This window comes from Chaetodon auriga, chromosome 13, assembly GCF_051107435.1.
Source record: "Chaetodon auriga isolate fChaAug3 chromosome 13, fChaAug3.hap1, whole genome shotgun sequence".
Classification (NCBI taxonomy): domain Eukaryota; kingdom Metazoa; phylum Chordata; class Actinopteri; order Chaetodontiformes; family Chaetodontidae; genus Chaetodon; species Chaetodon auriga.
In genome coordinates, this window is record NC_135086.1 from 10732232 (window position 1) to 11145624 (window position 413393).

Below are 413393 nucleotides of genomic sequence, written 5' to 3' on the forward strand. Positions count from 1 at the left end.
AATATAATTACACTGTACTCTGCAGGTTGTAATCTAAAGCATTATCATTTTGCTAACAATAATAACAGCAAGAGACAAAGACAGCTAGTTTCGATATATGGTGATTTGTATTTCTTGTATATCACTGGTGCAAGATAAAACAAAATCAACAAACTTCTGTGGATACTGGTCTCCTCTTCCTCCAGGCCACGCTACCATATTGACATGATAATGTTTTATTTATGATTAATTAAACAGCCAATTAATACTGACTTTTGCCTCTGCAGAATACCAAAATCCTCAGTCAACACGAAAAGAGGGTCATGTTGGAGTTGTCTAAGCTTGGCAATGACAAAAGAGATGCTCTCAAAAGAATGATAAAAGAGGATTATTAGTAAATGGAAAATGAATATGGACTTAAGTTTAAAAAAGACTGAAAAACCCGTGAAAGGATTCTATAAGGCTCCCCGCAGTGTCTCGCTGATTGCAAAGTAATGGGCTTTTTTTCTCTCAAACTTTTATTATGTTGGACAAAACCAAAATCTCCCACAGCACTGCTGGGATCTCCTCCAACACAGACAAATGGACGAGGTTATTGTTGGAGTTGTATAGTACTGTGAGTGGTGTTGCCTCCAAAATCAAGCAAAAACAAAAAGCTAGATTCCAAAGGGGATCTCATGACAAGACCATCTTAATGCAGTTTGGTTGTTTTCAACAGTGATGTCACTAATGCATTTACATAGTACCACCAAACCCTCTTTTGACATGTGCAAAGGCTTCTGAGTGCTCCACTGATGTTAATGTACAATGCCGACATCAGTCCAAAATGAGCCTTTGTTCGGCGTTAACAGTTAATGCAGAGACGGCGGTGTCACATTTTCAGGGATGTCTCTGTCTGCAGAGCTGGACCTATCATCTCTCTGGCAGACAGGAGCCGGACAGAGCCCAGAGGAAGGGGAATACTAATTCACCAGCCAATGCACTGCCAAGCTGTTATTAATCTCCATGCAGTGCCAATCCTTTGGTATTAAACATTTATTCCATTTGCATACAAATCAGAATCCCAAAGAAATCTAATGTCAAAGCCAAGGCTGGGGTAGGAAACTTTTCTTTAAATATCTTTGTGGGCCTGATGTGTGGCTCATTCAGCTCGGGCAATGGTTGGGGATGATTTCAGTGCCTTGTCTTGTTATATGAAACCCAGATCCCCTTCTTGCCATCAGTCATCAGATAATGGACCAGTAGGGCTTAAAAATAATCACATTAAAATACAGAATTGTGTCAATTGTATTATTAATGGGATTCATGATGTGCTGCAGATTTAGAGACGTACTAATTCTTTTTGTCCATTAGTCCATTAGTATTACTTAGCATTCATTGGTTAGTGTATGGTATCGTTATTACTATTCCCAGTATGAAGCAGCTCATTATTCAATTCGGTGGGTTTCATTTCCTTGGGTTGACATTGACCCCTCACATTCCATTTTATCGTTTAGCTTGATTTCCAAAGTCTGAATGCTGCGTACAACATGAATAAAAACAGAATGCAGTGTTGTGCTTGCAGTGCTCCTGAGTCCATGTAGTAACATCTTTTCTACACTCGTGTGCTGCACAAATGGTAAACCTCGCCCCATCCTTGTTTGTGAAACTTCCCATGACGCCCCTTTCATACCCAATCATGACACATCACCTGTTACCAGTGAACCTGTTTACCTGTGGAATGTTCCAAACAGGTGTTTTTGGAGCATTCCATAACTTTCCCAGTCTTTAGTTGCTCCTGTCCCAACCTGTTTGAAACATGTTGCTGGCATCACATTCAGAATAAGCAGATATTTATTGGAATAAATGGGAATTGGGGTTGTAGTGAGATCCTCCACTTCGTTTTCCTTTTAAGCACCTTGATGAATGATGTGTGAATGGCAGTCAGTGCCTTTGGCAAAGTCAATAGGTGGGCTGTGGGTTGAGGGTCCTGACAAGCCTCACGGGCCTCTCAAGAGTGTTCACAGCTCAGGTCAAGCGGAGTCTTCCCTAAAGGTTGGTCTGTAAGCAGTGGCCTGGCCACAGGAGATAAGGGTGACAAACATGGAGGCCACCATGGGGGGAAAATTGCACAAACACAGCAGGGTAAACAGAGGGCAAAAAGGCTGTGGTATTCGTCTGCTGCAGGGGCAGTGACCCTTATGAATTGGATATGCTGCTCTCCAAAGCTTTAAAAAACTGTAGTTCTTTTGGCTGGGTGAACAGGTAACAGGATGAAAAAACATTGTGTTTGCTGTTATGTCCTTTAGCTGCAGCTCTGAAGTAGCTCAAACGCTGTAATGCAGTTTAGGACAATTCAGCCGACTCATCTCCTTCCAATAAGACAATGAATTCAATTTGAAGTTCAAATATAGCAAATAGTACTAATAGTGTGCGCGCGCGCGCACACACACACACACACACACACACACACACACACACAACGCACAAAAATCTCGATGACTGCAGAGACTCACATCTGATCTAAACATAAACCCGTATCCTTAGTGATCAAGGCTTTTAAATCCACTAAACCTAAATTGTTGCAGAATTGCTATACTTAAACATAATTCATCGGAGACGGTATATGGAAAAGAAAGGTTTTTTCCTTCAAATATAGCGTAACCTCCTTGAATAACTCTTCTCAGAAGTTGTCAAAATCAGCCAATGATTTACTTCCAGCAGAGGTGTGAAGGTCTTTTTGATATGAACAACACAAAGAAAAAGTAAAAGAAGGTGAACCCATCACTCGGCACTTTTAAGAGGAACTTTGCATTCATATCCGTCTTTGTGTTGCATTTGCCAAGTACACATGGCTGTTGTAAAGGATTTTCAAGGATTTTCGAGTTAAGGAAAACCAAGTCCTACAGTGTCTACACACCACATGGACAGATCATCAGCTGGCTTAGCACGCTTTGATAGGTGAGGTGAAGCTGAATACACAAGCAGAGCCCTGAAATGTACACACTGATTTCTTAAAGTTACACTGACACAGCGCAGAATTGCAGCACTAGTACAAAATTCTGTGATAAAAAGGGGAGTTGTTAACAGTAGTACTGCCTCACCAACCTCTGATAATGTACTGTATTATACTTTAGAAAACTATATTTGACTATCCTATACCATAGAGTACTATACTACACTAGACTGAACTTCTACTGTATTATTCTATACTATATATATATAATAGTATACTGTATGCCACAATGTATTATACTACACAGTCTTACACTTTCTACACCACACTATTCTATATTTTAAACTATTCTACACTATGCTGTGCTATTCTATTCAATACTGCACAATTATACTTTACTATACTGTACTATTCTACAGTACACTATGCTATACTATACTACACTCAATTATGCTGTATTAGATATATTAGGGCACACAGCCTCTTAACATGTCATAGGTTATTGTGTAATCGGTATGGATCACATAATTACTGATACATGATTATTGATACACTGATACCAGTTTTTTCACTCTATAACCCGACTTCCTCTTTGTCACTTGGACATAAATATATGCTGCATGGTTTAAGCAAAATGACATACTATATGTACATAACTTAATACTTGTTCGCGGACCTCTGCACATGCAAAACTGATGCTGGAGGGGTACTCAGAGCATCATAGTTTGACATGTCAGGATAAGCCACCAAAAATCCTAACCCAAAATATAATGATGGAAATTTCTCCTCCCTTACATCATGAACAAAGTGCCATGGAACATCAATAGTGCATCAATACAAACCCGATCTAGATAATTAATTCTCACAGGTATCAGATAAGAGGACGCTTCCCTTGTCATCTCATTTAATGTTAACATACAAACATTCCTCAGCTTTAGAATCATCTCTTTTTGTCATAATTATCCTACTTTCAGATATACCCTGCAGTTTAACACCAAACCGTCATAAAAGGAAAGCTCAATCTCACGTGTCTTAACCTTTGTTTTTGTTTTCCGTCCTGCCATAATGAGGTGCAACCGCAGTATTTTGTGCCTTTATGTGTTTTCGATTTGTATCGCCTTCTTAAGCCACTGATTGCTTACATAAAGCTGTGTAATTTCCTCGACACAGGTCACAAGTCACATAATAACATTAGAATTTTTAATGCTTTTTAAAAAAAAAAAAAAGACATGAATGGCAGCAATTTCATCCTTAGCTCCCTCTCATTACTGTTTTAATCAGGACATGATAATGAAGGGAGCAGACAGTGTGCAGCAAGTCATGGAAATAATTTAGTGAACCTCCAAACAGCAGTATAACTGGCAGCACTGAGGTGGTTAACTTGTCTAAAACACAGTTGTGGGACAAAATGGTATAAGAGGCTTGGATGAGCAGCCTCAGATGAACACATTCTGACCCATTTTGTCATTTAAGTGACTTTGTAGTGTGTTTGTGTGCTCTTAGAAATAAAGTTGATATTTCAGGTGTTGCAGACCTTTGTTTGGTTAACAAGATTAGCAAATGCCCACAGGTGGAACAAAGATTTTGAGAATTAAACAGGATTTTCTATACATCTATTCTTATCTTTTGAAAGTGGAACTTCAGTGCTGAAATTTCTCTTGAGGCTGACAACTTATGATATGAAAAACTTATGCACTCTTGACCACTTTTCATTTTTGTTTCATGGTAATGGTGCATGCACATATACTATTAGAAATTCATAAATTTGAAGTGCTCAGACATTTCTTGATGATGGATGCAATTTATAAAATTATAAGACTGAACGGAGCATTTTGAATAACCTTAGCCTCAGTATTTTATTCATTCATATGCCTGCAATTGTCTGGACATAATGTATGTATGAGGTGCTTTGGCAGGACCAGAATACAAATTATTGAATACTTGCAACACAAAGGTCTTCACTGAAAATCACAGTGGGATTGAGCAGTTGCAGACACACAGTGATGAGACTTCTAATAAGGGCTGTATGAAGTCAGCTCCTCTCAGACAAAGTGGCTTTGACAACATAAACAAGGTGATTTTCCTCTTTGTATGATTCATCTTTAAATCAGTTCAAGACATTGACTTCACAGACCTAATGTATTTAAAGATATTAAATCTAAAATGTGATGTAAATAAAACTGTAATGTGCATACAACTTCCTTTACAGACTCTTCGTGTTTTATATATAAGGCCCATACTGGATCTGCATGCCTATGAATGTTTGCATGAAAATCTGTTGAAGTCTGACATATTTAAGTCTCTCCTGTCATAATGTCCTGTGAAAATAATTCCTGACTGACACGTTGTTTCCCCCACTGCTTCTCTGATGTCTGCACTCTCTCGCTCCTCTCCCAAATCTGTGATTTAAGAGTATATTTCAACCAAACCAGAGTTCGTGATTGCTTTAACAGTGGAAAGAGGAACCAAGTCGGTTCTGATGAGTTTGAATGAAGTGTGTTTTTACAATGACAAAATCACTGTTTCTGTGAATGGAGTCTGGTGGCTTTGGCCACAGCGATGTAACAGTTGTTTCTGGTTAAACAAAATGGATCTTACTCTTTAATGAGAGGGTATTTTTGTAGGGATCCTTTTCATATTGTTTTGAGACACTTATTATAACAATCTGAGCCTGTCAGTGGCAAAACCAAATATTTTCAGTGGACGTACATTGAAGGTGCGCGAACACCCAGAGGGATTAAACTGCAGAGCGCTTTGTGGCTGCTGAACTCTCATTGGTCACTAGGACACAAAAAACATAAATAATAATTAGGTCCATAGTCATACAATATGTGACCAGAATTCCTCCCACTGAAGTCTTCCAGGATGCATGGACCTACGCAATTTGATTTTGAAATTTAATGAAAACACCCTTTAAAACCTTCCCTTCATCCATTATTCCTGTACCAAATTATTCCTTAGAGCACACTCATATAGTTTGCATATGGTGCAATGACGTGATGTAGCATTTAATTACAACTCAGGTCTGGTATAAAGAATTGCATTGTGCCTGATCTATTCAGAGTTGGGCAGTCCTGCTGACAGAACTGCAGGAGTGCGATTGGCATCTATTCATTTCCTCTGAACTGGGAACAAGCTGAATCAGAGTCAATCATTGACCCTTTCAGACAGATACCAAGGACTGAATGATGCAGAGGATTAGCTGTCTCAGCCATTGCCTTGTTTACTTCCTGTATTCGTAAGCCAGAAAATTGCTGCATAAATTGCACAAAACCATTAATCACAGCGTACAATTTTCTCTCCTACTGTAACCCCTTTCCTTGCAAAGGCTTTCATTTCCTGTTCAATCTCTCGACAAAAATCCAATCAACAGTGGATCATAATTTATTCACACTTGGAGAGAGAATCCACTCCAAGTATATGAAGACATCTCATTATTTTAACACACACACACACACACACACACACACACACACACACACACACACACAGAGTGAAACAAAGCCCACATTGCTGTCTTTGCAGGTAGCAGAAGGGGATTGCATTTTCAACTTGACTGACAGAGACAATGGATAGGAGTCTTAAACAAATATTCATTAGTTTCCTCTCTGATAACAAAGGAATGGCTGTCCTTTTTTTCTGCTCTTCATTACAAGGACATCCAATCAGCTGCTTACTGACTGCTGGTCAGTCAGGACGACGCCTGTGTTTATCACGGATTTTAAGGCAACAATGATAACCCACTGAGTGGTACAGTTCACCCACTGACTGTGCTTCCAGTGGTTGTTTTTATGTACATTGTCCACCACAGGGTTGATTTTTAACCCGTGCTCACTCCCAGCCTGTCACACAATGCCACTTGGCACTTAAAATAAATATGTTATTTACATAACTACTTACACACATTAAGTTACATATGTTATGTTATTTCACTGACAAAAGAAATCAAACTGGGTGCCCCTTTAGTGTCATTCTTCAACATGCAGGGTAATTCAATAGAGCTCTGTAGACAGCCAGTTTTCACCCCCAAGAGCTATAAAAAGCAAGAAAGTGCCACCTATGGAGGAGGCTGGGGTAGTTTGATGCCTCAAGCACAGGACTTGACACAGGAGACTGGGGTTCAAGTCCCATGAGAAACAAAAAGTGAAGTAATATACGCAACTAACATACTTATTTTAAGCCAAACCATGATCTTTTCCTACCCAAGTAGTTTTGGTTTCTTAACTTAACCAAAGTGTGTCTGTTCAGCAACATTAAGTTTGTTTATTATTGTTTTCTGCAAGGCTTATTTTGAAAGTCAAGCGGACATTGCTAACCAGATGTTGCCTCGTTATTATTGACTGCAAAGCCTTACAAGTTGAAAAATGCTAAACGGGTACACAGTGCCTTCAGAATGTCATGCAATTTTCTTCTTCCCAAACTCCGATATAGTACAACAGTGATATAGTACGCTCAAAGATTTTTCTCTTCCGAGCATTGAAGAATCTTTTTGTCAGTGTTTGTTTTTGTTTTTAAGCAAAAGAGGTTTGGGAACTGAGGACTGGGTATTTAGGAGCAACAGCCTCAAGCAAATAAAAAATAGATGGTCTGCAAGGTAGCCTGCCAGGCAGCCAGTTATAATAGATGGCCCTGTGAGCTGTTTTATAATACCAGCTGCCTGATAAAAATGAAAGATTTGGGGGGTTTTCATTTGGTACATCTATTGTAACTTTACTGATTTTTTTGTTTTTATCCAGCAAAGCCCACTTTTAATGAAAAACTGCCCCATTTCTCCTTTTCTACAGGTGATTAATACAATCTTTCAATGCAAAAAATATATTTTTGTGTTTTTAAGAAAGTGGTAATAATTCACTACTTGCTTTTGGGATGATGAGCAGCTATGGCTACAGCTCAGCTGTCTCTAGTGCCGTGTGGTGATTTTGGAATATAGTGGGGAAAGTCAGGACTGCAGGTTGCTTCACTCAGGTCTTGCAAGACTTTTGCTATATAAAAAGGTTTTTTTGGTGACTATTTGGTGCATTTTAATGCCTTTACTCAATATCTGCAGAGATTTCAGGAAATGTGGAGAGAGGGTAGGGGAACGACATGCAACAAAGGTCCTCGGTCAGACACAAGCTGGGTACATCGAGTCTTGTGGTGGGCACTTTAACCAAGAGAGACAACTGTTAAATTTTTTAATCTGCATCTGGATCCACACATGGGACAAACATGGGATGCATGTTTCATGTTTCCTCTGCTTTTTTGGAAATCTGTAGAAGGTAGTAATGGTCTTTAAGCATCATGTTCTTTTGTACAGACATCTAATAAATCAATGTATTCTCATTTGGAAAGCTATAAAGGCATTAGCAAAATTGTGGCTTCTTTTAGTGTGGAGAAAATCAAGAGAGTACATTTCAAGCCTGCAAACCACCTCTGCAGGCTTAAAATGTAGAACTGTAGTTTTAATCAGGATTTCAAGAGGTGAGCTTTGTGCTTACAGGGAGTCACACGTTAGTGCATGAAGCAGTGCATTCAACTGTAACCTTCCCTCGATGTTCATGTTCCTTTTTCATATGTATTTCCTCGTGGAAATTGTTCAATATAGCATGATTCTGAATGTCATAACCTATGTCACACAAAGCAAAAGACCCACTGATTGAGGTGCTAAATCAGGGAAATCACTGTGCATAAGCTGAGTGTGGGCAAAGAAAGTTATTTGCTTTTCTTGGTCTGTCCCTGCAGTGTGGGTTGTTCATCAGCTTGAGTAGTCATCGTGTAGATGTAAATGTGTTTGATAAGTGCGTTTACTGCACCCATGGAATTAAAAAATCAACTGATGCATGAAATAAACAAAAGACAGATATGATATGGCTTCTCTTTCCCAGTAATTACCAGGCAATGAAATGTAGCATCCATAATAACATAGATGCTAGCACACATCACTAACCTTCCATTGCTTGAACTCCCTACAACTCATCAGGGATCCAAGATTCAACAACTTCATTTACCACTGTGAGAGAGGTGAGGACCCCGGTGTATCACAGAAACACAGAAGTCTATCTGAGCAGTATTTACTGTGTGGTTACCCTGTAATCCTTCACACAGTATGTTAAAAACTATATTACTGTGGCCAGTATTTTCAATACCTATATAATCATTTTAATATGCATTATGACCAGTTTTATATTGAAAGATTTTAATAATAAAAAGAACAATACATGCAGAATAATAAGTGTAATTGGGGATGGACACAAATGGTTCTCACAGTTTATGCTATAATTCTCTTAATTGTAGACCAGTTAAAGACTTCTCCAATCAAATCCAGAGATTCGAAAGTTTTATGCAGCCAATTTATGCACAAAGGGGATGTGTCTCATTGCACTGCCAAAAATATTAGTACAGTATATAGTGCAATGTGAAGCAGTGCCTCCACAATTGAATTGTGTCTCTCCTTTGAGCTATGACATAGAGAGAAAGGAGACTGAAAACAGTTTAAACTCACACCTCTATTGATTTATCCTTTATTGCTTGAGATTTATGAATTATTGTAAATCTGATGGTGTCTCTCATAATACTGCCACAGGCTTTTTAAATCATGCTGACAGGCTTATTATTGAGCTCCGGCAGAGAAGGCAGCGTAGCATGGAGGAGAGTACCATCCCTGATCCAGGAGGAGAAAATATTACCCCACACTCCCTTGTGGTGAGAAGTTGTTGCACCAGAACTACGTCCTCAACCAACTGCCATGGCACTCTCCATCACTCATAGCAATGAAATAGCATTGGCCTAACAATAATGGAATCTACAGGCACTCACACTGTAGATCAGTCTCACTAGCAACAGCACCGTCTCACTTTACAGTCTGTCGGGCATGCGTACGAATGTGATGATAATTTATATGGGCCCAAGCCACGTATTAATAATAGATGCAAACCATAAGGGAAACAAAGTAATAGGCAATGTGTGGGGCTGGGGCCACTTTTCTACCTGCAAGAAGTAAGAAACTGAAAACAACACTGCAACACCAACACACTAAACACCAACACTCTATAGAAGGAAATGGAACGGATGGTAAAACTCAGCAATTCAAGTCCGTTTCTTGCCATTATGTGAAAAAGACAGAGCAAGTATTTTCAGCGATAGGAGACAATGAAACGAGACGGAAACCCATACAATCACCACTGATGTTTGCACAAGAAAAGAATCTGAAAAGTGACTCTCTAACATAGCCCATCGTGTTACACTTGAAAATGCAATATAAGTGCTCGTCTTAACTCAGAAGAACAGCCTAAGCTGCATGCCTCATGAATAAAACTGTGGTCTTTAAAATGTCCTTTTCTCACTACTCTCTGTCCTTCTACTCCGTATTTTATGAAGTGCTGTATTTTTAAAACTGCCATTATGCTGAAGTAGAGGGAATATGCCTTGGTTTCTAAAGCACCAAATCTACCTGATGTACTGTATCTCAGATTTATCTCTGGCACCACAAAAAATGAAAATGTGCCTGTATTTTTGTGAGCTGCCACTCAGTTTTATCAGAACCACTCGGCAGCCCTCACAATCCTCCACCATCCGCGCTGTTCGATAATGAAATGTTTTGGGGTTCTTTTCAATTCTAATTTATGAGCTCAGACTGAGATTAAACAGATTCAAATTGTCCAAGATTCATATTCCAATTTAGGAAACACTGCAGATAAGATAAGGCAATATAGAGAGAATAACATTAAACAATTTGGACGCAGCTGAGAGTCCTTATTCTTTTATTTTCCATTGTGAGTTGGTAATGTCAAACATGGCATGCTGGCGACTTTTCAATCCATTCCTGAAATATAAAGGTTTATTTGAAGCAATAACCAAAAAAAAAGTGACAAATTTGTACTGTTGGAAACATTTATCTCCTACGAGATAAGTGTGGCATTTTCGATTAATACTGAGGTCCATTCAGCTCGGTGGTGTCAGTGCTTTGTACTGTGGCTTGAACTATTAGCAGATTAAGTTACAACTGTATATCTGCAGAGCGTCACTGCTGTCCACATAGCAGGCTACAAAGCTGTCAGACAGAGACACTCAGGAGGCCTGTGTGGTTTCCTGTAAATGGATAAACACGCATGCAAATCAATCATTTGTCATGCTGATAATATCACTGATGAGATTTCTCCCCTGGCTTTGTCATTTCATTTCACTGAAACACAGTGGAGTGTCTGATTCATGGTTTGTTAGCAGTTTTAGCTTGGTGTGTTGCAAATATATTCATTTCTTAGTCATGTATTGGGACTGCCTTGTTGAATGTTTTATTTTATCCTCACCTCAAAGCTCTTTTGACCGTTGCCAGGCCACCATTTTATTGCATTTTTTAACTGCTTTAGAGTGGCTCTAGGGATGGTCCATCACTTCAGTCCAGACTGAAATATCTCAACAACTATTGGATGGATTGCCTTGAAATCTTACACAGACACCCATGGTTCCCATGATGAACTGACTTTGGTGATCCCCTGACTTTTGCTTTCCTTCCATCATGAGGCTGACATTTTTGGCTTTTGATGAAATGTCTTGACAACTATTGGATGGATGACATTTGGTACATGTCCCTGTCAGGAAATTGTAATAACTTTGGTGATCCTCTGACTTTTAATCAAGTGCCATCATCAAAATATAAATTTTTTTTTTGTTCAATACTCATGCTAGTGTATGACATGTCAGCCCCAGCTATACTTAGTGTTTAGTGTTAACAAGCAAATATTAGCATGCTAACACACTAGACAAAGATGGTGAACAGGGCAAACATTATACCTACAGCATGTTTGTGTTGTCATTGTGTGCATGTTAGTAGTGTGTAATAGTGTGCCTAAGTTTAGTCTGACAGAGCTGCTGGGGTGGCTGTACAATCTTCATCCTGTCGTCTTCACTGGCACGTTAAGTAGCACATCACAATAATCACAATGATTCAACATGTCATACATCTACTTAGTACTATTTTAGATAGCATAAATGAATCCCTGAGATAAGTATAGCTGTGCCACTGTATATAGACAGCGACACAGACACAGTGAGAGAGTTTCAAATTTACCTCATGAGGAGTTTTTCCAGAAAGTTCCAGAACATGAGTCACACCCTACATTCAAGCACAAAATGTCCCAGCTGTATTTTTTAAAGACGAATAATTGTTGACATTAACAGACTATGCTGAGATTGTCAAGCCGGTCAACTGCTCCGCCTTCCTCCCTTCTTGCACAGGAAATTATGTGAGGAATACCTGCGCTGTTATTGAAAGGCCTTCTGTGTGCATTAGTAATGGCTCTGTCCTTTTTTCCCTGGGTCAGCGACATTGCTGGGGGTAGAACAGCTGAATGCTGATGGGACCAAAGCAGTGGCCACAATCCCATTTGAGCAGTCACTGGTACTTTGCCTTAAATGCTTTTCAATCTGCTGGAGATCACATTAGGCGGCTCCTTCTTATCGACTCATCTAAAGAGTTTATGTCTTCATCTAATTAAGGACTGTGCTTCCTTAATAGCTCAATGCTTAGGCTGAGTTATTTCATAAGTGTGTAGTTTGTCTAATAGTCCACTACGTGCCAGTCCACTGTCAGCTTAAAATGATACTTTTAATACTACCTGTTCTGTGTCATGGTAGTAACTGTGGTTATTGTCCTAACAGGCAGATAAAGAGTCACAGCTAATTATCATTGTTATTGTCTTCTTTTATACTCATATTCTTTTATTACTTGCTATAACATGGAGTGTTTTTTTAAGAATTGTGTCAATGTACGTTTTCCTGGACTCTCTCCATATGCACTGTAGGCTTACAGTGGTGAGTGTCACTTTCTTGATATATTGCATCCCCTATCTGGGGGACTTAGCGAAGTTGACAGGATCACAGTTCAGGCAGATATGAGATGGGTCCAAGGTGTCCACTGGCAGGGCCTGCCAGCTCAGCCTGTTTCCATCCTGCTCTGTGTATCACGAGGTCAAGCCTCCTATTTAGACAAGGGAATGAAAGATGGGGCTGAGATGTATTATGCATGTGAATGCAGGAGAGGCAGGCATCTGCACTAACAAGCCAAGTCACTTCCATGAGGCAACACAACGGCCTGTCTTCTCCTTTCACAAATATAGACTGAACTGCTGCATGTCACATTGTTGATTCCCATGCAATACTGCAGAGAAAACCTCTCAGCGATTTTGTTATCCAATAGTTTGTAAAATATTCACTCATATTAATATGCAGAAGTATTTTGTCACCAATAAGCATGAGAAGGGAGTCAACCCATAGACGTTCAAGACAGCTCTCAAATTAAATGCTCCAGACAATTTGAGGCGTTTCAGAACAATTTACTGAAAAGTTTCATGTTTGGAAGTTTAGGGGGAAAAAATGGCAACAAACTACAATGCAAGACGCTGGCCTGAGCAAGACGCAATTTTGCGTGTCCACTTCGACAGGTGGATAGGAGGAGCCAGAGACCAAACAGCCAATGTGGTACGATGTCTCAGATGTTTATACCCTGATTTTCTTTTGTTTTTGAGGCTGCATGTGAACTCTTCCTACTGTTATTGTTATATTAGTCAAATATTACCACTTGAAGTTGCTGAGTTCAAGTGTTTTTTGTGGTTTCTTTACTCCAAATGAATGATTAAGCTCACTTCTAAAGCACCATGAACTGCTCAGCCTGCAGTCTAAAACATGTTAGTATGTGTTTTAAACATGAAAAAATGTGTTTTAAAAAAGAATACAAAAGATGCTCATATACTGCATTACATTTTCTGGGTGTGAGCTCCTTAACTTTAAGAAAAATGTAAACATTGTGTTATATTTGCACATTTGAAGTAAATTTGTAGATCTACAGAGAGAAGGCATGAACCTGAGGCCGGTGAGTGATGATAAACAAGAAAAAGAATATGTAAAATAGGAGATATTTCACAGTGATTATCAGGTACTGAATTTCCTCATCACACTGAGTATCTTCCACAGTTATTTTGTGAACTCCATATGTTTGCAGGATTTTCTGTAGCCCAGCTGAAGGATATTTAAATCACCCTATTACCCTTTTTGCTGCCCTTGCACTGTATTCTGGCTCCCTCTTACACCACACCAGTATCAAAGCCCCATCTATCTCTCAGGAATCTCTGGATCATCTGCATTTTACCCAATAAATTGATTCCGTGGATGGGATCAATGCCAAAGAGATTTTACACATTCATACAAAACATTTGCATTTCGCTAACTTTTCTGCACTTGGTTGGTGCACTGGTTGGCTTCCATCAATAAACAATTTCCAAGTGGGCAATTTGGAATCAGATTTATTTAATAAATAGCCCTTCAACTGAACTCAATTTACTTGTAGAATGGGCCATGTCCCAAAAAGGTTGTTGAGAAATAAAAGGAGCTATAAACCAGCCAGTCTGTCATTAAGGGATTGTTCAGAAGAGGAGCCAATCTTCCCCTTCTGTTTGTTGTTTTGATGAGCCTGTTGCTTGTGTTGTGGGCTCACTCTCCTCTGTGCCTGCAGATCAGCTTCTGTCAAACCACACTCTCATTCTGGTCATCCTCATCTGTCTGATCTTTATGTGTTATCTGCGTCAATAAAAACAGAGGAAAGCGACGCCACTGGGATGCATGATGCCATAGCTAAAAATCCATCTGAAATAACAGGTCATTTTGTCGAGAAAGAAAGCATATTATCTTCTCTCAGTGGTCTGATCATGTGATCAGTGCTGTAATCTTTCAGTTGTCATGGATACAGAGGTTCCTAAAAACCTGTCCATTTCCTTAAAACAACCCTTCTCGTTATTTACAGCTTTGACTGCGACGGTGTTCTTTGTAAAGGCAATTAATGAAAGCCAAAAGTTCATTGTCAGCCTTTTAGAAATGCTTCTACAGGACACTGTACACACATTAACAGCTGCTGTAAAACTATAAGACATGAACCTTAAATCTGTGTCATATAATTGGAAAACACATGCATAATCTTGACACCAAAGTCTTTTAGTTTTTTTAGTTAAATGATGGTTTATTGCATTTAATTTACTGTAGGCTGCCTCATATACATTTTGCAGTTGTAGACTATTTATGCTCCTTGATATTTCTAAAAGACAATAACTAATTTCAATTCTTTACTACCACATGGAAGGAGCAATGTGCATTTTATTTCATTAGGGTGATGAAGTTGTGAATAATTAAGCAGCCAGTCTGGCTTTAGCAAACATACAGACGCATTTCAATTGACTTCAAAACACTAACTGGCCCTACTCAGAGGCAGAACTCATATTAGAACCCTGTGAACGGTTCTGCAGCAAATTATTCAGAACAAACACAAGAGCTGAGGAATGCCAAAATATGAATTAAGAATTAATTTGTAGGGTAATTGTGATGCAAATTAAGGCAGATGTCTACTCAAAACAAAACTCACATTTGCTATTCTTGTGATCTTGGGGCAGGATCCCCATAGCTAAGAGTGATAGTTTATGCCTGATAGAAACATCTCTGACTGTATAAAAGTACTGATTATTTGGGATATTTATGAGCATTTTGTGGAATGGATCAGTTCCACATGGGAAAATTCTGCTTTGACTTAGAAACAGTCTTAAGAGATTCCACAGAGCTCACATAACCACAGAAAAAGCTAAAATTTATTTTGAGGTGAACGCCCCAATTAATATTCTTGATTTGAGAGAAGGTCTTTCTCACATGGTATTAGTATTCATGTCATGCGTGAAAGATGCACCACAGGAGACACTATTAGGAGTATATTGTACAGCCAAGTGCAAAATTAAACTCCACGTCCACTCTATTAGCTGTTATATTAATGGATGAGCACACATTTATTGAACAAACAACATCAATCAATGCTATCTGTGTTTCTGCTGTGTGATAATCTAACTGGAACATGTATTTTGTAAATGGATGATTAGAAATGGCTGCTGTTCAATGAACAAAATCAGGAATCTGGTGGTTGACGTCTCCCAAATTCTGATTTAATGTGCATCAACAAGCGAAGATTAATCTTTTGAAAGCTGCAGCTGTGGTTCATGTGTATGTGGCATCCAAAATGCTAAGAATACACCAGAGTATTCCCTGAACGCCCTCTTACATTAAATAAGGACAGAATTCCTGCATTCATATTTAATAGCAATGAAGAAGGGCAAGGAAGTGTACTAGTATGCTGCCCTGCAAAGGAACAGTGCAGTAGAACAGTGATGTAATGCTGCCATGTCTTCTTTTTATGCCATTATAAGCTCATAAGTTTATTCCATTCATAGGCTACATGTATACTGTACATTAATAAATACAGAATGCCTGAAAATGCAAATCCTCAGGGAAAGCAAGTTTCTTTCCATCTACCAGTTGTAATATTAAAATTTGTATTTACACTGATGCAATGACCTACAGTTAATAGGGAAATTGGTAACAACCATATGAAAGAGCATTAATTTCTTAAAGAGACTGCAGTTACTGCTGCTCTGCTAAGGCTGGTACGTTACCTTTAAGAGGGACCTTTAGCTTTAGCTTGGAAGTGTTATGTTGTTATTATTATCAAGATGTTGGTTTGTTAGAATTGATGTTTTCCAATTTCAATGTCAACATCTGCGTTAAGGCTAGCTGTGCGCTCCTCTCAGCAGCTAGCTACATGTTCACGACAAAACGTGCAACAGACATGCTTATCCACGAGAGCAGGGGCTCCTAAACTTATTACTCAAAGGTCTGCATCTGACTTTGATTCAAGGTCAGGGGTCTGGACCAATTTGCAATCACAAAAAACTCTTTTTAATAGACATTTTGGGGTTTTTGTTTGCCTTTATTGGACAGAGTGAGGTCAAAAGGCAGACAGGAGATGGGGGGAGAGAGAGGGGCTTGACATGTAAAAGAAAAAAAAAAACAAAAACACCAAAATATGCGCTGTAACCAAGGCACGGCAACAACAACATAACATTTATCAGTTACTTCAACTCCCATCCCAAGAAAAAGGCAAATAAAGAATGAATACAGATTAGCATTCAAGACAATGATCTTGTATAACCATGTTCTCATTATAATGAGACACTGACCTTATTTTTTTTTCTAAGAAACTGACTCCTTTTTCATCCTGTTCTTTGTCATGATGACAGCAATATGCTGCTGTAATGGACAAACACAGAGCCAAATCTTGCATTCTGACCCATCAGCCACTGGCTGATAATAGGGGACCTCTTATGTTTGTTGTAGTTCAGCAATCAAGGTTTCAAGGGTCATTTTATTGGCCACAACACTATAGGCTTCTGAAAACATCTGAAACCTCCCTCTATGGTACAGTCATTGATTCCTAAGTAGTTGCAATAGTGCTATGATCTCAGATCAGTCTGTAGCAGCTGAAAAGTGGTGGTCACTTTGTCTGACATGCAAAGTAATTTAGGGGTTAAACGTGAAGAAATTAATGACTGAATCCACAGACAGCATCATAATAAACAATGAAAATTCTCTGACACTACACTGACTATGTATATTGACATTGTGCCACTATGACAGCAGCAGGCTGCTCCATGAATATTATGTGATAACACACAGCAGTGAAGACCAGTCCACCATTAACTGTACTTGTAAAGTAACAGATAAATCAGGATGCCTGTTGACCTTGTTCATTATGTAGATAGAGTATGCTGTGCCTGGGGAAAATCTATTTGTCACAGTTTGCTCTCTAGTTCTTGTCATCGCTCTTCTCGCTGAACAATTAGTCAAGTCAGGAATCAGTGGGTGTGTATGTTTGGGAAGTACTTTCATAAATGGATAAGGGCATGAATATTAACAGCATTCCAGATGCTGGGCTTGCTGCACCTTACACGCACTTAACAGTTAAATGGGTTTGCATTTCATTTGCAGGCCCATTTAAAATGCAGCGTCTCTCTTGGTGGAACACCTGGTCTTATTAGTATAGCGCACAAACCCACATTCTGCCATCTGCAGCAGTGATGTCAGCACCTCGGCGGGTAACTTTTCCCACCTCTACATCTCCCAGAATCAGACGGAAGAAAGAAAGCTGATGAAGAGTGGGATGAGCAGAATGAGAGATAGAGGAGATGAAAATCCCTGCGGTGAGAGCGGTTTGATTCTGCTGGAAGCCAGCGCTCCCCTGAGAAACAGTCTCTGAGCAGCAGAGATGAGGAGGATGGAGAGGGGCCATGTGCAGTAACTCCTCTGTATGCTTCTGGCTAATTATCAACCCAACAAGGGACAACCAGCTGTTCGCATCCACCACACACCATTAGACTAATATCAGACATTAGCATGAGGAATATTCGCCTGCCATCTTGGGAAAGAGAAGCAACAACTGATGGGTAAATTCATATTGTATGAGTTGAAGTGATGCTTAGGGTATGGTATTCCTTCACTTGTTTAACAACATAAATCAAAGTGGCATCCTGACTATACATATTTGCGATCCGCATACGGTGAATTGCTGACAGCTGATGTTACAGTTTCCTGCTGCAATGTCCAATCCCAGTCAAAGGAGCATTTTAATGTCTGCTTAGAATCACCCTGCAAATTATACTTAGAATATTTATTGTGGTGTTTTGAGCAGCTAAAGCATTTCAGCAGCTGTATGACTGAGAATTGCAAGCGACAATTTCATCAGTTTTTTTTAAGAGTTTAACACAAAGTTTGGAATAGTTTACAGGATCATCAGACTTGCAGGACATGATGTAGACGTGGAGGTATGAGTTCAAAAATTTGTGTCTTTGTCTCTGTGTTACATATATATTTATTACTTGAAAATATGTCTAATCTCACATTCCTCAAAGAACACATGCAAAAACAAAGAAATTGTACTCACCTATCTCATCTAACAGTATTAGGCTGTCCTGAAGTGATAAGTGAAGAACGTGCATATTTTACTCTGTACCAGTCCCCAAACGGGCAGAGAGGCTCTGAATTAAACAACCCTGCAAGTCCACATAATTCTGATCAGCTCTGGTTCAAACCTGGTTCGCTGATGGGGTTTTCTAAATACATGGGGGCAGCTCACAAACATGATGACCAGAACTCCAGCTAATGTTTTGCTATGGAAATTGAATAACCAGTTAAAGTTATGGTTTTTGGCAAAGGTCAGCACAAGTCTGTTTTTTTTTTTTAATGCAACATTCATCAAGTAAAGCTCGTCCCTGTTTTTCAAATCAATGCACAGGCTTTTAGACCATAAACCGATGCATCACAATGGATTGATTTTGTATTTACATTGCTAGGAAACAGGCTATTATGTAGCTCCTATGGCCAACCACTTATTCTTGTTAGTGCAGTAGTGGTCAACACACAGCAATGTCTAATGCTGTCATCTGACTAGAGGACTCATACGGGCTTACAAATTGATCAGATGTCAGTTCACTGAAAGGTTACCAACAGCCACATATGGTGTGTACTGCATTAGAGAAAAACATGCAATGCTTTTTCAAAACAACACATTACACAGTATGGCTTCTTCCTTATTTAATATGATTATTTTATTATGGGTTCGAATTATACTCATCAAAGAAAAAATCTGTTTTAATGCATGTCGCTTGCAATATTAATTTACACAGATAATACAGGAGCTTCATTGAAATTCAGGCCCAACATGAAGTCAAAAAAGTCCACCACGAGTAAGTGCAGACTTCACATTTAATGTATTAAATGCTTTCAATATATTCTGCTGATGAGTTTTGATGTTCATTTGTTTTGGCCACTGCTCTGTTGCCACAGCAGCAGCTTGGTCGGCTTTAATGAGGGAGAGACGCACAAAGAAACCATTTTCATCTGTTCAGTTATCTCGCCTCAAGCACAACGTTGTCGCACAACATACCTGTCCCTATAAAGACTGCTTGTGAACAAAACGTGACAATAAGGGGGCCGATTACAGAGGTGGCAGCTCCTGATCATTATCTGAGACTATTAAGGTTTTGCTCGTGATGGAAAACACTCTGCTACCTGCCCATCTTCCTCTCAGACCACACCTGTTTTGTTGCATCATTCTACAAAGAGCAATGTTTCTGCTGAACTGACATGCTTTTTGTCATAGCTATCCTATCCCATATCCTTGTAACACACATCTGTAACTAAAGAATCAGTGATCTAAATGTGCTGCATCATGTTTGCATGATTTATACGTACTATTTCAACCTCAACTGCACAAGAGTTTTTCACAGCATGCTAAAGCACGCCTCAACAGTCATAATACGAAGCTGATCTGGGATTAGTGGTGTGAGATTACCGCTGCAACTGATTTACCGCTGGTTCTCTTCACATTTGACCATTTCAAATTGTAGCATCATTGCAGTTAAGGTCTTGACCACACATATACGGATATTAAGCAAAACGAACATTTTCTTCTGCATTTGGGCCCCTTGCTCACACAGAAAAGGCATATTAGGTCATTAAAAGTTTTTTTTAAGCCTCAATTTCTCCATGCTCAATGTTGCTTTATGTAATGAGAAAACATCTGAAACAACAGCAGACTACAGATTAGTTTACTTTCGATTGGCAACAGGTGTGTACGAACACGTTTTAAGTAAGGGCTGCTACCAACTGAATATACAGGTGCCAGACATGTTTTTAGTGCAGAACAGGGGCTCTGGCAATGGCGCTCACACACACACACACACACACACACACACACACACACACACACACACAATGATTGTTCTCTCCTGTGGAAAGTGTAACCTATCAGCCACAGCATTCAGCATCAAGTTCTCCTGCTTAAATTAACTTTAAAAGGTAAAACTCCTAACAGCTACTGTGTGAATACGTTTGCTCTTAACCTCCATGTAACATTACTCCTAACTCGAACCAGTCAGTAGGTGTCACTATAGGAACACAATGTTAGTAGGGGGGTCACGTTATTAGACGGACCAGACTTCACAAAACGCAGTTCCACCGGCCCCCACGCGGACCGTACAAGATATCAGTTGTTTATTTTTTTCCGTTAACACAAACACTGCGTTCACGTTTATACTCATATTATAGGAAGTTAGAAATCTACGCTTCACGTAAATCGATTTTTACAACAGGAGGCACAATACACACAAACAGCAGACAAACAACCGTTTTAAAAATTGACAAACATTGAGGCAACTCACTGATAACGTCTTTCCGACAGAAATGGTGTGGTCGCATCCACAAAGGTCCAGACGATCCACGCAGTAAAATATTTAGTCCAAAACATGATAATAATCCACAGAAAGATGTTTTCTCCTTCTCTCCTTCGGCACGTTCCCTGTCACAACTTCTAAAACTAGCCAAAGCACACCTGGTTTAACTAATCACTGATGTGAAACCTAGCAACCAGAAAAGCCAATAACAATTCGATTTGGACACAAAGGCCGCCCTCTTTTCTTCTGTCGAAAGATTGAGCCAATCGCAAGCAATTGCAGCTGACTGACACTTGGAATAGCCAATGAACAAACCGATAAAGCCACCTCAGTGGACTATTTACAGCTAACCTCAATTCAAGGATTTCAGTGCTAGTAGGGATGTTACACACAGTTTTAAGTGATAGATATAGGTAAATGGCCTCAACATGAAGATATATAGCCAAAATGTAGGTATAGATACCTTAAATATAATTATAAAATGCCCAAATTTAGATTTCATGAATGTACATGTAGATCTTTATATAAATAAACATATATTAAATTGCCTTTTGTGGAGGATACCTAGCTATGCCATTAAAGAAAACATGAGAATATTCAGTTTCTGTGGTATTTTTATGATTTTTTTTTTAACCTGGACTCAGGTAAGGCTTCGTGTTGTGGTCCCATAGCTTTTTCCAGCTAATAAGTCCCAGATATAGTCATTTGCAAGCATGTATTACAAATAATATTTAGGCAGAAAAAAAAAAAAACTTTCTTCTCTAATGTCTTCAAACCTCTATTACTCAATGTCGGAAGCATTTTAGGCACTTTAGGCAAATTTTTACTGGACTGGTGTGGGGTTAGGCCAGGCCTCCAGACTCCCATAGTTTTGGTTAAATTCTGGTATTAGTTGTAAATAAAATCATTTTGCTTTCCAAACTAATCCTCAAGACTGGCATCTTCTCCAAATGTTACTGGTCACAAGTTTGAGCCAAATGTTCCTTTTGTTGAAGCCAGTACACCTCATTCATGAGACGTTAGCAGTCAAAACTAACAGAATAAATATATCTTTAATCATAGCCTCGCAATGACAGTTTTGAGAATTCTGTCTGAGACAGCAAAGGCCTCAGTTAAGCAGTTCACATCCCCAAGAGTTTGTGTAATTACCACTGAATGCGTTACGCTCATGACTGACAGCCTTTATATGTAGTGACAATCAATCTAATTGGCTGCCAAATGTTGGAAAGCGTCACACCTCTGTAGAGGCTTATGTGTGTGTTGTGAAATCTGAGGAAGTTCATGCTGTAACACACCATGTCACTGTGTAAAGCCAACTCAAAGCAGTCAGTAGGCTAATGGTAATTATTATAACTTATCCCTGAGGAGAAGCAGTGCCCAGACTGTACGTTAAATGAATATGGGTGTCACCTATGCAAATGAATTTGAATGATTGTCACAAATGATTAGAATGATGCTACACCCACACTGCCTGCATGTAGTTTAAGTATCACGAGGTGTAGAAAGTGAAACGGCTGATTGTGTCATTGAGTGATAATACTCTGAGTGTGTCGGAGGTTTGGTCACATCAACTCAGCAAGTCAGAGATAAATATTTTACAACAATAAAATTCTCGTCATTCTTGCATGTTGACAGGAGCAATTTCAGCGCCGGAAGTTAATTTCTATAATGGTTGCCGTTGCTTTAATTTATAATGAGTTAATTGTACATGGTGATAACCTATTTCACATACAGCTGTTTTCATTTTAATGTTTGCACTGCGAAGATAAAAATGAACATACTGTTTGCAGGAGAAAGTGGCGAATGGGTTTCAAACTGAACATGGAATGCAAGATAAATAAAACCTGGTGCCTCATAGAATAAACTAGATTAAAGTAACTAAGTAATTTTTTTTTATTCCAACGTCATTTCCACAACAAACAAGTGACAACTGCCAATTCTCTCAGTAATTTATACCCTAAGTGTGGTGATATCATTTGCTCTGTCCAACAGTTTGCTCCAGAACAAAGAAAACAACTACTGAACAGATTGGCATTATATTTTAGTCATGGTCCCAGAGAATGATTCATTAATGATGAATTTATTTAGTTAGTTATTTATTTGTATTTTGTAAAAGCATGGTGAGGTCAAAAATGACCTTTATTGGACTACAGTGGCAGCAAGGATGTAAAAACCAGCCAAACCTTTTAGTGTGTTGTTTATTCATCCTTCTTTTGTCTTGTAGTAAAGTGAAAATTAGTATGTAACTTTTGAAAGAACAAACAATACATTCTCTTTGAATTCAAAAGATTTTGGTAATCAAATTGTTACTGCGCATGCAACAAAACCACAACACTGCCAGTTCAATTCCAGCCAGCGACCTTTGTTGCATGTCATGACTCCTTGTCTGTCCCCCCGTTTCAGGGCTGCCTCCTCGCTGTCAATCTGCACAATAAAGCAGAAAAATGCCAATAAATCAATAAATAAACATCCGAAAATTGATTGATTTCAGAAGCCTTAAAACAAACCCTCGCTCATTTGATTACCCTCTCGCTACATCCTTCACTGGTCTGGTATGATCAGTAACTTATGGTGTCAAATGTTGGTTAAGTTTATTTGACATGTTGAAACTGCATTGTAACTGGTATTACTGAGACAGTTCACTGACTCCATGACGTTTCCCTACTTAATGCTGCTGTTATGTATTTTAGCATTTACCACAATCCATATCTGAGCATAAAGTATGAAGCTAATGTACAGCTTGGAAGCAATTAGCTTATTTTAACACAAAGAATCCAAGCAACATGGACACATGTTAATTGTGTCCTACTTCCAGTCTTTATGCTAAGCTAGGATAAAACATATTGAGCTCTAATTTGTATTTATTGTATCAGTTTTGGGTCAAATTCAAGAAATCTCTATTGATTAATTTTGTATTTTAAAAAATGTAAACACTTTTTATAGGCTGTAAAAATCTCTCATAACCACGTGCGCACTGTTGTTAATTACATTATGTGTATTCATTCATTCATTCATTCATTCATTCATTCATTCGCATAGAACTCAGTCACATATTACACTGTAACATCCAGTATATTGCATTTGATTCATATGCCAAATTGTCCCTCCGGGCCTTCTCTCCACTTCAACTCTATTTGCATGTCTAAAGCAGCAGAGTCATTAAGAGGCAACCAACCACAGCGACACAGTCTCAGTGCTCACTGCCTCCCTGGAGCTGCTGAAGCATCGTCAGCCTTTGGAGAAAGCGAATCAGAGAGTCTCTACAGGTCCCTTTTGGGAGGAGAAGAGAGCTCTTATTCTAACTCGATGGAAAATGCCAGCACCCACAGGGGTACCGTTACACACAGCTGGGATAATAAGTATCACAGGGAGACCCATGATCCACCAGCAAACTGAGACCAGAGCATGGATTTCTTCCCCATTCACCATTGCCACCAAGCTGACTCATCCCAAAAAGCCAATGAATCTCTTTCCCCTTGCTTTAGAAGGGCTATTTGAATGTCTGAATCAGTGTGCCATGTAATACAGGATGTGGTTTATAGGACCACGGGGGAAAGTGGATGGGGTGAAACACTGTGGGGCTATGAGACGCATGCTCTGGAAGGCAGGCTTCAATTGAAACACTTAGGCATATAATCCACACAGCACAGACACTACAAAAAGCTCCCAGTTTGAATTTACTACACGCTTTTATACTTTCTTTAACCACTTAACACGCAGTTTCCTCTTTTGTTTCACTTTGCATAGCTTTAAGATTGTTAAAATCATCCTATTTCTCACTGTCCGACACCATTATGTTGTATCTTCTGTATCTATCTGTTGTTTAGATGAATGACAAATTCAGACCAATGTTTTTTATGTACAATGCATTATTTTACACACATTTGCCCCAAATTCAGCCTCTTATACTCAGTATTTTTAGAACCTTTGGAATCAAGAAATCAAAGGCACTCTTTTCACTCCCTGACAACCGTAACAAATGTCTGATTTTCCATTTTGCAGCCTCAGTATACTGATACCTCACTTAATATACTGTGTGCAGAACAATGTGTGAAGTGTCAATGAAATCAAGATGATTTAATCGCTAACACATCTGTCATAATAAGATGACAAAATGACTTTAGTGACTCAAAGAAGAAGTATCTGCAAGACGTTTTTTTTTTAAAGTAGTGTGTGAATCAGCCAGAGAGACATGAATTCCCATTGTTACACAGTCAAATCAGCAGGGGATTGCAGGAGCTCAAGCCAAGGATTAAATTTGTCACAGTAAAATTGTACGACTAGTGTTAATTTAAAGGCACGAAGCGAATACTTAGCAAGTGAGATGCATAACTGCGTTGTTAGACGTGAATTTTCCTGCTAGAGACATTAGCACAGAGCCTTCGCTTTATTAAGCGTAACCCATTTCTATGAAAGAGGAGAAGTGTATGCTTCACTAACACAAAAGTCTTGATTCGCCTGAGGCCGACCTCTCCTCCTACTATCTGTTTCTACTTTCTCCTCTGTCTCACTTCCTTCAGCACATTCTGCTCTCTGCCTCTCTGCTATTCAGTTTAATAAGTTAGCGTGAATAGCTGGGGCCGAATATAATGCCCAAGACCTGCTAGCAGGCTATAAATGTAGCCCTAATGGCTAAACCATTATAGCATTCGGCACAGACTCAGCCTCTGTGAATGGGGCGCTGCAGGAAAACGGAGGTGGTGGAAGGCTGGGGGATGAAGAGTTCCCTTTCCATTAGCTGATTGAATATAACCCTGTCCTGTGGGCTGGGGGTTGTTTGCCTTGCATCAAACACAACTGAGATGTAAACACCTCTGTTCATGTGCTCAGGAAAATGTCACATGAAAGCATTGTCCCACCAACAAGACAACTTTCAGCAGCGACGCACAGGTAGTCTGTTAATAGAGGCGCTTGCTCTTGTACATTTTCTCAGTACCGGTGCTGTTTTGTATCATCCACCCCATGTTTTTTGTGAGCCAGAGTGAAGGCCTAATGGACCATGGCGCGCTGGAGTCGACAACACATCTCACATTAAGACCCAAGTGCAATGTCAGATTTAATAAATGATATATATACTTGTTCTGGCTCCATTGCGAAGAGTGGTGTGAGAAGTGGTGGGAAGATGAGAGGCTTTACGAACCATAAGTGTTCCTTGTCTTTATAACCAGGTCAACAGCCAAGATGTTTCCGTACAGACAGTTGGGGAAGGCACGAGGGTAGGGAGGGGGTTGTGGTGCATAGTTAAGCACACCGTGTAGTACAAGCTGGAAAATGCATGTTTTTATCCCGAACAAACATGTTTGTCTTGGGCAGAGTCTGAGAAAAAGACCCGTAGTGGGAGAAAAGACAGGCCTTTAGAAACCACAAGGGATTTCCTGGTGTCATTAACAGTTTCCTAATCTGACACAAAACACATCTGTTTGTGGAGGAGGCACAAAGTCAGAAAGAGAAACTTTCTGACTGACAAGTGTTGTCTGAGCGAAGTGGGAAATGCAGCCCACACATGCAACTAGATGAAGTCAAATGCAGATTTTAAATGATGAGAGAAGAGCAGTCGGCATTAGAGGCGATTAAGCGAAATGCAAACAGCATACGAAAACATAATGAAAATGAGCCTTCCTCGTTTCTGTATTCAGTCGAGGAGAAAAGTTAACAGTGTAACCTCACTTGGCCCTCATGTGTTTGCCTGCTAAATGTTTCAGCTGACACAGTAATTATGCACTTTGCGCATGTTACCAGGAGTTTGACAAACCCCCGCTTGCCACAGGTTTTGTTGTGATTGCAGCTTTGCCGGCATCTGCATTTCAAACACCTGCCACCTTTTCGAGATAACTAACCCCCGCATGATCCCTGTCAATGGCACTGGCTGCACTGTCTCTCAACCTGAGATCATGACTTAGCACTGTGCTCTTATTTAGTCTAATGATAGATATCATATGCATATTATGATTAAAAATTTTGAGCCTTTAGATTCTCTGGGATTATAAAAATAATGAGAGGAGTGTAGCTGACAGGAGCTGGCGAACACATTGCTCTTTGGATGGAGTGTTAGTTGCGGAGGTTGAATGTCATCAAGCCTGAGCTTGATGCTAAATTTACTTGACAAATGTTACCAGAGACCAGGCTTGCTGTTTGCAGCCTAGAATCATATTCAGAGGAGACGAGACCAGGGATATGCCCGTGCATTAATGAGCATGTACACTTGATATATTTAGGACATCTTGATGTTGAGCCGCAGCCCCTTTTTTCACAATCCACATTTTAGTTGTCTCTCTCCGATGTGACTGCTTCTCTTTACGTCCATCTTCTCCTCTGTGATTGGTGAAGATTTAATAAGAGAAAACAACGTAAACAGGAGATGATTTTTATTGATTGAGCTGTGTATAAATGACTCTCAAATCATTTATATGAAATCTTTTTTTTGAGCTAGTTTTCAGTCAGGTAGAAAATGGCACAGTAAATACCCAGAATTCACGCTTGACCCAACATGTAAATGCATTTTGTTAATGAGGCTGTTTCAGTTGGATTTGACCTTCCACAATGGGTCAAGTATGCAGCACGTGTAACTGTATCATTTGTAGAATTTTATAGAGGTGAGTTTTCAGATGAGTTCCTTCGGGGCCAGACAGGCTTTTCAGGCAAAAGAGCTCCTGTAAAATAGCAGGTTTTAATCATTACTCAGATAAAGACTATGAACACACAGTTATATTTGAACAAGACAGGCCATAAGGTTGTCTTTGATAAGATGTGTGTGATTCCTCATGGGAATAACTAATTAAGTGATAGTCTTGGGGGTCTCACTCAGTCATCTGTTCTCAGCCTGAACGTAGTCAGGCAGTGGCCCCTACGGGCTACCATCTGTAAAACAAAGCTGATGCTGCTCTGCAAAGCCATACTGTATTTTTCTGTTGTTGGAAGGGCTGAGAAGTCAGACTCCCCTTATGCGTTGCACCATAGAATACAAATGGGTTTTCTGTAAACTGTGCTGCAAACAGGCCCAATGAGTGACTCAGAGAAACATGCTGCAGGTCATGTGTGAAGACACCCATGCGCACGCACGCAGACACACATGCAGCAGGCGCGTAATGACACAAACACACACACACACACACACACAGGCGCACCCGTTTGCAGACACAGCAAGGCACTCACACACATCTAGCCTACCTCCTCAATTTACCCGCTGCTCTTCTGGGAGCCTCTCTGACTACCGACCACTTATTTCGTCGTTTGACTTGATTTTTAGCCTTCAACACTTTCCGGACCAGTTGGAGAAATGCAGTCGGAGTTGTCCTCCATTGGTGGGATGTGAGCGTTGTTGTGTCTGTGGGTGACAGAGGGACGGGAGGGGGGGCGCTCTGCTCCGCTCCGCTCCGCTCTGCTCAGTGCAGGACGCAGGAGACAGTCGCTCTCCAAGGTGCTGAAAGTCGGAGCGCTCCCTCCTCAGTCTCGCCTGCTGACGATGAATGCGACCTCTGCCGAACACCGAGAATCAAACAATGATTGGCTTCAATCCCGTTTGGTTTGATTTTTTGTACTCTAACTTCTGCCCTTGTGGATTTTCATTTTTTTTCTCTCGCAACCGCTGGATGTATACACACGCATACGTGCAACAAGACTGACTGCTGCTTTCTAATGCTCACCTGCTTCGCTGGGAAATATTGAATTGACTCCGGATTCTCAGGGAACGCTACAGAGGATTTTTCTAGCCGTTTTTCTCGGTCTCTGTCTCCGTACCGCATGCCTTCGGACGTGAACTGTGATATTGTCTCAAAAAGGTGAGTCCGATGAGGATGATCATGAAGCAGACCTACTTTTATGTGGATATCATTTTCTTTGCACTGGAAAGGGGGGGACCATCCCTCCAAAAGGCTTGTTTTTAATTGATTTTAAACCCATCATCACGACCGAGAGGGAGGATTATAGTATCTTGTGGAGTCTGGTGAATTCACCCAGTGGATAAAGTGAAGTTTCCAATAGACTAGGCGGCAATCTTTAATCTGCTCTAGCCCTCTATGTGTCGGGCTCTCTGGCTTCACAGTAAGTGGATATCAAAGCAGTTTCAACGCGGTGAGTTTGCCCTATCGTTTAATATACATCCCTGTTGTCACTGGCGTTTCAATTGATCTGTCAAGACACGAGGCATTTAGAAACCAAACGATTCCAAGCCAAGGGGAAATATTTGTGCTCAGCTTTAGATTATTCAAGTATCTGGATTCTGCTTTTTCTTCCGAAGGAGTGATGCATTTTGGGTTAAATCACTGCGCATTTATGATTCGGGACATTTGCATGTTACATGGCTGAGTGAGTAAAAACAGGTTACCGTGAGTCCAATGTTGAAGCAGTCATTTGTATAATTATTGGCCTCAGTGGAATTTAAAATGACTAATAGCTACCTGTTGTCTCTGGTCGCTCTCGTGGAGTTTGAAATTGTACAAATACGTTAAATAGGTTGTGTTTTATTGAATGTGGAGAAGAATAGTGTGAGGAGCCCACTCCACCCACTTCAGATAATGGATGTTTTAACCTTTCCCTCTGTTATTGAACGTTCAGCTGTCGCTGCACGAAGAGAAACATGAGAATCAACACCCCCCGCACCACCACCACCACCACACAAGCGCACATACAGAAGACTACACGCCTCCCATGTTAACAAAGGGTTTGGTTTTCTTTCAGGAATCATGGCTTTAGCCTGTTGAGTAAGCTGCACTGGGGAGTCCCATTTGTCTCTGGGGACAGAATAATAATTAAAAAGAAACTTGCATCATCCCCATAAAGACATCTGGTTGCAGCAGTAGAGCAGAATAGAAACAGGGCCAGGAGGGAAAAAATGAAAAGTATTTGTTTACTGATTTATGAAGATGTGCAAAGCAACCCCAGTGAACCATCATCTATCATATGATCTCTTATTTTTCCCACTGCAGCCCATTTCCCCAAGCGATGATGATGACGATGATAATGAAGCGCAGGACGGATCCGGAGAGGATACCGGGAGCCTAGGGATGACATCCACACAATCTTGTTGAATGTGGATATCGATGCCGCGGCGAAGGATGGGCCCTCTCCTCACGGCCGCCTTCGTCCTCCTGCTGGCCCTGAGCGCCGTGTCTCCTGCCTCGGTGGGTAACCCCGAGGATTACGCCGCGGACGAGGCGGAGCGGACCGCCAGCGAAAACATCGTCTTCGATGACTACCGAGGGAAAGGATGCGTGGATGACAGCGGCTTCGTCTACAAACTCGGGGAGCGCTTCTACCCGGGACACTCGAACTGTCCGTGCGTGTGCACGGAGGACGGGCCTGTGTGCGACCAGCCCGAGTGCCCCAAACTGCACCCCAAGTGCACCAAAGTGGAGCACAATGGATGCTGCCCCGAGTGCAAGGAGGTTAAAAACTTTTGCGAGTACCGGGGGAAAACGTATAAAATCCTGGAAGAATTCAAGGTAAGGTTCGAGTCCTGACCTGGATCATTGTTTTAAATCAATTTATTTCTTACATTTTTACGCTGAAACAGTTCTTTCATGTGCGTCAGGTGCAAAAACCAAAGTCATGGCGAAATTCTAGCACTTAATAAAATGAGCCTTCAACAATTGCACTATGCACGAGTCCAGTCTAATTTCCGCCTTTGTATTTGATCTTTATCTTCCATTATAATGATAGAACAGCCTATAGGCCTACACTTCTTTACGGGCTATCATGCTCATCTGATGCTCATGAGTTGATTCCATCTTGTCAGGTTGATTGAGTCAGTCACAGTCAGGATGTCTGGATCACTAAAGCAGCCATCTTACATGGCAGTCTGTCTGGGATATTCAGTTGTTTTCAGTTTCATGTACAGTAAGGTTGATTAGCTCAAACATGAAACAAAATGTCCCGATGGTGACATTTTGTCAGTAGCTATTCCAATAGGAGCAGAGGCCAGGCTTCAGGAGTATTAGACCAATGACGCACACCCTCGTTTAAGTCTTGCAACTTGTTGACAGCAGTCGACTTCATGATATTTACTGCTAAACAAACAGCTCAACAGCAGCATTGACCTGCGGTGGGGGTATGTCAGGTTTGAGGCTAGTGTGAGTATATATCGGTCTTTGGCATACTGTAAAAGTATCATGAAAATGTGTTTATTGGCTAAGGGCACAAAGATGGCTGCCTCCCAGAGTGATGTCATCCCCCCTCCCTGCACCATCAACTGAACATTCACCCAGCCTTACTAAACTGTCAGATGCTGTAACAGTATTTTAATGCTTTGATTTGTGGACACTGAGTCATTGCTGGCAAATTCAGCTTTCCCCGTGTCTCCTGCAAAGGGAGCACTGTTTTTAACCCATCAGACCAGTGTCTCAGCGGCTGTTACGGAGCATGACAGTGCTGCCTGATCTGAAATGACACCATGAGCATGACAACTACAGTCTGTGTTTAAACTGTTGCTGCCCATGAGGAAACCTCCTCATTCTAATTTCCTCACGAGTGGATTGGGGCTGTAAGTGATTGAGATACAATATGACACAACGCGGCCCAAACAACCGTATAGCTCTGTTGTTAATCAAGGCACTTGTTCATGTCTTTGCATATATGTATCAGTAACGAGTTAAGATTAGGACGTCCGTTGCAGTCATGTCAGCCAAATGCTTTATACCTCTAATGGAAAACAACACTGTGTATCGAGCATTGAGGGCTGAAGTTAGGTTGCAGACTCTTTTCATATCTGTTACACACCTGAATTCATCCTTCTCTGCAGTTAACAATGACATGATCAGACATAATGTTAGAGGGAGAAAACTGACATCTAGGGAGCCTAACATTTGAGACAAGTCAGCAAACGTAGCATGAAGATATTGCCAATTTCCTTTTGATTTTTCAGAACTCTGAATTTTTCTAAAACTGCACAGCCTATTTCTCACCTCAAATTTATTCAGAAACTGATTCCTGAGGATTGACTTTTTTTTTTCTCAACAGACAGCCACCACTTTTTTCCCCATTTTAAATATCTGATACACAAACCAAGAGCAACTCTGATAGTAGTCGCTTCTTGCAATCAGGTGTAAAAAGGATTTATGTTGATATGTCAGTGAAGAAGAGCACTTCTCAATCATCTATTGTGTGTCGCCTTGAAATGAAAGACACTCCAGAATTGACAACAGAGACTCACGGCAGCTCGTGAATCAGTCGTAAAATTCAATCTAGAGGGTTTGTGCACATGGACGTGAATGTTCAAGGTTTGTTTTGTGATGCTCGGCACAACTTTCAAGCTAATGTGTTTCAATTAGAAGTATCTTTCCTGCCTGCGCCACGTCCACGTCTCATTCTGCAGCCCACTTAGCAAAAACAAATATACAACATTCAGTTCGGCTTTCAGAAAACGTTTGCTGAGAAACATTTCAGGTGACGATCGCACTTGGGTTTGTGCACCAAAACTACTTGGTTAGGTTTAGGAGAAGATTACAATTTGGTCAATCAAAGGTGACTGTTGGTTTCACACAGGAATTGAACCCCAGTCTCCTGTGTGAAGGTTACCCATCCACCGCAGCCCCCTCTCTATGCAGACTGCAAGACTGCAATGATACTATGTTCTTCCATATTCGTTTGAAAGCCGCGTTGAGTGTCATGAAAAAAATGGAACATTCGTATCCATATAATCACATCTAATAGATTCAATTTCATGACTATTCACAGATCAGCAGAGTGTTCAGCGGTATTGGTAACCACTATAGAGACACCAGAGATCAAACAACGTGTAAATCCGAATAAGAAACAAATAAAACAGATACGCAGTGTTACATCCATTCAGGAAACCTCCAATTCATACAGACCTGCAAGCATTTTTGACCTGTGACAAAACATTTTGTGTAATTTGAGTGTTCACCTAAAAACAAGACAAAAAATGTCAGCTATTACTCAACTTCATGCCAGTTGAATCTATTAACATTTCTTCCGAACTCAAACGAGTCTGAGAATGTTATTTTGTCTAAGCTGTCGTCTGAGCCATGAAAGCATGCAGTTCATGGTTCCAGCCCTTTAAAAATATACAAGACTGAAAGTAATTCAGCCGTTTAGCACTCAAAATGCTATGTTTTGTACAAAAAACTCAAAGAAGGCCTATAACACGCATGTCCTTGCTATCTGCAAAACCTTCAAAACCAACATTTTACAGTGAATACTGCTACAATATGCTGTATATGAGTAGCAGCTCATTATGCTAAGGTCTTTGAACTAGTTCCCTCAAATAGTTTGAATGAATTGCTTCTTTTTTTGTCCACTTGGAGGCAAGTGAGTGCAAGTCCAACGTTCCCTCTCTGTTAGTTCTGTTCTTGGCGTATACCACCAAATATCTGGTTCTGAATGCTCCACAGCGTTCACCTGCTCATTGCTAACGTCCTCCGTCTGCTGTTTGGTGTTGCACAGGTGACATACAGTTGGATTAGCAAAGCTTTTTCACTAGAAACTACTGTCTGATGCGACTTGGGATGAGGCTGATGAGAGCACTGTTAACCAAAACATTAAAGTTGTGATCCACAAAACCAAAACAATTAGCCGGAAGATGCTAAAATGTTTTTTTTGAGCTGAGGGGAGGTGCAGAGTCGGTGCTAACTCTCTGTGGGTATGGCACTTCGAGCAACCCTTTTCACATTACACACTGTCATTTGACCCATTAATGATATAAATTATTGTTATTATTCTAAACTGAATTAGTGCAGCTTTAAAGTTAGGGAAAGGTAAAGGCTAAATACTACTACTATGAGAGAAACATGAACCTTAGCTGTCTCTTAAACCACTTGTGCAGAATGGTTGCACATGAACATAATTTGCTGCAAGTGCACATTTGCACAAACAAAAAAACTTGACTGACATGAATACATTTCATTTTGAGTTTAATTCCCAAATATCCCCACAAACTCAGAAGAACTTGAATAAATTGTGCTTTACATAAAAAATCATAGCCTGTCATCAGCATGAGGAAACGTTGTATATCTCATTGTCTTCTTCATTTTAACTGCCATGCGAGGCCTCTGCAGAACGCTTTGAATTCTGCAGTGTGTTTGTTTCATTTTGGCTTCAGAATGACTTCAAGGCAAAGCAAAGAAACCTCTGCTGGGAGGTGTTGGAACATGTCGCACCTGTGGATATTAGCATGTCATGTCACTGAAACAAATTGGAGCAGGCAGGGGGCTACATAGAGAGTTAAGCCCAATAAAATGTAAACAAGCATCGTTATTAACCATTCTGCCATAGCTTCTCTGTGGAAATGCAATTTTTAAGAAATCAGACAGAAAGGGCCAGAAATTCAGATGTCAGTTGTTTGTAATTTTCACTGGCATATATCTGCCTCTGGTACTTGCAGCTAGATGAGCAGCAAGTAAAAGCACGCTGGTTTTCCATTGTTAACAAGGAATTTTCTGCCTCTAGTAGGGGCCATTATGCTAGGGCTGAAACAATTAACTGATCAGTCAATTGATATAATAATGAATCAACAACAATTTAGATATGCAATTAAACATTTAGGATATTCATGAAAGAAAAATGCCAATTATTGCTGGTTCCAACCAGTCAGATTGCTGCATTTCTGTGTGTGTGAAACTGAATGTCTTTGGGATTTGAATTGTTAATTGTACAACACTGTTAATTTGAACATGTTACTTTTACATTAAATGAGCAGTGGATTAATCAAAATATAATAATCAAGAAATCAATCCATGAAAACACACATTATACATTATGCATTGGCACATTATGATCAAAGTGACATCCTGTAGCTATTAATAAGGGTTGTGTGAGATCAGCCCATTTGAAATCTATGTACTTAATCTGTACTGATTGGTGTGTTTGCACGTCAGACAGCATCAAGCTCAGTCCTGCATTGGGATGCAAGCCCACAGAATTTGTAAGGGCCGCTGTGAGTGCATAAGCCTCGCAGTTTGATTTGAGATCAAGTCCATCAATAGTGCAGCTCACCCTCCTGCTAACCTTGACTGGAGGGCCCAGAGAGGGAAGGACATATCTTAATGCCTGAGGGAGAGGGGAAAAAAACAACAAAAAAAAAAACATTCATTTGTTCTTATTGATTATCTCACTGAAAATGGCATGACAGAAATAAGGAGGGAAGAAATCTGTTGTGCAGGCAGATCCCCCGCCCCTATCTAAGACCACACAAGTAACTCTAACGTCTTAGTCCACATCCTGTAGGAAGGTTGGGTCTCTTCAGCGAGGACATGAAAGCTTCGGAGCCCTGCAGTGTTCAAGGAAATCAAAGGTCGTCAGCATCTGGTAGACAGACCCCTGTTTAGAGATGCCGACAGGTTAACCTTTGGTGTGGGCCTCATTGGCATTTCCTTTGTGGTGATTGTGCTACATTGTGCAGACACTTGCATTTATATTCACTAGCAGATGATGGAGAAGAAATGCAGTGATAAAGCGTCTCAGAATGATAGCAGGAGAGATGCAGTCAGGGTCGAGCTTCTGGGTGCTTGTAAATTTGAGTGAGGAATAGATGGAATTAGTTTGGCATCAACCAACACTTGTTTAATTTTCTAGTTTCATTATGCTGAAAATCCCACCATGCAAGAGGTCATGCAAGTGCTATTGGGCATTCACAAAGGAGCTGACTGCAGTGCAATGTCAGCCTGTCATTTGAATCTAATGCTGGTATATAACTCATGCATCAGCAGCCGAGTCTAAAGCACATTTACCAATACCGACTCGTCCACTTACGTATTTACTTTTAGCAACACAGTATTTAATAGAATGTAGATTTTCTACCAGTGGGTGTTTTTTCTACTCTTGTTTTTGCCCTGTAAGAGAGTCATGCCACTCAACCTTAGTAGGTGTTTCACCTACAGGGTTCCCCAGCAGATGAGGAAGGGACCAGCCCGCCCAGCATGGCTGCCGGCGTGCCTCTGGCCTCAGCGCAGCTGCAATCAAGAACCAGGAGATATAGGGTGAGTTCAGATCCCAGATCGTCAGGCTAGGGCTGGGATGTGAACTCAATTGTGAACAATCCCGTCCGTGCTTCCTGCGATCCCCCTAGGGAAGGGATGCAGAGTTGAAACAAGGGGGAGGGCTCCAACATTTTCAGTGATAAAGGTACACACAGCAGATTTCAACCATCAGACTATGTTAAATACTTTCTCATTTAGAGGAAAGTAATGTTCTCTGATTAATCTGAAGTAATATAACTGTTAAAACATGTAGCTGTAATACTTAATTTCCACTCACCTTTCTTTAAATCCTGAGAAATGAGACAGGTACTAATCCATCCAGTGCAGTGCAGTCATCACCTACAACTGAGTATGGCTTAAATATTGAGGCAATTTCTTTTTCAGAGAAAAACATATTGCTTTTCACCACTCTGCACCTACAGTAAATGATCGAAAATGTTTTGTAATTCCTGCTTTTCGTTACTTCTAATTGCTTTCTCAATACAAAAAGTCTTTGCAGAATTTGATGTGCCGTAATTATAGAAACATACTGTGAAAGCACATGAACAGTCACAACAATGAATTTAAAACAGCAGGCAGACACACACACACATGAAGTGGCCTACACGTCACACACAACAGTAATTAGTGACTACACTTCTTAGCGCTGACACCTATGAGACAAAACAGCCGTAAAAGCTGTGAAAATGATTGCTCAAATTGATTTTCCTATCCAATTTGCCAGAGGCAACAAGGGTCCTAATTAGCAGAAATTATTAAGCGCAAACAAGTAGGCCACAAAGAATTTTCAAACAAGTCGTCTCTGGCTTGAACTTCCTTACACTTAAAGCACCCTTGTACAAGTACAGAGGTTGCTTTTAGCATCCAGCTCCAGTCTTGCCTCGTTTCTCTCTGTGTATTCCTTGACCACCAGTAAAATATTGTTTTGACTTGGACAACAGCAGCATGCAGCTTGACTGTCAACCCATTCCCCTCACTCCTATTAACTGCATGGGTGAGACTCCTGTGACCCTGTTGTGCCGCCTCAAAGTATTTCACATTACCATTTGCCCCGCTGAAGGTTATTTGACTATTCATTGCTTCCCAGCCCCTTCTCCATTTGTCTCAGAGTTGGAATGAAAAGCATGACAGCCGATTCACTCTAATGCCCAGCCAGTAAGACGGGGACAACAGGAGACATTTTCTTCACCAAACATCTGGCAGCACGTCTAAATTTGGTGCTGGTGCTCCATTTTCTTTTGTGAGTCTGGGCGAAGGCATGACTGATCCTCTTCACACTAGACCTCACACAAAAGGACGCGCTGAGAGGAGCAGGCGCCGCTCAATGCACTGAAGGACTGTGCAATGTGTCATAGGTACATGGAGTAGTTTTCTTTTTCATATGGCATTTCTAATAGACTTGTGCCTATGTGGCACCTGCACTAGCAGACTTCCACCTTACAGGTCAGTCTGCCAGATTAAACAACAGAGAAATGCCACTTCTGCTTTGAAATGATTTCCTTTTAAAAGGCCAGCAGTGATAGTGAATAAACTACTGCCTCCCACAGTCAGTCCTCTAGTTTGTAATTTACAGTTTTTTTTTACGTTTGGCAACATGAAATCTTCTATACCGAGCCCGCCTTTCCAAAACTCTTCACACAGTACCGACACGCAGCTGAGCGCTACAGTTCAATCTCACATGCAAAATGCAGCAAAGCAACCAAAAAACGCGTCTCAGAGTGAGCAACCAGAGCACTGACAACATGTGATTAACACTTTGTCACTAACCAACAAAAGGCAGAATGACAATCTGTGTCACCAGTAAATTCTATTTGGTTATTTATTTATCACAAAAACAAATCACAAATGCTGCAATATGCTCCAACAGGTTTTTAGTTTTAGCTATTTTAGCATTGGGTAATTCCAACTATTATAATTCCAGTAAGGCAATACAAAATTCTACATATTCACTAAACAGAGTTGTGCAGGATAGCTACAGACACAGAAATACAACAGTGCTAGTCAACCCTGTCCGTTCTGATCAACATCACACTTTGTCCCATATTGTGGTCCACCTGGGAGAGCATCTTTTTGCATGCCTGATCCATCCCCGACAGTCTTCTGCAGATATGTCCGGACATCCAGCGTTCATTGCATCCAAGATTATGTGGCGGTCATGAAGTTTCCGCCTGCTGCACAAGGAAAAGAGTTTCTCTGTGGGGTTGAGGGAAGGAGAGTAAGGTGGAAGGAAACATACTTTCATAGAGGTCATTAAGGAGTGAAAATAGGCATTCATTGTTGTGTGTCCTAAATAGGAGGACAGACATTTTAAATTCCTTTCAGGAGATGTGGCAGAATGTAACAAATCGTAGTCTAATTTACAGTATAATTTTGGTTATGTTCAGTTTTTGAAACACTGTAAATAAACAGAGTTTTGGTGACGGCTGATTGAGTGACCAAGCAGAAAACCCTCAGCACTGCATACAGCATGTGAAGAAGCCAGCTGCCTATCATCACTTCCACAGTAATAAAAATGACCGCGAGCCATAAACAACAAAGCCATGTCTGAGTTTTCCTGTTCCTGGCTCACATTCATCTTCAAAAAATATTGATCGCAGCGCCTCAAAGCAAATGAGTAATCTATGTTAATTTCTAGGTTGAGTTTAATTCCAATGTATTCACACAATTTACCAGCAGCTACTATTTGAGACAATGCATTTGCTAAGAAAAACAAATGAAAGGTTGAGCAGACTTAGTCCTGCATCACTAATGTGTACTTTAAGGACTGTGCGATGTCTAATCGTCTGCCTCTCTATCCTCTTAAGATAGTAATATGCCTTGTGGGGGAAAGGGAAACTGTATCTGTGCCATACACAGACTCTGGAGAAACTGTGTCCAATTGCTCCTGTTGTTATGTTTCAGAGGAATGTCCTTGCTGTATGTTTGGCAGCTGATCAAATATTAATCAAAATTGGTGATAGCTGGATCATCCATTTAACTAATAATCCCGTTCCCACAGAGAATTTGTGCTTTTACCCATAATTAGATATTTCAAATGTTATCAACCATCCACTGCTCGGTAAAGGCTCTGCTGAGGACGGAATGAGGAGAGGAAAAGAAAAAAATCAGTAATAACTATTAGATGGGTGTTTTTGTGCTGATCCTGCTTGAAGTTGCTTTTGTTTTGAAGGTCATCAGACCTGAATCATGCAAAAAGATTCCATTAGTTGCTCATTTAGACACGAGTAGCTGGGTTTCTCGTATTGATCATATTCTAGACATGAAATGTGCATAAAACTTGGTGACTTCTATCCTTATATAGACACATTATTTCAGCAATATCCAGGTTTCTGGTTGTCTGCATCAATGCAGGTCTGTCTGACTCCTCCACATCCAGCCTCTTATTTCTCTACCAGCTGAGCTCTTTCAGCAGTTAAGAGTGAGCCCATTTTGTTTCTGGCTGCCGGGACTCTGCTGCACTCTGCTTTTAGTTTCTCCATTTTATCAGCACTAATAAAAGATGAGAGCAACAATACAGTTTATGCTGTGCGTTAGAGTGTCAGGCTTCCTCTTCAGAAAATATTTCCAAAACACCAAACAGGCTGGGGTTACTTCTTAGAGCACCTCCTCTTTTTGCTAATGCTGGTTCAGCATGTCAGTCAGAGGTCTGCTGGTGTAAAGCAGGAGGCCTTCCATTAATCAGGATGTGAGTATGCTCCTTCTTAAGGTCACACTTTGGGGTGATCTTAGAATCCAGAGTTATTACCGGCATGCAAATTCTCAAACTTCACAAGATCCGTCAACCATGTGTAGATCGTTCTCATCACGGCGTTCACGTTTCACCGACTAATAACTGAACAGCTCAAGCTGAGGACACGTTTACGTGCATGGCAGGAAGATGGATAAGGTGTTCACACGCCACTGTATATCAATTTCTATATGGTTCTATATGGTTTAGTGCTTATCCAGGTGTCTGACACCAGGCTATGATGTTTTACATGCAAAAGCACATTACGGTGTTCTGCAAAATCATAACGGATATTAGTGAGCACGTAAACCCACTAAGTGTGTATGGACCCCCATTTAAAGGCTATAATAAACACACAGTATGAAGGTCATTAGTGCAAACTGCCGTGGCCTCAATTCCCTGACGAGACATGTTTATTGTTACCTAACATAATCTTTACTGAACGTGGGTTTCTGCTGCTGGCTGTGTCAATTTAAAGTAAGGTGTAATTGCTGTTATATGTAGCCTAAGGCACTTCATCTTCTCAACCCAGAAAGATCATGGACAACACAGCTAAGCAAGCTTAATGTAGTTAATGTAGCCATGATCGAGACAAAGACCCCTTTATGCTCCGCCGCTGACCCTGAGTCCCACCTTTCCAGCCCCAACAGATTAAGTCTGTCAGGTTGACAAAATGCAGTCCATCTTCCATATGTATGAGACAACATCTTGCTGTTTAATTGGTTCATTTCCGCACGAGTGCTCAAACTGACAGAGGGGTGGATGACTATAGGGGTGTTTAACGCTGTGAAAGACAATGTGTTTTAGCCGTGCTTTATTTACATGAGCGGACTGCTGTCAACCACTGGTGTGCACAAGATATGAAGGGAATTTCTGATAAAGCTTATGGCAGATTATGGCACTCACTGTGGCAATAATTCGTCCCAGTTTTCAGTGCAGTTCTTTGCACTAGTGTTGCACCAGTGCAGTATGTACTGATACATACATGTAGGTACAAGGGAACGAGTAACAATTCTAATTTTAGCCTGACCATCCTTGAGAGATGCACAAAGGTCACTAGTGAGCAGCAGCTGAGACTGTCCGCCATGGACCGGCTGTTGTTAAGGGACACTACAGAGATGTTTTGTACTGGTGTTGTCTGTGGTTCTGGCGTTAGGTCTGCTCTGTGTTGGATGTAAATTGTTTGAAGTTAGCTTACCTTTAGAAGACATTTGCTCGGTTTGAAAGTTTTGAAATGATCCACAGCTTGTCACATCATTTTGATTTGTGATCATTTCCGTTTGTTTCCTTAAATTGTTCACGACAATTACACAGTGACAGGACTTAAAATCGATCATCTTGTCCATCTTCCCACAAACCTGCAGCTTTATTTCTCAGTAGGTTGTACTATAGCCCATAATAACAGAGCAGGTACCTGTTTGCTAAAAATACAATTCTTTAAAAGTCCTCCCATATTCCCACTTCAAGTGTTGTTCCATTGTACCTTCATGTATTTAGCAGTATGTACAGTACTGATGCAGTACAAAAAATTACTCTGTAAAATGTGACGAATTATGCTGTGCGTTGTGTGTCGGAATATAAAGTGATACTGAATTCCTGATAGGAATTTCTAATGAGAGCAGAGCCAAGTTTTAGATGTTGGCGTACCATCTTTGCACGCACTTAAAAGTCTCATTTCAGTGCAGCCACACCAGAAAAGAAAAGGCCTTGAGATGTGCTTTCCATCAGGGAGCAGCAACTTTAAAATATGCAACAGACACAATGAATGAGCCGACAGAATCGATCATCATTAACATCACTAAAAAGAGTGGGAACCTTTTAAAGCAGAGATACAGAAGGCAGCCTTTTTTTTTTTTTTTTTTTTTTTTTTACCAGAGCACAAACAGGTTACAGACTTTTCCACTCATAAATGCAGCCACTGTTACTGCTCTTATTCATTTCACAGTAAGGAGTCTGATTTTTAACAAAATAGACGGAAAATTTATTGTTGTCCTTTATAAACATCTTATCTGATAGTTTCACATCCACATTTTCACTCCCACAGGACATTTGTCTGATATATCAGAGGAAGGATATCTGATAAACAGTTTTATGCCTCAGGATCATGTGTGAATTCTTTCTGTTCTGATCCTTGGCTGCAGTTAAATGTTTTTATTTAATATGACTTTGCAGATCTCATTCTACGTATAGACTGTTTTACGTTCACAATCAGAGAGTGGCTCGTGCATTTGCTTTCCTTTCCGATGTTCTCTTCCCTCCATCTCTTAATGCAGCTCATATTCAATTTGTGGCTGCAGTGGATCCAGACTTCCATAAATTCCATTTAAAAATACAAGCCACTTCCCATTCTGTGCCACTGAATGCATCCTGGCAAAATTGGCTGATAAAAGTCACATTAAGGCATCCAGTATTACAACAGCCCTTTCAATTCACAACAAATGGCAACCTCCAGGGCTGGATAACGAAGCCAGTGTCAAAGTGCCAAAAACTGCACTTCCTCAAATGGCCACTTGAGGCTGGCTCCAAAAGAGAGTCAATCCCCTGTTAAGGCTTAAAATTCTGCATAATTATGGGAATGGCCACTGTCAGTGACAGCTAGCTGCTAGGTTTCAACAACCAGGCCTCATTCTGCTGACCACAACTCTGCCTCTTTGCCCATTTTTGGATTAGATTAGTTTAGCCAAACTGGCGATGGACGGAGTCACTGAACTTCACAATGGCTCCTCAGAAACGTATGGGTGGCGTCTTTGTTGGCATAATGACAAAAAATAATGAATTTCAGACCACATCAGCAAGCGTTTAAAGGAGTACTTTGACATTTTGGGAAATAGACTTATCGCTCTCTTGCCAAGACTTAGATGAGAAGTGTGCTACCATGCTCATCTGCACAGTAAAAAGGTGAAAAGGCTGGCTAGCTTAGCTTAGCATAACGGCTGGAAACAAGCGGGGAAAAGCATTATCTGTCAAAAGGGAACAAAATCCACCTACCAGCACCTTGAAAGCTCGTTACATCTTGCTTGTTTAAGCCTTACAAGCCCAAACTGTACAAAAGGCAGTTTGCCATTTTAGGGGACGTATCTGATACACTATTTCCTTGTTTTGACCAGTAACTTGTTGCCTCTGCTGGTTGCCTAGCAACTAAACAAACAAGATATGACGTGCTAATAAATGAGCTTTAGAGATGCTGGTTAACCTTTAGACACAGAAAGGCTAGCTGTTTGCCCCTGTGTCCATACTGCAAACTGTATCTACCATCCAGAGGGTGCTATCAATCTGCACATTTAACCCTCAGACGGACTTTTCCTGTAAAACTGTGAACATACGTTGACTTACCTACCCAGAAAAACCTATATTTTATCAAATGTAAACTACCAAAGGGCTATCAAATATGAAACATTTGAACCCTCTAAGGTTAGTACAGAGCACCGAGTCACTGAGAGCAGAACCAGCGCAGAGAGGCCCTCAAAAGACTGTTTACTATGATGAGCGGAAAGAAAATCTAACATGATGAACAGCTGACCTTTCGTGATTTGCAAACAGTTTGTATTTTTCCACTCCATGTAATTGCATTACAGTTCATTTTCCGGTCAAGAGACTTTGTAAAGATAGAGTCAAGTAAGAAGCAGCAGCACAGAGAGCTGCATAGCACTGATTTACATGTTGCAGAGGTGGTAAGATAAGCCTCTGAACTGTTTCCTGAGGCAGGCCGCAGCAGAATGCAGCAAAATACTAAATATCATGAACACTATAGACTCCCATATGAGTCATTTCTCTTGATGTTATTCAAAGTCAGCTAAAGGTTTGGTTTGTTAAGAGGCAGGTAGCCAATAAAACCAGCTTTGTGAATAATTTTTTTTTAACTTGTTTCTATGTTTATGACATTTTTAACTGGGAAATGTCCAGAAAAACGCATAAAGGAACAGGCTGCTTCTCCAGCGGAGCAGTAGTAATCATGTAGAGCACAAACTCTCATAAAGGTGAAACCTACTGAATCATCTAACCCCGATTCCCCGTGTCTCTCCCCCCCTCCCCCTCTGCCCACAGCCGTCACCCTGTGAATGGTGCCGCTGCGAACCAAATAATGAGGTGCACTGTGTGGTGTCCGACTGCGCCGTCCCAGAGTGTGTCAACCCTGTGTACGAGCCGGAGCAATGCTGCCCCATCTGTAAAAACGGTAAACACTCGTCTCTTCTGGAATTCAACGCACACTCCTTAGAAGTCATTAAATTTTCATTAAACCAATGACGGCGAGTTTATCTATGGTATCGCCATTTGATGGCCGCACCTTTAGAGGATTAGGATGTAATTGATGTTTTATGAATTAAAATTATTACCTTGGGCCCGTTGGACACTAATGAGCAGTACTAGTTTTAATTATAAACGACACACTAAGCAGAGTAAACATTAGCCCATTGATTAAAGGCAGGGTAGGAGGGACTAATGGGTCCTCGGAGAGCCCTTTATCTCCCAGTGCCCTGACGCCCTTGTCACACACAGCCAATCCCTAAATTAGAATTATAGGATTCCAATGGTTCATTGGCTATTTACAAGGCGAAGTAGGAGATTTCCCTTTGCCAGCACGAATCCTGAGGGACAGATGGAGTTTTATGACAAAAGTACAGTAACTGCCACGCTAACCTGACTGGACTGATCAACGGAAAGAGCGCCTATGGGTCACATCACATGCGGCCACAACAAGATTCACAAATCTACCGTGTTTATTCCGCCAGACACAGCTCCAGTGCAAGCTTCAGATAATTTCAGAGCTGAAAGAGCCGACAACAGAAGTTTTCCTGAACTCAAATGAGAACCTGATTAACAATAAGATGCACCCTCATGATTACATGCCTTGTTATTGCATTGCAGTCTTCTCATTATGCTGAGTGTCACACCAAAAATAGAGAAATTGTTCACGAGTATTCCCATTGAAAGAAGGCAAAGCAAATATCCTGAAATATTTTTGCTTTCTCTTTCAAGCAGCAGTTGACCTATAACTGTGAAGAAAGGAATTTTGTTTGAGGCAGATGCTAAATGGCCATTTCTGCACAACTACCCACATTTTCTTTCACACTTTCTCTCATTTCCTCCCTCTCCCCCTTGCTTTCTTTCTTTTATTTCAACACACAAACACCCACACTAACAAGGCTGCAGAAGCTGCTAGGAGAGAGCTAATCCAAGCTGACAGGACACAGTGACACCCTTGGCATTTCAGGGTAGGCCTGCCGTTTCCAGGCTCCCCAAGGGTGCCTGGTCAGGCTCTGGCAGACAGTTAAATCTCTATGGGAGTGGATGGTTGAGGGCTGTGGGGAGAGGACAATGAAGAATGCTGTTTAGCTCTCATTTTTGGCCAAAGGACAGGGGGGCTGTGAAAGAAAGACATCCACTTATGTGCTCCAGTTAGACGTGCAATTACCAGAAGATGGTCAGACATTTGTCTTTTACTTCACCTGCTGCAAGCGTTTCAAATAATTATGTGAAATGAGCACAACCCTTTTTAAATGTTAATGTGTTTTCTGCACCACTCTTTCTCACCAGGGAAGGATTAGAAGACACATGAATTGCCCAGCTCATAGCCTGGTGTGGCAGTTGTGGTGTCTGCTTAACCCCAGACCCCTCAGAAAAATCCCTTAATTCATGCCACAAGGTGTATACAGTGACAGATGCTCATTTTCAGTGAAAACTTTTTCTGAATTTATAACATTGAGCCTACAGCCATGCTAAACATTAGCATGCTAACATGCTTGAAATGACAATGTTAGTAAGATCAGGTCATCCTTCAGTGATCTCACAGAGCAGAGATTTGGGTTTTACAGCAAGTTAAAGACAGAAATAAATACAGTTAAGTAAACAAACTTAAAAAAATAAATCATTCTAAGTATATAAAATAAAAGTAAGAATAGTTTAAATTAGAAACTTACATGCAATAATAATAACAGTATGCTGCTGTTAAGTCGGTGTACCATGTTCACCTTCAGCATGATAGCACGCTAACATTTGCTAATCTGCACCAAACACAGAATCAGAGGTGATATGTAACTTTCGAGGTATGTTATGGCACTTACCATGGCACAATACCATTTTATGCAACTTTCTACTTTGACTCAACTACAATTCAAAATTAGTTCCACCTATATTAGCTGCAGTATTAAAGTGATGCACATCATGACACATCAAGAAGTAAAATCCAGGAAAATCATTCTGAAATGGGCCATTTGCATTACAAGTACTTTTATGTGCAGGTTTACTTAAGTCATTTTGATGCTAACACTTTTACTTAAGTTAGATTTCCTGAGTGCAGGACTTTAACTTGTAACAGTATTTTAACACTGCAGTACCTCATGAACAGAATATTTCATCCATAGCAGCACAAAGTACAGCTGAGGCTGACGGGCCATGAACTGAAATATTTGACAAATTTAAAGATGAAAAAAAAAAAAATTTAAATGCCAACAGTTCATTAAAAAAAACAGATGAAAGGGTCCTTTCTAACTTTACTGTCACATCATCCACACAAAATGTGGTTCAAAAGTCATGCTCCTTTCACTAAATTTCAAATGACTGTCTATTTCCAGAGACAAAGGAGTGTACTCTGTATGGATTACAGTATGTCTGCTGGGTTACTCACATTAGACACAGTGTCGTGGTTTAAGGGGCTGCTGCATCTGCAGACAGACTCTACTGCGTGGGAAGTTTCATTGGAGTATCTGTTCTGTTCCAGCACAGGTGAAAGCACCCACTCATTCGGAGATACAGTAGTTAAAGAAAAGCTTTTGGGTTATTTGAATTTCAAAACCAATCATGTCAAGGGCTGGACTAATTGCACTGAAAAGGGCTGAAATGTTACTGAGGTTTTCCATGTGACTAATTAGCTCCCATCAATCAGGCATTTGGTAATTTGGAAGTGAAAGTATCTCTTGATGTTTGTGCTACAAAGGGACTAAATATTTTTCAACAGGATTATTGACTTTATTTCAATTGAAGGCAGGTCCTAACTACAGTTCAGCATCTACAAAAACTTTTCAACTAAATGTATTCTGGTTGTAACCTTGATGTGTGGATGTTTTTTGATCTGAATCACAGAATCAATGGCAGCCTTCTGTCAAAGCTTTCCATTAGTAGGATGTAGCATTTTAGCTCCTCCGCTAATAAAAGAAAGCAGCAACAGAGAGCGGGAGGCAGCACAATGGAACAGTCAGCCAGTGGGAGTGCTTATCTCTGAGCTCCACATTCACTGAGTCCGACTGATTCAGCTCTAATCTTTATCATGAATTATATACCATAAATTCATCTGGGGATATATGTAATTATATAAATGAAGGAAATGATAATGAGAAGTAGTCTGAAAATGGCTCCTCGGTATGATCGGATTAAACCATTTATAGATCTGCTCGGTCTTATCTGTCTGAAGGCTGTCATTGTTGGGTTTTTTAACAGACATATCAGAGAGTAGCAGTGTCATAGAGTTGGCTACAGTTAGGTAACATATCCAGACTGACATGTTCCATGGATGAGCTGCAGTGTTTTGTGAATTAGGGGTTTTGGCAGGTAAGTTTTTATGGGACTATTCCTTACCTCTAGGCAAGGACCATAATCAAATTTGATCCAAATAGACTGTAACGAGGCCTAATATGCATTCAATCTTTAAGCTGTAGTCAGAGAAAGTATGATGTGCTGAGACGGTTTTGACACAGGACAAACATTTTCTGACTTCACTAAACTTTATTGGCTGTGGATTGATCACGGGTGACGGTGTGTCCTTCGTACACTGACAGGTAGCTGAAACAGTGTCCTTGTGGCTCCAAATCCATGTGGCTATAAACAATCACACTTGGCAGCAGCACCAGTCACCCTCTTCCCTCAACAACCTCCACTGAGTTTGTCCTGTAACCTGTGCCAGCTGTCCAGAGGCAGATCAATGAGAGTTAAGACTTGGCAAACGCTCTCAATGTCTCCTCTAAGCTCAGATCAAAGGGGTTTTATCAGGTCCAAATAGAGCATGGGACTCATCTATGCTGAGGCAAAGGATGGGGATACTAGGTAGCCAACAGCTCCCATTGTCAGCATCGCATGGGTGTTTACGGCCTCCTGCACCATATTTTCACTCAATCTCTGCAGGAAATTGAACCAAACCCCTTCGACACCTATTGGGAGTTACTGGCTAGCCGCATTTGCCTTTCTTTAGGCTATTAAAGACTTAATTTCAATATTGAACAAACGCAGCAATCTTTACCTTCTAACCAAGTGCTTTGAGTTTCCGAAATATACCATAAAAAACACTAATCGGCCTCTTTCACAGCAGATATCTTGACTTGTCACAGTAGGAAAAGCACAGGTGTTACTAACAGCATCAGCAATGGTTCTGTTCTATTCAAGTGTCCCACTAAACCATGACAGTGTGACACTAAGCCACTAAGCACTTACAATTCCAGGTCCCTGAATGGAATTAAGCAATCATTAATTCTATTATTTGCTATAATGCTACATTCTTTACTCCTGTGCTTTTTCTATTCCGACATGTCAAAATATCTTGTGTGAAAAAAGGTCTATCCCGCCTCTGTTTCCTGTAAAAGTGGCTGAGTGGCGTTTTTGAAAAGGCGCTGTTCTTCATGCAAATCTGCAGCGCTGACTTGGGTCAACTGCAAAAACAAAGAGAATGAGAAGCAGAGCTGCTAGTAAACCTCTTAAGTATTTTGACTTGTCACAGGAGGAAAAGCACAACCGTTACAACAACCCAGACTCCAAAAAGTTGGACCAGTATGAAATAATTTGCAAATGAACTGTGGTTTTACAAAGCGTTCCTTTCCAGGATGCCCCTTTCATACCCAATCATGATACTATAACCTGTTACCATGAACCTGTTTACCTGTGGAATGTTCCAAACAGGTGTTTTTGGAGCATTCCACTACTTTCCCAGTCTTTAGTTGCTCCTGTCCTATTCAAGTGTTCCTGTATGCCACGACAATGTGAGAGTGTGACAGCTTGCACAACACCAGGACACTGAAACTGAAGCAGCTAAATGAAATTCGGCTATTATTCATTTCATTATTTACACCTGGGTCTTTCCTACTGTGACATGTCAATTTTTTTTTTTTTGATGAAAAAGGCCTATACTGTTCCCAAGTTGCATGCAGCTTGCTGTCTCCAGATCTACCCCGTGTACTATAACTGCGCTCCTTCGGTGGACTAAGCCTCCTGTTGGCCTGTACTAAATCAAATTCACTGGGAGACTAATATGCCCATGAATATTAGCCGTGAAAGCAACTGTGTCTTCGAGAGTTATGAGACATATGAGGTTTTTATGACTGCTCATAGAGGGGTCTTGAATCTAAGCAGGTTTTACAGTGCCGAACATTTAGAGCAATCCAAAGTCACCGTCACACCAATTGAGCTGCTGATTGCTTCATTTAAATGATTAAAACTGTTGCAAATTCCTGGCACCTTCTGGCTCCTCTGTCACAAGAAGTAGAGGAAGAGATACACCGCCTCAAATCACCCCGAGGCAGGCGAGGCAAATGAGATATAATAATTTCATGTGGTATTTACCAATAATGAATGTACTGCATTCCCACAAAGGTAACACCATCTTTGGCTTCCTCAGGTACAGATCCTAAAATGTGCCCGGGCGGAGGTGATCAAATGCAGGGGTATGAGGTGTTCCGGTGGTACACAATCAAACACGTTTTAGAATTAAAGGAATCTTATCAACAAAAAGGCATCCACACAAGTTAATCCTACAGTGGTTTAAGGATGAATCAGACAAGTCAAAATAAATCTCAGTTCTTTATTGTTTTGGAAGTGAGGACAGTGTGTGTGCGTGTGTGTGTGTGTGTGTGGAAAGAAACCACGTAAGGAATTGCTAAGGAGTTCTGTGGCCTTTTCATACAGACTGAAGTGATTAACACCATCCTCCCTACTGCCTCTCAAAGCAGCTTTCTCTCTCTCTCCCCTTCCTCTGTCTCTGTACTCCAGCCTCTCTGTACTGCCAAGCCAGCGCCTGGCAGGCTTCTCTGCTCACGGCGCATTAGGATGCAAAGCGCTCCATGTCGAGGGAGAAGGGGAGACTAACAAAAGCGCTTTAGTGTTGCAAAAACAAGCCCATCGGTGCATGCCCGTGAAAAGATCTGTACGTCTGCTCTGACTCCCCTAACTCCCCGCAGCTCTCTGCATCACTCCACCACCCCTCCGCAAAAGAGATGCTCTCAGGAGAACCACATCCATTTCTTGTCGTTCTCATTCCTTCTTTCCTGTCTTTCTCCCCCCTCTCCATCCCTTCCCATGCGGCAGGTCCAAATTGCTTTGCTGGAACAACGATCATCCCAGCCGGAATTGAAGTGAAGGTGGACGACTGCACCATCTGCCGCTGCCACAACGGAGACTGGTGGAAGCCGGCGCAGTGCTTGCGGCGGGAGTGCCTCAATGGCCAGTCGTTGTCATAGAGAGACTCCACCGGGGATGGTGGAAAAGCTCAGGCAAGGCCCTGCCTACTGCACCATTTTGTATGATTGACAGGGCAGGAGCACAATTCCTAAGCAACCTGAGACAGCATAGTATCGAAGAGATGCTCTCACAAGCTTCACACAAATACAAATTTAGCCACTGGGAAGAAGACGGAACTTGTCTCGTGGCTGTTTCCACCCTCCAGTTTTAATCGTCCTATATATTTTCAGAAGTTGACTTGCTTGACTTGCTGCTCTCACACGAAAAGTTTCTAAGCTCCTTGAACTCTTTCCTAACCATTGGCAATGTTGAATTGCTCATGTTGATTTCTGTATGTGTGTCATCTGCTTGTTGTACTCGTCTGTCACAGTCACGCAGGTGTTGTAATATTCCAACAGCAGGAAAAACAAACCGTAAGCACACTTAACGGCGCTTTTTCTATTCTTTTTTTCCTTTTTTTTTTTTGTCACACGAAGATTGACACCGGTGACAGCACTGCAAAGGTGTGTGCTTGAATATCACAACTTCACTCGAAGAGCTTGTTTACAAGATGCACATCACACATAAATGTTTGTGTCTTCATAAGACTTTAAGACTTTTTATCGCTATGGCAGGAACTCACTAACACTTAGATGATGCTACTGTCAATTTTATAAACTGCTATAAAACCCCAAAATGCTGAGTTGATTGATCAGCATACCATGGTTTTGACTCATGTGTCTATATAGTAGCAGCACAGGCAGGGTAAGTTGGTACTGTAGAACTAGTTGAAAGGCAAGAAAGGTGGCATCCAGCAGCTATGACAAGGGTAGATGTAAAATTCTGCGATACTGCATCAAAACAACAACTTTTGGCAGCCCCCTTTTTCGCCTAATTGTCGTGATTGTTTTCTCTCAGAGGTCCATATCCTCCAAAATATTCCCCCTAACTAACTGCTTGAACTTGTTATCAAAGCAATTAGTGAGCCAAGAGCAGCCTGCTTTAATTTTCCTTAATCAAGGAGTATTCTGTGATAAATCATCCAGCTGGGTGCTTGGCGCTGCCGCAGCCTGCATGCTGGGCACACTCAACAAGAAGCAGCAGACAAAAGGAGCGAATCTGCACATGTCTAAATGCTTTCAAGCCGCATTCAGGTGCACATTGTCTGTGTGAGCATACACGAGCACGCCGTTCATCCCACAATCTCACAGCCACAGCGTGTTGGTCTGCACGCACCCGAGCTCTTAAACCTATAAGGCTTGTTAAGATACAATGCTGTTACTTTACCCCACTGTCATAGATTATGTAATATACTTTCATTTCCTCCCTCCCCGATGTGCTAGAATCACTCCCCAAATGTGGTGTGGCTATGGCCAAGGCTATAACATAGAGACAAGCTAATGTATTGCCTTGATAGTTTTCCCTGAGCAGAGTGGTCCTCAAGTGGTCCAGACTGAAAGAAAAAGCACCCAACCAGGGGCCCAAACATGATATTTTTTGAGATGATAAATACTAGTCATTATTTCAAAGGTGAATTCCAGTAAGCTCCTGCCATTCATCACTAGAATTTTTTCCATTTCCAGAAAATCCGTTCCCGTTAACCTTTTAGACCCTATTCCTGGGCGGTGATGGATGGGCTGCTTAATAGCAGCTCCCAGCACTGTGTAATGAGACAGAAATGAACATAGGATAAAGACCAATGACTAAAGAGGTAGATTACCTTAAAAAGCACTAAAACTAATTTTTGGAAGGATGTTATAGTCTGCAAAGTCTGCCGCATAGTCTTAAGATGCAGCGCGTGGGTGGTGGAGGAATCACAGAACTGAAAGAGTGTGGGTGGAGTTCAATCTGAGGTGCAACAATGGAGATCGGGTCATTTTCATCATTAAGCTACAGTGATTTAGTGTCTTTCAATGTGAAAAGACGGACCTCATCTATCTGGCTTGAGGTCTGCAGACTCATAAAACAAATCTGACATCTATGGTTTATCAACTACAGCCTCAGTGCTCCAGACATTTTAGGATTAATAAAAGGAGCTTCATTCGTCTTAATTACTTTAAATGCCAAATAATTACTCAGCCTGTACATGTGTCCAAAAATATATTGGAGGTTTTTTTTTTTTACTGGGTAGCAACAGAGAGAGACTGAAGTGAGTGTGCCAGTTGACGGGGGCTCAGAGGCATTGCTGCCACCGCTGATGCCTTATTGCTACTGTTCCAGATAAGATTCACAAAGCATGGCCTTTGGCTTCATAAAGTATGGACAGCCCAGACTGCTTTAAGTGCTACTTTGTTTGCACTCCTCTGTGCAATGGTTTACTATTATGGATTACCCAAAACTAGCTGTTGTTTAGCCCTTTGACATTCCAACAGGGTGAGTATGGAGGAGTACTGTACAAGAGCAAGGACTAAGACCACAGCTAACAGTGCAGACTTGAACTCACAGATTCCTCTAAAAAATAGGGTTTTTTTGAGCAAATGTAGAAGCAGCAAAAATGGCAGATAGGAGGATCCAGGAAACTTCGTATTTAGGACAATGTGGCATTGCAACTCATTGCAGTGATTGATTGTCCTGATACAGTTTCCTGACATGCACCTGACGTGCATTTGTTTAAAATGGGGTGCCATGGCTGCTCGTCTACTTAATTTGAAGCTACAAGCTGCCATGATTAACTCGATATGAGGGGTAGGAGCACAGAGGGTAAAGCGGTTATCAACAGAAAATCAAACCATCGAGACCTTGATCAGAAGAGCTGAGTTGTGATCCCGGCTGCAGGTGGGAAGGAGGGGGTTAATGAGATGCAGGCTTGCAGCAGGACTGTACTGGTGCATACATTGCTCTGCACTTTAAGTAGGTTGACTCAGTCGTCCTGAAAATGACTTTCATTGCTCTCATTGACAACTAAACAGGATGAGTCTGGATCCACATGAACTAGTAGATTCCTGTGTGTCGTTTGGAAGAATAGGTCGCATTTAAGAACAGAATGAGAACGGTGTGTATGTGGCACAGAGAGAGAGAGAGAGAGAGAGAGAGAGAGAGAGAGAGAGAGAGAGAGAGAGAGAGAGAGAGAGAGAGAGACTCTGCTTGGGCAAACTCCTTGCAACTACATGAAGCTGCACAGTTTCAAGGACAGAGCAGATAAGTCTGTCTTTGTTCGTTTTCTACCAAGAAACCAGTCTTTGTTTGTCTGAGAATGTCTATTAAAATGACCCCATCTGTCCTCCCATCATCATCATCATTAAACCGCAAGCTTGTACATGGGCATTTTGTAAAACCACCCACTCTTTCCATGAGACACCGACGTACTGTAGCTGGAAACTCTGAAAGATTGTTTTTTTGGGATTTTTTTTTTTGTTTGTTTTTTGTCCTTTATGTTTTTTTTTCAGCAACAAAACTGTTACATGAAGTGTGCCTGAAAACCAACACAGAGTACTATCTGGGATACAAAGAGAGAAACACTGTTATTATACAATCACTTGTATTCGTTTTTGGGGCACCAAGGGTCTGTTCGTGACAGACTCAAATGTGGGGTGACTTCTATCACTAAATTTGAAATTTCTGTTTAAAATTCAGAGCATCTTTGATTGTATATGACCACATGCTCGCACAGGTTCACCCTAATCTGTACAAGAAACAAAGGGTCCAAATTCTAAACAGCTCAACAACCCTTGGTGTTCCCCATGTTGTTCATATGTAAATATCTTCAAACGTATAATGTGTATTCTGAAACATGAGGTGGAGTAAAAAAAAAAAAGAAAAAGAAAAAAAAGAATCAGAATCAGAAAATGTGTATCATTCATCAAGACAAAAACTATTTTGTTAAATAGACTTGAAAAGAAGTGTTATTCGGCAAAAAGTGAGTGTGGATTTCCTTTTTTTTGTTTGCTTGCTGACATTTCTGCACACCAGATCACTTTAGATGGCACGAAAGCACACCATTAACGACAACTGGGAAACGTGAAATTCATTACTGCGAGAAGCACAGCGGTACGTGGCACCTGGATGTGTGCTGGGTGCAGCGTGTGAGGTGAAATTCAATTGGCTGGAAGACAAATCCTCCTTGAATTTAGCCACATTCTCTATGTTCCAAAACCGTACAAAAAAACAACAAACAATACTGGATATATGCTGACTCAGGATACAGCAAAACTCCAGGTAACCTTTCTATGAGCAGAAAATTTCAGAAGGAATGAAAGTGTACGGTACTTTCTTGGCTCGAGGCTGTGAGAGAGAAAATAAGAAGATACCAGTGCGTAATGGTTTTGTAATGCTGAGTGAGTTCAAGGGCATTACTCACCGGTTCATTCCTCCATTCTATTTCATTACAAGTCAGTCTGGGCCTCTATCTCGTCCACACTGCTAATTGCCTTCTCCCACCTCCCACTGTGGACAAGAAAAGGGAAGCAATTTTATGCAGCACATAGCAATCAATAGCAATTAGGTGCATCCCTGACTAATCCCATTGAAAATGGCATCTTGGGAGATGGCCAGCAGAAGACCTCTTAAAACACACATACCTTCGTCCCGGGGCTGGCGGTGGGGGAAAGTACACCCACTGCGTGAGCACAAAAGGTGGACACAGCAAGTGCCAGCGCTGCGACAGAACAATTAATTGCTTTGTTTTTCCTATTCTACACTTTCTATCGAATTTTCATCGATCTTTTTTGGGGGACCCACTCTTTCCATTTGTATCGAGTTTCAGCAGGTAATTAGATAATTATCTCCTTCCTGGTAAAACCATGCAGATTATGGAATGCGGTTCCACTCTAAACTCCACTCATTAATACTGCAGCAGACAAAGCACTGATTCGAGCGCGACAAAGACACAAACGAAAACTGCATAAATGTGTCCAGCAGTGACCAAAAGAATGAGAACATGCATACAGGCAATCAAAATTAGCTTCCTTAAGAGGACGACTGGACTCACCTTTAGAAGCAGAGCGAAGAGTCTGAATATCTGGATGGAGCTCAGAGTGAAGTTGCTGCTCCTTCATGTTCAGTGGAGTCAGTTAAAGGTTTGGGGAATCTGATAAGGATGTTCCCTTGATGCCTCACTGTGGATGATGCATGTCCCACTGGGAGAACCAGGAGCAGACCCCAAACATGCAGGGGGTGTTATACATCCCATCTGACCTGAGAGTGCTTCGCAGTTCTCCTGAAGAGCTGGAGGATGAGGGAAGGGTGAGAAGATGCCCCGGCTACGTCACCAGACCGAGAAAACCAGCAGAAAATGAATGGGTGATGTTCTTTAACATGCATCTCCACCACAGTCAACAGCATGAAATCAGCTAGTTACATAATATGACACGTACCTGGGATATTTTATATTCGGTTTATGCCATTGAGTTCTGGCCCCTTCAAATGATCCGATGTGTACTTGTGGCCTTGGGTTTGTACGACGGGCCGTCAATGTCGAAAATTAAAAGTGTAATAATGGTCACACTGGACGGTGGCGTGAAAAGCCAGCTGTCATAGAAAGGAGGTAAACAATAATAAAAACAGAATGCAATCATTTGCAAACGAACTGTGTTTACTGACAACAGTTCGTACATGTGTTTCTGAGCCTGTGTACCAACATCCTTTATACAATCATGTGTTCACAAAGTGGTGAACTTCGCTCCATCCTCGCTTGTGAACGACTGAGCCTTTCCAGGATGTCTCTTTCATACCCAATCATGATACTATCACCTGTTACCAACGAACCTGTTTACCTGTGGAACAGTTGTTTTTGCTGTTTTGTTGCTCCTGTCCCAACTTGTTTGAAACAGAATAAGCAGATATTTACAAAAAAACCAACAAAGCTGATGAGGCAGAACATTAAATATATTGTCCTTGTGCTGTTTTTAATTGAGAGTATGTCAAAAAGGATTAGCAAGTTATCACGTTATTTTATTTTACACTTCACACAGCTTTTCTTTTTGAAATCAGGGTTGTACACACATCTAGCCAATCATGGCATGATCAGGATGTTGGATTGTCAATTTCAGAAAGTTACAGTTATTTGACCACCTGACCTCTTGTAGGGAAGGGAACAGTTCAGTCAATCAATCTTTCTTTCTATTTCTATTTATAGTTCCACCAAACAGTGATTTGATGAAACTCTGATGATTGTTTGTTTCATTTAAATAATTGTTTGAGTCAAGACAGAGGCGAAACGATCCAACTTCTTACCAAAAAAAGCCAAGTTCGGATAAAGTCCACCCCCAAAATTCTAATTTGTGTAGCAGAACATTGTTTTTCCATATTTCCTGCTGCATTAATCATCTCACAATCACTGTTCCCCGAAACCTTGTTAGGAAACCACTGGTTTATGTTGTGCAGTGTACTGCAAGTACGAGACATCATGACACTTTTAGTCCCAAAAATAACGAAAAACTCATCCAGACAAACACTTTAATTTTAGAATTGGAGAGGCACATTATTGTTTTATTATTGCTTATGTGATTTGTGACTGCATATAGAAAAAAAAAAAAAAAAAAAAACACTAAAAACACATTATGACCACGCACCAGAAAACAAACGACATCTCAGTGCACAGTTATTAGAGAATGTATGAAAAGCTTTAGACCAGTGTTTGAGGGTCCGGCACAGGGAGGAGGCGGAAGGCTGCGATACACTTTATGAGCCATGTGGAGGGAGCTGACCACACCTTACCTCGCCTCACAACGGCCGGCTTGTGCGGGCCCTGGGGGTCAAAGATAATGTACTGTGTGCAGAGGGCCTGGTCGGAGCCCGGCAGCGCGTGGTAGGCAGCAGCGCTCAGGGTTTGTGTCACATCGCTGTCGGGCTTAGGCTGCCGGCTCAGGAGCTGACCTCCTCCTTCCCGGAGCAGCTTGGTGAGCTCGTCCTTAGGAGGCGCCTTAAAGGAGCCAAGGAGGAAAAAGAAACAGCCGTCGAAGAGCGGTGGGAGCTATGAAAAGATGAATAAAACAATTTCGAGCATTAGCGAGAACTTCCAATACATACTTGTGCATCAAAAGTCAGGTCGCGAAGAGACTCGTTATCTATTATCCTCTTCTATTAAAACATGTGAGTCACTTGGTGCCAGCATCAGGATAAAACCTCCTTGTGAGAACAGTAGCAGCAGGATTAAAGTCTTCCCTTTTGTTTATGATGAAGTTAAACACTGAATAATTTCATTGCTGCTAAATCTGGGCTCTCATATTACCAAGCGTCTGTGTGGATGCTTTGTATTTACTTCTCTGCGGCAGAGCCAGGAGACATTTTTATCAGCAGCGCTCTCCAGCCGAACTCTGCTGCTTTAAACAGCAATGCTAAGTGCTTCAGTGAATTAGGCCACTGGAGACTGTTCTATTCACAGCATCAATGAACTCAACTGTTTTGGGGTGTAAACTGGCTCTCTCAAGAGTTTCTAGTAAGAACGTTCTTTCACTAAACTTCACTTCACTTTTGCTTGTGTACATGTATGTCCTTAGTTTATGATTACAATGCTAATATTGTTTTGTTTTTTTTCTGGAATGGACATTTTATTCTGCACAAGAGGGAAGAAAACAGAAGAAACCAACAATAGGGAGATCTTAAATCTACTAAGTTAGAGTTTATTATGATGTCTGCTGTGCAGGATCACTAGTATTCACTAGCTTTGGACTTTTTCATTCAGCTCTAATTAGATGTAATTCGAATAAAGACCATTTCATTTAATTTCAAACTGTAAATGTCTACAATTTTAGCAAAACTACTGTAGGTCAGAAACAAAACTGTTAACAGCAGACTGCAGGTATTCACCACCTTCAAGTCAATATTTAGTAGACGCGGGTTTAGCAGGAAATGCAGCCTTGAATGTGTGTAAACAGTCTGTATTAGCTTTGCCATCCAGACAATGCAGAGTCCCAGTTCTCCTTAAGCTCTGTCAAGTTTCATGGTGACTGGCGAGTGAGCAGACATTTTCAAGCCCGGCCTCGAATTCTCGTTTGGACTGAGGTCGTGACTCTGACCTGGCCACAGCAGCACATTACTGCTGTCGCTTTGAAGCCACCCCTCTGTAGCTTTGGCCTTGTTTGGAGTTGTCGTCTTTCTGGAAAATAAATCCTCTCACCGACTCACAGTTCTCTTGTAGACCGGAGGATTTTGCAGAATTTAGCTGCATTCATTTCACTCTCCATGCTCACAAATCTTACAGGGGCCTGCCGCAAAGAGGCATCCCCACGGAGCGATCCTGATGACACCAGGCTTTGAGGTGGGGATGGTGCATTTCTGTTGATGTACGGGGGTTTGGATGACACCAAACCCTAACTTCATTCCAAAAACACTGACTTCCATAATTGGTACATTTCTGTTCGTCTTTCTGCATGTTTGTGTCCATCTATCTGAAACAGTTGGCTGCACAATATGTGATGGCAATTAATTAAATAAATAAATAATCATTAAATTAAGATCAGTTTGGACAGATTTAAATTATTTGCTTTCTCTCAATTAGTGTCAAAAAAAAAAGGCCCAATTACACTGCGATTCGTAGTTTCAAAACAAAACACGAAAAAGTCCAAAGACTTTTAATGGCACTCTGCTGAGCTGCTGAGCAACAACCCTCTGTCACTCCCTGGAAAAACTAATCTCTCCCAAAGCCAAGGGTCTCACCAATCTATAATCATCTATTTCATGTGTTTGTTTGTGTGCCTCTCATTTACCAAGCTACATCTGTTGATGCGACTGCGCTGGGGGCCTTCTCCCGCTTCGTGCTCGGTTTCGGGCATCCACTCGCCTGCCTGCAGACATGCCTCCACCCCTGGCATCAAAGAGAGAGAGAAAAGATAAAGTTACAGCTAATTATGTTGACTTGAAAGAATGTGACAAGGCAGCAGCAAAGGGAGGATGACAAAGCTCATGTCTGTTTTATCACAACGAGTTGAAAGATTTCAAGTATTGGCAAAGCTGCCGTTGTTGACAGAGAAAGATGCCCACAGCGTGATGGAGTTAATGATGCAACTCTTGTTTTAAGTATCTCAAGCTTAAGCAGTATTCGAGCATCATCTCTCTTCCTCCGTCTCTTGAGGTTTCACAGAGTCAAATTGTGACTGTGTGACAGCCAGCATCCCGGCGTTTTTTGAGTTAGACAAGGCTCTTTTGTTCTACATCCTTAAGAAAACCATTTGGAAAGAAAAGAAAAGTTTGAGAAAAGTATAGGCAGATACGAAGGGGGAAAAGTCACATTTTAATGACCCCCTCACTGTCACAGATGAAAAATGCTTCTGAACAGGATACAGATCACAGCGCCGCTTTTCTCCATAAGCGTTGTTACTGAATATCATATGTTGGGGGTATATTAAAAAACTTATTGGGACTAGATCTGGTTGATAATATTTCAGTTTGCTGTAAGTGGACTGTATTTATATAGTGCTTTTCTAGTCTTACCGACCACTTCAAGCACTTTACAGCACAAGCCAGGAGTCACACACACACACATTCATACACTGGTGGCAAGCTGCCACCTGCTCATTACGAGCTGTAAGCATTCACACATACACACACACTCGTACACCAGTGGCACAGCATCAAGAGCAATTTGGGGTTCAGTATCTTCGCCCAGGGGAATTTGACATGTAGACTGCAGGGGCCAGAGATCGAACAGGTGATTGAGGAGCTATATAACAAACTCATTTGTGGTCTTTGTTTTATTGCTGTTTCGATGTAGGCTGTTACATGGCTATTTAAAAGACATGTCCGGTAGTTGTTCTATATGGCTGGAATTCTGCATAATTAATGACTATGACTATATCTATATATATATATATATGTCCATCCATGAGAGATGCAAAACAGTCCCACAAACACATGACTGCAAAGTCTCTATATTTTGCAACATCTACACAATGTTGTGATTCATTTCACCTTCCCTGGCAGTTTAGTGTTCAACAGAGTTGCTTCCAGCTGCAAGATATGACATGAACAGATTAGGATAAGTGTGTGTGTGTGTGTATGTGTGTGTGTGTGTGCACCTGGTAACAACACAGCACCCTGTCATGAAGCGGCAAATTACACGTATACACTCACTTAGACTCTCTCTCTCTCTCTCTCTCACACACACACACACGGGTGGAGTGTAATTACATTTCTTTATCCCCCTTAATTACAGCTTTCATTTACGGGGACCCTTCCAGAGACTTGGCCAGAGAGGAGGGAAGATACTGGGGTTAATCGCTCCGGACGATGGCGCTTAGTACTGAGGAGTCATTAGCATATTTGCTAATTACGTTCACAAAGACTGAATGAAAAAAAACATCTCAAACCTCTTCCTTCCTGAGTCAGTGAATGAGTGAACAGCCAGATGAACCCACTTCCTTGATTAACCATGAGACCAACTGCAACTGAGATGTCATTATGAGGGCGGGGGAGACGGGGTACAATAGCACATTCTTTATTGATAGTCAGAATCCTGAAATTTAACCACTGCCATGCTAGGGGATGAAAAATAAGACAAGTATTCAGGTGTGCACAGGTGGCACAGCAGCAAAACACAGAGCCACAGTTGAGTTCCAGATTTAAACCCTGCTAGCGATGCCTTTGGCAGAACCGTGCGTCCAGCGGCGGCAGCTGCCCGAGTAAAGCCTCTCGCTGGCAGCTGCAAAGAAGCAGTTAGAACTCATGTGTACCGGCAGGAAGCACATGGGTGCACACACGCACACCCTCCCTAGTAGGAGAGACAAGAACCAAAGTGCTGGGAAATTAGCCAATACAAACTGGGAAATAATGGGAGGAGAGGAAGAAAAAGTATATTAATGGAAGAGTGAGATAAGAAGATCAATCTCACCCAAGGAACAGTTTGCCCAGCTTTGTCCAGTACGGATGAAATACATCTGTCAAGCCGCCTTATTTACATGCGTCTTTCGTGACGGGTTCGAAATACGACCCTGAAGTGGCTTTCCCGAGAAAATGTATCACAATGGAACGCAAGACCAACAAAGACATAAGCTCAGGCTGGGCCTAGTCGACAGTGAAGGCACACAAAGGCAGGTGACAGTGAGAACTTGGCTCCTTGTGTGTGCGCATACACAAAAACAAGGACAGAGACAGATAAGATGCCACAGTGATTGTCATGAGGGAGACAAGCTGTGTCAAGTGCTCAGCCTGCGTGGAGAAAAGAGAAGGGGAGGGGCACAGTATGGTCCAAACACACACAAAATCTTATACAGTGACACAACCACACACCTAAACACACACATTCAAACTTGAAATGGCTTACTGGCAGAGACAGAGACAAGCGTGCATGCTCGTTTACTCCACCCACACACACACACACACACACACACACCCCCACACACACACACACAGTGAAGAGATGCTACTGACGGATACACCAGTCAAGGGCACACCAAGGTGCCAGAAAACTCTTTGACAGCAAGTCTCTTTTTACTTCCCCTAAAGCAGACTTCCTCTGAATATCAGCTTGTTGACTTGGTTTAAGGATGCCAGAGAGACTGGCTGAGAATAGCAAAATTTTTGCTCAGTATTCATCTTGGTATAAATCAAACAGGAAAAAAAAAGAGTTAGCCATCTTTTCATGGCTAGTGATGCTGAAGCCTTGAGACACGCTGATTCCTTCCCCCAGTCGCCCCACTACTCTATTTGCCTGTCAGGCATGTAAGCAGGTGTGTGCACACAGCAGCAGGCACAAACAATTTACCTGAAAATTGCCGGACGCAAAATGTTCCTTTAATGTTTCCCGGGACGTTCCATGCATTGCAGAAAACAAAAAGCATAGCATTTAGAAGTTCCTGTTCCAAACACAGAGCCTGATCTCACCTGAAAGGCTGCGGAGGACAGAAAGTAAACGAAACAAATACACACGTCTCAAACTATTTATGTACTGAGGAAGAATTAACACTGCAGCCCCAGTAGGACTTGACAACAGGGAAACATATATTTACCTAATAAGTTTCGATGCCAAAGTGACAAACTGCAAAAGATATGAGTCAATTCCTCTCCATCGCAGCCTTTCCTGAGACAGAGATGGCAGGTGGGAATGTTCTTTGAAATTCCAAGAAGAACACAAAACCCATAAAAGTACTCCAAACAGCTTGTGCAGCACAATCCATTTGTTCTGCACTGTGGTTCCAAGAGTCCAATATTTACCTCCTAGATTTTTCACTTGTCCCATACTATGCCTAGAGTCACCTTACTGCAGCAAACGTCTAATGCAGATAGAAATCCTCTTTCTATGGCTGGAGCACCCCTGAATGGCTGAACTGAATACAAATGTGACCTTGGATGTAGCACACAGACACAATCACGCAACAAAATGAAACGAATTTATATCAATTATAATGCTTTTGCAAATGTAAGTTGATTATCAAGTTGCTCAGTCAGCCGGGTTGTCCAATCTCTGAACAATAACTGGGTTTCCATCCAAATGCATGGCAAATTTTAACAAAACAAAGCACTTGGAAACAAACTGTTTCAGCAGACAGAAAGAGAAAATTACAGATTGTCAGTGTGAAACGCTTGAAGAAAAGCTAAAAAAAAAAAAAAAAAAAGGTTTAATTGGGCAAGATCTTTATCCACAGTAGTGAGGTCACTGAGTCTAAAAATATTTTATTCACAAATTTGCCTCATGTTATCCAGAGCTGCAGTGATGGAAAATACCAGAGTTAAAGCCATCTAGGCTGGAGTAATGACTATCAGGAAGTGAGCTGAGCGCAATAAATATCAAAACGGAATTGTCATTTATTGTCATGCTGAATTCCAATGTCTCTGTTAGAAGCCGTATGATCTTGGAGATAATGAGGTTGATATTGAAATTTTGGATCTACAGTAAAATGACTTGGATTAACACAACATGAGGTACATGGATTTTCTTGTGCATCCACAGCCACTGCTTTAATGAAAGCTGTCAGCGGCTCCTGTTACCTGCTGTGACTGTGTGGTCACATACACTTCACCTGTGCTTTGAATGATACAAAAGGTCAGAGTGAAAGAAAGCAAGAAAGAAAGCCCTGTCAGGCTTGGGCCACAGATGCATGCAACACGCTGGGTATTCTGGATAAATCCTGCTTCTGCAGTCGAAGTTACTCAGGTTCCAACAGCAACATCGCTTAACATCCTGAAATAGCATGTACAGAGAAAAACTCCAGCCGATGGCTTACTCCATACTCACAGCTGAATTTGACAACCCAGCAGCCAGCAAGAAGACCCAGGAGGGTGGAGTAGGTGGTGGGCATGTGTCCTTCTGGCAGCACAACATGACTCACTGCAGCAAGAAGACAGACACACACACAGTAAACTGAAGAGTCTCAAATAAGTTGTGCTACACATACACAAAAAGCTCAAGACTGAGTGTCCTGCTACACAGTGTGTTTATGTGTGTTTTTGGTGCCAATTCATAAAGCTAGATAGTTTAAGTGCCGCAAGATGACACATTTCAACACACTGTATGTCTTCACTCCACAGTTTGGATGCTGTGTTTTAGACTCGGGCCGAGAACAAACATTTGAATGTGATTTTTTCCTCACAGCCCAGGTTGGACGAGTCATGAACACGACTGCCGTATCTCTGGAGGAAAAACAGTGGGGCACATCCTTACTTGCTTCCTGACATGTCTGGAGGTGGATGACAAGGGCTTATTTGTAGACATGCAGGTCACGGATTTTATCTGCATGGAGACTCGACCAGGCTGAGACTGCAAGGCAAAGGTGTCTGCTGTAAAATATCTCTTTCAACAAGAGACACCCTTGCTGAGGCCCAGCTTATGTGGAATAACAGAGCTCTTGCAGTTCAACTTAACCTTGGGCTGTATGGGCAATATGGTTGACAGTAACATCAAAATATAAAAGAATGTTAACGTGCGTATCACCATATCAGTTTAGTGTGTTAGCATGTTAGCAAGAGGATGATGGGGTGGTAGTTGAGCAAGTATTTGATCAGAAAGCAAAGTGCAGAATTTGGACTTGATAGAAAAGACAGCAAATTCCAGCTAAAGCAGATTTTAAATGATTTGATTTGTAAGCCTGAACCCAATTACAGGACTAACATTTATGACTTGATACCTCGTTTATCCCCTAAATACAGCGTATTTCTTTGCCTTGGTGAACAGGTAAGCCTACTGCTAACCTGGCAACACGACAGAAGTCCAAGAAACAACCTAGTTTATAAAATGCTTCAAACAGGGATGCACAATTATAATTTAATTAAAGTTGAAATACAAGTCTATTGCCTCTTCATTCAAGAAGTGAGCACAGTTGATGAGTACAAAATGAACATAATTACATCTGCAGGGCAAAACCTTCTCACATTGTGCACTGACTGTACACTTGTAGCCTTTAGTGTGGAAAAAAAAAAAAAAAAAATCTCAGAAAGCACCAACGTTCACCCCTCCGGTCAGAGGGGGGAAGAGTTGTGAGAAACACTTCCGTCTTTTCATTAATGCTTATTCATCACCCTGACAGTACCTCCAAACATTTTATGAGGAATGATTTCAATTACTTTTGCTCTGTAGTGTTCTCCCAGCCATTACTATGCAACAGTGAAGCGGCTGCTGTATCACAATGATGTATACAGCTCTAAAAGCACTTGTTAGTTACTGTTGAACCTTCGAGGGTGATAATGTTCAGGCACCTACGGTTGGCTTTTACAGTACAAAAAGGGTCTGTGTAAGGTAATAAAGCCTGTAAAGCTTAGCTCTGTAGGAAAAAGGATCATTCAGATAAAAATCCCATCTTCATGGTCGAGATAGTTCTGTATATAATCTTTATAACAAACATCGTGATGAGAAAAACCAAGACGACAGAGCTTTCGATCTGTCTGCACTTTACTCTCTAATACATCTTTCAGTTGACCAGGGCATCCAAATGATGATTGAATACTTATCTGGGTGTTTGGCAGTGAACAAATATACCAGTTATGGTCCCAGTGTACCAGCAATTGGTTGGGAGCTGCTTTGCAGTTTTGCTGACAGCCCACATGTCAAACGACAACATTAGAAAGCAATCATATGCGACTAGTCTTCCAAAAGGCCTCCCCTGGATCACTGGGGAGGTTTAACCCCCCTGAAGAGGTGTTTCTGCACCTCACAAACACTACCTGAGCCAGAAAAGGTGTCAGCTATCTTCCCTCCCAGTAGGCGTCCCAGTTTGGCCAGTTGATTCTGTTGTGGGCGTGATAGCTTGCTGGGCAGAAACACCACCATTTCATCTCTCCTCACACAGTCGCTCACCTTAGGAAGGACATAAGAGCATGGTTTAGAAATGTCTCGGCCTATATGTAAGAATACTGGCAATAGAGGGTCAACATTTTAAAGAGAATATAAGAAAATAAAAAAGGTTATTCACATCCTCACGTCGACGTACCACAGACAGACTGGCAGACGGGCTAAGAGATGTGTTCGCACATTGGGTTCCTTCTGAGGCTTCCTGGAAAATCTCCAGCATCTCCCGACTCGCTGCATAATGTGCGGGCCGCTTTCCATACAGATTACTGGGAAGAAGAAAATTCAAAAGATAAAGTGTGTCAGTGTTTCACAGTGTGGCAACACTTGTGTATTTATGCATTTGCAGCAATGCAGACCATCTGGCGACCAAGAGAACAACATAAACAAGGCAGCACGATGATAAAAAAAAAAAAAACACAGAATTTAATAATTATATTTACTCAGATTTGTTGACCACAAAACAAAAAAGGTCCTCTTCAAGCAGCCAGTGGTTTATAAAATTTTAGGGGTATCAATACTGAAACTACTGGTTGCTTGCTGTGTCACACATTATGTAAAATAGGGCTTAGGTAGGTAGGGCTTGGAACTCTGTATGACACAAAGATGTGATGCTGCTGATGAATGACGCCCTGAAACACACAAGAGATCTGTAAGCTTACATTAACTGTTCAAAATGAGGCACAAGATGCAAAAACTTTCAATAGCCAATTTCTAAAATGTCACTTTAGTTCAACTTTTGCAGAAAATCACTAGGAGGCAAATTTTAAGAGGAGATTTAAAAAGCTGTATTTCTTCTTGTTTCAGAGTCTTGAGGCCCGTCTGCCCAAGGATCTCAAACAATGACCCCCTTTTCATACTCTGCAAAATCAAAAAAAAAAAAAAAAAAACATGTTTTGAGGAAAATCATGCACAATACACAGTGCACCACTCTGACCAGAGACCACCTGAGCAGTACTCCCCAATGTATCCTCTTGTTCTAGTTTCTTAGCAACTAGCAAGACATGTAAAAAAAAAAAAAAAAAAACAACTAGTTAACAACATTCATTTTTGTAACCAACCTGTTGTTCTGACTGACTGCCGACGTGACAGAGCTTTCACGGACACTTATGGAGCCGTGATGCAAAGTCTTCTCCAACAGTAAGATAACGACAACAAGATAATCATTGTGTCATATCGCTCCATCACAATCCATGCACATTTGGGGTTGTTTTTTTTTGTTTTTTTTTTTAAATCACTGGCCGAGCAGGACACAAAACAAAAATCAATATTTGCCAGGCCAGAGCTCTGAGAAAAACAATTCGGCAATGTCACACCCTGCTTGTTCTGTGAAACTGTGCACCCATGTGTGTCATTCACTTGTTGGAGCATAATTGTTTGATATGAGGTTGAGCTGAAATCTGTGCTCGACTTCATTCGCAGGTCGTGTCCATATACAGCACACTAGGCTCACTGCATGCTCGTGGCTGCATAAGCACTGACTTTTAGTGCACAAGCCTTCTCAATGGCATACATTTTTCTGGTGAGAAGACATCACATTTAAAGATGTTGTCTAGTTATTTAACCACAATACACAAAAAAACCCTTCTACTCAGTATATGTAAACATCACAAAAGCAGCATTTTCCAGACTCAATGAGAAGAAACTGCGATCATCTCCTGGTTACAACAGGTACACTGAAGAAACACCTTTATCTTTAAGACTGAGGGAGCGTCATGAAAAAAGACCGAGGTCACCTTGAGGAAAGAGGAAGATGAGAAAAGAATGAAGAAAAGCACAAGGAGGAGAAGGAGAAGAAGAGCCGGAGAGAAGAATCAAGCCCAGCAGGTCGTCTCTAAAAGATTAGGCGTCAGCAAAGATAACACCTGGGGGACAATTAATAGGTCCACTGGTCCATAAAATATTTCATTTGGATTCATACCCCCCAACCCCATATACACACACAAATACAAACAAACATAAAATGTCCCTGACACTTATACATATGCGCACACACAGGCTGGTTTATGCAGCTGCACGTGAGCTGAATGTTTGAAGAAAAATAATAAAGCATGGAAAATTGTGCAGGAGGTGAAGTCAAAAACACTCTCCCACAAGCCTCTGCTTAAGTACACAAGTGGGAGGAAGGCGATGGTGGTTCTGGAGGATAACCACTATAACCATGAATCTTACTCTAACCAGGAGCAGATAGCGATGTTAATTTTGAGGCGAACACAAATACAGAGTTCAGTTCACACCTAACACCATCCACAGCCATTCTACTGAGCTATGAAAGGGTTTGTGAGGTCAACTCAAAATTTAAACAGCTGACAGAGCTTTTGAACTATGTCAGCTCAGCAGCATGTCTTAAAAGGAGTCATAAGTCTAACGATGGAGACACGTGGCAAGCAACTGATGAGGCAGTGGGTGAGGCCTGAATGCATTTTTAATCAAAAGGTTCATTAGTTACATTTCCTTCTTAAATAATCCACTCTCAATTTTTCCTGATGGTTGGCTCAGCTTGGGTGTTACATCTTATAGCTGATGATACAGTACATGACTCACCCACCTCCATTCACATCTGTAGCTGTACTGTGTAATTGTTAAAGTGATGCCAGTCTCTGACGCCAAACTGCGTCAATCACCCTGCAAAACTTTGTCTGACGCTCCTAAAAATAGCCGAGAAGATGAAACTTTCCACACTGATGGAGTACACGTCAAAGACTAGAAGACATAAGAAAACAGCATCCATCCAGAGGAACGGGAAAACACTGTCTCGTCTTAGTGAGGGTAAGCTATGCAGATCCTAATTCAACAAAACATCTCATGTAACGTCTACATTAAAGTGTTTTGTCTGTTTTAGTTGTCATTACAAATACTGTTTTGAATATTGTCGTAGCAGTACTGCACTGGCTAAGTGGTAAATGTATTAATCATTCATTGCAAACACTGGGAGTCTGTTACTGTCTGTTTGCTGTTTGACTCTGTATGTAGGATAGTTATACCACTCCAGTCTATTGGAATTCATGTGCCAGTATGGAGCACAGAGGCGAATGCTTCAGGCTTAGGGTGGTCATTAGGAGTGGGCCAATTCACATACGTCTGGTTTGTCCCAAATTCATTTTCATACTGACACGACAACAGTGACAATCTAGAAACCTGTTTATGATTACAAAAATGAATAACAGTAACATGCATGATTTGTCGCATATGTGTAAAATACTCACAAGCTCGCAAACATAACATATGCTACCAGCTAACACCTTGCAGGCCTCATCTTGGCTGTCCAAATGTGCTGCACTGGTAGATATTTATGCTTACAGGATGGAGACTTATAGTCAGGAGCCCTGCTGTGTGCATGCTGTGTATGTAGCTTCTCAGAAAATGCTTAAACCTGTTGTTTTTGAGATAACAGCGGAGGGTTGACTGTATAAAACATATTAGCATTCAGTTCAGAATTTGCCCGTTTGAAGAGTTCCCTCCGTGTTTCTAATAACCTGCCGAGCAAGTCAAATACTTGAGCTGGACAGAAAGTGGACTCGCAGTCACTGAATAAAAGGGCAGAGCCCAAACAACGACAAAATGCAGGCCGATCGTTCAAATCTAATGCACACACACACATGCACGGAGGAACAATCAGAATTTTGCAGAACCTGTATTTCCAAAGCCTGAGCTGTGTGCCAATCATTCCATTAGGGATTGCATTGGCACAAGTCTTGCTTTGCCTCCTCAGTGTATGTGTGCACGGTTAGTGGGGAGTCTGGGACAAGGATTGCATTCATCTTGCAGCGTCCTGACAGACAGTCTCAACCACAGCCTCTTTCTTTTTTTTCTTTTTTTTTTTTTGCCTTGAAGACAAGTAAGAAAGAAAAGAGGACATTTAAGATCTGGCCATCACGACTCATCCAAGCACAGAGACAAATAAAATGAAACGAAGGAAGGGGAAGACAAAGGATAATTGGTGTAAAATGATCACAGAGAGAGCAGTAACCAACCAACACACTGACCCTGATCAACTCCTCTATTGATTCTGTTGATTACCCACCATTCTCTCCCTCATTATGGACATTGTGCTACACAGCAACCCTTCTTCCACAGGCCAGAAACGCTGATACAGCAATAGGTGATTGACCAATAACTAATCCGCCTCAACTGATTTTCTATCTATCTATCTATTCTACTGCACTAACGCGCCGGTTCCTGATAATAAAGGACTGAACGCCTTCTTCAATCACTGGGAGACGGGCACATGACGTTCCATTGACGGAAAATAAGCACTGGTCCAGAATAAAAGAAGCACCTCTATGATGTAATGCAATGAAATACAATAGTCGTGCATTAAATATTAACTTTCTTAAAATGTTGAGTTTCTGTTAAGATTTCTACTTTGGTTGTACGACTCAGTTGAAAGGTGTTATATTTTGCTCACCTCATTTATTTACATATATAGGAGGTGCAAAAACATTCAAAGGGCATCAGAAATTAACATGAGATTGAAATTAACAAAAACAGCGCCATAAACTACCGCACAGCCCCAACCACAATTTAAACTTTGACAAATTGTCACAAAGGTAGTATTTAATACAAGACCTTTGTACTGGATTCAAGGTTTCTTGTTTGTCCGTTACTGATGGTAGCACAAAGCTTGGAGCCTTCATGCACAGCAATAGCCTCTTAATCAGTAATCTGACTGTGGTTAGGACCAGAACGCAAAGTACACGAATGAACACTCTGTTTACTTTTCAAACATATTTTGTTTTCAGGTCAGGTTTTCTGGTCAGCAATTGAAGGTTTTCACAAAAGACCAGTGCTGAGCAAAACACGCCATCTGTGAAGATAATTACTTGTCCTGCGCCGTTCCTTTTTCACAGAGTGACTCATAATGTGCACACAGGGGTGAGCATGATCTTGTGGTGGGTCACTATGTCATTCGCTTGACATGTAGCAACCCTTTACAAAAACCACAGTCTGTCTGCAGAGCTGTATACGGCATATAATTAAAAAAAAAAAGGCTCAAAGTGTTATGACAGCATGTCACCTGTAAAATAAATAAACTCCACGGATGAAAACACAGTTGAAGCAACTTACAGTACGTTCGGCGAGGCTCCGAGCTGCAGCAGCACTTTCACAATGGCTGGGTGTCCGTTCCTCACTGCATCATGGAGTGGAGAGTCGTTTTCATAGCCGGGCGTATTCAACAGGGCTCCCCTTGAGGCCAACGTCTCCACAACTGCCAGGTGACCCAGGTTACACGCTTCATGCTGGGAACAAAAATCAGTATTACTCAGAAGTCATCCTGCTCTGCTTTGATCTTTTCTGTTATCCTCAAAGTTGTTAGTATGTGTTCTAAATTTTCATCTGTTTTCAATCGCTGTGGTATTTATCTTTTTTTTCCCAGTTGATACTATTTTAGGTGTGGTAGGTGCTTCGTATTGGAATCTTTAAGGCGTAAGCTGTGTTTCTTGGGGTAATTTCAAAATATCAAGTGCTCAGATGACTTAATTCAGTATTCAATTCAATTCAATATTCCTCTATTTGTCCTGCGAGAGGAAATTCCAGATAACTTCCAATTTTTTTTCCACCAAATTTGGGGGGTTTGGTGGTCTGTAGGGCCAGTGGTTGAAAATATGAGCATTTATCCCTGAAAAAGTGCTTTATAATGACTAATAAAGAGCCAATATGCTACTATCATGCATGGTAATAAGCAACAAGCTTCATCAAAGTGAGAGTTTGTTCAGATTACGTTTGCAGCTTGAACTTGAAGGTAATTTAGCAAAGCAAAAGTCCAGTGAGAGATTTCATTTACAATCCTTTGCAATAATTGCACTATATTTCCATGCAGTTGTGATCTTTTAAACAAACTGGGTGGCTGAGAACTTTACTGGGAGGCCAGCTTTTGTTCCATTTCCATTTCATTTGTCTAAGCAGCACTGGGCATACTTTGTAGCTCACCCCTGCTATACAGTATATAACATATTTACTTGCCAAGGGCTGTGGAGTTATTTGAGCCCAACAAATGCATAAAAAACATTTATCTGCAACATAAATCAGCTATAATTTGTGTTGTTTTTGTTATCAAATTAAAACTTGCCTCTCTAGATTTCCAGCCCTTACAAATTAAAAGGGGTTTTGTGACAACTGTTTCATGTAATGCTGGGATACTCTCAGCTTTCTTTAATTGTCTATAGCAGACAAATGTTTGCTTTCAGTGAGGAACAATAATCCATGGATTAGTAAATGTAAAATTGGTTGTCATAACAATTTGGGCTTGACAAACTCTGTGAGCGCAGACACATCTCAAAAGTTCTTTAAACTGTGTAACCCCAACATTAGCAGAGCAATAAACCACATTGTGGGAAATGGTGTTTAAAGTTCAGGACTGAGAAAATGCACACAAGGGAGGTCTAGATGATTGTAGCGTGTCAAGTTAGACAGCTCCTACCCTTCTCAGACGCATACAAGATTGTCAAATATGAATATGTCATGCTCTACGCTTATTGGTAGAAATTTGAGATCAGCTGCAAACTGTCAAAAGTCAAATCAAAAACTCAAGTTTGAGTGGAGGATCTTGACAGCATGTTTCCAGTCAAGCGCTGCTAGAAGATAGCAGCAAAGTCTCCCATCTCATTCTCAACGAAAAACATGGCTCAACCAGCACTGAAGGATTTTACAGTTTGGCATGTGCAGGCAACTTAAGGACCACAAGCCGACATATTTTGTGGGAAGGTGAGACGCAAAAAAAAAGGACTTGGACTCATATTCATAACAGCAGCTTAACAGCATAGCGACTGCACATGTTGGTTTACTAGAGATGACAGGACAATAAGTAGTGTATGGCAAGATATAATGTTGGGTGCATGTTGCAAGAATTGGCCAGAGAAGAAAGGATGGAGTAAACAAGCCTTTGTATGAACAAATTTTCGCCATCCAAGTCTGACAAACCACGATACGACTGTGTTTTACTGATGAAGCTTTTTGTCAGTTTTTATCAAACAACAAATAAAGCTTTCACATGTATCACTTGGTGTATGAGTTACCAGAGGTGTCCACCCAGCATTATCCTTCAGGTTTGGGTCAGCCCCCTGGTCCAGCAGTTCCTTGACAGCCTCTACATCTCCCTGCAGGACCCAGAGAACAACAAACCTGAGGTCAGAATTGCAGACCTGTAAACGCAACCCTTCAAACACAGCAACTGATCCCAGAGTACCAAAGCCCCAGTATGTATCAATCACGCTCCACAATGGGCCATTGATTACTTTGTCTGGGATCCAGAGGGGGATTATGGCTGTGTTTGCAAGGATTACTGCACGACAGTTTATTCTCAACAGACCAGAACACAAGGGTCTGATCATCTGAAGACGAATATGTTCAACTGAAGGGGGAAAAACCCACAGAAGGACACCAGCAGATTTACATCAGATGCATATTGAAAGAAACTAAGAGAAAAGGTTAAAGGGCCGTGTTTGCGTGCTGCAAAATCATCATTTTAACTGACAAAATTCTCTGTTTGACCATTTGCTGAATAACGAAAGGTATAGAAGGAGAAGCAGTTTAAGGGCATACGTAAATTTATCTTATTTAAGATGGATTTAATGAATTTATACTTGCTTAGAATTTAAATACTCAATTTATCCAGGGTGTTGTGCAAAAGGGAACAGTTGTTTCTGGAAATTGTGTAAAATTCACATTTGTAGAATGCAACAGAAAATGGAGTGAAGTAAATAAGGTGAATAATTCAGAAATTTCTCGACCTTTATAGCAGCTAGATGCAGGAGGGTCTCTCCCTTGTGGTTCCTCTTCATAACTGGAGGGCTCCCTGAGGTGAGCCGTCCAACAGATGCACCGTGAGTACAGGGAGATTTTCTGCCAGCGGTGGCTAGGACAGACGGGCTGTCTCCTTGCTCCCGTCTTGAGTTTTTGATGCTCTTACCACACCTGGGGCTGGCCAAAGATAGAGGGTTGAGGACAGCTGGGGACATCTGTGATTTTCTCCTCCTGGCTGGGGAAGCCCTGGGCCTTCTTGGGGTGGTGTCCAATGTTGCGACCTTCTCCTCCACTCTGGATCTTTTTGGGGAATGCTTTGGGGGACAAACGTTGTCCCGATTTTCACGAGTGTCACTGGGGTCGGGGTCATTTGTAGACAGTTTGTCATGCTGCACAACACTGTCAGACATGCTCTGACCAGGCTGGGTTTGGTCATTCAGCACAGTCGTGCCTCCTGAGAGACTCTCCGTCATGGTGCTCCTGCCAGGGATGAGTTCATTAGTACTCCCCTGTGGCACTTCTGGCTGAGGCTCGTCAGACATGACAGCAGGGCTTAGGAAGGAGACCCTCTTACTGGACCTCTTTTCCCCTTCAGCACAGGAATGCTCATTTTCCTTTAAGGCAACTATCTCCTCGGTGATCCCCCACTGCTGGTTTATGGCCTCCAGCCTGTTCTTCTTCATCTTCTGCTTGGTCTGTTTCCGTGTGGTCCTAGTGGCCTCTTGCACACTTGACACCTTCCCGCTGGCAGCATTTTTCTTAGCTGACTTCTTCTTCCTGTTTCTGTTTTCATTTTTGCATCTTTGAGAGGAAGAGGAGCCAGAGTCTTGGGAGGACGAGGTGAAACTGAAAACTGACAGGTCCTGTTGTTTCGCAGTAATGGTGTCTGGCTGTGCTGCAACTCTTTCTCCAGAAGACCCGTTCTCTCTTGCGGTGACCTCTGGGGGCTTCTCCGCAACACAACGTACCTTGCGGCTGCGGGGGCTGAACCAGATCTTGAAGTTCTTCTTGTGTTTTAAGATAGGACTCTTGGGTTGTGTTTGAATCTCGGCTAGAGAGGAGTCTGCAATGAGGTGTGAAAAGACATGTTCAACAAAATAAAAAGTTACCTTTCTGCATGTATTACACTATATCAATGTGAATTGCTGTCACAAAGGCTCTTCAATGCTTTCTAATGCATTACCCCTTGAGATCAGAAAAGAAAAAGATCAAACATTAAAATTATGCACTGCCAACCAATAATACTGACATTTTACAAAAGCACAGAAGCACCCAATCAACTTCTTCAACCCTTATCTATTTCCATGTCAATTCAGATATCACAACAACCTGCAGATCCGTTCACATTTTAACTGTAGGGCTTAGAAAGTTGCTCTGTCGTTCTTTGTCAAAGCTGAGATCTACTCGCAAACTAAGCACTACCATGGTTAATTGCATTGCATAATTACTGTCATTACCGGGATGCTGGATAGGCGATGAAGATAATAAACCACAGGAACAAGCCACTAATACTGTCATTCAGAGATTAGATTGGCGGAGGAAAATGTTTAACATTTCAGCTAGCAATTGATAGAAGGGGGTGTGGGTAGATGAGATAACAAATAAGACACATGGATTTGGGAAGATAACTTGTTAATTATGTATTCAAGCTGCTATACAGGATGATGGCTACCATCTACCTGGTTCTTCAATGGGACCGAGCAAGGACTCCAAACCAGAGAAAAGCTGTATGATGCTGCTGAGCTGCCTGTTTATCTGGATGTCCTTCACCCACGCAGGACTGTGGCATACCACGCAGCCATCTCCTGCCTGGGGGGCAGCACATGACCTGTGTAATAGACATATTGTGGATTAGGAGCTGACCTCAGTTCAAGAAGAAGAAATACAAAGAGTTTATTGATACACCTTTTAAGACTACTCAGTCATGAAAGGAAGGAATAAATTGAGGTTATAGTTTACTGCTATAGGGACATTAATTACCTTACAGACTTCCAACAGTGTAAACCACACAATGCCAAGAAACCATGCCATTGCTACTGATATGCTGTATTTCATCTGCACAAGAAATAAGCCTCATAATGAAAGGAAGGCATCTGAACCACAAAATTTTAACAATCAATTAAGATTGAGACGTAACAACAGTGCCGTTAAAGTTGAACACTCTAAACACTCACATTAGTGCTAAAACAATTATTGTCTGTTATAACTGACTGGTTGATCAACATAATATTTATCAATTAATCCCATGTACTTGTATAATGTAATTACTCATATTGTATATATAGGGAAAGAAAATTTATTGTCTTCATTTTGGTTTGTAGTAGCAGGCATACAGTAGGTCTTAAATACAAAAAATGTATTATCATCCATTCCCTTGAGTGAACCAGCATATGCAATACCAAGGCATGGCAGTAGCACACCTGGATGGAATGGAGCCATAATTAACATTATTAGTTGCACCTGTGTTTGACAAGCAAAAATGTCCACCATGTGAGCGGCCTATTGTGAATGAGCATGTCGGAGTTAAGTACATTACCTGCACAGCATATGCTCGCACATCCCCAGACACACGGGCTCCTTCATTAGATTTGAGCTGGAAATGGAAAAAAATGTTTAAAAGTGATCAGTACACTCTGAGTAGGCAACACCAGCTCCACCACACTGAACAATGCTGCCCCCTGGGCTCTGTGCTCAGTCCATTGTCTACCCTCCATCAGTGGAGTGGCAAGATTGAGAAGTAGACAGAAGGCAACTTTCAAGCACATGCTAACCATTTGCTATCTGTTAGTGGAACACACATCACCTACCATTCACAACAGGCATATGCCATTTAATGGTGGCTTTTTATGTGCTTAGCTTTTCCTCATCTAATCAAGGGTTTTAGGATTAAGGGTGTTGAGGCACAGCCAGTCATTTTGGACTATACCAGTAAACAAGACTAAGAATCAGCTATATTGGCTACAGCTATATTACTGACTCTGTGAGGCTACACTGTGAGGAAAATGCTAACAAAAGCATACCAACGTGCTCACAATGACATTGCTAGCTTGCTGTTGTATAGCATGTACAGTCTGATTTGGTATTTGCATTGGATGGATATCGCTGACAGCAGAGACTCTCCATGGAGTACATTTACCATTCATTCTGCATCTCAACAGCCACCAGCACTGTGAAGGGCTCCTCCTACACTTGTCACAGACTCTTCACCCTCCTGCCATTTGGCTGGAGGTACTGGAGCATCCTAGCATCCAGACTGTGAAAAAGACTTTTCCTCCACACAGTCACGTTTAACATCCTGCTATGTCCCAACACTCACCTGAACTAAATCAACCCACCCACCATGCACAGATCACACGATCACACATGCGAACAGACCATCCCTCGCACCGCCTTCTTACAAGGAAGCATCCTTTGGACTGTACTTACTACTCTGTGCGATTTAGCAACTATTACTCTGCCTGGGAAATGTTTGCATCCACAATCAGACTTAAAGTGGCATTTCTGCAAAGCGTTTGAACAACATGCCAGCTTGTCTGTCCTCAAGCTACACCGGCTGCTTTGTTTAGAGTGCACCGCCATGTGTTGTGTATTTTTATTGTGCCCAAGCCATATTGTTCTAGTTATCTATAATGTAACAGTAATTATCGTGTGTTCTATCTTTTATAATGCTGTAGGCTGTAGCGTCACTGTGATCCTGTGTTTGGAAAATTACATCCCACTATGGCTCATGTACATATGTATGGGTTATCACGATCTAACGTTATTAGACTCGATTCGAGTTAACTTGAATACAAGCACAACCCAGCAGAAGGTAGCTATAACTAAGTTAACGATATCGATCAATAGGAAGCATTAGATTGGATTGTTCTAAACCCAGAAACCTGCACTTTCCACCTGTAGAAACGGCGAAACTGCTTAACCTTAACCAGTAGCTCAGGCTAGAATTGATCAGCCGGTCATATCCAAACCAGTGTAATCCTGCTCAATAACTGCAACTCAGGTGTTGTTGACAACTTCAACGTTTGGGAGCTAACGTTAGCTGTAGCTACCCACTTGGGCTATCGTCTTCTAGTGATTAAAAATACACCGACTTTAGTTTGACAAACGTGTTGAAGTGTAACGTTACTGGTTGTAAAACTCATTTTATCGTTAGCGTTAATGTTACACAACAGACGCTCCTCCTGAACATGCTAGCTCACTTCTTCAGTCACGTCAACTTACCATTTTGAGCAAAGTAGCAGTCGCCGAAAGTTCGCAACCGCCTCCTTAGTGTTCCTCCAGTCCTTTGTCTGCACGAGTACATCATTATCCATCCTTAAAAGAAAACTTATCTCTCTGCTGGCTCTTCTGTTGTAACGTTGCTTACGACTGAAGACGGCAAAACAAGCCGAAATCACTTCCTGGATTATTGGATCTCCCGCCAAACCTTTACGGAAGTAAACTATAATGGTTGCCTAACCACGGCGATGACGTCGGTTTCGGCCCACCCCCAAACATGTGAATTTGAATTCGCTCGCGTGAAATGAGGAAATACACAGTTCGTGATAATGAACATGTACGAATGTCATGTTAATGTGGGTACTTGCTGTTTGTGCAGTAGCAATACTTGTTGATGAACATCTCCATGTGTTATTTTCTTTTGTTTTTATTGTCTCTATTTTGGCTGTGACACTACAGACTCAAGACACTAAATTTTAAGAAAATAACATCAGGCATGATAAAGCTCATATCGTCAAACTATCAAAACATTATAAGAAATCAGCTTGAATGCTGGTGGCCTTGGTCAACCATAGCAGCGTAGCTATAAATCTTGAATGTGATCCGATGCAAACATACAGAAAACATATAATAGACAAATAATCATTGGTTGCATTTGAAAAATAGCTTTATTAGAATAATAAAAATAGGCTTGATACATTCAAGACATCTGGAACTGGTCCATAAGCAGGGGAGAGTCTATTAAACATTCAATACATTCATTTTAAATGTTATGTATGCCCTTGGAGGAAGTATAAAAGTGCATTTCTTAAATTTCAACCAGTGAGCACAGTTACATGCTCCTTCAATTTAATAAATTACTTCTTTAAAACTGCATGATATATTTAGTGTACATGTGTTTTAAGGTGATGTAAAATCATGTTTTGCCAACATTTAAGTCAAATGAAAATGATTCTGAATAGAAAACAGTGTTTTTGACTATGGTAACTATAGTATGAAAGTCTAATAGTCAATGGTGCCCAAACCACAGAGAGACATTAAAAGCCTACATGATTGATTTTAGTGTTCATAAATAATAAGATGTGCAGAATCAAAGGTAAACAGACCTGTAAGATAGGAAAAAAGTCAATAAACATAAGACTTCAATTTACTTTTTTTCCATCTGTGCATGTATGCAAATGTGCAGGTGCTCTTCTGCTTTTCATTAACAGTTTAATTTTGAAAGGGTAGAAACACAAGACGCCCTTCATATGATCAGTTGAGACACTTACAGAAATAATCAGTAATTTTAAAACATGAATGGTTTAAACTCTTGTTTTGTTTTTCACATATTAAAGGACAAATTAAGAGCAGATTTACTATAAACAGATACTGTGCTTCATTTCACCGTGGACACAGACAAAACTACATTTCTACTTCCTTAATGGAGGCCAGACCGTCACTTTTGTCTTCACTGTGAATTGTTATGGTTTCCATGTCGGTCTTTCCAATGGCAAAGTTGATGAAGACCTGTGAAGATTCAGGAATAATTTAAGTGCCATGCCAATATAGAATACAATTATTTTCTCTCTGAACCGGATAATTTTAGTTAATCTGCAGGTCATTTTTCCTCCCCAACCCCCCTCTCTTTGGTCAGCCTTTGGTATCTTCCAATCCCAGAGTCCCAGAAGGGCAGAGTGGTTGAAGAATATCAGCACTGGCTGCATAAAAAGCTCATGGATTCTCTCCCTAACTCATATTCCATTTATTTTCCCTCAGGCGTACCCTCTGTCAGTTTCCCTCTGCCTCTTTTAAACTTTCTCAACTCACTCTTTCACTCCCACTCAGCTTTCTTCTGTCCCTGCTTCCCCTCCCACCCTCTCTCCTCCTCTCTCATCTCCTGTCCCTTTTTTTTTTTATGTCCCTGGCTGCCACCTACCCACCCCGACAAAACCTCACACTAGATCTCCCTCTCTCTCTCTGTTTATGTGCTGTCTCTTTTTCTCACCTCGTCCAGTGTGGTCTGGCTCACAGAGAAGTGTTTGATCCGCAGAGCGTTCTTGTTGGACTCCAGCTGGTCGAAGATGTCAGCCACCCCTCCTGGAGCAACTGGTATGTGGTACTCCACCATAGTGGAGTGCTGGTCCTGTGTATTGAGAAAGAATGCACAAGTTGAGGGTTCAATATTCTGTGTACGCTATCAAAATTATAATAACTATAATTCCCAAGTACAAAAAAAAAACTTCCAGTTTGCTCAGTCTTACAATAATACAAGCATTATTTGCTGGGTGGTAAAAGCTACACTCTGTGTCAATTGCAGCTGTTCATCACTATGAACACAAAGAATAGAAGACTCTGTAGCAATAAAGAATCATACATACAACTATATCTGCAAGTGTACTGTAACATGCCACTGCTTAATCTTTTCTTTCTTGTCTACCAAGCGCTCTTGTCTACTTTGAATAGCTGGCAAAGCTCACCTTGAGATAAGTGCTGGGGAATCGGCGCTGCATGAAGCCAGTGATTGCCTCTGTGTCACAGGAGGCCTCGGCCAAGTACATCTTCACAGTGAACCCGCTGCCAAACCTGCAGAAAGGAAATTTTACACAAAAAGCAATGTTATTATATGTCTGAGGGGTGGGGTTAGGTGATGTGGGGCAAGGGTACACTGTTCTTTCGAGTAAAATTGAGCATTCAGTAGCACAAAGGACCACTGGGGGGGGGGGGGGGGGGCTGTGGAGGCAGGGGGGTGGGGAGTAATAGCTGGATTTGAGGATGAGCAGAGGTCACTAACCTGTTCTTAATGTGCTGCAGGGAGCCCAGGCAACGGAACTGTCCATTCACCATGATGGCAAGACGGCTGCACAGTGCCTCACACTCCTCCATGCTGAGATACGCAGACAAAGAAAGAAAGATAAAAGGTCACACTAAGACTTTTTGACCTCACTGTAATTAGCCATGCTTTTACCTGTAATTGTAGACCTGATCCTAAATAATTTGTGTATTCAAAATACTGGAATTTAGCAATATATATATGTCAAATGTTTCTCTGTGGTATCCCGAGACGCACTGTCGCAGGCGTGTGTATGTGATGCTCTTCTAACCTGTGAGAGGTGAGGACCACAGCACATTTTCCTTTCACTTCTTCAGCAATGATTTTCCACAGGTGCCGCTTGGTGCGGGGGTCCATGCCAGAGCTCGGCTCATCCTGTGAAGAGGATAGCAGGATGTGTGGAAGAAAGAGAGGAGGGTTGAAATCAAGACAGAGAGATCAGACGGAAAAGAAGGAGTTAATTGTGGAAGGCAGTGTGTTGCACACAGAGTGCAGTACATGCAGAAGGTAAAGCCAAGGCAAAGAAGAGAGAGTAAACAGGAATGCATAATTGCAAAACAGGAAGGAAAATGGCAGGCCCAGTGTTAGAAACAAAGTAAAAAAGGGGAAGGAAAGGGAAGAAATGAAGACAGGAACAACAAGAAAGACAAGAGGCAGAGGGAAAATTCATGGAAAGGAGGGGGGAAATTAAGAAGGCACAGAGACGAAAGAAAACAGATGGAGAGAGGACAGACAGAAGGAGAGAAAGGGGGATTTGATTGAGACATAAGGTAGAAACAAAGTTGAAAGTTACAGGGAAGACCACCCTTGGGTAAGCCAGAGAAAGCAGACTAATCAACTATATGAGATCTGTCAAGTCTAGGGGATCGATATCTGCTTCAAAGACCCTTTCAGGAGGAACACAGTGTATGGCTAGTTTAATATTTGCTGTCTGGTGGCCAGTTAAGCAATTAAATGGGCAGCAGTGCGAGCAGGTTGTGTCCTCACCAGCAGCAGGATTTGCGGATGCCCGATGAGAGCCAGCGCAGTGGAGAGCTTCCTGCGGGTGCCGCAACTGTAACCATCAGTAATGATGTTTCTATGGTAGTCCAGCTCCAGCCTCTTCAGTAGGTACTTCACCACCTTTAAAGGAAACATTCAGGGGGATTATACATTGAATGAACAACATAACAAACACCATATGAGAAGGATCACAGCTCTAAATGCACTAATCTCAAACAGAAGGTGGCTGCACAGATACTCAACTTAAATGGCAATTAGTACTATGTTTGCAAGGCATCAAATCAATCATCAATTACTGCATGGACAACCATCTTTAAACATCCTGTTAGATGCTCAGATGTTACAGTCCTATACTGGGAATCAATATGTTTAATGATCCCTATGCATGGCTCCATGACCATACAGGAATATGAGACAGTTTCATGGAGCAGTACGCTGTTCTCTAGTTTCCTGCACATAAGGATAAATTCAAGTCCCATCTGTGGCTCCAGCAGATCAAAACAACACCAGACCTTTACAGGAAGTTGATTTTCCATTCCTGCAATCTATCATCATCCATGGAGGCCCTCTCTCTGGAGAAAAAGTCCAATATCCAACTACACACAATTCTGGATCTGATCAGAGTCGGAAAAGGTGGGTTTACAGAAAGCTTTTCCGAGGGCAAAGGGGATCCCTGCATCTTATTTGCTACCTGATATTCATTTCTGTTATTGCCTCCTTCTATTCTGTCCAGTACAGCTGTACTACAACTAACTGATGCATCTACCTGTCCCTCTCCCATGCATATTTAATTTTGTTTGTACAACAGTGATGACTTTACTCGCTGACTTTATTCGAGCTAAACTCCACACTGTCCTGAGGCTGCAGCTTTGGAGAACAGGAACTGAGGCAGCATAATCGGCTCGGCGCAGCTCAGTTTGTCCTGCGTGTTAAACTACATTGAAAGCAGGACTGAAAAACCCTTTAATGGATAATAACCATTTCATTCGCTAAAAACATCTGCGCTTGCCTGTTAATCACGTGAAATGGTGTGCAGTAAACACCAGTTCACTTTCAAATATCTCGAGGTGGTATCTCACCGGTATGCTTTAGCCTTTCCCTCCATCGGCTGGCAAGTTTGGAAACCAGATCAATGAAGCAAGCCGATGCAATAGACAGCTTTTTCTCTGGAAGAGGATTTGCCTTCGGTGTTGATTTCTTTCCATATGTTCTGTGTTCACTAATCCAGTTTATTACAACACACACTTTGAACAAACACGCTATCAGCAGCTAAATTTGAACGATTAACGCCGGCAGCACTGCATACACCTGACTGTTTTAAATCAAAATGTGTTGTTTTTTTACGTTCTCTCATAAAAGCCCCTATCTATCACCTTTGATGTAACAGCTCATTAAGTCTGACAAAACCATGTCAATGTGAAATGACCCCATTAAGGCTTGTCTCATTATCCACAGCTAAGGGACTGTCAGTGGGAGACAACATAAGAGGGACTATATATATAACCTCAACTTTGTGAATTAGCCCGACACAGATGCTGTGGCCATTATAAACATTGCTGTCACTATCCTGACCAGAGAAGAGGAGCTGTAACAACAGCAGCGATGGCGATTAGAGCCAGACTGATCCATTTCTGTGCTTCGCTGTCTGTGTAAGTACACGTGTGTGTCTATGTGCGTGTACTTCTGTTTGTAACATGACTGAGACTGTCAGAGACAATCAATGTTTTGTGCTTCTGCACCCGAAATTGCAAAATGGTGTAGAGAGAGACAGAGACAAACAATGATAGATGTTTTTCTGTGTACAATTTAGATTTGTCGAGATGTTTTCTGCACATTTTCGCACACCTCAGAGCTATTTCTTCCCTGTTTCTTTATGAGGAAAAAAAAAAAGATGGAAAAACACAAAACGCATCATCTTGTTGATTGGTTGCTCTGCAGATTTCTTTCATGTCGGCAGCAGCAACAGCAAAGGACAGGCACACTCAGTAATCACCACAGACGCAAGATTGATTAGTTCTCAGAAAGATAAATGGGAAGAATGGGGCTAAAGCGACATGTCAAATGAGATCCTCTCATCATCAAAGTATCGTTTCAATGTAAATTTGTCAGCAGTGGAGCGTACAGCATCGGCTTAATTCTGAAGTTTGGATTGCACGAGCTCACAACACAAAAGCTTTTCCATTTTGCCCCAGATAGTGCAGCTTTCAGCACACATCACTCAACACTTAACACGCTCTGATTCAGTATGCATGGAAGTACCAACACTTAATAGTCCTGCAGTGCGAGTGCACCTTTGAATTCATATCAGATACCGCGTCATTTTGTGGACGCTGTTGTCACTACCTGGGGGTTTGAAAAGCAGCATGGAGCCTGCAGGGCTTTCTTACCCCGTCTAGCTCCGTCTTTGCGATGCCTCGAATGCGACCATAGAAGTACAAGTGCTCTTCCCCAGTGAGCAGATTGTCCAGAGCATCCACCTGGGGACAGTAGCCGATGTTAATTCCCTCGTTACGACACTCCATGATATCGACCAGCCGCCTGGGAGAGAAAAAAGACAAATACATGAAACATTCTCTTAAATGGCATCCACCACATAGTGTAGGGCAGATGGACATGTAGGGTGTTCTATTGGCCCTGCTGTCTGTAGTGTGCTGTGCAGGGAATACCCACCAAACAGCTTAACAACAGAGCTGTCATAGGGAGTACAGTGGTGGTTTATACCTCTACAGTACAGGAGAATCTGAGATACAGCTGCTACTTAGTGAATCCCAAACCATTTACGTTCAAATTTTGGCTGACACGAGGCAATAACATTCATTTGCGCATATTTGTGTTGTGCAAATTTAATCTAGCTCAGACTCATTAGACAGTGCAGCTTGGGCACCTGTAAAAAAAATAGAATTACCACCTTGCAGTTGCCTCTGCCAAAGTCAGACTGTAGTTTACAACCATGTCAGTCCAGACTCATGTACTATATACAGTGAAGACTTTAATGATAATATGGATGTTGCTGCAAAGAAGCTACAAATTGTCAAACATAGATGCTTCAGCCCAGCATCACAGATGATCTACACAAGCATCACTGTTTCAAGGTGGACACCCAAGATCAGAGTCACCAATTCAGTGTCTGACCGAAAGTGACCTATGGTCACAATCTCCACTTCTGTTCCTGAGTTACGGTGTTGAATAATGGCCAGAAAAGTGTTTTTGCAGAACGTTATGATGACACAGTGAAGTTAAGAGAGTGAGTGATCACTTCTTCATTTTATCATTGGAGATATTTGAGTAAAATTTTGTAATAATCAGCATTGTGTGTTCACTGTGAGCTTTGACCACCAACATCTAAACAGCTGTGCCATATCTTAAGATATTCCCTCAAGGCATTCATGAGATATGGGCTGACCGGACGGATTTCTGAAAACATAAAGCCTCCGGTCACAGCTTTCGTGGGCGTGGAGGCATAAAAATCCAAACTTTTTCTTGTGGGTTTGCCTCTGTCATGTCCTCTATAGCGAATCTCATCAATCATGTTCAGTTTGCAGGAATATATTTTAAGAATACAAATCCTAACCTGATGTATTCAGGAATGTGCGTGCAGTGGTACAAATATAAACAGAAGGAAAAGCAAGAGGGGGAAAAAAATAAAAAATGAAGTTTATACTGTATGTGCTTACCCATCCCTGTCCCTGATCTGTGCTGTGCCATCAGTGGGGCTGACGTCTCCAGTCAGCATCTTGAAGGTGGTGGTTTTTCCTGCTCCGTTCACTCCCAGCAGACCAAAGCACTGTAAGCGAACACTTATTGCTTAGTAATCCTGAAGCATTTGACCACTTTACTGTCCTTTAAAACCATGATGGACTTTTTGAAAGATTATGGAGAGGTAATGGCCAATATTCAGATACTTAAATCTTTACTACTCCTTTGCAAAAAAGTGACCGGTCCCTAGATACAACTCTACTAGTGACTTTCCGATTATTAGAATAATTACAGTCATGCCGGTGGATAACAGCCATTAATTATACCTCTTCCGTCATCGTCCTGACTTGGATTTATTTAATTTGTATTAGTAATTCATATCACGACTATAGGTAAAGGCTTACCTCTCCAGCAGGGATGCCCACAGAGAGCCTCTTGACAGCATGGACCTTCTTGTTGAGGTGTTGATAGACCTTAGTGAGCTGGCTGACCTGCAGGATGTCTGTGCTGGCTGCTCCACTGGACACCCGTAGGTGCTCAGCCACCACATCCTCATCCTCATCCTCATCAGACACCTGAGGCACCGTCTTTCTGCCCAAAATGAGATGCCTGCAAAGAGGGAAGTACTTTTTTTTAGAATAACTACTAGGTGTTGAAGTTAAGTTACTGGCAGAGACACAGAAGACGCCCCATTAATTCTGTGAGTGACATTTTTCTTTTTATTATCTGAAGTGGTTCAGGCTTCTGGTATCTTTGGGACTGAATATTTTTGGCTTTCATTTTTAAAATAAAAGAATTTGGACATTTATCCTTGTGCATTTTGAATTGCAAAAAAAAGTGTGATTTAACGTTTTATTGTTTTCTTTAATTACTTAAGGGACCCTGATGCATATCCGGCCATTCATTTGCATATTCTCAAAACTTTTTTCATCTTCGCTTTCATATTCTGGGCTGCAAGAGGACTATAAAACGCAGTGAACAGTCTCGTCTTTGAGTAGAAAACACAACTTTTGGATTGTGGGGGAATAATGTGCAGGAGAAAACCAGTTGAAGCTGATCTCTATTCTATATTCTGTAAATACAGAATATTCTCAGTTGCGTCATAAGGCTGGATATGTACCACAGGAGTTCATAATCATTCATTCACCACGCCATCTTCTCTGGCTTCTGTTTTCCTAACCTGACTGTGCGCATGAGGTACTTGTTGAGCAAGAGGCGCAGGGTGAAGAAGACCACGCCTTGGATGAAGGAGGAGATGAACATCCAGCCCAGGACGTCCAGGCAGAACGGGTTCTGATAGGCGTCAATGCCGTAGCCGCTGAGGAGCTGGACCTCTATGTTCTTCCTCGCCAGCTGCATCATCCCGTTCCCAAAGTTGAACTGGGGGAAGATTAGGAAGGCGTAGCTCAGCTTGTTGAGGATTTCCTGGATGACCTACAGGATGGAAGGACAGAACAGAAGAGATTGAGAACTGGGGGTGGCTACAGGGAGGGAAAGCAGTGAGGATATAAAACCTGAGAGCTCATCCTGAATTGTAATCTTCACTTCCCTGTCACTGGATATGTGAGGTATGTTTGCCCTTCTCACTCCTCTGCAACTCAATATCACTGCAGCAGCAGGGACTGACTAGGTTTCACTCTGCAATTAATGAGCTGTCTTACATTTAAGCGTTCATTGAACTACTTCTACTGCATCTGGACTCGGACAGTTTATGCTGACCTCAGGGCTGCCCACTGAAATTTGACTCAGGAAGTAGAGAATGGAGGTGGACAAGATGGTGTTGACACTGATGAAGAGGTTGATGCACACGTAGATGATGAAGCCCATCTCCGCATCCTTGAAAAGGCCTGATAGCAGATACATCCAGGGGAACGTAGCAAACCTGAGGGATTGACAATTACAGGATACTTTAAATGCAGCATCAAGTAAAAACAATACATATACCTTAAAATAGCCTTGCTGTGATCTGGCTGGGTTGGTTCCAAATACAGAAAACCCACAAAGACAAACACACAAAGTGGATGTGGAAAATTTATACAGTCCTCCTCATCTTCCAAAATGACACGACCTTGCTTTTTTTTTTTCTTCACCGAAATGGTTCAGACCTTTAACAGACTAAGCAGAGAAGCTGTGATGAAAATAGGCACCAAAGAATACTGAAAAGAGAAGGAAGAAAAATACCACACCACGAGGAGGGTAAACATTCAGTCATGACGCCAAAAGAGAAGAAGATAAATTACTTCTCCCATTATTCCCCTGGTGGCAGAACATCCTTTTATTTTCTTTTTTTGGTTCTCTCTTTTCTCTCACATAATCGGCTTGTTCATTTGATTGGGGTGTCTGGGTCAGCGAGACAGAGCGGAGGAGAAGGAGGGAAAAAGAGGGAGAAAAGAGATGAAGAAGAAAAAAAAGTCGGGTTGGGAAAAGAAAGAGACAGACACTAACAGAGCCAGACAGAGACAAAGCATCTTCGTGCCATGTCCAAAAAAAAAGGTGCTGGGTAGGCAGACTGCGGGTGCCAAGCCATGACAAGGAACAGAAGCAAGAAGGCTGCGGACCAGACCAGGTGGGTGCAGCCTGACAGATGGAGTGCTGTGATTATTCATTGCTTGGGAGGGAGACATCTGTCTGATAAATGAGAAGCAGAGTGCTGACTTGGCCTCCTAAGATCTGGGGCTCAGGACAAGGCCCGCGACAGCAACAGGAAACATAGGAGGCTGAGCTTCCGCTGCAGCTGGGGGATGATGTAAATAAAGTCAGTAATCCAGATGTGAGGAACATGGCACGTCATCAGACTGACACCTTTCCAAAAGTCTAAATCTCTTTGTCAGGTTGATTTTAAAACCTTGGTATCTTGAGACAATAGCCAGCTACTCATATTGCTATTGCTGTAAGCCCTGTTGCTTCCAGACTCCCGACCACCACCACCACCACCACCACCATTAAATTCTCCCACCATCTGTCTTTGCAAGGAATTCTGAAAAATTGAGCTGTGTTTGCGTTTGAAGAACAGCAGCCTCAGCCTTATGCTCAGCGCTGTAAATCCAACCTGGTGGCAGGCAAAGTAACATGAGCAGAGGCTGAAAACAGAGGGGATGTGAGGACATCCTTTAGAAAAAAAAGAAACTTGAATTACTCAAATTGCAAATCTATAGAAAGGATCATGTCTGTTTGGCCATGAGAAAACTCCTTGCATGTTTCAGGTGTAGGTGAGGATCACTGCTCTGCTGTAGCAGCTTCATCAAATGAGCTTTGATGCATTCGCTTGGATCTGAGTACACAAGATATTTTTGGACACCTCGCAGTCATCCGGCTGTTGCAGTCAGCAGTGACATCACCGGCTCACTGGTGGATTCACTGGCAGCTGTGCATGCCCTCCACCTATTTGACAGATGTAGTGGCGCGCCTCGGATCGCGAGCTGTCTCTATTTGTTTTCCCTTCATTTCCATCATTCCATCACTCCGCTGAGGTTCATTGTTGCTTACTCGGGGTTTGCCCCTTGTGCTTGCTTCTTTAAAGGAAAGCCACTGTTTATTACAGCTTGGGTTTTCTGGCCATCACAACACAAACTGCTTGTTGTAAACATCCATCAGAGTCTACGGGCCAACGCACTGGTTCAAAGTCGACCTAGAGATGCGCAGTTGGGATTAATTCTGACATCATGGATGCAACCACTTTCCGTTTTACCACCAAATAAAGTGGTGACTAATCAGGTAAAACTGTCAGTTGTTTCTCGTCTCACCGTTGTGTGTGTTGCCCCACTGGACCCATTTTTCTGATTGAATTTTTATTTGGTCAGTACTGGAGGGCAGATTGAATATACTGTATCAGGGCATTCTGTGTCCCTCTGCAAATCATTAGCCCCTGCATACATCTATAATACTGCACATAATGCTCTCACTTAGGCATACATACATTATACTATTGTCTGTCCATGTATATTATAGGAGTCATTAACTGGCTGAAAAGAGCTCTTTAGTCCTTAAAGTTTCCCTTCCTTTGCTGTTGATCCCTTGTGTGATTATAAACAAATATACATACCATCATTAAGATATGCTCTTTATTCTTTTGGTAGTTTATGGTACTTATGACTTACGCTTTTCCTCAGGGTTTTCTTTTTTTGGAGGGTGTGTAATTTAATTTAGCTCTTATTTGGGTTTCTTACTCATGTGTAATTCAGGATGGGGAAAGGGAGAGTGGGAGACAAAGACATTTGGATCCATTTTTAGCAATGTTGCAGTGTTTTGAGATGTGAGTATCACAACTGACTGAACACAGAAATGAAACTGAAGCTGCAATAAAACAGTTTTCCAAAGCCGCAAACAGCTGGTTTTGACATACAGAACAGTACTGAATATTTTTTGATTTTTCAGCGTCATGATTCAACCTTTGTCAAATCACTTTTGGTCACGATGTCATGAACAAAAGAAGCCAAAGCATCAACTATGCCATAAACCGCGGGTCATGTTTAGGTAGGCTTTCTAAATCAACCCCTGAAAAAGCCCACGAGCACGTTACTCGACTGCAGAACATACACAGATGTTGTGAGGCCAGATTACTCACCCAAAGAGCACCAGAAGCAGGGTCATGGCACCCAGATTTTGCCGGTCTGTGAATGATGGAATCTGGAAGGCTGCGATCACACAGACAGTCAGGGTCACAGGGATCAGATACATGACCTGTGGAAAAAGAGGACGGCATATCATGAAGTTGAAAAGCTTGGTTTTCTATTAATAATGAATCATTATATTAATAATAATGTAAAAATATTTTGTGTTATCCATCAATGAATAAGTTATGAGGTTAGTCTGCATATAAAAAGACATAAGGAGAGGCCAATGTTTTGCATATGCTGCTCTAAAACTGATGAGTGGGCAGAGATATATCACACATATTAAGCATGTCTGTGACGCACAAGGGTTCAACTACATTTCACCAGTTTTTTTTGGGTCTCCTGTGAGGTGATTAGATGTTACCATGTCATAAAAGAAGTTCACAGCCCAGTAGAGGGGCTCGCCGATGCCAGCGATGTGCTGGAGCCTCTTGGAGCCGCTGTGGTGTTCACTGACTTCGTAGATAGCGAAGCTGGCCGTCGTGATGGAATAACCCGTGAGCACACACATAACCACGAGGATCTGGAGCATTCCCTGGACACTGCGAGGAAGAAATAGGATCATTCACCTCACTTATTATCAATCATGTCCGTTATTAGTGACTTATTCAACCGCATCGACTCTATTATTACCTTATATTCCTGGATGCTAAACAATTGTGAACAACTATATTCCTTTAGTTTGACCTTTTTTATGTATAGTTCGGTTGCTACATAGATCAAAGGATGAGAAAATGCACAAACAAATCAATATACTGTACACGGCTGCGCTGAGTCACTTTGAATGAGGCAACCTGATGCAATTTTTTCAGAAAACAATGGCTCATTTCAAAGCCCCCTCTCCATCATTTCATTCCCTGCAGGGACCTGACTCTTGTGAACTCTTGAAGTCGCTCACAATAATTGGAATTACATTAATAACAAACAGCTTTGTTAAAAGAGATGCTTGTGCCTCGCCTCTGACAAGATAGTAACTACAAAAGAAGCAGATGGCTTCATGTAGAGAACAGCTTCACACTACTGTTGCTGAAGAGTCGGTAAGCCAGTGGTGCTGCTGTGAGGCAGCAGAGCCGATTGTCCAGACAAGATCCCAGACTACCAGCTGATGCTTTGATCCCTCGGTTACTCTTCGACCCAGCGCGCTCATTCAAACTTTCTTGAAGCTGCTACCTGTTCATCTCCCATGCTGTCTTTCCTGGCTCGCACGCCACAGTAATACTTTTATCTCTCTCCACTAGCAGAGCACAACACCACAAACCAAAGAGAATAAGCTGCATGAGGCTGGAAAAAAAGGGGACGACGGAGCTGGCAGAGTGACCGAGTGGGAAGGGGAGAGAATAGCAGAGAGTGACATGTGGTGGGCGTTTTAGGGCAGCACTAACTACAGAGGATAGCCAGCAGCAGCAGCAGCCACTGAGCAGGCTTGTTATCAGTCTGGCCAAGATAGCCTTAGAAATGTTCCCATGGCCAAAACTGCCACACTGTGAGAATCAAGACATGTGGAATAATAAGCCTGTTGTATCTTTAACTGAGGGAGCAGAATACCCCGGAAGGAGGGGTAATTGTGCACTCGAGCCACTACAGTACCTTAGCAGGCTAACAGCTATGTAAATGCTACCCACACAAAGAACCATGGAGTACGTGGAGGAACTGAAAGGGAGCTAAACACTGGGAAATGGTCAGCCAAACGGTTCATGCTAATTAGGCTCCGGAGAGGATGGACCTTCATGAAGCCACAGCTTCGGCTCAGCGCACTCTTGGAATGACGTTTTTGACTTGATCCTCAGAGGCACTCACATGTTTGCATGTATGCATGCAGGCACACACACGAGCACTCAATCTGCAGTCTGGCTCTCTAAAGCAGAATGTGGAGTATTTTAAATAAACTCATTTTGGGAAGTGGGCTAGAATCAATCCACCTCTGTGCCACCTTCAGGGTAAACACTCATTATATTGGGACTCTGATCAATAGTGCAAGCTCAGGGAAATCCATTTAGAAAATCAAATATGGGTAAATACTGCTGTCATGTACCTCCCTGCCCCGAGTCCACCCTGACTTTGATGTCCTGAATTGAAAAGTGGGATGCTTCCATAATTTATCGTGGGCTCAGCCAAACAACAGCCAATAATATTCATCGTGACTTGACTAATTTGGGGATATTCGCACTAATTAGGACGCTAATTAGAATTTTCTTTCAGCAAATGCAGCAACTGATGTTGCTGAATACTGACAGGTTCAGCAGGAGGAAGAATTTAAAGTGCCGCCCTTACATCACATCTTCATCATCCTCCCGGCCAAAATAGGGGTGACTGGAAACTGAAATGGCTGTAACAGGAAGAAGGAGAGGATTGTGTTAGCAACAGAAAAACAACAGCATGTAAGCTACTTTTCAGCATGGGAACTAAATGAGGAATGACATTCTCTTAGCCTGGGCCACAGTTAATTGAAAAATATAGTGCAAGATGATTTCATTTGCTGGTGCGCACAAATGAAATTGAATTTTCTTTATCATTTTTTCGGGGTCTTCTAGATGCTCGCAGACGCAAACTGCTCCCCGACATGTCGCTGCTTACATTTCCTCAGATAGGAGAGTTCACCCAAAGCACAGCAACCCCAGAGCAGGTTGGAGGCTCAGTGCTTTGCTCAAGGGCACTTCGGTGGAACTGATGGGCTCCAGTGACAAATCCAAATCTGATCATCATTAATTAATCATTAATACCCATCATTATTGCTCGGAAGTCAGATGTTCCCAGATCTCGTCTTTTCCGATGGGAAACAACTACATCTTCAACTCACTATGATATTCATTATAGATCAGACAAAACAAACCCCCTTCACAATTTATCAGAGCCCAAAGTCTAAATTGCTCATTTTGTCTGACCAACAGTCCCAAACCCAAAGATATTAAATATGCTATCATAGAAAAACACCACATTTAAGAAGCTGGAACCAGCGGATTTCTGCCACTTCTACTTTAAAAAATGACCTAATCTAAACATTACATGACGGTTAATAGATTATTAAAATGGTAGTCGATTATCATTAGAAAAACTGTTCAGGATCTACTAACATTTTGGTGCTTGTTGCCTCAAGCTGAGGTTGTTTCCCCCTTTATTTTTAAAGATATTAAATCAGGTTTTTTCAGTTCACACCTTCTATTGGTGGATCATTTACCAGTTGAGTAACTGTATGTTCTCTCAGCGGGGCAAACAGGCGTTAAACACAAAACATTGTTGCATGTGGGAGTGATCAGACGCTCTAGTGTGAACAGTGGAGTGATGGCACATCTGTGGCGGTGGGCGGTTATGGTCAGAAATCCTCTGAGAGAGACTGCTGCAGACCTGTAAAGGGTCCCAGCCCAGAGTTGGTATTGTAGATCACAATGTCAGGTTTAGGGCTTCACATTTGACGGATAAACCATCACCTTGAAAAGTAATCTCCAAGGATCTCCACCCTCCTCACTCCCCCACACCACCGCTGTGAGCTAGCAGGTAACATTTAAATGATTACACTGCCCTCGAGCACGTTTATCATCCAATGGGGAGGAAATGTGTGTGCTTCTGTTTATGCACTGTATGTTTTCTGCACGTGTGTGTGCGTGTGTGTGTGTTTGAGTGAGTGAGTGTGTGTGTTTGAGTACTCCTGCTGGCAGGCAGATGGTCAGGGTGATGCTCAGAGCTGAAATAGTCCTGAAAACGTGGGCCAGCCTCGTTCTCTTTAGCATAGCTCCCCAGTGAGCAGCACTCATCAGTATTCAACATGCATAATGATATGAGTGTAAGGACACACAGCACCCCCTGGCTTTAATCCAGTGAAATGAACCATGAGTAAACACACTGTTTACAGCTCTCTTTATATTTAGTGTACAAAATGCACTGCTCAGTCAGTAGCACCTTCCTCGCGGATTTCCCCATGATGCGTGCATCCCCTCTGCACAACCACAGTCATTTTCCTCAGCTTATCTATCACAATAACCAGGAAGTGTTGTGTGTCTGCACAAATGAAGAAATGCCACCAAAAAGAATGTTTTCTAAAATTACTAAAATGTGACAAAATAGGAAGAAATAGCAAAAATGTGTATTACCATGTGAAAATTAGATAGCAGTGATCCGAATAGCTGCCTTTCTGTCTATGGAATACTTGATGAATTCGACTGAAATCTCAGATTGTGTCCTGTGGCTGAACAAGTTATATATATCACATTTTTTTCAGAACCAACTCCAGCTTACCATATTTACGTGGATCCTTGTCTGCTGGCAGATTGGAGCGTAGGATGAAGTTATTGAGGCTGTTTAAGTATGCTGGCATTGTGTGGTGGCCCTCAGGGTTGAACCAGACCTAAACCCAAGCATGCATAAACACAGAGATACATAGAAACCATCAATCCCACTGCTACAGATCAGGGTACGTAAGTCTACTTGTACATCTTCACAGTATACTATTCCAGCGTTTTGAAACCGAGCTTTTAAAGACACGACAAATGCAGACGTAATCATCTGAGGAAATTTACACACTAAAACAATGGCACAATTGCTGTAGTAAAGCATATCTATGATGACACTGATGGTGTAACAATGCAGCTCCATCTGCGAGCCTGGGTCTTGTAGCAAGACAACTTTAGCGAGGATGTCATGTTTAACTTTCAGCGACTCATCAGTGCAGCAGTTAAAGAGATAATGAGGCAGGCGGCAAGGAAGCAGGAGAAAAACGTACCTTCGTGAGAGTGCGGTTCTTGGGCACTGCTGTTATGTCCATTTGCAAGTCAGGAGGGAGTGGGATGCCAAAAGCGAAGCCACCATACCTGAAAAAAACAAACAAATATAAATATAGAAAAGTGCTATATAAATACAGTTTATTAACATTATTATAAAAGTATGACAAACATGACTGATAAGGCACTAGAAGTCCTTTCGTATTAAGTCAAACCAACTGAAGCATTTGCAATCAACAGCTAATTAGATTTCAGCACATCCTTATTTTGTGCACAATGAACTTCCTTTCCATTGACGGTTTTAACTATTTAAGGCTTCCCAGTTCACTCATGTATATTATTTAAAAGACTGGAAGGAAAAGAAAGTCTTTAAATGGACACTTGGAGAATCATCAATCTTCTACATGGACTTAATAAAGCTAAAAGGAAATCGAGCCCCATACATTATTTGCAAAACTGTCTCATGTCAACTCACCAAGATGATGTAATACTATGAAATGTAATTCTAAACTGGGAAATTATGTGATGAACTGCTTGGATTTTCTGCTTCATATAGTTCATGCAATTAAAAAAATCTGCTTCACTTGTTCATACAATTAGAGTATTGATTAAAACTCAGGCCACAGCGAACTATCAATGAAGCATGCGTTGATTCTCAATGTGGCCTCATTAAGCAAGAGCAAACACTGGTGGCTTTCACCTGTTCCTGATGAAGTCATTCGCTGTGACCACCAGGTAGTTCTCCACGTTGATGCCACTCAGGTTATACATGATCTGAGATGAGGGGATCTCCTTATGGGGGGGCTGGACGCCGTCCCCATGACAAACCTGCAGTGCACAAAAAGGACAAATGCATTGCACTTGGCCTTCCTCAAGCAGTCATGCACATGAACACAGGAGGACACAATCATGTCCAGAAACACAGAAGCATGAGAACATAAAAACTCACTCTCTCACACACACACACACACACACACACACACACACACACACACACACACACACACACACACACACACACACACACACACACTGCTCTTGGTGACCCAGTCTCACCTGTTCCTGACTGGTGCATTTACAGGCACCAAATGTTTTGGAGCTGTTCCCTCTGGAAGTCCACTTGTTTATGCTTCTTGAGCAGACCCTTAAAAAGAAACACAAAGTGAAATGGTGGCTCAGTGAAACGATGGGAGCCTGCAGTGTGAGATCAAGCCGTAAGACCGTCCCTGGACACACTTGAAACCGATTTGATGTGATGGTCTGCATCAATGCTAAAAACCTGTGCACATTTACTGGCGAAAAGAAATAAATCTGCAACCATTCATGCTGTCGCTGTGAGCTTGCACGTTTTTTTGTGAGATCAGGACCCAAATGTTTTCTCTGGTACGAAAACAGCTTTCAAAGCTGTTTAATATGTGCTGTAATATGATATTGTGTGAAATTTGCTTGTGTGGGTTGATGTTCGGCTCCCTCACGTTTTGCTTTGTGCCAAATGCTTGCAGGGACGCTTTGTGCAGATCAAAAAGCGATTGTAGCATAACACGTGGCTTTGCACGCTCACATTCGCACCTGTTACTTTAAATTAACACCAATGATCATACAGTTTAATTTTTAGAGGAAATGCACTAAGCACCATTTTAGTTGTCATGCAGTGATTATAGGACATCATGACACACATCTCTTTTGTCCCATAGGATCCCTCCTGCTCTCTCTCCATTTATTCATTTATTTTTTTATTTTTTTGGAGAGAATATTAAAATGCACACGAGGTCTGCTTCCTGAGTGGCAACATTGATTTGAGTGCCTGTAAGGGCAAAATCTCCCCCATAAACACATGGTGTTTATGGAATACAAATGATCCTCTCACATCGCAGAGTCCTGCTGCAGGTTTTCAGCCACATACGTCGAGCTGAGCAGCAGGAAAATAGAGGGAGGGACATGAGAGAGACAAGCAAGAGAGAGGGAGCAGCAGGAATTGGAGGGAGACTAGTAAAATGAAACAAGGTGAAAGAGGAGGCATGAAAAGAATGACAATGAGTGAAATATGAAAACACTGTAAGTGTGGAGAGGTGTGGAATACACTGAGGCAGCCAGAGCATCAGTAACAAATTTATCATTTTCAGGAAGAAACAGCTGGCATTTGAGGCGCGATAACGTACAGGTTATCGGGCTCGTCGAGGCAGGCGTTATCGATCCCGGGGAATGACATCATGGTGTCCACCAGCTGGCTGGAGCTTGGATTTTGGTCACTGTGGAGGCAGAAAACATACAGTCAGCCTCAACTCAAAGGTAACAAAGACATTTAAGCTAAGCACAGCATACGTTACAATAGCAATAATATAATGAAGACAAGCAAAAGGTTGTTTCATAAGGCTTTAACATGGCACCAGCAAACAGACAGATTTAGTTTTAGTCCTTATTGATTTACTCAAATCAGTCTTGGTGGCTGGGGTTTTTTAAAGAATTGGAATTCACAGTTGGCATTTATCAAGGTTTTCTTGGTAGAGAAGCTGGTTTAAGAGCAATTTACTAACTCACAGCACTGTCAATAAAATGACCGCGGAGCCCAGTCAGAGAGTCTAATATAACATCCTTAGGACCTCAAATTTGCCACTTTATATTTAACTGGTTTTCTTTTATTTGAGCCATCCCCTGCTTTTAAATGCACACAGAATGCTCTCATGAATAACCATTCAGATCATTATATTTGCAGGACAGACAGGTTTGAAAACACAGTAGAGACAGTTCATGGCAAGGGACATACTATAATCTCCACTTATACTAAATAAAAGAAGACTGAAGTGGTAGGGACGAAGGTCAGCACTGGAACGAGTCCGAGGACATTGCTCTCTGCTGGAAAACAGTGGATTGCTCCCTCTGGTTCAGGAGTGAGTTGCCCCAGGTGAAGGAGCTTAATCTTGGGATCTTGTTCATGAGTGACGGTAAAATGGAGCATGAGATCAATGGGCGGACTGGTGTGGTGTCAGCAGTACCGCGAGCATTGTACTGGACCACTGTGGTGAAGAGGGAGCTGAGTCAGAAGGAAAAGCTTTCAATTAACCAGCGGATCTACTCCAACCCTCACCTATGGTCATGAACTCCCACCTAGTAGGAGATCCCTGAGTAGACCCAGAACACGCTGAAAAGGTTATATATCTCATCTGGCTTTGGAACCCTTCAGGATCTCCAGGAGGAGCTGGAAAAAGTTACTGAGGAGAAGGACGTCTGGACTACTTTGCTTAGCCTGGTACCACCCCAATCTTGTATTGGATAAGTGGAAGGAAATGGATGGATGGAAGGAGCATCTTCAAACCATCAACTACCCATAACTTTCCTCAGCAACCCACCCAACACTGACACTGATGTCATTAAAAATAAATAAATAAATATCATCTTTCCATCTCTTTTGTACATCAAGCTAAAGAGGACTGAAGACAGCATCTGTACAGTCTTTAATATGGATTGGCACCTCAGCATTTTCTCCCTTGCAACACATCCCCTTGATCAAACAACAGCACTTCTCAAGAATGAAGACATTCATCGTAACGTCCTGACACTCTTAATCTCTCTCACTTTGATCTCGCATCTCAGCCGTCTTCATCACAATCATCTCCTTCCCTCGCGTTCTCTCTCGCTCCCTCTCCTTGAGGTCCTCCTGCCCTTCAACAAACTACAGCCTCGAATTCATTTCAGAGCCAGCGAGACCTGTCGTCCCCCGCGTAAAATGCAGGAACTCAATCAAGTCAGGTGGTGTATCAGCCCTTCGTGAAAGTTGCAGAGGGGTTGCGGTTGGTGGTTTTAAAACTTGGTCTTTTATTATAATGTGTTCTTTAGGCCATTTTTTAAAAGGCCAAATCATGGCATTGCATCATCCTCCAAGTTTTGCCGCAAACTATAAGGGAAATATCTCTTGAGACATACACAGCGTGATGATTCATCTGTAACCTTTGGCTTAAATTGCCACGTTTAACACATTAAAACCACAAGGTGTTTGGAGCTGTTTCCTGGAATTGTTCAGACAAATTATATCAAATTATATCCACTTTTTCAGGTGCCTTGGTGCAGTTATTTGTTGCCACTTGAGTCTCAGTGGCATTGGTCTGACCTTTCCAGATGCATTGAAATAAAAGAGCAAAGCTTCAGAGTTCGATTGAACTGCTCCAAACATGCTTGGTGTAAAAGCACCCTGATTAGCCTTGTTTACTACTGTGTACTCCCCTGCCACTTCTCCCTTGTATATTCTTTTACCATGGGGACTGACCTGAAGAAGGAGTAGCTTGGATCGAATTTGTAAAGTGCAGGGCTAAGCTCCAGCTCAGCATAGTGCCGTAGGTCGCTCTTGATTGAGCCCAAACTCATAGCAAACACCATGAACAGGACAGGAAGCAGGATTTGGGACATCAGGCCCTTCCAGTCTCTGCGGGTATGGTGGAACCTCTTGATCAGCATGGCTGCCATCTGCTGCCAGGCCAGGGCCACGCCTTGCAGCATGGATGAACCGGTAAGCTCTAAAGGGGAAGAAGTGGAGAGAGGATTTAATATTGTCTGTACTAATGCACTTTTTACTGTCCTACAGCCTTGGTGATGCTTGCCTCTACTCTCTTAGGCGCACTGAACTAAAGGTTCACAGGTAGATTGTATCACAAAAGATGGCAGTGTAATCCATCAAGACAGGCGCTCCAATTGTAGAAGTTGTTGAACTGGGCCAGCTGAGTAAGCATTCTCAAGATATTTTAGGTCAAGTTTGAAAATTGAAAATCTAAAATAGAAAACGCAAAGATGCAAAGTTTTCCCATATACATCATTTTACTTCAAGTCAAAGTTTTCAGCGCTGTTTTTCATTAGATGTGACAGAAGGAAAGAGTGAAAGGAGGGTTGGATGGAAGGAGGGGGACAACAAAACAACGGGGGAGGTAAAAGCGAGTGAACCCACTGATCTTGTCGCCAAAGCTGGAGGTGCTTCCACTGAGGTCTGAAGGGAAGCTGTCGAGGGATCCAGTGTCGGAAATCGTCTCTGAGATAGACAGGGGGCCGTCCTCAGCTCCATATTCTGTGTTTCTGTTGGTCAATTGGAGGAACACCTACACAGATTAAGAGAAAACATCAGTGTATGCCAAAGAGCCTATCAGTGTAATTTTTTACGGTTTGTGATTATGCTTCCATGTCAATGTGATCAAGTTTATGAGCACTAGCACATCTGGAGCTCCCCTATTTTACACAGGGCATATTTAAATGTGCCTCAGCAGTTGAGACAGTGTTTTTTTCTCCACTGCGTCTGTGGGAGTGTGTGAGCTCACCTCCTCTAGGGTGGTGTCAGAGATGCCATAGCCCCCCAGCTGCAGGGCGTCCAGGTTGGAGTCCAGGGCGGTCAGGAGAGAGCGGTATGAGGAGGCGTTGGATGAGGTGAAGGGGGGCAGTGAGTAGACCAGGTCGCCCCCCTGGGCCTCCTTCAGTCGCGCTTCAGGTACATGAGCTTGGATGAAGGATTTCAATTCGGCGTTGTCAATCTGCTCAGATTCAAGGCTCTGCATCTGCAGACAGAACAGCAGAAATACGATATGGCATGCTTTATTTTCAAGATTACACAGATTTACTTTTTAAATCTTTCTTTGTGTGTGTGTGTGTTTCTGTTTCAGCAGAATAAGATAGATAAGATAAAATAAGACAGAACTTTATTAATCCCCACCGGGAAAAATTAGAGTGTTACAGACAGGAGCGATAGTAGCAGGATTTAAAAAGAGACATAGAAGAGAGTAAAAAAATACAAAATAGAAAATCAACTGTATATATATATGTACATTCTATAAAAAAAGGGGGGTATATGCGTAGACACGCCGTTACTTCTATAATGTTGTTACTGCTTTTCATAAATTTTCCAAATAAGTTACAAGTCGTCTAAACTATTGTGAAATGGAAACACATTTTGTTTGACACTGCCTGAGGTTTTCTGCCTCTAGACCACGACTGAGATCATGACTGAGTACCACAAAGAGAAGCATACAGCCTGAAACAGTCACAAGAACAGACAAAATACAGAACACTGGAGGACCAAAATATGTAACTGGGCTACAGGACTTAATTTGGAAAGATGTAAAATAAGGAGCTTTAAAATAAAGAGCCAGTTTGGAGGAGTCAGCGGAGCATTATTTGTGCTGGATTTAGACCATTTAGCAGTTTTTTAATATATCTGATACAAGTCACACTCTTGCAGTGAGTATTGTGCACAACTCCAGTGTCCAATGTGGCAGAAATAATACCTGGGACTTATTTACACATGAACAGGCCAGCTCATCCTTAATAATGTAGTGTGAAATGTTGCTATCTCTGCTGGCTGTGCATAGCCCAAGATGTTTCATTGTTCAAGGAAAGTCTGAGTGAAATGCATCAGATTGTAACTCCCTTATAAGATAAAGCTTGTGGCCTTCAATCACTCAACATTCACCTGTGCTTAAATGTAAACATGGAGCACTGGAAACAATCGTCAACAGGTGAAACACGAATGATTCGACCAGAAGATTTTTCTAATAATTTCTTGCTGCTGTGCTGCAGCCAAACATGGTGACCGGATGCCTGTGAGGGTGAGTACCTTCTTGGTGAGGGTGAGCTTGTAGCCCTGACCCAGCTTGTCTTTCAGGTGGAAGGGGGATCCGCAGCATTTTAATCCTCCTCTCTCCAGGAAGGCGATGCGGTCGCTCAGTACCTCGGCCTCATCCAGGTGGTGGGTGGACATGATGATGGTGCGATCTGAGAGGACGCACACACATAAAATAATTGCCATAACGTGTGCATGCATTATTATACCATTGCTCAGCCTGTAACTCAAATGGAAGTTAAAGGGAGTCGTGTCAATATTTAGACATTTACAACACGAAAATCCTGTGATTTCATGTCAGTTAAATGCACACAGGGAGATGTTTACCAGCCAAGCTAATCTGTAAAGCTTTGTAGGAGTTTCAAGGTTTTGAGAAGGGTGAAAGAACATCACAGAGGACATATTCATACGTCTTTTTGGATTTTCTTTAATTCTCGATGCTACATGTCAGCCTTTTAAGTGCAGCTGCCGACGCACACGCACACATTCGCAACAACACGCAGCCAAATAAACAACCATAACCCAGACGTTACAAAGACAAAGCCACACACAAGCTGTCTCATGCACAAACAAATCATCAGAGAAATGGGCGCACAAACAGCCAGCGAGGCAAAAACTTTTCTTTGAAACTGATTCCCCTGGCACCAAAATCTCACTAACATCTGAGACAGGGCCAATTACACAGGATATTTTCTACATCTACAAATACATGACATTTAGCAGTCTGCCTGCCATTACTGCTGCTTCCCTGAGAAAGCCTAAAGAGAAAAGAAAAAACTTCTGGACTCCTTTTAGATTAATTCTATGCTAAATTTAAAGTCAGAAGCCCGAGCGGAGCAAAGCCCTCCAGGGTGGGCTCCGGATTCACTGCTCTTCCCTGTTCTTCTACCCCTTTCCCTCTTCTGAAACGTGGTAAGAAACAGCTGTTATTCTAACAATGACTAGATAGTGATCGCTTATAAAGGCAGCTAATTACTGACAGTGTTCATGTGTTTGCTGAGGGACCAAAGTGCAGTTCCTTGTTTCTTAAAAATGGACGCCCCAATGTTCTGTTGATATGCCACCCCCAATTTGTTTGGAGTGAGGAGTATGAATTCGACAGGTGGCCAATTCTTACATACAGCACCTTTAAAAAACAGTATTACAAGGTGCTTCACAGGTGCATGTAAAACACAACACCATGAAACACAACAAGATGTTTGGGGAGCGATCAATCATAGAGAAATACACGAATATAAAAGAACAACATGAAACCACTGGAGGAAAAAAAATCCCAGCCGATACAGTTGGGCTTTTAAAAGCTTTTTAAATGTAACACAGACTCAGCTGATTTGATCTGATGGGAGTGTTTGTTCCACAAAAGCATGAACCCCCTTCTTCTTAAGCTGGACTGTGGCACTTCACAACATTTGGTTTGGGGTCTTGGAGCAGAATAAGGAGTGACAGGATCCGCAAAATCTAGCAGTGCAAAACCTTAAAAAAGTTGTGAAAAATGTAGTTCAGCCAGGGCAGCTTTGACATGCTCTCTGAAAGTCTGTAGCTGCAAAACTGAGGCAAGTAAATAGTGAAATGCAGTAGTCAAGACGAGAGGAAATGAAATGAACGCTCCACTATGTTTTTGGAATTCACTGGTTTGACTGTCAATATTTCGCATTAATGCTAATGTTTCTGAACTTCTAGTGAGTTAGCAAGTTGTCAGTGGTCCAACATGGCAGTGGTGGTGGCGGTGGGGGTGGGGGTGGGGGGTGGGGGGGGACTGTCACCATCTAATCTCTGATGGCAGCAAAGCAGAAGTGTGAGGAATCCACATCAATTCTATTTTCACAAGACATACGACCGAGTGTCACCGATGTAACATTGTTAGGGCGCCGTGTTGGAGTGATGAATAATACAGGCAAAGGGCAGCAGATATAAACTAATCAGAGGGTTAGGGTCAAATACCAAGCCTGGCAGGACTCTACATGACATAAAATAAGAGAACACCCTACCTTATTATTATTAGAAGTAATAGTAGTAATAGCAGCACTAGTAGCTATAGCTCAGGGTTCAATGGAAAGTTTGTGGAATCAAATTAACACAAATGCTTGTTGAGTGTTCGTTGTGTGTGTGTGCGTGTGTGTGTGTGTCTGTCTGTCTGTCTGTCTCAGACACTCACTTTTCTTGTGCTGGATAACAATGTCCCAGATGCTGCGCCTGGAGCAGGGATCGACTCCTGTGGTGGGTTCATCCAGAACCACCAAGCGAGAGCCCCCTATGAAGGCGATGGAGATTGACAACTTGCGCTTCATGCCGCCCGACAGGGTGCCCACCCGCTTGTGTCTGTGAGCGTACATGCCTGTCTCCTCCAGGATCCTGTCAGGGAAGTCAATGAAAGGCATTCAACATGGAGCTCGTGTTAACATACTTTTTCTATGCATTACAACACAGTTTCTGGGTTGTCGTTCCATCAGTTACTCAGCGGGGGATTCTGAACTACAGGAACCAGAGGCGGGCTTATTACGGCTCCTCTTGCCATGCAGAAACCCTCCAGAAACAGTCACATGATGCAGCTGGGGGTTAAACCCATAGCTTAATGATGCCACAGAATGAAAAATGATTTTTCTAATGCTTGCTACCATAAGCTTATCCAAGAAGACAAAAAGGGATAAAATAAAATATTATAAAATCCTTCTGGAAAATGCGAGTTTGAAACAGGGAAACCATATTTTTCTGAATTATTCCTAGAACGCTCGGGGAAGGATAGCATTTCAATCTGCATGCAAAGGCTGTAGAAGTATCTGATACTTTTCACAGCTCTTGCTGTGTGGGGTTATTTCAAGTATAGCAAGTGTTTCAGCTATTCTGTCCTTGCCACAGATTAGAATTTTTGTACCAAGGCCTAAAGATACCTTTAAATTAGAGCAATTATCAGCATAATCTCCTTGATTATGATCATATCTGATTATTACTTGTTTTGTTCCCCTGTGCAACCAGTCAGTAGTGCTGAGCAGTGGCTATTGTTTACTGTTAAACTCTCCTAAACCCCAGCCATTGGAGAAACGTGCCATTGACTGACTTAAAGATATCATTTCAAGACATAAAATACTAATACAAATGGCACTGCTGCATCACGTAGAACCCATTACACCATCTATGAGACGCTCCCTGTCCTGGACGATCGGTCACTCACGTGCGGACTTGCTCCCGCAGTTCCCTGCGCGACCAGTGTGGGGCCTTGATCTCGCCGTACAGCAGCAGGTGCTCCTTGGTGGTCATGTGTTCAAAGAGGACATCGTACTGCATGCACACCCCGAGCTCTTTGCGAACGTCATCGATGTTGGTCTGCATATCTCTGCCGTACACCTCGATGGTGCCCGAGGATGGGGCGAAAAGGCCAGTCAGGAGAGACCTAAGCACAACACATCATTTATTACATCGAAACACTTAACTGATAGGATTATAAAATGTCATCACAGTTGACTGTGGTTTAACAGCTCATGTGTTATTATGTATTATCATCATAGAGTAGTTGTTGGTTATTTTATGCTTCATAATTGGGAAAAAGTTCAAATACAACTAAAATATATAGATATATTTGCTACCTGAGGTATAAAATGTTGAACATGCCCTTTGTTTTTGTCCCATAAGCTACTTTTCGTACTACCTCCCCAGCACTTTCCTCTTACACTATGATTTGTTTGTCCCAGGAATAACAAAGGACAAGAAATCCCTTCTTGGTTTTGGTTGTTTTTAACGTTGCTGAATCTTATTCTGCTGCTGTAGTCATTGTGCGTTTCTCTGGATAATAGCATCAGCAAAATTAGTCACATTTAAAATGTAAATGTAAGTGCTCCAGTTGATGAAGACCCATCAGGCTAATCTCTACCACGCTGCATTTGCTGTGCCAGATTTGGACAATACAATCTCCCTGTCAGCAGCAGGCCCTTGAGATGATTAAAGGCATGCACAAATCAAATTAAAAAGACACCACATACAGTATATGAATGGTCAAAAGGCATTTGCATTAATCATAGGACATGCTGATACAGTGGAAACAACTGTGCTACACATACATGGTAGTGGTCTTGCCGGCTCCATTGTGACCAAGCAGCGAGGTGACATGGCTCTCGTAGAAGGAAACATTAAGGTTTTGAATCGCCACTCGTTCGCCATAGGTCTTGCTGAGACCATGGAGGGCAACGCCCACCGGCAGCTCTGAGAAATCCTCACCGGTCTGAGAGGAAAGAGTGCTCTGTCCTGAGAGAAAGATGGAGACGGGAGCAGCCTGTAAATCAAACTTGCAGGGGATAGGAATTTAATGAAGAGTGAGGGGCAGACCGTGACATCATCTTTCAAAGCACACCTGAGGAGACATTACTGCTCACCTGCCGCAGGATACTACATTGTCTTTTTTTTCCCGTACCTTTTCCCTTGTCGTCAGAGAAGACTGGCTGTTTTTTCTGCATGATGTTGGTGAAGAGGAGTCCTCTGCCCACTTTGCTGTTTGATTTAATGCAACAGCACAGGTCAGCCCAGAAGGAGGCTTTGAAGGGGAAGTACCACGGAGCAGGGATGCCATACTTTCCTGTGGGGTAAAAAAAGACATGAAACACCATTTAGAGACAAGATAATCAAGCATTTCATAAACTGCTGTATTTGCTTCAACTAGGGTCTGTTAACATCATAATCATTTTAAAAAAAAAGTATAAAACAGATTGATTGTGATTGGCTGAGCTGCATTCAAAGCCACTGTAAAATATTCAAAACACACACACCTGTGACCACATTACATCGATATTACTGCGTCAAACAAATTGTTTTGATTTGGATTTACTGCTCAGGCTGAGCAGGAAGGAGGAGCAGGAGGAAGATCAAAAAAAAGAAAGGAGAAACCATGCCAGGTATATGTCACAACTATTATATAAGAGCAATTGCAAAAAAAAAAGGAGCCACGTTGCGCCTAACAACGCCCTTTAGCTGTTCAAAAATAACTGAAAACCACGGCCTCTTGGGGATTATTGCTTTATTAAATTACTTATGAGACAGAACAGCACTGAATGCCAGCATGATGGTGCATTTCCTCTTGATTCTTAACAAATATAGCTTGAGTGCATACTTTAAGTAGAAATGGCAGAAATGAAATGCTAATTTTGTTATGCTACTGCCAATTCTGCCATTTAGCTTCAACAGCAGCTGACCTGGCAAAGACTGAGTTCACTCTTTAACCAAAAAGAGGGGAAAATGTAGATACGTCCTTAAAGTGGGAAATTTTGCTTCATTTCATTTTAAGACGATGATTTGACAGTTTACCTGGGAAGACCATGCGGATGTAAGCCCCGATGATGAAGTACAGGATGGAGTCGATGAGCATTAGCCAGCACAGCCAACCGAACGAAGCTGTGTCTCCACTCAAGGGCGAGGTGTACGAGTTGCTCCACTGAATGCCTAAAGAAGTCAACGGAGGAAACGTTTCAATTTGCTCCCCAAAGTACCTTCAGTCCAAAGATCTTCTGGTGGCCTACATGCACCTACCTTCTCCTTGGGCCTCATAGCGAGAAACATATTGACTGGCATAACTGAAACAGGTCGGGGAAAACAAACTCTGCAGAAAAATGAGAGGCAAATTAGATGGAATACAGAGAGATAAGCAGCAACAAAAAAGGATATCTTCTATTTTTACACAGTAACTTTCTGTAATTCCTCTCTTCTGTGCTTTTGACAACTGTGCGGTGTGAAGTGATACTTCAAAAGCCTTTCTCAACGTGAAATGAAGAGTTTTGTTCGAGGCAAAAAAGGCTTTGATATGCGCAGTGATGTGATGTTGGAAAGAATGAAATATTTGACCTCAAATTATTGATCGTCACATAGTGAGCATCAAAATAATATTTTTTTATATTTGCAGAAAAATTACGTGCACAATTACAAAGCAGGAAAACTGCGTTCTGCAAACAGAAAACTGTGTAAACTGTCGGTTTACCCTCCACTACAACCCTGCCTACTTATTGTCAGAATGAGAAATAATAATAAAACCCCACAGTGGAAAACAACTGGAGGCAAAAGCTACTGTTTATTCACACATTTTCATAAAGCATTTTGAGGCTGCATTAATATATTTTGAATCATAATGTCGGTAAAATTGTTTTCTAAGAGAGATAGAGTAAATAACATTTTGGAACAAAATGAAATGGCATTGTGCCTCCTTCTGTGTTCCTTATCTCTCCATTCAATTCTCAGTATCTTCCAGAGAAAATGACAAGTAATTACACATATTACAGTACTTGTACTTGTTTAATATGCATAAATCATGACAGAGTCCTCACCAGGGCGCTCTTCTGGGAGAAGGTGAGATTCGTCTCCACGGCCATGACCACAATGAAGGGGAAGAAGCAGAGGACGTAAATGAGGCTGCTGCTAAGTCCGGCAATGTAGGTCTTGTCAAAGAAGGAGCTGACCAGGTAAGTGAAGGCCAGGATGCTCAAACCGTAGTCGCAGAGGTACAAGAAAAGGAGGAAGCTGTCACTGTTGGGCAGGATGTTGCCGTACTTGAGCACCAGCGTGAGGATGATGATGGTCAAAACGAGGAAGGCAGCGCACTCCAGGAACCAGGCAAAGAAGTGGCTGAGTGGGTTGACTCCCATCATTTTCATGTACTGTGGGACAAGGAAGACAAAGCAACGGATGGGATTTAATGTTACTGCATACTTCTTCATGGAAAAATCACAAAAAAAAGTCCTGGAAACACAAAATAGGGTCCTATTTTTCTTTTTTTTAATCAAAAACCTGTTTTGTTTTTTTTTTTACAACACATTTTGTTAATAGTGATGGTTGAGGACCAGTTGATTTGCTTCCCCGTTCTTTCATCTGTGCAGCTTTGGGTTGAAAATCAGATGTTTTTTGACAGCTTTAGTACTTTCAGCGCTATCGCATGTTTAATTAACAGGGATTTTATCATTATGAACATGTGGTATCGAAAAAGTATCAAAATGCTTTTGACAATCTTAATGGGATTACGCGGAAATGTCGGAAAGAAATAAAGATTCTGTGCCTGCTCGCCACGGGTGCTTACGAATGTTTACAGCAAAAGTCATTTTAACACTTGTTGCTGTGCTTAAAGCTCATCACACTGTCAACCGCTAATCAGAAAAAAAATACTTTTTTTACTTTTAAGAGAGAGAAGCACAAAAGAACAACGTGCCATTACAGGAATTCTTGGAAACTCAGTGGCAGGTTTGATCAAGTGAAAGAAAACGTTACCTCATGCAGCCTCATCTCTCTCTCCTGCACCAGTTTCTTCACAAAATCAGCCACGAACAGCACCCAGGCCATCATGAGCATGAGTGGGAAGACAAAAGAGATGGCCTCCAGGTACCTGGGGAATACAGAGACGCCAACTGTCAGTCAAACTGCTAGAAAGCCTAACGTCCAATCACTGTCAACAACAGCAGATGAAAAGGACTATCATTCAGCCGCTGCCTTGACAGAGACACAGAGATGCAGAGAGTGGAAGAGCAATATTGAAGGAGGGTTGGGGGTTTTTTGACAGCCGTGTTCTGATCCTCTTATTATTTACGCAAAATAAATGCCTCTCTATTTTATTTTTTATTTTTTCGACCTAATCATATCTGGAGCCTGACACACAGGAATTTAGTGCTTGCTGTTTTTCATACTACACAGCTATATATCACAGCTATCACGTCAGAAATGTTAAATGTCAGTGTTGTTGAGTAATAAATCAGAACGACGGAGAGGCGAGGATCATTGTATCTTAGAGTTGGTAGAACAAGAGACAGTGGCCCGCTGGTGCTTCCTACAGAGATATCAGCAGCGTCTTAGGACGCACTCGAGGGCAAGAGCAAACACAGGCATCGTGTTCAAGCATGATTTATAGGAAACAATCTAGTGTATCGATGCACAAGTTAATGCCAAATCCATGTTGGGTTGTACGTACACTACAGAGATGAGTGATGTTCTTTATGGATGGTTATTAACGGCCTGAAGGGCGTTTCAGTGTGTGTGTCTGTGAGTATGGTCTTCAAAAGTGAGTACACAATAATAGTGAATATTCATGCTCATGGTGTGGAGCCAATTATGAAGTGAAAAGGCTCCTGTGAGTGATGACATCCCAAGTGGCAAATGAATAATGAGAAAGCATGCATTATTCCACACCAGTGCCCTCAGATAGGCGCTGTGCATGCTTTCATGTTTCTTTGCATGCATCCATACGGGAGCTGTTCACAGTGTATGTGTGTACAGAATGTGCATCCATGTATTCAGGGGACTCACTCATCGCGGGGGTGGCAGGGATAGGGGAAGGGCTGCAGCTGGACGGCCGGCTCTGCGACTCTCTGTCCAGTCTGGGTTTCAATGATAGCCCGATCGATGTTCTCCTGCAGGTAGACAAAGCCCCGGTTGTAGCGCAGCGTCCGCCTGGCCGAGATGTGCGGGTCCTTCACAAAATAGGGGTCCCGGACTCTGTCGGTACGCATGACGTTGTCCATGTGCATGCGGATAGTGTAGCTGACTTTAGGAGGCAGGGAGGATGAGGAGGAGGAAGATCTTGCCTGACGCTTCTTGGATGAGTCCTCGTCCTTGGGAAGCTTGAAGATGACACCTTGAAGACACATTGCACCATCTCACTGCATGCAGTTTTAAACTTCCGAGACAAAATTCAAAGACCAGCCTCACTCTTAAGTTTCTTTACAATTTCTTTATAAACTGTTGCTAAGTCAGATCTCCTGTGAGCCTTTGTCACAGGCTGGGCTTACACTCATGAAGCCTTGGAATTATCTTACCCACAAACTCTGACACAGACACAAGTCAAGAGGTAGAATCAGCGCCTCGTGTTTGTATGCCTTTACGTTCAGACTCACATAATATATGTAGTGGAGACTTTGAAGAAAATTAATTAAAGGTATTTTTTAGTGAAATGGAAGTCATCACTATATTGAAATGTATGATTGTGGTGAATAATTTCCAGTGAGAAACATGCTGTCTTCACTTCTATTTTTACAGAGGAGTACAGAGGACTGATAGAGAGCTTCACCACATGGTGCAACCACAATCACCTGAAGCTCAATATCAAAGCAATGAGCTTGTGATGGACTACAATGCTTTAAATATGGATGTTGCTGTGAAGAAGCTGCAAATTGTACATGGACGCTTCACACACATCTTCAACTCAGCAGCACAGAAGATCTACACAACCAGCACAGTTTGAAGGTGGACGCCCAAGATTAATGTCACCAATTCAGTATCTGACCAGATGTGAAATATGGTCACATTCTCCCCCTCTGTTCCTGAGTTATGGTGTTCAATAATGGCCAGAAAAGTGTCTCTGCAGAACATTATGACATCACAGTGAAGTTGACCTTTGACCTTCTGGATATTAAATGTCATCACTTCATCATTTTATCCTCTGAAACATTTGTCTGAAATTGTGTCATAATAAGCGTATGAATTCTTGAGTTATCTCCAGAAATGTGTTTTGTAAGGTCACAGTGACCTTGACCCCCAAACTCTTTCATCTTTGAGTCTGAGTGAACATTTGTGCCAAAGGAAATTCCCTCAAGGCCTTCCTGAGAACTCACGTTCAGGAGAATTTGACAGACAACCTGAAAACATAACGCCTCCAGCCACAGCTGTCGCTGGTGTGGAGGCATAAAATGTAATGGATTACTGCACAATGGAGGGCACATTAACAACCTAGCTGGCTGTAAATCTGGGCTGGAGTCCTCTGCTATGTGGGAAAACCTAATGGGTAATCTACTGGGCTACTCCTATTATAAGGGGAAAGATTAATCAATATCATAAATCTTTTTCAAATGCTTGCATTACAGTGATTCAGCGGACAAGCAATGCAAAATCGACCAAAATCTACACCCACTCAAGCAGGGTGGAAACCGCTGCAGGCCGTGAACGCACGATTTACTCACTTGCATAGAGATCACGATTTTTGGCAAGGTCATGAGCTACGGCGTTGAGCTCGTCGGCAGAGTCGTAACCACGGTAGCGGTCAAACTTGATACAGGACGAGAGGTCCACCATCAGGGTGGACAAGGTAGTGATCTGTTTCAGTATGTGCTTGTTCTTCTCCAGCAAGGCCGTCATGTTAGCTTTGGGGGAAAAAAAAGAGAGAGAGAGAGAGAGAGAGAGAGAGAGAGAGAGAGAAAGAAAATTGTAAGTCCAGTTTAAGCTTTGATTGCTGCAAATGCAAATTAATATAATGACATTTGTTTGAGAGACGCCTGCAGAAATTCATGTTGAAAAGAGTGCAATGCTTCCTGTAAACGGATGGAGCGGTCCCATTTTCTGATAGTGTGGATATTTTACAGGCAGTAAGTGAGGGAGGAATAGAAAGGTAAGCCTGGTATCTGCAGCTTACAAAAGTAAGACCTTCAAATGCTCACTCACAGAAGTTGCTGAGCGTCTCCTTCATTTTGCCGACATTGATGTCTGTCTGCATCTCAATGAAGTTCTTCACAAAGGAATTGCCGAGGGAATTCTGACAGGAGGGGAGGGAGAGTGGAAGAGACAATGCACAACATCAAGATTCAGCTGCTGGAACTCGTTGAAGACCACTGCAAAGTTTATCTCCAAACTTTCAGACGACAGCGAGCCAGCTAGAATAATCAGATAGACAGAAGACAGAAGTTCTGGGTTTTCATACCTGCAGCATTGGCAAAGTTTGGCTGAGCATTTGGGCAGAGTTTATGATGTAGTTGGAGGACTCGATCCAGTCCTCAGAGTGCTTCCTCAGATTTGCAAACTCCTGCAAGGTCGCGTTGGCCTGCACAAGGACAAGACAAGGGTGAGAACATGTGCAATGACTGGGTCTCAGCAAGATTTCATAACCTGCCTTGTGTGTGTGTGTGTGTGTGTGTGTGTGTGTGTGTGTGTGTGTGTGTGTGTGTGGCTGTTTGAGTCTGTGAAGGCAGCAGTGTGCTAAAAACAAAGTCAAACTTGCTCAAAATAGAACCACAGCAGAAGATGGTGGTGCATACAAATATGTGTATACACCCTGCAACTCTGTATTTCTTGTTTACGACATGCTGTGAAGACTAAACAGGTAACTATGGCCTAGAAGAGGTAGAAATAGCAGGGACAAACAGTTCTGCTGTACTGTAAAAGCCTGATAGAGTCAGATGAGGGATTTCGGAGGATTTAAAAGATAAAGTTCATGAGGGTCAGGGAAGCGCTAACCCCCCCAGACAAGCTGATTGTGGCGTGTTTGAGCTGAAAAACAAAGGAAATGGATTGGAAAATGAGGCAGAGATGCCATCATGGACCAATTCTGATAATTTTCACAGCCTGCAGACAGGTGAGGAAACAGCTTAGCCAGTAAACCTGCACCATATGGAGCAGTTTGTTTACCGTATGTGTGGGTGGAGTAAAGGGGAGGGGAAGCAAACTGTGCATGTGTTCATTCATTCTGCATGTACTGCATACCTTCTCCATGATGGCCCTGGTGACGGGTGTGTCAGGGGTGTACAGAATTTGTCCCATCAGCATCGGTTTGAGGAAGGCCCAGGCGATGGCTCCTCCTGTGGTGTTCACCATGTCCAGATACATGTTCGTACAGAAGGGAGCTACACAAGGAGATGAGCCATCAGACGCACAGTATTTACATGGGTGAAATGTTTTATTTGACCAACTAACAAACTCTGATATTTAGATATGAAGATTATTTTTGAGCTACTGTAACAAATCCCATGAAAAGATCAAAACTGATGGTCTTCATGTTTTTAACTTCCCTACAGGGTTTGCAGCACTTAGCCCAAGACCAATCATTCCCAAGACGACAGTATAATCTTTAGAAAAGGTCACAACTATATAGCTTCAGCAATACTTGATGGTAGGATCAATTTCATGGGCTGATGTTAAGAAAAACCATCCTTTACGAACTGGTCAGCCTGAACTAAACATCTTCCTAAAGACTTGTGGGAGTGAAGGTGGTGAACATGTTTAATCATCATTGGATGATCCCAGATTTCTGGATGACTCCAGATGATTCCAGATTTTTGATTGTGTATATATGGTAGCTGCTTTTACTACCCTTTAAAATAGTATAACATGCCATGCTGTGAATGCTTTTGATTGCAAAGGAATCCCATGAAAAACACTGAATATTAGGTAAAGAATGTGGCAAGAATGGTGACTGCACTGACAATATAGCTGTAAAAGTCTGTCCTCCCAACATACTGGCATTTCGTGGAATCTTGAACCTCTCGATCATCTCCTCCCTGTGGGGGTCACTGGGGGAGGAAGGGTCTGACTCGGACACAAGGGGGAGCTCAGAGATTCCAAACAGAGCCAGGATCCCTTTACTGCACAGCGCTCGAGAGAGGGTCACGAACGTAGCTTTGCTAGACATGGTGCTTCTCTGTCCTCTCGCCATCTGGGGACAAACAGAGATTGAAACTTCATGTATCTAAAATTGATTATCGTGCAAATAGACACAGACACACAAAGTAACACATTGTGTGCAAATCACTGTAGAGTAGTAAAGACTACACACTGCATGAAATTCATTGCTGGCCACCAGGTTGAGGTCGTCGATGGAGAGCAGGTAGCTTTGCAGCTGACTGATAGCAGGAAGAAACTTGTTCATCACGTTGGTTAAAACCTCAGCCACCTGAAGCATAACGCCCACGAAGCTCTGCATGTCTTCAGACAACACCATCTGGAAGAAAGGGACAGGCATTGAGACATGTTTTTCTTTATTGTCCTCACCGTGACTTCACATTCTTTACAATTGACATTTTTCATGTTTCCTTTGTCACGCATTGCTTTATCATGCAGGTCTTGTTCTAAAGCAAGATGTGCGTTATGGAAGACAGCAGCACAGTGCTCTTACACCGGTGTGAATAAAAGTGATCAACTAGCGGAGGCGTTTCCTCAAAACGAAAAATACCATCCCCAGAATATCTCTGAAAAGTTTCCATCGGCTTCACATTTTCCCTGAGCATACTGCAGCGTTCCTCACTCTTTCCCTCTCTGTAATTGTTGTCACTTTATTCTCAGTCGAGTTTAAAATGATTTGGTTGATTCAATCAAGGCAACAAGATCAATAAAACAAGTAGCATGAGCTTACATGTTAGGCAGCCACACATCTTTTTTTCCAATTACGTTAGAAGCTATTATTAACCACAGTCAGTCTTTGTTGGTCAATTTCATCTCAGTTATTTTAATTGGGCACACTTTTAGAGTAGAGCTACATTCACGGGGAACATTATGCTCCCATAAAAATTCAATTGAACAAAGCACCTACAGATGTCTTTCCAACTCCCTCCATGAAATCCGTAAACATCAGTCTCAATTCCACGGCCTGAAACTTCACACAACCTTGTTTCTTTTTACCAGTACCATGTAGTTAGAATGTGAAAAGCTCTGTGAAACACCTCAATATGATAAATATAGATCATGCAAATGTAATATAAATAGAAATAAGCTTTCACAGGCTTCAGTTTTGCCCATCTTGTGTCTGGTCTTTACTTACTTTAGTAATTGGTAAAACTTCCATCTGCTGATTTTCTGCCCACTTGAAGGCAGTGGAAACAACTTTAAACACAATGTCATCTTGCAGCTGATCAGGCAAACCTGTAACATTATCCCTTATTTGGAGTCCTGTTTTTGGCCACATGGACAATGCAAATCCAGTTTTCATCTCTGTTTAGTTTTGGTTTTGCCTTCACCAACTGCTAAAAGAAATATCAGCCTCTTGAGCAGCTAAGTAGAATATGTAAATCTATAGGTACCGGAATTTTGACTAGACTCTAAATGCGGCACAAGACATAGAAAAGGCCTAGTAATTGCCTTTAAATGACTGTGTCTGGGTAGCTAGACGTGTTCTACTCCTACACATGTTCTACATGGTTCAAATATGGACGGACTGTTGGAGTTTTTTGGGATGGACAGTGTTTGTTTTCTTAGATCAAATGGAAAAAAAAAAACATCAGTTACGAAATCCATTTTTTTAAAACATGTGAGGGAGACAGAGCTTCATCTGGGGAACAAATATTTTCTTGCACAAAAGCAAATTTCTCTCTGACTTACAAGTTCCTCAAACGAACACACTGTAGCATCAAACATATTTTCCAGCTGCCCAACAGAAACGATTTTCTTTGTCTTTTCAGCCAGACAGAAGAAGATGCAAACACAAAGAAAACAGCATTCACCAGAACAAAGTGTAGCAGGTTATTTCTCTTTCGACAGAAGACTCTCAGTTCAGCCTTACTTTGTAGATGAGTTTCTCCACGTTGAGATGGCGAACGATCAGCACTGAGAAGTTGTACCACTCTTCAGCGGACATGGAGCAGAAGGTGTTTGAGATGACGGCATCTTCCTGATTCATTTTGAAGGATCCTGTGGAGTCGCAGTGACGCAAATCCACCAACCAGGAGAAGATCTGTTTCAAAAGCATTAAGAGAGGATGTAAACAGTTAATGGTGGTTACAGAAGCACAGGAAACGGGACGTCACGCACCAAAATGCAGGTCGGTACTATAAACATGATCTATGCTTTAACGGTGCATCACTGATACCAGATTCCTACTTGTTCACCTGAGGCTTTATATTATAAATGAGCTTCTGACACATTTTGGAACATGCTGTGTTGATTTGATGTAGTATTTTAGTATTTTTCTCTGACTGCTTGACTGTTTTCAAGCTGGAAATCACATCATTGTCCCGATTCAAGGGATGTGTTTGAGTTACATACAGTAGGTCAGCTGCTGTACAACCACATCTCATGTTGATATTTTAGTGCAGTGATGTGGTGCATTCATTTTACTTTGGTATCTCCATTTGATGTAACTTTATACGTCTACTTCCATTATATTTTGGAGGCCAATATTGTACTTTTCACTCCATTACATTTATTTAACAGGAGTTACTAGTTACTTTGCAGATTCAGATTACTAATGCAAAATCTAGGTCAACGAAGAAATATTACAAATGATGATAAACTGTGAATTATTACTTCAGATCAAGCTACCCAGCGATATATGTAGTAGTTAAAACTAGCTCAGTCTTCATCAGCTGCAACATTAGCAATGCTTACACTTTAACACCTCAATAATTAAAATCCAATAATATAATATTTATTATTCTGGAATAAGACATTCTGCATAATTAATTGTACCTTTTTTATACTTTAAGCATATTTTGATGCCAATACTTATGCATTTTTATGTTAAATACACTGTAGTATTGGTACTTCTAGTAAAAAGAGTGTGCAAAACAGGCTAACAGTCGTGGAAACCATAAATTATGACAGTATTGACCTTGTTCCAAATTGTTTGCTGTGGAATATCGTTGTGTGATTTCTCTGCAACACTGCAGACATTTAGCAGTACACTGCGTCTTCATATTGAGTGAGGTTGTGATTAAATGTCTGCTTGCACACTATGTGCTGTACGTGGAGGATGTCCCTGGCTCACCACTAAATTGTTGTTTGGTAGAGTGGTTTCCAACAGGAGTTGGAGGGCTGCTGGATCAAAATCCATGTGTTGTTGAACGTCCACAATGAAGGCCGTTTTATTCCTCAGCATCTCGCCAACTGTCACCATTGCTGGGAAATAAAGCGAGAGAGAGAATTTTCATGATGGCGTTGATCAAGTGTATTGTCTGCTTTTTCATATACACCCGGTATGTGTAGTTTTACTTCTATAATGGTGGAAACTACACAAAAACAGTCTGTGAAATCTCCAAAGGATCGCTGTTGCTTCCAGTTCCATTTTTTTCATGTAGTTTTTAAAGTTGTGTCTTAAATTATTTTTTAATGTAGCTCTGTATCCTGATCGCATTCCCTGCTGCAGAATAGCTGCAACAGCCTCAAGGTGTGTTCGCTGTACCTTTCTTTATTATAATGGCAGTTGCCAATACCTGTTTTGCATCTTCAGTGCAACCCTGAAAGATGTCAACTGTTTCCTCAGCCAGCCAATCACAATGAAGAGGACAGTGGTTCAATGTTTCCCGGAGCAACAATGACAGACAAAGTGAGAGTGTAGAAACTGGCCGCTGTAATAACTTATTATTGTTAGATCATCCAGCAACAAACGAAGCGGTGGCATCAGACACGAGTGAGCAACGGGAGAGCTGAAATGAGCAGTCTGTTGTTATGGAAACAAGCTTTGTGATGGGCATTTTCCTTACTGATGGCGCATCAGGAAGCGCCCTTTAAATTCAAGTGACCACGGCCCTGAATCAAAACTTACCTTTCGGATTACAATAAACTACATACACATCTGTTTTTTTCCCCCACATAAATTGTATATACAGGAATTCAGTTGTTCAAAATGTTTTCATGTGTGTCCATCCTTTTCCTTATCCATAATTATCCAGCCAAGAAAAAACAAAACGAGCCCTGAGAAGTATAGTCCGTGCAGTGGTGGTGTGTTATATCATACCGTGAATTACAGTAACTGTTGTGATCTATACCTTTGCTCTTCTGAGCCAAAGAAGCTGGGAAAAGCAAAAAAAAACAAAACAAAAACAAAACCCTTGTTAAATTATACTATGTACATCTGGAATGAGGCCCCCCACTGTCAGGTTTTTCATGCCCATGTGGAACAATAGCAAATTTATACCTGGAAGAGAAGACGCTGGTTTTGAGACGTGGGCAAACAAAGGATTAAGCAGGATAATGGATTTAAGGCTAATGTCATTTATTGAACTACAAGAAAAGTTTGATATTCCTTCAAGACATTTCTTAAAGTTTTTAAAATAAGAAATGTTATCTCTGCAACTGAAAACCACTCAGTTACTCCGGTGCCTCTCTCAGTGCTGGAAGACATTACAGTGACACACACTGTTGGTGGTGGACAGGTATCCCTGCTCTGGAAGATGTTTGTAGATAAGTCACCTGAGTCTTCAGGAGATAAATCTAAAAGCTGGAGGCTAAACTTACAGGAGGAAATCTCACAGGAGGAAGTGTTTGAGGTGTGTTTGAAGGCTCAAACGCAAACAATTAACACTCGGCTCAAGTTGCTACAATACAATTCGATTTTAAGAACATATACAACACCACTAAAACATTCCTTTAATAGCAATCCGCCAGACACTTCAAATGGAACAGCTCTGGGAAGGAGGTTTTGATACCCAGAGAGCAAAACTGACAATCCCTCAGCCAATACATCCTGGGTATTTGGTGATTTTATTACTAAGGGAGTGACCATGCACTAGAAGACTTGTGTTTCCTCCAAGCTTAAAGCCCTATTCACACAGGACTCGTATTACCAGGTGCTCTTTAGAAATCACCCCACCCAGAACTTACTGTATGCATTTCACGTGGCGCATTTGCATGAGCCAAGTCTGTATTTTACTCACACACAGTGCTATCACATCACCTCTCTGTCTGATTAAAAATGGTCAGAAATTTTTACTTTAGATTTATGGACATGGCAGATTAGCATGGGATTAAGATCACAGACCGTTGCAATTATAACAAATTACTAGAGATGACTTGTTAAGGCTAGAATAGGCCTTAAGAGAGTCATAGCTACCAGACGAAAAAATGTGAACAAATCAAGTATCAATCAATACATCAAGGATCTACTATCATGTGGCAATGATCAATAAAGACTGGAGACCAGGGACTGGAATCAGATTATTAAATGCAGCAGCCATGCAATGTTCAAGATTTCTGTACATTATCATTTCTGTCACATCTTTATATTTACCTCTGTTTTAATTACTTGCCTATTCATTTGATGATTCAGTATAATGTATTTGCTGCCAAGACTGACCCTCTTATCAATATTTAATGTTTGCTATAATTATAAAACCACTATATAAACGTTGTTAAGAAAACCCCTCTAGTGATATAGAGAAGTGTCTCACCTGGGGACGTGGCGTTAATCTTGAGAGAGCTCAGGCTGCTGGTGTTAAAGCTCAAACCTTGAGTCAACACCGAGGTCCTGTCATCGCATACACACATGCATGCAAACACACACACACAGGAACACAAACACAAACAGATGAATGCACTTTAGTCAAAAATATTCCTTTGGAAGAAACTTTCATCTCGGGAAAATAAAATGCTGCCAGGCCTCCTGCAGGCTAAATGGGCTGAGGTGAAAATTCAGTTAAATCAACACAAGGAAACTTTGCTTATTGGCTCCAAACGACGACGAGAGGTAACTGTCTGATTCTGCAGACTTCAATACCGTCAAATCCTGTGAGGTGAGTTCGCTTAAGTGCAACAGCCTGGACTACTCTTTGATGCAAATTCTAAAAAAAGGGATCAGTGAGGTGAAGATGTAGATGATGGTGAGAGCAGCTTCCTACAAACATGAACAGCATTAAAGATGCACAGAGACAATGCCGTACCAGTTTGAGCGGACGTTGTAGGTGCTTGGGTCTCCGATGACGGTCTCGAGGATGGCATCGCTCAGAGAGGTCATGTTCATCATCAGACTCTCAATCAACATCTGCAGGCTGGGCAGGAAAGTGTGACACAGCTGACCGGGCTCTATGGAGACGGTCCACAGCAGCAGACGCACAGTCTCCGTATTCTCCAAGGTGCACACCTACAACAAGTCAGTCATGTAAGCACCACAAGGAGTTTCTGACGGCTAAATCTCAGCATGAAACATATTCAACAAAGATCGGTTGGTTAGTCATACTGTGTCACTATACTTGACTAGTTCATTTTAGGACATTCAGGGTTAGAGCCTGCAGGAAATCTGTCTCGCTGTGCTTCAAAAGAACCAATCCAGCTCAAAAATTTTATATTTTTTTTTAGCCTTTTTCCTGAAAAGTTTTACTGTTGATGAGTCTGTCTTTCAGCCTTCCCCTTCAGGTCTGAGCAACACACTGAATACTTGTGATTTATGATTTGCAGCATTTCTGGCACTGGCAACAAATAATAGCTTCTGGCATTTAATCAAAAAAACATATCACCATCTCTGTCAACCAACAAAAACCCATTTTGTTCAAACTGTAACCACAGTTGTTTCTTTTGCCTATTCATGTCCGTGTTGGAGCACTATTTTGCTCTAATTTGACTATATGACATTGGTTTTCAAACAGCACGCCGTCATAATAACGACACTGCAGGGACAGCTTTATCTTAGTTCATATGAGTGCTGAGAGGGTCTAAGCTCTGAAGGCACTAGCACCATGTTGTACAAGGTCTGCAATATCAAATTATTTTAATTTTAAGTGCTTGTAATTATGAATGTGCTTCTCAAAACGCTAACTGAACCCTGACAGTGTTTTCAGACATGCTGAGGTACTATTTTTCCTATTTTAATGAATTATGAATGTGTGAAAGTGGCAGGGTCACTGCAGAGACCTGGGATTTCAGGTGGTCAAGCTGTTTTGCGAATTGCGGGTCTGTCAGGCTGAACTGGAGGAGCTCAGAGGCTGTTTGGATGGTCTGTTGCATGAGTATCAGGTTCTCTGTGAAGGGAGGGAGAGAGTGAAGCAGAGGGGGAAAAATGAGGGTAAGAGAGAGGTTATTAGAGTTAGACAGGAAGATGGGATGGGAAAGGGGAACGAGGGCAATAAGGTCTGTAAGGTGACAGAATAACATGACATCCCACTGGGCTTCATTACGATTCGCACCATTACGGGGCAGCGTCGTCAGGCAGCAAGCAGCAAATGATGTGCTTAAAGTGAAGCCCTGTGCGGGACTGATGGGGCCAGAGGGGCCAGCAGTACTAGATGCTGTCGTGCATTAAAACACATCTGACAAGCCCTAAGAAAGGCACCACCTCAGGCAACAAGACGTGATGACAGAATATTTAATTAGGCCAAAATTAGACAATGGTGATGTTTAATCTCAGGGTGCTCAACACCTAGAGGCCTTTGCAATTACAACAGTTCACTCTGTGTGTGTGTGTGTGTGTGTGTGTGTGTGTGTGTGTGTGTGTGTGTGTGCGCACGTATGTGAAGAATATGAGTGGGGTTTCGGAGAAGTGAAGCTGCTGCTGCTTACAAAGAGATTCTGTGCACTAAAAACATTATCACACAAGCACAGACGCCAATTAAAAGGAGGTCATAGATGTCCACTTGTGTGAGTGCAAGGGGAGACGTTTAGCGAGGGCGGACGGGATAAGTGATTGAATTCTACTTTGCTAATGAGATTTAAAAAGGTGCTGAGTGGCGTTCTGCTGGAGAAGGGCCATATGGCCTTGGGCTCTTTGGGAGCTCAAGTTAAGCTGATGTGAAGTCTTATTCCTCATATCTCCAGAAAGAATTATGTTGCTTTATAATCATGTACACAACAAAAACAGCATTCACAAAACATTTTGTGGTTTTCCCGTGGTCCCGCAATGGCCGTGAAGGTCAGAGAAAAAGGCGGTCCTCTTCCATGCTGTGTCACTGTTTAATGACACATGCTGACTTATATACATACTGTCACAGCAGGTATGTAAACACAAGCTGGAGCATCAGTGTGAGCTCTACAGTACAGCAACTATTAGACTAAGTATGAGTGGGAGGGAATTCACAAAGGAGTCAGTAGGTAAAGTTAATTGGAAGAAACTAAAAGGATAGCATCAGTCATTTGGGGATTCTCCATTTAACTAATGAGCGCACATTTCTCATTATGAAGCTGCCCTTGGTCCAAGAAGCCTCTAACTGTCCAGACTGAGTCAGATGGAAGGTAGATCTGAACCATTAGGTTACCTTGAGATTCACTTGCAAGCACTCTGGTGATATTCTTAAACACAGAGGAGAATGGGAGGCCATCAGGAAGCAAATCAGCAGCATTCATCAGGAGATCCATCGATGACCTGAGGAAGAGTGAACAAGAACTGTTTATCAAAAGGGGGCAAACAGAGCAACATAATAACAACAAAGCAAAAAAGTCTTAAAGTAGTTGTTTTTAGATGCTGGTGCAAATTTCAATCTGAAGCTCAAAAAGTGCTTTATTTTTTTTTCTTTTTTCCTAAAGCCATATTCGAGCCAGTGCAAATAAGACTTACATCTGTAATGCACCAGGGAGAGTGAGGAAGGAAAGCACCCCTAGGGATGCATCGATGGTCTGTTCCTGAGACGCATTCAAGCCCCACGGCATGCCGCCTGTAGCTCCTTTCATCACAACATTCAGATCAGGATTGGCAAAGAACACGTGGATTGTCTCCATAATTTCTGCTGTGGTAGGAGGGACAGAGATGGCTCTGAACATGGCAGGGTAGTCAATGTTGAACAGGTCTATGAAGTCATCAATGGGGTGCCGTGTTGGCATCAATGGGGCCTCCCGTCTGTGTCGGGCCCTCGTCACATGGTTACCGCCTGTCATTTTCTGCTGAAACATACTCGGATGATGGCCCATGGGGGCCAGAGGAGCGCTGGTGTTTACCAACTCCCTCAGCATTATCATTAGGTTTTCAGCTAGGTCTTCAAACAGCTCTGTGCTTTCTGGCATGTCCATATTCATCTGGGTCAAAACAGACAAGAGAGGCCTGAGGATGTGGAAGATTTTGGGCAGAGCCTGAGTCAGCAGGTCAAGTCCAGACGCTGGGGTGGAGGCCAACCACACAAACATCTCTGTCACCTTCTGCATGATCAAATTTGTGTCATTGGATGCCAGAAATTCCTCCAGGGCTTGGTAAACCATAGGCTCATTGCCAAATATCTTCATGTCAATCATCAGCTTGACAGCGTGCCTGATCATGCCAGTAACAGATGCCTCACTCAGTCCAGAAAAATTTCCCCACATCATGGAGAACATGTCATCTGAGGTGACGTTTGCAGACGATAGGACGATCATTGCTGCTTCTCCGAAGAGGTGCTGGGATGAGCTGCTGTCTTGAATGAGATGGTAGTTGTCCAAGATGTGACGCAGTGCTTTCTCTATGGCTTTAACGTAAGGCTGGAGGAACGGGGCCACGCTGAGGAGCTCATCTGAGAGCAATTTGATGGAAGACAATCTGAAGAGGGGAGAAGTTCAGTGAATGTCGAGTTAGCTTGCTTTCACAGATATAGCCTCATGCAAAAAACATCAATATGAATTGGAAAAATCTGAACTGATCGTTAGACCTAAAGAACCTGAAGAAGACAGTGGACTAAGGACTAACTCGCACTCCGAAACCATGTTTTTGATTCATTTCCTCAATACAATGATTCCACAGAATTTCTCAGTTTTGACCAGAAGTAATATTTCTTCATCATCTTCCTTTATACTTTCCCATTTCTTCCTCGAAAATAGACTATGGAGTCTTTCCACTGTGATCAATGATCTATAACTCATGTAGTCAGACCTGATTGATTCCCTGCGATATGCAGAATGTGATCCTTATCACCATGCCCGGCTCATTATTGCAGCTGCCGTATAAAGGGAAATCAATTTTGAGAGGATGTCTCGGTGAGCTGAATCACGGTTAAGCCGCTATCTGCGCGGGCCTGCCTGTTTTCAGGCAGACTCGCATTAAATTAATCAAGTTGAATGCAAATGCGATCACTCCAAATCCTTGTGTAATTATGTATGAATCAAATTGGCCTGACTGGTGCATTGTGGATAATGTTGAAACAACGACTGGAGCAGTGAGTTCACGTGTAGGTGAGCACGGTGCAGAGATGCAACCGACTCTTGACAGAATTAGATGGAAATGCAGAGAAAATTTCTACAGTCAGATAAAATACTGGTAAATACGAGTGGGTTTTGTTTGATATGACTGCACTGCTCCGTCCTCATATCCTGTGGCTTCAGTGTGGTCTTCTCTGTCTGATCTACTAAGGCCTCTGTTGATGAAAAAATGGGGATAAAAGTATGCTATGATGGATTCTCCTCATGCGACTTTTGAAAGTTAGAAGCTTTTTCATTCTGACACACAGATGCAACAAACTGATGGGGGGGGGGGGGGGGGGCGGTTTCACAGGAAATAATCATAAGCACGTAAATCATGAAAACAGTGAAGGGCACATCAGGTTAGCGATGACATAACCTGATTGTAGCTGTAAATATTCACCCGTTCTGCAGCTGCATGTGCTGGAGCTGGTTGTACCAGTGAAGCTGTGCCTCAGGGTTTAGAGGCTGACCTGCCAGCATAGAGAGCTGGCTGCTGAAAGTCATGACAAGCTGCTGTGTCACAAGTGTGCGGTTCATGCTGACTTGGTAGTAAGACTGTACAGCCTTGACAATCCGGGCAGCTGTGGCGTTCACAGTCATTGGTCCCACATTCATGTGCTGTACAGACAACATATAGCAGAGTTGGACTGTTAGCAATGTGGCAGCTTTCTCTGAGTGTCAACACTGCCACCAAGTGGTGAAACTGTTAATTGTACCTGAACAGGGTGTTTAATTTTTCTCACATATTTTAACATTTGTTTGCATCAGATTTGTTTCTTTGCAATTTTCTATTTAATTAAGCATAAATCTACTCACACTCATGTTCAGGTTGGCATAGACAGTCTCTGATTTAAAATAGGCCTCTAAAACAGGCTGCAGGCTGATGTTGCACCACATAGCCATGGTGGCATGGCTTAACCCTGCTGCCTCTCTTACTGGGTTCCATGCTTTGAGAACTTCACTGCACTCCAATGTGCCATTAGCCTAGGGGGGAAATGTCAACAAAAAGCCAAACGTCATATTGTGTTTCACATACATTGTTCAGAGAAAACCAGTTCAGTTAGAAACATAGAGATGGAAATAGAACAAAGTGTCTGGGAGACAAAAGGCAAAGGCACAACATAATCTGACTGTTCATGCAGTTTACAGACAAGCAAAGGGCAGAAGTCTCACACAGGTATCATGGTTTCTCACAGACTGTACTAGGCATACACCCACACACTGTGTGTGGATCATCCATATCTAACACATCAGACATCTCTGGGTTGTAACCAGGTTCCCTCTAAGGCATTCACAAGACAAAGAAAGGCAGTTTAATAGTGTTCTGCTACACGATGCTACACGTAAGATTTTGTGTTGTGTTTTTCTGTTTTTCCAGGTTTCAAGTCTTTTTGCTAAGCTAACAGGCTGCTGGCCGGACCATAGCTTCATATTTGCTGTATAAGAGTAGTATAAATCTTTTCTTAGAGCTATCAGCAGGAATGTGAATAAGTGTATTTTCCAAACTATTCCTTTAAATAAAACACAGGTAGGTACAACTATATGATTGAATACGATCCAACAAAACAGCCCCTGCAGTAAATTGAATATTTAAAAATCTATCAGTGTTTGTTGGCACTCTGTCAGAGGTGATGATTTAACTTTACGGTTATTGCTGAAGTGATGTTTAGTGGTGTTATCACATTTCATTGTACTGAAAGGTGTTTCTGATATTTTGCATCGGTGGAGGCGGATGAGACATTCGAAACATCTTTGAATATACTGCTGTTTTCAGGCTTTTTTTTTTTTTGCATGCCAACATACACTCTGACACTATCTGTATCTATGATGAGTCAATATCAGCAGATATCAGTCTGCCAATGTTATGGCTCACACTCTAGTTTGGGGAAGCATGTGTGGCAAAATCTGACAGCTGGATTTAAGTTGTTTTGCTTGTCAGTTCTTTATTCTATATTGTTTTATTATATTTTATATTTGGATGATCCATGAATAATTTAAGCAACAAATGCCAGCCAACATGCAGTCGACAGCTGCATCCTGATAATGTCATTCAAAGTGTTACCCACGTGTTCACCATACCTACATGTTATTTGTGGACCTGGTATGAGTTTGTCTGCCTTGTTGAAGGGTAAAGAAGCATGCAAATGCCTATGCAGGCAGGTGAAGCACACAGATTCCAAACACCAAAGAGCAGCACGCCATGCTTTCACATCAAGACAGGTATTGTTAATTGCAAAAATGCATGAAGATTAACACAATTACAAAGCAGCTCTCCTCTCGGTCACACACACATACATGCAGACGCGTCCATAACAAAGTGGCAACAAATAACTGTGAAGACACTCAGTCATACAGTATACACGAATGCTATCCCGGGGACAACAGTGGCGGTCTAACCTGCTCAGCTGCCTGCACCGTGCGTTCAATGGCAAGCTGCATTCTTTCCGAGACTTCAGACAGGTTGAAATGACTGCTGTTCACAGACAATGCCATTTCACTCATCAGGGTAAGCACGGGCACCTTGAGGCTTAGTACCATGACTGGGAGGAAGAAAAGACGGATAGCTTTACAAACACTGACTTATATAGATTTGGAAAAAAGGCAGGGTATACATCAGAAAATTAATTTATATGTGGTTATGGTACAAGAAGGCTGTGGAGTCTTTCCACTGCGATCAATGATCTTTAACTCATGTAGTCAGACCTGATTGATTCACTGCGATATGCAGAATGTGATCCTTATCACCATTGAAAAGGGTGTGTCATGGTGTGAAATGTGTGTTTTCAAAGGTATAAATGAACCAAGTCTAAAGGGGACACCTGTGTTTAATACTTTAGACCATGTGCTGAACACACGGAACAATTCTTCCTTCAGTCAGTGACTGTGCTTCGTTCCTGCTGTGTATCTTTGTCCTGGCTACACAAATGTAAGACAGCAGCTGTTGAGTAGTGTTCTCACCGTTCTCTGCTTGGGTGGTCTTCACCATGTTTCCTGTGATTTTTTCAAACAGTGGGATAACAGAGGAGACACTGTCCCACAGCTCTGTTCCTTTGAGGGTTGACAGTAGGGCTTCTAGCATCTTTTCAAGTCTGTGGCGAAACACATTTGGTTTAGAGCAACAACAGAAGCAACTGAACAGCAGCTTTTATTTTGAAATAAATAAATAAACTTGACTATCATCGCACACAGATGTACAAGTTATCCAGCACCAAGTAATTACTTGTTTGGTTTGTTTTCATTACACTTACTTGTTCCATGTGTCTTGGTCTGCCTTCCCAGTCACCACCTGCTCCAACACTGGAGCAAGATGAACAAAGCTCTCCAGAGATGGAGCAGCCATATGTGGGCCTGGACCTCCCATCACAAGTGGCCAAATCATGCTTATGAGTTTGCTCATCTGACAATAAAAAAAAATGCAGAATTTAGGAAAAGGTTTTTTTTGTTTGTTTGGTTTTTTTTACACAGATTTTATGTGAGACGTTCAAGCAAAACCTCAACTACAAGGCTTGTGCTTCATGTGCCATTTGATAAGAGCATGTTGTTTGTTCTGTTTTTTCTTTTTTCATCTGTCTGTGATAACAAATGGTACTCCATTGCAAAACCCTGATAACCAGCTTATCTAATCACATGTGTGATCTGGAACAAGTCATTGGCCAACATGTTCCAGTCCTTAACAGATGATACTGAGATGCTTGAGCAGCATTTTATTTTTTATGTAATGTAATATTTAACATGCTGACCTTCCGATGGTTTCATGAATTTCATGAACAAACAGAATCTTGTCATGAACTTCTCATGTATGCATGTGAAAGTGTGTTAAGCCTTACCTGGCCAACAATCATGTACAAATTCTCTTCTGATGCACTCTCAAAACTTGCCCAGAGACTCATGTTGCCTGAAATCACAAGGAATATTGTTTAAAAAGTGGACCTTGATTTCAGTGTCAATGGAGCAAAGTGTCTTATCCTCACAACAGACAGCAGGAACACTGGGCTATTTTGATCCACAGCTCTTAGGCCTTCTGGCATTAACGCTTGAATAATGAAGTACACGATGTGATCTCCTCTCCATCAAAGTTCATCAGGATTCAACATGTTGTCCACCTACAGTGACACAGAGAAGCTGACTTGCCTTGGCCGGACTCCAAGATGAAGTGAGTGATGTTAATGAGGACAGAAATGTAGTGCTGGGCTGTGCTGTTCGGTGGCAGGAGGCTCTGGACTGTCTTCATCTCATTCAAAATTCTTAAGAAACAAAGAACATCAATATTTTGCATCTGAACGTGTCTCATCAAAAAGTCATCAAAGCATTGCAGGAAGGCATGCACTCCATATTGGGGTTTGGTTTAAATGATGCATCTAGATCAGCTGTTGTCAACTGTGACCTCTGGAATGCAGATGCCTGCTGGCGATCCACTCAGGGACCTTTTTTTTCTTACATGCAAGATGAATGCAATTACTTTACATGAACTAACTGGTGTGAGAGGACAATCAAAAGACATATCACATATCTCTTTAACACAGATGAGGGGAAAATGCAGTCTAAAATGGTCTGTTTAACCAAGTCTACTTTCGTAATTAGAACTGCAATAAACTGATTATTTGACCACTTGGGGGCAGCGAAGAAAGATATAAAGACAAAACTGACATATTATCACTTTACAAAATTGACACAGCAAACTTGTTAGCTTACTAATATATTCTGCAGATTAGCATTAGAAAAACAAGTGTCTCTGTCCACCTGATGAGTATAAGTCCAATATTTACTCTCTTTTTAGCTTTGTTCTTGTCTCCAACAACTCCTGCGGAACATCTGGCACTTCTGCTGCTAAATGCTCCACTATGTTCACAGTTATCGTTACTTTAACTGTGTTTGTGTGCCTGGGATGCTGGACAGCACGTACCATGGGACATGTTACGTTGCAGTCAAAAATCTCCAAATTATGAGCTAAAAGGTGCTAAAACCGCCCGAACAGCTGAGGAGAAACTTTCTTCACTACATAATAACAGTCATGAGATCCATGTCAATATAAATGTAAGAATTATAGCTAATTTACACTTTACTTTATATTCAATACCTCATTAATTACAGCATTATATTCCTTTCTTAGATTGCCACAAGAAGAAGCTTTAAAATCATTTATTTTACTCACCAATGTCAATCTCAGTAGCCAAACCCCTGTCATAGGTTTTTATTTCAATCAGTTTATTTTTTAATATTACTAAAATATTCACACCTATATATAAACATTATGAATTTGAGGCTGTATGGAAACTATGCACTGCTGTAGCTTATTGTATTTTGCTAGTGTTGGATGTAAAATCTGCACATTTTTGCTAAATTGTTCTTGTTCATGTTTAGTGTGTTAAAGGCAATAAAGACAATAAAAAGGCAATATAGTCATTTGGCCTATTGAAATATATGGAAAATGGGAGCATCACTCACAAATGATTCCAGCTGTCTGGTCCACTGGCCATGGAGGCGGTCTCAAAATATGTGGTTACCACTTTGAGTCCAGAAAGCAGGTATTCAGCAAACATTGGTGGTATCGTCTGTTGGATGACACTCTCAGCCCTCTTAAGGATGATGAGGGAGATGTTACGTGATGAGCCAAAATTCATGTCTGGTTGGACAATGAGCTTAAGTGAGTCCTGCACAATTTCCAGGATGTTCTGCTGTACTGAGAGCGGCAGGGGGCCAATGGTGTTAGTCAAGATCTGCATGGCGGTTTGGACTGCTTCCATAATAGCAGCTAAGAAGTGGTTGCTCTGGAGGCCACCTGGTTGTTCTGCCACCATCAGGGCTTTGTTCAGGGACTGGGTGATATTGCCAATGATATAGAGGTAAGCCCGTTGATCATCACTGAGAATATTAACCATTGTCTGCAGCAGGTGCTGGAAGTCTGTCACAGGAGTGGAAGCATTCATGGAAGGGTGTCCCCATTGGAGCATACTAGTGAGGACCAAAGGGACCTTGGGTTGTTTCATCCACTTCTGTATGAGGTCAAGGTATAGCTTAACTTGGAGCTCCGTGGCATACAGTATGGTTGTGTTGAACAACGGCTCAAAACCTGGGACACTATTCTGAGCCTCGAAGTTGATCTTTATGAGTTCAAATAGACGCCGGAGGATCTCAATTGTTGTCTGGCCAATTTTACTCACCCCTGCACCATCTATTGGGTACTGGAGGTTGTTTATGAGGAACTCGACCTGGCTTGACACATATAAAGAAAAATTTGCCTGTGCCAGCTGTACTGCCACTTGCATTTGTGTGAGGGAGAAAAGGGGATGAAGGAGCTGTGAGACTGAGCTGCTGCTGGTGATATTGTCAAGCCTTTTCAAGTACCAATCTACAATCATCAGATATACTTTCTGAGCATGCATGGGGTTTGAAATCAAGGTGGTGTTCAAGTTGTTAAATGGTTCTGGATCAGCAGCTAGTTGTACCAGACCCTCCAGCACTCTGAATTCATTCATGATCTCCTGAGTGTTCAGGTGGTTCAGCTGGAGGCTCATCTTGACGTTGGCCAGGGTTCTGTTCAGGATGTGTACAAGAGCCATGTTAGGATTGGAGCTGAAGTTAACGTTGACAGCATCAGTGATAGTGTTATTGACGATTAGCGGGATGAGGGAGAGGATGGCTGTCTCATTACGGAGAGCAGGTAAGCCTGTCAGGAAACCGCTGACCCCGTTTATCAATCCCTTAACACACTCAGCTGTCACCATCGGGTTAAGCTGTGGTTCAAAACACGGGCGAGTATCAATGATCTGCATTATATGTAACATCAGGTCTTTTACGTTGGCAGCTCCAGCAAGTGCAGCAATGTTATTCAGCTCCTCAAGGGTTAGGTTTGACTGTCCCAGAGCATTCTGGACATCAGACACAGTGATATTTGGTGTCGCAATGATGAGTCTGATGAAATGAAGAGTCTGTTTGAAGGTTTCCACATAAGCAGCATCATTTGAGGACAGAAGGAGTGAGAAGAATGAGGATGCAAGTTTCTCATATTCCCGTCTCCCCAGAGCAGAGTTGGTTGCAGCTATTTTGATGGTGACACTACCATTGGCTGAAAGCATCATGTCTAATATCTGATCGAGAAATGCAAAGATTTCTGAGATTCCAGCCAAACAGTCCTGGCCTGCTGCACATTTGGCCATTTGAGACTGCAGAACTTTGAAATCATTGAAGAAGTGAATAGCTTCTTGTTGGATCTCACTTGGTAGGAATGCCACAAATTTCTGTATAACAATGTTCTGGGCAGCATCCGGTCCAGCCTGAGTCAGGTTCTGAAGGCCCTCAGGGGTGAGGAGGTTAAGGAAGTCCTTGGAAAGCACGTGGAGGTCAGTGACTTGTGCTGTGCTCAGCTCCCCATTAGGTAACCTGAATTGCTGGATTTTTCGCAGTCTATACATAGACATCACAAATTCTTGAAGCTGGCGTATGTACCCAAGAATGATAACAGTTGGGTCACCATCTGGAGAATCCGTCACTGTTTTCAGTAGCTCTATGGCACTGAGGATGGTCTCGACAACACCTGCTGAGGTCTGGTTGGTGAAAGGCTGGATGGCTTGTCTGAAACGGGCCAACTGGTCAGGATCTAAGTACTGTGAATAGGTAAGCAGAGAGTGACTCATGATGTGGGAGAGAGGCATGGTGAGGTTACTCTCCAAGGAGAGGAACTGCATTATCAACTCTTCCAGTTCAGGCATCGTTGGGTCCGTCTCATTGAAGGTAAAAATGTGCTGATTGTGCCTGCCAATCTTCGAGGCAACATCGAGCACTGTGGAGACACTGAGGTGACCATCGCTGATGAGCAGCGGCAGAAGTGGTGTCAGACCAGTAGACTGTAACAGGTTACCAATGATGGGGAGCATGACATCAGGGTTTGAGATGTTTTGGTCAGGAAGCATGGAGATGGTCTGAACAAAGCCATCCAGGCTGTGCATCAGGTTAATCATGTAGGCTGAGAGGGCATCTCCACCTTGGATTTCTTGTTTCAAATATGATCCTGCCAGATGTTTATAGATGCCACCATACACATGTTGCAACAGATTCACAGTTCCTTTGAGACAACTACAGGGAAAAGAGAATAGTGGAAGATGAAAATGGCAGAATGTCAGAAATGACTAATGTATGTAAAACAGTTACAATAAATAACACTTCTTCTAGTGTTACAACCCCTCAGTCTGTATTATGCTGAATTCTGCATTTGTGCAAGGAGGCTACATGTACAATTATATTAAAAATCACTAACAATGCTAGCAATCACCTCAAGCTAATCATTTCCTTAAATGTATAGTTTGACATTTTAGAGTAAACCCTTCTGTGGGAATATTGATACCACTCTCACATGTGTCCACTCAAGAGCACATACAACACATGCACCAACTCCACTGTCAATAAGAGATCATTCATTAAAACTTCCAAGCCCACTTACGTAAGCAGGATGTCTGGGTTTGGCGACATAAGAGCCTGAGTCATTGCTTGAACAAAGTGTGGCCAGTTCAAACCAGTATCGCATTGAATGGCTAAGGTGGAGATGTCAACGGTACCTAAAGGGAAAGGTAAACATATCACACACATAGATATTAACCTAGCACATATCTGACACTCTAATGTCAGCTTCATTTTATCGGCCCAGAACAAATGTTACTTCTTTTTGATAAGATAAGATAAGATAAGGTAAGACAAACTATTGATATCGAACAGGGAATTCGAAAGCAGTTCAAGAGTCAAAAGCCAAGGAAGAAAAGTGATTCAGTGATAAATAAAAATGAAAAAAGTTTAAAAAAGCACCAAAATAAAAAAATTAAAAAAATGTAAAAGCTGCGTTTGTTTTATACACCTTTCAATTATACTGATATGACCATCGTGGATAATTGCACAGGCAATTGCACCCATAATTGTAATACACACACAGAGAATAGGACAACAAAGGAAAACACGACTGCATGCTAATTATCTGAATAATTACACCACAAATATGTGTAAAATTTGTATTAGTCCTTATACCTTGCTGCCTAATCTAATGTCATTGATCATACATATTTGCTGGCTGCTAATTTGGCAAAGTAGAGTAGGGAAGAGGAGAGAAGAAGAAGATGAACTCACAGTTTGCTGGCTCAGTGGTGACACCAGGCCTGTACTTCAAAATCCAGTAAGCCATGTGGAAATAGCTCTTTACCTCCGGCCACAGTTGACTCTTCTCAATCTTTTCTCCAAAATTCACCATGGCAAAGAAAACACTAAAAGCAAAGCAAAGCACAACACTGTTGAGACAGTGAAATGATAACTGACAGCATGAAATGAGACATTGTGACCATGATCTAAAACACCATCATGGTGGAAAATCGATCCTCCTATTCATCATTATTTTTTTCCTTCCACTAAACTCAGTGAAATGTGCCGTTTACAATGGCTTGTCCAACTTCAATCATATTGCTACACTAAAAAAAAGTTGGCAGGTCTGAGCCTTAAATCTTTTCAGTTAAAGACATTTTATTTATTCATATTATACATTGTATATAGACTTTAAGGCTGTTAAATACAAAATAACAGTATTATAGAAGATATGACAGACTACAATCAGTCATCTATTCAGATCAAAAGCAGGTATGCAGATCATGGTGGCACTCTGGAATGAAACCCTGCAGGTATATAATCAGCACTTTGTCAAGACCTTTGTTGAAGCGTCCCAACAACATCATGAGTGTTGCTGTCTGGCATCCAGTTCATCCAGTACTCTCCACCCAGCTTTGTGGCCACTCTTTCCAAAAGCACTCCAAACTGCAGGCTGTTATTCCACAACTTGTGCCACTCAGAGAGAATCATGGGAAGTGTCACATTGTAGTCTGCTTGGCCTATGATGGTGCTGTACACGTCTTGTGCCTGTGGAAGCATAATATGAAACAAGGTTTGAATTTTAATTGAATATAGTTTTAAGCCCCTAAAAATCCCTAAGAATTCTCTGTGACATTTAATATTCATGTGTGTTCATGTTCTTAGTATGACTCATGTATGTGTAGGCGTATGTTTCTGGGCGCTTTCAACTTGAATATCAAAAGGTCGAACATAATGTTAAACTGCCAAAGAGTTGATATTTGAAGCTGGAGCTTCTTTATCATTCTGTGGATGTTGCGGTATGTCATATAGCGCTTGTCTGGAAGAATTTCTAAACATGATATGTCTACCAATTATAGGCCCAATCCCAAGCCCCCCCCCCATCTTGGCCTGACCAGTAGCTTTGGAGTGCTCTCTACTGTGTAGTGGCCCATTAGAGCAGAGCTTCAAGGGACGGGGCTTAAACTCTTCACCTATGAAATAGGACACCACCTGATACGTAAGCAGTAGGCGATGATGGTACATTCGTAACAGGCATTCCTGAGGTTTTCTTCAAGGAATGCTGCAGCACGATTATAACATCGTGTTACAAAAGATAGATTATGGACTATAGACTGCTCTGTACTGTTCCAGAAGAGCAGGGGAGAGCAGAAAATTTTCTGCTGGATTATTTTTCAATCTTCATACACATACAAAATCTATTCCAAAATAAAGAAATGAACGACTGTTGGAGGAGACCCCTAAATTCCTTCATGTTTTCACAAAATAAGTAAGTTTTAGGCAGCATATCACTTTGGAACCATCCAAATTTTACCTTCTGAACCACGGGCAGCCAGTCCATCAGCAGGGCTTGCTGTAGCTTGGAGCTGTTCTGGCAGATCACTGATCTCCACACCTCGATCTTCACGCTTTCTGTGTTTAAGAGCCCCTCGAAGGGACTCAAGAGATCCTCACAGGTTACGTACTCCGATGACAGACTCTAGTAAAACAGAGGCAAAAGCACCAACCACCTTAATGTTTTTTGCATACTATTGACAAAAACCTCAAACATGTCATCCCCTGAGGTCAAAGTATTACATATGAGAGCTGTCAGTGGACGAGTTCAGTCATCTCTTCATGTTTTTACTTATTTTAAAGTAAAGCCTTGTAAGTTTGAACACTGCTTAGTTGCTCAACACATCCTTGAATAAATAATAAGCAAAGTGAGCCAAGTACAGTTTAAAGAAAAAAAATGTTTTGTCAGGTGGCTTTTGTCTCTCACTTACACTGTACATCTGAGTACAAGAGCTGAAGGCTGCAAACTGTCCCAACCTGTCCTCTAACCTGTCTTGTTTGTGCGGGTAACCCAAACATGCACTCCCACCCACATCTAAGCAATGACACAAGTGAGTGTGGTGAGCTGCTGAAACTACAAAAATAAAATCAAGGTTGTAAAATAACATATTTGTCTTTTAAGAGAATAATAGCCAAATACCTTCATAATCATTTCCACCACACTGTCCAGGACCTGACCGATCCAAATGGTTGCCTGAGACTGGTTCGTCAGCAACGTGTGATAAGTCTGTTGGAGCTGATCAGCATCTTTCAGGAGATTTACCATCATTTCTGCAAAGCAGGGAGAGCATAGACAATGAATACACAACAAAGACAAGGCCAGATCAGTTGACTGCAGTCATATTCAGTGATATGCCAAAAATAAAAGCACATTTTTTACACGGTTTTAAAAAGAAACTGTCAAGTTATCCACTTGACTTTCATTTTTGTTGGATATTACAGCTCAAGGGGATGTTTTTTATTAAGCCTTGTAATTTTCCTTTTTGCGTGTGTGTGTCTATCCATTTCCTGCATGGTACCTCCTCTAGTCCTACTTTGCTTCAACCCCCTCTATCTTTCATCAGTCCCCTGAGAAAGGGTGTGAACTGATTCCATTCACCTCTCGGTTATACAGCACATGTTCTCCAGGGAGAGGTGACAATAGTGACTGTAGAAGTATGTGACCAAGAAGAAAAAGGTAAGTCACGCTCTTTAAACTAAGCACAATACGTCCTGTGAAGATTTTGTCTCTGCTCTTGCTCTATATTTACCGTGTTGTCTTAGTTAAGCTCTAACATTTCTGTCATATTTCATCTTGACAGGACAAAATGTTGAGCAGACATACAGCACAAAAGAAAGTTCTTTTCAGTAGTGTTGAAAATGACAGATGTCATATGTATTTCGAAAATTCCTACAGCTCACAGAAGAGGCCTCGCTGACAGTAGGATGTTATGTCATCTTACCTTCGACAGTATCGAGGCTTAGTGACGCTGACTTCATGGACTGAAAGCCAGTTCTGAGGATGCTCTGGACGACCATGTCCACCTCAGGCACATCTTTTATAATCTCCATCACCACATGACCGACCTGCAAAAACCTGCAAAGCAAAAGGTCAGACTCAAGATAAAATACAATCTGTTCACATTACAGTACACTGGACTTTTTGTGTTCAGGTGTCTATTTATCATAGTGTGTGCAAGGAGGATTTCTCATTCTTAAAAACTTAAGAGGTGCAGAAAGCAGAAGGTGAGAAAGACACCTTGTTCTTTCTAAGTATGAGGTATGAAAGCTTGAACAGGCTGGAAAATTATAGAACAAACTGTACAACAAATTTCAAAGGATTGGTACAAAAACAGCTTTTAACATCCCAAAATGTTGTCTGTAAAACACATCACCCAAACAATTTTCTCCATAAATATAAAACTGAGCAAATACTGAATAAAAATATAACACCGGCAACTCATATACATTCTTCAAAAATTCTTCCATGATATTCTGCTTTTTTAGCTACTGCAGCAATAAAAATTAAGTATAATATAATCCATTTGTTTTACAGCTGATTGGCGAAGTAAGTAGGCAACTGTGCTTACAGCTCTTCCTCAATGTTTTGTGGTTGCGTATCTACGCTACGCCGGGCTCTCCTGATCCTGGAGCCTCCATGTCCTCCAAAGAATGCACCTCCCATCAGACTGCGCAGCAGGCCTTTACCGACGGACAAGTCATGAGGAGCAACATGCTTACTCCATGCCAGGAGAGTCTGGGAATAATAAATATAGTTCACATATGGGAGGGAAGAGAATTACATGTTTTAGTTCAATCCAACCTGGATAAGAAGTCAATCTTTTTCTGCTGTAGTGAATAAATGAAACTTCATCATAATACGGTTAAAATAATTTGTCCAAATCCAATCAAGGACTATCCACTGTGTCATTTGCTATTTTGCAATATTGCATATTTTGTTATATTCTGCTCTGTACATTCCATGCTAAAAGTAAAGCATGCTCATTGTGCCAGTTGTTAATAACAGAAAGCTGGGGTCAAATAAACGGGTTATTCATAGCACTGCACTGCATGTCATTAGCACAAAATGCATGCACCATGGCAATGAACCTGCAGGTGACACATTAGAATAACGCGACACATGCACATCATTGCTATATGCCAGCATTAGGCTGCTAATCGATGTCCGGCTGACTGTTTGAGCGGGTACACACAGTGATGAGAGTGTTAGCTAACAGCTTCTGATTGGGAATTATCTCATCAAAACACGTCCACCACAATGGCAGGGCTAATTGGATTTCTTTCGGTTTCCCAGGTGCGACCTGGGAGTTGCAGTTGCTTGTTGCTATGGCCAACAGCTTTCGTGCGGCCATAGACTAATTATTCAGTGCGCTGTGAATCTAATTACTTGTGAAGGTGGCACTTGAGAATCCAAATCAGAATAACACAGACAAGCAGCATGAGAGTGAGAAAGAGAGGAGAGGCATCAGAAAAGGATGCCACCCACACACGTCAAGCGGGGAATCCATGTCTGATGCCTGTGATTGTCCTCTGTTGATGATGATAATATTTAACTCACTCTAACTTACCTGTTTTGCCACCTTGTCTGGGCTGATCCAGCCCAGAAGCATGTCCACAGTGTATGTGCTGCACGCTGCTGATAGCCACAGCGGGTTACTGCTGTTTTCACACAAGTAGCGACGCACCATGTTTTTGTCCAATGTCAGGCCAATTGCCTAGAGAAGAGAATTACAGTAAATATAATGAAACTATGGTCAAACTCTTAATAAAGAGGTCACACATCTATCAAACAATTACCACAAATAGTCAAAAACATTGTTGCATCAAAGTGTGTGCAGATAATACTCTCATATCAGCCCATTAAACATGAAGCTACAGCCAGGACATGGTTAGCTTAGCTTAGCAGCCAACACCTAACTTAGCGTGGATCTGTCCAAACATGAAAACATCCACCAACCAGCACCTCTAAAGATCACTGTCAACATGCTGTGCCAAGCCAAGAAATATTATGGCACATAACCACAATAAAATGTTGAATTGCCTTTTTTAAGCTTCAGTCTTTGTAAAAATTTTACAAACTAGATGTAACATGTTAGCTAGTGCGCTTTAGAGGTGCTAGCAGGTGGGTTTAGCAGAGCCAGGCTAGCTGTTTCCCTCTGCTTCCACTCTTTATGCTGAGTTACACTAACAGGCTGCTGGCTCCAGCTACATATTAAGTGTACAATGTGAGATTGGTGTTGCTCTTGTCATCTTAACTCTTGGCAAGAAAGTGGATACAATTCCCGAAACACTGACAACAAGACAATAACATTTATTTTTATCTTTAGTTGGAACTTCAACTCCACTTTCCTGTTTTAAATCTGGTGTCTTAATCAACACGGAAACTTTACTGTGGTATAAGAGACTTCCGTACTGGCAGAGTGGGATGAAACCAGTTTGGCAAGCCACTGTGCTATTTTATACTTGAAAATTTTAATACGTAAAATAAAATGACACAAGTTTCCACTTGGAGTGAAAAATATGTATGGAAATGGTAGAAATATTTCTTCAACATACTATAAGGGAATATACTGTACAATGACTGTGGTCAGCACGTACCTTGTCCAGTGGTATCTGGACCTCTTGTAGAACTTGTTTCACCATTTCACTTAGTGAGTCATTCTGCAACATGACGACCGCTCCGAGGGAAATGGACACATCTAAGCAGAATCCAATCAGACGTTACACCCTTACGGTGTACCAGCACAAAACTTGACTGACAACATTTTTCTGGTGTTTTAATATCAGAGGTGATGAGGGTTTGTGTTGTCGCTTCACTAAGAGAGCAACACTTCATGGCATCATCGTGACACAGCATTTTAAAAAATGAAACTGTATTATAAAGGTATATTAAGCAAAGAGTAGCTTACAAACCTGCATATTGTAAGGCACACCTGCTCTAAATTAAAGCCATTTAATAAGACAGACCCTCAAAATTGCTTTGGGGCTGATATCACAAGTTACCTTTGCCAGGCCACTTCTGAACATACTGGAGCAGGTTGATGCCGCCAGCGAGCAGCGGATGCACCGCGGAAAGTGAGGCACTGGCTTCAGGGAAATTGCTCTGGATGACATGCATAGCACTAGAGAGCAAAATGGAGAAAAAGATTTAAACAAGACAGAACCTGCAGCAAACACTTGGCAGAACTAATGATTTGACAAACACACCAACACTTAATCCATAAGTCTCAGGTGTTGTGGGTTGCAAACAGGGTGAGACCGAGTGTTTGAAAGTCAGTACCAATGTGGTATTTCTACACTTAAGTCACAGGGTGTACCTTAGTTCAGTACTTCTAACCTGCACCCTATTCATACTGCAGTAGAGTTCATGTTTCATACATACTTTTGAAAGGTTAAAAAAGTTCAAACCACAATATGACATGAAAGGTTCAGTCTAGCAGCTCTTTAAAGCAGGGTGACTCACCTCACCTTTTCACATGAAGCTATTCATTAGGAAAACTCAGAATTACTCATTTAGATCAGGAGTTAACTGCAGGAACTGATGAAATTAATCTTAATTGATTAAAAATCTATAGATTTAAAACCTGTCTAAAGGTGTGACAGTGGACTCACCCACAACACTGGTAGACAATTATGAGATATTTGGGATAGCACTTTACAATTCTACTTTTCCCATCACACACTTTTGGGGTTTTCTTTGCAGCACTCTGGGAGTACATTACCCCTGTATGCTGGTGAGGAGGGCCTCTGCATTGCCCAGCGCTTGGTCAAGAGAACCAGAAGAGAAGAGCTCAGGAATCTCTAGCAGACTGTCCCACAGCGAGGTCTGATTCTGGAGCTGATCGAACGCCAACACCGCCATGCCGGCTGCCGTCATCATCTCTTCTGGTTTTGTCAGCATCAGCTCCATCATTACCTGACAGCCAGATTTCAGAGTCAACAGTTATGTATCATTTTAGATATACAAAAACAGAAATAAAGTTTTAACTTCGTATCATCACACTGTCCTGATAGCAACAGGCACAAATCCACATACTGTGTGTATGCAAGCAAACACACATACACACACACCTGGTTGAACGTGAGCAGTGAGACCTCAAACACAGTGCTGTTGGAGTTGCAGAAAGTGACCACAGCGTAGTAGAGGGGGTTGGGTGAGCTTGTGTTTATCATGGGCAGCGTCATGGTGCAGATGGCTCTTTTCAGCAGGCTCAGTGATTCCAGCATTTTGTTCAAGGCCTCCTGCAAGAGATATCGTTCGTATGGGTTCAGATTATTGCAGTTAAATATTAAATGGAGGTTTTCATTCAGAAATGTACATTCATGGAATAATATTTGATTTTCTAAACACAAATGGCAACTGTAAATCACACTGTGTATAGTGCCAATATCAGCTGTATTAGTAAAGTATTAGAGGAGCCAATCACTTCTACACAAACTCAAAGAAGATAAGAAAAAATATCTGGATATGAAGTACAATTACAAAAATGTAACTTAACTATTATGAGCAGTTACTCTGAGTACTTTAAATACTTTGACACTTCCCTCGGATATGCTGTACTTTTATCATCTGATACAATTTACTTTCATATAGCATGTGCTGCAAGTTATTACTTTCAAGTAGCCTTTCTTTGATTCATCCCTTGTCACATTAGAGCAGGTTTGAGGTTGGTGTTGTCATTTTAAATTGCTTTTTGAGTGGCTTCAACACATTTCTGGAGGGATTAAACTGAATTTAAATAGCACAACTTCCAGAATCTTTATCTCACTTTAATCTTTTAGTCTGACTCCATTTTACTCAAACAATACACCTCATGCAATACAGTGTCGCTTACAAAATAGGATATAGATTAAAGAGAAATAGGAATTTTAAATAAAGCCTGTTTTCAGAAAATATGGGTTAATCTGCTGTGTACAATGGCCGATGCTGGTTCACAAAAGACCTAACAAGGCTTCAACACTGTGACACTTGAAGAAACAGGTTTTTCCTATTTTTCTCAGCAGTTTTGTTTCTCCCATTATATCTGCACGATACCCACCTGATCTCCCAGAGGAACGGTACTGGTGGCATTCATGAAAGAGACATTATGAGAGCGTCCTTGGTAAGATGGACCTTTAACACAAGAACACATTGTGTAGCAGTTACAGCAATGCCTATTACCATGGTCACCTTATAATGCAAACATGTGAGAGGGCTTAAGTACAAAAAGACCCAGTTTTTTGGAGCAAATGGTCAAAACATCAGTTAAATGTGGCTATTTTCTGTCTTCTTTTTATCTTTTTTATCTCATTTGTCTGTTAAATATGAAGCTAACAGAATTAGCTTAGCATAAAGACTTTTAGGTCTAGAAAGGGAGAACAGCTAGCTGAGCTCCTTGACCAGCAAATAAAATGGAAACCTCCTAAGTGCATAATTTCACCCAGACATGGACGTGTGAAACTTTACTGGGTAGCATGAAAATGTGATTTTTGCCACTGTACATGGAAAGAAGGGTCCGCAGATGAGGATAACGTACCCAAAATGTTGTTCAAAACCTCAATCAGTGCTGCAGGATCATTGCTGGAGTCCTTGGGGATATCCAATTTGACAAAATCCCCCTGAATGAGGTTTGCCAGTGGGGAACTCTTCAGGGGGCTTGACCTGTTGTAGAGAGTCAAAAGAATGAGATGAGACAAGATACTCAACCAGATTTAGAAAATCTTGCGCAAAAGTCTGTCTTTAAGGGTTTTCCCATACAGGGTTTCATACATCTCTGTGAAAAGCTGAAACATGCACGCTGTGAACACCTCGTTAATTTGACTAACACATAGAAGCATTTATTTTTGTTAGCATTCGCTCCCATGAGGCTTTGACTGTGTGCTTTTAGTGAAATTACTCCTCACTACTCACAACAGATGCTTATCTAGCGTCTAATAAAGATAGAAGACTCCAAGTTTCGTTTTGTCAAAAAGACCTGTTATGAAACGTTCTGGGAGAAAACCTGTTCAATAACAAAGGCTAATACATCAGCGGGTAGCTACAAGAGGAGGCAGGACTTAAACCAAACCAGTTCTCTAAAACCAAACAAAAGCTTGACTAAAAGTAGCTGGACCGGAGATTTGCGCAAACCATCAGTCATCAGCAGGCTGAGGGCTCTGCAAACAGGTTTCACTCTCAGCCACGTTTATTCCTGCATCTGGAATTCAAATATCAGTGACAGCTCAGCGTCTTAAGAAACAAAAGCAGAGAAAACAACTCTAAGCCACATTCCCTCCATCTGATGTTGGCACATCACATATGAACTATGACAAAGGAGACAGGTTTCCGTAAACAAAGCCAAGCCTATATTTATGAGAATATGTAACTTTTGGCGTTGACAGAGCTGTTTTAAAGGAAATAACCTTCAAAAGGGATTAAAAGAAGTGTTATCTGACAAAAAGAAGACAAAAAACAGAGCTATTCTAAAAAAAGGAAAATTTGTCAAATATGTGTTTATCTTCAGCCTTGTGACTCCACAGTGGATGAAACTGTGCTGGGTTGTGATCAGGGAAAGGAGACTTGGCTTTCACCACAGGGGAATGTGTGTTGTTGGTACATTTCCATGATCACACTGGCTAATCATCTCATGCAATGCTGCTATGCCGAGGGAGTGTCCTCCCTGTGGCTTGAGGGACTTCTCGTCAACCTTTTTTTTTTTTCTTATAATCACATGACACCAGGCCAATAGAGACATTCATCATATCAGAGACATGGAAGTTACACAATGCAGTACAGATGCTGTGACACTGACTGAAATTATAACGTCGGCAATTAAGCACCTTGCTTTCCCGAGCGTCTGAGATGACTTTGATGCAGTTGGGTCCACCACACGTGATGTGTTATGACAGTTGCTGTCTGTGTTGCACATGAGGGTCTGCAGGAAAGGGAAGAAGCCAGTGCTGGGGAGGTTTCGGGGCCCCACATAACCTGGAGGCAAAATCACAAAGTTGTTACTGTAATGAAGGTGCTGGAAAACATTAATTCCATTAAGAATTGTCTCAAAATCCCAGGAGACCATATCCTTAATTATGTGGTTTGGCAATTAAAAGTCTTTGAGTGAGTTACTGGAAGATTACAAGCATCCATATTACATTCAAGTCAATGTCATATCATTAACTGTATGCAGGGAGGCAAACATTCATCACAAACATCATATAAACTCAACAAATAGTGTTAAGGAGAGGTTAGAAAGGAAAGTCACGCATCAGAAACCGACTAAAAATTTGATTCTGTTGTCGATGGTTTAACTTCTTTAGTGCTGTGTTTTGGTTTCAAATGTTTCTCTGAATTGGCCCAGTTTATTATTCATTTCTGTTCTTCTCTAACATGTGGGCTTGTAAGGATATCTCTAACCACAGGATCAGGGGCCTGAGATGATCTCCATTTCCCTGTATCAGTACCAGCGAGCAACTCATACCCACTTATGCCAGAAAGCAATCTCAGCTTAAGTTGAGAACAAAGAAAAAGCTGTAAAGACAGCGTAGATCAAGTTGCAGTCAAGCCGCTGTGACTAGACTGACCTTTCTGCTGTTTGGTCCTGTTAATATTATCTCAGAAAGCCATGTTTCATCTTGACACAAGAAATTTAAAAGCATAATAGCCTGGCAAACAACTGGGTTTTAGTCATAGCACTTGTGGAAGACATTATGAAACCTACAGCGTTTAAGCTAACTCTTGAATGAACAAACAAACTCACGCAGCCAATTCTATAGAAATCATGTACAGTTTAAAAAAACTGCAAGTAAATGACTCATGGGGGTTGAACAAGTAGAATAAAGAGGAAATCATTTAAAGTGTCATTCAACAAAGGGAACAACTTTGTATCTATACACGCATCAGTTTTCAGTAGTGACACTTGAGAATATGCCTCCAAATACATGAGTCATCTCACACATTTCTATAATAATTTAATGGCTCTTTACGGCTCTGTGAGAATCATTGGCCCGGCCTCAATTAAAATGCTCATCTGAGGTCACTTTAGATCATGTTTGCCGAGTCATTTGCAACACTACACTACCCGAGTCAAGGCTACTGCTGGTCATTCAGTGCGATCAGATACTGAAGATGGTTTTGTTGCCTGTTTTAGGTGTGGTCCATCGCTGTGCCTGTTTCCAGCTTCTTTAAAGACAAACAGCCCACCACACAGCACTTAAAAGGGGAGGGACGGTCCCATTGTTCAGATTCGCTGGATAGATTCTATGTTAGGGCACGCTGGGATTATTAAATTACACGTGACTCCTCTGCATCCATACAATCTGATCCATCAAAAAAGACGATGCTGATGTATGTCATCAAATGTACTTTTGTGAGGCTGCAACTTTTTTTTTTTTTTTTTGTCACAGAACCAGACTTAGTGGTGACTGAAGGCTCATGGTCTATTTTTTTCCGAAGCAGCTGCAGTACGCCACTCCCTCAGCACCCAGCTACTCAACTCTCATCATAGATGGCAACACAAAGGAATATGTAGATATGTGTACCGCTCCCTCCTGATGCACCTTTATCCGCTTTTAGCACAGACACAAAAATGCGCTCTCCGTCCATTGGGTTTGAAAAGTACAAACACCACGTGAACAGTGCAGGGATAGGCTCAGATCTGAAGGACTATTCATGTTTCGGTTTACTTTGAAACTGGAATGTGTAGCTGCTATTCTTCATGATGCCAAACAAAAACCCTGACGTCCACGTCAAGCCAATATTGTGTTAAGGCAAGTTCTTTTCCCTTTCATTGCCTCATTTTCAGATTTAGGTTTACTCTTTAATCTGAACTTCAGATAACGTCACACTCACTTAATGATCTGTTTCACACTTTGAAAATACATTATAGACACAGAGATATATAAGATTTAACTGTAACATTTATAAAAGGAATTTTCTTTGGTTGTGCCAGGGCAGCTTACAGGTAAGACAGCATAAGGAGACATTCATTTCCACTTCATTATATTCAAAGCTTTATTCTATTTGCTCGTGTTTTTTTTCTTTTTTCTCTCCATTTGCACGACTTGTCTTTGTAAAAACGTGCCTTCCTGATGAAGGGCTATTGCGACACACGTCACCAGCACAGTGTGGACAGAGATCGAGGCACTTTCTTTAATCTGCAGTTTTGCACTCACATGTGTCTTTTATTACTGGTGGGAACTGGATGCGGGTCACAGCAATGATGATGAAGATGATCAGAGGCCAGAGGATCAGAGTTAGGGACCATAGCTACAACACAGGATAGCCACAAAATAGTGATTATCAGTCTATGAGGAGTTCATAACAAAAAATCATACCATACTATACTATTTATATATACATACACTGTACATTTTGAGTGATAGATGGTTCAATAATGCCAAAATATGGCGCATTCAGTCTGTCAAGTTGCTACTATGCATGTCATTTATTCCCCACAGTCTTTCCTAGGTATTAGTACATTGACATTCTTACATGAATGTATAATTTAAATTTCCCTCTGCACTTGAACGTCACTCACCGGCTGTCTGATGACTGTCAGACAGTTCTTCCACAGAAGAAGCTTCAGCTGCCTGAAGAAGGCCATCAGTAGAGGAGGCTGAAAGGCAAAAACAATATATGAAACTTCTCCTACCACTGTCAATACATGGGTACTTCAGTTATTTAAAAATGGTCAGATAAGAGATTAAAAAAAATGTATTCATTTGCTAGATTATCAAACTATTGGTGTCATTAATTATAGATAACTGAACTTGGCTTCTCCACATAAATGTGAATGACAGAGCAGATGCCTTAATTCCTAATAAAGTCATTAAAATGTTTACCTCTGAGTCGCGTGGCCGTGCACTGTTCATTATAAAGTCATAATTAAGCATTTGGCGTACCTGGCTGCGTCTGTCCTCTCAATGCGTCAAAATGATTTGTTATCTGACTGTCGCTCGCGGGCTCTTTAGGAAGGACATGACATCGGGTGGCCCCTAGCAGGAGTCCCCCTCCATCCGTCCGCAGTGGCAGGAAAACGGGGGAAAAAAAACGAATTCACCCTCAAAAAACAAACAAACAAACAAACAAACAAACGAAAAAAAAAAAACAGAGAATGGCGCCGCAGTTCACCGAAAACGATACACTTTTGGTTCCTTGTCTTCTGCTGATGTGGGCAGCTACACCTGCGTGTGAAAGTTAAATCTGCGAAGAAGGGCGTGGACTAAGGCTGCAACCTGCCCAAGCCAAGGAGAAGCACGGGCTCTGGGAATCACACATGTACATGCATTTATGGGAAAATGCCCTTAACCTCTAAAAGCTGCACAGGTGCCACACAGTCCGTCACGGAGAAGATTATAGACATTTTCAGCTTTTAACGTGTCACCATAATATTCCCCGGGTTTGTCACGTGTTGTTGGGGGAAGGTGTGGGTCTCCACAGGGAGAAATCACACTGATATCATGTGAGGGGTCCAAAGGGAGAAGTGACAGATGAATTCTCTAGAGCTGTGCAAACTGTAGTTATACAAACAGAAAAATAATCATGTAACAAACCAAAGTATATGATTTGAAGAGGAAAACATGGAAGATATCGATCAATCGCTACATTTACACAAAACTGTAGGCCAGAGGTCAGGATTTCTGCAATCACAGGCACGAACTCATGTTATTAAAGCTTGATGTGCTGAAGGTAATGTCATTTTCTCCCTCACTCAAATACAATTATTCACGCTGAATGACATGACAGTAATCTCCATTTCGAACATACTCTTCCCAAGAGAGTATGAGCTGTCACTGACAGGACACAAAAGTACTTAAGTTTCTTTCTTGCGTGGCTGAAGTATTACAGTATTTCCATTGTGAGACACTTTGAAGGAAACGACAAACGCACATTATGAAGTCTAAGGGTTGGGCCAAAGGAGAGCATAGGTTGCATTGTTGAGGTGGAAACATCAATAAGAATTTCCTCATCAAGGTTGTCTTACTGGTTTTCTATCTTGATCTAATCTTGAGGTCTGGTAAACAGTGTAAACGGCAGCCACAGGACGCACAAAATCCTCAGACTTGAATCATTTTCTTCAGGTTGCGGAAGCTGATCGAGAGAGATCAGATTTCAGAAATGGCTCTGAGAACCAGCAGAGCTCTTTAAAGACTTCAGCCTTACTTTTCTCAGCACCAGGAGAAGACCCATAAAGAATGTATAAGGATGACTGCCTCGTCTCACTGTTACCTCCCCACATTTAGACTCATATATAAATAGATAATATGATTGCACAAGAAATATCTGCTGCTGTTTCCAAAGACTGCATCTTAATGTTTGAGTCTGGGGTCCAACTTAAAATCCTTCAAGCTCACTCTTCTTTCAACGATGTGACTTATGCACAGTCTGAATTTATGTGAAAAATGAAAATAGCAATCATCAAAACTTCTCATTTGGTGTTGCAGGGTTCTGAATACATTTATCTACCACACAAACCAAGTCATGAGGCGACACATACCATACAAATTTTTAATCAAAACGTCTGCATGCTCAGGAATGGGAAAAAAAAAACAGGGCTTCATATATGATAGCAGCTTGATGGCTGGCTAGTGTTGACAAGACACAGTGGCTCATTTGTGGCATTTCAGTTTCGTTCATTGGTAGTATCACTGGAACAATATATGCCAAATATACAGTCTGGTCTGAGGTTTGAAAAGAAAAGGCTGAAGGATTTAAGCATTCTTAATATAATCCCACGTAACAAATGTTAATACTGGCACTGCATAAAATATGAAATAAGGGAGGAAAGTTACTCCACACAAACAGTGACATACAGTGGAAGCAGAAGAGAAAGACACATCCTTTTAATAAATCATGAGCTGGGAATCGTTAGGATCTGTCTGGCCTTAGATTTGAAAGGTACCCTGTGGAGCATTTGACCCCTAGTTGTGCTCTGGAGCGAGGTTTTTGTGCGTGGATCCCCTTTTTGCTTGGATCTCCTGCAAAGGCACAAGGACATACACGCCTGTGCACTAGAGCGTGGCAGCACAATGCCTTTTCCTCACGCCAGTTTAATACTAATCCACCGATCAACAGTAACACAGTAAGAAGTGAAGCGATGCGCTAACGTGAATGAAAATGCTGCAAGTTTCAACGTTTTCCAAAAGCATTCAACACATTTGTCAGGCCTAAGAGTTACCCACAATGCTTTTTGGTGAGAAAACTCTTCAGGGTACCCTTAATAATAATAAAAAAAAATGCATTATCTTCATACTATGTTCATGATGAATGCAGCATACTTCATACGTGTGGTGTCAAGTTTAGGTGCTCAACTGAGAAAACTCCCATACAACACGGTCTGCTGCAGTCATTACAGGACACTTTTTCTCACCAGTGGTTCTGGTGTTTGTAATAAATATCAGAAATTGTGGAAAATACCAGACTGACATGAAGGATCCACATTCGACATATGACCTGCAAAATATCTGCAGGTTTACTTGTTGAGCATTACAGGTTGGCAGCCCAGTCTTTGAGCATAAGGTTCAGTCACAGAGGTCACTACAGACCCGATTGCACAACTCTGAAACCATAAAGAGTAAAAAATACATCATCAAACACTTCAAATATCATCTATACTCCATACAAATAAATGTCACTTTTAACACTGCGTTTGGCACTTGTGTGTGTCGGGAAAGTCAGAGGTCACATCAATACACAATTTTCCAGTGTGTGGGCTGTTCACATTCTTTCTCTGTGTCCCCACAGAAACGATTGTACGTAGTTTTGGGGTCAAACCCCAGGATCTCCCTCTCTTCATGGATCCGGAAGGAGAAGGTGGACACTGATGTTCCTATGAAGAATCTGAAAAAAGAAATGAATAAATTAAAATATAGCAAAAGGGGACAACAATACAAGAGACGTGCAGCATCTCTTGGACTGAACAGCATTAAACATCTTCGTTTTCAAGTTGGTAATGGTGTGAAATACAGCAACTGGCATTTACTTGTTAGTCCTCAATAAATCAAAAGTCTGGACATGATGGCAAAATTTTGAAGGTTGCATTTAGACTTAATCAGATTTGTTAAAACAGAAAAGGCCTGGGTTTAAATGAATGACAACCAATTAATTAACAATGATTAACTTATAAGTCATAAACATGTGAAATATGTGAACTCTCTGTCTGATACAAATAAGCTGGCTGTTAAACTGTTATGCTAATCATCATGTAATGAATGCACGTAGCAAAACCACAAAAAGTAACCTACCTCGCATGGGCACATATCCACTGGTCAATGACGGCCACCCCTCCATCTTTAAGGAGCTCCAGGTCCTCTGTGGACGGCTCAAAACGCACCATTTCTGGCAACAACCTTTTCAGCTCCTTCAGTTCTACAAGATTACAGAGGTTTTTAAAAGCATTAACAGTGACTGTGAGTCTACTGATATGCTACAACTAATATTATTACTACTACGAGGCCTTCTTATCATCATCATTATACACTGAATTCCCATCATTTGTGTCACTGCTCTTTGAACTTTCAATACACAGTTTTATAAGCTGCAAAATACTGAAGCAATAACATCAATATCCCAAAAGAAATTTCTCCTTAAAACAGTAAATAATCAGTGAAGGTGGTGCTTTGTTGTTACCTTCCCCATCTGCATCTGTCGCAACAAACACACTGTCCAGTTTGTGCTTCTTCATCAAGCTGCGCATTTTTTTGACGGCCCCTTTAAGGCTGGGTACGTCCTCTCTGTGACCCCAGATAAAGTCCTTCCTGCGCAGGTGGACCCCCAGATATGGACCACCTTTAGCTGAGCCCAGCTTGGCCTGAGGAGCAAAAATGACTCTTATCAAGTGTTCTAATCCACAGTGATATTTGAGCAGTCACGAGTGTGATTGATCTGATTGGCTGATGTGATTTGCTGAAACACGACAACAATTATCTACACGAGAGCCAGAACTTCAATGACGCAAATGCACATCCAGCAAATAATGGGACACAAAAAAAAAAACACTTTTTGGTAAAAATGGTAATAGTCACGTTATAAATACTGCATAATTCCACCTGTGCATTCACTTAATCATGCCACTGTCAGATGCACTGACTCACTTTCATGCGAGTCCAGTCCTCGCTGTAAATGGTTTGGTCTCGGTCATCTGTAGAGTTCAGGTACTTTGCTCTGAACTCATCTCCAATGAGTCGTAGGTGCTTGGAGAAAACCATACTGCGTCGGGTCTACGTCAAACACAACAGGTTACACACGAGATAGTGCACCTTTAGCGCCTGATGTAAAGGTACTCAGCATAAATCAATGTTAATTTAACATAACACAGAAATGGTCCACGTCGTCTAATACCCAACACCAACATTAGTCCATTACTTGACTTACATCCCAGTAATCCTTCCCAGCATAGTGATCATGGAGGAGTGTCTCTGCTCGGTCAAGCATAACTGATCTGCAGAACAGTGGGACACAAACAAGTTTATCTTTGTTGGCATCTGCAAGATCTGAGAGAACAAGCAGTAGATAACATCAAACTTAAACAACAGTGAAGTCAGATCATCTTTCAGCTATTCATAAACAGAAGAATCAAAGACTCCACTGACTTATCGAGGATTCATGCTGAAGACTGGCTGTTTTGACTACCAACTGATGCGTTTGGCCACGTGACCATCTTTGTGTCTAGACAGTATTTTCTCAGTGTTTGTTAGCTCAACTATTATCTCGCAGTCAGTCAGCCGTAGCTACATCTGTCATCTCATGTGCACAATGAGATACTGAATTTGACTTGGATAGCTTTGTGGGAAAAGCACTGTGAGTTAAAACAGGTGCAAACCAATGAATTATTAATGTCAAATGAGCTGCTCTTTCTCATGATGCAACTCAAACATGTGCCATTGTGTCAAAGTAACATTTGTTTTCGGTCCCTCACTTCCTAACTTCGCCTTGTAGGTACGCAGTACATCTGAATGTATTAAAATCATTTTTTTTCTCATGCTGTTACCAGCACACTTCACACGCTGTCCATTGTTTAATGTAATCTGTCATTCAAATGATTTTGCTGCTTTATGAGTAGAATTAGGTACCGAGTTGAATCAAGCATTATTTGCAAAATGGACTAGGTTTAATTATAATCATCGAGATCCATTGAACTGAAAGCAAATTCAGAAAATAACCGCATTGATCTATTTGGCACAGACACATTTTACAGCCATTGGTGCTAGACAAATGTCAACACACTGTGTACGCATGTGTACAGTTTTTATATCATCACGTTGCTCTGCAGACTCACGTCACTGTGATGTTTTTCTGAAGAACCGGGGCCATGATGGAGGCGTGGCCTTGGGCTGATATACATGTTACATTTCGAGCTCTCGTCTCCTCGTAGCCCCAAAACCAGCCCCTTGGAAACACACAAACAGGTAAATGAGACAGTTGATGATGAAGAAGAAGAAGAATCGGGGGGAGACATTCCCCTTTATTTGTCACACACATGCGAGCACGGCACACGAGGTGAAATTTGACTTCCGCCTTTAACCCATCCTGGTCGTCCCTCCCCGCGGCAGATCAGGAGCGGTGGGCAGCCAGACCGGCGCCCGGGGACCCATCTTCGGTGTCACCATTGGTCAGGTGGTGATCTTCTTGCATGTTTTTAGTGGGGGTATATTTTTAACCAGGTGAACACGGGGAGAACATGCAAACTCCACACAGAAAGGCCCTCCTCGAGCTGCAGGCACCGAAGGCATGGTGGAGGACACACCCCGGTGCCCGCAGTGAGATTCGAACCGGGGCCTTCTTGCTGTGAGGCGACAGTGTTGCCACCGTGCCACCGTGCCACCGGAGTGGAACGGAGTTGTGTGAGCAGGAAGCTACAGATGAGCATCATTAAAACAGACAAACTGTGAACATGATCCATCACTGTCTGAAAGAGGTCTACTGAGTTATTCATTTTCTTTGGTAGTTAAGCTTAATGAATCTTTTCATGGAGGAACAATAAACAAAGGGGCATGTCAGAAAAGGTTTGATAACCGCTGGATTCAGAAAACATCAGCATCAAGATGACTAGGATGGTATAAAAATAGACTGTAATCAAGGGAAAATATTACATCTGTCAGGATAAAAGCCAGTCTCTGGTGTCAAAGTCAAATACTTTATACACACATCCACCACATCAACTCCTCACCAGAGACAGGCTTTATCTTTTTATCTTTGCATTACCTGTAGTACCCCTGTTTATCTTTGGAGTACATCAACTTCTCAATGCACGGCCGCTCATCCACTTTTTCCTCCCATTTCCCATCAGTCCATCCCTCAGCGTAGTTTTGCAGTACCAGAACCTGGTCTATGAATGGACCTCCATTCTCTGGAGCCAAGGGAGGAACATAGCATACTCACTGGATTCTACAGAGCTACAGAGCAATCTGTTTTAACAAGTGGTTAAAAAGTGGTGAATATTACTCAATTATTCAATAAATGAAAACTTTTTAGAAAATGTGACTCTAGTCTAGGTCACCAAATTCAAAAGCTCACCAGCGATGAATTCCTCATACTCAATGACGGGCACATTGGCCTGCAGGCTAGTGAGGCTGAAGAACTCTCCCCAGGGGATGCGGATTTGGTGGATGTTGGGGCTCTGCCAGTGGTAGAGGCGACCCCATGGGGGAAGCACCAATACCCAGTCATCCCCCTCCTTCCTCAAAGTCTTCACCAGGGAGGCCATGCGGATATAGACATCTCTCCGCAGATTGAAACCCTCTGGGGGGTTCACATCATACAAAAGGTACCTGAGGTGACAAGAGAGTCGATGAGATCTTGAGAGTTTGAAAACGCTTTAAATGGGAAAAATCAACAGCAAGCTCACTGGTCAGTGAACACAAAAGTGAAGGCTACATTCACATACCACATACCACATTCAGTATTAAAGCATCTAGTGATCCCATGTAAAAAGTCAAGTATAATCTGTATCATGGGGGACACCTGCAAGCTGCTTAGATCAGTGTGTACAACCGTGCAGACAAATGCCCATGCATCGGTAAAACCATCAGTAAGTTCACTTGTACCAGCTTTTATCATCAAGCCTCAAAGTCCTGTTCGATCGTGACATTAGACATCACAACGTAACGCATACACATATCATATCTGCTCCTAACGCTAAATTATGTTCTACATTTAAACGTTTTGCCCATAATTTCTTCATAACCATCACATTCGGTTTGATCATTTGAATTCACCCGCAGAGAGAACACATATAATGTTTCAGTCCAGCTAAATGAGCAATAATACGGCCCGAATCTCATTTTTACCGTCAGCAACATTAATTCCACCTTTTCTAAATGGGATATAGATTACAACACAGTGTTGGCTATTGAACCATTTATATACCGAAACCAGCAAAACACAATAGTGTTTCGCAAATAATATTAGATGATAGATCTACAAAGGGTTTATTGTGCTAATATGCAAAAAGAAATTAAAATGACAACTTTTTGAATGGAGTCAGGTACACCTTTACCACTCACCGAAACTGCTGCAGGGTGTATCAACATAAGCGGTCAAGTCTGGCATACGGGGTAGAAATACAGCCTTACAATGGCAAGAGTGTAACGTGACGGAGTACCGTACAAATAAAAATTACTCATACAGTTGAACATAAACGAATATCTGTAACCAAGGTTACGTTAGCACAAAGCTAACAGCTAACTTAACATGTCAGTAAACTCACCGTAAATCTCTGGCGGCAGCGATAGATACGGTAGCCGTGTGACTTGCACTGAACACATTGTCAGTGTTTACTGTTTGAAATACCGTAAAAGCGACGAAAACAGATAGAAACAATGAAGAAAGAGAATCGATAGCCGCAATAAATACCACTGGTAACGTAGCATGCGTTGGTCTGTGCGCCATATTTCCTGAGAGCCACGCACTTCCGGAACGGTGAAAGGCGTCTTTACGGTTGCCGAGCAACCAGTAATGAATCACAGCCAATACTCATCATCTTAAGTGTGATAGGCCAGCGGTCCCCAGCCTTTTTTGCGCCACGGACCGGTTTCACGTAAAGCAATAAATTTGCCGGACCGGCATAGAAACGAATGAAAATAAGTTATTAAAAATACAACTCACCATTACCCTGAATGTAACTGTTGTAATTAGTGGGAGCCCGGCTGGGGACCGCTGTGATGATCGCTGATGAGCATATTGTTGCAATGTCTACAGAACTTTCAACAATTTCTTCAGTATTAGTGAATTCAAATGAATGTAAAATATGACATTAAAAGAAATGTAATAGCTCATCACATATTTTAGTCAAGAAAACATGAAACACTGGAAAAGAACCCAGCCAGATTTTCACTTGAGTTTATTTGCCTAAAAAACAACCAAGAGACTCAGACACTCAATTTTCAATATTCAAAATATTTCAAAGTCAAAATATTAATTAAATTTTAATTACAAATGAATGAATTAAGTGGAGGAGGTTGGCATTACAATTTTAACAGGCTTTTTACATGTCACAGTAGGAAAAGCACAGATAAATAATACAGTCTAATCTTCATCAAAACATCAATGATCCCACGTGCCATGAACTCAACAGGAAAGGTAATTCAGTCTGTCATTCTGCATGTGGAGACGTCTGCTCCCTCACTGTCGTTGAGAAGACATTAACAGATGTTGTCCTGGTCGTATGTCACTCCCATTTGTCTTCTGGCCTCATCTATAACTTCTGCTAACAGGGTAGAGTGAGCCCATGGCATCCCTGGACTCTCTTTCAGTCCTGGAGGGGAACACGGAGTCAGAAACAAAGATAAAGAAGGGACCACAACAAGAGGAAATCTCATGATACATCACGTTTTTAAGCTATTAAAATAATTATTGCTGCATTCAAACTTGGATATAACAAAGGACTGTAGAAGTTAGTAAATAAAACAGATCAGATTAACATAAATCAACTGCAAATGCTACAGCAAGCCGTGGTATTTTTAAGCAGCAGAGCATCTTGCACCTTTCAGCAAACAGTTGCGGACCTCCTCAGCTTCGTATCGCAGACCTGTGCTGTTAGTGAAGTTTAGCGCCATACCAGCCTCTGGCAGGGGGAACTGCATCTCCTTCCCATTCACCTCCAACGTCGTAGGGCACCACATATGATGGGGTATCTGATGTGGAAAAAAAAATTGAAATTTTGCTCTTCCTATTCGCAATATGTGCAGCAAAAATGCGACATTTGGCTGTGGTGCCACAGCTTCAGCTGTACTGGGGTTTAACTGGCTTGGAGCTCAATGCTAACACGAGCATACTAATGTTAAAAACAACCTCGGGTTAATGTGAACATTAGCTAACACTACAACATACTTGTGTTAGCTGGTCCTCTGTGCTTCTACTTTTCTTACTGCACGCTGTGCTTCCTGTTACCTTAATGGTGCCTTTGGTCCCAGTGATAACGGCATCACAGGTCAGCATCATGGTGATTGAACACGTGCAAACTGCCAGTCTGTTTCCAGAGAACTTCAAGACCAAAACTGCTGTTCCATCGACACCTGAACAAAAGAGCTTTGTCAACCCTGGAATCTAAAGAGCCTTGTCATTTTCTTTATGATGGACCTCTGTATGCTGTGTAAAGCCGAACTCAGAATCCAGGAGTTTCAAAATCTAACCAATTTTGAAATCAGGCTGCATCACGCACATAAGGAAACTTCACAATGTTCTCCTCTCTAATCTCAAACATGCACTCACTACAAGGTTTGAAAATAATGCCGCATCACACACTACAGGATACCATTAAGATTATCATGCCAGAGGGAGAAATGCACCACCTCACGCGATCTCATGAGGAAGCAGATGGAAATAAAATGGACTGATGTGATGCAACGACTTGCAAACTTGAAAGAAAAAACAAAAGCGGGAAGCTAAACTAGCCTGGACGAGAAAACTGTTCGACAAGGTCAGCACGGGTTGTCTATTCTTCAGTGAGACCTGGAAGTGAGATTTTAACTGTCAGTTTAAATATCTGTGTCTGTGTCAACTCAGTATAAAAGAGTTTCATCTGGAAACGTCCCAGACTTCTTCTGTCTATGTGTCCCTGAGTAAAGGAGGAAGTCTATAAATAAGAGAAACGGCATGACTGTAGCTGACAAGGAGAGACAGAAACTTGCACAAATGGAAGCAGAGCAATGTATGTTATGTCAGAGGTTCATCCATCCTTGCTTGCAAGCAACAAAAGTTGAGTAAAGAACTGAAATAGTGTGCTGAGAGGTATCTGAATACCCTTTCTCCTCACCAATCCTAGACAGAGATTGAGTTTCAGTTTCCATAACACTTCCTTGAGACAATTACCTGTGTCTATGCAATGCCCTGTGGCTTGGATGGACTCTGGCTTCTCGCCATTAAAAACCATGAGGACAAACTGCAGACAGTAGATGCCCAGGTCCAGCAGTGCGCCCCCTCCCATCTTCTTCTCAGCCAAGCGAGGGATGTGGGTGAGTGGAGCCCCCAGATCAGCCCTCACCATCTGAACGTCACCCACTTCACCCAGGCCCAGCAGTCTCCTCACTTCAAGAGATAGGGGAAAGAAGCGCGTCCAAATTGCCTGAAAGGAGAAGAGGAACGGTTTGAACAGACGAGTAGCAAACAGTAGTTTAAAAGTGACTATTTCGAGTTACCTCCATGAGAAACACATTGTTCTCTTGGGCTGCAGCGATGAGTTCCTGCACCTCCCTTGAATTCATGGCCAGGGGCTTCTCAACCAGCACATTCTTCTTGGATGTCATAAAGAGCTTGCCAGTACTCAGGTGGTAAGGATGGATGATGCCAATGTACACCACATCTAGAGAGAGGGAGGGGGACTGGTGTTCAGGAACGTTACTGAATACTCCAATTGTCAGGGAAAGTCTGCATTGCAGAGACCACTTGAGACTTGTATTATTGGGGCTGGTTGATATTCATCCACTGGCCTAAAGACACCTCAGATGAGAACAATTTGTTGATTCAATTTAGCCCAAAACATTATGCCATATGCTGACAGCAGAGCTCACCGATGTCTGGATCTCTTGCCAACTCATCATAGCTTCCATATGCTCGAGGGATGTTGTGTTTTTTGGCAAATTCTTCAGCATGCTGCAAGTCCCTCGCTGCAACAGCCACTATCTGCCGATGAACAAACAGTTTAGGTAATACAGCATTTATGTGCAGTGGTTTATATCGAATGGATATTTACCAAACTTTAAACATAAATGTGAGAAGAAATCAGTCAAACGCAGAAGCAATTGTGATTAGACAAATGAGTCAAGCAATAAACCTTGAAACATTCCTGGTTTGACTGACATTTATACACTCATTGACGCTCACAAAGTTACTGTGGGTGTGGAGTTCACACAGTTAAGATGCTGCAACCTAATGAGGTTTAACTGCACTTGTGAGGAGCGGATGTGAGGAGCATCAGCCACATGTCCTCTTTCATGAATGGGAGGAACTGATACACAGAAACCTGTTCACAATTGTGCAACAGTTAAGAGCTGATCTCTTGTCCGCTGCAGACAGAAGTCTCATCAGGAGAAGTTTAGCATTACAGTGATTAGCCTGCCATTAAGTGGCCAAGCTGTGAAAGTATGATGAAGAGCATTATCAGGAAAGGAGAATACAGTCAGTAGTTTACTGCAGCACTGGAGCAAAACAGTCATCCTCACACCTGCACACAGTTACACACATTCACACCTGGAGGCTTCAAAGTGCAAACAGTTTGTGATGTATTTGGATAAGTGCTTTGCTCAAGGGCACCTCCGAGGTAGTAATGGGGTGAGGCAAAAGCCAAAGGAGATATGACTATGAGTGTCTGTTTACATGGTTAACCCACTAAAGCACTATGGCCGACTCCACTGATAAAAGCAGCGTATGATGAGTTATTTGCTTCCTTTGACAACACAGTTCAAGTTTCCACTTCCAGCAACGTTTTGGTGGGAGTTTACATGAGCTGAAATACACTCGGTAAAAAAGTTACCTGGTGGTCTTCAGGGGTCAGGGTCCGCAAAGCAACACAGAAGTCATGACTTATTTTACCTGCGCTGCATATTCCCCAGCGTGTCGCCATTAAGAGCTAGCTAGCAAGCTATTATGAGCAACGGCAGTAACTTCAGTTAGCTTTATGCTAGCTGTAACATCGACACAACAGTTTGTCGATTCGTGGTGGTCTCTGCCCTCCTGAACATGTCAGCCCCGCCTTCTGCAACCCCCAACCACCTCCATTAGGGGGCGCCTCCATAGTCCATAAACAGTACATGGGCGGTAGCTAATATATTGTTTACATGATCAGTAAGATGTAGGAGTTAGCTTGATTATCAGTTTGGACATGAGCTGTCCTAAAAACAGCTGTTCTGAGATTTCGCAAAGTAATCCATTAAAGTCTGATAAAACAAAAAATATCAGTCCATTTATTTCATACGGTCCCATATGGTCTCTGGAGGTCTGGACTTCCCAGCATGCACTGAGAGACAGACAGACAGAGACGTGTCGTTGACAGGGACACCTCCACTGGGACAGAATGCATGTAAAGTATATTATATGTAAAGCTTAGAAAACAGTCACATAAAACCCTTGTTGAATACTGTTACTTGTCTGTTTTACAGTAAAATACATGGTTCACTCACTCACACTCATGAGTTTTTACATATTTGCGCTTGAGTGCTTGTCAGAACAGCCTGGAAATCAGTTCCTTCTCAGTAAAAGAGGCAGCACAAGCTGGATTTGACTGAACTCTAGTGGCTGAGCTATAAAACTACAGATATTTCAACAAAAGCCTCCAAGTTTGCCACAGCATTATCTTAACACTGTGTGTGGTTCAAGAAAATGTAAAATATATGTCAACAGGCCTAAATATGAGATGAATAAGACGATCATGGCACAAGTTATCTACAGAAACAGAAGCATTTGTATTTTAATGTAAAAAAAATAAAACAGACAATATGTTTTGGGGGAAAAAAGTTTATTAAGTACCAACACAGGTTTTAAACTTGTAAAAGTCAAGTTATTTCTGTCCTTTCAGAAAATAATAATTATGATGCACAACAAAGAAATTACCCCAGAGCTTTACAGGTGGGTAGTTACTTTTTAATTTAGATAGGTAAAGTAAAAAAAATAAAAAGGAACTTAATTTGAAACCAACATGCAAAATATTGCATTTTCTATCAAATATGTTCTATTTAACAGACTTACTTGTCCTTGAAATTAAGTGGCAAACAACAGCTGAGCCTGTCTAATATTCCTCTCCTTCCTCATCCTCCTCAAATGAGTCGATCCCAACTTCTTCATAATCCTTCTCCAGGGCAGCCATGTCTTCTCTGGCCTCAGAGAACTCTCCCTCCTCCATGCCCTCCCCAACATACCAGTGGACAAAGGCTCTCTTGGCATACATGAGGTCGAACTTGTGGTCGAGACGGGCCCAGGCCTCAGCGATGGCTGTGGTGTTGCTCAGCATGCACACAGCCCTCTGCACCTTGGCCAGGTCTCCTCCAGGAACCACCGTTGGAGGCTGGTAGTTGATGCCCACCTTGAAGCCTGTGGGGCACCAATCCACAAACTGGATGGTGCGTTTGGTTTTGATGGCTGCGATGGCCACATTCACATCTTTGGGCACCACATCACCACGGTACAGCAGACAGCAGGCCATGTATTTACCATGACGAGGATCACACTTCACCATCTGATTGGCTGGCTCAAAGCAGGCATTTGTGATCTCAGCGACAGACAGCTGCTCATGGTAGGCTTTCTCAGCAGAGATGACTGGAGCATATGTGGCCAGAGGGAAGTGGATACGAGGGTAGGGCACCAAGTTGGTCTGGAACTCCGTCAGGTCGACATTCAGGGCTCCATCAAAGCGAAGCGAGGCTGTGATGGATGAGACTATCTGGCTGATGAGGCGGTTCAGGTTAGTGTACGATGGGCGCTCAATATCGAGGTTCCTGCGGCAGATGTCATAAATGGCCTCATTGTCCACCATGAAGGCACAGTCAGAGTGCTCCAGGGTGGTGTGGGTGGTCAGGATGGAGTTGTAAGGCTCCACCACTGCTGTTGAGACCTGGGGGGCTGGGTAGATCGCAAACTCAAGCTTAGACTTTTTACCAAAATCAACAGAGAGTCTCTCCATCAGCAGGGAGGTGAAACCTGAGCCAGTGCCTCCACCAAAGGAGTGGAAGACAAGGAAGCCTTGGAGACCTGTGCACTGATCAGCCTAAAGACACAGAGACAATTACAAAGACTGTGAATATAAACAATAAAAAGCAAAGCATGCCTTTATATAAATTTTTCTGACTACTTCCAGCACATTATTTCATGAAAATGAATGAACTACAAGGCGCCCTGTTCAAGGGCAAAGCCAGAGTAAACGTGAACTAAAACCTGATGACTACCCCGAAAGTGCCTTACCAGTTTGCGGATTCTGTCTAGGACAGAGTCAATGATCTCTTTGCCGATGGTGTAGTGCCCACGGGCGTAGTTGTTGGCTGCATCTTCCTTTCCTGAGATCAGCTGCTCAGGGTGAAAGAGTTGACGGTAGGTTCCTGTGCGCACCTCATCTGAGAAGGACAAGAGGGTCATTTAATATGTTATAGGAAGTGTTATTAGTGGAAAAATCATTTATATATATATATATATATATATATTTTATTATTATTATTTTTTATTTTTTTTTGAATCATTTAACAGACCCATGAAGACACCTCTTTCTTTGAGCTATCACACCATGCAGATGAACAAATGGATGATTAGAGTAACTTCCTTCAATTTTCATATGAAATCTCTATCTTGCAACAGTAATGCATTAAATTCATCCATGATACTACCCTCTGAAATCAGTCATTCCTGATATCTAAAAACACAACAAGCTCCACATCACTACTGACCAATGACAGTGGGTTCCAGGTCAACAAAGATCGCTCTGGGGACGTACTTCCCAGCCCCAGTCTCACTGAAGAAGGTGGTGAAGGAGTCGTCGTGACCTCCTACAGGCTTGCGGCTGGGCATCTGGCCGTCCGGCTGGATGCCGTGTTCCAGACAGTAGAGCTCCCAGCAGGTGTTCCCCATCTGGACACCAGCCTGGCCTACATGGACAGAGATGCACTCACGCTGGAGGACAAGAAGGTGAAAAAAGGGGGCAGGGAGGAGAGAAGGGGAAAACAAAAAGAGGCAATGCAGTTAAAGGACAGGATTGCAGCAACTGCGTGTTGTTCTCCAGTTAAAGCTTTAAACAAAGTGGGAAATGCTGACTTTTGCTTTGCAAGATGTCAACAAGAAAGTTATCAGTCACATTTTACACATAAATGCTATAGTTTCAGGAACTCAAAGGAAGAATAAAAAATCATACACTCTGCCACTAGGTGGAAGCAAAGAGTTACATGGGTTGAAGTTGAAAGAAAAAGCATAACAGATTTGCTGCAGCTGCCACCAGATCTCATGTGCCTGTCTATGAGTGAGGCCCAGGAGCTGAGAAGGAGGTCGAGTTCAGAAGACAACTGGACCTTTAACACTCACACTACGAAGATGACCCAAATAAAAAGACAACGAATGGAAAGGCCAAAAGAATTACACAATACTACATGTAGGCACACACACACACACACACACACACACACACACACACACACACACACAGTGCTGTGTTTGCTCACTATGTTGAAAGCAGTGAATGAAGAATTAGCTAACACTGGTTTAATTTAGAGAAGGATGGGGATTGTGGCATTAGACAGATCCTGAAGGGCTTCCAAAGAAGGCACTGGAGGATTTAGAAAGCCCAGGAGTACTGACATGTATTTTATCAAGCAATAACACTTCAGAGAAACTCATTAGGCCATCTATGAATTGCAGGATTTCATTCGTCTCAACATGTTTTCCTGTATTGGCATTAGCCTATGTCTGGGTCTTCCTCTCCACTCCATCCCGTGACCACCTTTGAGATACTATATATCCCCACCTGCTGCTATTTTTACACTTCCCCCAAACTTTCCCCTTCTCAGTGATCAGACAGACAGGGAAAGGTGCTGATGGGTGAAGGATGAGGGACATTAACCTGCACATGTATTGAGTCAGTAAATTTCATCAAATCTATGTAGATCAATGAGAATTCATTTTGGATACATTCAAGACCTCATCATCTGAAGCTGCACAAAGCAAAGGTGACCCTCTCCAGACTGGTTTCCAGGTTAGCAGAGCTCTGTGCAGCAGCTATTTTGGGTTCCTCCCGCTAACCTGACACCAAGCAGTGAAGGCTGACAGTTTCTGTAAACACTGACTGGCAGTCCCCAAAATAGTGGTCACAGCCAGGCTGAAATTTCCACCTGAACTGCTGAAAGCTTTCCGCAATCTACAAACAGTTTCTCCCATCCTGACAACAGTAAAGGCCGCAGATACTTTATGATGTTGATACTTTAATGTCGGGAGTTACATAAGAGTCGACTACAAAGCACTTCCAAACTGAAAGCCTTTTCCGTCCCTGGAACCTGTCGGGGTGTGTCAGTATATGATGAAACAAGGGCACATTCCACTACGCGGACTTTAGATTCCAGTTACGGCAGTGACTAAAATGATAAGTAGGAATATATACTGTAGATCCTGTCAGGGAGTGAGAGAGGAAAGGTGAACGAGAGAATAACTCATTTGTTGAAAGCTTTTTCAGGTCAGCAGACACAGGAATGAAGATCCCTTAATACCCCATCATGACAGCACACTCGGCCTGGATAATAGGAAAATAGACAATGCACCATAAAGACAAGGTGAGGATAGATAATGATTTAATGGAGTCTCGTCTAGACCCAAACTGCCATGCATTTACTTTATTACATGTTGCTTTGACCCTGGCTAACTGTGCATCAAGAGCTAAATCAGATCCATTCAGTGATTCTTTGTGTGTCTTTCCATTTTATATGCTTACATGTTCTTTGAATGCTTCCTGTGTCTAAATCCACAGGCCACACGAACATGTTTAGTGTGGATATCTAACTGTTGCCACCCACAGATCAGACAGTCGACTTTATATCTAATAGGTGGACTGGAATGATTTCATTTTTTAATTTATTGAGGATATTCACAGTCTCAAGTGGAGGACCGTTGTTTTGCCACCCACAGACCAAAAATCTCCCTGTGAATATCTCAAAAAGCTGAATAAAGCATGGCGTGCTGGAGAAGAGCCGTGTTTTCAATTTGATGGACTTGCATTGAGGCTCACACTGGTTGGCACCTCGCTGTGTGTGTGTGTGTGTGTGTGTGTGTGTGTGTGTGTGTGTGTTCACAAAATAAAAAAAATTGTGGAATTGCCACACTGAACACTGTCATGCTTCCAATGTGATCCATTTAGCTAAATAATGCTGTTTCATCTGGCGTCTTACATCAAATGATCACATTTGTAAACTGTAAATGAATGACCTGAATATTTAATTTGATGTGGATGTTCAGGCCAAGGATGAACTCTATTGATTCTGATAAATAAAACATAGCCGCTTGGTGTTCCCTGTGGTGATGAGCCCTCAATGGCAGACTATTCTACATCTGTCTCCCTTCAGGTCCAATTGCCTGGTTGACCACCAGACAGGTCAACCAGGCTAAAAAGCTACAGGGTAAAGACTGAACGGTTAAACTGCGCCATGGGCAGCTCGGTTGAGGCAGTACATCTCAAGAATCACCACTGCACGAAATGTCCAGTAACAGATTGGGTCACGACCTTTGCTGAGCACATGAATGCCTCCAAGGTAAATCGCTCTTTACAGCTTATTGCTGTCATGATTTGTTCTGATGAGCCACGCTGAAGCTGAACTTGACTTGCACCTCATTGTACTGCAAGTGTGGATTATGACAACTATGAAAAACATGTTGCACAAGGAGTGGAGCAGCCACTTTCATTCACTTCTGACCCTTGGTCTGTTTAAATAGATGAACCTTTACTTTGTGTATATATTGTTATTCAGGGTCGATGATCAGGTTAAATAAGCATGTTACAGCCATATAGCAGGCATTTAGTGCAGCACTTTAACACTCCTGGCACTAAAGTTTATGGATCAGGACTATTTGATCAGGGTGGGTATACTGTCGTGTACTCAGTACACATTGATATCATTGGGCTTGTTAACCAGTACTGACAGTGCTAACAAGCTGTGTTTATATTCCACTATGCAAATAGAACACAAGGCTTGTGTGTGTGCTAGTTCAATTCCTGTCACAGAAAAAGAAGTCTAACCATGGTACAATCCAAAAAACTTTCACTTCACCAGCAATATTCTCATTCACATGGACTGCAGGTTGTCAGTTTCCTTTGGCATGGATTAGCTATTAGTCCCATTTTACTACAAGTGCCTTTGTTCTCTGCTGTGCAGAAGCAACTTTTACTGTTCAGACTGTATCATGGCTGTCTGAACTTGGAGGGAAAAGACTTCTTCCTGCCCTGCAGAAACACGTGTCTGAGCAGACTTGTGGGATGCATTATAAACGAGGCCTTCATTCCATACAGACACATATACATGTACATCACACACCTAACCACCCAGTAGCCTGGAATACTCTATTGAAAGTATATTGACCTCATCTGAAATATACTGGACTGCTGATACAACAAATGCAAAAAATAAATAAATAAACCACACTGTGTACACCTCATCTATATTCCATGTGTTTGTGTCTGCTGATGTGCTGGAAATGTGGACTGATCATTACCACCTGCTCATCCCGGCCAGCAGCCAGCTCAGCTTTACTGCCACTCATCTATTTCTGACACAAGTGTCACGGGGGTGGGGGTGCGGGGGGCGCTTACACCACAGTTGCCACATCGCACCTTCACATTCACAAGCGCATTTAAATGGAGAAGATTCAACCCAAACTGTTGAAGAAGTACTTCCTCAGTTTTTGGATGATAAACAATAAAAATATACTCACCATTGTAGATTCTTAGTAGAAAGTCCTTTAAGAGAAAATAAACGTGTAGCTGTCTTTAGACTTAGGGGACCGTCTCACTGCAGCCGTCAATGTGGTGCGGGTGAGTAAGTATTGCCAGGTGGGCGAGGAGCTGTCACGTTATATTCAACTGCAAACCACTCCCACCTGTATGTTTCACGTGAGCGCGCACCGTGAGCGCGCAGGCCGCTTCGATATATCGCGAGATACTAACCAGCAGGCTTAACAACATGACCTCAGTCACAGGTAGGCTATCAAATCACTGTCACAGGTGGATGTAATGACTGACAGGCCGCACAGCTTCAAGGCTGTGTTCAATGACATCCGGGAAATCTCAGAACTGTAATAAACAGAGCAGCCATCACTTTACACGGTGACACTAACATAACAGTAAAATGGTAACATGTCACCCAGTCCTTTACAACATCGCTCCGAGCATTTCAGCATTATGTGTCACTGTGGGAAATTCTTTGGGACCTAATGTCAGACCTTGAGAAGTACAATTACTCAAATATTGTACTTAAGAACAATGTTGAGGTACTTGTTGTATTTCCATTCTATGTTACTTTATTCTTCTACTTCATTCATTTCCAGACATACTAAGCTCCAACCTGATAAAACATAGCAAATCATTTCTAATAGTTTTGGTTAACTATTAATTAATTAATTTGATTCCTTGCTTTGTTTATTAAAACAAATGGTCCATTTGCTCTTTAAAGTCACCTCCACAGCGTTTAAAATAAAACAGGTGCAGGGATTTTATCTATCTATCTATCTATCTATCTATCTATCTATCTATCTATCTAATCTATCTATCTATCTATCTATCTATCTTTTTATTTATTTATTTATTGCAGTAATCCGTCATGCCAGTAGTATATGAATCCATTTTGTTTACCAATAACTATATGTATGTATGCATGTGTGTATATGTATGAATGTGTATAAAACGGCTATGTCTGCAGTCAGTCATCTTGTGGGTGGGACAGACACCCCTGCAAACTATTCCAGAAAACCAGCCCTCCTCAGCCATTTCACTGGACAGACTGTCATTGTAACCGTTTGAAAGCTAGAGGTCGTAGTTGCTTCACCATGAGTCACTGAATGAGCGGCGTGACAGGAAGTCATGTGACATCCTGGAGTGGCGCTCTTTCCTTCACCACTTACCACAGTGGGTCGTCCAAAGTGTTTCTGTGTATATGTCACCATGCAACAAGCCAACTTTCTGTGTAAATTAGCATTGTAAGAGGCTTATTTTTACTGTTACTTGTCATGTGTGGCTTCCTCAACAGAACTAAAAATATTTTGCAGAGTTTTTACTACATGTTTTTCTCTCATGACCTCAAATTTGTGCATATTGTCTCTTTATTAGATTTCTTTCTTTCTTTCTTTCTTTCTTTCTTTCTTTCCTGCACTAGCATTATGACCTATTAGGGATATGCCTGAACAGTGAGGCATTGAGCGCCGTATACTCTCAAACAATGGAAGTGGGACATAGTTTTATGACTCAGGCAACACCTATCAGGGAACAGCAAGGGGTGTGCTTTCCCAGTAATATGTAACAAGACTTCAGGTCATCTGAACCAGAACTGAAGATTGTCTAGACAAGAGTTCACATTTGCTCTACTTTGTGCTATACAGTATTCAAAAGTCATGCACGACAAACAGGATTAAAGTCAGTCAGTTTAGGTCGTACTGAGTTAGTCTAATTCTAGCTTTTGGGTGAAAATTATTATAATTTTTCTAACAGTTGATTATACTGAATCAACACTCCAATATGGTTTGATATAGAGTGGATCCCTGCTGGTGTTCAAAGTGGTTTGATCAGTTTTGATCATCACTGAGCTGAGCATACTGCCTTTGAGCCATAGCATTGTATCATGAGTTTGGGTTATGCCTGCCAACTGAAACAGGCAGCTACCCAACTGAAACTCATGTTTAGTGTAATTGAGGTCATCTGAACTATAATGCCTTTCTGGACTGAATGGAAGGACAAGGACACTGAGGTCTTTATTGTCTAATATATTCACAGATTCTCTTTTCTTGTTGTGTATGATGAAATCCCTCTAACAGGCTATCATGCACTTGTTGTTTACTCCATTTAGTCAGCTGATGCCTTATGAGGCGTTGACACATATTCAGTTTCTCTCCTCTCCCAAGGGGTTGAACTAACAGGGGAGGAGGAGCAGGTCTCATATATATTGTATTGCTTCATAAAGACTGGCAATTCATCATCATATGAAAATAGTGTGGGAAAGTGGTATGCTTGACAATGTGTTTTGTCTCTGTAAAAATACATGTGAACAAACGGCTCCTTACAGTTTTAACATGGATTTTACAGAGAAGAATCAAGATAAGTTGGAGCTGTCACAGTGCAAATTAAATGCAAAATTAAAACTGACTGTGCAAAGTCCCTCAGAAGGTAAGTCTACTCCCCTTGCACAGATGGGAGTCATTACACAGCATTATTGCAGTGGCTAGGAATGACTTTCTGTGGCAGTCCTTACTACAAAGCCTTCAACTAAAAACACTCTGACTGATTAGTAGGTCATGCAGGGGATGTGAAGTGTTGTCTATTATGTTGAGCAGTTTGTGCAACACTGTTTTCTCAACAACCAGCTCTAGAGGCTCTAGAGCAGTCCCCAGCACAGACAAGACAGTGTCAATATTACACAATGACAATATGACATTGAAAATTGCAGTAATAGTGAATAACGCTAATACCTAAATTCCAAATCTTCCAAATTATTATATACACAGAGCTTACAATTTTTTGATGATTGGATTCTTTCTCAGATTATTGTTATTCATAAATTTTCCTACTAAAAAAGATCCTCAAAGCAACAGGTTTTTCTTTTACATCTACATCGTCAAGTCATGCTTCTGCTTTCTGAAACATGAGGTGCACATACACCCCGGTGCAAAGCACTCACAGACTCACACAATGAACAGGGTGGTGACCTCCTTTGGTATTGTGTGTATGTCTGTCAAGCGGATGACCTTATCCTGGTCTCATCAGTAGGTTCTCCGATTACAACTCAGATCAAATCACTGTTCACCTTAAGCTGCAGGTATAAAAACGCAGAGTAACACAGTTGTATGCAGCACTACATCTTCTTACCGATACCTGGACATTGGAGAGGAGAGATAACGATGGTAAGATGTGTGACAGTGTAAATGCATGCTGCTATGTGTATTAACAGCTGTGAGATGTTTTTTAATTAAAGCATGACATATTTTACATTCAGATACAAGGATTTTAATCTACATCAGTCCACGAGAAAACTGCTATAAGTAGTTAAAAAAATTCTGTGTTGTAGAAATGTGGAAGAGTGGGAACAGAAGCTGCTGGTAATTGAACCGTGTTGCTCACTTGTTCTCTGCAGCGTGAGTGTATCTCCATTCATGTGGGCCAAGCTGGGGCTCAGATTGGCAATGCATGTTGGGAGCTGTACTGTCTGGAACATGGGATTCAGCCAGATGGACAGATGCCCACTGACAAGACAATTGGAGGAGGAGATGACTCCTTCAACACCTTCTTCAGCGAAACAGGGGCAGGGAAGCATGTTCCCAGAGCCATCTTTGTCGACCTGGAACCCACTGTCATTGGTCAGTGCCTGTTGCGTGGCTGATATATAACATAGAAACTGTAGGATGTTGTCATGTATTTATCTAGTTTTATTATTATCAAAGCTAAATTTGTATTAGAAAATGACCTTTGGAGTTGGATGTTTTTGCATTTTTTATCTGTGTAAATTTGCATTAAATTAGCTTAAATTCAAAACAACTCCAATATAAAACTGTGTTAAAATGTAAAAGGCATGGACGACCACGACAACATTACATTCAGTTCTTCACAGCAAATGCATACCTATTTAACTTTAGGTTCACTCATTCAGTGAATCTGTTTGTCATCACTGTCTTGTTCTCCAGATGAGGTGCGAACAGGAACTTACCGGCAGCTGTTCCACCCTGAGCAGCTGATCACAGGAAAGGAGGATGCTGCCAACAACTACGCCCGAGGACATTACACCATCGGCAAGGAGATCATTGATCTGGTTCTGGACAGGACTCGTAAACTGGTGAGACTGTCTGAAAGAGCTGAGGGTGCATGTTTCAAGTATATTGATTTTTTTTCTCGACTAAATTATATTCTTACTCTTAGGCTGATCAGTGCACTGGCCTGCAGGGATTCCTCATCTTCCACTCCTTTGGTGGAGGCACTGGCTCTGGTTTCACCTCCCTGCTGATGGAGAGACTCTCTGTTGACTATGGTAAAAAGTCTAAGCTTGAGTTTGCGATCTACCCAGCCCCCCAGGTCTCCACAGCAGTGGTGGAGCCTTACAACTCCATCCTGACCACCCACACCACCCTGGAGCACTCTGACTGTGCCTTCATGGTGGACAATGAGGCCATTTATGACATCTGCCGCAGAAACCTCGATATCGAGAGGCCAACTTACACCAATTTGAACAGGCTGATTGGACAGATAGTCTCATCCATCACAGCCTCACTTCGCTTTGATGGAGCCCTGAATGTCGACCTGACGGAGTTCCAGACCAACTTGGTGCCCTACCCTCGTATCCACTTCCCTCTGGCCACATATGCTCCAGTCATCTCTGCTGAGAAAGCCTACCATGAGCAGCTGTCCGTTGCTGACATCACCAACACCTGCTTTGAGCCAGCCAATCAGATGGTGAAGTGTGATCCTCGTCACGGTAAATACATGGCCTGCTGTCTGCTGTATCGCGGTGATGTGGTGCCCAAAGATGTCAACTCTGCCATCGCAGCCATCAAAACCAAACGCACCATCCAGTTTGTGGACTGGTGCCCCACAGGCTTCAAGGTGGGCATCAACTACCAGCCTCCAACGGTGGTTCCTGGAGGAGACCTGGCCAAGGTGCAGAGGGCTGTGTGCATGCTGAGCAACACCACAGCCATCGCTGAGGCCTGGGCCCGTCTCGACCACAAGTTCGACCTCATGTATGCCAAGAGAGCCTTTGTCCACTGGTATGTTGGGGAGGGCATGGAGGAGGGAGAGTTCTCTGAGGCCAGAGAAGACATGGCTGCCCTGGAGAAGGATTATGAAGAGGTTGGTACTGACAACATAGAGGAAGAGGATGAAGGAGAGGAATACTAACTTCATTAAGGCCTGCATTTAAGAGAAAGTAAATTGATACAAACTGACATTTGAGTCCTCATTTTAAAATGGGGCATTTAGTTTTATGTAGTGAAGAAAAATGTATCAAATGTTAAGCATGTCAAGACATGTTAACACAATTCAATCACTAAGTATCTCTGAAAATAAGTTGCAATCCAAAAATGTTTATAAAAATATCTTAAAGCTCGAAACATGAGCATTATATTTGAGAGAATCATTAGTTCAGGTACTGTGTAAAAACTGTATCTGCATTCAAAACAAAGAAACTTGTGGTCAAACATATCTTGTGGTGGGCCTTCACAGATCTCTCCTCTCTGCTCTATCAGACTGAAACTAAGACCAAACCCTCTCTTTTGTGCACCTCCCCCCACTATCCTCTCCCATGCGGAATGTAAGTTATGAAAGGGCTCCTATGTCAGTTCCTATATACCATTCAGCTGTGACTTTGTGAGAGCGGGAGAGAGAGAAAATAACTGACTAACTCACTGACTAGTGTTGTTTGTGTAGCTCATGCTGAGACAGTGGCCTGCAGCAACAATAGGATCCCAGTCGTGTATGAATCACAGCTCTGTGATCCTAGGAGGGCTGCTGAAAAATTGTACCGGGGTTAAACAGAATACTGGCCCTTGACTGTCCTCAAAAGTTCGGCTGAAATTTAATCTTTTACCTTTCAGTGGTGTGTTAATTTCCAATGTGATGTCTCTCTGTGTATACTGATTAAGCTGAAACTGTGCATATTTTCATGTTATTTGTATCATCTAAGCACACTGGGTTAATGCATTTGATGATTAAGAATAAAGTACTCGATAGATGTTCACTTTTTTCCATATAGATATTGTGTGATTATTCATTTAATGGTTGAATACAGACACAGGGTGGACTGTGTTTGTGTGCTGATGATTGTGTGGGTGCAATGCATGCATTAAATAACGACAATGACTCAGCAAGCCCACAGTCCTTGTTAAATGCATGTATTTTATATGTTGAGAATTCTTCAGGGGTGAACATTTGCATGCATTCCCCAAGATAACAAGCTTCAAGCTTTGAATATAATTAAACAAACTCTGAATAGTCATTTGCTGCAAATGGTCTCTTACTCTCTCTCTCTCTCTTTGTCTCTCTCTCTCTCTGTCTCTCTCCCTTACACACACACACACAAAAATGGCAAGATAAGAGAAAGGTATTATAGAGAAAGAGGTTTATTTCTGCATACACAAGGGTGTAATCTGACACAGACAGACAAAGCAGATAAAGATGTAAGGGTGGTAACGTAACCGACAGCGTTAGGGACTTCCCTCCTTTTTTTCAAACTGCTGTTCCCTCCCGCCAATGAGCTGTGCAGCTGCTTGCTGTACTCTCCAGCCTGCCCCCTCCACATCCTTGCCTATAAAAACCCTGACTCTCCCTCTCTTCCGCACTTCTGCCTTGCGTCTGAATCCTCAACGTCAGTCTAAAGGACAAGCAGATAAAATGGTGAGTAACCGCTCAACTGATGACGTAGCCGTGAAATTTCAACCCTCTCTTGTCTTCAGTCTCCCTTTGTCTCCGTTTCTTAGCATTAGATGGATTAAACGGCAGGGCCTCTTTAATGCTCATAAGGACTCTGCTGTTGAATTGAAGGTTACTGATACAAAGGGAGCTTTATCCTATTAGGAGACAGGAGTTTAGAGCTGAATTTATGTAATGAAACTTTTTAGAGCATGGCTGTTGAGAATTTAGGGAGAGGAACACACTGGTATAGTTACATATGACTGCAAAGCTCTTTAAGTCCTTTCTGCACTGTTAGACAATCTAGGTCAGATGACAGACACTTTTCGAGTTAGACTGCTTTGTAATTTTCATACTTGTGTGACGTACTACAGCTTGCCATAAAGCAGGAAACAAATGAAACTAACGGGGAAAAAAAACTTCAGTCTTAATTGTGTTTGTTTAAGAATTACAGTAATCTTGACAAAGAAGGAGTGATCGGGGTAATCGTGGCAGTGGGGGATGGATAGAAAGAACAGAGAAAAAGAGGAGTGGTCAGGTCTAGGCCGTATGAGTTAGTTGGCCGCCATTTTGCAGCTGTTGGGAGTTTTTGGTTTGAGGGAGATGTGGGGAGAGAGAAAGGGAGGGAGCCATCCCTGACTGTTACACAGCACTATGCAGCTGGACAGGATGGGGGAGGAGAGAGGCACAGAAGGGGAGGAGATGAGGAAAGGGAGGAGAAACAGGATGGAGAAGTGGGGGAGGGTTTTCCTCTCTTATTGGGGCACATGGCCTTCCTGTCTGCCTTAAAGTGCCTTAGTTGCACCTTTTACAGGGGAACTCCATATAAGTGGTTCTTAAGCAGAAGCTCGAGGTGGGGGGGTTGGAAAACGCATTTCATCTTTAGCTTTTTTCCTGCCCGCATTTCCTGCATTATACTGTAATAACCCATAGTGCTGACTCTGGTCAGTCTAATAGCTGCTTTCGTTTAAATTCTGGCTTGCTCGTACACACTTTGAGCAGCCGAATGCTTGGCAAACAGGATTCAGCAGTCAAAGATTCTTCTTTCCTCTCTGAACTGAATGCCGACATCATGCCAAAGATTGTCATCAGACATGGAGTTTAAAAAACAGGACATGGGTGCCACAGAACGTGAATGAAAAACAATTGACATTCAATTTTTTACTGATTTTCTTAAAAACAAATAACACGAAACCACTCAACTGAACTAGAGAGGAGTTAACTTGTAGAACACTATAGCTAGTGTGGCAACTTGTGGCACTATGCTAGGGCGATGTTTCAGTGGACGACAATTTAATGTGAGAGTGAAAGAGAAAAGCCACCACAGAAAAAGGCTTCAGGGAAAACTGATCAGTTTTTACCGCACCGGACAGATAAAATGATCTGCCTCGTCTGCAAACAGGTGAATTTGATGCTGAAGAAACCTAATGTTAGATGACATTATCAGACCAATCACAAAACCCTACAACAAGCTCATGGTTTTTCTGTGCGCCCCGCAGTCATATGCTGGCACTCTTTGAGAATGGCTGTACTAGTCAATGCTGCTGGGAATTATTTGTAAGCAGTTAGTGTTGAGTCAGGCAATAAAGCAAAATAGTGATACTTGTATAGTAGTAAGTGTATGTCTGATAACATATTAGTTGGCAGCCTCCTTTAACGAACCTGTCTCCCCTCTTTCCTTCAGCGTGAGTGTATTTCTATGCATGTCGGCCAAGCCGGAGCCCAGATGGGCAATGCATGCTGGGAGCTGTACTGCCTGGAACATGGGATCCAGCCAGATGGACAGATGCCCAGTGACAAGACTATTGGAGGAGGAGATGACTCCTTCAACACCTTCTTCAGTGAGACTGGGGCGGGGAAGCACGTACCCAGAGCCATCTTTGTCGACCTGGAACCCACTGTCATCGGTCAGTAATGCGGAAATTGTGTGTAAATAAACACACACACACACATGCACACATATATCTTTCACAGAGGTAATGAATTAGACCATATTTTCCCTTTTTCCCTTCTCCTTGCACATTACTTTGCCTTGATATTTCCATTCATTTGATTTTAAGTAGCACAAATAAATAGCAGTCGAATCTAAAACCCATGAACCAAGCTGACACTTGACTTCACAACTCCTAACTTGTAAAATTTAAGGTATACTGTATGTACGTTGATGATACTGTATTCTTCAAATTAGAACAAAGTATTTCAGCTTAAACAGTATCTGAGAAAGTATAATGTTTAAAACATTCTTATCACATGGAAATTAGCTCTCTAATCTCTTTTAATTGTTTGTTTGACAGATGAGGTGCGTACCGGAACTTACCGGCAGCTGTTCCACCCTGAGCAGCTGATTACAGGAAAGGAAGATGCTGCCAACAATTACGCCCGAGGACATTACACCATCGGCAAGGAGATCATTGATCTGGTTCTGGACAGGACTCGTAAACTGGTGAGAGTTTAATTAGTTTGCTGAGCCAGTTTAGCATTTGGGAAGGCTTGTATTTTGGTTAAACAAGACTCAGTCCACCAAAAAGCATATTTACAGTAGGTCTTTGTAGCGAATCCAGTTATAGAAGAAACGCCCAGAAAGGAGATTTCTTGTGATTTCATATTTTTTGCTATTGTGCAGCTGGAATAAATAAAAATAATCAAAGCATAATTTCCTTACAGGCTGATCAGTGCACTGGCCTGCAGGGATTCCTCATCTTCCACTCCTTTGGTGGAGGCACTGGCTCTGGTTTCACCTCCCTGCTGATGGAGAGACTCTCTGTTGATTACGGAAAGAAATCAAAACTTGAATTTGCTGTGTACCCAGCCCCCCAGGTCTCCACAGCAGTGGTGGAGCCTTACAACTCCATCCTGACCACCCATACCACCCTGGAGCACTCTGACTGTGCCTTCATGGTGGACAATGAGGCCATTTATGACATCTGCCGCAGGAACCTTGATATTGAGAGGCCAACTTACACCAACCTGAACAGGCTGATTGGACAGATTGTGTCTTCAATCACAGCCTCGCTTCGCTTTGATGGAGCCCTGAATGTCGACCTGACGGAGTTCCAGACCAACTTGGTGCCCTACCCTCGTATCCACTTCCCTCTGGCCACATATGCTCCAGTCATCTCTGCTGAGAAAGCCTACCATGAGCAGCTGTCTGTTGCTGACATCACAAATGCCTGCTTTGAGCCAGCCAATCAGATGGTGAAGTGTGATCCTCGTCATGGTAAATACATGGCCTGCTGTCTGCTGTATCGTGGTGATGTGGTGCCCAAAGATGTCAACTCTGCCATCGCAGCCATCAAAACCAAACGCACCATCCAGTTTGTGGACTGGTGCCCCACAGGCTTCAAGGTGGGCATCAACTACCAGCCTCCAACGGTGGTTCCTGGAGGAGACCTGGCCAAGGTGCAGAGGGCTGTGTGCATGCTGAGCAACACCACAGCCATCGCTGAGGCCTGGGCCCGTCTCGACCACAAGTTCGACCTCATGTATGCCAAGAGAGCCTTTGTCCACTGGTATGTTGGGGAGGGCATGGAGGAGGGAGAGTTCTCTGAGGCCAGAGAAGACATGGCTGCCCTGGAGAAGGATTATGAAGAGGTTGGCACTGACAGCATGGGAGAGGAAGATGAAGAAGGAGAGGAATATTGAAGGGCCAAACATCATCCAGGCTTTACCATCACCCATTCCAAAAGTTATCATGAACGTAACACATTCCCAGCAACATTCTGATAACCTGTGGTGGTGATATATCAGTGTTATCAATAAAAATTCTCACGAAACTTTTAAATGAACTTGTGATCATTCCTGAGCTCTTCCAGCATAGCTTGACAGGCAACGAAGCAAGTCTTAATGTAAATTACTTACTGTAAACAACAATAGTCAAACACCTTCCTGGCCCAAAAGACTGATAAACCTTTTATGCTGAGTCATTTGGAGTGATCTCAGACTAGTGTGCTTTGCATTTAACATTTACAACTGTGACAGATTATACCTGGCTATCGGAGTGAAAACTGGTCGTACTGCAGTGAGAATTACTGTCTCCAGAGATGCACTGACAAACTATTTGGGCAAAATAAATCAGTAGTTCCCAAAGAAATATTTCATTAAAGTAAATGTAGATAATAAATTCTACTTTTTTTTTTATATTTGCTACTCATCCAGGGGATTTTTCCAGCAGTGTTTTAGTGGACTTTAGATTATGTTCACAAAGCTCCCATTCATTTACAAGGGAAATTCTAGCTTCTCTTCCTTTGCCAGTTTCCTGCCTTTGATTATTAGCCTGCCTTTGATTCAATGCCATGCTAATGATTAGCCACAAACAACACAATGGACTGGGACAGGCCTTGAACCTGCAGTTGCATCCTTCAGCCACTAGATGGAAACAATGTGACCAGCAAACAAAGTTGTGTGAATTGGTTTAGTCCATAGACCTGTGCATGAGGTGGTTTAGCCATATTAAACATGACCAGCCGAAATAACTATGGCATTTCATAATGAGCTCATCATGAGATCCTGACCAGATGAGTCACACGGTCAACTAAAAACATACTTTTTTACTCTGTTAAGTAACGTTTCTCTGGTCTACCAAATAAGTAAGCACAGCGCTCTCACTTCACCGTGAGTTTGCAAAGGCCTAATTGTCCTCGATAGGCATGACTGCAATATTCTTCTCCTCTGTGGACACACTGATTTGTAGCAATAATCAGTTGTGGAGGAAGTCTTCAGCTGATACAACATGGAGAAACACCCAATTACAAGTATATTGTATTCATGTATTCAAAATTTTTAAGTACAGAGGTATTACCAATAAAATGTACTTAAAGTACAAATAAGTACTTATTATGTAGCAGAATCGCCTCTGGTCCAATTATATAATTTTTGGCCTATATCACTGAACTGTTATTACTTAAAATAATAAATGCGATTTTAAAAAAAATGGGTAGAAGAACCAAGCTTTTATTCCAATCTGGTATTTCAGTGTACAACAATGAATCATATTGAATGAATTGGCCTCATGTTTGTTTATAAAATGATTCTGCACAATAACTATGGCTTTCAGACTGATGCAGTGAAGTAAAAGTACGATGTGAAACGCTAGAATTCATTGGTAAGCAGCGTGCGCGAGATAATGATTTCTGGAACATGTCTCACCTGAGTGGCTGTCATAGTCGGTATCCTTGACAACCAGGGGAAGCTGATTCGATAGGTTAAAGCACGTTATCACACAGCAACAGGCAGACGTTGAGGCAGGGCTGCTCTCGTGACGCTGGCGTGTTCTAGACGCTCTATTTTTTTTTTTTTTCTCCCAGCTGAGACTGACGTAGCGCGTGCAGCTTAGACCCGCGCACGGGGCGATCAGTGCTGGCTGGCTTGTTTTCGCCGTGAGGACCGTAGATTTAGACCGCAGAGGCGTAACGTTAGGGGTACGCTGCACGCAGACTTTGTTGTTGGACAGTATTTGTGTCGGGGCGGTGGAGAGAAAAGACTGAAGAAGGTGGAGGCTGTCCGTGCGGCTGTCACGAAGGGGGAGAGCATTCCAGAGGCACCGCTATCATAACTAATTCATTGTCGCTCCAGAGTGGCGGACAGGCGGCTAAACCGCTCACTCATTAGGCTTGAAGACTCAAACGGTAGGTCCATTGCTTTAGCTAGTCGTTACAAGTTGTAGCTAGCGGACCATGTAGCCTAGCTGCCGCAGTTTATTACAAATGTCCAACTTGAACATAACGTTAATATTGTGTGAAGTAAAGTTAATGGCACCCTGAATGCTAACAGCACGTACTTTAATATAGATGGCACCTGTGCCGAGAAGTGCCCGTCTATGTAAGTTTGTGTAGGCCCACTGTCATGTCAGCAGCAGTTGTCAGATGCCATGACGCTAGAAATAACGTAGCAATAACACTTGTGTGAACGCATGGCTGTTCCCGAAGGGACAGAGAAAGTTAAGCTTAGTTATTTTACCTCAGTTTGGAAGTCCCCCCTCAGCCCCGAAGCTGTATTAGTCCACTCACAGTTAATGCGATTGGCATGATGGTTAGCATGCTGACTGTGTCTATAATGGAACCACTGACTGTGCTGATGTGTTGTCATTTGAAGGGCACACTTGGTCAGTGCACGTTTAAATCACTTATACTACAAGCTTAAACATGCTATTTTAAAAAAGACTCAAAAAATAACTTTTAAAAAAGATATAAAAAAAAAACCAACAGGACATACATATATCTATCCATAGCTAATTTCGATTGCAGAAGACAAAAGCAAATCCTTCTTAATTTATTGTGTGTCACATTTAAAGAAAGTTAAATAAACAGTGTCTTAGCATAGTCCACAACATTCAGCATATTTGAGTTGAAATGCTCCACAAAACATTTTTGGCACTGTAATTGTTTTTATGTTATGGCCATAGGTGTAAGAGTTAGATTACAGTATTGATACTTGTCTAAATCAATATGGCAGTAAGCAGTTGCTTGTATGATGCATGATGACTCAGTCTTAAAAGTGTTTTTCTGGTGTAAGAATGAGACTATAAAGAACAACTCCTGTCAATGCCGATCACATGTTGGCTGAACTTCACAGTACAACTTTAATTAAATCTGACATCACTACAAGTACTAAACAATCTGTTTCAGCTAACTCATTAATTTCAGACAGCTTGATCTTAAGTATATTAGCATTGAAATAACTTGATGGATTTTAAAATGTAAATGAACTCACTTCTTTGGCATTTGAAATTTATTTCATCGGTGCCTTTGAACAGACAAAAGAATAGTTGAAGTGAATTTACCGTGCAATGAAAAGGAGATGAAATAAATAATGTCACATAGACACATTAGCGCTCACTGCACAGGTGTTTTCAATTACTCTGACAGATTAGCTCCCTGCTCAGGTCAAAGCTGGGCAGAGCATGCTGGGAATTAACGTGATGTCATCAAACAACATGTACGACTAGGGTCCTGACCTGAACAGATGCAGCAATACTAAGAGGATAGTGCGGGAGATGTCAATAAAGTTTTGTCTATACATGACCATATGTCCTGAAAAAAGGTCTAAATAGGCAACATAAGGGGAAATGCTTGTATGGTTTACAGATCCTTTAATTCAAAATAGGTAATGACATGTTTCCATAATGTATATATGTCGGCAATTAGGTGTACAGAATGAAAAACAACTCTGTTTACATTACACTTTGCCTTCTTTAGCTATTCCTCAGACAGCCCATGTTGTATGTGACCACTTGTCTGAAAATTAAATAAATAATGTGCACAGAGCTGTTTCTTTTCCTTTTTAGGATTTTAGGAAATACCATAAATACCAAGGTTTTCCATGTATTTTGTCAGAGTGCAGAAATGTGTGTCCGTTCACAGTAGGATGTATTCTCAATAGGAAAGTTTTGTTTCCCTCTCAGGGGTGTTGTGGTGAGGAGTGACAGGAAGCAACATGGTGGATTACTATAACGTTCTGGGTGTGTCCAAAACAGCCTCTCAGGACGACATCAAGAAGGCGTGAGTATCTCAGGAGTCTTTCCCAAGTGTGAGGATTCTTTAATTCACAAACAATACAGCAATAATTCACCTGAATATAAAGGACGGTACATATGAATAGATTTCAAATGGCCACATTATATAAAACCTTTAAAATTTTGAGGCCGCCTCAACAAAATGAGCAGTTTCTTATTTTAATGTGTCTGGATTTTATGAACTTTCAACCACATTTGAATTTGATTTAAATCAAAAAGATGTAGAAAAAATGACAAAAGACCAAAAATACAATATCTCATTATACACTGAAGCTAAACCCAGTGGTTTGAGAACCACTGGTATGAAAAATACAATCTTGTTTTTCCAAGGCTCTCCATAGTTATTGTTGTTGTGGCAAGTATTTATCTGTTTATATGAGTGAGTCTGTGTTGTGTATACAGGTACAGGAAACTGGCTCTTAAATGGCATCCAGACAAAAATCCAGACAACAAGGAGGAAGCAGAGCGAAAGTTCAAAGAATTGTCTGAGGCCTATGAAGTCCTGTCTGACAGTAAGTCAGTTATTTGTGTGTGTGTCTGTGAGATGAGTGGCGGTTGATCTGTATTGGTTCTGTCAGTCATGAATCTGCGTCTCTGTGTAACGATGTCAGGCTCCTCTGAACCTCATGTTACATATTCGGTACATTGTTAAATTGCACTCTGCTCTTCTTCTACAGAGAGTAAGCGTGATGCATATGACACATATGGAAATGACAGAACACGACACACAGGTAAATAAAAACTCTCTGTAATGAGATATTGTTGCATTGTTATAGTAATAGTTTGGAAAATCATTAATTTTGGTGACTTCAGTTTCACTTCACTCACTTTTCCCCTGTTCTGGCCCCAAAAATGTCTTCCTCCATCTACTTTTTCTCTTTCTTGGTTGCTCATCACCCACCTGACCCTGATGATTTAATTTTCCAGGTTCCTCCAGCTCAGACTTTTCATCAGATTTCCCAGGATTCACCTTCACATTCCGCAGCCCAGATGAGGTGTTCAGAGAGTTTTTTGGTGGCCAGGATCCCTTTGCTAGCTTCTTTGGTAAGCTATACGCAATATACATGTGGGGTTATATTAGCATTGTTCATTTTCCATCCGTGTGGTGGTAAATTAATACTTTGAGGTGTGTGCAAACTTTTTCCCTTAGAGGGCCAAAACTGAAACTTAATGGTGGGCCGCAGGCCAAAAGCAAGTGTCACTCACCCATTCAAGTTATAAAAAAAATAATTTATGATTAGGGATCCTACATATTTAAAGAAAATTTTTACCTCATGGAAAGTTAAACAATATGAACATCGAATTATTTATTTGTTTTTACTAGAAACATCAGGCTGGCCAAATTGAACCCTATAGCAGGCCAACTTCAGCCCAACGGCCCAACTTTGGGCGGCCCCGCTATAATCAAAGTGATTGGTGTTGTCATTTTTATCAGTTTAAATTCTGATTTTTTAAGCATCCCCTCTGGCTGCCTGTTAAGTAAACATCTTTGTTAATTAGCCTTGTAAGACTTGACTGTAAATTTCATCTCACCTAACCTTCCAGTATTTAGGTAATTGTAGGTGTCTCTCTTTCACTTCTCTCCTCCAGATGACTTCTCATCCTTCGGAGGCTCGTCCTTCGGAGGCTCGTCCTCCCGCCTTGGCCCCAGTCGGTTCTTCTCTTTTCCTTCAGCGGGAGGTAAACCTAAACCTAACCAATCTGGTTCGGTTAACTTTCACAATTTTGAATGATGGACGATGGATTTTGCAGACAAAAAACTCTTGTCTTATTATATTCTCTGTATTTCAAATATTGGGACACCTCACCGCACTTCTACCCACTTATATTCACACTTTCTGAGTAGTATTATTTTTGCACAGGCTGATGTTCTGTAATGACACATTAACAGATTAATCAGTCTCCTCTCTTTTCCCCTCCCATGATCATCTGTCCCTCTTCAGTTGAATTTTCTTCCTTCTCCTCTTCCCTGGGTGGTCTGGATGGGATGGACAGCATGGGCGGAGGGATAAGCAACTTCAAATCAGTTTCTACCTCCACTCGCATCATAAATGGCAAGCGCACCACCACCAAGAAGTACGTAATGTCGGCCAAACTGTTTCATGTTCTTTCTCATTATGTTTTTGATTTTATTTGAATGAAACTGGATATTTGAATATTTTCCTAGGGTTACATTTTGCTTTTCTCAAACTACAAAGTATGGCTGTAGCCCTAACATTATATCCATTTTACAACATTAATTATGTATTTCCGTTTGATAAGACAAAATAAAAGAAACAGTGACACACACATGCACACACACACACACACACACACACACAAAAAAAAAACAATGATGGATGCATTTTACTATTTTCTATCTGTGTATTTGTGTCGTCTACAGAATAAAGGAGAACGGGCAGGAAAGAATAGAAATTGAGGAGGATGGGGTGTTAAAGAGTGTCCTAATCAATGGTAAGATCAAACACACGAAATGGTGTGACTGAAAAAATTGGTAAATAAGTCATATTTTTTGGAGATGTAAGATATTTACTTAAAGATAAAACTGTGGCATTTTGTTGCTCGTCTTAATTGTGCATCTCTGCATGTGTGCACGCGTTTTTTGATGTTGCTTGTGCAGAAACACACCTGTGTTGTTGTGTGTATTGTTCCCAGGTGTGGAGGATGAAATGGCCCTCGCGCTGGAGCTGAGCCGGCGAGAAGGACGGCCCGGTCACTCACCTCAGAGGCCACGTATCCAAAACAGAGCTCCTGCCGAGCCTGACAGATCTCGCTCCAGCCCTTACTCTGCAGCCACGCATCGGTCATTTAGCTCCGCCCCCTTCTACAACTACGGGGTTGCGGCAGGCAGCGAGGATGACGAAGAAGACGAAGACCTGCAGATGGCTTTGGCATGCAGCCTGTCAGAAATGGAAGCCCAGCAGAGAGCAGCTGCTACCGACTTCATATCAGGTGCTGGGGGTGGGGGCAGAGCCATGCGTGACAAAGCTGGTGGCCGTAAAGGAGGTTTGAATGTGGCTGGTACTGAAAAGATTGTTGCAGGGGAGAAAGACGAAGAGTGGCAGTTTAAAATGAGCTCAAGGCCTGGAGGTGGGTGGGAAAAGGAGGGACAGGGAACCAGGCAGCCAGGCTTCTCTCCTGAGTCACCCACAACTTCCAGCACTACGCCATTAAGCAGTGAAGAAGAGGTTGAACCTGCTATAAAAAATAATGATGTCAGCGTGAAAAAGAAGAAGAAGTGCGGGTGTATTGTGTGCTAATGCAGTGTGTGTGTGTGTGTGCGTGTGTGCGTATTTTGGATGCCTTATTCTTTAAACTTACCTCAGTGTTGTGCCTACAGCCAGACTCTAATGTTAGCTGATTGCCAGACTTAATTTGAGACAGTGCCTCTACTAATCACAAGGCTTTCATGCAGTTAACACCTCTAAAAGACACAACGAGTCAACTTTAACACGGACCGTGGCGTATTTTCACATAATTTGCCAGTACAGCTAAAAGTTAAAATGGTGCGAAGCAACACAGATTGTTTCTGAATGTATGTAAATTTGCCAAATATTAACAGAGTGAAAAGAGTGGGGGGATTAAGAGGGATTTAGCTGGCAGTGATTTGTATCCCAATAAGGGCAGAGTGTTGTGTGTGTGTGTGTGTGTGTGTGTGTGTGTGTGTGTGTGTGTGAGCGTGTTTTTCTGTGTGTGTTTTGGTCAGTTGAGACCCTGCCATAGAATTTTCTCACTCCGACTCTCAGTCAAAGGGAATGTATCAGAACCGTGTCACAAACAATAGATCAAAACCTAAAGTGGGTCACAGAACTTTCTCTGGTGAGTTTCATCGTGACATAGAAACTAGTCTGATCAAAAAAAGACCTCTGTTTACTGGTCAACTGTTAGCTTATAATGTACGTACAGCAAAAAGTAGTTGAAGCACGCACTCACATGCTTTGTAAATATAAGTGCATTGTAAATACACACAGACTTACCGGATACAATTGTTCAGACTGGTAGTGCCACTCTTACACTGTTGCAGAGTTGGAATAGTAAAGAGCTCATACAGCCTGAAGGTGCTTTTGCTACACTATCATTACCGTAATTGTTCAGATTGTAGATTGCTGGGGGGGTGGGGGGGGGGCAGCACAGAGCTCGAAGCACAGAGTAGAATGTATACAGCATTGTGACTGATTGTAAACCACAGTTACAGATAATCATGACATAAATCTTTTCTATTTTGATCCTTTTGGTGCCTTTGCATGTTTGGACAACTCCACTGTGTGTTTACATTGCTTATGTTACCACTGCAAATGTGCCAAGTCAGAAAAACAAGTCTTTTCCAGCTTTCCAGCCCACCCTTTCCCCAATAGAAGAAAATGGTAAAGCTGTACATGCGTGAACTCATGGGAGTGTTGTCAGGTGTTCTGCAGAGTGAGAGTGATTGAATGTAACTTGTGATGGTTATGCGAATGTTTAAAAATATGGAGCTTCATCACTGAATCAATGCTTGGGTTGATTCGCCTTGAACTGGTTTGAACCGTCGGGGTAGGAGAAATACAGTAGCTGCATTTTCCTTCTATCGGCGTGCCCCTTGGCAAAACACTAAACCCTCCTGTTGCACTCCTAAGATTGCATTAATACTTAGAATAAGTATTAAGTAAAATCTGCAAAATGGACATATCTCGCTTTTCATTTCAAATTGTGATGTCACATCTGCAGTTTGCAAGTTTACAGTCCGCAAAATGTGAGGTTTTGCAGTTTACATTTCAGCTGCTGCTTCGTTTGGTGGCATATACATCCCCACCTTTGCTTCAGAGCAAAACACGTCACATTAACAGTGTAGTGAAGGGCTTTAGGTACGGTTGTCTGTGCAGAGAAATGAGAAGAAAAACAAAGCGCTGATTGTGACTGCTGCTGGAAAACTCGACTCATCTGCCTGAGGTGTAGGCGTGGTATGTGGACAGAGAGAGATAGAAGCAGAAGTGAACGAAACCCAAACGTTAATTAAAGCACAAATTTTTGTCTGATCGAGCTCAGCATATGAGTTACATTACAAAAACACACACTACAAAACACACACGTGCACACATTTATAGTGAAATACTAATAACTGTTTTTAATGTGATTGTTGCTGTGTCTGTGAAATGAGGCTTAAAGTAACACAAAGCCCTGTTGGTGCCAAAACACAATGGTGTTAAAAATAATTACTAAGTAATATGTTCTAAAAGTATTTTTTTGCTGCTGTCTTACCATCGAAAAGACAGTGTCCTCGTTCTCCGCCCTGCTTTTAAACTGCTCATAGAGCACGAAACGTCTGTTATTTGGTTGTTTTGTTTTTTTTTGGTTTTTTTTCACAAGTGCTTGATTTCTTTACATTGCGTGAGATTTGCTTTCACTTTAAAGGAAAACTATCATCGCTGGCAAATAAGCACAGCTGTGGCAACGTACCATCACTTTAAACCAATTCAGATCATTTTGAATCATTTGAATTTCTCATCTCTCCGAACAGTCATGGACGGTGGAGGGGGAATGAGAGAGAAAGAGGCAAATGGTTTCTAAATATAAATCTGCCTGTATCATCTGTACTACGTTGAACTGCCATGTGTTTTTTTTTTTTTCCAGACTGTTAAAAGGTGAATAACAAATAAAGACTGAGCGGAAGAGGAGTTGGGACATTTGATTTTTTTTTTTGTTTTTAACAGTGATAGTTACGCATTTTCACTAACTGTCACTGATCTCATGCTGCCGTAGAATTACATTTACAACCACAATAAATAGTAATACATTAGTGATATTGATAGGAGATGATAATAATAATGAACAGCAGTGCTTACCCCTGTATACTCTGAATGATTCTTCCTGGGTTTGTCTGTCTGGATCTCTATAACACAACAGATGTAGCTCGGCCATTTTAAATAGAATGAAATGAGAGTGCATATGATTTCATTTTAAAGACACAGAAAAGCTGTATGTTGATTATTACACTCTATCTGTTCAGCTTATGGCTCTGCTCATTTCTGAATCTTCAGCCTGTTCCTCTTGTCTCATCCAGCCACTTTGCAGACGGCACATTGTGCTCTGATCAGTGTGTGTGATCGTCTACATCCTGGTTTTACCCACAGCCTAAAGCTTATTTGGTGTGAGACAGTTTCACTTGTTCTGTTGTTTTCAGAGATAGTGACCATGATGTTGCAAAGAAAGAAGATATTTCGTAATTAACTCAAATGTTTGCTGTTCCAGTAAATTTGCCATCAGAACAAAAGCAGCCATACAGACATCCAGGCTGCACCTCATCCTCATCACACATTTTCAGATGGCCACACAATGTTATTTGATCTCACAGGCTGCTGTCAAGCATGAAACTTTATGCCGATCTCTTCTGCTAAAATTTGTATTTCGTTCATCAGCTGTCGCCTTTTAATGGCCGTCATTGTCATGCAGTGTGCTGTAAATTGATCTCATTGTGATATCAAAGAAATAAAGCATTATTTTTTACATTCACAATGTGACAAACACACATTATTGTGCTAAATTATGGGGACTTAAGTTACATTGTCTTACACTTCCTGCTTCCTGTTTCAGACTCAGACTTCGAGGCCTTCTCAAGCTAACCTGAATGGCTCACGCTGCTCTGTGCCCTTGCCCTGCCCTGAGGTAAAGAACCAGTGTGAACCTGAAGCACCCTGAAATTTGTTCAGTCATTCCATATCCTGCCCCCCGAACCTCATGTAGATCAGATCAGACCAGGAAGTCCCATCTCTCTTAGAAGTCACATTTATAACAAGTGATGCCTATGGTATTTGCATTACTGATAAATGTCCTTGTACATCTATTCTTACAGGTCAAAGGTCAATTCCCCCTGATGCACTTGTCTCTCTCTGCCCAACATGGCTCCTTCCTGCTGAATAACACTTAAAACTATTTACAGATGTGTATTTTCTATGTATGTGTGAGAGTGTGTGTACGTACTGTAGCTCACTGTGGAGCGAGAGACTGGAAACTTTGTATTTTGAAACGCAAGGAAATAGTTCTAATCATCTCTGCATTGACTGACAATGTTTCAGCTGAATTTTCATTTGAATTTAAAGTGGAAACCGATGAAGGCAAATAAAGAAAATGCTTCGAAACGTATAAAGCAGAGAAAATAAAGCATTTCCTGCTGACTACTCTGGTGGTAGTTTATCTGTGCAACAGGGAATGTAAGGATAATATCAGCTGGAGATAAAATGCCAAAAAGCAAGCTGTGATTTAAAAAAAAAATCAACTTGATAGAAGTGTAACACTGTTTTGGGCTGTTCCACCCTTTGTGCTGCAGGGGGCGCTGTGTGAACAACTCTGAAGTGCTTTAGACAAATAATGCTCCAGAGATACATGGATTTAAAAGCAGTAGACAGTAGTTAAATGAAAATGAGCACTCAAAAATCTGCCTTTTTTTTTTGCTGCATCACGTCACAGATTTATTCAGGTCAAGTCAAAAATACATTTTTATAGATATTTTCTATCTGTCTGCTACATGAAATAAACACAATCATCAGGGTGAATTATTTACATTAATCACAAGGCCGTACACTGAGTAAGACGAGAAAAGAACCCAAACAAAGTTACTCTGAGTGCGGAGAAGGAGGGAGAAGGCGACGTGTACTTTGTGGTCAATGTACAGAATCCGCTACGAAAGGACGAGTGCTGAGAGCAAACAATCGTGTTGTCAAGGCAGAGACAAGCCTCACAAATAAAAATGGTTGGAAATCAACACACTGGACAGTAGCACGCAGTGGACACCACACTCAGTTAAAATGAAACCTTCCTGTGCATCAGCGCAGAACAAATAAAACCTCTGTTTTTGGTAAATCATCTGTTGATGTTGATTGATCATTTCAGGCCATCGTGTCCAGTAAAAGGGTTGATGAGGCAAAGATGGACTCAGAGGGCAGTAAGATGGGAGAACGATGTTACATTTCATTATTATGTCATTTCACCCACCGACAGAAGTGTGTCCTGTCCTGTCAGACTCAAACACTTCATGTGGATTCACACAGGCACAGTATACAGGATCCAAGTTTCTGATGGCCTCATTGTTGTCTAATTAGAGAGAAAGCTCAGAGAGTAAAGACAGATCAAATTTGTGCCATCTTCACCTCAGCCAAAATCATTTAATGCTCTTTTCATAAAATGATGTCCCAAATAGTTTTAATAACCCAAATAATGAGCACATGGTGAAGTACTGCATGCTGAAAACAAGAGCAGTAGCTGCTCCTGGTGTGGGAGAGCAAATTCTTATTTACAGTGATGGCCAGACATACATGACTGCATCGTACAAGTGTGTCCTCGTGAGTATTTATCTCTGTATGCCCGTCCTCGCTCTGTCCTCAGCTGCCGCAGCTCACTGTGGCAGGGCTTTCAAGATGGCGTTCACCTCCTCGGCGACTGCTGTCAGCGCGAACTCAAACTGGTCCTGATGAGGGTGAGCAGGATAGAGAGAGGCAAATGGAAGAGAGAGAGAGCGTGAGGAGGATGGTTGGAGATAAGACCGAGGGAGACAGTTGGATTATGATGGACATGCGCCTTTAAAGTAGTCAGCTAGTACAAACAGAGCACAGAGTAATGGTACCTTGGTGCGGACCAGGCCGGGTCTCTGGTCTCTGATGTGCTCCAGTGAGGCTGCGATGTCGATCTCCTTCACTCCTAACAAACGTGAGAAATGAAAAGACCACAGTTCAGTGCTATATGTATTATCACAGTGTACACAGACAATGTTAAACAAAACAGGATTACAAAGTTATCCTGATGACGAAAAGAACAACTTTTATGCCATCCTGTTGATGTTAGCTTTACATATTAAAGCTACTTTGCAGAGCAGCCCTCATAAATGATGCCTGAATTTGTGCATAGTCCAGTGTGGAACGATAATTCAATCGTCACATAAGCAGAATTGCTTATCTACATTGTAACAATAGCTCCCTCTGCTGCCCACGGTCGGTAACACATCAGCGTTCACATCGACGTAAAACTAACAAACTTGGTTCCACCCTCGGCCCAAAATGTTGACTTTCCAAAAGGCTCCTTTGCCCTTTTGCTTATCTTGGGTGGACTCCATGACAAAATGTTTCAGTGGTGAATTACACCCTGTTTATGCATCAGTGTGTTTGTATGACCTACTTTTGGGGACACATTTAGGACTCAAGACCAGTTAACTGGGGACATCTGGTGCAGTGTCCCCAATTAGAAGACAGCTGATTTGTGGGTCACTGGTTAAAGTTTGGGTAAGGGTTTGGGCAAATAGTCGTTATGGTAAGTGTCCAAACTAAAAAAGTGATCTAAATAGATTTGTGTGTGTGAGTGTGTGACTCACCCTTGGCCATACGGTTCAGCACCATGTCAATGAGGATGTACGTGCCAGTCCTGCTAGTGCCGTCACTGTGGGAGTGACAGAGACAGACAGGAAACTGTGAACGCACATGTGAAGTGTTGTCCCTCAGTCTGCTTTTCAAACACACACTGGTCATATTATACGTGTCCACAAATTATAGCATTTCACAGAAACCTGACACTCGCTGGATTTTGTCTTTATTTCTTTACCTGCAGTGAACAATGATTGGACAGGAACGACCTCTGTAGCATTTATTCACCTTCCTGAAAAGCAGGAACAAGGGACAGCAGAGAAAGAAAGGAGAACAAAGAACAGAAAAAAGGCTTTATTGTAAATGATTCATCACAAAGTTTGAAATCGCAGCTGACCTTGATCACATGTTCAGTGAATATACATAAACGACCTGCTGTCAGTCATTAAGACATTAATAAACGTAGACACGACTATTAATGTCTCTTCTGCGGGAACTTGTCGGATGAAAAGAAAGCAGGAAGTGACAAAGTAGGAAGAGGAAAATATGGAAAGACATACATCAATGAGAGATGAAGACAGTAAGATTAGGAATGAGATGAAGAGCGTCAGGATGGAGTGAAATAGGAACTGCATGAAGTGGTGGAGTACAGCGAGGTGGTAAAACAGGAAAGAAGAGGTGAGGAGGAAGCCACAGATTCACTGTCCCTCTTGCAGTAGCCAGTCACACCTGCCAATGCTCATTTTTGTGACTATGCAACTGGAGCCAGAGTACTAGCTGCAAACCACAAAAATGACACTGGGAGATGTTAAAATACAAACCTATCAACCTGCACACTGGGAGAGAGGGAGAGAGACAGAGCTAAAGATGATGGGGAGGGAATGACATGTGCAGCGCAGGGGTCTGATTTGACTCCACTCCGTGCAGAATGACAGGGAAACAGAGAAAATGATGGATGTCATGAAGATGATGAGGAGGATTCAAACCCACTGATGTGTGAGGATAGCAACACTACATGCCGACCACCTGCTCGCTCCATTTTGCGTTCACTCATTAAAAACTAGCGAATCTTGTGACACCTGTTGAAACCAAGTTTGTGTGTGCGTGCACGTGCGCGTGCGTAGTTGCGTACCTGCGGAAGTCGAGCAGCGGTCGTGTGGAGGTGGGGATGCCGTCAGCCGGCCAGCTCAGCAGGTGGAACTGGGTCAAGGTTCTGGTCTCCTGCGTCTGGACGTTCTTCAGATAGAAGCTACGCACCAGGAAGTCCTTACACCAGATGTGCTCTGACACCAGGTTCACCTGACGAACACGAGGAGGCAGACAGGGACAGACGGAGCGGGAGGGGCGGCAGGAAAATCAATTTATTTTAGTCTGCACATGGAGTTTTGTAACCTGTATGTAATGATGCAGCAAGACAAAAAGGACCGGAGCATACGCAGGACACATGATATTATTTATTTATTTATGTTTTTTCTTTTTTAAATGAGATTAAAAGGTGATCACTCAAGAAACTGGGTCAAATTTTTATGCAACCGAAAATTTCTTCTGCAGAAAAAAATGCATTTGGGAAATAAGAAAACTCACAGTTATGAAATTTAAATTCTGTATTTTTCAATCAGAATTAGGATTCATTTAAATTCTGTCTTTAATTTCTGAGATTTGACTTTATTTCTGAGATTCATCTTGGATGACTTGTACTTATTTTAACATACAACCCTTCCCTTCGAACATATGTGTTTTGAACAACACTATTATGACAGCAGGTATGGTTTGGACAAGCTTTACTTATTACACTGAGGGTTTATTACTAGAAAACCATCATAAAAAGATTCTGTGCCATATGTGAAATTAAAGGCTGTGAGTGACAACAGGAAATGAACCTCATAGATGTGGTAGAGTGATGAGCCCTCGTCAGGCCAGTATCGCTCGCACTGTTTCTCTCCGTCCTCCACCAGAGCTGTCATCATCACTATCACCGTGCAGCCGTTCTCCCACACCATCTGTGGGTTAGAGAGAACACACACACACACACACACATACACGGATATACACACACATCTGGCTGTAACATAAAAATAAATCTGCAACATCTAAGAAACGAGGCAGACTGAATGGCCCAGTGGCTGACATCGTTTTAATTTGTCGCTTAACCGACCTGCCAGAAATCAGCGACAGTGTGAGCGAGTGGTCCCTGTGTGGCGATATAAGCTGGCTGGCGAGGGTCATGGTCAAACTATGGGATGAAAATGATAAGACAGAGAGCAGAGTTTCTTAGGATTTATTCCAAAGCAGATACGGAGAAAGCTCACTGTGCTGTATAAAGGATTGAATTTGATTGAGTTTTAAAGTCTCCATTCTGATACAGAGGAAGGGTTTAGCACTGGCTTTGGCCCTGCAGACTGAAGACACAGGATTAAACTAGAAGACACATTCAAATAGGAAAATATTCACAGTTTATTGATTTTATTGCTGAATCTGCGCATTGTATTCTGGGTAAATCAGGATGTAACAAACCACTAAATGCACATCACATAGTGTGAATGTTTTGGATCATTTGAGGGATTCTTACGATGATGCTGGCGTTGATGTAGTCTTGTTTATTAGAGTTTACTTCAGACTTCAGCTTCACCCGAGAGTGATCGTCTGTAGAAGGAAACAGGTGCCAACAGTAAGTCACTGAATGAATGAAAGAAATCACTGCAGTCTCTTTAGTCTTTTAGATACTTTGAATACTTCAGGGTAAATCAGTATTATAGTACTGCATCATAGCACAGAAACATATTTATTTATGTAAAAAGTAACTAGTGAGGAGTATAAAGTAGCATGACATGAAAAATACTCAGGTAAAGCACAAGTGTGTCAAAATTGTACTTCAGTGCAGTACTTGAGTGAATGTACTTAGTTCCACTGTATAAATGACACCTTGACAGAGACAGACAGAAATGACTCATTGATGAACTGACATGGGAGCGATTCAGCGTGTCTGTTTTTGTCCATGTTGCCTGGTAGTTGAGCCACAGCGACTGAACTGGGATCAGCCTGGTAGGAGCACAAAGCCTCCCACTCCTTCTGAAGGCGGTCCTTATTACGCAGGTGATCCTCCATGTACGCCTGACGGACAGATGACATAGGAGGTTAATATCTGCTTAACGAGGAAATGGATGCCTTCTACAGCAGGATTATTCCTTTGCTGCATCAGGAAGTACGTTTTCTCACCAGTATCATGTGACCAGTAGAGATGTCCATGTTGGACTGGGCCGGCTCTTCGCTCCAGGACGGGGTGGAGCTGTGGGTGGAGGACGGGCTGTGCTGGGGACCGTCGCTGAACTGGGAGGAAACGCTGCTGACGCGGGACGTGTCCGTACCCCGTCGTCCGCCCGCACCCGTGGCTATGGCGGACCCCGCCATGCTCCCGCCGGCCACACAGTCCTGGCGGCACAGGGAGGATTTGGACGCCATGTGCTGCCGACATAGCTCCTGAATGGAAAGGAAGGAGAGGGAGTGGTGGAGCGGTGGAAAGAAGGTAGTTAATTGATAAAAGGGCTGCAACTGCACATTCATATCGATACTGATTACCTGAATAATCAGTTACTGTATACACTGAGGACTAAATAAGGGATTCATGTGCTACATTTTAGTTCAACTACTCCCAAAAAGTAGTTGATTGATCGAGATATATTATATTTTTTCACCCAATAACTAACAATTCTCATTAAATGGTCTCAAATACAACCAAATACACCAAATTGTGACCACTGTGAAAACAAACAAACAAACAAACACACACACAAACAGAAACCACTGGGAATTTCTATAAAATGGCCTTTCCTCAGTCCTGAATCCCCTGCCTTACCTGGTAGTCAAAGTGTGTTTCAGCCCCTCCCTCTGGCCCCAGGCCAAGCTTGCCATTGGCCACTTGCTGAGTGTAGTGCCTAAGACAAGCAACAGCCATGGCCAATACCAACACGCCTCCTACGACCGCCATGGAAACAAGGGTGATGACTGTCCCACTGGAGCCCTCGGAAATCCTGGCCACCTGAGGGAGGCCCCGTGCATCTGTCCTCTGGGAAAACGACGTCATAAGAGTGGCGAGTAAGATAAGGGCAGGGCAGAGGGAACACAAAGAAAACACCTCAGTGCTACCTCCACTTGTTGACATGCACATCTCGTCTTTTGAGAGTTGTGCGCCTAAGCTAAGCTACCCCGGGGAATCTGCTCTCACCCCTGGAATTCAAAGGTCAAGCACTTCATCTTAACTACACGTTTGTTTCTACGGAACGATACGTGACAGCAAGGTGTGCTCAGTGAGGGGCTGACGTTGACTTCTAAAGACAGAGGTCTGAGAGTATTCACCAGCAGCCCGTTAAAAAAGCAGCAGAGGCTCCGTGGAGATCAGTGGTCTGTGGCCACGGTGTGTCATCCCGCCTCTTCCTCACCTGCTTTTCTGGTGTCTCTCCGCTGTCCAATGCAACAGAATTCAGAGCACCATTTACAAAACTGCTTTTGTTTCGTCTTAACTTTAATCACGACCATTTAGTGAAACCTAGAACTAGAAAAGCATTTATATAGCAAAAGACACTGGCTCTTGATACGTCATCGATTTGGAGAAAATCACTGGAAAGCACAGATTGGAGCACAGATAAAGTGTGTGTGTGTGTTGAGGCTTCCTGCCAGAAATAATGAGAAATAATGATTCTGTAACTGGAAGGGTATCATGTTGTTGTGTCTGTTATCTCTGACATTGCTTTTTTGTTGTATCTGCACCCTTTTCTTAACCTGAAGTATCGTTAATTCGTGATACTTTTTCTAGTGAATTCTTTTTTTTTTTTTTTTGCTCAGTCTTAAATTCCTTTTAAAAAGTAAATACTTAAATCAGTATCTGGGGGCCTCAGTATTCATCCTCAGTATTTTTTAAATCTACAAATCATGCACTCATTTTTCTTGATCTAAATTAACTGAATTAAGCGGAAAAAGTCTGAAATTTGTAAGTGAATTAACCAGAATTGATAAGCACTGCTAATGAGAACACACTATCACTATGGGTGATTTCTCTCATCTCTGAGATCACATCAGGACCATGCGCACGCACACACACACACACACACACACACACACACACACACACTGAATTCAATTGGTGCGTTATCCTGATATTCAGTCTAAATGAGATGCAGGTGGTGATTCGGAGGCCAGGATTCAGGCTGTTTGTGTGAACAGAAAGTAATGAGGTTAATGACATCTGTGACTGTTGCCATAGCACCTGGGATCTAGGAGCCACAGTAGGGGGTGGGTGGGTGTGTGTGTGTGTTGGGGGGGGGCTGGAGGAGATGAGGCACCATGGCAACAAGTGAAATACTGGTTGTTATGAGGTGTCGGCTTGCTGATTCGTTTTGGCCACTCGCCCTTCAGGTGGCACGCAGTCACAGGGGTTTACACACACAGACTAACACCGCACACACACGCTGAGCTGTACAGTGCTTGTGCTCACAGAGTCATTTTTCTCACAAAACGTTGAGCTTTCTGCATCAACACCTGCATGTGATGGCATTTCATAATGGAGCCAGCAGGGGAAGTTAACGCATTGACTGATTTTGATGCTACGATATAAAATATTTGGTTGAGTCTATTCTAGTTTACCATAGAATATACAGACTCAAGCCTCTGTGTGTACAAAAGACATCCACATGTAAAGTAATCCAGGAGACAGATCCAAAGGAAAAGCACAGTAAAGATAATCTGTCCAGCTCGAGTCCATGAATGAACAGATTTAGGTGAAAATGGTCAAGAATACAGAGCAAAGATTATATCTCAGTTGCCTTGACAACAGCTCCATATGTTACTGATAGGAGTTACAAAGGAAATTTTCCACAAAGGGTAAGTGTGTATCGTGTGTGTGTGTGTGTGCGTGTGTGTGTGTGAGTGTGTATCAAGTACCTCTCCCACGCCAGTCTGTACAATCTTCAGGCCTGTCTCAGACTCCAGGAAGTTCTTTTCAGATACTGTTGGGGTGAAAAAACAACAAACATTTGCTGAAATGTTATTTGAGGAAACATTGTGAGAGACAGTGAAATGCGCCCACATACATTTCACACACGTGTGTGTGTGTGTGTATGTGTGTGAGTGCGTGTTTTTGAGCCTCACCAGCTTTAGCAGCCACCTCTGCAGCTGTCATGTTGTGTTCGTTCTGACGAATACGAAACGTCAGCGCAGGACCCACCACGCTGGCAACAGACACACACACACACACACACACACACACACACACACACACACACACACACACACACACTGTTTAGACTGAGGTAGTAAAATTTACAACTCCCTCTTGCACTGACACACACATAATGGCGGTGTTACCTGATGTTGATGAAGCTGCTGGTCGTCAGGTGTATCTTATCGGCCAGCAGCTCCAGCAGCTTCACTCCATCATACAAACTCAGAGGACTATGAAAGAAAAACATCATTATCCTCTTTGTAAACATGTTAAATAAATGTCCTATTTGCTGCTCTTCACTGGCATTAATAAGATATTTAGGGATTTCATAACAGCCTTTGGCATGATGGCATTTGTTCAACACACTCAAGAGTGAAGCAGATCTTTCCTGAGGATAATTATTGGCTGCACAAGTAGAGATGTGCTTCATGTCTTAGCAGTATATTTGTCATAAACAGAAAAGCTGAAAGCTGAATTTGATCCAGTGCTGACCTCTGGTTGGTGACAATGTACCCATACTCCTCCTTGGCTCCTGTACCCTCAACCAGTGGTGGTCCTTGCTCCTTCGAGCCTTGTCCAGCTTCAGCAGGAGCGGCCTGCGGAGGCTGGGACGATGGCACGGGGAGGCTGGCGCTCTTGGCCGGAGGTGTGGCTGGGACTGAGGCGGAGGAGGGGGCAGGAGGGGCATCGGGGGGGCTGGGGACTGGGGCGGGCTTCTCAGGCTTATGGGACACACTGTCTGTTTTTAACAGCTGCATCTAAATGGCAATGATAGAAGACCTGTCAGCGATGAAAAATATATGATTGCTGCTTGTGAACACTGCTGACAGTGAATGCTGACATACCTCCTTGAGGGTGATGAGGTCTTTCTCAGTCGGATCTGTCATAAGAGAAAAACTGATGTTTTCAACAAATACCACAGTAGCACACAGGTCGATTTCATCATTTACTCAAGTGTCAGCTTTCAAGATGATCTGTTTATCTGTTTCGGATATATCTAAGATTTTAGTGCAGATCTAAATGACAAGAGACAAATGCCCTCTTTTGTCCCTGAGAAAAGCATGTATCAGTACAGGGGTTTGGTTTGGTTTGATCGAACATTGCCTGAACAGAACACAGGTGACTGTACCTGTCTTGTCTTGGGTCTGCAGCAGCTGCAGAATGAGGGCTAGCTTGTAGAGCTGCTCTTGACTGAGCTCTCTGGGGTTGACTCCGTACCTCTGCAGGACTCCTGACATCCTCTGGAGCAGGCCATCTAGCACGGGACAGCAGAGTTAGCGTTATCTTTGCAGTGCCCAGTGTAGAAATTGGATGGATGTTCTGAAGTAGCGTAAATGGGTTGGTGTAAGACATCATCTGCATTGAGTTTAAATTCATTTTCCCCACCATTTCCATTTCCAGACAGAGTACTGAAGTCCTGAGGAACTTTTTTATTCTGCAGCTGTGGCTGTTGTCTGCCAGCAGTACCGAGTCTCTCCTCCAGGGTGTAGTCTTCCACATAGTCCACTGGTATCTCCAGCTCCAAGTCCTCATAATAAGGCAGACCTGCATAATAGGTTATGATGGTAAGGACAATTGTTTGGTTAGACTCTATCCAGCTCCTTAAAGGTCCAGTGTGTGGGATTTAGTGGCATCCAGTGGTGAAGTTGCAGATTGCAACACACTGACTACCCCTCGCCTGACCCTCCCCTCATTCTAAGGTAACAAAAACACAACAATTCTTATTTTCTGGTGATCATACAATAACTAAATCGTAAACACTGGATCTTTAAGAAATAGCTTAGTAAAAGACTTTTTGACAACATGTATATATATATACTCATTTTGGAAATATGAAAATCCTGTTCACCTGCAGGGGCCATGGAAGCAGCCCCTCGGTGGCGATAAGAAGGCTGTGCAGATGCCAGGTAGAGAGACAAGGCTTCCTGTAGCAGCTGTCTGTCACGCTCTCGCTCTCTCTGATTGGCCTGGGACCTTGAAGAGGGGCGGACATAACCGCCTCCTGCCCCGATGAGTGATCTCTCTACATCATCTTGGTACCTATGCTGGAATTAGGAGATATTGGACTGATTTAGTACTGTGTGCACACGTGTGATATTTAAGATTTGATTTCTTTTGAATAATGATGATAACTGTGATAATTTACCAATCTTTTTTGACACACACTCTACTAAAAAAAGTACAAAGACAATATATTTTATGTTTGACCTCATCAGTTCCATTGATTTTTGTAAGTATATGCTTATTCTGACATGTTTCAAACAAGCTGGGACAGGAGCAACACGAGACTGGGAAAGTTGTGGGATGATTTATTTGCTGATTTCTTGTCGTTTGCAAACACACAATACATACAATTTGCAAAAAAATGGGAGATTTCTGCACTGATTTGTTCATAAAACTCCAAATAACCATGAGCATGATGAACGAATGTGCTCTTTTGGTGAATATGTGCACAACACTGATTACTCTGCACTCTCAGGAACACTTCAGAAAACCGTTATCATTAAACACAATTCATTTGCAAATGGTTACATTCTGTTTTTATTTTTGTTTCACACAGCGTCGCAGCTTTTTGCATTAGATTGTGATGTACCAGAGTTATACGAGTTGGGATTTGTGTGTGTGAATTATTGTTTTGTTTATGCCTGGGGCTGGTTTTGAAGTTGACACACACCTGCTTTTGGATGATAATGTCTGTGTGTGTGTGTGTGTGTGTGTGTGTGTGTGTGTGTGTGTGGGTGTGTGTGTGTGTGTGTGTGTGTTTGTGTACCTGGTGGTATGTGTATGGGTCCATGGAGGCCGTCTGCATGCGTAGTGGAGATTGAGGAGGCTCAACAATCATGTAGTCCACGTAGTTGCTACCACTAGGTGTGGACGCCGACTTAGAACTGTGGTGGTGGGGAATGTGTTGTTTGGACCTGGCAACCCAGAGAGAAACAAAGAGAGGTTTAGAATACACACTGAAGGGTCAAAAGGAGGGAAGGACAAAGGAATAGGACGGTGCTTACTGAGATGAATGAGAAGAGGAGTTGGGCTTAGAGGGCTGGGTGGTATGGGGAACTCTCTTCAGCTCCTTTGACAGAATATACTGTGTGATGTCATCTTGCCAGGAAAGACCTACTCACACACACACGTACGCACCCACACATGCACAAAGCAATTAAAGAAAGCCACAGATGCTGAGAGTGAGAGTGTAAGACAGAGGCATGTATGAGGAAGTGAGAAAAAACAGTCTAAAATCAATACTGTTTCTGATTGGAGTTGTGTTGAAGTGCTTGCATTATGAATGGATTTCTGCCTGTATTCATAAAGTGTCCATAAGTGCAGCACAGTGGTTTCTAGTTAAGAACATGACCAATTGACTTTCTATGTGACTATTCAGGTACTCAAATACAAGGTCAGGACAGAAATTTTACATTTTTTAAGATATGCTAACAGCGTAATAGTAATAATAGCAATAATTTATTATATTTTTAAAGCATTTTTCTCGACCCAGAGCGCCAACAGAAAGTGACATAAAGACGTTCAGCATAAATACTAGTACTTAAGTACTTAATACTATTGCTAGTGCTATGTGCTTACAGCTAATTCGCAAATGTTACCAAGCCAACATGCTAAACTAAGATCATGGTAAACATTATACCACAGTAGACCATGCTACATGCTAGCTGTGGACCATGCTAACACAGACTGAAATTTAAATTCAAGGTACAATAATGCAAATAAAATGCAAGACCAATTTAATTCATATCAAAACAGTTTAAATCATTCGCACTGTCGAAGTCTTTGAATTTCACTGACTTACAATCAAAGAGGTATTCGCTCGCAACAGTTTTAGCTTTGTAAAGAATGCTAGTGAGGATCTGTATTAGTTAGCTCACCCTGTAGCATGAGCTGTTTCAGGACTTCCTGCATCCTCTTCAGGACAGGAACTGACACCTGGTACTGGACCTGGTCTTGCTTGGAGCTACGACACTGACCAAACAGCCCGTCTGGAACGAACACACACACAGAGACACACACAGAGAACATTTTTTTAACCCTTGTTTTGCCAACTTAGTTTCATGAGCTTTCTTTCTAATGTGAGTCCTGGCCTTAAGTCCAGCAGACAATAAGCCAAAATGTGACATGCCACAGACGGAACGCACAGGTGCAAATAATACAACTAATGATGGCTGAATTCCATTCAGCTGGCCCTGTTTAGTGGGACACTTGAATAGACCTGAGCCATTGTTAATGTTATTAGTAACGCCTGTGCTTTCTCTACTATGACAAATCAAAGTGCCTGCAGTGAAAGAGGCTCGTAGAGAATCTGTGAGAAATTTTACGAGGCATCAATTAAAGTTTTTATTTTCTTTGATTTTTAGCTAAATCTGTATTCATTTTACCACAAGAATTTCAATGAGCTGCCCTTGAGGTACAGTCCAGTACTTTGTAATACCCATAATTCTTATGGTAGCCCACACCTCACTAGCCCACAGCAGTGAGTCATAGTTTTGAAGTGCAGCCCACACACTTACACTGCTTGTCACTTTCCTTTTGATGAGGTTCTGCCACCATCACTGTGTGCTTTACAAAAATGTTCCTTTGAAATAGTTGCTAACCTGCAGGCAGCCTCATGGCAACAGAAATAATAATAGGACTGGCTCAGTATTACTTTTTGCGTGAACTGTTCTCATGTCACGATCAGATCATAGTCATCATCAATTCAGTTCTTTAGCATCTACGTGCATGAAGAAATGTGCCAGTTCTGTGCATTATGTCAAACTTGGTGCACAGGATTTCATACAGCCGCTCCTCAGCCAGAGACAAGCTGATGCATCATCCTAAGCTTCATACGATTTGCTCTTGCTGTAGGCCGATATCAATGCAGTGAGGTGTACAAGTGTTCATCCCTTCAGCGTCAGACAGAAAAGGATCAGGACCACCACAAAATCTCTCATCATAGGGCAAAAATCACATCATTAAGGCCTGTCTTTTCACTTTGAAATGTCTGAAAGTGAAGATATTTCTCAAGAAAAAGACTGTCAGACTCAGATGTGATGGGAATAAAGATAAAGCAGAGCAGACAGTATTATCTGGCGCACTGATGAGTCACTGCAGTCTTTCACTACACCGGCTAAATCTCACAACCCAACCTGCCACAGTGGAACGGTGAACCGTTAACAGATTAGAGAGGATTAATGTGTTTATATAGCCACAAATGCTATAGGAAGCAATTCAGCGTGTTCTTCACCACTGTATTGAAGAGCAGGTAGACTGATGTGTTTTGCAGAGTTAACTCCTTATAGGTGGGTACAATCAGGTAAATGTGTTAACCTTGTGTTGGTGTTATTACGTATACGTTACTCCAAGAAACACATACATAAATACATGACATACGTATGTTCCCATCATCAGATTACTGATATTGATGATGTGATAAGACACAGAACACTATATCTTGGCAGTGAATTACACTGATAGAGATGACTGATACAGTAGCTTTTATTCCTGGTGGTGAATTGACTGATGACAGAGAGAGAGAGAAGGGACATGAGGGGGAGGAATGGAAGATGAATGGGGGAGAGACAGCAAACTGCATGGCTTGATTGGATTGGGACTATTTCTAGAGCTGGGGTTATTTTTGTAGATATCATTTTTTTTTTTGCAGGGAACCTACAGTAGTATTCAACGTCAGAGAGGGAAAGCTTTTAAATGTAAAAGAAAATAATGTAATGTTTGGCTCGAATTATATCATTTGAACCGACCTAACACATCCAGTGTTTCGAATCCTCAAGTTTTCACTGCAAAATCAAAAGACAGAACAGATTTTGTAGCATAAATGATTTTAACATGCAGGCCAAGGAATCATCCAGTGGTTTGAACACGTGTCGAAGCACAAGCCCTCTGATGATCTCATTGGCGTGCTCGCTAAAATCTGCATGTGCTGCTGTGGCCAATCAAGACAAGCCCACCAAACTTTGACGAGAGCGCCGTCCAGATGCCTGTTGTGCATCGACCTGGTATTCACCGAGTCGGCACCTCAAGGAGCAGCGGGTTGACAAGATCAGGGTGCTACACCTGCGTGAACAGAGCTCAGGTGGCAGTGTATGACCTTGCTCTGTTTCATTCTACACACTTACAGGGGAGATGCCTGCAGCAACAACATCAACATGAGCACAAGCTCGTCCTCCTGGAGAAGGACATGGTGAGACCCTGGTTGACCCTGCACAGTCCCACAAACCTCCCCCTCTTTGAGGGGTGATGAGAATAGGGGAAGAGCCCTCAAGCCAACACCTGCACACTCCACTACTCCTACCAAATGCATAGACACTGTGAGTGACGAACTGCAAACCCTCTAATCTGCCTGGCAGAGGGCCGGCCACACATCCTGTCACAGACACAAATAAACAACTGCTGCGAGCTCCTAAAAGATGCTGCGCATTCCACACCAAGGCACACAGGACACAATTGATCTTCCCTATCGCCAGTGGCAGGCAGCAGACTGCCACAAAGAAAAGGAACTTTAACTACAAGGAAGCTTGAAGTTGGGAAACAGGCTGCAGCGATAGAAGGCTGTGCTGTGCAGCGAGCAGACACCATTAGACATTTTAGACCAATTATTCCACAAAGGACGACTGTGGACACAGTGCTGCGAGAGACCTTACAGGACGCTGTTAAATAAGCTGGCATTAGTCATTAGTGTTGCAGAAGCGGAAATGACTTTTCCAAATGAAATAAGTTTGTTCAGTTCACTTCAAAGACGCGTTTCGTTTTTTAAGCTGAGCTCGATGTAGTCCTTCTTTTCTGGCAGAGGCTGCCTCCTGTAATGGATCGCTCTCTACATCACTGAACACAGAGAGATGAAAGTGATCCTGCTCCTGCTATGTCAGCAAACAACAGCCTGCTTCAAAAAAAGTAATGCAGCGGTAAGATGAATACCTGATATATAATTACTGCATTTGCAACAACAAAAGATACACAACATAGCTTGTCCACATAATCTGTGAGAGGGTTTTTTAGAATAATTTAGCAAATATTCTACCAGTATTAGAATATTTTATAACATCTTTGATTCCTGGGACGTCAAATGTGTCATCCAACAGGTGAACACATTGACTTACAGACAGTCACAGTGATGCATTATAAAGTACAACACTTGGTTCAAGGGGATCACGCCGAACACAGACAGATATACGTCATTTGGATGAGATGGCGTTGCTTCAGTTTCCCCCATAACTGCTTCATCTAAACTCAACAGGTATTCTTTATGTGCTTGTCAGTGGGAGACCTGCACGTGTTTATGGAAACTGCTCTGTGTGGCCTTTTATATTTTACCTTACACAAGCTGAGAAATCAGGTCAACTAGTGTTTGTTGGTGTCTAACAAATGTGCAGATTGACACAGTTTACAGCTGATTTGGCTTTTCAGGTTCTTGATGAGACAGACAGAAAGACCAAGAACTCATTTCAACCAATCAGACTGAAGACCTTCAAGCAGTCGAAACGCCATATATTGTTTCCCCGTGCCCTCAGACCCTCAGCTGTGCATAAATAGAGCCCTGCGTCTGCCCCTGAGAGGCAAGTACGCCGATCCATTTTGTATTCTGTCCGATGGCTGAGCGTGTGTGCGTAAGTGCAATTTCCACAGAGAAGTGCGTAAGTGTGTGTCAGTGACTCATCGCTGTATTAGCACAACAACTGTGGGGGTGTCGACCTCACCGTGATGTCAGTGTTGCCATGGAGACAGTAGGGTGGAGGAGGGGCTTAGATAAAGACGAGGAGAGGGAGAGGGGAAGGAGAGGGAGAGAGGGGCTGAGAGAGGAAAAATCCTTGACTTGTATGTTTTCATACACAGTCTTTGTCTCGGCGTGCTTCCAGCGATATATATATAGAGAGAGTGTGTGTGTGTGTGAGTGTGTGTGTGTGTGTGTGTGTGTGTGTGTGTGTGTGTGTGTGATTGTCCAGCTGCAGGGTTAATAATTAAAATGTTGTAGAAGTACAGAAAGGATTAACAACTTACTCTATCTTAAAAGTTTAATGTTCAAGTTCAAGAGAAAGATTATGTTTGATTGTATGTATGTGTGTGTGTGTGTGTGTGTGTGTGTGTGTGTGTGTGTGTGTGTGTGTGTGTGTTGTACTCACCATCTGAGCAGAACTGATCCCTTGCGCACAGTTTTCTCTCAAACAGGCAGCCTGAAGTAGAAAGACAAAGAGACGGCTAACAGGTACTCAGAGAGAAATCTTTCACAGCACCGAAAACTCACATTCAGAGGACTGAAACGAGAACACAGCACAGTGATCTTAGCCCTGGCTTACTCATTACAATTAGCCTCAAATGTACTGCACAGTGGTAATAAAAAATAAAAAATAAAAAAAAAGAACCCAAAACCATCATCCTGCCTTTTATATTTAAATGCTACCATTGTCAAAGCCAGCCTACACTTAGCACTTATGCACTTACCATTTATAAAGCCTTTTGTATAATTGCACAAGGACATTTTAAAAGCCTCCTCACCCTAAGTGGAGTCACTAATTAGCATAAAACCTGGCACTTTTGAAAACCCTGAAATACAAAATCATCTTATTTTCATGTCGACGATTTTGCTGCAGATAACATGTACTTCAGGTTGGAAAGGCTGTCAGCGCTTCTACAAACATCTTTTTTTGCAAAATTTGCAATCAAACGTGGGGCACAAACACAGTGTTGTCATTAGTATCTTGGTCATTGCTTTGTGATTCATTTTTAGCTGTTGCACTGCTTCTTGTTTTAGGGTGGTGAGTAAGACCTTGGAGGGGTTGCAGTGTGGGAAGGAGCAGGTGGCTGGTGATAGATAGGAAGGTAACACAGCACAATATGCATGGATTATTCTGTCTGTCTGTCTGTTTCATGTCACAGCCTGTGAATAAATAGTATACAATCTGCGTGTGTATGTGAGGAAATGACAGATGTGTCTCAAATTGAAAGCCAAAGACGGCAGGTGAGGAGCTGGTTTGGCAGAGCGGATGGACGTACGAACTGAGTGAAACAAACTTGGACAGATAAGACTGAAGTGACGCAGTGCCTGACAACAGTTTCAGTGACTCACTTTTACTGTTTATGAAGAGAGACACAAAAACACTGCTGTAACTATTCACTGTCAATTCTGGAAATTAATTTTAATGACTAACGGGAGCAAGTAATCGGTTTTCCGGTATTCCTAACAACAATTTCCCAGAGATTTGGGCTCTTCACTCCATGGAAGGTTAAGCGAACCTTCATGTGTAGCTGAAACAAGCTCCAACAAAAACACACTGCATATGCCTGCACTGGGGCTCAGCCAAGAGGTATCTGAGTAACCGGCCGTCATGCACATCAACACAATGCTGCCAAGACATTGTGCGTAAAAGCCTGTGCTAGTCACCAAACACAGACTGGTTATACAGGGAAGGACATCTGGTGCTGTTGGGCCAACATTAGCAACATGGAGCTAAAACAAAGCAAGGAATATAAAAAACACTTTATGTTTAGTTTATTATCTGGGGTTTAAAGCGTGTTTCCATTTCTGGATAGAGCTGCACACTCTGCGTTTGGTAAATGCAACAATGACTGAAGAAGTTAATGTTTCAAGCATCAGGAGCGTTTTAAGAGTAGCTGAAAATGTCCAGATGTTCGCTGCTCTTATGGTAAACCTCTCCAGTGGCAAGATCCTGCCAAGGTGAACAGTTGGACTGGTAGCATCTGCAACAACAATAACTATTCTTATAAGAACCATAATGTTTATTTAAAATGGAAAAAGGTGAACCATAGTGTGGTACAACAGCGCTATGGTTGCAATGAATCTCATAACGTTGGTAGCAAATTTAGGAGAAACCTGACCTATTACACAGTGTTTGTCATAGCAACAAGACAGCCGCCCTTAGGGAAACAGCCGTCTGCAGAGACGTCAGCTTCACCACAAACATCATACTGTGTGTGTGACGATGGCCAGTCGGACATATGGATGGATGGCTAATCAAATGAACAGATGGATAGATGCATGTGTGAAAGAACAGAGTCGGAAACAAAGAGGTGTGAAAGGACAAATGGACAAAGGGAAGCGACTGTGGTTACTGGTTTCTCTCCATGGTGCTGAAATCTCAGGCACATGCAGAACGGCTTCCCACTGCGCTGCCCGTTGGTCATTGTTAGGATTTTTAAATGCTGCTGAGATTTCTCAATGATGTGTGGTTTTTAATGACAAACTGTACAGAAACAACAGTATTTTACAAGATTTTTATGTTAAGTTTCGGCTGTTTTTATAGATTTTTTTTTTTTTTTTTAATAAAATGTAAGAGTATTATAGCTTTGCAGGGTTTGCTCTCACAATGAGCTGCTTTAGTTGTCCAAGCTGCTTGATGCATCACATTTGGGTTATTGCATTTACATGATAAAACTGAAGCAATAAAGCACACAAGATATGCCTCAAATAAACAAAATGACTTAATAGGAACAGGATGCATTGGAGAAAATGGGGTTGGCCACCAACTGATGAAACAAAATCATGCTGGCTTGTTTTCATCAGAGAAAAGCTGAGGGAGAGAATAACATCTGGCCTCTCAACCTCAGTCTGAATTCACTCCATACCTCCCAAATCTCCACCTACACATGTCAAACAAACAGCTTTTTTCTTTAGATGTTTACCAACATCAAAAACCTTGAGGAAAAAAAGCAGCAAAACGGAGGATGTAACAATTCACTTGTTGCATCATTGTATTAATGACTAATTATGGTCATTCAATACATCAATCTACAAAAAAAGAAAAAGCTGAAACGACTGTTTGTGCCATTGTCAATAATATTAACAGAGCAGCTACTTCTGCTAATGTCGCTTCCATTTCTGCTGCAGCCAGTGAAATGTGAGCTTGACACTATTCAGGGATCAGTAAACAGATTTTAAAAATGCAGGAAATTGTTTTCTTTATTTTTTTTCATTCAACATAGATAACATGCAACCAACAGCGCTGCTTGCCTCTGATGAAACAGTCTTTTCTGCTCAGTGGGGACATAACTTTTTCCTCTCTTATTTCATGTTTAAAACATAATTCTACTTTTTTTTTTTTTTTATCTACTTTTCCTACACGGTAGAAAAGACTGCAAATAATAAAGCCATAATATCATAAGGTGTGCTGGTGGCATGATGTGGGTCATAAAAACACTCAGTTGTTATCTGCCCTGTCACTCTTTGCATCCTCCATCTCTTCTCCGCCTCAGTTTCATCTCATTAGACTTTCCATTTATCCACTTAGAGTCCATCTTCCTGTGCCAAATAATTCACAACTCATGTCAGTCCACCTTGGGAGAATGAAATAGAAGTACAGTCTACCTTTATCTGTACAAATGAATTCAGACATCTCTCAGTGTAGTCTCTGCTGCTGGAGTATCATGACCATGGTAGCGATGCTACAGGGGATCCTACAGCCGGATGAGATCACCATGAAGTCATTTGCTACTTAGACACATCATGTACCTGTGGGAATATTACAGGAATACGACCGTGGTTTTCTGATAAGGACCGTGCCATCATCATCACCACCACCCTCATCCTCATCACCTTACCGTATTTGTCAGAGATTCCTGGCTGGCACAGCACGGTCACCAGGAGCAGAGCTCGCCATAGCTGGAAGTGTTGCATGATCCTCTGATGCCTCACAGCAGCGGAGGGGATGCGGAGAGAGAAAGATGCGGGCTCCCTTCGCTTTGCTCCCTCTCTTTAAATCCCCATCATGTTAAAACGCCAGTGTGGACAGCTCACATCGCACCAGAAGAGCTCATGTGAAGGAAAAATATAAATAAATGGGGGGGGGAGGAATTTCTCACGGCGAAAAGGCGGGGCGTGGGGATGATGATGATGATGGAGGAGGAGGAGGAGGGACGGGCTGAACACGCAGCGTAGTATCGACTCACGATGCACAAGTGCGGAAATAACGTGCAATGTGGAGAAACAGGGGGCCCTCTGAGACTGAGGGACCCGACCTGTAGCTGCGTCATCACGGTCTCAATCGAGGGGGGACGAGCGAAGGCTGGAACAGCGTGTCTGTATATTTATATAGTTTATAGCGTCAAACTACAGCGTTAAAAGTGCGCTTTGAGCTGTGTTTGCACGTTATTTGCTTGTTTTTATTATAAGAAATAAAGAGGGAAAAAAGTTTTAAATGCCTGTCGTGCAAATAAACGTGCATTCCTGCACACAAAACGGCATGAGGCATCGTTTCTGTGCTATCAGGCAGCGTGCAGGTGCGCACAGGTACATAAAAATCAATGTTGTTTATATAAACTCTGCTTTCAAGCCCATATTTAACTTCCAATTTAACAGCTGTCGAGGAATGTTTACGATTCGTCTCAGATGTAGTTTCCTGAATCTGACATGAGCACTGCTGACTTGGTGTTTGTTGGCCTGATGATGAAACGTGTCGCACAGGCTGACATTTTTCTGAGATTAGCTCGAACTGTTTTTCCTCATCAGATTAATGGAAGGGGGGGAAGGAAGCATGGGCACAAGAGTTATCTCAAAAGATCATGTAGCCCTGCACGTGCAGCCTCTCAGCCCACGTAGGACCACAATGCTCCGAGATCCTGTGTGCGGAAACCACAAACCACAACATTTAATCAAACACTGCGCTACAGTGTTGTTTCTCTTCGCTGTTCCCCTCTGACTGGGACTACAGGTGCTGGGCAGAGAGCCAGACTTCCACTGAGGAAGTCGTCGCAGAAGTTCATCTTGTCTGGTTGTCCTCTTGCTCCCTCTGGTGTCTAAAATCAGTTGGTTGGAAATGTTGCTGGCTGAGTTTGAACAACAGGCAGGGAAATTTCATCTACCAAGAATTTCCAAACAAGTAAACAAATTTAGTCTCAAAGACCCAACAGTTATCTCAAAAGTAATGCAGCATTTGACAAACAGCTCTATAAATCTGGAAATTCTTGTCACTCAGCACCAGTAATACAATTTCAGTAAGAAGGATGGATATAAAAATATCACTACTACCACTTCCACTACTGCTACTAATGGTAATGACAATAATAGCTAGTAGTATTTATGTGATGAAATGCTGTGTCAATTTTTATTTTTTTATTTCTATAGCCCAATGTCACAAATCACAAATTTGCCTCAAGAGGCTTTACAGTCTGCACAGCATACAACACCTGAGTGGAAAATATAAGAGGCTTCAGGAGGAGCGACAGAGGATGAACAGCTACGATGGGCAGACATGCAACAGGTGTGTGGTCGTGTCATGGTCGCCCTACAGCGCTGGGAACAGACTTACTGTTTGATTTAAGCAAACTAACAGATGTACAGACTGGCCAATGGGAGAGCAGATCCTTGGCTTTGCCTCTGATATTCACACAGCCATCTTATCCTTGGCAGACTGTGGGCAGCCTCCAATGAAAGTCTGAAAATATCATGACATTAGCGTTTCTTAAGCTTCTAAGAGTTGCGCTGAACGTTAAGTTGTGCATTGTCCTCTCGTGAAACAGTGCTCATCTCACTGACAGAAGTCTGGGGCAGCTGGACTGTGTTAAAACAGGAAGAAACCTTTCTGTCACGCGTGAGTCACATGCTTTGATTTGATGGCCACTGCTCACTATTTCGGGCACATTGTGTCGTCCCCGGCTTTTGATATCATATCTCTCCTCAGATAGACCTAAAATAGACCTGGAACAAGTCTCCCAGTAGAAGATGTCCAGAAAGTTGTTCTGGTACGTTACACAGATGCGTGCAATCACCAGTGTGCAAGCACAAATACTGCACACACACACACACACACACTGCCAGCCTCTCTTTCTTCCTCACGCCTTTGCGCTCATCCTTCTGCTGTTGTGCCACTCTTGAGCGATAGCTCACCCGGTTGGCATGTGTGTATGTGTGTTTGCTCGGTTGCCGGGCTGCTTGCATTCAGCGTTTATGAGGGGTGAAACCAGCTGGACACCCCTCACCTACGGACACTATTTTAAAACATTATGGGATTCTCACCATCTTTCTCTCACTGTCGATATTATACTGCTGCTGTTATCACATTCTGCAGATCTGCCACATCTAATGTGCAGGAAGTCTATTCCTACTGTTAAATTAGCTTTATGTGCATTCATACAGATTCATGTCTAATATTTTCTTTTCAATGAAAGCAAAGATTGTCTCTGTATATTAGTTTCTCAGTCTGGTGGTTAAAAAAGGATCCATAAACATTTTCCCATCCTGTCATCCACACCATTTGGCTCTGCAGTGCGCCAGCATTGCACAAGCCAGAGTACCCCCACCCTACCCCAAATACCCCACCACTGGGACGAGATGAATGAGTAAGGATGACAGGATAGATTCAACTGTTTTTATCCCAATTATGTCTCCATAATTAGGCCGTTTTAGTAAAAGAAACATGCAAAATGTGACGTAGCCTAAATCACACTGATTGGTTGCTGGAAAACAGATGACTGAATCCAGTCAGGATGAATGGCAGTGAAAATATCTCAGTGTGAGAGGGAATGTGAGGAGTGGGCTTTAAAATCAAATTAATATGTGTTCTCTGATTCACTCATTCTGTCATGTTTTTAAGAATCCAGGCAGAGAAATCACACAGGGATCTATAATCGATCTCATAATCTGGTTAATTACCTTTTTGTAATGCAAAATGTGGGAAAGTACTGCTGATATTTTTACATTACGATATTACATGCTCCCAAAAATAGGTTTGGCTGCTATGTACTGTTGGTATTCTCAGGCTTGGTGCATGTGCGTGTCTGTGTGATAACTAGTTTCCCAGCCATGCTGGGATCTGGATGCTAATTTAAGATGTTTTCTCTAGGCTACAGGTCAGGTATTGCTTCTGTGTCTGGGGTTGTTAAGCAACCCCGTTGGTAGCTCATTTTCTGTCCTGAGCTGATGATGTGGTCCTCAGCTGGGAAACTCCAGGATGACTGCCCCAGTCATACTCATCAGCACATAACACAGTCCAGTCACAGCATGCTCATATCAGGTCATTTCACATCATCTGTGGCAGTGAAAAGCCCCCTCATCATTTCTGGTACATGAGTGCAGTGGGATGGGAAATCATGTGGAGCAAGAGGTTCAATATCTCTGAAACTCACACCTGAAACCTTGACAGGTCACTGCTGGAGTGTCAACATGCTAAATCTTGTGCGCAAAAGTGCAAAAATGAGGCCTTGTAAAATCATGAACCGCAGTTCAATGAGGAGAAACAAAAGAGAAAAGTTCAGATACTGGTGGTGGTGGCTGATGACTGACGAGGCTGATGAATCTGCATAACTAATGAAAGAACCAGCAGAGAGAATTATTTTTACAGCAAGCAAGATGTGCTATTGGATATCTGACCAGCTGATGAGAGCTGATATCTCAATTGACAGCCCCAGACAATGACAGCAAGAAAATGATGCGTGAGCCTGCCTGTCGAGTGAAAGCAGGACGGTATGAGAATTAAACCAGAGAGGAGTCTTCCTGACTGAACTATTGCTCGAGCTCATGACTCATTTTTCCAAATGTCAAATTAGAATATGATCTATTCAAGTATCTTTGGCACTGGAACAAGCAAAGTCATGGTCCTGGAAGGGGGCCTGGCAAGTCTTGGCTTCCTGGAACCACAAAGGACAGAAGTGATGATGATCAGTTATACATCAACAGTTGCTTTGGGACAGCAGCATACATTTGTTAAGGCTTACTTCATATTTTTAGTATGTCCATAATAATAATGACTGTGATAATAATGAGCAAAGACTTCTGAAAGTGGTTTTACAGTTACCAGTCGTCACAGCAGCACTGGCTCATGGTGGCAAAGGGAAGTGCAGTGGGTGCAGTAGGTGGGCAGCACCTGTTCACTTTTCTTTGAAGATGAAAGAGAACTGAGCAGGTCTTAGAAGTTCATTCAAATGAAGTTCTTCAGGCTCAACCCTCGCTGTCAAGGAATGAAGACAGTCAGTAAGAATTTAAAGAAAGTGAAAATTGGAAGTTCATATTGCATTTTTGACAAGGCCTATAACAGACAACGGGGCCCGGAATGGAAAATGTGCCACAGTCGGGTACTTCATCCAGTTCATGCAGTTCATGTTGGTGAAGTCAAGATGTCAGGAATCATTTGAAAAATCAGTCAGAGTTACCAGTGAAACTCTGAGACAGTGTGTTCAACAATGGCTTCTCTTGTCTCTCTGGCATTCATGCAGATTGTTTTTTTTTTTTTTGTGGTGTTTAAAGAAATGAACCTGCAAGAGAAAGAAACACCAACGTGAGTGAAATCTAATTTCCATTTGATAGCTGATATCAGAGTTTGATTGTCAGCAGTTTAAGCAACATGATTACTCGAATCTGTTATTGAGTCGGGCTCTGTCTTCAGTCCCATGATGCTTTGGGAAAGTGACTGGATACTTCAAACAGGAAAGCTGAAAATAGAGCTGACACCACCAGCAGCTGACACACACACCGCTCTGTGAAACACAAATAAACACACGACCACGCACAAACCACCTCTGGCACCCCTCCCCGGGCTCTACACCCACCCACCCACACACACACACACACACACACACACACACACACACACACACACACTCCTGTTGTCTCTTCTGATTAATTTCTATATATTCAGGATAAACACGAATGATTTGCTGAAGTTACTGCAAAGCATTTTCAACTCACACTGATGTGTTCTTGCCACAGTTTGCAGGAGCTGGTGTGATCTTGCATCATTTCATGGCTGTTTGTGTCTGTATCATTAACTTTATTTGCAGTTGTGTTGCCCCTCTTTCTGAATTCCCTCTTTGCAATCAGTCTGAAAACACCTGAGAGAAGCTTGTGTGGCTGTGTGTAGAAGTGTGTGTGTGTGTGTGTGTGTGTGTGTGTGTGTGTGTGTGTGTGTGTGTGTTTGTGTGTATGCCACACAGAGACAAGCTTCTCCTAAACTGTGTGACTTGCTGTGTCAGCCAGTGCAGCTCAACATTTTGCTGCAATATGTGCTGGTTCATCATTCAAAACTCCTTGACTGGAATGCTGGAATTTCCCATTACATTTAAATGCTTCAGCAGCAAACTGAGTCATTCTCAGGTCGGGCAGTCAAATCACAAAGATCTTTACACTTGGAATGGCAGCACATTCGGCTGAAAGCCTTGATTGGATGTGAGAGGAAACCCCTCATGGACCTGTTGTTTGGGTAGTGTGAGAGTGAAGCAGACAGAAGTATGACAACACTTAATTAAAGCCTCTACATCCCAGCGATCTAACCAAACAGGTGATTTCACTTCTCAGAGCGCTGTGGGTGATAGTTTTGTTCCACCTTGTGAGGTGCAGTGTACCCAGCTCTAACTCTTATTGGCCCATAGAGCTTTGTGACATCATGCAATAGCAAGCATAGCTCCACCCAGCTGTAACCCTCCTTTGGTGCAATTAACAAGAGATTGAAAGCACCTGAGTGTGCAGGGCCTTTAAATGCAAGGTTAGGCTAGCAGCAAAGGATTTAGTTAGGATGGCAGCAAACGTTACATCTCCATTCAGCTCATCATCATTCAGATCATCATTAATACCAACACATTTACACACAGTGGGTCTTGTGACACAGGGCGGAGCAGAGATTCCTCATCTCTGGGCTGGCTTTAAGCTGCAGGGTGTCTGCATGTGTGACATGAGTAATGTCCATCTGTTACAGACCAACAGCATTCATTCAAATACTCTCACAGAGAGACACACACGCTTTGTACTATACTGTTAAGGACCTTGTACATTACATGAATTTCCTGGAGCCTTACCCTAACTGTACCACCTGCTTCATTTGAACCCTTAATCTTAACTCTAACCAATATTTTTAAGATTAACACAGAATCAAAACCATGTGATGAACCCTCTGAGAATTATCACCCACCCAACTCAGTGGAGCTCTTTAGTCTAATTTTACCTGCTTGTTTTGGTGTAATGGCCCACACGTTTCGTGTAAGGGTTGAATCTGAGCTGCTCAACCTTGTTGCCAGCAGCAGGCAGCCCTTCACCAAACAAGTCCCAGTTAACCCACTGTATGCTAGCTACCCAGCACCAAGCACACAGATGAAATAAGCAGCTAATGAAATATGCAACTGAATAGTGAATTAAATTAAAAAAAAAAAGAAAAAAAAAAAGGAAAATAAGTGAATTTAAAGACCAAAATAGACTAAATATTCGACTAAACACAAAGCTAATGTTGCAGCATGTCTGCTGGATGTGTAGTCAGGCAGTTGCAACATGCTAACAACTTAATGAGGTGACAGTATCCTTTGATTCATCTTTAACCTGGTTGTAATTCAAACCTTAACCAAATAAAATCATGGCTAACTTTGTGAATGTGAGACTAATTTCTGTCCTTCAACTTGATGAATATGCACACAAACTGCTGATTCACATCCAGTATCACTAAGCGATGCATTTAACCAAATAGTGCGTGACTGATCCACACAGGTTTGTACAGCCGCTCATGATATGTGTGAGTCCTGAGGAGAGTGTGAGTGACCTTCCTGGCAGCAGCTCTATCAGTCAAACCGCACTGCTCCTTATGTAACCAAGGGTAAACACATAACTCTGCTGTAACCCTATAGTTACTGACAGGGAAGTAACTCAAGCATTATATAAGATTAATGGTGCCGCATCAGGGCACAGCTAAAATGATCAGTTTGATGTGGCGGAAGGGATTTAATTGATATAGTTAAAGGTTTTGAAACGTGCCAATCTTGAATATGTGTCATGTGCCCAGAAAGGACAAGAAAAGGTAATAATGTTCAGCTGTGACTGTTTATTCTTGAGGTTATCGTTTGTAGTGTTTCTGAACTGGACTTCATTCTATTGAGGGGTGTTCCTAATATTTTCATACATGAGACAGGCAGAATATTAGAAACAACTTCCTAGTATAATGCACTCTAGTTGAAGTCATAAAAGTAGGATTTATGTTGGTGCGATTGCACATTAGATTGTGTATTTATTGAAGTAGCCGCTGAGTGTATATGTCAACAGAAAGAGGTGCGTGCCTTTCTTTAGCACCATTAAATATGCATACACTGAATGGCAGTAAGTATGCCTGGGCTATTTCAAACATGTGAGGCTATTTAAAACTGACTTAATGCAGTGTGATCTATTTTGAGCTACTGACATATAGACTGTGACCCAGTGGATACCTGTCAGTATACACAGTGTTTATGAAACAAGCCTATCATTTCTCTATAGCAACTGCAGAGACTGACTCACTCAATCATGCATCCATCCAAGAACGCACGCACATGCACACACACGCACACACACACACACACACACACACACACACACACACACACACACACACACACACACACACACACGCACATGCACACACAGACACACACACACAGGAGGCCACCGCCCTTCCAAGCAGCTGAAACCAGACCCTTCGACAGCTGAATTGAGGGCTGGCAACTGGCACGACGTGGGGAATGAGAAGAGAAGAGGGGCTGGAGAGGGGGGAGGAGATATAGAGGAAAGGCCTGGAGAATAATGGACATGTTAATACACTGCAATAAACTGATTTACAAAAATGTCATCTGAGTAATCATAGTTTTGCTGGAAACTAAGAAAGGTCAGATCATGGCTCATTTGAATGTTTTTGATGCAATTAAATTCAAATTTCATTTCTCAGGTCAACAAGAACAAGGTTAACTTCATGTTTTATGGAATCCAGCTGCAAAACAGATGCAAAACAAAGAGCTGTACTCAGAGTAAAGCTGCATATGACTGTTTTTAACAGTTACCTCCTTTTTCAAAAGCTTCCATATAGCATCTTGAAAAAAAGCACCATAAATGCTCAGTTATAGTTTTAAGGTGATTAGATGAAAGTCTGATCTCTGCTAATATTTGATTGGCATTGTGTTTTCTTCCAAAGAGGGTCCATTGTTAACTTTCCTCCAGTGGTTGCCTGGATTTAAAGTGGTGACAGACTGATCAATTAAAGGAAAATGTGGTTGAGGTACAGCGGAGGGGTGGAGTGGGAGGTAGTGGGAGTACAGATGGACGGACAGAGGGAGGACGGAGAGGAGGGGTTGGGGTGGGAGTGGGAGTGGGTGTGGTAAATCTACAAATAGCTGCGCTCAGTGTCTGACATTTCTTCACTTGGTTTTTCTCCCAGTTGCCCAGTAGGACAGTTGGGTCTCAGCACCTCAAACGGCTCCATCACAACCACGAGACGACCGAACAGTCAACCAGCCATGAGCAAGTCCTACTCTTCCTCAGCTCAGTCTTCCTCCTCGTACCGTCGCACCTTCGGGTCTGGCGTAGGGTCATCCCCAATGTCCTCCCTCTTCTCCTCTCTAGGAGGTGGCCGTAGCTCTTCAAGCCATATGTCTTCCAGAGTCTATGAGGTCAAGAGCACCGGCGTGCCCTCCTATTCTGCCCACCGGGTGTCCTCTGGTGCTGGGGGAGCAGGGTATGGCTCCTCTACAGCCATGCGCACCTATTCCGGAGAGAAACTCGACTTCAACCTGGCCGATGCCATGAACCAGGACTTCCTCAACACAAGGACCAACGAGAAGGCCGAGCTCCAGCACCTCAACGACCGCTTCGCCAGCTACATCGAGAAGGTGCGTTTCCTGGAGCAGCAGAATGCAGCACTGACAGTGGAGATTGAGAAGCTGAGGGGCCGCGAGGGGCCCGGGCGCGTGGCTGAGCTGTATGAGGAGGAAATGAGGGAGCTGAGGAGGCAAATAGAGGCCATCTCCAACCAGCGTGCCCGCGTGGAGGTGGAAAGAGACAACCTGGCTGATGACCTGCAGAAACTTAAGCTCAGGTAAGCTAGAGGAGGATGAATGAGAGGATGGACTGATCTGTCAAGTGGATACAAAGAGTGATGGAATGAAGAACACATGAGACTGATAGAGCTTATAGTTTTAACAGTAAGCTCCCAGAAAACAGACAGACTTTGGCCAAGAGGCTGATGTTAGCTGTTCCAGAGAGATAAACAACAACTAAACAGACAGATTTTTTGGGGGTAGACCTGTCTACATCTGGGCTTTCCAACCTTTATGGCTTGTGACTGTTTAAAGTAAAGCATTTCCGAGGAGTCAAAAACTCTCGTCAAGGGTTTAATATGTAGGAGAGATCAAAGATTGATGATTCCACCAAACTGAAATATTGCATGTCTTTATTTTTCTTGTTAATCATCTAATGTCCGTTCAGATGTTCTCGCAACCCCTCAGAGGGGTCTCAACCCCCAGGTTGGCAACAGGTTGCCATGGGTGAGAGACACATTGGTGGATCACACAGGAAGAGAGGAAATGAGGAATGGGAAAGCAGGAGAAGTGGGAAAGTGGTAGTTTCCCTTGTGAATACATTGGAAAAAACGTAAATGCCCAGGATGTGCATGCACTGATTTCCAGAGGGTGTCTCTTCTCCTTTGGAGCAAAGGGAAACAACAAAGTAACAAAAGAGCGATTTGAGAGTAGCCACACTTCAATGAGTGTTATGGTCCAGCAGCTTTATACAAAGGTGTCTTATGATTGAGCCACAAGAGACCTAATAGAAGAAAATGAAGAGAGAGAGAGAGAGAGAGAGAGAGAGACAGAGAGAGAGAGAGAGAGAGAGAGAGAGAGAGAGAGAGAGAGAGAGAGAGAGAGAGAGACTTGCAGGCTCATAGGAATAAAGTTGAGGCAGACAGATAAAGTTTCAGCCAGACAGAAAGAGAAGTAGACAGATGGAAATGAACAGATGAACACACACACACACACACACACACACACACACACACACACACACACAGATAGAGAGAGAGAGAGAGAGAGAGAGAGAGAGAGCTGTGATGTGAGTGAATCTCTGAATAGTCTATTTGTAGCCACTAGGTCAGTTCTTTGAATTTAGAATTTCTGTCACACCAACAGCAAGCAACATCACTTAATTTTAAGTATATATAGAAGCATACACACACACACGCACATGCATGCATGCATGCACACACACTCACAGGCACAGACACACGCATTCACTCTTCGCTTTCTTTCCATCAGCCCTTTTTAAATTGTTGCCTGCAGCATTGAGTGAAGCTTGCCAAAGCACCTGCTGCTCCCACTGAGATCAAAATACACACAGAGACCGCCTGCCTGCCAACAGTTACAATGCATGCATGCAGACACACACACGTACACACACGCACATGTAACACACCTATAGAGTGTTTGCAGAATTTTCAGATTGCATCAACAACTATTTGCTTTAAAAATGAATCAGTCTTACAAAAAGGCACTTTGCTGTAACTGCAAAAAGCAGAAATTGAAAAATAAAATGTATTTGCCACATACACACAGCAGCCGCAGGAACAAGGTCCTGCAGGGGCTGCAGGACAATGAAAATGTGTTCTGCAGAGGCCCCGTGGAGCAGATTAAGCATGTTCAATATCCAGTACTGTAAGTATGGTGCACAAGTGCTAAGTGCCATCCAACTGTGTCATATAAAATGAACAAAGGAATGCAATTTACCACACCGGGTGTGAAATTGATGACCAAGTCGCCTGATTCACACCCATTCATGGAACATTTCCCTGAAAACGGTATCATTCAAACCTGCAAAGCTGTTTAAATTCACATGTAACAAACCGACCGGCGGCTTCAGACACTGTTGCGAGCGTACGTCCAGTACATGCACACATTACATGCATGCATTTTTTGTTTGCCGTGTGCCATTTGAAAGGCTAATTCTGGAAACTGCACCAGCCAAGGGCAGACCTCTGTTCTTTTCTTACCGTCACCCTTCTGACTCTGACAGTGTGACAGCAGCTGCAGCACAGCTTTAGGACTCAAAGAGCAAGTGCATCCGTGTGTGTGCGTATGTGTGCGTGTGTGTAGATATAGATACAAATAAAAGTTAGACTATGATGTGTCATTGTCTAGTCGGTTCTATTCTTGTCAATTTACTGTCTGCCAAACAGAAGAGGGAGCAGAAGGCTGAAGGAATGAGAGGCAGTAACTAGTTTATCTGTCTAGTAATTGGTCCCTGGGGAAGACGCCACACTCAGACATGGTTGTTGTGTTCGTATCCACTTATGTTTCGACTTTCCTCTATCTTTTTGCCTATTTTCTCTCTGTTTGTTGCTCTCTCCAGACTGCAGGAGGAGATTCACCAGAAGGAAGAGGCTGAGAACAACCTGTCTGCCTTCAGAGCTGTACGTTTTCTATTTCCATAAAATCACACCTTCATATCTCAATCCTCAGTCATTTTGTCCTCAAAGCCTGAAGTAAAATGTGAAACATTGCTCAATTTTCCCTCTCCTCTCTCTCATCAGCCATTTTCTTCCTCTCAATTTCCTGTTCTCCCTGCAGCTTTTTGTTTTTCCTGTTGGTCGTCCCTATAATTTTTTCTGTGTCTGTATTTGTACCCAGGATGTAGACAATGCCACTCTGGCCAGGCTGGACCTGGAGAGACGCATTGAGAGTCTGCAAGAGGAGATTGCCTTCCTCAAGAAGATCCATGAAGAGGTGTGTTGATCTCTCTCTAAAGTCTGTCTGTCTGTCTGCAGCCAGACCACCACACCTACGTCTGTGTGGTATGCGTGTCAGTTGAGTGGTGTGCACTGTATCATATGGCGACTCTGTGTAATATTAGATATATCCGAGCCTCTGTAGGCATGCAGCTCTTCAAGTGATCAAATATTTCACACTGAAACACACCCGCTGCTGTTAAAACATATTTATTATGCACAGTTATACACCCTCTCTCTCCCTGTACAAAAGTGAAGCAATTTGAGAGATTAAGTCTTATGCAAAGCAAATGCAATAAGTGCAGTTGGCACATTTGTGCACATTCACCCAGAGACATCAAAGGACGTACCGAGCCACACGCTCAGACACACGTCAGCGCAGTTGAGGTCCTCTCCTGTCATTTTGTCTTCTCTGCATCAACTTTGACCCATCAGAAGTGCTGAACTGCCGATTGGTTGAAGGGAGCATGTCAGCTGCTGTGCGTGTCTGTGTGTGTGTGTGTGTGTGCGAGGGTGAGAGCGCCAGAAAGCATGTGTGCATGTGAACAGATGCAATGCTATTTATATCTTTTGGTTAGACCAGAAGACAGCTGAGTGGGACCAAAGCTTGCTCATTTGAAACTTGTAGTTTAACAATGTTAAACCAGCCTTGTGCTATTCTTGATGTCTAATATTTTAATAGCATTGCTTCAATGCACCACAGGGCAAATTAATGGCTTGACATTATGTAGTTCTTCTATAATAAATGTCATTGATGTCGGATGCCCTGCCCTGATTTTCGCTGATTTATGTTTGAACCTTGGCTTTCATGAGCTGCAGTGTCACGTCAGACAAGGTTCACATGTCAACTTTGATCTCTGTGTCTTTATTTGTTTCCCACAAAATGCCCTGTGTTCATTTGTCATTCTCCTGTCACCTTGCAGGAGATCCGTGAGCTGCAGAGCCAGATGCAGGACACTCAGGTGCAGATCCAGATGGACATGTCCAAACCCGACCTGACTGCTGCTCTGAGGGACATCCGCATGCAGTACGAGGGCATCGCCGCCAAGAACATCGCAGAGGCTGAGGACTGGTACAAGTCTAAGGTAAGATGGGGGCACAGACACACACACAAAGACACAAAGTCTAATCAACTGTTGCACTGCTAAAACCTCATCGTCTCTCCCCTCAGGTGTCTGACCTGAACCAGGCTGTGAATAAGAACAATGATGCACTGCGTCAGGCCAAGCAGGAGACCATGGAGTACAGGCACCAGATCCAGTCCTACACCTGTGAGATCGACTCACTCAAGGGCACTGTGAGTTTTTTCTGTATTTCCTCTTTGTGGTTTATACATGGAAGTCTTTTCTTTGTTTCCTCTGAAGCTGACTCTTTCCCGTCGCTCCCTTTTTCAACCCCTCTGTTCCACTTCATGTCTTTGTTCCCCTGTAGAACGAGTCTCTGCTGCGTCAGATGAGAGACATGGAGGATCGCATGGCCCGCGAGGCTTCTGGCTACCAGGATACTATCGCACGGCTGGAGGAAGACATCGCTAAGATGAAGGTAAATGAGTCTCCAATGGGAACCCCGTCTGTGTTTGGGATTTTAAAGCATTTGGAAATATGTAACAGACATTCTTCACACATTCTTTGGTTGCTTTGTTAGAGTTTTTCCCTCTGATTTTGTGTTTGGTGATGAGTTTAATTAGAGCAGACAATAAAACTTTTCCTGTATTAATTTGCAGGACGATATGGCTCGTCACCTGAGAGAGTACCAGGACCTCCTCAATGTGAAGATGGCCCTCGACATTGAAATTGCCACCTACCGCAAGCTGCTGGAGGGAGAGGAGAGCAGGTGTGTTATACAGCTGTAGATTTAAGTTTATTTGTCCCAGTGCTAGCATAAACTTAACATTCTTGTCAGTGAGGTGTGAGTTTGCAATTGAGTTATTACCAACTTGCAATACTGAATCATGCATTATCCTTTTTTCAGGATCACCACCACCGTGCCTGTCCAGTCTGCTTATTCCTCTATTGGATTCAGAGGTTGGAGAAACAGTATACATTCTTCCCCACACCCATAAATACTCCCAAAATCCGTTTTACATTCCAGATGAGTCAATGAGGGGATAAAAAAGACTATTTATAGCTTGTGACCGTACATGGTAGGTGCTATTCTGAGGACGTTACATGTCACGTATAAGCAGTGACACATCATGACCACTGTGTGGCAATATACGACATGTCAAAAAACCTCCGAGGCCCTTTGATTCACAGAGGCAATAATCAGCGAGCCACACATCAATAATCACACAACTTAGCCCATTCACTTGATGTATTAACAGTCCAAACGTGCAATTAATCTCTGCCAATTGCTCCGCTCGCTCCACTCTGCGGCTGCTGAAATGAAAACAGTGAGCAGTAATTAAAGATGATGTATAATGTCCAGCCGAGATTCATTAGCGCCATTGATTTCGAAGATGAGTTTGGATATTTCACCTTTAAGTGGCAGCACCTCCACAGACTGTTTCACGGCTGCTCTCTGAATGTGCAAGCCATGCTGTTGTATTGTTGGAGGCCAATTAGCGCTCTCAGAGCAATGCCAGACTAGTATCAGTGTCTCAAACTCAAGACACTTTGTAGCAAGCTGTATGACTTTATGAAGGAGTGTAAGAGCTGCATGCATGTATTCTCACAGAGACCAGTCCTGAGTCCCAGCACCAGCGCTCCTCAGAGGTCCACTCCAAAAAGACTGTTCTCATCAAGACCATCGAGACCCGCGATGGAGAGGTTTGAATGCACACACACAAATACACCAGCGCGCACGCACACATATTTATATATGTATATATACATGACATACGGTATACTTTTCAGCCTCGACACACATGTTGCACCTATTTATTTTATCTAGTAAGAGAAAACATGAATAATTTTCCAACTGAATCATGTTGATTTGTTATATTCTCATCCAGATGAGGTATTCTATGAGCCAGGGCGCTACTGCCCAGTCTGTAAGTCTGGGTCCAAAATCCAACCTGCCTTTCATCATCTGTTCACTACAGGCTGAAGCAAACCACCAGATTTAGAAAAGAAAATTTGTCTTACAGGTTTGACAGGTTCTCCTAAAGAGTATAAAGAAAATCTGCATTTCTACTCTTAAACTGAAACATGAAATCTCGTAGTTTGCGTTGACCCTGTGCAGACACTTCTGTACACCACTTGAATAAGCAGCTTCACCGTCAGTGGCTACGGCCCCCCTCCCCTGCACAGCACTTCACTCCAAACAATACCTGCTTCACTGCTGGAAAAATACTCTCACGTATTTGTCTGCAACCCTCTGCACTCCTTAACACAGATTCTACATTTTTTTTCTTCCTTCATAATAATGTACGATACCTCTCCTCCTCAGGTTGTCAGTGAGTCCACACAGCACCAGCAAGACATCATGTAAACCAGAAGAGGAACCTTAGACATACTACATAAGAAATGAATAAAAAAAATATACATTTTCCTACCACTACTATGACAATTTATAAGCTGAGCCTATTTTTAGACACAGAATGTTGACCATTACAGCTGATTTCAAATGAAACACGAACGACAATGTGCTGTGTACGTCATCACAGAGGCACAATGCACTGCCTTTAGCCTGGTTTTAAACAAAGGTCATTCCAGGAATTATACGTGTTACTTTCCATCTCTCAAAAAACAACTGATTTTGTCATGAAAAAATAATTCAAAGGCAAGAGGAGAGTTTCAAATGAACAAGGTTTCGTGCAGCCATACTGGCCCAGTATCCACAGAGAAGTCTGCAAGGAGCAAGAGAGATAAATGGACCTGAAACACCAGGCTCACACCTAATAATGTAACTGTAAATTTGGCTGCACATATTCCAAGTCTTTCTGTGCTAACGTACACATATGACTTGACTAAGGGGGGCTTTTGTTTGTGGGACTGATTTAAGGGAAGTGAGACGTTGGTCTTAGGTTTGAGAAATGTCAGAAACACAAACATCGAATGGAAAAGGAACTTGGTCATGTTTGAATTTTGAGCTCGATAGCATGTGCTGGGTGTTCGATTGTAAGAGTATGGGTGACCATGTTGTGCTACTTCACTGTGCCAAGAAGCTCAAATAAAGACATTTGTCATCACCATTTGCCACTTGAGCGTCAGCCGGTTTCTTAAGGTTGCCTAATAATTGCTCTGTGTGTATGTAGCATGCGATGTGCAATCCTGTCTTCTTTTTCAACTCCAGTCATTAGCATTCCTCAGATGGCGTACATACCTTTGCATTGGTTTCTACCCGCTGCATTCATCATCTGATGTGGGCTGTGTTAACTTTCTAAAATGATAGCAGCTTTCCCAGCCAAGCATAGCCGTCTTCTGTTAACATTTAATTCACTTTTATAAAGAAAACGGGAGCTGCAGCCCCGTTGAAATGATTACTAACAGCACTGGTCTTGGTGCAGGGAAAACTGAACAATGGCTGGTTAATGAGCTGGCTTCGGTCATGCTTTGTTTCCATCAGAAAGCAGATTAGCACAGCAACAAGAATTATATACTCTGTGCAGTTTGTGTCTGAAGTCACTGGGCTGAAAATGTCAGCGGAGATAAAACGTGGGGGTGGAGGAGGGGAGAGAAAAGAAAGATACAATGAAAGCAGACAATAAATGAGCATGGAAGAAAGAGAGCAAGACCGTGGGGGAGGTACGAGGAGGAAACAAGAAAAAGAGGGTACAAATGCAGTGAAAGAGATATTTAGAGACAGAGGAAAAGAAGCAAGATTCAAAGAGAGATTATTAGGCGGAATGAAAAAAGAAACAAAGTCATTTCACTGCTTTTCCAGGAATTATTGGAGCAACGTTGATCAGAACTTTCCGTATCCATCACTGTTTCTTCACCGCTGCTGCCAGCGGCCACCACTTCTCAGTCATTATAGGTCAATAAAAAGGCCAGCATGTTCCTCTCTTCCATTTCCTTCAAATGAAGTCAGCTGAACTCTGTGACCTCTCCACTATCGGCTGCTGAAAGTACACGTTGACGGCATTCAGGCGAAAAAAGGATTTTAATTGTTACACGCGGCTCCTTCTTTTTTTAGCTGCTTAAAGTTTTTTTTTCTTGCACTTTGTAGAAAACGTCTTATATCCTGATTAGATTTGTATTTGACACTCAGCGTACAATTATACCATTTGTTCTTACATAACTGCTGCACTGCAGTTTGTTATTAAGCTGCAACGCAAATGTAGCCCGAAACATACTGTCAGAGCACATCAATGCAACTGTGAGGTAACAGTGGAAGAGAAACATCGACGTGAAGAACTCAACAAGCCGACCAGATGCTTTGCTTTTCCTTGTTAAGTTCTTAACTCCTTATTGCCACTGAGACCTGCAGAGAAGTAAGAAGTACTGCATAAATACAGAAAAAAATATAGTTTATAGCTTGACTGATAATGTGTAAAAATCTGGTAAGAAAGTATCCACTCCACTCCAAATACAACTTATTTAGTTCTCTGAACCGTGTCTGTTATGTAAAATGTGTGTGTGTGTGTGTGTGTGTGTGTGTGTGTGTGTGTGTGTGTGTGCGTTAAAGTATTTGGTATTTGCACTCATGGAAGCACCATGGAATAAACAAATTACTACATAGGAACAGTAGAGACATGAAGACAGTTAGATTGTTGACTCACAATGTTTATCATATTTTAGGTCCATATAAATCCATGCTCAATAATAATAATAATAATTATAATAATAATAATAATAACCAGGCAATTTGCACAGAAAGTAAACAGAGTTGTAGGAAAATGAATTGCTGTTTCTTGTGGCGCACTGAATTGAGTCACTGATGTCGATCACGTGTTGAAGCGACAGGATGAGGATGACACAGTGCATCCACCAGCCGGCCAAGTCAAACCAGCTGGACATACAGTGGCAACACGTTGTAAAACAGGTCTACTCCTTTAGAAAATAATCAGCTGGATAAATTACATAAGCGATCATGGCGTGAACATAAAAATGAAAACGAAACATTTGTACATTTAAAAATTATTTACAATTCAATATCTACAATGTGTTTCCCCAACATATATTCAGCAGTGATGGGCAATGACAGAAAATCATAGGAACAACATAAAAAATCTACTAAAAAGAATTGACAATTTAATAATAATTATAATAATCATAAGAATAATAATAATTCAGTTTGTCCCAGAATTACAGGGTGCTTTGAATTTTCATTTAATTAGTTTTTGTCTGTACAAAGTGTAAAGACAGTGATGGTGTTACAAGTGCACTACAGTAAAAGCACAAAAGAAGACCAAAACAGGACAAAAGTGTGAACAAAACCCCAAATTACACTTGAACAGCCACTACTGTAACACTGATACAGCAGAAGAGAAGGTGACGAAGCACAAAGCATGTCAAGAGGAGGAAATGATTCAAACGCCTTTTCAGAGCCCTTTACCTGGACAGTGTAAACAGAGAGAGGAGGAAGAGAAGAGAAGAGAAGAGAAGAGAAGAGAAGAGAAGAGAAGAGAAGACGAAGAGAAGAGAAGAGAAGAGAAGAGAAGAGAAGAGAAGAAGAATGTGTGGTTCTGCTGGTTCCACGTTGGATCTCAGCCAGTAAAGAATCCTTTCGTTGGACCTATTCACAGCGACAACACAGACATCACACTTCAGACTGACGTCCTTCCACAAGTTTCTGTTTCATTCACTCAGTGTGGATTGTGTGTTGTCCACTCAGGGACCAACAAACTAAACTGGAAATCTGAGGTTTTCACATGACAACAGTGACACACTGAAACACTGACACATTGGAAACAGTTACACAAGGATTCTCATGCAGTAATGGGCTAAGGTGACAATGATTGGTCCTCCAGTGGCTAGCCTATCACATCCCATCAGGTGTTTAGTATTGAAGTACAGTACAGAGGAACTTTTTGTTTAACTTAACCTCATGGAGTAAAATTCTGCAAAAAATGGCATGAATTTTTGTTCATTTTCCCCCCACTTTTATATAGTTTGGTCTTTAATCTGTGACTCTTTATAGTAACATTTACTCTGAGCAGGAAGCCTCAAATTGGTAATGTTGTTCATTGAGGGGAACCACAGTATCTCACTTGCAAAGAGGTTCCGATGAAACAAAAATAGTTCCTTTGTACTAAAATTACTTCCGGTAAAAAACTCCCTCACCTCTCTGGATGTTCAGTACAATATCAATAATCGGAGCGCACTTGAATTTAAAAGCAAATCACACGCAAATGCATGTACACACAGACATATGCACACAGTAACAGTAAGTCTAGAGAAAAAGGTCCAGTAGCAAACATTAGAGGGCGCCATTTGCAAATTCATCCCTCCGCTATGTCTCATCATTTACAGGAGATTATCTTCATTTTAAACCTCCGCCTTTTCGTCGCTTCATCCAAACTAAATTATTCACATTTTTAACAGTACCAGTATATTGACAAAAAAGAGGGAAAAATACAGTATGCTGGACATACATTATAATGAATCCCCCTCTCCCTAGCCAAAATTTGGTACAATCCATCACTTGCCACAGGGCTCATGTGTCCACTTACACACACAAACACACTATATTTAACATTTTCACTGTCGTGTATTGTCCCCTTCAAACTCAAATCCCTGGGTGACCAGTATCAGACAGCAGTTTCTTGTCTTTGTCATGTTTGATCAGCTGGCAAATTCTGCAAAGGTAGATTGTTTGGGGTACAAGAAGAGGAAACATGAGAGCACATTACATACAGCAGCTTACAAAAAATGTTTTAAAGTCAGTAAAAAGAGGAAAGAAGAAGGGACGTATGGACATGTCTGCTGCTCAGTTCTCCGGTTAAAACAGTTAGCGATGGAGGGCAAAAGGGAAGCGAATGAGATGAAAGCACATCCCCCTTTGGAAAATGGCAACAATGTAGGCAATGACACGTGGAGGGTTCCTGTGTGAAATGACATAAAAACTGTCTTCGGTATGAGCCGTTCAATGCAGTGCACGCCTAAAACCAGTCCCTGTTCTGCATTTTGAGGCGGCAGAAGACGTGTGCTGCCATGTTTGGATTCACAGGCTGTCAGTGAAGATAACAGGTCGACTTCATGTACACCTCCCTTCAAACAGCGACCTTTCAATGGAGGAAGGAAGTGATGAAGAAGAGCTTTCTGTTCCAGTGCTAGCTGTGTTTTTCTGCTGTTGCTTTCCTGTAATTTTCCTTTGAGGTTTCTTTCCTTGAAGTGAATTGTTTCCACCTGTAATTGCCCTCGAGGTACAGTGCAGATACTGCTGAAGGTCTATTGAAGGTAGCGCTACCTTGACTCCATGAAAGCCATGTGATGCATTTTTGTTTGAAGTGGTGCAGCCCTCCTGCGGAGAAATCAGTGATTGTTTCTCTGCTGCAATCCCACCGGAAATGACTCCTTATGGCTTGAAACAGCCCAAAAAATCATCTTAGATATTTCAATTAACTCCCCATCAGACAAGTCCACTTTTTCCAGTGTGCTCCAGACCACTACCGTAGCAGAGCAGGTTTTTACGTCAAGGACAGTATGTGATGACTCACGAGGCTCTGCTCTTGTGTCTTGACATTCATAAAGAGCAGAGGAGCCAAATAAATACAACCTCTGACTGAGAGGAGACGACCAGTGTGGGACCACCTTCGGGACATACTGAGTTCCTGATGGGTTAACAGGCAGTTGATTGGGTTGGCACGGTAAGTTGAGGTTTTCCATCCCTAACTGTGACAGAGAGGTTTGAAGCAGCCTTGTGTGATTGTGTGTGTCTTGCTGGATGCGCGTGTGTGCATTTCGCCGTCTCAGATGCGAACTGGGGGTCCACTGGGGGCCGTGAGGGGCACTTGAGAGCCGCAGTCGTAGTCGAGTTCGCCCATCCGGGAGCGGCTCATCATTCGACTGTGGGAGTACGCTCGTCTGTCTGTTTGCCTGTCCCTGAAACTCCTGATGTAGCTCTGCGGACAGACAGATAATGCAGGGTTAGGGTGGGAGTATACAGTGCACAGGCATAATGTGATAGATATGACAGTAAACCTCACCAACAACAGTAATGAATGCTTACACTCACGTTCAGCTATCGTTAAAGGAAGTGTTTGACACTTTGGAAATTACTCTCATTTGCTTTCTTGCCTAGAGTTAAATAACAAGATCAATAACATTCTCATATCTGTGTGTTCAATATGAAACTGGAGCCAGTAGCTGGTTAGCTTAGTGTAACACAAAGACTGAGAAAAGATGGAAACTGCTTGTCAGACTGTCCAAAGGTAATGAAATCCACCTGCCAACAGCCCTTAGGCTCACTCAGTAACATGTCTTGTTTTTTTGTGTGCGCACAAAAAAAAGGTAAAATTTTAATTTGTGGTTTTACCAGGGGTTATTTCTTGGCTGGGAGCAGTGACTTCCTGAAGTCTCTGCTTGTTGCTGGCAACCTCACAGAGACAACAAGATACCAGAAAGTCAGTACTCATGGCCAAAAAATAGCTCCACACCTAAACCCCGGTGAAACCCAGGTGGGTGGACTTTGTTATCTTCACGCAGAGCAAGACTATCTGTTTCCAGTCCTCATGCTAAGCTAAGCTAAGCTAACTGATAGCTCCATCTTCTGGCTATACAATTCATTTAAAGGCATACTATGATCTTAAGAGTAAGGAGGCAACTGCATCTTACCGGTGACAGCACGTCTCCATCAAAGCGTCTCTTCGGGTTGGACTTGCGGTGGTAGCCGGGTTCAGTCTGCGGAGGAGGGACTTTAGGTGGCTGAGAGCTCTGGGCTTGGTGATGAGGGTGAGACGCCGCTGGGTGGTGGTACTGCTGGCGGTGGTGGTGATGGGTGTGGGCCTTCTGCTTGTGGCCGGTCTTCTGATTCTGCCGTTTTTTCTTCTTCTTGTTCTCCTTCTCCTTTTTCAGCCTCTCTTCTCGCTGTCTGATCCGCATGAGCTGGACCCTCCGTTGCTGTCGACTCAAAACCACTGCAGACAAAAAGATCAGAGTGTTGATAATGGGCGGAAAGGAAGAAAGCAAAGAAAGGAACAATAGATAATCACGAGGGAGTGAGATGGTGATAAAGACAGAACAATGCAGCTTTTACAGAGAAACAAAAGTAACTGATTAAGTCAAGAGGAACAGACGATACAGAATCACTCAGGGTAAAAAGAAAAACCCTCAATCAGATGGGACTCTTTTTTTCGGCATTTTAATTAGCCATTAAATTCTGATGGCGAACCATCTCCAGGGGGTTATTGTAAGCACAGGTTATGAAATGGAAAAGGAAGAAAAACACACTGATGTCCTGATGTCCATTTCCTCCAGTCTTTTCACTGAGTTGGCAGACAGATCATTTTCCTTGCAGCATGTACTCATACTGAGCCGCTCAGTCTCCTGACATATTGTGAGTGGGTGAGTGTGCTCGTGTTATTTCCACACCCTTCCCCGGCAAAGGATGTCCAAAATCCATCCTGTCTCACTGTTCATTGACTACTCATGACTATTTTTGGGTATGTGTGTTTCTGAGCATTTTCTCTCACTGGTTTAATATACAGTTGTGTCAGGGATCTGTCCCGAGGTTAAAATGATGCCACAAGCACACAGACCCTGCTGAACTTCACAGAGACAACATGTACAGTGTGCATCACAGTTGGTGTGTGTGTGTGTGTGTGTGTGTGTGTGTGGGTGGGTGTGGAAGTGTTATGAGGTCTATTGTTGTTTCTTTGTGCGGGCGGACAGCTAACGAGGCACCATCTGCCAGGGAAACTGCTTAATGACACCCCCCTTTTCTTTTCCTCAGCTCACTCCACCTCAGGCCCCTCTGGTTACATGCTACTGTGTGTATGTGTGCGTGCGTGCATGTGTGTGTGTTCTATCATTGTCCTCACATGCAGACAAAAAAATAGAAACATGCACAAGCTAATTCATTTATGCCCGTGTCGTCCACCCTGTGCAATCAGCCGATGGACGGATGATTTTCCTTACTGCTCCACTCGGGTGCCCCGCTTACTCGTTGTGCCCCAGTTTACCAGCCCCCCCCCCCGCGCCCTTCCCCCAGTACACCTGCCCCCTCTTCTCTCCTTCCCCCCCCCATCCTCCTTCCTCTGTTAACAGACTGACTCTGACAACTGCAACCAAGGTGTTTTTTAAATGACATATAACACTACGTACTGTATAAGTATATATAAAAGGTGATTCTGTACAGTAATGGCCCTTAATGACCAGGCTCATCACAAAACAGCAGGAACCTCCAATAACATTCATAGTTTCTCCATCCTCATTTTTTCCCTCATTCATGTTCCCAATTACAGGCTGTATTTACAACAAACAGGAGTACACAAGATACAGAAATACAACAATGATGTTTAGTGTTGTGTTTCATTACTATCATTTTTTTCTTCAGTATTATTATTTCCCCTTTACTTTGTTATTTCCATCCCTCCCTCTGTGAGGCCCCTGAAATGCTGCCGTACAAATGTTCACATGTTTGACTGAGATCTATGTTTATACATTTCGCTTGTCTTTGGGTGATTGTTTCACAGTGAGTTTGCTCAGTACACGTTGGACCGGTTTCATCTTGTCGCCACATAATGAGGAATAAAGGCTTTTTAGCATCTTTTCAACAAAGCAGCGTGTCGTGAATTATTGGAGATTTGATTCTCTCTCTTATAGACAGCCTGCCCGTGCTTCCTTCATGTCTCTGTCCCTTTCTAGGTGCCTTCTCCCCCCCCACACTCCCCACAAAATAGCACTAAAAAGCGTCCTCTATCTCTTTGCCCACACCCTCTGACTGGAAGCCATGGCAGGCGGCTGTTTAATCCCATTATTTGAGGCCATGTGTGACTTCTTCTAAGACACCACTCTATGTGTCGTACGCCAGCCAAGATCAAATGAAAGAGTTTATGTGTGTGGGTGTGTATGTGTGCATCAGTGAATGTGTGTGTTTCAATTTTCCTGTAGTTAGTGTATGAGTGGCTGAGAGACTATGCCCCAGTTTATTTCTGTCTCTGTTTGTTTGTGTGTAAGAGTTGTGTGTGTTGTGTGTGTGTGTGTGTGTGTGTGTGTGTGTGTCTGTGTGTGTGTAATCTTGCCATCTGTGTTGTGGTTGCATTTCAGTTGTTGGTTGTGGTTCAGAACTGAAGCTATCTGTTCTGCTGACTATACTAATGTTGGTGTATTTAGACTCTCCCTCGCACACACACACACACACACACACACACACACACACACACACACACACACACACACACACACACACACATTGTCCCTGCCCTCATAATGGTTATGATTTCAAAAGCTGCCAAAAAACAGGCCCAAACTGCCTATTTAATAAAATTAGGATAGATTGGTGAGTCTTGATAAAATGGCACCAGCTTGTAGTGGCCTTTGTGAGATCGATATCGAAACAAGCCTCATCATCATTCTGCGCACTTGACATGCTTACTGAGTATCAAAGAGTGAAAACAGAAATCACATTTCTCTTTGGAAGTTGCACATTTATTTAATGAAACTGGGTTGAACGCATCCTTAATTAAACATCCCATGCACTTCCAACGTTGCTGTCATGGGCGATACTGGTGGTAAGTACTGTAATGTGAAGTAAAAGCTGCACCATCCATACAAAATGTGGAAAAGGTTCATCCTGAGGCTGCAAAACAGACCTTTTCCAAGAGGTCTGCAGCAGCCCTGCCTGAAGCTCGGGGCTATGTCCTACATTATATCGGACACGGTGAGGTGAGCACCGCCTCTCCTGAGTCAGCCCATTCTGAGCATATCCATCGTGTGTTAACAAGTTCCGGGTTGCAGTAGAAGCTGTCTGACTGCTGCTTCGTATAAGCAGTAAACTACATTTAGACAAGTGCCTTTTACTCTTTATTCATAAGACGTGTGTTTGTGCATTTTCATGAAGTCGTTTTATTAAAATTCTCCACCCAGGAAGAGATCAAAGTCTTGGCTGCAGGTTTTCTGTCGTTCAGCCTCAGATATTCTCACCTCCCCCAGCACCCTGATTTTTTATGGAATTTTTCCAAATCTGCCATTCCTATTGTCCAGAAAATGTCCCTGGTGTGCTCCCACCTTTCCGTATCACTTGACCTCCACTCCCACCTGCAGACTTGACGGTTCACTCATCCTCCTCAGAAGCGCTTTAGGCTTTATTCCCTTCCTTACATGCCTATGTCCTGTCTCTGCCCCTGTTTCTGTAACTCTGGCCATGATCTGCTGCCTGCTGCATGATTCTTACCTGGCTTTGACCCCTGTTGGATTTGTTTGTCACCTTTGACTGACTTCAGATGTCTGCATTTGAATCCTCAGCCCTGTTGCCAGAACATGAACTGTAACAACTATGTAGTTTTACATAATGCCCAGTTATCAATGCAAAAGAAGTTTTTTCTGAGTGTATTTGTTTTTTTGAAAGGAGAAATTTTAACAAGAGCGAAGACTTTAGTGTAAAGTCAGTGTTGCTGTGTTGTTACTGTATAGTATGCGATTGGATTTCATAGATCATAGTGTAATTTAAAGGACCACGGCGTAGGATTTAGGGGGATTTGTTGGCAGAAATATAACGTAATATTAATAATGTTTTAGTGCATAACAACTTGAAAATGAGAACTGTTTTGTTTCGTTACCTTAGAATGAGCCCTTCATATTTACAGACGCATATTCTCAACCTTTTCTGCCCACTTAATGTCATGGAGTGCTCAGTATGCTGACATCATGTGACACCATTTCTACCAAAGTCCGACACATTTTCATAAAATCAAAACTATCAGGCTACTTGTTACTGCTAAGACAACAAATACAGGAAATAGTGATTCTCAGATATGGTGCTCCAACCACAACAGCATTAGTGTCCTATGCTAGCCTTTCAACCTGGTAAAAAAAGGAATCTGTCAGCATCACTCACCCTCTGTGTGAGAAAATCCCTCCGCAGTGACTTTCCATTGGATCAGCACTCCGAGGAAAGCCAGGACAGGCCACACTCCCAAGATGACCCAAGTAAACCAGCACACTGGCTTCTTTGGTGCTACCTGCAAAGATTTTTAGGTGAATAATTTCATTTTGATAAACTGCTCTCCTCCACAAAACTATTCATCTGTGCAACATTTGACAATGACACCTTTGTCAGTTTCTTGAAATCTCTTTAGTTTATCAAGTCATTAAATTATTCTTGCACAAACAACTCTGTGTAATAAAATTAATAAGAATGTTAAGCATCTAATAGTTTGGGTGCAAAACGAAAATCATCAAGATGAGGCCGTATTAAATGGGCCATAAACCACGACTGCACCAGCGGGGCTTCCCAGTGTCTTCATGCAGAAGTCTGGTTTAGTCAAAAAAGTGATAAACTAATTGGAAGACCAGAATAAATGATTGTAGAATGTGTGATGAGCGTGAAAAGGATGCAAATCATGTGCTATGTGTGTTGTTGTACCCAGATCACGACCCAATTGAACACCAGCATCATCATAACATCTATTGAGTGAATAGATTTTGGACGAATTATGTTCATCCCTGATTAGTATTCTAATGGCGCGACACATTATACAATTAGTTTTTCCTTTACTTTGTCACCTATCTGTATATCCTGAGTCTCCTATGAGAGTAGGTGAATGGTGGAGGTTCTCAGTTTTCAATTAAAGACTCCACAGACTGATTGATTAGCACTCGTCCAAGAGGAGGGAAAAACTCCTCCTTGAAATCACAGGCTCAGTTGATTGGTTGGAGTTAAAACCTGCAAAATGTTGGCTCTCTGTGGCACGCATACAAACTTCAGCCCGTGTGATCAAACAGTAATTCATGTCCTTTCATGTGCAGCCCAAATTTGGGTGTTATGATGACATCGTGGAAAGGCAGAAATTGAGCACACTGGGATTTTGTTCTACTCTTTTTACCCAGGTGTCTCTTCTCTGGTTGTATCATTTTGTAGTGCACAGGGGTGATTTATGGCAAAGTAGGATTTAGAGGATTTTTTCATTAGTGTGATGATGATCGTTAACTTGTTAGCTTTTTAATACATTGAATTAGCTTGACATCTAGCAGCATTTCCATCTGGGTATTTCATCTACAAATGGATTTTTTAATTAAATTTGTCGAAAAAACGACTGTATTACTATACACCACTGTGACAAGATAAAATTACATATACTCTAATTGAAGACTTTAGCCGATCGCCCACTCTAAACTCTGGCTGTCCATCGCTCATCTACACACAAATGTACCTCCCCGTTCTCAGATAAACACACAAATCAGCTATTGACCCACTCTTTCATTCCAATCTGCAGGCACACTCTGAGCTCCTGGCAAAGCTTCATAGCCAGCGAGCCAAGGTAAAGTGTCAAAAATCCCGGCGTGTACTGCTCTATAAAGTGGTCAATATCAGAGATTTTATCTGCCCGACTGTCTGTTTCTCATCCAGGGACTGTGCACACAAGACCTCCCTCAAACATATAGAACATTCACAAAGAGAAAACACATGCCTCAAGGTGACTTCAATTAATAGCATTAGCATAGTAGCAGACAATCACACAGACGAGCATACCCTGAGCCTCTCGTAGACGTAGTGCACCAAGGCAAACAGCTCTATAAAGTAATCCACGGTGACAGTGATGATGGCGGAGCCGAATGTGGCGGTGGAGAGGGTAACAAAGCAGCGCTGCCATTGAAGAGTGAGCACGGCAAATAATGTCCCAGAGCCCAGGAGAATACCCAGGGGAACCCACACTGTTTTGGGGTGGTAGAACTCTTCCATAACCTTTAAGAGAGAGAGGAGAAGGTGAGTTTTAGTCTGGCAGTCAATCAGCAGACTTATGGTTACATTGGCATTTATGACAGCAAATGTGTACAAAATCAAATTGATTGGAATGTAGTTATTAAGGCAGCACAGCAAATCCAGGCGAAGAGATTGTTTAGTGTTGGCGGACTCTGACATGCAACGACGCCATCACCTAAAGCTCACCATCTACTTGCGAAATGGAGAAAACTGTGGCTTTAGCTAGCTACTGGCTATCTTGTGCCCTTTAAACTACTAAAAATCAAAACTTAAATCCTGATTTATGGTGTGGTAGCGCACAATAAAACGTGTCTCCTCACCACCAGTGACGCCACTCCAACCAGCAGGCCCAGCAGCAGGCCCACCATAAACAGCCCCACACTGCGAACCAACATGGTCACCAGGCCACACAGGGTCCCGATGCCCAGGCCGATGCCCACTGATGCCTCCACACTCAGTTGAGTGTCCATCACCCTCTCCTTGTAGCACAGCATGAAGATGACTACAGAGCCAAACATTAGGCCTGTGAGGAACAATACGGCCTTGAAGCATCGATAGCCTGGAGGAGACACAGAAAACAGACCTCTGTGAGGCTATTACAAGCATATAAACATGTGTACATGGTGTACTGCATCCTGAGCAAACAGCCAGAAACCCCTGTGAAATCCAAATCTAATATATATATAATGACAGCATGGAACAACAGTAAGGCAGCGAGTTCAGACAAGACACTCCTTGTAGCCTGAAACGTAGAGGAAGACCAGAGGGACGTTCTGCTTTGGCTTTGACTTTTGGCAACAGAAAACAGACATACACACAGGCACCCAAAAGCACACAGTACACACAAACAAACAGGTGTATGACTTGGCTTCTCTTCAAACACGCACACACACACAAAGAGAGACACACACAAAATGTACTTAGGAACCATTTTCTATTGAGAGACATTATAAAGGGCTTCTAAGTTTTAACTATAGTCTATATGATTGGAACTAATGGTTTCATTAATTTTAGTAAAACATTCATGATTTGCAGTTCTTTAATAAGCCATTTAAAATAAAAGATGACGTTTGGCTCATGTGGCTGTCAAAAAAAATCTTTCTGAAGCTCATCATCCTCCATCATAACCTGATTTTTCTTTTGATCTAGCTCTTAATTTCATTTGGAATATCCCTTTATTAACTTCCTGGAAAATGCCAGGCAGAGCAAAAATCAGTTTGCAAAGAGCTTATTAAATTCAAAGTAGTAATTCAACTATTAGTTGCAACAACAACAACAACAAAAACAATAAAGCCTGCCTCATCAGACAATGTTTACATTCTCCAGTTTTCTCACTTCAGCTGATCAAGTCTAGATTTCTTTGTAGTTTAACAGGAAGTTCTTAAATAAAAGGATGCTATCATATCCAAACAGAGAAGATAACGTATTTTAGGGACGTTGCACAATGAACAGTGTAACAGCCACCTCCCTGTGGTGGCTAAGGGAGCAGTATTGTAGGCATTTCTGCATTGGAACATGATGGGAAGAGCAGATAAACTGTCTCTATAAACCTTTATGAAACTGCTTTAAATATGTTAATCATCGTATTACAAAAGGTCATCCAAATTCATTAGTCAACAGGGCTGTTGAATGGAACAGCTGCTCTCCTTGTACTTTTTTTTCTTTCCCCATTGTGTGGTCCCTGCTGTCCTTGGCTTCCTCTCCCTTTCTCTCTCGGTTTATTCCCATTTTAATCTGCTTTATTGCAATAAAAACAGGGGGGAAAAAGCAGCCAAAACAATAAAAACACAAATTATCAACAGTTAGAATCTCCTTGGCCCGTGCGTCTGTGTTTATTAATGTTTGCATCTCCCATTATTCTTGCTCTACATCTCCTTCTTTCTCTGTCTGACTGGACTCTGTCTCGAGGGGAACCAACATCAGATTGTTATCTTTGTGTAATCAGGCATTGCACAGCTGAGCCGAACAATACCCTTCCTCTCATCCGACCCACTGTCCGTGCTCCTCCCTCATGACTACACCTCATTTATGTGCGTTTTCTTAGATATCTTTGAGCCACCAGGCCCTTCAATAAAAAGTGTGGTCAAAGCCACTGTATTGAGCTTCTTGTGTAGCAGAATGCCTGAATGAATACAAGCCTGACATGGAGTAAGTGGAGCATTTCCAAAGCATCTCCGGCAACCTGAACATTTGATTGGTCAGCAGCTGGCACAAATTCCCAACCTTGTTCTTCCACATCAGATAGTTTCCGTCAATCAATCAATAAATCCTGGAACATCAGGCCTCTCTCTGACTGCTCTTAATTTTTTGCTCCACTTTCTTTGTCCACTTTTCTTTCCCTCCTCCCCTTCCACTGCTCCACTCCTCTGCTTACCCCCCCACTCCCTCTTTTGTTCCTTGTTGCTTCCCTTACTTTTCCTCCAGCCATCAAACCCTCCATCCCATCTGTTCACTCTGGCTTATTCAGCCCTTGTCTTCTTCCCTTCCACTCTCTTTTCCTTTGCCTCATCCTTCTTGTTCCTATAACATCACTCATCATTCCTGCTGCAACTTTGTTGTTTTTCTGGGTCAAATAAATGACAGCTAACCTTTTCTTCTCAAGAGCTTGTGACTAAACCACATTCTGCAGACATCTATCAGCAGAGAATCAGCTTTCCTGCTGAAAACCAGCAGGAATGTCTTTTTCTTCAAATTATTCAAATGTGACTGTGGGGTTTCTGTGAAACGTCAACAAAATGCATTGTGTCTCATTTGAAGAACAGTGATTTTGTTTGGTTATAGAGCAAGATCTCACAGTGAGGGTGAGAATGCACCTCTTTATCTTCTCTTTTTCTTATGCTGTCAAACAAAGAGACACATGACAACAGATGGTAAAGGACCGAGGAGCTTAAATATTTGAAGTATAATGATGTTTTTCCATCTTGTTATGCGACACTTTGCTGTTAATTTGTTGGATGCATGTATGAAACAACATTTTGTTACTTTATAAATTGACATTTTTGTCATCTCCACATATTAATATGCTAGCAAGATAACATTTGGCTCGCTAAATGCAATGATTCTAATGTGAATGCTAGCAGCACGGTCGAACAACAGCTGATAAAGAATATTTAAAGTGTCATTCAACATGGTCTTTTGTCTGACACCACCCTCAGGGCAGACTTGACATTTTCTGCCATACTAGTGGAGAGGACCTGTTTTTTATTCGCACAAGAATTTTGTTTCAGGGCTACCACTATGGTCTTGTTTGCATGCTGTCAACTTTGTAAAATAAAGTTGTTGGGTAACCTGTTTGTAATGCAGGGACTGACGCTGCTGATGCTTTACCAGGACATATACAGTGAATGTTAATGGCGTCTTTATGCGTCAGTGAGTCTCTCTTGGTCTATTTGTATGCCACACATCTGCTCAGAGCTTCAACATGCATCAATATTCATCCAAAAAAAAAAAAAAAACAGCATGGTTGCTTTCCCAAATTTTTAATTCTATATTTTTTCTGCGCAGCACAATTCTGTGTTTTTATTACGTGAAATATTTGCTTGTTCATTTTCAGACAAAAGCATCCAGGTTGTCTGTGTTACTGGAGTCGTGAGTGATGTCATTTTACAGAGTGTATTTAAGTTTACGTGCCAAGTAATCTAACAGAGGATGATTTATCACAAGACAATACAAATGAGTTGAAAATTCAATGCTTAACAGTGGACATTGTGCACCGTATTGAGATTTGACTGCACGCATTTCTACCTGCTTCCATCTTATGTGGCTCTAATGTTCACAGTATGTTGTGTATCAAAATGTTGAAGAATCATGTAAATCAACTCTAATAGCGTTTGCTGCACATCCTGGTGATCAAGAGGTTACTGATGCAAACCACATCACCGGAAGAGAGTTCAAGTCTCTCTTTACTGTCTACTGTCCGGTAAAAGCAAAGCAAAAAGATCTTTTTTTTTCTTTTTTTTGAATGCATCTGATCTTGTGTGCCTGCATTCCTACAATCCAAAAAACATCATTATTTCACCCAGCCGAAGCGAGATGAAAATGGCTGCTACCAGAAAAATGACACAAACTCACAGTACAAAAATAAATGAGACTTTCTGAATGCAATTTCATTATTTGAGCACTTTCATGCAATTTTGCTAGTCACTATTGAAGTGGAAATACAATTTTTAATCCATCACTTTTCCTCGCAACAAGCACAACTCTAATGTAAAATGCCTGTAAGCCTTACAGCAGATCTCTCTCTCTAATTATTTATTGATTACAGATTCCTGTAATGACTTTACATGCAAACTCATTAGGATGAGCCCGTAATACTTAGGATGTAATCAAATGCCGTCACTGACTGGGCACAAAATTCCGCCTCAAGTAAGGACTTTGTGTCTTAACATGTGAATGGGCCCATGAATAGAGCATGAGTCTGTGCGTTTGATGACACGGAGAAATAAAAAAATATATAAATACAACAGGGGGTCCGCTGCCAGTAAGACTTGGTAATTATGATTTAAATCTGTGCTTCATTTTTCTTTCAGCGGTACCACTGCAACATGTAGTTGAAAGAAATGGGAACATGCCTTTGAATAAGCGGCAGAGGATATCATGCTTTTTTCTTTAGAAGACAGCAGGCAGTCCAATCTTTTCAGTATCAGCCTGATGGTGACAGCAGTTAGCAGTAGGGTGTAGGGCTAATGGGGATTCAAGGATTTGAGGAAACATATGAGCAAGCGCAGACCATGAGTTTACCATGGCATAGTCCAACATACTCACTGAAGCAGAGTAAACACTGTATGTTATGTACCAATGCCATAGCAGCCTAGCTGGTAGGAATGAGACTTCAATATGGATTCACATAGCCAGAAAGAGCCAGAGAGACAGCCAGGATGCACTGCTCTTAAATCAATAATGTCATACACCAGCAGAGCAGGAGGAACTAGAAATAACAGAAAAATGGTCAACAGTGGATCAACTGTGGCTGTATGTTTTCGCACTTTCCATTTATATCCTGGCACTTACACATATAGGAAATATATCTCAGCCACGTGACTCTTCAGTGTTCCCATCATGTTTGTCATTAATGCTTAATGCTCATTAATTTTGCACATTTGTAAAACAGTACTTTATGTTTGCTAATATCCACTAAGTAGCTTTTAGATAACTGAAGCTGAAAGCAAAGTGGATGGATTGGTGGATATGCACACATCTTGGGATTGTTATGTCGAGCTAATGTTAAAGGAAGAGATCAACATGCTGAGGAAATACGCTTATTTACTTTCTTTTTTTTGCTGAGAATTAGAAGAGGAGATGGTCAACATACAGAAGGAAATGGTTTGTCTGGCTCTGTCCAAAGGTAGCACCTGCAAACTTCAAGGTGACAACAAGATTCCAGGACCTTCTGTTTTTACACTTATATGGAAACAAGACATTATGTGTTAATTAGTGTGCTTTAAGTATGCTGGTTGGGCTGATTTGGTTTCCTTTGATACCAGTCTTTTTGCCAAGCTTAGCTAACTGGTAACTTTGTATCTAAAGTACAGAGCAGTACTGATCTTTTCATCTAACTCTGCAGAAGAAAACAAAAAAGGGGATTACCCAAAATGTTGTCCTTTAAATATCAACTGAACAGCACAAAACAGCCCTCGAATGAAAAGACACACAGACCTCTTATGCCAGTAATAGAGCAGTCATGGTACTCTTAACTGATGGCGATTAGCTCTTTTCAGATGCGAATGACAGGCGCAAGTGGCACGCTATGGTCTTAACATGTGACTTAGTACCCACATGCTGCGATTACACTAGAACACAGTGAGAGCTGTGTCACGCTTTTTATGCAATCACATGTTTCAGCGATCAAATTTAATGCAACGCTTTGACCACATCATCACTTACCAAAGAAGCAGTAGATGATTCCGAAGAGGCAGCACATGGAGCAGACCACTGAGGGCACGATCTCGTATCTCCTCTCAATCTCCTGGTCACACCTCAGCCCCACCTCAGCCAATCCCAGCAGTTGGGCGGTGGAAGTCATGTTGACTGAAGGGAAGGGGGGCGACGTTCAGGAGGGCCGAGGTGAGGGATGGATGGGATATGTAGGGATGACTGGGTCAGTGGGCCTCACCCATTGAAACGTGTCTGCCTACAGCCAGGAGGCGTGGAAAGAAAGAGTGATGGAGAGAGAGGGCGGGAGTGAGAATGAATGAAAGAAAGAGAAGACAGAGGAGAGAGCGATTATTGATTGCTCATTTTAAGCACACATCTGTGAGTGCTGACAGAGCAGTAAGCATGCACAACAATGTTGAAAAAAGAAACCTCTCAGCACAGCCACTCTAACAACAACTGCTGCAGATGAAATGACTGCATAACAAAAAAAAAAAAAAAAAAAAAGCAATTCAGCCACTATCATTCACTTGCATCTACAGTAAAGAGGTTGCAATGAATTGTTTGACAGTACTTGTAGCAGAAGATTTTCAGCACAAACAGCGGTTGCCATTGGGAGATCAACAGAATACATTTGCCTGCATTTGCATGTTGTGGGAAGTCGTGGCACGAGACTTTGAGCTTTGTATTTGTGCAACAAAGCTAACGTTTTTCAGGAGGATAAAAACCAAACCCCTTAAGCATTTGCATGTATATTTGCTCCTCATCTGCTGCTGCTCTCATCACTCACTGCTGTACTGTCAAGGTGCAAGACTGTTACGTCATAACTTTCTAGTAGTAGTAGTGCTGCTGCAGTGTAGTGTTTCACTATTGCTATGAAACATTCATCAGGGATAGAAATACCAGAGTGGTAGAAGTATTGATTTTCATGCTCCATATGATGAATATGATGTATTTTCTACTGGCGTTTAGAGGGATTCACAAGGTGAAGACGTCCTGAGAGTAGGTGTGTGGCAGAGACTTTCCAAAGAATTTCCAATTTTCCAAGGTTGCACTTGAATGTGGCAATTACAATATAAAGGTGATAGTACTGGAATGTACACTTAAGCATAAAAACGAGATAAAAACATGAGCAACTGAAGAGCCTGACTTGGCTTTAGGACTGTAGGAAGTCAGGAAGAAAAACTCCTGAGGTATATGTAGATCTATGAGAGCAACATACGAGCGAAACCTTACATGAGATGAACAAAAGAAGACTTCTTTCCATTTAGGATACAAAAGACAAGAGCAACAGCGGAAACACACTGAATCAAATGAAGAACAAAACTAAGGACTGCGTGAGTTAATTTTGCATTAAAAAGAAATCATACATTGTATTTATTAACCTAATCAAACACAAAAAGTTAATGTAAAAACATGGTTATAGTGCACCAATAATTCAGTGTGATTATCTACTGTAGCTTTAATTGGACTCCACTGGCTAAATTTAATTAACTTGGATTTGTAAATGCTGCCATTGGGCAAATGGAGCTTTCAATGTCACTTTTTCAGTTATAAGCAATAACCGATTTCCCAATTCATTTTATGTACCCAGTGTGTAATGCACATTATAACCTTTCATCTAATGAGATGTTATGTAGCAATGTAATGTCACAAAATACAGCCCGCTATTGGCAACTTTATTCTTAATTGATCTCCTTGTGTCTTTTGGTGACCCAGAGGACATTAATTAGATCAGATACGCTGCTCGGAGATGCCAAGCCTTTCCTTTTTTCTTAGAGGATGAAAACGTGCCTGGGGCATCAACTGTGGGGCCTTTGTGGTCGCATCTGTGCCATCAGCTAATAAAAGTGATCAAAGTCAGCTGCGTTTCACATTTTTCATGTGAAGATAGCTGAGGGCAAATTCAGCCAACCTTAACATAATAGCATAATGCATAAACTTTGTTTTATTAAGAAAAAAACAGCATGAAAATAAAATCTAAAGCACCTTTTCAGTAAATTGGGAACAAAACTCATGTGTCACAGTATAATATGTGTGATTCAAGGATCATAGGCCCATACTGTTAACCACAGACTTACTCAGGCTCCAAATACCAATGCTTTCATTCATTCAGATGACACAAATTAAGACCTACTCAGTACATAAACCCATTCAGCGGTTGATACCTTTAAATGGAAGCAACCTCGAGGTGGCATCAATGGCAGTGTTTTACTCTGCATCATCATTATCTGATGAAACAAGTCCTGCTGTACATCTTTTATGCAGTTGTCACGGCTGCTCTCTGTCTCCATCCTGACATCTCTTGCCAAGGCTAAGTCATTCCTGCATAGGTGTAGGCGTGCACACACACTTCCTCAAGCTATTCTTCACACAAATCTGGTATTTCCATTATCCATGTGTGACTCCCGATGTCATCTGTACGGGACCTGTTCTCATCTTATTTACTTCTATCTGCATCTAAGCTGACTGTCAGGTGAAGGCCCAGATTTCCGAGGGAACATGAAACCTTGAAAGTGAGGGCATACTGATGCAGAAATTGTCGTACATTTCATTCGCACTTCCAGTGATCCTGTACAAAAGTGCATTAGCTGTTCTGTAACCTTTTGCAACCTGCTGCGTCTCCATCTGACAATGGAGACTCTGATAACTAACCAGTTGGCCTTAATACAGTAATACTACCCCCCAAGCAAATCAGCTTCTGCTTTCTGCTGCTGCAGAATGCACTTAAACCTCTCTGTTGTTTTACAGCCTCTGTGTTACAGGCTGCATATTAAATTTTTAAAATCTGTTACTCTGAATCCATGTTGTCCTTCAGGCCACTGCACTTGTCATGTCAGAGTACAGACGACAAACTCACATACTCTCCATCTGTTTCCTGGGTGTACTCTTGAACAAACACAAATATACAGACTGTACACACTTACTTTCCTGTCTGATTGCACAGGTGAGATAAGCCCTTGTTAGCCTGCTCTGACTTGTGCTGATGCACTGTGGCACACACAAGAGCAGTGATTTTAAGCCATACAACCCCTCTGGACATGTTGTGTGCTTTGGAGGAGACAAAACTACCCAGGAGTGGGATTCAAGAAGAAATCATAACGTAATATTGTCCGATTGCCCAACTGACACTTTGAAATGCAATGACTAAAAATACAAGTTCTACAGTGGTCAGTACAATTCAAACACAGTGCAATGGCTAAGTACAGTCTCAAACATCTTTGCACTCATATTGGGAGAGAACATCACCAATTGCTCACACAGCATCAGTCAGGGTCTAGCAGCATTCATTCACAGTAACTAACTGTGTAACAATGATGGAAGTGAGGCAAGAGATGAGCAAAGTGAAATTAAAAAGCCGACAGTACACCGAAAAAATCTAATGGCAGAATTAACAACTGACATTCAGCGAGCGATAATATGAATGGGTGCCAGCATCTAATCACTAGAGTGTCTCAATAAATAATTGCTCAAAGTTTCCAGGTGTCAATAAGACATGTCTGCTGCTCTGTTTAATTGCTTTGTAAGCCCCAGCCGCAGCATCTTTTATCAGATCTGTTCCCATGTCAGCAACCTGAGCCTGTGCCTCTGGGCCTCCCTGTCACTACTAATACGGAATTGAAAGCACTAACACAGATTAAGATGAACTATAAGCTAGTATTTAACATTTTAATGGTACAGTAAACAATGCTCCGTGTGGGAGAAGTCAAGACTGCATGACTCAGAGCGAAACAGATGATTAGCATTAATACATGGTGTCTGAATACAGCTGTCTTTAGTGGCAACCATATTTTGTATACAAGGTGTAGCATACAACAATGTTAAGCACCATAATAACAACTGTGAGGATAATATGCAACACTATGCTAAGGCAAATCCTAGCTAGTTACTTAGTGACAGGAGAAACTCCGCTGTCTGCTTCATTGATCCCTCTACACATCACACCATCCCGCTGCCCTGCACACTTGTGATTCCATGACAACTGATTTTCATTTGCTAAGAGAAATCTTCTGGAAACAGCTTTTGACAGTATAGATTAGAAACTAGAACATTAGCATTAAGAGAGCGCACGCATCTGCCAAGACTGCACAATGCCCTAAATTTAAAATAGGAAATCTTAAGAAATACTTCATCTATTACGGGATCCAAATCATACCTGGAGTGCATGTGCCAGACTGTTTTCACTCTGTTAAACATAGCTGTCCTATACAGCAAGTTAAGAAAAAAATAAATAAAAACTTAAATAGTAGATATTGGCACTTGCATCCAGATCTGCAATTTCACACACACACACACACACCCACACACACACACACAAAATGCGTTTGTCTGCCTTCAGTGCGGTGTCAAAAAACCTGAAAAGCAATTGGAGGAATTTCAATTCATAATTGCCTGTCTTGGAAAGACGGACTCCTTTGGCAGCAAGACTGCAGCTTAGTTACACCACAGGCACCTGACGCAGGAGGAAGACCCAACTGAGAATGCACGACAGAGGACGCCACCACACTGCCAAGAAGAGGATCTGGTCTCTAAAGCTGCCCTTATTTTCTTTTTCCTTTCTCTCTCTTTTTTTTTTTTTGACAATAAATATTCAATCGAGACTGATTGATGGACTTTTCTGTACTGCTCCAGGTGTTACTGTATAGTATCTTTAAATGTTGGCTCTGCAGCGATTTGCCAAAAATCTGACAAAGAAAAATTGAAAAACTTTACCAGGTGTGGAAAAATGTCTCGAGGAGGAGATTATTATTGCAATTTTTCTTCTTGTTTTTTATTCTCTTGTGTACGTCCCTTGAATCCAAAAGTCCAAAGGCAAATGAATTTCTTTGTAAACAAAGTCATTTCTCACTAACAGAAAATAATTCATTATAAAGAGCAAAAAGAGTAAATGATGCTGCTGCTTATGTACCATGTCGTCCGTCCCAAGCGCTGTCCCGATGTTTATTTCCACGGCAGCCTTATCCCGTAAACTAAAATAATCATCCTCAGTTGGCACCACACGACTCCTCCAGCTGAATGTGGATTTCAGTGTGTGAAGATTTTGCAAATTCAGATTCTGTGGCGACCCGACCTCTGCCGAGTGCTACACCCACAGTGAGATGACATGATTAAAAACAGCCCGCACCAATAAGGTCAGAACAAGGAAGAGGGAAAAAAGCACATATTATCCAACAATGTCACGTCCAGTCTGTTGCTATAACAACCAGTAGCATTACAAGGACTCCGCAAATGGGAGGAAGGGGGGCTGGTCTCCATGGGAATGTGCATGTTGAGAGCCAATCCGTGATGGTTTCTTTGAGGCCCCTGGCAGCAGACGGTCCTGACCTCCGACCCTATTCAGCTAGTGCCTCTTTATAATTCACCAACACATTAGGGTGAACTGAGTCTGCTGAGTATATCATTGCCAAAAACAGTCCCATCCTCAGTGTTTAAGCATTTTCTGTGGAGCATAATGGAGTGACTACCAGCAGTGAGGTTTAGGTTTATATAAAGATTATAAGGAAATGTACAGTGGAATATCTCCACTGTCACTGACAGTAATAACTTGCACTGCAGCGTCCTTCCAAACACTCAGATGTGCTCAGTTTTGCATGTGTGATTCATGCCAACTAGCCATTCAAAAGCAGCCAAAATCATTGTGGGATTATCAGACTGTGCTCATCCTCAAAAACATGCTGGGAAGACATCATCACACTGTAAATTAATATCAGCGCAAGAGAGGAGAGGAGCCCTGTGTTACTGTTTGTGTTCCTGTGTGACAGACAGCAAATAATAACGGTCACTGTTGGGTGCAAAGACATTATTTGCTTCACCGTGGCACCACATTCCCACAGAAACTGAACTATGGATTGAATCATTACAGACATTTTATCAGAGGCAAGTATTTAGATAACGCAGGAAGATCTAAATAAACATACTGTAGGAACTGAAGACACAGTGCTTCCACTGCACCGAATAACCTGAAAGATTTCATTTTCCATCAGCTCCCCTTGAGAGCTTTAGTATGCAAACTCTGCAGTGAAACTAACATCTAAATGCTGTTTCACAGGCTCGCTTTCCCTCCCTGCTGACAAACGGGGAGCACTGAATCACACCACAGAGCCTCTGACACGAATCACAGTTCACATGATGATTCGCTCAGCCATATCCTTGCTTGCATGCCTCTGTCAGCCCGACAGGCCAATAATGTGAGGTTACATATCAAAACCGCTGGCAGTGTAATAACCTTTCTGCGTGTTGATGTGCTCTCTGTTGGAGTTTTGCTTCTGTTCCTCTCTCCTCCAGATGAGTAGACAGTCTGAGGTCACAGATCAAATCTGAACACTGCTGGCGCTGTAATAAGGCTTTTATGATTTGTTCTGCTGTATACCAGCTCTGACCACAGAACTATGTTTGCCATTCACAGTGTGGCCTCACCTTCACCTCTGTGAGTGTGCTGACCTTTACAGATCTATGATCTTTAGATCATTGATCTATGGCAGCAACTGATATGAAAGTTGTCATGAAAATGCTGCTGTCCCTGAATGACTGTCACTGTGTATAAAGACTTGATTTTGCACTTGTAGACTAGATTAACATTAACACTCCTGCAACTGCAAATGGGCAAATATATGAAGCACATATCAAACTTAATTCTGCAGAAACTCAGTGGAATGTGAAGAGAAGTCTTTGCTGTTGTGCAGTGTGTGTGTGTGTGTGTGTGTGTGTGTGTGTTTGTGTGTGTGTGTTTGCATGTATAAAGCTTTTCCTCCCCAAACATGCTGTGAGAAAAATTATATTTTCTAATCTTCCATTGAAATGTGCAAAGTGACAGTTAGAAAAAAAGAAGGTGATGGGTTTGAAAGTGTTTGTGCCGGTGTGTTTCTCTAGGTGTGTGCGTGTGTGTGTGTGTGTGTGTGTGTGTGTGTATGTGTGTCACCATGAATATTTCAGAGGCCCCACACTGAGTGGTGGCGACAGAGCATCACCAGAACGAGGACACACTGCTCTCCGGGGTGGGGATTGGAAGGGTTGGACAGAGAGAGAGAGAAAGAAAGAAAGAAAGAAAGAAAGAAAGAAAGAAAGAAAGAAAGAAAGAAAGAAACATATATTCAATAATAATAGCCTGAGGATGCTTCCTGCCTTTGCACCATTTGCAAGGCGAGGTGTCATCCTCAACACAACCAAACCTCAGGTCATTTTAGGGGTTCTGTGCGAGGGAAACATAACAATACAACCGAAGTGATAGTAAGTCAAAGCCCTGGAGGCTAACGCATGGTTCACTCAGAGGAATGACACATTTTATTGTTAGGACTGTCGGAGAAAGTGGTTTTCTCTAACTTGTTGTTTTGTGAAAGTTAAAAACCTGGCTGTGATTCGCATTCAGCTCCAATACAAGCACAATACAAGGTTCCAGGGACATGTGGGCACACAGATTGGTTTTGGTTTCACTTGTCCAGGGTTTGAGATATTTCTCTCTGAGAGTTCTGCCCAAACTCCAACACAATGACTGTGAATTCAATTGTCAACAATGGTGTGGCTTTCCTGAAACCTTGGTGTCATTACTCTGGATAATAAACAGACCTCGCTCACTGGAACTACCTTCTAGTGAGGAAACAGTGCCCAGAAAACTCTTGACAGCATGTTGTGTGGATTTTCAGGAGTAATGGGAACAGCTTGTTTCCGACAAGTGATGCTGCTGTTGAATTTTTTAAATGTAGTTTTTCAAAGCTATGAGCAACACAAACAAAAATCGATTCACTGTTACTGAATTGAGGTGAAAGCTGAAAAACCATTACATGACTATCTATTTGTCCATATATCTATCAATATAGATAGATATAGATATAGATATACACACATAAATACATAGATATAGATTAGTGTGTGTTTATGTCTGTCTATCTATCTATCTATAGATATAGATACTTCTTACCCTCTGAGGGTTTAAAATGGCCATTTGTCTCTCCTAATTCTGGTATGAAGCAGTGATATTGATTTTTAAATGCACAGAATATTAGATTGTGGTTGTAACTGTGGGCGTAATTCTTGTATCAGACAACCTTTGTGGAGGCGAGTTCACTGGGTTATAGTTCAGTAGGCTAAAAGCAGGATGGAGATTAAGCCTGGTTAGTCTAAGGTAGCATGTTTCAGAGGTAAACCTTGTTAATACCACTAAAGCTGTTACCGAGATATCAGGCCTTTTCCCCTGAGGTCAACAAGATACTACAGCAATTATCAGATCAAAATTTCAGTTTGTCCTATACTTTGGTTTATGACCAAATACCTACAAATATAATCCCATCAACCTCTGCTAGACTTTGTGTTTGGTGCTAATTAGCAAATGTTAACACGCTAAAGTAAATGGTAAACATTATACGTGCTAAACATCAACATGCTAACGTTGTCATTGTGAGTACAGTCTTGTTCTTTGCAGAACAGCCTATAAGACATAAAGCTCTATCTAATACATCTGCTGAACGGTAAAGACCATGCACACTACGAAAACTATAACAATGTAATTACATGAAATAGGACGTGAACACCTACATAGCCATCCACACACCAACCTCCACCGAATTCTTTCATCAGCACTCAAGGTTGCTGATGAATCTAATATTGCTGAACCAGAACAGCTGTTATTAACACAGGAATGCAGAGAGTCAGTGTTTCTGGGCAGCTGATGTGTAATCCATAGACTGGAATTATCCTTCCATGTTAACAGCCTTTGCATTGTCTGACTCACCATCTGTATAACTCTGCGGATATATATCAGACTTCCTCACTGTCTGTTTGGCTTTTTATCCCGTCTCTCCGCCTGACTGTCCGTGGGCTCGTTCCTCTGTGCCCACTGACAGGCGCAGACTCACATCCCAGTAAGATTTAGGATCTTGATTCTGAACAAAGAGACAGTGATAGGTCTTGTCATCGTTACTATCTGTCGGCACCTTCGCTCCTCTGCTCCGTTTCCAGTTTAGAGAAACAGAGAGCGAGAGTTTGCATGTGACAGTGAGTAAGAGTGTTGCTGATGTCATGGTTACTAACAGGATGACTGTGTTTCCATCTAGCCCATCTGTCACTGGGGAGACTACTACTGTGTGTGTGTGTGTGTGTGTGCCTCTGTGTGTGTATGTGTGTGTGTTGTCAGAGGAGGGTGTTGTCAGGAAAGCAGAAAGAGACTTGGAGAGTTTGAATCTTCTTAAGATTCAAGGCAGATCTGATATCAAAGAAATATAGCAAAACAGTCCTATCTAGCGTCTGTTCTCATGCAGTCTGCTGGAAAACAGACACTGAGGGATTAATTCACAGTGCAATTACTGTTACTCCATTGAGATGTAATGTAAAAATATCTCAGTTCTACCATGTTATCCAAGAGGACAGTGGTTTTATTCCAATAACGAGCTTGGCAGTGATTTGAAATGTAGCGTTATAACTGCAGGATCTTAAGAAACGAACAGTGCACGTGCACAGGATGATGTTCTTCACTGTGATCAGGTATGCTACGCATGACAGTAATGCAGTAATTTACAACAGTTCAACCATTTAGCACCATTTCCTACAATGGTTACCAACATGTGTGCATTTAAAACGCTGACACAAAGCTTTGAAAACTACAAAATGAGTCATTGATTAAGAAGGAAAACATTACACCATCTCCATCTTCTCAGATGTGAGTAGTCGTTTGATTTGCATCATTGAAAACTGCATATTTGGGAGGTTTAAGGAAAGCTAGTAAATTGAAGTCCTTGGGCTTTGGAAACTTGTGATTATTTTCTGACACTTAATGGACTAAATGATGAATTAACTCGCTGACTAATCCATTGATAATGAAGATCGTTTGTTGCAGGCCTCTTTCTCAGCGAGTCAGCGTGTGTGGTTAAACTGGACAGCTTCCCGGTCAGTTGGCATAGTAACCAGAAAGACGTACATGGCCTTGTTTTTCGTTGGAAATGCCTCCACTGTTTCATCTTTAATTAATGGACTGCTTCGCCGAAACTACTGTACTAGCCACTGTATAAAATCTGCTTGTACAGCAAATACAAGTATCGCAGAAACAGTGTAAGTGAACAGTTAACAGATGCTGGATGTTGGTGTGTGGAGTCGTCTTCTTCTTTCTTCTCCTTCTCCTACTCCCTGTTTCAAAATTGCTTTCCTTTCTGCCAATTTCAGTCTTTTTTCATTTCAATCATCGCATAACTACAAATTCCAATGTTTTCATAAGCATAGACAAAATGTGACGTGCAATTAAAGACATCACGTAACATGTTTAGTCAAACAGTTTATATGCCTCTCAGTGCTTACAGACTTTACTTCATCATTTCCTGATCTGCATCCAGATAAGCTGCCTAATAAACTGCCTTTTCTGTATCTGCAAAATAAAGGGAGCTACAGAGAAACAGCCTTGGCCCGGGTCATTTGGTTGCCCGGGTCATTAGGTTTAAATGCACGAGGCTGATTTGTATGGGAGCTGTTAACTTTCTCCTCACACTCTCCCTCGCTCCCTTTGAGATACAAGTCTATTGAGATGTCTGAGTGACCTACAGACCCCTCACACACACACCCGCCCACACATACAAAAACACAAAAACAAAACAGAGATAGAGAAAAGTATGTCCAGAGACTATTCTGGACGTTACGTCCTCGTCTCCAGCCGCATCAATCCGTTCATTTAGCGAACTACTCATAAAGAAAGCATGGAGGTGAGCAGAGCGTGCTTTGCAGTGCAGTGATTTCAGGTTTATCTTCAGATGTTGCATGTGCACCATGGGCAGTCTCCCGGCACTTAAAGTGAAGTGAACTGAAGAGTTTGTGTGTTCGTGTGTGTGTGTGTTGGTGGCCTCAGCATTGATCCCCCTCTAAGCCTTGGTCATTGCTTGTGGCCTGAAGGTGAGGTGACAGGGGAGTAAAGAGGCTTTCATCAGATTACAGCTCATTCTCCGTCTTTCACTGTCTCTCTTTCCAGCATCATTTATCTCACGGCTGCTTTCAACCACTCTGCTCCTTCGCTCCCTTTCTCTCTTGCTGAACACTGAACCTGCTCGGAGCCTCAGAGGTCTTCCATCCCACATGGATGCATTTGTCACTTTCACGAGCTGGGAGCGACTGTTCAGAACTGTATGACTGCACATCAAAACGAACGCTTAAAATGCACCAATGGAGGAAACTTTCAGAGCGATCTCTTTTTACAGGAATTTATGTGTACGTTCCTTTTCATTCAAGTAACTGAGGTCAATCGACTTGACACACAGATGAGTGGCGACAGAACCATTATGGCTCCATTTCCCACATATTTATTTTCACGCTGCTTGATTAGGTTGTTTCTGCTTTCAGCGAGCAGTGAAAGAAAAAGGACGGCCAACACTTTCTCATTACTTTTTCCTCTGGAGGTGTCACAGCTAGTAATAGTGCAAACACCAGTGGTGAAAGAAGCATTGAGATTCTTTTACGGAAGTAAACACAGGTACACAACAAATGATTAAATGCAATCGCAAACACTGGCAGAAGCATTACCAGCGAAATGTGCTCAAGTTGTTGAAGCTAGAATATAATATTATCACTACTGTGTTCTTCTATACGATTGGATCATTATGAATGATGCATTAAAGTGTAAACAGCATTGCAATATTGCAATATTCAAGTAAAGTAAATACACCTAAGAAGAGTTATAATTGTATATTTCATCTGTGACTCATACAGGAATGCACACAAACACTCATACAAATACACAGTTCATCTGTATGAATCTATGTCTTCTGACTTTCATTGTTTCTATTACCCGTGTTGCTCACAGCTCTGTCTCTCTGTAGACTCGTCCTGAATAATTACATTGTTGTTGCTCTGTTGACTCAATTTGCTCTATTTATCTGTTGATATTTGCCTGTATTGGCACACACATGTATATACACACACTGTTATTATATGACATTGTTGAATCTCCAATAATCTAATTGATTTCTTGAGCAGATTTGAACTTATAATCTTTACTTTTCATTAAAATTAATGTCTGTTAATTCACTATGTATCGCTAAATGAGGTAACACAGTGGTGAATGTACCTAAGCCCCACTGATGAAAGCGCTGCAATATTTATATATTTGCAGTATAATGAACTGGGTGTCTTGACAGTCCTGGAAAAGGTGCCTTATTAAGTGACTGCTAATGCAAACTGAACATTTCTTACTGCTGCAGCTTCATATTAAAAGCATTTAACTGGTGAAACACGAGTTGACTTTCATTATTAAGTTAACCAGTGTGTTTGCCAGTGAGCTTTGCACTTGCTGCTATCGTTTATCGAAATGTTTCCACAAAGCAAGACAACAGTCATTTTCAGCATTTCTTGACAGCAGATTGGTTTGAAATATTGCAGGAAGTAATGGAACAAGAAGGAGCAGCCACAGTGAGCTGTTAGATGAAGAGCTGCAGGCGACAGGCTGCAAACCTCAAACTTCTCAGCAAGGTAACGAACCCCTTTCACTGTGTCCTGCTGTCTGCAGACTCATGCTGTGTGCAGGATAAAATCAGATCCTGGTTGCTCACAGAATGAAGGAAAAAATGGCCAATTATTGCCTGACTTCTTTATAATTCAACAATAGCTTGTTTTGCTGCACCAGAATTGTGTGACCTGCAGCATTAAAGCACATTTGCTGTTAACACCATCAACTACAGGAGTCACCAAACAAACCAGGACTGAAATCTTTGAGATCTCCACTTTAAGTTCAATATTAGCCATAATACTCATGAGGATGTCTTAATAGTCAACACATAAAGCTCTCACTGTACATACAACACAAATACAAACTTCTGCATCTGCAAATACACACACACCCACACACACACCCACACATGCACACATTTTTCAGATATTGTTGGTATCTACAACATAAACGCTGGCAGATGCAGCAGATGTGTCTGCTTACACAGTATGGAGAGACTGTTTCAGCTGCAAGCCAATATACAGCGTGCACACACACACACACACACACACACACACACACACACACACACACACACACACACACACACACACACACCACATTGCCAAAGGGCTTTTACACACTGTGAGTCAGAGCTGGTTGAAACTGGTGGCTCTCAACCTGATGCTGTCCTCATTACACTGATGGCGTCCTGACCGCCATACATTCAGCACATAGAGCTCAGATCATTAAACGTATGTCCAGAGAGCCTATTGGTGAGCTGCACAACAAACAGTAATCTATCTGACCAGTACTGTGAACAGGGCGTGTGTGGTGTGTGTATGTGTGCGTGAATGCGAATGTGCCGGTGGGAAGGACAGCACTGGTGTGTATTAAGGGGATTAGAATCGACTTCATCCTTTCTCACCCCTCTTCTTTTACGCTCCCCCTTTCTCGTCTAACTCTTCCCCCCTTTCCTTCCCCCCGTCTCTTTCTCCACCCTGATGATTCTTCTTGAAGGCCATTTCCCTCACTTTCGTTTTTTTTTATATATATTCATCTGAGTTCCTTACTTTTCATAAATCATAACCCTGCCCCCTCTACATTTTCCTCCCTCCTGCTCTCTCTTTTCACTTCACTCTTGATATTTATTGCTCTAATAACTCCCCATTTTCACTCACAGTCCTTCCTCACTCATTCTTTGTCCGCCCTCTTTTAACCTCCCATCCATCTTTCTCTTTAATATATAACAAAAACAGTGAGGCCTGTTGCAGACTAGCTCTGTCAGACAGAGAAGCCCCTGTAGACGTTTTGTGCTCAGGCTTGAGTCTGACTCTTTTGAGCTTATGTTCACTGCACTTACATAACCTGTCGTCAAAGCACTGCGCAGTCGGTGCGTAGCAACACAGGCAATGCATGAATTGTATGAATGAAAGTCTCTCTGGTACCCATCCTCACCTCAACTCTGAGATCTATAAAAGCTTTTCTATCTGATGGTCTATCTTAATGCTGATTAAAATACAAGACGGATGCAATTACTTGAAACAAGGTTGAAAATGTTCCTCTTCACACTGAATTTTGGAGAGGTTCAGATGGAAAATGAAGCTACTGTTCTTGTGGCTGTTCAAATCCTAGCACTCACCAGACTTTCCATGCTTTGGACAAAGGTAAGATGCCATAAGGAGACAGAATCTTTGACTTCTGGCCAGACCTCTCATCAACTCTGAGCCTGTCTCTTTGGCCCAAGTCCTAAGTCTGAGGACTGCTTGGCTCTTGGTTAGAGTTATATAACTATCATCAAAGCACCATATCGGGGCCTCATTCAAACAGTTTTAATAGACTTTTTAAAGGTGTGGGATTGAATGCCAGTGCATGGTGCGTTATCACATTTCCATCCCCTCACTGTCCTCCTGTCCGTTCACTGTCTCCTCATTACCTTCACCGTTCATTACATGACCCTGAGATTTAAATGTGATATCAAGAGCCGTCACTGTTCAAACATGGGTGAATCAGTAGAGCACAGTGCACGAGAATAGCACCTGTCAACCAGAGTAACTACAGTGGTCGTACCATTCAGCATATTAGAGAAATGGAGCTCTGACTGGAAAACTGCAGGCTGGACCATTTGGACATCATTGGAAATGAAAGTAAATGTTAAAAACACTTTTATTTTGCTCAGTTCCTCCTGTAACACTGGCCTGTTGGGTGACCCCCAACAGCACATTGGGCTGCAGTAGAAGGCTTCATGCACACTGGGTTGAATGAACAAAAAACGGCATGCTTAGCTACGTTTTATCTGATAAATGATGGTAAAAAAAAAGAGGAAAAAGATATGATAGACAGCTCTGTTATTTGCTGAACAGTTCAAATGTGGGTTCATCCACTGATGTTCATTTCACAACACCAAGACCACAGTTTCAAAGTTCAGCCCAGGCAATGAATCACAACCTGAAGGATGGTCTTATTGAAAGATTTAATTACACTACAAATTAAGGACCTCTGTGGGCTGACACCAGTGCACTCTTCAATGCATCACACGGCCGAACAAAAGCACACTGTTGGTAGCTAGCTGCATGCGTGGTTTCTTAACACGTCCCCCCCATGCCGTCTTTTCCTCTGCATCCTCTTCAAATACCACACAACCTTCACATCCATCATTATATCGCAAGCGGGCGCCAGCTCGGGGACATAATTTTGCTTTTTCTAATAGGCTGCGCCTGGTCATTTTTCATGCCTTGAGAGGGCCAAAGTGTTCATTATAATCTGTAATTATAAATCTGGAGCTCATATTAGCCAAATAACAGTGCAATCGTACTTGCTGCTTTATGGTGTTTGCATCACCCATATTTCTCATCTTTCCTGCAACATCAAAGTATATATGTACAGTCTTTTCTGGTGTTGGTTTGTGTATCTCCTGCTTGCAGCACACGCAGTACCAAATGCATTAGCCGTACCAAAAAGAAAAAAAAAAAAAAAAGGGAATGAAGCAGCTAACTGCACTCCTTTTATGTTGAATTATTTCGTTTTGATGCCTTTATGAATAATGTTATCTTAAGCTGCAGAAGTGGGAGAGAGAAAACACACAAGTTCAGGCTATGCCATTTTCAGAGCAGAACTAGTATGTGGTACAAAGACAACATTTGAATGTTTAACAAAAGAAATAAAAGTAAAATGCCTGCACACTTTGCTCAGCAGGCTTGCTGCCTCTAATTACTTCTTTGCACGGGCAAACTACTAATTATGAAGATGTTTCATGTGCTATTACTGTGCCCCGAAGAAGAGAGGAGGTGGAGAGAAATCCAGCGAGAGAAAGAAATTCCCCTCTTTCTCTCTCAGTGCTTTGTTTCTGGATAAACTCCTAACGGCTTTGAACGCAGCTGCGTTGTTTGAAACCGGTTGACAGATAGACGGATGGGATATGGATGCACGTGACTTTCCACAGACTGCGAATTCAATCTGCCTCCCAGTGTTTACACGCTGTCCAAACCGATTATGCACACGGGTATCAAATTCAGAGTTTAGTCCCTTAAATTTTTAATTCCCACACATCATGAAGGATTCATCTCGCTGCCAGTGATACGCGACCGCTGAGACGGCTCCAAGCGCTCGTGCCTTGCGCTCGAGCACCGAATGTTCCGTTAAAGCAACGGTTTGAAAACAATAGAGGGAAAACAATAGCGGAGCTGAGGCAGCCCTCCATGTGTCTCATTTTCAAAGGCAGTTACAGTGATGCGCACACGGTTGTGGGCAGCATAATTAGCCTTTGGTAACCATTTTAACAGGAGGAAATTTGGGGCTGTTGGGTGGAGATAACAGGACAAAACGTTACACTTTTCTTCCTCTTCTGGTGTCGCGCGGGCGGACCATTCAACAATCTGCGCGCTATGCTAACATAACTCATTTTCAGGTGAACAAAGAAAACTCACTCACCTCAGAAATGCAACATATTAGCGTGTTCTTCCTTTGTCATCCAAAAGTGGCAAGAAAACCAGATAAAAGGAAGAAAACCTCCACTTGTCTTCTCGGTCAGCTTGAAAAACCCAACATCATGATCTCAGTGAACCAGGTTCGGTCCAAAACCAGCGAGCAACTCCAGAAAAAAACAACAACCCCGAAGCCGAAGATGAAACAAAGCTCAACTCCTCTTCCCTCTCCTCCACCACTCTTGGCTTCAATTTCTCACTTGCTGCCTGCCTTTCGGTGTCCAGACAGACGCGCTGTTGTGAGCCAGCACCTCATGCAATATTGAACACCGATAATGGTGGAGCGGGGCGACGGGAAATGGAAACGCTTCTCTTGCGGTTTTTATTCCATGTTTACATCATACTATCTCATTTTATCCGCCTTGAGCGACCAGTATCCGCGCTCCCTTTGTGCTGTCTGTCTCGCGCACTGTGGATATAACGGGTTAAACCATTCCCGCAGCGCGAGAGGGGGGTGGAGAGGAGCTATTCATGTGAATGTATGGGAACGAATGGGCTTGGTGACTCGTGGCCAAATGTTGTTGTTGTCGGGGATAAAGAGACGGGGAGACAGGAGGGAAGAGGGGAGGGAGAGGGAGAAAGTGAGAGAGAGGGGACGAAGAAAGAGAGAGGGGGGTCAGGATGCAAAGAGGGTGTATTTGCGGTATGTTATTTAGAGGGAAAAGCGTTAGAGTCGTCAGAAATATGATTAAAAATAATTGTTTTAACAAGTGGTGCGTACAAAACAACTTAATTGACGTTCTCTACATTTAAAGCAGTTTCTTTGTTGTTCGGACTGAAAACTGTATAATCACCACGCACTTAAACGCACCCTCCGCACACTAAACCATTTGCTTCTCACATGCAATGGGCTTTCTGGTAAGCTCGCTCTCATACAAGATTATGCAACTGAGATATAATTACATCCAGTGTAATGGAAGGGGGAAAACAAAACATAAGTAGTGGCCTTGTCTTTTGAGAGCTTTTTGTGCTGCTGCCTGTTACTTCCCTCAGCACCAACCCACTGTCTGTTCAGGACCTTGGAGAGCTCTCAGCCTGCTGCAGCCACCTGTGTCATTGAAGAGCGGTGGATTTATTTCTATCATAAAAAATCAAAGCAAACTCATTTTAAGACCGCTGCGTGGGTTGTTATACGCCAGGACCAGAGATTTTAACAAATATAGCCACTTTGCAGTTATGATCACTTGTGAATCCAATAATAATAAGGATCAGAACAGTCTTAGCTGTGTTGGTGTTGGCAGACTGCGCCTCTATACGTCTACAGACACTCCGCCAGACTTTTGCAAAAAGAGCCAAATAAAAGAAAACAGGAAAAGAATTTATTCTGAGCTCTGCAGATGAGCTAGTATGTGGATACCATATGGGCCAATAGCGCCATCTCCTGGAGAACATGTTCGCTCTTTATGGCGATGTGTGCAACCTAAACACAGTTTTTAAAGCCAAAAAACCTTTTATAATCTATAGAGGCAAATGTAGTTCAGTGTATCCCAAGAGACACACTGACAAGGTACAAGAACTACTCGCCTGCTCCATGTTGGAAAACATTTTACATTTGGTGTCTCGTTTTCATGGTTTGCTGTCACATGATGTTGATTTGGCACACAGGCCCGGGTCATCATTCACAGAAAAAGATAATCACATGTCATCTTTAAAACGTTACTGGCGTCTATAAGTGTTTATTCCTGCTCCTGCTTCCTGTTTATTTATGCTCTTCAGTGATCCTCTTTCGTTGGTGACCAGGGTTTCATGTCACTTCACAGGTTACGTAACGATATAATATCAGACTGAGACAGAAGGGTCTTTAATATAAGAAGGCCTGGCTGTTACTCACTATTTGTTCTTACCGGAGAGCCTGAAGCCCTTTTTAAGATAAAAATATCGAGATCACAAAGATCAACAGACAACGTTTTTAAACATGGTGCAAATTTTCAGTCAAAAACAGCACATTTTGTTCGTATTGTAGCTGTGCCAGCTGACTTACAGGCTTCTATGTATACTGTTTTCCTGTGTGGACGCGCAGCAGCATCTGCGCCTTTAAGAGCATCTCTGACAGCATCCTCCTCTGTCACGGACGCGCACATAGCAGCTCAATATTTGAGAATACAGCTTAGCTTTCTGCACTCGCATCTTCCTAAAGATACATCACAACATCGCACAGTTACATTTAACAGCATTATTTCTCCACTGGACATTGATGCATTTGCCTCAACGGTCGCCGTAGCGGTCCAACCGATCGTTCTTGCTTTTATTTCCTTCCTTCCCGCATCCAAAGACTGATCTACGCTACAAGATGGCTGAGTTGAATTTGGGGAAGGGGCTGACTGCAGGGAAAGTGGCCAGCAACGTTCAGAAAAAGCTAACGAGAGCCCAAGAAAAGGTAAAAGATGCTCCCGAGCGTGTGAATGTGTGCGGAATGCTTGTTCAGGCCTGCAAGCCGCGAAGCAGCAGTGCCGCTGCCGCATCCAGCAGCAAAGCGCAGTGTCGCATCACGACATCATAACAGTCATGGCAGTGATGCTGTGTTTGGAGATGGGGATGCCCACTTAGAGTGCATCTGTCCTGCAGTCAGTTTCATCCCGTGGGCACGTACATGTTGCGGTGAGAAATACTATAGGCCTCATGATTTCATCTCATAATTTAACCCATGACTGAAGTGTTTCTGGCATGTTAAAACAATACTTGGGAGTCTTAGTGAGTGTTTGTCACACAAATGATAAGTGCAGAAAGCGCCTCTTGCATTGTATTGACACTGTGATTCTAATTATTACTAATGCTGCAGTAAGTATAGGTGGTAGATATGAGGCCTAGCCTGTGCGTTCATGCTCTTGCGCGTTCTGCACTGAATAAATGACAGGGGGCGCTATTTGTCTATCATAATGCATCATATACTGTATGTCTTAAGAGAGCCAGGCAGAGAGAGTAGAGATGGTGTGCGTTAAATATGCGTTATTGTTTTGACAACATGTACATGAGCTCATACGGAAATAACAGTTAGAATCCATACATGCATTTATGAATAATATAAATGTGGCTTTTCTCTTATTTATTCACTGATCAAAAGATTAAACAGCATTCACCCACAAATGCAAAGAAATTGTGTTAAACTTAGAAGAAAGTGAGAGCTCAAGACAAGAAAATAGGTGAATGATCATGTGTGCAGTGGACTTTATGGAAAATGTCTTCCGTCCTGAACTGCTTAACTTATCCTTTGGTGTTATCATTAATGTTATCATGTGTTTGGCTGACAGGTTCTTCAGAAGCTTGGCAAAGCCGATGAGACCAAAGATATTGCTTTTGAGGAGGGAGTGATCAACTTCAACAAACAATATGTGAGTACAGTCCAGTGTACGGTGCTATGTTGTATGGCAGAGTCTAATTTTCCCAGAAATCAATGATTATTCGGACCAATTATTAAATTAGAATACATCTTATAACGATACATAGATCACCAGATGTTCAGTCTTTTCTGTACATTCTGCACATACTGTACAAACTGATTTTTGCATTCGCTCAGTGACAGTGACACACTGTATCGACTGCTTTGTGTCCTGTGCCTCATGTTTTACGTTTCACCCCCAGGCTGAAGGCAGCAAACTGCAAAGGGACCTAAGGGCATACCTTGAGGCAGTCAAAGGTGTCAGACACACAAACATATACGGATTCACACTGCTGTATACATGAATACACTCACACACACCTTGAATGGACCAAGACACACGTAGACTCACAATCATGCACATACAGAGATGCACCTTAATCTTCATATGATGTTCCACTAATGGATATGTGTGTTTGTCCTCAGCCATGCACGAGTCCTCCAGGAACGTGCAGGCCTGTTTGGCTGACATGTATGAGCCGGACTGGTACGGCAAGAATGAAGTGGATTCCATCGTGGAGGTCAGAAAAACTTTTCATGAATGTGTTTAACATAGATGTGTGAAAGCATGAGGACAAGCCGGTTCCCATATTAAAAGTCCAAACCACTTATTATAGTGTATGGTAGTTGATTGAGTGTGTGTTTGTGGGTGTTTTGCTCCTGATTAGCTCCTGGAACACAGCAGCTATATAGAGTACGCACAGCTGTGTGTGATTGGTTTCCTTGGCTTTTTTGCTGTCCTCTTGACAGCAAAATTACACATTAGCATCTCTTGTGAGAAATGTTGAGTAGCTCATTAAATTTTCCTGCAACTTCATTAAGTTTGCTCTTTAAATGGCTTTTGAATTAATGGTTCTTATCTGATAAAACTACTATGAGCTTGCTGCAAGGAAATACTGCGATCAGTTAAAAGGGTTTCAGTTTGTTCTTAATTTGCATACAAGACCACACTCCAATATGTGGCAGCAGAGCTGCTGAATTAACTCTCAACTCTAAGAGATGGAGAACTACATCCAGGAAGCATACTTTTGCAGTAAAACAAGCATGTCAAGCAGTTTGCCTTATTTAATCTCTGACCCTGGTCCTGTTATGTGCATCCGTGCTGCAGGACTGTGATGTGCTCTGGACTGACTACCACCAAAAGCTGGTCGATCATGCTCTCATCTCAATGGATACTTACCTTGGCCAGTTTCCTGATATCAAGGTGAGCTGTGCGTTCACTGAGACCTCTGGCAACCATGACCAATAATCATTGGCATCAAGTGTTCTTGCAGTAACACCCAAGCTGTCCTCCACGTCATACTTTATATTGTGATCTTACTGCAGTTTTGCTGATCGTACACTGCTGTATTTGTATTTCAATTGCATTGAATTATACATATTCAATAGAAAAATAACTGCTGAAAAGATATAAGATGCCAAATCTTTAATAACATCTGATGTCTACATCTGTGAGCTGTTGCTTTGCTGGAAGCAAATTGGATGCAGGTGGAGATGCTGAATGGCAAACACTCATCCTCCTCTTTTCTTTTGTCCAGGCACGTATAGCTAAGAGGGACAGGAAGCTGGTCGATTACGATAGCGCCAGGCACAACTATGCCACCACACACAAGACCAAGAAAAAGGACGGGGCCATTAAAATAACCAAGGTAAAACAAGTACAAAACACTGCTTATGCTAACATGTATCAAGTTTGACAGCGTTATATGACTTCCCTCGCTCTCTCTCTTCCAGCCGTCCTCCTTGTTGGAGAGGGCCACTCCAGGCTGGGCTCAGGGTATCTTGTCTGCACACAATGTTGCCCAGAGCAGTCTGTCCAGGAGCCAGGTACACGATAATCTTACTGCTCTTCCTACAAGGTCTGATGACTGTGAAACAGTGATAAGGGGTGTCCCGGTAGCCCAGCGGTCAAAGACACATGAGATGGAACAAGGAGGGCCTCAGCTGAACTTGTTTCAGCGTGTCATCACTCTCTTTTTCTGTCCCCTGTTACTCCCCACTGCCACAACAACTGCAGCCAAACTATGTAATTCATCATGCCAACACATTGTGTGTGTGTGTGTCTGTTTCAGGCTGAGGAAGAGTTGGAAAGAGCCCAGAAGGTGTTTGAGGAGATTAATATTGACTTGCAAGAGGAGTTACCTTCACTGTGGAACAGGTGTGTATGTGTGTGTGAGACTGATTTTCCTGTTGATTGATGCTATAATTACTTTTCACTTACATCTGTGCTACATTTACCCTTACAGGATATTCAATTAAGTCAAGCCAGTAATGCGGTCAATGCTCTCTCTCTCTCTCTTCTCTGCCCTCTCTAGTCGTGTTGGGTTTTACGTCAGCACCTTCCAGAGTTTGGCTGGTTTTGAGGAGAAGTTTCACAAGGAAATAGGCCGGGTGAGACTTGTGTATAGACCTCCATTAATGCCGAATTTAGATAAAGACCAGACAAAACAAATTGACGCAGTGTATCAGATAACAGTTGATGGAAAATGTCGACCGTGCCAACTTTGACTACATCTGCAAGAGCTGCAGTTGAATCTAGAAATGTTAATGTCTTGCTGTCCTTCAACACTGTTTTTGAAACCCAGTGCAAAGATTGTCATTATTCTTTTCTTTTTTCCTGTTGCAAAACTACAGTAAAATATTGGGTTTTAACTGACTGTCGTGAGATAATCTGCTGTATTACTGACTTAGCTTGATAAGTCTCTTTGACTTTGCATGTAATGATGCATATGAGCTATAGCAGGCAGACACACTGTACAGCACTTTAATATTACAGAGCAGGAGTAACACAAAACGCAAGACAATGATTATTTTGATGATTTATTTTGGGTGTGTGATGTGATGCTCTTGGTGTTGAGTCTAATATCTAACACTCCATCTTTCCCCTCTGCAGTTGGATCAGGATTTGTATGATATCTTGGAGAAACTGGAGGAAACAGATCCAACCAGGTTAGTGAGCAATGATCCATCATATAAACTGGATCACAGCAAGACTTTCTACTGCAATGTGCCTCATAATAGCTTGTGTACCTTATTAATCACTTTGACTATAATGTGTTTATTTTTTAATGTTTAAATGTATTTGAATATTCTGTCAATGTCAATAATTTTGATTCTGCATGGAATTTAATGTCAAGATATCTAATCAGCATATTAGCATCTTTAAAAATTAACCAGTAACTGATAGTGATGCTATTCAGACTCAGAAGTGCTGATACTGTGCCCACTCAGGTAAAAGCCCAGTAACCTCAGGTTTTTACAGCTCTGAAAAACAAACAAACAAACAAACAAACAAACAAACAAACAAACAAACAAACAAACAAACAAACAAACAAACACATCATGTACCTGAAAACAGCTGTTTGTGTTGACATCTAGGAATCATTAGGAGGAGGAGTGCTGAGCCTCATCAATCACTCTCAATGATCAATCACTATGGCTAGTCATATTAACCAGCAAAGAAAATACCCATGCCTACATCTCTTTCTAGACCTAATCCTTTTCACAAATGTCTGTGAATATTTTAACCTCTTGAGAGCACATAGTTCATTGTGCTTGGTGAATGCAGTGTACTGCATCAGAAGTGGAAATCGAATTGAATTAAAAGTATATATAAAAATGCTCCCCTTTGTTAACCTGCCATCCCCCTTCCCATGACCTAATCATGAGGCCATTTCCCCATTAAAAACAAATCTCAATTTGGGTACAACATGTATATTTGCTGTCTTAAGCATGACCAGTTGAATAATCGCTGTGGCACCTGACATATTCATGGAGGATAAATGATGGAGACGCTGAAATGTCTATCCGATTATTTTTCTGATGTTCCGAAAACATTGTAAGCTGCAGTAATAGATAAACAAAATGGCACGCATTAACCTGGAGCAACCCCTGAACCCCCCTTACAGAAAGACAGATAAAAGCGGCGCCTCATCGTCAGGAACAAATAGGAGGTAACCTGCAGCAACTGTGGTAACCATTGGTGACACAACTCTTGTCTGTCTGTCCAACTGACCTGTCTGTCCAGCTATCTGTCTGTCAGTCAGTCTGCAGCCTTGGGAGATCATATGGGAGATTTAGTGCTTGGTTGTGCAAGTGAATTCATAGACACACTGATCAGAGAGTCGAGCGCCCAGAGCTGCAGATATATAAGAGTTGAGCAAACCTGCATGTTTAATGCTGCACCAGGCAAGACTGTTACATAACAGGACAACCCAAATCTGAAGGTATGCAGTATCTCATCTCAGACTAACTGAGGACATAAATCAAAGTGTTCGCCCTAGAATATGTCAATTTTCACCTTGAGGCAAGGAGAGTATCTTCAGTCCTGCTTCACATTTTTCTTTCTTTTATTCACCAATGTTAGACCTTTTAACACTTGTTGTACCTTTAGTATCCTATTGGATATCCTATTAGCCAATGTACACGGTGGGATGAATCCACGAGGGGACCACAGGGCATAAATGAGTTGCTGGGCCCCTATTAAGCCCCTTGTTTTTTTGGTTATCTACAGTCTCTGTGCATCTTTGACTGAACAAGTTAATTTAGCAATACGGACCAGAGAAGCACAAAACTGATATGATAAAGATCTTAAAACTGGATCAAGCCACAAAATCAGGTAAGCAGGACCCACCTTAGGGCCCTTATCATGTCAGTTGATTGCTTTGATGCTGCATTTTCCAAACAAAGTCACACATATTTTAACAGATGAACTGCAGGCACACAGTAAACCTGGAATACTTGAGGGGCCCTGGAGTTTTGAGGGCCCCAGTTGTCCGCTTTCAGTCTTGGTAATGTAGTGCTTGTAAAGAGCTACCTCGTGCTACCATTTGAAACCAAGGTACTACAACATTGCCTGGTCCAGCAATAAGTCGCAGGTTTTCCAGCCCGTAAAATATCCGCAGATCTTTGGCAGCTGCCGAATGCCTCTGTCACTGCCGGCTTGTGAGGAGTTACTGGAGGCACAGATAAAGCCTGCTTGCATGGGACGGAGGGAGGAAAAGGAGAAGAATGGAGGGAAGGGAGGCTCACGTTTCTTGCATGACAGCTCTTGCAACAACAACTACTGCTTGGACCCTCGTAGAGCATGCCTTGTAGCTTGTGTTAGCATTCTGCTCTTTATAATCTTTGCTAAACACTCTCTCACACTGTTTCCCATCCCTTTTATTTTCTCTGTAATGTGTCTGTATTCCCATTTTTGCCCTCCCTCTCTCTGTGTCTCTTTCATTCAGTGGAAAAGAAGCATCTAACCACACTCTCAGGCCAGGAGGACCACCGCCGATCCCCAAATCTCCATCCAAGGTAACACGGCAGATCATGAAATAGTCATGAACTTTGCTAAACGCATACAGATTAAGTTTTCAGAACTAAGACAAATCTCTGTTAATTTGTTGTCCAGAATTGCAAGTTTAGGTCTGTATTTCTTTCTCTGCCTTAGCTAAAGCCAGCAGTGCCTCCTCCACCCAAGGTGACCCCGTCTAAGGAGTTGAAAACAGAGAACATCATCAACCTGTTCGATGCTGCGGCCACCCCTGATATCAGTGTCACCTCCCCTACAGAGGTTAGTGAGCAGCTGCAGTCGACAAACAGCCGCAGCCCTTTAACTTTCCACTCTCCTGCACAGGTCAGAGCCTTTAAGTATTCCTTCTTCTGGCCTGCTCTTCCTCCTACTTCTCCTATTTCACTCTATTCTTCTCTGTTCTATTCTATTCCTGTTACTTGCTTTCTCTGTTGCGCCCAGTTAGCCAATGAGTCCTCCTATTCCTGTTGTTATCAGTTTGACAGTCCTGCTGTGAGCAACCTGTTGGACATGGACCTGGACTCTTTCAGTGCAGCAACCAAAGCCTCCACGGTCACACAGGTGGATGATTTCATGGCATGAACGTATAGATCATAGAGACCCTCCACTGCAAGAAATGTCAAGCTTCACAAGAGATTTTACATTTTATCCAGAAAGGTTTTAAGTTAATTTCATGATATTTAAGTCCAATAGAACTTCGCCGTCAGTTTGTAATGCTGAACACTTCCAGTTGCCTGTGCAGTTGTTTGACTTAAAATATGTTGAAACAAGCTTGAAAAGTCTGGATGCAAAATGAAATCACTTGGTAAGCTTGGCATAGTTTGAGGCGTTACCTGCTCTGCTTCTTTCCAATTTACCAAAGGAGAGGTGGATGATGGCATGATGATCTGTAGAAACTTGCTTTTGGTGACCACTTCTTCCTGCTTCAGCACTATCCACAGATCACTCATGGCATGAACTGTAGACTAAAGCCCTGCTCTGCTCTTACTTCTTTCTCTTCAGAACGGTACAGCAGAATGTAGCTTTAGACGCTGGGATGACATGAGATGTAGTTACGTTATCTGAGCGTACAGTTGAGTAACCTAAAAGCTGCTCACACTACTTACAAGCTGAGGTAAAATAAATACACCTCCTGTTATGTCACTCTATCAAAATGCATTCAGCTGCTGTTTAATCCAGGTCTGCTGCTCAGCACTCCAATACGTGATGGATGAATGGCATGTAGCCTACTGTATACCTTGACCCAGCTAATACTGTAGGTACCAGAGCCTGGCAAACTGGACCCATCATGGCAGAAAATGTAGGGGAAAAGATTAGTTTAGATTTGTTGTGGTTGTGAATTTCCACGTTGGAGTTTTGAGACAATCTACATTAATACAACACAACATAAGTAGTTTGATGACTCAAAAAGTTCCGCTTCAAGTTTTCTTGAGTAGTGAAATTAATTTCCAAAACTCAGAACTCCTAATGAAAGTCAGGTGATAGATGTGTACTTGTGTTTTGCATTTCTAAGCAATGAATCTAATGACTACATGTAATTATTTGTAATTCCTATAATGTGAAAGGGTGCTCTCACCGGGACAAACCTAAGAAGAAACTCCCCACTCTGCTGCTCAAACTGTAGCTTTTTTGAAATTTGACATTGTTAGGGGAGATCGTGTGGATTTCATTCATTTTCATTTCTGAAATCAGCCTTTGAAGATTAAATTACCTTTGCGCACCTTTGTCCTACATTGCACTCACTCTGTGGGTGACTGACATGTACAGTAAATATATGACAGCACCTGCCACTACTTCAGACTTCACCTATTACTGCCTGTACTCTTGTTCTGCTGGAGATCTCCTGCTATGGGCTTGAAGGTTTAGAGCATGGGACCTGCACTGGAAACGTTCGTTACTGAATGCAGCGGGCATAAGCAAGAGCTTTGTGGACAGTTTTGTTTTCTCTTCTGATTCTGTTGCTTCCTCTGTTTTCCACAGCCTGCAAACTGGGACTCATGGGTAAGCAGATCATCCTCATTTTAACACATTTGTTTCAGTTTCCAAAAATATATAACCATCATTGGGATCATCATCTTCATCAGCATTTTAGTATTTGTGTTATTCTTTTCTCATTGTTTACAGTCACTACTTATGTAGCCATTATAGAAGCCCCACTCTCATTATTATGCTGCACACCCATCACAGTATGAGTGCACTGCACTGGGTGAAAGTATGCTTGAATGTCCTGCATGACACATGCTGGACTATCGGGGCAGTTGGGACTTCTATAATGACTTCTAGAATGACCACCATCTCTGTATAAACAAGCTTTTCTGTAAATGGATCTCTTTTGTTTGTCCCAAATCTGTTTGTGCATTGTCTTTGTGTCTGCAGTGCTTGATGTGATAACACTAAACACTGAAGAGATTGTTGTGCAGCACAAATAGTACTTGGGAATGAGTGTGGGTCAATTCAGTTTCAAACAAACAAAACCAATACAAATGGTGTTTGATGTGCAATCATCTCTTAAGAGCCATGTCTCTCTGTCTGTCTTTCTGCACTATACTATGTGCAGGATGCAGAATGTACTGATGATATACAGCATACTGCAGAGCCAAAACCTGAAGATGATTGATTGTAATACACCACTGAAACCTTTAAAAAAAAATAAATGTACAAAGTCTTGTAGCATAAATTTAATTGCACATTGTGTGAAATAATTTGTAACTGAATTAACCTCCTTTCTTTGTGTTTGCCCTCGTCTCCCTCTATGTTCACATGCCTGTAGCCCGTACATGCTAGCTACATGCTCCATGTGACACACAGGGAACAGTTTTGTTCTGAAAGTTGAGTGAAGTTGCTCATGTTTCTAGTGGATTGCTTCATAGAAATGAGAATATTAAACTAGTGAGAGCTAGTGGGCAACTTCACAAGATCTTGCTTGCAACTTGGCATTCCGACCATTAACTAACCCTTTTGTTCATCCCGATCACTGTAAGAGAGATGCGTCTCAACAATCATACAGTTCTGCTGTATTAACGCTTGAGACAAAGTAGTGATAGCTCAGAAAGGAACGACACGTCTACTCTTACAAAGCTTCCTTCCTCTTTCTCCATCTGAACATAGCCGTGGGAATATAAACCATTCTTGCAAACTACACACAGAAGATCCAACATCTATTTTCTGATGGGAAAAGGCTGACAGTTTTTGTGTTCTTCTGCCTTCTGCTGCCACCCTTCCTTTTCTTCATTTGTCTTTTAATTTAAACTGAACCTTCTCTGTAAGGTTTATACTTCCACATCAATCTCCTTGGGACTAATGATGATGATGATGATGATGATGGTGGTGATGATGATGATGATGTCTTGCTGACATCTGCTGCTGAACTCCTCACATTGATGTCCATGGCATCTTTCATGGCCCTGTCTCTGGTCATACATAGCAGAACTACACAATTTCCCCTTAAATGTGCAAATAAGATTGACCTAAATAATGCGTGACGCCAACTTGCCAAATCCCTTAAAAAGCCATTCTCATGGCTTTGCAGGTTTTAGCTCTTTTACTAATCAGGCACACATCACTGCCGACCTTTTTCAAACGGTTATAAAACTGAACTTTGGCACAGGGGTGCTTTGAGTGAAATGCTAACGCCATGCTCGCAATGACAATGCTAACGTGCTGATCATTAGCGGGTGTACTGCAACGTTTTCGTGTTCACTGTCTTGGTTTGGCATGGTAGCATGCTAACGTTTGCTAATTAGCAGTAAACGCAAACTACAGTTGTGGCTGATGGAAATGCAGGTATTTGTCCATAAACCACTGTAAAAATTTTGACGAGATGGTGGCACTAGAGGAAAGTCCAATGATCCATAAAATCATCGGGAGTCATCCTCAAGGTACCACCAAGGTCTGCACCAAGTTTCATGCCAATCTATCCAATATTGATTAAGATATTTCAGTCTGGACCAAAGTGCCTGGCTGACAGGCATTTCCATCCTTAGAGTCATGCTACTTGCATGGCTAATCATACGGTATGATGGAATATGGTCAGCTTATGATCTAGCAAATATGATTTTTAGTTAATGGGCTGATAATACATCCCTGCACCCCTTTTGATATCCTTAATTCCTGATCCCTTGTCCATCAAAAACATTTTACTTCCTTACTTTGCTGCTTATTCCCAAGCCTGTTCTCCCATTGGAATGTTGAACCATTCAATCTGCCCCTAAATATCCCTTATACGTTTCCTTTCTGTCCCTTAAAATTTCCTCAACCATTTGATTTATGACCCCCCATAAGGTTATGTATCTCTTATGACCTCTTATTCCTTGAAACTTGACCCTTGCCCCTCAGCCTGAGGACAGTGGTGCCCAGGAAGAGGACACCGAGGTGCACTATGACCCAGTGGCTGCTGCTGCACATGCCTGGGGGGATGATGGTCAGCAGGCTGTCCGCTATGACCCCATAGCAGCCGCCACAGAGGGCTGGGGAGATGATGGAACCAAACCAGTTCGCTATGACTCTGTGGCGGAAGAGGGAGGGGGGTATGATGAGAGCCAGCAGGTTGATTCTGAACCTGTGGCTGAAGCCCAGAAGGCATGGGACGATGATGGGAGACAGCCGGTCACAGAGGTACCTGCCACAGAGGATGAAACACCTGCAGCTGAGGCGGCTGAGGAAGAAGCCACGCTAGCTCCCGCTACGTTGGAGAATGAAGAGGGTCAGGTAACCAAGGAGGGAAAAAATATGGAGAGATGCATCTGGACGGAAATGGCGGATGCATTGTTTTTTGAGGAGGAGGTTTGAGCGTCAGGTACTGGAGAGAAACAGATGATAGAGAGGTACATTGTGAATGAAAGGTGCAAAGACGGAGAAGTCTTGAGATGAAAAGATTTAGGATGCATCTGGACCAGCAGCATGGATGCATCAACTGTGACTCAGAGGAAAAGCTGCAAATTAATTGCTGAGGGAGAGAGAAGAGTATAGACATCTGCTCCACACAATTAATTCAAGTCACTGCTAATCACAAGTCCATACACATAGTATGCTGTGCAAAAGCTTTACCTTTATGGCAACTGTGCATTAGAAACCAGGCTTATTGTCTAGACAGCATTCCTGTTTGTATTAGCCATAACTTTGGTGTTTAGGCTGTGCGGCTTGTCTTTTTGTCTGTCTTTGTCTTGTCTGTCTGTTCTTCTTCCTTTCATTCGTTCCTCCTCCTGATCTGTCATCTGTCTCTCTCTCTAACCTCTCTCTCTTCTTCTTCTTCTTCTTCTTCTTCTTCTTCTATGTCTCCCTGCTCTCAGGGTGAATCTGCAGCAGCTCCTGCAGCGACAGTGGAAGAAGCAGCGACGGAGGAGGTGAGTACAAGTAGTAGTTTCCATGTAGTAACATGGAAAGTGTTATAATGTGCTTTTGTTTGCAGAGTTTTTCAGTGTGTTATACATGTCAGTAAGTGGTACCTCTTTTTTTCTAGACACGTGAAGAAGCGCCGGAACCAACAGAAGAAGCATCAAAGCCCGCAGATATGCCACCTGGTTTCCAGTTCAAGGTAAACCACGATACTGGATTAAAGAATCTCAGTAGTGGTGAACATCTACTGAACAACCATATCATATGTAAGTGGAGATTATTGAGGTTAGCATTATGTGACATAGGTCCAAGTGATGCATGACTATGCTGCCAACGACACAGACGAACTGGAGATGAAGGCTGGTGATGTAGTGCTAGTGATCCTCTTTGACAACCCTGAAGAACAGGTACACACACACACACACACACACACACACACACACACACACACACACACACAGAGTCACATACTGTGGTGAGGCGAACATGTCTTTATTTCAATGTCTGTGTGGTTAGGATGATGGCTGGCTGATGGGAATTAAGGAGAGCGACTGGCAGCAGGACAAAGAAAATGCCGTTAAAGGAGTATTCCCTGAAAACTTCACCCAAAGGCTGTGAAAGAGGAGGACAGGACGTCATTCCAGCTTCCTTCTTTATGTCTCTCTTCCTCTTGCCTCAATCCTTCCTTCCCTCTACTTGCCCTGATACTATATCTTTACTAGGACTTTGGCCATAGAAGCAGAGCTGTCACAGCCCTGGTGGAAATCATGCATTTCTTAGGTCTGCTACACTGTGCTAAAAGTGGATTTTGGCATTTCTGTGGATTTCTGCCAACTTTTACGAATTGCAGATGTAGCCATTTCACAGGCCCCACTCTGCTGAATTCTTGTTGCTTCTCCATTCCAGAGGAATTGATTAAAGAATCCCCATCACACAGGATGGATGCGGGGATGGGTGCCTCTGCAATGGCTGCCACTGCAATTGCATTATATTTTTTATTCTTAGTCATCTCCTATCATAAATTCTCCAAGGTCTAGTCCACCACCATAACAGAGAAAATATCCTTTGAGACATGCTTTTGTTCATCTGATGCTGAGAGATTGAGAACAGTGTGAAATTATGCCAGACAATGCCAAGTGTAGCAGAGTGTCCCTTACACATATATACAGCAAGCCCTAGGAGCTGTTTTTTAAAAGATGGAGGGGGGTAACACTGAAAATATGGCAACTTTACCCCAGTCAAATTGCAAAAAGACCTTTGAACACACAAGGTGCAGACTTCTACCAGCCAAGCAACACATATAATCAGTAAGGATTTTAAATAAGCAAAAGAAAATTAGCAATCTCATCAGCAACTGGCCTTGTATTTAGCACCTCACTGATCAGATTCCAGCCTCTCGAGCTCAGACATCTGAGAAAAGTCAGAGGTGAGTTGTCGAATAATAAGTTTTAGCCATATGTGTAGCCATCAAGTCATGTCTTTCTTGGTCATGCAGGTTTGTTTCGTTACCTGTGCCCATTTGGTAATTTGTTGGTGGCTGACTGCAATTTTGATCATAAATAAGAGAGGTGGTGGTAAAGGTGAAACATTGCAGGTTTGGTGCCAGTATTTGGATTTGCTATTTATTTCAGTCGCTCTAATTGGTCCTGGGGTTCTGCTGCTGACACAATGCCTGTTGGACACATGCAGCCTGTCCTATTTTCCTTCTTTTATCATTTATGGGGCCCTTGGTTGTTGCATTAAGTTTAAATTCAGTGGCAGTATAGCTGGTATGAACCCATTTTTAAAATCCAAATAAATATGCAGTGAACTGGTCATCTGACAGCAACGCAGTTAAAGACAGCAGGGGAAATCTGGGAAATATTGGTCTTAGAGTCGCATAGAGTAGGAAAGCACGACTGTTTTCATTTTTGACAGTCGTGTTTTGTTTAAGTTTGTGTGAAGTTGCGTGGCGTGGGCATGTGAAAAATATTTTCAAGGATTTTTTCTTTTGCACAAGGGATTCCAAATATGCATTACCCAGGCCTGCTGAAAAGCTAGCCGACAAACTCCACCAATGAGACGCTGCTAGTGGTAGTAGAATAGTTAGGCCGATGTGGATACACCCTAATGCTAATCAAATATATAATAACTGAGCCAGCCTCATTCGTTTTTTTTTTTTTTTTTTTTTAAATGTGCCGAAAACAATTCCTTCCGTTTGCATAGAGACAACTTAACTCAAATGCAGATGATTCAGAATATGCACCAGAGCAACTTCTTTTATTTTTGTATGCTGCCAAGCAATGATTACATATAGCCTAATGTAACTATGTCAACATAATTGCCAACTTAGGATGTGATGGAGTGTTTTGTACTTCTGTCAGGTTTACTGCTCTCAACATAGCCGCTTACTGTAGGTAGTTAAAACTATCTCACATTCAGTCATTCATTCAGTCACTAACTCAAAAGAGATTCACGTTTCTCATGATGTTACTAACATGTAATATGTGCAAGAGAAAATGGTTGTGCGTGCGATTGTGTGTGTGTTTATGGGTTGTGTGGAAACATAAATTATTTATCTATAGGCTATTGTTATTGGACGATATCACTACCACCTATCAGGGGATGAGGTCGTCCGTTTTACAGGAAGTTTTTCCGACTGGACAGAGACAACTCAACATGTATTTGGGTCTTTTTCCACTGGCTGGTATTATGGTTCCAGGTGTTATTGTGCATTTGTTGTGTATAAATGTAATTTTGCCAAGCTGTGATGACAGATACATATTCTATAAAGACATTCATATCTGTATGTGAGTTACTGTGAGCATGCTGAATTCCCATGTGTTGTTGTGTGAACACCCTTGATTTAAGACTATAATACTTGGGACACTTTTGAGGCAATTTTTACTTGATTTTTATTCTTTATTTTCTTCATCTTAGTAAGGGGGTGGTGGCAGTTACATGCTGTGTGTTTTTCCACCGTTCCTTCTCAGATCAGTCCAGATTATAATTGCTGGTTGTCCATCAGCCTTGCCTCAAAATGTTGCCGGGGTATCGTGGTCCCAACAGAGTTAAACATTATTACGTGGAGACGGGACGCATAGAGAAACATTTCAAAACACCAGACTCAGGTGGACAGATTTTTGTAATGGTTTACAGTATTTTAACCACTTGAGATGTGCATGAGTTTTTTTCATGTGTGTTTAAACGGCCTCACACGTGAGAGCATCACCCGCACATTTAGGTACACCAATCGCTTTCATATTTTTATTTTTAAATATCGTGAGTGTTTCACCTGGGTCTGCTTCTCTATCTGTCTGTATGGATCAGTCTCCTGTGATGAGCTATGGGATACGATAAAAAGGTTTTTCCTGTACCTAACTGACCAATAATAATAAAGATTACTTAGAATCTCCTTTTGTTTATTGATCTTTTGTGCCTTGATTTTAGGAGAAGGAATAAAGTGGGGGATGCTGTTCCCTTTGTTAACACTACAAATAGGCAGACGGGAGAAAACAGCCGCTTTCTTTCTAATCATTTTCTTTGATCATTCATCGCCTGAACAAACTGGCAATGAACTCCTAAATCTTCCAAAAGATAAGCACTGGAAAGGACAAATAAATCGTGTCTCTCCTGACGTCTTTTCTGCAAGCACTGAATCGTCCAGCAGGGTGTGCTGTGTTCAAGGACTCTCCATCCTGGAAAAAAGAAAAAAGCATTCAGGCATCATGAGGAGGAAAGAGGAGCGTTGCTGTGTGCTGCTGTCCGTGGTACTGAAACCAACAAGCAGCCCACCCTGTGACCACAGCTATCCGTGCTGCGTTCACGTTGTTCCAGCTGTTGTGATGCCTCACCGTTCACAGCAATCAGTAGCTTAGGGCTGATTATGCATCAACATGTAACAGGTGATTATGAGCACATTTGAAACCCAGACCTTAGCCCTCTGAATCAAAAAAGCCAAGGTCTTCCAATCAGATTAGGCATGCTGTCAACAAAAATACTTTATTACATGGACAAAACGGTATTTCTTTTCTTTCTGCTGCCAAATAAAGCACAGAGTAGTTTTGGTTTAAAAACAACAACTTTATGTTTCAAATACAAATAGTATGCACAGAACTGCCGAAAATAATAATAGTTTACATTATTTTCTAAAAATAGATCTTTAAATAGTCTCTCCAACAATAGCTTAATATACATATGTGACAAATCTTTCAGCAGGCATATAGAATAACGCCTTGGAGTTCTGTTTGAGTCTTCACATAGCATACTCAGTGAGTGCCAACTGGATGGACACCACAATATGAACTACATGCTTATCCATGTTCTTTCAGCCACCTATCATCTGCTTCCTGTAGTATAAAAAAACTGAATTTATGTACCTCTTCCAGTCTAGGTCTTAAGTCTTGGGTGCCAGGTGGAATACGAAAAACACCACACAAAGGAGAGCTATCAAGTAACTTACTATTCAAGATGAAAGAGATTTACTATCCATTATTTAATATGATGCATAGCTTTTGCTTAATACAGTAGTTGAATACAGCCTGAGTGTTGTGTATGCCTTAACTAGATACAACTGACCTGAAAACTGAAGACCCGAAACAATGCAAAAAACATGTCACAAATTAAAATCTTTTAAATAAAATAATTGATAAAAAACATGAAGATGTATAAATGAACCCTATGAATCAGTTTGAGACAATCAAGTTGACTGAAAGCAGATGCCATACTTGGGAAAACAGACTGACAACCATCATAACTCCATTCACCTGTCCTGCATCAGTAATGTTGTAAAGTTGAAGTATACACACAATTATCCACCGTCAATCCCTGCTAATAGTTATCCAACAAAGCCCTTTTTAGATGTGAAGCTACAATGCGACACTAGCAAACTGCTACACTTCATTCAGTAAATACATAGAACTTCATCCCTCATTGTCCAGTTCAATATTATTTTGCAAATGAACTTTAATACACAGTAAAGGCTCTATAGAGAAGGGTGAGGGATCAGTGGATTTACTGCAGTGATGATTCTGACAGTAAACAGCCTTTCCTTGCTAATACGACTTAACTGTATAAATACCTCATGTATGTACAGAGCTTCAATCACACCGTGTTCAGTCTCTAGTTTTCCTCCTGCTCCTTCATGTCTTAACCTTTACTCTGAAGCCCGACACTCTCAAAAGGTGTCACAAAAGTAGTCCAGGTATGTTAACTTCTAAACAGATCAGTGAGCCCCTGCGTGATCTCAAGATGCATTCATGTTGACAGTAAATACAGTACAAAGGAATGATGAAACCTGATTGTCTTACTTCACTAACTACCTTCTTTTGGTTTAATGAAAGCTTTTGTTTTGAATCACAGTCCCTGCTTTTGATCTCTGAGGCGCTCTGAGGTGCTCAACTCTTAATTTGAATTGGAGAGATATTCGTGTCAGTATTTCTGTTGCTGTTCAAGTTTAAAATTGGATTTTTTTTTGTCAAACCTCAGGCTTTCCATTCTAGATCTTCTGGAATAAACAAACTTGAAATGACCAAACGTAAAAAAGGAATCTTCTCAGCCTCCTGTCTTTGTATTTTGCACAAATGTACATGTGCTACAAAAAAAATGTGTTGACGTACAGGCGAGTAGAGTTGGTAAAAACACATTTCCACTATAAAATAAAATGTCTTTGGTGGTCCCTCAATCTGTTGTCAGTGTGAAACATGTCTCTGTGGCTCCTATCTATGTCCTTGCTCGATCCCCCAGGGGTGGAAGTGTCCAGCATCCAGCAGCATTTGCCCCAGCCTCTGTAGAAGCCAGGGGTACCAGTGCAGGCCGTCAGTCTGTGGTTCTGAAGGTCCCATCAGGCTGTAGAAGAATCTCAGTGGGGCCAGGACCCAATGGGCCAAATGGTGATTGTCCACAGCAGCATAGCAGGATGCCAGCACACCGTTCACCACTATGGAGCCATGCTGGGTTAGTGGGGCGTACAACCCGGCGCTCCTCTGCTCTTCCACAGAGGTCACAATGGAAAGGGACGGATGTGAGCCCACTTTCCCTTGTGACGTAAGTACGCACTGTCCTGGCCGGACCTCACTGGCGAAAACTGTCCTCAGACCTGCTTCCCTGCCAGGCCTGCCCCCTCGCATGGAGCCCAGAATCAGCTCTTCGGCTGTCTCTTCCCACTTTGGCTCACGCAGCCCACCAGTGCAGTCCGTGACAAAGATCAGGTGAGCAGCTGTGAGAGTAATGTTAAGTCCTGTGTTGGTGCCAATGACGTAGAAGATCTTTGTGACATTGGGCTGGCGGTCTAGAAAGGACAAGACCGGGCTGTAGAGAAGAGGGCCCCGACCATCTGTTGTTGAGGAAGCCAAGACACGGTCGCCAGGGTGGAGGTCACGCACATGTTTAGTGGCCCCGCCCTCAAGGACAACCTGAGCATCGCCAGGGAAACAACCACCCGTTTTGGCTGCCACAGAATGTTCTGGAGAGATGAAGGAAAGAGAAACAAGATGATTTGGTTTTAGAGAAGCTGCAAGGATGATAAGTCCGAACATTAAGAGAGAAGGCGAGTTTGAATTGGAGCAACAGCGCAGCAGCACTTCTGCAGTGGCTGCATGATCACTGAGTGATCCATAAAACAGGTGAGACTTTGACACGAACTCAAGGACAGCTTTATCTCAGTGGATCAGTGGTGGGTTGTTAACATATGTGCGTATATAATGTGACTCGTGTTCAAACTTTGTCTCCTCTGCCTGCCTCTGGCTCTCTCATTACTCTTAGACCTCATTCACACACAGAAACACACTTCAGAAAAACACTGTTTTTCAGTGACTTCTACTGCTTTTACCATCACTTCTCTTTAATGAAAAAACTCTTTCAACAGGTTTTCGTGGCCTTTTATGCACTCTATTCCATTTGTCAAACCCAATTTGATGTTGTTACATCAGTGTGACACAAGACAACATGTTTCTGTTCTGTTGGGCTGCTGTCATTCATTAAACTGCCCAAGATGCCACAGGAAGTACATTTGATCTTGTTGGGAGGTATTTCTGAATAAGGTGGCCCTTTAAGACGCAGTGAGACGAGGTGGCAAGAAGAGGTAGTCAGCAAGAGCTAATGGATAACCAGCTGATTGTATCACCGCAGTCAGAGCACGGCCTGGGGTCAGAGAGGCAGGAAAGCACACAGACTCAGACTTGGGTCTAGATACTGTTTGGATTACTGCAGAGTTTGTGTTTAAAACTGAGTCACATGATCACTTTCAATGGCTGCACACAAGGAAAGAGCGCTGGCCATTGTAATGGCCTTGATTCCTAACAATGAATTCTGCTATTTTGGAAAAAAAAAAAAAAAATTTGGAGCTGGGGGAGTGAACTTAAAGAACTGGAAAGGCGATAACAGGAATGAAATGAATAGAAAAGAATAGAACAGAATATTTGTTAAGACTGTTGAAGGCAAAATCAGTTTGAAATAAGAAATTTATCAGTATAAATATGTGTGTGTGTGTGTGTGTGTGTGTGTGTGTGTGTGTGTGTGTGTGTGTGTGGGAGGGTTGTCTTAAAGCAGTCTTAAGCCAAATATTTGTCCAAGGTGTGTGTGTCTGCAAGCCTGAGGGCTGCAGAAAAGGAGGGCTGTGACCGGGAGGTGATAAGACTTAGATTAGAGATCTGAGAGAAACCTACGGAAGGAAAAGCAACAGCAAAACAAAGAGAGAGTTAATAATCTCACAGCCTACTAACCTCAAAGGCCTGCTAGAATGCAGTTTGGCATCAAATAACTGGTGGTACCAGACATGGGTAAATGGATTTCTATAATATATCAAAAGTCAGAATAGCTCGAGGTGGAATGCGGTAGTAAAAGTATTGTTTGCGTAGAGATGTATCTTCAGGTTTCATACAGTGTGAGTTGGAGTAACTTAATATTAACGATGAAACTGGAAAAAATCTGACTCTATCTAACTTTATCATAGGAATGCAGAAAGCAGGGTCAGATATTGCTTTAAATTACAGTATGAGTTTACACGTATGTGTATTAACTGTTGCACATTATACAGCTAATCACAAACAAAGATCACTTCATGGTATGATCTGATGAAGACGTGAGACTGAATACAGCAAAGAGCACAGGTGCACACCCTGCTTTGATTGGCTCCCAATAGGCCATACACACAAACACACACACAGACTCGTGATGGAGGCGCTGAAAGGCGAGGTAAACCATTAGTGAAACGTCAACAAAGGGTCTGGCATCAACCTCATTAGTGGTAATGACAGCTGGCCACAAACACAAAAAAACATACACACTTTTAGATAATGCACACACACACACACACACACACACACACACAGTTGCTCATATCCATCTCTTACCTGACTTGACGCTACAGTGAATGTGGGCTTTGGACTCATAGTAGACCCAGTCAAATCCGGCTTCTACGGCCAGCCGGGCCAACATGGCGTACTTATTTCTGTCCCTGTGAAAAAGAAAGAAACGATATTAGTAACTCCAAATGTGATTCAATCAGGGCTTTCCAAACACTGCATACTTTTCCAAACATGTTCAAACACCTTTATTTTTCCACTGACATCCCTCCATTGGTTCACATGGTGTAATGCAATAAAAATGCTGCAATTTGAGGAATTTAGCCACAAACTTGGATTTGATCATAAATCTAAATTTGAGTCAGCAAAAACAAACAGCCAGTTTGCTGACTAATCAGGTGACTCATCACATTACTGACTTGTTGACTGTCATAACTGGCTGCAAGTCTTTTGAATGTTGTCTTTCTATGTCTGGCCTGTCTACACCACACTATGTGCTGTACTGCATGCCTACCTGTCTGAGGTGGTGATGTCGACGGCACGTCCCTCATAGTGCAGCGAGTCCTCTGAATGATGACCATCCTCATCCCAGCCCTCTGTCACTCTCAGCTTCACGCCCGGCCACATGTTCATCACAGAGATGGCCAGAGAGTTTAACTTGTCTTTACAACGCTAAAGGGAGGGAAAAGGAGGGAAGGCTGTTAGAAACAAACAATACAAAGGCCAAAGGAAGTGGTCTGAGTGATGCTGAGCGAGTAGCTGAAGAAAAAACAGAGATGTTGTGAGAAGAGTTTGGCGTGATGAGTCTGAGTGATGGTTGCAGCCATGAGATCAACAAATAGATGCCCAAGATCAGAGAGAAAAAGACACATACACAATGTGGATAGTGTGCGTGCGTGCGTGCGTGCGTGCGTGCGTGTGTGTGTGTGTGTGTGTGTGTGTGTGTGTGTGTGTGATGGGGAGGGTAGTCGGAGACCTCACATTAAGGCAGGGACATGGAAAGTGGAACAAAAGTAGGCCGACAGAAAGACGAACAGCGCAGTCCAGACAGATAAAGAGAAGTGACTTAAAAAGCAAACGTGACCATCAGCTACTTAGATACATGTGATGAGGGCGTGAGCTACCTCTTCCACTCTCAAAACACTTACAGAGGAATGTAGATAAGAACTATTAAAATGTGTCAAGTACATCTTGAGGTGAACGGTCAAAGTACACACAAATATCCGTGTGCGCTTGCTTGGGATGATTAAGCAGTTTTCCAGACTTACATAAGACTTGAGGTCAAGACGTCGCTCAGCAGTGGAGATTTAATGAATCTGATTTAAAGCAATGCATTTTTAATGTGCTTAATGTCCATGAATGAACTGATGAATAAATAAATTAATTAACTCGAGATTAAGGTATATGTCTTGCGTATCACCCGATTTATACACAAAGGCCAGCAGATATGTGACGCTTTGTGCTGAAGTATCCTCTGTTCTTGTTGTTACAATGACATACGGGTGAGAGGTGCCTCTTTTGTGGGCAAAATTAACATGAAAAGTATGATATGAAATTAACTTAATCTTAAATTTGCTTTATTGTTTGCCTAAATGTACCGTGTACAGCCTTTAGACGCGATTTTACGCACTTCCATACGACGAGTCTAACGGGAAAGCGTACGGATCGACGGCGATTCAAACTATTCAACCAAACAAGACTTAGTTTGGAGTAAGCAATACTTGCTAAGTCTATAGCAAAATCCAGGTGGTGAAACGAAGAGCTGAGAGTCGATGAAATCAATCATTTTGGTTTAAACATTTAACTGAGCGCAAACATTCAGCAACAATTGGACGCAACAGAGTAGCTAATCTAGTCTGGAGTGGAACAACTACATGGAAGAGGTCTGCTGCAGTCAGCTGTCAGATCGGGATCTAGTTCTTCTTATTACTATTTTATATCAGTACAACCTATAGACAGTGCAAAACCAGGTGTCAAGCAGCAGCACTCAGGAACAATGGTCCATCCTTGCGCATCTGTGCCAGATGTTTTGCATCCGTGTCCTCTCTATGCACTCATCCCCCTCCTTACCTGGGTCATGAGCCTGTCGGCGCCCGTGTCCTCCTCATCTTTGAAGATAATATCTGTGTTGTAATTCGGCGTCAGTTCTTTAAAGCGCTCGGAGTTGCGCGTTATTTTGCCCTCGGGTCTCCCGCTGGCTCCCAGGGTCTTCTCGGCGACGTTGGGGCTGAATTGCTTGTAAGCAAGCGGGATGAGCTTCTTCGGGAGCCGCCTCTTGCCGTACCCCCTCCCCGGCCCGCAGCCCTCCGAGGCAGGTGCGAGGAGGAGGACCAAGGCACACAGAGAGGCGGTGAGAAGGGGGAAGGAGATCCGCATCGCCCCGGGGGGAGGGAGGACTCTCCCGGGGGAGAGAGATGTCTTCAGTACCTCCCCGGTTCAGTTCCCGACTCCATCGTCCGTAACAGTCGCAACATCACGTCCGAAAACCACGGATAAAAGAAGCTCGGCACCTCGGCTGCACCAGGCACCATGAGGACACCAAAAAGTTTTTTAGTTGCTCCAGAAAAAAAAGAGCCAAATTGAGAAACTTCGCTCCCTCCGCCTTCCAGAATCAACAGTAAGTGTGCAGGCTGTAAAGTCCGTGTATTTAAACAAACAGGTTCAAAGTCGATTTGGTGGGTGAGAGAGTTAAAGAGAGAGAGTGGTTACTGATATCCCAGTTGCAGTGTTGTGGTTTCTCTCCCTCTCTTTCTTTTGCTCTGGGAAACTGTCACAACATCAGCCACCGTCGCCCGCTGTTTGGTTGGTGCCCTCTCTGGATTGAAAGCTTTTCCTCTCCATATGCGGCCGGCGTGCAACAAGCTGCAGCTTTCCAGTTGAATTGGAGGGATTTGAGTGATCCAAAACGATCTGTTGCCACTTCAGACCGCACCCTGCCAGTCCTGCCCTCCTCTCTCCTCTCCCTCTCTCCCTCTGTCCCTACTCTGCCACCCACCCCGCCCCTCCTGGGGACAGGGCGCATTGGAGAGTCCTGTCCACACTCTGCTGGCAGGCAGGCAAGCAGCAAACACAAGCTTTGCCCTTTTATTGCTGCCACTTCACATTTCCAGTTGTTGTCTTTGTCTGCCTGTGCCCTTGACAGCTCTGTGTGCTGACAGCCCCGTTTTGTTTTTTTTTTGTTTTTTTTTCTTTTTAGACTGTAAACAATTGGCAATCACAATCAATTAAACCAATCAATTTCCTCCTTTTTTCTGGCTGCATTCCAATATCAAATAAGATCAAGGGTCATTGGTTGACTGTCTGGCTTGTTTGGTTGACTGACTGGGTAAGGGGGTAATTTACTAACTGTGAGACTGTTTAACTGGTTGTTTGGCAGGTGGACTATCTGACGCACTGACTGACAGACTGAGAGACTTAATCTATGACTGGCTGACTGCCTGAATGACTGCTCACTTACAGCTGTGCTAATTAGTCTAGACAGATGTTGTAATTAATGGGCAAGATTAATAACTTTCTGCCAGTTTCCAAAAATGGACAAATTACATCTTTAATTTAATAACTTCTGGCTGTCTAGATCCTCTGCCGTTGGCTGCGTGGCTGACTGACACACACACACACACACACACACACACACACACACACACACACACACACACACACTGTTAAACACCAGCAAACCCAACCCCTCCAAATTAGCTCTTCAAATATTTGCCAGCAGAAAATCAGTGGTCTCACCCCTGTTTCTCAGGGCAGGCTCCTTTGAAAGAACTGAACTGTACAAGGCTGAGGGTTTCCACAATTTATGTTTTATTATTTGTGAGTGTAAACACCATAAAGTATTTTTGGGGCCCCGCCGCTTTTCATGTCTCTTAATGGAACAGAGAAAAGCAAAGAGAGAGATTCACACACAGTAAACAGCCATCTATAGCTGTGTTTACCCTTTAGCCGAAATAGAACGTCAACTGGCACTTGTGTAAATTCATTAGAACTTTCCTGATGTGGAACATATAAGGCAGTTAAAAGAAATCAAAATTCATCATATAGACGTGTCAGTGTTTTGCTGTAAACTTTGTAAGGTGGAAATGCTCTGATAATGAAGTACCACCTCATTGTAGAAGGGGAATTTCTCTTTGATTTTTAGTGACACATCAATGGCTCATAGTGTCCCAAGTGGAGGAGCATGTTGACCATTAAAGCAATAGTTTGACTTTCTGGGAAATATGCAGTTTGTTTTCATGCTGACAGTTATGAAAAGATCGATACTACTCTCGTATCTTTCCAGTAGCCTTAGTTTAAGGTTACACCCAGCAGCCACTTAGCTTATCTTAGCACAAAGAAGCGAAACAGCACTAGCCCGGCCTTGTCCATAGCTACCCTCAAGTAGTTACTAATTAACACATCATATCTCTGTTGTTTAATCCATTGTATAAATGATAAGTTCCAGTTTTTTAGGGCATTGGGTGTCAGTCTATTCCTTGGTGGGAGATGTAACTTTTTGGAGTTTCCATTGGTTGTCTGCTAATGGAAACAGTGACAACAAACCTTCTGGAAACCCTTGTCCTGGCCCACATAAAGTCTAGCACATGACCCCCTGTGAAAAACAAAATTGACATAACGTGTTAATTAGTGAACTTTAGAGCTGCTGGTAGGTGGATTTTGTTACAGTCAGACAGAGCCGGGCTAGCTGTTTCCCCCTGTTTGCAGTCTTTATGCTAAGCTATGCTAACCAGCTGCTGTCGTTAGCTTCATATTTATAATACAAATGTGAGAGCGGCATTGATCTTCTGATCTAAGCCTCCAGATTAATCTTATTTCCCAAAGTACCAATCTACTTCTTCAAGGGTTGGTGGTTCAACCTCTTGCTCCTTCTGGCTGTTCACAGTGAATGTTCTCAGCCAAACACTGAACCCCAACCTGCTACCAAAGAGCAGGCCAGAGCCTTGCACAGCAGCTCCACTGCAGTTGGCACCACTCTCAGGTTAAAGGCATGACATTTAAGTTTAGACCCATCACATATAGTCTGTGAGTGCTGATACTTGTGTCTGCCTCATTAAGTGCTGCTGTTTCTACACGTGAACAAAGGTTGCGTGCGTGACCAGAAAAGTATATGAAAATTTGTGTGTGCCCACGTTTGCAGTGGCGTATGTTTTCCTGTAACTATCAACTTTTTTGGTTGTGCGTGAGTGTGTGCGTGAGTGTGTGTGTGTGTCATCTTTCCTTTGAAGATCATAAATACGGGCGTGGCTCCAGGCAGGCCCGCTGCCTATTCAGCGTGGCTGTCGACAATGCTTCAGAAGTGGTCACATTCTCCCATCCATCCATCCATTTTTCCCTTCATCTATCCGGCTTTCAGTTCCTCTTTGCCTCAAGAAAGGACACCATGGCCTTTCAAGCAGACGTCAATCTGATCAGACCAAACCAGAGCGGAGCCTGACACCCCACACCCCTCAAAAATCTTCTTTCTCTGTTAGCATTCATCAACCTGTCAATTTCTCTGTCTTACACTATTTCTGTTAACCTCTTTCTGCTCTGCTGCAATGGTTCACATACTGCAAGGTACAAGCTCAAACACACATGTGCAGGCCCACAGACACACAAGCACAAATCCACATATTGAGCCATGTGTGCACAGTACGCACTCACATGCTAACACACACACACACACACATACACCAGGCCAGCCGACAAGCCAACCGAGCATCAGGCCCTCGCTCATTGATGTTTGTTAAAGTTATTAATTTTCTCTGTGAAATAAGAGGCCACGGTGGCAGGACAGAGGGAGATGGGTGCCAGCCCCAGAATCTCTCCCTGCTTTCATCTACTGGCACTGGGGCTCTATGAGTCCACAGCACAGGGCCTTTACATGGGCACCGGGGTTACCCACGCATACCCGGCGCCCTAACCAACAAAGGCTCTGAGTGTGGCAAAAGGAAGAAGACACAGATGAAAGGAAATGCTAAGAAGGAGATGAATAGAAAGGATGTGAAAAAGTATGATACAGAGAGATAATGAGAGAGGGTGAGAAAATTGTACAAAGAGACGAAGGAGAACATATTGGGAAATGAGGGGGCGAGATGTGGATTGAGAGGTTGATAAAAGAAAGATGGCAGAGGGGTTGAATGAGTAAGAGAGAGTGAATACATGGCACATTAGCTGGTAAACAAGTGAGTTTTGGTTGTTTTGCAGTCAGTGGAAGCTAGCGTGTTTGTGGCTTGTGGTGATTCGCTGTAATGGGGGTTAAAGGACGTTATGCTCAAGGTAACAACAGCTGGTGGCTAAAACCACCATCCCTCTTCCTCCCTCTCCTCCTCCTTCTGTCCCTCCACACACTCCAGCGTCCAACCCCAGACCACAATAAACACCTAACACTACGTCTTTATATGCTGAGCTTCTTAGCATCGGAGTGGTTCTGTCTGAGACCTTGTAAGCCTTAATCTTTAAAGACATGGAGATAAAGCTTTCTGAATGTGCTGCGCTTAACTGTAGCCTTCACACATTTTGCCATACATTTTTGGCAGCGAGCGCTACTTGGCCAGTGTGAGCAGTTTGGGAGCTAAGCCCGAGCTAACATGGCAGCCAGTGAAAACCACAATGACCAAATCTGTCTATCAATGGTTGAGAATGGCACCAATACTAGTCCTGCTAAAGGCCAGTTCAGTGCAGCGTGTTTGGTCAGAGAGCAGACAGAAGGAAAATAAAAGCAGGATGATATAAAAGTGGAGCACAGGCTAAATGTGTCTTGGAGTTAGCGGGCTAGGCTAGCCACCGCATGGCTAAAGCAAACAAAGAGCTGCCCAGGGGACTGAAGTATGCTGTGCACTGACACTAAACACATATGCTTGGTGGTACACAAACACACAGGTAGCCACAGCCATAGGTCGACAAATACAAACATGCATGCACACAGAAACACACAGAAATGCAGTATACAGTAACTAATGCAACATTTACTTAAGCATGACTGCACAAGTACAAAACTGCAATATTACAAGCAAGCAGGCACATACAATCAAGCACACAGTTAAATATGCAAAGACAAACACTGCTTCTCAGAGTATTTCTGTCCATCCCAGAATAATAATAATAAAAAAAGAAACAATGGAATCAAAGAGCTTCCATTAGTTGTCTTCCTACTATGGGCACTGAGAATCTAACCAGGGCTGTAGCTGTGATAAATAAACTGTTTCCTATGAAAAGAAAAGAAGAGAAATTCATTTAGCTAGCCATGAATGAGTGCTGACACCAGTGTAACCTCCTAAACGCAGCTGCAACTGAGAAAACAAACTTCTACCTCAGAGAGAAGTTGAACTTTTCATAATTGCACTTGAATGGCACATTTATTTATTATATGTTGATAGTTTTTTAAAGTTCCTTAAAGACTAGTCTGAAAATAAGACTTGAGGGCTGCATGAGACTCAAGCTCAAAAGATTTGAGACTTGCTTGAAGATTGTTGACGAAGACTTGAGTCAAATTTGTATGAAGTGTCCTAATAACAAGTCCGGTAGCTGGGTAATGCCAACAATAATGCAGTCAGTGCTTCTGCTGTACTCTCTCCATGTCAAATGAGGGATTTTTCTCCTCCCTCTCTCCATCCCTCTCTCTCTCTCCTGAGTGTGTGCCACATCTGTGGGCTCTGTGGTGATGTTTCTCTGCTCAGAATGGATTCACCAGCTCAAAAACGTCCTTATTATATTTATATTTTACTACACCACTAGAAAACCATGCCAGCTGGGCTGCAGAACTTTGGGCAGAAAGAGGGAGAGAAAGCAAAGGGGGAGGAGGGCAAGTGAGAAAGAGAGAGAAAAGAAGGAATGAAAGATGGGAGGGAAATGGAGAGAGGCAAACAACAAGCAAAATGGAAAAGAGGAAAGAAAAAGACAGGTAAAATAAGAAAGGGTAAAACGACGTGAAGTGGATTAAAGATCATGAGCAAAAGAGATGGGTGGAAAAGTAAGGCAGAGAAGTGGATAGAGAGAGGTTGAGTGGGCACCCTGAAATAGGCTGTGACAATATGATTACCCTGGGTGCTCAAAGGTAAACACAGAAATGGGCTAACGAGGGGCTACTCTTACACACTCGGGCACACGCATGCACATGCATACATACAGGCATGCAAAGCGGAATCAGAGAAAAACAACGGTGACCTCTGATGAGTGGGGCTGGAGGAAGAACAGAGGGACGTGGCTTTGAAAGAACGCAGGGAGGGACACAGAGGGGGCGAGCTGATGAGCGATGAGGAAGGGAGAAAGTCCACAGATGAGGAGAGAGGAGGTCAGGGGAGGGTAAGTAGCATGACAGGGAGATTTGGGTGAGTGGAGGGAGACGATGAAAACACAGTGGGAAGGTGTGAATAAAGTGAGAGAGAATGTGAAATTAGGAGGGGAAATAACAGAGTATAAAGTCTCATATAATTATATATATTGAGATACATAAGTCAGAAATTGAGTTCACTGTTTCTCCCCTAATCCTTTATTCATTATGCAGTCTGGTCAAATTCTCTAAGCCCCATTCATATAGTTTCATTGCATTACATTATATTAATTTTGCAGACACTTGTGGCCAAAGCATCTTACAACAGCTGCGTTCAGCCTCCATAGGCTCAAGAGCTGGATGCCATGAAAGATGCACATCCCTCCCAAACAAACAATTAAGATTGGTGCGACAGTGGAAGTGCTGCAATTTTATTCTATTTTCCAAGAAATGACAGTGACTGTTGTTACTTCCATTCAGGGAGTTCCCTCATTGTGGGGCTGGTACAAAGAAGAATCTTGATTAAGATGAACACTATAGGGTCCGTGGTAGACGTTTCCACATGTGCCAACCCAAATCCAAATAACAGTCAGTCTAATTGAGCTGGGTGGGGTTCCGATGTATCGCTATGGGTTTTAGTTCTCTGTGTAATTATGTCTGATAGGTAAGGCAATCAGACTAAGGGCAAGACTGGGTCAGTCACATTTTGGATCAGACACAACTATCCCGAGGACTACCCAGATTGACCTGTTTCAAATTAGGCCTGTGAAGGCCTGTGGTGACCATGTCCTCATTTGACCATGGGTTGAAGAATGAGCAATCCCCCTCACTGTCCTGTAGTACTACACCAGGGTCTTGAACTGGATGGGAGCTGGAACAGCAGCAGCAGAGGTCTGGTGGAAGACACACAGGCCCCAGCAAGGACAAAATTGTAGAACTGATGTTCACAGAGAGTTTGTTGTCAGAGTCATACTCAAGTACTTTGGGGTCTGAGTTGGCATCACCACAATATTGCCAACAGTGACGGACTCAGTCTTGAGATGAGGAGTGCAGACCTCCACCTGATCATCAGATGGTAGAATGGGAAGAATAGCTGGGTGTCATCAGCATAGCAGTGGTAGAAGAAGCCATGTGAGTGTATTACAGAACCAAGTGTAGATGGAGAAGGTGAGGACAGACACTGATGCTTTCCATGTCACCTGGTAGGGGCAGAATACAGAGCAAGAGACAACCAACTCTTCAACGGTGGAGAGGATGATTTAGTGGTTAACAATGTCAAATGCCGCAGACAGATCCACTGTCACCATAGAAAGGGTTATTGAATCTGGACTGGTCAGAGTCTAGAAGGTTTCCCATTTCCCTCAATTATTCTGTCAGTAGTCCAATCCAAATCAGACAAACAATTAAGTTAGTTTTGCTACGACTCCTGTTGACCATAGGAACCATAGAGTACTCAGCAACCCCATTCGCTTATAACTCCATCTAGCACACAACCTCTAGCTGCTGATGCTAATGCCAACGCCACCTGTGCGTGGCTTACACTTCCATCAGATCTATGTACAATCTCAGATTTACCAGGGACAGTCTGTATCTGTAAATTATCTCCCCTGATTCAAACATCACCATCAAAGACCATCCAATGGATAACAATCCCACAAGGTTTCCGGACAGAATATTTGAACATCTGTTGCCATCAACATGTTATTCTGGGGAGAAAACACATCTGCCGTGGTTTCCTTTGAAGTAACATTTAAGTTTTGTTTGAAACTCTTAATGTCCTGTCTACGACTTAAAAAATACATTACAAAGCTCAATGGGATCCATAGCTAAATAAAGGCTCGTGAATAAATGGTGGGACACGACTACTTTGATATAAATCTAGTGCGTTCAGTTCAACCGCATTTAATAAGTTACATTTAAAACTATTATTCTTTTGCTAATCTCGCAATAGAACTAAAGCAAAACTTTTCCACACCGCTTGTTGCACAGAAAGGTATTTATAGAAATCAACGTCAGATTCACTTTCACATGGAAATAATAGTTACCAGAGTGGAACAGCTACTACTGAGGAAGGAAATTGGGACATTGGAACTATTTTATTGAACAAACAGCAGGGTTGATCGAGATTGTTATCAAAAGGAAGTCATAGTGGCTACTCCCAATAAAACTAAGACCACAATAGCCACAGTGTTTAGTGTGAGAGTAGGTTTGGATACTTTTTTTTGCACCTCAGTAGCCTCTTTTTTCAGTAGCCCAAAAGAAATGCATCCACATTTGTACAATACAAATGGTCAAATGCTTATGAATTGAAATTTAGAGTTTAATGAATGAAATAATCATTGAACAGCTTCCATTATTGTCAATCCATCAGCAATGACCTTTTCAGCAACCGTGAGACCCTTCCTTTGTAATTTGAGTTCAGCTGATAAATTCACTGGAATTGGAAGGCGTCACGCAAGTAAAATAGCCTTTCTCATGCAATTATAAAGAAAGTGCACGATAACATAAAAAAAACTGCCACTCGATGTCCATGCAGTCAAACATCTTGGTTCACTTGTTGCTCGCTTTGCAGAGAACCTATTTATTTACTCAAGTCTGGGTAAAACTGTGGGAGGATTTTCTCACATTTTGCACAGATTTTCAGACAAAAAAACATCCCCTCATAAATCAGACATAGGCTTGCAGAGCTTGTGTGCAACTATCAATTACAAAAATTTCAGCTAGAGGAAGTCTGAAGGAAAAAGACTGATTGAGGGGTAAAGACAGAGAGAGGCTGTCAATGAGAGAAAAAGTAAAAGCACAGGAAAAGAGACAAATCGCAGAATGAAAGGAATCCAATGGAGGAAGGTAGAGAAAGAAAAAAAGACACAGGAAGAATGAGAGTTGATTCTGGTGGAAAAGAGAGTAAGAAATAAAGAATGGAGATAAAGAAAGCAAGAAAGTGAAAAAAGAAAGAGGGAGAGAAAGAGCAAAAGAGAGAGATGGATGGCTATGAAGACTGGTACTGATCAGTAGCTCTTTCTGTGATGCGGCTTCCAGCTTCCAGCCCACCGATTGGTCAGCTGCCTAACTCGGAACATGCGTTCCCACAATCCCTCAGCACCACTTCAATCCCACCACACTGGTTCACCACTCTGTGGTTCAAAACAGTGCCTGCTGGCATGGGCAACATATCAATAAATTCATTACGCATTTATACTTAAATATTTATACTGCAGCAGTGTGTTTTGCACAGGGATGGTATTTATAGTGTGTGTGTATGTGTGTGTATGTGTTTGTGTGTGTCTATGTGTACTCATATTTATAGCACGGTGTCACATCGTAGCTCTGTGCTGCGGTGAGACAGCTGTCTGGGGTGGGGGTGGGGGGCGTTGGCCTTTGGGTAGGGTGGGGGGGGGGGTTTGGTTTATGCAGAGTAACAGAGAACAAGTGGAAAGACTGAGGGACAGGCATTTTACAGAGACGTATAGAAGAGGAGGAAAGAGGAAATCTAGTTGATGCAGTGAGAGAAAGATGAAAAACAAAAAGGAAAGAGGAGACACAGCAAAAGGGAAACTAAGAGTTATTGAGAAAATTTGGTGTAAAATGAAACAAAAAAAACTTCAACAATCCATATTTCTGCTACTACAAAACAGCGCGAAGAAAGCTCAAAACGTAAAATAAACTTGAAATATTCCTTTATTGGCACCATCAGTCCCACCCACAGACTCACTTGTGCAAAGAGTGAGAAATATTTATTCTGCGAAAAACAGAAAGTAGGGAAATTACATGCTGTTTTATTGTTCAACTGTTTATTGAATGAAGACATTCCCATTCACAGGCCCGTTTAGATACTTCACTATTGTTCATATGGTTACAATGGTTTTTATAAAGTCCATTCAAAACGGGAGCGAGAGACTACGTGCCATGCAGAACATGGCAGTGAGGGTGAAAAGGCCACAGAAACATTAGCAAGGCCTCTGAAGATGGAGCTGAAAATTACGTTAAATAAGACATGCTGAGCTAGCGTTGGCCAGCGGCATTTATTAAAATGGAACTCCATAATAAATAACCTTTTGTCCTGTTCATATAACCACATCGATACACGTAGCTTTTTCAACAACAACAACAACAAAAAATCCTCTTACTATGACACATTAACAAGAACTTTCAAAGGGTTTTATGTCCTCAGCAATGTTTTTTCCTTTGGTCAAATGTGCGTTTCCCTGGGTCATTATGTTGAAATCACTCACCTACAGCTCATAGCCAACCGATGTTTTCCTCCTTGAAATCTACCACCTTTATTGACTTTAGACATTGATGCACAGTGACTGAAACGATTTTTACCATTCAAACTGTATCTGTTCATTTGTGATTGAAACTGTGAAAATAGCCTTTACAATCTCTTATAATGCTTGTTTCTATTAAGAAACACACTTTCCTTGGAAAACAGGACTCAAGGAGCATAGGGGTGGTTATCAAATCCTCGTACTTTGTAAGCCCTCACTAAACTGTGTAAGTACAGAGCAGCAAAAAGTACCAGAAGTCGGAACTGAATTCTGGTCAGGTCTGCCATGTCTCCAAACCTTTTGGCAAATCATTATATTTTGTCTTACAGCTCCAAAAGTCTGAATTCATCGAGGGCTGGTTCAGTCATTCGATAGGAGAAATAATGCTTTTTCTTTCAAGGTCTTCTATCAAAAATCACGGAGTTCGTATTCCAGCCAAGCTTGAAAGGTCCCTTATGCTTCTGTTTAATTTACATATCAAGAACTCCCTTCACACTTTATTTTTTTTTAACCTTGTTTCACCTTCAACTTGACAACAACAGACATATTTTCTACACGTGCTACAAGATTAGTTTCATCCTGTGGTCAGACAGAGAGTGAAATACATGTACATGCACATTGCAAGGAGATAAATGAGGCAAAAAGGGAAGAAACTTTAGTGTGAAATTACTTAAGTTGGAAGCGATATACCGATTTTTCAACATGACCTCAGCTGTTGCTACACGGCTATACTTATGAATGAATTAACTGACTGAAGATTGTTGGGGTTAGCTGGATGTGTTGACTTGTTAACTGCGTGCATGCTGCATGTTTACTCTGTGAGCCAGCGGTAAAGGAGTTGAACATACATGACCTGTGTGTGTATTTGCAAGTGTGTGTGTACAGGTGCTGAAAACATCTGATGGATTTCCCTCATATATACATGTGTAGGTGTAGAATAAAGAAGACAGTGTTATCCGCTGATTTCCATTGAACAAGGAGTTGAGGCAAAACCACTGATGATCTGTTAGCCAAACTCTCCACAATCCCTGGTGGAGCTAGAAAGTTAAAAAGTTTTATCCAGTGTTAGCAAGGATACCTTTATTTATATTCTGTAGTGTGTGCACGTGCATTCATAAATGAATGTGGGAAATGTTGTGTGTTCATGTCGGAGTAGAGTTCATACATGTAGCACTGCCCCTGCTTCTGTGCAAAAACATGTCTGCGTCGCACACATACAGAGGCCTCACTGAAAATAACACCCCAGTCAACGTCTTCATTTGACTTCATTCACCATCAACAGCCTCATTTTACCTTACCATAATTATACCTCAACCAGCCTCCATTCCCCAGCAACAACATCTGCACTCCATTTCCATCAAGCATCTCAGCATTAACATTACATTGTCAATGAACAAAACATCCATCGTGGGACTAATTTAGACATCTATATCATATTTCAATATACCATGCCGACACCTGGAAATGACAGATTTCCTTGTGTTTTAATGTTGCTTTAAATAGAAAAAAATGAGTTTATTGCAGCACAGTTCTAAGAAACCTTGGGAACCCTACTTTTGGTCCAATTTTTGCTTGATCAGACAAAGTACAGTCACAGCATTATAATGTATGCAGCCAAAACACAGCAGTGGCCCAGAAGGGAGAAAGAAATTAGCATAGCTGCTGCAGTGAACCGCAAAGCCTCATGGTGCGTAACGTGAACTCAAAACATTTCCCACTTTCACTTCAAACAGAAACACCCACTGATTTGTCCTGCAAAAATAATAATTTGGATTCCAGATTTTGTCTTTACAACTCCTTCAAAAATGTCAGTAAACAAGAATGAAACCCATCACTTCATCAATACACCTTGACTGAGAAGAGAACGAAGTAATTGCGCATTTAAAATGTCATTTTCAAACTTCTGAGAGATGAGAGAAAAAGAAAAGGAGGGAGCAAAATGTTGGCCCTTGTTAGGGATGGAAATTGAGCCTTAGACACAAATCACGCAGTAATATATGTACGTACATGTAATTTAGTGCATACAGTAGTTTCCTGTAATGCACATTTAAGATTTGTGAATGCATACACTTTTGGCTCAGGTCAGCACATTGACCTGGATGAGAGGGCAGCAGTTTTTAGATGTGTGAGAGAGAGCAGAGTGAGATGATGTGAGAGTAAGAGAGGTTAAAAGAGAGACAGAAACAGGGAGACAGCGACGGACAGACCGAGAAATTAGGGGCTCTACTGACCAGAAACTGCTCTGACTCAGACAAAGTCAACATCTTTGCTGACATCACTGACCATCAGCTCCATCATTTCAACTTTAAATGCTTTGATGGCCCAAACAACCTTCATTTGTCTGAACCCACAAGGGTTTTACTACTGCCAGTGAGACAGGGGTAGCCCTGTAGCACTGTAAAAAAAAAAAAAAGCCATACCAGGTTTATGCTGCATCCAAACACATTAAAGGTTTTCAAGTCAAATGATTTCGCTGCACTGCAGAATCCTAATTTCAACATATGAATATTGATCAACTCAAACAGTGAGTTTGGTATCTCTAAAAGATGAAAAAACATTTGCCAAATGTGTCATTTTTTTTGCAGTGGTTGCCTACTTGGAGAGCGGTGTTCTGAATAAGAGGACTGTAGTGTGAGATGAGAGAGGTAGACAACTGACCACAGCCGTCCTGCAGGCACCAGTCAAATATACACTGACTTAATTAACACTTGTAAACTCCTTTAACAAGGCTAACAATGTGATCCATGATAGGTTTCATATGAAATGTAACACTATGGAGAGAAGTAATTACGAACAGTATGGGTCTGTGGATGTACAGACACATGGTTTTTTTTGTTAGCAGTTGCTAGGAAAAACACAGAAGATGCAGCATGTTATGAGTGCAAGTTAGGTGATTCTGAAGAATCAGAATCAGCTTTACTGGCCAAGTACATGTGCACATAAAAGTCAGGGAGTACTTGATTTCAATTGCTAAATGCTGAAAAATTACATCAAAATCAACAGAAAATAGTAAAACATGTTAGCAAGAAACATTTTAACTAATGAAGACTGATCGCTCAGTCACACCCACACTGGACAGCGAACTATGTTTACATAGAATCTATTAGACTTTAATGATATTTCCTTTTTAATCCCAACACATGTAATACAAGGATGATGAAGACGGAGTAAGAGGGAGTTTAGGATTTAAGGTTGTGGCTTTCTGTATTGGGGGACGGGCAGGCAAGGGGAAAAAGGTGGGGGGGGGGGGGTCGGGGTTTCAAACCAGCAGCTTCTAATCCTGACACGCTGCCTCTGCCAATTATAAGGGCTTTAAACACGGCCGGTGGGAGGAAAAAACATGACCAGGGAGACCAGACTAGCGCCGGGGCGTATTTAGCAACATACAGGCAGACTGTAATTACATATATGGCCAACAGAGAGATTTAATGACTTTTTCCTCCTTCTAGTGATTGACAAGGCAGAAGGTGGGGGTGAGGGGGTGGTGGTGGATAAGAGATGGCAGCAAGGGAGAAAGAGCAGGAGTCTGACTGTTTGATTTTGTTAAACAGGGTTTATGATTTTGAAAGAAATTTATTGTAGTATGTCATCGATCAAAAAGAGTTTGCGATGAATTGATGGAGTATTTTCTTTTTTTTTTTCATGACCGCATCCCACAGTCTTCATCAACTGAGCAAGCTCCATCAGGGAGTCGAGCTTGGCCAAGTGCTGTACATGCAGAAACATTGATGTCGTGATCGCAAGTGGTTGTGAGTGAGTGGATATTAAGCCCTGCCTTGATTCAAAATGATAGCAGTCAGCGGAAAAAGAGCAAATATGACTATTCATGCACACAAGACCAACGTTCCACATGCAGGTCGCCTGGTGACACCTGCCAGCACTGATGAAGACCATGCACCAGCTGAACCATGCACCAAGTTAGACAGTTGGACATGTTAACACCTGTAAACTTAAAGTCACCATAATATTAGAACTATTCGGGTTCAAATCTATTGAAGTCAAAGACCACCTGACGCTGACAACCCAAAGACATCAGCAGAAAGTTGGTAGCTTCTCTGCTGATGCTCTGTCAGGTCTATATGGATCTTGATTAGTAATGTGAACGTGGACACATCGGTGCATCGGTGTGTTTGGGGAGAGGGCTCCAGAGGGAGGGGGCAGCTACGTGGAGAAGGCTGTTTCCCCAGGTCGGTTCCTAGGTCCCATGTGTTGGAGACAAGAGGTGGGCATCAGACGAGCAGAGGCTATGGGAAGCAGTGTGGTGGTGGTGGAGCAGGTCGGTGAGGTAGGAGGGAAGCCTGGTTACAGAGGGTTTTGTGAGTGAGAAGAAGGACTTTGATTTGGATCTGCTGTGGGACAGGGAGCCATTAGCGGTTCTGCAGGACAGGGGTGATGTGGTCAGGGGAGCTGGAGTGGGTGAGGAGGCGGATGATGTGTCATTAAGACTGCTGTTGCAGTGTGAGGAAGCCATGGATCAAAGATTCAGAAGCAGAGATGGAGAGTGATTTTCACCCTCAGGGGATCACGATGATCCGTCTAATAGTTGTAGATCGTAGGTGTAAAACTCTACAAAAAAAAAAAAATGTTAGCACGCTCACAGTGACAGTGTTTACATGCTGAGGTTTAACAGGTAGGATGTCGTCATGTTCAACATGTTAGTTTAACATGTTAGTGCACAAACGTTTGCTAAATAGCACTAAACATGAAGCTGATGGAATATCATTAGGTTTTCTAGTATTTGTCATAAATCAAACTTGAACAAATCCCAATTTTGATGTGATAATGGCGCTAGATGAAAAGTCAGGGGATCACCAAAGTTATTACAATCAGTTCTGAGGGCAACATGAATGTCTGTGCCACATTTTATAGCAATTCATTTACTAATTGTTTAGATCTTTCACTCAAAATCTTAAATGTCAATGTCATGGGGCTGCTACAGGAAAACTTTGTTCCTATCCATATAATGAAGGCTGAGAGTGAGATAGAGAAAGTGAAAACTTTGATATGCTAGAGGGTCTCAGGATAGAGGCTGTTGTACGCTGAACATATCATAAAGTCCCCTGTTGTAAATTTTGATTTGTGATATTGGGATAGACAGAATTAGTAATAGAATTTACTTGACTTGACCAGCTGGTGGTGGTGCTGCAGTGGTCTTACAGAAGATGAAAAGTCTGGGGAGCATCAAAGTAATGAGGATTCATCGTCCATACGCCGTCTGTATAACATTTCATGGCAATCCATTGTTGTTTAGACATTTCATTAACGTGAACCTCATGGTGATGCTCGAAGAAAAGTCTGAGGAAATCCAGTTGGCTTCACTCTCTGGGGACCGTGAACGTCTGTATAACATTTCACAATGATCCATCTAATAGTTGTAGAGATACTTCAGTCTGGATTAAAGTGATGGACCATCCTCAGTCTTTCATGAAATATCTACAACATATCACCTGTATGTTCTCAAAGCTATCTGACAAAAATGAAAATAAAAAAACAGATTTATACCTGGGTACCTGGGTAAATACTTAAGTCTCCTAAATACATATACTGTATATATAAATACATATAAAGTCCTCATAATAAATTGAATTTACCCTATTTTTTCTTGTAGAAATGATGCCTGAAATCTTCATATTCTTGCTTTTATCTCTTGACTATAAAGATTTCTTAATCATTTAAGACCCACAGAAACATGATGTTTTCATATGTAGTTTGTAGATAGCGTGCTGCTCTTGTTTACTCCCTTGCAAGCATCTTACATCATTACAACCGCAGCAACATAATAATAGCGTGCACTGCAGACACACACACACACACACACACACACACACACACACACACACACACACACACACGCACACACACAAGAGCAGACATCTACACACACACACACCTCATCCCATCCTTTCATCGTACACCACATTCACACTTCCCATAAAAGCCTGGCTTCTTAAACGATGGGTCGGAAGCCAAGATAGGTCACAGCCCTACTTCCGGTGGGTTGCCACATGATAAAGAGCCCTCATATTGTTTAATGAGGCTGCATCCTGGGCTATATTTCTCCTTTTGGCTTTAAAGGCAGAGGATGTGAAAGAAGTAGCCATAAACATCCCTTTTATTGGTGATAGATCTCTCCAACTCCCCCATCTTTCCTCTATTCATCAAAACGTTCTGGTCTCCACCTTTAATTTCTGCCTCCGAATCTCTTTAATCTGTCTCTCCCAATACAACCACAACCTGTTGCCATGGAGATGACTCAATCGTTGTTCATTACACCAGGTAGGGTGTTACTGGATTGTGCATGCCACAATTTCTCACTTGTTCTATATAAATATTTAAATTCGTCTGCATATTATCCAGGTTTAGTCAGACAGGGTTTAGTTTGTCATTCAGCATTTTTTGGTGAACCAACAGGAATAATATTTCATCTGGTAACATTTCCAATCAAGGGAGCGCTGCTTCTGAATCACTGGTGGAAAATGACTCAGGCTATGACAAGTCCTTCTCGGTCCTGCTCCGAAAAAGTGATAAGTAGATCAAAAGGACCTCGAGACAGCAGTATATTAGCAAAGCAGTCAAACAGAACAAATGAAATATAATACAAAATGTGTGACTGTTAAAGCTCTGTATTGTATAAATTTGTAAATATTTAGTCTGGCAAAATGGAAATCATCTTAATAGGGCTGACAAAGACACAGAAACGTACACAACAAATGCATCCGCGGTAAGACGAGGACTCGAGGACAGTTTGATCTGTTATAAAAGTGCAGATTTGCTTTGACAAGCGGAACCTCAAAATGATTCAATTTAAAATGTCAGCGCTACTCAGTCTGAAGTCTCTTTTTCCCAAATAGATGCTTTTGTCCATACAAATTTGTCAAAATGATCTGAACAGGAATCACGCCCTGGGCGGAAGCTGAGACGATCAGAGTTTCAGAGCAACACTGCGGCTTCATATTGATAGTGTCAAGGATTTAAAGGTGTCCTGAAGGGCAAGAAAAAAGTGGAAAATCATGCGCCTTCAACTTATGTTGAAACCACATCCTTTGTTTTAATGTATAACACTTTACCATGCAGCACTTGTGCTCCTGCCAATTACTGTGCAACAAGGCATATATCACTGCCTTCACTGCATCAGTTCCCGTCACTCGTCTCTTTGAAAGCTTTCTAGACAGATGAAGCTGCTCCAGCGCTGTACATCTGTAATTCTCCACATTCCCAGCCCCTCCGAATTATCCACCATGCACTCCGAACTAATTCAAAACATGGGGGCAGCATTCAAGAGACGGAGGAAGCTTTACACTGTGAGAAACTGCAGAGTAGTCATTGGACAGGTAGGTGAGGTGTCGATTTGTTGATGCAACGTAACAAAACTCAGCTTGCATGTGAGCACATTTTAAAATCCTTTCATAAACACGTAACGCTACTCCCATTGCAGCATCTCGTCTTCTGTTTGTCAGTAGCAGTATATGTAGGAGTGACGAAGCTTTCAATGTTAGACGTGCTAACTTTAGCTTTTACTGCTAGCTCAATCAGCGGTAGGCTACTACCTCATCTGAGATGAAGGCTAATTATTGACAATGTGAACACGTAACAGAAATTTGTAACTTTGGGTACATACGCCTCAGACATATTCCTTAATTCCTGTGTCAGTTATCTGAAGGAAAACTCAATGAACAATTCACATAAAAGATATTTTGAAACATTTTTCTAAGCCACAGCGGATAAGATATTATTCAAGAACCAAACTTTACACTGCACCTTAGAAATTGTCTTTCAAGCTCTCATATTGAATATTTGTTCTCACTATCTGCTATTTTGCTAACGCTCAAACAGATCAGTAAACTCGAACAGGATGCCAGGGCAGTGTCCCTACATGCACATACTCTCTCTCTCTCTCTCTCTCTCTCTCTCTCTCTCTCATACACACACACACACACACACACTTACATACATCTTGCTCCCAGCAGATGTTTCGTCCACCGCTGCCTTCCCAGAAACCCACAAGTGAGCGTATTTTCCCGCCGCAGGGTCGGGGAGCAAAACCACTGAAGAAGACCGCTGCACCCCAACATAAAACAAAACACCAGAGGGAAAAAAATGTACAGAAAACCTTTCAAAAAGGAAAGGAAGGGAAAAAAGCAAAGGATTTTCTAATCCATCCTTTATTGAGGTGGCTGGTTTTCGGCAGCGCAACCTTTTTTATGTGTGAGAAGCCTGGCCTGTAATTTGGGTAGCCACGACGACCAGAGGGACTTGTAATAAAACGAGACTCTATTCTGGGATGCTCTGTAATAATGGACGCCACCATCCACTCCTCTTGTTAGAGATGGAAGGATGGATGGAGGGATAGAGATGGATGGACAGATGGATGGCAGCATCACATATGGACAGACTGAAAGGCAGATGGACAGTGGATGGACACGAGCGCTTTGTGAGCGAAGAAATTGGAATTGAACGCAAAAGGCTGAATCGATAGCCAGATAGAGTCTTGTCAGACAAATCAAACGATGGACTGGATGGACAGAAGAGTGGACAAATGGATGGGTGGCTCAATGGATAAGCAAACTACTGAGTGAAATCACTCACTCAAGCTCACGCTAGCTAACTCCTTCACTCTCGGCTTCCTTCTCAAACACACTAATCTACCTGTTGTGATCAATACCTGCCAGGACATCTGAGTGGCCAGTATGCCCTTCAACACTGTTACAAGTCCCTGTGGTTGAATTTCTGCATTCAGACACCTCTCTATAATCTCCACGCCATGTTAACAGTCACCCATTATGCAAAGGCCATAATTAGGAAATCACATTGGCATATACATCCTGTCATTAGAAGTGTCTATTGCTATTGCATTGTAATTACATTTTAGTAGGTTGTTATTACACCATTTAGAAGCTGTCCGTCTTACCTCAATCTCCTCCTTAATTGGTTATGCTGGTCTGTCCCGCCCCCCGGGTCCGCCCACCTCTTTGACGGAACATTCCAGTGGTCTAAGCATTTTAAGCTGGAGAGTATTACAACTGAGTCTAATATGCCACAGAATGAAAGAAATGAAGGAGGAGAAAAAAAAAGTGGGCAGAGCGAGAGAGAGAGAGAATTTGGTGAAAGACAGAACTTGGGAAGAGGGGTAAAGAAAAAAGGGATGGAGAAGAAATGAGAGAGGGAAAAAAGGGTGAAAAACACAGTTTTCTTGTTGCATGACAGATTCCCTCCCAGCCAACCAAGGCTTGTCCTTTAATACCCAGAAGCCTTCATGTGGCTTCTCAACGATTGCACATGGGGCAAAGCTGACCACATCGCTGCCACGCTGCTTATTATACTACATTGCTCACACTCTGCATGTGCGTTTGCATGTGTGTGTGTGTGTGTGAGACAAAGTGGCCATATACAGTAAATGCGTACACATGCAAGTGTGCATGTGTAAGCTTGTTGGAAAGCAGCATCAGTCATGCAGAGAAGCGTTCAATGAGACTTGCATGTCTTAATTTGTCAACACCCCGGTGATGGATGGCAGACAGGAAACCGAAATTTTAAAATGTGTGGGGAAACGGGAACGAGGAGACAGAAGTGAAAAAAAATCATATTCAGTATTTAAAGTAAAGCTTTTAAAAAGTAAAAGGATATGTGATCTGCTCTGTCGTGCTCTGTTGTTGACCGAGTCTTCCAATTTACATATCACAAACTCGTAAAGCCGCTATGAGGGTAGAAATATCTCATGTGTTCATTGATGTGGGTGCTGGTGGAGGTTAGAATGAGGTCAGTTTGTGTAACATTAAGTTAAAATTCTTAAACTTAATCAGGTTACTTATAAGAACATTAAGAACTGTTCAAATAGAGGTTATTTGACAAACGCAATTTTAAAGAGATACAAATTCAAATGTACATACTCTCTGTGGTAAATTGGGTGATTCTCATGGGTGATCATAGATAAAAATAAACAATATCATACAGTACCAGTGAGGCTTCACTTCATTACATACACATGTGTATACTGTACAGGCTCACCCACACAAATACAGGCCCACTGGACACACTGCATGAGTTTTCCACCAATGTCAAAGGCAAGAATAGATGGATGAATGAGAGGAAAATGAAGGACGGAGACTATGACATGAAGCAAAACATGTGTTCCTTTCTACTGACCGCAAGGACTTCCTCTTTATGACCTTCGTGACCAGCCTTGTACACAGCATGCACACACATACACACATAAACACGCATACAAAGTTCAACTTTCTGAAACGTGCTATGCGATCGGATATTTGATTTAAAAAATTGCATATTTGAATGTAGCTAATGCAATGATGTTGATTTTAAAATGATATTCAAAAATTCAAACCTGAAGAAAAAAAAAGGAGAAAGAAAAAAAACTTAACACAGCAGGTTAGTTGGTTGCAGAGAGAAGGTATGAATAAAGTCTTCTAGTTTGCCCCTGAAAACTAGCCATGGACAGACAGAGAGGTGTTAATCAGCAGCAATGAGACTCAACCCCAAGCAAAAAAATGTTTTGTGCTCTTTTTCAAGTATTAAACTGTAAAATTGACTTTGAGTACTCACACATACCCAAAATACTGTACACTCACTTGTATATTGTTAGTTATATTTACTAAAACAGGTTCATTGGTAACAGGTGATAGTACCATGATTGGGTACGAAAGGGGCATCCTAGAAAGGCTCAGCATCCATAAGCAAGGATGGAGTGAGGTTCACCACTTTATGAAGACACGACTGCATAAAGGATTTTACGACATGGACTCAAGAACACTTTGTAAAACAGATGTTGGCAAACACAGTCTGTATGCAAATGATTTCATTTCAGCGTCCCAACTATTTGGGAATCATGGTTGTATACTAAACCCACATTTATACACAGAAATGTTAACTTTACACATTAATACCCATTTTAAACATTCGTGTTAACACTGCAATAGTTTGCCAACATATTCAATACTAGAATGGACTTCATTGCTGGATCTTGTCAAGCATATAATAATAAATAATAACATACTATAGCGGAAAGCCTTTTTCATAGAAGACATTTGACATGTCACAGATGGAAAAGTTAATTAATGATGGCTGAATTCCATGTAGCTGCCTCAGTTTCATACTCCTGGTACTGTAAATGCTGGCTTAGTGTCACGCTGCCGAGGCTTCTGGAAGCACTTTTATAGAAAGGAGCCACCGTTAATGTTATTATTTATCGTTGATTCCATTCTATTATAGTAACAGGTGTGGTTTTCCTGCTATAACGAGTCAAAATGTCTGCTGTGAAAGAGACCTCTTATACTCATTCATACACATATTGCAGTGCCAAACCTGGTCATATAGCGCTGTGCAGCCTGATTCTGATTCTCAAACTGATGCCTTACAGGGTGTTCAACATTATTTGATGTTTGCTACCCTCTGCTGTTCAGCAGTCAAACTTCCACACCCAAGTTAATCACTTTCGCCAACTAACAATAAAGAAAATAAATGCTTAATTTAAAAAAACACATAACAATCAAAAAAGAAAACAGTGAGGTGAAATATTTTTCGAGACAACAGGACTGAGAAAACATACATTAAAAGCACAGTCATATGTTTGAAAATCTTTTGTAACACCAGTTTATTTGCTATTTTTTACATTGCCTTTTTGAATGTAATATCCAGTTGATCAGTATTATTAACAACAAGTATTATTGTTGTTTTTTTACAGGACTTATACATTGGATATCATGACTCAGTACATAATGTACACATACCCATCTGAAGTGTTGTCACTCAGCAGCTTCAGGTCAGAACTTCCAAATATAGACAAGACAGGAAGACACACACACACACACACACACACACACACACACACACACACACACACACACACACACACACACACACACACTGCAGGCTGCATTATAGTAGCTTAGTGTTCAAGAACGTTTGTCAGAGAGCTCTAAAAAAGTTGTCAAATGGCCAATTACAGTCAGCCAAATAGGGCTAGAGGTGTGTGTGTGCATTTGTGTGTGTGTCTATGTGCCCGTGTGTGCGGACAGGAAGTGGTGGTGGCTGGTCTGAGGTCTGTGGCAGGAAAGAATGGTAACTATGCTGTTGCTGTGACTACGGCTGGTCACAGCGCAGGCTTTGGGTTTCCTGACACGCTGCAGCCCGAAACCGCATCCCACCATCACTCCATTCATCCATCCATACCTGCTGCATCTGACTCATTGATCGTTTTATAATGAATCATTAGGCTAATTCATCTCACGTTTAACCTTTTCTCCCCTTGTGTGCTGTGTTTTTTTGCCTTTCTTTTTCTCATCCACCCTGCATCCCACAACACTCCAACACTCTACTCCATGCCCAGTGGCATCTATATAAAATGCTTCCTTACTAAATGCTGCTCCACCCTTCTCTTTAAACATTAAACGCTGCACAACAGCGTGACCACAGGAACTAAAAGGCCGTGTTTCTGTGCTGTTTACTAGCCTGAGGCATACCGCATCCCTCTCATTCACATCTGGGCCCACAACCATCTACAACCAATGAGAGAGGGACCAGTGATATCAGTGAGGAAATTCATCACTTATTGCACCTTTTTCAGAATTTTGTTTCCAATGATAAACTGTCATGCAATTTTGAATTTGTGTTATATCTTAAATTTATGGTATAAACTCAAACACTTTTTTTAATGATAAAACCTGCATAGTCTTCATTTTAAAGGGTATCCAACAGTGTGTTCAAGCATCAATCAAGGGTAAATGTTTGCTGGGTATCACACTGTCTCCTGCTGTAACTATGCTCATTCAGTGTAGAAAACTTAGACTTCAGATTCTGCAAACTAAATCAACTGGCAACGGGCGTTTCCCAAATATTCAAGGCTCATTATTTTTTCCCACAGTTGCCAAAAATAAGGAATTAAATGATATGAATGAAAGCATGGGCTCTGGGGACGCAATGGAAATAAACACATCCCAAACCAAACTCCCACCAGCAGATGTCAGCCTTGCCAAAGGAAGGCGTCAAAGAAGGTTGCAAAAGATAGAGGGTAATGGGTTCACCAATTCAGCACAGCTACATGGAAACTTTTAGAGGCCATCATTTGAATTGCTTCAAATGCGCTCCAGTTTGACCCACCATCATGTTGCTTATCCCGTGCATTCTGTCATACCTGCACAAGGGAATTACAATTTTGTTTATATGGTCACTTGCAATTTTAGAAGTAATGTTTCATTATTTGCACTCAGTTTATGTTAGCTTTTAACTGCACTGTTGCATTTTACATAATTCAATTGTAATTTAATTACATTATTTTATTTCATTTCAAATAAAAGATTGCCAGAGATGATTATATTATATCGCATTTACTCTTCTGGATAGCAACCCTTTTTTTCTTTTTTTATTATTATTAATGATTTACTATTTTATTATTAATTTTTATTCGTCCAGCCATATATGATCAAATGAGCGTTGACCAATCTGCAACGCGCATGCGCAAAGCAGAGGAAACGCTCTGCCAGCTCAGCTGACAACAGCAGCTCCTCTGCAGCAGCCAGATGATGATGATGGCAGACTCTGGGAGTAGCGAAGAAGTAGCTGTGATCTGTAACACCGATATCACTTCAGCGGAATCCGAGAACAACATTATAAACACGGTCGTACTTTTTGTTATTCTCTACGACAAATATTTCTGGAGTTTACAAGTCTGGTTTCACTTGTGAAAACTTTCCCAAACAGGCCCAACGTTAATGTAATGTTAGCTAGTTAGGTGGAGGAAGTGTCATATGAGGCAACGGGGACTTTTCCACTCATCTTTTCAAAAAGCTGTGGCCTGTTTTTTAGACTGTTAACCTGCTTTGAAGTGTAAACTTAGTTTTCTGCACTACAGCATGTCGTTAAAGTTGCATAGTTAGCTAAAGTCGCTTTTGCTAACAGTGGTCCGAAGCTAGCTCACTTCGTAAACTTTGCTCCTGACGTTAGCTTACAAGCTAGCAAGTCTGAACGCTAAGCCTAAAGTTTGGTTTAGCAAGTCCTCTTTCTACCCCGCTAGTCCAGTCTTAATGACCGTGGTCTGTAGTGAGAACAGACAGCTTCTTTATACTTAGGCAACGATTTTGCAGTACTTTGTTGGTGCTCGTACTGTGTTGTCTTGTGACCTGCACCCTCCTGTTATGACCCTCTGGAAAGAGGCTCGGTGTTACAGTAAAGTTATCTGTCTACCTGTCCCTCAGTGTTCGTCCGGTTTCATGCTTATTGTCTGTCTTCTTAGCATAGACTTGGATATAATACAACCTTACTGTCCACCAGAGTGGAAATGTATCTGTATTCTCGTTTTTGTGCTTTTACCTGCACCGCCCTGTCACCTGATGTCATTTTGCCCCCTCTTACATTTTGTCTCATATGTTTTGTCTTTTTTCTTGTCCTCACACCTTATTTTTTCTTGTCTGTGTAGATGGTGGAGAGAGGGACAGCCTTGCTGAGGAAAATGGAGATAAGTGTGGCGGAGGCAGAGAAGAGAACAGGGAAGAACACGGTTAACATGCAGGAAACCTACACAGTCTACCTCATAGAAACACGGTAGGTCACGAACTGGAGCATCAGTCACGGCTCATGCAAATAACTTAATGGTGGTGCAAATAAAAGAGCAGTGAGGTGGGGTGAAGTGGGGCCCCTTGCACCTACATTCAGTAGTAAAACCACACAGGACATATTTTGGATTTTGATCACTCATCACTAAAAGACGTCAGCCTGCTTTTCTTGACAATATTTTGAACATTGACCAACTATGATATTTGCAGTTGTCATATATTTATGTGACAGAGTTTGTCCATAATTTCGAGTCCATTAGCAGTACATTGAGCTAAAATTTTGTCAGGGTTGATTAAAGGTTTGCACACTTGTTAGGAGTGCATAATGAACCTGTAATGAGATTATTTTCCCCTCTCCTACTCAGAAAGGGCCGTTTGCAAAGTCAGAGTTAGGTGTGATATGTTGCTCATTCTGTCTCAGGTTGCTTTGAACAAGAAGAATACCTTGAATGTCTTACCGCTGCTATGATAACATCTAAAAACGTCTTTTATTCCCATTCTTCTGTCTGCAGGCCAGCTGAAACTGTCCCAGAGGGAGGCACTCCTGCCACACCCGACACTTTGTGGAGACGGTACAGTGAGTTTGAACTCCTCAGAACTTACCTCATGGTCACCTTCCCCTACATCATCATCCCTCCACTACCAGAGAAAAGGGTGAGTGACACACAGGTGGAAGGGGAAATATTATTAAGAAAAGATTCATTACATGGAATTAATTTGCTTGGTGATTGAGGAACAGACTTTTTGTGATAGAACTTCTTCATTTGTACTTGCTTAATGACATTTATTCAGTCTTTTTTTAGTTTGTTCAGTTGAGTAGATGATATACACCTTTGTCCTTTTAGGTGGTACTCGCTTTTTTAACTCCTTGTATTTTGCCTCTTGTAGGCAGAGTTTGTGTGGCACAAGCTGTCCGCAGACAACCTCGACCCAGACTTTGTGGAGCGACGGAGAGTCGGCCTGGAGAACTTCTTGCTGCGCGTTGCATCACATCCTGTCCTCTCCAATGACAAAATCTTTTTCATGTTTCTGACAGAGGTCAGCACCCCAGCTTGTTCTACATAATGTCCCATTGATGTCCTCTGCCATAGATATGCCAACATGCACACATTCAGAGTCTAACACGGATTACGCACTGACAGCGCTTTGATGGCACTTTGGCAAAACAATGCAAGAGGCTGCGCTGGTGGGAGGACACAGACAGAGAAGAAGAAATGTGAAAAGGCAGTTGTAGTCAGAAGGAATATCACGTTGCAGTGGAAAAAATAGAGGCAGAACCGGTTTTTTGTCAGCCTGCTGTACCAACATGATGATCTCATTGATATGAATGAGAGGTCCTTTTTTTTTTTTTTGACCACACAGCCATTTCATGTACCCATTCCAGGTAGAATACAGAGAAGCACATATTCCTCATTGACTGTTTTAAGTCTTCATCTACCTTTTAAACTGAACTTCCGCTTTTGTTTTTCATCGTCTCCCCGTAGCCTGTACCAACACGCTCAATCCAGCGCAGCCTCTTGTGGTGTGTTGTTGCCGTGCAGTTGTCGGCTGGAAAGCCCCGTTTTTACTCTATGTGGTTGTTAATCCTGTCTGTCATATTTCTGTCATCTGTCAATCATTGGTCCTCAGGAGAAGGGATGGAGGGAGGAGGTTTTGGACACAGGATTCCAAGACAAGGTAAACAGTTAGTTCATACTTCACACTTCAGTGGGACGGTGTATTTTCTTTCTGTTTTACAAACATCCATGAACTTCCTCTTCTTGATTTGCTTGACTGTGAATTTTGTTGTTCATTAACATCTGCCTCTTCATAGATTCTCCTGTATGCAAATTCAAAACCTGTTAGCGTGTGTGTCACTCTGTTCCCTGCCAGGTTGACTCCAGACTAAAGTCTCTGAGTGCCATGTTTAGAGTCAAGAACCCTGACAAGTAGGTGTTACTTTAGGGTGGCTTCTTTCAAAATGCTCGTTTTACATTGTATTAGTTTGCAAATGCAACATAGGATTTATACAAAGCAGGACGTGAGGTTACTGAAGAGTTTCAGCCATCTTGTGGCAAAACAGGAAGTGAGAGGTATGGTAATTAGAGTTTCTCCAGGGTGACGCTAATTGAAACACCACTATGTAGATTCAGCTAAACACGCTTTGAGTTCTAATGACTTTGCTCTGCTCTCCAGGCGATTCACTGCACTGAAACACTACAGCGATGAACTGAACACTGTCATCTCTCAGTTACTCAGGGTGCGAGCGGTGAGTTTTGGCATGTGCACGCACACATTCATGTCTATATATAAGTGTCTGTTTGGGTCTGCCCAGTGGTTTTTCGCAGACTGTGTTGTGTAACATGCACATCCATATTTCACTGACATTTAGTCTGTCAACTCCTGACAAAATTGTCTTGGTATTTAACCTCCTAGAAGTTTTACTTCTTCCATCAGTTACTTGTACCCTCTGCAATTTAGTCTTGGGAGAGTCGTGCATAGTCAGCATGCGTGAGCTCCTGCCCTGTAAGCACTGCCTACATTTTTTCATAACCAGTATTGTTCTGGATTTAATTTTCTGACTACACATAGCGGTGAGTTAAAAGCTGCTTCAGACTGTAAGGCGTGATGACTGTAAGTGTCAATGTCAACAGTTGCAACCCTTAAGAATATAAGTGTTTTAAATGGAGAATCATCTGCAGTGGAGCCGTGTGCTCATAACGACTGTTTAAATTGTCTTTTCTCTAGAAAGTAGCAGACAGGCTATACGGAGTTTACAAGGTCCATGGTAACTACGGCAGAGTCTTCAGGTGAGAAACACCTGTTCTGCTGTTCATTTCAGTACTAATAAAATCATAGTTTTGACCTAAAAGAGGACACTAGATTGAAACAAAATAAAGCATTAACAAGCTCTAAGTTAAAATTAAAGGACATGCAGTGTGCTGTATCTAGCTGCTTTCGATCTACGCTTAGACTTAAAGTTTTGTAAATATAAAAAAGAGCAAATGGTTGCGCACAAAGCACCATGTTTTTGCCATTTAGATTTGAACGTCTGAATTGTTGTCTCCAGTGAGTGGAGCGCTATCGAAAAAGAGATGGGAGATGGACTTCAGAGTGCAGGCCACCACATGGACACGTAAGGAGCACAGTAAAGATTTAAGTACTACCTCAGACGCATTCTCACACTTTCTTTTGCGCTGGTGCACTTATGAATGCGACCTTGTGTGTATGTGCACAGATATGCTGCATCAATAGATGACATCCTGGAGGAAGAGGAGCACTATGCAGACCAGCTGAAAGAGTACCTTTTCTACACTGATGCTGTCAGGTAGGCAGGTGTTGGCGTGTGTTTTAAACAGAGACAGACTTATGTATGTCAGGCCAAACAAGAAACTGTCGTGCAGTATTAGGGAGTTTGATTAATGCTCTTATCAGGATTGAGAGATCATTAGAATAAATTGCAAGATGGTACTCAAATTAATGCATTGTATTATTATGGTATATTAATCCTGCGACTCCGATCTCGAAGGCTTGACTCAAATTACATCAAACTCAGAAGGAGATTATCCTTAATTTATCCAGAGCTGTAACGATTAGTTGAATAATCAGCTGAAAAATGAATCGTCAACTGTTACTGTATTTGATTTCTCATTTAAGTAATTTATTCAAAGCAGAAATACCAAACATTTGACACTTCCATGTTCTCAGTTGTGAGAATTCACACAAAATTTTCACGCAAAACAAGACTTTTGATGATGTCACCTTGTGCTCTGTGTTGTTGCGGTTGACATTTTTCACTGTCTTCTGATGTTTTATCGATCAAACAATAAATTAATCAATTGATAAGGAAAATAATTGGTATTGCATCCAAAATGTGTATACATCACCATCCATGCCTCCTCCAGGTTCAGGGCACTGATCAGTGTTGATGTCAAAGGTAATGTGAGTGTTTACAGAGAGCTGTCTGTTTGCCATTGTTCTACATCTTCATTCTAAACAGAACATGCAGCAGCGCTAATGCAAATGCTGCTTTGCATATTTAAATCATTGTCTTTCAGCAGAGCGTAGAATACAGACCAGTAGTTGTCAGCAGCCACTGATGTCAGAGCTCCTTGATTGGATGGACATCAATTCTATCTTATTTTATTATAAGCGGTAATGGAAGTGTGATTTCTGAGTGGTGTAATATTTGTGTCAGGATGCAACAATGTAATAGGACTAGCCTGCACATTTTGGGGTTTAAATTGCAATCAATTGCTATTTTATATCTGTGTGTGTGTGTGTGTGTGTGTGTGTGTGTGTGTGTGTGAATTAAGGTCGGTATGTAGGAAGCACGAGCTGATCCAGTATGAGTTGGAGATGGCAGCGCAGGACCTCAGCCACAAGAAGCAACAGAAAGAGGAGCTGGCCACTGGGGTAACACACGAGCACTCACGCTGGCTCATCGTCTCTCACTTTCTCCCACACATCCTGGGCAAATACCCAAGTCCTACACACACACACACACACACACACACACACACACACCCTCGCTGTTTCAAGTCAGTTGTGAAAATTGTGAAGTATTATAAATTCATTAGAAGATTTGAGACTGTATTTAAAAACATTTCTGTGGTCTGATGTTTTTTTTAATGAAAACATCAGTTAATTTGGATTAATTTTGCGTGTGTCTGTGTGCGAATGTGCGTGCAGACAGTGCGCATCTTTTCTCTGAAGGGGATGACCAGTAAACTGTTCGGCCAGGAGAGCCAGGAGCAGAGGGAGAGCAAGTTGGCAGCTTTGGAGCAGAGCATCCAGGAGGGAGAGGAAACGCTCAAGGAGAAGAACACAGAGTGCCTGTAAGCTCGACATCAATCAGTCAGCCCTTCATTTGAATAATGATGGTTTCAGCGTGGAATGATTAAAATGTATTACCAAAGCTTCGGAACAAAGGAGCTGTTGCAGCTGTTGAGACAGGTTCATCAATAACAGGAGAACGGATACCTGCACGAAGTGGCAGATGGAGAAACTCTCTTGAAGTTTGATTCATTGGTCAGTTAGCCCAGAGTCAAAAAGTCCAAATCACTCTGTATGATTAAAAAACAGTTTCATCAGTTGCTTTGAATAGAAAAACCCTGTGTTTCAATAAAGAGAAGCAGAAGCTAGCACATACATAATGAGGAGCAAACCAGTTAGCTCACTGATTGATTCTTGTTCCTCCACCAACCCTGGTGCGTTTCACGTGGAGCTGATCGCTGCACCAGACTCCATTTAGAAAATAGCCTTTTAATAGCTACATTGCTTGTTAGCAGCCGGTCATATGGTAACATAGGAGGCAGTTTGACCTTGTGTGCTCTGATAAAATTGGCATGCAGGCAGCGCACCAGTCATCATTTTAATGACTACTCAGTTCCTGCCATTTGCTGCTGGTGTTCTTCACCACCGCTTCAGAAGGAAATTACAGAAGCAACAGGTGAACAAGCTTAAAAGTGACCTTTTTTCTTTTTAAATAAGCACTGTGCAACGGCTCTCATTTATGCCAATGTGAAGAGTGCTTCACGTTGATTTCCAAAAGTAACTGATAAATATTCTTCCGCAAGTCTACATCGACATTTAAGTGTTCAATTTGAGAGCGGAATTGGTGATGGCAGGTGGTAGAACGGGCCTAACCACCGCGCCAAAGCAGCCTCCAAAAGGGAAACGCTTTACTGTGTCTTTTGCCCGCCTCCATACCTGTTATTTTGCACACAAAATGACGTCTGTCTCTCTTTGTGATTGTGTCTTCAGAGAGTTTGTGCGAGCAGCCTGGGAAGACATCGAACATTTTAAGGAGCAGAAGGACAAAGATTTGCGCGAAGCACTAATCAGCTATGCCATTATGCAGATCAGCATGTGTAAGAAGGTATGGAGTCCTGTGTTGTTTTTTTTCTCTCTTCTCCACGTTTGTTCTTGTGTACTTACCTACTTAGAGTCTGCAGGTGTTATGCTGGTTTTTCAGAAATTCCAGTTCAGCTAAAGAGAATTGTTTTCGCTGTCTTTCCTCTCAAAATTGCTCTCGTTCTCTGTCACTCCTTCGCTGTCTCAGGGAATCCAGGTGTGGTCCAACGCCAAGGAGTGTTTCAACAAAATGTGAGCCACTTTTCAGCCAATTGCTGTCTCTCCCACACCAAAACCATAGTCAGTCAGATTGCTCGGAGCGAGACCATCAGCTGATCTTTGAACTGCAGTTTTATGGAGCTGGCCATGGGAGCCCAAACACTGCCTTCACTTTGCTCCGCTGAATCAAACCTACTTAGAACGATTCTGTCTCCTTCTCTCACTCTGACTCTCTCACACGCATGTGCACACAAACACACACACACACACACACTTACATAGAAAAAGTTTCCAAGCGAGAGTCGTTTAGTGGATCCACACCTTTCAAATCCAAGTGTCTTAACCGCTCTGTTCTCTTGGCATTCTCCTGATGTGACTTTCATACTGCAGACGATCCAGATTTTCAATGCTTTTTCCTCGAATGCTGCGCAGCTGACAGCATGTCCAAGAGGAAAGTCCTGCACTTACAATGCATGAGAGTTGCACGGTGCGAAGAGCTGTACAGTGTACTTCAGTTGTTACACTTCTCTTGAATTATCTCATGAGAAGATGCACATTTCACTTCACTCACTTCAGGAAAATTACAACAAACTATGTTTTGAGCTTTTCCATGCTTTACTTTGAGGGATTCTGCTTCCATGTAGAGGTTTCACACCATAATTCAAATTAGTTGCCTGATGATGATATGTGAAATGGACCAAAAGTGACCAGCATCAAGCTTATTTGGCCCATTTAACACTTTTAAATTCATTTCATCTGCACTGCAAAATTTGAAGTGATCTCTCTGCAAGAGCGTCTAAATAAAAGGGCAGAAGTTGGGGGAGCAGAATTGGAATTGTTGATACGAATTAGCTTTAATCAATTCAGTTAGCTTAAATTCTAGTAAATGAGAATACCAGGTGGAGCTCAATCAGAAACAAATCACACTGTAAGACAAAGGGAACATGGACCTCTCTTTAGGAAGCCAGCACACATTCACATTTCCTTCCTGTTTTTTTTTTTTAATGTTTTTCATATCTCATGCTGAGGCAGTCGTTACGCTGTCATTGATCAGCTGACCAAAGTGCTTATGACCATGTGTGGGGGATCACACAAGAGGGGTAGACAAGCTTGCGGTAGTTTTGGTAATTCATACGGATTTTTTTTTTTCTTTTAGTTTGTGCAGAAAGCAAAGAGCCATGAGTATGATGGTCACGAAGGCCTTACAGTTTTGGTTACAGTGGAGCCTTTGTTTCTTGAATTCCTTAATGGAGGCTTTCTGGACGACCGAAACATGGCGCCCCCGCAAACTACCCAATCTACCAAGTGCAACCATAAGTGCTGTTAAAAGCGACACATACAGACCAATAATCAGAGCTTGTCTTTGCTTTCAAGCTTTATAGCCTTAATATGAACATTGGTCTTGTACCTCTCTGCCCACTGTCGATGTGCCTTGCCGCTTCTTCTGATAATGAGTCACTGCACTAAATGATCAACCTGAGTTCCAAGAGTGCCTCAGGTCAATGTTTCTGAAAGATACTGACCAAATAGTGGAAACTTTTAGCTACAGGTATGTTGAATCCTCAAAATCTGTCTCAGTACATATTCTATACATACACAATCCACGTGCTACTATTGCTTCCTTTATGATATCCTTCTGAGGAGGGACAATGTGTGCAAAATGAGTATGAGATGTAAAAAAAAAAAAAAAAGTCCCATCAGCGAACCCTGCGTTCTCATAATAAACAATCAGTTTACTGGAATCATCCCAAATTGAGGCTTTATGTATGTTTTTATAATAAATGTGTTCAATGAGAAATTGTTTTTATGTTTATGTAATCATTGTGCTAAGACACTAATAAACATGTTTCTTTTTTTTAAACTATTTTCATTGCATTTTTATAACAACTGGTGCACAGACGAGTCAGAGTTGATGCTGAAAAGCGTGACGATGTGTGACACTGGTGCCTTCACTGCCCTGTTTACAGATTACTGAACAGGGTGTTTGAAGTTTCGGGGTGTTTGTTGTCATTTATGCAATTTGGCATACATGAAAAGTCATTTTGCTTGTCTTTGGAGCCAAAAATATGAAAGAAACACACTTTTAATGAGCACGTTGGAAAGGTCAGGCTGGTGATTCATCTGCTTCAGAATAACACACAGCCTAACCCTTATGCAAAATTTGTCTTTATTTTCCATGACATCCTTATTGACGCTGTATGAAAATCTGTGTCCACACTCATGTGATGGCGTCGTATTAAAGCCCGTGTCATCACTTCCTGCATGAACAGTCAAATCACACAAGTTATTTTGTAGTTTACTGAAACAGTAATAACATCAAGTAACTTCCATAGTGGATTCTTGTATTGACTGTTATCCATATTTTTTCCTAAACTACATGCTTTCTTGTAAGATAATAAAAGTTGATTTTTAAATGTTATTGGAACAAAAAGATCCTTTGAAGCATGACGTTCACTAAGGTCTCAGCCATCAAAAACATGAGGCTGTTAAAAATTGTTGAAAGTCTGGTTAAAGTTGGGTCTTTCTGGTATTAAAGGATGTAATAGACGCACCTCTCTCTTCACCATTTCCATGTACAGTAAGAAAGAAAAAGCAAAGAAAGAAAAAGTACAGGAACAACCTAAGGAAATTTGCCCTGTGGTGGTTTGAATGCAGTTATCCAGAGCTGTCAACAATGGCTTTTGAATATTTGTACAAATATGGAAGATTGGTTAAAGGTGTAGTTCAAGGCTGCCCAAAGTGAGGCCTGTGGGCCAAAGTTGGTCTGCTGTAAGGTTCGATTTGGCCTGTCCAAATAGATAACAATAAAAATGAATTTTAAAAAAATAGATCACTGTTTATGCTATTTTATTGTTGTGAAGTAATGATTTTTTTTTTTTTCATAATCTGAGCACGGTGGGCAGTGAGTGACACTTTGTGCAGAAAGTCATTCAACTCTGGTAACTTGGTGCTTGCTTTAGGCCCATGGCTGCACATTAAGTTACAGTTTTGGCCCTTCAGGGGAAAAAGTTTGGGCACCCCAGGTGTGAACTGAGAAATTGTGAATGAATGGCGCCACCTGCCGGTCAGTACTGGTGTGAAAAAGAAAAAAAAAATCAATTTGGCACAGAAGCGACTTAACAAATTGGTAGGGAACAGGAGAGGAGCCTGAGCAGAGGAAAAGAAAATTCTCTCTTTTCAGATCCACCTACTTTCTGGTTTGCATGAGGTCATGTGTGGTTTTCTCAAATGGAAACCTAACATTAATTCAACATTAGAAACAGGCCAAAGCCTTAAATTTTCCAAATCCAGTAATTCAGTGTACCCTTCACAAACCTGATATTTTAATAAATCCAAGTAAACCACAGGCTTATTAGGCTGTAAGAAAGCAGCATAGACGACCTAAATCATAGCAAATGAATAACTTTATTTGGAGATGTTTTATAGGCCGAGGCATGCTGACAGGGAAGATGTCCTTCAGTTCCTTCGGGTATCTCAACATGTAGGATCTGTCAATCCTGGACCAGTTCTTAAAATGAAAGGGAGACAGTTACCTCCGTACCTTGGTGCAATTTGCAAGTTAAGACTCTGCAAAAGGTGAACACACATTCTATTGTTCAATCCCACTGAAATAGTTGCTCTCATTATATGAGAGGACGACGGTTTGAATGAAAGAAAATGTCTCAGAAGGAGTTCATAGATAACTGCGCTTTTTCTCGTACAAAGCGAGGTTTATAAAGGCCAGCGCCAATCCAAATGGTTGGTAACAGTCACTGAATCGGAATGGTAATGGTAAAAACACTGCCGATTAGTGGGGGAAGTAATGCCTTCACAGCACCGTACGCAGCCCTGCTGTCTGCCTGCCTGTATTTGGAAGAAGGGACCCGCCCACCTTAATAAGGACTGGACCTTCTCTCTTCCAATCCAGACAAAAGGAGAGGACGACAGATCCGCGGCGGCGCGCACTGAGCCGAGCATCTGAGCACCTTGGAGACGCCACGGGCTTGATCCGACGCGCAAGAACGCACCGGCACACCGACGCACACGCCCTCCAGATCCACCTGAAACCTCCCCGAGCCGGTTAATTGTCCAGTCTGAAGGCCGAGGAAAGGGAGTCTGAGCCCCGGTTCAATCGCAGCCAGAACACCGTGTTCCCATGATGTCATACCTGTGGATTCTGCTATTAGGAAGCCTGCTGGCCGCAAGCGCCACGGCACAAGGTAATGATTTATTTTCCAATTAATCCAGACCAGCCTTCAGCTGAGTGCATTTTTGTTCGCTTGCTTGCATCTATCTATCTATCTATCTATCTATCTATCTATCTATCTATCTATCTATCTATCTATCTATCTATCTATGTGACTGTCTGACTGTTGTATGTTAGTCATCTTCATGTCACTGTCTGCTTTCCCCTCATCCACATCCCTCTGGCTGTTTCTCTCCCTCTGTCTCCTCTCCCCTCTCCCTCTGCCAGTCTGCCTAATTTACTCATCCATACGCGTCTGTGTCTGTGTCTGTGGTTGTGTGTGAGTGAGTCTCTTTTGCCAGTCTGTCTGCCTCCCTGTCGGCATGCCAATTCAATTCACCTTTCGCCGTAGTGCGCTCGCTTTAATCTCTTCTGATCAAATGAATAAAAACAGCGCTGCACCCGTCATCCGTGCTGTGATTGTTCATGGCTCCGCAGCCCAGACATTATCAGTGAAATAGGTGTGTCATGTAATGTGGCCATATCATTTTGGGTATGAGTTTTGGCCCACCAGGGTGTGGTGGACCCATTGTCCTTACATAAGTATTTACCTCCTTCTTTCTCTCTTTTATCCCCTTGTTTATCTGCCTATTTGACCCCTGTTGCTCTTGAAATCTCTCCTCATTTTCCCCCTTCAATATCTTCATTCCTCTTTATGTGCTCTCTCCTCTTCCTCTTCCCTCTTCTTCAGCTGGCCCATGGGCCCCTGCCCTTCCCCGCGGCAAATGCAATGATTTCAGATTGTTCAAACGCGCAATACAACTCAGAGGGAGAGAAAGGATGCATTGAGGAAAAGCCCAGACATCAGAAAGATAGAGGCAAAGTAGAGGAGAAGTTGGGCAAAGATAAAAGAGGATCGCTGTATCTGATTGAAATGGAAAACAGAGAGATATCCAAGGAAGGAAAGAGTGAGAGAGAGAGAGTAACAGCGAGCTTCATCACCATTATGCAAACAAATTTTCAGTTGAACGTTGGTGCGCCGGGGATGTGATCTGGGTAATCTCACTCTACCGGTTCACTTTTTGTCAGCAAGCAAGAGAGAAAGCCCTTTCTCTTTCTCTCTCTTTCCCACACACACTTTTTCCTCTAATTGCTGAACTGTAACCTCACTGTAAACCACATGGATGCTGGTGTCTGGTGGCATGGGAGATCTCCACGAGTGTGTTTGTGCTGAGCGTGCGCACCACTTCATAGCTGAACATCATGAACGATGTGTGTGAGCTATAGAAGTGAATAGGGAGTGCCTCGGTAACTAGATCCAGCTCCAGCTGTAGACAACACCCAACACACACAACTAGTTTCAGCGCCTTCGTCTCCCCAAGGGCCCTCAGCATCTGTGTGTGTGTGTGTGTGTGTGTGTGTGTGTGTGTGTGTGTGTGTGTGTGTGTGTGAGAGAGAGAGAGAGAGAGAGAGTGTGTGTGTGAGTGTGTGGGTGTGGGCTATAACTTTAAGGTACAGGACATGTGGGAGTATGGAAGCGCTTCATTAATGTGAGTGTGCATATAAGTCACTTATAGAACATGTGTGTCTCTTAGAAGCAGATGAAAGCAAGAAAGAGCTGTGTGATGTGTGCAGTGTGTGTGTGTGTGTGTGTGTGTGTGTGTGTGTGTGTGTGTGTGTGTGTGTGAGAGAGAGTGAGTGTGGACTTGTCTATGTTTACACCTTCAACTACCAACACATAAATCACTCTTCTGTTGGATAAGAGAAACACTCATACACACGCACACAGACACGCACACACACTCTCCCTCTCCTCCCTGCTCCCATGGGGCAGTTTGAAGGTGTGTATGATTGGGGTAAACACAGCACTTTCTGTCCCACAAACACACAATAGAACCATACCTGACAGAACAATGCATTGTGGAGGTGCCGTTGTATCACCTGACACACACACATACACACACACACAGAGTTTCTGGTGTACTGTTACGGGAAATGGCTTGGTTACCGGTTACACACACATACATGTGCAAGCGCACACAACAGGCAACCTCACACAATTTCACGGCGGGAACCAGAAGAGTCCGAAAATGAAGTTCCTCTCCCTTTGGCGTCGATAACAAGCCTCAGACTCCAGTTCATGTAATGTGGACTGTGCAGTTCTGTGTTACGTAACTACAAGTGCAGTGAATTTACTTGTTTGTTCTTTTGTAACTTCCTAAAACCAAATGTGAGTACGACTTAAATTGAAATAATTTCGTTTTTTTTTATTGCATGTCCTACGAGGAAGCAGTATCAGGTGCCTTAGTAAACAGTTCTATCATATGTCACCCTTCGGATCATAAGCAGACATCAACACCATTAGAGCCCTAAAACTTCCATGAAGTGTGTGAAACCTGATATATATAACAGTTCAGGTGCAGCTCTTGGCTGTTGTCTCAGTGGCTCACGAACATGATGTAACTTGCTGAAAGCGCTTTCTCATTTCATGTGAAATTGTTCAGAAAATAGTCCATGCTTTTGAGTGATGCTGGGCTAAAGTGTATGTATCACATTTTACTATCACGTATGTTGAAATGATTCACTGTGCATGTGTCTGTGTATGTGATTTCCACATCCCGCTTGCTCAAACAGAAAGATCAGGGAAATATAAAATGATATTCGCTATGGACGGTTTATAAGGCGTGTTTTCAATGTGTCAGCAAAAAAGTCACTTTTTTTCAGTCGTGGAAACATTTTCCTTTCGCAGATTAAAACTGCTCCCTTGACATCTGCACTACATTTAATAGAGGGAGAACGTCACACTCAGCTCTGAAGAACCTTTGTGCCGTACTTTTTGGCATATATGTGCGTCTTATTACACTATGAGGACATTTCTTGTTCATTAACCTTCACTTCAAGTTGCAATTCAGCGTGACACATAAAGCTCAGTCAGTAAAATTTGGGGTTTTACAATATGTTTGTCTGCTGTGTCCACTGTTTTCTGACCACACCTAGATGAAGTAGAATAGTTATGTTCAGGTCTGAAGGAGTATTTAGACTTGAGACCCTTATTTTGCTCCTTTTTGGGACTTAGATGAGAAGATCGATATCGCTCTCATGTCCTTACTGTAAATATGAAGCTACCACCAGCAGTTGGTTAACTTAACTTTGCTTGGACTGAAAACAGGGGCAAAGAGCTAGCAACGGTAATAAAATCCACCTGCCAGCACAGCTAAAACTCAGAACTTATATCTCATTTTATGTAATTTGTACAAAAACTGAACTGTAAAAACGCCAATTTGTGGTTTTACGGAGGCTTATGTGCTGGACTATGTCTCCGTCAGGACCAGTCACGTCCAGGAACTGATGGTTCGGACAAGACCACAGGAAGTTAGAGCTACAGGAACTTCCCATAAGCCTTCAAATGAGATATAACATGTTAATTAGTGAGCTTTAGAGGTGCAGCTGGGTGGATTTTGTTACCTTTGAACTAAGCCAGGCTCACTGTTTCCCCCATTTTCAGTCTTAATGCTAAGATAAGCTGTTACCATTTCATTAGGTTCTCATATAAAATCTAATCCAGAACAACAGATCAGCCATAAATTCAACCTTTACAAAGATAATAATGTTTAGTTTTTCAGCACTTTCAGAGGGGTAAAAGTTCTATATATTCTATATATTTAATATATAATATGTGGCCTTGGTGTTGTATGGGATAACGTAACTAATAAGAGCACATTTATTCATCCATCTAGCCTCTAACTAATTTTTAAAAGAACACCATGTAACCATCAGTGTGATGCTTTCCCACATGTGCAAACTGGTTTTACTTAAGAGTTTTCCTCTGGGGACCTTTTTGCCGTTTTAACCCAGCTTGCTGTACAGCCTCTTACAATAGCGTGCAGCCATGTCAGAGACACACAGATGACTCATCAGCCTCAAGGGAGAGCAATGGCAAAGAAACAAAGGGAGTTAAGAGTTTGGGGGAGAGAGAGAGAGAGGGAGAGAGAGAGAGAGAGAGAGAGAGGGGAAGGGGGGATACAGACTTAAAGAAGGGAAGGGAAGGAGGGAGAGAGGCTTGGATGTGCAACAATTTGTCTCATTGCTGCACTAACACAAAACAGGACACAGCTCACTCAAAGTCTGAGAGGCAGTGTGAACTTGCCTTGCACATGAGCTTTACGTGTGTGTGAACATGTGGTTGTTTGTATGTTTGGACTGGAAGGGGAGGGGGAGGTGTTTTTATGAGACTGCACACATGCGTGTGTGTGTGCTGTGGGTGGGGGGATGTATGGGAGTGTGTAGCAGAGGTAGTTTGAGGAGGAAGTGGCAAACTGATAGATGGGAACAGAATGTTCTATGGAGTGGCAAGAGAAAGACAGAGAGAGAGTTTGTGAGGGGCACACACACACACACACACACACACACACACACACACACACACACACACACACACACACTGGAGTTGCCACATAACTCACACACACGTGCGTGTAAGCGCATTGCCATGAAAAAGGTACTCACTCGTTTCCACATTTACTGTAAGTGAACAGAAACACACACACACACACACACACACACACACACACACACACACACATATCACCAGAGATCTTGATCTGACATATTAATAATAAAAGGAGAAAGTTAAAATTCACTGCTTGCAGTTTCGTCATATTTTTTTTATGTTTCATCATAAGCATGACAAGAGAGAGTAACAGAAACACACCACCCACCACACCTGCCCTCACACATGCAGTCCTGTTTACGAAGCGCTGAATGCTGGTCGTAAAAAGGCCACTGATTAATGTTTATCTTGGACACTAAGCTGGTAGAGTGACATTCACAGGAAACACAGGGATCGAGAGAAACAAAGAGCGCCTGTTTTTATCGCTGTCAAGAACCGCGCATCTGTGCATGAATGTCCGCGTTTCTCAGATTCATGTTTCTCTGCATGAATATGTGTGTATGGATTTCATGTCTGCTGTATGAATTTGCGTGTGTGTGCGAGGGGAGCAGGGGTGTCACCAGCGCTGCTCGCCTCTGAAGAATTTACGGTGTGATGGAAATACTTCAGATGTGTTCGTGCCGCTCTCCCTCAAGGCTTCGCTGACTCTGATACTATCTCACTTGGCAAACTCAGTGATCTTTCATTGGAAACTTGCTTGGCAATGAGCAGCTTCTGAAAAAGATGAGGAATTATCTGCTGTGAGCATATTAAAAGAAGAGAGTTGTAGAACTGAGCAGCCTGAGAAATCGTATTCCTTTCTGATACGTCTTCATTTTTCAATCTGTCATTTTCAAGTGGAGTTTTGGCACCTGCCTTGCCTCCCTGTACGTTCCTTTTCCACGTTTTCAACCCATTTTAATCACAGCTTTGCGAGAAGGGAGCCCAGCATCACTCATGCATAATTTCTAGATGGCTGTATCTCTAAGTTCATGGTTGGGACTTGTATTTGGAAGGAGGCGCTGCCCAGATGAGCCAGCATCAGGACAGAGCACAGTTTGCTGTTTCAGCTTCTCGCATGCAACAGGGGAATCTCACAGCGCTGGCTCAAACACACACGAGCGGCGCGCTCGTCTCGCACGCCGCATGAGGAAGACATGCTCTTCGTGTTTTCTCATTAGTGCAGAGCTGCAATGTCAGTGCCGAGGTCGGGCCCTCATAACGACGTTGAAGCAGGTCAGATGTGATCGATGCGTCTGTCATCCAGTTGTGGCTGGAGCGTCACCAACAGGCACCAATCAGATCAGGGTGTGGCTCTGTTTGTGTGTGTGTGTTTGTGTGTGTGTATGTGGGTGGTGATAGTCATGGTAGAGAATGTGTTGAATCCACAACATCTTAACGACCAATCAGACAGATGATTTTAATGGATTTAAATGATAACAGATGGATTTAGGCATGCAGTTTTTAATTACCGATGGTTACACTAATCACAACCAGTTTTATGTTCTACTGCTTCTATTTTAAGTTCCAATATTTCTACTTATATGTGACACAAAATATTGGTCAGTATTGTCAGTTTTAGGGATGCAGTGTTGTCAGGTTGCATGGGATGGATTTTGGGTTGCCATGTCTGCCTCCTTCCCTCTTTTTAAAAAAGAAATGATAGTAGTTCTGGCTTCTGTCAGTTGTGTGGAATCAGGATAGCCATTTTCCCCTCGCTTTGTGAAACTGAAATGTTCTAATAGTCAGTGCTTCACTGTGCTCTTTTCTTCATTTTTATATAACTTTCTTTCTTCACACATCTCTGTGTAGATGATGGAGACGCAGCAGCCCCTGATGCAGATGCAGCGCCAGAGGTTGGAGGAGATCCCAACTCTGACGTCGAAACACCTAAGGTGAAGAAATTTGGTTGTGTTGGTTGTGGAGGATGTTGTTAGCGGAGAACTAGTTGTGTATCTAATTTTGTAACAACTGGATATGAAAAACAGATACCTAAAAAAGTGCAGGTCCAAATAATATATGGGAATATATAGTTCAAAAAGGTATTTTCAAAGTTCTCAAACTCTTATCTTCTATAACTAACAGCACAACTACAAGGGATTACTGCAGTACTGACACTATGAATACATATCTATAAACTCTAATCATTCAGAGTCCCCGACCAGCTCTGTCTCCATGTTTCATGGTAACAATACCTCTGTGTGACCCCCATCTCGTCAAGCTTACTGAGATCTGGATAAAATCTGGTTCTAAATCCTCAGGCAGTCATTTGATAAGCCAAGAGGTATCAAATGGCTGAGAAACGTGCACGTCACGTTAGTTGTTCATTGGGAATGCAAAGTATGATTTTACAGGCTTCAAATGTCCTGGAAGTTCTGTGTCTCTGCCCTTTTTTCACTGACTTTTGTGTTTGTATTACAGCAAAGCCCTCCTGCTCAGGTGTGATTAGTACAAAAGAAATGGCTCGCCACAAACAAATTAGCTACAGTGATTTTAGAACCCCCAATCACCAGAGGGCCCTCTCAGCTATGGATGTGTAGAGATTAATTTTCCTGGACAGCATCTTTATTTGAACGTGATTTCAAGAGATGTATGTCTCGTACTGAATACAGGAGCCTGAGCCCGCTGCTGACCCTGAAGCCGGAGCTGACAATCCAGACCCTCCTGCGGGTGGAGATGCAGATCCAGACACTCCTGCAGGTGGAGATGCAGATCCAGACACTCCTGCAGGTGGAGACGCAGATCCAGACACTCCTGCGGGTGGAGACGCAGATCCAGACACTCCTGCGGGTGGGGACGCAGATCCAGATACTCCTGCAGGTGGAGACGCAGATCCAGATGCTCCTGCACCTGGGGATGCAGATCCAGATGCTCCTGCAGCTGGAGATGCAGATCCAGATGCTCCTGCAGCTGGAGATGCAGATCCAGATGCTCCTGCAGCTGGCGATGCAGATCCAGATGCTCCAGCAGCTGGGGATGCAGATCCAGATGCTCCTGCAGCTGGTGATGCGGATCCAGACAGTCCTGCAGCTGGGGACGCAGATCCAGATGCTCCTGCAGCCGGGGACGCAGATCCAGATGCTCCTGCAGCCGGGGACGCAGATCCAGATGCTCCTGCAGCCGGGGACTCAGATCCAGATGCTCCTGCAGCCGGGGATGCCGATCCAGACGCTCCTGCAGCCGGGGACTCAGATCCAGAGACTCCTGGTGATGGAGACAAAGAGCCAGTGAATCCTGCAGCAGGTGATTAATAGGTGTTCAAACATTTTGTGGGCTTATTCCAGATGATTCTGACACAAATACAACACTGTAAATGTCCTCATTTTTCAGATTTTATGTTAGAAAAGTAGAAAATATGCACTGTTCTCTCCCTCAGAAAGTGGTTTTTTATTCATTATTGCTGTGCAGTGTTTTCAATCAAGCCCTCTCTCTTAGAGCAGCAACCTGGAAAATAAGAATACTGCGCAGATTATTTTTTCCATTATATCTACTGCTTTTCCACCACTTTTATGTAACTCTCCCACACCAGCAGGACTAATGTTATTTATACCGAGAAGCAGCAGTGACTGTACTATTAAGAACAACTCTAATCAGTCAGTCGAATGTATTGATTCGGCACGAGGCCAATCTCAAATCAGACTCCTCGTACTAAAGCAATTTTAGAAATAAGGCTTCTAAGTTCTGTCTTTGTCCGTCGAATTTCACATTTCTAGGTATTACATGCTCCTTCCACTCACCACGTCAATGTGCCAAGGTGTGGCAAAATGCTCTTTCAGCCTCTCTGGTTTCGCTTGCAACCTGCATTAAACAGTGCAGTAACTCAAGCCATCACAGCGCATGCCATAGCACGTTGTAGAAATGGATGGCAGAAACATGTCAGTGATCTAATACTTGCCCTCCTCTCTGTGTCGCTCTCCTGCCCAGATCCTGCGGCTGCTCCTGATGTTAAGGATCCAGCAGCTAGCGAAGAGGGGGATCCTTCCTCAAGCACTGATGCCGATCAGAAGGAGGTCAGTTGCAGTTTTAGAAAATGTTAAACAACATCCTATTAAAACCTACACTGAGAGATACGGCTTAATCTAACAAATGTCTGCATTACAGTTACAACACAGTGTATATCACTGATATTACTCAGGAGCTGCTATGCTAATGAGAAGTTAATGTGTCCTTTCTACATCTTTATTTGCTATATAATTATACATTGTTTGTAGACTGGAGGTGATGACAAGACCGCGCCAGAGACAGTTCCAGGTGCAGACCCAGCTGATCCAGCTGCTGGTGCGGATCCACCAGATGTTCCTGAAAAAATAGTACCAGACGTGAGAACAGACGTGAAGGCCAATGCCCCCGCGGGTAAGAATATGTAACCTGTGTTTGGATGCATATTTTGCTCACTGTCGTACATGCAGTCACACCACGGATACACATGTGATTCGTGAAGAACACATATCGAAGTCATGGCTGTTAGTCAAGAAAAAGAGGCAAACTTTGTTTCAGACAAGGCGACTGGAGAATCTGGGCAATCCTACATCAGAGCGCAAATGACCAGACCACTCTGGTTGCTCCGTGTGCACAAGTGACGATTCTAGTGAGGATTCTCTATGACCAATCAGTGGTCTGCTGTGTTTTAACTCATTTTACTATTAACTCAGCTCACTTGGAAGCTGATACCAAAAAGGACAACACGTGCCAGGTGCCATCCACAGCTTTTACCAATGAAAAACCGAAAAAAGTGGCGAGTCGAGTCGTGTCATGCAGTGGAAATGAGGCTTCATATGAACAATTAAACTGTGAAACCACAAATTCCTTTTGAGATGAGTAAACACAATTTCCGCGTTTGTATTTGCATTAAAGATCAAGGTAAGGGATAAGTGTCCCACAGCTGTACTATCCTTGATAATGGCGCCACTGGCTTTGTCCGTTTAACAAAGATCGGATTTTAGATGTTTTTCATCAAACTGCGATTCTGTTCTTGCAGGTAAAAAGTTTTTTGTTTTTTTTTTGGTTTATTCTTCTCTCCTCTGTCATCTGAAACAAATTACGCAGCCGCAACATATAAACCTCAACCGTAGCTAAACAAACTACTACGGCGCACCACAAGTAATTGCTTATAAGTATGACTCACAAGCGCTTCAAGCACATCAGGACAACACAAAGAAAACCAGTTTACTTCAGGAACTACAGGAACAATGAGCCTTCAAAGGAGCCGACCTGTTTAATTGATGCTTGATTGTGTTTGTGTTTGATTGTGAACGTAACTGACTTATTACTTCTATTGTGTATTTCCCTCAAACTCTGAGCCTAGTGCAACACTTCAAAACCTATTAGATCTCCACCGTGTCATCATGTGACCCCAGGAATAGCCATCAAATTATTTCTGGCATCATTTTCTGTTATCAGTCATTTTAAAAAATGTACATGTGCAGCTTTCATGAGATATCATGTATCATTTTGCTGCAACTCCCTATTTTCTGGACAAATTAATGGAAAACAGATGTGCCTTTCTATCACAAAGCACAAATCACTGAGGAAGGTTATGAGGTGGGATTCGGGCCCCATTATTTTACCTCCTAAAATAAGGGTGGTATTGTTTGTGTGAGGAAACCTCCCAGATTACCTCAGTGTCATTTTATCACTGTCAAAGTATCACCCTCTATTATTTAACTTGTCATATAATGACAATCTCTCCTTTGTCAAATTTGTGCTAATTCCCTTTAGGCTCATCTACTTTCTGCTTCTCCTGTTTTTTTTGTTTTTTTTTTAGTGTTTTTACCTGCTTCAGAGCAGGATATCCTCCTTTCTGTCACTCAAGAATAGTAATTTTATTGTGGCTAGTTGTTTGCCTCTCTAGAGGTGCAAACATTTAAGAAAAGGAGGTTGCTGTTGATTGTTCAGGAAATGTTTGTTATGGAGAGTTTCCTCATGTGCTAATGGACAGGGATCAGGGTTAAAAAGGTGAAGAATTGTGAAATGGAAAGAGGAATAAAGAAATGAGAAAACAGAGAAGGGGGCAAAGTATAGATACAGCCAGGTGTAAAAACAAAAGGAGAGAGATAACAGGGGAATGGGGGGGGGTGGGGGGGGGGGGGCAGGGGGCGGGGGGAGAAGGTGGTGATGTTAATGGAAAGGCCAGTGGAGTATGAAAGAAGAGAGGAGGCTCAGTAGAGTTAACACGTAAGAATGAAAGTATCGGACTGAAACTTGGCTTAGCTTATGGTTTCATTATGAATGGGGTTTTACAATCCTCACTCACGATGATTTAATGTCAGGGCTCTTCTGAGGTGAAAGACTATGTCACCGGATAATTGTGCCTCAGCCTTAAAATAATTCACTGCTCCTACCTCGCCCTGCCGGCTTCACTGCTTTGTACGCTCACACTTGTTAAATCGCTTCTCCCCAAATGAACTTACAGTCACTGTAAGGTGTTGTTGCTGGGATGGCTAGTTCACAAGATCACTGTCACACCCTGCAGTTCCAGTTTCCTTATCAAAGACACCGCTGTAGACCATTCACCAGAGGCCACGAGGGACTGAAGTGGGGAGGGCTTCCACGATTAAATAGTTTAACAGGGGAGGGTGTAGTTAGTACAGTGTGTTAGAGAGATGATATGTGTTCGGTGAACATCTGGAAGATATTCCTCAAGGGTGGGACGGTGACAAGAGAATTTCCCTAGAGGGATCAATAATAAATTTCTGTCATCAGTGATGTCTAATTAATGTTTTAATTTTCAGATACAGGATTTGACTTGGCAGATGCACTAGGAGACTCTGCAATGGACAACCCATCACAGCCTGGAAAGAGCAGAAGTTCAGGAACTGGAGGTTTGTAACTACCTAAAACAGTTTCTGCTGATGCTATCCATGTGAACGATCACCTGAAGTGAGACAGTAACAGTGGTAACAGTACAAGCAGGCACTGATGAAGAGATAGTTGGTTTTAGGTGGAATTGCATTATCTTTCTGATTACCACAATCACATGGAGGCCTTTTTTTTTATCATTGCATGCAGTTTGAAACTCTGAGGAACAGTGAGCCTAGCCTTGTTATCACAGTGACTGCATTTCTATGGTATCAGCAGCATCTCCTTTCTGAGGGACTACATTACACGTTCTCCGACATGGAGGGATTAACACGTGCTTGTTAGCCTAAACTAGATTCAAATATTGTGTCAAATACATTGAAAATACTAAAGATTATTATTGGCATTCAGCATTTTCTACCAAGCAACCTTCTACCTTCATGCTGTAACTGGCATCAAGTCTCACTGCTTCACATCAACGCTGCCTTATGAGCAATGACATCACGAGGCAGCCATCTTTTTGTCTGTCAACAAAACGACAAAGTTACACCTCTACCAAATGTTTCGTTGCGTGAGACCACTTGAAGTCAGTGTCTCATAACCGGAGCTTCAGAAACTCTTCTGGTGGATCTCTACGCTGCCAGAATAATTTAATGAGCTTTGTTCCCATGACAAAACAGCCAACTGGTTTTACCTCCTGGGTTGAGAAAGTTTAATCACTGGCCACAAAGCAATTTGACAGCAACGTTTCAACACTGATTTATCCGCAGCAGCTTCTCCCAGTGTTCACCCTTTATCCCCCATCTGAGAGCTGATTCATCTCAGTTGATATAATCATTATAATCTAGTGAAAGGCGCTCTTCTTTAGAGCTCTGTCATTAGCGGCTTTGTCGAGTCGAAGCAGGTAGAAGGCAGCCGTGATGTCACAGACGTATACAAACAGGCGGCGCAGAGGGAGATAACAGGGCTGTTTGCATATGGAATCAAAGATCAGAGAGAGACACAGAGGGTGTGTTTCTCCCTCAGATATTTTCTCTCTCTGGTATTATAAAAGCTTCTCCATGCATGCGGAGAACCGACACATCATGCAGAGTCATGTGAGCGCCTGGTTGGGACAGAAACTCGAGACCTCTTAATGCCTGCGAGGTGCAGACTACAAAGAGAATAATCTCGCTCTTCTCTTCTTCTTCTTCTGTACCGCCTCGGCCACAGTTCTAACTTGAAATGATAATTTATTTTCTCACCATGCTCCTTTAATCACTGTCTCTATTTCTTTCTCTCTGTAGCACATGTTGCTGGCGCCTCAGCAGATGGTAAGACTTTTTTTTTTAATGTGTCAAAATAGAACAATAATCACATCACGCCATCTTCAGTCCAAAACGCACAAATCCCAGTCAGATACAGGAGTAGCTTTGCGGCCACAGCGGCAGCAGTAGAGCTTATGTAGTTCTGAAACTTGGTGAAAAACACAGGATATTACTGGCATGCCTCTGACAATAAAAACAGGATACAAGTCTCAGCGGAAAATGCCTCTTCCCCATTGTTTTACCTCAAACAATGTTCAAAACTGGCCTTCTCTTAGAGTGTTTTACTCTGAATTCTCATAGCAGTAGCAGTCACGCTACATCTGTTAGAAGTGCTGCTTGTGAAGCTCTTCCGCAGTGGAAGTAACTTCTGTTCCTGTTTCTCAAACTGGAGAACAGACGCAGCAGAGCGACAGGTGCATGTTTGTGCCTCTTTAAAAAAACGGCTCCTCATGTCTCTTTTAACGTGTAACCAACACCTTATTCATATGCAAATCATTTGCCTTCATCTCGGTCATTCCAAAGATGTTTGTGTATTTCCTTTAATGTGTGACTGTTTAACCAGTTTGTAAGTGAGGCAGTTTCATGTCACTAACTGTATTTATGTGTCCTCACGAAACAGCAGACAAACCTGAACCCCAAGGTGAGTTATCCTTCCTCTCTTTTTCTGTTTTGAACTCATTATCCCATCCACCCTTGCTCTACCACAAACATACCTGCAGCATAAGCATTCCCCTATTGCCTTTATTGCCTTGTGTCATGCAAAGAGCCTCGGGCAGGTGAGCTGTTGCGGCAGCTGCTGCATGACATTTTCCAGACTTTTTTTTTTTTTTTTTTTTTCGCACTTGCACTTGAACTTCAATAAGTATCTTTGTATAATTTCATGGATGGCAAAGTCAGACAAAGGAGGCGTATAATGATGATTGTGCAATGACTGAAAGGTTTAAGTCACCACTTCAAAAATTTGGAATGGTAATTATGTTAAAAACTCCCTAAAAATGCACATTAAAGCGAAGGTTGGTGGGAGTTGATGGTTAACAAGCTCTGTTTTGATTGTTGCATCTGTTTAAGTATTAAAAATCACTTCATGATGACAGTAAGTCAAATGGAAAGTGTTGCTTTGCTATTTCAAAAGCCATTCCCCAGAAATCCTCCTATGTAAGTGACTGTATCTCATGACTGATGCAATTACAGTAACATACTCAAGTAATAACTCTTGATACACTGACGAGCTCTAGCTACTAGATTTTTTTCTTCCAGCCACGTAGCATACATGTGATAGGGGTTGCGGTTGCTGACCACGTATAGTTCCCATATATTTTTCTTTCCATGGACGCTGTACCTGTGCGTGTTTGGCAAAGTGCTGTGTCGATGACATGGGTTCTGCCTCTCTGCACATGCATGCTCACACACGTTTGCACCCACCTGTACTTCCTTTCCCTGACTCACTGCACACCCCCGTTTTATTCCACTTAATTTCACTGACTCATTCACGTTTTGCAATTTTTCTGGAATCACGCGAGTTCTCTGACTCATGCCACTCCCTTGTTTTTTTTTCTCAGCTTCTGGATTTACTGCACTCTTTGATTCTTTTTTTTGAGCATTTAAGCTTAAGTTGGTGACTCATCCATTACACCCCAACATCCCTTCTCCCCTCCACCGCTGTCTCTATTGTCACTGAAGCATATCCTGCCATTATTCCTCTGTGCTGGTGGAAGCCACTGCAGGGACAGTAAATAGCCATTTTTGTTTTTAAAAGAAGTACGTGAGAACAATGAGGAAGAGCAATTAATGGGAGACAATTTTACAGTCAATTCTTTGGCTTGTGTTTTTAGTTCTGGATTTAATTTTGCTGTTTGCGCTGCCTTGTGATCTAGTCTGTAATCCTCTTTCAATAGCTCGCTCATTCAGAGTGATATACAGTGTTATTTACACTGGTGCTATCATCTTATGTCACAACCTCGATTCGATTAAAAAAAAACAAACAGAATCTGATCATTTCGCAATTACTTAGTTGAAAACAGTCCAAAGACAATATATCTAATATTTTACCTCATCAGCTTCATTGATTTTTGTAAATATGAGCTCACTCTGAATTTGATGCCAGCAACACATTTCAAACAAGTTGGTACAGGAGCATCTAAAGGTTGACTGACAGCAGGTGATAGTATCATGATTGTGTATGAATGGGTGGGATATTACTACAGGGGCTCAGGGACAAATGACTGATTCTGTTCTTCTTTTTTTGTATTACAAAGCTCACCAGCCTTTTGGAATCTGGACGTGTTAAGTGCACTATACTATGATTTTCTGATAATACTTCATTATTTTAAAAACCTAAATGCAGCGCTTTTACTTGTAGTGGACTATTTGTAATGTACTTTAAACAGGATTTATCAATAATAATCATGGTCATCTTGACACTGTAGGTTGTTTGTGTGCCTTTCATCGGCAGTGAGAGGTATTTACTGTATGCTGTGACACGCCGTGAAAACGGTGTTGTCATAGTAACTGGGTTACAGGTGCAGACAGATGAATGCTGTCACTGTAAACGCTTTCAGGCCTAAATTATAGGAAAGGTGTGTAAAATGGGATCAGAAAATGCTGGAACAAGGTGACGCATCTCTCTCTTTCTGACACACACACACACACACACACACACACACTCATATGCAGGCACACATTATATCATCGAGCCTCGCTGCTGAATTGCCATTCATTATTCCAACTGCAAAATGGCACCCGGTGGTGACACTCAACATTACGATCTCCTTAAGTAGGTGTTACACAGTGCAGTCACGTTTGTGTCATAAAACCTGCTCAGCCTAATATGTTTAGAGTTCAAATGGTATTTGCAAACGATACTGACAAAGTCGACTGCACATTTGCAGCTCTGAGGCATCGGTGTCGATAATCTTTCTTGTGTTTTTCCTGCAGAGGCCAGCTCTGGCTCGTTAGCAGCCATCCTGAGTACAGTTGGTGTGGCTTTAGTGGGAGCAGCAGTAGGATACTTCACCTATCAGAAGAAGAAACTGTGCTTCAGCAAAAGACAGGGTAATTATCTCGCTGACTAATTAACACACCAGAAATGAAATGACATGATGCCTGCTGTGCATAAGGCCTCATATTTGACTGGACTTGTACATGAAATTCCTTTAGACCAAATTTTCTTAAACAATGATCTGCAAGACAAGATTTTGCTTGTTTTGCTGTTGCCATCTCAGCCCTTCATCCAGCTACCAGCATCTTTAGCAACACTTTGCTTTAGCCGGGCTCAAGAGCGAGACGGGTGGGGTGGGCTTGTGTGTGTGTATTTTGGAGGTCAGCAGTCTTTCTTTGAGGCACAGCAGACTCAGCTTTATCCCTTGGAAAGCGTTGTCGATTACACTCAGCTCACACACATCCTGCATGCTAATACTGCCAATTCAGCATAGTTTTCATTTACAGTCAACATGGACAAGAGGCCGTTCATTTTAAGCAACGTAGGCCAGAAGTCAGATTGAGAATAAGGATTATACTGTGTGTAAGTAATAGTATTGTTCTAAATTTGATTGATTTAATTTCATTAATCGTATATTTTCTGCAAATTTCTAAGAGAGGTCGATTAGTACTCGTGACTGGGAATGATTCTTCCCCAGCAGCAGAGAGTACAGATCGTAAATGGCAATGTAATCAGCATGTACAGCCTGGAGCTGCTCCGCTGACAACAAATGGGACGACTGAACCACTCAGACAGTTTTAAGCTTTTACACCAGAAAACAAATGAGACAAATGTTCATGGTGGTGATAATAAGCAGTTAGAGCTGAGAAACACTCGCATCCTCAGAAACTCCTCCTGGGTGCTTTTACTTTCATTCTTCATTCACGGTCAGTCAACGACAGGCTGGTGAAATCCGACCTGACGTGCGATGGCTTGTCTGCTTCATTTTGTCTTTCTGTGTTCTTGCGTCTGTCTGACTTAGAAGCCGATCCAGAGGCTGCACGCAAAGCTGATGCAGCAGAGGCTCAGTCAGATCCCCAGGGTAGGACACACACACACACACACACACACACACACACACATAACCACACAAAAAATGTATTTTAAGAAGATATAACACACTGATCAAACACATACAGTGTTCTGACCTTTTAAAGTGTTTTTTTCCATTTCGCAGTCCTTAGCAACCTGTTGAGCTCCTCCTAGACCAGCAATGATCACATGACTGCCTCGACCAACTACGGGCAAGCAAAGTGGCAATCTCACTGTTAGGCTCTATGTCCTGTAGAGCTGAATTACTGTGAGGCCCTAAAGCAGGGCTGTGTGTGTGTGTGTGTGTGTGTCTGTTTGCTTGTGTGTGTGTGTGTGCATGTGTGTGTGTGTATGCTGGAGTGTGCGTCTGTATGTGGGAGTGTGCATATGTGTGTTCATTCCTGTGTGAGCATATACGTGGGGGAAAATGAGTTAGATAAGAAAAAAGCAAGTAGATATATGTGAACCTTAGGGCTTTTATGATTGTAACAACATAGGAATTTATTCAAGTGATTGGTCAAACTTTCTACTTTAAACCAAAATCAAACAGCTTTTTGTAAGAGTGGACATTAAAGAGATTAAATCTCACATAATCATGACCATGAGATGGCTAAATTACAGACCTACCTTTTTTTAATTTTGTTTGTATGGCGACCATCCAGCTCTAGTAATTCAGTGTGAATATGAAACAGTGACAGTTATTGATGTTGTAGACGTTTAACTTTGTACTGAACTCTTAAAAGTGTTTTTTTTTTTTTTTTTAGTTTTTAAATTCTGTCATTGTTTGAGCCGCCCATATGATTTGGAAAATCCACTGGCACTGTTAAATACAACATATTTGTCTTTTTCATTCTCACTTCCTGCAGTGCAGTTGCAGGACAGTTGGGCAACAGGGGGCTTCAATAACTACCACTGTATTTCCTGGATTCTGGCTTGGAAAAAATAGTACAAGATTATAATCCTAGGATTCCGGGGATGCTGTTACATGGTCCAATGCATGTTCTGTGGACCGCTAATGTCACTGTACGCGTGTGTGTTTGTGTTTGTGTCTTTTCTGATCGGTGAAGGGGCTTCGTTTTAAATCCTACTGGGTGACTGCCACTTCGCTACCACCTCAGTTCAATAAACTAAATTCAGATGAGTCTAATTTTGAATTAAACACAGAAGATATCAGTTAATTTGGCAATATTATCTCCCCTCGTTCGGACATTTAAAGAATATGTACATATTTTGACATGTGCTGAGGTGAGTTGAAGTGAAGTCAGTCCAACCCCGTCCCTGTCAATGGATGAGTGTTCACCTGACACGGGCAAATTCAAAGGAGGTCATGTAGAAATGTATTAGACATTGTTCTGATGTACAGTAGTATGTGTCAGTCTAGTTGTGATGCAGTAATTTCTCCTCTATAGTGCCTTTTACTGACGCAGCCTGGCTTGACCAACCTACAGGCACACAGGGAAGAGAGCTGGGAAAATGAAAGTGAAAAAATAAATAAATAAATACGTAGATGAATGTGTCAAAATATATGAGAGAGAAAGTTGAGGAATGGGTGATCTTAATTGTTTCAGACTTTATCATTTCGGTGGTTGCTCATACATGTGAAACATTAGCATTACAGCTGCTGTATGTGTGCTCACATTAGTCTAGTTTGCTGTGTTATTTCCAGAATTTTTTTTTGTTTTCACAATAATAATACTTTCAGCAGCCGTGAAACTCTCCTCATTGTGTCTCTTTAGTTGAGCAAGCCAGTTGCTGTCACAGTGTTTTTGTATCATTCATATTTCCATTCACCTGTGATTTTTATATGAATTTTACATTTAGCAGTGGTGCCTCGGAGCTGACACAGATAGTCGTTAGTCAACCTGTTTGCTGTGGTATTTTGTGATTGCTATTGTGAAACGCCTCAGAGGCAGCGCTACAGCATTAAAAATAAAAAAAGGCCAACAGTTTTTTTTTTTTGTTTTATTTTTCCACTGTAGCACAAATATTAACTTCTGAATGTCTTTTTGTTGCCTTGCAGTTTTGTACTTGCTCTGCTCCCTTTAAACTCTGAAATGGGGTTATAGCGGTTGCATAGTGCTGCAGTTCATGTAAACTGTGTTACTTGTAAAGCACCATATAGCTGCAATACAGGACAGAGACTGTTGCTAACAGCCTAGCCTCAAAATGAGAAATATTAATAATCTGTGATGTCACATATTGATTAATCCTACTGTATAAACTGTGGGCTGGACGCCGGGTCAAAGCTCTGTTTGAAATGCCTTCTTATCCTGTGTGATAGACTGAGTTCCTGAACAACACACTGAACAAGTGTGTGTGAAATCTGTCACAGCATCTGCTACAACGGCATGGTGTGATAATGCACAAAATACCCGTCAAATAGTACAAGCTTTCAGATGCAGCCACCGATGCCTTCAAAACAGAAAATCCTCCTTTTATTGCAGTACCCGGCCACTTTGTGCACTCCAGTAAGTGCAATAGGAATCAACAAAAGCGCTCTGCCGATCCCGCAGTGCACAATCAAAAACCTTCCTGGGACTGATTTGACGTAAAGGAGGCTGGAACAATAAGAAATCCCTAAAAATGGAGCACGGCCTGCTTGTGTTTTGACCATTACAGTCCACTCTACGTTTAGTCCCAAGCCAGTCAGATTCCTTTCTAAACACGAATGATCGGAGCACAGCATCCAAACCAGAATGTAAAGCGGGGAAACCGTTGACTTATTGGGTCCTGAAGTGCACTTTCCAGATAACGCTAGGGCATCAATCATTGCGCTGACCAGTCCTGCCTTATGTCACCTCTTGAATATTCCAGAGAGGAAAACAATTTCATCCTTAGAAAGAAAGATTGAAACAAGCGGAGATGTTTTGCAGGTGATTTTAATAACACAATCTCTATGGGAGAAGCACTTTCCTATCCTGTATACATCTTGATTCATTCAGCATATTTAGACAATTCATTTTTTGATCTAGACTAGTGACTCTTCCTTTTTATTTAAATATTCTGTGTTTTCATTTTGTGTAGGAACTGTCTGCTTCATTTTTGTCATCTGGCACGTGTTGTTCTTCTGGAATTGTGTAAATAATGTTTGAGGAGTCAATTAAACAGTTTTCGTGGGAGTTGGTGTTTTATTTCCCCGACAGATTTCTTTGTCTGGTGTGTGTATGTGCGTGTGTGTGTGTATGTGGTTTTTATTATAATGTCATCATATCATAACGAAATGACCTTATTTAACTTGACAAAGCTTTGTTACGGTTGGTCTTTTCACTGTTATATAATACATAGTTTTTTTCCACCTTTATATTAAGTGAACGCAGATGTGTGAGCCTGCCTTCCTCTTTGTTTGTGACTTTCGTTCTGCCTGTGAGCTGTCAAGGAAGTTCAGGGAGACCAAAACAAACAGTTGTCATAAGATATGACATGCAATGCTTGATATGTCAGGTATTTAGAGAAGGGAACTCATACACGTAGTTTCGAGCCGTGAGATTGATTGATGGTGACAGGTCCCATAAAGATGCACCGGAGGCCCTCAGAAGGAGAAATGTGGGAACCTGCGTAGGTGTTTCTTGCCAGGTGTATACAAACATAATTCCTGTACAAGTGCACATAGTCGTTTCATGCCCAGCAGCTATTACAGCCACACCAGCTGTAAACCATCTAATTAAACCCAGCACGGCCAGCAGCTTTGATGACTCGCTCTTGACTCAATAATGGAGTTGATTAGATTCCAAGTGAATCAGACTAAATTATCTTTCATGGTCGGAGCTAGAAAACTCAACTTGTGTTTGTGTCCGCGGGAGAAACAAACTTGTAAAAATACCAGAAATGGAAAATGCGTGCAGACCATTTTCTCAAGTAAAAGTATCTAAACCCCAGTATATTGTAATACTGCATAGTAAAAGGGGTAGAGTTATCCAGAATGTCATTGTTTTACTGTAAAATCACAGCAGTTTAATGTCGTAGCCCGTCCTAGTGGATGGTTATTAGTTATTGTTTAAATCAGTGGTCTCCAACCTGGGGATCAGGGACCCCAAAGGATTCACAAAATGAATTTGCAGGGTCATGAGATGGTTCACAAGACAAGAAAGAAGACAATTTGACTTACACAATATTGTATACAGTCATTTTCAGCTCTTTGATTTTTAACTCACCAGAACTCCAAAATCAATTAAAGTAATCAATATGAAAATGTGCTCACAACTCACAGACAGCCTGTGATGAGAGGTCACCTGTACTGTGCTGCCTGGCAATGAAGGATCACAAGGCAAAAAGGTTGGGAATCAGTGGTTTAAACTACAGTAATGAGCATTTTGTTGTGTTTTATGATATATGTTAAGTCTTGATCTGCGAAGTAACCACTGACATCCATCCAGAAATTATATATAGGACTAAAATGTAATGGAGTAAACACCAAAGTTAAGGTGTATTTGTGTACTAGAGAGGTTTTCTCTCTTGCCTCTTTAACCCACTTTTCCTGTGCGCATTTACTCTCCACATTAAGGTACAGGTGGTTGTGCGCTGTCAGTACCGTAAAGTCAGGGAGGTGGGTCTTAAGGGCAGACGAGGAAATGAGTGACATTCGTGTAGTTTCATGAATCTGTGCTTTGTGCAGGTATGAGGTGAGTCCCTTTGCCATTTTAAGACGGCACATGCAGTGTCTCTGGACAGAGTTGCCAAGAAAAACAGCCGAATGAAAAAAAAAAAAAAAAAAAAGGCTGTTGTCGACGGTTTTGCTTTCTAGGCTTTGCAGACTGTGTTCACACTTCGCCTCTCTGCCACATGCAACGATTAGCTGGGTATAAACTTCTTGGCGTTTTTTACTTTAACAGCGTGCATTCATTTCCCGGCTGCCACATCAGGCCGCACAACGCAGGGCCCTTTTGTGGATCAGCCGGTCGTGCTATGAAAGGCAAAGAAGTTCATGCAATGTTTATTGAGATGCGTCCTTGGATCAGTGTTCCACAGTGTTGAGTGAAAGGGAACCAGTTTGACTTAAAGTACATCCTTGTGTTTTGCATGTGAAGAGGATCCGTCAAACTAGAGTAAATACTAGAAAGAAGTTAGGATCAGTTATGATGGAATTGCTTGAAAGTGCAGTAAACAGGTAGGAAACAGCTGTGGGCGAAGCTGGAGAGAAAATGCAAACGGATTTTTATAATCCTGTCATTTGGTGTTAAAATGTGTGGAGCCAGAGAATGTTGGATATTTTTTTGCTGAAAGAGGGACGAAAAGGCGGTGATGAATTAGTATTACTACACTGAAAAAACTACAAGCAAAAGTCCAGCATTCAAAACCTTAATTAGAAGTATGTAAGTATTATCAGCAATATTGACTTGAAATGTCAAAAGTAAAAATACTCATTGTGCAGGTAACTGGTCCCTGTCAGTGTTTTACTGTTTATTTAATGTTTTTGCATGAAGATATTACTGCTGACTGAATGTGTATATTGTAGTATATTAATCCACAGCAATGCATCAGAGAACCACATATCTCAAAAAAGTCAGCTTGTCTTTAGAAAAAACAACTCAGCTTTGTGCATGTTCCATCTCTAAACCCATAAAGGAGCATGTAGCCTTCAGGTTATCAGAAAAAATTCAGTTCAAACTCACTATATTTGATAAGATAAGATAAGACTTTATTGATCCCGCACTGGGAAATTTAGTCGTTACAGCCAGCAAGTATTACAAAGAGCGAGCACAGTGGCATAAAGAGGTCAAAACAAAAAAGGATACAGGGTACAGAATAGAAAAACAACTATGTATATGTACATTTGTACAGATTGTAGAAAAAATAGGAAATGCCATAAGAAGGTGGGTGGAGGTGGAGGTGGAGGTGCATGGTTTTCACTGGACAGGAAGGGTAGCAGAAGTAGTAGTAGTATAAGTACCTCAAATTTGTGCTTAAGTATAGTAGTTGTGAAAACGTACTTAGTTACATTTCAGCATTTGGGATTAATAGATTCTCAAAGTTGTTGCTGGTTAATTTTCTGACGACCAATCAGTCAACTAATTATTTATTTTTCTTTACAGGCAAATTAAACTGCAAACATCACTCTTAATCTTTCACCCTCAGGTCTCCCCTGTCGGCACATCTGCTCCTCTCCCTGCTCCTGCTAGCAGGGAATGATGCCACAGGGGAGGAGGTGGGCAGGAAGCCCAACTTCGTCCTGATGATGGTGGATGACCTGGGCATCGGTGATGTTGGATGCTACGGTAATGATACCATCAGGTCAGTCCTAACAAATGTGTTTCAGTTCTGTGTCCGTGTGTCTCTTTCTGCCTCCCTCTATTCTCCCTCTTTTCTGACTTATCTTATCTCTCGGTCTCTGATCTACTGTTTTTACACCCTGTCTGTCCCCGTAGGACTCCTAACATAGACAGACTTGCCTCTGAAGGCGTAAAGTTGACTCAGCACATTGCAGCTGCTCCTCTCTGCACCCCGAGCCGGGCAGCTTTTATGACGGGGCGCTACGCCTTCCGCTCAGGTAACAGATGCTCATTAAACTTATTCACCAAGTGCAAGTCGGAAGAACATCCTGCTCGTATTTGTACAGCCGTGTTTGACAGTATGTTCCATATTTGTTCATTCATTTTAATTTGCATATATATACGTGTGTGTGTGTGTGTGTGTGTGTGTGTGTGTGTGTGTCTGTTGACTAGGAATGGGCAGCACAGGCCGCGTGCAGGTGCTGCTGTTCCTTGCAGGTTCAGGGGGGCTGCCACCCAGTGAGACCACCTTCGCCAAGAGGCTGCAGCAGCAAGGATACACAACCGGCTTAGTGGGTGAGATAACGTGACTCATTGTGAAAATTCTCCTGACCCGTCTCCAGGCAGCTGTGGGCACTTCAGTAGGTCAGATGTTCAGACTGACACTTGCGTGCGCTTAGGTGTGTGTATTTAGTGCTTGGATCTGTCTGTGCTCATTCTCGGTCTTCTACTTGTGTGTGTGTTTTAGAAAGAATGAGAAAAACTTGTTGGGCACTTGCAGCACGCACAAACCATTTGGTTTTGCGTTTGTCATACACTGTTCTGTGTGTGTAAGTAGGAGAAAGATGCCAGATGTGTGTGCAAACTGAAGGGCTCACATGTATTCCCGTCCCTGTCTCTCCTCCCTGTTTCTCTGCAGGTAAGTGGCACTTGGGTGTGAACTGTGAGCACAGAGGGGACCACTGCCACCATCCCAACCAGCATGGCTTCAGTTACTTCTACGGCCTGCCGTTCACCCTGTTCAATGACTGTATGCCCGGAGAGGGCAGTGATGTCTTAGTAGACCTCCAGCATGCCCTCCGAAATCTCACCATGCTGCTTGGGGTTGGACTTTTCACGCTGGTAAGGGTGATTTTGTATCACTTCAGCCTTTATTTAGCTCTCCTTTGAAGCAATCACACAAAGGTGCATCTGAAAATGACGTACACTTAAACATGAGCTGTGTGGTCGAAAAAAAGACTGGGAACTGCAGTTGTGAAATTCATAGTCATGCCAGCCAGAAACCTGTTTTAGGAGAAAGCAATGTCGAAAGTACGGAAAAGCAAACAAAGAAGCGTAAAACAAACGATTGTTCTAAAGAATAAAAAAAGTACAAAATAGAGACAGTAAGTCACCGGATTATGTCAATTAAAATAATTACCTACAGTGTGTACATGAACAAAAGGCAAATGGTACTGCTTGGTAGAACTAAATATGTAACCTTGGTGAAGGTTTGTGATATCATCTAGTGGCCAAATCATGGTATTGCATCACAACCCGATATCAAGCCCAAGGCCACAGTATTTCATGTCCACTGCAACAGCCCGGCAATGGATCCTGCAATTGTGGAGATGATGATGTTAAATATTGGTACATTATCATACGTCAAATCAACACTTCAGTGAAACCAAAGTGTCTGATCCACAGGCACCTTTATCGATACTTTATCTGGCTATCAAGTATAAAGGGACTTCAACTCGCATTTCACATACAACTGTGCATTATAAAATGATAAATACATGAACCTTGTACCTTTTACTGTGGGGCAGTGCTCTGATTTACTGCGCTTGTTCATCTTCCAAACGCACTGGGTGTGTGATTTTTCAGGTGTGTGTCCGTGTGTGTGGCCTCCTTGACGTCAGCTTGCGGCTCCTGGTGGCACTTTTTCTTCTCGCTGTCCTAGCCACCGCCGTGTGGTACATGCCCTTCAAACTCCTGTCGACCTGGAACTGCATCATCATGAGGAACCAAGAAGTGATCGAACAGCCAATGGCAGTGGAGACGCTGCCCCAGAGGTTGCTGGGAGAAGCACAAAGTTTCATAAAGAGGTAGGAATGCAGGAGCGAAATACTACGTCATCGCCATAAACCCCTCTGGGTAGCTTTTGCAGTCGGATCGGAGCAGCTTCATATTTTACATACATCTGTGGTGTCACTGATTGACTAGACTCGTCCATAATACAGAGACAGCCTGTGTGAAATGTTATTGAGTGCTGCTCAGTTCATTGCATGCATGCAGCTGGTTAATCGGCTCAGTGTTTCTAATTTTCAGTTTCTGTGGTGAGGAAATTGACTTGAGGCTTTAAAAGTATGTCTTGAATAATAAGGATGGAGTTAGTCTATATTTTTCTGACTGTCATCAAAGTGATGAATCACCATGAATCACCTACATCAACAATGTGCAGGTCTATCTCTCAGTGTTTTCAGACTTTCTTAATAGACTAGACTTTATTGTTTATGTCGCTCAGCCCACTGTTATTTTCACTGAAGATGTAAATATTTAAAAATGGGCCAAAAAAATATTGTTTCATCAATTCAAGTAATTTCCATAAACAGCTGGCCGTTGTACTATGTTCAGCTGGACATGAATAAACATGCTAGTGTTTACTGCACCATACCGGTGTGTGTGGCACTGACGGCATAAACCACAGTGCTCATGTTTATGTCGGTATGTGGCTCATTAATGTGTTTGTTGGTTGATGTGGTTGTTTGTTGTCAGACATCAGTGGAGGTTTATTGTATCTAGGAATGAGCCTCACGTATCAGATGTCGGCTATTCAGGAAGAACTGTCCTTATATTTCAGTTTTATTCAGTGTCGCCTTATCCTTCATCAGAGTGACATAAAAGCAACATTATTGTCCTCTCCTCTCCTCTTCTTCAGGAATGTTGATCATCCATTCCTCCTCTTCTTTTCATTGGCCCATATCCACACGCCACTCTTCAGAAACCCCGCCTTTGTTGGCAAAAGTCGCCATGGTCTCTATGGTGACAATTTAGAAGAAGTGGACTGGATGATCGGTGAGTGAGGGCTGTGAAGTCAGCACACTGTCGCACACTCTGGCTCCATATGCATTTCCTTCATCAGAAGATGTTTCGGCCCCTCAGGCCTCGTCAAGATCCACAGTCGTAGTCAGACCCAGTCACTGGTATGTTAAATAGGCCACACCCCAGTAACACACCTGATGTGAGTAGATTATCACGTTCCACCAGTCAGAGACATCATCAAGAGGCCTTGAGCGAATCAAAATAGCTTTTTTTTTTCTTTTTCTTTTTCTTTTTTTTTTAGACAAAACAGCACAGTGACAGGACCTACAGCCAATCACAAATGAAGAGACAGAGATTATGTCTCATACCTAATGTGGAGATTAAAACATAAAAAAATACATACATTTTACATAGATTTCTGATACATATACAGACGTTACTTCTCTACTGTACAACATTATAAACTGGCCTGTAGTTTGAGGGTGCCAAGACCCAAGTTTTAATAAACCAGAATTGTCCTTTAACCATCAGGAAAGTCAGTCTCAACCATCTCTTATGCTGTATTAATATGCTTTCTAGGTAAAGTGACAGAGACGGTGGATTCCCTCGGCTTAGCCAACAGTACTTTGATGTATTTTACCTCAGACCATGGCGGACACCTGGAGGATGCTGACGAGGTAATCGGGCAGAAAGGAGGCTGGAACGGCATCTATAAAGGTAGACATCACAAAGATTTCAGTCCTGGTTGGTTCAGAACAAATGCAGTTTCATACTACAGGCCAAATAGTTTTGGGGCCAGCAAAACAAACTGCTGTCATTTTAATATGGAAGTCAGGCAACAGTGTCTGTGACCTTTCTGAGAAGTTTGAGGTTTGCAGCAGCCTGTCGTCTGTCACTGTGGCTGCTCCTTCCTGTTCCATTACTTCCTGCAATATTTCAAACCAATCAGGAGTCAAGAAATGCTGAAAATGAAGATTGTCTTTTTGTAGACAACAGACACGACATTTCTTGTGACTACCTCATAATAAAAGTCAGCTTTGCCAGTTTTGCCAGTTAAATGCTTTTAATATAAAGCTGCACTAGTAGAAAATGCTCAGTTTGCATTAGCAATAACTTCATACAGCTTTTTTTTTTTTTGGATTGGGGGTGTCGAGACTAACACTTGGTTTATAATACTGCAAATATATAAATACAGAAGTGACAACTTTTCTATTTAGTTTGGAGTGAGATTCAGTGACAGTGAACTCGCTTTGTCTGGTCATCACTCCTCAACCCCAGGAGGTTTTTTAAGAAGTTGAGCAGCCAAATTTTAAAGCATTTTAAACCACTTCAATAATCAATCAACCTCCACACATCACAGCCTAAATCCAGAGACCGAACCTCACCAGGGTCTCTGGGGATCTACCCCCAGAAAACTGTTAATTAGAGAGACTGTTTTCCTGCATTCTGGTGAATTTATAGAGTAATTTTGTTGTCAAAATGTGGGGTCTGGAGGACATGAGGGGAGGGGGCATTGAAAATTGTGGCTCTCAAGAGAAACTGCAGAGTTGGCAAGTAGCTGCATCTACAAACAGTACAATTGCATAAGGAGTAAATGAAACAGAGAAACACATTGTTCAAAGTTTAGTCCAGAAAACAAACAAACTGGAATTTAATAAAGCCAGAAGGAGAGAGAGAAGTAGCTTCTTAGCTGAACTGTTTTGTTTTGACTTGTAATATTTTTCTTATTGATTATGTCAGAGGTGCTTTCACACATATTTCCTGTGACTACAAGACTACAAAAGGCAATTCATCTGAGACCCAAGCAGATAAATTAAGCTACTGACTAATAGTACTGTCTGATAAATTAAGAGCTAGGATAAATACCAATGCACAATGCAGCATAATGGATTCATTAGATTGGTGGACTTTAACTTGCCTAAATGATTTGTTGCAGCAAAGCTCTCATTTGCATGGCTGCTTAGATGTTCAGACTTTGTCCTGTGTGCAGAGAAAGAAAGCATATTTATGTAACATATTATATACAGAAAGCCTATATTTATATTCACGATATAAAAGTCATGAAAGAGTGACTTTGAGGCTTCTTCTTACTTGGCAGGAGATTTGTTCAGGCAGAGTAAGAGCATGTTGGCAACCCTGTATAATGTTGACCAAAAATGTAAAATTATGTTATTATTCAGGGGAGCGACAAAGACACAGAGCGCTCTGCTGCAGCACAGTGTGAGAGGAGAGTCAGAGACGCTGTGCCGCTCTGGCAGCGTCCTGTTTCCTCGCTGCGATGTTATCGGTTATAAAGGTGCTTTTGAGAAAATGGACGTGTGGGGTGAGATCGTGTGAGCAGTGTCCATCGCGGGTCTGTGCATGAAAGTTGGCAGCCCTGTTGGGCCATAGGCTCAGTCACCATTGTGTTACCTGATTCACTAATAGTGACTTAACAAACATGTATTTAAATGAAAATCTTCAAGATTTTAACTTTAACTGCCATCTCTGATGATTTTTAGCCGACATCCATATGTTAAAAGCCTCAAAAACATCTATAAAGAGCATTATTAACACTGTAGGAAGTTATATATTTAAAGATTTGTCTTGTGTGGTCTCTCACCTATAGGAGGGAAAGCTATGGGGGGCTGGGAGGGGGGGATCAGGGTGCCCGGTATTTTCCGTTGGCCTGGCAGACTGGCAGCTGGAAGAGTAGTGGACGAACCCACTAGCCTCATGGACCTGTATCCAACACTGAAATATCTGGCCAAGGACACACAACCAGACAGGTAAAGACTGTCTGATACGGGTGCTTTCTTTGTATTGTGTCTGAGTCTCGTTTGTCTCCCCAGAGTTTCATTCTTGGAAAGGCTGAAAAGCTTCTGTTATTTTGAGAGTGGCTCCACACGTACAGCGCTTCATTATCTGTAAACAACCACAGCTTTTGTTCTGGAGATTCTGCTTTGTGCACACTGATGTCAGCTTATTTAGCAAGTATCACAGGTGACAACGTATGTACGTATTGATCCTGACATATCAAACATCACCAAGATAATTAGGTTTCCTAATATGGTAGTTAGAATTTGATAATTGAGATGGAACGAAAGGTCAGAAGTCTTGAGTCTCTGTCTGCATGAAATGCTGTGGTAATGCTTTCTCCCTTGATTTTAAAGCACAATCATATTTCCCCTTCCCCCTCTTCTCTCTTTTGTGCCTGTCTTCTAGACAACTAGATGGCTATAACCTCATGCCACTGTTGGAAGGGAAGGTAGAGCGATCAGAGCATGAATTTATGTTCCACTACTGTGGAATCTACCTGAATGCATTACGCTGGCACCCACCCGGAAGTAAGCTCACACCTGTAGACACAGAGATGCATGTAATCATCTTAGCAGACAAATATTTGCACTTACACTTGGATTGAACTGAAATTAAAGTGTCCTCTACTTTCAGACGTATAAAAACAGAGCAGAGCTTCAATTAATTAATAATGTAGTACTCAAGAACAAGCTTAAACTGAGGACGAGCTCTTAAACTGCATATATTACCAAATGTGCATGTGTGAATGAGTTCAGCATTGAGGGGACACTCTGTCTCACTGCAGTGTTTTTCTCTATTTCTTGCTTCCATAAAACCTTTTCGGGTGAAATCGAGAATCTGTCAACATTCTTGCTAAACGCGTGAATGTGACTGAGAAATATGATGAGGGATGGCTGTTATTTAGATTTGACCTATTGCAATTCCAGCTCTGCTTTTCAATTCCAGTGCTATTGAATCCTTCCTCTGATTCACGGCATATTATTTGAGCAGAAGAGATACCAAATTATGCTGAAAGGAAGAATAAGCCTTTATTTCCAGCAGAGGCATAGACATAAAAATATATCCATATACACATACAGCATGTAACGAGGTATTTTGTGATTCTTTTCAGCTAAAAGATAAATAAAAATATTCTGTTCTGTTCTATATCTTACCATACAAACACTGAATATTTACTTCTTTTGGGGTTTCATGGCCACGCCTGGAGACATCAGAAACAACCTTTTTGTGCCTTAGCGCAGTAGAAATGTTGTCATGTTAGATGGCTTAAAGTTAGAGCCATTGACTTTCATTCATACTCTCGTGTTCCCTGGTGTGCGTGTCCATCCAGGTGACTCCATCTTCAAGGTGCACTTTTTCACTCCCAACTTTTCTCCCCCGGGAGCCGGTGGATGCTATGACACCAAGGTCTGTTTGTGTCATGGAGAATATGTGACGCACCACAACCCGCCGCTGCTGTATGACCTCTTCCACGACCCCTCAGAGTCCCGCCCTCTGACCCCTGATACTGAGCCGCGATACGGTGAAATCCTTGAGCAGGCTGCCAAAGCTGTGGAGAGACATCGAAGCAGCCTCGTAAATAAGCAGGCGTCTGATGACGCTGGTTCACAGCCCGACGCTGACGCGCACGTCGTTCAAAGCCAGATGACATGGGACAAGATTCTGTGGAGACCCTGGCTTCAGCCATGCTGTGGGACTTTTCCATTCTGTGGCTGCAAAGAGGACACGACAAGTATTTAAGGCAAAAATCCACCAGATCTTCTGGATTCTGCGGCAGGGTTAAATAATATGATACTGTACTTTTTGTGGTTTGGGTCGCATTCATCAGCTTTCATTCAAAGCACTGCAAAGATGTGACATGAAAAGGTTTGGCCTTCAGGCTTCCTCCAACAAGTCACTACTTGTACTTTTCTTTTAAGCTTTTCTTAAATCGAAAATTTTAATTGATTTTACTAAACTGAAGCAAAAAGTCAAGTCAAAGAACAGCGTATTGACTGCAGGAAGCCTGTGGTCAGGGCGTTATTACACTGTGCATATTTATAATAGAGCCAAACAGATGCATCATTTGCATACATGAAGGAAAAGTTTACTGGTCACATGTGTATCATTCATTATGTATGCGCTTTAAATACATGACTTAATAAAAGCATAAAAAAAACCTCAACAGCATTTCTGTCTTATCGAATACATAATTTAATCACTTCCCCATGAATTCTGTGAAGCCTCTTCTTTGTTGGCCTTTGAGTCACTCTGCTCACCTCCTGGCTGATGGCGAGGTTATCAGACCCATCATTGTGCTGAGGATGACGTCTTTCTCAGATGTAGCTTTGCCAGTCGAAGGTTTCAGTTAAGTAGGATTGAAAATAGACGTGAATTCCTCAGGAGGGTAATTTAGAACAAGTGCCATTAGAGGGCAGAGTCAGACTGTGTTTGGATCATAGTTAACTGTACTGTGTGTTTGCATGAGAGTGGGCGGGGGGGCTGATTTCAGCTCCGTTCTGTCACTGTGGACTCTTGTGCTGTGTGGTATGAATTACATTTAAATATCAGGCTTATGCATATTTTCAGGGCCAAACATGTACACAAACACATTAGCACTATGCAAAGCACATAGCATTTGGATGCTGCTGTAACATACTGTAATACTGCATCAGGAGTGATTAGCTGGAGGTTAGAAATCCAGTCTTTTATGCATTTTTGTTCGTTTTTCCCTCAAAAATGCCTCAAAATAATCATCGTTTTGATTTGTGATTCTCCGTTCTTGATTCACCTATAAATTCCCTCCTGCCACTTCTCTCTTCCCCTTCCCGTTCATCCAAATTGTTTTAGGGACAAATCAATACTTTTTGATCCCGGAAAGGGGGTTTTCTTTTCACGCGCTCCCCTTCAGGAAGATCAGAGCGCAATGTCAGCTGCGGGACGGCGCTGCTCAAGGGCACTGAGACAGGGTGGATGCCGTCCAGCCGGGTGTCCTCGTTCGACCACAAGGACACCCCGTGGCACCACAGATCTTCAGTAATAAAAGCCCTCAAAGACCACGTGAGCTTCTCCATCATCAGTGTCATCATCATTGATTATCATCACCATCAGCGCTCAGACTGTCTCCCTCCAGCAGTGGCTGGCTGTCAAAACATCAAAGTTTGCTGCAGCAGAAGCTTGTAATTGCTCTCCTTCCTTCCTCCACTCTCTGTTTCCTCTTCCTCCCATCTCCTCAAACTGCTTTCTTCATCTCCTCCTTGTTGTTCTCCCCCTCCTGCTCCTCCTCTCCCTCCACAAATTTCACACGCATCTGCAAGGGAGGAGGGGGCATTTCATCATCATCATCATCATCATCATCAACACTGTAATCGTTGCCATCACAGTTGTAGTGTTTACTTCTCTCCCTCCAGCGGAGACCCGTACATCAAACACTCGGCAAGTTCATTACAGTAGCCACTCCATTATATCTCCAACAGTAAATCATGCAGTCGACCATACATAACGACATTTGGCTGTACATCAAAGTTAATGATGGCTGGTGGGATAGAATGTTACTGGCTGTACATCATGTCACACGTAAGCATGTGCACCCGTAACGCTCACGCACACACATGCACACAGTAGATCATGTTGTTTTGAACAGATCAGTGGTTCTCTGTAAAGGTCAGTGTTTCGGGAACTGCCATAAAGCATTTTTACAACGCTCTGTTTGACACACATAAACACACACACAGCCCCAAAAGATGGGAATATTGCGTGGCAGCTTAAACACGCTGGAAATAGCTCTCCTGTATCAAACATGATAGACCAACACTAACAGCTAAGGGGGTGTTGTTGCACTCTTTTTTGGATTTAGTTGTGTGTTTGTGCCTTTTGTTTTGGATGATGCCGAGAATAGAGGTCATTATAGACCGGAGATTGTTTTTAAAATTAACACAGTCCATCACATGTGGCAGAATATCTTTGTTGTGGGAAAGCTGTCTCTGCAATTCACTGCCATTTAAATTCACTGGCAATGTCAAGCCTGGAAAATGTGTCCACTTATAAAAACACTCTGATGCTCACCGTTTAAATGTCAAACACAGACACAAACCACAATGGTTCAGTCAATTGTTCTGCTTTTGAATGACAGCAAACAAGTGCTGTAACCTTCTGCCTGCTGGCAAGCATCTTCTCCCGTCCCTCTGTCTGCTCAGATTACTTCCGCTGAACTGCTGCTTCACATTTGTAGTATGTGAGTATGCACAGCAACCTCATTATAGACCTCTAATAGAATAGTTTAACATTTTGGAAAATATGCTTATCTGCTTTCTTTTTTGAGTGCAGTGACTTCCTCTTGTCCTCAGGTGAGGCTGCCAGGTGTGATGCCTGTTCAGAGATCTATACTATATCCTGTGCTTCGTGGCCATAACTGGCAACCTGCACTATGACCAGGGATGCTGCACAGAAGTGCTAGGCAGACGAATACACTGTTCTTCTTCCAGAAATTGTTGGCAATTCCCCCTAAAAGCATCAATTGTTTCTGTTTGTGTATGGAAAACTCAAGATACAGTGCCCTTCAGTGAGCTACAGTAGACCAATCATCTGCCCGATTTAGCTCCAAACATGACACACAGATCTCAAGTAACTCCCCAAAGACAGCGAATAATTGTGTTTCCTAAAATGCTGAACTGTAGCTTTCATGTCAGACGCACATGAGGTAGTTGTAGTCTGTAGTTCCTATAAGTGGTTTCCTGTAAATCTCTGTAAATCAGTTTTGCCACTAAATGAAAAATACGAATTTTGTGTGTTTTACAGCTGATCACTACAAATGCTAACAACCTCTCCTCCTTGAGAGCACATCCTGTGCCTGTTTTATCCCCAGCAGTGTCACTGTGAGAAGACGCACGAGATAATTGGAGACCTACAAACACAGTAGCTGTTTGTTTGCTGAGGAAGTGTGGGAAGAAAAGAAGAAGGAAATCTATTTATACACATGAAAATGAGGGCAGAGTCAAAGTCAGTAGCCATATTACTGCTCTGTTCAGCTGAGGTTTTGTTAAAACCACCAATGACCTCTGTGGTAAAGCCATCAGATACCATTACAATCTGCAGTCCAACATAGCGTGCACTCTTTGCCCTCTTATGCCTTTTATTATTTCCTCAAAATTAAAGTTAACATTGTCTGCAGTGGGTTGAAAGGCCCAGGGCTACATGACAAGGGAACTAGATAAAAAAAAAAATAATACAATGTTAAAAAGTTGATGCATTAAGGGCGAGACCAGGGAAAGGGTTTCACAGATGCAGGGTTTCTGCAGAAATCCACCACTTAGTTATTTCCCGAGCAACCAGTCCAAGAAGAAGACCCATATTGCTCCATCAATCAGTGCTGACTATCTATTTGTCCATCTGCTTCTCCTTCTGCTACTTATCTAAGGTGCTCTCACTGACCACAATAGATTGCTGTGGCAAAGCAGCAATTACGCACACATTACAAGTCTATTACATTAGGCAGCACGGAAAATGTGTGTGATGGAGAGAGAGGGACTGAGTCTGTGTCAGGTTTGTCAATGAATGAGGCTTTTAGAGAGCGGGACGGAGGTGTTTACGCTGCTGTTAGTGCCAACTGGATTTGTGTGTGTGTGCATGTGTGTGTGCATGTGTGTGTGCATGTGTGCGTGCGTGCGTGCGTGCGTGCGTGCGTGCATGCATGCATGCAGTATATGTCTTTATGTCTCAGGACACGGTGCAGAGAAGAGACTGTATCTGCATGTGAAGCTGTATGCTTAAAAGTCAGTGCAGCAGAGGACGTTTTTATGTGCATGTACATATTAGTGTGTGAGATTATGTGTGTGCGTGTTTCCAACAGCACTGGGCCAAATTGTTACCGTGTGAGATATGCTCGAGGGGATGAAATGTTGTCTCTGCTGGGGAGCGTTCACTGCGCGCGCACACACACGCACACAAACTTGAACTGACTCTGAGCCTTTCTCAATCTCTGCATGTCTGTACTCTGCCCTTGCCCTCTAAATGTAGATCTCATTCTGAACCCTGAGACCTGCAGGGGAGTCGTACTGCACCAGAGCATGTGGTGTTTTGTGTGTATTTGTGTGTTGAGTGTGGTACAGTGTTTAAGTATGTGTCATGTTGTGTAACATATGGTCAAAATTACCCGACACGGGACAGAGCTTCAGGCGGGGAACAGGGCATTTGGACTGGCATGTCGGCACAAACACAAACAAGTTCTCTGTGCACACATAATTAAACTTAAACAACATGCACAAGCACGCGCACACACATTTTCTCACTAATATAGATATGACAAACACTTTCAGTCAGTACTACAATCATGCACACACAAAAACACACTTGTGCACATTCAAAATCACACGTTTAACATTCAGCCCCTCGTGGGTGACAGGAAGTGTTTAGTGAGGTGGGGTTTGATGAACAACAGATAGCCAAATAACTAGGCTAATGGGACAATTGTAACCTATCATACACACACATAGGGGCTGTGCTTAATCTCTCCTCCTGTCCATATGCCTCCTCAACTGACAGACTTTGGCTCCGACACTCTCATCTGTTTTTCAGTTTAGCTCTCGAGAGCAGCAGCTCTCAGGCTTTCTGTTGCCGAGGCACACTTCGATTCAGAGGTGAAAAAACGAGAGCAACTGCAGCAAAAGGCGAAACTGCTCCCAGTGAGTAAAACACGTCGGAACAGTGTGTGTAATTAAGGAGAATTATATGTTTTCAAAGAAAGACCCACTCCCATATCTGACACCTCAGCCTGCATTCACAAACACACACACACACGTGCTGCGTGAGTCTACTTCAACTCTGCAGATGCCACAGTGATGTCAGTCAACGTGTATGACAGGCTTCCTGAAACTACACGTATGTCCTGCATATGTTCGCTCATCCTGCTTAGAGGTTGCAACAACCACTGAGATGGACTAACTGTTGTCAGGGTTTGCATTTTATTGTTCAATACTTTCTTTGCTGAGCAGCAGATTCAGTTTGATCTGACATAAATTAGGTAAAAAAAAAACAAAAAACACATGGTTGGTGGAACTCTCAGGATCACTGAGTGCCATCATTGGGACTTTAGGCACAAGTTTTAACATGAAAACCCAAACCAGCTTTTTTACACTAAATAGCAATAATCATCATTGCTGTTTAAACTGTATTTAAAGTAAATCCATGTGGATTTCCACGTTTGAACTCTGAAAATGTGGCATTGAAAGAAAGGGAGAAGAATAAAATTACTGACCAACCACGCCACCTTAGGAAATACATACAGTCATATTCAGAAATGTATGCCACTAATTATTATAGCGAAACGCTCACGTTAAGGAAGACAGAATAGGTTTTAATTACAGAAATTAAACAAAGAGGAGGAACTGGAAGTGGCTGCGGGAGGGAAGAAGCAAACAGGTTATCAATTCAACGCAATTTAATCTAAGAATCTATTGGTTTGTTCTGTTGGGGGTATTTCCGATAAACAACACCCCAACCGGCCAACAGATTCAGGTAATGAAATCAACTCAACAGCAAAACAAGTAACAGAAAACACACTGCTAATAACAGCATACAATTCCTGACAACATGCTTAACATTTTTAGACCCTTTGTGCCAACAATATGTAAATAAATACAGCTGAAACCAGTCTGAATCATTTACAAGTAGGACCAGATATTCCTTCTGTAACTCCTCATGACAAAGTCTGGCCTGGTGAGGAGCAGGGGGACAGGACAGAGAGCAGGAATGAATAATGGAAAAATGGTGTGATGGTCAGTGAAGGAGGGAGGGGTGATATGTGATGGAACGAATGATAGTGGGACAGACACTGCAGGCATACCAATAGGAGAAGTGCTGGAGGTGTGACCAACATGATACAGACTGGCTGATGACAAATTGAACAGAAACGCTCTTTGTTTCCCCACAGGAGGGTTAGAGGAGAGAAAGAGAGAGATGGAGCAAAATTATTCTTGAGGAAGGAGACTGGCTTTGGTCATACTCTTTCATGTAAATGAGAGACTGACAGAGAGATGAACAGGTGGTGCAAGTGAGAAAAGCACTCCCATCATAACGACTGGGGAAGAAAATAGGAGGAGACAAGCTGAAGTACAGAGGAGAGAAAGAAAATAATTGCAAGATGCTGATCAAAACCTTGAGGGTCTCACTCTAGGGGGTGAAGTCGAAATGAAAAAGCACCATGGCAGCGGGGAGAAGAGGATGCTTTTGGAGATTGGCTGAAAAAGTTTATCTCTCCAAAGGCGGAAAGGAGCTTTAGTGATCCTGTCTGTCCCACAGAAAAGAAACAGAGATGAGAGAGAAGCATATAGGGAAGCAAGAGGCAGGGGGAGGTCTCACAGCTAAAACGCTATACAATATGGCCAAAAGTATATGGACACCTCTGGTCCACCAAGCCTTGTGTACTACAGTTCTAGGACTGTCTTTCATGGTTTGGGCCAGTGGTGGAAAGTAACTAAATACATTTACTTGACTACTGTTCAGTTCAGTACAATTTTGAGGTGTGTGCTCTGAGTGTTTTCATTTTATGCCACTGTATTTGATCAATTTAATTCCTCGTTACTTTGCCAATTCTTGTCATCATCAAATGAGTTATGATCTAAGATTAGATAAGACTTAATACATCCCTGTGTGGAAATACTACTACCCAGCAGTATTTAAAGTAATTAAAATTACCTCCATGTTTAGCAGCTGCGACATTAAAGTCATACATGTTAATGCATTCATAATTATAATTCAGTAATATAATACAATATGTTATTCTGACACAGGCCATTCTGCATAATGAATATATCTTTTTTTTTTTTGATATTGCTGTGTATACTTTTAATTAAATAAAAGATCTGAGTGCTTCTCTCACCGCTGGTCTAGGCTAAGCCTTTCATTTCCAACAAAGGGAAATTTTAATGCTGCTGCGTTCTGTAATATTTTAGACAATAGTGTCCAATAGTGCAACTTTGTAGCAATAGTTTGGGGAAGATCTTTTCTTGTTCCAATATTACAATGCCCCCTGTGTACACAACAAGGTACAAAAGTGATTTTTTTTTTTTGGTTTGTTTATGTTTTCTATTTTGTTGTACAGGGCCTTGACTGGCCCAACCTCACTAATGCTCTTGTGGTGGAAAGGGAGGAAATTTCTGCACGACACGTTCCAAAAACCGAAAGCCCTCCTAGAAGATTTGAGGCTGTTATTCAAGATGTTCAAAAAGCACTTATTGTATGGGTGTCCCTTAACCTTTGGCCATGTAGTGTAGAAGTGTGTGTCATCCTGTCTAGGGAAAATGAAAGGACGGAGAGAAGAGAACAGACATCTCATCTTGAAGGAGAAAGAGAGATGACACAAAAGACTGAGGGAGTAAGAAGGAGAGGCGACGTTTTAGAGAGATGTCTGAAGACTGATAGAAGTATTTGTCATCAGTGGAGAGATGAGAAGAGGAGAGTAAGACGAACCGAGGAATGAGAAAGAGAAAGAGAGACAGAGCGAAGGAGAGAGGAGAAGAGACGTGAGAGAGATGGAGAGGGGTTCAGGGGGCATAATAATGACAAAATGACAAGAGGATGATCGAAGCATGGGTCATGTTTACCCACAGGAGAGGGAGAGTGAGAGAGATGGCGAAGAGTCTGCAGGCGGAGAGACGACGGCAGACTGAAGGGTCACTCTGTTTACGGGGAGAAGGAGAGATTGAGGGATATTGATGTGAGCAGAGAGGAGGGAGATGAGGAGAGACAGCTCGGGATGGAGAGAGGGCCTCTGGCTCTGAAAAGAGAAAGGGATGACGAAGCGAAGGAGGGACAGAAATGATGAGAGCCTGAGAGGGGGAACACAGTCACAGAGGGGAGAGATGAAGGGAGGAAAAGAAGGATAGTTGAGGGGGAAACAGGGAGAGAGAGGCTGAAATCCAATGAGACTATAGACTCCACGGCACAGAGGCAGGTCTTTGATGTTCTGGGAAAACGCAGGAGACATGAGGGGTCCAGTCTGTAGCAAATGTACTGTTTTTTATCCAGATGAGGGAGTCTGCGGGGATTGAAAGAAGAGAAGCATGAGGGATTTGTCTGTGTTAGAAGAGAGACGTACAGTCAGAGGGAGAGAGTTGGTTGCAAAGTTATGAGCGTTCTGTCCGGAGTTGAAAAAGAAAGAGATGAAGGCATCATCTGCAAAAGACCTCGACTGTGGATTGGGAGAAGACTGAGATCAGGGTGCTTCGGAAAAAGCCTAAATGTCAAGAGAATCTGAAAGGTCTTTACTGGGCTGTACCGATACTGAACAAACACGTACTTGTTCATATTTAGGACAAATTACATACAGTTTCCCAGTGATCCCACCTTTTCCAGCACTAGCGAGAAGCCTCCTCGGCCAGTTGGCCATCAGAACGGGCTCCTCTCACAGTGCACGGCTTCAGCACAGCCCTCATACAATGCCGAGGAACCAAATTAGCCAAGGAAAAGGACCACTGAATACAGTGCATACAACAAAAACAGAAAATCAGCTTAAACATTATTTAGCATTGAACAGAAAATGCCTGATGGCAGATTATCTGGGAACTATGAGCTACGGAGACCGGGAAAGGCATCACCGTCTGGCCGTTAAGATAGAGACACACAGATCTGGCATCTCAGAGAAAACAGACAATTCAGACAGACGGAGTGAAGTCTGCCAACAGCAAGATGTACAGAGCAACGCTTCCTGCTACACTGCAGCTTGTATAGAGACAGAGAAGTTCTTTACCAAAATAAACCCCAAATACCAGAGTCACAATGAAACTAAATCCAATATTTACTTGGGGAAAAACTTGCATAGCTGCAGAAGAGGCGTGATAAGTGTCGCAGCCTGAAGGGAAGCAGCAGAACATGAAACTACGAACTACCTTTGTGATTCTTATCTAATCTGTATATCTGTATCTGAGCTTTTACATTACATTGTTAAACCAGATCTCTTATCAGAAATATTCCTTCATCTCTTTTTTGTTTGTTTCTTACCTTCTCAGTTATCATATTTACACTGTAGACTTTACGCAACGCGCTTAAGAAACTGAATTACGGTCGTGCAAAAAAGAGCAGATCTGAATTTGGAAAAAGAAACGAGAGCAGGAGACGGTGTGTCAGAGGGGTGACTTCTTGTCTGCAGACCGAGTGATGGCCTGAGTGAGAAACACATGAGTGAGGCAGAAGACGACGGTTGAGAAAATGCTGACTCACTGTGTTGGGAGGAAAATGGTGGTAATGAGCGAGGGTGAGGCGGCCAGGAGTGGGTGAGAATAGATAAAGGGGATGAAGGGCGGAGCGGGGGAAATGATGGAGCAAGAGAGAGAAAAGGGGGGATGGAGAGAAAAGAGAGAGGAAGAATAGAGGGATGGAGGGAGTGGCGGGACTGAGGTCATACTTTTGCTATCATTAAACATATGTAGGTCACCCTCTTTTCCTCTCTTGAGATTATTTAGGCTTAAAGCACACCTGTTTTTTTACTGATAATGACAGCATGTTGGAATGTGCCTCCACTGTGTGTGTGTGTGTGTGTGTGTGTGTGCGTGCGTGCGTGCGTGCGTGCGTGTGTGTGTGTGTGTGTGGTGTTCTGTAGTGGTACAAGAAGTACTCTAAAGTGAACAATGAAATAGGCTGCTTGTCATTTTCTTCCCTGCCCCCAAATCTTCACTGTTTGGACACATTTTGGCACAAAAAAAAATACTTGGCTAAGGTTAAATGATAAGGAGGGAGTTAATCTGTAAGTGTCTTATTTTCAGCGTTCAAGTTCATCCCTCAGTACTGACTCCTGACCTCCGACTTCTCTATTTATTCAGGCACAAACTCGCTGAAACTTGCTAAAGACATAAACTTTACACACTGGTCACTTTAGTCCTGGTTTTTGGTCTTGTCAAGGAATTGGTTGACCATAAGAAATATAAATAATATCACCAGTCATATCTTTTAAGTGCAGTTTGGGATCATGATTAAGGGAAGAACCACTTGGTTTAGATTAGGGAAAGATTGTGATTATGGATTATTTTATATTTTACCCAGAGTAGACAGAGTTGGAAGGCAGTAAGTGTATGTGGGTGTGAGAGATAAAGATTTGTATATAAACAAAAGACAGCAAGAGAAATCATGTGTGTACTTAAAAGAATGAAAACAGAGAGGGTGTGTAGCTGAATAAAGAGAGAAGAATCCACTATGGTCTTTGTGCAGAGTTCCCTGCAAACCAGCAGCTGCAACAGCAGCGAGCTTCACTGAGCAACTCTCATGGAGGGACTGTTTTCTGACGTTGAACTTGGCCAAGAAACAATTCTTTGATATGCCTGACTTTTCCTGGGCTTGTGTTCCAGGTGTCATTAATGTATTAGCTTTACATCAGCGTGTCCTCCTGTTGGAACAACGTGTCTTTCTCTTGCCAATATGCACGACTCTCAGGCTTATTCAGACGGGCTCCTTCCCAGATAAACAGATAGTATTATCAGAGCAATGGCTTTAAATGACTTCATCTGTGTTACAACAGAGTCCTGTAGCTGTGATATCCTCCATCTCTCTACGCACCTCTGGAAAAGTGATGGCAGCGTGGAGAAATTTGAACCCAATAGTCAGACACAGAAGGGTGGTGTCACTGTGATCCGTCATCCTCATTCAGACCAGCTAAGCTTCATCAGGGCGGAGTGTTGCAATGGTGCTCGCTCATTTAAGCTGTTAGTGACTGCATGAAAATTGATGCAGCACACTGGATTTTGCTTTATATATATGAAGCATCTGGCGATTAACCCTAAACAAACCATAAAATACCTGAAATGTTATTTAGTCTTGGACACTTGAAAGGCCTCCACGTCTGTGTTTTCCAATGGAAGAACGAATGACACAAAGATACCGTTGTGATCTCTCTCTCTCTCTCTGCTACACCCAGTGCTACGTCAAGTATGTTTGGTAGCTGAGCAAAGTTAGCATGAAGCATTGGATTGCCATTCAAAGATATGTAATGCTAAATTAATCAAATCTGTACACCTTGAGGCTATAAAAAAGCAAAAAATGATGCCTGTGGTATTTTGAAACGTGTTCTTATTAACATGGTGTTGAAGGTGAAGCTGCTCCTGCATCATATACAAGCAATACAAATCAATCCAATTCATCTAGCTCTGACACATAACGTGATAATCTTAGACACTGAAATCTGAGAAATTTAATCAAAACACGTGTACAGACACATACGCATGCATTAAACGTTTGTGTTCGTGAACCCCTGTGTTGGTATGAAATAACACTGCAGTGACTCTGTAAGTCTGTGTGACTTTCAAACTCCTTTCTTTTTTGTTTCTCACCTCTTACGAATTCCCAGTTTCACTCTACAAAGTTATCCGGTAGTTTAAAGTTTATTTTTATCACCTGAGCTCACAGTCCCACTCACTTTAGTGCCTTGTACAAAATAATAAGTATGAGGAAAATGCATGAATTGATTTCTTTTTGTTTCATGTTTCATTTTTCACCTGAAAGGAGTTGACGGTCTTTGCAACGGCCCACAAGACTGAAGAAGTGGGAGGGCCTTTTCTGCCATTGTTCAGTTGTCACAACAGCAGATTGCAGAAACAGCCCGGGGAATATTTTGAACAACAGAGCTCTTTTCAGTTGTGTTACAACTAAGAAGTGTGACATAACTCAAAAAAAAAAAATCCATCATGCTCTTTCTGTTTCTCACTGTAGGCGTAATAGTACCTCATTATTACAATGAATGCATTAGACTGCGCATCACCATAAGTCGTCCTGAATAAAGCCACTCTGTTGTGCTGCTTGTGGTTTAATCTGCCTCATTTCAAAATCAAGACGTCTTCTACAAAACAGATGAAGTGAGTGTTGGTGGTCAAAGAGTAAAGGGTGGATGCTGGTCATCATTCATGCTGTATGACATGACGGTTGTGTCACAGCAGATCCTAAGGCGGGCGTATACGTTTTGAATTTTCCCAACTTGAAATGTTTAGGAACACTTGGTCTGTGCAGCATATTGAAATCGGCTGCAGCCAGTGAATCTGAATCACTTTGGTAAGTTAAGTTGGCAGGCTGACTCCTCTGTTTGTCTGTCTGTCTAAATACGAGCCGAGCGCTTAGGGGGATATCTCCCCTCCTCGCGCCTCCTCCTCCTGCTTTGTCTTTTTGGGTCTCACTGTCTTTATCCCCTCTCTCATCCCTCTTCTTCTCTTTAACTCTCTTGTCTTTCTCGCTTTCTGTCTTCGGCGAACTCATTTCTTAGTTCGGTGATCATTTCTTACGTCAAGTCTTCCTATTGTTCCATAGCTTCTCTCCGTCTTCTGCCCTTTCTCATCTGTCCTTAATCTCCCTCGTCTATATGCGTGTGACGCTCTAGCAGAGGTTATTTCATTCTACAAAAGGAACAACAGTTTGTGTGATGACCTGCAAAGGCATCATCAACATAATCTTATTTGTACCATAATACAAATTTCCTGTAGGATAGAGAGAGTTATTTGTTTGAATTTATGGAGAGGTTTAGCTCATGATTACAGTTTGGCAGCAAATCATAATCATGAGCTGAACCTTTCTGGGTCCATATGGTTCGTATCAGATTTGTATAAAATCATTTGAATTGTTGAGGTTTTATTTATATAACTAAGATTAGGCTTACAGTATACGGTGGGTCTGGAGTGAGAGAGATGAGAAATTCTGACAGTCACTTAACACATTCACTTGCACACTTTAATCATCAACGGCATCCTTTGCCCTTTCCCCGAATTCACATGTTGGACACAAACATGTGGCTCTTTCACACACGACATCACACTGATTGTCCACACATGCATAAACATCACACACACACACACACACACAAACACAACCCACCAGTCCTGAGTTGAGTCAGAACCCCTCAGGTTTGCTGACTTAAAAAGCTCTCCTGTTAAATCTCTGATGGCATTGCCTGCACTCCCTGTAGCCTGCCATGCACACATGCACGCACGCACGCACGCACGCACGCACACACACACACGCACAGAGTCCACGGCAAATGCTGATGTGCCTAGATTAATCTCCATATGCACACATTCATAGAGTGACATGCACACAAGTAATAGGGCATGCCTGAATACATCCACGCACTTGTGCATTAAGCACACACTGCCACACACGCACACTTACAGAAATTCATACACACACAAAAACACACACACACACACACACACGTCTATGTGCACAGACACATATATATGATCATGTCTTTGATTTCCCCAGTGCAGCGGGAAGATTTTCTTTGTAGTTCTCTCGTAGTTTTAGTGTTTTTTTGTAAATCTTCTAAAAGTTTTTAGCCATGCTGCAGCAGTCGTGTGACTCCAGAGATCTACGCGATGTTGGTCTGTGGATCCACCATTTTGGCCCGGACTGAAATATGTCAGACACTAGTATTGGATGGAATGTCACTGAATGTTGTGCAGACATTCATGGTCCCCAGACAATCGATCCCGGTGACTTTGTTGACCCCCTGACTTGTCCTCCAACGCCATGAGGAGGTTGACATTTGAACTGTCTATTTGATGTGTTTACCGCATTCTCCTCCGGTACAGCAGGTGGCAGTATGTAGAACATTAGCTGTAACATCCATTGATGAAGAGTCACTCAAAAGGCACCCAGGAAGAAGAACAATGAATGAATGAATGAATGAATTAATGAATGGACGAATGTGAGCAGGGGCAAAGCCAGAAGTTGTAAACATTATGGACTTAGCCCAAAGCTAGGTGTTCTGTGTGTTTGCAGAAGTCAGTGCGCCGCCCCTGTTGAAAAAATTCAGGACACGCTGCTGCACATACCTGCAAAACATCTGCCTTCTTCTACCTCAGCTGTACTTTGTTTTGTTTTTTTTTGTTTTTTTTGCTAATTAGCAAATTGTACCATGCTAAACTAAGATGGTGAACACGGTAACATTTAGCTCAAAGCACTAATGTGCCAAATACAATGTCTACGCAGCCTGCCGCTGTATTGATTAAGACAGGAGCGTATCTGTTGTGTCAGACGCCTGTTGGAGCTGTGTGCTGACAGCGCTCAGAGACACTTGCATGGCTGAAGACTTTGAGTCCATTTACAGCAAATTGACAGAGATGAAACTGAACTAACGCACTGTGTAGGACAGAGGTGACTTTCAGGTTTCTAATCATCGGGCCTTTCAGCTGAAGTCTCGCTAAATATGTGTGACAGCTTGAGTAGCAGAAATCTCGGTCGCCATGGATACACAACGCGGCAGCAGGCGACTTCGACATTCACTTCATGGACATGTGTTGCTGCTCAAATGCCATTGTGAACATGTATTGCTTGTATTTAATAGCTTGTGCTACACAAATCATTTTAATTGGCACTTGCTGCTGTTATTTTTACTTTCATGTTTCCTCCAGTTCTTGGTGGGATTAGCATCTGCAAATATTAAGTGGTTATTCAGTTTAACTGAAAACTGTTGCCGAGCCTGGCACCTCTGAACATCTGAGTCACTCAATGCGTCACGTCACACAAGGGAACACGGGAACGAGTCAGCGTCGCTGAGCGTCTGCAGTCTATGAACTGAGCTCGAATGTGTTCTGGTTTGATGGCGTCAGTGTTTCAGAGCCAGAGATTAAAATAATTCCTTTGCACGCAACGAGGAAAGGATCTCATATGCATGGCTGACAGCAGATTGTTTTGGTTTGGTTTTATGTCATACAATAATATACACACAGCACGCTTGTTAAAATATACATTAAAAAAACACAGATAACCAAAAACAAAGATCACAGTATGGGACATGGATATGTGAAGACCCTGTCGTTTTGCGCTCATACACAGATTCACATGCAGGATCACACGCAAACACAATCACAAACGCTTAATCTGTAAGTCCACAACATATTACTCACAAGAGGCCACTTTCAGCATTTTTGTATTTCACACTAATTAAAATTTTTGGCAAAGACAATCACACTTTTACATCCGCTTCTTCAGCAACATACATATTGTGCAGATAGAGCGGTGGAAATCACACTCACAAACAGTTACAAGCTCCCTTTAGTGTATTCTGTGAACCATGAGATGCATAAATTGCTGCTTTTCTGCAAGTCACTGCAGAAGAGATTGTCAGCCCTGTGCCAATGATGTAAAAGCACTGTAACATTTAAGCTAGAACAGATACATGGGGCTGAGGGTATATTTAGTATATCTGATGCTCTCTCTATAAGTCATTGTGCAGAGAGGAAAATCGCTTCAGTGACTTTAATATAAATGCAGGCTGTGACAGAGGCCGGGGAATAAGAAGACATCAGCGTAACTGGGGATTGATATCATCCTGCCTTTTTTGAGAGTCTGAAATGGCAGCGCCTCTCTTTCCATTTCCTCTAGCCGATGCTCTTTCTCTTCTCTTTTCTGCTCCCTCCTTCTGTTTCTCTTCCAGCCTTCCCCTCATCCTCCAGAGAACGTGAAATTGAGATTACCTTAGCAAGGCCTCCATTCTTGTCTCTCAGAGGAGAGGAGCGTAATTACTGTGCCTGGGCCCTCGCTGGAGTCCCTCGGCCCTTATTGTGTTTTAAGAAACCTAATTTTCACAGCTGCGGCGCCATGCTGTTGATAAAAACAAATGAAAAGGGTACAGTTGTGTTTTCAGAAAATCCTATGAAGTTAATGTATAGAAGGAATTATAGGATAAGTGTGTGTCCCCTGTTAGTGCCTCTGTGTTTGTGTGTGTGCTCCTGCTCTGCCTTCCAATCACCTGCATCGTGTGCACACCTGCCAACAATCAGCTTGTCAGCCTGCGTATATCAGCGCCTCCCACCCTGCACCAGATCTCTGTCTCTACTACTGTGGCAGTTTATGACTCTGGCCTCTTTATCTGTGTATTCTAATAACTCTAACAGGTGATTGATGCGTTTGTTTCCTGTGCCTCAGGATCACCTCCACGCCAGCTCCCTGCGTGCTAGCTCAACGGCCTACCTGTCTCTCTTCTGTTGCACTACAGAGACATAAGGTTCGTCTTAATTAGCTCCGGCATAAAGTCAAAACTGACTGCAAATGCGGCTTGATTTTTGACCCAGTATGCTAATGCTAACTACATACATTGCACAGTGTATTTGTTTTGGCTTGTTGCAGCACATATTTTCATCTGTAGCACATTTCTTGTCATGCATTTTGGGCTGTTGCATTTTGTTGCCCTTGTTGGCCACCATGCATAAAATCTGGTCACGTGACCAGCAGTGTTTTCCCATGCTGACCTGAGCTTGTCTGCTGTTACAGGAATAGTTTGCATACTGTCATGGAGAGCATGCTGCACAAAACAGCTGGCATAATTTGCTCCTCCTCATCCTCCAAGATATCCCGCCTTTCAAAATAATGTGCTGTAATAATAATGTGGACTTTACACCTGCTTTACAAGTGCTGAATGTAAGATTAAATTTGTAACTTATGTCTACGTTGGAATGATTTCAGCTGGTGCAACCCTTGAGATGTTAGTAGTGTGTAAACTTCATCCTAACTTAGAAATTAGATTCAAACTAGGCTACATTTGAACTTAAGCATAGCTGGTGCAACCCAGCGCTGAACTATAACTGTAACATGAACCTTTTTTTTTTTTTCCCCTTTTAAACAGAAAATGTGTCAAGACTTTAAATATTTTCTATGATTTATTAACGTCTCAATGTACTTTTTTGGGGCAGTAAAACTGCAAACATCGTGTCTAATACAAGTCTTTGCCTCCCTGAGACTGTGAATTATCATGGCTTCCTGATACTAACCAGCTCTCTCTGTCGTGGTGTCTTTTATTGCTCCCACACTGAGCTTTCTCTTTCATCTTTTATTATGGTTTCTTCCCCTCGTAGATATTCTTTTCTTAGTCGTTCTCTTATCTTTCTGTTTTTATCTCTGGCTCTCACCATCCCTCTCACTCTCTCTGTCTCACACACACACACACACGCACATAAAAACCACTGGGTGCAGAAATATCCTCCCTAATGAGATACAACAATATCTAGAACCAGCTCACACACATAAAACACACACACACACATCCACAAACACTCCAACTTACAGCACACACACACACAAAGCCATACAGAGAGAGAAAGAGGGAGACATGCCCTCAGAGTTCTGCAGCTTATGATAATGTCTGTCTCTTCCAATTAGGCACTTCTATCTCTGTAATGTTTTCCACCCTCCTTGCACTCTTTTTCCTCTTTAGTCTCTCCCTTTTTCCCCCCTCTGTCTCTCTCGACTCTTTCTCATTCATTCGTTCACTCTCTAAGCCCCGTTATCAGCCTGTAACCTGTCTCTGACACAAAACAGATGTCTCTCATCCCCTCCTTCCTCCCTCTATCTCTTCCTGCTCCTCCGCCTGTCTATCCTTTCACCTCGTCTTCACCCACCTCCAGTTCTCAGCGCTATATTTTCTGACTCTGCCCTTTTCTCACTGCCTCCTTTTCAGTCCTGACTTTCGTCTCTTCCGAGCCTCGTAGACTACGTTCTCACATTCTTCTCTGTCTCTGGGATAACATCAGTGGCGTAATGATTTCCAGAGGACCGAGTGCTTAGACGAGTATTGTTTGACTCTCTTTGTCAACAACGTCATTCACAAACAATACAAACAAACACTCATAAATCAGTGCTGCTAGCTTGCCACTTAAACTCGCTGTTGTAACTGTGGGTCTGCACTTTGTGACCGTCTGTATTTGTCTTGAGCGTTCTTCCCTTCCTCTGTCTCTCCGAGTTTGTTTTTCATTCATTCATATGCTGATTGATCAAACATCCACTTACCCCTCCTTTCTGTTTCGTTTCTCTAGAGGGATGAGCACATACATCAGCTCATTGCAATATCCATCCCTTTTATCCAATGACCATGCAACCATCTGCCCGTATTTAGAATCCTCCATTCAGACTGTTCCACAATTATTGTTTTCTGCTCAAGAATCCTCTGACCAACCTCCTAAGAGTCTCATAAATCAGCCATATTCGTTTCACACATAGCAAACTTACATCTGCCTATTTATTGCTTTGTTAATCCTCTCTACACTTGTATTTATTCATGCATTCCTTCATTCCCTCTGCTAATCTGCTCCATCTCAGATCACCTAAGGCGAACTCACCTGCTACAAAATAGAGAGAGTCTCATTATCTCTGCCACCTGATGAGTGTGAGCCAGTGTGTATGAGCGGTTGTGTGGCTCTGTTTGTTGCTGTGGTGAGGTTTTTGGGTGCAAATGAGGATATGTGCAAAGTGCACGGTGAGTGTTTGTGTGTGTTCCTCTTGTCATCCCAGAAAGAACGGTCATCTCGCAGCTGTTCTACAATTTATGTCTATAATTACGGGGTACATGTGGAGGAAAATGTTGCACTAAACCAAGAGTTTTATCCATGTGAGTGTTTGTGTATGTGTGTGTGTGTTTTTGCATCCCGGGGTGATAGAAACATTTTCAAAGTATGACACTTTCAATTACTAAATCAGCGGTTCTTTAGCCATGAATCAACCGAAAACTGTGTTGGGAGCTTGTTTCTGAGGGTTCACTCAGAACACAAGAGCATTACTTTGTTTTAATGGGCCCGGGTCCCAGTGTGACACTGAATTTATTCAATCTGGTGAAGGTTTAAGAGTTTGTCTTCTAAATCACACAGTTATAAAGACAATAGGGACACTCCCTCCTGCAATATTCCCAGGCACCCTTCCCTCCATAAATCTAAGACTCCCAGTTTGCCTTGTTTTTTATAGAGGAACTTTGTTGAGGTCTTCCTCAGGGCTGGGATTTCCCACATCCATGTCTCTTTATTCTCATTTAACAGGAAAATAGGCTTATGTCTCATTAAATAGTGTTTCAAATTCAGCAAACATACCACAGATGAAACCTTTTCACCTTATACTTAACTGAAATGTCCAGATAAACACTCAGCGGAGCTAAACCTTTGTTCCACAATAATAGAGGTTGAGATAATTTCTGCTGCACTATTTATAGCCACATAAAGCCATTATACGAAACCATTATCTCCTACCAGTAACCATGCATGACTCCAAAAATTAATATTGACCAAATGGAGGATGGGGTATTTTGCATTTCATGTTGCATGCTGAGAGATCATGATGTATTATAATACATTTTAAATAATAAATCTTGAATGTTGCTCTTTAGGACTTTAATTCAAGTGTACTTTTAACAGTTAATGATTTCACAAATGTGCCCATGAGTTAGGTTTTGTACAATAATGCGTGAAAAGACACTAGTGAAAGGATGTGATAACACACAGTTTAATAAAGAAGTAAAAGTTCCCCGAGCATGTCTTGTTTCCTTGGAGAGAAATATTTTGGATGTTTATTTCTTTTTCATTTTTGTTCCAGTCTTGAATTAGTGGACTTTCAAGTTTGAAGACAATTAAATAATGTACAGCAGGAACTTCTGAGTTGCTCTTTGGGGCCAAAACATAACACTGATGCTCGTATTCCTGAATTGGTTCTGGGGGCTGAAAACAGTCGACAGCCCTCTGTAGAGCAGATGGATCGTTATCTGTTAGCAGTGTGAACACTTTTTGTCAGGTTTGTATTTATCCATTCGACTCTTGGGAGTGTTGGTTGAGGTTCATAAACAAAGCAATAAAGTAATAATTAAGTAAAAGGATAAATTAAGGAAACCATTTCAAGTGTGGTGATTGAGTGAAGCTAACATCCTTCTTTGGGATTTCTTGGTCAAAAATATACACAGAGATCAAACATGTAACAGCTGGAAAAAAGTCTTTTGTGGCTGTAAATATCGTAATTAAGTCAAACACAGTATATCCTTGAATTATGGCTTTTGAAGCTTTGTTCAGACCAGCTGTGGAACTCTCCCCAAAGAGTCATCCGTGGTTCAACTGTGACTTTTGTTCATGCACCTGAGTAATGTTTGCATGTCTTAGGGCACAGTAACTGGGCCCCTGCGTGTGTGTGTGTGTGTGTGTGTGTGTGTGTGTGTGTGTGTGTGCGTGCGTGCGCATGTGTGTGTGCACGTGTTTGTGTCCTGCAGTGATCCAGTTTCCAGCCCCAGTAAAAGTAGGCCAGCCAGTTAGCCCATGAGTCAGCCTTTTCTCCTGAGAAAGGCGACTCCCTGACATGACAGCATCATTAACAGCTGACCAACACACCCTACCAGGTGGACACACACACACATGTACTATCACATATACAGTAGATGGACACAGACACATACAGTATAAAAAACCACACAAGCACACACACAGCTGACCTACTGCATGTGTCGTAACACACCCAAAGTCTGCTCTCTCTGCAGTATTTCGCGACGGATAGTGTAACCGTTTGTCTCCACTGGTGTAAAAACGTGACGCTGAGGTCATTCACTCTCAGTCGAATTCAAATTAATGCTGACATGAACCGCGTTGAACTCCGTGATCCTGAGCTCTGGTTTTGATTGGATTAAATGTCGATTCGATAACATCTGCCGGACCTGACTGACCAAAACACTGACGCATTACTGTTAAAGATAAAGTTCAGTTTAAGGATAATCACTAGAAAATCTGGGACACTGAATCAATACAGATACAATGCCCCAGTTTTTCATGAAAGCAGAATCAACATAGCAAACATAAGAAGTAGAGGCAAGCTCATCAAACATTTAACATTCTTCAGTGTGTATTTAAAATGTGTTCAAACACCATTTTGCCTTTGTGCGAATTAAATGCAACTGAGCTGAGCAACACGGAGGATGAGAGGCCTCAGTTCCTGCTAAGCTGTTTTTGTAGACCGATTATGGGCTGGGCTGGATGAATTATTCCTCAGATGGCTCCAGATAAATCCTAAACATGTCAGTGCACCGCAGTCTCCATCTTTTTAATTTATACCAGTGCTATTAAGAAAGGGTATAACAGAGTAAAGCTTTCTGCTGTTTTATGAAATTTTTTTTTTTGCTTCAACTCAATCACTGCAAAAACAATTACAATAGGTCAAATACGCAGTGACGACGCAGCCCGTCTTTTCTCTGCACTCCTCCTGAGGATTTATTTTGACTCAACAAAAGCACATGCCTAATGAAACTGGACTTGCATGTACTTTTAATGTTAGCATGAGCGGTTCATGTGTTTAAGTGCGAGTGTAAACACAGTCTGTGGTCAGAGGCGATAGTATGTGGAATAGACGTGAAGTATGTGCGATGAGATGCGTTTTGAGTGTGTGTTGCTGACAGAGATGGTTTGCGTTGAGTCTTTAACATTTTTGAACAGCTGGTGAAATTGTAAACTCCATTCAGCCACAGAAAAATGAAGTGTTATTGTTTATTACTTATCTTGGCGGGGCACACATTTATTAGTCTGTGTATTTAATGTATGTGCAGACATGTGGTTCATGTTGCATCTTGTCTTAAAGGTCCAGTGTCTAAGATTTAAGGGGATTTATTGGCAGAAATACTATATATTCATAGGCATGTTTTCTTTAGTGTATAATCACCTAAAAATAAGAATTATATTTTTGCTACCTTAGGATGAGCTCTTAATATCTACAGAGGGAGCAGGTCCTCTTCCACAGAGTCCACCATGTTGCGTTGCCAGGTTTTTACAGTAGCCTTGAACAGACAAACCCAACACGCGTTTTTAGCAGCCACCGTAGGTTCTCTTACACACTTTGAAGGGGAAGGTGAGGCTTGGAGTATTCAGTTGTGTACAATCTGCAACCTCACAGCTAGATGGCACTAAATCCTACCCACTGATCCTTCAAACCTTATGTTTTTGCCATCTGTGCTCCCACATCTATGAAATCTATATGACAACAGCTGAGTGAAGCCTCAGGTGGAACATGGAGCTCCAAATAATTGCTGCAGCATAGGTTTACCTCCTCCCACACACTCCAATTTAATTTCTCTTTTTCCATCAGCTCATTATTGCACAGATTAATATACGTCTAAGGAGAACAGTCAGCCTGCTGTCTTGATAAATACAAGGGAAAATTAGTCAAGCCAATAAGGGCAAACCTGTTTGAATGTGTTATAATAGGACGACAATGGAAATAACAGGTAGTATAGATACAACTGATTTACTGGAGTTGATTTGATGCAAAAAATAACCTTTCATGTATCTGAAACCATAGGCGAAGATGTCATGTGCAAAGCAATGCTTTTCCTAAGTGCTCTTCCATGCAGGAATAATTTTCCAATTATTTCCAGTTATATAATCATTATTACTGTGAAATGAAAGAATTCAGACCCCTTTAAAATTTTCATATAATAGAACAGCAAAATGGAAAAAACACGCTCATGATGGGCGAACCTAATGAGGCGCCAAAGCAAAATGTGTTTTTCACTCTAAAGTGTACTGTTGTTCTAAAGCAACATTAAAGACGTGAAAGTAATGAAGTCGTCTGAGGCGTCTCAGTGGGCAGTGGAATACTTTCACAGTATAAATTACATCAGTGAACTTGGGTAATACAATGATTACGTTACTCATTACACTTCTAGCAGATAATCAGTTGCAGAGTATATTTTGAAATGAATCTTCCACCTGAGCGCATGTGGTTCACTGTAAACTACAATGGAGTTCCTTTCCCAGCCCTCAGTAAGAGAGTTTTACTCAGTAAAATGAAAGAGGTTGCACTGCCTGTTTTCTATTTAAACACAGAAAAATCAGTGCACACTGAACCAGATGACTAGCTGTTGTCTGTCTTTTCGCTGTGATGCAAATGTAAAGCTGGGTGGACCGTGACATGTGTCTTGTTGATATGCCAGACTTAGCGGGCATGACTAATCTGTGATGACACCATTGATGTGAAAATGTGAACAGATGTAGCAGCAACGTGTGTTTTGTAATGCAAAGCGTGCAGTCGAGTTTCCAGGTAGAGTAGGTTTGATTTATTAATAATGCCTCTGAAGAGCGTGGCTGCAGTCCTTTTCATGTATTATTTTGCTTGTCCAACGCTTCAGTGTATTCCAACATTATTCAACATAAGCGACGGTATCACCATTAGTCCTGACAGTGACAGCACTAATGCATTGTTGTTGGATCAATCCATCATTTGTGTAAATGAAAAGCTTTGAAGACTTGTGATCATCAACAGTTATTGTATTGATTTACTTCGTCAGATAAGTTTGGTACAGAAAGCATCATTCATGCATGTGTACACACAGTTTTTTTAATGTTGATATTGCTGCTGCTGCTGCTGCTCCAGGAGGTTATGTATTGTCAATATGACAGTTTAGGCTACTGCTGCATATTTGCAGTCAGTCTAATTCAGCCATTTACCCATTATCCGAAGTCTTAGAGTTAAAGGCTGGAGTGAAAGTGATGCAAAATAAAATATCAATTTAATGCTCTTTATTAGTTAGTTATACGCTTTTAAGGTCGTAACTGCACAAAAATGAAGGATTAGCAATAATGTATTTTGTTGAAAGGGATCACAAGTATGGAGCTGTAAAATCGATTTGCCACAATGGATGGGAATGCTCCAACATTATAAAACACATAATTCAAAACATGAAAATCCCTCACCGATCACAAATGGCTTCATGAAAAGTCGAGCGCAAAACAGAACTCTAATGTCGCTCCACTGCACTTTATTTCCCACCAGATACTCGAATCAAACTGGCCAAAATAATGGGTGGTGCATTGCAATGATTTAATTAGCACTGCCTTTGATCTGTGAACAACTTCAATGAGTTCCAGCTCTGCAATGTATGAATTTTTTGTTTGTTTGTTTTTTAAGCATTTCAACTCTCAGCCGAGTGACTGGTCTTAGCCTCAGGGGCTAAGGATAGTCCTGGGCTGTGTCCTAGTTTTGCACTCAAATTCTAAATGAATGTGCCGTGCTGTATGTTCACACCACAAATATCCAAAATATGATACAACCCTGATTCCAAAAAAGTTGGGACGCTGTGTAAAACGTAAATAAAAACTGAATGCCATCAGTCTTCCAGACCTCGTGTATTAATATCCTTTAAACAGTCATGTGCTCACAAAGTGGTGAACCTTGCTCCATCCTCGCTTGTGAATGACTGAGCCTTTCCAGGATGCTGCTCTCATACCCAATAATGATACTATCTACTGTTACCAATGAGCCTGTTTACCTGTGGAATGTTCCAAACAGGTGTTTTTGGAGCATTCCACAACTTTCCCAGTCTTTAGTTGCTCCTGCCCCAACGTGTTTGAAACGTGTTGCTGCATTTACAAAAATCAATGAAGTCAATGAGATAAAACATTAACTATATTGTCTTCGTGCTGTTTTCAATTGAGTCCATGTAAAAAGGGATTAGCAAATGATCACATTCTGTTTTATTTATGTTTTGCGCGGCTTCCAAACTCTTTTTGGAATCGGGCGTTGGGTATAAAAATTCTCACATGCAGACTAAAATTTCTCCGGCTCTGAGATTCACACTATTGCCTCACAGCGCAATAAAAAAACAGAGATGAAGAAGCAGCTCACAGCTGGGAAAACAGACTAAAAGTTGTGGTTGAAAGTTTGCGTGGTGTGACATCTCTGCTGGAAGCTCAGACAGCAGAAACATTCAGTAATAAATCCTTTTTGAAGTGATGAGTTTTACCAGTTATTTCTGATGCTTCAGCACTGACAGTTCCACAGCAGCTGACGTCCATTGTTGCACCCTTTGTATCATTTACTGCCCATGACGTTATTTTCTTTCATGCTTATGGCCAAAATACATTTCAAAATACATTCAATGCATAATTCAAAGTAAGAGTATTTGGAGGACTCAGAATACACATAGTAAACAGCACTTGGCAGGTGTGGGTGCAGGGTGGTGCGTGGAGTCGCTCTGCAGGCTGCCGTGAGTTTTATTGCATTTCCCAGAGAGAGGCATATGATGTCATCAACATGTGTCTCATCTACAGTTAAGACCCCATTTCCTGGTTTGACAGCTGAGCTGGGGATAAAGAGTTTCTGTTCTCATAATATACACAAGGAAAAGTGACCTTCCGAGCGCTCGCACTCCCGCTAGGTGTTTTCTTTTCTCACTCTGACTCTATACACACTCACACAAGCGCTCACTCTGTATCTGTCCCACATTTCTGAACACAACTTCAGCTGCTGGCATTTCAAGAAGTAAACACTCTCAGTTCTTTCCCATTTTTATTTAGAAAATGAAGCTGTTGAAAATATAGCGAGCCTTCATCGTGACTAGTGAGACATCAAACATACATAATAATATTTCATAATTTCTCCCTTTTACGACAAAACACTGACGTCTTAACAGTCTTTACAAGACAAATAATTTAAGGACAAAAGGAAAACATCAAAAAAAAAATAGAGCAGGAACATAAAAAGCATGAGGTGCTGGCTTTGTGCACAAGCTGAGGGCAGGCTCTTACACGCACATTTATACAATCTTTAACATCAAAATAATCAGGAAGATTTGCACCGGATCTTATTCTGCCCCGTCATGCTGTGAGAATGTGGGATACAGTCAATGGTGGTAGAACATTATATATCAGGGTTTGAAATAAGTCACGAGAAGAGCAGGTTTAAAAAGTCCTGAAGAGGCCGGTGTTCGGGTGGAGCATACTGCTGAAGCCCTCTATCATCTTATCCGTTTAATGTAACGTGTGGGCAGCATAATGTAAATAAGGCTGCCAGTTTACGTTACTATTTGCTACATATGCACTACAAAATACAACCTTTTTGTAATATGTAGTTTATAAATAAAAAAAAAATGCAAAAAGTATTTCCATAGATAATAAGGTAAATATCACGTTGAATTTTTGAATCATAGTATAGTATAATTTGTGAATGAAGTGTCAGTTTGTAAGGTTAAATGAATGTGCCCGTAGACAGTTGTGAGGGACAAACAGCCTCATGTTGTATCTACAATATTCAGTGACCCAGTCAGTAAAATACTGTGTTATACTGTAGTTCAGTGTTAGTGAATGAATACATGAAGTAATTAAACAAGGCTATCAAGCCACATAAGGCATGCTTGTCTTTCAGCATCACCAACATGTTGGTTTTTTTTGTTTGTTTTTTTTTGTTTTTAATTCTTTTTTAAACACTTTAGTCTTTATTGCCTTTATACAAACAGAAGTAAAACAAAAACGTCTAAACTGCATAGAGGGCTTGCAATGCAGTTTACAGTACTATTTGCTTATTAAACTTGTATGCAATAATTTACATTACTGTCAATAAAGTTATACAGTGCCAATGTCTTTATTTCTAAACCTAATCCATTTTTCCCATTTTCTGTAAAACTCATCGTCTTTCACTCTTAGAGAATAAGTCATTGTTTCCATTACAAATATTTCTCGTACGATATTGAACCACTGTCTATGTCTGGGGGGGTCTTGTAATGGCCTTCCTGCCAGCTGTGAGTAGAATTTTGACCTCCTTTCGCAATTCTTATGTTGTTTTCCTTCAAAGTGAAAACCTCGTAGGCTGCAGGGTTTTTTCCACAAAATCATGTTTTTGGAGTGCAATATTAATTTTTGTCCATATTGCCCAAACCTACATGTTGGGCAGGGAAACAAAACCAGTGTTGCAAAATCTTACTGCACTTAGCTTCATTTTTTTCCCCTGAAACAGTCCACATGGAACAGATGTGGGCATTTACATTTGTGCAGCAATCTTTAAATGTGCTGTGTATTTTATGTGACTTCCTCAGTCATCACTTCAAAATGGGTTTTAGGCTGATGAGACAGACAACAAGGCACGACAGGTTTAGAGCGTACCACCAGCTACATAAAACACAGATGGTTGGTTTATGCACAGAAAACTGCATGACACTGTGTCTGCAGAAACTCGCCTCACTCCTGGTATAAAACATTACAGTATTGAAAACAAAGTCACAAAATACATATATGACATGTACCTGCATATTATTAGTAGTGTCTTTTCTGAGATTCAACAGTATCTCCTGCACAGAGCCTTGCAGTTCCTTTGGGCATGTGGTGTTATCAGCAGAGGAGTTCATTCGCCAGTACAGACGACTGGTGGAGTCTGTTTTTCTGCTGCATGTGTGTGTGCTTGCTTCACCCCATTATATAACATGCAGGTAGGTCGCCTTGCTGTCCACTCCTATTACATTTTTGGCGGTGCATCTGTAAAATCCTGTATCCCTACTTGTCGGGTTTTGTATCACCAAGGAACCCTGAGGACTAAGGTAGCGGTTGCCATAGATACGAGCCTGACCCATCACCCTCAGCTGTGTCAGGTCTGGTGTTTCCCAGGTAACCGTCGCCCGGGGTGTTGCTATAGTCAGGCACGGCAGCTCCACAGCAACCCCTGGGCGTGTGTAGGTCACCGGGGAGGGGCCTGTTGTGATGCGAGGGGGGTAGGCGATGACAATGACGGGAACCGTGATGAGTGAAACTGAAGAGGAGTCGTGACTGGTGGATCTGCAGGTGTAGGTGCCGCGGTCGAACACTGAGGCCTGTTGCACTGTTAGTGTTCCATCCTCTTGGACGAGGTATTGGCCTGAGTCGCTCCTCTCACCCCGGGACAGTACCTTGCCACTGGGCATGGTCCAGGAGAGAGAGCCCTGGTTGTATCCATGAGTTTGAGAAGTAGGGCAAAGCAGGCGAAGGGTCTCTCCATTAATGATGCTGACCAAGGGAGCTGTTCTGGTGCTCACTGCTGGCTCTAACACAGGGCCAGTTGAACGGGGTGGAGGGCCAATTGGGCGAGGCGCAGTCGGTAAAGACGAGCTTCTGTGTAGAGGCGTTTGATTAGCTGGGATTCTTGGATTAGGCCTCTCAGGCTTTGAAGTCAAGGATTGATCTGAATCCAGTAAGCGAGGCGCCTCAATTAAACCAGCACTTCCCTGCATAGGTCTTTCCACAGCCGGTGCCCTGTGTGGAGCTCTGGCCTCCTCCTGTGGCTCAGAGACCTCCAGCTCCACCTGTATCCTCGTCTCTCCTCTCTCACCTCTAACCACACATACCAAGGTCCCGCCATCACTCATCCGCACGCCTCTCAGTTCCAAAGAGCCGTTTCGGTGCACGGTGAGTCGGCTGCCATAATAAGGAGCTGGCAACACGCCATTACCAGGCAGAAGCCAGGCCAGACGAGGGGGAGGGGAGCCTTGGGAGGGGCATGGCAAAAGAACAGTTTGGCCTTTCACTGCTCGTTGCTTCGCTGTTGTTACCACGCCCACAGTGCCTGCATTACTAGCAGCTATACCAGTACTGCTAGAGCCACCTCTGTTCCTACTGTTGTCATTGGTCACTCCGATATTACTACTCCCACTGAACCCATTTCCTCTGAGTGTGCCAGTACCAGTACCTATCTTGCCATTGTCTCTACCAGTGTTTGCATCATTACCTGCCTTTGCTGCAATGACTTCATTATTATTAGCCCCAGGATTCCTTTCTACACTTTCTCCTCTAACTGTGCCGTGACTGTTGCCCACGTTGTTACTACTACTTATGCCAGGTCCATTTGTATTTATTCCAATGTTATCTGCATTAGTGCCTATATTCCTGCCCACCCCAACACTGATTACACTGCTATCAATTTGAGATGTAATTCCACTGACAGGCCTGTTGAGTCTATTCTGACTATCACTCCTAAGAGCAGGATTAAAGCCACTGCTTGGTGTATTAATGCCATTGTTTGGTACAATGTTTCTTATCCTGCCATTATTATCAGTATAGCCATTATTGCTGTTGTTATTGCTACCAAGCCTGCTTGTGACTCCGTTGGTAGATCCATACTGGACTATCCCTGCATTATTAACATTGTCCCCAGATCTGCTGCTATGACCATTGGTAGCGCTCCAACCTCTTCCTCCGACCTGCTGGCTCAGTCCATGGTTAGGACCCTCCACCTCCAGGCCCACCACCATTCTCCTCTCCCCAGCTGAGTTGCTTGCTCGGCATGTATAGTTTCCCGTGTCAGTCTTTTGAGCCCGGCGCACCTCCAGTGTTCCACCTGAAACCACCACAACCCGCTCAGAATAAAATCCGGATCCCAGACTTTGTGGGATGACACGGTATGCTGGGGAAAACCATGTGACTGTCGGGGTCGGATCTCCTGTGGCCTGGCAGCGAATTGTGGCGGTTGTCCCCTGATGGACTTTGATGACGTGGTAGCCTCTGTCATCACTGAATGTTGGTGGGGATGTCATCATGACCTTCACTTTGACCTTAAAGGATTGAATTTGAGTGAAGGAATTAATTTTAATTCATTTTATGTGTAATGTGACTAAGTAAATTAGATACTAAAATAATAAAATAAATTCATTATCTTAAATCTTCCCCAGGGGAAAATGTTTTTTACCTTCATGCTGTCTCGTCCTCCTTGATTCTCAGCATAGCATATATACTCTCCTTCTTCTCCCATACCCACTGCTGGAACCAGTAACGTCCCATTGTCAAACACGGTCAGCCTTCGTGCTCGCCCTCCTCTGTCTTCCCCCTGCAACACGCTGTTCACCATGGTTCCATCTGGTAGGCTCCAGCGGACAGCTGGGTCAGGCAGTCCTGATGCCTGGCAGTCCACCTGCAGGGAACAGGATCATTATTTCTATTGTTTAAAAGTTTTGTGGCTTTTATTTACTGAAAGCTGAACTTCTGAGAATTCTTAAGAAACAATTTCTGTCTATAAGGAGGAGTGACACATCCTATGCTATATATTTAGGCTTTTTTAAGGCTGTATTTAGGTCCTTAAAAAAGAAACTCATGGTAGAAACACTGCTAAGCAACCACACATTGAGATGCATTCAGAAAATACTATTTAAAGCTCATAAATGTAATAAATAAATAATATTAAGGGCAACATATTCTCTCAATAATTCTGTGTCTTCTTTCTTGCTTTTCACCCTGCTTGACATTATCTTTCATTGAGCTGTTGAATATTCATGTCTGAAGTACCATCCCCTAAAGGCCGTTGTTGATGATTCATAACAGACATGACAGGTCTTTCTTTTCATTTTGAGTCAAAAAATATGAAGCACTTTTTGATCAAAAAAACAACCAAAGACTCTCAACCTGTATCATGCCCTCAACAAAGAACAAGGCTGTGAAAACTCTCAACACTGGAGGTGTAGCGGATGGACTGTTTTAAGTTTTAGACAATGATCATAGAAAAAAATGTCAACACATCAGATGGATGGATTAAATGAATGGCGTCATAAATATTGTACTAAATGTACATCTTAATTGTTGTTATTTCTTTGTTGAATCAACAGCATTATTGAGAACTGCACAGCGATAAGAATGGAAATATGATTCCTTGTAGCTCACCTTTAGTGGTTTGCCAAACAACACCATCTGATTGAGTGGCTGCTTGGGCTCAATCTTAGCAGGCTTGGTAGCCACAGAGACACGTAGGAGGCGATAATCATCTGCGACCTTGTTACGTGCGATACAGAGGTAGTCTCCTGTGTCCTTCTCTGTCACTGCCTGGACTGACAGGGTGCCATTAGGATGCACCTTTAGACGGCGGTCAAAACTAAAATGAAAATGTAGACAAAGATACATGCGAAGCACAAAAAGATAGACACACACAATGAGACACAATATGCACTGAATTACAAAAAGATATAATTATACAACCAGGAAAATTAAAGTGATATTTTCACATTTACCGTACCTGAAGTGAACATCCACCAGCTTCCTGCTGGGAGTCCTCCAAATGATGATGGGTGTTGGGTTGCCAGTTACAGAGCAGTGGAGCTGCAAAGCCTCCCCATAGTGGACAGTAGTAATGGAGGGAGATGTAGAGACTATATGGGCTCTACTGAAGGGGGAGATGGGTGAGGGATGCAGCACAGCTGAGGCTCTGCTTTTGTCAGAGGGGGAAGAAGAAGTAACTCTTGTGTTGTTTACAATGCCGGGTAAGACTTTGGTGTTATTTGTAGGCCCTGTGGAGGCTGGGGAGAGAGTGGAGGGTTTTGTTTTGTTGATGTTGGTTGAGTGCATTGGGGAGGCAGTGATGATTTTATTGATTAGAGGAGGCGAGTTGGTGGAACTGGGTTGGTGAGGGTAGGATGATGAGCGAGGAGAGATGGGGGAGAGCGGCAAGGTCCTTGATCTATCAAAGGGAGATGGAGGGGAGAGTCTAGGGGAGCTGAGTGAATTTGAGGGATGGCTGGGTTCTTTTTGGAGTGACAGCGAAGGAGATGGTTTTTCAGTAGCAACTGCTTTTGCCCCTTCATTTATTGCTCCTCCCTGTCTCCTGTCTCCCTCTGGTCCCCTTTCAAGTTCTACCCTCACTGTTCTTTTATCGGCTCCGACAGCATTAATTGCTGTGCACTCATAATTCCCTGAGTCCTGAGGCCCAACTTTTCGAATATGCAGTGTCCCATTGGGCAAGACAAACAGGTTACCGTGGAGAAACTGGGATGGGCGAACTAGAGTCCCATCTGGGATTCGCCAGCGCAGAGTTGGTGGCGGGGCACCTCGGGCAGAGCAGTGTGCATAAACAGACCTCCCTGGAGACAAGAGCAGGTGTTCCTCTCTGCGTTGCTGTATCACCGGCGGCAGCGAGGACACGTGGACACGCACAGAGGCACTGGCAGCACCTGCTGAGTTAGAAGCCACACAGCGATACACTCCTCTATCACTCGGCAAAGTTACTGAGATATGAAGGGTTCCATTTGTGTCCATAGTGATGCGACTGGTGGAGGGGGCAGCAGAGGTCAAGACAGAGCGATCAGGCAGAACCCAAGAGAGCAGAGGACTGGGAACGCCATCCGCCTGGCACTCCAAGTGTACCTCTCCACCCTGATGAATGGTAGCCTCTCTGTAGCTGGCCAGCTGCATCCGAGGGGGGCGGGTCCATGCTTCCAGGGTGGTTAGTAATCTATCATGGAAAAGAAAAGCCCATACATACTCAATATGGAAACACGTAAACAAATTCCATGCATGTCAAATATAGAAATAAAACGAAAACAAGCCATAAGTGTCATATGACACATTAGGAAACACCCAAAGGCAACTCATAGTATGATATGTAATTGTATTTGCGCATGAAAATAGCAACACAACATACACAAAACTAATTAAATTGCAGCTTGCCTTTGGCCTATATAATTAATACTGAAAATATTATGCCCCATGGTCATTCTAACTGAATATACAATGCATCAATATTCATAACTGGTATCAGTAGTCTCACCTGTCACGACCCAGAAAGCTGTGTGCACTGCAGATGTATGTGCCCCTGTCCTGCAGCTGAACATTCCGGATGACAAGGGTGCCATTTGGCAAGACCTCAAAACGCTGAGCCCTGGAGTGGATTGACATCACCGCTCCTGAGAAAGAGAGAAACAGACAGAGGGACAGCGACAGAGAGAAAGCAGCAGTGAGGAGACAGAGCAGGGAAAACAGAGACAAATTGGGAAAGAAAGTTAGAGAGCGAGTAAGAGACAGAGGAGGATCAGGGACATGCCGAGTGGCACAGTGTGAAGTAAAGTCAGTGATGCAGTGCACAAAATGTTCCATTACTTTCTTGCAATATGTCTCTCCCACATGGCAAGCGAGAGAAAAGCTCATTGTGTACATGCCAGTGTGTAATACTGAATGTTAATAGGTTATTTCCTCAGCGTAAAATGTGTTCATATTCGCTCAGTTATATTCCACACTAAAGCTGAGATTGAGTTCAAATCTGTGACTTCAGGATATAAATACAAACCTTTGTTTATTCTTTAAGTGTACAGTCTGTAGTTTTTAACCATTCAAATGACAGGTATATTATACACATATATAACTGTATGCTTGCTTTTCTGGATGAAAAACAAGCATTTCTGTGTTTCCCCGCCAAAATAAAAATATAGCCCTGGAGCTGTTCCAGAGAGCAAGTTTACTGAGCAATCTGGAAAACTTTTTACATCAGCCCATGACTTTTTTTTAAATTTGAGATTTGGCCAGCCTCCAGGTTGATATTTAACATAAATGTAAGCTGAAGATAAAACTGAATCCTGAATTGTACATCCATGCATTTAGGCATGTGCATTTCTGTGTATGCTGATACAAACGTGCACATATCTGCTGCACTGTGTGTACCTGTGGCGACCTTGGTCCATGTGATGAAGGGTTTCGGCTCTCCTTGAGCCTCACAAGCCAGCCTGGCAGTGCTCTCCACTGGGAACGACACTGTCCTGATGTGTGGGTCTGCAATCCTGGGTCTGGATCTCAAAACTGGGGCCTATGAAAAGATTTAGAAAACAAATTTCAGCTAAAAATAAAATAATGAATGATAGCATTAATGACTCTTCAAAACTAGCTATAAGCAGAGGACATCTGAAAGCATCACAACAATGTACGCAACAGATCATTTGGCCGTGTATTGCAAGTATTGTTGTGGAATAGTACTGCAAATTTAATGTAGCATTACTGTGATCCCACATTTAGATTCATTGGTGGTGGACTCAGTGGTTTGATCTGCCAAAGCTTGTCAACAGAGCTCTAGAAATTAATTAACAATTGATTATTTCAAATCTCTTCAGATTAGGCTCTCAAAACACGTAATGTTGTTGATTATGGAACGTAGTGTTTCCCATCTCTTCTTAATATCTGGAAAGCCATGAAATTGAAGAATTGTCATAAACATCCCTCAATAGCAGGTCATGTGGATACAGATTAGACTATTTTCAGATCTATTGTGCATTTCTGGTAAGCTTTTGCCCAAGGGCTTGCAGTTGGATGTTGGATATGTGTGTGTGTGTGTGTGTGTGTGTGTGTGTGTGTGTGTGTGTGTGTGTGTGTGTGTTGTTATTTTCTGCGCCAGCACTCACTTAGAAAAGAAATGTTAATTTGACTTCCACTTGGCTGACAACAGAGAAAAATAGCTTTCTATATGAGCTGCAAACTACATTTAAAAGTGCACTTAAAGAAATGACCAATTGAAAGAGCGACTGAAAGCAAGGGGCAGAAAAATAGGGCATCATTAAATAAATTAGCAATTAAATTAACAAATAAAGAACAAATTATAGTCCTAGCTTGGCTCTTAGTCTTGTCTTAATGTATGTGCCTGCTTTAAGACCCATTTTGGGTAAAAGTACCCACAAAATAGCAATACTATGTTATTTAAATCGATCTGAACTCACCCCAGGAGCAGCAGGGAGCGAAGGGGAGGAGGGCCAGTGTGGCCTGCCGCTGTGTGAGTCTGGAATAGAATTAGCTCCAGGGTTCTTCCAGTCAGTAGGGGGTCGGCTCTGGTTCGGAGCGCCAGAAACAGGCCTCCCTCTGTGGTCAACTTGGCCAACATTCAGCCTCTGTCTGGATGATGCTGTGGTACTTGTTGATGTCATTGTTCTGGTAGTAGAAGGTGCACTGGTTGTAGCTGCCTTTGTGGTGGTTGGAGACGTTTTGGCTGAGATGGTTATTCTAGTAGTAGTGGTGGGAGTAGTAGTTTTAGTAGTTGTAGCAGTAGTAGTAGGAGAAGTAGTGGGGTTGTGAGTTTTGGGAATAGCTTTGAATGAAATTGTAGTACTAGTAGCAGTAGTAGTAGTAGTAGTAGTACTAAAAGTAGTAGAAGGGCTAGTGGTAGTAGTAGTGGGAGTAGTAGATGTAAGAATAGGAGTTGTGGTAGTAGTAGTAGTTTTAGTAGTTGTAGCAGTAGTAGTAGTAGTAGTAGTGGGGTTGCGAGTTGTGGGAATAGCTTTGAATGAAATTGTAGTACTAGTAGCAGTCGTAGTAGGACTATAAGTAGTAGAAGGGCTAGTGGTAGTAGTAGTAGTGGGTGTAGAAGATGTAAGAATAGGAGTCGTGGTAGTAGTAGTAGAGGTTAGAGTAGTTGTAGTACTTCTGGTAGTGCTTGATGTTGGAATAATAATGTCAGTTGTAGTAGATGTGATGGGACTTGTAGTAATAGGAGTAATTGCAGTTGTTGTGGGAAGTGTGTCCTCACTAACAGTAGTAGTAGATGTACTTGCAGTGCTTCCAACAGAACTAGTAGAATGAGTGCTCTTGAGAAAAGCTGAAGGAGTTGCAGTGATTTTCGCAGTAGTTGGTGCAGTAGTAGCGGCAGTGGTGATGGTTGACGAAGCAGTGGAGGAGAGAGTGGCCAAGAGAGAGGTGGAAGAGTGGGACACATATGGTACATCCAACAAATTCCTCTCCAGCTCTTCATCGTGTTTGCTTGAGGGTCTATCGACATGTTTGCCCAAAGCTGTGTGTGTTTCTATGTGTGTCTGTGTGCCATGTGTATGCATCCTGGCGTCTGCATCTGGCTCATATGTCTGTGTGATGGTAGGATCAGACTGAGCCAGTGCTGGTGTCGGTTTGTTGAAGAGAGTGGGCTCTGCAGTGTTTGGGATGTTGGCTGAATGAGTCATTGTGTCTTTATGTGTCTTTGTGTGAGAGGGGGATAATGAAGAGAGAGTGGAGGGAGAGGGAGGCAGCGAGGGGGAGGCAGATTTTGAAGTGGAGATACCAAGAGTGTTAGAAACAGGGAGAGACAGAGGATTCTGTGCCACACTGTCCCCAATGTGGTCACTCCCTGTTAACAAAATAGCTGGAGATGCGGTTGTTGACGCCAGCAATAACATATGAATGTGATCTGCAGCAGTGTCTGGTGTCACAGTTTGAGATGTAGGGTCAGGGAGAGGTCGGGATGGGGTCAAAGGTCGCCCCCTGGGCCTGTTCATGATTCGTCTACGCTGTCCGATCCTCCTGCGAGAGTTCCAAGGGTTTTGAGGCCGAGAGTTTGGAACCAAATTAGGGAAGAGGCCCTGCCGGGGTCTCTGAGGCCTGATTCTAGATGGGTTGGGGTTTGCTTCACGCTCATCTCCATCACCTGGTTCTGGGACAATTTCATTTGTTCCTGAGATTGGCTTAGATGTGACCTGTTCTTTCCACGTCTCTGGGTTTGTCACTGTCTCTGTCGAACCTGCTTTCTCTGTCTGTATATGTGTCTCTGCCTCGTTCTCTATATCTGTCTGTGTTTCTGTTGTCCTCACCATCTCTTTCGTTATCTCTGTGACAGTTTGAGCGTCTGGTTTTGTTTCTCTGTGTGTTTGCATGTCTGTGAGAACAGGGCGAATGGGCTGTAGGCCTTCTTCTTGTAGATCAGCATCATCAACAGATGACCCTTCAGTTTCTGCTCCCTCAGCTCTACCTTTCTCTGTAACATCATCTCCCTCATGTCTTCCAGTATTTCCGCCTCTTCCCATCGGTTCAGCTGTGGGCCTTCCTGCTGCGATGGGCTGGCTGTTATTGGTGTTAGCAGTCTTTTGTCGTATTTTAGCCAGGAGGTCAGCCCACTTCTGAGGGTCTATCCTTTGTTTGTTTGTGGTAATTCTGTGTCTGTTCTCAAAGCGGTTTCTTCTGTGGTCAGTGGCTGATACAGGCCCTCCTCTTCTTAAGGGGCCTTCTCTCATGGGCCCACGTCTTCGGGGTTTTCCGATTGGATAACGCCTGTTTGGGGAAGGTTGGAGAGGTCTTGGATGCTTACTACTGCCACTAAGAGTTCTCTCTTCCTCTTCTTCCTCTTCATCCCCCGATCCTTCCTCCAGTTGTAGTAACGGAGCTCGTATCTTAGTTGACCGGCCAGCGGCTGACTGTGGCCCTCTGGGAAATGAAGTCCTAAGAGGAGGGAGACGTCGCATGTGTAAGTCCAACTCCATGGACAGAGAGTCACTACCATACTGGTTGACTGAAATGCAGCGGTAATGACCAGCATCCCTCTGAGAAGGGTTAGACAGGGAAAGACTCCCATTTGATTGTACAGTGAGCCCACCTGATACAGCTAATCCCTGCTGTACTATGGTCCCATCCGGTAACACCCAACTCCAATGAGGTACTGGTGAACCAGATGCCTCGCAGGAGAGGCTGACGGGCTCCCCAACTGTTCCCGTGACAGGAGGTCCCACTTCCTCTCCCGAAGGTGGAACAGAGGACTCTTCCACTACCAGACGCAGGGGGAGAACATCTACATCCCTGCCTGCCCGGGCTATGCAGTAGTAGATACCGGCATCTGAGAGCTGCACTTTGTGTAGAAGTAAACCAGAGTTTGAGGCCCATAGTCTACCATCTGGGCTTTTGTAGGGGGAGATGAGCTTGGATCCATCTGGGAGAATCCACTCTACTATGGGGTTACCAGAACTTAGAAGAGGGCATGGTAGCTCCACCTTACTGTCTGCTGCTGCTGCCAGTGCTGTGGTGGTGTGATTAGTTGAAATCAGCACCCATGGCTGAGAGGTACGGGAAGAGGTTGAGGGCTGAGAGGTATGGTCAGGATGAGTAGAAACTCTTGTTGAGTAAATAAGTTGAACTTTGTGTCCATTGGACTGTGCTCTGTTCAGCTGAATGCTAATGGCTGGCTGTAGCAACCAATGTGGTCTGGCTCTAACAGAAGCTTTGACTCCAGTGTGATAATATCCATCTGTCTCTGCTGACTGTCTGTAGCGGTAGGCCAATGCCGGGGCTTTACTCAGCATGATCTCCCTCTCCAGGCGAACCGCAGTCTCGCTGTAGTAAGCTAAGATCCTCCAAAGTCTCTCATAGCTCTGTCTCTCCACAGGACACTCCAGGGAAAGTGAAAGAGCAAGGGGGATAGGAGAAGTAGAGGCCAGGGAGAGATCTGGAGGAGGAGCAATATCCTGGGACTCGAAAGAGCGAGTGATGTTGCAACTCAGATCAACACTGTACCCCTGTTGGTCTGACAGACCCAGAGAGACAGAGCCTAAAGGCTCTCTGAAGGAATCACTTGATTGGATTTCACTGATTTCTGTCTCTGAAGGTGTGTCTGTTCCAGGGGAGGAGATGACAGGTGAGGTGCACAATAGGTCAGTCTGCTCAAGCAAGCCTTGGCCTTGAAGGGAACTGGGCGAGTCACAGATTGGACACTGGGGGCCACTGGGACATTTCATTAAGCCTGTTAGAAAAAGAAAGACAGAGGAAATGATGTCATAAAGCACAGCCTTACCATCTCTGGCACAGCAGCTGTATTATAGCATAGCAACCACACAAACATATTAGCGCCCATCGCAGCTATCTGCACATATTAGTGGTGTCATATATTAGTCATGCCAGCTCGTCTTAAGCATTCATTACCCTTTATATCTCTTACTAATTAGGTATGGTTACTTCATCTACTCATAAATCAGAAATATGCATCACTTCATTATTACACAGCAATCATTAGCCTATATTTCAACTGCCTGCACACATCAGCCCTGTCATCATGGATTAGTCATGGCAGGTTAAGTCTGGCATATCAATGAGACACATTTCACGGTCCAGCCTTCTTTCACATCTCAATAACAGCCACAAGACAGACTGGAAGAGATACAGAAAATGAGAGGGGAAACAGAGAGGAGCATGTGATGAGAAGCAGGTGGAGAGATGTAAGAGGTATCAAGATAACAAAACCAGATGTATTAGAAAATACGTTTATCCAATCTCTCTATCATCTGGCTGGATATTGTGTGTTATATTACAGTTCTTAGACTGCTCATAGACTGGAATTATCAATAAATGAGTCTTCTCTTTTCCATGTTCCTTCTCACCTTCTCTCCTTATCTGTTTAGTCACTCAGCTACCACATTTTTGAATCACTGAGTGAGTTAATCTGGCTCAAAAGCACATCAAATGGCTGCCATAAAAAGTACGTGCACATGGAAGACAAAATAACAAGGAAAACAAATAATATTTCAGATGTTTCAGTCACCTGGATGAGCCAGAGTCCAAGTGAGAAACCAGTTCATCCTACAGTCACAGCTCCATGGATTAGCTTGCAGCACAAGACTCTCCAGCAGAGGTGCTGTCGCTAAGGTCTCTCTGGGCAGAGTGGTTAGGCTGTTGTTGGACAGGTCTAGGTGTCTATGGGAGAGAAAACAGAGTAAAGAAAAGATTTAGATGATGAGAGGGAGGCAGAGCACCAAGGTTGAGTCAAAGTCAGAGAGGAATGGAGGGATGGATGAAAGAGTGGGAGTGGGCAGTGAAAGGTGACAGGTTAGGGGTGAGAAAATCATCCATCATTTTAATCATTTCCATCATCACCTTCACGTCCAGACTCTGCAGTAGTAATACAAGTGGAGCAGAAAAAGGGTAAAGAGACAACGCTGTAGCTTTATCATCAGAGGTTTATTTGTCAAAACACCAGTGATAGGAATGTTACTTTGTTCGTCAGCCTATTGGCTTTTGTCTGAGGACTCAATTACAACACATACTCCAAAAAAGTTAGGGCGTTGTGTAAAATATTAATCAAAACAGGACACAGCCAGTTGCAAACACACTCTGTTTGCTCACAGTGGTTTTACAAAGTGTTCCTGAGCCCATGTAGTAATATCCTTTATACATTCACGTGTTCACAAAGTGGTGAGCCTCCCACGATGCTCCTTTCATACCGAATCATGATACTATCACATTACCAATGAACCTGTTTACCTGTGGAATGTTCAAAACAGCTATTTTGGGAGCATTCCACAACTTTTGCTTTTGCTATTACTTGATTTCCTAAATGTCACAACTTCCCAAACTATGGTTATTACATTATGTGTTTTAATGGTTAAAGCTCACCTGAGTGTAGAGAAGTAATATGTATTCAGGAGGGACAGTGTGCACAGAGTGTGAGGGTGCAGCTGATGCAGCCTGTTCCCTTGCAGACGTAGCAGCCTGAGGCTAGGCAGCTGGAGCAGGGCCCGGGGGTGGATGTGCTGGAGGAGGTTGTGATCCAAGTACAGGCGCAGCAGTGAGGTCATGCCAGAGAAGGTCAGCGATGAAGAGATCTCTCTCAGCTTGTTATAGCTCAGCTTTAATATCTGTGGGGGCGGAGGAGATGGAGTGAGCGGAAGAAAAGACGGACTAGAAAGGCAATCAAATATTAGAGATCAAGGCTGATGAACAAACCAAGTCTGTGCTGTGATCATAAGTCGATCACTGGACACCAGATGCTTGTAAATTGAATTTATGACAAATGACACAGTACGAGGGGAATTGGAATGAGGATGAAGAGGGTTGGGTGAAAAAACTCAGTGGAAGCAAAAATACTGGATATACTCAGTGTGTAAAATATAAGGAAATACTTCTAGCAGCACACAATCTCATTTGTAAAAATTGAGAGAATATAAAGCACGTAATCAGACAATATAGTCATGCTGTGAGTTTATCAGGTGAAAGCAGAGAAAAGGGATATTCTAGCACTGGGGGTCCTCAACTTTAAATATGAAATTTGGCCTTTTATCCACAGCAGAAGACTCAAAGCTATTCTAGTCATGTGTGGAGAACCCAGCAAATTTTAAGAAGACGCACCATGAAAACCAGGTTGTGAAATTGTGTTTCTGTGAGCCTTATGATAAATCTGCTCTCCAGGGAGGCTACTTAGCTGGAAGAGTTCCAGCTGCTGACAGATGTAGCACGTGAAGATGTCAGCACATGGAAATATGGATCCCATTATCACACAATGGCAAATATATCAGCGTCTGCCTGGGAGATGAAGGGAACAATTGCTTGTTGAGTAATATCACTTCCCCACGGACTGCTAACTCTGCCCTTAGGTTGCTGCTAAAATGTCCAGTGTGTTTCCTGTCAGTGAGCAGTGAAAAAATGATAGCACATAAATTATGCAGTGGTTGTACAGAAATTAGAAAAATGTGCTGAAAATGTGAAGAGAATTATGTAAACTGTTATGTTAATTAGCATACTGATTTCACAGATCAAATGTAAAATTGATCCTATTATAAATCCATTAGTTTTTACCAGCATGAATGCAAGATTTGGACACATTCATCAATATAGCATCCTCTCTAAGTTGTACCAAATCCTTTTGACAAATATATCTGGGTAATCCCTGGATTACTCGTGTTGTTAAAAACTGAAATCTGTTTGAGTGTATTCATCTCTCAAAGTTAGGTAGCTCTGCACACTGTAAACCCCAAGTACTACACGTGTAGAAAGTTTAAGAGCTGAGCTTTCTGCAACAGCACATTTGAAATAGTGCAGGAGCCCCTGCATGGTCCTCCCTGCCCGAGGCTGGACAGGGATTAAAGTCAGTTCTGTGGAGAGTTGCTTCAGGCTTGATTTTCACATCTGTGTCCTGACAAAACCTTCATCTCCAAAGATTCAAAGGTTAAATATTTTAGGAAACACTGGTTTATTGCCCCCATTAACAACCATATGCTTTACAATCCAGCATGGATGGCTTGGTTTGGCAAAGGATGGTTCAAGACATCTTCAGTGTTGGCTGCTGTGAGCTACCTGGGAGAAGTGGAGGGTTCTGTAGGATCATCTCCACCAGCTCAAAATGTTGTCTGTCTTGTCTTTTGTTACCTGTCCTACCCAAAAATCAGTTTGATTTTGGATCTTTTCATTCGTGCACCGCAATATTGAAGCGTTCAGTGCATGCTGTCGTTACTCCTCTCCCTGTTTACCTGCAATGATTTCATATCCCTGAACACTGCATCTGGGAGATGGTGAAGGTCATTGCTGTGGAGCATCAGAAGCTCCACCTTCTTTAGCCCAGCCAGAGAACTGTCATGGATCCTGCTGATGCTGTTGAACCTATGGGATCACAGAAACTGCTATCACGTCAATAAGTCAACAAATATTCCTTTCCTTGTTGGCTCATCACTTAACTGTTTCTAAACTCTGTGGGTGTGTTTGCGAGGCAACTTCAGCTCAGAATCTTATTTGTGTAAGTGTATGTGCTTTCATGCATTCACTCACCCTAAGTTTATGCGGCGTGTGTGTGCAGGCAGGCCTGGAGGTATAGTGAGCAGGGAACGAAAGGTACAGTGGACTTCGCTGGCCTGGTAGCAGTTACAGCTCCTGGGACAGGCCTGGCCCATGGGCAACACGAGTGTTAGCACCAGGAGAGTCAGCAGTGGCACCGGCACACGCACACTCCGGTACATCTTCACAAGAGGAGAAGCTGCACTGTGATTATCACTGCCAGAGAGAAAAAGGAAGTGAAGGCTGATGGAGAGCAGTAAAGTGCAGCACAGTGACATGTCCCAAAAATCCAGATGGGAGTCTCTCTCTCTCTCTCTCTCTCTCTCTCTCTCTCTCTCTCTCTCTCTCTCTCTCTCTCTCACTTCCTCACGCACACACATGCACACACGAGTCAAGTCAGTTTTATTCATACAGCCCCAAAACACAATTTTGACTCAAGGGTGGTTGCAATCTGTACAACACATGACCCACTCTACCCTCTGACCCACACTAGAGCCACACTGACACTTTGCACCTGTCTCAAACAAAACACAGACTCTTGGGCTATCCTCCCATGCACACGCCTGTCCAGAGGCTTAATTGAATGACAGATATATCACCATATACAAAAAAAGTCAGTATCAGGACGACTTAACAACAAATGGAGATGTAAAAAGCAGAGATGTAAAATTAGACCCTACAGACTCTCTCTCTCTCTCTCTCTCTCTCTCTCTCTCTCTCTCTCTCTCTCTCTCTCTCTCTTATCTAATCTCACACACGCGCATAAAGGCACTAAAACCATTCATATTCATCAAACCTACTGTAGTGCGATAGCTGTGAGAGGCTTTTCAACTTGAAGCTGCAATTTAAGTAAATTACGCACTGTAGCGTGAAGCTTCCGAGATAAATAGATTATTGTAATGCATAGTCATGGTTGATAAGAACATACCTTGAAATCCTTTGGTCCGTAGGAGGGAGTTATTTCACGGAATTATTCATTTTGCCCATCAAATGCTGATTTTAATCCAACTGCAGGGTTCGGAAATTTGATATGCAATTAACCAGTTTATTCACCCATAAACTGCGAGATTGTTGAATAGAGGAGATCTCCCCCTTCAAAAAAGTTGTCTGCAGAAGAAGTCACAGTAGAGAGCGAGGAAAAACGTGAAAAGTATATCACTTCTGTCAACTCCGCACAACAGCGAAACGCTTTCAGGAACATCCAACAGGTCCTCTTGTGCGTGTCCTGAAGAGAAAAGTAGCGCAGGAAGCGGCAGGCGGGCTATTTGCAAACGCGCCTGGCGCTGTGTGAATGTGCGTGTGTGCGCGGTTGTGTGGTTGACCGTGGGTGTGTGTGAGTGTGTATTTGAGCTTAGCAAAGGGGACTGGAGTGAACTTTGAGTGACGTTCATGCAGAGGGGTTTGCACAAGGAGGAGCTTTCTGGGAACGCACGGAGGTAACAAGTCACTGCGCCTCAAGCTGCTCCTCTCAAATCCTTAAACGCTGCATGCAGGCCACAAAAGCGGACATCTTCCTGATGAGCTGCAGCTCAGTTTACACCATCTGTCGCAACTGTGGCTAAACGCCTTTGATAACTTCTCTGCTCAATCTATCTAAATTAATTAGAGGATTAGCGGTGTGCTCCAATAAATTGTTAGCAATACCTTTTTAAAGTCTTTTCTTGCATGTGGTGGAAGCGGCAGCAGGAACTTAGCAAAGACTTTTTGGAAAAACTGAGTCTATTCCACCAGACTCCTGCCCCACCCCTCCAGGAATATTTGACCAGCCGTGAAAAAAATCTAATGAAACTTTCTGTTTATATGAGTTTTTACTCAGTTATTCGTTCATTTAGCCTTTCCATTTTTCTTTTCTGTAAACCAGAAGCTGTTTCAATGGCTTTTCAACACAGCCAGGATACAATGCTGGAGGAGGAATACTAAATTCCATTCTTTGCTTTAATTGAATATTTCTTGATTGAAACCAGCCAATTTAAAGACCTGTCGTCTAAAAAACATCTGATTTTAGTCTTATGTTACCCTCATTGGGTCGTTAAAACCAAATTCCAGAAATAACACAGAGGACATGACCTGTGTCACCAGTGGGAGTTAAATAGAGTTCTGTTTATAAGATTTGGACCATGTTTTTTTTTAATTGTTTTGCAGAATTGAGGTGTTTCAGGCTCCAGCTAATGTATCTCCATTCTACGTACATTTAAGCCCATTCAATTTAAGACACAGCGGGATAATGAAGCCTGCACTGAACAAATATTGGGCTGTGTTTCAGTAGATTCATCAGCCTACATAGTTCCGGACAGCTCTCCTGAAATGTGGGTTAGGGCAACTAAATAAGGGATTGCCCTCTCTTTCGTGTCATCTCAGATTCTCAGGCACCCCATAATGATCACACCTCCTTGTAAGAGACTTAAATGAAGGGAGAGCAAAAATAGACTGATGCTCCTCAGCTGTTGTCTCCTGTAAGCACAGTGACCCCCCCACCCTCCATCCTTTAAGGGCCTTCCTTTGTATAATAAAGAGACAAGCAAGTGGGCGAGTCAGTAACATAATATGGGTTTGTTTGCACAGAAGTTTTTAACATTCCCATTAGGTCTCATATACAGGACAATGTCAGTTTAAGCATGTTCATACATGAGCTGAAAGTCCCAGTGAAGCAGAAAGTGTTTTTTTCTACCCACGGCGGGGTGCAGCAGTGCTCGAGAGCAGCAGCAGATGCAAGAATAGGGTCACCACTGAGAGCGCTGTTCTGAATTCTCACATCAGCTGCCCGAATAATGGATTGTAAAATTAATCCTGAATGACTGTTTATCCCCCCAGCTTGACAGTCGAAAAGCGAACATCCGCAAATATCTCTGAAGATGTCATTTGATGCTTTGCAATCACCAGCAAATTTCTCTCTGATGATTTTCAACACATGACCCATCTCCAGCTCCCTATAACCCTTGTTTCTGCAGGCGATGTTGCTCTGTGAGAGCTTAATGGTTCTCATGCTGCACTGATTCCTTGTAGCTGTGCTATGGCTGTGAAAAGCATTAGGCCCGGTCCCAAGTCACTTGATTACAATACTCATCACTGTATTGGAATGTATTAGACCATAATAAATGAATCACTGTCTGTCTGACTGGAAGGAAGGAACCAATGAATACGTAATGTAATATCAATGGTTCTTTGGTGGAGGTGAATGCCTGAAAATCGGGGGAAGGAGTGTTCAGATCCTTTGTTTAAGTAAAAGTATATAAGCATTATCGGTCAAATATACTTAAAGTATCCAAAGTAATAGTATTCATGATGCAGTAAAATGGTCCCTGACACTGTTTTGTTTTTATATGATGTTTTTGGATTAATATTACTGCTACATTAATGTGTATGTTGCACTTCATGCTATTTATCTTGAGCCTTCTGTGCCACTGTTTTTGCAGTTTTGGGGGTTTTTTTTGTTTTATTTTTTTTTGCTTCTTTAGTACTTGCTGGCTGTAACGACTTAATTTCCCTGGCGTGGGATCAATAAAGTCTTATCTAATCTTTTACTGCAGTAGATGTTAAAAGTTGAGCTAATTTTAACTATTTTATGTACTGTTTTGTAGTTTAATCTACAGCAGTGTTTTCCAATTGTTCATTTAGCTGATAAAGTAGGAGGATTTATTTAACCCATGAAGCAACATTTACAGTTTATCTGAAAAAAAAAAAAAAAAAAAATCACCAAATTTTGAGATACATGGTTTACACTGGACAGGAAGGGTATGAAAAACTGTAATCTAAAAAGTAACTAGGAACCAAAGCTGCCAGACAAATGTAGAACAGTAAAGAGTACAATGTTTGCCTCTAAGATGTAGTGGAATAGAAGTATAAAGTAGCAGAGAATGGAAATATACAAAAAAAGTACAAGTACCCCAAAGTTGTACTTAAATAGAGTACTTGAGAAAATGTGCTTTCTTAGTTTCTACCACAGTGAATGAATGAAGGGAGAAAGTAAGGAGGGTTAATCTGTATTAGTACTAATACCTGAATGAATCAGTCAGTCCATTGAATGGCTTCCTTCCTGCACTTCGTCTCACACGCGGTGAAGTTTCTCTGTGTCTGCCAACCAGGTTCTCCCACTGAGATTTTTAAAAGCACACTGGTCATCATTGCTCTCTATCTGTTTGTCTCTGGGGTTTGGAGCTATCTAGGTCAACTAATTGAATGCTGAGTCATGAATTCAGGAAGTAAACAACTCGGTTCCGAGATGAAACCAGCCTGCTGATACATAATTTCAAATCATGTGCATTATGTATTCTTTTTGATCTCGCTTTGATGTGTGAATAAACTCTTTGCAAGTGCTGGCTAAAAAAAAAAAATCATTGCATTCTATTAACTTACATGCACCTCCCAGGTCTGCTGTTTGCATTATTGAACTTGACTGCAATGTTTAAGCTCTTTTCTCTAATTAAAGTGCATTTTGTATTTGATCTCCATGTTGGAGGAAGAGGTGGGAAGGTGCAGAGGTATTTGTACAGAGATACTACATAATATCTGGATATGTTTATTGAATTTCAACATGATTATTTTGTCATTAGTCTTACTTAGTTAATGTATTCAGGAGTTCACATAGGTCACCTTGCATAATGAAATAAATGATTGAATGAATTGCAATCTCCTCCATGCAAGACCCCCGTCTCTGTCAAGGTCACTCCAAAAAGTGAAAACAGGAATGGAGGGATCAGAGAGGGCAGGAAGCCAAGATCTATCCTTAGAAAAACCGAGACCTTCAATTATGTTCTTCTTGACCTCAGGCTCCAAGCAGGTTGAGGCTGCAGGCTCATAAAGTGCTGGTTAAAGGCAAGAACAGGTTGTCCAGCACAGACCAAGCACTGTCACTGCAATCAGCATTCTTCACTGATCAGTTTCCCACTAGTGTAACTGCAAGACTGATATAATGTGATTACTGTCATTGCATTAATAACAGCATGAACCAAAACCAAAGCATGTTTACTTCATTAACATTACCCTGAATCCACAATCTTTCCGTACATATTGTATATTAAAAGGTAATAACTGTTCTCCAAATAAATGGTTTTAAATTTTTATTACATTGCCTACATTAACTCTGGCTGACTTTGGGGAAGAGGTGTTCTCTTGAGGCCTGAGGGCACACTGAGACACCGGGACCTTGTGTTCTGTTATTGATTTGAGGCTCCAGCACTCCATGGGGTCAAGGCTTGTCTGGCCAAAGTAGAGCCTGGAGCTTAGCAGCCGAGTAGACGGCCATGGCAGGGATCCACTGGCCTGATGGTTCTATGGTCATGAGGACTGTTTTTTTTTACAATGTGTTAGCTTTAGTCTCTGTTGGAGTAAGAACCTCCATTCTGACCTTATTTCTACCCTGTTCTATGACATTATATAACTTCATAGGTGAGTTTGTGGGGCTATAGAGAAATAGAGAAATAGAATATGATTAAAACGCAAGACCATATATATATCAGAATTTACAATACACAGAGCACAGTTTTCATTTGCACTACAGCCATACAAGGAGGTAGGTCTGTGGTCAGTGGGCATGGTCTGAGGGTCACCATGGAGATTGACAGAATCTGTGGTGAACAATTCTAGATGTTCTATATGTGATGGCCTCCTCTGCTTTAACAGTAACAAGTAAATCCCATGCAAATGAACTTATTTTTAGAATTTGCTGAGTCACATGGCACTGCATGGATCCTAGTAGAATTCAATACACCAGACTGAATGACTTACAATTAACATATTTGCTTGCAGTGCAGACTCGAGTAGAAGGTGTGAGGTGGGCGTTCACAAAGAAACACAACTAAGTCACACATCAATTTCAATATATTATACAAAAAGAAGCACAAGCAACAGCCCAATTAGATGCGGTGTAGTGTAATTACCCATAACCCTGGAACTAATGCAATGAACCATGCTCTGTTGTAAGTGTACATGTTAGCTGGCAGAGTGGCTCAGCTGTTAGAACATTTTACAACCAGAAGATTAAAGAGTGCAAAAAGACATCCTGCAGAAGTGGTTTCAACCAGTGATTTAGTATCTGTAAGATTGATAACAAGGCTTCACTATGGTGCATGGCAGTTATTCAGGTCATCGCTTCAAGATTAGGGAAGTTTCAGCTTTTAGAATTTGGTCTGAGAGCTTGAAGGAGAGAGAGTTCAATCAAGAGATGTATGGTGAGAGGCAACAATGACCACTTATGCTTTCTTGAATGATATACAGAGCTTGTTTCAGTAAATCTTACAGATAGACGGCAGAAAAATGGTCATTGAGATGTAGAACCCATGAGCTTTTGACCCTGAGGCCAGAGGAGAGAGAGGAGGAAAAAGAGTGCAGTTTAAGAAAATGGAGGGGACAAGGTTAAGAGGGGGTCCATCAGTGAGACGGAGGTCTATTATCTGCAGATGGAGTCATTATATTATCACCGGAAGGCAACAGTGAATATGTGCAGCAATACTGCACAACCCTCAGGAGTAAGTATTCAAAAGATTTGAATTTCATAAAAACAACAGAAAACATGAGCAAAGTTACAATTGTCCTATTCGGTTGTAACAGTTGAGCAAGAATAAATAAAAGGGTTAAGAGTTGGATTGTGTCTGGGACCACCCATACTGGAAAAAAAACAAAATCACAGCACTGCTGTTGTGGATAAGCAAAGAATGTCCTTCAAATGTTATAAATTAGACCTGAGACTCTTAACAGTCATTGTGGTTGTGGTTGTGTCTTGATGTGCTTGGAGCTTTAGGCTCTGACTTCAGGGAGAATAGATGGGTCATTGACAGAGAGGAGCAGGAGGAGGAGGAGGGAGAAAATGGGAAAACGGGGGAGTGAAGAGAGAGATGTGGATGTGTGTAGAAATAAAGATATGGCTGCGGAGTTAATGTGGTTGCATAATGCAAGGAGAGAGAGACAGAAGAAGTCCACATCAGGGTGGAGTAGAGGTAGAGGAGAGCTGATGAAGAGAGGACAGAGAGAGATTAGAGGGGGTTGACAAGGGTTGAGGAGTGTGGTCAAGAGAGGTGGGGGCTGCTGTGTGGTGATCCTGGAGGCATGGTGTCTGGTGGCCTGCAGCCATTTACATATGCGCCTCAAAACAGGGGCTTTAAATCAGCATGAAACACCAACACACACACAAAGCGTCACACAGAAAACGCCACTAACAAAAGCTCAGGTGGGACATTCCTTTACTTCTCTCTATCACAGCTCTGTTTCAGCCCTTCCTCTGGTTTTCTGTTGCTCCCCTCTTCTTCCTCCATGACTGTTTCTGTGCCGACAGCTCATTAGCAGGGTTACACATGATTTCATTATATTCTGACAGAACACAAACAACATAAATAACTTAATACTGTCTTAACTTGCTCTAATTAGACCCATGAATTACTCGGGGCCTGCTCATGAAAGATGATTTAATTCCGCGCTTTATTTTCATGTTTCCACACATAGAGAGCAGATTTTACTTTTTAACAAAACCACTTCAAGTTAGATTCCTGTTTATCGTCTCATCATATGACATACAAAATCGACAAATCATGTAGTCCTCTGTGATACCATTGAAATTTCTCAATTACCCAGGCTGGTCTGTTAGCATCTCATGGGATTTGTTAAAGTCAGTAATTGTAAATCTTCCCTTCCTATTGGTTAGATGGAGATAATCCTGCCTCAAAAATATTGTTTGGCATTCTGAGAAATGAGTCTATTTACTATCTAAACTTAGCACCAACACTGGAGACAGCAAGAAATGACTGGCTCTTTGTGAAAAGTGAAAAAAAAAAATGTTAAGCACAACAACCTGCTTGTAGCCTGTACTAAGCTGAGCTAACCGGCTGCTAGCAATAGCTTCATATTGGTATCTTCTCATGTATGTGGTCAAGACAGCGAAACGCTGAACTCTTTCTTTAAAGAGCTGCTGGTCCACCTCGGCTGTGATGGCATGTTTGTGTCTACAGAGGCCATTTTCACCCTGACAAAAATATATTTCAGGAAATCCTAAGCATCTTGTTTTTGACATAAAAATGACCAGTGGCTTTGAGAAAAATCTCAGTTAAACCCCACAATATAGGACTCATACCATTGTGTTCCTGCATAAGAGACCCAAACATCCTTGGGGGATCCTGTCGCTTCTTTTCCTGCCGTTGTCCCTCACAGACAAACACAGCAGTACTTTTTTTTTTTTTTTTGTTATCAATCTGGATCCCAGGTGAGCCAACACATTTCCCCAGTTGCCCTGAAACAGTCGAGGAAACCTTGGTCTGAACAAATAAAGGCTAAAGTGAGTCTTTTTAATGATCTTTTATTTTCTAATGACTCTATCCCAGCTGCAGCTATTTAGACAGTCAATTACTCCAACGGGTGCAGTTCAGCGTTCAGGTCCGTAAAGTCCATTCACAGGGAGGTGTGAGTAAGCTGTCATGCTAACTATCTCAAACACTTGAGGCTTCTGAGCGGTTCTCTCGGCTCCCTCAAGTCCCCCGAGCCTTGTTTCCTGTAGTACTCATAGCCTGAGGCGAAACTTGAAATGCAAGATTCCTTTTTAACTAATTTAGCTCGAAAGTTGACATTCAAGGGGCAGGAAAAAAAAACATACAGAATGCAGAAATGTCACTTTGACAGTAATTGGCACTGGCAGGGCATAATTGGCCCTAAACTGGTTCAAATAAAAATAGTTGTGCAGACTTGTGTTTGCTGTCCAACTTTGAATTATTTTTGCTCCATAACAGCAAAATATTTAATTTTTAATTGCTGAAAAAGGAGAATTTCGGTACTTTACTGATACTCCAAAGGAAATACTGTTTCCTATACTGCCATATCTGCACTGCAGCCAGTGGACTGTTCAGTGCTGAATATGACCACCAGGATAGATGTCTGCTGACACGGATTATAAACCCAGGTCATCTGATTTGAGGGCAGTCTTCCTGAGCAGTACTCTACCCAGACTCTAAATTCTAGCTTTATGTGTAACAGCGAGCTAAACTGAAGCCTCCATGTAGGACACAGACTATTCAAAGTTTAGAAGGAGAGGATGAAAACTTTTTAAACTCGTTCTCAAAATTCAGAGATCACAGCTTGTCCAATGAGCAGATTCGGCCTTGAAACACAATTTAAGCCTGTGTGGCTAACACCTATCTTAAATAGGAAAGAAATGGCATTTCACAGCTTGCCACAGTAATTTAGCTGGTTTACCTAAGAGTGCTAAAAGTGGCAGCCAGCTGACCAGGCCGGAGAGGGGATTTGAATAGGCTCAGCTAGGTTATATATGAGCACGGTGTCTCAGAGCCGTCCCATTGTATAACATGACAGACACAGACAGCTGGGATAGAAAGAAAACAACATAAATAACATAACAATGTAATATAAGATTAATAAGGCACTTCAGGGACATTAAATTGTCAGGCTGAGACAGACATGTCCTCTGCACAACGACGCGGGCTCGACTTTGGGCTTAGACTATGTAAAGGAGTGGTTTGCCACCAGTTCACATTCACACAAAAATACACAAACCAACAGTGAGAAATGCTGGAGCGCTGACACACACTCAGACACACACTGAAAGGCTTGTCCTGTTGGGAATCTTTTTCTCTTCATCTTTCTCACACATACTGTCGACCTAGAAATGGACTCGCATCCACATCAGCACTTGCAGACATGCACAAAGGCACCAGAGCAGACACATTTCTGCCCTGCAGGTCAGACAGACAGAATATGTAATTATCTCAGTGGAATACTCTGACTTTTGCATTGAACCTTCACACCAGAATCTAGACCTTCTTATGTAATGGCTAGTGTTGCTCAGTAAAGTGTCGAAAATGCTAATTAAACTAATTTTTGAGTGTCACACAGATGTAGCTCACCTATTAGTTTCCTGACAAGGTTTATTGTATTATATCCAGCTGGCAACTGCACTACAGTGTTTATCCTGCACTTGTAAAGAGGCAAATGAGATGCCACGCTGAGTAACTAGTATTCTGCCCCATGGTTTGGTCTTCATTCTGCCTCGTAGTTATGATCCAGCTGACCATCTGCATCATCGTCCAGGTACTACACAGGATAAAGCCGCTCATTTCCTGTTGCGCAGATTGTTTTCCGGGCACAGAATAGCTTTGTTTGCTATCTTTTTTAAACACAGTACGCGTTGTTGAAACTGTTTTAATACAGCAATGACGCCAGAGCAGGCAAGACTGATCAGCATTGTGTTCCTGTATCTGCGCTGGAAGTGACAAGGTAGTAAACAACTCTGTTCTTCCCTTTCTGTGGGAATCAAAATGTGCGTGACTGGCTCTCACCTGGTTGTCATTGTGTCAGAGAACGTTTGCATAAAGTTGAACTTTTCTTTGAACTTGAACTTTCCTCTGTGCTGTATCTGGCTGCCTTTTAAATCTCTGAAGCTCACAGCCAATGCTGGGCTGCAACACCAGGTCCCATTGGCAACGAACAGCAGCCTAAAGCTGCCCCAACTTTTCATATGTGTGAATGGACCATAAGAGTCGACAGCCGTGCCAGTGAGGCTACTTAGGTACAGCAGTGTTTTGAGCTAAATGCTAATGCTAATTAGCACTAAACACAAATTTCAGGCTTGCGGGAATGTGATTAGCTTTGCAGGTATTCACCAAAAACCAAAGCAATGGATAAATTCACTCAAAACTACAAATCAATATCATGTTGGTGCTACAGGAAAAGTCAGAGGATCACTGATGTCAGTGGGATTCATCCTCTGGGCACCATGACGATCTGCACAAAATTTCTTGGATGTTCCAGATATTCCAGTGTAGAAACCGGTAGACCAAAGTAGTGGAGCGGTGGACTGACATTGCATCCCCAGAGCCACGGTTTAAATATGGCTAAAAATATCATGTTTTTCAAAATATGAAACTCTTACTTATTTTTGGAGGAAACAAGCCAAGCTGGTTTGACTTTGTTCTCCCAGTGCACATTGAGGTTTGGTAAACAGTTCGTTCGTTTGAATAGCTGGTAGGGCGTCTCTGCCATTAGCGAGCTGAAGAACTTAATTCTGTTCTAGTAGAAATATGATCCTTCATCTCCTACAAGAGCTTGTCCTTTGAATTAGCTCTAAGTGTGACTAAGATGAAGGAAGCTGATTAAAGTCACTGTGGTGGAAATACTATCCTTCATGTATTTCTAATTAGTTCAGACGATAAGCCGGTCGTCTATCATTTTGGCGGGCGCTGCACTTGGGCTAAGTTCAAGGGGGGAAAGTGACTTACCCCGTGAGGAACTTTGTTGGCATGTTTTAAGCCTGTGACACATGTCACACTTGATCAAACTACTACTGTGTCTAAATACTCTAAAAATATACAGTTTTGTCTTCACAAAATGTATATTGGACTTACATTCATCAGGGGGCCAGAAACACATCTACAAAATGATGCTAAATGTTGATCCGTGTCTGCAGGATGTGTAATTCTGCGACTGTTAAAAGCTGATTATACCATCAGCACTGTGTTCACAGCTATTTTCCCGCTGCAGTTAAAAAATCAGTTAGTGCAGGTTAAAGTTTTGAAGATTGGGACCTACAGGGGATAAAATGCTTCTGAAGTCTTTTCCAAAACAAGAAAAAAAGAACTGTAATGGTAACACATGGGTCCAGAAAAGGTGTGTTAGGCAGGTGTTGTTCGATTACTTTGAAGTTTGTGTTTCTCTCTTCAACTTCAGAAATGCTGTCAGAGGCAATGTGACAGAGAGTTGAGCTCAGTAATCTTATTGACGCCTATTAAATAAAATGATCGTCAGTGTTCCTCAAATATGAAAAAGACCAACTGAGCCTGAATATGCAGGATACTAGAAATCCATCAAATAACAGCTGTCTCAGATATACACAGTAAATTCAATCTATATCCAGAAGAACAGTTATTATGTGCATACTTCTTTGCAGCCACATAGTTAACCAGCAGAGTTTGCCAACAGAGCAGCTCTGATAAATGGAAATATACTGGAAGGATTCATTGTCAAGCATGTGAATATGTGGCTTTAAAGGTTTTAAACATGACATCATCAAGGGACTTTTGAAATAAAAGAAAAGACCTGAACAGAAAATTGATGCTTTTTACAGCCTAGAATAATATGTATTCTGAATGATGACAGTCCAACAGTAGCATGATGTGTTACTGACCTCCCCTAAATCCCCGTGCCCTCGTTCTTTCCCCCCACTCCACCCAATACTTCATTCTTTGTCTCGTCTCCTTTCTGCTGCACAGCTCTCGCTATAGTAAAGACAATGTGTGAGTGTGTGTCTGTATATGTGTGTGCGCGCTCTTGTCGTTGTGTCTCAGCCCGTCTCCAGATGTCAGGGGGGCAGGAGGGCTGCAGATGGTCGTCATTCCCCTCTGACAGCGACAGGAAGAGAGAGATTGAGAGAGAAGCAGTGAGAGAGAGAGAGAGATAAATGGAGCATGTGAGGAACAGAAGGACAGAGAGAGAGAGAGACAGACAGAGAGAGCGATAAAAGACAGTAAAGAGGCTTCTCTCGTCCCAACAGTGGCAATATTGCTAACACTCCACTCTGCTTGAGGGGACGTTTTGTACAGGGAAACTGATGGAGTGAAAACACATCAGAAATTTGTTCCTTACACTAGTGGCCGTGCTTTAGAAAGTTAACGCCGCTGTGCTCACAGGCAGATTTTACATTTGCACTTCACATTCAAAGTCCTCTCTCAATGGTTCATGAGCAGTCACTTCAAAGAAGTTGCAGCTTAATCATTAACATATTTACATGTTTTGCACTTTTTTCAAGATGATGTTGTAGCTTTCCACCACCCGGGAAGTTTATTTCATGCTGACAAACAGCACATCACGGAAAAAATCATGCAAACAACATTAGAATTTCTCTATACAAAGAGCTGGTAGGTCTGCGTGCCAAGTTAAAGTATTGGACAGTTTAGGATTTTTGTCACACAGTAAGTACGTGGTATTTGGCTTTTCATTATGAAGATGGCAGGCCACCAAAAAGAAAACCTTAAGCTGGATTCAGAAACAGAAAATCTGATTCTTAACCTTATATGACCCATACAGCAAGCAATATTTTCTCTGAAAAGAACAGATAAGGACAGGATCATGTCGCAATCAATTTTGTTTTGTATTCTTCTATCTATCTATCTGTCTGTCTGTCTTTGTAATGATGTTAATACATCTACAGGTAGAGAACATGATGATCCTGTGTGTGCATCTGAACCTTTTTAAATGGGAGAAATGACCTTGAGCGCAGATGAAGAGTGGCAAATACAGACAGAAAGCTTTAATGAACGAGTAAATTACCACACAGAATATTCTTTGATGTGAATTGTAGCTTGTGGAGAGGAGGAGGGACTGAGGAATGTTGGATTGGGCAGAAAGAGGAAAGGGAGGAATGGAAAGATGAAGGGAAGGTTAATGAGGAGTCTGACGCCTCAGGGAAACTTTCCTTGGCTCCAGACATACATAGAAATGCACACGTTCACACACACGCACACACCTAAACACCGTGGTAAAACCACAGTAAAAGCTGTTAACCTATAGCTCAGCTTATCAACAGGCCAACAACACAGGAAGGCTGCCTCATTAACACACTTAAATATACTCACAACACAGCAAATAGACAACAGGCACTTTTGTGAAATGAGAACAAGCCTGCGAGCAAAACATGACAAGGCAATGGCACCTTTATGACACAGAGAGCGATCAAGTACATATAAATAACCATTCCCAGAGCCCCCTGCCTGGATGAAACTTCATAAAAAAAGAAGAGCTTATGTTTCAAAGTGCTGTTGGTTTGGCCTTAGTTGTGAAGAAGAGCAATTGTTGAAAATACCCTCCAAAGTGGATGTATTTGATAACACTGCAGTCAAATTGTAGTGTGGGCCAAAAGATGCCGCTTGGAGAAAATAAAGATGTACGATGTGATGGGGTGGATTTAAAGTGCTTTTCTACAGTTCTCAATGGTGGCCAACAGGAACTCACCGCTGTTGTGTTTCTGTATTTGCAGCATTTTTCTTTATGATTTCGGTATGAAATTGGTGAGTGTGTTTATTACTTCATAGTGTTTCATTTATTTGTAAGTGTTTTCAAAACATGATGTTTGTGTTGTGGAGGTAGTGAATATCTTTATTTACTTGTGTTTTAACCCTGCTACTGCTCTACAGATGCCAAAAGTTGGTCTGGTGGTTGGGTGGTCCAGTGGTGCACCACTTTGGTCCAGACTGAAATATTGCGGTTTTGAGTGAAATGTTTCAGCAACTATTGGCTTGATTCCCCTGAAATTTTGGCAAATGCCTCATATCCCCCCTCAAGATTTAACTGTATAACTTTTATCCAAAACCTGCAAAACTAAAAACATTCCCATCAGCCTCAGCTGCACTTTGTTTGGAATCCATAATGCTAACATACCAAACTAAGCTGGTGAACTTGGTAAAAGAATACACCCGCTAAATATCAGTATGTCTTGCAAGCATGTCAGAATTTATCTTAAAGCACCGCAATGCAGAGCCGTTAGCATGGCTGTATACTAATGGGACACCCGCTTCATGCCACAGTTGCCCAGCTGTGCAGAGGTTCCTTATTCCACCATCTCTTTCACTTTTCTGCATGCACAAACAAGTGCAATACTATGTTGAATGCCTGTCTAAAAACATATGCCAATATCCCCATATTTAAAGGAATAATATGAGTCGATTACAGCTATCTTCACAGGTAATACTGTTTCTCATCCATGTGCTCCACCTTCAAATATGGCCTTATGCCCTTAGTCTTCTAAACTGTTTTCTTATGTAAATTGCAGTGCCTTCTGCTCTCTGTAATTATTGTATGTCATAATGGGTGGCAAACTTTAAGAGAAAGATCTGGAGGAAAAATTATGTGGATCTTTCCAACACATAAACAGCACTTTATCCATATTTGTGTGGACACGCTCTGACTTCAAATCCTGCCCCACAGCCTCTCCTAAGTGACCTCATTTTTACCTGACAGAGGTTTTGTCAGACATCTCGCAGTAGTAATATAAAAATGAGCATATCTGAATACGGAGAATCATTGCTTTGTAGTTCAACCTTGCAAATTTAATATTTCATTGGTTCAATTTAAACATCCTGCCTGCTGTCCCAGTACCTTTGATCATCAATGATTATCTCCCCCTTTCTGTTCTCAGCTCTTCCCTGCAAGCTAAAGAATAGAGGCTTCACTCGAAGTCTGCATTCGAAGGCAGAGTGTGAAGTGAGTGTGTGTCAAATGTCAGTGGGTACAGTGGGTGTGTGTGTTTGGTGGAGGGCATGCTCTGTAATCTTTGACCAGCTGGGATGAAGTGAGGAGCACTGACCAGCACTGTGGTGCAAAGTGAAGCAACACACACATACACACGATCGTCCACGCCGCAAGTCTCTATATGACCTATCTGCCAAAACAAGAAGCAAACGGCCCCATGAAGTAAATATAGAGGTTGATGAGGTGTAGAAATGGTAATGCAAACCATATAAAACCAAGCCATGAAATCCAGTGGTTCTCAGTATTTTTGGTGCTGAGGCACATTTTGGCAAAAAAAGACAAATTCCACAGCTGAAGGCACAAATAAATGTTTTCTTGAACGAGAACCAGCAACTTCAGTGTACTTGGCCTAAATCCTTTGACAGTGGGAGAAAAACACTGAAATGGTTGCCATTACATCCTGTTCAAGCGAGTGCAAAATTTTTGTTGGATATTTATTTTAGCAAAAATCGCAAGGGACAGCTGAGCATGCACAACTGGCAAGCCAACAGTGAATCACTGATGTTGAGAAAACACTTAAATTCAATTTGAGTCCAGTTCAACATTATTATACTCCTTTGGGCCGAAGATAATAACCAGCATCCAGGCAGGGTGCTGCAGACAACCGACCACAGAGAAAGAAGACGAGAGATAGATGATGGGCGGAAAAGCCAGCATAGGTCCATTGATTCAGAATCAGAGTTCAGATAAGTGTCTTCGAACCATTTTCGAAGAGCTTCTGCTGCTCTGTGGTATTCTGGATAGGTTGATATGCTGTTTGAGATCATTAAATGTGACAGGGGATTTTGCAGCCAGGGCCCGCAGCGATCCTGAGATGGTCTGATGCTGGCAAGCCATTGAGAGGGAAGTGGATTTGGTGGACGTGCAAAAGAATGCCCAGGAACTGGAGGAGGGGCACGGAAAGAGGTTTAGTGGAGAATGAGAGCAAGATAGAGAGTTTGAAAGGATGAGGAACTTGAAGAGAAGGATGAAACGTAAGGTCAATGTAATTCTTTAGAGGGATTTGGACATTTACACATAGTTCAGCACACACGCGTTTTAAGATACATGCAGACCAACGAGCATGCGCACACACACACACGCAGGATTATCCTTATCCAGTAGTAATCACATCACATCTGATGCTCTGTTCATGACTTCTGGCTACATACATACTGGTTGACTCTGCGTGTGTGTGTGTGCATGCAGGGCAGTGCATGTGTGTCTGCTGTGAGATAAAGCAGTCTAATCCTAAAGGAATGGAACATCTTCTTTCTTTCATCCCTCCACATCTCTTTCTTTCTCGCAACATTAAAGGACAATGTAACGCTCCTCAAGCCGAGTAAGAGGGAGGGGAGGAAGAGTAGAAAAAATGGGAAGATAAAGGGTAAGAGAGATGAAGAGATTAAGAAAGAAGGGAGAGGAGATTTAGCGAGGAAAAATGTCACTTGCAGGTTATATCTTGTCTCTCTGTTTCATTCTGTCCTCATTTCTTTTTTCATCTTTTTCCATATTCATTCACATTTTACGAGGATTGCAATCCAACAAACTAAACAGAAAGAAATCGTTTGCACATTAACATACCATATACTACACTGTTCAATTTAATTACTGGTCTATCAGTAAGAAAACAAATTGCTCCAAACAGATCATTAGAAAGATAGATAATAGAGGCACGGCGTTCATTCAGTCAGAGCGCTGCTTGTATTAGCTGATTAGCATCAGCTGTTTCATTCATGCTTCACAGTCGCTGACCCATTCACAGCAGATACAGTAACATCCAGTCATATGCATGCAGGTATGGGGCGCATACATTATAACCTGACACTTAAACATATCACCATATCTGCTGATGCGGTCATGTCAATGTCGTTTAAAGCTCTGCAGCCTCCTCTGCCACACAGACCTTCTTCTTATTTTGGTATTATCTATTAAACTAACTAACATTGAATTTTCATCTTTTTAAAAGGTTAAAAAGAATCCTTGTTGCTGATCTTACTGTGTCACCACTTGCTTTGAATGAATTCCTTGATTTTAAGTGTCTCACTGAAATACTCTACATGATAAGGTGACGTATTGTTTCACAGTTGAAAGTAACGCTACCACAGAAGAGCATTGATTTAAAAAAGAAAAAAAAAACATCAAAAAGAGAGAGTACAGTGTCGTGTGTTGTTCAGGCGGTTTTCTCTCAGGCTGTGACATGCTCTGATATTTTGCTGTTTCTAATTTTCCCAGAGTAAATATTGAATTTTGTTTTGTCTAAGAGTGTGTTGGATGCCTTGTTTTGGAGTTTTCGTTTGGCAAAAAAAAACTCGGTTTGTGTGTCTTTAAACAGACTGGTGTGTAGCACGAAGTGTCGCTTTGTCTTTGCCTCTTGCTGCTGGCAGAACTGATGCAGTCTGTTTTCTCTGGGTTGCCAGGTTTGTCTCTGTCCACCAATCTCAATGCCCAGACTATTAATGTCGTACTCTACCACTTGGTCTGATATCTATTAAATAGCACTGAAGTTTTCATAGCAGATGTCCAATGGTTGGTGCACTTTTGGTTGTTTTGGTCCAGGAAGTGTACTGAGGGCTGTGCTGAGGCCGGGTACGACTCTCTCCCTGCTCTCTCCCTCTTTCCCTATAGAAAGTTGAGATAACATGTGTATCCAGTTACTGCATAGGTTTTACAATGGGAGGGAAACAGCCAAACACTAAACGAAAGCAGAGTAAACCCAGAAACCTCCATAAAATACACACACAAGCTTTCATATCCACAAGCGTGCAAATACACATACACATATATAGATAATGACTGTGCGCACATGTAAGACACAGACATACACACAGCATATCAAGCACACGCTGAACGTACACAGAGGCCTTCACAGGACAGACGGCCGGGCTGCTGATGTGTTGGAAGTGCAACGGAAACGCCACAAACAGGAAATTCTCCAGGATTTCCCACAGATCCCCTCTTTCTTTATGTGGTGGATAGCTGGTAGCTCAGGCTTGGCCGCAAACATGTAAATACACAGAGAGAAGTTGTTTTGGTGGAGCGGCACAGGATCTGGATCAGACTTGTGCCGATGATTATTTTTTGTTGTTTGACACGAAAAGTCTGAAATCTCTTGTTGAATTCTTAATCTGTGGACTTATCGCTAATCAAGGAATTGCTATAAAATGTGCAAAATATGTCATTACAGTAACAATAATTACATTTACTCTTAAAATGCTTAAGATACCCCACTTCAGACACACATATTATATTGTGAAAAAAAAAATCACAGGGCCACTGAAAATTGGTAAGACTCTGACATGACTCATGTCTATAGCTACAAGAGTTAGGCTGTGTCAGCATGCTACAAATTAAGCTTTATTGACAAGCATATTGACAACAAAGTCTAGTTTTAGGCCTCAATATACAAACCTAATCCCTTCATGTTTGAGAAAACTGCAAACCAGACCCAGACTGGCCATCGGGAGCACAGGGAGAATTCCCAGTGGCCTGGCAAGCTGATTGGCAGGACAGAAACGTAGACCATCAGCCCCCTCACCTGTGTTTAACCTGATAGTTTGATCTCCGTCTGTCATCACACATGATTGGTCACACACACATCAGCACATCAGTCAGAGAGAGCGTGGAGTGCGCGTGACCGAGCGGTGTGGCGAAAAAATGGACAGCACAGGAAAAAGAGGAAAGGCAGGCAAAGCACGTTATATCACAACTACCTTTCCTGAGTTGATTCTAGTTTTCAAAGAACAGCAGGAGATGCATTTACAAAGAAATAAGCTTGAAAATAAAGACCTGTGAACACTTTTTTGTCAAGTGGAAGTACCTCCAGTTACTCAGAGCTACCAAAGCTTCATGATGATAAAGACAAGTCCAGTCAGAGCTCTGAGGAGATGACAGGTGCAACACAAATACTCCAAAAGTGCACAAAATTATATGCATGAACATTTAATCCTGTTGCTTTAATTATGAAGGTGTAGTTGACTAACTCTTGAAACTGATGACACTTGGCTGTTTTTAGCAATTTTAGGTGTTTTTTTTTCCACTGGCATAAACAAATGGAAAAAATATATTTTTTGAAGGCAAAAATCTTTTCCATTTCATCTTTTTCAGTAGTTTCTTTAAGTCACCTTCTTTGTTGCGTCAGAGAGTGTATTGCACATTAAATAGACCACTTAGAAGCAGCTTGCATCATTCAAAAACCAACAACACAAAAGCTGGACTCATATTAACAGCTGCTACTAGCCATGTTATGGAGGACATAAGCAGCTACAGAGATGAAGACACCCCTGTGCTACATGAAACTGAAGCCAGAGCTAAATCATAGCCTTGAAATTAAGATTGACAGGATAATTGAGGAAATTGCAGTTTTGGCTCCTGGTGATAAAACACGGAGAAAGTGAAAGAAACTGGGGCTGAAGAGAGAATTTGACATTTTGTGAAATGCACTTACTGGCTTTCTTGTCCAGGATTGGATGAGAGGATTGATACCACACTCGTACCTGTACAGTAAACATGAGGCTGGACAGTTAGCTTAGCTCTGTCCTCCTGCTTCCAGTCTGTGTGCTCAGCTAAGCTAAGCCAACTGGCTGTAGCTTCATATTTAACACACAGGTATTATAAATATCAATCCTCTCATTTAACTCTCTGCAAGAGAGACTCTCAGTTTCTTCTGATCTCTGATGAGACACTATGGGTGACCATTGGATTTTGGACCCTTTGCCACAGTGGTGTGTTTGTGCCAAATCTAAGTTGTGACCCAAAGAGATTAATTAAACCTAATGCATCTGAGTAATCTTCAACGTATTTTGCTCTTGGTTTTATGAGCTCATCAAAGCTCTGCGTCCACTGACTCACAGTCTCCTGCCCCTCTGATAAAGAGCACACTTCCCTCCAATCTGTTCTCAAAGAATGACCTTTGAGAAGGCAGTGGAAAACTCCCCGTGGCGAGAGCATGTTTGGATCTCACTAATGCCCCTGATAGGAACGTCCACTCTGACAAACAAGCAGCAGATCATCAAAAGCCTTGTGATTACTTTTAGTGCAGACTTAAGAGGGGCTCTATCAAAAAAAAAATTAAAAAAAAAGTCGCTGCTAAAATTCAACTCTGAAATTGGAGTTTCTATAGCATTACCCAAATCCTGCATAACTTTGGTTCTAAGCCACAAATCAGTTGGTTTCACAAACATTAGAATCCTCAAAGGAGCAATGCACACCCACAGTAAACGTGATTGATGCAGATTTCTGGAGACTAAGCACTAAGAAGAAGAGAAATGGGAAAAGGAAAGCAAAATGGTAAACATAAATAAACATTAACAGCCTCTCCCTGATTGAATAAACATTAAACACACATGAAACATTCATCAACAAGTGAACAGTGCAGATTTCCAGCTGTGGAGTGACTTTGAGCTGCTTTCCGCCTGTTGTCTGAAGGAAAACCAGGGGATCATCAATCCTACTGACAGACACACACTCACTTACACACTTACATCGAGGTCCCAGGATGGTAAAATCATTGGAAATGTACGGACTTCTCTCCATCTAGAACCATGTTGCTATGACAACCACCAAGGAGAGGATGTGTAAAACATTCGACTTTGTGGTTATGTAACAAACATCAGTCGCTCAACCTGCGAAGAGTCCGACCAGCTTTCATTTGCCACCGTGAGAGGATCATCTGATAAAATCTGCACTCCTGCAGAGTGAAGATGTCACACAGATCTGATAATCTTTTGGCTCCTTGAATTGGAAGAAACCACTTTGTGCCCGCTTGGACGGCCAAAGACAGATCAGTTCTGTGCTGCCGAAGTCCAACAGTGAACACGAGGGGGTCTGTTGCTGAGGCTGTGAGGCGAGGAGAGAGCATGAAACGGTCAAATGTTAAGTGAGGACAGTGTGATAATGAGGAAAATGTTTCATAACAGAACAGCCCATCTCACAAAGGCACCCTCATGCAAATCTGTTTAAATAAAGTGTTTTATTGAAAAGCGATCTTGAGGCCTGACCTGACTCACGCATTTGCTGTGCACGTCTCCAGTGTCTGCGTTACTGCATCAGTGTGAGCAGGAGTACTGCTTGTGTTAGTATGTGAAATCACACCTCGCTTACGTGCACAGCTCTTGTTCAGTATGAATGAGTCCAGTGTTCGGCTGTTTGTCCAGAGGTGCTGGTAGCTATAACACTGATCACTGATCCCCAGGTACCAATAGACCATTCCCTGGCCTGGAAATGTGCGCACACACACACACAGACACACACATTATAAAAGGCCAAACACATAAAAAAGCACATGAAGTACACACCTAGAAAAACAAGAAAAAAACATAAAATTATAATCAAGAAATGCACATATACACATACAACCTTGACCAGCTGACCCACCCCTTCCCAACACATACACACACACACACACACACACACACACAGGTATTACTATAAACATCCCCTCTGGCCTTTGTTTGACCACCTACAGAATAATAATTAGTGACACACGGAAACACTTTCAGACAGGAAAAGCCAGGTACTACACACACACACACACACACACACACACAGAGGCACACACACGTATACAAACAGAGCAAACACATACAAATGTACATATGCAAACACTTTTGTGTACAAAGACTCTCGTCACACATGCTAATCTTTCGGCATTTTCTGTACAAAAAATATGCACACACCAACACACACGCGCACGCACACACAAACACCACTGTACTGCTAAATCCAGTGTGTTTGCTTTCTTCTGGTGTGGCCTGGTTTGGTTTGGTTTGATTGTGTCTTTTGTCTACAAACAACAAGCACATGCAGTCCAGAGAAAATCTATTATTTTTCTCTCCGACCTGAACAATGTACCATGAAAAACGATTAATCATAGTTGATGCCCACATTTACATTCCTGGAATTCATTGCTAACCTTGACGGCCATTTGCATTAGCTATTGATTAAATATAACCAGCTGAGTGGGCACATATTCTAAATTATAGTTTCCTTTTGGATATTACTTTTGGATAAAAAAAAAAAAGCATAAAAAAACATACAAAATCTCATTGGACACACCCTGTGCCATGTGCTGGTGAATAAATTCTTGTGTGCCTGTTGGACTCCACGTTGTTCTGGAGTGACGCCTGAGCTGCAGGGCGAGACAGAGCCAAGTATCCAGTTCACATTAACACCCTGGCCCCCTCCAACACACATGCATGCGCGGGTGTGCCCACAAAATGATGCCAAATCCAAATTTAATTAATGTTTCTCTTACTGCTCTCCCTCTCTGTTGCCTTTTAATTTGTGGAAGAGGTTAAAGGTGTCATGCAGTTTAATTTCTGTGGAAATAACTAAAGAAAAAAAAAACATCTCATGAGGGACTACTATCTAAAGCCAACATCTGATCCAATGCACACTTCCTTGGCACACTGAATTCAGAGCCAGAGCAAACTTTATTTTGAACGATAAGTAGTGCTCTCAACCAAATACAGGTGCGTCTGATAGCAGTCAGATTGATTGGCAGAAGGTCAGGGAGTCAGATGAGATGAAGGGTCAGAGTCCACTGGCAGTCTTTGCTTTGGCATCACCTTTCACTCCTAACACCTGAACTTTGACCTGAAGCAGCCATATTGTGACATAGAGGAAGTCCATCACACCTTAGGAAGCATAGATCAAAGACTGTCCATATTTCATCAGCAGAGTGGACGGCAGATAAAACCACAGGAGAAATGACCAGTGAAGAGTGAAGACATAAATTTAATGCTTCATTAAAAATGATGAAATTAATGGTATGAAAACATGTTTCTGGAAGTATCTGAAAAGGTCCGTTATGGCAAAGCTAGCGGGGCCAAAGGCACTTAAATGAACCACCTGCAAGCCTTTTAAGTGCCGTTAAGAATCTGGCAGCAGTTCCACTTTGAACCAGGTGTGTGTTTGCCTGGATGGCACAGAGAGATCAGAGATAATGGCTGTTTCTGAAAACTACTAACGCAATGTGTAAGTACAGGAGACTCTTGATGGCACTGGCTTGAGAGAATGCGATCACCAAAGATTCTTCTGCACGCCTCACCCCTGTAAAGGAGGGGTGAGGCGAGGGTATGCAGCTTGTTGTCATCTGGAACCTCATTACTAGATGCTGCTGCCTATAGGATTCCACTCGACCTTTAAGTCCAATTTTCAGGTGCTTGTACTTTACTTGAGTATTACTTTCTTCTTCTACTAAAACTCAAAGGGAAATATTGTATATTTTTTAACCACAACATTTATTTGATAGCTTTATAGCTGCTACTTACTTTGCATATTAAGATTAACAGTACAAAATAAGCAAATAGATTAAAGCAAAGAATTTACCGTCTATTATTAAAGATTAAAAGACAACTTTTTTGACTCCAGCAGCACATAAAGTCATTAAAATGAGCTCCACATTTATATGCTGCAACATTAAAGTGATGCATCAAAAGTTATAATCCAGTAATATATTACATAGTATGGTACAGTATCTTGTTCTGAACTGGGTCATTCTGCATAATGAGTACTTTTTTTTTTGGTGCTTTAAGTGTATTTTCATGCTCATACTTTTGTACTTTTACTTAAGTAAAACTTTTAATGCAGCACTTAAATCCATTATGAATATTCATGCCAACATAACTTCTAGTTCATCAGAGTTTGAGAACCACATTTAAGGATCCCTTTAAAGTCACTTTTCAGTTTCTGTATTACAGTTCAGTTAACACAAAAAGCAAATGTCATTTTCTATAATGAGTTTCCACTGAAGCTTGTTCATCGTGCCATTTTTTCAAATAAAAGCTCATCAAACCTACCATCAGCGTATTCCATTAGATAACAATGTAACAGCTAACAGTTGTCAGCCGACAGTAAACATGGTACTGATAGATCAGCCACCAGCCACCCAGCTCGCACGCCACTGTTCTAACTCCTAATTTGTGCTTTCAACCACGGTTATTCCCCTCAGTTACAGGTTTTCTCTGTTCCTGAAGGATCTGAAGGATTGTGGAGGAAACCATCTGGAGAAAAGTTAATGTACAATAACCCAGGCCAAGGTTACAGTCACAGACTCCATAAATCATAAGTCAAAGAGTTGCCATAAGAACGAAAATAAAAACTGGTCCTGTGGTGCCACAGAAGGAGCGAGGAAAAAAAGGGGGTTCTGAGGTTTGATGTAAATAGAGGCATCTTATCCAACTGTAATTACTTTAAACTGATGTCAATAATGTTTTACAAGTATAATTCAACATTACTTGATCTTTGATATTACTATGAAATATTGATCACTTTAATAATTTATTCCTGTGGCATTGATAGAGGAGGAGGAAAAGCCCGTCTGCAGAAATGCATACTATGATACAGAGGGTTATCATTCTGATATATTCTAAAGGGTATATGTGTAGGTGTGTGTTTGCCTCCAAAAGCAATATTTGTCTCCTCAAGCTAAAATATTGCAGTTACATTTTTCCTGACAGAGCAGATTGTGACTTCGGCTTTAAATTCTGCAATGCTGAAGAAGAAACTCAGATGAAAGATGGTTATTCTAAGCAGGCCATTGATTCCTGTAAGAGACGAACCTTCCCTGCAGAGAGTGTTGTTTGTCTAAGTGTTTCTCCAGCCAGAGGATATCAAACCACCCATGAGTCTGAAAGCAGAGGTACATACAAAAAGAGGCAACTGTTTCTATGTCTGAGAAGCAAAATGCTGGAGCTACATGATGGTCTTTGGCTGAGGGGAGAGCTGCATTCCCAGACTCATGGCTATTCCATTTCTGCAGTGACTGCACACACACAACCGAAAGAGAGAGCGAGAGAGAGAGATTATGTAAAACATCTTTTTTAATCATTTAGATCCAGTCACCTGTAGCATAAAACTGAAACATGCATGCAAACACACACACACACACACACGTACTGTTGCACACAGTCAGATGTGTGCAGGAACACACACGCTGTGCACACAGAAGCACCGTTTGGGATTTATTGGGAACAGAGGCAGTAGTTTGTACTTTGAGGGGCACTTTGAGAGTCACTAATGTCAGAGGTAAAACTAAAAGCACAGCCACTGGTTAAGAAAAACGCCCACAGACTGCCTGTGACGCACACACACACACACACACACACACACATGCAACCCAGAATTACACTCTTACAAACACACTTTCTTGCTCACACACACCTGTTTGACACACATGGCCTTGTTTCTGTTGGCCCTGACACACCTGCAAGGCTGTCTGTCTGCTCAGGAGGAACTTTAAGTGGGAATCCATCAGGTTTGGCAGCATCCGTGTGTGTGTGTGCGCATGTGTGTGTGCGTGTGTGTGTGTGTGTGTGTGTGACGGAAAACATACAAAGAGCAAGAAGAGAGTCATGAAACAAGAAAGCTAAGCAGGGAAGTTGTTTGAAGTGAATCTGAGATTGTGAATTTATAAAACAATTGGCCACAGGGAAATGACCTCTGCTGTGCAATGGTGAAACAATCCGCTTCATCTGAGAGAAACAGACAAGTGGATTTGTTGTTGGGCAGACAGCAGATATCGACCTCCAGCAGACTGTTTATACAACACAGATCTGAGCTTTCAACAAGTTTTACAAAAGGAGCTATTAGCTCTATTCAGTACTGAGAGACAGACAGAGAGGGAGGGCGACAGAGGAACAGACCGACATTCCTTCAGAGCAAACCTGGACTAGGACAGATGCACATCCAAAGCTGAAAATATTGTTTCTGTGAAACTGTCTGGTTAAAAAGAGAGAGGAGGGGTAAAGTGAGGGGGAGAGAGAGAGCAACCAGACAATAAAAGCAGGCAAGCCAGACAGAAAGAATGGAGAAGAGAGAGCAAAACAGTCACAGGGAGCAGGGGAAGGCAGCAAGATGGGAGATGAAAAATTGCCATTCTCCTAGTGTGCTGTGGTAGAGGTAACAGGAGGAGCGGGGGGAGGGTACCTTAACATCAAAGACGAGGGAGAATATGAGTTTGACCTCTGCGGGAGAGGACAACAGGGTTTGACCCCTGACATCTGTAAAGATACAGTTACTCCGAAACACCTTTAATAAACACACACACGCTTGCACACAGAGTGGAACAAACACTGAGAAAGTCGTTATCTGCCATTTTCAGTTCACAGCTCTCTTTCCTTGCTGTTCTGCATGGCTTGCGTTGTGCCTTTATCTCTCCTCTGTCTCATCCAAACACATATATCCACTCAGCTTATACTGTAAATAGAATAAAAGCCGGTCGGTTTTGTTTCTCACTCTGAAACAAACACACACAAAGTCAC

The 413393-nt window shown here is 42.1% G+C and overlaps 18 protein-coding genes across 28 annotated transcripts; 9 read left to right on the forward strand and 9 right to left on the reverse strand.

Annotated features, from left to right (window-relative positions):
• The first annotated feature begins 28097 nt into the window (after window positions 1–28097).
• vwc2l (von Willebrand factor C domain containing 2 like) lies at window positions 28098–53830 on the forward strand. 4 transcript variants are annotated; one of them, XM_076747133.1, is made up of 5 exons: window positions 28143–29055; window positions 29910–30425; window positions 35817–35915; window positions 43687–43816; window positions 49927–53830. In XM_076747133.1, exons 2-5 carry the CDS (start codon window positions 30012–30014, stop codon window positions 50076–50078), a joined length of 795 nt encoding a protein of 264 aa, XP_076603248.1. In that variant the 5' UTR covers window positions 28143–29055; window positions 29910–30011; the 3' UTR covers window positions 50079–53830. The 4 variants fall into 4 exon arrangements, with proteins under 4 accessions (XP_076603249.1, XP_076603248.1, XP_076603247.1 ...); XM_076747132.1 differs by having other exon boundaries at window positions 28143–28763; XM_076747134.1 differs by lacking the exon at window positions 35817–35915 and having other exon boundaries at window positions 28098–28763.
• A 319-nt stretch (window positions 53831–54149) lies between these two features.
• On the reverse strand, window positions 54150–77308 carry bard1 (BRCA1 associated RING domain 1). Its single transcript, XM_076747131.1, has 11 exons — window positions 77177–77308; window positions 75492–75548; window positions 74635–74783; window positions 72943–74018; window positions 72229–72309; window positions 70280–70452; window positions 65355–65481; window positions 65089–65221; window positions 63167–63259; window positions 58704–58801; window positions 54150–56968 (listed from the first exon to the last, which is right to left on the reverse strand). Exons 1-11 carry the CDS (start codon window positions 77266–77268, stop codon window positions 56621–56623), a joined length of 2427 nt encoding a protein of 808 aa, XP_076603246.1. The 5' UTR covers window positions 77269–77308; the 3' UTR covers window positions 54150–56620.
• Window positions 77309–77840: 532 nt separating this feature from the next.
• On the reverse strand, window positions 77841–145400 carry abca12 (ATP-binding cassette, sub-family A (ABC1), member 12). Its single transcript, XM_076746878.1, has 71 exons — window positions 145127–145400; window positions 144763–144840; window positions 144398–144491; window positions 142067–142214; window positions 140785–140909; window positions 140308–140381; window positions 139340–139510; window positions 138991–139184; window positions 138272–138390; window positions 137867–137967; window positions 136837–136983; window positions 135838–136004; window positions 135211–135344; window positions 134409–134539; window positions 133749–133913; window positions 132774–132982; window positions 132206–132339; window positions 131532–131646; window positions 128540–131167; window positions 127226–127338; window positions 126922–126989; window positions 126343–126491; window positions 126053–126183; window positions 125492–125634; window positions 123911–124078; window positions 123495–123712; window positions 121509–122456; window positions 121210–121316; window positions 119873–119979; window positions 118906–119105; window positions 118417–118493; window positions 116016–116146; window positions 114813–114983; window positions 113094–113258; window positions 112778–112973; window positions 112025–112164; window positions 111246–111365; window positions 110990–111080; window positions 110512–110691; window positions 108863–109190; window positions 107834–107948; window positions 106900–107229; window positions 106112–106181; window positions 105890–106024; window positions 105003–105164; window positions 104653–104836; window positions 103770–103988; window positions 102756–102952; window positions 100595–100752; window positions 99306–99539; window positions 98942–99089; window positions 98270–98516; window positions 96168–96257; window positions 95065–95152; window positions 94709–94836; window positions 94011–94098; window positions 93527–93635; window positions 91568–91622; window positions 89661–89838; window positions 89248–89363; window positions 86403–86565; window positions 85864–86117; window positions 85088–85292; window positions 84662–84771; window positions 83375–83525; window positions 80973–81107; window positions 80257–80360; window positions 79947–80039; window positions 79633–79738; window positions 79161–79298; window positions 77841–78682 (listed from the first exon to the last, which is right to left on the reverse strand). The coding sequence occupies exons 2-71, from the start codon at window positions 144826–144828 to the stop codon at window positions 78578–78580; spliced, it is 13488 nt and encodes a 4495-aa protein (XP_076602993.1). The 5' UTR covers window positions 144829–144840; window positions 145127–145400; the 3' UTR covers window positions 77841–78577.
• A 1304-nt stretch (window positions 145401–146704) lies between these two features.
• pofut2 (protein O-fucosyltransferase 2) lies at window positions 146705–153121 on the reverse strand. Its single transcript, XM_076747685.1, has 9 exons — window positions 152932–153121; window positions 151740–151993; window positions 151428–151572; window positions 150502–150612; window positions 149598–149664; window positions 149318–149443; window positions 148854–149034; window positions 148469–148592; window positions 146705–148064 (listed from the first exon to the last, which is right to left on the reverse strand). Exons 1-9 carry the CDS (start codon window positions 153111–153113, stop codon window positions 147911–147913), a joined length of 1344 nt encoding a protein of 447 aa, XP_076603800.1. The 5' UTR covers window positions 153114–153121; the 3' UTR covers window positions 146705–147910.
• Window positions 153122–153546: 425 nt separating this feature from the next.
• On the reverse strand, window positions 153547–157413 carry LOC143330454 (trans-1,2-dihydrobenzene-1,2-diol dehydrogenase-like). Its single transcript, XM_076747069.1, has 7 exons — window positions 157195–157413; window positions 156233–156344; window positions 155861–156024; window positions 155535–155787; window positions 154614–154738; window positions 154207–154357; window positions 153547–153978 (listed from the first exon to the last, which is right to left on the reverse strand). Exons 1-7 carry the CDS (start codon window positions 157282–157284, stop codon window positions 153866–153868), a joined length of 1008 nt encoding a protein of 335 aa, XP_076603184.1. The 5' UTR covers window positions 157285–157413; the 3' UTR covers window positions 153547–153865.
• Window positions 157414–158173: 760 nt separating this feature from the next.
• Window positions 158174–164197, reverse strand: LOC143330683 (tubulin alpha chain-like). Its single transcript, XM_076747407.1, has 4 exons — window positions 164106–164197; window positions 160091–160313; window positions 159615–159763; window positions 158174–159420 (listed from the first exon to the last, which is right to left on the reverse strand). Exons 1-4 carry the CDS (start codon window positions 164106–164108, stop codon window positions 158446–158448), a joined length of 1350 nt encoding a protein of 449 aa, XP_076603522.1. The 5' UTR covers window positions 164109–164197; the 3' UTR covers window positions 158174–158445.
• Window positions 164198–167596: 3399 nt separating this feature from the next.
• Window positions 167597–169263, forward strand: LOC143330708 (tubulin alpha chain-like). Its single transcript, XM_076747439.1, has 3 exons — window positions 167597–167732; window positions 168057–168205; window positions 168289–169263. Exons 1-3 carry the CDS (start codon window positions 167612–167614, stop codon window positions 169261–169263), a joined length of 1245 nt encoding a protein of 414 aa, XP_076603554.1. The 5' UTR covers window positions 167597–167611.
• Window positions 169264–170670: 1407 nt separating this feature from the next.
• On the forward strand, window positions 170671–174553 carry LOC143330394 (tubulin alpha chain). The gene is made up of 4 exons (XM_076746953.1): window positions 170671–170757; window positions 172457–172679; window positions 173067–173215; window positions 173437–174553. The coding sequence occupies exons 1-4, from the start codon at window positions 170755–170757 to the stop codon at window positions 174412–174414; spliced, it is 1353 nt and encodes a 450-aa protein (XP_076603068.1). The 5' UTR covers window positions 170671–170754; the 3' UTR covers window positions 174415–174553.
• Window positions 174554–175988: 1435 nt separating this feature from the next.
• dnajb2 (DnaJ heat shock protein family (Hsp40) member B2) lies at window positions 175989–185430 on the forward strand. 3 transcript variants are annotated; one of them, XM_076746230.1, is made up of 11 exons: window positions 175989–176396; window positions 178172–178268; window positions 178685–178794; window positions 178960–179013; window positions 179210–179326; window positions 179873–179962; window positions 180226–180358; window positions 180666–180736; window positions 180938–181234; window positions 184850–184921; window positions 185109–185430. In XM_076746230.1, exons 2-10 carry the CDS (start codon window positions 178204–178206, stop codon window positions 184876–184878), a joined length of 966 nt encoding a protein of 321 aa, XP_076602345.1. In that variant the 5' UTR covers window positions 175989–176396; window positions 178172–178203; the 3' UTR covers window positions 184879–184921; window positions 185109–185430. The 3 variants fall into 3 exon arrangements, with proteins under 3 accessions (XP_076602345.1, XP_076602344.1, XP_076602346.1); XM_076746231.1 differs by lacking the exons at window positions 184850–184921; window positions 185109–185430 and adding an exon at window positions 183890–183990 and having other exon boundaries at window positions 176074–176396; XM_076746229.1 differs by lacking the exons at window positions 184850–184921; window positions 185109–185430 and having other exon boundaries at window positions 180938–181677.
• Window positions 185431–185695: 265 nt separating this feature from the next.
• ptprna (protein tyrosine phosphatase receptor type Na) lies at window positions 185696–205666 on the reverse strand. Its single transcript, XM_076746228.1, has 24 exons — window positions 205379–205666; window positions 201946–201996; window positions 197701–197811; window positions 196828–196936; window positions 196590–196737; window positions 195669–195864; window positions 195206–195364; window positions 194949–195074; window positions 194665–194699; window positions 194312–194577; window positions 193963–194049; window positions 193747–193826; window positions 193540–193604; window positions 191459–191668; window positions 190822–191082; window positions 190569–190716; window positions 190175–190248; window positions 189761–189838; window positions 189486–189605; window positions 188738–188904; window positions 187844–187897; window positions 187617–187681; window positions 186876–186949; window positions 185696–186719 (listed from the first exon to the last, which is right to left on the reverse strand). Exons 1-24 carry the CDS (start codon window positions 205452–205454, stop codon window positions 186648–186650), a joined length of 2832 nt encoding a protein of 943 aa, XP_076602343.1. The 5' UTR covers window positions 205455–205666; the 3' UTR covers window positions 185696–186647.
• Window positions 205667–213901: 8235 nt separating this feature from the next.
• On the forward strand, window positions 213902–221401 carry desma (desmin a). The gene is made up of 10 exons (XM_076747055.1): window positions 213902–214587; window positions 216891–216951; window positions 217169–217264; window positions 218190–218351; window positions 218438–218563; window positions 218698–218808; window positions 218990–219099; window positions 219238–219290; window positions 219943–220034; window positions 220657–221401. The coding sequence occupies exons 1-10, from the start codon at window positions 214010–214012 to the stop codon at window positions 220696–220698; spliced, it is 1431 nt and encodes a 476-aa protein (XP_076603170.1). The 5' UTR covers window positions 213902–214009; the 3' UTR covers window positions 220699–221401.
• A 4054-nt stretch (window positions 221402–225455) lies between these two features.
• Window positions 225456–255679, reverse strand: tmem198aa (transmembrane protein 198aa). Its single transcript, XM_076747054.1, has 7 exons — window positions 255209–255679; window positions 238900–239146; window positions 233337–233575; window positions 232786–232998; window positions 231151–231274; window positions 226929–227230; window positions 225456–226216 (listed from the first exon to the last, which is right to left on the reverse strand). The coding sequence occupies exons 2-7, from the start codon at window positions 239036–239038 to the stop codon at window positions 226064–226066; spliced, it is 1170 nt and encodes a 389-aa protein (XP_076603169.1). The 5' UTR covers window positions 239039–239146; window positions 255209–255679; the 3' UTR covers window positions 225456–226063.
• A 1624-nt stretch (window positions 255680–257303) lies between these two features.
• bin1a (bridging integrator 1a) lies at window positions 257304–272664 on the forward strand. Of its 4 annotated transcripts, XM_076746333.1 has the most exons (19): window positions 257304–257638; window positions 258510–258590; window positions 258841–258895; window positions 259064–259158; window positions 259746–259841; window positions 260176–260286; window positions 260372–260464; window positions 260710–260795; window positions 260953–261028; window positions 261531–261586; window positions 262546–262590; window positions 263869–263938; window positions 264075–264197; window positions 265917–265937; window positions 268272–268643; window positions 269225–269278; window positions 269395–269469; window positions 269576–269677; window positions 269787–272664. In XM_076746333.1, exons 1-19 carry the CDS (start codon window positions 257552–257554, stop codon window positions 269886–269888), a joined length of 1800 nt encoding a protein of 599 aa, XP_076602448.1. In that variant the 5' UTR covers window positions 257304–257551; the 3' UTR covers window positions 269889–272664. The 4 variants fall into 4 exon arrangements, with proteins under 4 accessions (XP_076602448.1, XP_076602450.1, XP_076602449.1 ...); XM_076746335.1 differs by lacking the exon at window positions 268272–268643; XM_076746334.1 differs by lacking the exon at window positions 262546–262590.
• A 2268-nt stretch (window positions 272665–274932) lies between these two features.
• Window positions 274933–279928, reverse strand: LOC143330121 (indian hedgehog B protein-like). 3 transcript variants are annotated; one of them, XM_076746339.1, is made up of 5 exons: window positions 279623–279928; window positions 278067–278224; window positions 277601–277704; window positions 275425–275712; window positions 274933–275346 (listed from the first exon to the last, which is right to left on the reverse strand). In XM_076746339.1, exons 1-5 carry the CDS (start codon window positions 279926–279928, stop codon window positions 274967–274969), a joined length of 1236 nt encoding a protein of 411 aa, XP_076602454.1. In that variant the 3' UTR covers window positions 274933–274966. The 3 variants fall into 3 exon arrangements, with proteins under 3 accessions (XP_076602454.1, XP_076602453.1, XP_076602452.1); XM_076746338.1 differs by having other exon boundaries at window positions 274933–275349; XM_076746337.1 differs by having other exon boundaries at window positions 274933–275712.
• A 23667-nt stretch (window positions 279929–303595) lies between these two features.
• On the forward strand, window positions 303596–312544 carry LOC143329985 (sorting nexin-4-like). Its single transcript, XM_076746106.1, has 14 exons — window positions 303596–303699; window positions 304497–304621; window positions 305145–305286; window positions 305521–305670; window positions 306262–306309; window positions 306505–306560; window positions 306808–306880; window positions 307360–307421; window positions 307682–307747; window positions 307850–307939; window positions 308928–309027; window positions 309304–309449; window positions 310378–310492; window positions 310676–312544. Exons 1-14 carry the CDS (start codon window positions 303601–303603, stop codon window positions 310721–310723), a joined length of 1320 nt encoding a protein of 439 aa, XP_076602221.1. The 5' UTR covers window positions 303596–303600; the 3' UTR covers window positions 310724–312544.
• A 2016-nt stretch (window positions 312545–314560) lies between these two features.
• Window positions 314561–334513, forward strand: LOC143330605 (uncharacterized). Its single transcript, XM_076747295.1, has 11 exons — window positions 314561–314885; window positions 321093–321175; window positions 321893–322523; window positions 323205–323290; window positions 323492–323633; window positions 326012–326101; window positions 327365–327391; window positions 328005–328025; window positions 330320–330436; window positions 331345–331404; window positions 331540–334513. Exons 1-11 carry the CDS (start codon window positions 314822–314824, stop codon window positions 331566–331568), a joined length of 1350 nt encoding a protein of 449 aa, XP_076603410.1. The 5' UTR covers window positions 314561–314821; the 3' UTR covers window positions 331569–334513.
• Window positions 334514–335931: 1418 nt separating this feature from the next.
• arsh (arylsulfatase H) lies at window positions 335932–345585 on the forward strand. Its single transcript, XM_076747081.1, has 11 exons — window positions 335932–336013; window positions 337467–337622; window positions 337757–337878; window positions 338054–338176; window positions 338520–338722; window positions 339467–339687; window positions 340521–340657; window positions 341204–341341; window positions 343233–343392; window positions 343829–343950; window positions 344754–345585. The coding sequence occupies exons 1-11, from the start codon at window positions 336009–336011 to the stop codon at window positions 345161–345163; spliced, it is 1797 nt and encodes a 598-aa protein (XP_076603196.1). The 5' UTR covers window positions 335932–336008; the 3' UTR covers window positions 345164–345585.
• A 24881-nt stretch (window positions 345586–370466) lies between these two features.
• On the reverse strand, window positions 370467–387098 carry LOC143329989 (matrix-remodeling-associated protein 5-like). The gene is made up of 11 exons (XM_076746109.1): window positions 386911–387098; window positions 386616–386745; window positions 384766–385007; window positions 383915–384066; window positions 379350–383119; window positions 378307–378448; window positions 377420–377555; window positions 375893–377104; window positions 375544–375751; window positions 374579–374800; window positions 370467–374444 (listed from the first exon to the last, which is right to left on the reverse strand). The coding sequence occupies exons 1-11, from the start codon at window positions 387096–387098 to the stop codon at window positions 372339–372341; spliced, it is 8508 nt and encodes a 2835-aa protein (XP_076602224.1). The 3' UTR covers window positions 370467–372338.
• Between the last annotated feature and the right edge of the window lie 26295 nt (window positions 387099–413393).

Coding starts and splice junctions, on each gene's coding strand:
- vwc2l (XM_076747133.1), top strand. CDS start 30,012: ATGTGGATATCGATGCCGCGGCGAAGGATGGGCCCTCTCCTCACGGCC. Junction 30,426..35,816: donor AAATCCTGGAAGAATTCAAG/GTAAGGTTCGAG, acceptor TTTCACCTACAG/GGTTCCCCAGCAGATGAGGA. Junction 35,916..43,686: donor CAAGAACCAGGAGATATAGG/GTGAGTTCAGAT, acceptor CTCTGCCCACAG/CCGTCACCCTGTGAATGGTG.
- bard1 (XM_076747131.1), bottom strand. CDS start 77,268: ATGGATAATGATGTACTCGTGCAGACAAAGGACTGGAGGAACACTAAG. Junction 74,019..74,634: donor CGGTCCCATTGAAGAACCAG/GTAGATGGTAGC, acceptor ACCTCATTGCAG/ACTCCTCTCTAGCCGAGATT. Junction 58,802..63,166: donor CTGGGTTGTCAAATTCAGCT/GTGAGTATGGAG, acceptor CTTTGATGCCAG/GGGTGGAGGCATGTCTGCAG.
- abca12 (XM_076746878.1), bottom strand. CDS start 144,828: ATGGCCTTCTTCAGGCAGCTGAAGCTTCTTCTGTGGAAGAACTGTCTG. Junction 118,494..118,905: donor TACAACGTCCGCTCAAACTG/GTACGGCATTGT, acceptor ATGCGATGACAG/GACCTCGGTGTTGACTCAAG. Junction 112,974..113,093: donor CCAGCAATGAATTTCATGCA/GTGTGTAGTCTT, acceptor GTTTGTCCCCAG/ATGGCGAGAGGACAGAGAAG.
- pofut2 (XM_076747685.1), bottom strand. CDS start 153,113: ATGGCGCACAGACCAACGCATGCTACGTTACCAGTGGTATTTATTGCG. Junction 151,573..151,739: donor GTATGAGGAATTCATCGCTG/GTGAGCTTTTGA, acceptor CCTTGGCTCCAG/AGAATGGAGGTCCATTCATA. Junction 148,065..148,468: donor TGGATATGTGCCCATGCGAG/GTAGGTTACTTT, acceptor TTCTTTTTTCAG/ATTCTTCATAGGAACATCAG.
- LOC143330454 (XM_076747069.1), bottom strand. CDS start 157,284: ATGGCGACACGCTGGGGAATATGCAGCGCAGGTAAAATAAGTCATGAC. Junction 154,739..155,534: donor AGGGCATTGCATAGACACAG/GTAATTGTCTCA, acceptor TCTTTTGTTCAG/GTGTCGATGGAACAGCAGTT. Junction 154,358..154,613: donor GGACCAAAGGCACCATTAAG/GTAACAGGAAGC, acceptor TTTCCACATCAG/ATACCCCATCATATGTGGTG.
- LOC143330683 (XM_076747407.1), bottom strand. Junction 159,764..160,090: donor CCTGGAACCCACTGTCATTG/GTCAGTAGTGAT, acceptor TGTCCTTCTCAG/ATGAGGTGCGCACAGGAACC. Junction 159,421..159,614: donor TAGACAGAATCCGCAAACTG/GTAAGGCACTTT, acceptor CTGTGTCTTTAG/GCTGATCAGTGCACAGGTCT.
- LOC143330708 (XM_076747439.1), top strand. CDS start 167,612: ATGCCCACTGACAAGACAATTGGAGGAGGAGATGACTCCTTCAACACC. Junction 167,733..168,056: donor CCTGGAACCCACTGTCATTG/GTCAGTGCCTGT, acceptor CTTGTTCTCCAG/ATGAGGTGCGAACAGGAACT. Junction 168,206..168,288: donor TGGACAGGACTCGTAAACTG/GTGAGACTGTCT, acceptor TCTTACTCTTAG/GCTGATCAGTGCACTGGCCT.
- LOC143330394 (XM_076746953.1), top strand. Junction 172,680..173,066: donor CCTGGAACCCACTGTCATCG/GTCAGTAATGCG, acceptor TTTGTTTGACAG/ATGAGGTGCGTACCGGAACT. Junction 173,216..173,436: donor TGGACAGGACTCGTAAACTG/GTGAGAGTTTAA, acceptor ATTTCCTTACAG/GCTGATCAGTGCACTGGCCT.
- dnajb2 (XM_076746229.1), top strand. CDS start 178,204: ATGGTGGATTACTATAACGTTCTGGGTGTGTCCAAAACAGCCTCTCAG. Junction 179,014..179,209: donor TGACAGAACACGACACACAG/GTAAATAAAAAC, acceptor TTAATTTTCCAG/GTTCCTCCAGCTCAGACTTT. Junction 179,327..179,872: donor TCCCTTTGCTAGCTTCTTTG/GTAAGCTATACG, acceptor TCTCTCCTCCAG/ATGACTTCTCATCCTTCGGA.
- ptprna (XM_076746228.1), bottom strand. CDS start 205,454: ATGCAACACTTCCAGCTATGGCGAGCTCTGCTCCTGGTGACCGTGCTG. Junction 195,365..195,668: donor TGCTTCCATGGCCCCTGCAG/GTGAACAGGATT, acceptor CCTATTATGCAG/GTCTGCCTTATTATGAGGAC. Junction 194,050..194,311: donor TACATTGTCACCAACCAGAG/GTCAGCACTGGA, acceptor TTTCTTTCATAG/TCCTCTGAGTTTGTATGATG.
- desma (XM_076747055.1), top strand. CDS start 214,010: ATGAGCAAGTCCTACTCTTCCTCAGCTCAGTCTTCCTCCTCGTACCGT. Junction 216,952..217,168: donor ACCTGTCTGCCTTCAGAGCT/GTACGTTTTCTA, acceptor ATTTGTACCCAG/GATGTAGACAATGCCACTCT. Junction 219,100..219,237: donor CTGGAGGGAGAGGAGAGCAG/GTGTGTTATACA, acceptor TCCTTTTTTCAG/GATCACCACCACCGTGCCTG.
- tmem198aa (XM_076747054.1), bottom strand. CDS start 239,038: ATGACTTCCACCGCCCAACTGCTGGGATTGGCTGAGGTGGGGCTGAGG. Junction 233,576..238,899: donor AATCATCTACTGCTTCTTTG/GTAAGTGATGAT, acceptor TGTCTCCTCCAG/GCTATCGATGCTTCAAGGCC. Junction 227,231..231,150: donor GGGATTTTCTCACACAGAGG/GTGAGTGATGCT, acceptor TTTTGTCTGCAG/TGGTTTTGAGTCGACAGCAA.
- bin1a (XM_076746333.1), top strand. CDS start 257,552: ATGGCTGAGTTGAATTTGGGGAAGGGGCTGACTGCAGGGAAAGTGGCC. Junction 258,896..259,063: donor ATACCTTGAGGCAGTCAAAG/GTGTCAGACACA, acceptor GTTTGTCCTCAG/CCATGCACGAGTCCTCCAGG. Junction 269,279..269,394: donor AAGAAGCAGCGACGGAGGAG/GTGAGTACAAGT, acceptor CTTTTTTTCTAG/ACACGTGAAGAAGCGCCGGA.
- LOC143330121 (XM_076746337.1), bottom strand. CDS start 279,928: ATGCGGATCTCCTTCCCCCTTCTCACCGCCTCTCTGTGTGCCTTGGTC. Junction 277,705..278,066: donor GACATCACCACCTCAGACAG/GTAGGCATGCAG, acceptor TCTTTTTCACAG/GGACAGAAATAAGTACGCCA. Junction 275,713..277,600: donor TCACTGTAGCGTCAAGTCAG/GTAAGAGATGGA, acceptor TCATCTCTCCAG/AACATTCTGTGGCAGCCAAA.
- LOC143329985 (XM_076746106.1), top strand. CDS start 303,601: ATGATGATGATGGCAGACTCTGGGAGTAGCGAAGAAGTAGCTGTGATC. Junction 306,561..306,807: donor AGAGTCAAGAACCCTGACAA/GTAGGTGTTACT, acceptor TCTGCTCTCCAG/GCGATTCACTGCACTGAAAC. Junction 309,450..310,377: donor GAGAAGAACACAGAGTGCCT/GTAAGCTCGACA, acceptor TTGTGTCTTCAG/AGAGTTTGTGCGAGCAGCCT.
- LOC143330605 (XM_076747295.1), top strand. CDS start 314,822: ATGATGTCATACCTGTGGATTCTGCTATTAGGAAGCCTGCTGGCCGCA. Junction 321,176..321,892: donor CTGACGTCGAAACACCTAAG/GTGAAGAAATTT, acceptor TACTGAATACAG/GAGCCTGAGCCCGCTGCTGA. Junction 326,102..327,364: donor CAGAAGTTCAGGAACTGGAG/GTTTGTAACTAC, acceptor TTCTCTCTGTAG/CACATGTTGCTGGCGCCTCA.
- arsh (XM_076747081.1), top strand. Junction 340,658..341,203: donor AGAAGTGGACTGGATGATCG/GTGAGTGAGGGC, acceptor TATGCTTTCTAG/GTAAAGTGACAGAGACGGTG. Junction 343,951..344,753: donor ACGCTGGCACCCACCCGGAA/GTAAGCTCACAC, acceptor GTGTCCATCCAG/GTGACTCCATCTTCAAGGTG.
- LOC143329989 (XM_076746109.1), bottom strand. CDS start 387,098: ATGTACCGGAGTGTGCGTGTGCCGGTGCCACTGCTGACTCTCCTGGTG. Junction 377,105..377,419: donor AGCTTTCTGGGTCGTGACAG/GTGAGACTACTG, acceptor TTTCCATGATAG/ATTACTAACCACCCTGGAAG. Junction 374,445..374,578: donor GAGGACGAGACAGCATGAAG/GTAAAAAACATT, acceptor CAATCCTTTAAG/GTCAAAGTGAAGGTCATGAT.